Source organism: Fistularia commersonii, chromosome 20 (assembly GCF_037954325.1).
Source record: "Fistularia commersonii isolate RoL2024-O1a breed Wild chromosome 20, RoL_Fcom_v1.0, whole genome shotgun sequence".
Classification (NCBI taxonomy): Eukaryota; Metazoa; Chordata; class Actinopteri; order Syngnathiformes; family Fistulariidae; genus Fistularia; species Fistularia commersonii.
Genome location: NC_141303.1, coordinates 7,881,976 through 8,383,594, shown reverse-complemented (window position 1 = coordinate 8,383,594; position 501,619 = coordinate 7,881,976). Strand labels below are relative to the sequence as shown.

Genomic DNA, 501,619 nt, shown 5'->3' with positions numbered 1-501,619 from the left:
CCGACGATACAACCACAAGGTCAATCAAAGAACTGTGGCCTAAGGTGTGATGGTGCCAAGTGCACATATGGACATCTTTATACCTGAACATGGTGTTTGTCATGGACAATCAGTGATGAGCACAGAAGTCCAATAACTAAACACTGCTCAGGTTCAGATCGGGGGGGCCATTCCTTCCAATCACACCCTTCCAAGTTGCACTGTTGCTGCCCACGTGGGCACTGACGTCTCCCAGTTGAATGAAGGAGTCCCTGTTAGGAGCGCTCGCTAGCAGCCCCCCTAGGGACCCCAAGAAGGGTGGGCAAACTGAATTGTTGTTAGGTGCATAGCCACAAACAACAGTCAGAACCCATCCCGTCAACTGGGTTGAACCCCAATGTGCAGGTGCCGAGATTGGGGGCAACCAACATGCCCACACCTGCCAAGCGCCTTTCACCAGGGGCAACTCCAGAATTAAAAAAAGAGTCCTGGTTCTAGACCAGGTGCATCGAGGTGAGTCTGACTATATCTAGTCGGAATGTCTTAGCCTTGCTCACCAGCTCTGGGAGGGTCCCCGGTGACTAGTGTACGGGCAAAGAAAAACTAGGTCCAATGATTGTCATCTTCATGAGGGTCTTCTGAGCCACACTTTGTCTGGTACCTCAGGTTTGCCTTGGGTGACCCTTCCAGGGGCGTAAAGCAATTACAACTTGAAGCCTGCTCCTAAGCTTCTAGCTTTACTACCTCTCCACCTGGTCTCCTGGACACACAGTATATCCACCTTCCTTTTCTGCATCATGTCGACCATCTCTCCACCTTTTCCTGTCATAGTCCCGATATTTACAGTCCCTACTCTCAGTCCCAGGCTCTTTCCTTTCCTCCTCTCTCTCTCTGCTTCCATACACGCCATCCTCCTCTTCTTCTTGTTCTTGTTCTTGTTCTTCGACCCACAGTAGTCCAATTGTCATTGGTACCCTGTAGGTCATCAATACCAATGGCGATCGTTGATAACCCGGTCCTCGACCAATCCGGTATGATATGGTTATGGTTGACTCGCATGTTTAGTTTTGGCAAAAGTTTTACGCCGGATGCCCTTCCTGACGCAACCCTCTGCATTTATCCGGGCTTGGGACCGGCTCAGGGAAACACTGATCCGTGCCACCCCAAGGCGGGTTTGGGGAGACATGGGCCGGTGCTGCCCTGAGGCTGCATTGTAACCACATACGGCCTGGCTGAGTATTATTTAGTTTAATCAAAAACATATGACAGTAGACATAAAGCAGCCAGTCCTTCCCCAAGAATCATTTTGAGTCTTGTCATTTTTATCAAAATTATTTGATCACCATGTACTACATGGCCTAGATCTTTTCAAAGGCTTCTTCTTTATTGTAGTAAATACACATAAGCCCAAATTTAAAGACTCACAATGCAGAGCTAGTTATTCTTGCCTGAGGACAATTGCAAGTGACTTTTAAGATAAAATAAGTAGACTAGACTCTCCAGTTCAACAACTCTCTACGAGTGACTTGGGCAAGGAGTATTTACTCCAAGTGGCCGTGTTCTCTTTAAGAATGAACAATATAATACAACGATAATATTTGCCACATTTGCCATATTTCAAATATTTGAAATTTATTTCATTGGGCTTTACAATCTCTTTGACAGAATATATCATAAATACGAAATGCTCTGAGAAAACATTTTTTAGCCTTTTGATGCCACTTTCAACGGAGCTACTTTTTTACTGTTCCATTGTCTATATCCAGGGCTGTTGTGTCCTTGCCGGATTCCTCAATCTGTTTGATTCACATGTCACATAATTGCCTGGTCATGATCCAAGTTCAGTTTTGAGTGAAATAGGAGCTGTTAATATTCAATATCTACTGGTGGTTTTTCCATCTGATGAATAGCAGTTTCAATTGTATATATTTGTTAGTACACAATTGCAGCTTGTGAGAAGCAGACGTTCAGATTTATAACTGCAAATTATTCCAATTTGAACATGTGTTTTGAGCGGTTGAAACTCACCCTCTGAACTTGGCCATAAAACGGCTATAAAGAACATATAAACTTAAATCACCAAGACAGCACACAATGTGGGTTATGGGGATTTCCATAACAGCAGGATCAAATCAAGGAGGGAGCTCAGTGTAGTCAAAGAGGAAGTTTCTAGGTCTGAAAGACGGACTGGTGACAACCCCACAGTGACTATCGATAATCATGTCTACTGTCGAAGAAACTTACCTACTCTGTCCCTTTTAAAAATGATTGAAGCATAACAGAAATTGCGAACAGTCCAACCTTCTCCTGACCATTGCTATGTGCTTTTATTTGTGAAAAAAGCTTTCTTTTTGCAAATATCTTGTTTGTTATTTGTTTATTAATTCAATTGCAGATAATCCAATTTTGCTGGTGTGTCTCTAGAAAGCAGTGTGTCTCTTTTTTTTTGCTCTTGTACAACATGTTTATTGTTTAGGGTTAGAGCCATGGCACAGCTCATGCCTTCACATCCGAAAACATAATCCTGATAATTACTTCTGCTGGCCTTTTCTTGTCTAAAACTACTTGGCCCATTTACCAAAGTGAACACAAATCTGTTCAAGATTAGTGTTGTACATAAACAGCCGGTATCATGGGGCTTAAACAAATGCAAGGCAGTTAAAGTTCAAAATGCAGCTGAGATGCATCTCAGAATGAAGATGTCAAAATCCCATGTGATTTTAAACGGAGCATAGCTTGTTTTTTGTAATAGACAACCAATGACCAAAGAAACTGCCAGAAATGAACTGACTACACAGGCCAAATGGTGATAACCTAATACATGGTATTTGGATTTAAAAATGTGTTTAGAACATTAAGTGCTCAATAAATCTCCAAAGTTGCCAAATTGTCGTCCCACAATTCTTATGCCGGATTGTGTCTGTTTTCTTGCTTACTGTAGGTTTAAACAGCAGTCTGTTACAGCCCAATATTATTTTCCAAATAGGTAAGCAGATAATGTCAACATCTTCTGTCTGCAGTTCAGAATTAGTGGTGTCATCTTTGCAAAATAATTTAAAGGACAAGCTTAAGGATTTATATATTCTGCAATGATTAAAGTGGGTGGTAAATGCAGGTAAAACTTTTCAACTTTTCTCGGTGTCTCCTCTAGCTGGAAATCCTTATTTGTCAGATGAGAATAAATACCAGGCTGCTCAAGTTACAGGTTTCTGCCTATCTATCAAGTTATTGTTTAATGCTCAAGGGTTTGAGCAAGTACAGCAATGTTTTTCTATTATTTCCTGGCACCAAAAAATTTGGTCCAGGAAAATTGACAGGCAAGACCAATTTTTGTCTTTATAGGTTTTTTCCATTTATGGAAAGGAATGAAATACACAGCCCAGTTTCTCTGTTTATAGCATGTAAGTTCCAAAACAACTGCATAGACAGTCAATATTTTTAGACACAGGCGTATTTTACACTTCACGGTGGAACCTGGATACATCGTCAGTGAAGGACGTGGAGTCACTGGGTGTTTCGAGTCTTATCTTCAGACACCCTCTTCCAGGCGACCTGGGTAGGGATGATCAGGCCCTGACCTGTGTCCACGTGGCTAACTGTGCCACTTGTCACCCCACTTAATCCAGATAACACTATCCACTATCTAGCGTGAAATATTTATTCAAAATATATTCTACTTGCACATTACTGTTGGATGTAATTTCTTTTTATACTGTGGAACATAAGAAAGGGTGTGAGGTGTACAAGGCAGGGCTGTGGGGCAGCACAGGAGCAAGTGAAACAATCATGACTTCTTAATTTTCTTTATTTTAATTATAAGCAACACAGACCCACAGTGCCCTAAAAATCTCTGGTGGTACTGCACCATTTGGTAGTATACTAAGCTTTCTGAGAGACAAAAAAATGAATGCAGAAAGAGCAAAAAGGTATTGAGCATGTTCCTCTATTTGATATTAGCCTCTCTCTTTCAGTTTGTAAATAAGCTGCAGTTTTTTCGGTTTGCTTTTTGTGAACCTCTAGTTTATGAATGGCACGGTTATCCAGTAAAGATACATATCTGACCATCAAAGAGCCTCTCCATTCTCATCTTGCAGCGAAACCATAACAGCACGATCATGAAAAGAGCTTGTGCAAGAATAATCTAAGGTGGCTTTTTGTAGCTGAGTTTTAATAGAAAATCCTTGAGCAAACATACACGTGTTTCATTGTTTGATTTGTCCCTGCTGATCTTTTCTGACCATGTGTTCAATGGGCATGTATTTGCATAGTACACTTCCATTTCTTCTATGCCTATGCAAATACAGACCATGCTCACCAGTTGGGTAAGCATACACACATGCCCATCTGATGAAAAGTGATATATTTTTAAACAATGTTGTAAGCTCAAACAACAAATAAACATAAGGTGGCTCTGAAGATTGAAATGTAACTCAAATATACAAAAGTGGATAGAAAACTGGATTTAATCTTGTGTGGAAAAGGCTTGGATTTTATGGCTGGGACATTAAATACTATACATGTAACGTTGTTAGTTAAATTTCCACACTCCTCCCAAGATGTCTTGAACTGTTTCATGTAAAGACAGAATATAGATGGTTCAGCGTATTCATGTCATAAACGTAAACAAGAGTTGTGCATAAACATAAAGATGTAGACATGTGGTAGTATCTTTTTGTAACTGTCACTCTGAGCATGAATGATCATGTCTGTGAGAGCGATGAAGAAAGAAATAGGATGTTTGCCCATCACAAGATCCACACACATTTCTCAGACATCGTATCATCTCTAAAATAGGTCTGCCAAGCTTGAATGCATGAGTTAGGCTCCTTGTTAGTCTGTGCTATTAACCCAGCACACCTGAATGTGAACCTGCTGTCCAAAAGCACACCCTTGGTGCAAACTGCAGCTGTGATCCAATTTAGAAATAGCTAAGTAAATAATCTGTACATAAGACATCTTTCCTATTCAAATGAAGATAAATTACGTGAGTCATTTAGGTAAAAGCTATAGCATTAATCAGTGCTTCAAGTTTTTCGTTTGTTCCACTTGTGTTTGCCTGTCTGTGTAAGCTGCTGGGTTGCAATCTTAGTGTGCCAGTGTTGCTCGCTCACCCCACCCCCACTTGTAGTGGCATGTGATGTTTTTCTAATTACTCTGAAAAATGATGGAGCTTGTCTCCATTCAAGTGTGTCGCTGACTACGCCACCACAAGCATCCAAGACATACATCACTCTAATTGGCTCAAATGGTTCTAATATATGCCACCGTGTTGCCTTCATGGATCAGTGGCGTTGCCTTTTCGAAATCAATACAGAAACAGGATACTGGGACAAAAGAGAGTTATGTTCAATAAGTGGCCCAATGATTTGGGCATTTCACTTTTAAGCTTTTTGTGATACACCACTGGTGAGAATGATAATTGTTGGTAATGTAAGAAACGGTAATGTCTCAGACAAAATGGATGTGCTAAAATGAAAATGTCAAGGTGCAAAGTGAATTATGTGCAGTAATGTGTATGTTGCAAGGATGCACAAAAGTCAGAATCAACCATCACAAATAGCAGTGGGCAAATCTGCCATTGACACTGGCTGTTTGCACTGCCTAGATTTTTATTCTAAATAACGACAATCTCCCAGTTTCACATCTGATAAACAACTTAAATTTATTATTTTAGAATAATTAAAGAAAACCTATGGGAGCATGTTTGACACTGTTGGGATCTTATGCTTAATCAATGACAAATGGCCTCTTTTCTGGTGTGTGCGGGGCCACAGTGACATGCAGTATGTCAGCTTTGGTTAATTGACAAGCTGCAGGTTGTAAAACTTGGCATTTACTACAAAAACAGCCAATTTAAAAAGTATTTTTTTGTAGTTGGAAAGTACCCACATCACTGTGCTTCTTCTGTGAAATACAGTGTATTTTACACAGCAGTAATATAGAGGAAATATTAAGTACTTTTTTAAATGTGACATTTTTGACACATGCCTAGTTTCTCAGGAAAGGACGGACTAGGCTCTGCACTGAAATGATTCAATTTTCATCCTCATAATACCTGCCAGGAATGTTAAGAATAGTCCAAGAAACCCATGGCCAAGGCTCCTCTTTTTTTATTCCAGTCTAACACGCTTTGACCTAGTGAGAGATGAAACGCATAATTCCCAGAAGAATACCCTTGATAAAGCACTACTAGGAAGGGTAGGGTGGGACGGGTGGGTTGGGGGGAATCTGCAACAATCATTGAACTGATGTGTTCTCTATATGTGTAGTCTATCTGAGATTAAAAGACAGTGGGAGAAAAACAAACCATATTTTCCAGCAGTGCCACATAGATCACTGTCACAATTGTGGAAATAGAAAGTGGCCTTGTGCTGAGGATATTTTGCTAGGTATTATTTTCACTTCCTTCTTCACCCCCTTGCTTCCCTTCTGTATTTTTGTATCATGTCCCAATGTACTTTGATAAAGTGCCTGTACAGGATTTTCTGTCACTGGTCTTCATCTGGAGCATGAAATCAGGTATGAGAAACATGGGTTTTCAGAAGTATTGTAACATTGTGGTGTGCAGACCTCTGCTGCACTCAGATTCCGAAAATGTTAGAAAAAGAGTTAAAAGCCAGTTTTGAGTTTTTGCTATCTTATCACACCAGTACAGCTGGTAGTGGCTTAGCAGCCTTCCTCTGTGTGCAGGCTTGTTGGTGTGTGAGTGTGTATGAAGATAAAGATAAATGGTAAGCTGTGTAAAGAACACAGTCTGATTTGTTGATTTGTTAATTCAGTGGTTCAGTGATTTAATATACTGTAATAGGATTTTATATACATACATATATATATATATATATATATGTATATATATATATATACACAAGATGAGAGGTTAGGGTTCTAGACAAACTGTGTGGGTGGCTGACTTTGGAAAGCAAAGGTGCTGATATTGTGTTGCTTCAATCTATGTGTACTCTGAAACTCCAAAGGAACGATGAGCACTATGGTACAAGAACTTTGCGTGATAACTTTACCACATGGCTTTTCTATTTTTATAAAATAAGAAAAATCTATGTTGATGTCTATTTTAAGCTAATTTAATCAGGGCATCAGATAGTATTCCCAATTATTGTTTCATGCTTTGAGCTCACTCAGCATGAATGCTTGGAGTTGCTGGCTGGGTTTCCTCCTCCATTGCTCCAGATACCTGCATCTGTTCTGCCAGACCAGCTGATTTCCATTCAGCCCCACAAAATGCAGCTGCATAAAAGCCCTAGGTTTGGAAGTTCTTTGACACACTCACTTCCTGTGTCAAAGCTACCAGTATGAATTCCATCTGCATTTGGTCCTTAACCTACACAGATATGGCATCTTACATCTAAAAAATGTAATCCAAGTTGGGGAACTATGTATTAGATGCTCTCAAATGAAACATGACTTGGAATGAATTAAATGTTTAGTATTCTAATCTTCTGTTTAGATTGAATCTGTTGGAAAGAAGTCTGAGTCAAGTGGTCATTTAGAAGCCATACTTTGTGGTGCTCTTGAAATAACATGGGTTACACTAATTATTATGTCACTGATAGGAATAAATGCTGACAGACTGGAACACTTAACAGTGTAACAAGTTGGTTGAAATAGGAACAAGACATTTACAGGAGGTGCTTGTATGAGTACCGTTGTACACACCGATTTTACCGTTGAACAAAGTGACATATAGTGCTTCCAGAGAAGCTGAATGGTGCCAGGGCCAAAAACTGCTACATTTTGCTCATATTGTTCATCCATGACTGATGGTGGGAGAAGAGCGGAGTTGACTGTCAGAGTCGATCCTCCTCCCTCCTTTTTTATAATGTGCAGCAAATCGAGAAAGATGAAGGAAGTCGATTTGAGAGAAACAGAGATGAATTATATAGCTTGATTCCATATTCTCTGAATGTATTGTCTGTCTCTGACTCAGTCTATCTCGCTCTGTCTCTCCTATTGAATGACATTTTAAAGTTCTGAAAAATAAATCAAAATATCTGCTTGAACTAATTTTTAAGTTCTGTCAATACCTTTTGGTTTACAGGTGACAAATTCAAGATAGCATTTTACAACAGATCACTGTTTCACTGATTCAGACACAATAGGTAGAGGAAGCTTGTGATGAATAATAAGTTATTTTAATGTTACCTGTCGATTATATCAGATGTTTTGCATAAGTATCCTAATATTAAAATGAGCACATGAAGAGAGGGATGGAGAAACCAATATATATAACCCATGTGGAGAATAAGCCCGCTCTCTGTCTTCGGTCTGGATGACAAATTTAATCAAAACCATGTCCTCTGCTTTGTTAGAGTCCCCATGTACTGTATTATCTGTTTACCTCAGTACTATCTTCCTCACTCTGGTCGGCTACACATATTAGATCTTGCTCGCATAGCTCCCCTGAACTGGTTCATCATGCTCCCTGATGTTCAATTCCCTGACATTAAGTTTCATTATCAGATAGAGAAGGTGATACATTTCTTTTCTTTTAGTTTCGCATTTTTTTATAAAGTCATCCTAAGCCTCACAAAACCTGCAACAGTTTATTATTGGTAACTTTAGATAAAAGTGAGTCATTCACTTCCACATCATTTCAGTTAATATTAGTCAGTATATTGAAGACACACAGACCAAGTAACCCAGAATCTTGTTGTTTCTCCCCACCCTTGCATATCAGCATTGCAATTTCATGGGAAAAAAAAAAGCATCCAACAGCTGATGTTTTTTTTTTTAAGCAACACCACATGATAAAGTCACCACGCTCTCAGATGTGAATCTGATGTGTCTGGATGAGTGATAGTATGTACTTAGCATAAGGGAGGAGGATGGTTAAAGATGTGATATCTATTTTGCCTTAATCTGACTTACCATTACCAATTGTACTAAAGCATAGTAATATATATAGAGAGTTCCAGTTTTCTGCACTCTAAAGATTGTAGAGATTCAGCAGACTAATGCCAGTGTATTTTTGTAAGCCTGTTTGGTATTTTACCAGCAATCATAGCAAAATAAGTTTAGGATGCATAACGTGACAGTTAGAAAAAATAATGTTATAGGAATCATTTTTAGCTCAGAGTTTGCCGCACAAATACACGTACATACACCAACCATCCATAACTTGCATCCTAAGACTAAGGACTTTGTCTGCTTTTAGTTTTTCTGCCCTTTTTAAAAACACAATTTAGACGATCCTGTTTTTGATAAAACACAACACTAAAGGTGGTATTAATCACTGGCAAATGAAGACCCTGCTGGTACTTAGTGCGCCTTAATCTGGCAGCTGAGTGTGTGCCATTAGTACTCGGGGGTTATAGTGGACGTTTGGAAGGCATATTTATTGTCTGGTAGATCGAAGGAGGATTTACTTTAAGGACCTTTTCATGGCTTTGTTGGAGACAGTCACCCACATCTAAAATGTCTTTACACCCTGGGGGACTTTTCAACCAATTTCTGTCAGGCTTCTAAATGTTTTGTTTACAACTCCGGCCAAAAATACACTCCATTAAGCTGCTCATATTGTAACTTACTTTTCTAAGCTGTGCTTCATCAAATTTGATTGAATACTTTGAACTTTAGTGATCATAGCTCATTAAATGAACGTTCCCCTTAATGCATAAGTCTGTTTTAAGATAAAATATCAAAATGAAGACTGTGTGTCTTATTACCACTTCATGAACTGATTCAAACTCATTCTGATTATAATATTGCTTTGAAATACTTTGACAACATGAAAGACATTAACAAAAATTACCAAAGTAGAAAAAAAAAAAAATCCCTAATTCATCATATTTGAGCACTGGGTTGACACAGAACACAACAGACTGCCCGGAAAGGTGTGTCTATTTCCAAGTCCAACAAAATCTTCTGAACACCTCCGCTTCAAGGGTCTATAAACAGCTCAGAGAACTACAAGTCTGGCAGGAACAGCTGTGACACTCGGGCCTAAAGCCAAAACAGGCTGCAGAAGATGACTGAAGCTACTTACGGTTCTGTGACATGGACATCCAATTATCTCTAATTAATTATGCATAGTGCAAATTAAACACAGCTTAACTGTTTGTAAACTACAGTAATAGTATTGCAATGAGGTCCCTCTTACTATAGATGATGCATTTTAGTATCAAATAGAAAAAAAAGTTGTGATTCTTCTGTGATTCTTCTGACACCTAAGTATTTTGAAATTGATGCATATAGAAAAAGTATGATAAGGATGAGCTCTGAGCTCTGCAAGCATATCCGAAACAGATCTTTTCTTTAGCTATGCCACGGTTGAGCAGAGAAAGCATATGCACATTAGCCAGATCCAGCCAACAACAAGTAGTACATTAATTCTCTAGCATGCCGCTAACATCCTATCTGAGGGAGGAGATGGGGGGGGAGATTTCCTCAAAATGAAACCCTTTTCTGGAGCGAGAAAACAAATGCTGTCTGTCTTGTCTCTGAATGCTGTGGCAGCACCAGTAAACTGCAAGATCTGCATTGCAAGGTGGGCGATATTGAGTGCAACTGGCTTTGATAAAAAAAGGGTAAAAATGTGGTGAGGGGGTAGGAAAATACATATGCAGCCTTTAGTAATATGAATTGTGAATACATTTAAAGATTGGAATTGGTGTGTGGGGGATTTTGTTAATCCACGAAAAACTGCACATTTGAAGATGTACAAATGAGTGTGATTGTGTGAATCTGACTTTCCCAGTATGCTTTAATAGATAACAAAAATAATTAAAATGTGAATAGGTTTTGTTTTATTTTCGTCTGCTGTATACAGGTTCTGCAAACCAAAAGAAGGCACAAACCTTCAAGATCTTCTCATCAAGTTTTTTTTTACTATTCAAAATCAAACACAGTAACATAATGGATTTGATTTGCTTTTCCAAGAAAGATTTCATAATCTTCAATACAGGGTAAAATTTTTGTTTATTCACACCTAGCAACTTTTCCTTCTTTTTCTATATATGTGTATACATTTTTTTTCCTTCTGCAATTATTTACTTTTTACTCATCCCTCATCTCTGCTTTCTTGCTACAGCCTCAATGACCTCTGCGGTCTTGAGAGCTTGTGACCTGGTGGTGGATTAGCACCATCTCAGCTGGCTTGGCCACAGATTGAGATTGACTCAGTTTACTCTGACCCATCCTCTTACTGCTAATTGGTTAACCTTCTAATCCAGCTGGCTGTTAGCAACAAATCTCTCCAAAGGCAATTTTGGCGTTTGGCTTTAGTTCAGCTCTGCAGTGCCAGGAAGCTGTTGCCAAAATGACGGGCCATTCATTTACAACCAATGGTGACAATACACAGAAACGTGGTTGACACGAACACACATACTTGTGCATCTGTGATTGGGGTGCTTTAAAATTTGCTAATGTTCAACATTAACTTTAAAAGCACCTTCAAACAATGGCCCTGTGACAAATAAATACCTGAAACAAATAAATTTGTAGTATACCTGTTGTTGAAATGGCAAGGCTATGCTTATCATCAGTATAGGTCAAAGTGCTTTATGATTTTCTAAATTAGATTTCAATTTCTTTTTTGGATTTATTTTTGATTCAAATAAATTGACAAGACTTTTGAGTATATTTATTTGCTTTATTGGAACAACTATTAGTATAAGTTATGCTTTCATGGGATGTGTCAATGGATCTTTTCCTTTCTGCTGTTCCCTTCTGCCTCCTTCTAACCCTCCCCTCTGCATCCTGTTCTCTCAAACCCATTAACTACGCATACTCTTTCACTCCACCCATATATCTTCTCTTACTCCTTCCTCTTGAAAAGCAGTCCCCTAACCCCCAGCCCATATCTTTCTTGTAATCTTTCTTGATACAAATTGTTGTTTTTTCATTAGACCTTCCGGATCTTATTTTGAAAAACGACTGTTTCCGCCCTCACCTTACTGCCGCACTTATTAATATTATAATTGCCTAATATAAAGTAAAATCATTGTATTCAAAATAGATACTGTAAACTGACAAAAGTGTTTGTTATTTGAACCCCTTCACTTATAATCGGTCCGCAGAAACATTTTCATACATAAAAAAATGCTCCCTGGTACAAAGAAGGTTGGGGACTTGTGCTCTAGACTTCCTGCCTGGGAGTTCCAATGTCAGCATCCTCCTACCAGCCTATTCACTATCCTTCCTCTGTACTTGCCACAAGCGTCTCAGTCTGACTTTATCTTCAAAACACCTAACGCATGCCACCTCTCTGCTGGACTCATTTGTGATCCCATCCTTTTCTCTTTCAAAGCTAACCTCAACAATTTCTCTGCTTTGTCCAACTGTGTTTCCTGTCTTTTCTTCAATGTCACTGTCTCTGAACCATACAACTCTCGTCTCACCACCATCGTAAACCTTTCCCTTCATTCTTACTGATCCTCTTCATAACACCTTAGCCCTGACACTTTTCTCCATCCATTCCAACCTGCTTGCACACATTCCTTGACCACTTTAACACACTCTCCTTTGCCCTGGATTGTTTACCCTAGCTACTTAAAATCGGCCACCGCCTTCATGCAACCTCACTGTTCCTCATGGGTCCCTCTCATTCTCACATGTAGATGCTAACCTTTATTCTTTATTCTTCTCCTTTCTTGGGCATACCGCCATCTCTAGATTTTTCTCCACCTGCTCCCTGCTCTAACAACAGATCACAATCCCTGTACAGATCCATAGTTCCTTTTTCAGTCTTCTGTCATATGTTTTTTCTTACTCTACAGTACAGAGGCACAGTGCAATACCTTCTGAGCTTCACTGCGCTTGTTGATCAACATTCTCAAAGCAAATACTGCATCTGCAGTACTCGTTTTTTTTTTTTTTTTGGCATGAATCCGTACTGCTGCTCATCAATGCTCACCTCTGCCCTCAGTCTAGCTTCCTCTACTTGCCCCCGTAACTTCATTGCATGGCTCATCAACTGTATGCCTCTATAGTGACCGTAATTCTGAAAATTTCCCTTGCTTCTCCATTCTTTCAAGCATCCTGTCACTTGCTAAGATTTTACTGAACAATCTAGTCAAAACTTTACTGCAAACTTTCCCAGACGCTTCTTAAAAGAACGCCAGGGATATCATCAGGCCCAGCTTCCTTTCCAGTCTTTATGCTCTTCAAAACCATCATTTCTACATTTCTATCATTTCTACTAATCTTTGCTACTTCTTGGAACTTCTTGGATCCAACAAAAAATCAACATTTACCCATTTAATTAATTCAAGTATATTCAGTAATAATAAATATATTTCTTTCAATAATAATCTATTTATACTTATTATATCTGCATGCTATATGGAAATGAAATTGTCTACATTTAATTATTTTACATATTTACACATTGTTTTGCTATACCATGATCTGAACAGATGTTTGAAATTAATCAAGCAATTTGGATATAAAGTGCTGGAAACTGTTAATATAACTATACGATCAGCACATAATTATAGTGTTGACATAAAGAATTGTTTTTCTGAAGAAATGAATAAATACTTGAAGCCTGGAGGTAGATGCTGGAATGAAGTTTGCATTAAATGCTAACTGGTGTTTCAGTTGAACTGTGACACTGCAAAGCAGGTGGAGAAATGGAATATTCATTTGTCCAATATGGGGACATGAAAAAGGCAACATTTCTTACATTTATAAGTACCCAGCTCTACTGAACCTCCCTGCCCTGGCAGGGCTGCTTAAAACATGGGATATTCGCAAAAAGCTACACGAGCAATAATCCACATTTGGCAGTGTTGCAATGCAGCAGGAGTCTTGGCTTTTTATAAACAGATATATCAGTATATATTTGGATCAAAGAACATCAATTTCAACTTACTTTGAATTGAAGCATTATTTTCATGTCAAAATTCAATTTCATCAAATATGATGAAACCTACATCAGATTAGTTACTCAGAATGGAAAAAAAAAGGAATGCATAAATGATTTGTGAGGAGTAATAGAGGTTCATAAGGCCAGGTGCCAGGTGTCGGGCATTTCATTCTGTTGGTTACATTTCAGTTAATATTGAGAAATGCATAACTGGTTTGCGGACAGGACCACAGAGACCCCTCATGCCCAACTAATTACCTTTATTAGATAATAGAGGTGACGCGGGACTCATCTTCAAGACCAAGTACTGTTTATGAGAATTCACAGAGGACGAGCAATTTGAATGAAGATACACCAGTGCCTAAATTACTGCTCACATAATCTTATTGTTTTTCCATGCTCGGGCTGCTGGTCATTCCGTTCAAACTAATAGCAGTAGACTCAAAACGAACAAGATGCCATATGTTCAGTTTAGTTCTGTCGGTTCACATTCAGGAGATTTCTGCCTAGAGTCTTCTTCTTTCCCATTTGCATCAGGTATATTCTCCCATTACAAAGTGGAACAAATGTTAAATCTAATTGGTCCAGCTAATGAGGTATCTGTCCATGCGTCTGTGGTCAAACACACACATCACATGAATTAAGTGCACATATACTACATTGCGGAAATTAATGGCTGATTGAGGTGTATGAGTGTGTGTGTGGGGGGGTAAGTGAATGGTCAAGGTCCTTTCACTTGATAGCAGGGTTTTTGCACAGTTGTGTATGTGAGTATATGCACATTTGGATGGCACACACTGTACTATGATGGGTGATGGGATGGATTAGTCAGAGCCGAAGTTGTAATAAGTGGCTCTGTAATGGGCAGATGTGGCCTCATTCTGGAAAGAACATTTAAGCAACTCATCAGACTATATACACTCTTGACCTAATTAAAACACACTGCATCATACAGATTTAAACATCAATGCTCCATGTGCTGAAAATGGTGAGCAAGGAGGTCATTTAAACAGTTTTTCAAATATAAGTATTGCCTTCAGTTCTCAGATTAGATTATCAAAAAATAAGTAGTTTGGGGCTTTTGAAACCTCAAAGCACTCAACAAACTTTCCTTGACCCCTCAAATTTCCCTGCGCTCCTGATTATCCTGTTCTATATTCATATTTTTTGGATCATAGTCAACACCGTAAATATGGACTTGGTGATATTACCCTGGTCTCCAAATCTCCTGCATCGTCTACCATATTTCCTCTTTTACAATATTAAGAGGTTTTGAATAAATATCTTAATGAAGATGCTAAACGCAGTATCAGCAAAAGCTAAGGGTGCTGTGGTACACTATTAGTCCAAAGCATCCATCCAAGAGTGGGAAAAGGGGACTCTTGGAAAAATTGCGGACCCATGTGACCGTAAAGGTTGATGATCTGGTAGTCCTGAAAAGCTGTTTTTTGTAATATGTCTGATTATGTGATAATAAATCAGCAGCTGCAAATCCAAGTCATAGCAGTATGAGGGGGATACGAAATATCGAGGTACATCTTTTAACTTGAAAGTATTGATGATGAATCATGCAATATGAGCAGTCGGATTACTAACTAAAAAGATCGAATAATCTCATCTGCCCGGGGAAAGAACCAAAAACTTGTTTCAAGACAAGCTCTTGTTAAAAAAACAATATGGAAAATTGAGCATTGACATATTATGTGTTGATATCAGGCTGCAAGGTAATGCTTGGATGATACAAGGAAAAGTAGTGAGAAGAAAGTTTCAAGATTTTGAGGTGTATGCCAGCAGTTCATTACATTATTATCATTAAATTGGGAATTTGTCAATAAATTTGATAGATTAACTCTAAAACAAATGGAAATGAACTGAAATATCCATGCATCAGTTAGCAAAACATTTGTGAAGAGCTCGAAGATGGAACAAAAGCAATCTCAAAATAAGATTAAATGAAATATATTGTTAAATAAATTTACACGATACCGGGAAGATAGAGATCAAGAGGCATCATGGATAAAAAAATGTCATTGCCATGAGGGAAAATTAAGTGGAACAATTTACCAAGTTCAAAAATATTCTTAACAAACAATAGAGATGAGAAAAGCTGAAGCAGTTGCAGTAGATTTTTGCAGGATGACTTTAAAAGTTGGGCAGCCCCATTGCTGTCATGCAAAATATCACCCCTTCATGGAAAAATAAACAAATAAGAATACATAAATTGCAGAGGACTTGTTGAGCTCAGGTTATTGGTTTTTCCAGCCACAAAGATTAGATCCAGAACAAAAGCCTCCTGGCCAAGATCACAAGCTTGGTTCATGAGGGGCTAACAGGATTGACAGCTGTTAAACCAACTATATGCCGTATACTGTCTCTGGCACTTTTCACACGTTGTTCTTCTCTACACATTCAAGCCATGTCGTTGTGAAATACAGACATTCCCGGATCATGTCCCTCGGATGAGAAGGTGCACCGGAGCCTGATTAAATGAACAAGCATAAACTTCTGTGGTGGACTTATATGTCAACTGTATTACCAATTTAGGGTTGTTGGATTTTCCCTCTCCTCTCTCTCTTCGAGGTCTGGGTAGTTGTTTCCATTTCATCTCTCCTCCAGAGATAACACTTTATACACAACCTGATTCAACATTGCACTTTATTGCAATCTGATGTCTTCAACATTTATGATCCTTACCATTAATTCTGTATGGTGGTGAGTTTACTTATCTTACTGAATGTTTAATTCTGTTTGAATTAGCTCAGACTGACATGGTTGTAAAATATACATAATCACATCAACAGTTTAAATGGCAAAGCTGGACATAGAGAAAACCATGTCTGTGACTGGGTTGACTCTTATTTAAGGTTCTACTTAAATGTAATTCAGTCACTGACAACCTTAGATAGAAAATATGTGAAAGTGTGTGATAGTAATGACACAAAGCAACTTGACTAATTAGTATTGAAGTGGAACTGTCTTGCACACAGTGCAAACTACATTTCATCTGAAATGTGTGGAAATCAATAATGGGCTCTGTACTTTGGGGAAGTCCTTTGGGACTTGTCTTCTCTAATCCAATAGGCTGGGGTTTGGCATTGCAGAGGTTGTTCCATTACAATATTGATCATGGAATTAATTATCCATTCTGTGTAGTTTCTTGTTTGCTAGCCTGTATTTAATATATATTTTATCCACACAGAAACACACATTCACTCTCGCTCTTGCAAGCACAAAAAGAGTCTCGCCTCCCCTGATTCTCTCTTACTCATCATTTAAAAAAATCTCTGTTATATATGAAAAACATTTTTCCAAATGACAATATTTTTCTTTTTTCATCCACTATCCTCAGTTGTAGAACACTTTAATTATTTGTGGTATACATATTTTTTTTTTGGTCTGTATGTTTTAATGTCAATTACTGAAATATTTTGTTGGGAAGTAAAGAAAAAAAGCTCCCTGATTATACAGCTTTACATTGGAGGTGGCTATCAATTAAAGATTAAGTAAAATGATAATTGTTTTCCTGGCCAACCATTTGTGCAGAGGCCATTTGTGCTTTGGTGATGAATACACTGCAGAGCAGTGATTACAGTGAGTTGTGTGGTCTCAGAGATGCAGTGCATGATAGAAAGTAAGGTGTTGTTTTAATTTTCCTTTTTTTCTTCCTTAAACAAGTGTGTCTCTGTCTCAATGTGTGGTCCTGGGAGCACTTTGTCACCTTCTCATTTTCTCCCGTGAATAATGTTATTTATTTGAATCCAAGGTCGCACCACTTTTGTTAAAAATACATTTTCTGGATCCTGGTCAATAGTACCTAGAGTCAGTGGAACGCAGATTCCTGAGGGATGAAATTGATTTTAGTGACTATTCTGCATAAACCCAGTTTAATGTGGAAAAAAAAAACAACTTCTGGCTGAACTGCGTACATGCTCTGTGTTGTGCTAGCTGTACAGAGTATATTGCCATTGTACTGCAGCCCCCGTTTTTGATTAAATCAGATATTTGTGAATTGAATAATATACCTTGCCTACTAATTGCTCCCTTTGATTTTGCAAATTACCGCTTAAATGATATTTTCAAAGAAAGGTAAAAGTCAGTGATGGCATTAGAGTCCCATGAGCCTTTCCATAGTTCTTGTTCATTACTGAAGATTTTTTTTCTGGTAGCAATTCATCATTGTTTCTCTGGAAACTTTTTTCAAAGCAGGAGTTTGGACAGCCAGGTTCCAATCATTTTACAATTTTGCGGAATTACTGCTCTTCTCGACATTATCATACCCGCCATGCTTCATCCACCACACACACATAGACACTCACATAGGGCCTTCTAATAATAATAGGTTGGGATGCCGGAGGAATGTGTCAAGGCAAGCAAAAACATTGTACTGCTGGTTTGGCAGAAATTTCAAGTCTTTTAATTTCACATGCTACAATTTTCTTCTTCTTGTGCAATCAGTTTGTACATGTCCATGTTTATTACAAGAAAGAAAAAATAATAAAAAAACAAATAGCATTTCTCCCAGCTGTTTCTCCCGCGGGGTTGTTGGATATCTTAATTCTCAGAAGATATCCTAAATACAACACCATCATGTCATCATGTCAATTGTAAGTTCAGTAGCAAAGAAAAACAGTTTTTTTTGTTGTGAAATAGCAGGGAAAAAGCATTTTAATGCCTCTATAGTTAAAGTACTGTTTCATGCCCAAAATATATCATGATTACTTTTTTTTGCAGTTTTGTTGCTGTACCAATGTTTAATATTAATCAGGGAAAGAGCCTTATGAAGAGAAATACAAGTATTGATATCAGTTGTCAAAAAAAAAAACAATAAACAAATACATTAAATAGAAAAACTAGGAAACTAGGAAAATATGACTGATGGTAGTTGCTTCAGCTCTCCCTTGTCTTCTGTTTGTGAAAAATGGAGATACAATAAAAGTGAAGCAAGCAATCCTAAATAGCTTTTCTCACTGAAGCAAGGTCTCCTTTTGCAGCTCTGTTTTGTGCTACACTCAAAGTTGCACATACACATTAGTCAAAGAGATTTTAAACAAATCCCTCTTGCAACTTTACATCCTTCATACATTACATTTCTCTGTGAAGGAAGACGTTGGGCTTTTATGTAGCCAGGCCATAGTTTCTGGAAAGCGACCTGGTTTATGAGCATTTAAAATGTGACACACTGATTTTTACCAACAAAAGACAAATGGCATCCAATTCAAGTCTATTCAAGACAAGAAATCTCTACTGCCCCAATTGCAATGTAAATACATACATAAATTCATTCTGGGCAATAGGGATTTTTGTTATAAGGGGTGAAATTCCCATTTAAAATTGCCTTCAAAAGAATTCCCAGCAAGAAGTAAATTTGAGCCCAGCATGCTGTCAAGCAGGAAAAGCGCTAAAAGAAACCCTGTGCCAAGTTAAATCCAAATGCCTAGATGTTTTTTTTGCTCTGGAAGAATGAAAAAATAAACATTTTTCAAAGTCAAAGAAAAACATTTAAATTATCCGAAGGTAATTTTGCATCTATAGTTTGGGGAGTTTTCATGACATGGAATTGTTTCAGAGTTGTTTGCTTACAAGAATTTTACACGATTGCAACACTTGGAGCATCTTTCCAAAGTGCAGACTTTTAAATTGGGAGCTGGGTGCGAAATTTGTGCACCCAGCTTTTATTTGTGGAACAATTAAAGTGTTTATATGTTATCTTCTTGTGCCAATGGCTTCCTTTCACTACATCCCCAGAAAGCATTTTATGCCTCTTTTTTGCACTTCATTCTTCATCATTTTCAAGCTAAATGAATTCTTGTCAAGTGGGTCTAACAGATTTTGCATTACAATGTTGTGTAATTCTTAAAGAGAGAGAACACTTTAAAAACTAAACAATAATGGCAAATATCCTCTGAAATATGGCATTGCAAACGTCACTGCTTTTTCAATATGTTCAAAAACTGGCCAAGACAACTTAATTTACGAGACCGCAAGGCACTTTTATTTTCATACATTTTCCCTTCTTTTTTCACTCCTTTTTTCAGCCGTGCTCTGCTGCACATCAACACCTTTCAGCAGCCTGTAAATATACACTTGGAATGACTGTGAATTTGGCAGGACGTTGCCTCTCAAGTCATACTGCAAAAATTCTTGTTGACACAGTTGGGGAATGGAAACACTACAGTCTTGGGAATTTTCAGATTGAAAGATGCAGCCATTTATCAGTACTGATTTTTTATTGCTGCTGTCCTTTTGTCCCAGCTATGTTTGTTTGTTCATAATATATTGTGTTGCTTTTAGGTTATGATACTTTTCATACCAAAACAGAGTCTACCTCTGCCTCACATTCAGGTTTATTAGTGTTGGATAATCACAGATTAATCTGAGATTTTATTAATTTGATTAACACTGCCGCATCCGATATTAATCTGCCTTGTTCCTTTATTAAATCCCTCCAAGCAGTGTCTCCATGTGAAAGTGGTAGCAGTGGAACTTTGTGCTTTTAGGGTGACATGATCTTATTCAATGTGAGGATTCATCTCATACAGGTTTTAATGTACTTTTTTCCATAATGTTTCATAAATTTTTGTCTCCATTTTAATCTTGTTCAGGTGCTTACCGGCTTCAGGTGTTTGTTGTTTGTTTTTTCCTATATCAATTTCTTGTTCAACAGAACTGAGTTTCATGACAAAACAAAAGTCCATTTAAGAAAAGTAGACCCAAAATCTCATATACTTTAACATTTCCCTGCGGGATGAACAAACACAAAATACAACTTACCCACAACCTAACTTCAATTTTTCTGAGAGTTGCCACAGTAACATTTGTCAACAACATACCTTCCAATAACATGGTTTATTCTTTAAAAACTTTCTATTCTAAGTAAGGATTTCTCACTGGAGTTCAACACTCTCCGTAAAACTCATGCATCTGACTTTAATCACAGACTCAACGGCATGTTGGCCTTTGCCTAACATTATTACTCAGAGCACAGCCGTGCAGGTCCCCCCGGTTGCTCTGCTACCCATTTATCATTAAGACACAAACTAATGCTCTGGACCCGCCCTACACCTGCATTATTGAGGAATTATGGGGACTTTTCAACCCAAATGATCAGTGTTGGGCTGTTGATCATGCTTCACACTTCATTGATAAAAATCAATATCAAGCTTTCTAATCAATGTATTCCTTCTGTTTCTATTAAAGTATTTTGGTCATACCTTTGATAGTAATCACCATTTCTTTATTATCAGCTTGAGAAAACAGGGACTTGGGGATTTATACTAAGGTGGCAGACTTCGATTGCTGACTCTTAACCCCGCCAACTTGCTCTTTCTTCACTCTAGAGGACTAAAGTGTATATATATTAGGCTCTGCCACGGCAATTTTAATTTTAAGCTTTGAGGACCCCTAAAGTGCTAGCCAGTGTAGTCAGCTTAAACAAGTAAGGCTGTATTCTTATAGGATGTAAAGACTTCTTCTATAATAATGTTCAGGCCATTTTTTATGTCCCTTTTTTACTTTGACCTCCCTTTGGAGTGTATTTTGAAAAAAAAAAAAAAAATTGTGTGACAGGGACATGAGGCAGAAAAAATTCTGCCTCATGTTGTCATACTCTGTGGGAAATGTCAATAAGAGGATCCTCTGTTCCTGAATTTTTTATAGGTCCCCCCCCGCCGTGCTTACCTCATGGCATTTCCAACCAATATATACTACCATCTGTTGTGTTTTTTTTTTGGTGTGGCATGGTTGTTAGAGCTTCCCCTCCACAGCAAAGAGGTTCCTGGTTTGATGCCAACAGGTGGCCTCGCTATGTGGCGTTTACATGTTGCATGAGTTTCCTCTGGGAAGGGAAGGGAAGCCTCTAGCCACCACCTGTACCTTGCTACAGGATAGGTCAAAAAAATTAATGAATTTGTGATTTTTTTTTTGTTGAATTTACTTATATAAAAGACTATATCTGCTCTCATTTGTGCAGCACTTTGATTTAAAGTATTTTATTATTATTATTATCATTAGTTGCATTTTAGTAGTATCATTATTATTACACTCCTTCCTCTCCCATGATAGCACAAATAGCATTAATAAAAAAAGGCATGTAATGATCAGAATTCAATGTCAAGGCATGTTAAAATGTTAGTAAAAATTGCATAATTGATTCATTTTTTTAAAAGGACATAAAACTATAAAATACACATTTTAAGTGTGACTAAAGTAACATTCCGAACAAATGTGCTCTTTCCACTGAAACAAAACAAAACTATGAAATCTTTCGAGGACAGAATATGCAGTGATTGGTATGCAAACCACAAGTCAGTACTCAGGTTCAGGTGTGTAGCACCTCATAAATGTACTCTCATGTGACCATGAACAAAAGATCATGGTTCATGGATCAAGAATGAATAGGGTCAGCCCTTTGGGCCATTGTTATTTATAATTAATTCATTTCAGCCAGGACAACACAAACAACTATGTTTGCATTAGCATAAAGAACATGTTGGTCAAATTGTTGATCAATAGGCCTCTATTTTACTCTTACTACTAAGATTTGCTAAACTAGTCAACAATTAGGATTTCTTTATTTTCTCCATGCTTTTTGGATTTTCTCTCTCAAATTCATGCAAGGACACTGAAGGCACACATTCTGCATCCAAAGTCATCATATCATGACTTGATTTCTTGATTGAAACATATTGATGTGTCTTTGCGCACTATGCACAAAAAACAACTGAAAATTCAGATTTATTATTGATGTTGTCTTCACATGTGCATAAAAATGTATGTTACCCATTGTTTGCTTTTCATAGGTACTCTCTTAGCGTACTTGTAACACTAGCACTTTTTTATATAGTTATATAAAATCACATGGAATACACTTCAGAACCTTGTCAACTAAGATGCTATGATGTATCAGAAAATGATTTGGCTCAGATCTGGATGATGTCCTGAAATGATTTATGCACCGAGACCAAGTCTAAATATAGGGATTTTGAGAGTGATATTTCAAAGTCCTCAGCCGTTTAACGTATAATCCTGCATAATGAATTTGGCATTTATTTCAGATTCTCCATTGACCATAGGTGCAAATGTAAGTGAGAATGATGGTGGGTCTATTAATGTCAGCACTATAGTTGACTGATGATCAGCCCTCTCTTACCTGCGTACCCTGCTCAGTAAAAAATACATACATTCTGGCATAGTTCTATGATGAGATTTGTTTGAAAATTCTAACAAAGATGCAAAAAAATTCTGATGGAATGATTGATCTAAGATTTGAAGTGATGATACAGTACTAAGGTAGACACTGAGCCCCTACTCACCCCTGATAAACCAATTGGTAGTCAGCATCGTAATGAGTCATCTATTATTGTATTTAAGTCTGTGTTAACACGTGGGTGCAAATTGATAAATAAAGCAACAATGTATAGCACCTTCCCAACAATGCTAATTTGACCCTTGCGTTGTCTTGCGGGTCAAAAGTCACCCACTACCATGTTTAGCTTTAGAAAAATCACCTTAACCTATTTTTTTCCAACTTGAAATTTTATGATTTTTCCTAAAGGGACCCCATAATTACAAAAAAGTGATACTGCTTTTTTGTTTATGTTTCCATGTGGGCTGTACACCACTAGGGTACAAAGATTGTCTTATGGGTCATTTTTGACCTGTAGGACAAGGGGAGTAAACACAATATTAAGATCGAACAAGGGTTAATTAAGCCCTTTACTGAGGCAGTCTCAAGGACTGAACATGTAATCTCCTTTTGGCTCGGTGTCATTTTACAGCATTTGTTTAAGACAAACAACAAAACTGATATCGACCAGATGAGCAGGGATGAAATTTTGAAATTGGTCAAAATCATCCAAGGAATGACCATTATTCTGTTATTGCTTTTGATGAGGTGTTTATTACAAGTACATTCATCCGTCTATCATCCAGTCCTAATTTCTCTCCGCTGACCCGCAAATCTACAGCCAAGTGTAGCTGGTCTTTGTCCCCTCTTCCCCCACACTTCCCCAGTACCTGGGTGTCTGTATACATCGTAAATTCCAGAAATGTTTCATATAAGTCATTGGCATGCAGAGCACAGAGTGCAAATAGCGGATGTGTAGGCCAGGCAGAATCGACATCTTCAGCTTTTTTGAAATGCTCTCTTTATTCTCCCAGTAATTGCCCCCACTCTTGTCTCCACTCCTCTGCCTCTTTCATTAGGTGTGTCTCTGCAGTACATCTCTCAATTTCACAATTTCACCTCATTGCATGTTTCTTTCCTCCTTCCTTCTCTGTCTCCTGAACATGTATCTTTGCTCCTTGCCGTACCCCATTTCCCCGTTTTACCTCATTTGCTTTGTTTTCGGAACCTTCATATTCCACTGTCTTTGTCCATTTTCTTCTTCATTATCATTCTCTCCACCATCACCTCGGTGTCCCTTTTTGTCACCTGTGTGAGTGGAGTGGAGGATAACTGAGATTCCATCATGTGTCTCATGAATAGGTTATGCAGATGTCACTGGCACCACCGAACCTCATAAATACGGAGCTTATTAATTTCCTTTTCCAGTATCGGACATATAAGACCTGCGTTAATCACCCTGATCTCACTGCTGTTTTTAAGTGCACAGCATTTATGGAGCATGTACACTTTCCATTTTAACATCAAGGTAGATACACGGAAATCACATATTTGGTTCACCTGTGCTGGAATTCCTCCTGGCTTCTATTATGTCTATGAGATCATACCGCACATTCCACTTCGTCTATCAAGAGCAGGTTTCATCACTGCCTCTTTCACAGCGTCTCCCAAATCAGTCCTGCCACGTTGTGTATCACTTGTCTTGTGGCAGCTGTTTGAGTTTGGTTCTCTGCATTTCACAGGGCTTTTGTATTCATAAAGATAGAGCTTGTAGAACATCACTCACTGATTTTGTATCCTGTATTCTCTCACATTGTGTTGATCTTCTCTCCCTGAACTCTTCATCAGGGTCCCTAAGAGACTGGCAACTTAGATGTGCAGGTTTTAAGGGGGAAAAAAAGAGGTAGAGGGAGACGTGGGAGTCTTTCTAGGTGAGGCTGAGGTAAAAGAGTTCGTTTGGGGATTTCGGATCTGCTTGGGAAAAGAGTGAGGATGGAGGCAGTCTGATGCTGTTCATGATCATAATGACCGGGATTTCCTTTTTGAAGATAGGAAGAGGATCAATATCAACCTAACCAGTTTCTGTCACATGTAGCTGTTAGAACCTTGGCCAGTTAATTCATCAACATGAACAGTGTTTGCAGAATTCTCCATGTGTGAAATCATTTAAATAATGTAAAAGTTGCATTTAGTATGATGCACAGTAGAATAAATATAACACCATATTCGGCAGTGGTTAACTAATATATGCTAAATGTCATCTCCAGATGGCTGACCGCCATATCACAGTTTGACTTGGCTGTGTTTACTGTTTCATGTAAGCCACATTGACTAGCAGTGAGATTGTCTGACCTCACGTCCCATATCCCTGTCTGTGTCATAGCCTGCAGATTTGGCTTTTCCAGACAGTAGCATATGCTTCTCACAATTTTTTTCACATTCAAAATGATCCAGTGTGTCATTCTTAATTTTTTTTTCCCCCCATCTTCTTTAATGCTTATGCACAATTACTGTCAGTCAAAAATGCTACTTGTTCAGTGAAAGCTGGTGCTACATAAATGTAAATGAGTCAGTTCATTTGGAAATGTTTCAGTTGTACAGGGATTTGATTCATCTCTTTTTATGCCCTGGTTTCACAGTTATGTCTGGTGTCTGTAATTCCCTTTGGTAAATTAGCATTCTAGTATTAATGCAAGGAAATACATTTCTTAATAGTTTCATCCAATTACATTCTCATAACAGAGAGAATTTTTTATTCTTTGTTTGTTTTATTTTGTAATTCAGCCACATGGGATAACACTCAACTGAGGTAGTGTGCTGACTAATTTGCAGTTTGCTGTTTTTGCAATTCCATGTGTTAATCTTTCTTAATTTGCACCCAAAAGTGATATTTAAAACCCCACATTAGACAGGTAACAGGCAGAAGTGTTTCAAACATATAAGAGATCATTCAGGCTCCAGCTGGAATTAAAGGGACTTGGTTGACTTACAGGCATACACAGAGCCATAGAGCTATGCAAACAATCTGTAAATCGACCATTCTTGTTAAAGGTTTTTATGTTATTTGTCTGATATGTGAATCTAAACTATTGTTTTAGACTGCAGCGTTAAACCCACAGATCACTTGATTTCCTTCAATACTTGTCAGATATTACCTCCAAATCTGAGGTGTTATAAGAGAAGAGGTTGTATAGGAATCTATTCATATTGTAAAATGGAGTTAATGCGGTGGAAAACAAGATTTCGGATGAATCGGCTCACTGGATGGTAGGCCTTGGTATTTTGGGAAAGAAGCTAAGGACCAACGTGTTAGATAGTTAATGTATAGATGAAGAAAGTGTTGAGAAGACATGCAGGGAGTGAACACACGGTCTCTCTGCCCGCTGCCTTTCCCCATAGGAACAGCTGTCTCTCAGACAGAAGCAGATGTAGATTCACAGTGGGGGAGAGATTGGCAGACAATTCCCTTGGCCCTTTCTTCATTTCTCCTTATCCTGCTGAATAAAGAACAATCATATGATATGAAAATATCTAAAAAGAAATATATCTCATTTCTAAATTGCAGCCATAACAAGATATTCTATTACTGTCTTTGCAAAGATTACATTTCCTAACAAGCTGTCAATTTGCCACATCTATCTATCTATCTATCTATCTATCTATCTATCTATCTATCTATCTATCTATCTATCTATCTATCTATCTATCTATCTATCTATCTATCTATCTATCTATCTATCTATCTATCTATCTATCTATCAACTGTTTCATAGTGATAGACGACCCTTGAATGTGAAGTAACTGAGGAGTTACTATATTGAGTAGAAAAGCAATTCTTTCACATTAAATTACATTATTTTTCCTCTCAGTTTCATGTAGATAGATTCTTTTACATGCTTATAAGAGTGGTAAAACTTTCATATAGAATTGCTGATGTCTCTAACCCAGTTTTGGTTCAACTTTTCACTTTCCGGCCCAATTTGAGGTTCATTTAAAGGATACTGTAGCTATATTATTGTATATGATTATGTGTATGTGCATGTGTATGCATGTTTCATTTCACTGTTGGAGCAAGTGTGACTTCCTCGGGTGTGTGCCCTATTCCATTGTAGCAAATTATCTTCTTCATTAATTTTGACACTCCAGGAAATTAGCTAGTTTTCTGCTTGAGGCTACGTCTAAATTAGAGTGGTTACAGTAATCCAGAGATTTCAAAGGCTTCGGAGCCTCAGCCTATTCCAGGCTATACAACCATCAAAAAAAAGCGGGGTGTGACTTTTGTGAGTAATTTATCTCACCGTAGTTTACCGGTCAGATCTTCATGGCTGTTCAAAAAAACAATCAATAATCGACAAAAAAATTCAAACCACTTAGATTTGGATTATTTCATGACGTTCAGTGACATTCAGTGACAAGTGAGTTTCTACGTAGTTTAAAACAACCCATTTGTACAAGGTGCTATGACCCCATCTCATATTTTGCACGGTGAGAATTTTTTAAAATGTTGCAAAATTGGTCTTTGCAAGACTGGTACAGTTGTCTATGATGGCCCATCAAGAAAACCTGCTTATGATCTTTTTGCTGCCATGGGTGTAGATTTCTTTAAGATCTATGCTGCAAATATAGCTCAATATATCTCTACCATTTAATCTGACATATAACGGTCAAAGTGGGTTTTGCTTTTGGCTTTTTGTGCTGCACAGAAGCTTTTTCATCTTACTTCCCAGTGTCAAGGCTCACTCTTGCTATCTTTTCTGTGCTCACCTAGGTGTGATCACACGGAATGTGAGGAAGGTAGGTTGACAGACACAGGCATTTTCCACATGTGAGACGTCAGACTCCCATGTCAGACAATGTGCACTCAGATATTTGACTGGTACACAGCCCACTCAGCTGCTTGTCTGCATGGTCGTCCATTTGGACACAATTGAGCATAGAAGAAGAGGACAAGGCCAACAGCTGAGACAACCATGTACTGTGGTCTATATCGCCTGATGGGAGGACTGCTGAAAGAAAGCTCACTATGCTTCAGTGGCTCAGAATTTTGTTGAGCATATTATTTCTTGTAAGCGCTCTGTTCCCCAGCACTATGGCAGTCTAAACAAAGAAACTCCAATGCCATCAGTTTGATCTTCACAGGTCTCTGATTGCCTACAGCTCAAATTTTACTGCCTACACAAAAGTCAGTTTTCTGGGGTGTCATTTGACTTCCTGAAGTTTTGTCAAAAGGAGTTTATGTTAACATACTAGCGCATATGGAATCTGACAGTTGACAAGAGAAGAAGTGCTAACTCTTTTCAAAAGCCACTTATCATGACAATGTGCATATCCATTTAGCCAATCTAATCCTTAGTTGAGATTAAAATTATTCAGTCAATACCATAATCTTAACATATCATGTTTCAATAATATTTCAATTGTATTGTTGTCGAAATCTTCTTGGTGTGGCAACCCAATTTGATTTTTCATTCATTTCTCCTTAGCTGCCATAGCTTAGGTGAATTGCTGGAAACTACCCTGGATGCACAGGATTTGAAATAGTGTTGTGTGGGACCCTATATACAATATAATAGATGGTTCTGAAAACTGCCACTGTCATGCCAATGATCATGTTTTTAAGAACAAAATTAAGATACCATAAACGCCAAGAGAATTATGACATGAAATTATCTTGAAATTTTCTCTCTCAGTGAGTCATTTTGCCTCACAGATCAAATTACATCACACTGATGGCACTTTTCAAGGAGACATATAGTATTTTTCTGACTATAAGTCACACTTTTTTTCATGATTCGGCTGGTCCTGCGACTTGTACTCAGGTACGATTTATATAATAAAATATGTACTGTAATTTCACATGTTTTTACACTAGGCGTGCGTATCAGTGTCTGCTACTCCCATTACTCTTGTACCACTGAAAATGTAAAATTTAAACAACTTATAAAGACAACTTAGAAAGAGAGTACAAGAGTGTTCCCTCTATTTTTTTGAGCAGTATACATGTACTGTATATCATCACACACACACACACACACACACACACACACACACACACACACACACACACACACACACACACACATACACACATATAATACTCAAAAAAAATAAAGGGGACACTCGGAATTACATTACGTTGTTTAAGTGTTCCCCTATACTTTTTTGCACACACTATACAGTATATATATTTAAACACACACACACACACACACACACACACATATACATATATATATATATATATAAATAGTAAATCTTACAGCTTATAGGGTTTTTTTTCTGCCTGGTCCATGTACTTCTGCTGACGTGATCATATGTCTGTCCCTCATTCCTCTGGTATAATTCAAGAGATCACGTGAGTATAAATAAATTCCCTCTCAGTGGCTACTGTTTCTTTCAAGTAAACAATAATTGGAGTGGATCTGAGCTAGTAAATTTGGATTCACTTGGTACTGTAACCCAGCTTGAGTATCTCTTGGTCCAACCTGAAAATAGAATGTATTTTATTGCTTCCAGCAGGAGTGGCTGCAGAGAAATGCAGTATAAAAAGATATTATAGTGTCATCATGTATCACTGTCTACATGTCAGAATGTGTTTTTAGGTTCTGAAGATGATTGAAAAAGATGTACAATATCCATTATAAAAAAACTCTATCAAGTGATGTATTTCCTCACCCGAGATTCTCTTTTTCAACAAGCTGGCTGGTGTAAAGAGAGATGAAGCAGAACTGTCAAGCTGTTTTCAAGAGTTCCCTTTGTATTCTGAAATTTGTTATGCTAAAAAAGTATAATGGTTACTTTGAGCCTTCAGAATTGGAAACTTATTTTGATATTTCTGCACATTACTATTTAAAATTCAGACAATTTTATTCAATACAGTGAAAACACCAGATTTTTTGCACTTGTCTTTACAATAAAGGTGTTTTGACTATCAGATTCAAAATAATGAGCTTTGGGCTAAAGGCAAGAGAGGTGGTTATGCTTCTGGGCCATTTCAGGTAACTGATCTTCCATTCTATTATTCCCAGGTTTACATTTGAGGCCCATCTAAGTGTAACCTGAGTAGGTTTTGATACTCAGTGAAAAAGGAGCCATGCCTTCTGGCAAAAATATTTTTAAATACTTTATAACAATTACTTTTATGACATCTGATGTGTGTGTGTGTGTGTGTGTGTGTGTGTGTGTGTGTGTGTGTGTGTGTGTGTGTGTGTGTGTGTGTGTGTGTGTGTGTGTGTGTGTGTGTGTGTGTGTGTGTGTGTCTATTTGCAAAGTATTTGCTATTTATATAGTATATCATTACCAATGTTTTAAAGTTTAAAGAACAATGTGCTTATTTTTGAGACTGCAAACATTGTGTTTGTTTGCTAAGCATCAAAGTAAATTACAGGATATGCCATTAATATGTGGAATCTAAATGTCCTTGAATGTAAAACTGATGGCAGCTGTTTACACTGAGCAATTGTTTAGCAAATGTTGGGAACAGATACCTCTCTTTCATCTAGTTCATCTGATCTAACAGCAATGGTAACCTGATGATTTTAATTTCAATACATAAAATGATTAAGATAAAAATAGATAGATAAAAAAAAGATAAAAAGGGGATGAAATACTGCCATATTTTTTCTGACAATGTCATTTTGTTCTTTAAGTTTGATATTGTATTTATCTGATTTAAGTTTCCCTCTTCCGCTCTTTAATTTCTTTCATTATATTTGTCTTTCTTCCATTTTTACATCAACATTGCTGCCTTTCTTTCCCAAACTGGCTATCTCTATTTTTCTAATGGCTCAGTTTTGAAATTAGATTTTAGTTACAGTTATTACATCGATCATTTTCCTTCCTCGGTATCATTTTGCTGCTTTTTGCCATTGCATTTCACAAGATTAAATCACTGTTAGGGGGCTACATAACTTTTTTTTTTGTTGTTGCATGAACATTGCTATTTAATTCTTTAACAACAAATCAAACCTCGTTTAACACCCACAGAGACATTTTCTTTTACACTGATTAGTTTTTATTGGAACAAAGAGGTTTAGAACAGAGGGTGTTGAACAGACATCCTGTGTTTCCTTTTAAAAGGTTTCAGCTGACAGAATAGATTCATTATTCACAGCAAACATCGCATATTCCTCTTCTGCCAAACTTCCATTCCAAATGAAACTGCCAAGGGACCTAACTGGGTGTCCAGTGAATGACAGGAATATGGAGTTACTCCTTCAAACTGTCAGTGGCTCAGCTTTTCTTTTGTTTTTGTAATAAAGAAAAAATGTTTTTACTGCGTGCCTTCACAAAAGAAGATTTACCTATTGTTACCTTACATGCTTAACATGTAAATGAAATGCGCTTCAACAGAAACATGAGACCCAATGGAAAGACAAATTGACTTGCTTCTTTTGTTAATGGTGTCGTTGTTTGTTTCTAATGTTGAGTATTTTTGTCACTTTTATTTCTTTTGATGGAGTTCATGTTAACCACAAAATAATCCCAGAGCTGCTTGTTAAATACAGCCCATCTTCCCACTAGTGTTCAAGCAAACCAAACCCACACTAACCGTCCCTCAAGGGACAGGGAGTGACAAAGTAAAGGGCATACGCTATAGCACCAATCCCACCAAAAGCAGTTGGCACATGAGTTGATGGGAAAGAGCCATTGTAGAATTGTCTTACACACTGTTAAATGTCATCAGGACAAAAAGACGTACAAAAGAACAGCACTAGAAAATCATTACAACTTCATTGATATGTTGTTTGTTTCTTCATCCTTAAATACTTTAGATGTAAGTTATATTCATTTCAAGCTGGGAGTGAAATTATTTCAGGAAGGAACAACATGTCAAAGGCAATGAAAATATTTGGGATGAATTTTGCATTGTTCTATTTTATCACAGTGAATTTGTGTTTCCATTCTGTTCCATTGTGTCTATGGTGAACCCTGCCTGTCACCCAATTATAACTGGGATAGACTCAAGGCCCCCCACAGCCCTTAAAAGTTGCAAATAGACAAAAAAAAAAAAAGTAAATAAAATTGAAAATGAAATTAAACCTAAAGAAAAAAAAGTGCATTCAGCAATGAAACATACAGGCTGATAATGCAAACACAAATCATGTGTGTACATCTTGAATAAAATAAATAAATAAATCAATATAAGAAAAAAAAACAAAGTTTTTTGAGCTCATGTCTTCACAAATGTCTGTCAGCACTGAGCGATCAGAAGCCTTGAGTTTTTACTGCTACATCAGCTTGTAACGTACGTGTGTGTTGTATTTTTCATCTTTAGCAAGAAAGAAGCCGCACATTAAAAGCTTGCATCTTGGTGCACTCTATTTGAGGTGACTATGTTATTTTTAGCAGGTTAGGGGCAAGCCTGCGATCTTAACAGTTTTGATTCAAGTCAGAATGGCGAAGCAAACACGTCTTTTTCAGTCTTTTCATTGATTGCAGCTGCATCTTGAAGAGCCCTAAAAGGGCTAAAACAATGGGACACAATTTCATTCAATGTGTCTGACTTGTTCGGGTCAATAATATCATATTTAGCATAGTAATTTAAAAACCTTCAGAGAAAGTGTTATGATTTGACAAGGCATAATTCTAAATACTGAAGACCTAAAAAACCCTTTCAATGCTTTTTTCTCTTTGCCTTTCCCTGCAGTTTAAAGATGCTGCCAATGTATCATTTCAGATGAGCAGAACAAATGGCAATTACAGCAAATGCTAGCTGTATCATTTGCATGTAAATTGCTTTTTTTGTTTGTTTTGTTTATTCAAGGTCAGTATATAACCCATCAGCAAGTCTGAATTTTGTTTGGGTAGCTGCTCATAAGCTTGTGTCTCTGTGGAACCACCAGATATGCTGCTTATTTTGATCTATTAAACACTTGTTATTAAAGCGGTATTTAGAAATAATAGAATGAGGGGGATAATACAAGGGAGATATTAAATATGAAGGGCATGTCAACACTGAAAAACTTTGACAGGGACTTCCGTCTTAATCTTACTGTCATTAGTCACTGTTGGTTGACCTAGAGATAATGTTCACCTGGTGACTCCATGCAAAAACCTTGCAATGTTGGTGCTGTACATATGAAAAGATTAGTGTGTAGCAAATCAGGGCTTAATGCCTGACATATTTTCATTCCACAGGCAGTGTAACCTCTTGAAGTCCTCTTCGTGCTCATGTGGCTTAATAACCAATGAAGACAAGGTAACTCTCGCACAACACTGAATCATAAAAAATGTGTTGTATTTTTAACTTTAACAGTATCCACCAGCTTTATTTTTTGCTTTGAAAATCATTTTCCTGATGTTTCTGGCATCTTAGCCTTATCATAGCTTTGTTTTAATGCAGCAGAATCCATTGAAATCCCAGTGTTTGTAAAGTACCTTATAAGACACAGCCATTTGTTTAATATAAACACAGCTGCAAGTGCAACACAAGAAATGACTGCACAAAGACAGCTAGAAGAAGAAATTGGCTTTGAGGATGACAGTGCTCTTGGTAATGTTTCAACATTTGGATTTAAGACAAGAATAGAAACAGTTGAAAGGGTGTGGGATCGTTTGTCTGAAAATCCGTTTTACCTCTTACAGGAAAATATTTTATTATCTTGCACATGGAATATGTTTCCGCTCAAGACGCAGTCTTTTTCCATTGTACTATATGCACTTAAAATTTATTTGGAGACCAACTCTGTCACTCTAAAACAGGGAATGCTGTGCTTCCATTTAATATCAATTTGAAATTTCTCTTGAAGTTTTAAATTGTTACTCTGTACATTACAACTCAGAATTGCATAGCAATCAAAACGCTGATCCCAGACTCTTATACAAGTGCAAGTGACACGCCTGCAGCAAAGCATTTCTGCCTGCATTTAAATAAGAATATTATTATAATGACGGAAACATTCTCGTCGTGGATTCCGCTTCTCTGTCAGTCTGCTCACTCTTCCACATGCCACTGAACATGGCTCTGTAATTGAGGGGTTTGAGGGTATGGGAGAAAATAGTAACCAACATTTGACCTCTTTATGCGCACCCTCTGTTATTAGGTATGATTCTAGTATTAACATTTACTCATGACTTGTTAACAGATAGACTTTTATAATGGTCCAAATATCAATATTATGTCAAACAATTAAATTTGCCGCAAAGTCTTGGCATGCCAGGTAATACTCTTAACACGTGAACTTGGACACACATGGATTTTTACTAGGGACCTCTGGGTTTTCTTACTGTACACTGAAGTGACTGTTTTTACACATAATCTCTGGCCAGTGTGCAGAGAATCATGCCTGGACACAGACCATTGCTGATCTCTCCATTATGTACTGTAGATGCACAGAGGGAGATGCAAGAATGTACATGAGGCTCAGCATGACCTGAACACTACTGATGTTTTGTTTACAGAAACCACATCTGAAAGTCCCTAAACTTGTTTTTTTGCTCCGGTTCCTATGTAATTGTGTCATTGTTGCACCTTTCTGCCATCTCCTTTGTGAGATAGTCCCTCAGCAGTTTTTTTTTTTTCTTTCATCATCGGTCTTACTGTGAATCCACCGAGGAAGGCATTGATGTAGCACACATGTGCAATTAGAAAGCCTTTGCTCCAGGTAGCTTGTTAGTTATATACAGATTCACCAGCAAGGACCGTACAACACAATTTGTAATTACAGGGTAACAAAGGAACCTGGATGAAAAGACTGAGACATCTAGTACAAAATGATGAAGTTAAATTATGTCATCAGTAGACTAGTCTAAGGGGACCATTAAGCCTAGATGGGGTATTTTGGGTTCCATCTCAGCAATATTTCCACACCAGCTGTTTAAATGCCCTCCCAGACAGGACATAGAGTGATGTGGGAGAGGTATGCATCTGATTTAACAGGAAAAAGATAAGGGGGATGGGATGAGGATTGAGTGCATAAAGAGATACTTGAGAAGGAAGAGAGGGTCAGTGAAGAAATCTGAGGCAAATTGTAAGACTTTGAGTTGCAGTTCTGCTTCTAAAAATGTATTACTAATTAACAGCATTTAATTTTTAATTTGACTTTTTATGACTTTTACTTTCACAGGTCATCTTTACCCTTTATGGGAAAGAAGTTTCAGTGTATTCTCTCAAGTTGCAAAATCCTTCTAACTTAAAATAGTTCCAAAGCAAATTATTTTTGTTAGGATTTCTGATAGCAATTTTAAAGTCTCCTGAGAAAACATTTCACATGAGATATAAATTTTAATATTTTTCTGTTGGGCATTTGAAAATATAATTAGTATATAAAACTAGTGTTATTTTTTTGATTGATTTCCATTTTCAATTTGTCTTTTTGAGAATTAATTCAAAAATAAATGGATTCACTGTACACCAAAAACATTGAGCACACAAAACATTATATCTACCCAAAGCAACATCTTACAAATGATACACTGAACACTGATCAATGCACAACCGTATTCTGTATGGTGACTTCAGACTACCAATGTTATTGCAGTAGAGGGACAAAACAATATTGGCTATGACTTAAGATATAATATTTTTACACAGAAACAAAAAAACATTCTACCATCCTATCTCAGCCAGCAAGTGTTAGCCAACACAGTCACAACATGCAATATCAACAACAACAGTGCACTGAGTAATAATTGTAATTTACCTTCAAGAGGAGCTTTTTGACCTATTTTTGTCCACACACTTCAACACAGATTACTAGGTCTAATTGTTGCAAAATGTCCCAACATTAAAATAACCGTATGGAAAATGCCGATGTGTAAAATAATGCAGTAAATTGCGTTATAGACAAATTAACCACTGTCTGACTGCAACCTAAACTAGCAAACTTTTTTTGTTTGTTTGTTTTGTTCTTTAGTCAGTCATACAATGTCACTGTATCTATAATTGACTGAAATGTCTCTGAATCGCTCCCCACTTGAAGGTCAGGGGCAAATCATGCTATCCATCAGCGCATCAGACGAGTATAAAAAACTACCAGTCTATTTCGTCAATTTCATTGCTCCCCACCAGGCCAGGAAATGAATATTTATTTCAAGCTTTTAACAGCCTCTCTCTTAAGATACTTTGTTTGATGATATTTGAGAGATTTAATGTTTCTCCCTATCTAGTCAGTTAAATGTAAAATGTTCTGCTTGGATTGATGAAATATTTGGAAACAGAGCATACTAACACTAAGTAACAGTGATTATTCAACAGAACAGCACATGTGTCCAAAGAAAAAAAAATAAAGGAATGGTTAACAAAAGCGTCACTGGGATTTAGGGCACAGCTGAAACAATACATCCACACTAGATTTCTGCGCTTTTTCTCCAGGTTCCTTTTTGCCAAACATCAACCCTGTCACAGCTTTTTCTTTTTTCGAATTTAAACAATGCTTCAAGAATGTATTAAACTAAATTGCTAAGTTTAAAAGACTATCCCGACTCATTATCTTTTTACAGAGATGGTTTGATAAGGAGAGAAACAGGTTCAGATTTCACAGCAGTTAGAGGTAGGTTATAGTGGTAGTTTCAGTGTCCCTAAAGGAAATGCAGTCTTCTCATGTGTGTTTACCTAGTAATTGTAGTATATATCCCTTCCCCTTGCTGTGACTCCAATGTAAGATTCACTTGTGTTTACTTAATCCAAAGTCACATGCATCAAATAACATGCCACATTATGGGCTTAACCAGCATCTGGAAATTAAATAATCTCATACACAGTAGAAGGAATCTAATCAGCAAAATCTGTCATTTGCAATGTCAGTTAAAAATATGAGGAACACATCAGTGTCATATCTGTGAGAAATCTTCAACCTATAAGTAATCTAGACTTGGGATATAGGTCAGTGACTGTCTGTCCAGATATGAAAAAGTCTGCATAGGCAATCATTTCCAAAAGAATGACTTCATCTCAAAAGTGATGCATTTTAGCGCATCACCCCATGGACACGCAAAGTTGTGCTGCTAGTGTTGTGTAAGTGTCTACATTCAGTTGATGTTGTCAGGTTAGAAAGTTCCTGAGACCAAACTCACTCTCTGTGTACATTACTGAGGAATTCTTATCTAAAGCCACGATTTTCATCAATAATGAGTCCTCATGAAAAATTAACCATTGTTCCTTCCATTGGTCTTCCTTGTCGAACTGAACTCCGAAAGATTAATACAGCCATTGAACTTTTTCTGTGATGACCAACTTACTTTACTTCACCGCTCACTTCCCTTTTTACACTTTTAAGAAAGTAAGGTTGAAATATTCGCGTGGTTAGCTTATTGAATTTTGCATAAACACAATTTCACAGCTATTTTCAATCACCATCCATCTTGTGTCCATTGCTCAATGTTACCATTTGTGTTTTTTTTTTTCTTTTCTCTACCAGTGTATCCTTCCAGGCTGCAAAGACCCAGTGGATCAGGAGTGTAGTCTGAACTGCTCAAAGCTGTTTTCATTAACATTACATGGGAACAAACCTGGGCTGGCAGCCATCATTTTTCCTTTCATTTGAGACTTGATTTATTGCGGTGAGACTGTGGTGGTGTGTCTAATTGCTCGTTTTTCTTCAGTTCTGTTGAGTAACAGACACTGTTAAAGGATGGTGTACACAGCTGAGCAACAAATTTTGTACTTCACGCCTTATGTATTTATTTCATCATGCATAAGGGCTAAAAATACTTCGAGACATACAGTTTAGATTCCAAAATATTCGTATCATTCATTTGTTCAGTAGAATGTTCATTATCAAATCAAAATAGGTTTTGATTTTTGTGGTGATTTATACTTGCATCCATTTGAAATATCATACAACTCATGACATGATGTTGTTTTTGTATTTGATGGCCTTATAGCATTTTATTTGAGGTTAACATATCTCAGGGACTTGAGCTGGTCCTGAGGTTAATTGAGGTTAACACCTCCCTGCCTCAGTGAAAAGTTTCTCAAAAAATATTCTCAATAGTCATATGATAGTTCATTTGTCATCTAAAATCATGCCCTTTAGCTCCCCTTTGTACTGCTCGGTGTGCAAACAAACACTCACTGTCCAGTAAAGATCGTTTAGCAAGGTTTTTACTTAATTGTAAAATTTCCCACCTTTTCTCACCCTGTCCTTTATTTGTCCCTTAAGATTTGTTTACAAGGCATAATTACACTACCTTTGGCAATCTTGACAACTCTTTTGAGAGAGAGCACAAAGACATTTCAATTTAACTAGGCCTCGATTCCTGGGTGGACAGCTAAATACCGTACCTCAGTCTTCCTGTGCTCAGAGGTTATCGATTACAATGTGAGTTGAAAAGCTTGGAATGTCTTTTGTCATTATCTTCTATTGGAGATCTTTTTGGGTGTCGGGCTGAATCCTGTTTATGTTGCGATGTGACTTGAAGGAGTCTTCTTCTGCTTTGGCATGCCAAAGATTTACTAGCCTCCTATAGTTTATCGCTTGAAACCAAACTGTTTATGTAAGTGTCCTGCACAGGTACACATGTGATACACTAACCTGTACTGTACTTTTGCATGACAGGAGGGCAGAATATTGAGGTACCATGAACAATATTGTTTGAGTTGTTGAACAAACTGTGTCGAAACGGCATCCCAGACAAAACAAATTTGCTGTGTTTTGTTTGCCCACTACATATGGGACCTTCCACAACCTCAACCTGGAAAGAGATGTTTTACCATACAATGCAATACCATGATGTTTTGAGACTTGTTTAAGTAAAAAGGAATGTATGTATAACTTCTCTGTATTACCAATAGTCAACAAATTTTAATGACATACCTAAAATGCTCACTAAGCTTTTAGGGCAAATTCTATAGAATTAAAGTACGTCTCGAATCCCTTGAATCAAAATTTGCTTTTGCATAATCCAAATGCAAAGCAGCCATGCTGCTGTCCATGGCCATCCATATTAATTACATTAACTTCACTCCACTGTGACATGAGTGCAGTTAACTTGGTATTAAGGGGTTGTTCCTGTGGGCACATTGATGCCCTTTGATTCACCAGATCTCAGCAACAACTACCTCTTCTGCTGTACTCCAAGGCCAGAGGTTAGCAGGGCTTATTAAAGTGCTGCTAAAGGCAATACTGTGAGTCATATACCATGACAGACATGTCTTTTGTTGGGTTTCTGCAATAACATTTTTTCTGCTGCAAAGAGGTTGGTTGGTTAATTTCTTGGAAGATTTGGCTTTCAAAAAATATATATGAATTCCATTTTTAATAGTCGACTAAACAAGTCTAGAGCAAGCAGTGCTTGGCCATTGTCACATCCGATTTAAAGAAAATTACTTTGTCACATGTTCAAAAGGCTGTTTCTGCTTTTGCCTGAATGTTTTAAGCTCATTAACCTGACTTTTCTCTAGAGCAAAACTGCAGTTCATTTTATGTGCTGGTTGGTACCATGGGTAATTTAATTAGTGTCTTTATTTTACATGGCCTTTTTACAAAAGCTACCTCTTTTATGTGCCTTCTGTTGTGATTCTTGGGAAAAGGCTATCAATCTATTTTGCAAGTTGATATCAGCTTAAATGAGAATAATACAGGTTACTAAACACACACTTTTCTCTATAGTTTATAAAATGTATCAGGGACAAGATTTTGCATGCTTTTCAGTTTAAAACATTCATTACGACAAGTAATATTCCATATTTCTTCTTCAATTGAGATGACCGCAATGTCATGGGAGTTCTATCCATCAGTACCCAAGGGTTGCATTGAACCTGATCCCTGCAGAATTTGAGAGGTAAGCCCCTACTTAAATTCAAAGGAAGGGTTTGATTGATGGCCTCAGGTTTATTGCTCCACAGAGAGCTCTGACATAGACAACTGACCCCTTGCCAGAAAAACCATGTCTTGTGATTGGCAGGTATCTGTGGCTGATATGCTTTGACATGCAATCCGTGCATTAACCCAAACCCCACCTCCCCCTAGATTTGGGGTTGTTTATATTGATATTAAGCTGCCAGCAGAGTAACAGCTGGTTCTGATGTGCTCACTTTACCTCTAGTCTCTCAAATTGCCGGCCAGCAAGCCACTTGTAATTAAAAGTGTATGAAATACATTTTGTAATGAATGGAACTATTTGGATCCAGCACTACTTTTTACTCATGAGTCACCTCCAAACTTAATATCATAATGGTCTTATTTCATTTCATTTATCCTTGTGTCTGAATATGAAATGCAGGCTTTTGGAAATTTATTTTTCCAGAGAGTGAATATATCGCATCATGACAGTCCTGTTTTCCACAGAAAGCCATCCCAGAGAAAATAAGCAAATATGATACGCAGTGATCACAGACACTTCAGGATCGTAGCATCTCTTATTACCTTCCCAGGTAAAACCCTCATTTTTATAACGGAAAAGGAGAGAAAACTTTGCATTCTTATGTATCAATAACCTTATTTTTCTATCTGCAGTGAAACATTGATTACAAAGACCAGAAGAGTTTTGCTAGAGGGGTGTCGAAAATAGTCGATTTTATCTACTAGAAGATCCCATTACTCTTGAGCTATGCCATCTTGGGTCTATGTTTCTATCAAGAGCTGACAGATAGACCTCCCACTCACACACACGAATGCCTTGACTTAGAAACCAACATCCATGACCTTCATAGGACCTCTGCATCAAGGTAAACAGAAGGTATTCTCTGCTTCAAAGGATTTTAAAAATTGAGGTCTCGAAAGGAGCAAACTAGATGTCTGAAGCCACAAAAAAAGAAAAAAAATCCACTTTATTATACTCAGAGAACATATAAAAGCAGACCGTTAGAGTAGAAAAAGCTTGGCTCTTGCTCTGGTGCTACCTGTCTGTCTTACCCCTTCAATCAGTGCCATCCTGCCGGATTCATGCTCTATTCTTTAAGCAGTCAGTAGTACCATACATTATCACTGCCATTTATTCATTTTAAACAGCATTGGTGCTCCGGGCTTTTGGATTTGGATTTTATTAAGGGATGGTTGTTAAGGTGTTATTGATGTGACAGCAGTTCTCTGGCTCCAGGGCTGTTACTCTGAGTGAGAAGAAGAATAGACCCAGTGCTTTTCCGTTTCCCAACAAATCATTGATACAGCACTTATTCCGATGTAATGGATAACTTCTACATTTGTTCTACAAAATCACTGATGCATCACGGCGCAATAGAAAAATAACAAAATAGTTTCTGTTTCAACCTGTTGATTTCTTCCTGGGAGAATAATTAATTTTGGGATCTATTGTTGATGGGATAATTATTTCATCTGGTGGTCAGTATTTTCCCCTTTACTCATTTGATATGTAACTTAACAAAATTTGCTGTTTAAAGTATTATGTTAAGTAAGTAAGGTGTTGATGAGAGTTGTTAGAATACCATTAAAAGCACAGATGCTTAAATGATTGAGGAAACATATCCTTAGATAAATCTTTTTTTAAATTGATAAATATATATTTTTATGTTGTATGTGTTTCATATTGGTCTTAATGCTGCACTTTATGCCAGCAGTTGGCTACATGACAATTCTCTATTGAAGTAAGACACTTTCCCATTTATGCAATGCCATAATCATGACACTAACTAAAATTAAGGGTTCAAAAGAGCCAAGTGACGCAGACGATTACCCAGCAGCAAACAGTCATGTGTTGATCTTTACAGCCGAGGAGATGCTGTGAAGTTGCCACTCCTTTCTCTGTTTGTGCCCACTGATCACTCAACACGGCCCGAGGCAGCAGAGTGGAAGCACAGTAATCCTGGCAATGCCAGTGTGCACTTAGTTCACCCACCGTAGCGCACACCAGTCTCCCTGTTCCATCTGTCACGCTACTGCAATACCACTATCCCAGCTTCTGTAGCTGATTCAAAAACAGTTCTTTACCCATAATAAGAAGTACAAAGCTGTATAATTATTAATTCTGAATATGAGATCTTGGAAAAAATGATGGCGTGGTGTTGAGATCCGGTAAATAGCGGGTGATGACAATGTTTTCTCACATGCTATTCCAGACCTCCACTCCTAGTGAGGCTGGAAATAAACTTACAGTTTTATTGTTAAAACTGTTGTTTCAGTATTCCCATCAGGATTTCAAGTATCAATCAAAATTCGTTGTGCACAGTCTCTCGCGGTTGCGCTTGTCAGTCAAACGGTGTTATACAGATTTCGGAGAAGATGATGGTCAACAGAGCATTTCAAAGCAACGGCAATGAGAGCAGCAAACAAGAAAATTACAAGAAACGTGTGTAAATTCTGAATAGGAAAGACTGAAGGATCAACTCTGGCACGCACGTCTCTCCCTGACAGTATGACATGCATTTTGTTTGGCAGGTTTCTCATGACATTTTTCCAAAAACACTGTTTCATATGCCTCCCCATTCCTTTCTGACTAACATGTCTGTTCTTGCCCTCCCATGTGTCAGAATTGGAAGAGTGAAAATCACTTCCAGCCTGGAGCTGAGATAGCGATCGTATCAAACTGATCCCTAACAAGCTGTCAGCTCACATTTGATGAAACATGCATCAGCACCGGGCCAACCTGGCTTCAGTTTGGACACAGCGGATAGGACTTATTCAAGCGCCGCTATCACCTTAGTCCCCTGTCGCTTTTTGTCTTTCTCACAGTTTAGTGGAACAATTCGACTGTCTCACAAGAACCATGATGACATAGTGCCGTGCGGCAATCTGAAAACGGACAGTTGGATTCCACCTGCTCTGCAGTGTTTGTAAAGTGGAGAAGGAGCGTGCGTAATGCAGGATTGTTCAGGACTGGAGGAAGGGGCAGTTACTCCTATTACATCAGCTCCACTGCTCCACATTTTTCAGTTCCAGAGCAACCACATAGGGGGAGCTCATGTGTGTGGAGAAACTAAAACGTGGAAATGCTGAATGAGTGAGAAAGAGAGAGAGAGGGAGAGGGAGAGAGAGGGGTACTGTGGTCGAAGGCACAACGCCGGGGGAAGGGTAATTTTTTACACATACCAGCAGTTTTGGATAGGCATTGAAAGTAGGTGGGTTTGGTAGGCGCGCTTTCATTTCGATCCAACTTTGGATAAGTCGGCGAGAACCTTGAGATGTACGTGCCCCGCGGCAGCGTGACAAGTTGGGAGAGAGAGAGAAAAAGGACTTCCATCACTATTTTTAAATGGGCACTGTGATATTTGGGGGGGCGTGTACGGCAGAGGAGCAGCAGCGAGCATGTTGGCTCTTGGCTGCGGTTCCACTGTAGTGATGTGCTGGCTGGATTACGCCTAGACTTAATAACCGAACGCGGAATCGCGCGTTTTGCTGAAAACTGATTTTTATTTATTTATTTATGTATTTTTATTTCTCATCAAGCACATTCTTTTTTGGCATCGGATTAATTTCTTCGGCGCGCTGCCATTTATCGACACGGAGGACTTTGTTGAGCTTAGGAGAGACGCGGCAGTCGCTGCGCTTTAACGCGACAACGGCCGAGCAGGTATTTAAATGGAAATAGTTTGGAATATCCTCGTTCGCGTTTTGGGCTGCCTGGTTATTGGAAAAGACTGAATTACGCATCAATGCGTTCAATTACATTCTGTTTCCAAGGGACATTTAGGATTTCGAACTATCTCAACAGAAACTGAAGTGACTGTGTAAATACTGGCAGGTGTTGCAGTCACACGGAGCGGGTCAGGCTCAACCTCTGCTTTATTTCTGCAAACAGGGAAAAAAAAAAAGACTTGTAATTTATCTCGGCATTGTTGATCCTAATTTTTTCGATATGTTTTCTAAATAAAACTCAATTTATTTCAACAAAACCATAATGCATTTGAGAGGCTCAATGGGAAAGTGAGCACTTGTGTCTTACCCCCTTTGAGTTGTAGCCGCCAGGCAACAGCCAGGATGACAAGCAGTGGACCTGTCATTGTCTACGAGTGGCTGAAGACCCTCCAGCTGGCCCACTATGTCGAGGCGTTTGTGGATAATGGATATGACGATCTGGAAGTGTGCAAACAGATAGGTGACCCCGACCTGGATGCCATCGGGGTCTATATTCCCCATCACAGGCAGAGGATCCACGACGCTGTCAGACGACTAAAGGACGACGCTAAAGACACTTCGAGCGGGCTGTACTTCACCTTGGAGCCCATGCCACCCGCCGCCGAAATTTATACCAGCCACATAGTGGACCAGTATGAGTCCAAGTTGCGGGGATCCAAGTCCTGGACTGAACCCAACAGTGACCGGGTCGGGCGCAGCAGTGGGTACATGGGCGCGCAGCGGAACCTGACACTGGGCAACAGGAGGGAGCTGGTGATTTACCCCAAACTCAAGCTCAAGATCATGATCAGGGATAAACTCATCAGAGATGGTATCAACCTCTCCAGGCCCCCCTACTCCAACAAGGTAGGAGAAACTTTGTGCCTGCATTTACCAACACTCCTATTCTTTCCCAAAATCAATAGACTTGCCTGATGCAAGAATCAAGATGCGAGAATTCGGAATAGTCTTGCTTTCAATTTGTCATGCAGCTTCTCTTTTTGACACAAAAGCATCACATACTTGCCCTTATCCAGAAACATTCTTTTCTCCACACAAAATTCTGTCACTTATTGTCATCACTCACAATGTCAGTCAGAGAGAATCCTGCAAAATGAAAAAAAAATCCCACTGATGCGCTCAGCATCGAAACTAAGAAAATTTGTTCAAGCTAAGTGCCGCTGAGATGTCATCAAATTTTCAGCATCACTGCAACATGCAGTGTTTGGCTTCTGTCAACACGAATGATTGGAATTTAGTTGCTACAGATCAATACTCTGACAGGAGATCCTGGGGAGTTTTTGCTTGGTCTAGGATTTGCTGCAGAGGACAAAAGATCTACAGTTAGGTTATTAATATACTTGGACCTCACCTGTCCGATGACCTGCCTCAGTGTTCAGTATGAGTGGACCAACAATGCCAAAGAACATCTAAGATGTGATTCTTTTCTGTGACGAACTTGACCGACCCTAATGATGTCATGTAAGTGGCACCGTGCATGAAGAGCTCCCAGCCAGCCAGGCTGTAGTAGTTTTGTTAGACCTCAAAAAAGAGTGTGCTTGATTTCGCAGTAACTGTTCCTTCTCCAGTGTATGAATGTAATGTCTCACCATATGGATGGTTGCTGTTGACTTACAGTGATGCCATTGATTTTTCCTGCTTGGGAAATTGAATTCTAAATGTATTGTATTTTCAGTGGAACAACTGATTTCAGAGTTTAGTGCTGTGCGTGATGTTTCGCAAACAAGTTGCTTAACATTAATCTCAGATTCCCAGGTGAAATATCTTACATGAGCATTGTTGCAATCTTCTCTTGGTTTTGTTTCTGTTCATGGTTCTCATTCTTCAAATAAAGATTTAAGGTTGCAATTAATCATGATGCGCTGTTACCTGCTGCTATATATTCACACTTCAAATCAACTGGCATGGTGGGGTTCCTCCTTATTTGTAAGAAGTGTCGTTAACTTTAGCAGGAGCAGATGATGAAACGTTTCTACCTGTCGTGACTGAAGGAACAGGACCGTTGATACAAAAGGCTATAATAAACAGTATTTGCACTGGTTAGCTGGCTTGTATGGGCTGCTGCGATAAAGTCTTATGCATCAGATAAAGAGTTCTGCAGAGAGATTTTTGTGTGTGTTGCTGTTCACATTTCTCACTATAGGAGATTAGGAGTACAATTCAACCAGTACAATTCTATATTTCTGAAATGTGGGATATGGACCAGCTAGGGAAAAATATCTGAAGTTACTAATTCTGCATTATCATTTATACTCTTTAGTTTGTACTTCATCATTTGTAAAACACGGGTCTGTGATCCCTTCAAAGTGATGCCAGTTTTTAATTCAAGTATCTGGAATGTTTACGGGCTCCTTTTGTTAGTATGCATATTTCTGCCCCTTTGGCTAAGTGTGAAACCCGCATAGATTCAGGATTTGTTCGGGATTATCTGTCGAGCCATGGCTGAAACAAAGCGCTGGTTCCAGGGGTTTCACTATCTCTCCCTTTGAAGGCTGTATTTGGAACCAAAGCTTTGGTGTAGGGTCTCTGGAGAGGAATGAGCAGGTCAGGGTCTTTCTCTGTCTCACACTCAGCTTATGTGTGCGTCTAACTCTGCAGATTTGAATTGGCTCCAGCCCACTGCTTTTTCCCCAGGAGAAGTATAAGGGATGGAGCTTTGACCAGCTGATGGAGGTCTGACTAGCTGGGATGTGATTGGTTTGTAGATAACCCTCCTCTCACTGCCCTTGAGACAAGGTGTCACCCTCAGTGGAGACTGAGAGCGGAGAGGCAGACTCAGGGCAATTATAGGACACACAATGTCAATCTCATGGGATGTTCAGTACCAAGATCTCCATCCACACTTAAACTGTCCTGTGTGTTTTCACAGGCAGGGATTTTCATAGACTGATTGTCCTTTGTTGATCTTTATGCGAGGCTTCGTCTCAATACGTTATAATTATGCAAAAATGTAAACCCAGTTCATCAGAAATTCTCCCCGCAAATTACTGAATCACTTCTGGGAAGACAACTCATTATAAAACCATTCGCTTGAAGTGCTCGGTTGGGTGTAATACATACCAACAATCCTTATCTAGACCATAGAGACTCTTGACTGGGATTGAAATGATTTCTTACAATTTAAACAAACTCTTGTGCCAGGGGTTGCACTTTTATAAATTATTCTTCTGGGAACAATATCAGTTGAAAAGAGAAAACATTTCTGTATGTTTTCTGTATGTCTGCATATTTTTAATGCAATAAAGTTGCCCATGATAGATTGTATTTACATAGTGATTATCTCACATCTGCTTTTTGCTTTGGCGATGTTCACAATCGCTGCACTGTCTTAATTGGCTTTATTTGTTGTAAGTAAAATGAACGACAGTGTACACAGGTTAAAATTGCTTTGTGGATGATTCAGGTCAGATATTCACACGAAAAACATTGAAGCCACAATTTTGATCTTCTGCACTTGTGCTTTTGTGATTTAATTTTGCTTGAATTTGATTTTCTATCCTTTATCTCATTACTACCATTCCATGGAAAGATTTTAAATAGAAATATTATAGAAATCAGTCCCAAATTATGTGAAGATGTGTTGTTATCCAGGTCTGATTCAAACACTGGTGTTTGACATGTCAGACACAGTCAGTCATAATAACCCCACATTGTTGGTGCTGTGTGTCAGGAGGAAGTAGATGCTAAACACTGGAAGTCTTCATTGTTTGCATAGAGGCTGATGGAGCCGCATGTCCTTTCACTAGCGTTTTCTCCGCATACTCAATTTCCGTCCATTGAAACTGACTTTGGAAGCAACTGTGCAGTGTTTTGCTGATGGGCGGTGAGGAAATAGGGGGTGTCATGTAGAGAAACAACATCATAAATACAAGTGGGTTTTTTGCTGGGCAAACAAGGATGTTTAGTGTTTGATGACTGAGGTTTTTTCGGTGCCTGAGCATTTTTTATCCCTCCACAAAGCAGATAATCAAAAGCTTTGGATAAGAATCACCAGAGGAATGCTGCTTAACTAGAGCTGAGAATGTAAGAGATTCATTGCATATTTAGATACATTGTATGATTGCATGAAGCAGAAGACAGGACAGTCTTTGGATTGACAGCATTATGGAAGAAGGCCCAGAAAGAAGTTCATTAAACAAGGAGGTCAGGCACCTTATATAGAATACACTCACCTCCCTTGATCTCTCACCCTTTCATCTTGATTAAAAAAAACCCAACAGGAAATTAGGATTTTGTTAAAGATGACCTTGTGGCACTTTATGGTTGTGAAAGGCCCTTGGGCTGTGGACTACATGACTGCCAAGACTTGATTACTGCAAGTAGCCAAATTATACTGGCAAATGTCATTCCTGGTTTTCACCTGATGGAACTGGCAATTTTTCCACCCTGTATCATGCAGATAAATACAAAAAAAGAAACACATCTGTACTACTTTGCAATCATGGATGTGTTTATTTTTAAAATAAGGTATGGTTGAGGCAAAGTCACTAAGTAACATCTATTTAGTATGCAGCTCATTTTGGACCAAATCACTTTCATTTCACACCCAGTCAGAGGTGGAGTCAAGCACAAATTGCTTGATGCATAAATAACTGCTGTTTTAAGGCCTATTTAAAAAGCATGTGAATTGACCTTCTGATTTGTTTGCTAGTTTTTGGCTTAAAAGACGCCACTAAATACCTGTGCTCCTTAATACTACCCCCTTAAGCTAATATTATCCTCCTTCAAAATAGCAGAAGTTGATTTCTTTATCAATCAATTAAAATCCAATGATGTAAAAATTGCTTAAGCAGGTTTGTCAGTCAAAATATCCCTAAGTGTTTGTGATCGAAGAAACTGCAATATATTAGTCACTCCTCTGCTGAACTGTCATCATATCTCTTTGTTCTCAGATGAACTGTCTCAGTAAGAAGATCATGGTCACAGAATTGATTTCAGCTTAAAGAAATTCAAATTATTCTATTTTTGTTATCAAGGCTATATGGCCAATGCAAATGACACTGCTTGAAATGAAAAAGAATGAAAAACAAGGTCATTATTTTAACCTCCTTTAGAGAATTTTATCAGACAAGATTGAATGCTTTGGTGAATGTGTTTCACTAGCTTTTAATTTAGTCTAGATTTTGCTGGAAAGCATCCACATCTTTGTCCCACGCCATGGAGCTATTTTTTTGCCATTTGGGGAGTTGAAGTCTTTCACTAGTAATTTTGATTTACCTATATTGGTATTCAACTGAAGGTGAAAGTACTCTTTGCTTAGTCTTTATTGAGGCATTTTCACCCAAAGACTCATAAAGGGGAAGTCATAAGGAAGTCAAGGCCTGGCTCTATTGTCCTGGAAAGACAGAGAAAGTCAATTGGAAAAATGAGTTAGTGTTCACTATTCAGAAAAAAAAAAGTTTTATGGTTAGTAAAACCTTAAAGATCACATCCTCATACACATGGATAGCAATCTTTTTGAAAAATCAACAATTTTATTCCCTTTTTTTAAACTGTCTTCGTGAGGCAAACCACAAGTACCAGTATTTAGTTCTGTGAGATTGGCTGCTAAGAACTAATGTTTATCACGGTGACCTTTAACCACACTGCTGATGACTCGCTCAGACATGGCATTGGATCGCAAATCCTTTGTCTTTGCATTTGATCCATAACTGTGCACTTGAGACAGAGCTCAAATTGGATAATCAGTGACAAGTCCTATCAATACAAAAAGAAATCCATTCCCATTCTTTTGCTTAGAGTATGACTGTTTCTGCCTGTCCCTCCTTAAGAAGTTCTGACCACTCATCTCATGGGAACATGCTCAAATGTGGGAAAGTAACATTTAAGTTGTATTTGCAGCTGGTCCTCATGTTATTTCATCAGAATCTTACTCACTCCTCATCCCTGCTGTGTTGTTTCTCATGTGATCTCTCAACTTTTTCAATTTCATTTAGCTCAAAAACACGATTCATCATCACCTAATTGCATCGTCTCCATTTTGTTGTCAGTATCTTAATTTTTAGACATTAATGTAATGTGCAACTACTTATGCTAAATGTTATTTCACAAAAGCTGATGAATCTCAAAGGTGAAACCAAAAGAAGAAATGGACTTGGGATTACAACATCTTTTCACCCAATCACAATATTAATGAAAATTGTGTATTCCTTTTCTTTTCATTGCAATATAAAACAGACGTTGGCTTTTTAAAATACTGTATTTGGATGATTCCCTCAAATACCCAACCCTGTTTTTGTCATATGTTTTTCTTTTTTTTTAAGCTGCTTGTATTTTTTGTTATTTAATAACCACGTGATGTTTTCATGTGTGGAACTGATTTGTAATTCATCAAACGTCTACCACTTATCAAGGGTTGAGTCAGGGGGACAGCAGCTGAAGCAGAAAGGCCTAGATTTCACTCTCCCCGGCCACTTTGTCCAGGTCCTCTGGGAAAATGCCTTTGTGTTCCTTGTCTAGCCAAGAGACCCAGTCCCACCAGTGTCTCCCAGGTTTTCCCCGGGGCCTCCTTTGGGTTGGACATACCCAGAACACCTCACCAGAGAGGCGTCCAGGCGGCATTCTGACCAAATGCACGAGCCACCTCATCTGGCTTTACTGGATGCAGAGGAGCAATGAGTCTCCTCTGAGTCCCCCTCCCTGACGACTGAGCTTCTTGGCCGATCTCTAATGGAGAGCCCAGACAACAGGCAGAAGAAACTAATTTCGACCATCTGTATCCATGATATCATGCTTTTACACACTTTCGGCAGTTTGTGATGATAGGTGAGGGCGGGAAAGGAGATGGAAGGGTAAATCAAGCCCTTTACCTTTCAACTCACACTCTTATGTTGGACTGATGCAGTGTCCGCATTACTCTTGACGCTGGACTGATCTGTCAGTCCCCCCCTCTGGGCCTGACTCCGGAGGAGGGCCCCAGTGACCTGCATCTGGGCAAGAGAAAACAAGGTCCATGATCTTTATTTGCCATAGGGGGTCTTCTGAACTGCGCTTTGACTGGTTCCTCAATTAGGACCTGTTTGCATAAAGCCCCTGATAAATGAGTTCCCAGGATCCCTAGGGAGACGCAAACCCTTCCACCACAATAAGGTGGGCGCTTGGGGAGGCATTGTTTGTGAATTTACGCTTTACAGATTTCAGAGTTGCTTCATGGTAATTGAATGGCGTTGCAAAAAGTAGATGATCAGCTGGTGCTTAAAAAATGTTTCTATTTCATACATTTCCCCGTTGTCTCTTAGTTAGAAATGCAATCCGTTTACACGTTCTAGCCTTTAAAAGTAACATTGCAAGGTAACACCAGTAGCTCCCACTACAATCACTGTACAGCACATGACCCCTTTGAATGACGGGTATTGGAAAGTAAGACATCATACTTCCCAAAAAGATTGAAAGTGACAAGAAAGCATGCCTGAACATCTGTCTGTGTTAGGATGCAAATTTAGAACACACATATGCAAATCTACAAATGAGCAAGTTTTCTCTCTGAACATCTTTATCTAACAGTCATTACTTCACTCGAAGTAATTACACTGGAGGATGTCATTCGATTTTGTCATGAAAACTATATCGTAATTTGACACAAGAACAGGACTATAAGATACATTGTCACACATTGATGTGGCAAAATATGCATGTTGTCACTCATTTTCGTGCTGCATTTTCCCGCCATTGCCTCAGGCTATCATGCAAGACCTGCAGTTCAGACCTAATTGCTTCCAACTCTCACATACATACATCCAATCCTTGAGGCCACTAACTACAAGTGTATTGTCAGAAACTCCCATGGAAATAAACAGAACCCATATGTTTGTTGTTTAATTTTTCAGTAATGTGTGCCAGTCCACGTGAAAAACATCTAGGTTTGGATTATTGCATAATGCTGTTGTGCCATTAGCCAAATAATACTTGATCGTTTTTTGTGAAGCAGCTTCATTCTGTTGTTTCTGCAAATTCATTTTTCTGAGTTGTTTAGCTATTAGCAACCATCATTTGTCAAGCTATGTTTTCTTTTTCAGCCTGGTAATATCCAAGCTCTTGTTTGATATACATTTTTTAATTTGTCTTTACTGTTTTGGCTTATTGGGACCTGATAAGCATAGAAAACTCAGCCTCATTTTGACATTATCTAGTTTTTGAGAACAGCCCAAAATTAGGTGTCCAAGGGTGCGGGTCTTGGGAGATTGAGGATACATAGTGTTTGATGGCACAGATTCAGTCTTTTTATATTTATTGATTAATGCTAAATGATAAAAGCAGTGAATTCTCTTATATTAGTAGTATACTTGAGCGTTCTTTTTTTTTAATCCATCCATCCATCCATTGTCCATCACTTATCCTGCTCAGGGTTGCAGGGGATGCTGGAGCCTATCCCAGCTGCCTTTGAGTGAGAAGCGAGGTACACTCTGGACTGTACAGACAACCATTCACTCTCTCATTCGCATATCTGGGGAATTTTCCCAATTTTTCCAATTAACCTGCGGCATGTTTTTGGATTGTGGGAGGATACTGGGAAACCCGGAGGAAACCAATGCAGACAAGGGGAGAACATACAAACTCCACACCGAAAGGTCCCCTGTCGGCCAAGGGTCCATAATGCTGTGAGGCCAAATCAGTCTTCTTCACAAATATTCAGAATTGCATGTGTTAGAAAGAAATTAAGCAGTTGTAAGCCTCTTTTGAGAAGCAGAACTCTGCTTATTTAAAACCCTGAGAAAGCACATTCTACTCATTTTACAAAGCCCTCTTTCCACACTCTGGCCCAACTGGATGCAATAATCTTCTGTTCTCTGAAGATGTGGTTTCCTACAAAGAGGAAAAGCTTCATACATGAGGTTGAGTGGTGTGCACACTTGTTGCCAGTCAGTGTAACATGTCTGGAAGTCACAGGATGATTTCTAATGGAAGTGATCAGCTTTAGGAGACTTACAGCACAATTACCTACAACAGAGATCATAATGTAGCAGCAGTTTGGCTCATGCCACTCTGTAGGATCTTGAGCTGATGTTAGGAGATATAATGCAAGGGTGAAGAGAGATGAGTGAAGTATGAGTGTTGGAGAGACCGACAGGGAGGGTGTATGTAATTACCTTGTCTGGAACGACTGCCAGCTACATATATGGAACATAGTTCCCCAACCCCCTTATTCCTAATTGGTCCATTTCCATGGCACGGGGGCAGGGCTGTACTGAAAGCTTTGATCATGGAGACCACACCAGTGTCAGTGTTCCTACCTGAGTGCTTTTGTAGTGGCTGTTCTTGGCAGGGGATTAAGCCATACTAAACCAACCGAACATGTCTGTCTTTCTATCTGCAACCTCCCTGCAGCGCTACATACCTGAATCTGAACCCTAATTACATGGCAGTTTCTCCAATCCCCAAACACACCCGTGCCAACACACACACACACTCACTCACATGCCATGTATTTGCTTGTATTTTCTGGCATTTCTTTATTGTTTTTTGGCATTGAATTACTGCCCCCCCAGCCAAAGTACTTAACATCCTTCACCTTCTTTATCTCCAACCTTTGTCACCTTACCATTCCACTTAGGCCCCTCTCATTCACACACATGCATTGAGCCTTGTTATGGCTATCCTCCATTCTTCAGCTTTCCAGGGCCTTACCTCTGCAACTCTTGATTTTCTTCCACCTGCACCTCACGCTCACAAAAGATTACGATCTCTCCTGCGAACATCGTAGCTCATGGAGATTCCTGTCTAACTTCATCTGTCAGTCTGTCTGTCACCATAGTGAACAATAAAGGGGTTGGAACTGATCCCTGATGCACTCCGACCTCCACCCTTAATTCCTCTGTCACACCTACAGCACACCATCTTTCAGTTCTTATACTTCTGCACCACTTTAACATGCTTCTCTGGCACTCCCGCCGACCTTCTTCACAACTAACATTCTCAAAGCAAATACCGCACCGAGAGTACTCTTTCTTGGCATGAAGCCATACTGCTTCATGATCACTTCTGCCCTAATTTCCATTACTCTTTCCATTAACTTTATGGTATCCTCTATTGTGTCCTTTGCTCTGCATTTTTCCTCTTCATCTTTCCTGCCACCAACCATCCTACCATTACTTTGCAAGCACTGATCTCCTTCAGATTACATTGTCCACACGAGATGTAGTATACATGTGTGCTCCTACCTCCATTCTTATAAGTTATCGTATATTCCTGCTTCTTCTCTGCTTCTAGCACCATTTTTCCCTTGGCATTCCTATCCCAGATATCCAAACCTTCACATCACTTCTTCATCACCTCTATTGCCTGCACCTACATGTCCATTGAAGTTTACATCAGTTTCCATTCTCACTTTCGGCGGTACGCTGCATCGCTTCATCTAATTTGGGTTTATCCACAGACGTTTTGTCCATGTTCAAATTAAGATAGTGTTTTTGATAATATTTTGCTTTAAATTGTAAAGTATAATTTCATTTGAATCTCAATTTAGTGTCTTGCATTGACATTCTTAAAATAAATTATAAAGGCTCTGATTGTTTATCTCACTGCACTTATCATATATCCACATACTATCAGATCATTGAAACCAACTTAAAATGCTGAAGATTTTAGCTTTGCATGAAAATGTTTTCTTTCCATTGAACAACTTTGTAATTTCACTAGGATTCTACATATATGTGTCTGTCTGTCTGTCTGTCTGTGTACATATATATGTGTGTGTGTGTGTGTGTGTGTGTAACACAGTATATGGCAAAAAGTATTTGCTCACCTGTCTTGACTCACATATGAACTTAAGTGACATCCCATTCCTATTCCATAGGATTCAATATGACGTCGGTTCACCCTTTGCAGCTATGACAGCTTTAACTGTTCTGTGAAGGCTCTCCACAAGGTTCAGGAGTGTGTTTATGGGAATTTTTGACCATTCTTCCAGAAGCGCATTTGTCAGGTCACACACTGATGTTGGATTAAAAGGCCTGCTCTCAGTCTCATTCATCCCAAAGGTGCTCCCTCAGGTTGAGGTCTCTGTGCAGGCCAGTCAAGTTCATCCACACCAGATTCTGTCTTTGCCATGTCTTTATGGACCTTGCTTTGTGCACTGGTGCATCTGTTGACCCTGCTCTGTCAGTTTACGAGGCCTACCACTTCGTGGGTGAGTTGCGGTGGTTCCCAAACACCTCCATGTTCTTATAATACAGCTGACAGTTGAGAGTAGATTATTTAGGCGCTAGGAAATTTCATGACTTGAGTTGTTGCAAAAGTCCTATCACAGTTCCACGCTGAAATTCACTGAGCTCCCTGGTGCAACCCATTCTGTCATAAATGTGTGTAAAAAAATGTGTGCATGCCTCAGTGCTTGATTTTATACACCTGTGGCCATGGAAGTGATTGGAATATCTGATTCCGATTGTTTTGACGGGTAAGCAAATACTTTTTGCCATTTAGTGTATATAGTTGTATTACCACTGCTTTTTCACCTGCATCTATTTGAGTTGAGAGATTATTGTGGCTCTAAAGTATTTTTGTGTCTTTTAAAAGTCAAAAGTATCCAAAGAACAACTTAGTACTGACTGAGTAACACACTTGGTGGCAACACTATGTATTTTTAAATCTCATTTGCTAACCCCCGTAATTCTGTCTAAATGGACTGCTGCCAGCTGGTCAAACTCATCATTAGTGAATCAATTAAGACATACTCAGTATGGAAGGACAGAGTTCATCAGACTAATTGCTGCTTTTTGACCTCTGTACATGTTGGACTTAATTGTTCTATTCTTTAAATGTTAATTTCTTGCTTCACTGCTTCATAGAAGAATGAATAGGGATGCCACTTACACTGCGGGGTCTCCCAAAACAATTTTTTTGCTGAGAATTTTAATCCCACTTTATGTGAACACAGTAAACGTAGCAGGAATTGGAGTCCTGCAGCTTCTGCTGAGAGAGGTCTGGCGCTATTCAATTATCTCCTTCAAAATTTAGTTAAATGAGGTCTTGGGAAAATGATTTTTGCAGCATATACTCAGTATACTTGTAGACTTGTGCACACTTTAACTAACTTACATGAGAATAGAGTTATAACAAAGTTTCCTCCTGGCTATGTTTTACATATGTTTAGATACTTTTAAGCTTGAAATTTAGAAATGTATTAAGGTCAACTCTTGCTGGGGCCTGAGATGTACTCTTGTTGTAGTTTCATTTGCTGTGGGTGAACTGCAAAACCACTATTTTTACATCAGCATATCTTCTAGCCAATGCTGTTCCAGACAGCCTCTGTTTACTTTAATAGCGCCTGGGAATTTTAAGGGAACATGTCTAAAACAGATCTGGATATTCATAGTGTCTTCTCTTCTCAGTTTTTAATATCAGCCTTTTGGCTTTTGAGGCCTTGGAACACTTTTAAACAATTATCACTCTGACCTTAGTTGTAGTAGTTTTTGGATTCATCTTACTCTTATCTAATGTCTAATGATTCTGTTAAAAGTATGAACCACACCACGAGGCTCTTTTTGTAAATTGAGTCCTAGTCACTGTCTGAATGATTGCAACATTGCAACCACCATCATGTAACTTTTACTAGTCACTCACATCAAAAATCTCTGATAAATAAAATGATGAAGACATCTTAGAAATGCATTGCTTTGTGCCACGAAATGTTTTAAGATTGCACTCTCCCACTACAGAAATATTGTCAGTTGGCGGCTTATTTGAATGTTTTGGCTTCATTAAACACTGGCTTTACCAATGGTTGCCTCAACATGGTTGATGCATGGTATTGTTGGCATCAAATATTTGGTTTGTATTTTATAGAACAATAGACATTAAGAGAAAGGCATTCTCTTGTGTTTGTGTTAATAAGGTTTGTTTATAAATTATTCTTATTTAGTTAAGGTCATCAAATCTTAATGACTTTATTTTCTACCGTATCATTAGCCTGGTGAGGACGTTCTCAAATTTGAGCAGTTAACAGTCATTCACCCCATAATGTTGCTGACCCAAAAGAAGACAATGAAGATGATGCTTAGTCTACGATGGCATTTAACTACCACCAACTAGTATTATGTTGATGTGGCTATTTAATGTACTTTCATATAAATTTGTCAAAATGTTCTTGTTGCAGCAACTGGACTTGAACTTTCTTCACTTGAGTACTACAGAACTGAAGAAGCCTCTCAGAAGAAAGGTGAAACGCCTTCAAGCAAAGAAATTCAAGTCTAGTTGCCACAACAAGATGATTTTGACAAGAATTCACCATGACCTGAATGACTGAGAACCTCCACAGATCTATTTTCATATACAACACTTATCTTTTGGAATATTTCTTTTGTTAAACTTCACTACTGTTCCCTGAAAAGTAACAGAGGATTGGCTTTTGGTGGTGGTGGGCGTATCGTTCATCTAGTAAATCACTGCTTTAGTTTGAACTCATACTATAAAGAGCTGATGTCACACTCAAAAGCCAAACAATGAACTGGCCCACTGACAGCTCACTGTCTAGGCCAAGCCGAGAGGTTCATGCATCAAGAATTTCTCTTTGCTCCACTAAACAGCCTCACCCCGTTTCACCCTATTCTTACTTACTTACATACAGGGAAGCCAGAGTGAAACAGATATAGAAAGACTGACAAACCTGCCAAGTCCAAGAAAAAGTGAAGACAGATTAATGACATTTTATTATTGTCACACTCTTTTTATGATCTTGGATTTTTAAATAATTTTTCTCATTCAACTTTTAAGTGCACCAAAGCATTTAAACCCGTAAGTATTAATTAATGGACAGTATGATCACAATTTGGTTAACATTTTTTGTTTGTTTCTTAACCTCTGTTTGGCAGTGAATGCAAGGGTAAAATGTATGCCATGATCATCATGGGAAAGCTTCGTATTCAGTGTCTCATGTCTGCTGTATTGTAATGGGTCTTTGTTATGGCCACTTAGCCATATCCGAATCCTGATGGATGTTTTGTCTCTTTGGTGAGAATACAGTGTCAGTTTGGAAGAATGAGCTGTAGGACTAAGCCCACTCTGCTCCCTGTCTCGTCCGTTTTTGGAACAGATGAATGCTTACCCATCTACCGCTGCCTTAACTACACCCCTTCTGCCCTCAAAGAAAATAGTGCCTCAGTCTACTTCAACAGGACTTGGTTGCAGCCAAATTCCTAGAAGTGCAGCAGATGATCTGAAATGTTTACCAGCTGGCAACTATCATCCAAAAGATTCTCATGTGTGATGATGTTAAGTTTGGGGACAGGATTACCTTTGTAATTCGTCTTGTAAAATGACAAAAGGTCTTCGCCTAGCACACTGGTTGCTGTACTTGGGCTTATTTGGGAAGTAGAGTATAGTGGAAGTTAAGGGCAGGGATTATGCGTAGGGACAGCCTTCATTGTCATGCAGGAATCCCACAGCAAGGCTTAAATCAATTGTCATGTAAAGTAGTCTTTCATATTTTAGAAAATGTGTGGAATGGAGGTTAGGTTTAGGCTTTGTGTTGAATTTAAAAAGGGGTGAGAAGAGGAAGACATATCTGTAAATGTGAGGTTTTGTTTTTGCTTTTGTGTCACCTTAATTCAGCATTTCATTACAGTCCTTCCACAAACACATACAAATCATCACTTCCTTTCCTTCTCTGCATTTTATTGTATATTTATTATAGAGTAAACACATTTAGCCGGTACTTTTGAGTGGATACATCACCATGATTTTTTTTTTTCTTAGATGGGGTTTTCTTGAAAATTCAAGCCACTCACCATTTCTGTGATCATTATCCATCAAAATCACAACAGAGTGGAAAAAGCTCGAGTGTACTTATTGTTGATTACCTCAAAGCTTCTACCCTAACCCTAATCAGGATATTGACAATGGAACCTCTTCACTTTTTTGAGAGGCTAATAAGGCTTTTGTTATATCCTTGGAGTTATGTCCTTAGAAGTAGACTCTGATATTGTTGTTTATCCCACTTGTACAAGCGATGCATTCAGTACAGAATGAAGGGAGAGAGAACAGATTCAAAAAGCACCCTATTCAACCTTCCGATTATAAAAAGCTGCTGTGGATGTGTTAGCAATTGAAATTTGCAAGGTGGTTAGTCTTCCTTCCTAAGGTCAAAAAGCCTGTTGTTACACTTCTTAAGTGTGTTGAATTCGGAGCAATTTCTAAGGGTTTCTTGGGGCGGTTCGGAAAAGATATTAACAATTTGCTATTTTAGTTGAATTTGAAATAGTGCCTTTTTTTGGGTTATTTCCTAGCCCTTAAATTTTCATCAGGACCAGTATTTCTCTTTTCTGTCGGTAATGTAATTAGTCTTCAGTACTTTCTGCTGCCATTAAATGGTCTGCATTTATATTGTGCTTTTCAAGTCTACCAACTACTCCAAGCACTTTGCAGCACATTCAGATGACCTCGGTACAATGATAGCAAAGGTATTTCATGAGCCTAACCTAGATTTGCCCCATGAGGCACAGCAGCCCCATCATTTCTATTTTCAGCAGATAATTGGGTTTGCAAAATTGCACAACAGGTCACATTTTTCAGTTAGTTGAAGAACCTAAGTAATCATGATTATCTGTGTAGAGCAACATACTTAACATTGTTATGTAAGCATGTTTCTGTGTTGAAAGCCCTAACTAATAATGCAATCATTTGTGGTTTCGGTGTTGTAAAAAGGAGCCAATTATCATAGAATCAGTCAAGGCAACTATGGGATGCCACAAGAAGATAATATTTGGCAAATAAGTTATTAAGCAGGTGCTTTTTTATATTGCAATAAAGTGATTTGGGATTTCCAGTGCTGAAGTTGTCGTTAAGATCAATGATCCCACAGTAGCACTCATCATGTATGGCACAAACATGTTTCAATTACATAAAGATAGCTCATTTATTATTTAAAACTAACCAACACGGGACACAAATTAAGGAGCATGCAAATATTTGATCTGTCAGGACACTGAAGACACTTCTTACCTACAGCCGTTTACAAAAAGAAAATCAGTATTTGAACTGATTTCATGGGGATGATTTGATCATTTGTTATCCTGAACTGGAACAACATTTAGCTAAAATTAAGCTAGTTTGACTCTCCTTTTTGTTTTAGGTTTCCTGAAATATGGCTTAAAGCCATCATAATTAATCATAAATTAATTGATAAAAAAAAGACATCAGCGATTTCATTTTTACTACGTAGTACATGATCATGCAATTATTACTCGTAATTCAGCTTTGACCCCATATGTATTGAGTTTCCCTGTGGTGGTGTGGTTTTGTTTGACACCCATCCTGTTTTTTTTTCTCTCCCATTTTCACCATAAAAGGCACTCATTTTTGTTCCAGTTTCTTGTAATAATAGCTATTTTGTGATTTTAGACATAATTCTTTCTGTTTAAAGACTGTTATGCTAGATCCATATTATCTTGACTGCTATAGACACTGTGGTGACGTGAGTTAGTACCATATCTTTTTAACCCCTCATTTATCTGATCCATTGCTACAATATGTACAAGACTCAGGGATTGTCAATAGGGGTCTTAATTAAATGTTATGATTTTGTTTTTTTGACATTTGTGCATTAATTATTTTTTATCACCACATAAGAACAATTTCTCAATATAGTACATCAAAGTCTGAGAAACAAAATCAAATATTGTTAGAAACCTCCAGAACTACATCAGAAAGAGCAGCCTTGGCCTGTTGTCTACGACTCCCCGCTGTCATACACAGGGGTTCCTGCTGTGCTGCTCGCTGTCTTTAGGAACAAAAAATCAGCTTGTGACCCACATCTACAATTGATACATTTCTTTCAAATCCATTTTAGATCCAAAATCCTCCTTTAATGATTGAAACGTTTTTGAGATATAGGATTTTTGATGCTTTCCCAAAATATTGTAAATATCCCGTCACAAACAATAATTCGAAGTTCACGCAATTCCATATCTGTTATTTTGTGCGAATTTACACCGCTGAAAGTCTGTCTCTGCTATTTGCTGGCAACATCATCTCTGATATTTTTAAGATCCAAGCACACCTACATTTGTGGAGACTATTTCAAGACCTTTTTTTTGAAAAAAAAAAATATACATTTTTAATTAATGAATTTTAATGAATAAAAATTTGAAACTAAGTGCTGGGAATTGCACTGTGGTTTGTTGTAAAACTTTAAGTGCTGCATCCTGAAAGATGAGTGGGGCTGAGCTTGCAATATCAGGATGTCATAGATCTCCCAGATGACTGACAGGTTCAGCAAAAAAAGGCCCTTTGGATGTTATATACAAGTGGAGTTGTCACAAAGGTTTCATGTTTGTGTAGCTGTGCATCAACAATCGGATGTAAACATTAATCTATGACAACAACACCCCCCACCAACCTTATCATACTAACAAATTACCATGTGCCTGCTTCTTACCATTTAACTACACTTTTTTCCACAATTTGAACATGTACAGTACTTTGATAGTGTTCAGTCTCTTTGCAAGGGGGATGCCCCCGGTTACCACTTTTCCACTGGATATTCTTATTTATGTTGACAGTTCCTACAGCCCTGAGTAATGCCCCCCACTGAACTACATTCAGAGTCAGCTCATTATAGAATGTCAAGTCTGCGTTCCATCTGCTTTTCCAATCCATGGAAGTGTGTTATTTCTATGAAAGGTTACCAAGGAAACATGTTTGAGAACTCCTGAGGGTTTGCCCTGTGATTTGGGGGACAATAAGCCCTGTGACAGCTATCGCTGGCATGCCAGCTGTAGCAGTCATAATGTTGTGGATCATGTCTCATGGTTTGGACGAAGCGTCTCTTATTGACAGGTTTAGAATACACAAGGTACAGTCATAAACACATCATTTCTCTGATTTTTAGGCCTTGGTCAAAACAAAAATGCTTATTTTCCTAAACCCTTCCAAAGCCGCCCTCACAGGGTATAAATCTTGAAATGTTGGCCTGCTTTTTCACTTTGTACAGGAGAAACCTCATATCCTCATTTCTGCAATGGGCTATCTGGTGACTCTCAAATGAGTTGCATTTAACTTATTTGACATGTTCTTCCCTCACTTTTTCTGTGATTGATCTTTTTAAATTTCAACATAAAGAGCCATCATCATCCTGTTAAATTTATACAGAATTTTTGAGCTGACATCATAGTTGCAAAATAAAAAAATACTGTAAAGAAGACATTAAAAAAAAGACACAAACACAGTTATTTAGAGCAACTATATTTTCTCCATGACTGCAGCAACAGCCTTTCAGTATAATTATAAAAGCGGAAAGAGAAAGTATCTATGGCATCTTAAAAGTGGCTGTGTCATTGCCCTGTAGTCTGCCTTTGCATTTACACTGTAGTTTAGTTTGCATTTACTTGCTCACTATTTGTTATGTAAATTTCTCAGAATTTTCAACTGTAATGTACATTCCAAAATTGTTTAATAGTTTAATGATTATAGTAATAATAGGAGTCAAAGAAGAGACGTAAACTGAATGCAACAATTACTCAACAAAGCAATCCTTCTGAGTTCTTTCCATGTTCTTGGCTATCTGTTTTTCTTTGTTTGGTGTTCACCTTGTGGCCTATGCTGTTGTAAAATTATAATGCTAAATCAAGAGCCTGATCTAGCGTAAGCAGTTGTGACAGGGCTTCAGGGTCTTTCAGTAGTACAAAACCCAGAGAGGTACATTTCTACTTCCCCTGAAAGAAAGCAAGTCAGTGTGTTTCCTGCAATCAAAATTTTTATCCGGTACGGCTGGACAAAAATTTGGGGCAAGTTTCTAAGTTATATTACTATCATAACCCATCTGCTTCATGTTCTTTCCATATAGCATGTCACACCTCAGGACTGAAAGGCGAGGGTACAAGCAGAGCCAAACAAAGAAAGATTGAGGGAGTGTTTAGAAGTGTAGTTTTCCAGTATTGTATAAGCGCCTGCCCGAAAAAGCTTTTCTGTCAAATGCCAAACCCTAGCAGGTATGTGTTGCTGTAGATGTAGGTTCCAGGTCATTAAATCTTTAGGGGGCAGATCCTTTAGGAATAGCCTGACTCATCCAATTCTGGCATGCCTTGAGGCTCTCAGCTGTTAATGTGCTTCTAACTGCACATCACGTATCTCAGTGCTGAAGTGTCAGAGGTCAAGTGTGATCATTCATCTGCTGTTTATGTGACTTTCAGGATATGGACCATACCAACCTGCATTTTCCACAAATATATGGGTGTCCACCAATATGCTTCTTTTCTTAAGGGAGCCTCATGCATGGGCTTGAAGTGGGATATTTTGTCTCTGAGTGATTTAGGGATCCTGCAGTGATGTTTTTTTTTTTTTTCTTCTTTTACATCCAGTTGACGGTCTTGCATAATGAACCAATTTTTGGACATTAAATTCCTTCGTTTGTTATCTGTATTGCTTATCCTTCACTCAGAGTCCCACTGGGTGAGAGGTGGAGTTCACCCTGGACCTTCTGCAGTCGATCACAGGGGGATAATAAATTGAGAAAATTAATTAATCTCTCCTGAGAACAGTGGTTAAAGATCGAGGCGCATTTATATGGAATTTCCTTGGAGAGAGCCTTACGATTGTTCATCAATTCATTCATTCATTCATTCATTCAATCATTCATTCATTATCTACCACTTATTCTGCAGTCAGGGTCGTGGGGTTGCTTGAGCCTATCCCAGCTGTCATTGGGTGAGGGGTACACCCTGGTCTGGTCACCAGTCACTCACGCGGCTTCTCATTGTTTAACCATTGTAATTTTATCACTCTCAAAAAAGTATCCCCACATTATAATCTGTTCTGTCTTTTGGCTCTGGATGCCAAATATAGTGGTAATCTTCCTCAATAAAGTAAGAGACTTTCACAAATCCTTTGAGTAAAGCTTGTGTATCAGACTATTTTCCAAGCCTACTTGTCAAAAGGAAGATAAACAATAGACATGACACTTAGCTAGGAAATGTAATGTAGGTCATGGCGATTCTGGTGCCGAGTCTGCATGGTTTCTCCCGGGCTGTTTAAACTCCAATGATATGGTTTTGGAAGTGTTTAGCAGCATGCCGTCTCCCGGGTTACGTAAAAGTGATATGATATTGTCATTATTTGTACAGATTTATGCTTTTTGTTTTGTGTTGATACTTGTCCTTGGTAATGGAAGAAAATCTGTCGTATCTCAAGAGGTCCCAAGAGGCAACTATAAACAGCAACAGTCTGTAAACAAGCAATCCGTTGAGAAAAAACAACATTGAATACAAGGTCACTTTATATATGCATCAAGTTACAGTAGCCAACCCTAATGCATTTGTGCACTCACTCATTTTCTTATTCTTTCTATCTTTACCTTCTTTCTCCCTGCAGAGAAAAGTGGTTGACAGGCACTCTGTTCATACGGAAAGGGAGCAGAGGCCAGGTCACACGAGCAGATTAGTGCTCATTAAAATCCTATAGGAAAGGTCATTTACATGGAGTTGCTTGAATCCACTTGTGACCTCATTCTTGAATCCACTCGCAACCCTGACACAATCAACTTATGTCTGACTCTGTTTTGTAAACAAATGGAATGAGTTTGACATATGATTTTTCGGTTCACTTTCCCAGGTTGAGCCACTAAAGAACCAGTTGTACACCAGGTCAAAATCGGATCTGAAGTAGCTCTGTTTCACTCAACATGACATGATTGTTTTAAGGAGCTTCAGGCTGACCCAAGCGCATTTTTTTTGTATGAATGCTCTACTTGTGTCACTTTTTAATCTCAAGACTGTTGACAATGACAACTGTGATTTGCCCTTTAATGGCATTTCCCTGAAATTGGCATTAGAATTTAAAAATTCCACTATAGAGAATGTTGGTGAACGATGCTTTTAACTAATATATATCGTTTTCCTTTTGAAATCAAAATATGCAGTAAAGACCGGCATAGATACAGTTGCTAGAAGAAGTAGTAGCAGAAGCAGTTGTAATGGTAGCAATAATAGAAGACAGTAGTAGTTACTGCAGTACGAATGCATTTCTTTTTTTCTTAAACCATTTACCTTTGTCAACAGCCAAAACTACTTATTCACAGGTCCGGAAGCAACTACGAGCAACTGTGATATCAGCACCAATAAGATCGACCTCACCTTGGTAAAACAACAAAGAAAAAGAAGAACAACAGATATTTGTTTTGTACATTCAAATATTAGTCTTTTTGCTACTTTGATGCAATGATGTGCAAGTGCAACTCTGCATATTTTAAAATTCCCTCTTTCATGGGACCTGTCTGGAATCATTATAGACTAGCACTGTGAGCACTTTTGTCAAGGAAAGTCAAACTCAAGATTAGTTGGATTTACAGTGGTCAGTAGGTGGTATTTTACCACTTTCACAGGAAAATTACCATGTCTGTTTTTTTTGTTTGTTTGTTTGTTTTTTAACATATGTGTAAACCCGCTAAAAATAGGCAAATGACCCCTTGAGTTTTCTTTCCTTTTAATTTTCTCTTTTCTGAGTGTTTCAGCTTCAACTTCTCAATGGTCACAAGAATAACCAAGCTACTGCTTTCTCTCAGCAGTCTCACACAGTGTCAGGCACCCTGTATTGTGCAGATTATTTAGAAAAAAACGGTATGGTAGCTATGATCCCTTTAACAATGCAGGTAATGGACATATGTATTTACACTTGAGATGTTTCCATCACTGTTAAATTGTAATAAAGACAGTAAATATACAGTATATAGTACATCAGAACTGCTCTTGAAATTATTATTTTGAGTAGCTGAAATAACACCAGCATTCCTTGATTTCTACATGTGATGTATGTTTTTTTTATTATATTTTTAGATGTATAGTTCTGTTTCCACAGCATTATTTTGCTGTTGACATGCTCACTTAAAGGGAAAGTAAGATTGGGTAATGTTTGCCAAGTGGAAGAAGAGAGAGATGAAAATAGCAAGATAAAAAGGAGAAGACAAAAAAAATATATCAAAAATGTAGAATAGCTTCAACTTCAACTTCAACAAAAACGCAAACATCGTATGTGCATGCTTTTGCCCTTCCCTCCCAAGAAAATATGCTGCAGTCCATTTTTTAAAGCCTGAGATTCATTCATTAGTCACACAGACATGCAGTACCCTCCTTCTCACAATTTTACACACACACACACACACACACACACACACACACACACACACACACACACACACACATACACCCTCATAGATGTGTGATGAAATGACATAGTCTACAAGGAAAAAGGCTCTTGCTTCAATCTTCCTATCCATTCCTTAATACCTAGAATTTAATCAAATCCTCCCACCATGACAGGAAAGGATTGTCTTGCACTTTAGACTTAAAACTTTTGTTTCTGAGATTAGAGGAGATGTTCATCATTTTTTTTTTTGTTTTAAACTTCATCTTTTAAAACAAATTTTAATTCATAATAACCAATGTTAAATAAAGATGATTTATATAAACAATTTGTATTTGTACTTCAAATGGTTACTTGTTTGAAAAATTAAGAAGAGTTATACACAGAATGGGTTTTGCTTACAAAGCCAATGTACTTTTTAAACCTAAATGTGAATATTTTTTTTTTCACTTTAAAATTTCATATTGTATTAATGATTTATATTAATATGAATATCAATGGCAGGTGCTTAGCGCTTTGGCTTCACGGCACAAAGGACCCTGGCTCGATTCCGACGAGGGGACCTTTCTGCGTGGGGTTTGCATGTTCTCCCCCGTGTCTGTGTGGGATTCCTCTGGGTTCTCTGGTTTCCTCCCACAGTCCAAAAACATGCAGGTTAATTGGAAAAATTGCCCCGGAAGAGTGAGTGAGTGAGTGAATGGTTGTTTGTCTATGTGGCCCTGTGATTGACTGGCGATCAGTCCAGGGTGTAACCCACCTCTCGCCTGATGACAGCTGGAATAGGCTCCAGCATCCCCCGCGACCCTGAGTGCAGGATAAGCGGCAGAAGATGGATGGATGGATGGATGGATGGATGGATGGATGGATGGATGGATGGATGCATGAATATCAATTCCATAAGACTAAGCTACAGTTGTAGAACATTGATATCAGGTCTCTTTTAATCAGAGATGTGATTATGAATGTGATTAGATTATCACGTATTTGTTGCTGAATGAACAAGAAATTATTGTTGGAATTTAAACAATTGAAGTGGTGATATCGTAAAAATGTTATATTAATAAATAACAATTGAGGAGACCCGTCTTAATCTTCTCTTCTGTATCTGTTTCTAGGAAATTGAGCAAAATTAACTTAAATAAAATTCTCCGTTGCTTGATTAATTACCAGAATAATCAGTGGAATACTTGATTAGTCAAATAATCTATAGCTCCTAGAGGCTCTTTTGACCTTTGAATAAATGCCAGTGCCACCTTTAACAGATGTAGGGATTTTTTTTTCCTTCCCCCTGGGAAAGGGGGTATTCCAGTAGCAGAACTTCTCTTTTTTAATTTTTTTTTTTTTTCCCTGTTATGATTCTGTCATTTCATTTGCAACCTTTTTTAAATTCCAATTATATTTGATGAACTTAAAGTCCCATTTATTCGTATAGAATATCTTGGGCTAAAGAATATCTCATGAATGTGGCTGCAGTTTGATTTTTATAATCAGTAGCATTTTGGGTGGATGAGGCTGTCTGCAATTTATATCCTGTTGATGGTCCTAGAAACCATGCAGAACTGTATGGCTACTCTCTGTAGTCATACAGAGAGTATCCATACACATTAATTTCATAATTAATATGAAATGTGAATTTCATATTAATTTTGGTTTGATTTTCTAAAGGAAAAGTATTGGGCAGCATTGTATTTGCTTGCAGTATAACAATTTGGTGCATATGGAGATACAATTCTCTGCTTGCAAAATGCGGCCTTTTAAATTATTATATGTTATCATCATTACTTTTGATATTTTTGCATGGCATTGTACACATCAGTAGCCACCATATTCATTTAGGTGCAAAGTGCAAATTATCTTCATGTTCTTGCAAAGAGAGCAGAATTCTGTAGATTTAACTTTTTTTTAGTCCGTGTATAGCAACTTTTCTTGATAGGTGAGTGATCGAGATATGTGAAATGAAACCAGGGAGAAATGCACTGTGTGTAAGCCTATCCTGTAATGTCACTTTCATATTGCTGAAGCTGTGGCAACCCATCCCACTCTCGGTATGTTTCTCTTACTCATTAAGGTTACAGACTGTTCGATCAACAAGAATCTGTTTTGCATGGATGCCCCCTTAATTGGCCTGCTTCTAGTGCCACAATAATTATTCACTTTGAACAATGTAGGAGGTCAGAGGAAATAAACAACCATATTCATTAAAAATAAGAAGATTTAAGATGTAATGGGATTCATTTGTTCATGGAAAGTATGTCTAAGCTTGGACAAAAAATGTTTTTAAACTGTAAATTCTCCATAGGAGTGACATGAAAAGCATAACTGTTCCTTATACACTGGAGGAGTTTCTCTGATTCATGCAACAAATGTGCAATGTACACAACAACTGAAGAGCGTACCCCTCTCTTTTTATATGCACAATTATTCATGTCCATGCTCGGACATATATTGATCATGAGATAATTTCCTCTGATAGTTCCCCTTGACGCTTCCATGATTATCTGTGCTTAAGTAGGTTGTGTGTCACTTGATATTCTGTGGTCCTGCAGCAAGCAGACTTCCATTTATTCAATAATATAAAATGTTACCACCAGAGTCCCAGTGTAACAGCATAACCAAGGGCCAGGTTTGTGATGCATGACTGATGGAGGGTATTGTGCAACCGTAGTGATGCCACTCCATCTCACTACATAGCTTCACTATGGGGAGTTCGCCTAGATTCTTCACCAACTCTCCCCTCCCTCTTGCAATCACCCCCCAATACTTCTCAGTACTCTTACATTCTCTCTGACACGCATTAATGCCATGTTGTCAACATGCTAGTAAGATAAGAGCAGTATGATGATGGAAACAACTGTTTCTTGGTAAGCCTAGTATAGACCAACATTAAAGAGAAAAATAAAGTAACTTGAAAAACAGATACACCTCTAAAAGGAATGCTGTTATCCATTTTTAACTAATCTTTGTCAAGCTGAAATTTTGAAACAACAGGGATATTGATTCAGTCAAATACTCCTGTAGTAATTACAGGTATTTTAGGGAATTTGATTGACAATGTTCAAACCGTAAATAATTCTTTCAGTAGGTTCTTTTCTCACAGATCATCATAGATAAAGGAACCATTTTTCCAGGTCTTAGTAGCACAAAGAGTGGACTTATGAAAGCAAGACCACAATAGCTTTCTTGGAGTTGATCAGTCAAGTCAGGGGACCTGCAGAGGTGGTTTTCCAATGTCAAGTCATTTTCATTATGAGGTAAAAAGCATCAGGATTCCATTACAATGAACTACTGACATAACTTATGATGATTCACTGCTTTTTATACAAGTTGGCTGAGGCTAAAAAAACACAAATGCTGTTCTCAACAAACCTGGCTTTGACACATGGAGAGCTGAATAGGATAGTTATAGTAAATATGATCTAATTATGGATAATAAGAATTTCAGTGTAGATGATTAATCTTGGATGGCGATACGGTGTCTAAAATTCTTGTATTTAAGAAGAATGAAGGCAGGAGTATTAAAGCTTAGCCTCACTAATTTTGTTTAATCAGGTTTATTCCGATTAAACTTAATATTATTCAAACATTATGTCAATTTTAAAATGTGGAAATCTTACTAAGCCTTTAAACAGCCTTACCAGAGTTTGCACTACTGATGAAATTGTTCCTTCTCCCCTCCTCGGCTTTAAGGCTCTTATTTAGAACTCATTTCACACTTAAAGGTTACTTTATGAAAAGAAGATTCAGCAGTCAAAATCATTTTCTTTAATATTGGCACATTTCACATTGACTATTAAACTTTTTTTTGATTAATTATTATAACCTGGGGTGATATATATATATATATATATATATATATATATATATATATGTCTTTCCGACCTGAGGCTATCAGACTTTTTAATTCCTCTTCCATTAGCCGCAGGGAATCTTCAAATCAAATCAAATCTTTGTAGTTACAGTGAACAGTTAAGACAATTTATATTTCATTATATTTCATTGTATTTCTTATTCTTCCTCCTTGCTACTATTATCTATTACTGTTATGTTTTTACTTGAAACTCTGGCACAACAATTTCCTTCGGGATAAATAAAGTTGTTCTCATCTCATCTCATATATATATTTTTATTTCACAAAGAAACTCTTATTGTGTGTATGTGTCAAATTTGTAATGGTTATTTTATTTGGTCTTCATGGTTATAAATACTAAAAGCCTCCCCGAAAATAAAAAGAAGAAAACAGTTTGAAACAAAAGAAAACATGGAATGTAGCACAATTTGACCTGCTTTCATTCAGTGATGGCAGAAGCTGCCATGGATCACCCTTAGTTACTTATCAAGTACAATTTGGGGCTTAGAGTATTCCTCAAGGATCCTTCAGCACATTCTCTGGAGGAGCCAGCCTTCAAATCAGTAAACTCTCATCAATAGAGGGCTACTGGAAGGCCCTGCAACTCCTCATTAACTCATTATATTCTCTCCAATTACCAGATGGTAGGTAAGTGGTATCTTTCAGTCGTCAAAGCTCTTTCAGAGATAAATCTGATATCCATCCTTGTCTATGCTCATCTATAGTCTTTTTATGAATTTGAAGAGGGATGCAGAATCCTCCATTTCTATAGTAAGTAGAAACACAGCAGAATGCTTTACAAATGTATTTAAATTCATCATCTGGGTTCTCTTTTGTGATTATGTATCACCAACTGTATCTTTGCCTTAATATAAATATACAACAGGACAGTCCAATGTTGGATGATCTACCATTTCTTTGAGCACTTAAAATCCACGGTGGCACAAATAAATACTTGCTTTACTTTGCACTTGCAGACACAGGGTTGGTTTTTAATATGCATTTAATGACTTAATTGAGCTCATGATGATGATGCTTTCTTTGTATGTCATAATCCCCTATTATTAAACCATCTTTAACAAAGTAAAGTGAGAATTACCCTTTTATACCCTTTCACCCCTTTATACTGCTCAAAATACAGCTGAAATTTTTGAAAATGGTTGTGAAGCTAATGGAGCTAATTTGGCACACATGTTACATTACAGAGATGCAGAGTTGCCCTGTAGTTGCATTTGGAAAAGATTTTGATCCTGGAAAAGAGAAACTGTCTAAAGTACACTTGTATTTAGTTATTGCTTTTTCAGTTATTTTAATCTGATCTGCTCACTAAAACATCCGATCAGCCGTCTAATCAGTGCCAACGTAATGTCTGTGTAACTACAGTGACATTTAGGAAGAAGGCTGTAGCAGGACATAGACAGTTGTAAGGAATCACTGAGCAGTCTTTATAATTATTTCTAAATCGATATTTTGACAGGCAAAGCTCAAATCCGAACCCATTGGATTTGAGGAGACTTATCCCTGTGGAATATTTATCCCTCAGAGGCTACTGGCATGATTGATTACCACATGATACCGTTCACATGATGGCCATCTGCAATGCTAACATGGTGATCCTAATCAATCAGTCTTTCACAGTGAATACTGTTGATTAGGCCCTTTGTGTGTGTGTGTGTGTGTGTGTGTGTGTGTGTGTGCGCGCGTGCTCTTTTCTGTGTGTTTGTGTTTATGAGTAAGTGGATGTGCTAATGTTTTTGATGTGTGTTGTTTCCATTAAATATACTCCTGAAATAATCACATAAATGTTAAAGGTTAACATATTTACATCAGCCATAAATAGGACCACATGTACAATGCATGACAGATTAGGCCATCAGTATGTATCAAATGCTTATGCTCATCAAAAAGTCTCAACTGGCCTTGAATGCCACATGTCATGTATAAACTCATGCACACTGTTATTCAGTAAGTAATCATTTTCTAATATGATAAAGTGGCTGAATTAAAGTATTTCAATTCAAACAGGCACATATCCAAAATTAACTAATTCAAGTGTAGAAGTCATGTAAACCAGATGCCAAAAACACTTGTTTTCTAAATAGGAATATAATTCTTCAGCATTTGACATACATTAGCGGTCCTGTTTCTCCTAATATGTTGTTCAGCAAATTGTTCAGTTTGAACATAACTTTAAAGTCCCCTTTTATATATGATGAAATTAAGATATTGAGTATAGAGCAGTAACTCTATGGCCGATCTGTTAAAGAAGTCTCATTTAACAACCCAGATAGAAAAGGGATTTCATTTTTGTGCATTCTATGTTTGTTCTTACCCAAGGGGGCAATTTCACATGCTGGCACACAGAATCAGTTTCTTCCAGGCGGACCATTTTAGCTCTTGTGTTGCTTTTATTTAAGTCTAACCATCCATATCTGACAGCTGGGATAGACTATATAAATATACTTGTACTTTTTGGATAATCTTGCCACACCAATCTTCCCCTTTTTCCCATCTCTTTTCAACAGTCTGTATCACTCTCTTCTTCTTTTCCTCACTTTTATTTTAGTGTGAGGAAAAAGAAAATCACAGCTATCATGCCAACATCATACCCACCCATTGACAATATCCAGCCCACCTCACCCCACATACTCCCCCACAGACATGAACAACCATTAGTTGTACAAACAGACAATGGTTTGCATGGTAACCCTCACCCAGTGGGTGAGGTAATGGCCTTAAAACTACCTCTGATACTATCATGATGGGCAGGCCATGCACAGTGACTAGTGACTGAGTATAACATCACGGGAAGTCAAAAAAAAAAAAAGTATAATATTCGTCGAGAAAATCTAGAGAGGTGGAGGTAAGAGAGGAAAGAAGATTAGTTGCAGCAAGACAGAGCATACGTGTGTGAATGAGAGGAACCTGGGTGGAACGGTGAGGCGACAGGGAGTGGAGATCAAGAAGTTGAAGGATTTCAAGTACTTAGGGTCAACAGTCCAGAGCAATGGAGAGTGTGATAAAGAGATAAAGAAATGGGTTCAAGCAGGTTGGAATGGGTGGAGAAAAGTGTCAGGGGTACCACGCGATAGACGACTATCAGCCAGAATGAAAGGAAAGGTGTACAAGAGACCAGCAATGCTGAATGGACTAGAAACAGTTACAATGACAAAAAGACAGGAGGCAGAGCTAGAGGTTGCAGAGATGAAGATGTTGAGGTTCTCTTTGGGAGTGACCAGGATGGATAGGATCAGGAATGAGTCCATCAGAGGAACAGCATATTAGATCTTTTGGAGAGAAGGTCAGAGAAGCAAGACTGAGATGGATCGGTCATGCACAGAGGAGGGATAGTGAATATATTGATAGACGGATGCTGGAGTTGGAGCTGCCAGGCAAGAGTTCTCGAGGAAGAACAAAGAGAAGATTTATGGACATCGTGAGAGAGGATATGGAGGTAGTTGGTGTGAGAGAGGAGGATACAGAGAGGAGGATACAGGTTTAGATGGAGAAGGTTGAGTCCATGTGGTGACCCCTGAAGGGAAAAGCTGAAAGGAAAAGAAGAAGTTGTGTATGGTCACAGTGATGACCTTGTGAAGCAAAGAAAAATGGTTAGGTTTATTTATAAGATGTCAGTAATGTTTAAAGTGTACAAAACTGGTGAATCAAGTGTAATTTACAATCATTTCTGCTGCCTTGACATTCTTTTTTTTTTTTTTTCCCAACGAAGGAGACTGTCAAGGTCTTCAATCATTAGATTTGAGAATGGTCAAAGACTTTTTTATTTAGTCCCCAGATAGAGGTGAATGATATTTTTAATTATAATTCATTAATCCCTCCTGAGGAAATTCCATCTCTCACCAATAGTTCACCTCACTAGGAGGAGCCGGTAATCGAACCAGGAATGTTCGGTTTTAAGGACGATACAAGGACAATCGCGCTACCACCTGTGCCACGCCGCCCCAAGTGGTAATATAATGTGATATAACTCAACATAAAATCAACATTAAAGTGGTCCCTTTAATTTTTTATCCAAGGAAGGTTGTTCTACATCTGGTGCTATGAGAACTAAGATGGTGGAATAACATAATAACCTAATCTTGTATTTAACTGTAGAAAACCAGAAAGGACAAGCAACTTTATTTTTCTTTTTTCTTGCAGTCATGGATGCAACACTATCTCAATTATAACTTTAAATTAAATCCATAGAGCAGGGGGTGCCCAACACGTCGATCCCAAACTACTGGTTGATCGCAATGGCCAAGTGGGTCAATCGCGGAGCCCTCCCTTTCAAAATAAACTCTACTGCACAACGAAAAAAAGCGACTCAACAGCAAGCCACAGACTATACTACAGCACAGGTAGTGTGGGTATATAGCATACCATTAAAAATACCTGTTACTCTGTCATCCATCCCCACTGCGGCACTGACGCACTTGATTGGCTGACGCAGACAATCTGAGATCTCAATCTGAATACCGTTCCACCATCTCTGACGGACATTCGGAAGTGTGTTTTAGGCCGGGCTACCTATTAGTTAATTGAGTCCCTTCAGTGCAAGACATCATTAGAGTAAGGCAATGGCCAAAAATGTACACAATTGTATAATTGTATTGTGCAATACATCCTCATGTTGTTATACAAGGGATACAATATATATTTTTCATATTTTCCGCTTTTCCCTCAGGGGTCACTATAGCAAATCAACCTTCTCCATCTAACTCTATTCTCTGTATCCTCCTCTCACACCAACCAACTTCATATCCTCTCACTACATCCATAAATCTTCTCTTAGGTCTTCCACTTGACCTCCTGCCTGGCAGCTCCAATTCCAGCACCCAACTACCAATATATTCACGAGCCCTCCTCTGTACATGACCGAACCACCCCAGTCTGACATCTCTGACCTTCCCAAAATATCCTATTCCTAATCCTTTCCATTCTGGTCACTCCCAAAGAAAACCTCAACATCTTCAACTCTGCGAAGATGTGTGTATGTTTTCTTGTATATACATATGTGTATATATATATATATATATGTGTGTGTGTATGTATGTATATGTACATGTATACATATATATGTATATATACATATACATATATTTTATTGCTGGTAGATCTTTTTGACTTGGTCATTTTAAGAGTAGCTCACAAACCGAAAAAGTGTGGGCACACATGCCAGAGAGGATAGGAGTTTGATAGAATGCTATAGGGCGACTTCTGATATGTTCCTTCATCATGATGTGGAATTTGTTTCGTGTCCCAATCAATTTGCACATTACATTCAATACTTCATAGACAAATTAACTGCAAGATGTAAATTGTAATGTAGATTGCATCTGTGGTCATCAACATGTGAAGCCCAACACAAGGATAAGCGAAACTGCTTCTAAAATAACACATGCAATTGTCACCACTATATACTGTAAACTGTATGTGTCTGTTATGTTTTCCCCTCAGGTTATCTTGTCACACATGAAGAATATCCTTGAATAATTTCTGTGACCAGGTCTATCACCTCATGGTGGGGGAGGCATGGTTGACCAATTGCTCTAGATTTGTTTGCAGTAATGTTTGGTTTTTTTTTTCGGACTCGTTTCTTCCACTGCAAAGGGGGTTGAACAAAGTTACAGTCAAATCTAATTATAAAGTTGTCATACTCCTCTTCTCTTTGTCTCCATCTGCTTTGTATGCCTACATTGGGTATTCTAGTGGTGTGTCTTGCAACTTAGCATGCAGAGTAAGTGACCCAGGTTGTTCTGGGGCACAGAGCAGTAATTTCTCTCTCTGGCAGCCATTTAAAAAAAAATGAGCCAGAAATGAAAAGTGCACAGAACAAAAAAAAAAAGAGTGCTACTTATTTGTAAAACTTCTCTCACTTCCGCAAGCCTACTGGCTGATACTATTTTAGAAATTGTCTATGATAGCAGCAGTGTTGTATGTTGTTGTTGTCTGTTGCTGTGTCTCTTATTGTAACTTGCTATATATATATGGCTTCAAATGTATTGCCTTTATGGCAGTTGGTTGTCCATCTTTTCCGGAGGTTATCAACCCCCCATAGGCTCTTCCTTCTATCCCAGAATGTCATTTTCAGATAAATCTGACACATAATTGGTTGAGTTGACAATTGGCTTATGTTCCTTGACTTTTCTCAAGGTTTATTTTGGTTCACTTGGCTGTGTCGGGGGTGAAATAGAGTTCATTTTGGGATTACATCTTAGCTGTAAGGCCTTTGGTAGAGTTTGAGTGTTAAAAAGAGAATTATGAATCATCTGAAATCCAGATGGAAAAGACTAGCTGGTGAAGAAATGTAAGGGAAATGCAAATCAGGAAGGCAAACTGGAGCAGAGCCAAAGCTGTTTTTTTTTTGTTGGTGATGCTTTCATTGTTATACATTGGAGTACGGAGTGAGTGTGCATATGTGTATGTGTTTGTTTTTCTTGCTGTGTATTTGTGAGGACATTCTCATAAATTGAATGCCTGCATGCGGGGTCAAATGAAAGCTTTTGACAGCATCACCCAATATTCATCCAAGTGTGAATTCTGCATTGATTAAAACAGCAAATATTCAGCATAGATGGCAAATGAGCTCCTTTTTTAACTCTTTAGTCCCCCTTTGTGTTCACAAGAAAATGGAAAACCCTGTTCAGTTGATATTGCTACATCTTGCTGAGAACCCTTAATAGGAATGGCCTCAGCCAGATTGCTCAGTGTTGGCACATGCAAACTGAGCCATGTTTTTATTTTTTTTTTCCTCTGTTCTAGCACTTGTATGGCCCAGCCAAAGCCAAGATCACAATTATTAACAGTGGATCATGGGCACTGCAGGTGATTCGTGCCCTCTTGCTTTGTGACAAAAACTGTGTGTGCAGTCACTGTTCAAACTCCTTGCTATTCAGGCTGCTCCTCTATTGGGTTTTTGCAGCTTCAGTTTGAATTACAAGAAATGTTTGTATGGTTGCAGTTATCAGTATACTTTTTTTTTTTCGGTTTAAAGGAGTCTTTGCAGGGTACGATATTACCTTTGCGTAAGACTAGCTCACTGGACATAATTTATGTTCATTTTCAGTCAGAAAACAAAAATTAGAATTGATTAAGGTTGATTTTAGATGCTGTGTTGATAACACTGTGTTGGAATTATACTCACTGTTTTAGGTTACCAACAAACCCACTTATTTTTCTGTATGACTGTATGTATGTGCATCCTGTTGTCACTGTCATTGATGAGTGGCTCATCATGGTCTCTGGCCGTCTATCCTGACCTTGTGTTGTCTGGTCACCACCTGGCTCCATGGGGAATGTAGCATGACAGAGGACACAGCCTTCCTCACACATACCTGAAGAAGATTAATAGTGCTTCAAATATTCATCATTATTCTGATGCTGTCAAATATGGCCCTGGGCCAGAGCTCTGCCACCAAAATCTACTGATGTAAAGTTTGCAATATTCACTGCTTAATACAAAGCTGGCAGAAGTATGTTCAACTCAAATTATGAATAACAAATGTGCAGCATTGCACTTCAAATGGATAATTTATGAAGTATTTTCATAGAGAGGGCGACGATACAAACGCAAACAACTGACCTCTAGAAGAAATATTTATATCCTCTTTCACCTCTACTTGACAGCACAACAGACGCTACCAACCTTTTTTTTTTTTTAATTCATCCTAATTATGTAGATATGAGGGTCAATGAAGCTGAAAGAGAACTGCTGAATGGATAGGTAGGGCTGAAATTAGCTGGGAAGCATTGTTGAAGTAAGATAGATAGAGAGGTATGTGTTTTGAGGAGAGGGGGCTATTTGCCTGCTGCCTTTCCACATAGTAACATCTGCCGCTGAGACTACAACAGATGCAGAGGCACAGAGGGAAAGGGGGAGGGCAATGGTGGGGGTGGATGTTGAGTATCTTGCCAGGGTGTTGAAGGGATTTTCATAACCAGTCAGATATTTTTATTTATTTCTTGCTTTAAATATCTTTATGCTTTATGCTTTATCATCATACAGCAGAGAAACAGCACTTCCAAACATTGTTGAGACTTTAGCAAGAGCTCAGTAATGAAAGCGGACACATACATGTTTAAAGAGTAAGTCAGTAACTAAATATTAGCAGTCAATTTAGAGTAGGCATTTATAATAGGGGATAATAACAGAGCAAGTAATAATGCAGAAAATCCCACCTAGTAACTAAAGAGCATTACATGTGTACTTTTGCCATCTCTCAGGCATTACCAGGCATATTTTTGAAATTGCCCTATAATAAGCAAACAGTTACAATTTGTCAAGAAGGTCTGCAACAGAATATAGCTAATTCAAATTTAATTCTAAATATTTGAAGCCATTTTACCCAAGACTGTCGCTTTCTACCATCCTTGATATAGCCTTGCAGCATTTACATACAGTGGTTCTAATATTTACTGACAATATCATTTATGGCACCTTTTTATTCAGTCTATCCTGCTGTTGCTATATGTGATGCAGAAGTGCACCTTAGCTGATAGCCTGCTGTTATATTGCAATGAGGCAATATTCTTTCAATCAAATGGTTCAGTATACCTGGTTGTTCGTTTTGTCTTAATCCCACAAGTTGCATTAATGATCTGTAAGAGGGCCAAATAACATTTTAATACTGAGAGGTTTCAACAAAAAGTTTGACTCTGGTATAAAAGCTTTTTCAGGGTTGTCCCTCCTGAGAGGATCTTCTGACATTGCTGGAAGCAGCACTTTGTCATCCGCTCTGTTGATACAAAACATAACCCTGGTATCTGAGCCTCATTTGTTCATAAAGGTCTTGCTCATGATAGTGTTTGGCATCTATTGAACGAAACTAAGGCAAATTCATGGAATTTGATGGTATTTCCGTCTTCCCTATGGTTATGTAAAATAGCAGTATTTCAAGTGATCTTGGCTCAATGTTTTATTTCATATACATTTTTTTTTTTTTAATCTTATGAATTTTGAATCTCATTGCTTCTTTGACTTTGCACACGTTTCTGTGGGTATGGAATACTACTATAGCCTCTGCTACAAAGGTACGGTGAGGATGTGTGGGCTTATCAGCGTCTAGAACCTGGTGTGAATAGTGATCTGCCAACAGACCACCAGGGCTTCTAGTACTGCTTATCAGCATGTACTGGTGCCACAGACAAGGCCTGTACTTTATCTCTTATCTGAAAGGCAGGAGAAGGAGTAACAGACACACTAGCTCAGCAGAAGCTAAGCAGAATATCAGGGTTTTGGTGGCTAATTTGTGAGAAAAATATTTGAGTGATTGTTGCATCACTGATGCAGCGAATGCTATTTGTGGGTCATTTTCATGACAATTACTTACAATTATTTGGCAGTTTGACAATGTCTTAAATATGTCAAGAACACATTTCACTGGCAAGTCATAATTCTCAGTTTGCATCTGACTAATAATTACCGCAATCAACACTACAAGACGTACACTTAACAAATAGTCTTAACAAAACCGCTATGGTTGAATTTACTGCTTATAATTGTATTAGACTTATGCTGGGCGTACATATTTTGAAAACTGGCAATTATTGGGAAATCATAAAGAAATCGTAAGAGTTTTTGGGCAGTCTTAGCAGAGTTGCAGCACACTCCCGTCAGACGTAAAGTGTAAGCCAGGGGTCTTAAGTGCAGATCTAGCTCAGTCTTGTCCCAGTCTTAGGGCTTACGACAATAACAAAAAAGTTCGATATTATCGCAAGTCTTGCATCACTATAAAGACTGAATCAACTACCATTAGATGGGCTCCAACAAAAACAGAAAAAGGAAATCCAGGTAGACATAAAATTGCCAGAGCATTGGCAACAGAGGTGGGATTTGTTTCCAGTATGGATGAATGAGAATGGTGAAGTCATCCCAATGTATGGAGCGTCAAGAAAGAGGGGCGGACGGTTGAGCGTACAATGTCACGACTCAGTGGTGAAGTAAAAGCAAAACAATAATTAAGAAAAGTACTTCATTTTATCTCTTATCTATTTTACCTTTATTTTATTTATCAACAGTCATTTCAAAGTAACAATTGCAGTCAAGGATAATTTACTCTCAGGATCATGCTTTTTATAAGATGGTTTTGATTCAACATTCAATGAACAAGGGAAACCAGTCTTTCTCAGCGATAACAGTTAGACTGAAGATGAACCCCCCATTATGACAACTGACGGTGCAGGTTAGTGTCACACATCAAACACAACATTCTATAGCTATTCAACAATGGAGTTCTCCAACACAGAACCAAAAGAAGTTCCCAACAGTCATCATCACTCGCAAAGGATTCTGATGTTCCTTCGGCCAGTCTCCCCGCCACATGTTACAATATATTTATAGTTGTTCATCTGCTCTAGGTTGCTATGCTACACCTTGTGCCTTCCATTTGCCCCTCGAGATAAATCGTTTCTCTGATTTTGATTTTGATTATCAGACTGAAATAGCTGAGGATCTGCAAATTGCTGAAAGAATCAAGTTGTAATTTTTCATGAATCTTTCCAAAATCCTTGTTAAGTCTTTACCTGTGACACCCACAGTCTTCGGTCTCCGCCAATCTGAGTATCATAAGACTACGCTAAGACTTCAGACTCTAAATACTAGTCTTAACATGTGAGCTAGTGAGAGATTGATAGTTTTACACAAGTCTTATCAAATTCTTTAGTTGTTAGTTTTAAGTGTTTTAGTAATAACACTATCAAATTTTATTTAACCAGCTAGCATAGAACATTGCTGTCCAGTAGACATTCAGTTTATCATAATTTCAAAAGTGATACTGAAGTCAACAAAAAGGAACAAAAGGAAACACAACCCACATTGTACATATTGAAATATTCAATTATGTATTGTCAAGACAATGTTAAAAAATTGACCCATGCAATGCAATACCTTAGGTCATTGTTGGTAACATCCCCAATAAATGTCTTTATTTAAATTAATTGCCAGAGATATGGCTTTGAGCAGGATCAAGCCTAATTGTTTCCAACTGCATTTCTAATAATCACAGTGCTTTAAAATTAGAGTATAGATCATTGAATAATTTGTGCCAGTATCAAACTGGTGCCACATGCAATGGCTTTACAGGTTATCCTTGTCAACCCTTGACTGTTTTTTGTATATACTGACTGCAGATTTGTTTATTATGACAAACATGAGTAACACATGTCAGTGAATAGAAGCCAAAGCAAGGATTGAAACAAAGTCAGAGGAAATTGCCAAGGGGAACAGTGTGTTGCTCACTGAATTATGTCCCCCTTCCTTGCCTCCTAGAAAAACACTTCTCTATATCTCCTCCATGGGGATACCACTAAACACCTCCTACGCAATCATATTAACGATGGGCTAATTATTGGCCAAAAACAGCCCTCAAAAGCTGAATTATTAAATGTTTCAGTATCTGTAATATAGAGCCTTGTGACTGCATGCCCTGTCAGTTGATCTGTCTTGTACTGGTGCAAACTTTAAGCCATTCCACATGTGACTCATTGCAAAACCTGCAATAATTCATGACCTTTTGGAAACTAAATGGGAGGTGCCAAATGTCAGTGCCACCCTGCAGCGATGCTGTGTGTATAAGCTCTAAATTAAAAAAAAAACAAAAACTAGATAATGCAGAGGTCTTATTTTACTGGCTTTTAACAACAGCTGATGCTTTACAATATAAAGTAACCAAGCTTGCACTGTCCATTCTGCATAGAAACAATGACTCATTCTGAATAAGAGGTTATGTCATGTCCTGATGGAGCATGACAATGACTGAAAGTGAGGTTTGCCTTGGTGCCCAAATATAGCAAAGATGGGAACAATGACAACAAATATCATGGTATCTGTCTCATACTAAGTCAATAATTGTCTTTTAATCCACACGCCATGTACATTCTTTTCAAAAAAAACAAAAAGAGGAAATAAGTTGAATAAACTGTTAGATGCCCCCATCAAGTCTATTATATCTGTTTAAATTAAAAAAATAGTATTTCAATTTTTTTATCCAAGACTTTAATTTTTTGGCAACTGATTTAGATAATAGTGGTAATAACTGGAAAAACAGGCTGTCAGTTTGGGAATTTGGTTCTTTTATTCTGCCAAACAGTGTTTGTATTGCAAATCTGAGCATGTGTTGTCACACATAATGATGTTGGATTTAAATGATAAAATCCATCCTTGATCACACATTACACAGTTCCTGATACAGGATTAAATTGAGTGCCGCCCTTAGGGTGCAAATATTTCCATAAGCCCTGTGAGTCCCACAAAAATAATATTGCTGAGCCCCTAGACCTCACACTCCCACACAATGTATCACTGAGCCACAGAGGAAGAGTGTTGAATATAACGGCAGCACTTTTTAAAGTAGGATAGATTAGTGAACATACAATTAAAATGGGTCATTCCACCAGTTACTGCCAGTGAGGTATTTTTATTGTTGGGAGTATCCCATTGGATTAGCCTACTGTTATACGCTCCCCGCCGCATTCTTTTCATACAGAGTGAAATTCCTGACTGGGGCGGGAATAAACCTCTTACTTTGATAGTGCAGCGTTTTAATGGCCCTCTAACTTGACTAATTATGGAAAAATAAAGGAACTTCCTACATTACTGTGTTTGCTGTGTAAGCAGTCTCAAAGCATGTATTTACATGCACAATCTGTGTCACTGTGAACACCAACTTACTCATATGTCTATAGGCAGTCGTGTATTAATGCGGCTGTTTGAGTTGAATTTATCAGTTTCATACCTGTAAGTCCCATTCATGCTTCCTCTGAGAGCCCTACTGTGAAAAACCTTCGGCTCTCGAGCACCTCAAAAAAATATCTCTCATCTCCCTGACAGGGGATTTAAAAAGAGGTAAAAGGAGCAGAGGCCCGAATCAAGTTGCTGCACAAATCATCTGTCGCTGGAGGGCTGGTGTTGTCAGTGACACTTTTAGATGGTTAAAGCAAAGGAATGAGAAAGTGAAAGATGGTGTGGGGAGTCGAGGGTTGTTGCTGCCTCCTCCATAATTGAATGCGAATCTGTCATGGATCTAAAATACTGGTGTGAGATTCACAGCCTAAAATGTCATAATTAAACGCATAGGTTGTTGAGATTATCTGCAAATTTTCAATAATTGTGATATATACCAATCTCTAACATGCTGTTTAGGTAAAAGATTAGTCATCTGTCACCTGTGTTATCATCCCACTTTGGGATGATACCCCTTTGTCATATCTGAGATTTAGACGCCCTTCTTTTGTGTTCAATAGCACAAACTTAGTACATAGGTAAACTAGTAAATTATATAATTATATAAGTTATTATCTTGACAAGTATACCTTTCAACCAATGTAGTGGAAAATGGTTTCAAAGAGATCATTAAGTTGATCACTTTTAACAAAGTATTTAAATAGCAGTATTTCATAATGATGGTTTCAAAACAAGATTAATCCGCTTTTCCAAGCAACATTGACAAGAACTCTAACCTCCCCCCCTCCCGATCAAATCATGTTGAAGCTGCACTGCCATCATCAAAAATGCATTCAACTTGGCAAATGTAGACTTTGTGTCCAGTACAGCCCTAAAGCTCTGTGTGTCTGAGCTCAATGAGAAATAAAGTATACTGACTCTTTCACATGAAGCCAGAAGTCAAAATTTTCTTTAAGGAAGTTCCTGTTTGATTTACTGGCTGTTTGATACAGTGTAGTTTCTTTTGTCACCAGGGAAATTTAATCTTCTTCAAGTGTAACATTTTAATACTTATGGATTTAAGATTAGTGAAATAAATGATGACCTATGAGAGTTATGAGGCCAGATGATGTTACAGAAATAATCTGATTACCAAAGGTAGTGTGTTATAGGTGAGAGAGAGTAAATGTATCAAATCTGGAAGCTGTACTTTAACCAAAGAAGCTGAATGTGTTTTAATTCAAAGGATCTGAGCTCATTACAGGACACAGCATCAAAATCCTGTCATTGAGTTTTGAAGATATTTGAAATGCTGGAACTCTAAGCTGGTGTTTACACAATATTAATGCCATTTAAAAGAAAAAATCTCCTTAAACAGATCACAGGTTTTAGAACGGCTAAAACCTAATAGCTTTCTGCACACCGTCCCTTTACTGTCATACCATTTTCTACTGCAAAATAACACATTGTAGCTCAATTCCCATATTGACTTGTGCTCTTTCATTCGTTCAGAAAATGTTTTTTGTGCTCATCACAGTGTAATGTTATTGCACTGTAGGACCTGTATAAAAAGAAAAAGAGAACATATTTCAGTAAAGAATATGGGAAAAAGATATCCCTATATATTTGGACCGAGATGCAATTAATATCCAAAATTTGCTCAGCTAATTGGAGTTACGCGGATCAGTTTCAAAAAAAGTTACAAATAATTTTGAGATGCCATGCGGACAGCATGACAAAATGGTCATCCTACCCTTTGTGCTATTGGCTGATTATTTGTCTCGCCATAGTTATCAATTATTTAGACCTTTCATAACGACTGGTTTGGCATTATGGTGTGAGACTGCTGTTTCAAGCATACCAGTCAAGTGGGTCGACCTGCCAAGTTCAAAGGTTTCTCTGCGGAAAGAGAAAACAGCGATTAAGATTAAAGTGAAAGTTTTGGGTCAGAGGCGGCTTGGAGACTCTACAGATGCAGTCAAACAAATGAACTTCTCTTTTTTTCCAATATCATCCTATTATCTCATGGATGGTCTGTGAAGATATTTTGCTTTGCATTTTGCCAAAAGAACACCACCCAAGTCTGAAGAACTAAATTAAGTGACTTCAATGAAATCATAACTTCCCTGGTGACAATACCCATATTTACGATAACTGATACTACTAATCAGAAGTTCATTAAGGTAATATTTTTCTCTGTCGGAGCTTATTAGATCAAATACCTCTTGACGTTTGTGAACTGGACCTTATCTTCTCCTCCTTTACATTTATCCAGCCTTTCTACTTCAGACTACATAAAGGTCATCTATCACGACATCCCTTTTAGAAAAAAGGTTTCAACCTGCCTGTGTCTGTCAGCAAGACAGAAGATCTGTGATGTGCTTGAAGCCTTACTGATGGCCAATACACTTATTTCAAATTCACTTCTTCCTCCTCCTCTTCCTTTAATATCTTTTCACACTTTCTCCACGCTGTGTGTGAATGTGGAGGTGTGAGGTGGGAAATAGACTTGATTAGATGCCTAATCAAAGGATGCTGAGTCTGTAACTTGCTGGCACTTGGCAAGAGGAGTGTGGTTGATGCTCCTCACAAACCTATCTCCCAGTTTTAAGGCTCCATTAACCCTGGGACGACCAGACCCCAGGCTTCTCCAGCTGTTTTATTGAACACGTAATCAGAAACCTCTATGGTAAGTGTCTCAAAAGACATAAAACAAGAATTAAATAAGAAACACATTAATCTTGTAACTTGAACGTAGTCTAGATGCTACTGTATGATTACAATCTAAATTTCTACTAAGTCTACCAAGAAATAAACCATATTGTCTCATAGCTATTTTCATTGTTTTGTAGAACCAAGGGAATATGATTATGACAATGTTTGTTATCTTATTTTATTTTGTTTTGTTTTATTTTATTTTATTTTATTTCAAAGCCCCTTTGTAAAGAATGACTTAGCTCTACAGTGCATGTAACATTTGTAAAGTACTGAAATCCTGGCATGGAATTTAGATAGGGAGGCAGAGGCGTATTAGTCTGGAGGGCTTCTGACAGATGGGTTGATGTAGTGCTCAGTTCTTTGAAAGATGATGAATGACACTGTGTTCTTTAAAGAGTTGCCAGCTTCCCTCCAGCAGGGCACATTTTGGACATGGAGAGTTAAATAGGACTTCTTGTTGCAAAAGTGGAAGCATGGTGGTACCTATCAAGCTCTCGTCGTTTGTTTGTATTACCATATGGGAATTTTATGGAAATTAACTTTTTCTCCTCTGGTATATTATTTCTCTGTCATCATTTGCATCAAAATAATTGTGAAATGTGTCTTATCATCAAACTTTTATCACAGGGATTTTATTTCTGTGACACGATATACCAGCTCATCCCTATCAAACACATCATGGACACACATAGAGAGATTGAGAAGTGATGAGCGTGTGTGGAGAATGTTTAATTTATCAATAAACATTACCAAACCATCTGTAATCTGGTCCTGTACCATTTTGTCATGGTGTCTGCATATATTAACAATGTGGTGTTCATAAAAGTTAAGGTAAGTTTGCATTATGCATGCAGCACTGCAGTTAATCAAGCATCACACGAGAGCAATCGGAGAACAGATTACAATTCATGGGATATTGTCATAGACAGATGCTGCGTGGAACCCTGTTATCTTAGGTTGATTAATGGCCAGGATTGTCATGCTCCTTCTGTTGGCTATCTAGGTCAGACATATTAAATCTGAAGTTTCTCACTCAAACACTGTATTTCCTGCATACAGCGTTGACAACATGTAGCATGTCAACTGTAAAAAACATGTCTAAAAAAGTCTTGATACGACCACATGTGATAATTGCAAGTCAATACAGTTGACTATTAAAATGCAAACAAACTACCCGCCTGGGTATGCAGAGTAACTTCTGATTATGTTGGAAAATGAAGGGCTTTTGTTGAGATTGGAATAGCAGTCAGAGCGACCACAATTTCATATATATATATATATATATATATATATATATATATGTATTTGATTTTTTTTCTTTTTATATTTCGCTTTCTCTGCATCCTTTTGGTGTCGTCTTCAGTCATATTGCCTAGGACACGTCTCCGTGGGCTGGTATAGAACGGGCGTATTAGGCTATGTGTCATCAAGGAAATAGACAGCGGCTGTTGTGCTTGGTGCTCTGATACCATGGCAGTTTTACAAGCGGCTCTGTCGAGGGGCGTGGTAGTGGTGGTGGTGGGGGTGGTGGTGGGGGGGGCTATTCGGCTAGCAGGGAGGATGGATTGAGGGGTTTGATGGGGGGAGAGTATGGATTAATGAGGGTCATCTTGTGACTGATGGGGAGACATCAGTAGACGGCTGTTTCAATTTCAGCCGCCCACTCTACATCCTGTCTATGTTATTTATCAAGCAGTACAGAAACTCTTCTGCTCTTTCACTCGGACTGCTCATCCAGTTTTTGGCTGCTCTTGTTCATCTCTTGTTTGTTGTCAGTTGTCAAGAGGTGAAACCACCCCTTGATATTTTTAAAGCATTCAAACAATTTTTTACTTTAAAAACCTATGAGGTCCTGTTATATGTTTAAACCTGCATTTTAGATTTCATGAATTGCTGATCTGTTAAAAGACACAAGAGCCTCATGTTAACCATTCTTGTGATGTTGGGTCATAAATCGTGCCGCCTGACCCCCATTGTCTTCTGTCTTCTCCGTCATCCTATCCAGCACCCTGTAACCAGTGGGATCATTAAAATCAGGAACACAGTGTGTGTATGTCTGCATCCACTAACTCCACACCCTTGACTGAGTGTGTGGAAGCTTCAGAATGGAAAAAACGAAAACAGGAGTAGAGGGGAGAGAGGGAGATGAAAGATGAGGAAAGAAGCCGTGACGAGAGACATGAGGATTGAGGGACATAGGAACCGCATCAACTATTAATGTGCCTTCTACCATAGCTAATGGGAATTACATCTGTTTTAATTATTGATATCCTAACCGTCTGTCTTTATAAGCATCTCCTCTGGGAGCTGAACCCTCAAACAGACGTATGCTATTGTTGTTCACATACGATAGGGTAGCACATGTTGATTGATTAATAAATTAAATGAAACAACCCAAATTAGCTTGTTGAAAGAGACTGAAGGTAGTTTACTTATTACTATTTAAATATAGGAGCTTTTTCAGTCGTTGGTACATTTCTATGTCTAGCCTGAGGCTAGTCTGAAAGGGTACGTCTCGATGATAAATCTTACTTGTTATTACTTGATCTCTTGCAGATGTAACAAACCGGAAATAGCACATTGGCAAAGGATATGTCTTTGTTTCAGTGAATGTGCATCGATAAAGGAGAGCGTCAAAGCCAAAGTTTCCTGAAAACAAAATGGCCCTCTTTTCACAAGAGCAGATCTTATGTTGGTGAAACTTGGCCCACTGTGTTTCTTTGCGTTTTTTTCTTGCCAGTCATCTCTTGAGTCTTGCTGCACTCAGATTCATTGCCAACTGGCTCTGAGTCAGCTCTATTGTGAGAAGATACTAGTGTAGCAGATGGCACTGGAAAAGCCTGAGGTATCTTCATAAAACAGAAGACCTGCTTCTTTGCTGTTCAGAGGAAGGCAGTTCCCACTCAAAATGAACTTGTATGTCTGTATTTCTTTTTCTGGCTCTTCTGTGAATGTCTGTCCGTGTGTATGTATTTAAACATGTTGGTACATACAGTCTGTATGTAATGTGTGTTTTTCTCTGTGGTGCTCCTCTATGTATAGTAGTTTTCATGATTATCTTCTCTTGGTGAGTGATTCTTATGGACCATTAGAGCTTCTGTTTTGAATGACGAACCAAGTTAACAGTGCTTACCTTCCGCTAGCCATCATTGACAGCACCATAGCTTGACATTTATCAACTGCCATGTCTGTACTTCATCATTGCCTGTAATAGATAGCCTAATCAGAGGCACCAACAGCAGAAATGTTGCATGAAATCTTGTGGTGTCATCTGTTTAAAAGCCTGGCTCGTCAGTCTTTGCACATACAAAAATTTATTGATGTTCAAAAATATGGAACTTCCCTCCTATTTCCAATGATGCGAACAATTTTAAAGATCTCTTCCTCCTGCTTACTTACTGTCTGACCTTTTCAAGATGAACCAACTGATAAATGGGGCCTATTAAACTCAGTCTGCTGGATCAGGATTGTTGAAGGAGGCTGAGGGGAGAAGTAGAGGGGACGGGCATAGATTCATCTTGTTCCTGATGAATCACCTCAGGAATGGTCTTTACTGTCTATGCCATACTGCAGCTTTTGATGCATTGATATGCTACCGGGAACGGATGGCCGTACATCTGTAGTAGGCTTCATCCAAAAGAAAAGGGAGACACATTGTGAAAAAAAAAATAAAGAGATAAAAGTTGTTTATTTTATTTTTTTCCAATGTCAGAAACTTTTAAAGAGAACAGAATGATGTAAGAAAATTTCAAGCACTTAAGAGTTACTAAGGGAGTTTACGCCTATTAACAGGCAATTAATAACAAGATGAATGAGTATGAATGGTGTTGGTCCAGTAACACTCACTGAAGTGTTATCTCACTAACAGCATATTATCGTCCTAATTAGAGCATGTTCTATGGTTAATTATTGATTAACAATGTAGCGATAAGTCACTTACCAAAGGCTTCAATGCTGGGTCTGTGGCCTAGCGTCTCCCCTTGTTGGGCCTTTTCACACACACACACACACACTCACACACACACACACGCACACACTCGCACTATTTGTAAATCATTTTTAACCAAGTAGCAGCAATGCCTGAGAGGGTAGACTTGCGTTTGATTAAGTGAATTATCATCAGGATTGCCTACATCCATATGCTTCCCAAAACAAGTTCTTTCATGGTCTCCTCTGCTATGTCAGACTACTGCGTAAAGGGAAACAAACATTCTACAACTTGATGCCCATGTCATGTTAAGCGACACATTCATTGAGGAAGCAAACAAAGTCATAGATTGTTTCTTTCTGCAATACTACAAAAGACTTGGAGTTATAAAAGGTATGTTTGGTCTGATTGTTTAGAAGTGGCAACTAATTTAGCAAGTAAAATGTTTCCTGAATTTGAATGTAACTGATTCTACTATGTGCACAGTTTCTTGTTTGTATTTGTTTTTTATTTCCCCTCTAGAAGATAGGTCATTAAGTTGAAAATATAAATCTCTGTAAACAGCTGCTTATCCGAGCACATGTAGCGATTGTTCTGTACCTTCTCAACAGGAAACAAAGGGAGCTTTTGCTTCGTATGTTGTGATATAATTGAGTGTGCTGTCATTGATTTTCTTGTGTCTCCTCTCTTGCAGGTAAGTGGATGTGTTTTGCCGTGAGGGGTCTGAGGGACTACTGGTTGGTATGTGAGAAATCATTTTGAACAGTGAGTCATTTTTCAACACAGGAAATAGCCCCACTCCTATTTTACAGACATGCTGAATGGACTCCTACAAACTGAGAGACCATAGGTTGTTTTCTTTTTGTTCTCTCTCCAAGATATTTTGTCTTAGATATATACTTACAATAATATCTACAAAATGATTAGTGAGATTTCCCGGCAGATTAAGCCAACGTTTCAGTTTTTGAATGAGACAATTTCTGTTTTTACAGGGTTCAATCATTGATATTCAAGACGGCTCAGAGGTAGTCGGTATTGTGTTGGCTACTGCTATAGGTTTGTTAAATACTACGTTGACAAAATTTGAATTCATAAAGTGTTTTTACAATTGAGGAGATCTGTTAAATACCGATTTTACTTTTGCACAATTATCCTTTACCTCTACCTCAGGGCTATGATTAATTTGGAGCTTGAAGCTGCTTGTGTGCGTATATATATATATATGTGTGTGTGTGTGTGTGTGTTTTTTTTTTAATATTGTTTATAGTATGCATTAAAAATAATCATTTAAGTAAAGTGGCTTCCATAACATCCTTACATAGCTTACAGGATAGCAATTTCTCACTCACTTGAGCACCGTCTCTCTTGGGTGCAACCTCTATCTCCGATAACACTATTAAACTTCCAAACCACCAGACTGAATAAAGTTAATGCCTATGTGTATCTGGCATTCTATAAGGGATGTGGATAAAGGATTAAAGCATCAATTAACTAAAAATCTGACAAGCAAAATAAAGCCAAAGGTGGTCTATTGAACTTGAAACTGTAGTTTCATTACTATTTATTTTATCAGTGTCAGTGAGTGGCTGGAGAAATCTGGTCTGATTTCTCCTTTCAAATTAAGACTTTACATATCTCTGCTTACTAAGATAATTCATGTTTGTACAGCATGTCATTGATATTCTTTTGGCTTTAAAAATGATCTAACAATAGTCTATAAAAACAAAGCCAACACTGTGTTACAGCTGTTGTTTATTCAGTACATCTACTGCCACCCCTCCTCCCTGCAGACTTAAGAATGCAATGTAGGTAAACCCGCACTAAAGGTAGAAGCAGACAAGGAGCAAGCTGGATTAAAAACACACATGTCCTGCAAATTTGAAAAGGTCACACTGTGGACAGATCTCCACATGTGCATGGCCATGCATCTGTTAGGCTCAGCTAGCCTCCCTGCTGCTCTTGTCCCCCACACAGCACTAGGCACAGATGAAAAGAAAAATGCTACATGAAATGTTTAACAATTCAACACATATTTGATCATAGGCAGCGGGGAACCTGAGAGCTATGGAGTTATTTAATAGAACCATTTTACAGAGAAAAGAGGTTTATCATTCTTAATTTGGAAACCTTACCTTCAGTCCAGAATGCTTGATCAATGGATGTTACACAATGGATCGAGGAGGCGGTGAGTGTATCTCCATATACATACATTGATTCCTGCTATTCAGCTGGGTCAAATAAAAGCAAAAATGCTACTGATAAGACCAAAGGGATCATGTGGTGTCTCAGCTAATCCCAAACAAACTAACAGAGGTCCATTAAAAAATAGCTTTGAAATGGGGGGAGGGGGGAGTCTCATACACCAGTACCTTTGTTTTGTGCAGAATAAACCAACATTTAGACACAGGCTTTAAATATAATGCACAGTATAAGAAAAATTCTAAATTAAGGTCTTTGGCAGTTTATTGTTGTCCAGCTTCCTTAAGTATAGGAATGTCTGTTTAAGTGTCCGAGATTGTGGTTAAGAGAGCTTGGCTCAGGCACTTTCATCATATTCATCTTATGAGTCGCCCCCCAAAATCGAGGTTTATATGAAAACCATTCCGTCCTACATAACTATTTCCCCCTTGGCTGGTGATGGCTTCTTAAACAGGCAATCATATTGAACATGTCCTCACTTACATAAACCACACGTTTCAGTACCTCTCCAGCATACCCCCCCCCCCCCCCATCATTAGTTTATTATGTTAAGGAAAGGTGTCCCTGACCCAAACACAAGGAGGTAGGGCGTCATAAGGGGTTTATTTGACAAGGAAAGGGAAGCTGTGCTGAGGCCGGGTTGTTTCCTGGGGGAGATGGGTGTCACGGAGTCCCAGAAACTGCCGAGAAGAAGCATCAGGAGCCACAGGAACTATAAAGAAGTGCAAGAAAAGGAGATAATGAACTAGCGAGGAACAACCAACAATCTGGCACAGAAGGGCTGGCAGCAGGCTCCTCTTAACGAGAGGAGATTGATCAGTCGCAGGTGTACCGACACACCCAACTGGAATCATTCATGTGCTCCGTCAGGCTCACTGGTGAAGGGGGCTGCACCCAGAGCTCTAGCCCTGGATCCAACATCCACCCCCTAAGAGCCACCACCTGGCGGCCCAGAGGAACAAGACGGAAAGGAAGATCGGTAATCTGAGAGGGGGAGGGATGGATCCAAGATGAAGGAGCGGTCCTTAGGGCCATAGCCCTCTAAATCCAGATATTGGCACCCCTGGCCTCGCCAACAATCCATCGGACAGAGTGTGCAGGGTGTGCCCCCCAATGTCCTCTGCAGTTTTGCACACAGGGGAGCTGCAGTACGGCCAGAGGACCAGATGCACCTGCAGCGACACGCGTCGGACCAAAGTGGCGGCAATCTCTCGCTGGTGGTTGGTAGTCCAGGTAGGCCAGGTAGGCCACAAAAGGGGACAGACCAGTGCCTGCGGAGATGTGCAAATTGTGAGCATATTCAATCCAGGGGAGAAACGGGCTCCATTCGAAGGGGTTTGCATACATGAGGCATCGGAGAGTGGCCTCAAGTGCTTGATTCATTTGCTCTGTCTGACCATTGGACTGAGGATAACCCAAAGTGAGAGGGAAACTCTAGCATCAAGTGCAAGGCAAAACTGCCACCACTCTTTGGAGGTGAACTGAGGTCCATGGTCAGATAAAATTTCTTGGGATGCCATGGCAACAGAAAACATGCTTGACTAGCAGTTGAGCTGTTTGAAGGGCTGAGGGAAGCTGGTCCATGATGGTGAGGATGATAGTCATCCCCTAAGAAGGGGGAAGGCCATTGACTAAGTCAATGGCAATATTTGACCGGGGTCTCGTCGGAATGGTCAGAGGTTGATGGGAGGACTTGCTCTCAGGTCATGCGTCCTTGACATCCCTCTGGATGGACGTCCACCAGAAGCGGTGGTTTATTAGTGCAATGGTTCAGTATATACCTGAATGGGCAGAAAACTTCAAAGAGTGGGCCCAGTGAATGAGGAGAGAGCGTACCGAGGTGGGGATGTATGTCTTGCCGGGTGGACCAGTGCATGGTTCCATCTGGAGTGCTTGGTTTATGACATCGTCAATGGCCCAAGAGAGCCCCAACGGTGCAGTTGGGCAGCAGGATGGCAGCTGGGGTGTTGGTGTCATTCGACAAGAATGAGCATCAGGCTTTGGGCACCTTGATGATACAAGATGGAGAGGTTGAACCAGGAGAGGTCGGGGGGGGGGTTGACTGACACCCCCCCCCCCCCCCCCCCCCCCCCCGTTTGACTGACGGCAGGTAAGATAGGTTCTTATGATCTGTGTAGACTAGCACTGGGCATTAACTGTCCTCCAGCCAATGCAGCCACTCCGCCAAAGCAAGTTTTATGGCCAGGAGGTCCTGATCCCCCACGTTGTAATTTTTTGACAAGGGACAACCTGTGGGACAGAAAGGCTCCTTTCATCCTGATCAGCGGCAGATGTGCCGGCACCCCCAGTCGGACTCATTCACCTGCTCAATCAGGCTCACTGGTGACGGGGGCTGCACCCAGAGCCCTAGCCCCGGATCCCAACAATAGTCCTTATTCATGAGGTGAGATGAGAACAACTTTATATATCCCGAAGGAAATTCTTGTGCCAGAGTTTCAAGTAAAAAACATAACAGTAATAGATAATAGTAGAAAGGAGGAAGAATAAGAAATACAATGAAATATGAATTGTCCTAACTGTTTACCGTAAATGTTCATGTTCCCTTTCCCTACAGCCTGATAGAATACTATTTCCCCAAAATTCAAAACCAGCGTTGTTCTGTAGTCTTTATGCCAAGTTCAACTTTTAATTACAAACACGTTAAACATAATTAATACAGTTAAATAAAACACCACGAAAATGTCCACTAATGAAAGTCTAAATAATAACTGCAGCCACAAAATATGGACTCCAAGATTGCAGATGGTAGATGACTCTGTATCATAACATTGGCGTCTCAGTAACAGCAAAGTAGGAGTATCCTTTATATTTTAATTGACCTTTTTTGATGTTGTTTCTGCTTGATTGCACAGGTGATGAAAATATCAAAATGTTCAGAGAAACAATTAACCTTCATGCAGTATGATTTGCATACTTCAGTCTGCTGCATTGATTACATTGTATCTCATTTATCACACACTAAAACCAATCACTCCACTATTTGGTCTCATTTTAATTTGTAATTGAAAATGTCAAAACATCTCATTAATTCATCACTGAAACTGTGAAAGCCAGAAACATACCAGAGAAATTGCACAGGTCACCCAAAAGTGAAACTCAAATGTAGGACAGTTAATAATCTGTTTCTGCTCTCCAATTCCTCAGCTTGAAATAACCATCCAGCAGTGCCTCTGTTTTCTTCTCACAACATTTGCTCTGAGCCAATTCAGATTCTAATCACTTGACAGTGATGTCCCGGCAGTAATTTTGTTTGGTGTAAACACACACACGCACACATGAGCATGGAGCATGGATTGGGAGGTGGTTTGATCAGTGTGCAGAACACAAGCGCATTACTGTGAGACCATGGCTGCCCAATTAGACCTTGAAGAATCACTGACAATCCATTTGAGAGGAGCTTTCTCTTAGACATTCTTTGCATGCATAATCTATGTCAAATGTCACCTTCAAACATCAAGAATCTAAACAGTATGTACTTTTTTCATCTGGCTGACCCTAACCTCCAAATTCTGAAAAGGAGGCAGTGTTTATCTTTAGGGAGAAAAGTCATCATTAGTTTGCATCGTTCATTTGCATCTTAGCACGAGAGCAGTGGTTGGGACTTTTTGTAAACTTTCAGTATAAATAAGACCATAGTGTGCAAACACTATCTTGAAGAAAAACCTAATCAGGATTACAACAAGAAACAAAGCCCTGGTGTAACAACAAATCCCTTAAATCTCAACGCGTGGCAGTGAGGATTGTGCACTGGGGTGCATGTATCATGTTCAGATGGCCAGTAGCTGACATGACAGTTCTTTAAGCCTCTTAAGCTGGCCCTTCAACCTACACTGTTGTGTCGACTTTATCTATAGCAGAAAGCTCCACTGAACCAAAACCAGTGCCCCCCCCACCAAATATTCCCCTCACCAATGCGGTTCTCAGTATTTAGATGTTTTTCCTTCTCTTTTGCAAGTGTTTTATTTTTTCTTCTTTTTTAAGTCACCTCTGGCCCCCAAAGTGAATTAGAGGAAGAGCACAAAAGCAACAATGCAGATTTCTGGCTGCTTACCGAGGTCTAGGTTACCCAGGTCTAACCCTTACTGAGGGGAGAAATCTCCCCTAAAATACCCTGGCTTTTCTAGGAAAATTATAAATAATAAAAAAGCGGCCAAAAACAAAACAAAAACATGCATTTGGGCCTCCTTTTATACATAGTGATATATTATAATAAAATATTAGATAGTATAACCTTTTACAAATGTAATGGTTTTTGAATCCTACTTAGTTCCTTTATGACAGCCTCTTTCTGTTACATTGGCTCTCAGTTTATTTTCATTGTTTCCCAAATAAGTTAACACTTCATACAGCCACATAAAACTTAACCTTAAATGGACTACCTTTTATTTTTGTAGTTTTTGATTTTTTTTCTTTCTCAAAGTTTAAACATTTAAAAGTTTAAAATCTCCATCAAGACAGCTGTTATGATGAGACTGTAGAACTGGCATTTATGTTTACATACCTTTGCTGAAAAGCAACTTCCTCTGTGGTAAACTTGTTTAATATTATCATTGAATATATGATCCTCTCCATATATCCGCTCTGAAATATCAGGGACACAGAGAAAGTACAGTAAATAGTAACATAGACCAAGGGATATTATTGCTTCAGGCAGCCATTCAATGTGGAAGGTGATCCTTGTCAAAAAACACTAAAAATAAATGATTATCATCCACAGTGGAAAAAAAATCTTAAGAAGATGAATATTTGATGTTCTTGGCAGTGAAACCTCCATAACAACATTAGCATTTCCATATCTGACACCTGTCATAACTGACAAAATTGTCAAGATCAAATGAGGTACAGTGGTGTCAAAATGTAAATATTAAATTATGTGGAACCTCAAGGCCTTCTTTAGATGTAGAGGATGTCAGAGAAAGAGGTATTTGTACCGTGATGAAAAATCTTGGAGATAAACACCCTTTGTTATGCTAATTTGGCGACACGGTGGATGATAGTTATTGGCTGTGGTGGTGAAGAGCGCTCTTCAGGAGCCGGTGGCTTTTGTTATCAGTGGCTGGCAGCTGGAAAACCTGTAAAGAAATGGAAGCCTACAAGAGGCACTGGGCCCATGTTGGACTTGTTTTCCTTGCCAGAGTGAAAGAAAAGAGGGATGTGGTTTATCTGTGAAATGGTCTCAAGAGCACCACCAAATTTCCTGAGCAAAAAGGGTAGCCATTATTAATACCTCATTCAGAATAGAATTGCATCTGTATTTATATGATTTTAGGCTTGGTTTTGGATTTCAAATGGTTTTGTAATTCTTATGAATGTTTCTGATATTGAAAGGGGGACAAAATTATTTCTTTCTATGTTTAGAGGCCCGAGTTAATGAATGTGGGTGATTTTATAGCCTTGTATACTTTGTGTGTTTGCATGCATGCATGTGTGTATGTGAGTGAGAGCGACCAAGGTAGAGAGAGAGAGTGAGGTATACAGTATTTGTTGTTTTTCAGTTGGCCTTTCATCTAACCAGTACAGATACGTTTCCTCTCTCACGTCAGAGTTGAGTCTTGAGTTTCTATATTGTTCCTATAATTGAATATGATTAGTTTGAACTCTGAGATCATGCCGTACTACCAACAAATTCTGACTAGAATTAGAACCGGATGAATAAATAACATACAGTAGGCTTTTGCTAGTGCATGTATTTGATATATTCGATTCAGTTGAACGTTTGACTGCACAGGTATGGCAGCATTTCCCTCTGAGAGTCAAACTTCACAGAGGAGCTGATGTGGCCACTCTGTGGTAGCCAGAGGTTGATTTGTATTCATTGCAGTGTGTCTGTATTTATGGTGGAACTCTTCAGTTGCCTGCAGAGAACTCCACTGAGCCAAAGTTCACAGAGGTGTCCACCAAAGCTGTGGACACTTTTAATGTTATTATGCAGTGCTTCATTGGACAGTGTTTGCTATGTCAGTTGGTTATTAACAAACATCACTCCATACAAAGTGACAGCTGGCCAGATAAGTGTGGAGAAACAGAACCAGGAGACAGAAGAAATGTTGTAGTTTCCAAGGACACAGAGTTATACATTTAGCTTGAAATCCTTTGCCTCAGTACATATAGTGGTCATACCCTGAACACAGCACACCTTAAATACACCATAGTAACCAGAAACCAACCTGTAGTCCATCCCTTTAATTCAATTTTTTCTTGCAAATTGTAAAACATTCTGAACAAAACTGTCCTCAAACAGGCATTCACCAATACTGAGGGTAAAACACATTTCTCTCTCTTGCTCTTATAGCCTTGGAGAACCTGGTTAAACATTTTCTTTCCAGGCAGCAGAAGTTGACTCAGACACAGGGCTGCACTTTAGAACCCTAATGCTTCACTTTAATCCTCAAAGTTATCAATGGACATGGACAAAAAGCACAACATTTATCTTTGAATATAGATTACTGTTAAGTTTGTTTGAAATTTTTGTTATTAAACAATAGTTTAAACATGAAATACCAACATTTTAACATAATAACCACGGAATAGTATATAAAGAGTAAGGTATGGCTTCAAGTAGGCTGAGAAAACTGGAAAATGACCCAACTCTACCATGTCTGAATATAGCTGTTTTTTGTTTTTTTTACTTCAAACATTTCCCAAACATTCAAACCTATCAGGAGTTTTTAATATCATATTTTGCTTTTACACAAGACAAACTGTTTTTTGTTAAAAAAAAGAAATGGCTGAAAACTTGTGCAAAAAGGAGACCATATACACATAGTATATACTGATTTACCCATTGATATCTTCTTTGTGTTTAGTGTTTCCATCCTTATCCAGCAGGAGGGCACATCACTAATGACTTCTGCTACCAACTGTGATTACTGGCAATCACAAACCTTAAGCATGATCAATACAAGAGACAGAAGCAGCAGGATGCCATCCAGGCTGGCCCTGATGGCTGCTATTAGAGTCTCCATAGCCACTGACATGGCAGCCACTCTTCCTCCCATACACCAGTGACAGATGAATAAGAGCTATTATTACAAGCCATTAAGTTTGTTTATTTCGAAGGAGGGCTTCCAGGTTTGGATGGTTGTTTTTTATCAGTCATACCAAAGTTGGTAAATGTTTTAACTTGCTTTGTCATTAGAATTTCAAGACTATCTTGAAAAATCGGATTTAAATGGCATTTTTAGCTCGCCAATAAGTCATGCGTTAACCTACTTGAATTTTCCAACTAGCAATAAAACATTTTCACCTGCAATTTTCATGTGATCGTGATAACATATGCCTCAATGCAATTCAAGAGGAAGCTCGCTGACTTAATCCCATTTGCAAACAGGAAGAGTGACAGTTCTGATGAGTTCTGTTGAGAAAAAAGAATGGCATGTGCAATAAAGTTTGATCTTATGGTAAATTGTATCTCAGAGCTGTTTTGTCCAGCTGCTTCTTTTTAACTTCTCTTCTGTAATCCGTGTACAGTTCAACCACAAAGCCTGAAAAGATTTCCCTTTCTTTAACTTTATACTCAGAGGGCAGTGATTTAAGGGTTTTAGGGGCAGTGGACGAAATTGTATGGTGAGTAACTTCTCATGTGCAGATGTGACCTTTTTAATGGCTTGGTGTTCAGTTCAACCCGTAGCCTAGAGATGCAGTGCCCTCTTTGTGCATCTTGGAAATTGAATTAAAGTATCTGAAAAGGGTCTGCTGCTATAACATGCCTGAGGTCCAGAGTCGTGGATGGGTCTATTAAATGTAGGCGGTTTCTTTTTTTTCCTCGTCTAGACTTACAGTATATTTAGCTCCCTTTTGTGCTCAATCATGGTTTGAATTTTGTGTTTTCGCATAGATCTTTTTGAAACTTTGCCACCCTTTGCCGCCTAAGCAGACGTGATTTTATTTGGCGATGTTGGCATCCGTGCTTTCTCATTCCGCTTTTTTCAGTGTCTCCTCAAGTCGGAATATAGATTAGATTTTACTTTTCAATCTGCTTGTCTTTCGCTTACCTAAACAGAGATTTTGTTTGATCATTCCCCCGTAGTCCTTTGTTTTGTATCCTCTTTGGCAAAAGCAACTCTACAGTATGCAGATAGAGCGTTGGAATGCTCCAAAAATGAATACTAAACATCTCATTACAAAGAGGATTTAGGAAAAAAATTAGTAAGGGACTTAGATTAAAGCAGAGTGCCTAATCCCTCTCCAGCCCATAGCTAAACCCTATTCATAGATTGTGCTCTCTGGAGAAGTAGAAGGGATCAATGGGCAAATGGCATTATTGATCCTGACTGCTTTGAAGTCATGTCTCTCCCAGCTAGAGATCTCCATCTCTCTGATCCCCACTGTTACACAAACTGTGTATCCCCTGCTGCCTAAACAGGCTGTCAGGACAGAATAATATGTCTGTGTATATGGAATTAACAGATTTATGCTCATCCAGACTGAGTAATCAATCTTTTCATGATTTCAGTTTCAACTCTGCCACAGTTATTGGATGGGAATTCATGATCCTTGAAAAAAAAAGGAGTTTGTGAAGTCATTGATACCACTGTATTTACCTTAGAGATGTTCAGCATTGATTACTCAAACAATTTAGGGGGAAGATCAGCCTTAATGATGAGGTCTGATATCCTAATATTCAGTTTTTTCACTGCAGTAACATGTCCCAGATGTGCAACACAGGCCTATGGCAAAGGTTTTACTGGTGACATCATCACAGTGGTCCATTCAGATATGGACTTTCCTTTGACAAACAGGCCACCGTATTATTATGTGGTTCTCTGCAGGACTTCTCTGTCTCTCTTAAAACCATTTGTGAAAGAAGAGAGATTCAATTTACCCGAGGTGTAGAAATCCAACTTTTCCAGCCCAGATAGTGATCATTTGACTTCTCAGCCCCTGCCTTCATTTTTCTCAGAAATGTATTCTTCTTTTTCACTTCTGTATAGACCCTATTCCTCCCTCTGCCACAATGTGCTGACAGAAGCAGTAATCGCATCTCCCAATAATGTGAATATTTTCACTGGAGAGCACGATAAAAGACTATAGGAGATCGTCAAATCTATTAATTTCCCCTTATCCCCTTATTAATTTCCTTCTTATTCAATCACTTCTCAGGTTCAATAGCTTCTTCTTTCTTCTTCTTATCCTTTCACCTTTTCCCTTCAGAGGTCGCCACAACGAATCGACCTTCTCCTTCTTCTTCTTCTCCTTTCGGCGTTTCCCTTCAGGGGTCGCCACAGTGATTCAACCGTCTCCTTCTATCCCTATTCTCTGTATCCTCCTCTCTCACACCAACTACCTTCATATCCTATCTCACTCCATCCATAAATGTTCTCTTTGGTCTTCCACTAGATCTCCTGCCTGGCAGCTCCGATTCAAGCGTCCATCCACCTATATATTCACTATCCCTCCTTTGTACATGACCGAACCATCTCAGTCTCGCTTCTCTGACCTTCTCTCCAAAACATCCAACACATGCTGTTCTAACCTCATCAGTCAGCCTGTCCACCACCACTGCAAACAAGAAGGGGCTCAGAGCCGATCCCTGGTGAAGTCCCACCTCCACCTTGAACTTCTCTGTTACCCCTACAGCACCACTCACCACTGTCTCACAGCTAGCATACATGTCCTGCACCAGTCTAACATACTTGTCTGCTCCTAAAGACTTCCTAATACAATACCAGAGTTCCTTTATTGACACCCTGTTATCTGCTTTTTCTAGGTCTAACCCTAACTCTAACACAAAGCAGCTTCCTCTGGCCTGTTCTGTACTTCTCTATTAGCATTCTCAAAGCAAATACTGTGTCTATAGTACTCTGCCATACTGCTGATCACAAATGCTGACTTCTGCTCTCAGTCTAGTTTCCACTACTCTTTCGCATAACTTCATTGTATGGCTCATCAACTTTATCCCTCTGTAGTTGCCACAATTCTGCTCACCCCCCTAATTCTTACTTCTCACTCTCCTGTTGAATAATCTAGCCAGAAACTCCACTGCTGCCTCTCCTAGACACTTCCTTTTGGAATATGTCCCTGCTGTATCACTTCTGGCCATATTGGAATTCAAACATAATATTCAGAAACATTCATTCTTGATTCAGCACAATGTTGTCTCCAAGTTGTAATTAAAACTGCCAAATGGTGGAGACTAAACTCACTAAATAAATCAAACTTTATTTTAAGGTCTCCCATAGTTTCATGGAAAATAATCAGCATGTCAGTTATCTTGTAGAAACAGACATTCCAGCATCAAACCAGATACACTTTGTGAACTTTTGACCATAACACAGATTCATTTATTTATCTGCAGGTGGAAATAAAGCTTGTCTTCATATCATCCAAGGCATATCATCCAAATAGGGAAATTAAACTCTGCTTTAGGCTTAGGGCACAGTATGGTGAATGCATCAGTCATTCAGAGCACATATCAACTGTGTCATGTGTGTGCTGACTTACTGTACCTTCTGACAGAGAGAAAGCAAACAGCCCAGAGCTCAGCTCATTAGTAAAGCTCTGGTTTGTACCCTGTCAGGCACACAGTGCCAAGGTAAGATATATTTCTCCTCCAGAGAAAGATAAATAAAGACAACCCGGAAGTTTTTAAGGTATGTGTGTGTGCTTATCAGCAGGGGCGGAGGGCAATTTTTTTTTTTTTTCACAGATGCAGAATTTATCCCAATGGAAAATCTGTATAGCAAGAGGCATAGGCGAATTTAACCTTTGTTTTAAGTAGGCAGCATGGTCAAGTTTTTCCAGGAAGAGTTACATATTTGAAGGCAGGTTCACTACACTGTGACCCGTCAGCTGTGAGAATATTTTTTTTGAAGACATAATATCACATCATAGATGTATTGTAATACTATTTTTGTATAGTTTTATGAAATATACACCTACTAGTATACAGAATCCAAACATGTTACTACGGTGTTCATGCAACATAGAAGTATTGTACAGCTTATGAACATCTTTTTGTGTTCAGCATGTTCTGTAAGGATTCAGGATTGGTCATGTAGCACTTCTGCAAGCCGGCCTTGTAAATGTATGTTGAACCTCTGCTTTTCTGCTTAAAGAAGGCTTGGTTTTTGCTGATGAAACCTAAGATGGCTAAGGAACCATAGATGTCCATATATGTACTTTTGCCTATACTCTGTATATCCTATGGAAAACATAATCCAACCACACTTTTTCACTGGCTGTATCAGGCTTCAAATAATTTGATTACATGAATCCAAGAGTTGCCATGTCAAGTCATTCTTTAGTTAAAAAAATAGTAAAAATAATTTAAAGAAATGTATACATTTATATTATGTATGCAAAATGTGGAAGCAAATGCTGAATAAGCCAATTTGCCAAAGTTCATATGCCGTGGTTTTATACATCCTAGCAGTTGACAGGAGCCTTTGCAGTGTAGAACGACATAAATATATTCCAAGACCAGCACAAATCATTGCAATAAACTTTTCATTATTCAAAATAATATGTAGGTAGTAATAATATCCTCAGTCATATCCTGCAAACAAGTCTCCAACTTTTGGTTGGACAGGGTTGGGAATTTAAACAGCATGCCAACGTTTTAGAAAATCCCATACTTCTTTTCCAGATACTTTCTTTGTGGTCAAAAAATGACAGAAACTCAGTGGCCAAAGTTCTAGTTAAAATTAAATACTAATGTTTCTGGGAAGAATCAGCAGCAATGGAATATACAGTGCTGCAGTGAGGATGGTCAAGTCCTAAATGAGCATGCACTTAACAGCGGTCTAACTGCATTCCAATGATTGGCAAATAAAAGTGAGACAACACACAGTCCTGCCAGCACTGAGCTGCTTCTGACAGTTTTGCTGCAGTGCACTTTTCCATGAAAATGCCCCTTGAGAGTTCAAGAGAGAACAAAATTTGAAGGAGGTGGGCTTCTCCTTATTCACTACCCAAGAAGGACACCGCAGACACTAATGTCCCCTGACTCTTAACTTACACTTGTTTTCATCACACTTACACAATATATTTCAATGTGCAGAAACAGGTGATGACATGGTTTTGACCAAGAGTCCCAAGTGTGTTATCCCTGGAGTAACTATGTTTTGTGATGGTAAGCAGCCCCTTTTATTGATAGCTTCTTATAACCAATAAGGTTGCACATTGTCATTTATTTGGACTTTTGAACCGTATAATTGAATCGCATTGAGCATTGTACTATATGTCTATATGCATGTACTATATGTCTTAAATGCAAAATGTGTTTGGATGTAAACAAACTACAATGCATAGTTCTGTTGTATATTAACTTAAATAATGAATGCAATCTGCATGTAAGCTAACATAGCGGTCTCAGACAGTGAAGTGAATATTTTATAAGTTACAGTGAATTAAGAAAATACCTTGTGTTTCCATTTCATACTTATATATACCGCTATATTCACTGGTTTCACAAATGATCAATTTTTTGCAGCATACTGAATAAAGCAGTCAAAGTATTGACTGCTGTCGTCTTCTTCTTCCCCACCTGTCGGATTCTCCCTTTGAAATGAAAAGTAAAATAATTTATCCTTTATTGATCCCTGTGGGGAAATTTGTTCTCTGCAATTAACCCATCATGGATGAACTATGAGCAGTAGGCTGCCATCCACCAGCACGGGGGGGGGGGGGGGGGGGGGGGCGTTAGGGGTTCAGTGTCTTGCTCAACAACACTTCGTCACACTATGAGGAGCCTGGAACCGAACCAGGAATGTTCGATTCCAAGGACAATTGCTCTAGGGGTCGCCACAGCTAATCAACCTTCCCCATCTAACCCTATTCTCCGTATCCTCCTCTCTCACACAAACTACCTTTATATCCTCGCTCACTGTGTCCATAAATCTTCTATTTGGTTTCGTCTAGACTGTTATAATGAAAAAAAGAATTCTCACGTTACCCATCTGCCATATGCCCTTATATGCTCTTCCAACATTTATCGCTCTTTTTCTATGGAAATGCACCGCGTGCATACATTTGCTTGGTTGTTCGTATGATGCTGAAGTGTTTGTGTACCACCTTTCCCAGCCTGTTTTATGCCCCTGCCATTCTGTTCTTAGCCTCAAATACCAACAATTCCTGCCTGGAGGGAATTGTTTGTCAGAAGGAGGCGGTCGATGGCACAGATTACCTAGCAAAGCTGTAATTACATTGAAATCAAAAATGGCAGCAGATGGAATTGGATGGACTGGTCAATAAGTCAAACTGCAGGCTTCTGTTGCAGAAACCGGTGTTCACACATCTGGTAGTTGTCATCCCTCAAGGCACTTAAGACTCGCACATTGTACACAGCAACTCTTGGGTTGATGTGTTGTTAACTGATTTGTGAAATTGTCTTTTAAATCAGACTTAGTTTGTGCTGTGCAAACTTTTTCCTGCCTCGCTATTTTAGGTTAGAGTAATTAGGGTTGGGTACGCCCGCCTTCACAGGAGAATGCTGTCTTTAACAAACATAAAACATAGTAGCCATATGGCAGAACATGGTTACCTTTATCTGTCTCAAGAACTTACACACAGCAGATGTTTCAATGTATTGGTTGTACACCTACTTCATCATCTTACATTCTTTATGTTCTCTTGTTAAGTTGGACCATTTTAACTTGGTAAAGATTTGAATGATATGAATCATTGAAGTTCTGTTGAAACTATAGTTTGGCAATTCCCCAACGATCTGTCGAAACCAGTATTTACAACCTTCCCTTTCACTTTTATTCATAGCATTTATCTGAGGTCATATTTTCCCCAGGGCATGAGTTCATGAGCTGTACTGTTAAAAGAAATAATAAAATATAAAAAAAAAACAACTACGGTGAATCACATACCTTCACGTTCACTGTAACTGGCAATACTTTGTGTTCTGTAGAGTTACAAAATGCACATCTTGATTGATTGTAAGTATTTGTACAATTTAATCATGTTGTTAATGATGCAATGGAGTCAGATTTACTTAATCTGTAGTTAATAAGGTATCTAATTGCAAAAATGGCATCACTAGTTTCTTGATGCTGCTCCTTATAATAAAGCATGCATACATTTAAGACGTGTATGGGTTTAAGCTTAAAAACATTTTCTTAAAATGAAAGATCTTCTCAGGGCTAAAAGGTATGGCTTAAGGTCATTGTAGGTATTCATTAGTTTTGGTCAGGGAAAGAGGATATGGGGTAAATTTAAAGGAATGAATATCAATGATGGGAGAGATAGTCATGCAGAAATTCATGTGAACCTCTCAGCTTGTCTGACAATCCCTTTCTTCACAGCAGCAATTGTCGTTCGGCCTCAGACTTCATTTGTGTAACAAATGTAAAATTGGGACACTGATTGGGACAGTGATGTTGCTATGGCCTCCCAGTCACCTCATCATCACTCCTTCTCTCTTCTCATCTCTTAAGACAACTTGGAAAAAAAATGCCTTCCAGATAAAAAAAAAAGAAAATCGACCATTGTTTTGCTTTGTTCTCTGTTCTGGTATCTCTCGCTCTCTTGCTCTCTCTCTCTCTCTCTCTCTCTCTCTCTCTCTGTTTCTCTCATTTGCATGCTAGTAGAAGACAGTGGTAACAGATCTACATACAGTTATATGAAAGGCTAACTGAAAATAACACATACTGTATGTTCCTCATATTTGCTTTCTTTCTCTCACTCTTTCACTCTTCTCTCTCCCTCTCATTCTATAGAGTCTAGAGTCCAGACCATTAATGTCAACCATGTAGTGTTGTAATTGTAATGTGATAGAAGCAGCAGAAGATAGAACACTTTATGCCATGGGGACTAAAACAAATCTAGGCCAAACCTAAGCTTCAGCTTTTCTAAATGAAGATCATTTCACAATTACTTTCATTTGACAATTCATAATCCTACAACTGAACAGAGGTACAGCTCTAAAGAACATGTTCTTAATAAAAAGTATTCTGCTTTTGTGAAGATCTTCAGTGGACATATGAACATCCTCTATTCCAGAGCTCCTTTAGAGTTCTGACTTGAAAACCAGACATTATTCATCAGTATTTCAGGGTGAGTCCCTTGGGAATGTGAATGCATGCATTATGGTTTTAATGAGTTTAGCAGTCATCCATGACATATAGAGAGTCTCTGTGGTTTGAACCTGCTTATTATTCATAAGTGCTTGGTAATTGTGGTGATGCTCTGTTTCTGCATAAATCTGATACATCTATCAACCAACTGTACAAATCAGTGAATTAATATACATGTGATACAGATTTGTGCAACTGAACCTTCAAGGAGCACTAGTAAAGTTAAAGTTTTGACTTTTTTTTTTCCCTCACAGTCCCTCAGACAGTGACCTCGTGTGAACCTGTCCTTTATAGGTATCACTTTACTCTACACCAGCTTTGACAAAGTGCCTTTCAACTAGGTTGACCTTGTCCTTGTATTTCCAGTACTTTACTGCCACAGGCACATTGTTACAGGAACATAGTTGTCAGCTGAAAAGGCTGGAGGGAAAAGCAAGAAAGCAACACTGAGACTTATTTATTTATATGCCTGCTTGTTTATTTATTCTCTCTCCCACTGTTCTCTCGTCTAAGCGAGGGACACAGAAACATTCGCCCAAGGGAGATGAAGATTTGTGAGCAAGGTTGCTTGAGTGAATGCTGCAAAGTGTCTGACCTCTTTGTCACTCTGTAAAGTACTTACACAGGGAGACAAGCATTTACAAAACGACTGCTGTCATATTAAATCTTTTTTTATTATTATTATCATTTATTTATTTATTCATTTTCTTGTAAATGTCCATGTTCAATTAATCTACATATTCAAGGTAGGTTCCTGCAAGAATTTGGTAGCACAGATGCTATTGTCACCTCGAGTGTATATGTGGGTAATGGATGGCCACCTGCACTTAGCCTGTCTTCGTAATATTGCCTCAGTGTTTTCAGTGGTTGCTAAAATTTGGCTCCACCAATGATAAAATGTATTGCTTTGTAAAAACACAGATACTTAATATCTTTTGAAGGCTCCATAAATGTGGCTGAGTAGAATGCTATTGCTCTCTACTAATATACAGATTTCAGATAAAAACATGGAACCAGGCAGAGACTTGTTAAAGATAATGATGCCATTTACAGCAGCCAATTAACGTCAATGTGACTAATGCACTCCACTCCAGCCATTTTGTCCTTAATAACCAAGTTTTGTCTGAAAAGGTTTTCACACAGAAAGGACACATATCTGTTTTCCAGTTTGTTGGTCCTGCACAGCAATAGAACCCATCTGTCCTTGTGCGTAGTGATGGTGGAGTGGTATTGGAAAGCAATAAGTTCATCTAAATGGACACAAATTAGTAATGAGTTGAAAAATGATTGCATGCATGGTTATATATGGTTAAATGGTTAAATAATTTTTACCGAAAGATGTAAGACATTTGTTTTGTTGAGAAAAAAAAAAGATGGTTTATTGTAACATATCAAGAGTTTTGTCCATTCAACTCCTGTTCAAGCTGGTCATCCACAGAAAATGATGTTGCACATATTCTCAAATATTAGGATTACTATATTACTAATATATACTATTCATATGGAAATGTTCACTTGTTCTTTCCCTAATTAACCACAGCACAAGCTACTTTTCCATTTCCTGTGGGATGATGGTTATCTGACAAGAGTTTCATGCTGTACATTAAGTTGTTGTGGGCAAATAAACCTGATTACAAGTGCAAGTAGTCGTCAGACTGTAACTTCAACCTCAGCAAAGGCAAATTAAAAAAAAAAAAATGTAATCAATTAGAGATATAAGAAGAGGCATTGAATCTGGAGATCTTGTGAATCCAACATGTTGGAGCTCGATTTGAGGTTCATAGAGTGGCTATCGACTGCAAGGGTAAGGAGATTCAACAAATTAAGTGAAGGATGATTTCTCTCATTAATTTAGCATGCAAGGTCTTACACTGAAGATAAACTGTATACTCATTGACTATGTGACTCATTGAGACACATACCATGTTTTACTGTTGGAAGTGTTGGCAATATATCGAAACAGTAATATTGCTTTGAGAGTACTACAGATAAAGAATTTGCTTTGAGAATGCTAATAGGAATACAGAGAATGTCAGAGGGAGCTGCATTACGCTTTTGTAGACTTAGAAAAAGCATACAACAGGGTACTGAGAGAGGAACTCTGGTATTTTATGAGGAAGCCTGGAGTTGCAGAGAAGTATGTTAGACTGGTGCAGGACATGTATGCTAGCTTTGAGACAGCGTTAAGGTGTGCTGTAGGTGTAACAGAGAAGTTCAAGGAGGAAGTGGGACTTCATCAGGGATCAGCTCTGAGCCCCTTCTTGTTTGCAGGGTTGATGGATAGACTGACTGATGAGGTTAGACAGGAATCTCCATGGACCATGATGCTTACAGATGACATTGCAATCTGTTGTGAGAGCAGAGAACAGGTTGAGGAAAATCTATAGAGATGGAGGTATGCTCTGGAAAGGAGAATGAAGGTTAGTCGCACTAAGAAAGAATATATGTGTGTGAGTAAGAGGAACACAGGTGGAATGGTGAGGTTACAAGGAATGGAGGGCAAGAAGTTGAAGGATTTCAAGTACTTAGGGTCATCAGTCCAGAGCAACAGAGAGTGTGGAAAAGATGTGAAGAAACTGATTCAAACAGGTTGGAATGGGTGGAGAAAAGTGTCAGGGTTACTATGCGATAGAAGACTATCAGCCAGAATGAAAGGAAAGGTGTCCAAGACCAGCTATGCTGTAAGGCCTAGAAACAGTAACAATGATGAAACGACTGGAGGCAGAGCTTGAGGTTGCAGAGATGAAGACGTTGGTTCTCTTTGGGAGAGACGAGGATGGATAGGATGAGGAATGAGTCCATCAGAGGAACAGCACCTGTTAGATATTTTGGAGAGAAGATCAGAAAAACCAGACTGAGATGGTTCGGTCATGTTCAGAGGAGGGATAGTGAATATATTGGTAGACGGATGCTGGAATTGGAGCTGCCAGGCAGGACGTATAGAGGAAGACCAAAGAGAAGACTTTTGGATGTAGTGAGAGAGGATATGAAGTTAGTTGGTGTGAGAGAGGAGGATACAGAGAATAGGGTTAGCTGGAGAAGGTTGATTCCCTGTGGCGACCCCTCTAGGGAAAAGCCGAAAGGGAAAAAGAAGAAAGAAGAGGAATATCAATATCAGTGTAGCAACTGGTCTGTATGGTATGCTCTCTATGTTATTTCCCCACTTCAGAAATGCACCACTATACTGGTATCATTACTAAATTTGTCAGCTCAAATCACTACTTTTGGTATTAGCGGTTGATTGGAAAGTCTGATGTATTGTCTGCATATCTGCATGTACTAAGTGAATTCCACAGTAGGCAAATCTTTAAATCTGCCAGAGAAATTAAACAACCCCTCTAAAGCCTCAGCATTTAAAATAGAAACTCTAGCTCTTGCTCAACTTGCAGCTTCTTTTTATTGTCAGAGGGGTGTCCTCAGAGGGCTGTCTGCCATTGCCATTCATTATCTCTCTACCCAGCTGTGGATGGCTGAGCACCGTCAGCCTGTGGAGCACAGTAGGAATCGGGGTTAGCAGGGCTCTCAGTCAAGACGGCTTTCTCGCCTCCTAGGCCTCTCAGCAGACAGTGGCATGCTACTGAAAAAGATGATGCCTTACACTTCCCCTCTTCCACCCACCACCCACTAAAAAGCAGTTACCACATAGTGGAATCAGTTCACTGCATTTACCCATTAAATGTAAACGTTTTTCAAAATCATTTCCCTATTATAGCTTAATCTCTGCCTACCTGGGTGGATGATTTAACTTCAAGAAACCTTATTTGTATCCGCTAATCCGTGCTTTTCAGATATTCTATTTTTGCCACTCTAACTGACAGTTTGTTTCCAAGCTGTAACTAAATAATCAACTCTTTGAAACTTGTCACGTTTTTGATACGATCCAGAATCAAGCCTTATCATTTCCTGGATTTTTGAGTTTTACAGTATAAACATTGGTTGATCGTAGCATTTTTAATCAGGTTTACGAGATATCTTTCTTTTTTTTTTTTTTTGTTGAAAACAACCATGCTATGGCAACGGTTGTTAAAATACATTTGGGTTTTATTATCCTGCAGTGATACGATGAGACACACCTATCCTTTCACTGTTAAATATATCGGCGGTTATTATGTGTCACTTTAGTTACTGCACAGCCAAAATAATTTTCCATGGAAAACCCCGTTAGGTTTTTAATGGAGTGGGACTCCTGGGACTGGAGAGTGAATGTGACAAGGAATGCATGATTAATCCTTAAAAAGCCTGTAGAATGCACCTTCTTAGTCTCGATACTGTGTCAGATCAAAGGACCTGAGAAAGCATTGACTTGTCTCTGCAGAATTGTTGGTTTTGATATGATTTATTGTCTCATTAATTTGTTAACACAACCACAGCATTGTTCCTCATAAATCATCATGTCTTTATCGTTTTTTTTTTTCTCTTCATATGATGTTAACAACCATCAAGCAAACATTTCATTTTACTGTTGTGGAAAGAAATTATAACGCATCCACCGTGACTATTGTTTACTTTAAGATCACCATTTTTAATGTTCTTCTAGGTTAGTAATGCATTTGTAGATTATATATTTAGTCAAATTTGCACTCAAAATAAATTATTAAAGCATTTTTTTGGCTTTAAACACTCTTGGATCATGTGTCAATTTTGTATGATATACCCCTTTATCACTGATATTGTGTGTTCAAAAGGTGGCCTCTCTCATTAGATGTAACTCTTTGGTCGTCAGAATCCTCTCCAAAGATTGATTTTTCATTTCCGCCTCCCTCAGCAACACCATCACTGTCCCAGAATGCTATCCCCCTCCTGCTGAGCTAATAACACCAGTGTGTCAACAAACTGCAACACCTCACAAAAAGAATGTCTCAGATTTTCAGACACGACATGCCTTTGTAAACATTGCACATCTTATTCATACAAGGATGACTTATTTAGTTATTTACAACTCTAGCTCTAAAAATGGATGGTCCATCATCATCCAACTTAGGGTTTGGTTTGCTATTTTTGACTTTTGTCTGTAAATGTTGCCAAATGTTGATGGTTAGTTAAAAAGAATTAAAGTAAGTAATCTAAACTGTTTTTTCTGGGCACAGTTTTTGTCCACATAGACCACACAGAAACACAAGCATTGTCTCATAAATCAAATATCAGTGTGTAATTTCTTTGCTAATGGATTGGGACACTATTGATTTATCAAACTAAGTGTATGTCTCATTCAGTCTCTGCTAAAAAGAGTTGTAATGACTCCCTTTGATCATTGTCCTATTGTCTGACACTGCATTGTTTCAGAAACATGCAAGGTAATAACAAAAGAATATTGAGTCCACTGGCACACAAATGTTGTCATAGCCAAAGAAATGTAGCTTTTGTCTGTGTCCAACAATAGATCGGATGTTGAACCGCCTGAACCTTGGGATGACCTCGGGGTTTCTGATAGCTCTGTTATACATTTGGAAATATTCCCTAAAAAGCTTGGCAAGAATAATCTTGAACAAAGTAATTCCTGGCTTATTATGTTGAATTTGTTTTATGACATGAAAATTCAGTCTTCACGAGACAATATCCTTTTGATGTCTAAAAAATAAAAAAAAAAAATCCTGCCATCAGATCAGTGTGTTTGAAGCCATATCCATGCACACTTGTTAAAATGTTTTTTTTTTTTTTTTTCCACAATGTGAACATCAGCTGAATGTGCTGTCGTTTAAAAGTATGAGGATAAATGGAGACACTATCTAAAGGTATCTGATTATTTTTTTCCCCCCTGCCACCTCTTTTTTTATATGCTACTTTTACAAGCCTAGCTTGATGAGCCTGGTCTCCCTTCACTATGTTTAAAACGATTTTTTGTAATCTTGAGCTGAATCTTAACTGAAATAGTTGAATGAGTGGAACAAAATGATGATCCCTTAATTACATCGCTACTGCTATCGCAAGTGTTGACAAGATAATTAGTTGCTCTGTAACATTGTTTCTTCGGGATTAAACAGCATTAGAGAAATAGATGAGATTTTTTTTTGGAGGTCGCCAATTAAATAGAAATATTTATTCAGGGTCAAATAAGGTAAGGCAGCATATACTGTATGTTTTTGGCATATATTTTTTTTCCTATATCGAAAAAGTTGATTTTCCATTTATGATTCAATCATCATGATTTACCTTGATTACCCTTACACTGCCCTCATCCAGACCTGATGGTTACTTCTATATTCATTTTTAGCAAGAGAAATGGTTTTTCATGTTGTATTATTTTAAATCTCACAAGTAACACAGTCGTCGCCTTTAGAAATCCAAAAGAAAAGAAAAAAAGAAAAGAAATTAATAGAAAAGGAAAGAAAAAAAAAAGGAAATGGAGATTTTCTCTTCCCTTTTTTGATGCTGGTGGGAGAAGAAAGCCTCCAACCAGAAAAGACCAGGCAATGCTCAGGACATGTCTTCTGTGTTTTGATTTTGTCCTATTGTTTGTGTTGTGCAGTAGTCATCTGAGGGAGTGGAGGTGTGAAGGTCATTCAGACCGTGCACTGCTCCCCCTGTGCTCAAAGAACTACAGTATCCATCCCATACCAATATACACCACAGTATCACCCTGCAGGTGCCTGCCTGAAACCAGCTTAAACCCAGGCAGGCTTGTGTTCACACGCCGCTTGATGCTGAACTGCCCCACCTCACATAGACAAAGCCTCTGTCAGTGGTGCCATATGTTTTGCCATCGACTGTCATACTTTGAGGGTAAAGGCGAGAGGTGTCCCGTGGTACAGTCTTGGCAGAGAGCTCCACCCCATCAGGGGAGCTGGAACATTGTGCCGCATTTCCAGGTACAGTTTTACTTTGACAAGAGGGCACATTTAAGTGTTTACCTGTGAAGACTGATTTTCAAAATTTCCATCCATTTTATTTTACTTCCTCTGCATATTTTGTCCATTCCAGATGAAAATCCAAAAAAAATTGGACACAGGTCCGTTAGTGACGTCCTTTTTGCTCATCATATAGTGATCATGTTATTGAACAACTTTATGCAGACATTACTTACACAGTGCAGACAAATATATGGGGGTTAGGCTTCCTGTTGAATTAACCCACCTTCGTGCTGTAGTTCCGGCTTCCTGTCAGTGGGGAAAAAATAGGACGGTGTCATGATGGCATGTGGAGCGAAAACAGTGAACCTAAATGGAAACCTGTGTAGAAGAGGTCAGCTGCTATTGTTGAACACAATACCAATATGTTTTTACTCAGGGAGAAAAGCTTTAGTTTGTGGTTCCCTTATGTCACGCTTTGCACTTGTTGATGGACGTCCGTGAACTTTGACTTCTCTAAAGCTTTCGGGTAGAGTTTGCAGTGGCTTCTGTACTGCTGTTGTTGGGATTTATTGAAAAGAAAAAAGTCACACAAAGAGAAATTATCATCTTTGATGCCCTAAAAAAATCTTTGCCAATAGAGGTTTCATGATTTCTCCAAAGTCCAATTACCTTTAGTTATTTTAATTTGCTCTTTTTCCAATATTTGTCTGTCAGTGGGATAGGCCAAATAAAAATAATTCAATTTTTTTATGTAGACTTCTTTATTTCAGCTTCATTTCATTCTTCCTAAAATATTTGAGAAGGAGGGATTTTTTTTTTTAATTTCAAGTCTTTTGAAACAGTATATAAAGTCCAGAATATCATATCTCAGCTAGACAGTATATGATCTAATATGATACATTACCCACCCATGTCTGAACTTGAAAGGCTGTAGGCAGGATGGATATAAGCTGAATCCCATCATTGGATAGAAATCAGCAGTTCCTCTGCTCCACCAGGCTACAAAGATTTCAGCCAAACCTGGTTGAAAATACTAAAAAAGAGAGAACAAAATCCCTTACAGTTTTGTGTGCCACCAAAATGAATGATATTTCTCTTATTCTGTCTGTGTGGGTTTTAAATAATAAAAGGTGCTGTCTGTAAAGCAGCATAATAGTTGCTATTTCAATTTCTCCGGCAGCTGTTTCTATAGCGACATATAAAGTGCCTTAATATATTCAGCATGTGTTGAGTGACCTCAAGCATTCAAGACCATCACCACTATGAGAAATCTATATATCTCTACACACCTGCCCTTGCCTTGCACAAGCACCTTTATCAAAACTATAGTTCATGCATTTAAATAGGAATATTATTATAATGCTGGACCACAACAACATGTGTGTGTGTGTGTGTGTGTGTGTGTGTGTGTGTGTGTGTGTGTGTGTGTGTGTGTGTGTGTGTGTGTGTGCGTGTGCGTGCGTGTGCGTGCGTGTGCGTGCGTGTGCGTGCGTGTGCGTGCGTGTGTGTGTGTGTTACAGTGGTTTTAAAATGGATTAAGGCCACCGAAGAATATTTATGCAAGTCCAAGTAGGTCTAAGTTTGTTGATACTTGTTGGTACATCCACACCTGTAGGCAGCTGAACAATCGTCGGCGGGACAGACTTCTTTTTAGAAACACTGCAATGAGGGGGTGGTTTGATGAAATACTCACTGCAAACATTTAAGATCAACTAGAAACACATTTTGAGCATCTAACTTGCAGAGTCTGGCTAATGTCTATTATATTTTTGATTTGTGTCACAATGATTTTTTTCTGCTTTGCCAAAGCAAATCACTGTTCAACCCTGAGTCAACAAATTGCCAACAGCGCAAGCAACCGTTACTTTTAAAAATCAAGCTGCAACAATGATGGCCCATGTAAAATAAATATAAACGTTGTTGATTGTTTTTTTTTATTTTTTGTAAAGTGTTAGTAGAAATATGTATTTAATGCGATCCAGTTGAACATTTTGATTTTGACTTGACATATTATTCAGCCTAAGTTCAAGCTGCTCCAAGCGTTTTGGAGCCAGCTCAAGCGAAATGAAGGCATTGAAAGGTTTTAAATCTTTTTTTTTTTTTTTAAGTTCACATTCTCAATATTATTTTGGCTCCTCTCCTATTCATTTTTTTCACATTTGTCTTTTTTGGCAAATTGTTTTTGCAGTTAAAGAATTCTCTGGAGTTATGAACTTGTTGCAGAATATCTAGCCAAGTAGAAACAAAAACAAAACTTTGTCCCGTCTTTAATTTTAGATCTGCTTCCTTCTTGTCTGTGAATCTGTATGTTGTAACGACGATTCGTAATTCCAGTCATGGGATAGTTCACAGAACCCAGAATTGAAAGCCTGCCAAATGTCTGTAATGTCTCCCTTGGTATATCTGTCAAACCTTGATAAATGATAGAAACAACTTACTTAAAATGCTGTGTTTGATCTTGAACAAAGCACATGTCATAGTCGAGTTGTTTTTTTTTTTTTTTCTCAAGTTGTGAACTTTTCCCCAAAATCAAATTGAAATAACTACACACTTCTGGGCTGAATTGCATGTATCTGTAATTTAGTCCGGATCTCCGTGCCTCAGCTAACTGGCTGCATTTAACTCAACCCTAGGAGATTATATTTCCCCTTGAGATTAGTCTTGCCAGGGACAGCTTCTTTAAAGAGTGGCACAAAACGAATGAGGAAATTAAGTGTAAGGATTCTCTTGACCATGGGCCTGCCCACATTGACAGCATGAAATTGTTAGTTGTAACTGAACAAACGCTATTTGTGATTTACCACCTCAGAGTGTCTTACGTTGTAATTTATTTTCATTTCTCTTTGGTAAGCGGATCACAGTAGCCTGCAATGTGTCATTTGGCTGTCTAAGTTGATCATGGTGACTATTTCTTGTCTTTAAGAAACAGTACATGTGAAACCCAATGAATAATTTGACATGGACTCACACTGTGTCTGATCTGCTCCTTCCCATTATCCAAACTGTATGAAAACAGGGGAAATATTTTTTTTGTCAGCTGTCCCAGACCATCAGATGGGACTAAATGCAAATATCATAGTCATGTGGGTTTTTTTTACATTCTGAACTACAGCTGAACTCCTATTTAGAATACAGTCTGCACTAGTAACACACCTGACTTCAGACTAATTACCCTAGTTAACTTAAATCAATTATAAATTCCAAGCATCATTAGCTGTGTACACTTTACCACCAACACACCACTAATTCAAAATGCTCAGCTCAGTGTTAGTGTTTAACTAATGACTAGTCATTCATCTAAGTGATGTATTAAGCTATTTATCAAGAGATGTAGTGATGTCAAGTATGTGACTTTTTGTTAAAGCAATGTTATCTCTGTTCTCTATTTTCCCATGTGCCTCCTTACCAACGTTTTACGACTGAACCATCCTGCTCAGGTAAGAGATTTTTTCCCTTTTTTTAAATCAAGTAGATAAACACGTACTCTCACACACGTAGATAAATGATCAGTATAGTAAATTCTCGACCCCTCCTCCTCTGCATGCAGAAGTGTCCTTGTGCAAGACACTGAACACCCAGTTGCCCCTATGGTCTGCTTAGCACCCAGCATGACTGTTCTACTACCATCAATGTGTGATGGTATGTGCGTGAATGCATGAAAGAAATCCAATGTAAAAAGCTTTGAAACCCCATGGTGATGAAAGCCCTATACCAGTTGAGAAAACATCTTGCTAAATTTGGGTAATCCTCCTCAACAGATTGTTTTTTTTCCAATTCCTTAGTTGTGTTCATTGATACCTTAAATGTTTATCTGCTCTGCTACACTATCTATCTATCTATCTATCTATCTATCTATCTATCTATCTATCTATCTATCTATCTATCTATCTATCTATCTATCTATCTATCTATCTATCTATCTATCTATCTATCTATCTATCTATCTATCTATCGATCTATCTATCTATCTAGAATGTCAACTTGAGAATTTTAGCATTTCAGCTTCTCACACATGATACATTATGCAATCAATCATACTTCAAACTTGCATAAGTTGTGGAAGTACCAGTGGAAGTCAGGTTTTCTCTCTTCTACTCCTGCATTCTGTCCATCACTGCTTGATTCTGCTCATTTCTTCCGATGTTGTCACATTGCCTTGATCCAGTGAACCTAATTCGTTCACATTTTGCTTAGCCTCATTGCCTTTTCAAATCTCAAGAGAGATAACCTTCAAGGAGGTTTCTGCAGAATTTCAATGAACAGCTCTCTGACCATAAAACAAAATTACTTCCTCTGACTTTTTTTTTCATTTTTTTACAAGCATTCCGCTTCCCTTATTCAGCACTGATTTGGACACATTAAGATGAAAGAAAAATCATTAGATATTACACTGGCAGAAAACAATTAGATGGAAAAAAAAAGGCCTGTGGAAAGAACTCTCCACCCATTCCAATCTGACACGCTCACATACACACCTGCACACACACCTACACAAATACACATTCACATGCATTCAGTAACATGTGCATGTGAAAGAAAAAAAGAATAAAAAAAAACAAGGTCACCTCAATTCTCCTCCTAACATCTATTGAGCAGTTCAAAATGGGGACCGATGTGTATGTGTGTGTCTATGTCTGTGTGTCTGTGTGTGTGTCTGTGTCTATGTGTGAGATACAAAGACAGACAGCGAGAGCGAGAGCGGGGGGGGGGGGGGGGGGGGGACAAGATAACACATAAGAATGGCAAAGCGTAATTGAGATATCAATCAAGGGGGTTATTTCAGGGGTAATTGCTGAGGTCCTTTGGCTTGTGTTTGTGTATGAGAAAGACAGAGACCGATAGAGAGGGAGAGAAGATTGAGTATGAAAAAAAAAACTGTTGAGTCTGGCATTCATCTTTGTATCCATTGTGCCTATTCCTGTTTTTCTGTGGTTTTCCCTGATAATTCGAGACTGCGACAGTTGCCGTTAACAAAATAAATAAATTAGAAAGTAAATTTGCCTCCTGTCTATTACATTTGAAACCATAACCTTTTACTTTGTACCACTCATTTGTTGCATAGTGAGGATACATTTTATTTAAGTCATTTGTTTATGGATGCAAACTGCCATTGTTCCTCTCTAAAACTGCCATCTCAAAAACCCATTTATTTAATGCCAGTCCTCTCTTATATCCATGTAGATGTGGTTGGAGATCATTTGGAGTGGCATTGTGTTTTGTTTTACGGGCAATGGGGGCTTTCATGAATATTCCATTTCCTCATGAGATTACTTCTTGTAATAACATGACCATTCTCCCTATGGACTTTCTACTACAGTCACATGCTCAAGCACACACACACACACACACTTCATTTTCTCACACATGGCTGCATGTTGTTGTTGCACACATTCCAGTCCAGGTAGGTAATTTATGTTTTAGCATAAGAATGCTCACTTTTAATTTACCAATTTTCTGCCCAAGTGCTCTCTAATAATATGTTCTTTGCATGGTTAAGTTGGAAAAGGAGCTTTTAATTTCAGTAATCCTAATAAAATTGATGCCCTGGGGTAAGTTAGGTAAAGTTTTTAGTCTTTGATGAACCATTAAGTCTAATTTCATTTTTACTGATCATTGACTCCACTGCTGTTGTGTTAATCCGTAAACTTCCACATGTCTGTAGAGTCTGGTCTACGATTTTAGTGATGATGATCCACTAATGAGTGTTTCCAGGTAAACTAAATGTATTGCTTAACTAACATTTGAGCTGCCTTTATGATACAGTTGATCGGACTGTGAAACTGTTAAGCTTCCCTTATCAACCAAGTTGGCTTATAAGTTTTGTTGTCAAAAAGACATGGAGTGATTTAAGTTGAATAGTGCCCCTTTGGGCATAACAAGAGATTTTAAAAGCCACCCTACAAGTCATCATCTGGGTTTGTTCTCATCACTACTATTTTTTGAGTCAAAGGGCATTTGTAGAATGTCCTTTGACATTTTAAAAACCTTTAAATATAGCTTAGATTATGCGTTTACGAAAAGACTCAGCATTGTGTCTTTTCCATAACCACATCAATAATTTAAATATAGGAAAAACAGCAGAATAAGCTCAGGTTGAATGATTTGCCATCTTCATTTTCCTATGTTCTTAACACATCAATTGCATACCCACTATTTGTTTAAAACATACTGATGCGATATTTACAACCACCGTTGAAACTGTTCCCTTACTCATTACATATGTATGGTGTATTCGCCATGATAAACTCGACTAGCATCTTAAACACCCACTTAAAAGCTATCAGCAAACAATTATTCACATTATTCCCCTCATCATCATTCAAGACCAGCGATAAATGATGGCTTTAGCCAACCATGAAGCAAACATGATGGGGGCATTACAACAGCAGTCGAGGGTGGTGATACAGCAAAATTGGAGAAGGATGTCTGAGCATGTTGTCAACAGGCCTGAGATGCGGAAGACAAATGACCGGGGCACGTTTCTCATCAAGGTGATGTGTGTGTTATTCAAGGAGCTGTGTCTAATATAATAATGTATTATCAAAAGAGCAAAGAATGATTGAATGCTGCTTTTATGTGGAATTAGAGGATCCTTCCTACATTCAAACAACTTTGAAATTTGTATTGCTGAGGTTTTCATATTGGCTTATGGATCAGTGGGTGATCAATCAGTGATTGAATCGATTTGTCACCTTCTGCTGTCCTAAACCATCATTGTTTTCATCCTTGGGTCAAGGCCTGATGCATGTCCTAGTTTACTGTGATTTTTTTGTGTGTGTTTTACTATTATTGAAGTCAAGAGAAGACAGGGAACATTTAACTTTTTTTCCTACGGGATTGTGTCTGCCACTTGTACTAACACACATATGCCTTCTTACTAATACTATTCTTTCTGCTGATATTAATTGCTTGATGTTCATGAATGTTATACTTTTATATTTATGAATGTGTCTGAGTGGAGGGAATACGATAACAGGGAGCTGCGCTACTTCAAACATTGGTGGCTTCTCCTGCAACATGAAAAACGCAGTTGTCTGGTTGTCTGGCTGCTGCTGATGTAAAAGCCTGTCTGGCGCTTTGAAGACAGAATCACGAGATCCTGCGCCGTGCACCAGCATATTGTTAGGCATACAAAAGCTGCTACTGGGAACAAGATACAAACCATTTCTCGAACTACTAACCAAAATCCTGACTATTTAATGCATCATACTTTTTTAGGATTCTCTGTAAACCACTGCAACATTAATACATCCCCCCATCTCTATCTCATGTTTTTTGTTTTTTTTTAACATCAAGACAGATTCATAGATGGACAGCCACAAAAGAAACATTGGCCAGGGAAAAGAATATAAGATCACAGATAGGCATTGTTATAAAGCTCCAGTCATACCAGTGCTGTTGCAGATTAATACATTGTACCCAGCATAGCTGTGCAATGTTACCAGCTCCAAACTGTCTCTCATTACTACCGAGACTCTCATTACTACATAGAAGGCCACACATTTTGACACACAGCGCTGCCAGTGCAAGCACACACATGCCACTCCCACACACCCCCACATACCTGAGTGTTTCTCTGGTAATCTCAAGTGTCCGTTGCCCACACATGACACATTTCAACATTTGCTAGGATGCAGCTCATGTGGAAAGCCTTTTCAAGAAAGAAGTAGCGCGGTTGACAGTTTATCAAAGCTTGTATACTCTGAAAATAGAGCAGGGCGATATGGCTGGAAATAAGTGCAGTCCTTTCGTATCTATTTTACAGATATCTGAATTTACACATTATGAAAATCTGCCTAGTTTGCTCCTCATGCATAGTTTTCAGCCACTTTTAGGGATATATTCAATATTCTTTTAATTTTAATTTTACTATTGACAAGCCAGTTATTTAAAGTGGTCTCTTGATTAATTTCAAGGCAATATCATTTTCCTGATATTTCTTACAGACTTTAAGTAAATTGTAAATTCTTAGCTTACGCTGTATCTCACACTGGTTTAACAATGAATTTAAGATTAATTAATCCATTGATAAATAGATGCATGAACACATGCAAGTGCACGCACACAACACACACACACACACACACACCCACACACACAGACACACACACATACACAAAAGCAATATTCTTATCTGATGATGATCTTGTTACCTTAAGCTTTCCACACCTAAAATATACAGTTATCACTATATACATGTTTGTTTTTGTAGAAAATCCACAAAACAAGATTGCAAACAATATAAAACTCAAACCAACACATTATATGTGTTGGTTTAAGTTAAGAAATATACCCCTGGCCCTACTTAGGGTCAGGGGGATATTTATTTTGAGTTAGATTGGTTAGTAAGGCAGGCATACAGTTGTAGTAGATGGCAAAGATGATCATGTAACAAGTTTTTGTCTCATGAAGAAAATCAATCTGTCAAAAGGAATAACAGTTTTTATTTCTGTTTCATATGGGGACTTTGAAATTTACAAATATGAATCTGTCTATCCATTGACACTGACACAATACATCCATTTTGTCACAATCTTGTTGAAAATAGGTCATAATATTTACCATGTTAACGAGTTTCTATTTTTGCATAATTAACATGGAGTTGGTGGGATTGGAGGAGGGAATTGGGTCTCAAAATAATCCTCCATGACTCCAGTGAATGCCAAAGTATCGTGAGATTTCTATTATGGACCAGTCAGGTTTGATCAGCCCGGTGTTTGAATACTCGTAAACTGTCTTAAAAGAAAGGTTGAATCAAAAAGGGAAAACTGGTAGTTTCATATTTTTCAGTGTGTCCATGTTTATGTCATGACGGAACACGTGCGTGTCTGTCCTTTTCAGAATTCCTAAAACAGCTCAGAGTCGCAGGTCATTGTGCACTGAAGCTTCTCTGGAGGCATTCAACAGAAAAGGCCATGACTTCACTATGCAGTGACATTGAGCTCTATTTGTTTTTGCTGTTGGTATTATTTTGTTTGTTTGTTTTTCATAATTAAATGAAGCGTTGCCAGTTTGTGCAGCAGCGCATACAATCGCCTTAAATTATATCTGTGTAGCGCTTGACACATTTAGAATTAAGTTAGTAGTTCTCTCTGGGAAATAATGTCAGTTCAACAGTCACTCTGGGAGTGAAAAAATCACATCCAGAAAATACAGCTGTGTTTTGTGTCATTTCCTCACATACACATCAGCACAAAACACCAGATGTTGTACCATGTTGCATCAGTAACTGCCGCCCAGGAGAGATGAGAGCCACCTGCTGGAGGTTCTTCTCTGCTTGTATGGAAGTTCACCGTGACCTTCATGACAAACAAGCCCTCCTCTAGGTTGCAACATTAAGCCTACATAATACTGAACATTGCTACTCAGTGATAAGTGTCACCACTTTTTAATCCTCTATGTTACAACCACACATAGAAGTGCCTTAGAAGGCTTTGTGATACTCATCTCCTAGATTTCATGGCAAAACCATTCACAGACTAATTTGTTGTTGTTTTTTTTTGCAGTCAAATGAATAGTTCTTTAAGTATTTCTGATATTTTACATCTCTGAAATGTTTGCAAGAAGGTGAGGGTGCATGCCTGTGTGATTTTTCATCACACACTCTACAATTTAGGATGACGAGAGGCAAAGTGTTGACAGTTTACTCATGAGGGTCCCTGTTTTGCGTTTCAGTGTTCCCTGTATGTGGACATTGTTCCTACTGAGCCATAGTGATTTATATACTTAGTTAAAGAAATCAGTCACTTTATCCGACCATTGTGTTTATAGGTAAGAAAGCATTTATACCGCTATTACCACTTCCGGTACTCCATGAAATGGCTGCAGCCATCTGTAGACCTGCAAAGTGTCCTTCAATCTGTCAGTTTAGTGATGATATAAGTCACTCACTATAAGTGAGTGATTGATGTAAGGCAGAGGCAACTACCTTAGACTGTCATATACTCAAAGCATTTTAGTTAATATTGTGACATCCTTTCTCCTGATATTTTTTTCTTGAACTCCTTGGGGAATGTGAGTAAATGAGTTCTTGGCATAATATGCCTTGTGAATATAAAGGCTGCTTTCAGATCCCTCAACTGAGGAAAAGAATGTAACCCAACAACATATTTCTATTGTAACATATTCCACATTGTAATATTTGCTTTACTCAAAGAAAATACAATTTGAGATTGTACCATTTCCTTAGCTTATAATTTTCATTACAATAAGTGTAAACATTTGATAAAAACAGACCATAATGCATAATGCATGTACAGAAACTTTGAAGTTAGTGAAAATATGTACATCAAATATTAATGTTATAAAGATAAATCCCTTTAAACACAGCGCAGTATGGACTCTCACTTCCATTTTTTGGAATTAAAGAAAGCTACTCTATTAATTAATTTTTTATGTGTTTAAAATGAATAATATCCTCTGAAGTGATGAACGAAGAAGTTCTCTCCACTGTGTAATGTTATACATATACTCATAATAAAAGTGTGCAATCCAGTTGAGTGAATCTCACAGCAACCCCCAACACGCATACACATGTATTATATGCACATGCACACTCTCAGACTTATACACATAGAGTATATACTCCATTCCACGCATTGTGCGTCACACATTTATACAGCCTAAGGAGAAGAGGGTTATAGTAACTGTATTTTCAGTTTTCCCAATGGTCCCAGTTACGGAACCGATATGAGCTGTTTCCTATTAGCATTAAATATGCACTAGACCCAGCCTTTCATGTGGATGCTGAGCTGTGCTTTGTGTAAGAAGTCCTGAGGATATTTTCTCATACTTCATCCCACCAATTTTTTATCTTCATCTTTTAATTAAGAAGGAGAAGAAGGTCTGCAAGAAAGAGAGCTAATCTTTATTAAATGGAATTTCTGGGCCAATGGGTTGCTTCGGGGCTAGTTATAAAACATCGAAGCAGCAAACACTGCAAACCCTGAGCCCCATTATCCATTATTTCTCATCAATTAACCTTGAGAATCCACAGGAAGAGACCACACCGAGGCACAACACGAACAGAGGGGATACGCAGCCTCGTAAATGCAGCAACTCACCTGCTTTGCTTCAACCCATTTAATAATGTTGAGCGAAGGTCTAATTACTGGATCCTGTAGTTCATCCTGCTGGAAGGCCATCTCCAGATCAGGTGGCTTTATCAACTCCTGGATTTTTGGTCCGCTTCCATTTTTAGGACATGGCAATCAATAATGTTTGAACAAGTGTCAGGGTGTGCCGGGAGGTGAGTGGGAGGCTAAGTCCAACTTCTCTGTTTGATCCTGCGACTGCACTCACTCTTTCACATTCCTGTCAGGGTAGACCTTGGCTTTTTTATTGTTGCCGAATCTGTAATTAAAGGCAGCCAAGAGGAACTGAGAGGAGGAATTCAGGATAGGTGTGTATATTTAACCCAAAGACTGGAGAGGTTTTCTTAGACTGAGCTGTGTGTAGTTCGGCAAAAGCCAAACAATTCTGACCAATTTGTCTTTGTTTTTGCCCTAATAACATTTGAATGGGAAAAATTATGTAAAAAAGCCAATGATTGCTTTTAATCTCATTAATGGCCACCAGTTCCACAAGAACTGTACATAGTAGCATCACTTTAGAGTTATTAGTTATTTATATTCTCCATAGAACATAACAGATCCCTAAAAAAAAAAACGATTTGGTCAATGAGAAAATAATATTGAGTTACACTATGACTGTCTAGCAAAAGTTGTTCTTTAGTATCCTCACTGATTAATAAGGCTCCACTTTATTGTATTATGACTTTTTATTATTAAAATTCTGGATAAAGATTGTTACCAATTTTAAACAGGGGAATGCTCTACCAAGCACACAGTGCTGTGATTGTAACCAATCAGGGATGTGTTTTGCTTCACGACAGTTTAACACAGTCTCAATAGAGGAGGGCAAAATTCTGATTGGTTGATGGTCACTCTTCTCTTGGAATTTGGCAATACTACATATTGATTTGAATTGCTAAATCAGTTACCAATAATCATCTGTAATCAATGCAGATGTTCCAAATATATATATATATATATATATATATATTCAAGATTGATTTCATTTTATTAATCATTACAAAAATAGAAATTAATTGTAAGTCATATTTTGGTTAATTATAGTGAAGCAGCAAATATTTACCTCATTCCATTAAATGGACATTTATTATTTCAAACTGATAGCAGGGTGCTAAATCTAATCAAATTAGTCATCATAGAGTTTGGCATTTTGTTGCACACTTTTGAGAGTGCTCTACACTTCTGCCTCCAACCTCTCATTACTTTTAGATGCACCCTTCAAGCTGGTTCAAAAAAATAAACCTGGCAATATACCCAAATACAGCATATTGGCTTTTGCTTGCTCCAATTAGTTACCCTGTGTTCTCTTTGATCTTTCGTTTGTATTCTTTATTGTGATGTAATTTGGGCTTGGTCTGCAAGTTCAGTAGCTGCTGTTTCCAGAAAATGTTTTACTTTCCTGTTCAATTTCTTACCGCTGTCTCTGATACTATACTACTCAGCATGCTTTTTTCATATTAAATACATGATCAGCAAATAGCAGCTGAAAATCTGTTTGTTTGTTTGACAGAGACATTTTCATAGTCGAATTAAATACGAACTTCTCTTACATTCACACCCTTCAGTTTGCCTTAAAGCGATGATTCTTATACGCTGTAAGTTACATCACACCGTTCCCAGCATCAGTATTGAAGATGAAAACAGTGTTAGACACGGTTCAGCTCTATCAGAAATTCAGTCAGTGCTCCACTCCATTGCTTTCACTGAATAGATTCTATCTGAATTCAGGAATCTGCACTTCAGTCATTGTGTAACTAAAATGATGCTCAATAATTTCAGCCTGCCAGCACATGCTGCAAGCACACCCTCCTCATATTGGCATGAATCTCAAATTTCTCTTCACCAGTGACTTCTAAATGCCAGTATCTCCCGAATGTAACCTCATGCCAGGCCCGTGTCTGTGCAGCCACGCTGCCTAGAACTGAACAAGATTGGAGCCTGACACAGTAATAGGGTCTCTCAGCCTTCACATACAATGTATGTGAGAATGTAAACATGTGTAGGTGTGCAATGATGTATGATGACAAAAACCATCCAGTCAAACCTCAAGGGCACGGCTAACCTGCTATAAACAGGCAGCCATGCAATCAGTAATGTGGTATATATTGATTATTTTAAATGGCTATTTCATTGCACTCATGAATATACATTGATTACACGTCCTTTTTTTCGGCATCTTTGGATTTCGTTTTGAAAAAGAGCTTTGCTGTAAACCGCTCATGAAACAACCAGCCAGCCATAAATTCTTATTTATCTCTTGATGGATGCTTTATGAAATTGCTGTTTTGGAAGACACAGTTATCCACTGAGTGATTCATTATGAGGATATTTACTCATATTAATCTAAATTGCTGCAGTTACTATAACTATAATTTATCAGAAAATTGCAAACCACACAACCTCCAGTTTTCCATGAACTACTTGAGAAATTTCCTAGTAGTTTAAAACATCAGTAGTGTTACAGTCCATTAACAGAAAACAAAATGTCAGTCACCCCGGAGTAGACCCAACTAGCATCAGCTCTGCATTCCACTGGAACCTAAACCACCATACCTTCCAGACTTGAGACTTGACCAATGCACAATCACACTGCAAAATGTACAACACATCATTAACTGCGGTCTACTCTTGGTTATTTAATACACTTTCTTCAACTGCCCTCACTGGGAAAGGCTGGTGGGTATGGATAGTTGGTGTATACCACTGCCAACATTGTTGAATTTCACAAGCAGTGTCAGCATTTTAAGATATGTACTACCACGTCATTCTGTCAAGTCTCCGCAGGAGTCAAGGAGTCAGTCTGCACCTTTTGCTACATTGGCAGGGTCGATAGCTGTGATATTAGTGTGCCTTGCCATTTTTTCAGATCATTTTTTTCCATGGGGCTGTTGGTTGACTGGATGTGCAGGAAATATAACTGTTGGTCTTTACCCATACTAGTCTGTTTTAAATTATTTCTTTGGTAGTTTGTATGTGCTGTTGTCAAGAAGTAGAGAGTGGCTCGGAGAATTTTACAAAAGCAAAATTCACTGCCTGGCAAGGGACTTACTCAGATTGCCAAATTTGGCACTTGCATTATGTGAAACACTGTCAATTCCAGCCTGGCATCCCTACTGAATAACTAGAAATAATAATTTTCTAAAATATGTTAAATATCCAGACATCCGCAATTACATTTACTCACTATCTTTCAAATGAGACCAACGTTCTCGACAACAATGCAAGAATTCATACCCAAAAAGCCTTGAATAAAATTTCAGACCATCTCAGCCATACAACTTACTTACCAAGAAAAAATGGAGAAGCAACAAAATTAAAGATAAGATAAAATAAGACGATACTTTATTGATTCCCAATGGGGAAATTCAAGTGTTGCAATAGCACAGAACAAGAAGACAGCTATCAAAAGAATCGCAAAGAATCCCAATCTCCACCCCCTCACCCTGGACTGTGATTGCTTCAGGTCTCCTCCAGTTCTTCCCGAAATCCAGCTCCTTTTTCTTACTGATACTGAGTTGAAGGTGGTTTTGGTTATTCCATGCAACAAAAATCTCAGTCAGTCCTCTGTACTCCTTGTCATCACTGAAGATACATCCAACTATGGAAAAGTCAGAAGAACTTTGGAGATGGCAGGAAGAGAATTGTAGCAAAAGTCAGAGGTGAGGAGGGTGAAGAGGAATGACAGGGCTGTACCTTGGGGCACTCTGGTGTGACACGACCATCCACCCGCGCGTACTGTCGCCATCTTTTGAAGTAGTTAAAAATCCAGTCAGTGATGTCAGGTTGAGGTTGCATACCCAGCAGCTTGTCTCTCAGGAGATTGTGTTTGATGCTGTTGAAGGCTCTGGAGAAGTCAAAGAAAGTGACGCTCGCAGTGCTTACTACACCCTCCAGACGGCACAGGGCCATGCGTGTCAGGAATAATAGTGATGATGTGTAAATTCCAACTGTTTTTTTGCGTCACCTGCTCATATGCTACAGTTTGACATGACAAAAGATTCACTTCAACCTAGCAGTGCTTCCTGCAATTGTGGTCATACTATGTTGTACCTCCCTATTCAACATTACTGACTGAACGGAAATAAACAGAACAAATATATATTTAACTTGCTATCTTAAATTCTTGTTTGACCATAAACTCTAAAAGTAAAAATGCCACATTTTTGGTCTTCAGATGATCCTGACCCCAGGTTTAATGATGAGTGTAAAACAGATTTAATTTAGCTTTTAAAGCTGTTCTTCTCAACCTGCAGATTGAGTCCCAAAAATGGGCTATGTAACCATTTTGATTGGGTCCCGTTATAATTTCATTTTGGGGGACAAACAATACACATAGTGGCATGCAGTGCCCCAAAATCATTGTAACAGTTGTTATCAGTGCTTTTCTCCACATTTTAATACAGCTTTTCATAGCTATATTTGTGTCATTGTTATGTGTGGTAAATACTATGTCTTTTTATGTCATTGAATGTACAGCCCTTATTGTACTAATGATTTCTTTTGGCTCTCATGCTTTTCCTTCATTTTTTGTGAATTGAATTTGAGTCACTTAAGAATCTCAAAAAGATGTTCTGGGACACAAATTAGAATGCACGTCCTGAGGCGATACCAATTGAGACACCGTTAAAGAAACCACATTCTCTGGTGTACATCTCTCTCTAAAATGCTTTCACTGTACAGTGCAAAATTACTGTTAATTAAGGTTTTTAATTGTAATTCCTCTTAACATCCCTTATTTCAAAAATTACAGTATTGAACATTGTAATAAATGAATTCCCTGCAGCTTGACAGAGCATGACAGGGACTGAGTTCAGCCTTGTGGCATTCTTGAATAGAAAGTGCCGCGGCGAGCTCGGTCTGTCTTTGTGGTCTTTTAATTACACATGGCTGGCTGGACTCCAATCCCCAGAGAGTTGAGGAAAAGCACACATCAGGACCAGCCGCCACTCTGCTGGCAGCTCAGTATTACCCTTCCTAAACACCCTCAAGGGACGGGATGGAGAAAGCTAGAGGTGGTTGGGATCATAGGAACCTCTTGCGCAGGGTTGTACAGGGTTGATTCAAAAGATGCGTTTACAAGAGCCACAAGCGGCTGCCCATCATTCTTTGCGATTATGACTGACAACAAGCATAGAGCCTGGGGCAAGTTACCAGCAAATCACACCTGTCAGGCTCTCATACCCAGTACAATAGAAATAGCATAACCTAATATGCAAGTTTATTATGTGAATTTAAAGTAAAATCACCTCTTTAATTCTTGTTGTATTAGAAGGAGCTCATTATAGTCATTCTGGGGAAATAGGTAGGACATGTCTTTCCTACCTCAGACTTTTTAATTCCTCTCCCTTCAGCCACAGGGAACCTTAAACCTTAAAAAAGAAAAAGAATCTCACCCAGTTACTGTAAATTGTAATAATTAATCTGTATATATGTTCATCTGTGCAATATTTCATTTCATAACAGCTTCATGAACAATATTTTTTCATACTCTTGTGCGCTCCTTTATCTTTCACTTGGTACTTAAGACCTTAAGACACTTTATAGTCTTCAATTGTTACTTAAGACACTTTATAATTTATTTGTATTTCTTTTTCTCCCCCTTTTTTTTTTTTAGTGTTTATACATTTTTTTTCTACTATTATTTAGTATTGTTATGTTTTTCTTGTAACTGGCACAACAATTTCCTTCGGGATAAATAAAGTTGTTCTTATTCTCATTCTTAGAAATGATGCACAGCTGTTTTGATGATTGACCAGACAGCAATCACCAGTATCAGACCACGACTTAAGAATTCTGCTGAATCTTCTACCCGCCCAAACCAAACCTCTCACGCATCGTCTATTAACGCACAATTCAACACTTTATGGCACATTGAGCAGCCAGCCAGAGCCATGGGGTTATAAGCCCGTAACACAGAGACAATCTATATTTCAGAAACCCTTAATTCTCATGCCTCTCACTTCCCGGGATCACATTTTATCATAAAAGAGTGGTATAACCTCCAGGCAATGTCAAGGTGAGGGAAAAATGTGTCAATGCCTCTCATGTGTGCTTTTTCTCGCTCTGACTCCCTCTGGTTAATGACTCAAGTGTGGAGAACCACTACCTCAGCCAGGTTTGGCCAGATGAGCCCAGAGAGGTGGTCAAAGAGGGGGAAGAGGATACAGGCTATAATCACAAGCAATCATCAGCACCTCAGTGGATTTCTGGCCGATCCTGCCCGACCCCATACCTGTCATTTGAGCCTGGAGCCAGAGTGAAACAAAAAAATGGTGACTAGTTATATGCGAGTAAATACTGCCGTGCCAAACTGGCCTTGTGATTATCTGCAGAGGATTTTTTTAACGATGAAAAAATTAGGTGAGAAATGCTGACCTTGCATGGATTGAATTTTTGTTGGCTTTTATATTTTTTAAGAAGTTGTCATGAAATGAGTTTTAGAATGGAGAGAGGCAAACTCATGAGACAAGCAGGGTGGAGTTTTTGACTATGACTTCACTCCCAGAACAATGCAAACATTTTGCAGGGAACAGTTTTATAGTCCTTCTACTCAGCAACAAATTACTTCATCAAATGTGTTCTCATATACAGTTTGTTTTCCCTATGGGTTATGGCTTGGCTGCTCACTACAAAAGTATGATAGTGTTCACCCTGTTTAACCAACAGTACTAGCCAGTGTTACTGAGTAGTTCTTATTTTACTGAAGTCAATTTCAGGAGATCCAAAAGTAGCAAATAAACATGCCTGCAGCAATGCAATTATTTGACATTGCATGAGGCAAAATCTGTGCTTGTTCTAGTGAAATCAATATTCTTTGACTGTGACATGTCATGTCTGTTTTCTAGAAATATAGTGTTTACTGAATGTACTGTTTTTACTCATTAAGTAATGTCTATTTATGCTCCATGATACAGCCCTTATATGTTCTCATGGATTAGTCAGATTTAGATGTTATAAAATCATCTTACCTTTGTGTCCGAAGATAACTAGATATCACAGTAGCAACATCGGTTTATGCACTTATACAGTTCTTCTCTCCTCTATTGTGCAGTCTATAGCATGCCAAATAGGACACCAATCCCAGGCATTGTGGAATGAATATGGAAAAAAAATGTCATCAAGTTAAGCAAGCTATAAAATACATTTCTATTACTTGCATCAAACCCACAAGTGACATGACACTAAGGCAGAGAGAGGATGCTGGCAGCCTCTGCTTTCTACAAGAGAAAAATGGCAATCCTGTTCAATGTGGTAGGCCCAAGCGTCAAACACTCTGGACACCCCCAGGCAAAATCTAATGGAGTTCTGCCTCCTCCAGCTTGCCTGTCTCTCTTTATCAACATGCAACCAGCCCCCACATAGCCTGCAGCCCTTATATTGTTATGAAATTCAGGCTAGTTGCTCATTTTAGCCAAGGTTGCTGGTACCACTCAGACAGACCAATAATACTTCACCATAACCACTAGTTTGATCTACTTGCCTTGATATCCAAAAAATAACCTCTCTCTCTGCAGCTATAGGTTGCTTTTGCCTTTTACATTGTGGTGTGTAGTGATACTCTGTTAAGAGCGCTGTATGTGACTGTTTGTCTCCCTCAATCCTACGTGCTCTGTGGTTGAGTCTGGTTGTCTGCTTTCTACTGTGGTCTTTCATCATGTTCACTCCCAATTTTGGCATGCATACCAGTATAGTATTTATGTGTGTGTGTGTGTGTGTGTGTGTGTGTGTGTGTGTGTGTGTGTGTGTGTGTGTGTGTGTGTGTGTGCGTGCGCGTGTGCGCGTGCATCTGTAATGGGGTGGGTAAGATCGAATCTTTATCGCCATCTAGTGGCAGCATTATTCAATGGCAGTGTCAAGGGACTTTGTCCCAGAGAAGACATGAAAAAAGGATATAACAAAATAGTGGCAATTGTTTTTTTGTAAGAAGTTTGTATTTAAGCTCTGTACATATTTGAAAGCAGAGACTAATGCTAATTAAAATCAAGCTTTGATTCTGCTCTAGTGTGTCTCTACAACACTTGTTGTACATTTGCATATAAATTACTTTTGATGTAATGTTCCTGCTTAATTCTTTAACAACTACTTGTTCAACATTCATGAATAGAGTTTTTAGCAAGACACAGTTTGGCTGCCAAAAAGCTGCTGGTGCATTTAAAAACCCGAGCAGGTGTGCATGTGAGTCTACATAGTCATTTTGTCTCAAATTTTGTCAAATAACTCCCCTTCTGAAGAACTGTAACTCCTGCAACTCCGGCTCTTAGTTTCTCTGACTAATTCCTTGATCTTTGATAGCAGAAGGTGAACTATGTATTTAAATGAGAATACTTGCATATGTTCATGCCAAATCAAATGTGTCCCTCAGGCCAAAAACTTTGCCTACACCTGGTTTATGAAATATCCAGCATCCCCTAGTTGGTGTGATTAACATTCTCATTTGACATTAACCAAGTTTGCAAGCGAAGCTGCTGTTGTTTGGAACTTAAGGGGTTATAAGAAGAAGTCCCTTTGTTTTCAGTTATATTTCCATCCAGCTAACTAAAAAGGATTTAGTGAGGACAAGATTTCTGAATCAGAGCATGGTATATTATTTAGAGGTTCTCAGTCATCCAGGTCATAGTAAATTCTTGTCAAAATCTTGTTGTGGCAACTGATTTTCTTCAAAATCAAGTCCAGTTGGGATGACAACCAGAGCATGGTATGTTTGAGTGTTTTACAATATCAGTGAACAAGTACAGATTAATAATTTAGGAAAGGGAACAATATTGGAGTAGAATATGAACATATGGATATGCACAGTCCCTGGGTCTACCACTTATTGCAAGTGGACAATTAGACTTTAGACGCGTACCCTTGTTCAATATTAATTTGTATCTGCAACTTAGTTGTTTTCGTGAGAGAAAACGATGGTGGCTCGTACGGAAGTAATTGAATGGCCCATTTACGGGCTACTAATTGATTTTGAGGGAATTTGGTGTGGCTACTGTGGTCTTTCATCGTGTTCACTCCAAATTTTGGCATGCATACCAGTATAGTATATGTGTGTGTGTGTGTGTGCGTGTGTGTGTGAGAGAGAGAGAGAGAGCAGAGGCAAAATGCATACGGATAATGCATAAATTGTTGTAGCATTGAAGATAATTCTTTCTGTGGGGAGTTTGTAGGTTCTCCCTGTCTATGTGTGGGTTTCCTCTGGGTTCTCCATTTTCCTCTCACATTCCAAAAATATGCGGTAGGTTATTTGAAGACACCAAATTGCTCAGCCGTGTGAATTAGGCATTGAATAGCTGCATGTCTGTATATGTGGCCCTGTGATCAACTGCCAACTGGTACAGGGTGAGCCCCATCTCTCGCCCAACAGTAACTGGGATAGACTACAGATCCCCTGTGGCCCTGACAGCATGACAGAAGTATAGAAAATGTGTTTGCGAAGGTTTTCAGTCATCCAGGTCATCATTAAATCCTATCATGGCAAGTGGGCCAAGGTCTGTACTTGAGGGCGTTTCACCTCTTATGAAAGAGGCTTCTTCAGTTTAGGACTGAAAGAGCTTGAATTAAATCAGTATAGATAATGAATGCATGAAAGGTGGGTTGTATCAATCATTTTCCAAACATTGACAACTCATATATGGTTATTCTAAGAAAGGACAAACACAGTATAGCATGGGCATTAAACTTAACTTTGTATTTACTTTCCTCTTTAAATAGGGGACAGTCATGGAGAAAGGATATCTGAGCCGTAGTCCAGTACCTCTGGCTGTAACCGAGGTAGACAGTATATGGCTTTTTATGTCCTTGTATCTGCCAGAAACCCTGCCCCGTACCGCTAAGCCACCTGTAAAGAACATTTTATGAGTCTCGTTCACTCCGTCAGTTTTGGGGGTCAGCGCACGTGTCACTCTTGTTATAGCAGGCTTCACTGTATCTGGTTAAAAAGAAAAAGAATAATCTACAGCCCCTCTTTGTGTCATATGTTTACATAAATTTGAGGGTTTCAAACACGCTTTTGATGTAAGTACAACTGACTCATTTCACCGGATGGTTTAGTTGAAATCATCTAAACTTGCCTCAGTCAGTGGCTCAGAAACATAAAAATATTTGACTTCTACACAGGAAATGTGCTGTTCAACCACTTGGACAAAGAATGTCAACCACATTTTCTCCGTCTCTCATCTGTGTACACGTCTGTATACTGTCTGTTTATAGCCTCTGACCACAGTGTCTTTTTTGGGCTTTTCAGAACTCCTTTACTTTGTGTTTAGATGAAGTCCCTGCTCTATTTTCTTCTCTTAATTTGGCGACAGTACATCTAAACAGGATGCAGGTCATCTGTAATATTAGTGTATACATCTGATATACAGGGGTGGGGCTTGTACCAAACTCAGAACAGATTTTCAGCATCCTGCTGCAATGCACGTATTCAGATTTTTACAAGAAGGAGTTAAACAGGCTTTACATAACTGCAGAAAAAAAAATCATTCAGCAAACTTTATTTATTCATTGATTTTTACGGCTACCAGGATGTATGAGTATTTTTTCATATTTTCTGGCCTTGCAATTGTTTTACCATGCCTGCAGGTCTCCAATGAAATGCTGTTTGTAATGGCCTGATGGGCTAAGATTGTGTTCAGACATAAATGAGGAGGCAAAAGCTGAAAGGGGATGAAAGAGAGCATCTCTTAGTTGTTGGTAAATATTGGTTGTTTCAGTATGAGTAATTGCACTGAAAAATATATCAGTATGTCTAAAAGGTTTATATGCCCACTTTGGTGCATATTCTTCTAATTAGCAAATAGAAGTATCACTGTCTCATGAGAAAGAGCCTTCAACCAGTATTGGAAGTATTGAAGATGCAGATATTTTCACTATCTGTGGCTTGCTGTTTGATTATGAGAAGAGGTAAATACAACTTTGTGTGATTCCCATGTGATTCCCAGCACTTTTACATGTACCCTATGTTATTTTCCTGTTTGGGTTTTGATCTGTTTCCTATTTTCCATTGTGCTTAAATCTGCTCATTTTTCTGCAAAAGCATTGCAACCCTTCTCATTTCGGCTATTACCGCAAACAGTAAGCCTCGTCCTGGACGATAGATTTAGAATTAGGACAAAACAGTATTTTGTTACCCTCCCTGGCCCATATCTGTCCTCTCTTGCCCCTCTATTCCCCTAATTTGCTTTCTTTCCCTTTTTTCCATTTCTCCTTCCTTCTCTCCCATGACCTCATGGGGTTCTCTTGAGGTTCAGTCTTCCAAAATGGGATAATATCCCCCACTTCTTCTTGGGTTCCATACTACTGAATTAACATTGAAGACTACCCAAACCTCACAGTTGAGTGACTCATTCAAATAATTGTTGCCTTTAGCTGTATCAGGTTTCTTATTCTCTGACTTTCCCCCAGTACAGTGTGGTATCTCAACCACATGGGAATCGGAGCATTTGAGTAAAAGGGACTGAAAAATAGTGTGACATCAGAGGGAGAGGAAAAGAAAGAAAAGGAACGTAATTCTGATAGGCCGGTAATTGTCTGCGATGCTTATTTGATCACGTGTGATCCAAAATGACAAATGAGTAAATGTTATCCTACTTTCTTCCAGTTTTCCAGATGTTTATTTGCCTGTGTTGCTTAACATCTTTTCAGTTAATGTGGGGGCCATTTAGCATAATTTGTCAACCTTGGTGTGTCTGTTGGCACTTTCAGGAGGGGGAAGCTCCAAATAAGCTTTTTTTTCAAGGCTGAATGAGAGGTGACAAAGAGACACCGCATGTTACGTCAGGGGAAAAAACAAAGGAGAGGAAAGCTGAGACAAGAAAACCACAGCGCAGTGAGAATATGCGGGCAGATCTCAATGTTGAAAATCAACAGCAACCGTCAGACGAGCTGTCATATTTTTGGAGAGGACAGAATGAGTAAAGCCTTGCAGAGTAAAGGATGAGATCCCTCCCACCGCCAAATCCAAAATACTGTAGACTCTCCTCCAGCAGAGCTTCCCTCCTCCCTTCCTCTCCCGTCCCATGTCAGCAGCAGCCCGATGACTGGACCTCTGTGTCCCTGCTCTGCTTACTCTTTGCTGCGCTCCAGCAGACATGCATTGTTCTCCACTGTACACTACTTGTTGCTCCCATTCTCAAAGAGATAGTCTGTGTTAAATCTGCCAAGAATATTCACTGGGAAAGACTTCAGCTTCCTCTTGGTGAGTACTGATACTTTGTTTGAGAGCTTTTTGAAGAGAGAAGGATTATTTTGTCAATTTGGTCTGTGTCAGATGTTTATGTCAGATTAAAACATGCTTATAGTCCTTGCTTTCTTGTTTAATCATTAATAGCAAGGTCTAGAATACGTGACGTGGAATGAAGGTAGGAAACCTGATGCGCACACATGAAGTCGGCAAGGAAACACTGCCGTACTAGTTCTCCTGTTACTGGCGAACTCCCTTTTTGCTGACTCACTCTAATAACTTCTCCATGCTGAGTGGGTGCCTGAGTACATGTGTGAGAGAAAGGTGTACATATGTTTGCCATTCTCTCTAGTGTCCTACATATGCAATTCTCTGTAAAGCCTTCCTTTAAAGAGGGATAATTGACTGAGTCAGTTCAGTCTCATACGCCTTAAACGCCATGGGAATTTTTGAATAGCAATGAAAGCAAAGACACTAAGAAAAGAGAAAGAATGATGTTGGCATTGCGCTTAATCACTGTTTATCATCACTCTCTCAGGTCTACATTGATTTCTCCTCTCTGTTCACTGAACAAGAACAATAGCTTTAAATCCTAGCCAAGAACCCAAGTACGCAAGCCAGCTAAATATCAACACCAAATCTACTGCAAGATGTTGGTCATTGATTTTCTTTGTTTCCAGATGCACACGCACACACAGACACACACATATATACAATCAAGCCTTGTCATCTAGAGCGACTGCATTGTTAGGTTCACATAATTGTGTGTATGTGTCTAAAAGTTTGTCCAAAGGTCTTGGACAATGGAGTCTGTCACTGGGGGATGTGGATTTCTATCTCCCTCATTCTCCCTCTCCTTTTCCCGTTCAAGTCCCCCCTTCACATCTGGATCCCCCCACCAGCTGACAAGGAACAAGGGAGCGGATGGAGAGAGGAAGAGGGTGTGTATGGGGGGAAGAGAGTTGCACAGAAATGTGAGTAGAGAGAGTTTGCTCAGGGCTAGAGTTCCCCCTACACTTTTCAGTGCGGGAAGAACAATGTCATTGTGAACGCCAAACGTTTGAGAGGAAACACAAATGCTCCACACACAGAAGGGTAGCAGGTAATTAATGCACAAACTGATGTAAGTATATATCCATTTAAAAACATAGATTGCATACTCTTAGTGTACACTTGATACGCACTACTGATAATGTCGAGTGTGATGTCACATCTACTGCATTTACATAGTAATATTAATGAATTGCTTTGCAAAGACCTCACTTTATGGATGGTTTCTTTCATAATGCTTCAACTTTCAGTTGGAACTTCTGTTTGTTTCTGCCATCCTCTACCTACTCATGATGCGTACAAGTCTAGTAATGGTTCATTAGTTCTGCTAAATCTCAAATGAAGCAATAGCATACAGTTTTAGTTTTACATAAAAGTGCTTGGCCTCATTGGATGAATGTTTCTGTGCATTTTGATTTTTCTCTGCTTGATGAACCCATAAGTCTCAGTTACTATTGCACTATTGTGCCAAAGCTGGGCAGCCACTGTCATACTATTTATCTCCAGCAGGGCAAACCATGGCAATAGGTGTTTGTTGACATTATTACTAATAGGCAAGTCAGCGTGGCAGCACATGTACTTAAAGGTGTGAATATCTGACGCACATCTGCTAATGTAGTTTTGGAGCCCAAACATGATGTTCAGTGAGACAGGAGGGAGAGTTTTAGTATCCTAAAAAGTGGAACAGTAATGAAACAACAACATGTAATTCCTCCTTAGACTCCCTGGAATTATTTTGAGTAGATCTCCCTCATGTGTATTAGTAATTCAGCGGTCTCTCACTGCCAGTGCAGCTGTCATGCGATGCTTCTACTGCTATTTTTCATTTTATTCATGACTTTGATTTACAACCAGGCACCTTTGGCTATGCCACATTGCTGAAAGTGTGAATGATCTTGCTGCTTGACCGATTTACAGTCGTAATAGCCTTTTATTTAGACTTGGCGACAGAATTAATGCACAAATTTGTTTCAGACAATCTCGTCATAGCCATAATCTCTCCATTGAATCAGCCAATATTGTAAATAATAGTGACATGATGGAACTGACAGAGAATATACATACTAATATACGCTGCAGTATTTGTTCCTCTCACTTCGACATCTATTGTGTTAATGTAGTATGTCACCAAGTATCACAAGGAGCACTGTAAGTATTTTTGAAAAAAAATAAGACCAAGGAGGAACCAGTTGAACTTTATCAGCTAATTGAAAAATCTTTCATTTGTTTTGGTCCAATCTGTAACTGTCAACAGTCTCAACGGTGATGTCAACATGTAGGCACAAGTTTCCAACAAAGCAAACTAGATTCTCATGGAGACAGAACAAGACATTTTTGATTAGATGAAACCAACCCAGAAGGTCCAAATAAATATATTATAGCCCTTTTGAAACTGAACAATGGAACAACATTGTATAATCCAGTTGTAAAGGCAGACACCAATGAACATATTTTGTTGAAAATTATTTCTGATGTTTTGAAAAACATTACATTTAATATTAGAAAGCCAGACCCAGAGGTTCTAACCCAGACCATTTGTTTTTGACTTGCCATGACTAGACAATGTGTTATTGTTCTTGCATTGTGCTATTTGCTTGCCTGGATCCTGTTATGGGAGTATTAGCAACTTTGCTATTTCTTTTGAAGTTCATACATCTAATTTCTAAGATTTAAGTCCCATATGAGACCATCTGGCATTATATATTTGTTTGATTTTGATTTTTACCAGCCTAATTTTCATCCCCTGGGACCCTGCATAGGATAAGCAATAAGCAATAGGCAACGGATGGATGGATGGATGGATGGATGGATGGATGGATGGATGGATGGATGGATGGATGGATGGATGGATGGATAAAGTAATACCATAGTGTTGACATGTGTCTCTACCATAATTATCTTTTATGTGTTGCATTAATATTTCTACTTACAATACTCAAGTAGTGATACACAAACACACACACACACAGCAACATACACAAACACACACGCAGATTCACACCTGTATATGCTGGGGTAATTTTTAAAGGTACATCTTTTTGCAGCTCACAGGCAGAGATTCCATTAGCTATATTGGCTAAAATTAATACATACATTATTCCACATCTCCCGATAGATTTTCCTGATATTCTTATCATACGGCTTTTCACGTCTCCCCAATTTTTTGTCATTTTTTCAGTATAGATAACAATTCTGCAGTGGCACACCTTAGAATATATGCTGCTTGTCTTGAAACACTGAATTGTGCTCTTTTGTTTGGGTTTCCTTATCTCACTCACAGCTTCCACACTTTGCACTGGAGATTTGTCAGTCACACACTCTGCATGACAGATAGCCGCGGTGGGGAGAAAATGGTCAGTGCCACAAAAATATGCTGGACTGCTGACTAAGAAATATGAGTGGGTACTTCATGTCATGTTTGTCCTGAAAAACACAATTTAGAGCTCTTTTATATACATACAATTGTTGCTAGTGGTCCTACCATAGAGTTTTATAAGCCTCTAACCCTATTACTTATTACTTGCCATTTTAGATGCCATTTTTTAGCCACTGATCTGCATGCAATTTAAGACTGAGAAGGGCAGATTTTCAAATTGGGAGCTGGTTTATGAATACACATGTTTAATAAGCAGCAAAAATATTGGTGAACAAAGATTTGCTCAGATTTTCTGACTGATGTTATTAATTATAAAAAGTGTCATTTGATGACTGGAAGGAAAGAGGAATCTAAAACCTAACAACATAACTTGCAATCTTATTTTACAAAAATAAAATTTGAGGTTTGACACCTGAAGTTAGTTTAAAATAACAGACTAATTTGCATCAAGGAATTGTCTTACTCGATTATATTTGTCATTAGCATTATTTTCATGTTACTCAGTCCTTTGCTTTTTAATAGCAGGCATGAGCCAAATAAATGTGCACATAAAGATGCATACTATGCAGGTACACACATACACTAATGCCAATGCAGCACATACTGGAGCTATCAGTTTTTTACTGATACTTACTTTAAGTATGCATGTGTGTGTCCATGGATATCATCAGAATCGCTCTATGTTGTATAGATTCATTTGCCCGATCAATACAAGCCAAGTCATTCTCTACAGTTATAAGAAAACTGTATTTTTAAAGTCCAGCAAGTCTATTTCAAAACAAGACAGATGATATAAATATAAACCTCCTTCAAAATCAAAGCTGTGTATGCGTGTCACATTGAAAGTAGAGGATTACAGCTGTCATTGGGAGGGTGGTATATATTCTCTGACAGCCTGGTTGTTTGTGAGCATACAAGGAGCCCTGATTACTCCTGGCATTGCTGCTCTACTTCCCAGGATACCAGGCATTGACTGGCACAGCAGGAGAACAGGAAAGCTTTAGGCATACCAGCTCACACACATGCATGCAAGCCCACATTAAACAAATGATTATCACTTCATCAGTTAATATTATGTTTTACTGCCAGCTCATTTTTTTATTATTCATTGTTTTTTTGTTTTTTTTAACAGCTGATTGCTTATTACTTTGTTTAAGAACTTCGCTTTGTTGTTCACAAATCATCACAATGTTCACAATGATCGCTTATTCCCAGTAACATATTTAAACATTTTGATGATCGTTCTTTTTCAGTTAACATTGCATATGATAGAGGTTTGGCAAGACTCAGTAATGATGTCACAAGTGATAAATGACTGCCAGAGTGTGAGGAGATGACCTCATCACAGGGGAAGTCCCAAAACACTCTTATTGTAGCAGACAGACTTTGCTTTCTCACACTCTATATTTTTAGTAAACTGAATCTGCCTCTTCCAGAGGGCATCCAACTTTAAAGATATTTCACTCTTAAAGTGTAGTTAAATATTTACAGCTACTTTTTTGCTTTGGTGTTCTGTTTTGTAAAGTGTTTATAAAGTGGCACATTTGGAACCTTTCATATTCCCCACTTTTAAAGTTGACAGCATAAAAGATATGAGCAAGAAGAAGACTTAGAGTATGTCAAAAAATATAGTTTTTTAGATTGTAGCTTTGTTTGAAAGAGCATGACTATAAAGCATGACTTTAAATGGCCTGTTATGGGATTTGTAACAGTGATTTTGATTTTTCAATGCCTTTTTTTAAGATTGAAAAATCACCAGATTAACCTTTAGGATAAGGACGCAAATGTTAAGTCATGAATACATTGTATTCAGTCAGATGTCACTTAAGTATTCTCTTTCAGTAAATTCAGCAGCACATCTGGTTGAATGTGCCCAGTGGCCTTCATCAATGAATAACACAGGCAGCTGCGCACCTCTCATGGTTTTCCCAGGCATCACATATATTTTTGTTAATAACCAAAGCCATAAATTCTCCTCGGCAATATGGCTTCTTTCCAGTTTGGCAAGGTGCTGTCCAGCCTTTGCCTATGATTCAAGCAAAACACTTAATTCTTCATAGGACAGCTGCACCTCTAGCTATAGGAGGACAAGGAAAAAATTATATGCATCAACCACGCTTAACTGGTGATAAATCACTGGGTGAATTACTTTTCCTTTAGGTATTTCCCCTACATTAACATCTCACTCAGGGATGGTTGTTTTAATTGCTGTGGTAAAAGAAAAGATGGGTCAACAGGTAAAGGTACCGAAGTAAAAACAGTGCGTTTTGAGATTTTAGAGAGGAGGGGTGAAGGGGGAAGGACGAAGAGGTTGATGTACTTGCTTCTTAGATTTTACCAACATGCAAGTGTACATTCTTGTTATCGACATCATTAGACCTTTGTGGTGAATGTTTTAAATGTAGCTTTTCTGGATTATTTCTTTTGGAAGCCATGAACTGTGTTCATGGGATGTGACTCTAAGAAAATTACAGGGCCTTGCCTTATGGGCAAGGATGGATGTTATCTAGATACTTAAGTTGCAAATCGTGACGCATGAGGTATGTGTTATCTCTGCGTTGCCCCAGGTGGAGCTGTTGCTCTTGCTGTGGGCTGACTCTTCTCTTGCCGAACCCAGTTCTGGACCCTAAAGATATTTCCTCGCTACCTTCCTCCGTCATTATCTTACTCCCCTTATTCTTCCAAACGATATCCTTTTTGTTTATGATTTCATAATTAGTCTTTCATTTACAGTTGTAGTTTTTTTTACTATCTTTATTTCGGCCATTCACCATAACCTCTGTCATTACACCATATCATCATAGACAAAACCCACACCAAAGTTGTAAAACTCTTTCCATCACATGCCCTGTCTTCTGATGCCAGTCATTTACGCTTATCAACAGTCTCAATCATATATCCTGGAACTAAACTCTGTCGAGGCTGGGATGTTCTTTTTCTACGGTGAAACCTAGTTCAAACAGATGATGCTGTGCCCATGCTGCTCTTTCCTTATCAGTCGTGTTTAGCTTCAGTTCGGGGGTGAGTAAAGCTTCATCTCTAACCCAGGATTGATGTTTTTGTCAGGTATACTGCCCCAGTGAAAAATATGGCTGGACAACCACTGTGTTATGTGTGTGAGTACGTGTGATTATATGTGTGTGTGTGTGTGTGTGTGCGTGTGTGTGTGTGTTTGTATTCCTGCAGGGTGGTTGTTAACAGGAGTAGAGCTACGGGGAATTGTCTATGTGCTTAAATTTTATTTTATGGCTGTCTGTTTATACTAATGAATATGTCTTTTCATTAAGTCTTGAATCTTTAACTAAAAAAAAAATCACATTGCCTGAGTCATTTAGTTACAGCAATCTATTAACATAATAGATAATAATTAATCAAAAAAGAATTGCAAAGTTGGAGTTGTTTCATCTTAGCTGAATGTGTGTTTGCGTGTTATGTGTTTTCCTCGCGTTAAGACAGTTTGAGGAGTTGCAAATGGCATAGGGCAGATGCAGTATATCTGTAAAGTTATACATGCCATGCCCATGCTCATGTTGGCAGGAGAGTGAAAAAGATGAGGTTATCATCAAAGGAAAGGAAAGAAAAGAAAAGAAAAGAAAAGAAAAGAAAAGAAAAGAAAAGAAAAGAAAAGAAAAGGAAAGGAAAGGAAAGGAAAGGAAAGGAAAGGAAAGGAAAGGAAAGGAAAGGAAAGGAAAGGAAAGGAGTAACAGACCCCTTTTTGGACCAGTATGTAGGCTTGTTTTGTGTTGCAGGATATGCAGGTCTTTCAGTTAAAAAATCCTATTTCCATAGGGCACACATGTACACATACAGTACATTTACACTTAGTTTTTGTTATGTTTTGGGGACCATAATTATTACAAAGCTCTGAATTTTAGAATCGGTATTCATCATGGTGATGTTTCACAGAAAACAATTTGCAAAGGAAATAAAAGTCAACACAATTTATAACTACATTTCAGCTTCATACCACCCAGTCATGTCATATATTGCCAATGAGAAAGGTGACACATTTAGAGTTGCATCATCATGTAAAATAACATATTACACCCTGGCACAGGACCTGTTTCCCAAACTTATTTTAATTCAAGCACCATTTTATCTAAGTGGGCCTATTACCTTGTATACTGCCTCTTGTCCCACTAACTAAGACATTATGGCTTCAGAGAAGTTTAGCCTGTCCAGGAAAGTAAGGGGACACGAGAATGAGCTAATGTTAGATGCACTGGCTTTGCACAAACCCAGACCTGGAAGGATAGTAATTAAACACACAAAGCCCATGACTACTGAGTGATGGAACATATGGAGACATGAATAACAGAGACTAGCAGGGGAATTCTTACCAATAAAAGTGTCAGAAAAGTGTATTAATTGGTTCTGAGTGATTTCTTCTGACAGAACTTTCAGATGTACTTCCCTGTCATCCTGTCATGTGGTTTCTATCGGCCCAAGTCCACAATTTGCAGTCTTGCAAGTGTAGCCTGACTTCCAATCCAATTCACACCTAACCCTTTATGGATTAGTTTAGAGATATTTCAGTTGAAGCTTCCAAATATTTTGAAATAATGTTAAGGTAGCAAATGAGAATAAAATTGTTATCCATGTAGCAACACAAAGTGATTGTCATAATGACAGAAGTTCTCATTCCATATTTCGTCAGCTTTTTAATGAAAAATTATAATTTTTCATTCATAGAAATCTCCTCTGAACATATATTAAGATTCTAATAATTGCATTTCGATAACTGTTGTAGGATTTTTTTCAGTGCATTTTATGTTGTTGGGTTTCTACTAATGAAAATACAGCATACATTAATGTAGGACAGTGGAATTTAACATGATGGACATCCATTTATTGTTAGAATGATTTCAGTAAGTTTGATTAATCTCACTTTTTTCAGCTCCAGAGAGTTGTTCAGATAAATATGAGACCAAATATTAGTTGAAATGGTAGATGAAAAATTTCGCGATGGAAATTCACAATATAATAGGAGTAAAAAGCACATCCAGTACCCTTTATGTTACCATGTGAACCTGTTTAAGTAATTAGGAGGATATACAAAAGTTTGTTTCGTTCAGTGTTTTTGTGGCTCAACACTGCCGCTGAGTTCATATTTTGCCAATGTAAGCAGGATCCTTTGGCCTAAAATGGGGGGAAATTCCTATGAAAGTGGAAGGCTGCAGTGGTTTAGCTGAGCTTGCACTATGTTTGTGTGTTGTGTGGTTGAGTTTCATTTAGAGTCCACACCAGACAGACAGATAGAGACAGACTGAAATGGTATGACCCGGGAGTTTGTTTGGAGAAAAGCGAGAGACAAATATCCTCCCATCTTGTTGTTTTTCCTGCCCTGCAGTCATCTTTACCATCAACTACACATCAATACTAACATCAAATATTATAGGAACCTTCATATACAATGCAAGGGGACTTAAATCTAATTACAAATGTGTAAACTACTTTCCCCTCTGCAGGAAAGTATTGATAATAAAGAGGAGAAGCAGAAATGTTATTATATTTGAACCAAAATATGAAATTAATCAAACGTTATGGTTGAACTGGGTATATAATGCATAAATGCAAGTTAACACCAGCATTACACGACAGTTTTGTTCGTTCGTCCCTCATAGTAATTCACATATATCGTATATTTTTGCAAGTTGTGAGAACTTGCCTTTCCTGTCAGTGACTGCTTGAGTAATGAGATAAATTCATCCTTTTTTTTCCATGGTGCCCCAAGGATACAGCTTAAGTTCAATCCCTTGCACGCTCTGTTCAAGATATCGTTATATTGCTAACCTGTCATTTAGATTTATTGTCTCTGTCAGCAGGTCTATAGAAATGGATTTCAAAGATGCGCAATGGTGAGATAAAAAGAAATGTCGGCAGTTGATTTCCAATATATTACTAAACATGGCATGTTTACAGTGATATGATTTACATGAAATGCAGAATAAGAAGTATTTGTTCAGGGTAAAAATGTATATATGCCAATTTGCCCAGGGGAACCTTTTGTTATCCCTTGAAAAGTATTTCCCTTTTTCACTTACCTTTTCAGTATTGGGATACAAATTAATTTTCTGTGAGGGCCTACCCCTCAACAATATCTTTAACAGTAGATTGGTGCATTTCCTGACTGTATCGATCATTGAATACGGTCGTGTTGAAACCTGTCAGTGTTGAGGTTTTAATATTCAGTGAGGATTTTTTTTTTTTTTTTTTTTGCATGTCATCATGTTTTTAAACATGAGCGTTTAGTTGCCCCTAATGTGAAAATGACCAAGTACGTATGACAGATCATGTGTTCGGCTCGCGTGTGAAAAATATGATGGCTGTGTGAATGCTGACAGTAATTACAGAAGGCTTTACCACAGTGCAGCCCAGGGTTTGCCAAGGAAGAAGTTATTGTAACATCTCATGTAACTAAATGTCAGCCATGTCTGTACTCTTCACTGTTAGCAACAAGATGTAAACCTACAGTGAGAGTAAATCTGCAAATCCCATGCTGATACATGGCTCACTGTGTTTGCGCCATAATTGTAAATGTGGTTTCAAGGTATAGTTAGATGTAATGAAAAGTCACAGCACAGAATTAAAGTCACTTATTTGGTGTCCATGAGTGCTTGAGAGAGTCTGTGCTGCATATCCCTCTGTTTATGTACAGTATGACTGCCAAGGATAATGTGGAATTCCAAGGACTGGAATCTTACCATCATACTCACAAGAGACTCTGTCTTTCACCCAGTCTCAGTAAAAGACAACTATTTGTTTGACACTTTAATACAGTTATTAGATGACTTCATTTTAATGAAAACACTCTTAAGCTGATAGCACAGGCAAAGATTTCGACAAACTGAAGAACTATGTGCGATCACGGCAGTCTTTGTTAGAAAAGTGGTTTATAAGTAGACAATGATGAGAAATATTTGCCTAATGATATTTTGTCGTGCAACTTTGGTTTGAAACTGTGGTAAATGAAAAGGGCAGACATGTACACACCAGAATTTGGCTGTTTCTAGAATGTGTATTGATGGAGTCAGGAGTTAGGCTTCCAGTTCTCAAGGCTATCATTCAATTTGCTAAGTTAATTACCTGGGGGCTGATCTTTTGCTTCCAACAACAACCACAAAGAAGATAAGAGCGTCATCTTGTTTTATTGCAGAGAAAATGGCAAACAGGAGAATATCTTATAAAGTGAGAAAAATTACTTTTGATTTGTTGTGCTAGAAAGATGTCAGCCTGATCAGAATGCTCAGAATGCTTTGGTTTACATACAATTTGTACATCAATTTAATCAATTTTACTGATAAATGCATTTGTGTCAGGGCACATGCTTATGGTTGAAACAATACATTAGTGGAAAGACCTTTTTATTTTTCGCGTTTATCTCTGCACATATTATTGTAAATGCACTCTTCCTCTCAGAGACTAAAAAGGTCTAATTCAGAAATAAATTAGCATTAGTACCAAACATCTCCAGATCTTTTATTCTGGCACAATTAAAGAAGCACACAGACATTAGTTGTGAAGTGCTGTATTAGAGAAACTGAAACAAGAGGAATTTGCTTTGGATTCGCTTAATTCAAGGTCCTCCCTATGTCTACACTTATATGGCTTACCTTTCCTTTGCATCTGTTTGCATTCTTTATAACCTGAACCAAATGTCACAAAACTGAGTGTAAGATTAAACTGAAGGAGATAATTATACCTTGTGTTCACATCACACATGGTACACCGAGGCCAGGGTTGCTTTTATTGTATCTGGCTTAGAGGTTAACAAATGGCTGTGCAACTATTTCCACATAACAGGATATGCAAAAGGATTTAATAAACAGTACAGTTTCCTGCAAGACAGCTTTGTGCTCTGTGGCTTGTAAGTACTTTTTACAACAGCAGGGTGCACCACTAAGTACCCCTTCACTGCCCACCTCTTAAATGGAGAAACTTGGAGACAACCGAGCATGTTGAAAGGGTCCAAAGAACTGAAAAACAGATTGGTAAACACAGAGCTACTCAAATACAAAAGATAAAATAAAGGAGAAAAATTGTTTTTATAGATTTTCCATCTGTTTCATTGAATTATATTTTAATCCAAGTACATTTGCACTTTATATCCTAATTTGACTTAACTTGTACTTTTTAATGTCCCTTACATACATTCATACAGTAGACTTTGTGAATTAATAGAAACTAAAGAAATTCTACCACATTGTGCTGGACACATCATTGGAAAACCTAACACAGTGAGCATTAGCTGTCAGCCTGGCACTGCCTGGGTCTCATGACCCACATCTGCAAACACATCTCTACTGTCTGCACCTGTGTAGAGAAAACACAAACAAACACAAACTTTATCCACTGTTCTTGCAATTCCAACAAACCATTTTAACAAGGATAGGTCTATTCTTCTTCCATTGTCATTTCTCTCTAGCACAAACATTCCTGCTTGAAAGCTCAGTCATACCAAACTATTCTCTCTTGAAGGATTTTGGCTTTGCTCTCAGTTGCGCTCATACCTTTGGAAGCTCACTTACATCCAAAACAACATCTGCCCTTGCAGTCGCGCCTGATTAACACACCCTGGAATCTCAGTTCACACACACCAACACACACAATACTGTAACATAATCACTTACCACATGTCTGTGGAGGCATTCACTGCATGGTGAATCTGGGAATCCAGGGCTTAGCAGAAGTATGCTTTGTTTTTATATTAGCTGGATTGCTGAATTATGGACATGAAAGGTACCATGCAATTACGGTTCCATTAATGAAAGTATGGATTATGACTTGTAAATACTATTATGGAATGCTCTTAGATTCAGAGGAAAGCTCAAGGATAGAAACCTGTGTGATATGCAAGCATTTGCATTGTGAAAGAATACTCAACCATGAGACAACCCACCAACATGCAAAGCTCTTACAATTATAGATCAAAGTCAATTGAAGTAAGCATGAAGAATAATCAAGTTTTTCAACAGAAAAGTTTTGTAGATTTGTTTTAAATGATGATTAAATATGTTTTAGACTGTGATGAGCTGTCCCATGTATTTTTTTCCACACTGCAGCTACACAATAGCAGATAGTTTTGCTAATATATCAGTGACTCCTCACTATAGTGTAGCCTTCAAATACTGTGTTTACCCTATACCTCATAGCCCTTGCTGAACTCTTGTCTTTACTTGTTTGGTCGTAGCTGTACCTAGCACACAGCAATTTGTGTTCGTATTTCAGTCTATTTCTTTTTCTGCCTCTTTAACCCATAAGTGTTGATATTAAGCAATACAAATTACCCCACCTTTCAAAGAACTACAATGTTGTGGTAAATAATGCCAGGAAAAGTATTACTTAGACCATACAGTCATTGGCAGGCAATCACGATCACTGGAAAGTATTGTTTTTTTGCTGGAAAAACCAGCGTGTAGATTTAATTTAATGAGCTGCATAGCTGGGGGAAGGGATCCAGGGAAGGGTAATCAGTTGTCTTGCAAATTTGGCTTGTGTGATATCTTTCACATAAGTCAGTGGCGTGTGAAGCGTGATAGGGTTGGCCTGATCACCCACACAATTCCTAGAACACACACACACACACGTACACGCACACTTTCCTCCACATGCGATAACACACAAACACATTTATGCACTCAATAAATTTAAATATTACTGCTCACATCCAGATGAGCTCAAAGAGAATGCCTCATGGGTTGGCAGGGTTTTGACCCACTGACTGAGATGATTTAATGATGTAACTGTCTTGCTACCAATTACTTAGTGAGCGAAACCAAGCAGATGGCTGCAAGATAAGGGTTCAGAGCATTTTGATCCAATTGAGCTTTTAGTGCTCAACTGTATATGAAAGAATGATGTAAGACATGTAAATGTGTCCTACAAGCAAAAGATGTGTTACATATATCAATTGGTGCAAAAAGGAATGCAACGTATTTCTAAGAAATTTCAATCATATACTGAACTAGAATTCTGTATAGCTATTATAAAAAAAAAGCAACTGATTAGGTGAACTACAACTTTATAACATTTCAGTCAACGCAAAAGCAATAATAAGCAATAAAAAATAATTTGTTCCATATAGTCGTGAACAGCGTTCCTGCTGCAAGTTGGATGTCTGCTCTTGATGAATGTTCAGCTTGTTGTTAATCACTCCCTTCAGTTTGTTTTGTGGCTCCCCCAGGGGCTATTTTTAAGTCTTGGGGTCACTGACCTCCAAACGGAGTCACTGCCCCTGTCAGAGGAGGTCTAGCAAGACTCTTCTGCAGCTTCAGCTTTCTCTGTATGCTTTGCCTATTTCTTCCATCATTTTCCCCAGTCTCCATGCTAATTTTCTTTATTTTCAATAAAAACTATGTGCAAATTTTTGGCCATAACCTCTTCTAGGTTAAGTAACATATTTTATTTTTCACATGAACTATTACTTATTATAAATGCCATGATTTTGGGGTTGCATGTTGGAGGTACTCTGTATTTGCATATTTTGAAGTTTAAAAGAGGACTTTTTTGTCCTTCACAAATTCATCATCCTGATGCTTCCCTCTCTGCTTATTTCTTCTATCATCACCAAAATACACATGCAAGAAATGTGTATATTTTCTCATTAGCATTTTTATAAAAGAATGCACATTATTATATGCACATGCATTATTTTATACAAAAAATAATGCATGTGCAAAAAATGTCTGATAAATACCTAAATACTCAATGGCCAGTCACCGGGCTCCAAAATGTGACAGCACTAGTTCAAATTCCGTATCAAATAAACGACACAGCTGTGCCAGTCTAAACTGTCCACTCCCAAGATATTCCCTAATCCTGATGAAATGATCCCTTTTACTGTGAGCCAAAATGAAATTGAAAAAAGTCCTAGCGCTCACTCACATCTCAATCTGTTTCTAACAGTGGGAAAGGGGACAATTGACATTCATTCCCGGGTCGAATAGTTCTGTAGTCGTCACGGGTATTTATCAACTTCAGCTCCAATCAGCCCTGATAGAAACTTGACACATGAGTGGTCATGCTAATGCTGTGTAATGATGTGTATTTCCTGCACACAAACAATGTAAACACTGTTATCTGCCAGGTTGTGGGCTGCTAAACCAGAAACAACTATCTATGTATCTGTACATAACACTGCTGTGCTACAATGCATTCTTTTTTGCTATTAACCACCATGCGGGGCCATATATTTAACAACCACAAGTTTGTTGACAAAGAATCTAAAAGAGTAGTTTGGAGAGACAGGAGTACCACTTAACCAACAGTAGTTAAGGGATGTGAAGGATCCACTCCCCCAGTAAGGTGCATTTTATTTGTCATAGATAAGATGAAAAAAATTGATAAGGAAGTGAAAAGCCAGTAAGGAATTTTTACAGAGGTTTGCATCTAAGATCTTCAAATTCCTTCTAGTTTTATACAAACATACAGCGTAAATGTCCTACTATAAAGAAGCCAGGCTGGAGTAACTGATGATAATGAATTCAATGACAACACATTGTAGCAACTAACAGAGTTGACCCCAAAGCTGTTTTAACCAAATAGATTAAACAGAGTGAGATTCATAGTCAAAGATGGTTTAAAGACAACATTACTTGGAAAATCATACTCGGACATCTATGAAATATATTTAAAAAGGCATGGTGCTTGTTTTTGTGCTCACGTCCTTCTTTCAAGGTCAGATTGTAGAAAGGCTGAATCACTTGTGAGGGTATCATCTAAATTTCCTGTGTGCTTTGTAGTTTCTGACCTGGAGCCTGTGGAATAGTACTTCAAAAAGAAAACAAAACTGAAAAAACCAAGCGGCAAAGCAATAACATGTTCATTTGCATATTGTGAGGCATCAAGTGAGAGTTTACAGTTTCCACATGTCTGGCAACATGACACCTTGTAGTCAGTAGTTAGTGTGAGGGAGGGAAGCTGGCATCCACTCACTCACACACACACACATACACACACACACACACACACACACACACACACACACACACACACACTGTTCATGTTTGATGAGTGTGCCTTGAGTCAACAAGCTTGTCCGTTCCTCATCAACAGTTTGACCTCTCAGTTTAAAGCACTCCAGGTGGGGTCACATTGTCTTGTATTCTGGTAGAGGGGTTGAGGGATGGCTTATAGGAGGAGCATGCCCAGGGTAGAGCCACCCAAGACACAAAATTGTCAACCTTCTCTTGTGACAGAGAAAGACTAATGGACGGGGTATTGATGGCATTATGTCTACATGCATGGAATACATATAGGACACCAGCAGACCTACTACTTATTGCTGCCTCAATCACCCTGTCAAAGATATGAGATCAGATCCTGCAGCCATTGAATTGCTAGCAGACAAAGCTGCTGTTTGCATATTTAGGCTGATAAAAGTGATTCTTTCCCCCTACCCACAGTTTTCATCCCTAATTACACTTCCCTTACAGGAAATGCTTACATGTTTAAAATACTCTAATAGCTCACTGAACTCACATTCAGCTAATTTCATAAGCCTGTTTCAACAGAGTAGAAGTTCCTTATATTGATAGTGCTTAAAATCTATTAGTATATTATAAATTAAGGAATAAGGATAGATGTACTTAATGTGTGAAACTTTTTAAGGGCGCCATGGATACAGAACAAAAGAACATAGAACACAACATATATTTGCATTTCCAGTGAAAGAATGCATTGGGGAAGGCTGTGTTAATGTTTTCTTCACATAGTTTTTTTTTTAAATCACATTTTCTGTTACCCTCTGATAAGTTGCTCTCAAATGTAGTCCTTCATTACATGTTAGGCTGCAGACTGATCTGATAAACAGCAGGTAAAGCAGCATGGGAGCTAAGCAAGGAGGCCCAATTTCAAATGTTCCATTTTACTCTGTTCCTCTGGTCCTGGCATCTGTCATAAGACCTGGCAGCTGCAGCCTGCAGAAAATGTGCCTCAGACAACAACAGCGAAAGCTTGAGACAGTCGCCACTTCTTCATTATGCCTAATATCCTGAGTGCAAAGCTTAATAAAAGGCGGATCAGAAAGGATAGGTTTGCAGTTATATTTATTTACACACTGTTTTTCCTACTTTTATTTAAATCAGGCTTGCATTACCAAAGTCATTGCTGTTTATTCATTACAATCTGACTTTTTTTTTTTTTTTTTGTATTTGTAGCAAATCTGTAGAATAAATTACAGTCACATCCCTGTGTTTCAAATTTCTCGCCGCCATAGGAAAGAGAATATGGCACCTTCCAAGCCCTGTTTTTTTTCCTTCTTTTTATTGTTTTTTTTCACTTTAACTCAGTGAAGAATGTGCTTTGTCCTTAATCCCATTGAGGAACGACTTGAGAAAGGAACTGGTGGAAAGATCTGTCAGCAGGAGATAAAGTTTTTTTTTCCCCCCCTGGCCTTTTAAGATATAAATCTAACCATAGTGCCAAACATACTTTACTTTGTCATGTTTTTTAGTGCACATTTTATAAGCAAACATTTGTTTTGTTTGTGTGAGCACGCGTGTTGTGATTTTGACTCGGGGCCAGTGTGTGTGTTTGCGTGTGCGTGCGCGTCTGTTGGGAGGAGTGTGAGAGAAGAATCGGCGGGGAGGGGGAGGCGCAGTGTTTGGAGAATTTGACCGTGCTCTGGAGTTTTCTCTCTCACTCGAAAGTGTTTCATGGATATCGGGACTGCGTGTGCGCGCTCTATTATTTCGTTTAGACGCGTTTCTGTCACCAATCGTGGGATTTCTATAACTTTCTTGGATCTTTCGGGACTTGTTCCCGCCCCCATGCATGGAGTTGTTTTCAATAGCAGGCACTAATCCTTACGCGATGGACTATTGAGCCCCTGCAAGGACGTTTTAAGACGAGTGACTTGTGTTTTCTACACAAATCACTTTGTTGTTTCTTTTTTTTTTTGTTATTAATGCGTCGGATGCCGCGTGTGAGTCATCCTGGAGATATTGTAAACATGTCAGGGCTTCAGTTACGGACTATATTAGAAAGTGCCAGGCAAGGCAGCAGCATTTCACCGGTGCGTCAAGGATAAGTTCTCTTGGAACGACCTTGGCACCGGGATCTTGTTTACATTTGCCGACAGTCCCGGTTTTTGGATTAAACCTTCCACCCCAAGTGTTTTGACTATTTAAAAACTCGTCCATAATATTATGGAAGGCGAACAGGGGACCGGGGCCCCATCAGAGGAGTGCCAGGCGGACAGCGCTGCAGCACCCGACAGTTTCTCCCAACTATGGACGGATGTTATGGGGATGCTGGTAAGACTTGCTGTGTTGTTGTTTCGGGGGTTGGGGTGGGGGCAAGACTGACTCACGATTACCTGCGACTTTTTTACCCCCGTTCACCCCCCCAATTTCGCACTACTTTGCCAACTTCGTGGTCGTGTGACGTGGTCGGTGCGCGCAAATCACGCATTGCAAAATAACACCTGGGATTTGCGGGATTGTAAAGGTCCGATTTCCAGCTTCACTGCGCTCGTCATGGGCGGCTGTTGTGACGAGACATAATGTCGGTGGAATTTAAGTGCAGACGGGAGTGCTTTCACAAAAGGGTATGTGAGGCGTAGATAGTTTTAACCCTTTGTGCTGTGTGGGTTAAAGTGTGCTGCCATGTGAGTTGTAGGCCTTGAGAAATGTCCTTATTGCATTCTCTGCTCAGTTTAACTTTTACCAAATCCATAATTTCTTTGCCTAGTTTTAAATTCTTATCAATCTGAGGTGTGTGTTTGTCTTTATATGTTGAGTTTGCATGACCTGGAGTCAAAAAGTTGTCTTGAATTGAAATTTAAATTAACTTATTGACAGTTTTGTCTATGAGTGAACATCCATCTTCACAAATGCTGCAGAAATCGAATTTACATGTAACTCAATTATACCAGAGGGAAATTATTTGCCTTGCATTTACATTTGTTTACGTCTGGAACTGACTTTATGTCATCACACATTTCTAAGACACAAGAGCAGTGTTGCTGTTACAGGAAATGGTAATCAATTGATCCGCTGAACAAATGTGGTGCAGCCACTTCCACTGTTTGAAGACAGAGGTGTTAATTTGGTTTGGTCTGGCACTTCAGATGCGAATGGTGTGTAAATGCAGGTGTGTGTGTGTGTGTGTCCACCCCATGTGAGGGGTGGGAGACCAGGCTACCAGCCAAGCAATTATCCTAATGTAGGTCTCCGAAAGTTCTGTTTTTCCAATGTGAACTCAAATATGCATGCACATAAACACAATATATTTTTTTCCGTTAAGGCAATACAGCCAGCATGACAACATTTCTTTTTCATGGTTTAGCAGGTTAATGATTTAAACAGCTATGGAGTCCAAGAGAAATATTAGATCAAGTTATGTGGCTGACAGCAGCGCTGCCTGAGGTCTGACTAAATGTCAGTTTTACATCTCGAATTGAGGGATGTATTATGTATGGTTAGGTTTTCGTTAGAAATTACCAGTCTACAGATTTGATCAGTTTTCTCCACTGGTTTCTTTTGAAATTGTCTCAGATTACGCCTGCAGCACATGTTGTTTCATGTTGCCAAAACCTCAAAAGAAAAAGCTTGAATAAGAAAGTCTCACTTTGTCTTTTTCACTTCGTCTTTTTGCACTTTAAAATATTTCATATCTGTTATTTTGTTTGATTCACAAACAAGTGTCAAACAGCTTACACTTCTCTCAGATTTTGACTATTTTTTCTCCGGATAATTAATATGCAGGGAACCCCTTTTAAATTTGGGTTTTTGCCAACCTTATTGACCAAACTTAACTCTGTGTTGCAAATCCCTCTGGTCTTGGCTTGCCACATGTAAGGACAGGTCTGCATAATTGAGAAGAAAACCACCATACTGATAACAATCTGGTCAACATGTTTACCCCTTACCTTCAGAGACTCCAACTGATAGTTTGCTTTTAAGCCCAAGCATCAAAATTAAGAATAGCACTTATCAGCCAGTGATAAGATGGAATAGCATGAATGCCATTAGCAAAAGTTTAACCAAGACGCCGCAATGCCATATACACCTCCCCATATTGAAGTGGAAAAACTAGGAAGGAGCAAACTGTTTTTTGGGTAACACCAAGGGAAATACATGAGAAATGTACTTATTGTTGAAACTCTACTAAATAGTTATTTCCTCCCTTTTCTTTAGTGTTTGCTAGAAAGTCACAGTACAAATTTGCAGAACAGGTCCACATCTAGGGAGCCTCTTTCTGTGCTGCTGCCCATCCTATGTTTTGATCCCAAATCTTGACTGCTAAAGTCACCCCTCCTTTTGACCATTAATCAAGTCTTTCCCGCAGTGTTTACTTAAAAAAGTCAGATTGAGTCAAGGACCTTTACATTTCTTAATCCTGCTTCTATTAATCTAAAAAAAAGTTTATTATTATTACATACAATATAGATGACAATTTTTCCCAGCTGGAGAACACAGATTATTCAGTAGGCATTGATTCATCTATAGGGTGAAACAGGATCATTGATTTATTTATTTATTTTTTTCAGAACAATGTTTTGTTTAGTGACGCTTGCTTCCACGAAACACCTCATGGAGAAAAGCAATGTATGATTCAGTCATCAAGATCATACGCAGAGCTGACATACTTCCTCTGCTGGGATGGCAAAGTACTGTTCTACTCATGACACAGATATCCTCAGGAAGCCCTCTGAAAGGAGTGGGCTTTAGCCCCCGACCTCACCTTCCTCAACTTCTTTCCTCCTTTTGGGTCCCTAGATAAGCACTAATTCAGTCCGATGTCTGCTCTCTCTTTTTTGTAAATCTTCTCAACCACCACCATTTCTTAGATATTAGATAATAGTACTTGACATGTGGGTCAGGCCATGTCATCATTTTTTTTTTTTTTGCAACAGCCTTTATTTATCTTTTTCCATTTTCTCATAATTTCCTTTTACCTTTCAATCTCAGGTCTTATTTATGATTTCTTGTCAGCGTAGCTGAACAGAAATACTTTTCAGTTTAATGATCTTAAAAAATATGCCTCATGAAGAGCTAGTTTAAAATAATGCTATACGAGAAGTATACAATTGATATTCTAAAGTGTTTTGAGGGGACTGATTTGTTAGCTTTTGAAAAAAACACCAGCACAATGCAACATCAAACAAGCCAGCCCACCCTGTCCTACAGTTAACAAGTGAAATGATCACGCTGCTGATGATCTAACATTTCGTCAGATACCTGGGTCTATTGTAAACTCTTCTCATTGTTGTTTTCCCATTGGGCACAGTCGAAAGGACAGTCACGTAACAATGGCTTGTGGTATGTACACTGCCATTCAATGTAACAGCCTCAGTATAATGAATGGTACTGTCAGGAATGTGAGTTAAAAGGATGGACCAGAACAAACATGTTGGACCCAGGACGAGTGGCTAATAGCATATGGGAATGTAATTCTTTTTGCCTGTGATAAACAAGTTTTTTTTTTCTTTTTGAGAAAAAACACACCTAATGTGAAAAACATAAATTGACTGCAACTTGACTGAGATACAAGCTGTGCTCTTTGGTTAGTTACCTCTAAAGTCTAAGGTATCTAATGATGCAGAATTCTCAAACTTTGAATGTAAGCTTAATATTTTTAAATAAGTTAAAAGGCATTAGTGTAGAAACTCGGAGGCTATAAGTTTCTGTTCTTGTGAAGTTCTAATTTTAGAAAAGTACAGATGTATTTTTTGTAAAGACAAATGAAAGCGTTGCAAAACAGGTTTAATCCATGTTCATAGACGTGTCAATGGCTTTTGGTTTTCCTCAGCTCTCTTTTTTTATTCTACATGCTCAAAACTCATCCAAACTATGTATATATTTATTTATTAACATACATCCCATATTTTGTTGCTGATGAAATAGTACATATGATGTACAAGAAATGTGCATTATTATCCCAATTCAGTGTCTTACAGCAAACTGAAGATAAGACATATTACCAATCCAAACCATACTACACATGGTAATCGAATCAGTAACTGATACCAGTAAAATTAGAATTTTATGAGATATACCATAATTCAGCTCCTTGATTCACATGATTAGAGAAGAGAGAGAGAGAGAGGGAGAGGTGATTCCTAAAGGCTTCTACATGCTCCATGAGAAGTTAGAGCTGTTGTTGCTCACTGGGCCACAGGAACAAAATGAAGCTATTGTGTTCCCACAGCGCAGGGTCGGCAGTTCTCGCAGCTTGTTCTTGACACATCATCTGTGCAGAAATTTACTTGTGTGGCGTCCTGGAACTATTGTGTGATGGGTCATAAATTTGAAGTGGGCGTAGGTAATGCAGAAAAGCAGAGGTGCTTTGATTCCTGCTTTTGCGCTGGTGTGAAAGGTTACACAGTGCTTGATAGTTTTGAGGATGAAAGGATGAAGTGTGAAAATCTCTAACACGTCTAGTTGGACATACAGGCATGCAAATGGCCAGTAATTTTTGGAAAGATGTAGCCCTAACGTTTTGCACAAAGGAGAGCATCTGTCACAAAATATGTTGATATGTGTTGCGTCAAATGCACAGAGGCCAAATGGCATGCACAGATAAAGTATCTTGTCGGTAGGAAATCTATCCCAGCACAGTGCACCTCATTGTAGCAACTCAATGCTCACATTTACATTCAGCTCAAAATGATCCACAGCATGACTGTTTAACTCTCTGCCATTGTCAACGAGTTGTTGCTGCATGGTTGTTGTTTCTGTCAGATTCCTTCGATGATTAACGCATGTGACGTGTGGTCGGGGCCATGAAGACTTCACCAGGGTTCTGCTGCAGAGTTTTTCGCAGTCTGAACTGTCAGGGTTAGAAAAAAAAAAAGGTTGGTCTGGTTCTTGAGCCCTGGGAGTGAGAACGAAGTTCTTTCTTGAAGAGAATATCGAGGCGGTCAGTGTATTTGTTCTAGCCCTGTTGGCTTATAACCCCCTTCATGCATGAGACTGAACGCTTTTATGCTTCCCGCCTTTACTCATCACCTTGAGTGATGAGTCCTACAAATGCTGTGACTGTCACAAAGAGGGGCTTATAACACACTCCTTGAGAAGAGATGATGTAAAAAGGTGATAGCAGGAGAGGGGGTGTTGTAACATACCAGCACCTGTTAAGCAAACAGTCCTTTAGCAAGCTGCATAGGTTTAACTCTAAATATGGTTTTGCAGCCGTTTGCTCTGGTTATAGTTAAAATGGAACTCAATTGCAGACAGAGCAGCCATTTCTTCAGTGTGTGAGAGCCCTCTGTACCCAAAGATTAAATGGAGTCTGAGATGGATCAATTTTGTCTGTATACATATCTGTATAACAATCCCGCATAGTAGTTTGAAGGCTCCCCTGTTTTCAATAGCTAGTCATTGGATATGCCTCTTTGTCATTTGATATTATGCAGTGGGTTTTATGACATCTTCTCTAAAAACAGCCACATTCTTAAGCCAAAAATGACACTAGGAGAGCAAAGACAGCTCACCAATGCAGCAAACTTGCAATTTGGACAGCTTAACAATGAAAACCAACTTCAAAATTGTCTGGCTTTAGAGAGCGGCAATGCCAGCACTGTTTAATGACTCCGTTGTCAATGTTTGTTGAGTGACAGGCAACAATCTGTAGAAGCGATATTGCTAATAAGTTTGATGTGAAAGTTCGCAAGAACTATAAACTTCTTCTTTCTCAAAAGAGCTTTAAAGGTTTGGCTTTTAATGATAATCAAACCCAGGAATAATAGCCCATTTGTCATGTGGTGTTTTAGCCAACCTCTTGGATGTCAGATCTCCCCCTGTCATCACACATCTGAAACCATCCCGAATAGATATTGTGTCAATTATAACTTTGTAATCGTATCACGTTTTGCAAAATATGGTGCTCCAATATTTGTCAATAGTGTTTTGGTGGTGAAGCAACTTGATGGCCAATCACTTATAAAGTGATTATAGTTTTAACATTCAAATCCTTGTTATGTGTCTTTCAACAGTATCCCATAACATTTTTTCCTAGTCCTCTGTTTTGATTTAACAGGAATCAATATTAAATTCAGCTCAGTTATTTTTACAGATGACTTTTGGTTTTTTAAAACCACATAAGGAATAGATGTCTTAATGCCACACAGTTAACAAATTTGGTGGTTGGGGAAAAAAGCATAGCATTATATGATAATATACTTCAGCAATCACTATTATATCAAATTATTTTACTAAACATCTCTAGATGTTTGGTTGGTTTATGAAAAACCGTCCTAAAGGTACAACTTCAGCAATTGCTTTGGCTACTTCAATTTCAAAAGGTTATCTTTGAAGTCAAGGGATCAAAATCAGCAATGTCTTTTAAAAATTGAAATTGGTCATATAATATTATCAAGGTATGTTTTTTAAATAGCCATTAGATGAAATTAAATGTTTTTCAGTCATGCCCAGCTGGAAAAGCAAATCCCACAGATTTACTATTTCACTTTTCACAAACGGCTCCACATTCTAACCCCTACCCATTTTTTTTTGTTTGTCATCACATTGTGTGTGATGGGAGGGGAAACAGTTACATCATCTAAAACGATGTTAGTCATCCTTTCCAACACAACACCAAGTAACTGTTTTGAATTCTGATCAACACTTTAACAGTTCCAAAGTATACTTTTTTGATTTTTATCCACCTTTACATACAAATCTGCTGTTACAGATAGTTGATAGATGGTGGACTGGTTTTCCCTCTCCAAACTCCAGATGTTCTATCCTCTTCTCACCCCACAGCTGCCGGAGTCAGTTGCCCACAAATCATCCCTTGTCCAGACACCAGCCCACACCCAGAGCATTTCTAAGTCGGATGTGGGGTGCAATGTCAGACCACTTCATACAATTCCATCTGCACACCCACACTTTTCGTCTTCTTTTCCTTTCGTCTTTTCCCTTCAGAGGTCGCCACAGCAAATGTACCTTCTCCATCTAACCCAATTGTTTGTATCCTCTTCTCTCACCATCTAACTTCATGTCCTCTTTCACCATGTTCATAAATCTTCTCTTTGATCTTCATGCCTGCTCCTGCCTGGCAGCTCCAATCCCAGCGTTCTACAAATTCTACCAATATTCACTATCCCTCCTCTGTACATGACCCAACCATCTCAGTCTGGTTTCTCTGACCTTCTCTCCAAAACATCTAACATCTAACATGCTGTCCCTCTGATAGACTCATTCCCGATCTTATTCATCCTTGTCAGTCCCAAAGAGAACTTCAACATCTTTATATCTGCTACCTGCAGCTCTGCTTCCTGTCTTTTCTTCAATGCCACCGACTCCAAACCATAAAGCATTGCTATAGCATTGCAATAGTCACCTCTTCTACCCATCCCACTCTATATTCAAGTACTCTTTCCAGCTTCCCATCACTCGTCAATGCATCTGTCAATGCATTTCCCACTCTATCCTTTGTCACTGTATCTGCTGTACATCCTTTCCATCTCTCTGTTTTGCTAACTTGTATAAATCATTCTCTCCCTCCTTACCGTTCAATTTAGCAAGTCATCATACTCCCTTTGTCATCCTAAAAATCATCATCCTATGGTGACTGGCTACCACTACTTTGTAGCCACTGATCTGTTTCAGATTACATCATCTATACAAGATGTAGTCTACCCTCATGCTCCGACATCTGCTCTTGTAAGTTACCCTGTGTTCATGATTCCTATCCTGGACACCGAACCTGTCCATCACTTCTTCATCCCCTCTATTGCCTGCACCAACATGTCCTTTGAAGTCTGCACAAATTACCACTCTCTTACCTCAGGGGATATTCTGTATTACTTTATCTATCTCACTCCAAACTTTCTCCTTCTCCTCTAACTCACATCCCACGTATGGGGCTTAGTCACGAACAACATTGAGCATCACACCTTCAACTTCCCGTTTCAGATTCAACAGTCTATCTGACACTCTTTTCACATCTATAAAGTTGCTAACAAACTCCTCCTTCAAGATAACGCCTACTCCATTTCTTTTCCTGTTAATACCATGATAGTACAGTTTAAAACCTGCATCTAAGCTTCTAGCCTTGCCACCTTTCCACCTGGTGTCCTGGACACACAGTATATCCACCTTCCTCTTCTGCATAATGTCAACCAACTCTCTAGCTTTTGATGGTTTCTCCTGGTTTGACGCACATTGGCCCAATTTCCACCGGTACCCTTTAAGTTATCGTAGTATTCGTAGGTTCAATTTGCATATTTTGTTTTGGCACAAGTTTTATGACAGATGCCCTTCCTGATGCAACCCTCTGCATTTATTTGGGCTTGGGACCAGCTCGGAGAGACACAAGCTTGTGCCCCCCTGAGGCTGCATTTCACACTGACGTTCTTAGACAGCCCAGTAGCAGGAATAGTTTCTTCTTTACCTAAAGCTATGTGTTTTCTCTACTAGCGTAACGTTACTGTCTCGAACTAATGCCAGGAGAAAAATCTCAGTTATATACACACACACGAAAGCATTTGCTTACGTGTTACGAATGTCACCTGCACAGCTTTGTTAGGGTGTATCAGAGTTATAAATTCAGGTTTTTGGAGGGTCTTGGAAAGCTGGATTTATTGTGTCTGCTATAATGAACCAGTTAATCCATCACTGTTAACACTTACTGGACTGGCCCTCTTGCAGCCAAGAGATTATACAATCAGAAGTGAATCTTTATTTGGCATTCCTTTGGCTTTTTGTGATTAAAACATCCTATTGTGTCATGAAAGCCAACTGTCTGTCAATGTTTATAATTGGGGAAGCACATGTGTCTGTTCAGGGAACGTGCCTTCGGTGAATCTGTCATTGTGAACCCTGTGCCTGGACAGAGGAGATTTCTTAAGGAAAGTAAATGAGAAGAACCAGAGGAGTTAAAGTGGACTTTTGAGTGGGAACTTGTGTTTTTTAATGATGACATGTTTGAGACACTATATGAAATCACCCTTTCATAACTCAGTTAAACTCTGTTTTGTATTATTTGGTTGTCATGGTTTGTTTTGGTCCTGTTTTTTAAATCAACTGCATGCATGAGTATGCATGCTAATGTGTGTTGACTCTGACTTGATGCCCATCCCTGAAGAAGACGCTATGCCCTTGTGTGTGTGTGTGTGTGTGTGTGTGTGTGTGTGTGTGTGTGTGTGTGTGTGTGTGTGTGTGTGTGTGTGTGTGTGTGTGTGTGTGTGTGTGTGTGTGTGTGTGTGTGTGTGTGTGTGTGTGTGTGTGTGTGTGTGTGTGTGTGTGTTACTAGTGCTCTCACTCACAGTGATCCATTCATATGTGGTGGCCTGGCACCCAGATATGGAGTCTGGTTGAGAAAGACAGAGACTGAGAGAGACTGTTTGGGCCCTGCACAGTGACTCAATGCTAGCTGTCTGCCTGGCACAGATTAGATCAACACTGATGAATATTCAACAATTTGCAATCCCAACTATGGTCTACAATGGTCTACATTTTTTAGAGCAATGCAAGAGTTGGAAGTCAGTGATCTCCTGCACATTCCGCAACAGAACTTGCTCAACATTCTGCAAAAAGATAAAGAGCTTTATTTGAAGAATTCCTTTTTTTTAATGTACTCATCAGAGATGGATTCATGCATTCACTGAAACCAAGATTAGTTGATTTTATTATATTTTATTTATCTATTTCTAATGTCAATCCATTGTTTAATTTTGAACCAAGCAAGAAATAGCAACTGATGGAGCAAAGTTAACATGTGCACCCTCAAGATGGACTCCTGCTGACTGGTGTTCACTGACATGTTTCCTCAAAACCCTTTCTGAAGTCATAACACAAATAATATTTCCAAAAGTAGAACATAGAGGCCAGTTAAGGGCATTATATTATAATAGTTTTTTTTTGTCTTGTTTTTTTTTTTTGTTAGTAGAACTGTTTCCTCCCTCAACCCTAAACACACGTTGATTACACAAAGACAGGAACTGTGTTGATTTAAACTGAAGTTAACCGGAAAACAGTGTTTAGTTTAGAGAACGTGTTGAATGTCTGAGGAGGTAAAGGCCATTTATGATATAAGCGTTAACAAAGACAAAACCCAGAATCAAACCATGATCTGCTAAAGACACTCAATGGATTGCACTGCATAAGAATGACCAGATAAACATAATTTTGATAATTTTTGGTTGTTTATCTTTAGTCTTTTTTTGGCTTCTTTCAAGAGTGCCAGCAAGAGTGTTAACAGTTCATTTCATTGTAGAGACGTGTACATTTAGATTTTTTCTGTCCGTTTGAATTGCAACCTTTTTAGTTGTAAACTTACCAAGCATCTTTGAACTGTATTTTAATGCAGCACTGATTATTGAATTAGTACAATGAAGATGTGAAGACCTCAATGAAAAATTGTGTGGGTGATTTATATCACGCTGCTACACTGCCATTTCAGGTCTACCAAAACATATGCTTACCATTTAATTTACACCACTAATTGTAAGTGTATGTGACTTTGGTTTTAAAATGCAGTCTCGGGATTTAACTAGAGGTTTTTCACAATGATACTGTATATGTTCACATGGGGGGGATTAAGGATTTCAATAGAGAGGAGAGACAGTTTTATTTTTCATCTCTTGAAAGTGGAATTTGATGTTAGCTATAGTTAATTTATGTTCTCAATTGAAATTTTGTAGATTTTCTGTTATGGCTTCCTTAAGAACTGTCATGACACAACAAATGATGATAATGTGCTGCGATGTTTAACTGAGGTTTCCTTTGCAATTGCTCACTCTTCCAAGTGGTTCTAATGTAAGATAGGCTCGCATTCTTTACATTATTGTACATGCGTACAGACTGAGGGTTAAAAAGGCTGCTTTAATGACAGCTTTCTGTTGATTATATTGTTTTCATAATTTAATTTATTCTGTTTTTTCACTATTTATTAACCTTGCAATTGTATTTCTTCTCTCTATAGGATGGTTCTCTGGGCAACATAGATGACCTTGCACAGGAGTACTCAGAGTATTACAACACCTGCTTCAGTGACGTCAGTGACCGAATGGAGGAACTACGCAAAAGACATGTCTCTCAAGAGCTTGACATGGTGAGCACACCCTCAAAGCCTCATGGCCACAAACATACAGAAAAAAAAACATGCATAGATACAGGGTTTAGGCAAGTAGTCTTCACTCTTGAGTTAGACTGCATACCTTCAATTGCATTACGCTAATGTATTTTAGCTCATAGCTTTACACAAGGTCATTTTAAAATCCAGCAACTAAAAACAACCAAAAAAATCAAACCAAACTGATTAGTGCTCTGATCAGACTCTCAGCGGCAGCGGATGTTAATGCAGTACAACGAATCCTTTCAGGGAGAATTTCCTGCTTTTGCACAAGGATGCAGGATTCTGGGATGCCACTTTGGTTGTCTGCAAAAAAAAAAAGTTGTAGGAAGAAATGCTGCTGGTACTGCTATGATGGTTCAAATTTAGTTAAAAATATAGTTCAATGGCTGGACACATGGCCTACAAATCAAGTGCTCCCTTTCTTTCCGATCTCGTATTTCCTTTATGACTCAATAGTTATGAATTGAAATGATTCAAATCTGAACCTGAAAAACCTCTGCTGGTGTTTGAATGAGCTTTTTGAGTGCAGCCATGAATTTTTGGCTTGGTCTGCTCTGTATTGCAAGGAGAGAGAGAGGATTTCTCAAACTTTATTTTCATGCTTTGACGGTATCCACACAGTACAGCTAGTGTGGATGGTTTGCCTCTTCTTATAAGTGTGTTTGTGTGTGTGTGTGTGTCCATGGCTTGAGATCTATCATGTGCTATCATGTGGACTTCACAATAATACAAAATTACCTCTCGAAAAATTAGGACATAGGAAGTTTTGGATCCCTCAGAGATAAAAAATAGGAAGTAATTAGTACCCTTGTAGAAGAAACGAGGAAATGCTGACTGGGCCCGAGCCTGAAGCTCAGCACAGGAAGTCTATGAGTGCATGAAAAGTACGAGGCAAAGTGAGGGTGAGAAGAACAGAGGAGCAGAGAATGTAAAAGCCTGCAGCTGTCCCGCCACTCTGCAAAGTTTGGCAGTAAAATAGAAGAAGGAAAAACATGAAAGTAGGAGCATGGGGTCAGACAACACTTGATATAGAGCTTTTTAAGTGCAATGTCAACCCACGCTATTTGGATTCAACTTCACCTTGCAGTTCCATAGAGACCTTCTACTAAGATTATGTTTAGATAACCCATGTTTTCTAGCTAGTTTTTCCCTTCAGGCATTTATGTTTCTCCAATAGATATATGGAACATTCATGATCATGCAATTAACCCATCATGGATGAACCATGAGCAGTAGGCTGCCGTCCACCAGCACCAGGGGGGAAGTTAGGGGTTCAGTATCTTGCTCAAGAACACTTCGGCACACTAGGAGGAGCCAGGAATTGAACCAGGAATGTTCGGTTCCAAAGGCGATTGCTCTATTGGTCCAGCGCCACGCCGCCCCTCAATTTGGACCATAATCGTCTCAGATTCTCTTGGTGGTACTGTACTGTATTGTAGGACTAAATTGGAAAGCCTAAATACATTGTCTGTGCAATACGCAATTCTCATAGGGCCATAAATAGATATGAAAGGTCAAACATAATGTCTGAGCTCTGGAAGACATTTTGAAAGACCTTTCTCCTGTAAAGGTTACAGGAAGATCAAGCAGTAATCAAGGCCCCAGAAATCCTACTCCCTCTCCGGTCATTGTCTTTCTCATAGCCCTTACATCATGTATAGATCAGTTCTACCCTGTTTTGGAGGGGGGTTTAACCCAGATAGAAGAGGCTGAGTTCAGGATTGAAAAGTAGGTAGTAATGGTTCCTTGTTACAGTAGCTAAAGCCATATCTGTGGTTACTGTAGGTTTTTTTTTTTTAGTCTTGCTTTTCTGTTGATGCCTGACCGTGTTAAAATCTGCTATATTTTATTCATTTCATTTTTACATATACGTACCAAATACTCATTGTACTGTCAATCTGATTACAATTGCTAGTTTCTAATGACAAATTGACCAGAAAAGATAAACCAACAATTGTATACAAACTTGAACTCAGTCAAGAGGTTAGAATTCTCTGTTGTATGAAATAAGCAAAACAATAATATAATCAAACATAATTTCTGTGGAAAATACAATTTCACCATTTTCAACGAATTGCAAATTTCTGTAGCCGAAACAACTAAGACTGAATGATTACGTATTGTCACAATTTATTAAACAGCTGGCTCGAATAATGCTATTTTATTAATCACTCCTTTGTGATACAAGAAAAAAACAATTAATTATTTTAGCAAAAATATTAGCCATCTAAATCGGCCGGCTGGGGAACTACTTATTAAACTTCTAGTGGTCTGACATTCAGTTTTTCCTGAAGAAGCCTCTTGGATGAGAAATGAACCATCTTCCAAGGAGAGAAAATCATGTCCAGTTGCTACAACGAGAAGATTTTGACAATAAATAATAATAAATAATTTTCCCCTGATTCACCACTTTGTTCCTTTGAGACGTCTAATACATGTGTTGAAGTTCACCTTCTTCCCTAACAATTATTTGTTTCAAGAAAATTATCCGTGCATGCTGGCTGTATGCTTCTAGAAACCCATGTTAGAAAGACCCAGTGTTTCGATTTGACTGTTAAGGTCAGTAAAGTGAAGAGCAGAAAGAAAGAAGAAGTGTGACTTTCTGTTCTCCACAGTTTTATCAAGGGAAATATCTGTCTCAAACCTGCTGTTTCATTTACTTAAAATGTCTGCTAAAATTTTTCAAATGTCCCAAAAGGCAAACCTTTTTTATTTTTGCCTCATTTGGGTGGACGTGGGTTTCCTCCTATTACGAGAAGAGATTCTCTCAGCAATGACGATCCATGTATCCAGTTCCTGTCTGACCTCAACCGAGTTGTTCCTCTAAGTCTTCATTTTAGCTGTTTCAATAGTAGTGACACAATGGGGTAAATAAACATCCCCTTTTGGTATGTGACCTATGGATTATAACTGCCTCCCATGGATTTTCAGCGCTCTTATAGACAATGACAGTTTGGTTGGCCCTCAGTCAGACTGATGTGGTGATAGGAATATATTGGGAGTTCAGCAAGTTAAAAACTGTGAATGTTCTTTTATTCATCGCAAAATATTCAGCCTTTATGTACTATATAATATATACTCTACCCAAGATCATTAATCCAGTTTAAATTAAATGTTGGCAGAAGAAATTAAAGACTATCCGAGAAAAAAGACATTCCACCGGTACACAAAGACATTCTTCTGTCAGGTTTTAAGTCCTCTGGACATCTTGTTGATTGGTCTGCCATCATACTTGACAAAACAGATAAAGTTGTAGTGGTTGGACAGTCATAAATGATGGTTATGGAAGGAATACTTTTCTTATTAGTTGCCTTCCATGTGTAATCTATTATATTTTGCTGAAGCCAAGGGTAAATATGCAGAAATATTGCAGCCTCTTGTGAATTGACATGTCTGGAAAAAGTCATGTTTATAACCACTCTACATTTGAGCTCACTCTTTCAACACATTCTGCGGCAGTTTTTGAACTGAATAATGTCATGTATTCATGTTTGTAGGGTGTACCTTAATTTTAACAAATGCTGTTAGATTGCAGTAGTATTTTAAGGGTGAGTTCACAGTATTTTAAGTTTTTTAATAGTTTTGCAAAATATTTCAGTTTCACCTTCATTGTTTAAAACACAAGTGTAAGACTGATGGATCTTCTGACCTCAGTACTGTTCAGCCTTGATTTTCTGATAAAGTAGTTAAACAGTCTGAGTTAGAAATTAAGAATGCTGTGTTTTATTTTGCCATGAGATGATAAACACTGTATTTAAAGGACTGATGTGAATATCTTGCCAAAGTAGGTCAGTTCAGCAAGGTTAAAACCACATACCTGAGTCTTGATGCTTATTTATTCTTTCAAAGCCTCAGTCCTTTGCCTAGAAACTTGTCAGGTTGAAGTACTGAAACAGAGGCCTTTGTTGCTATAAGATTACTTTCAAATGATGTTGGCATAGCTCCATTGTTGGCATAACCCATGAGTATGTGCTATATGTGTAATTTTTCTTTCATGATTTATTAGTCAGCATTGAGATCATTACTCTGTCATTGGAATTTGTAATAACTCTGGTATTTGTCTTGAATTAGTAAAACAATTATGATCCACATGGATTAAGAATGCGTCACAGTGCAGGCAAGTACTGACCTGTGCTGAAGGATAGGTATCACACACACAAATACAAATTAACTCGAGACGTAAATCAGAAGTGGTCTGAGGTGTTACTGAAAGGGTTGATGTTTTCCTGATAAGTGTTAGCAGCCTAGGCATCGAAGCCTCTGATATTTGCTGTTGAGTTCATATCTATGAGTCTTTAATCACATTGCCTGTGTGTGTATATTGATATTAACTGTTTTTAAAGACTTACATTGGGCTACTCAGGTTTGACTGTTCACACCTTTTTCAGTTTGCAACAGGTTTTCCAGCCTGTGCCTGTTCTTCCAAAAGCGCAGTCATACCCAACAATCTCAGTCTCGCCCACCCACAGTTTGCTCACCCTGCCAGTTGGCATACCTCCATGAAGACACCTGGTGTTACCAGGTTTTTCTGTATTCCCGCCTACTTTCATTCCAAAGTTGGCACTAACAGCCTCTTTTTTTTTTTTTTATGCATGCATTATGGTTTTGATGGTGTCAAATATCAGGCTCCCTGTCAGCTGATATTATGATCCACACTAGTCAAAGCTCACCTCTGCATGCATTTTCTCTGCCTTCCTTCTCTCTGCCTTCCTTCTCTCTACTTTATTCAATTCAGTCATGCACAGGCAATTTGAGTTCATATTTCATTTGCACACACAAACATTTAGGACATGTGCACAAAGGCTACAGAAATCCGGAGTGAAAGCACATGCACAGTCACACGCATACCAGCTCTGGGTAAGTAGGGCAGTATCCCAAGCTGACGCTACAAAGTTCATGTAAAGGATAGCATGCCCCCTCTGGGAGTCTGTAAGAGATCCAAGCTTCACACACCCACATGAAGACACCCCCTCAAAAGCATTGATTTGATATGCCCTTTAAGAAAATGTGTCAGCAGTGAAGCAGGTGACTTTTTCGCTTCTGCCTAAGCGACCTAAACCTAAGAGTACCTTGGGAAACCTTGACATGGATTTCCTATCCATATCTTGTGCAGTGAAAATTTTTTAGTTAGGGATTTGTGCTGCAAATCAAATAAGGTGGAGGTTGTGTTTGTTTTTCACTGATCTTTTTCCCTGTCAGAGATGCCATGCATAGGCAGGAGGAAAAGGAGCCTGGGAGGAACAGGGAGTTGCTTTGTTCTCTTTTTACTAACCTCTATCTGGGGACATGAAGGCGAGTTTTGTGAATCTGTAGATTTTCCTATTACGTTATTGTTTAAGATTATACATTTATGGATCGGTTTATGATGGGAATAAAATGCAGTGTCCAAAATTGCTGGTGTCAGTTGATATCTGTAGTTCCATTAGCAAAACAGGCATTCTGCTTTTGACTCCGCATTGCACGGAAACCATCGAAGAAGATACAATACTACAGCAGATCTCAAGTTAAGTCCTTAGATTGTAGCTAGTTTTGTTTATGGCGAGTTTTTGGGGAAAACTCAAATTATTATCAGTTTAGCGCAGTTGTGTGAAGAGTGCTGGCTGCAAAGCCAATTTTTGTTATTTGATTTTTGTTGTGTCTTTAGATCTGATGTTTGTACAAGAAAAGCACACACCTCTGATGTAGATTCCCCGTTGTCAACCTGGTCTTGTAATTAGACCACGTCCTGTTTTTCTGAAGATAAACAGTCTTCTTTTACAAGGATACCTGCTCCATGACTTATGGGATTTCTCTTATTTTTCCTGAGATTCACTTAGTCAGAGTCTTGACCCATGGCTCTGCCCTCTTCCACTACATCAGCCGAACAGACCACTGCTTCCAGGAGGGCTTGCAATACCAAAGATTAAAGAAAAGATACCTAGTTTGTCGCAGTAATATCTCTGCCATCTGTCTTCACTGTTGGGTGTAAGTTTGCGATGTCACTTTTAAGTACCTTGGCATCATGTATGCTCTTGTAATACAACCCAAAGGGTAATGTTCTATGTCTGACCAACTGATTTAAATATTTTGCCACTCAGTTATTCATATGTGCATTGGCTTTTCCAAAAGCTCAGATAAAGGACAAAGGTTAAATTTGGTGTCGTTTTGATTCGTAAGTGTAACAGACTTTCTGTCTGTAGCGGATATAAACCGTAGATTCACACTAATTTTTTGACTTTTCTCATACAATCAAATGTTTGGGTAGAATGGGTTAGAATGATACATATTTCTAACAAATATAATTTTTCCTCTATTTGCCCTCATCCCTCACCCAGATTACATAGGCTTTGCACATATAGAATGTAAGAGTTCTTGCCTTGTTCTACTTCTTAATAGATTATAATTAACATTTGCTAGATAGATTAATTATTGTGTTATCATCTACTTAACTAAATCATACGTAATACTTATTTGTGTAGTTGATGGGTTGACACAGGAAGTCACACTTTTAAAGCCACACAGTGAACAAGTCCAACTTCTGCATTATAACACATTGTTATTCAAGTTGAAATGGGAAGTGGGAAAACATTTTTTTCGGGACCTAACCAGTAACTGCCTTTATATTTTTCCAAAATATTCCCTAACTTGCCACATTTAGGCAAAGGATCACAGGTTTCATGAATTCTATTAATTTTTACATGGTTTCAGTATGAACCTCTGTAATCCTTGGACACATTTAGAGAACTGAGTCCTTAGTCGGCACAGCAGGGATCTTAACCCGTTTCGATGGTAATTAACACCTGAGTGTACAAGATTTACATAGATTATGCAGGTAATCCCCGCAATTCAAATCTCAGAAGAACAAACTGTACCTCTCAAAACCTGTGCATCCAGCCAATTGCTTGTAACTACATGTTGGCTATAAAAAGATTTAATCTGAAGTTGCAGAACATGTTGTAATTGCTTGGTCCTCATTGTCTGACTGTATATTCAAAACATTTGGCTTGTTGCACAACTGTTTATGCCATGAAAGTAAAACAAAGCCAAACTTGTCGTTGGCACAGAGTAGGTCAGTAACATTTCAACTGTGGAATGAAGATATATTTTTACTTTCATCCTAGTTATTATTTTCCGATAATACCTATCTATAGAGTACACACAGATGCCAGGAATCTCGTTACACAGGTGCTTTTGTCATATCTTGTTGTATTGCCATAAGCTAGGAGTATACCGCCACCATCTAACAGCACTGAAAAGGCAGTGTATCAGGTATTGCCGGTTAGTACACCTGTGTCAAATCACAGGTTTGTTGGTGGCGTGCATGCACGTGCTCATGTTTGTTTTCCCTGACATTTAGTGGTGCCTACAAGAACCTTACTGAATAATGTTCTCTCAGCATGGGATAGTTGGAGATTTTTTTTCGACACGTCTCAAACTATCTGCAGTGACACATTTTCTTTGCTGCATCTTCTCAGTTTTGTTTTTTTATGTATTGAAAAGAATCTACGTTATTGTAAAAGACCACCAGATGTTTACATATGAAAATATAGTACCAGCACAGCTGAAGGAGTTTTATTTTCACTTGGGCCTCATCTGCTGCACTGAGTGTATTGGATTTTTACATATAATGAGAGTCACACGCCATTACTTTTATAGATTAAAATCAAAATGTGGGTCAACCCGAATCAAGTGGTGCTGAACCCAGAGAATACTATTAACATGCAAAAATAAATCAATTTGTAATTCCGTCATTCATGACAGTAAATATTTTGACCTTTTTCTTGTTTACAGGAATGATATTGTAAGTGTTATGAATAGATCTCTCACACAGATTTGTTTTTGTCTTCCAGGAGAAACAGGACCTAAACAACATCTCTCTGCAGCTCCGCACTGAAATCCAGGTAGAGGAAAGCACAAAAAACACTGAATATTAGAATTCGTATCATAATTCTGATACTTTGAGGATTGAGGACTTATTTAAATGTCACTTTGTAACTTCCTCTGCCCTCAGGAGTCATTGGGGTTCAGCAGCGCAGTGTCCACACCAGAAACAGATCGAAAGTAAGTCGTTTTTCTTCCACTTACCTCCTCCATGTGACATGTCATCTCATCCTGTGTGACCATGAAATATCTTTAGACTGAAATGTGTGTTTGTTGCATGTCAAAACAATGTGCCGCATCGCCTGCATCTGGATTTCATCAAACAATATACAGTATGTCTGCACACAGAATAATGAAGCGCATTAGGCTTTCCACATGTCTGCAGCTTAAAACAGAGGTAGACACATGGGAAACACACCTCGGCATGAGGTGTTTGCAGTGCCTCGTGCAAAAGGTCACCCAGCATATCAGTGGGTAGTAGAAGTTCCCAGGGATGAAAATTCTGATATTGATTTTCATTTTCTTTGGACCCTTTAATCACCTATATCATGGTCAGAACGGTCACATTTTATTCACGTAAAGGTCAGATTGACCTACTTTTCATTATACTCCCTCATGTTAGGGACATACTTTTTTTTTCTTGTTTTGTGTCTGAATTGTGCTTTTCTTTTATCACCAAATGTATGGAAACAAACTGCTCTGAAACAAAGTCGATGCATCTGTGCACTATTTTAACAAAGACAATAAAAGATTAAATAGATAAAGTAACTATCAAAAGATCAATTATAATCAGAATGACACTTTAAAACAATCTTGATATCTAGAATAATACATGTACCATAATTTCCGCGGGTCATTAAAAACCATTAAAAGTCATTAAATAGATTTAACAAACATGAATGCCTTAAATAGAATTAAAAAGCATTAAATTCAATGTCGCAAGGCATTAAAAATTTAAATACACTTGATGGGGGGGGCATTGTTATTTGTAATTTATTTTTAGTAGGCTATATACATATCTAATAATCTCGATCAGATTAGTGTAATAACCAGAGATGATTGACAGAGGGAACCCTTTAATTGTCTCTTCTTTATGGCTGCTGTTCTGATCGTGCGCAAAGTTACAATGCCAGACATTGAGTGTGGCCACAAAAAGGATAGTGTTGTGTCGGGAAAACGGGAAAATGTAATTTTCAACAAAAGCGGTTGGATGAAGGACTGTTCCGAGGCCGGATAAACCCCGTCAGTAGACAACCGGGTGAGGCGCTTTGTAGCATGTGCAAAAAAAATCTTTTAAACTTTGCGCAATGGATATCAGTGCAATTAAATTGCACATGCTATGAGGTGGTCAGAAGTGGCCGATTTTTTTTTTTTTTTTTAGTTTTTATTTATTTATGTTGCGAGGACTAGCAAAGTAATTGCTCCTGTCGCCGACACATCAGCTGCCTCTGCTCCAACCACTGTCGCAGCAGTGGAAGCAGGAAGACCAGCCATCTGAGGTGCTCTGGTGTTTGTGCAGTGCAGCACCTCTTATATCTGTTGAATGATAGTGTTTCCGAGCTGTTTCAGTCAATGTTTTCCATCTCTGATATTTCTAAATCTTTTACCTTTTGAAAGGACAACCAAGCTCTATTATAATATTTGGATTTGCCGCTCACTTTAGAAAATAACTGATTTCCACAAGAAAGTGGAGATCTGCAAAAAACAAAAAAAACTGTTGAACTGTGATCAATTCACCCTAAATAGAATATTTGTCATTAGGAAGTTTCCAGACGTTAGACACAGTTTATCTGCGTGCTTGCGTACACACACATACGTGTGTGTGTGTGTGTGTGTGTGTGTGTCAAGATCCTTTTGGACATTTCCTTGCTGTGGTAAAGGAAAACCCACTGGCTATTGGCTCCACTTGACCTGGTCATTCTGGCATGCTTTCTCTTTTTTTTCTGGCTGACTATGCTTCCTTCCTGCATTTGTGTCCAGCACTGGAGAGGGAGAGACGGAGGTGATGGCTAAATGATCAGAGCAAAGGAGCATGAAGAGAGTTAGAGAATGGAACTGGACTTGGGTGCGGTTCCATTTCATTGGTTCCTGTGACGCAGTGTCTTTGCTGTCATATAGCACTGGCTTCAGTTTTAATATACTTACTTCCCAAACAAATGAGCATGTATGAGATCACACACAAAATCCCCTGACTGAACATCAGAACGGTTTAATTTAGAGAGTTCATTTACAGTTGATCTGGCAAATGCTGAATAGTGTTTATTTCTAATGCCATTCAATAATACATTTTAAATGTGAAAGGCACATCACCTTTATTCCTAATTAGAAATAAAGTCTTTTTGAATTCCACTCTGTAGTGGGATTTACAGCTGTGCGGAGGAAAAAAGTGCTTCCTCACGGGGATATTTGACATTTTTTGGCTGGAGGGAGTTAACTGCACTGGCCAAACTCAAGGCAAAGTACACGTCTCTACTCTGATCCGATCAGTCTTTACAGACCTTGAAGTAAGAGCTGAGGGTTTAAATTAATTAAAAATAGTAATGTAGAATTAAAATGGGGGGTTTTAATTGGTTAACTTCATTTGTAGGATCAGTATCATCCCATGCATGGCAGATTCCCACCCCAGCAGTACTTCATATATACCTCAGGTAAAAAAAGGATTCTAGATGGATGTAAGATAATCTCCCAGGCAGTAAATAGGATTTAATTTTGCTTTTTAATGTAAATATGGCCTCTGTTCATTAGTTGTACTCTTGTCTATGTTAGCAGCAAGACGTTCTGCTGCATTTGTTTCTTGCTCTGAATTTATTTTATTCTAATATTGGCCCAGAGAGCATAAATATGGGGTAAATGTTGTCATCACTATGGTTTCACTAGGTAAAAGTAAAAATCCAGTTTCCAGTGACCTTGAAATCTCAGATCAAAATATTCAACAAATTTGATTCAGGATCAAACAAACAAAAAAAAAAGTGATTTTGAGTTTTCTGAAAATCACCCTCGCATTACCCCCCAACAGAATTCTGATGTTCATGTGACAGCCACGTGCAGCAGAGGAAATGCATACCACAGGCATGATCTCTTTTCCCATTGCTGTATATGTTGCACGGACAAAGGATGATAGGAAACAGATGCCGGTTTTCAAATGACGTCTCTGCTTCTCGTGAGAAGCCCAGGAGGAGCCTCTTACTGTGGTGCTCTCTCTACTCTTCCTGCTAGTCTGGTTTCTTTCTGTCTCTCAGTCTTAACTACGTTTGTGAAACTCCCTTTATTTAAATTTAAACCTATCACATTAATACATCTCTAATGGCACAGCTTCTGTATTCACCTATGGTAACCTCTGTCACATCCACAGTTTTCTCTGTTATTGTTCTTACACAAATACAAGAAAACACATTTCTGGTCTAAAATTACATATGAACTTTATTTTTCCTTTATGGAATGATTTGTAAGAGCAACATAAAAGGAGTGTATTATTGCTTTTGAGAAACTTTCTGATCACTAAAAGTGAAGTCAAAATGTGCAAATTTTCAAAAACGTGTTAGTAGAAATAAGTGTGAGTCCACAAGGACATGTGGTTCTGCTCAGTGTCCCTCTGTGCTTGTGTTTGCACTCGGACAAGTTCTATGTCCACTCCCATAAATAGCCACACACAGATATGAGCACATCCCTAATAAACTTTTACCCTCATGAGTCAGTGAGGATTATGACCATTTATTTTTAAGGCATGAAGATGTCCCTTAATTTACTTTTGCTCTCCTTTTGTTTTCTTAGCATAATAATTAAATGATTGCTTAATAATTTGGAAAGATGAGGACTAGTCTTTGCAGCTTCACCAGCAAAATCTAATGCATGCAAAATCCACCCACATTATTCCTCTTTGGACAAACACCTCATTGATAGCCTGTAGTTTAAATGATTACTTCATTAAAATATAAATATTTTTTTGCCTGTTACATTGCCTGTTGTCATTTTTTATCATGGTAATGGAATTCAGGCAAAGTAATTAAACATCTGCCGGCAGATTGATGGACAGGATCCCTCCATTTCTGGAAAACATTTAAGCGTAGCTTCACACACACATACACAAACACACACACACGCACACGGATACCCCCATCATCACCCCTCTGCTGGACAATAACACCCTGAGGAGATTACCCAGACTAGAGCTTGGGCTGTGCCCACCCTTGTCAATGTGTCCGTCTCCTTATCACATTGATGGCAGGAGGTGGGCACAGTCCTCATTATGCCCAGCTTGCAAGTGGCGATGATTGAAAACTCTCTTAGGACTGGAGGGTTCAAGCTGGGGACTTCCTGTTGTGTAGGGTGATTGATTGGTGGGTATTGTTACAAAGAGGGCAGAAAACATTATCCGTGAGGTTAACAACAGGGGTAAATGGATCTTGATGAAAGAGTTTATGTGCACAGGCAGAAGATACAAAGTGCTGATTACTAGCTCCAGAGATATGAGGAGAACCAGCTTTCACAAGTAATGATCAGATAAACATGTAAGCAGGTCTTTTTAGCTCAGTGCAGAACCAAAGCAGCTGTTTTTCAAACAAGTAACTTGTGTTCTCATTTTAAATGCATAAAAACATGCAGTTGTTTCTGGTATGATGTCATGTCATCACTGACTTCCTACATGAAGAACCAAAAGGGCCTGTTCCCTCTGCTCCTGCTGTGAACCCTGCCACCATCGCACAGGGTCACTGCCTGTCATTGTCTATACCAGAACACCAGAGATCAACTCACTCCAGGTGGCCAGCCCTACAACAGCCTATTGTCACAACGTTAACACACACATACACACACACACATCCATGTGTATATTTATGCTGAGCAAAGTAAAATTCACACAGAGCTGTGTCGTGCTACATCTCTGTCTTTCCTGGACAGCACCATAGTCACAAATCTGTAATTTATACTGCAACGGCTGTCTGTATGCAATTATCACTAATTTATTTTTTCCTCTCTTGTGGATAAATTATTTAGACATTAACTCTATAAAAAACCTCAAATATTACTCTGGCTTATTCCATGTATCTTATATAGGGGGAACTTTTAAGACATATCTGCCCCAATGGTTCACACAAAATCTTTCTCTTGAGGTGCATCCTCCTTTTACAGCTCAGACCAACCACAAAATAGTTTAACTGCCCTACATTATTTCTAAAAGAGTAAAGGTGGCCTGTTTTATATAATGCCTAAATTAATAACCTAGCTTCTTGTATAAATTAGATAAAATACAGTTCCCATCCCCCGCTAAATTCAAAGGGCAAAAGAAGAATAGAAATGGATCCCAAAGATCGAAGGTGAAACCAATTAAGTTGCCAAGCTGCAAGATCGCGTTATTGACACACTCTTTGAAATGTACCCAGGTTTATTTTTTAATGTATAAGTGTATTTATGTGTATGAAAGTGAATGTGCGCAGTAATGGAGATTAATTTATGGAGAATGCAGTAGGGGTACAGATCCGCCACAGAAAAGCTCCCATTGAATAAGTTTCTATTCGATTCTAGTTAGACTTAGCCTATCAGGGAGGGGGATGAGAAGAGGGGCAGAACCATACAGGCCTACATTCAATTAGCATCTCATTATGTCTCCATGGCAGCCAGGGCTTTAAGCTGCATGAAGATTTCCCTTTGTACAAGAGAAGGCTGCTGTATTTAAAAAAAAACAAAAAAACATATGCACACTAACACACGCATTAGTGCAGAGTAGAGGGAAGTGACCTGCAAACTTGGTTTTGATCCTGTCATGCAGTTTCACGTTTCCTTACCGACCATGACCTGTGCATGTTTAAACAGATGTATGACAATGTGAAAATGTCAAGACTGTGAAAGTTTGTCTACGTGCGCTTGTCAGTTAAAGGGCAATAAAAAAGAGGCAGTTATGTCTTTTACAGAGAAATGGTCTTAATATATATTAGAGGGTCTCTATGTTCTGTTTAGCTCATATAAAGCATTGTTATTGTCCTGTGCATATAGTTACCAATGGTGACAGTTACTTTTACATGTGTATGCCCATAATTAAATCTGTTCCACGGTATTTACAGACATAATCAGAACTCCTCTTTACTATATTCATATAGACAAAATTAATGAAAGAAGTAAATAAATAAATAAACAAGCTACTGAATCTCATCACCCTCCCCCGTTTTATATGAAGACCAAAATAGATAGCGATTGATGTGATTTCTCGTCTTCCTTGGAACAGCCAAGAACCAGCCACTACCAAACATGCAACTGAATTTGCTTGAAAATGGGACAAGACTGCCTATTCTTGAATTTTGATTGGAAGTTGTATGTGATCTATGTTCGAGACAATTTATTGTGTCCCCCAACCTCTGCTTATTCTGGAAGCTATATCACTATCAATATTATTTTTTTCTGTGCTCCTTTCCATCTCCCTCCTCTTCCATTCACCCTCATGACTACCCTCTGGAAGGAAATGGAAACAAACTCTCCAAGTGTGTCCTGTTTTGTTTTTTACCCCCACCCTCCTCCTTCCCTCTCTATTGGTTGATTAAGTGTTTTTCTCCTTGCACTGCCCTCTTCCTCTTCATTTGGTTGTCCTTTCTCCTCATTTATTTTAATATCTGCTTTTATTTGGTCCCTTTTTAATGGGTCCCTGTTACCTTTAGTTGACTCCCTTCTCCCTCTAAAACCTCTGGAGCTCTTGTCACTGTTACAATAATACCTCTAGTGTCTCCAAGTGGTGAACAGAAAAACTGCAGACCTCCTGTTGAAGTTGTACATTGAGAAACCTGTGCTGTAATGTGGAGCTGGAACATCATCTTTGAATATCAACTAAAAGTGTATGTTTTTTTTTTTTTTCCCCTTTTCTCTAGAATGCCTCTGCACAAATCCAGCTCTGAAGATGGATCTGGAGGTACATAGCAATCACTGGTGCTTTTCCATTTGTCAGATATGATAAAATAAAATACTTACCTGCAACTGAATATGTGCATAATAGGTAAATGGGACAATAAGAAGAAGAACAAATCCTTCTGGCAGAACTTTCGCAAGTCTCAGCAAAAACCTGCCATGAGGCAGGCATTGAAAGGTTTGTTGAGCGCTTTTTGGGTTGCAAATTTCAGAGGGATTTAACATTATATTTGACTGTTTTGGTTCTGTTATTCTCTCAGGAGAGGACATTGGATATGTAGCGAGCGAGATCACCATGAGTGATGAAGAGCGAATCCAGCTGATGATGATGGTGAAAGAAAAGATGATCACTGTAGAGGAAGCTCTAGCTCGGGTAGGACAACCATCGACTTCCAGCCTCATCTCTGGAATCCCTCTCAGTAGCTTCTCTGGAAAATCCTGACCCTCCCATATTTATACTGGATTAGTCTCCTTTTCCTCCATATTCCCACTGTTGATCTTGCTTGCTAAAGGAACTAACCATTACTAACCCCCACAAGACATTGCTTTTAAAACTTTGCCTTGTCCACTTTACACACACACACACACACACACACAAACTCCAGACGATGGGTGCTTCCAAAGGTGTATATGTTGGTATTCTAGGGTCTGATCTCTGGGAGTGTGTGTGGGTATTGCTGAGTTCATAAGTGCAAGTTTGATGTTCATAATAACTCAATAGCTCCATCTGTTGAGAGGATGGTTTGGTGCATAGTGGCTGTTCTGTCTGGGTGGACATGGTGGATAATCATCTGGCTTTCCTTGAATCCCCTTTCCTCCTCACTTTGATTTCAATTCCAATCAGTATTCGTCAAGCATTTCACCTCCTACATCTTCCCTGTTTATTTCTCTTACTCTATGTTGAATCAGTTTTTGCGATGCAGTGTGGTGCTTGGTTTGTCCATGAACATTGGAGTGCTGGATTACTCTCCACAACACAGATTTCAACAATCTACTTAAATCTTTCTGATGCCCCTGCAACCATTGATTATTTATTGGCCAGTAGTCTGATATCAGCTCTGTTTCTATGAATGGCAATGGATATACCAGACAATGATCTGCCTTTGTAGCTAGTTAAATATGATTTGTTTTGGCACCTGTATGTATTCCTCACAAGCAACAATTTATTATTTAACAATCATAATTCATATGTGTTCAGAGGTGTAGTGGACTACATCTATTTAATCTATTTAAAAATCCATTTCAATTTTTTTTTTCTATATGGATGTAAAATGTCTACAACCTTGAACCTCTGTGTGTACATTTTCTGCCAAAGTCCACAGGGAAGGTAATTCCCAGAAAATCAGTTGTTGAAAGTGATACCTTACTGAAAAATATAAGTTATTCATTTTTTTTCCAGCTCAAAGCTTAGTATGAAGTATATGTACTGACTTCTACATTAGTGGTTGAGTCACGGCACTGTGAATGTGTGTCCTTCTGTGTACATACACTGTGAATCCGCCATCTGAGTTTGTGGAGAGAGAAATAATGCTGGGTGAGAGTGGGTGGCCCCACCTGTTCCTCTGCCTATCTAAACTCTTCCTCTCCACGTAGCTGAAGGAGTATGAGCGCAGCAGACAGTCTAGCAGTACTGACACTGCAGAGTGGACTGATGGATCTGCACCCAATCTAAACCAGTCCTCAAACTGTAATGTAAGTACACCCCCTCCTCTTTACCCTGAAATCCCCAAACCGTCCCCTCGACCCTATCTCGCTTAACACTTTTCTCTCCACCACTCTGATCTTTCATTATGGTGTTCCATCCAAAAAAAAAGAAAAAGAAACTTGCGAAGGATTATAATCTCAGTAAATGTGTGTATGGGGGTGCATATTGTTTCAGCAAATGTAGGTGTCCCTCACTTTGGTTTTATTTCTTCAGCTTGATGTTACCATTGAAGACAATCCATCAATCTCATGTCCTCATTCAGAATGAATATATAATCTCTTGCCAGATTTTATTTTTTATAACATGAACCCATTTTATTCAGATTTCATCATTCCTTTTTTGTTCTTTGTTTGCAGCCTTTATTTCATCTGTTTACAAACTCCAATCTGCAATATTTACCGCATTTGCACCATGTCATGTACCCTGTTGTAAAATACAATGGGTTTTGACCATGTGGATCCTGGTCTATTGCTATCATCTTTTCCTTACGGTAAAGAGTAAGTTCTATCAGTGTGATCCCTCTGTTTTAACCATCAGATCATTGCTGTCAAAGATGCCTAATGGGATTTTTTTTTTCCATAAGGATATAATTTTCCTTTTGTTAATATCTAGACATCAGAATCAAAGCTGCTTTTGTTTTAGACTTGTCATATGGACATGTAGGCGAGTTGATTCACTCCCCTTTATATCTCTTGTGGTATCTGGTACATCTCAGCTGTGATTCTGCTGCTGGCGCTGATCTAGGCTGGTCTTGGCAATTCTTGTCATTTCCCAAGATGTAAAAGTCCTGGGCAGAAAGTTAATCTACCCCCAGAGCAGTTCTCTAATCTGTTCCAATCACAAATAAGCATATTATGATTTTAAGAGAATAAACCACAAGCAGGGTAAGAACACTGTGACACACACATCCATGTCAGTGATAACCAGACCCAATTTGCTTTATTTGCTTTATTTCCAAGCTAAAGCACAGAATAAAATTATATAGTCACTAACACCCATAAGGATTCCAGGTGTTAGAGTTCCACCAAAAACTTTCAAAACCCCTGGCTGCATGAGCCATATTTAGCAGTGATTTGCTCAGCTATAAAGTTTCTTGAGAAGGTCTTTCAGCATCCTCTGTTACCCCTGAGTGAGTCATGACTCTTGCAGTTATGACTGTTTTAAGGCTCTGTATAGCCGGAGTATTCTCAGGAACTTATAGTTCAGTGTTTGTTTGGAATTAATTAGCTTGCTTAAATATTTGTGCATGGGGCTGTATATGATGTTTGTCATGTTTGTTTTTCTTTTTAGAAATGTAGGTCACAGCAGCTTTCCACTAGTCTATTAATTGATTGATTTACATTTTACACTGTGGCCTCATATGGGAAATTTGTTTGGCAATGTCTTACACGTATGACATATCTTACACACTTTCTTTTTTGCAAGCCAAATTTATCCAACGACATAATTTTGTATTTGTAATATTACTATCATTTCTGCTACAAATGTCCAGATAAACAGGCCGAGTAGAAAAAGCTATTGACTTTCTCTGTCTTTTCAATGCAACCTGTCTTTGCCATGCTCTTATCGAAGCAGATGGGCCCTTTGACTATATTTGATAACTTGCACTTTGATTTATGAAGGGAATGAGATCTATGAATGAACCTATTAAATATATACATGTTTAAAGTTATTTACAATTTGGTTACAGTTTTTGATCAATTTCTTATCCTGTTGGCCCCTAGACCGCCTCCAAGTCACTTCCTTTTGGAAGACGATTAATTGATTTTCGGGATAACAGACCACAGTGAGGAATTACTGAGGGATTATTGTTTAGAGGAACACAGCTTGGTTCTGCTGACAAAAAAATGCAAGGCCTAGAAGCAGAGAGGAAACAGGAGAAAGAGGGGGCTGAGAAAGAAGATAAAGACATTGCACTCACCCCGAGGCACGACAAGGGGAATTTTTCTGTGTCCCTCCACCCCAAGTTCCAAAATTGTCCACCTCAGGAAATATTTCCACTCTGCTTGGGCCTCTGTTGGTACCCTCTTTCCCAATAATGAATGGAATTAGGTCATTCACAAATTTAGAAGTCAACCACTATCTCTGTCTGTGTGCTATATGTATAGTAGATGCTTGATACTGACATCTGTATCATATACAATTTCATACTCAGTGCATGCCGTCTTTTTACTGTCCGTCTTCCCCTGGTGATCAGAGCCAACATTCCAGGACTGGCCATTAGTGATGTGGGGGCCAAGGCAGGGTCAGAGGCTCACAAATGCTGGGATTGTTCACTAGGCACCACACGCATTTCTTTCCTAGCTGTGCGACACGACACTCGCAGTCACTCGGCAGAGCTGCATTTACTAACAGGCTGCATCTGTCTGACGACGCATACATAAGGAGACAGATGATTCGGATTTAGCATCTGTTTATGGCCTCGTTTACATGAGAGTATGGATTCGCAGTGCTTGCTAAAACAGGATAGTGGATCTTGATATTCAGCTGGTGAGTACTACAACATTTCTGGGGAAACTACAACATTTCTCAACTCATCGAGAGAATGTTTTGTTTTATAATTTCCCGGGCTTTGTTTTTTAAATCAGTGGGCAGAGAGCATTGACACCAAAGGAATGGTACTTTCTACATTTATTTTAAATTCATCAATTTTGTTCAACCTTGCCTCCAAAATGGAACTGTTCTTAAATGTGTTTGTAAAGGGAAATTAAATTACAGACATTGATTTGTTGCTTTGACCTTGGTAGCAGTGGCAGCCTTTCAGCCCATCTTGATTAATAGCCCCATAAATACTGTCTGTCTAAGTGTGTCTCTCTTTTTCCTTGTTTATCTGGTCATTAGCATGGATGGCTTTCCCCATGACTTAGTTAGAAGTGAAATGTAAATTGCATCCACATCTTTTTCCCATCCCTGTCATCCCATTTACACAAGTGGTGGAAATCAATAGACAATGGTACAGAGCAAAATCCTTTGTATGTATATTTCTGATTAAAAAAAAAAAAAAAAATCATGGAGCCTCTATCCTCAAAGCGATGGCGTGAAATTTCCAAGCCACATAGCAGATAGGACTTTAATCCAAGATATTGCATTTCTTCTTGCTTTCTAATACTTTTTAAAGCAGGAGTGAGCATCACTGAGCTCATTCATCAAACAATCTCTACTGTCTCCCTCATCAATTTTTTCTGCGGCAAATGTGTAAGCGCTATCCTGGATGAACGGAGAATGCAAGTCATCAAAACGTTAACCAGAACTGTGTGTTTACGATACAGGGTTGGTGGAAAGAGTCAGTGGAGATTGTGGTTTCATGCACCCCGTTTCGGTGGTTTCCCAGAGGTTAAATGAAAGGGTCAGAAGGGTTGAAATATTAAAAAACCTTGGATTTCATCACATGCCTCCGGCATTGGTGAAGCGCTGTAAAAAAAAGGAGAGAAAAGAAAATGGCTTTTAGAATGTCACTCCAATCAATTTGTTGATGTGATTTGTTGCATGACTTGATTACACAGGAATAGTTGGAAAGTTGTGATAATGCTTAGGTGATAGGGTGCCATGATAGATTTAGAAACAGACATTGTATGTTTGTTCCAAGCCACCGTTATTTCCATGATCCCTGCTGTATGTAAGCAAGATTTGTGGTCTATTCTAAATGGTAGCTATTGAGCAGTTTTCTTACTTGTTGCCTTAGAGCTGCAGAATAGGTTTGAATTTTATCAGACAGGGAACTTGGCCGGAACTGCTCTGCCTAGTATTGTCTGTGCATGTATGAGTGTGCATGTGTGTCTCTTTGTAAGCCACGCAGTCAACCTCAACCATGGAATTGCCAGAGTGAGGCCATAGAGGTGATGTTGCTGTGGAAACCATTGGAAACAAATTAAGTTATTTGAGCTCTGTGACAATGACTGTACTCTCTGCCAGACAGTCTTTATGCCAAAGGTCTGGTCATTGTCATCATTTCCACATGGAAGTCCTAACGAGACAGTGTTAATACACATCTACATATATCAGTATGGAAAGATTTACTCTCTTTGCTGGCCTTGATGTGTGTAAATGACTGCTGAACCTGATTGTGACTTCATTCTGTGCAAAGAGAATTTAAATACAGGTGTTATAAATAAAAACAAATCTCTTGGTTGCTAAGCTCTGAATACACAACCACTGTTCATTGCATTTATTTTGGATTAAACGACCACTGAAGGAAGCCCAAGACCCCAGTTGTCGTAATACTGATTTACATGTTTCTTTTTTTCAATGCATTTTATTCTGCCCACAGTGTCCCTCAATGCTATTTGCCATCATTCTTCCATTCCTCACCTGACTAACTTTGATAGCAGCCTTAACTTTGCTCCCACTCTTTGCATCATAATGGCATGCATTGTAGTGGCATTCTAAAAATAAGTCTTATCTTCAAAAGTATTTGGAATTTTTATTTTTTTCATTTACAGGACTGTCTGAGAAAATTAGAATATTGTGATAAAGTTCTTGATCTTCTGTAATGCAATAACAAAAACAAAAATGTCATACATTCTGGATTCATTAGAAATTAACTGAAATATTGCAAGCCTTTTATTATTTTAATATTGCAGATTATGGCTTACATCTTAAGGAAATTCAAAAATCCTACCTCAAAATATTAGAATATCATGAAAAAGTACATTTTGATTTTTTAATTGCATTACAGAAGATAAAGAACTTTATCACAATATTTTAATTTTCTGAGACAGTCCTGTAAATGCATTTAATTATGCTTACAATTATCATGTCTATTGTTGTCTTTTAAGATTGCTATATGTCGCTTTATCAATTCTTTGTTGTATCTGTCCCACCAGTCTCGTGAACAGTCTGATGATGAGCAATCAGAGGACTCGGTAAAATTTAAACGGCTTCACAAACTAGTCAACTCGACACGTCGAGTGAAGAAAAAACTCATTAAGGTGGAGGAAGGCAAGAAACACGGTGCTGAAGGTTTGTAAACTAGTTTATAGTGCAGATATTTTTTAGCAATTTATGATAGCTGGCAAGTAATTACAATTTTTTTTACACATTGTGTGTCCAACAAATTAAGCAATGACTTTTTGGAGTATAGCTAACTATGAAATTCAGTCAAAATGAAAATTGCATCATTGTGTAATTTTTCTGTTTTTGATTTTAAGCAAAATCTGCTTGTGACTGGTGTGTTGACTTGATCCTCCTAAGTAACAAACTGCATAATTTTGCTGTACTTTTTAGATTTTCTAAATCTGGAGGCACCTACTACCTGTGATAACAACACAGCTCTATACACTGGGGTCTTGAAGAAGCCTTCGTTAACCCAGGAAACTTCACTGCCCTTACTTGCACAGGATCATCTATCTGTTGATGGAGACACAGACAGTCTGACTACATCCCCTTCCTCAAGTAGCCTTGATACTTGGTCTGGGCACAAGCTAGTTAAAACCTTCAACAAGTCCTCCAGTACCCACGGCCTAATCCGCCCACCCAGAAGAAACCCGGTCGGTTCTGGTGGTCTGGGAGACTCCATCCCCGGTGTAGGAGGCAGTGGCTCCTCCTTCTCAGAGCTTGATGGCTGTGGATTAGATGACGAGGGAAAGCTGTCTCGCTCAACAACTGACGGCGAAATGCGGAAGGCCCTGAGCTCCATCTCCCACGGGGTAAGTAACAATGAGGCCCTGTATGCCTTTTATGGCCTCACTAAACCTCGTCCAAAACCTCACATCCAGTCCCGCTTCCTGATCACCCTGGATGATGATACACCAGGAAGCCCCAAACGTCATCCTGCCAACAGGCATCATGGCAGCTGGACTCACAGGAAACCAGACCCCAACTACGCCTATTCAACCAAACACCTACTGTACCAGCGTTCGCGCAGCGCCAAGACCCCATTCTCCCCTCTGTCTGTCACGCCCTCCTCCCCTGCCCGCAGTGATGGAAATAAAGCCAAATGTTTTGGAGGGGGAGGGAGTTGGATGTTCCCTTCTCGTAGGCTACGTGGTCGAACGGCAGTCAGTGAGCTGAACATAACCTATGTGGTAGAACGGAGCCTATACGGTCATCTCAACTGGGCCCAACTAGTCCGGCCCGTTACCCTCAGCCGCGCTGAGCGGCGCTGTCTATTGGAGGAGGATCGTGAGGTGGACAGGAAGTGGGCGGCCAGTGTGGACCGCTGCACCAAGCGTGTGCTCTTGCGCATCCAACAGAAGTCTGTGAGTTTAGACTGTGAAGTTTAAATTGGCCGCCTCTTGTGAGCAGGACTCTGTGTACTTCAAAGTTGCAGAATAGCCCAGAGACAATAAATAAAGGTACAGCAAACACATGAAAACATTATGCACAACATATTATTTTCAATTTGTTCTTTTCCTCGTGAGAAGAGAAAAAAAGCAATTGATTCTCGTGTATTCAAACCCTAATAGGCCTGCTATCTACTGCAGAAATAATGGCCTTCTGTCTGATCTTAAGTGAATATCTTTGGCCTCAAGCCCTTTTTTCATTATATTAGAGTTTATAAGAAAAGGCTATGATCGGGATGTGAAGTAGGATAGTAAGCTAGGAATGTCTTTTTTTATGTGTCAGATCCCTGTAATACACACATATACATATCGTAACATAGTTTCCCATGTGTTGATATTGAGTAAGAATTTTACTGCTATTCTTTAGACCAGTTGCAGTGGATTGTTTTATTGGTGGACTCAAACTGAACAGTCTGTTCACTTTTCACAATACAGTTAGATTTTGTCATGTTAACTACATTTTACAAAATCCAGAACATGCATTAAGGATTTATGTTACAGTGTATATCACAGAGTAATGCTTCATATTTCAGGTTAAGAGATAGTCGACTATTCTGCAGCTTTAAGAGTACCTGAATCCTATCGTGTACAAATGAGGTTGTTCTCATTCAGCAATCTCCAAATCCACTTTTTCTGTTGTTGCTTTTCATTTCCTTTTGGCCCGTGCCGCCGATGCAGTCACAAATGTGATATTTTTTTCCAATTTTTTTTCTAGTGGGTTTTGTTCCATGTTGATTACCTTCAAAAACCTTTTTTTTCATCCATGTCCATTCCATTGAGCATCGCCAGTGTTATTGGACATTTTGCCAAACGTGCTTGTTCTGCTTTTCCTGGGATGTTATGATGCAGACTGCTGCTGTGGACATCTATTCATAAAACAATGTTCTTCCCGTGAATTGCCTTTTTACTTGGAGGCGTGTCATCCAGTGTTTGTGAGAGATAAGTCTTAACGATATCGAAGCAAAGTTTAAAATGCCCCCCTGAACTGAGATGTGCACATGCATGTTTGCGTCTGTATGTCTGTGTGTGACCTACTGTACTGCAGAGCTTTGGGAGGATTTATAATATCATAACCAGTTTTAGTGATAATATTCTTCATCTTTGTTTCCCTTCTTGTTATAGTTCCTCTTGTGTCCACGGTTACCTTGCCTTACACCTCTAGCAGCAAGAAAAATCTCCATATCACTGTTCTCTTAGCAGAAACAATTTGCCATTTGGAAAAATGTTTCTCATGAGAATAACATAGTGTCAGCTTTGAGCTACAGAGCTGTGTTGTTTGTCTTAAGGCCAGTTTGTTCTCATAATAACCACATGACAACTTGCATTAACCCGGAGCTGCACTACATGTATGTTCACACAGTACATATATACAGTGGGGAGAACAAGTATTTGATTTTTCAGCTTTTTCCACTTGAAAAGCACGCAGAGGTCTGTAATTTTTTGGTATTCTTCAATCGTGAGTGACGGTATCTAAAACAAAAATCAAGGAAAGCACGTCATTAATTTGCTTTTTATTGAATAAGTATTGGATACATCAGAAAAAAACAGAACTTAATATTTGCTACAAAAACCTTTGTTGGCACTTACAGGGATCACATGTTTCCTGTAGTTCTTGACCAGGTTTGCACACACTGCAGCAGGGAATTTGGCGCACTCCTCCATACATACCTTCTCCAGATCCTTCAGGTTTAGGGGCAATATGGACTTTCAGCTCCCTGCAAAGGTTTTCTATTAGGTTTAGGTCTTTCAACTGGCTAGGACACTCCAGGACCTTGAGATGCTTCTTATGGAGCCACTCCTTAGTTGCCCTGGCTGTGTTTTTCTGGTCGTTGTCATGCTGGAAGAGCTAGCCAAGACACATCTTCGGGGGGGGGGGGGTTGGCAAGATCTTGCGATCCATGGCCCCATCCGTCTTCCCCTCAATACAGAAAAGCCTGAATCCTATCGTGAATGCAAAGAATGATGTTTCCACCTCCATGCTTCACGGTTGGAATGGTGTTCTTGGAGTTGTACTCATCCTTCTTCTTCCTCTAAACACAGCGAATAGAGTTTAGACCAAAAAGCTCTGTTTTTGTCTCATCAGACCACATGACCTTCTTGCATTCCTCCTCTGGATCATCCAGATGGTCATTGGCAAACTACAGACGGGTTTGGACATGTGCTAGCTTGAGCAGGGGGAGATTTCGTGCACTGCAGGATTTTAATCCATGACAGTGTAGTGTGTTGCTAGTGGTTTTCTTGGAGACACTGGTCCCAGCTCTCTTCAGGTCATTGACCAGGACCGGCCATGTAGTTCTGGTCTGATCCCTCACCAGCCTCACGATCACTGATGCCCCGTGCAAGGCGAGATCTTGCATGGAGCTCCAGATTGAGGGAGATTGACCATCATCTTGAACGTCTTCCATTTTCTACTTATCGTGCCAACAGTTGTAGCCTTCTCACCAAGCTGCTTGCCCATTGTCCTGTAGCCCATCCCAGTCTTGTGCCGTTGTTCAATTTTATCCCTGATGTCCTTACACAGCTCTGTGGTCTTGGCCATTGTGGAGGTTGGAATTTGATGGAGTTTGTGGACTGATGTCTTTTGTACAGGTCACAAGGTCAAACTGGTTCAGTTAATACAGGTAATGAGTGGAGAACAGGAGGGCTTCTTACAGAAGAACTAATAGGTCTGTCAGAGCCGCATTTCTTACTGGTTGGTAGGTGATCACATACTTGTCATGAAATAAAATGCAAATTAATTACTTCAAATCATACATTGTGCTTTTCTGGATTTTTGTTTTCACATTCCGTCATAAACAGTTGAAGAGTACCTTTGGTAAAAATTACAGACCCCTACATGCTTTACAAGTGGGAAAAGTTGAAAAATCAACACTGTATTGAATACTTGTTCTCCCTACTGTATGCCCACATGGAGACTTCATTTTCATATGTCTTGTATTTTCTCTTGGGATTCATGTTTTAAAGCGTCCATGTGTCATACAGTTGACCATATGCTCCTCCAGGCCTGTAAAGCACCTCATTTTCATATAGTATTTTATGGTACATCATGTCTTTTGGCTTTTCACAGTCGCATATTACATCATGCCTCTTCGGTCATTTACCCATGCACATAAATCAAAGTCTTGCCTGTGCTGTGCCAAGCATGAATAATAGTTAGTTGACCCCTTTAAGGGTGTGGATTTTGAGGCTTCGCTATAACATGGACTTTTTAGTGTGACTCACTTGATTGTCTTTTGGCTCTTCAACAGAGAACCTGCAGTTTCGGGGGCTTTGACTTATCTAACCGTTCCCTCAATGTGGTCAACACGGGCTCAGAGGCCGGTGTAAGTACTGACAGAATCTAAAATTACAAAAGGCTACAGTCAACATACTCTGATCTGTCCTGTCAAATGTTTCTCCCTGCATATTTTTTCTGGTTATTTGCACTGTCTTCTCCTGTTCAATTCCCCTTTATCTTACTCCTGCTCCCGCCTGTCTCCTTCACCAAAATTCTCCGGTCTCCCGTTTCCATCACAGAGTAAAGAACAAGAAGCTATATACCGAGAAGTTGTGAAATCTCCCACTACGTCTCGGATATCCCTTGGCAAGAAAGTCAAGTCAGTCAAGGAAACAATGAGGAAACGTATGTCGAAGAAGTACAGCAGCTCTCTGTCTGAGCAGGTACGATGCACTCACGATTGGACTCTGAGCACAGACATTAATTTTTTTTTTTTTTTTCAGATAACTTCCTCAAGGCACAAGGCCAGATAATTTTTTATATTGATATGTTTATACCCAGACTTTATTTGAAATGGCGCAACTAACCAATATCTTGCTCAAATCACATTGTTTTAACAGTGGGCCAAGCACAGTTGTAAAGACTTAAAGCCTTGGATTCCAAAACATTAGATGTTTTTGCATGAACTCCACATATTCTGCCCACTGGCTGTGAGTGGGTGGGAGTGTTTGTGTTAGTTACAGAATAAACATAGAGCACTAAAACTCACATTTGTTTTTTTCTCCCTGCTGTGCTCTCCACGGGTCTAGTGTGCAGGGTGGAGTGTGTGCTCCTTGCTGAGCTCATTGAGTGATGAAAGTCTCCCCCAGGCCTGCTCTTAGGAAATGGAGACTTCCAAGTGTTACAGTATATAATGGCTGGCTCATCAGCACTGGCCTAATTTTCCTAGGCATTCACTTTCTGTACCAGCGGCTGGTGCGGACCAACACTATGAAGCCAAACCCACAGAATGTCTCATTAAGTCACAATCGAACATCTGTCCATCCTGGTGCCTCAACACTGCGAACCACATATACTTATATGAGTCATGAAGCCACTGGTTATAAAAGAACAAAAAAACTCATCTTTGAATCTTCTTGCACTGGCTATTTCTGAGGCTGCAGTGCCAGCTAGTGGATTTCAAGACATGCAGAAGGGATGACCTAAATATGTGAAGTAGAAACACCAGACAAGAGTCATCATGAGGCTGTCATCAGCCAGAGGATTTTTTTAAATAGCTTTTTTTCTACTGTTTTACTTAGACATCATCTCCTGCATTATTGCAGTACAGTAAAATACACTGTATTGCATTGTTTTTGACAAATATACAATTAAAATTACACCAGACAGGAGTCATCATGAGGCTGTTATTAGCCTGAGGATTTTTTAAATCGCTTTTTTTGTACAGTTTTACTTAAACATTATGTCCTGCATTATTGCAGTACAGTAAAATACATTGTATTGCATTGTTTTTGACAAATATACAATTAACATTCTTAACGTTCAAAATGTGACTAGTAATATTTTGAAGGTAAAATATGCCATGCCATTAATTGCATTATTATGTAATTATTTGAGTAAATTAAGGAATATATAATCAGCCACAAGGGCAAAAACCGGTACAGAAGGGCTCAGGAGCAAATCAAGACAGTGTTGTACTTTGCCGCACAACATTGGAAAAAGACTGAAAGACTGACATTGCAAGGCTTTTTCTTTCTCAGTGATGTGTTGTCAAATATATGTGTATATATATATATATATATATATATATATATATATATATATATATATATATATATATTAAAATACAGTTAAAGGGAATTTAAAAACTGCAATATCACTGTAGAATTCCTTCCTTTAGCATCCAGCCACAGCAACAAAGTTAATTGCCACTTCTGGTTTGCATTGTGTTTTCTTCCATGTGAGCCTAAACTCACTAAATAACATCTTGAACAGACTAGACTTCTCTCAGAGCATGATAGAAACAAGCAGTACTTGTTGGTTTATTGGATAACAAAAAGACAAGCACAAAGATGGGATAAGGCTGGTTTCTCGGCTGCAACTTAATGTCTCTGGGCTCATCGGTAGAACTGATGTGTTCATTGAACTTTCTTTCCCCTCATTTTCCTTCTTCTTACTCCCCTCTATCATTAGCCTGCGCTTTTGCTTGTAATGCAAACCCACATAGACATATATGTACAGGAATGCTTCTGGAAGTAAGGCGTCTGCAGGACAATCCCACCGATAGCTTGATAAACTATCATAATCATCTCACCAGTGGGGTATTTTGGTCTGAAATGAAATATAACAGTGAGAGCAGGGGAACCACAATTAACAGTAGAGAAAAAAACTAAGATTGTTAATCATGTTAACCCTTAGCTTTATTTCAGTAAGTACATTTAAACATATAATGTGTTTTTCCTGCCCTATAATTTATAATTTCAACTATTTCATAACCAATTCTTATTTAACTTTTTAATTTTAAGCACACAGAAAAAACAAAAAGTATGCTTATTTTAATGGTTAACTGCTTTAATGGTTATCCAAAATTGCACTCAGGATTTGATGGTCCCTTTATGAGTTATAAGGCTACAAAAAACAACAAACGCAATTTACATACCCTGCATTTCAATGACAATATTTATAACATTGTGTTTAGAATATATAACCGTACTGCTACTGGAATATATATTTTCCTGCAAGGGGGGTAATAAAATGTCTGTCTGTCAGTCTGTCTATCTATCTAAATGTGAAACAGTCTTCTAGTGTCAATAACAATAAGAAAAACATGTTTGTTAGGGGAGTGCAATTAAATGATCACATATAATGTTTTATCTTGCATGCAGCATTTAATCACGGCCTTCTAAGCCCATATTGTGTAATCTTTTAGTCACATACAATCCTATTTCTATTGTTTTTTTTTTTGTATGTATGTCCTTTCATTATCTTGCTTCATGGAATTTTATTCCCTCTTTTAGTCCAGTCCGGATGGAGCACCTGGATCTCCACAATCCCCTCAGCCAGACAATGACTCCCTGGAGAAACCCAAGCTTAAGGCTGGCGGTTCAGTGGAAAGCCTTCGTAGTTCGCTCAGCGGACAGAGTTCAATGAGTAAGACAATGCCTGGGAAAAGTTGTAACATTTTAATTCTTGCAAATAAGAATGTTTCTCTTTTACCGATTCTTCTTCTATTCTCGTATTTCTTTTACTCGTGTAATTCTTAGTTGCACTTTTATGCAAAAAAGAAATACATATTTTTCAAAATCATGTGCTGAAAAATTTAACATGTGAGATCGTGATTTGATGCATCTCACTAGAGGGCACTCACGGCTCCCTGATACCTGTGGTGTCTCTCAGAAAACCTACATATGGCTTGAATATTCTGCATGTGGCATTACATGTAAACCGGTTATAATTTTTTTGTTATGATGGTCATGAAGGCCTTTCTTTTTTAATCACTTCCTTGTTCCTCCAGCTGCATCATGTGTCAGGATCTCTGGGATTTTTCACTTGTGCTGACCCTTGTGTCACCTTATCTAATTACAAGTTTCAACTACTTCAATCTGTTCCTTTGGTGATATCTTAGTGGTAAAAATACCCTCCATTATTTAAAGCTCAAGAGGAACGGAAGACTTGGCAACCATGGGGTAATTCTGAGCCATTGAAATGCCAAAAACCTGCATGCAGGCAGACCAGCAAACATACGTGAATGATTAGGTAGAAAGAGTTTCTGATCCCCATGTGTTGACGTGTTCATTTTGCATTATCCCATTTGTTAAAGTTAGAGAGAGAAATTGTGCAAATACCAGAAACACAAATGCTGAGACCATGAAATACTTCCACAAACTGCAGATAGAAATTAAAGCAAAAATAAAGAGATCAAGAAATTTATTGCAGATGACCTTTGAAACAATGCCATACATAGAAAGTTATGTACGGTGAAAAACAGATGTTTTGAAAGAAAGCTGGAGTAAAGATTGTTCAAACAATCTTTTCTCAACAATTCAAAACGACTGGTCAAACATTATTCTGAGCATTTTGAATAATGTTCAGATCCACACCCTTTTTTGTGAACAGTTATTTTTGTCACTTCTTGTACAAATACAGGCATGTGTGTTTCTATATAGGTGGTCAAACTGTGAGCACCACCGACTCATCAGCCAGCAACAGAGAAAGTGTAAAGTCAGAGGATGGTGATGATGAGGAGCCTCCCTATAGAGGTCCGTTCTGTGGTCGTGCAAAGGTGCACACAGACTTCACTCCGAGCCCCTATGACACAGACTCACTCAAACTGAAGGTAACATGGCACTACAGAGCTGTTCTAGAGAAAGGTCAATCATAGTGTCAAATGATCAAGTTTCTTATGTACGAAATGAATGTCTATGCAAGTACAGGGATCCTAAACATATTTTCCATAGAAGTTGCCAGACTATGCCTGTGCTTTTCACAAACTAGATTTTCAAAACCTATGAAAATGATTGCTATGGACAAAAAAAAAAAACACATTGCCTCTGAATGCACAATACTAAACTCTTGTTTTGGTAAAGGTTTTATTGGTATGCCTACCAGCCACACTCCCATTATGAATATGAGTCAGGCTTCTACCCGCTTGCGGGAAAAGGAAGCTTTTCAGAATCAGAGTTGCTTTAATCGCCAAGTAATTTTTCAACAACAAGGAATTTGCTTTGGTTAACAGTGTTAAACAGACACATAACAGGCATTAAATTAAGAGTGAAATCAGGGCGTTTGTGGTTGGTGGTGCAAAGTGGTAGGTTGCGCAAAGTAGTGCAATTGAACGGTTGGGACAGTATCACAGGGGGATGATGAGGCAAGCTTCAGATGGGAAGAGACTTTTTGTGGCAGTTATTTTTGGTCCTGATAGACCGCAGCCTCCCACCAGAGGGGAGTGGTTCAAAAAGTGACAGGGGTCACCCAGGACATGCTTTTGCACATGTGGGTCCTGGAGGGGTACAGGTCCTGTAAAGAAGGTAGATTGCAGACAATCCCCCTCTGTGCAGAGCGGATGAGACGCTGCAGTCTGCCTTTGTCTGTGGTGGTGGCGGCGGTGGTTTACCAGTGATGGAGATGGATTCCCCATGCATCCAGCCATCTCTCCCCCCAGCACAGTGATTCACTATGAATATGAATGGGCGATAAACAGCTACTGCTGCTGTGTAAACTCTAAAGGTTTAGCTGTCTCTGATTATCTGAGTTATCTCTGTTTGCTCTTAATTTGTATTCCTGGTTCAGTTTTGATTGCCTGCTATTAAAGTCTGAAAAAATCAACAATGAAATTACTGACTGCCTGAAAGTTATATTCATTGGTAAAAAAAAATATTTGTCATGAATGGCTATGAATTTTGGAAATGACAGGGAATATAAGGGCACATTACCGACCAGCAATGCTTCGTGTAAAAAGCTCAGTTTGAGTTCTTATTTTAAAACTAGCAGTGATGGTTGGTGTCAAAATACTCATGAAAATGGTTCACTCTCATATGTCCTTTGGTATTTTTTCAGCGTGGAGATGTGATTGATATAATCAGTAAACCACCAATGGGAACATGGATGGGCCTACTGAACAACAAAGTGGGTACCTTCAAGTTCATTTATGTGGACGTGTTGAGTGAGGAAGAGGAGAAGCCCAAAAGGCCAGTGAGGAGGAGAAGGAAGGGACGGCCACCCAAACCCACCTCTGTTGAGGAGTTGCTGGAGCGCATCAACCTTAAGGTACAATGTCAGCTATATCCGATATGATTAAAAAGTGGGGTAAGGAATATCTGGTATATTCCAATCTATTCTTGGCAGGTTTTGCAGATCAGTATTTGATACTTTTTGGTTCAAACCATTGGTGGAGTGTATGCATTATTTGATTTAATTAGGTCTTAATTAATCATAAAATCAAGTCAACAAAAAATGTGACAGAAAGAACCAGTGGAGAGCTGATGTAGTTTTTTTTCCTCTGAATTCACATAGCTGTAAAGTGCAGAGAAAACGAATGAGAAGCGACAGCAGAATAATTGTGCGTTTTTTTTCTGAAAGTATTCAAACTATCTTTATTTTTTTTTCTATCTAAGTCAGAGACTGGAACCCACTTCAAGAAAACAGCTGAACTGTTCTATAGTAATAAACACAATAAATACACTTTAGTTATAAGTAAGAAATTAGGTTTCGGCCAAATATTATATTAAGATGAAAATCCAGGCAGGAAGGGATAACTGTAATGCATGGAATTAAAGGCTTTGCAGCAGTGGACGGTGTATTTGATGTGAATGTCTTAACAGCAATGCCCATCAAATAAATGGCATCTTTCATCAAAACCTCGGTTTTGCTGTGAGCTTCAGGCCATCTCCGCTCTGTTCATTGTTTCTTTTATCTCCGGCCAGCTCAGCAGCCAATATGGAAATCAAGAACACATGATTTATTTTTTCGGCAAAAACATACTGCGGCTTATCTGAGTCTTAGTTATGTGAGAGATTATGTTCCATTACTTCAACAAATGAATGAAAAATGAATTTAGATGTTGGTTGTGTTGGTGCTTTAGTCTATCAAATTAACCAGATACCATTACGGGAAAAACAAAGTGCATGTTGTATTGAAATTAATAATCTTGTGCTTGCCTCGTTTGTAACAGGACTAAACATTAGTACAATCTCTCACTGGTCTCTGGAGAGGATAACATTTAACTGGACAACCTCTTGTCTGGTTATAACCACCTGACAAGGCGGTGTAACAGCAGTTCTTTACTCTTTGGATCTGTAAAGCTTTGTTGAATCAGAATTGTGAAAACATTGTACGGCAGTTGGTTTGCTGCTAGGTGTAAATCACCCAATTAAATTTCTGTAATTGAATTGTCTCCCCCATATCTTCCTTTGCTGAAAATGTCTCTGGTTTCAGCTTGCTAAATTGGCACAAGTCTGCTGCGAATGAGAGAACACGGCTGCCTGTGTCCGTTTTAGTTGGTGGTCTGTTGTTTAGTCCTGCATCATTCAGTAGAAATAGAACAGAGACAAAGCTCTCCACAGTGGACACTGCCATACAGTCTGCTTTTTGTCATGCAGAGACCAGCGATATTCAAAGTGATTTGAATTACATACAGTATAGTCACTCACAGAGCCTCACTGCATTTTAAACAATTTTCTTTGTCTACTGTGTCTCAGATAACACAGTGGTTGGACTTACTAACTTTGTTGTTGGGCAGAATTTGGTTCTCAGTTGTTAAAGCATCCCTTTGATAAAATTGTTCCTGCCCTCAGTTTCTATATGTTGCCGTATTTTAATTGACGTAGGTTTTACTCTTGAGTTTGTTTAGTATCACTGCTCAAACAACTCGGAGTTGTGGCAACAGACTCCATGTAGCCGTTAATTTGCATGACCAAATGGCTGCATTTATAATCAGTCATTTTAGTACACTTGTCAACAAGACAAACTATGTGACTTCCTTACATTTCTAATGGTTGAAACTCCCATAATGGAAGTGACCAAGGCTTAGAGTGATCACATGGTATTTGAATATGAAATATTAGAGTAATGCATTGGTTCAGTACTGATGGATAACTAAATTTAGGGAAATTCTGAACCAATGACAAATGTGTATTTTATTTTCTTCTGACCCAAATCTTTGTCACACCTCTTTCCCTCAGTTGTAATGTGTAATGAAAGATGCACCTTTGAGTTAATCTTAGACATAATCTCTCACTGTTGTAAAGTTAGACGTAATGTTTCTGACATGCAGGAGCATATGCCCACTTTCCTCTTCAACGGCTATGAGGACTTGGACACATTCAAGTTGCTGGAAGAGGAGGACCTGGACGAGCTGAACATCAGGGACCCTCAGCACAGGGCTGTACTGCTGACCGCTGTCGAGCTGCTGCAGGAATATGACAGTAAGAAGACTGAAAAACACACTTACATCTTTTATGAATGTATAAAGACATGTTTTCCCACTGTAGTTTAATAATCTTTTGATTCTGGGATTTGAATTAAATAGTCATCTAGCAATGGTCATTGTTCTTAGTGGGTATGCCCAATTGTGCAACAGACCAAAGTGGGAGCAATGCAGCTTTTACAAAATATTTAACATGTAAATGAGTGACATTTGTTATTTCAATTATGTTATTCTGAGTCTTTACTTGGGAACAGTCACAATGAAAGTATTCAACTGAATTTATGTTTGTGTGTGTTCAGGTAGCAGTGATCCTGAGCGCAGTGGGTTGTCAGGATCCCAGGAGAAGCTGCTGTCTGATGGTCGATGTCTGGTGGGCGACTCACCACGTGACTCAGGATGCTATGAGAGCAATGAGAACCTGGAAAATGGTAATGACAGATTTCCTTCAACTTCACCACCCCTTCCCTAGATCACTGGTATAAATCTAGCTACGGTCTTGCCTTGATGGGAACCCATTCCTTTTATTACACTGATTCCTGTGCCCCTTTTCCTCTTTTAAATTTCACCTGTATTCAATTTCCTGCCATCTATCTTCATTCTAGTACCCTTCCCATTTCACTACTTTGGTCTAGCACCTAACAATCATAATTTTAATGCCGCATCCAAAACCCTTTATGACACTCTTGTGTGTACTTTGGCAGAAGTGTGCTGAGATACTTTTACTATCCTTTTTATTACACTTTCTTCATCACTCTTTCCATCCTTTAGGCATTCAGTATCATCAGTACCAAAGTCCACTTGTTACTGAGGAGTCGAGCCCCAGATCACTAAGCCTAGTCAACCCCACAATGCTGGGAGCCTATTCTCACAGGGAGGAACCCTCCCAGATGCACAGAACAGGTCTAAAGAGAACAAATTCACTGCCAAATCATGGACTGAGATTCCCAACTTTCCCTGTGGATTCCAGACTGGTAGAACGATACCAGGGGGATGAGAGTGAGCTCAGAGAATATTTCTGTTAAATAGTTTTCATTTAAAAAAGAGCTTACTAGATAGCATCTCAATTCATGACTGATATTTGCAGTGGCAGGGTTTTAAGAAGAAATGTTTTAGTCAGGTAACCAGACACAGCTGTTTTTTGAATTGCTTGTTGTCATGCCATACTGGGGTTCCAGATTTCATGTATTTTAGTGACTGTATTATACAACAACAAATTGACATTATGTGCCTAAAAATAAGTATTTGAACATATTTTTCAATTATAGCGCATAGATTGCAAAAATAATTCTTGGCCCTTTATTGAGGTTTTACAGAATATGTGAGATTATTTTGTTTGTTAGTAGGAGACTGCTTTTTCTTCCTGCATAAGACTGTACTGTTCTTTCTTCTGCACAAAACAATTCAACAGCTCTATATTTACTAAATCACTGCTGTGTCAAATCTAGTCATCTTTTCTATCTGTCTGATTCCAGTGTTAATACTGGATTTAACTTTGTGTGTGTATGTCTCATTCAATTCATTCAATAGTGACATATCATTTTTGCCACAGTAGAGATTTCAAATGTGGAATAAAAACCACTTATTTCAAAAAAGGACTCTGATGCTGCTTGCTTGATTTTTATGTTTGCTTTTATTTTTCTGTCTTTTCCCCGTCATATCACTAAACACTGTTCCAAATATAGCTTCATAACACATTTAAACATTTTGCATTCCTCTTCCAATTTTCATGGTTCTCCAGTGCTACTTTTAAGTCCAAAATCCACGTTTATTGTTTTATATGTATGAACATTTCTAAATCTCAGTGTTTATTACTGTACGGATTTGTTCAAACCACAAGATAAACTAAAGGTACTAATAACGCCACACACATTCTCCTTGGTAAAACAAACAGCACTGTGGAACCCTGAATAAATTTATTTAACCAACAGACTTTTTTAACATATGCGTAACCACTTTTCTTCTGCCTAGATGTTCTCAATCTTCATGTAACCAAGTGGCTCCTGTAAACCATTTTTAACACACATATCCATTCGCAATATATTGTTTGTATATCTCAGATTTGTTTTTGAAAGTACATGTCTATGGTCCTAGTCTGTGGAATGTGTTTTGCGTAATTTGGAACAAATAAAAAAGGAACAATTATACATTCCAAATGATCCAATTCAATGCAAAATCAGTTTCAACTAGTATAAGGTTTATCTTAAAATGTTGTAGATATATACAATGTCAGAATCAAAGCTATACTGGATATTGTCATTGCAGAAGGAATTGAAATGTTAAAATACTCAAAATTGAAAATGTGTTATTTTTTTTACATTTCTGGAAAGTGTTTGGACATTTCATGTTTCATAGCTTTTTGTGAATCATCATTTCAAACCTTTGACAAACCACACTATGTGATACTCACCCATCCCATCCTTCCTGTTCTATAAACCAAAGGATTGATGGTAAGTCCTTTCAGCCTTTTCACTTCACTGGTTCTGATTTTCCCCATCCAGTTATCTTGATTTTTCACTGTTGTCGTCTTGTAATGGGGAGGTGTTACACCGGGCCCTGAAGCATTTCATCTATCCTTTATGCACATGCATTTGGTTTTAGTTCATACATAAAATGTGGAATTGAGATATGTATTTCACATGATTTAGTAAGCTACATGCTAAAGATGTTTTCTGCTTATGCCAAACAATATGGTAATTAAACTGCTGCATCATTTTATGCAAATGAATGTCCTAGCTGCCTGCAGTTTTTTTCTGCCTGATGATGAAGTTCCTTGGTAATATTATGCAAAAGAGGAAAAAAAAAATTTTAAGGGCCAGAGATTTTCTACACTGTAATAATCAAAGTGTCCACACGTAATTACTGAATAGGCTTGTTTTCATTTTGCAGGCAAGGGCAGAAAGTCGTCCCGTACCAGCCGTTCTTCTGCAGGCCTTCAGTCTCCAGAGTACCCCACGCTGCCCATGACTGTTTCCACAGAGGCACTGCAACATAATAGCAAGAACCAGCACATGAAATTCCCCAAAAGCCTGTTCATCAAACCCTCCCTGAAGGGTTTCAATCTACTGGGGCTGCACAAATCCAAAAAACAGTACTCCATCCCGAGCAGCCGTAGCTGCGAGGACTTAGATGGACCCCCACAGCCCACTGGACCATGGAAACGTTCCCACTCTCTGGGAGATCTGGACTGGGAACAGAAGGTTGAGCAGAGAAAGGCTATGGATATGTCGGTTAAATCCACTAAGGAGGGAGCCAAATCAGGCAACAGGAGCCCCATTAAGGTGTGTAGAGACGAAGGTTCCCCAACACGGAACGGGACCCCAAAAGTTAGTCCTAAAGGAAGGGCTAGCAGACCCCCTGTGCCTTCACAACTCCCTCTTCGTCCCCCTTGTCCCTCCAGCCCGGCCCCCAGCCCTCTACAGCCCCTCTCCAACCCTACACCAAGCCCCCCTGACTCTACAGCTGTCGGGGAGAGGCTCATCCGGACTCATCCCAAAAAACCTCCAGTCCCACCCCCAGTTCCTGCCAAGAAGTCTAAAGAAAGACTAGTAAATGGTCTTTGCCACCCCTCTTTATCTTTGCCCCCCTCGCCATCTCCCACTCCCTCCCCCACACACTCACTTACCCGTTCTCACCCAAGTAGCCCTATAAACCGCAGCATCCCGAGTGCCCCGGCTCTGCCCGCCAAGACTGCCAGTCCCTGTACCAACTCATCAGCCTCCTCCATAGGAGAGGAATCAGTCACGTCACCGGCAGTGCCACCTCCGTGGCTCTCAGACCTTGGGAGCAAGGTTGCTGTTGCGAGAAAGGTTTCTAATGCCAAGATGACTCCAGACCTGTTAACCCTGCTAGAACAGCAGCTGGAAGCAGAGGGCATTGATCTCACAGAGGAGCCCTACTCTGACAAGGTTAGCAAGCAATCATTTATAAAAACATGAAATGCAAAAAAAAAAAGAAAAAAACATTACTCCATTTGACACTTGGAAAAAAATACTTGATAAAACAATAAATTGATCATCAGACTCTGCCTTTTGCATCATATCATCGTAATGGTTTTCATAACAGAATTCAGCTCATTTGAAAACTATTCCCTTAATAAATACTACATCTTTGCTTACTCAAGGAAGAGCTTTTATGTTATTACACCTAAGTTTATCCTGCTGATTTTTTTTATATCCTTTTCATTTTTGACTGATAAGAATACACACACACACACACACACACACACACACACACACACACACACAGTGAATGAGGTTCAATGCTGTAAGACTTCATACTGGCTGAAAACATGGTTCATTTTAATTGAATACTCATGTGACAAATTACTCATAACAAAATAGCCATTTTTGGGATTCTGTCAGCACTAACAATTTAGAGATACGAACACAACAAATTGACTCAATGCCATTTTCAAACAACTTACAACGACATTAAATATGAGACAACTCAATCATGTGGCATCATTGAGTTGTCACTGATCAGTTTTGACCAGGACCAGAATAACAAATTCAGAGAACTATTTTCTCCTAGTCAAATGATTTCACCTGTAAATTCACAAGCTCATATTGCATCAATTCTGATGAACAACTGTATTCTGTCATAATGAAATTTGTTTGTTTAAATTTGTTTAAATTTGAAATTTGTTTTTAATATTGCAACTGCAGTCGATCCATGTTTGTCTCTTTTGACTGATCAGTCAAGTTAACCATGACCTAATCCTATGAGTGTCTCTTTTAAAATTGCTGTGTTTACCCCCTTTCTTCAATCCTATGAGCCATTTAGAATAGACTGTGATGATGACTGCACTTTAAAAAGCAAATAATATCCAAAAATAAATTGCATACATAAAATGAGCCCAGCATATGTTACAATGTGGCAATAAAGAAATAGACAGTATTGTTGCATTTACATCTCTGGAATACGGCTATACTCTTCGTAAAGAGATGAGGCCAGAAATTCTATAAAAAAGACAAAAGTGCCAATGAATTAAGAAAAACAATTCCAGCCTTATTTCAACAGTTTAAGTGAAAATTACCCTCTGGTACAACAAGACACTATTCGTCTGGCCTCACATCTTTGGTCAAGCTTTATAACATGCCTCCCTTAACCCATAACTTTACTGTTACTTGGCTGTGTGTTTAGGCCAATCACATTAGTAGCTTGCTTTGGAACTAATTAAGCATAAAAATAGAAACAAACAGATTCTAAAGCTTTATTAAGAAGTAAAGCTGGGTGTGCGTGTGTGTCTGTGTGTGAAAATCATACTTTGCCTGGAGCCACAGAAAAAAACACTGCAGCCAGCATCCAATTGATGCGGTTTAGACTGTTAAGTTAATGAGATGAAGGTTACTTAAGGCAGACGGGGTTATGAAACCTTCTGCAACATGACTGATCCCAAAATTGGCCCTTTAAACACAGTCCTACCCTTGCCTCTTGCAGTGTAAACATGTATACCCTCACAGGAGTCATGGAATGAGGTAAAAACAGGTCCTTGGGATCACAACACAGCTATGCTGGATTTGCCGGATTCCCTTTGGGCGCTGAGAATTTCCTTCGGGATAAAGAATTTCCTTTAGGATTAATATATTCTATTCTATAAGCTGATAGGCGTAGTTTTGGTAGACTAACTACTTGCTATGGTAGACACACAATATTAGAGCATAGTCAGTCAAGCTTCAATCTTGTCCGAAGTCATACAACAGAAATTCTCGGAATGGGAAATGAGAAACAGGTTACAGGTCAGCACTGGTTCCAAATTCTCTGACCTGATCACAATCAGATCCACCCAAGCTCATTTTTTCCTGTTATCAACATGGCTGTGTTTTTCATTACAGTTCCACGTGTGCATTGCAAAACAATTCATCTAAGCTACGACTCACTGAGTAGAGTCCTAATTCTGTCCTGCAGACAGCTGATGTGTTCCACACTTCAATCACACAGAGCTTTCTTTTCAGGATATCTGTGAACTGTGTTAAGACTCAGAGATAAGATTTGCACTGATATTGAATGTTTGCTTCCATTTTTGTTTTCTACAAAGAATACAGATCAGGAATCAAAGAGAACTCTATAAAGAATCTTAGAACATTCCTCTCTCTACAAAAAAGTTGTCTTTAGTATTGCCCACAGATTTTGAGTGCCTACCAAGTGCTTCTTTGTATTTATTTTGGCTCTGAGATATTAAATTTCCGATATCTTTGTTTTAGTATATTCTGAAGAAAATTAGTGTATCATTATTATTGTATTTTATTATAACTTTCTATGAGGCTTGTAACACTTTAACGGGAAGAAAAGCAAAAGACTGAAAGTTGATATTCATTATACATGGTTATTAAGGCAAATGCAATCCATCTGTACACATAATTAAACAGTTTGGAGGATTTTATGTAACCCAGAGAGATAAAGGAGCTTTCTGATAAGTGTTTGCCCTCATAACTTTTCCTCCATCTGTCTCTCTGAAAGAATACTTTACTCCATCCACCCAGGCTTTTATCCTGAAGTTATATTATTGCCAACCACAATCAGGCCTCCCCTGGAAAGCAGCCATTGAAATTAATTTATGTAACAGTTAAATTTCTATAAACACATTGGGTCCGAGCTCTGCATCACAAGCAAACAAGTTAAAAATATTCAGATAAAAATGCTTTTATTTATCTTACATTCACCGCTGTTACGATTCTAAACAATTGTCTATATTGTGCACTTATCTTTCTCCTCTGTCTCTCTACATCTTCTAATTTTCTTTGCTAAATAAGGTTCCGTTAATCTCTGAGGAGAAAAATGTATATTAAATTACAGCAGGGTTTAGGGCATAGACTGTGCATAAGGCATGATAATGTTCATTATATTCATAGAGATAGACTCTCACTCTCACACTGTTAATTCTTAGAAGTGTTGAAAAATTTCCTAAAGGTACTTGCTAGAAGCATTAGTAAGGAAAATATCAGTCAATTTGGAGTCTCTAACCAATGTACAATAAGACAAGTATTTAAAGTTGCATATGACCTAAATAAAGTATATTCCACTTTCCATGTTCACCTCCATTGTGTCTGTCATTTATCATCTGCAGCATGGCCGCTGTGGGATCCCCCAGCTTCTCGTTGAGCGTTACTCAGAAGACTTGGATCAGCCCGTCAAGGATGTGGCCTCTAGTATGGACAAGGTCCGGGTCAAAGAGCTGCGAAAACAACACCGCATGGCTGTAAGGCACCCGCTATATTTCCCCCTGACTTATTCCTAATTTTGTCTGTTTTTATTTATGGAACCAGATGCAGGTCTTCTTCTCCTCTCGGTTTTTCCCTTCAAGGGTCGCCACAGTGAATCAACCTTCTCCATCTAACCCTATTCTCTGTATCCTCTTCTCTCACACCAACTAACTTCATATCCTCTCTCACTACATCCATAAATCTTCTCTTTGGTCTTCCTCTAGACCTCCTGCCTGGCAGCTTCATCTACCAATATATTCACTATCCCTGTACATGACCCAACCATCTCAGTCTGGCTTCTCTGACCTTCTCTCCAAAATATCCAACATGTGCTGTTCCTCTGATAGACTCATTCCTGATCCTATCCATCCTGGTCACTCCAAAAGAGAACCTTTGCATCTTCATCTCTGCAACCTCTAGTTTTGCATCCTGTCTTTTCGTCATTTTAACTGTTTCTAGTCCATACAGCATCGCTGGTCTCACCACTGTCTTGCACACCTTTCCTTTCATTCTGGCTGATAGTCTTCTATCGCATAGTACCCCTGTCGCCTTTCTCCACCCATTCCAACCTGCTTGAACCAGTTTCTTTACCTCTTTTCCACACTTTCTGTTGCTCTGGACTGTTGACCCTAAATACTTGTATGGAACCAGATGCAGGTAAAGTGTGAAAACATGGAGATTCAGTTGAGGAATAACCTGAGTGTAACTTCATAGTAGGCATTAACAATGTATTTTCAGGTCAAATGACTGGCACTGCCCAAAATTGAAAAAAGTTGATTTTAGAAAAGTGCTCTTTATTTACAATCTTCCCTATGTGTCTTTTAGATCCCAGCTGGAGGTTTGACAGAGATGTGCCGGAAGCCCCTGCCCTCAGGTAACATCAGCACAGTCTCTGATTGGCTCATTTCTATCGGCCTGCCCATGTACACCTCGTCTCTGGCTGCGATGGGAATTAACACTCTGAGCTGCGTGGCATTGCTAAATGAAAGGAGTATTTGGGAGGCGGGGGTGCAAAATGAAAGACACGCTAGACGGTTGATCAGCGAGGCACAAACAGTCAACACACACATTGAGGAGTCCTAATCATGTCAAGTCGGATCCCCCAAATCACCTTCCTGGTCAATAGTCAGTAGTGTCTCATTTATTCTGGTCAGGAGGTAACCACGGCCGGATCGGACACGGGTCTCTGAAAGACTGCACAAGTGACCACAGCACTATGTTATTTCCTGTTTCGCAGGTTTCAAAAGAGTTAACGTGCTCTATGATTTTGTCTTTTTTATCACTGTCTTTTCTCAAATGTTTACGGCGATAAGGATTTTATTCTGACAGCCAAAACAAGTCATCAGATGCCTTTTTGGAAAAAAAAAAAAAAAATACTGTAGATTCATTTGGTGGGATGGCTTCTGTTCTAAAGACCCCTCCAAATTCTTGAAGACTTGACATTGCCTTTGGGAAAACTAACAGCACACTTTTTGTAGGATTTATGTATTGTTTTTAATAATGAAAGACTGTTTGTTTCCTACATATTTCACAAGTGCTTCGTGTTCATCTCTTGTGACAAACCAACATTTATTTAAAGGTATGTTAAGGGAGTAATTTGGCCAAAGTGATTTGCTACTTAGTCAAGCTTTCATTCCCACTAATAGATATTTGGACTTTCAGGTAACATAAATTGAAACACCAACAATTAATTGCTGGTGGTTTTTCTACCATCTTTCTGTATTAAAACATGAAGCTTGTTTTAAACTGTGTTTTGCCTTTGGAATGTCAGAACTTGTTAAAGGCCAGCTCTCTGTCATATCTTTGCCGAAATAACTGAGAATAAGCCTTTGTATCTATGATGAAGTGTACATCCTTTTTCACTTTGCTCCAATATGCATCGTACAGAACGTTCTGATTTACTATAGTAACCACAATCAGCTATCATAGCAACAGTACATTCCCTGTGTATCCAAGCACATTTAAGTTGCCTTACCATTATGAATGAAAAGCTAGAACAGATTCAACATTGACCAGGCCTGCACCATGAGTGAGGCTAAAGCGTGTTAAAGGCATGAGCTTATTTTCTGAATGTGTAGGAGTCTGGCAAATAATCATGACATAAATTCTGTGACCATAACAGAAAAAAATTTCAGATCATGTTAGTTATGCACATGGGAGAAAAGGCCTCAGAATGACTTTATACTGTATAGCTATACTTTAATGCCCACAATATTAACCCCAGAATCAGCTCAGTCACCCCATGTTTTACATCCTGACAACCTCCTCAACTCAAACAGCGTCAGGAGGGACATGTTAAAAAGACATAGCTGTCATCTGGATGGAAATTAACTATAAGCGCAACAGACAGCAGAAATTGTGATGTAAAGCTGGAGAGGAGACTGTCTTGAACTATCATGAATGCCGGTCTGAAGATTTGTGTGTGTGTGTGTGCGTGTGTGTGTGCGTGTGTGCGTGCGTGTGTGCATGCGTGAGTGTGTGTGCGTGCGTGTGTGTGTGTGTGTGTGTGTGTGTGTGTGTGTGTGTGTGTGTGTGTGTGTGTGTGTGTGTGTGAGATAAAGAAAAGCGTCACTTCAGGTTAAGAGCTGATTACCAAGGTCAGCATGTACAAGAACAATTATTTAGTCTTGAACATCAGGGAAACACTGTGTTGGGTCAGCCTGTGCCAAAGTCTCTCGGCCCAGACAAAACTGAAAATGAGCATAATAAAACTAAACAAACCAGTTTCATTTGGACATGTTGCATGAAACGGGGTATGAGCATCCCCACTTTTTTTTTTTTTCTCCGTAACATCACATCGTTAGAACTGAACTATAGTCTCATTCAAAGGATTTCATATTTAAAACATTTTTATATAGCTAAAAATTAAAGACTTTTGCAGTGGGCATATGTTTGATGCCTTTTTTCCTCTTCAGTCAAAGGTGTGCTCTGGAACAAACAACAGCAAAATGACCCATGAAGTGTTTTGTAAAGAATAAAAATACTGACACTGTAAATGCACTTTAGAGGGTAAGTCTAACTCTTTTATAGGTAAAATTGGCTACATATCTGTTTGGAGGTCCATAAATGGCCATGTATTGTCAGGTATTGTAAAGGGTTTAAGTGGGTTATGCTGGTATTTAGCTGAAGCATTGTATTTTCAATGCCAAGTTTAATAATCATTCATGATTCAACCTATTCCAATTTCTCATTTTCATTTTTTTGGCAGTCTTAAAAGTACACTCTTGATTACATATATGAAATGCTTAACAGCTGGTGCACATTCTGTATATGTAATTGATATTTAAATAACTTATTTTTGCTTTTTAGCATATCACCTGTAATTAGCTGTACTATATGAATAGCAATACCTTCCTGCATACTGCATATTGCTTAAGCCAGTGAGGAACTACAGTATGTATTGTAAAATATGTGTACAAATTATTTTATTTGGTTTTCATCTACTTAATGATTGTCCATACAAATTTGCTTGTGTATTGAAGCTATAAAAGTCCATAGCTACTTGTCATTCTGAAATATAATAAACCGTTTCTTGCGATACACTGGTCTTTTGATTCATTATGTACTTTTACTCACTTGGACCAACAGAGAGAGCTTTTTTATGTGTGTTAACTGTTTAGAAAAAATTATGATGAGGTTCTTCACACACTCGATGTACTGTAGAAGTGAAATTCATAGTTGACTACTGATTTTCTCAAGGTTTGGTGATATGAGATGAAAAATTATTGTGATAATTCGAAGCAAGTAAAGATTCTGTATCATGGTATTTATATGAACATGGAAAGCCGAAGCCAATGCATTTCAAATTAATCAAAGCCTATTCTAGTTTCATGAGTGAAAATCCACATTCATTTAAATGTTTATGAAAAGTCTTCTGAACACAGCGTTCTTTACTTTAACCCTACATTTTACGTAACATGTTTCATATTTGTACGAGTGCTCATTTTAAAAGTACATGTGCACCAATTTGAGGTCATTTTGGGTTATTCAGGTTAATTCGTTGTAGATCTTAAATAATTACTTGTGTATTTAACTGTGTGATCATTTTAATTGTGCTCTTTTTTCGAAGGTAAGTCAGTGTGTTTTTACTAATTGAATTCTCCGACATTGATATCAGTTCTAAAATAAAATAATGGGGGGTTATATTTCACAATTTTATATTTTATACCCATATTTCTACAGTTTGGTGCTGGAAACATAAAAGTAGCTCTGTGACCATTCTGGGTTGTGGACAAGTTTTCTGAATAAGGCAACTCTGTTTAATTCTGTCAATAGTGCAGCTGGAATAGTGCTGTGATTGAAATGAACTTAAAACACTGTCTTTTTGTGCCTGACTTGTGTTACCTAATTTAGAAAACAATTCACATCTGCTCAGGACGAACAATGGAGCTCCTCTGCTGCTTCATGCTGCAGGTCAGCTCCAGGTCTGGCTGCATTTCCAATGCAGCTGCTGTCAAAAAAAAAAAAAGAACGCAAAGGTTTTCCACGATGAGGCTGATTTCCCATCTGATGTCATGGAATACCAAAATCTGAAGGTAAACACCATATCATGGACTCTAAGTTTGATCAAGGTTTTACACACAGACACAACTGCACAAACATTCCCTTTTAAGAGGCACAAGGACAGAATTGTTTCCCTGTTTGCTTGTAGCCAGGACCTCTAAATAGACGGTACTGTCCAGCAATCTTACCCTTAAGCAACAAACACTTCACGTTATCTCAGGTTGAAAAGACGACTATCAAAAGAACTCCCTGCCCTCTGCTTGATGCATTGTATATCAGTCCCCAGGGGCAACCTGACATTTAGTATTCATAATATTATCAGTATGATAAAACTTAAATCAGAGATTCATCTGTCAATGTACATTAGTGACACTGACTCAGCTCTGTTATAAAATAAAATAAAAAATGATGCTAAAACGACTATTCTACAAGATAAATGTAGTTGTGAAATTATTTCAAATGAGAAGACGATGGATTGCTTAAGATTGACACTAAAATTCCAATAATGAGAACACACTCTTACTGGATGTTTATTGGCAATGCTTAAAAAACAAACTTAGGTCAGTTTTAGATGACGGAGACAATCACTTTGTAGAATTTGAAAACAGATATGTTTTTTTGATCCGTCATTATCCAAGATAATCTATTGCTTTCTCCCATCGCTGAATGTTTTCAAGCAATTTAACGAAGACAGGCTTATTCTTCTTTTCAACACTGTTTTGATAAATCATGGTAAGTTGTTTTGAACACTGAGCTTATGTCTATAAAAACAGTAGAACAATTGAGAACTTATTTTCATATGAGGTTAGCCCCAGTTAAGAAATGATTCAAATAACATTGGTTCCAGAATTGTGGTTTGCTCAACAGCCAGGTTTAAAGTCTTCCAGGATATTTGCTTTGAGGAAAGCGTTTTCATTGTACAGTTATAACATTTTCAGTGATCCTACTAATGAATTTAAAGTTGCCTATTGGCTTGTTGCTGGTCATCACATTACCGTCTTGGTTCGGTGTCTCCAGTAAATGTTTTATAACAGCTGCTTTAAGTAAATCGGGACGAATGTCTGTCAAACGCTCACTAAAAATACTGTAAGTACAAGGTTGACAGGGTAAATGCATGCCAGTAGGGAGTTATGCTCACTGAAAGTCTTGCAGTGCTCAGTTTCTTTGCTGGAGGTTCCTTCCATTTTAATGTTTGCTGATATCTATGTTAATACCAGTGCTGGATCGCATTGAAATATGAGCAGTCGGTGGCAGAATTGACTTGCCAGCTCCTTATATAAAATTTATACAGAGGAAACCAACATATCTATAATGATCTGGTAAAATTTTACTCTGCAGTATTTGCAGTCACTGTCAATATATTTTGGCTGTCATGAATATCAACCTGCGTCAGGGTGTCTGTCTCCCTGCGCAAACGTGAAATCTGTTGGCTTTGGGTCAGGGTGCTTCAAAATACAACTGATAACTGCATACATATGTCAGGGCTATTGCGAGATCACAATGTACTGGTTTGAGAAAAAAATAGTTTAATAAAAATACATTAATTGCTTTGAAAGTCATTGAAAGAAATTGAAAGAGAGTAACAGATACAATATTAACATAGTCCTAATTATATGAGGAATCAAATATAAAATGCTATTTTCAATTACAGTGGGGAGTACAAGTATTTGATACACTGCAGATTTTTCAGCTTTTCCCACTGGTGAAGCATGTAGAGGTCTGTAATTTTTTCCTCATAGGTACTCTTCAACTGTGAGTGACGGAATTTAAAACAAAAATCCAGAAAAACACATCATTAATTTGTTTTTTTATTGCATTACATAAGTATTTGATACATCAGAAAAACAGAACTTAATATTTCGTACAGAGACCTTCATTGCCAATTACAGAGATCAGATGTTTCCTGTAGTTCTTGACTAGGTTTGCACAAACTGCCGCAGGGATTTTGGCCCACTACTCCATACAGAGCTTCTCCAGATCCTTCTGGTTTCTGGGCAGTCGCTGGGTAATATGGACTTTCAGCTCCCTCTAAAGATTTTCTATTGGGCTCAGGTCTGAAGACTGGCTAGGCCGCTCCAGGACCTTGAGATGCTTCTTATGGAGCCACTCCTTAGTTGCCCGCCGCTTTATGTCTTGGGTTGTTGCCATGCTGGAAGACCCAGCAACGACCCATCTTCAGGGCTCTTACCGAGGGAAGGAGGTCGCTGGCCAAGATCTTGTGATGCATGGCCCCATCCATCCTCCCCTCAATACGGAGCAGTCGTTCTGTCCCCTTTGAAGAAAAGCATCCCCAAAGAATGATCTGGATTTTTGTTTTAGATTCTGTCACTCACAGTTGAAGAGTACCTATGATAAAAATTACAGACCTCTATGTGCTTTGCAAGTAAGAAAAGCTGAAAAATCAGCAGTGTATCAAATACTTGTTCTCCCCGCTGTGCATATGAACATAAAATTCAAATTACTGTAGAAAAATCTGAATTTAATTAAAAACGCTTTATTACTTTGACATCCCCAAAAGACAACAAATTTAGAAAAAAAAAGCCCCATAGTTTAAACATTAAAAGATTGACAAGATAATATTTGCAATGGCAGTATAATATAGTTATAGACCATATCAAGAAAAATATCAATAATATGAAATGATGACACCATAATCAGGTGAGTACATTTGTGTTTTTTTTTTTATTTCCAAGTCAGGGTGGTGTCTGTTGCATCACAGAAAAATGCAATGCGATCACCATAATATTGTTAATTTGTAATCCGCCACACCACTTATTTCACTTATTAATTTCATTCTCTTCGCTGTTGCTCACGTTCCAGCAGTGAAAGTGTTTGTGGAGGTCATGGTTGGGTCCCATCTGCAGGTGTAGACTAATGATAGGTTGTTCTCTGTTGTGGAGAGATATATGACTGTGAGTCCAAACAGTTGGCCTGAAGGCAAAGAGAAAGTCTCAGTGCACAAACTTAAGAATCCACGCAGACGCGCACGCAACCATTATACTTAACTCCAAAAGGGAAATTTTCATTACGATTTGAAACGAGGATAAAATCATGCGGAGTCGTTTTGTCTTCTACCGCCTGATGTCGCTGTTTTAGGGCCGCTGAACCTCCAGCCAAATCCCGCATGAGCTGAAGTTTTCCGCGTTCAGTAATCTGACACCCAAAAGTCTCCGAGCAGAAGGATAGACCCTTGAGTTCGCTGGAGAGACTATAAGGAAGGAGCAGTCATCCAACGGGCTGAAACGAGAGGGACTGAGCTGAGGCGAAACGCTGTGCGCGAAAAAAAAAAAAAAATCGCCCCGTGGCAGCGGCAGCTGATGAGAGCTCGGTGCCTGCGCGACTCCAAACTACTGGCTGTCAGCCCCAAATGATCTCAAAGCGACAAGTTCCACACTCCACATGCGGATGGGTGACTTTCCACGGCGCTTTGTGAGGAGGAGATGATGAAGAATTACAGCAGCAGTCCCCCTCACAGCAATAACCAGACTCCGCACCACATCCGAGATCGAACCAGCAAAAAGTACAGCCTGCTTTCGGCGATCCCGTTCCGATTCTCCCTGCGAGGCTATGGTTTCTGCATGGCTACGCTCTTCCTCTTCTGTTTCGGTTCCCTCTTTTACCAGCTGAACGGAGGACCCCCGAAAATCCTGCTGGACATCCGTCGGTATCTCGGTAAGAACTTTTTCTGCTTCCGCTGCCGGGGGTTGATCGACTCGTAATGCAACTTTGAAAAATAATTGTTTATAGACGAGTCCGCGGGACTTCTGTCAAAACAAGGGGAGGGGAGGGGGGGTTAGTTTGATTTTTTTTTTTGTTTTGTTTTGTTTTTACTGAACTTTTTTTGGAATTTCAAAATCTCACAGTGCCAAAGTGTCTTCTCGACCACCCCCTCCCCTTCACCCCCCCATCCAACGACGATTTGTCTTCCTCCCTCTACTAATTCATCCACTTTTAAAAACATCCTTGGATCTACCTGAGCACGCCGGCCTGCCTCTCCTTAAAGATGGACAGTTTTATGAGTAATCGCGCGCACGGTTCCAGAGAACTTCTCTTTGCCAGCTTTCGATGATTCAAACCGAATACCGAGGAATGAACCCGTTTTTTTTTCAGCGTCTGATTAAAAGTTACGACTTGTCGTAACTCGTTTGTGATGCATTAACAGTCCTCAAAATCTGGTAACTTTTTGGGGGGGTAAGATGAGCTGTAGGGGTGACTCACCGGTGCGCACCGGCGACGGCGCTCATTACGCGCGACCCGGTCGCCGGTGGGTCCCCGGCGCGCTTTTTGTTTAGTCTAGGACACGTTGTAAATTAATTTCTTTCAAATACCAAATCAAATGCGAAGGGAGTTAATGGTGTTTTATCGCTTAATGGAAACGTCTCCCGTTTGATTTACGGCCCGACAGCGGTGATGACAAAGACTGTGACGCTGCTTCTGGGATGCTGTATCATAGCCCGTCAGTCTCTCATGGGGGAAAAAAAAAGAGTTAAAAATAATTTATGCAATCTGAGGTGTGTGTGTGGGTGTGGGTGTGGGTGTGTGTGGTTTTCTGAGTAAAGCAGTTCTTCACTTAGACTCAGGTGCATTTTGTCATTTGTGAGTCAACTGTCTGTGCGTGTGCGTGTGCGTGCGTTACTGTATTTGTTAGAGGCCTTCATGATATCACAAACACCTGAAACTGAATGACAGTCACTGAGCAAGTCAGCCACTAATCCCCCACATCGGTTTCCTGTGGACACACATATTTTTTTTTTCAAATCGAAACACTGTGGCAACATTTGCACTTAATGTAACTTTGTTACACATTTGTTACACATTTCAGCGGCCCATCTAAGTTCATGTTCCTCTCCATTACCTCTACATAGTCACCGTGCATATGATTAGTAAACCAGAAAGGTTTCATATGTCCGCAACCTCATGTACAACCCTTCTGCACACACAACAGTCAAAAGCTGATGTTATCACATCAGCGGATTCTTTTATATATATATATATATAGAATACCCAAGATGCAATGACAGCATGCTAATTTGTTTCATCATTTGTGAAATAGGACAAGGAAGGCTTGACAGCCTGGTGCAATGACTGTGGGACTTAAACATGTCAAACACTGACTCCTCTATACTGCATTGACTTCATGAGGGGGTTACTTATATAACAGTGACAGAAGCATAGTGTAGCACCTTCACTGGAATCTGGATGAGTAATCGTCTCCATTCATTATGATGTCGAGGGAAGGAGTAGTAGCTTTGTTGGAGAATCAGATGGCAGTAATTTGAAAGATGTGCTTGAAGTTGAGTGCAAGTAAGACTTTTTTAACTGAGCGCTGGGGAGTCTCATTCACGACTCTCAGTGAAACAGCAGGAATCACTTCACTTTCATTTGCTGAAAGAGTAATGTGTTCTTTGAGTGTGATGAGGCAAACAAGGGGAAACGGTAGTGAGCTTCATATGTAATGGGTTGTTTTTTTTCTAGAATGAGCAAACCTGTGTTTTTGAGGGGGAAAATAAAGCTACCTGAGAGAGTGAGGGAAATTCGAGATTAGCCGAACAGTCATGAATGGATTGAAATGGCCTGCTGCCTTGAGATTAAATGAAGAAGCTGCACAACACAAACAGAAACAACAAAAACAGTTACAAAAGATCCTTTATGTTTTGTAACATCTATCAGCTAAAGATATCTTCATTCAATGTGATTTTCAGTAAGAATGGCACAGACGTCACTGCTCTAACAGCACTCGGGGTGGCAAAAATCAGAAAAATCAATAAAGGAACTTCAGAAGGATATCAAATATTTATTGTTTAATTTGCTCTCCATTATTATTATTGTTAATGCCATGTCACCGTGGGATCTCAATTCCTTTGTATGTCAAGTACATGCAGAAATGTTGACAACAGAGCTGACTATGATACATATAAACAAATATTACAGATATAAACAGAACATACAAATCTAAGTATGTAGAAGCATTTTTGCAGTGGGAATCAGGAACTTTGTAGCAGAATGACAGATGGACCTTCAGATCAAACCGATTGTTTGATAGATAAAATAGTTGACAAAGACATGAAGTGGAAAGCATTGTGCAAAATGTAAACATTGAAAGATGACTGAAAAAAAGGGAAAATTGAGTATCGAGATTAGCCATGTGTATTCTGATTATATGTATGCGATTGGTATCTTAGGAACCTTTTCTAGGAATCCAGTGATTTGCAGATTTATTTACCTTCAGCTTACTTTTGTTACTTTTGGCTGCACAGTGCCAAGACGAAGGTGAGAATCCCTTGTGGGGTAGGTGAATAGGTGTGTATTTGTAAGAGAATAGTAGGTTGATTTTGTGTTGGAGTGTGTTTCCCTCAGCCAGCGGTGCCACAGAGGGAACAGACCCTTTTTGTCTGAAGCAGCAGAGAGGTTGGTGTTTGAGCATGTCACTCAACATACAGCTTGAGTAAGTGAAAGGGCAAGTAGACCTTTAGACCTGGATTTATAGCCCACTTGCCACAGTGTTCCCTGTATTGACTCTTTTACTTATTTTTTCTCTGTTACGTATAAGGGATGGTGGAAAAAAAAATTCTACATTGCATAGCAATATTTTGCATGGCTATGTTTCACCTATACAAGTCAAAGTCAACTTTATTGTCAATTCTGCCACATGTTTCACACTTACAGATGATTAGAACAGCATTTCTCTAAAACTCATGGTGCAAAAGTATAATTAAGTGCTGCATGAATTATTTCTTGTAATTTCCATTTATGCATTATATACATATTTATACCTTTGCATTTTCTACCCTACAATACAGGGTAGACAACATAAGCACCTCATTAGGCAAATCTTCCTTTTCTTTTTCTTTCGGCTGCTCCCTTCAGGATTGACTACAGATTGCAGTAGGTAAATACTGTAAATGTGATTAGTTTTTGATATTTAGCAATAGCTCTCAAAATGGTGAGTTGAATTTTGAAACAGGGGCATTTTTGGATTAGTATTCCTGCTTTTATTTTCTATAATAAGTATATATGTCTTATTTTCTTTAGACTAATCCAGGTTTTTGTCTATATGATGGCCGAATGTCTCCAACTGAATGATACATCATCATTACAAGGTGTGTCTCTTTGTACAATTACTCTGTCAACAGTTTGACTTGGATTAGCAGTAAGTGCTCTGACTGATGAGTTTGTGTCAGCAAGGTGTATGGCAGGTTTCACCCCACCTGAGGAGAAAAGCAACAGGTAACTGAAATTGTAATGTGTAAAGAACCCAGTGGAAAAACGACACAAAAATATTCTGCATTCATTTTGATAATGCATGTCCTGCCCTTTACTAGACCTTCAACATTGTCCGGATTTTTCACTACTTTCCATTACTTTAGTAGTGGCCCTTTGGGATTACGGATGAATTTAAAAAAAAACAAAGAAACAGTGCACTGATTCATGATTTGACACAATGACCAGACAAAATAAATGTCTAATTATCTGGAGTACAGAGGGTTTCCTGTAGGTTCAGGTAACTTTCTGACTCCCATACTTTATATAATGAACAATAAACAGATTCCATGCAGTCTCATACTCATATTTAACAGAGCAGTTTTCTTCTCACTTACAGTAACTACTTCTAAGTAGTCAAGAAATGGCTAGTATACTTTAAGAGTTTCCAACTCTAGGGTGTTCTTAAGGATCAGACAGGTATGTGAAGACACATAAGCGGATACGGGATATTTGTCCTCCATCAGTCTCCTTTTTTTGCTTACAGCTGCCAGTCAGGAAATAAATGACACCTGACTTGGTTCAAATACAGTTGAGATTGCCAGGTTAGAGGAATGAGGGGTTGGGATTTGAAGTGATGTAAAAAGAGAAAACAAAATGTTGCCCTACTGTGAGTGAGTTAAGACAGGATATGCAATACTTCACTCAGGTGACAGTTTAGCCACAACCTCTCCTGTATGAAATCCTTAACGGACATAAACATGATTGCCTTTGGAACCGTTGTTGCAAATGTTCAAACCACCAGTTTGTATGCATATTATCTTTTATTGTGTTAATTGTCCTGTTACCACATACGCTTGTATGTGCACATGAGTTTCTATTTTAGGAATCTCACTTTACTATCTCAATACCCTATCAATATTTTTCTTTGTGCTTTAATCTCAGGCCCCATTTTGAAGTGAGAGTAAAATATCAATTGGACCCAAAACTTCACATGCATAGGTGTTTACTACCAGATATGAAAGTATTTATATCTGGTGATCCTGCATGCATATGATTTGTTCACTTTGTCTTGCTCAGCCAAGGAATTAGACGGTTGTTGGAGCTTTTCCGTCCACCCACATATTATCTTTCTCTGGTTAAAAATTATATTTAAATCCAAGGACTTTTGAGTCACAAGTAGTTTTATGTATTCTCAGATCTGACGTTTTGCTCTGACTTTTTTTCTATATGTGTATAACAAAGTCATATTGTGTACATGAGCATGTACACAGACAGATTCTGTAGTGAAACACAAATAACACATATGCAGAAGACTTTACTATGTGAGCCAGACATAGAAGTGTGACTTTTGGAGGAAACCCTCCAGTCTATTAGTCTACTAGTACACCCACTTCCTGTTAGAGGATATTTAAAAAAAAAGGTCTTGATTTCATCTTCAAATATTTTGTTACTTAAGCTGACAGATTTAGGGGTACTCATTTACAATTTACCAAAGTGTCACAGGGAATGGAAATCAACTGTGCTGCTCAAGTTGTCGCTCAGCATGAAAAAGTGACCAACAGGGTTTGCCAGGTGTGCAGGAGTTTGTCTGGTGTGGTATTTCCTGTCTTAAACGTAATTATTAACATTTTTTTTTTTTTTACAGAGTTGGTAACTTCAAACATAAAGTTATGTTCAAACTTAAACCTTTGCATCTCAGGATATTTAAAGGACGAGAATAATTCAAGATATCCTTTGGGTTTATATAAGGCTTTTTAATGGGGAATATACATTTCACTGACTATATTTCGTCGTCATGGAAGCTGACATCTACCATAAAAGGCAAAACGATCACCTTGTAATTTCTGTTGAGTTTGTAAAGCAAGTGACCCACCCTTCTGAGCCGTGCTTTGTTTATTTACTCACTCTCTGTCATGCATGCCAGCTTGTTAAGTGGGTTTAAAGGTCAGCAAAGGGATAATCGTTTGTACCTTAATAAAAAGTATATTTCTTCTGTATTATTGGGGGTGGGAATTTTAAATGGTCTGTTGAAAGGAGGTAAAGAAGAGATTATGAATATAAGAATTGTAAACCAATGATACGTGTGATTGTGAGAAGTAAGAAGTGCAGTTGTCAGAAGTTATTTCTTGGTTGCCAGTTATAAGGAGTTCAACAAAGTAAAGTTATCATCTAGTGTTTTTTATTTTATCGGTTGTAAATGGTCATCATCGCTTTATTTTTATTAGTGGATAACAATGTTTTAAAAAATGTTCCTTATTGGCCTTGCTATTACGTAATAGAACCAATTAACATTACAGATTAGCATCTCCATGCCTGAGAGCCTTCTATTGCCCTCTCCAGTGAAGCGGGCAAGTGCTAAAACAACTCAGGGTAATTATCATCCATTAGTGCATTTGTTTTTAGCCTGAGAACAGATTGCTGATGGGAAAATAAAATAACCAAAGTTCCAAAGCTTTGAAGGCAACCGTTATTCATGGCTTATTGAGTAATGATGATTAGGACCCAAGGAAATTGAACAACTTGATGACTTCACTTGTTTGCCTCATATTTCTGAATCTTTTGCAATGCTGAATAGAATCCTTAAAAGAATGGATGTTTGAAAAAAGAATTTTGAATTCTTTTTTTTTTTCAGACAAGTATAGATAGAGTATACAAGATTGTACCTTTATTTAAAAAAAGAAAAATTGGGAAAATTGAACCGTCCCGATTCACAGCTAAAAGTGACATGAAGCCTTTCAGTCCACTGCACTCCATATAATCATAACAACATTTTACATCAACTCAAATGGAAGTTGTTTTAAGAACCATGCTGTGTTTTATGTGGTGGTACATCAACGGGTGGGCGGCTTCCACTACTGGGTGGTACCCCAACTGATGCTTGTAAAAAAAACGACTACGTATAGCCCATAATTAAAAAGATCAGTGTCTGGATAAATGGAGTTCTTGTGAGAAAATAACATGTCTGCTTACAGCATTTATACTGGACGACCAGCTTTAATCCCTCTGTTGACTTTTAATCAGAATCTAGGTCCATTCATGACAGAATTTGAAACTGGATAATTATAATCTGCCGTGTAGGTGCTGATAATTTCATGGTTTACATCTGCATTTCCTCCTATCTCTGTGCTGTGGTGTATTTTGCCAGAGTGGGTAGGTTTTTTTCTTTGTTTACTCTGATGAGTGTCAAAGCATTCAACATTCCTATGTTTATTGCCATGGAACACCCAGTATGTTGGTCGCTTGTTTCCGTTTTTCAGGCCTTATATACACTTGTCATCAGACAGCAGGTTTATGCGGTCAGTGTAGTTAGGCAATTATTTTCCAATTGAGCCAACAACTGGATTTCTGATTCTTTTTCTCCGTTGTCCGAGGTAGCAGAACCATTGCTCGAAGCCTGCCTATTGGTCCTTATGGGACCTGCTAAGATGAAACATATTGCCTGGTGGTTAGGGATGTATCTTGTGTAGGGAACCCTGCCTATCTCTATTCTAAAGGGGTTTACCACAACTTTGTCCACTCCCCTCTTTTCATGGAGATGAAAATATATAGTGGTTCAAAATAGAATCCCTAAATACACTGCGGGGAAGATTGTATGCCAATGCCCAGCCCTTGTTGTTAAAACCACTATGTGTTGGTTTGGGAAATGCCTTGCACTTTCATGTTTTTTATAGCCTGCGTCCTCTTGGGGTTCAGCTGAGTTGAATGAAAATGTCCTTTTTTTCTTAGCAGTGGAGGACATTAGGACAACTTCAGTTTATAACATAAGACACAAAGCTGTCTTTTAGAATGATTTATTTTCATTTGCCAAAATTCAATTTTTTTTTATTTGCCACACTCACCGTGACTACCCGACTGGGAGGCAGACAGAAAAAATCTCTGGACTAAAGTGTGTACACAGTTGGGGATTTAAAAGCTAACAATGTAGATATTACCCGTGGGGGTGGAAAGCAAGACAAAACAGACCTAATAAGGGATTTAATGCTGGCTTTCATTTGCCTAGTTTCAGATACCATTACACCAAAAAAAACCTTAATGTTGAATTGATCCTGGTTGTTTTAATTTAATCGGCAAATTATGTCTTGTGTTCACCATATGACTTTTATAATGTGATAACATGTTGCTTTTTTGTGTTGAGCGCTCTGCATTTGCTAATAGTTAATGCCCATTTAAGGAGTCAATTTTCAGACATAGAGTCACAATACTTCTCAACTTAAAGGAAGCCCATTATACTCCTTTCTAGCTTTGTACCTTCACTCTGGGAGGCAATTTTCATGATTCAGAGTTAAAAATAACGTTTATTTATCTTATCCTGGTCCTTTATGTTGCCCCACAGTTCATCTTCTGTCTGAATCATGCGTTTTTTAGTTCCTGTCTTCTCAAGGTCCCCATACCTAAAAGCCGAATTTCTTTTGATTGGCCAACTTCCAGACGCCACCAAGGGGCTGTGCGATGTGGGTGTGCTGTGCCTTGAGCAGATGACTGCATAAAATCACCTCATCTTGTTGGCGGTTTGAAAAAATCTGTACAGTTTGAAGCCAGATGTTTTTAGCTCATTGGCATGACTCTGAATACTCTAACTTCATTATTTAAAGTAAATGTATTCATCATTAGACAAAGTAATATTCAGGCAAGGAAGTTCAAAAGTTAATCGTCATCATATTTATATACGTATAACAAGGTTCATGCTCTATCCGCTTGAATAAATTTTGCCCATTTCAAAATGAAATGTAACTTTTAATTCTGCCTTGAAAAGTTAGTAACTTAACTGCTTGGTAAGTTTTTATTCCTAAGTGTATTTGTTAATGATAGTTAAGGACAGTATGGCCATGAAGTGGTTGACACTCATGCCACAGCAAGATGCTTTTTGTTTGGGTGCTATTGTCAAATGTTGGCTCTCGGTGTGTAGTTTACATATTCTGTTCTGGTTATTCGGCTTCTTCCTACAGGACGGTATAGGAACTTAAAAACCATGAAGGAGTTAATTGTGCAGGTTTGACTGAGACAGTGAATGGTTTGTTCCAAGGTATATCCTTATATCAATTGTAAATATACGAAAGAAATAACTGGAATGAGTTGTCGATCAGATCCTTGTTAAGAGCAATTGTTAAATGGAGAAGAATAAGAAGTATAATTTGAGCCGAAATTGGTCAAGTGAAATATTTAAGAAAAGGTTCATTGGATAGTTTCTCTCTGCCCAGCAGTTTTGTATTGGATGTGTGCTGTGGTGTCCCTGATGTCGAGCTGTTTTTGCAGCAGTTTTCCCTCAAAACACACTTGCTCTTCCAATGCTGGGTGCAAGCTGTGATGCTGCTGCTCTAACAGATGACCGCAGGGATTAACACAGTTGCTGGATATGGATTTCTTACTTTGCTAGACTTTCTGACTGACTATTAAGTCTTTATATCTGTTCTTGACAGGTACTGTGTGTTTGTATAGTTTTATAGTTATCTAGTGTGTTACTGCTCTTAGAGGCCCCTTAGAGATTAAAGGTTTGACACTTGAGGATAAAGTAAGCACACATAAAGCCCATCTGATGGACTCACACACACACACACACACACACACACACACACACACACACACACACACACACACACACACACACACACACCTTCATACATACTTGCACCAGAGCTATGATTGGACATTGCCTAATCCACTGGCCAGTGATCAAACTAGAAGTATCCCCAAATTTCCCCCAGAATTGTTAAAACCATACCCACACTAACACAGACGCACACACACATATGCACTTGCATGCAACTGCTGCATGGGTAACATAAAAGTTTCAGTTGTTTCGCTGATTATAAGAAACATAAGAAATAAAATGACTGCATATGTTCAATTTCTGTTTCTTTTTTCCTCCTTTCAGTCAAAGCGCCGGTTTTCACTCACACACTCTTCTCACAAACTAGAAAGAATGCATTTGTTTTGGTTTAGAGAACGATGGCTTTTACAGTGCTGCTCCACATATCAGGAGGCCAAGCTAAATAGCAAGGAAAGCAGGGAGAAATGTATTTTCTCCCACCCCTCATCCAAACAAAGTCTTATGTAACGAGACCATGTATTTGTCTCTACAGAGATATCAGATGCAATTAGACAGGTAACAAAAATATGACACCTTGGGTCAGATCTAACACCATGCCAATGCTATAATTGATTTAATATATTCATTTTTACTTTTTTTTTTACTCAGTATTCAACTTATTTAAACACATGATCACCTCTAAGTGTTGTAGCCACTTGAATAGTGTTTTTGTTTTGTATTGAATAATGACAGTTGCTATGAGGATTGCACCACCTGACGGAAACATATTATTGATGGCAAAAGAAGTGCCTGGGTGCACCCGGGATGTATTGAAGAGCATTTTTGAAATGTTCAAATGGAATGTGGCCGTTCCTCGCGGAAAGCAAACTTCACCTCAGCCAAATCTGGCACCCCTGTCTCAAAATGTGCTCGGCTTCTCTGAAACCCACCTTTGTGTCCTGACACTTCTCAGCATGTATTTTCCAATATCCCTCTTCTTTTTCAAACCTGGCTTTTATAAGAAGATACTTACACAAAAAAATCTTTCTGACACATCAATGCATCCCAAAGTAAGGATTAGTGTTAAAATTCTCATCCTGCCACCACTTGTCACAGTTGTGAACTGTGTTGCTTTCGTCAACCCTTCCTGCCTTCTTGTTTACCTTTCAAACAAATCCCTCAACTTAAATCTCGGTCGTGCTGTTCGGTAGTAACTGCAGCCGTAACTTCATATAAATGTTCTGGTCTACAGGAGAAACCAGATTTTCCAGATGTTTTGTAGAGACATCTTGGTGAAGGACACAGTCCAAAGCTAACAAACCCTTTATCCACACAGAACACCCTGCTTCCAAGAAGCTGTCCTTTTTCCTGCCTGGTAGAACTTGAGGTTGACTGCCTTTTTTTTCTCTTTTTTTTAGTGTTCATCACATGTGTTTTGAAAGAGAAAGTGCACCTCAGTAATGAGCTCTTCACACTTTCAAAAATTCAGAAAGGTTATGCAAGAATTTTGGATAGGCCCAGTCCAAGGCTAGTCTGTTCTAAAGAGTTTCACACTCCGTGTTGTTATTTTCCCCCAAAAAGCCATCAATTGTCTGGCCTTTTCAACTGGCCCAGATCCTTGTTGTGTAGTGTTTCCACCAGTTTCGCCCAGAGCAACCTGTCTGCCACTTGGCCCACGGCACTGCTGCACCAGTCCGGCCTGAATCTGAGCCATTTGGACTTGGCTGTCCTGTCAAATCTATCCATCAGTCCCTAGAAAGCTGGTCTTACTCTTTACCTTAAACTCCCACCTAAGGCTGCTATATGCTCATCTGTTGTGCAGTCATTTTCTCTACTTCATCCATTTTTATTAGTTCTTTTGGCACTCTGTTTCTCTCTCGCTCTCTCTCTCTCTCTTTCTCTGATGCTTCATGCCATGTGCCTTTCTTTGACCTCACTATTTCAACAAAAGATTAAGTCATGTTGTCATTGGGATAACAGTTGAGGTGTATAACACAAAAACACAAAGCTGTGTCCCTGGTCCTTTAGCTGCGTGAGAATACAAACTTAAAATAAATTGTCTGTAATTACTACATGACAGTTTTAATCGCAGGATGTTGAAATCAATGTCTAGTTGACTTCTCCTGTGTCATCTCCCCCTCATCTGACTGTGCATGTGGCATTTTTCATGCTTGTGTTTCATGTTTTCATGTTTTACCTCTAATAGTATGACATAGTAGGCAATTTTTTTTGGCCAGAAAGTACTTTCCTTTCCTTCTTAGGAAGAAAGGGATAAATCTCTGTTTGTTTTAAGGAACAGACACACACATACACACAAGTATGCACGCACACACACACACACACACACACACACACACACACACACACACAACACGTTTCCTGAAATGCTAAGAAGTCTTTAGATCATCAGTAGACCATCTATTTCCATTAGCAGCGAGTCAGTTTATGTTCACGTCGTCCTTTTCAACACTTTATGCTTCCAAAGTCTCTTCAGAAAAACAAAATAGAAAAGCTATGGAGCAGCAGCTGAATCTGTCACCATCTGTCAACCTCTCTGTGACACCAAAGATGACCCTAACAGGTTTTCTGTCTCTTCCTTTCGTGTGGCAAACACATGCTGCTGTGTGCCAAGGCTCTAGCATTTGTCTTAGTGTTCACTGGTCTGTAATAAACTGTTCTGATCTAATGAAGTGTTTCTGAAGGGCTGAAGAGAACTGCCAACCACTAGCTAGCTTAGCCTAGCCATGGTTAAATTAGAGACCAAGTCTGTAAGATCATGCTCTGCGAGAGCCAGCAGTCACAGATGGCAGCCAAGTGCATTATAGTAATGAACCTGCAAAACACTCAGAAAAAGAAAGTCTTCCCGAAGTGCATTTTGTTCTTTTTCTCTTTCTTTCCTTTTTCTGTACGAGTCACCAAGTTGGAATTATTTGCCGTGTGTTTCTTATTAGTTTGACAATTGAAACAAGCAGTTAAATCATCCAGCCATGGCACTTTATTCGAAGGGCCCCATTTCATTACACTTAGTGTATTGGATGTCATAGTGTGTGAACTTGATCATTATAGAGAGTCACTTTTTTTCTCCATAGGGAAAACACCGCAATATGGTTACTTTATTAAATCATCTTCTTCTTCTTCTTCTCCTTTTGGATTTCCCTTCAGGGGTCACCACAGCAAATCAACCTTTTCCATCTAACCCTGTTATCTATATCCTCCTCTCTCACACCAATAACTTCATATCCTCTCTCACTGCATCCATAAATCTTCTCTTAGGTCTTCCTCTAGACCTCCTGCCTGGCAGCTCCAATTCCAGCATCCGTCTACCAATACATTCACTGTCCCTCTTCTGTACATGAGACAACCATCTCAGTCTGACTTCTCTGACCGTCTCTCCAAAACATCTAACATGTGCCTCTGATCGACTCATTCCTGATCCTATCTATGCTCGGCTCTCCCAAAGAGAGCCTCAGCATCTTCATCTCTGCGACCTTTAGCTCGTACAAGTCATTGTACAAGTCTTTGTTTTGCCATTGCTACCTCTGTATGTATCTCTCTGTACTCCTGTCTTTTCTCAGTATCCAGCTTCTTCTTTGCAAACTGCTTTCTCTGTATATACTCCTGCACTTCCTCATTCCACCACCAAGTCTCCTTATCTACTTTCCTTCCAGACGATACACCAAGTACTCTGCTACCTGTCTCCCTGATCTATTAGCTGTAGTTGTCCAGTCATCTGGAAGCCCTCCCTGACCACCCAGAGCCTTTCTCAACTCCTCCCTGAAAACCATTTAACACTCCTCCCTTTTCAGCTTCCACCACTTAGTCCTCTGCTCTGCCTTTATCCTCTTGATCTTCCCTGTCACCAGTCATCCTACAAACCACCATCGCCTATACAAGATGTAGTCTATCTGTGTGCTCCTACCTCTACTCTTATAAGTTACACATGTTTTTGTCTTTTCTGGAAAAAAGTGTTCACTATAGCCATCTCCATACTTTTTGCAAAGTTTACCACCATCTGTCCCTCTGCATTCCTGTCCTGGATACCAAATCTGCCCATCACTTCTTCATCACTTCTGATTGATTTTAGCAAAAGTTTTATGCCAGACCCCCTTCCTGATGCTACCCTCTTCATTCATCCGGACTTAGCACCGGCTCAAGGAGACTCTAGTCTGTGAACCCCTGAGGCTGGTTGAGGTGGACACTGGCCTGTGCCGTTCTGAGGTTGCATTATTTACTTTATCAAATCTGCTATATCATATTTATTGATCTAGATGTGCAAAGCAAGAAAAAAAAGTCTGTTATGAATTTTATGAAACCGTGATAAACGGTTGGCACTGTGGTGCAGGAAATAGTTCCTCCACCTTACAGCAAGAAGGTACGCAGTTCAATTCCAACAGCGGGGCTTTTCCTCTGGGCTTGCTTTGGGTTTCTGGTTCCCCCTCCAAAAACATGCAGTGGGTTCATGGGAGATTCTAAATTCCCCAGACGTGTGAGAGAGAGAGAGAGAGAGAGAGAGAGAGAGAGAGCGAGAGCGAGAGTGTGTGTGTTTGTCTGTGTAATATATATATTCTATATATTGATAAAAACAAACCATAATGGCTGATGGTATTAACACATTCACTGCAATTTGTTGTTACTGTTTTCCAGTTCCAGTTTCACATTAACTTAATTGTCACAGTAATGTTTTTGTTTAATATTAGCAAACCTTCTTCAACCCATTGTTTTACATGACTATTAGGTTATGTTAGATATCTAAATGTCTAGAAATTAATGTTTTATTTCTTCCTAAACGATTGATTGCCTTGCATGACAGAGCTGCCACCATTGGTGTGCGAGTGCATGTGTGAATGCGTGAATGAAAAATCCAGTGTGAAGGGCTTTGAAACTGCAACGTGTTGAAAGCACTATTTAAGTGTGGACCATTTTAACAGATGTTTTTTGACAAGACGAGAAGAAGATAGTTAAAGATTTGAGTTACCCTCTTTGTGAGCAGCAGTTTAAAAGGTAAATAGCTTGAAAAGTGTCACTTGATGACAAGTAATTTCTCTATTATAATAGTTTGGCATATGGGTTATCATGGACAAGCTTCTCCTCAATTTTGAGGTTACGCCATGGAAAATTTCACCTTTTTTTGGACAACCTTAAGAATTTTTGCACTAAAGTGCAACTGATGACTTTCAAGACCGCGTGTTTCCAATATTTGGGTGGCCACACAAAAAACAGGACTACTCAGGGCTGTAGCCCTGAGTAGTCCTGAAGATTTTACTGAAGAGCAGGTACATGTATGTACCTGCTCTTCAGTAAAATTAATGGGAGAAAATGTTTGTGTTCAGAAGAAGACCATACCAAACAAATCAAAAATGTGTTTGGCACAGACAGGTTTCTATTTTATTTTACTTGCGATTAAATACACAGCGGAGATTCTTATCACCAACATTCCCCTTTGCTTTTATGCCCTGACACCATGGGATTATCTGCAAAGAGGCTAAGAAACCTGCCCCGTGCACTTTGACCAAAAGTATCAACAAAACTGACACCAATCTATGCAGAATCCAGCAGGAAATTAACGTGTCAATGGTCACTCCCCAAATTTAACTCTCACTACAACATATAGATGAGTCACCAACTGTGCAGAAAATGGTTGATATCAGCACATTAATTCTAGGAAAGGTAATCACATCACTGGGTTAAAGGCTAATCAATATACATCTGTTTGAGAATGCGAAGAGGTTGATGATGCTCAATAACAAGAATAAATGTTTGACTTTTGAGCACAACTCATGTCTTATATATTACGAGTAAAGGGTCCTTATAGGCTGTTTTAATGAACAGAGCTTAAAGCATTAGCCTTAACAGCACCCATAGGGTTTCTTCTACATTACCTAACAGAGAATGAAAGCCACATCACTTGAATCAGGTTTTGGGGAGTTCATGCTTTCCACTTGACATTTGTGCAAACTGATATTATATATTTTTGGAGGTGTCAGATTGACAAAACACTGCTCTGACTTTTAAGTTTCCAGAGTTTATTACTTTGCCCTTTCTCCCTGTATTTCTGTATTTTCCTTTTATTTCCCTTATCCCTAACCTTTTCAGACTAAAGCCATAATAAGTGGGACAGATTACTGCATCTGTATTTTTAGTTAGAGCTAAAGGCTTTGCTCGCACAAAATACTGTTGGACATGACAGTGGAACATATGCAACACATTGATTATAGGCGAGTGACAAACTAACCAAGTCTTTAAGCTTGAGCCACAGTGTTTAGGTAAATATGACCACGAAGGAACAGAAATACAGTGAAGGGAATACAGACATCTTTTCCTGTGAGCAATTTTACTATTGTGTGGTTCTGTGCTGATTTTGCATGAATGTGAATTAAGTGTTGTGGTTCAAATGTAAGTTAAATACTGTACTTACTAAACCATTGAGGTAGAAGTTGGTGTGGAATCTGGATAGTTTCTATTCTTATATGTGCTTTCACCAACCAAGCTCCATTTTTTCATTGAGTCAGAATTGAGTCCACTGTTAATTTCTTAGAATTTTGTAAAAACTGTCGGTCTGTCTGTCTGCTTATTTTTGGTCGCAAATTTAGGGTACTCGTCTTATGTCTGATTTAATTTAATTCATTTTATTTTATGCTTGTATTTTGTTTGTTCTTCTCTATCATTATTAGGCAAGTTCTATTAAAGATTTGAGAGTGGTCTGTTCACAACTGTGGTAAATATCCCGCTGATTTTCATTTCCTGGATTTCATGATTTAAAGGTAATTAAAATGTATCTACATGTAGACTTTCCCTCACAGTCAAGACGCAGTAATAATTAACCTACTGTCAGCTGGCTTGTTCTGTGGGGTCTTGATATTGCAATTCTTCATCTTTTTCAGTATAATTCATTTTGTCATGTCTATTAATTTGATACATTATGCCGCTGTGCTGCTTGGCATATATAGTACAATAATATTCCTCAAGTGAAAAAAAATCTATGCCATATTGAGCTAAAACATACCACCCCTCATGTGTCAATGAGCTGATGTCATTTTTTTTAATCCTATTTTTATAAGTCAATGAAAGCTATCTGTGTCTTACCATATCTCTATTTGTGAGCTACTGTTTGGCCTGAACTTGAAGGCCTGACCATGTTTCCAGGGGCCAGTCAAGGGTGAACAAGTTCCCTCACCTTAAAACTGTGAAGCTCCATCAGCCTGTATTTGCATGAGTCAACAGCGGTAGCGTGTGGATGCAGTGTTTGTTTGCTTCAGCCTTGCATGCATGGGTACAGTAGCAATATGTGTGTGAACGAGCAGACTTAGCAGGGTGCCTTTAGGGAGTATGAGTGTAGTACAGAGTTTCAGTGTGCTGCCTCTAACCAAGATGTGGTATACGATGTAACCCTGCCTTAACACAGCAAGGAGGCAGATTTAGCACCTTCAAGCTTCTTCCAGTCCTCATAACTGAAACAGAAAAGGAGTACATTTGGCGCTCTGCTGCGTCTGTAAGGAAACCCACTTTATGAAGAAAATTAGGTTGCTAATGACTCCTAATAGGTGAATATTTTTTCATTACTTCTGCAGTAGTGCTTGTGGTTTGTTTTTCATTTCCAAAGCACTGCTTAACAGAAAAAACATATGGACCGCAAACTAACTTTTGTCACACGCAAAATGTAGTATGCATTTATGGAAATTGGGGCAATGATCACACCAGAAAGCATTCAATCTCAGCCCACAAACTCAAATTTATTTCTGTTTTTCAGTTTACACATGCTGCAATTCTTCTACACGGTAGTTGATATTGCAATGTCAAAGTAAGTCAGTTTGAAAATTGGCTTGTGTACTGGCTCAATGTATATGAACGTTTCTGCCTTTCTGCATATGGACAGTTGAATCCATACGTCTGCTCAGTGACATGCATGTGACCCCAAATCTTTCCTGGGAGGTAGTTGATGGTCGTGTTTGTGTGTAGATAAAGAATGATGGGAAATGAAACAGAAGAGAAACCACAAATGTCATAAGCTTCAACTTTGCCTTTGTATATCTTTTTTTGGGGGGGGTGGGGAGGTTTCCGAATAGTGACTCACATGCGGTACAGGTATTTATCTCTATTTGACATCAGTGATTTGCGCACACGTAAACTCTGTCTACAGTGGTGAACAGTAACACCTTTGCAAAGGGGCAGCAGTAGCTTCCACTCTTCCATCCATGTCCTCACAGGAGAGGTTCCAACTTAGAATTTAAACATAGGTGAGCAGCCAATTAGTGGCTGGCCTGTTTGAAGTTTTGAAGTAAGGTCATTCCTTAAATGAAACATGATGTATAAACACTTCATCAGAAACACTGTGTTAACACATTCCACAGTTTTTAGGATAAAAATGCCCCCCAAATCACTTGCGAGGGACTTGTTTGCAACACATACACAAAAATAATAATAAAAATCTTTTCTGATATTTTGATACCAGTTTACAAATAGCATTCTCTGAAAAAATCTATGAAGAAGAAAGTAAAAAGAAAAGAAAAAAACAGTTAAAATAATGAAAGTGTTTTTCCCCAAACAGTTTTGACGAAACAGCCATTTAAGGAAGACCAACAATTATTGGTCTCCTATGGCTATCAAAGCTAGTTATCAACTCTGAAGATTGTGCCCGGATGGATCAGGTTTGGCACGGAGGGAGGGCTTAAGCTGCTGCTGCTGCTCTGCTGAAAGCCTCCTTTTGCTGCATAGTTTGTGTACCTACTATATCAGAATGCAGTTGACTTATTATAAATGCGACAATTTTGGGCTTGGCTAAAACAGATTTTCTTGCTTTTTGCAATCAATGTAAAACACTCATACTCGAGAAGTAGGCTAAACTTCAGCTTGTGTTTTTTTTTTTTTTTTAACAACATATTTTGGGTGTTATACTCTCCTTTTTGCAAGGTCTAATTCATGCATTATGCATTTTTTTTACATATGAATACTGGCTATGTCGTCTGTTACGCTCAAGCTAATTAGCTCAAGTCCATCTGCATATGTAGTTACACACACTGTTAACCAGCATCTTTCCAATTTGGTCTGAGCTGAATCTCTTGTTTTGTCTGTGAGTCCCACATTAGCAGCAACCTGCAGCCCCCAGGGTGTGTCAGTTAAAGGTCATTATTATCTTTATGCGGTTACACCAATGAACTCATCATTATCAGATTATGTAAAGAGATTAGTCCTATATCCCAAATTGGTTAAAAGTCTTGCTAATTTTTAGAATTCCACTAAATGCACCTTACATATTCCTGAATATTCCCTTTAACCATTATGTGTTCATTTCCAAATTTATTTTTTTTGTTTGGGCTTTTATTTATAATATTAAAGCTGACTGGAATTTTCGCCTACACGTCATTGTTGAGAAATATGATTGATATGAGTCAGTCATGTAAACTAGCTCAATGTTGCCACAAACCAGGTTTTCATTACCAGATTATTCCCAGTTATTTGACTGTTTACTGAAAATGGAAATGACTTTCATTCACTGGAACTACCTTTAAATTCCTTAGTCAGTTTGAATAATATTTTGTGGTTAATTTAGCTCCAAAAGCCAGGCTGTTCCTTAGTACCACATCTGCTTTCATTAAAGTTTTGTGTCACAGTGGTCGATTCATGTGTTCAGTGGACAAGCCCAACAACTTCCAGACTGTGATGCTATAAAGAGTTGATGTTGAGCTTAGACTTTAAAATGTCCTGATTTTTAAAATTGTTTTCGGGGTTTACAGTCGCATTGTCCTCTTTCACAAACTTCATCTATAAATATTTCTTTGCTGTTCTTGGAAGTGAGATCTGCCATCTGTTATTTCTTTCTGGAACGTTGCTCTTTGCTCTCTTTTTGGCCGCTGTCGTCCGTGGAGGTGCCAGACGACTGTCACTGAATTATCACCAAACTTTTGAAAGAGAGTCACTCCATTTGTTGTTCACTTCTGTTAAATAAAACTTTTTCATCTACATGCAAAGAGCCTGCTTGTTTCTAGATGCTTTTGACTCTCCCAAGTATGGGACATGATAGCTCAACTGTCATTTGTAATGTTTGTTGATGACTAACATGTGGTCAGCATATGGTAAATGCACTTTATTTGGTACCTGATGAGGGTAGGGAAAACATGTAGGTAAGTGTGTATGTTTGCATGAGGTTTTGCGTGTATGGAGTGTCAGGAAGCAGCATCTTGAATTCATGGGGTACAAAGTGCTCGGTTTCAGACACATATCCAGTGGCTTCTGGTAATGGACTCTGCCAAATGACCTTTCACATATGTTCACAAAAAACTGTTTTTTCTGGTCACTGTGTCCTTGCTCCTTCACCTCAAACACACATTCATTCAAACCACGCAAACACATATTATGCTCTTTATTTCATCTTGTATGGGTCGTGCATACACTTATTTTTGGAAGGAATTCAGACCATAACAAAGTTGCAGCTTCACTGTCCAGCACCGGTTTAATCTGGAATTGACCAGTAATTCTGACTGAGATGGAAGACTTTCTGTCAAATGAGAATTTATGTAAGAGATGATGCTGGCATGGAAGCCAATGTCACCAGCCACTATGTAATTAGCAAAGGATTTGAGGTTTTCGTGAAAGTGCACTCATAGTCTCAAGAAACAAACACTGACTAGCACATACTGTTTGTCGCATAAGGTTTTTAGTATAGAGAAAACAAAGTTTATATGTCTCTTTATCTACCAGACCTCAAAGCGAGTTGTGTTGATGTTAGAAACAGACGTTGAACTTACACATAAGAAGAAGAACACTGACAACTAGAGTGCCTTTACACAGCAGTGGTGTGAATGGAAAACAGCTGAGGGTGGAGATGAAGAGTCATGGCTTGGAAGACTTAAAATCTTCCAAAGTAGTAATTAATTAAGAAAAATGTTACCCAAACAGGATTATAATGATGATTTATTACATGTGTTCAAGTAAAGCGATTACATTATTAAAGTAAATCAGTTTTTTATAAATTCAGGAGAACTCACTTGGATCCGAGCACATGACATCTTTGACTGTGCTGACCTCCTTCTGGTCTGATTCCCTGCCTGCAGGGTAGAAAAATTAATTTAGTGACTGAGGTACGAGATCAGAATGACAGTGTCTGTCAGTTAATACTGCATTTGTGGCCTTGCAAGACCTTTCCATTACTATAGTTATGTTTGTCGTTTATAGTAGAGGCAATATTCACTAAAGTAATCCCTCATTAATGATTGTCTGTCCTCACAAAATGTTTGCAAATGCATACACTGATTTATGAAACTTCATAGACCTTATTTTTACAGTGAGTAGGACATCATGGTCTTATGAGAAAAAAAATATTCAAAGGAATTTTAGATATCTATGTTTTTATGCATTTAGATTTTTCTCTTTGTAATTTATTATCTATTATCATATGATAAAAATAAAATCAAAATCAATTGTATGAAATCAATTGATTGGTGAAGGCATTTCGCCCTATTAAGACCTTGTTTCCACCTGATGCTACACATTTTTCAAACATTGTTTTTTGCCATTTTAGACATTTGCATATTGGCAGACTATAGGAAAGGATAGAAAAGGACAACAGTTTTGTAGGAATGCACGATAGACATAGCAGACTTCTGTGTAACTTAACCTCTTGGGAATTTTTTATAGTACATTTGAAAAAACAAAAAAATATCCAAATAGCTTCAAGAACCAAACTTTTTAGGCCCTCAACCTCTAATTCTATGCCATCATTGCACTGTTATATATATATATATATATATATATATATATATATATATATATATATATACTGCCATTTTTTTATCTTCTAGTTCTGCTCAACATCCCTCATGTCTCGCTTTGTCCTTTTTTCTGTAGTCCTACCACTACTAATGTCCTTCATTCAAATGTGAGCCACAACACCACAGACTATTTCTATGCACAATTTTGCAGGCCAATGATAGTTCCTACTGTTGTTGCTAAGCCTGATTAGAATTTCAACTACAGTAAGATATTGATTTATGACTCAGATTTGAGGTAAGTGCAGCTATTCAGAAGCTGGAGTGAATATCTTCTGCACACATGGTTGACAGCCATGCATGAGGACACTCACATATTTGCCTGAGGCTGTGTCGCACTTTAAAACAACCCAGAAGACAAGGAATTGCCTTAAAATTGGCTGAGTCCCTCAGCTGACACTTCCTTTCAGGAAGTAGTGAAATCCCAAACTACATATCAGTTTGCTGGTTTGTCATTGCAGACACAAATCCAAAGTTTGTTCTCAGCATGATCTAAAAATCTTAATTTCATTTCAATGATAGTACATTTGGACAGAGAATCTCCAATTTTTGTATTTTGGAAAAAGTTGTTTTTCCTTTTTTCCCAGAAGTCCTACATGTTGTACAGGATCAGTTTATCTACATCTGTGTGGGCATGAGTCCGTGTGCTACCTTAGCCTGCTTGATTCATTATATCCTTCTCTGTTGAATGGATTTCAGGCCATTGAGGACTTTGGCTGCCAGATAGTGCAATTTATCTTCCGCTGACCTCTACAGAGAGCCCACAAACTAATTTAATAACAATTTGTTCCTTCTTCTCCATTACTGCCTCCCACATTTTCCCTCTCTGTCTCTCCACCCAGATATTTTACCTTTTCATTTCCTCACTGCATTGTAAAATACAGCAGCTGTTTTCTTTTTTTTGTTGCTTTTTTTTATTCTTCTTTGTCTGATTATATGTCCTGTGTCACATGACAAACCCAGCGGAATTCTAGTCTTTAATGTAATTCACTTGTTTTTTTTCCTGATCCCTCTTTCATATGGTAGTTTAAGTCCTGCCTCTTTACTCCACAGCTTAAGCTTTGCTTTTATTCCATCCAGATATTTGGGGTCCTGAATAGCTGGAGTTGATATAGCTTACAATATGTACATGTATATCTTGCTTGCACGCAAACCAACATTCAGAAACCATTAGATTATTTGAGTTAACTCTTTTCATTTTACTCTGCTGAGATGCAGTTATTATTTTTTTATTCTTTTCCTTGTGCTTGGCAGCCACGTTAATTCTCACTGCCCTTCTTACTGCCCTGTGAAACCATTATTGTTACAGGTTCTTCAGTTTTCTCAGTGGCTTCACACTCATCTAACCATGAAACCTAAAGAAAGCAGATACTGTAACTGACCCTGAATACAAACTTGTGCATTTGGAGAAATATGGCTTTTCAGTCATTCCCTTTAATTGAAACAGAATCTGTCTTGTCATGTACAAACCAGCGAGATGTTTTTTTTGTATTCTCTCTTGGTCATGAATTCAAAGCTGTGTTCATGACTAACTTCACTGCCGGTCTAAAAACATTGCAGTTTGCCATGAATTTGCAGTTTGACAAGAAGATACACCCAGGCCTTTGAGGTTTTTTTTGCTTTTTTTTTTTTTTTTTTTTTTTTTGGGATTCATCTACATCACCCCACTTGTGACTGTGCCTGACCACTAAGTGCGACAATTAAAGTGTTGCATGTGGTGAAAGTGAAATGACACCATTATTTACATGTGTTGTGAATTTCTGACAATCCAGATATGACCCCCTACAAAAAAATAGATTTTGATCGAATGGGGAAAAGTCTGAAATGTTTTTATTAAGGTATAAGTATTTTCGTTCAGTCAGGTTTTAACATACACAAAAAGTAATGTGTGTCCAACATTGTTTTATGTGATAAAAGAAATCAAGATACTTAGAAAGCCACCTATTCCATTTCCTTCATTTAAACCCTTTAAAATAAATGTTAAAAAGTTTAACTACTCGATAATCATATTTGTCTTGCTTCACGATAAATTCTGATAAATCTTCCTCATCACTATTGTGTCTGCCTACCATCATGTGAAGATTAGATTCAATGTATTCGTGATAAAAAAGCAGTCTGTCAGTTATCGGTCTCAACCAAAAAAATGCAGTCCAAGCAATGTCCATGTAAATGTGTCAAATGAAATCGCATGTGTCATTCAACACCCTAAGGTGTAAGTATTTAATATTTATTAGTTGTAGGAAAAGGAACAAACATTTTCTTGTCAGAGTGTTTCTCAGTAGTTGCCATTCAGAATGAAAGTATTTTAGGTATTTATAACAAAACGTTCTTACCAACATAGGAATCCTGCGTACAACCATTATGAATTCATACAGACCGGATTATACCACAGAAAATTAGGCATATTTTTCTAGGACTAAACATCCGTAATGCAGTACTTAAAAACACCCATGTAGTGAGTATTTCCTGCAGTTTCCCAACTTGAATAGCACAATTTCCTTTGTAAATCTGTTGGTATTTGGTAGTAAAATGAATTGTGTAACTTTCTACAAATGCAATTGTACAATTTAAACTTCATTCATTTATAACTGTTTTACAGAATGCACCACTGCTCTATGTATTTTTGCGTGTGTCTGTATGTGTGTGTGTGTGTGTGTGTGTGTTTGTGTGTGTGTGTGTGTTGGTGCATCTGTCTTGTATTTTGTTAGTTAAGATGTGGTATGAAGAATTAGAGGCCCAGGTGTGGCTTCTTTTATGGGTCATCTGCTACTCTTGTCAAAGAAAGAGCTTATAAATCAATATATTATTAAATATTATATAGTATTAAAATGTAATTGATTCCAACAAAGTCCTGATTCAATGCATCTATTTAGTTTTACTCCTCCCCAGATTGTATGTAGTTTTATCCAAAGGGTAACAAAAACTATTAAATGACAGCACAAGCAGAACACATGCACATAACTGTCTTTCATATCATAATGAATTCCATACAGTATCACCCCTCCTTCTCAACCCGATAACAATTGTTGTTTTTATTCAGTAAGAATTAAAAGATCCCCTCCATTTGACTTTCTTTCATAGGGGTGTGTGGGAAAAATCACTGGTCAGTCAGAATGGCCACCGGCAGGCTCTTAATCCATAAGGACAGGCTAGCAAGACAGCTGGTGTCCTGCCAACATTTCCACAAGCAGAGACGAGGTATGTACAAACTGCACAAGCACTCAAGTGCACTCCAAAGGGAAGTGCCTTATCCAGGGTGCGCTGACAGAGCATGCAGCGCAGCAGAAACCGTGACAGCATCACATCTTGTGACAAATCATTTACTAATGTGATTATTATGTTGCCGTCGTAATGACGGAGTCACCCGTATGATTTCATATTGAAGAATCCCTACGTGCATCTCTTGGGTTGTTTGTTGATGATAGGTCTTTACATGGCAGGTTTAGATCTACCAAGTTTAATTTGATCTTTTTTTTTTTTTTCCTTCATGGCTCATTTCTTCATTTCAAACATTCTTCCAGTGACAGCCTGCACTTCTATATTCCAGGAGAGCTTTCTGATTGGGAAAAGAGTCTCCCGAGGTCCAGATTCATACCTGCCTGAATCAGTGCAGATAAAAAGAAAAGAGAGGAAAGGAAAACTCTTTGTACTTCTTTTAATTAGATTCACTTTCTTTCAAAACTTTCTGGTGCATGTCAAGGGAGCAGTCACCATGCTGAAAGAAGTACTTTTTTCACCCTAAAACTGTTTAATTGAGAATTTGCTCAGCATGATGTCCAAGGTAGGTCTATAAGCAGGAGATGCTCCGCTACTCCCAATGCTCTCACTCGACTTGACTTTATCATCTTTGCTTGGCTTCATTCAGTCTCATGACTTGACTGCCTCTTCACATCTGGAGACATCAAGTGACTCAGCTGGGGTTCGTCTTCATCACATGACTTTTTCAAGTGTGAAATTTACAGAGGATGGTTTGAGAGTGACGGCACAAAGTGTGTTTTTCCTCTTGTTGTTTTTTCTGAAGCTATTTGTTGCTACTTTTTGCTCTTGAAAAAATGCTGTTTGAATAAAATGGGCTCACTCTCGTCCATTCTCAATTCAGTGGTGTCTGACCAAAATTTTAATCAACAAAGTTTTATTCACAGAAGTCCATTACAACAATATCTGGCTGCAAATGGATGAGCAAATACCAGCCAATGTTAGATAGCTGAGCAATACTGGTGTAGATTAGATATCGACATATTTTATATCTCATCATTTGATATATTTGATATATTTGATATATATGACATAACTGATCTGGTCATTCTAAATTGACCAAAATGACAGGGTGTCTAATTTTGACCTAGACTGCTAATTCTGTTGTTTTTTTTTAGGTTTTGTTGTGAACCAACTAACATCCACAGTCCTCCAAACTTCTGATGTTTACATCCACACGCCATAAACATTTGTGTGATTTTTTTTGTTGTTGTTTGTCTGGCATGGTATTTTAAAGTCATCCCAATGTTTTTCTTTAAACTGAAATGTATTTTTTTTTTAGTTATTCCTCTTTATCTTGTTGTTATTATTACCCATCCATTGTCTGCCACTTATCCTGCACTCAGGGTCGGGGTACACCCTGGACCAGTTGCCAGTCGATTGCAGGACCACATATAGAGACACACACCCTTCCTCTATCTCATTCACACATCTAGGCAATTATTCTAATTTTTTCCAAGTAACCTTCTGCATGTTTTTGGACTGTGGGAAGTTGTAGTAATAGTAGGTAACGTAGATAACTGAATTCTTAGAGTATCAGTTTGCTTCTAGTTTCAAACGAATGGTGGCCAGTCAGTACGGTGTCACCATTTCTTTGCTGGATGGTTGGAAATCATTAATGTTATTTTTGCTTTACATCTGCCGTACGGACGTTTGAATGCAGTATACACATTGGCAGCCACTGCCGTCCGCAAGTGAGACAGTGGGATCATTTCAACTCAGTGTCTCCCAGCTGAACATCTGCATGCCTAAAGTTGCAGTCTTGCTACTCCCTTTCCACGACCAAAATTTTAGGGGAGCTGCAACTCCATAAATTAGTGTCCCTTCCAGGTTTTGGTCTCTGCCACCTGCAATAACAAAGCAGTTGCACCGCTTTTGCTTGTGTTTTTTTTTTAATATATTTATAACCCAAAACGTATAACTTGATGGCGGGGTAATGTGCGGGACGTAGAGGGTGGAGACCATGACCCTTAGCTTAACTCCCTTCTGTAATTAGGGGAATGGATCAGGCTATGGGTCTTAATAGAGGGTCACTCCCATGACCCAAATCAAAGGGTTGGATGGCCGCACACACGAGTACATTTTGAAGACGTACACACAAACACATATACAAAGTATGTATCTAGCCCGTGCAATGTGGCTTAGGTTTGTTTGCATATGATGCCCTTTATGGCACAAATGTTTCATAAAGATTATAACCATAGGATCTTATTTATCCGGGTGTGTTTTAAAACACCGGAACGCCTTGAGTCATACTTTTTCAGTGGCGGTGCAGAGAGTCATTTCATGTATTTATTCATTTTGAAGCGATGCTCTTGCGTTTATATTCCCATATCCCACTCTGTAGAATATAGCACACTTGAATTTCAACTTCGAAGCTGTTGGAGGATGTGGCTCAGGATGAGAAAGTTTAGTCTTTGCCAACCAAGCAACCTGTAATCTGGTGTCACATACCTAGAACATTCCAGGGCAACAGTTCTGTAACCTTCCATCTTTGCTTTGAGCCACGTCTCACAGAACAGCCAAGGCCCCTGAACTTCAACTCTTTGCCTTTCCTCTTGGCGTTACTCTCCACTTCCATTCCTGTGTGGTTTTTCACTCCCACCTCAGCCTATTCTGGGATGTGTTCTTTCCTAAGGCATACTTAGCCAAGTTGCCAATCTCACAATGCAAATGAAATAGTCCATGCTCTAAATACATGTTTTTGTTTCTCAAACTTACTGTTGCACTCTTAAAGCAGGTCAAATACAGGCTTCTTGAATCCTTTTGTCAACGGGTTATAGTGATGAGGTTTGCAAAGGAATCCCTTTTTTTTATTGAAGTCTTACATTCTGCCAAGACTAAACATGCACTCAAAAATGTCTTCTCTAACATCTGTCAGGATGAATTTTAACTTTCATTTTCAGTGTTATTTTTCTGTCAGTATTCTAGACTTACCAAGTCTGTTCAATCTCCTAATTTCTGTCAATCTTACTAAAAGTTAAATTGTTGGGTTTTTTTTTCTCTGTCAATGAAAATCCAAAATCAGCCAAAAAAAACCATGTCAAAGTATGTATTCAATTTTTGTCTTTTATTCTTAACTTTGCACAGGTGAATCAGACAAGCTCCTTCATTCAATATTGTAGTGTAAAGATTTCATTTCTAACATATTTTAAAATAAACCAAAAAAGTCAAAAAGGTGCAGGTAAAAATTTGTTTTTGCAGGGCAGCAACAGATCTTGGTGCCTTTGTTTCTCAATCTTGTGTTGATACAGGGTGAAATCCAGAGTTTGTTTCTTCTACTTGATAGAAGTTTAAGTGTGGTGCACATGCATGTGCATATGTGTGTGGTCCCAAAACTGTGGATAAAAATGTGCTTGAGTTCTGTGTTCTTACGCCAGATCTCCACAAATAATAGCGTGTTGTATGGATGATCGATGCAGAAATAGAGGTCAGTGGTAGAAACAATGTCCATTCTTAGTTTAATCATAGTTTAAGCTTTGCATTGGACTGATTTCTATGTTTGTTTATAATAATCATGTGTATGATGTCAAACAAAATCATTTAAAAATCAGTTACTGTTAAAAAAAAATATATATATATAAATTAACGTGGTATTTATGTAGTAATGTGTATGTAAGTCACAGCTGTAGTCATTTGTGTGTATTTCGGAATTATTATGGACAAGAAAGCTAGGAAAATTGTAAGCACTACTGATTTCATGTTTATGTAAATAGATATTTATAAGAAGAAAATGTTAAGCAGCTGCTCTTTGCCAGCGGCAGTTCCATAGATCTTGTGACACAGTAATCCAATTAACTATTCAGCTACACACCATGCACATTTGACTTTCCTCCTGAGTCACAGACTTGTACATGAACAAACCAAAATATTAATTATTTTTGTATTTGACTTTTTGTCTCTTTTTTTAATCTATCCACTATTTTCAGATGTATGAACAGCTGGGGGTGTTGACAAGAAACAGATATGAAACTCAGCAGTTTAGACTCAAATCCTCATCCTCCTTCTGTCTAAGAATTTCCCCATCTTGACCTCTCTGCTGCTTCTATTAGCAAACACATGCAGATGATAAATGGAGGGAAATGTCAACTTAAAGTCTTAGAATAGCTGAACTGTCTGCACCTGGGATTGAAAATTTTTTCGTTTATCCTCGTTGATGTCAGGGGAGAGCTCTGGAACCCGATTTTCATTTATTTTCTTTTAATTATATATATTTTTCTCAGTATTTTTTTGAAAGAAGTTAATGTGGTACTTTGTTACTGTAAGTGTTTATTGACATTTATAACCTCATAGACACTGTGCTGGACAATTTGGAAAATAATAAGTGGCAGGATTTTCAGAGGCATTTTATTTAAAATGTAAATAAAGATAGTATCTTGGATACTCATATTTGTGATAGAAATGCAGATTTTCTTTGAATGTCCCGCTGATATTTTGGTGGTAAATTATTTTTTAATAAAGGCCCCTTTTCCCTTCATCATTTTTAAAATTACCCAGTAAAATCTAAAAATGACTAGAAAATATGTTAGTAAAGTAAATTATTTAGTAAATTAGTCAAGACTTAAAGCAGTGGATATGAAAATGTACTGTGCTTTAACCCCCAGTAAAAGAATAAGAATCAGAATAAGTCTCAAGATGATAAATTTTCCCCGTTTCTGCATTTTAAAAAATCCATGGCATTCTGCAGTTAAACACACTTGATGTTTATGCAGGGGACAGGCATGCTGAAAACATTTGCAGGACATCAAATGGAGATCGCTGGCATGGAAAGCCAAAGGGGGTAAACTGTTTGTTATTGTTGTTGTTTTTCTTGTTGTTTGTTTGGTCTGTTTTAAAACATTTTCCGAGCCAAGGAATCTCAGCACATCCTTACACTCCCTCCTGTCTTCTAGAAGGGGGATCTGATGACACTGATAACTTCAGTTTACCATGACTCTCTGGCTACATTTTCTTCCCTTTGTGGGTGGTGGAGATGTCATCTTTTATGAGTCTTGTGCCCTGGAAAAAAAAATTCCCCCAATTCAATATACTAATGAGAAGCACACATGGGAGGTAGGGAGGGGTTTATACCCGAGGTTAACTGGCTGTGATGGATGACAGAGGAATGAACAGCATTGTCTGCCTCTCTGCATCATCGCCCCGCTTTGACCTCAAATGCCTACGAGAAGAACTGCAAGCATGTGCCTCCCTCAGAATTCCTCAAGAAAAGTATCAGAAGTGCAAGAAAGAAACAAAATTTCCTTTCTTGACAAGTTTAAGCCAGATACTGAAATATGCACATTTGTGTGTTTTGTGTGTGACAGAGCATACCGTGTGAGATTAAATCTCAGTTAAAGAGTAATCACAGGTTACGCATCCCTTTTTAAACAAACAGTTCAAAGACAGTCCACACCTCCAGGACAATTACATTTAGAAGTGATTGCCAAGTAGGAAACTTAGATTTAAATCACTTTGTGAGTTCATGCATCAGTTACAGCTGTTTTCTTATGGTGCTGACAACAATCTGTTTGTTATGTAATGCTTCCTATCTTTACAGCTTTATCTCTCCCTTGTTCACAAACTTGTTTCTCGCTCTTTGTTGGCCCACCTGAATCTTGTTAATGGGAAGTGTCTGTGTGTCTGGATGGGTATTGTTTATTTTCAAAAAGAAAAGACCACTGTCTAAGGCCATGGTCTGGATTTGCAGTGGTTTCTTTGGATGACCATACGGGAGGATTAATAAAAGTAGGCTAAGGTGTAAAAAAAAAAAAAAAAATGGAAAAATTCGGAAAAAAATTAAATACAATAAAATAATAGGGCTCAATAAAAAAACTGCAAGAAATATCCGAAACCCATGCAAAGTTTAAAATGATAAAAAAAATACCTGAGAGCTACAATAATTATTTTTATTAAGTTTGTGTGCTTGTGTGTGTGTGTGCATGATTGCATGCATGTACATGTTTTCTTATTTCAGCCAGAACAGAGGGAGTCTCAATTCTTTTGCACCTTTTTCAAGGTGTTAGGGCATGAACACTCATGTCATTTGTAATATCTTTACAGTGATACATTTGTGATACATACAGTTTGTGTCCCCATTCATATCTACATTTTTTTTTAAAATAGTTCTTTTAGATTGTTTCAGATGATAAAGAGACCAGTTGATAAGATGAAACTTTTTTTTTTCTTTTCAGGTGATTCAACATATCTTGATGACCACGGACCTCCTGCTCCAAGAGTGAGTCTTACAAGTATATTCTCTTTTTTTCTTTACACTTGCTTTCTTTCTCTCCTGCGATCCTACGTTTCCAAAGCAAAGAACTCAAGTCAGTAAGTGTAGGATATGTGTGAAGGAGCTGTGTGCAAACTCATTCCAAATACCAACAAGACCAGGCTTCACTGCTACAGTAATGCTCTGAAGTCAAACACACGCACACACACACACTAACGCACACACACACACACATACACACACAACACAGAAATGCTGACAGTGGGGCCTTGTACTCATCCAGCTGCATGACTATCTTTCCTCTGTGCTTCCTCTTGCTCGCCCTGCCAATATCGTTCTTCTCCTTCTGCCTGTTTTTTATTATCTCTTTCCTTAACCAGTTACACCCTTATTTTCACCTAGTTTCTCATCTCCTCCTTTACAATATCTTTGTTTGATCTGTTAAAAATGATATGTCACCCAGCAGTGAAGTTAAATGGCTAATCTGGTTACAGGTTGGATTAAGCAGTTGCTCCGATTAATTTAGTTCACATATGACCTTTATCTGTGAGACAGTCACGGCTTTATTTCTTCTGTGGGAACTCAGTTCCAGATATTTGTACATACCAACAACAGCCACAATGCTTGTTTCATACTGATAACAGTGAAATGTCATTTATATGAAACACACTATGCAGAACTGGAACATTGTAGTGAGGCAGCTGGAATTTAGTTAATGCATTTGTATTCTATGACTATACTTTCATGAAGCATAGCTTTATCTCCCATGTTGGTTCTCAGAGCCAGTTTACTTCATGCAGGTTTGATGCAAAGTTTTTAATATGAAAAAGCTTGATGAACGTTGGGATTGGGAATTGAGTCCCGTAAATCACAAATAGTTTCCGATATTTGTCACTGAAGAGACTTGAAGGCCCAGCAGTTTGATTGTGGCATGAGGCAACTGTATTTTTAATAATGACGTCATCATATAAACACAGAAGTGTTAGAAGTGAAAAATCTGGTTGATATGAAAATCTAATGTACAACTTGAAAGCAGTGAAAAAAAAAAAAAAAAAAAAAAAAAAAAATCAAAGTTTACATTTTTGACATTCCACATGATAACATGTCATCTTGGTTTATTAACAGCACAGCAGAAATCCAATACAAGATTCAGTTCATCCTTTGTCAGTGTTCTGAATTCAATGGTTTGGTCCTAAAATTGGAATCTCATCCACAATCATAGGTCATGACATTGACAACAAATATGTGTTGGTGAAAGTAAAGAAGGGTTGTGAACCAGCCGACATATAAATGATTATTGTCTGAAAGCCGCAAGTAAAAGCATTGATAGATAGATAGATAGATAGATGGATGGATGGATGGATGGATGGATGGATGGATGGATGGATGGATGGATGGATAGATAGATAGATAGATAGATAGATAGATAGATAGATAGATAGATAGATAGATAGATAGATAGATAGATAGATAGATAGATAGATGGACAGACGGACGGAAAGACAGACAGACAGACAGACAGGCAGAAACAAAATTTTGAAGAAATTAATATAAATAATTCTATGTCACTGTTGAAGAAGGGTTGCTGTGTTTCCCTTATTTTCTAAATCCAATTAAACTGATTTATTGATTAGCCTTTGGTATTGGATTAGTAAAATGAAATCGCTATTTCTCATCCCATATCTCGTATGAGGCTTGTTGGGATTCAGTTGCCAGTCTTGTTGGAATTTTCAGTGGCAGAGAAAGCCCTGATGAAACTATCAAGCCCATGCATGCATCAAATGATCAATACAACAAAAAATCAAGAGGCATGTCTGACATGCCACATGTCTGCAATAACCTATGATCAAAATTAATATTCTAACAACCATTAAAATATTTACCTGCCATCATCTGTGTACGCACAACGCAATGTGATTATACAACAGCCACTTGACTTTGATTCCATATTTGTCATCATCCCAGACAGATTGAGCTGAAAGCTTGTCAGTGGCCAGAACCACATCACCCAAAGATCTCATGATCTTTTTATTGCTGTCTGCTTTTATAATAGCAGGGGAAATCAAAGAGACACTGCAACACATGAGTGCAGATGAATCCCAGTAAATATAGTGGAAGATTAGAAAAGGAGTTTATAGTTTGACATAAATGAGAGTGCATGGAAAAACCGCATGATTTTTAGCATAATGACTGTATGTTTAAGGAGGCATGAAAAGAATGTCCCATTCACATTTCATACAAGTGTACATTCTCTCTCTCGCACTTTTTTTTAGAACTATCACTCATAGGGCGCATTTCCAAATGATTTTTCCTTACTTCAGGTCAGTACCCACTGTAAATTTATTTTACAATTTATGCTACTATCAAAGTCTGATTGAGAGCGGTTCTGTATTTTACTAGACTGTTGAAATGAAAAAGATAAATAAATGAAAGAAAGTCTGACATTTAAGGCAGGTGTATATCACCTTTACATAAATATAAGCAATTCACGAACAAATATCTTTGAGGAAATGTATTAGTGAGAAGCAAGGACGATGATGTACGTGTATATTCTGTATCCAAAGTCCAAACAAAGGCATCTTCTCGCACCTTTTCTAATTCATCAACCAACATCAATAAAAGATCGAGAGATTACTGTGTTTTGATCATGTTTTGATCAAGCTGCTGTAGACAGAGGTGCAAAAGCCTTTGTTTTGGCACAGAGCAGTATTTTCCTACCTCCCTGTTTAGGTGTTTACAACTGAAAGCAAATTCCTTTTAATTTAGATAAGCTGACTAGAATGGGGACTGTGCTGGCACAGCTGCTTAAAGCTGTGACACTCTGCTCTTCTTGGACGTGAAGGAGATGAATAGATAGGTCACACAGCAGGACATAAGGTGTTTCATTCAGCAGCTCAATTACAGTAAACTCAGAACACTGAGTAAGAGCGCTTAAACTCAGAGCAAGATCAGGTTAGTGAGCTGATTTTTAGAGCAACGGATAAACGTGGCTGCTTTAGTCTATATACTATGTGCGACAGAGAATAACCATCTCTAATTTGCTGCATGATAGATGAAGACGGCAGCAAACTAAGTTCGAGTTTGTGTGGCCATGAGTGACAGCAAGGGTTTGTGTGTTTTTTGGACAAGTATCATATCCAAAATGAGTATCATGTGACCACTGTATGTTTTGGTTTTCTGAGAACAACATACTGCATCCTCAGACATTAAGACAGGCATATTTCATGCAAAATATTACCAGACTCGTAACATAATAAGTAGCCATCATATCCAGTATAAAATTATTCAACGGTTAGGCACAAATCACTGAGATTTATGCAAGGGAAATTTGAGCAAGTTAGGAGCCAATACAGTTCTTATCCCTTGTAGCAGACATTAACCTGCACTTCCAAAATCTCCAAGCCTCAAATTTTGTGCTTTTTTTTCTGACAAGTTTTCCAGGACTGCTTTTAATATGAATTCATACAAACCGTTTAACGAGAGTGGGCTGGGAGTGCTAAGAATAACAGAATAGAAAATGAGAGTGAGAGGAATCATGCAGGATCACTCATCTTCTTAAGCTCTGTTTCATATTAGCTAGTCTGAATGAGATCTGTAAATAGTCCAACAATAATGTGACTTTTGGGAGTAGGTGTGTCTCAGTCAGATACTGTGTTACATAACATACATGGGTTGTTTTTTTTTAGGCCCTTATTCTGACCACTGATAAAGCCACTGGAAACAGCAGTATGCAGCTACGACCTAGGACGCCCAGAAATGTTCAATGTTGCTTTTTTGGTTCAAATTTAGTGTTACACAGCACAACGCTGACACAGTCATTAGTCATCATATCAACTGGGAACATTGTCCTGTGAAATCCAAGCTTTACTCCATCTGTCTCATTATTGTTATCTGCTAAAAAGGCTGTAGTTACTTCGCAAGCAATAAGGAATGTTGGACTGCTGTCTAAAGAAACCCCCTCCTTCAGTGAAAATGTTTCTCAAAACACAACGAAGCATTAAGCTCTTTTCCAGATATTTTTGGACACCAACTGTTTTTCATCTCGAAAAATATTAATACTATCTTCTGTCTTACTGTAAAGTGTTAGTGATGAAGATATTCTAGCAAGTGACACAGGTTGTATCATGTCCGTCAAGGGAACTTGTGCAAGCTTGTACAACCACAGATATTACCTTTGAATTGTTTAGAAGGTTTTTACGGCACCTTCTCCTTGAACCTTTGGCAAGTGCATGCATATATCTAGTTTCCAAAACCATACAAAAATGGTTTAATTTCAATAAGTCCTGTTGTTTCTTTCTGGCATATATTCAGAGGAATCTCCACTGCTTTTCCTGTGCCTGGGTGGGACTATCGCTTTTGCAGGATTGACAAAAAACAGCCAATGTAGATGTGGCCGGGCAAAGCTTTTTGATGTGGAGTCATCTTTCTGTTGTACAAGAGCAGAGTGTAATGAGAGAAACTAAAACCGGGTAATAATTTAATGTCAGACTGTAGAGAGGATGAAGATAGCTTGGTTTAAGGTTTCATTACAGGTTCCATCTGACTGCCGAGCAGTCAAAACGTTTGTTGTATGTTTGGTTCGGTAACTAGTCAATTATCAAGCTGATAGAGTCAGACGGTGTTCTTAACTCTGTGTCAGACATTTAGCCCTCTCTCACTTGTTCTCTGTCTCTTGCATGCACACGCACGATGTCTGCCTCTCTCTCTCTCACGCACATACAAATATACACACAGGAAAACACAATTACCATTCCAGACTGGGAATGCCGACAAGAATTTATCACTGCTGCATTTTTCTCTGTGATTTACAAAAAGGTTTTATTTGAAGTCAAAAAGGCCATCGAGGGACTCATCTTCTTTGTTTTTTTGTTACTGTGTTTATATTGGCGATATCCTTTAAAGAAATAATCCTCCAGATGTCTTTTAATTCTCCAATTAACCCATATGTTCCTCGATTCCTGAGTCATGTTACTATTCTATTAACTGGTAAATTTATTGTTTTGATAGTGTTCCTACTTGAGCACTTGTCAAACCTCGCAGGTTCCTGGCGGTAATTTCCATATTAGTGCATTCTTGCTGCCTCGTGCTTAAACGAGTCTCATGTCAAAATACACATGTTGACCCTTATACTGAAGTCTGGCCTCAGAAGAAAAGAAAAGCCAATATTTAATGTTACAAGCCTGTTTTGCTCATATCGTCACTCGAATGAGTACGTCACTTTTGAACTCCTGGTTTAATTGGTGAGTCATGAGGTGTGAATGGTTAAATGCTGTATTGTGCTGTGTGCATGTGTGTGTTCATGCGTGTGTGTGTTTGAGTGTGAGTGTGATTGTGAGAGCGAGAGAAAGAGAGAGAGAGAGAAAGAGAGAGAGAGTGAGGAGAGAAAAATGAGACGTGCATACCTTTTGGCTGGTGGTTTTTTAAGGATGCTCAGAAATAATGACCCTAAAGTAAGTACTTATTTTCACCCCCAAAAATGCCCTTGAAAGACAGGCCTACAGCGGTCATTCCTGTGGTCAGAACATGAACAAAGGCCACACTAAAATGGCTCTTATGCTTCACCATATACAGAGTCTTTGCATGGTTTTCATAAGAGGAAGATAATATTTTGTGGGGTCAATTGAGTTCAGGCTCAGGTAAAGAAACTACAGGTTCAGGGAAAAGACACTTCAGCGGCAATATGTACCAATTTATACTTGTAAAGTACATTCCTATTGTGCTATAGTGTGTTGTTTTGGTTGTTTTTGTATGGTAAATAACCCTTGATAATTTCTTACCTAAACAACTGAGTTTTTGCAAGATCCCTTTATAAAAAGGGACCAGGAAATTGCCAATGAATCCCCTTAAAAGCAAGCAATTACACATATACTCGGGAGAATTTACCAGATATATACAAAGTAATTTTACAAATGGTATTTAAAATCAAAATGAACATGAGATACATGAATATTATTTTTTATGGATATTTTTTTTTAATTTTTAAAGGTTAATAATGAAATTTTGATCTTGAAAACACTAGTTTAAATCTCTGATTGTTTTGTAACTATGTGCTTTTTCATACTTTACATGGATACATTACATCATATTTATATTTAAAGAGAACAACTTCTAAATACTGCAATTTCTTCTGTGTCAGCTAATACAATACTGCAAATGAACAGACTATCACTGCTTTGTCCATGATACCTTCTTTATGTGTATTTTTTCCCACTCCTAACTATTTTGCTGCCCTTAAGGGAAAAATCTCCAGTTTCACCCAATCAGTTCCTAATCTGTGTGTGTGTGTGTGTGTGTGTGTGTGTGTGTGTGTGTGTGTGTGTGTTGATCACAGGTGCTCCCATTCCCCAGCCAGGTGGTTTACAACCGAGTGGGGAAGTGCGGCAGCCGGACAGTGGTCATCTTACTGAGGCTCTTGGCTGAGAAACACCAGTTCAACTTGGTCTCTTCTGACATCCACAATAAAACACGGCTCACCAAACATGAACAGGTATGTTAACACAGGAAACGGCAACAAGAAACCAGAAAATGCATCCACTTGAATGGTGTAGTTGACATGCAGTGCATTTGTAGAATTGAGTTACTCTGCTCCATTTTGTGTCTCTGTGGTTTCTTCATCCCACTTTAAAAACCGCAAGTTAATTAATTTGATTTTCTCTTCATAAAATACTCAGCTTTAGGCATCAGAGTCCAAAACATTTAACGTCAGTCTAAAGGGCCAAAGAGTAGCTGACTTTTTAAATCATAAAGAAACAAACACTGAAAGTAACACTTGCTGCGAGTGAAGAAAAGCATCATTCAGTTGCATTGTGGACTTCCCTATGTGGTCACAGTGAATGTGGGCGCAGCAGAAGCTCATTCAATGTTTGTCTTTCATTTAGTGTGAGAAGAAGGGTGAAGGAGGGGGAATAGTATTATTTCCTGGAATATCTTGAGGACATGAGTCTTGGATTTGCACAGGAAAAACTGCTTTCGTTTAAATAAATGCAGTCTTTTAAGAAACCTTGCCCAGTGTGCCAGCGGGAATGCCAAGGCTAATGCACATAAGACATATCAACCCTATTAAATACACAAAACCTCCATTCTTTTCTTTTTTCCTCTAGCCTCAAAAATGCATAATTTACATGAAATAAACAAAACATAATATAAATAATGTGATTTTCCATCTACACCAAGTAACACATGAGCTGAGTGCTGTGTGCTTTCATCCCAACAATGCATGGTTTTGTTCTTCCAGACTGGCATTTTACTGCATATACACTGTATTGTAGGAAGGATATCACTAATGCATAACCATGTGTTATAAAATAGAACATATTCTTGGTTGCATGACAGCATAGTCATAGATTATACTGTTCTGTTATCATATTTATTACTTTATGTGTAAAACTTGCAATGAAACAAGTTAATGTTGCTTTAAAGAACATTTCATTTTAAATGTTGTGAAGTTGAAGAAATTGCACCTACAAACCGAGGATACTGGAGTATTTGTGCACTCTGTGCTTCCTGATGTAATCCCACCCAGCTCCAGAGATTCTGCTCTATAACTGACACTGACTTTCCTTAATAGTGGCACATGAAAAAAAAAGTCATTTCCCACAGTAAATCAGTTATACCTTAGCTCTGAATGAAGCAGTATTTGGAATCCCCAGAACCAAGGTCAAACATCCTCTTAAGGATTTCATCTCAGCTTGTAGATTTTGAAATTATCTCTAGCTCCAAAGGTTTTTGGTTGTTGTTTTTAATCAAAGGTTTATATGCAAATATACACAACTGACCTTGCTGTTTCAAAGTCGTGTTCGTTATTTTTGGATGCGCACCGATCAGCATGGCATGTTGGGACATTTGAATCATGAGGGTTCAAATGCGGGATCACATGCATAATTGTCCACAGCACCTCTCAACTTATCCTTCCATCTGTGGTCACAAGGAATCCTACAGACAACTAATTATGGGAGACGAACAGAACATGGGTAATCCTATTTCTGCAAATTCTGAACCACATTTAGTGACCACATGATAATTTGAACTTTTATTTTATCCCATAAAGACCTTGCCTGAATTTGTCATTTCAACATTACATATATGTAAAAGCTAAAACATTGTTTCGTTACTGCATTAATCACTTCTGTATTGAATTAAGGCCTTTTGTTCTCCAGGGGATTTTTATATTATGCTTTTATGCATGCCTGGAAGTGACATTTAATCTGAAGCACCGAAGGCAGCAGTTGGTCTACCATTTTTAATATATATTACCTTCAGGCTGCCAGGTGCAGCTACTTTAATTTGTTGCACTCTGGAAGAGAAGTTTGGGCTGAAAGGCTTTACTTATTGACACTAAATGATCAACCCTCCGCTGATTCAGTTTTTACGAGTGACATGGAAGCAGCAGCACTAAGATGGGAACACTTTTTTCATCTGTGGATTCTGGAATTATCTCCCTATCATTTATTTGGAAGTTGGTTATACCCCATAGGATTGTAGGTTATGTGGTACGTTTCCTGGTAAGATCATATTACAGCCAGCAAGCTTTTGAAAAGTCTGCCTTTGATATTTATGAGATTATATCTCATAATGTCCAAGTGTTCTTTAAGTAAATGTGATTTTCACTCTTGGAAAACATTTGTTAAGCTCTGCTTCTTAACTGTCGTTGCAGCAATAATCGAGCCTCACGGCCTTATTGACAGAAATCTTGACTGCATATCACATTTGAATAGTCTACCCATGTTAAATGTGAAAAAGTATTAATGATTTAATGTAAATGTTAAGCCAATATTGAAACTACTACTTGTTTGCTCATTCATCAACTCCTGAAAGTCTGACTGTAGCCATGGTGGCAGAACACCAATAGACTCATTAATTCTCTGGAAATAAAACATCTTTGTGAATGATCTCAAGCAATGCTCCTCAGAAAGTACATTCCTGTGTCTGTGCAGGAGAGGGGGGGGTCTGCTTCGGAGTTTATGTTTGCTCTTGTGTTTGTGGGTGATTCTGTCAAGTGTGTTTCAGTCTTTGTGTGTTTATTTGCGTGTGTGTGTGTGTGTGTTGACCTATGCAGATCCAGACTCGCTAAGTTTAGAGATGCTGGTCTCATCAGTTGTGGTTCTGGCTCAGGCGAGCTCTTTGGACCATTTTCCAGCTGGCTCCCCCACTAGTCCACTAATGGGTTTGCCCAGGGTTTATGCCATGTGCCTGGACTGCCAGCAGATTTGAAGCATATAGTGACCCATCTGTCCATTTTAGACCTGGGGGGACCGGGCAGAGTGGGAGAGAGTGGTTTTCCAGGACAAAAAAATGTTTCAAAACAGACTTCCTTATAAACCTCGAGGAACAGAAAGACAGTATATCTCTAACCATGTCTGCGTTTATGTGGGATCCCATTTCCTCCCTTTTCCCCAAAAAACAACCAGCAGACAGATTCTCTACAGCCATAAAACTGGTCTATCTTCATCAGTCAGCAATGGATACACAAACACAGAGAAGTGTCTGGCCCCAGTACAAGCAAAGACTGTAAACACATATTCCCAAGTAGCATCTCATACATGAAGAGGAAAGTTTGATGTGTTTCCATTGTTTCCAGAATTGGATTATATTGGGTGTCTAGATTCTCTCTTGTATAAACAGTTAACTCTGGAAATTTGGTTGCAAGTGAAAGCATCCTATAAACGTATATAATAAATATATCTTAACATCCAACACCCAACAGTGTTGGCAGTTGGGTTGTTGATGTGGATGAATTTAATTTCTACTGTTAAAGCTCTTGCTTTATTTTTTTTGGCCAAAATGGACCAATTATTTTTTTTACCCTTATTAAATACTTGAGATGAAGAGGCAAACTGATTCAGGGCAGCACATGTAGCTTTCTGCGGTGCTGTCTCTTCCTTCTTTTCCCTTGATGAGTCCTGTGAGGACGCCACAGGGGCTCAGCAGGGAGGGGGCCGGGCATTGCAGGTATGCCTGGAATCCCAGACTGTCCTCCATTTTCCCCCGGTCTCCCTGTAGCTCTCCCTGGTAAATGAGAACGGGTCTGGCCAGACAGATCTGTGGGCTCAGTCAGAAAACATACATTTACACACCTATACCCTCTAAATGTCCCAAATGTCCTCAGGGTCCACAAATTAACCCAAGGAGAAGGGTTTGGTACCAAGGGAGGGGATGTTGAGGTTTAGCTTTTTGCTACTTGATTCAGAATAATGGTCAAGGTGGAGAAATACACTTTTTCAGTGTGGTAATGAAAATTAGTATAACAGAGAGAATATCAAAAAAAGGTGAACATTAATGAGATTTTAGAATTTTTCCTTCTCAATGCTCGAGACTCACCGAAAGGGAAAAGTGGAAAGCCCAAGTGGAAATGTACTGAGTTTATTGACCCTTGGGAGTGTGGGAAGCCTGAATCTGACTGGGGCCTCAGATTAACAGCCTTGTGTATATAAACAAGTATACATATTGCTGTTGCTTTCCAAATACTCTTGGTGTGATGTAACCAGTGCGTGAATGCAGTCCATAGGGGAATGACATGCAAATTTTTCAGGTGATGAATGCCATTTTAATGAAAGTGCTTCTTAAAATAATTCTTCTAATACTAAAGGTGAATTGGATTGACACAGTAAGCTATATCAGAGAAACATGGTTGTAGTTTTGGGAAACGCTTAATGGTACTCTGCTAAATAGATTGCACCAAATTAGTTTTTAATTGCAATAATGATATAAAATGTGCTCTATCTCAAAATATTCCATTAATTGTAAATTCACTTGTTAATTACATTACCAACTACATCTGTCAAAAGTTCAAGATATTTGACATACTGTTTGTAAGTAAGAGTAATCAAAGTGTTCAATATAATGATAAAACAAGTTGAAAAATTTAGCAATTTTATAACTGAAGGGACCATTAAAGAGACCAGTCCTTAGGATTTTTACCATGTGCAATATAAGTGTTGTAGTTCAACTTCAGTCTGGTCAGGCAACCCTGATCCTCAGTCATGGCAGCAGTGAGAGACCAAGTTGAAGAACAAATAATTCTATCTATCATAGCATTTTACCCCTGCACAAAGAAACTTATGTATATTTTTACAAAATAAATCAAACAGTGCTTTAACATTTTGAAGTTGGGGAGAACATAGGTACTACAAATCAAAAGTAAAGGGGGGGTCCAAAGATGTTTAAACAAACAGCCTTGCACAATTTATTCCATGTCACGTGCTACAATCAAACAACCAAGCACTTATAATGACACATCCAGGTTTTATTGGACAGTTTTAGATGACGATGTGTGTTTATGTAATTTACAAGGCAGCCTTTGTAATGGAAGCTATGCTGTTGTTCTTTAAAGGCCTTTAAGGAGAATTTGCATATGGTTTTGGTTATCCTGGTTTTCCAGCATGATGCTATGCACAAGCATTTAACATCTCTTACAAAAGTTAAATGTACATGTTGCATGGCAGATCAGGTTATTACAATTCTCTCCTTTGGAATTGTCAAATTAACCATTGGTACATGTGTTTTTACAGGTGGATCTAATGAAGAACATCAGTAATATCCCTCAGCCATTCCTTTATACACGGCATGTTCACTTCCTAAACTTTACCAGGTACAGTAAAAACAATCACTTTGTATGACTTTGTAAGTCGCGTTTTTACAGGAGTTAAGCTAACAATCTGCCTTTGTCAGGTTTAGAATAGAACAGCCCGTCTATATCAACATAATCCGAGACCCCATCAACCGTTTCCTGTCCAACTACTTCTTTCGTCGTTTTGGTGACTGGAGAGGTGAGCAGAACCACCTCATACGTACTCCAGGGATGAAAGATGATGAGCGATATCTGGTAAGACATGTACCTTTAAAACAAAAGTTATTGTTTGTTTTTCTGTTTTCTTCATCATTGACAAGTTCCTGCTTTTGATGATAAATGGGCAAAAAATTTCTGAATATTAAGATGTGTGAATTATGCCTTTGGTGGTAAAATTAAAGTAATACATAAACACATACACGTAGATGTGATGCCTGTGTCACAAATTTCAACCACATGCTGTGCTGATCAGGGCCTCATTAGCTGCATGTTGTGACTTTGCATGTGCCTTGCAGATGGGAAAGGAGGTTAGATCTTGAGGAATTTAGCCGGCATCACCAGACCAAAATGCCAAGATAAATTGGTTTAGTCTTCTTTGGTTGTTTACAGATTCCGATTCCAATTTAAATTCAGGTTGACAATGGCTAATACAAAAACTGTTTCAGTGGATACAACTCAGTATGAAAGAGAACATGATGTTTGCAGCAGTTGGTATAATATAGTATATTTTTAAACAGTACATCCTTCAGCCAACAACTATTCAGTTTGTTAATATTGAACTCCAATGTTTAACACTGATAGAAGGGCTGAACAAATTTAATTGTCACCTCTTATCAAGTACTTCGTAAGAACAATAGATCATTTTATATTGATTTTTTTGGCTATGAAATGAATTGTTTCGATCCAGTTCTAACACCAGTTCATTTTAGCCTTAGCAAACGTAACGCACGTGTTTATTGTTTGAGATCTAATGAGTCTGCAGTATTAATCAGAGCAGAGCACTACGAAAAATCATGAAACCATTATGTGTTTTGGGTCCAAGACCGGTAGTTTCACTTGAGATATAAAATACAGTATTTCCTTGACCAAGGTCAACTGAAAAACTTGTGAAGCAATGTTACATCGAAGTGAGTGCCGAACCACTCCCTCAGGTTTTGTTAAAATAAGGTTGTGTAACCCTCTGGACAGACTAAAAAAATCAGACACAAAAAAAACAAAAAAATCAAAAAAACAACGTCATGGCCTTGGTGCAGGTAATTATGATTCTGGTATGCTCAATAATTCAAGGTGTATCTGCTAAGGACTGTAATTCACAGACACTGCAGCTATCACTCACACTGTCTCTTATTTAAATTCTATATTCAAAGGTTTATTGCTGTGCTCGTTATGCATTTTATGTTTGTTATTAACTTCAGACAAATATTAACTTCATATAATCTACCAAAAGTAAGCAGCAGAACATCTAACTTCTAACCAATGCAAGAATTAATACTTTGAAGAGCTTTTCACATGGCATAGTTAGAGGCAAGGTGGCAAATTTTGGTGAGTACAGCAGCCTGATGTTAACCCAATATTTGAATCTAAATTTATCCCAATAAGGGGGCGGGTTTAGTCATTCCACATCAGAAACCTTGTCCTCTACATCTGCCCTGCGGAGATGTTCTCTCCTGTTAATGCAGATTAAAGCAATATTGGGCTTTTCAGATGAATGAGGTCCATCTCTGTCAGAGAGTCAGAATTAAGTTGATGTTACCTATATTTTTGTGCAGAAAACACTACTTGGTAAATTATGGCTTGAATTTCCCTCGTTTCCCTCATTTCTTCCTTCAGCTGCAGGGAATCTTCAAATTTTTCCTTCAGCTGCAGAGAATCTTCAAATCTTTGCACTTAAGACCTTAAAACACTTTATAGCCTTGACTTTGACACTTTATAGTTTTATTTGTATTTCTTATCCCCCCCCCCCCTTTTTTTTTTTTTACTGTTTATACAATTTCCTACTATTATTTATTATTGTTATGTTTTCCTTGAAACTCTGGCACAACAATTTCCTTCGGGATAAATAAAGTTATTCTTATTCTTATAACATCATCTGCATACAGGTAAGATGCATACCTATATATGCATGTTTTTTTTTAGATATTGACAGTAGTAGGCTATACAGTGACAATAAAATACTTTCTTTTTTTGACTTATTTCTCCTTTAAATATAAATGAGCTTCTAGTGACACAATTGTGTTTGCAAACGATCATTTTCCCTATTATCCTCCGGTCTTAGAGACCCTGAGGCCTTATCTTCACTTTTATGAGCAGCCGGCAGGAGAGTCGATGTCATTCTGGCTTGAGTCTGACTAGTTGTAATTGAGTATTGCACTGCTTTCCCCCGAGTTTTGGACCATGTGAGTTGAGTTATTAAAGTATGCAGACCACAGGGGCCCCTGCTACAGTTAAAGGGGAGGAGGTTCTGTTGCTGCATACTGGCTTACCTGTGTGTGGGAGTGTATGCGATTGCATTTACCTTCCTTTACTTAAGAGGACCAAAATTCATTTAAAAATAAACCAGACAGTGTTGAAAGTGTATTGTTTTAAAGTTTTGCTCCCCCTCACTTTTCATCAGCAACTTTAATCATCTTGACTTTTCTTCATTGTTCACCAAATATATATTGGGGCAATGCTTCGTCTTTCCCACATTTATGCTATCTGTTAATATTTCTACTGATATTGCCAAATAACAATTGCTATACTTCTCTTGTAAGCAAAAAAATGATACTGTGACAAAAGTTTGAATTTAATTAATAATGTGACAGACATATGCAAATAAAAATATGAGAGTATTGAGCATGAATAATAGATTGTAGCATGTTATGCACAGTGGCTATTTTGGCTAATGATTTACAATTGCATTTAAAAGCAAAGAGGCAGGTGCGTAGATTTGTAACCTTGTTTTTTTATGTGAGCTGATGCGCTGAGAGCAGCTGTGCACATGTAAAGGTTGAAGAGGGTGAGTGGGACATGAGCAGACAGATATGCAACTCAAGTTTTCAGCAGTGACCCTCGGACTCTCATCGGCCACAAAACTTCAGTGTTCGGTGTGAGAAGTCATTCCAGTTTGAGCTTAGGATGAAGTGTGTCCTCATAATAACATAATACTGCGAGAGAGAGAGAGAGTGTGTGTGTGTGTGTGTGTGTGTGTGTGTGTGTGTGTGTGTGTGTTGCACAAAGTTCTCTATTTTGTCAACACTCAGTGTCCAGACTGAATATATCCCCTGCCTGCTGAGCGGTAGCCTGCCTAGAATGGGTCCATATGAGAAGTGTCAATGAAAGAACACTGTCAGTTGCTGAGCAAGGCTGAGGGAACCTGATGCACGTGTTACTGAGACATTCCTGTGGTTGGTTTGGATTTTCCGTCAGTCCCCACACCCCTTTTTATACTCACATATACACCATGCAAAGCCATGCCCAGGATACTTGAATGTGTACTGGCCACAACCCGATCCGGTCTGGTCATAAAATCCTAAATATACAGGTTGGCAGTTATTGAAACTGTGGCCCTGAAGATCAGAATTTCTGTTGTGCTCATTTTTTTTATTATTTGTTATTGGTTTTGTTTTCTTTGGTATATTTGTTTTCTTAGTCACTGTTGTGATTTCTAAGGTTTTATTGTGATTACCTATTTGCCATTGCCTTCTTTGTGATTTTATCATTCGCTATTTTGTTGCAGTTGTTCCGCTCTCCTAATTGCCTTCATGTGTTGTTTCTGTGGGCAATTTCAAAATACTGTGGTCAGCTTGTGAAAACCAGTCAGTTAGTAGAACAAAATGTATGTAGCTGTACACTTAATTATGATTAAGTAGTCATGAATGGGGATTCTAAAGAAAAAGAACAACGTAAAGTGGTCTTTTTAGGTGATCTTCCCACAGCAAGTCAGAATTATCTCACCGTCTGCAGTGCTTATGTCCTCTATTGTAAGTCGCTTTGTATAAAGCGTCTGCCAAATGTAATGTAATGTAATGTAATGTAATGTAATGTAATCTCCTGTCAAAGGAACAATGATTGTGAACATAGAGTTTGAGGGTTTCCATTCATCAGTTATGTTGCGCTTGTTTTTACTTCTGTAAGTGAGGTGACTACTAGACATATGCTAAGATAAGGGTTAAGATTAACATTCCTGACATTGCTGTGTTTTCCGAATGTAATCAGAAACTGTGACACTGAATATATCTTGAATGTGTTTGATGTAGGAGCTCCTTCGCTATGCTGCATGATAAAAACAAGACAAACAGCCTCATGGGAAAGGTTTACATCATCAACTACTACTCATTTAATTTACACACACGTTCTTTTCAGGGAGGCCGTTATACAGATTAGGTCTTGGTTTGCGACAGTTTCTGTGACTGCTCAGTTGGCCTAATCCAGAGAGAATAGTAACAATGGGACTGAGTGTGCCCACAGAAGTGCTCCACAAAATACTAATGAGTTTTCAAAAGAGAGTTTGTATTGTTTGTTGGCTGTGCGTAGAGACTAGATTGCGTGAAGCTGTATATAGATGAGTTGTGACTGGATTCCCAGAGGCCCCCTGAATGTTGAAGCATGTCTTGTATCAGGTGCCACAGCAAAGTGGATGAGGGAGCTTCAGGAAATACAGTCAGTCAAGAAATCTGACTTGACACTTCCTATCTATTTGTCTATGCCTGTTTTCCACTGCATCTCATTCAGACCCCCCACCTCATTATTTGGTTCTAAAAGATTTTCTAATGAGTTCTGGTGTTATGTTTCTTTCGCATAATTCACTATCACAATTCCTATAACTGTTCGATCAAAGTTAGACCAAATCAAAGTGCATTACATTAAAGTTCCAGGTAGAAGAGCTTTAACATGATTAGTGCTCTGAATCCCTGAATGTGATTTATGGTATTATACTGTCTAAATATGTCAATTTAATATTTTAAAAAAGTCAAAGATGAGCTCTGTGAACAAAGAGAAGAAGCTAGTTTGCAGTCCTGGTGCTGTCATTACCCACAGAAAAAAGAAAGGATAGCAAAAATTTATGTTGGAATGTTTAAACATCCGAACATCAATGTTCTTGCAATAATGCATCACAGAAAAACTAGCCAATGTTTAAACCTAGAAACAACACCTAACTTACAATCAGGCAGGGTTCTGGTGGTCCTTTGGTATTTTTTTCATGTTTCTTTGAAGAGCTTGCCAGTGTTTGCTTCACTGATCTCGAGTAAGTCCTTTCGCCCGTGCACAGCTCAACATGGCCAGTCATGAAGTACAAACACACCTTCCAGCCAGTGTGTGAATCAGAGACACAATTGTACTCCATGATTCTGCTGCAGGGAGACAAAATCATTGATCGAGTGTATAATTTATGTCACCCAAGCTCAGCCTCATTGTAGACCTTCCCACTCTTGCAGACCCTCATCTTGACAAGCCGCCTTTCAAGGTTTAGGGGAAGAAAAACATGATGGATTAATAATAATGTGAAAGGTGTTAAAGTTAGACATGAAAAATCTTTAATTGTTTTCTAAGAGGACTGTCTCACAAGGTGCAGTGGGAGGGAAAGTGTGGACGGAAGGGAGAGACGTCCAGGTCATTTGCACTGCAGCTGCTTCTCTGGCCTGTCAAGGTCGAGCCTGGATGAGATGATTGACATTTCCCAGCCTATCTAACCTAAGGTGCAGCTGTCCAACTTGCTGCTCAATGCCCCCCCCCCCCCCCCCCATAGCATAGCATTTTCATCAACTTTTCCCTGCTCAGTCTCACCATATAAGAGAATATGAAGCCTTACTGACCAGTAAATCATGTAGCAAGTCAACATTGCTGTGATGAAGCTCGTGTCTGCATAAAAGATCTGCCTCCTTGACATTTTGTAATAGGCTGTGTAGCCAAGGACTAGTCATTGTTATTGTTGAAATACTCTCAGGTCATTTCTTGTATTGTACTTTTTCAATATCCCCCGGCAGATGGTGACAGGGATTGCAAAATTAAAAAAGGAATATTCACAATGCAGGATAATTGCAGGATATTCACAGAATGAAGGTAAAACAAATGATACAAAATGCAAAAGTAAGCAAAGTAATCTAAAGTGAGCAAAACACGATACTGATTCATCTGTAACTAGAATTGATTTAATCAAGCATGAGTCGGTTTTTCATTGCAGATTTTCAACTTTAGTTATTTTTTTCCCCCTTGTCCTTAAATTCTCTCCAACTAAATGTAAATAGTATGCCCATAGTTGTGTCTGACTTATCTTTGCGGCAGACCGTCATAGCCTCTATGTTGGTTTTGGCTAAGTGTTCTACACTAATCAGGTGTTCCTAGTGTTCCTAGGTCAAGTTGTGACCAAATATATTGTTCCTTCACTTTACATAGCATTCTGGTGTTCAACAAGCATGTCAACACTGTTTTATATCATGCCTGGCGGTACTGTAGGTGTGTGCTAAAGCATAAGCATGTGGCCTGTTGGATTTTTTTTGTGCATGGATATGTGTGTGTGTGTGTGCGTATGTGTGTGTGTGCATGTGTGTGACTCATGCTCAGTGGAGTGTTTTGTCGCTCAGGACTTGTTGCCGTCCTTAAGGCTTACGTCACCTGACATGGATTTGACTGCTGGTTCCACAGACCTCAGAGGCAGGCTAGCTTCCCTTCTGCATGTGTTTTTTTAATCTTTTCCTTCCATTTTTTAATGCCCCACGGGTTCAGAAAAAAGGGGTGATTTAGAGTTCACAACTTTGATTTATGAACTTGTTTATAACTTGTTTTTCATGTGACGCGTATTCCACTTGGTGTCTGTCTGGACTTTCGGCTTTCAGAACACTTAATAATAATGCAATTCCATCTCTGTATTAAACTTAACATTTGGGGTTTTTTTTCTTCATAGCCTGACTGCTATTTTTCTACCAATTCAACATTTCAGCTTTCGAGAGCAGCTGAGGTGAACTTATCTTCTGCTACAGGATGTTTTGAATTTCTCCGATGACTTGGAGGACGCACAAGGCCTTTTTATTTAAGGGCACCCTCTAGTGTTAATAATGAATCATTACAATATTTGAGAACCCCGTGCGTGTGCAAGTCAAGATGGGGGAAACTTCCAAATGCATTAATTTAGAAATTCTCTGTCTTACAGGACATCAATGTCTGCATACTAGAGAATTATCGGGAGTGTTCCAACCCCAGAGTTTTCTATATTATTCCCTATTTTTGTGGACAACATCCTCAATGCAGGTATTCACACACACACAAATTTGCATAGTAATCTGGAGCACACCGTGAAGCGTTTCTTTAAGAGTCCTAAATGTTTATCTTTTCTCCCCTCTTTTCACTAGGGAACCAGGTACCTGGGCTCTTGAAAGAGCTAAACAAAATGTGCTGGAAAACTACCTTCTGGTGGGTATCTTGGAGGAGCTGGAGGATGTTCTACTTCTACTGGAGAGGCTCTTACCTCACTACTTTACTGGAGTTCTCAATATCTACAAGAGTCCTGGTAAGGAAAATGAACAATTACCCTTTTTTTTTCTTGCTCTGCATATTGTTTATGCTGAAGATAAATAAAGGCAAGCATCAGTGATATTGGAGGAAATTTTTCTTGGAAATGGAAAAATCATTGGCAAAATATATCAGAAATAATCCAGGTATTTAAGGAAGATTACAATGCATGAGGCCTGTTCAACAGCCCCCTTGATTTTCTTCATAGTGCCTTTATAACTATCAAGTCAAGTATATTCAACAAATCTAAACAACTAAATTGGTACCAGATATACACTGCTCAAAAAATAACACATAACACATCCTAGATCTAAATGAATGAATTAATGAATGAATGAATGAATGAATGAAATATTCTTATATAAGACGTTGTTCTTTACATAGTTGAATGTGCTGACTACAAAATCACACAAAGTGATTGATGGAAATCAAATGTATGAATCCATGGAGGTCTGGATTTGGTTTGGACTCTCACTCAAAATGAAAGTGGAAAATCGCACACAGGCTGATCCAACTTTGATGTAATGGTCTAAAAAAACAAGTGAGTCAAAATGACTCAGTGTTGCTTCTTTAGTGGACAGTTTGATTTCACAAAAGTGTGATTGAATTGGAGTTAAATTGTGTTTTTTAAGTGTTGCCCTTTTTTTTTTTTTTGAGCAATATATATCAATTTCTATCTTTATATGTGACATATATATATATAACAGTGAACAGGAGGAGCTTAAACAAAGAAAATTTACAGCTTACTTTTTATCGTCACTTAAGACCTATGGTCACCAAATTACTCGGCTTGCATGTTTTATTATTAAATCACATATGTATTTATTCTCATTTTAATAACATCATACATGATCATATATGATGTTATTAAAACGAGAATATATATATATATATATATATGATTATGTATGATGTTATTAAAACGAGAATACATACATATATATATATAAATATATATATATATATATATATAATTATGTATGATGTTATACATAATTATGTTATGTATAACATAATTATAATTATGTTATTAAAACGAGAATACATATGTGATTTAATAATTAATCATGCAAGCCGAGTAATTTGCGGACAATAGGTCTTAAGTGACGATAAAAAGTAAGCTGTAAATTTTCTTTGTTTAAGCTCCTCCTGTTCACTGTTGTTTAAGAGTTACATCCCTGAGAGCTATTATCCTTGGTCTTTAGCAACAGCAACAAACGCTGGATTTCTCAAATAGCTCTTTATCAGACAGCCATGAGGAGCCTTTGGTTATTAAGATAGTAACAAGATCTTTAAATACTTGCTAAATTATGTAGAAATAATTTCTGTCTATACTGTAAATACAATCCATTAACAAAATTTGCTTTGTGACATTGATGAGTAATGTTTGCATGATTTATTGTCCTTAAATGCTTAAAAATGCAGTTTTGTTTGAATTCTGAAATGAGCCCTTGGAGTCTGATTACTCTGGAAAGCTGCTCTGTGAATCTAAGTCTGATTCAACTTTGCGTTAATACTTTGTTTCCACATGCTTTTCAGACTACAAGAAAATGGGAAACATGACAGGCACGGTGCGCAAACACACGCCTACTCTGGAGGCCCTGCAGGTCCTTTACCATCGCATGCGTTACGAGTACGAATTTTACAACTTCATCCGTGATCAATTCCACCTCATGAAGAAAAAAATTGGCCTGAAATCAGCCTCCCATCCACCCGCATACTCACCCGTTTTCCTTCGGGAGCTGGCCCTCCGAACCCCAGAGCCTCTGGATGACGATGAGGAGCTGGACACGGACCTGAAGGATGCCAACAGCTGGCTGGTCCATCCCTAAGTGTGTGATCCACAGCGGATGTAGCCAAAAGCAGATTGGTCTGAATTGGCTGGAGGTGGCAGGAGACAGCCTGAGGGCCACGGGGATCGTGCCCACTCTTTTAGCATTTCCAGGATAAGTGAGCTGTGTTTAGGGAGTGTGGAACCTGATTGTTGTGATTCTGTGAGTTTCGTTTTCCATCTACGACAGACTCCTTTTTTTTTGACAGGCTCAGCACTGAGGACTATGACGAACAACAAAATGCTCTATTGAACATTTGACTAAGGACAATGGGATATAATTTCAAGCTCGATTTATCTGATGTCCAGTTTTCATTTGAGCTTATTTTTGAGTTTCTTCTTTAATATCATTTTTACAATCTCCAGGAGAGATTAGCACAAGACGGGGACAGATAGTTTTACTGTAGAAGAAATCAGAGACATTGCTCTAGAGAGAGGCCCATTCATAAAGAAAGGGTTGGTGTCTAAAAAGCTAATGGTATCCATGAATAAAAGAGTGCCAAAACCCTTTCTGTATAATAGATATCCAGGATTATCAAAAGTGCCAAAATTAACCAAGAGTGGTAGTAAAAATGTGGCAGGCGCTTTTATGTCACAGTCAAGTCAATTTTAACAGGTCCGTAAATTTTATTTGATTTGTAAAGTATTATTAGGTATAAATGAGGGTTGAACAACAAGCACTCACTTATGAATTCAAAGAATTCCAACTGTGTGCATGAATGATTGAGTTTGACCAAACCAGATGTGTATTTTAGCTTAGATTTGTTTGGGACAGTTGTTGTTATAAGCTTATTGAGGCTGGCTTGAGAGTCAAAAGCTAAAAGCATTTAGAGCATACTGTAGTTTGTTTAATCCAAAGTCTGAAAGATTGATGTTGCCAAATACCAGTGTTTCTACTGCGCTGCATTATAAAACTGTACGGCTGTACTGCACTTTTTCCAAGGTGACTTTTTCTGCAGATTCTGTAGAAAAATGAGGGATTTGTTCACAAAACTGGATACTAATTTGCCTTTCATTTTCAAATAATATGATGATTTTACTGTTTTGGGGATTTTCTTTTGCTCTCGGAATATTAACATGACAGTGTGTTTCTAATTGTTCATGTCCCAGCTAAAACTAATCACCAGCAGCTATACTGAGTGATGTTTTTAATCACTCAGACGAGTAATCATTTGTGTCATCTTTGTATATCTACCATCTTAAATCCATTGTATGTACCTTTACCTTGTCCCAGTTTGTGTTCAATGTTTCCTTTCCCCGTTTTAATTTATTATTTTGTATTCATTTGCATTCCAGATCAATTTCTCAGGAAGGAAAGTAAATGTTTTAATAACTGTTTGATTTGTATCTTTGATTTCTGGCGGCTATGAAACTATTCTTGGCATTTCAAGGGTACTCAGAATGAATCTATATCACCAGCTGAAAACTGGTCACCAACAGATGCAGTCCATCATTTTACACTTCCAAATAAATGTCCTCAAACTATTGCAGGTAACGTGTCTGTGTCACTGAAAAGTTATTCATTGAAGTTTATTTACTTGTATCTGATTTTAAGGCCGCCTGATCTACTACACCTCACACCATCCTGAAGACATTGTTTCTTCTCTATAGTTATATATATTTTTTGAATAGTTTTGGATTTTTACATGATATTGAATCATGTAGACTTTCTATTGCAGCGAATGAAAAGGAGAAAGTTTTCCTTAAGTTCTGCACAGACATGTCGAATCTGCTTTCGTTAAAGAACACATATTTGTCATTTATTACATGGTTGTAGAAGTTCTTTGGTCAAGTTGAAGCTCTATAATAAATAAGTATTACTAATATTTTAATCTTTTGTATGTGATGCAGAATATTTATGATAGTATATAGTTTATAATATATAGATAATGATACAAATAGAAAAAGTCTTGAAATGGGATATTATGATTGAGTCACCCCACAGGTGTAGGTGCTGACAGTTTAATAACTTACATTCATAAGTAAGACCATCCTTCAACAATCACAACATTGATACAGTGTGTAGAAGGTTGCGACACATCAAGTATCCTGCACTGCACTGCACCTCAGTCCCCTAAACCAAATCCAGAAATGCCAAACTTTAAACTTTGACACTCACACCCAACCTTATATTCAAAAGAAGTCTTATCACCTCATTCATTCAACGATAAAAATGCAAGAACGAGTTCAGTGGTGCAGGATTGCTGTTACAGGAACCCTTAATGGTTTTCAATAATATAACACACTAGTGCCTGCAGAAAAATGACTTATGGGAAAATAAACTACTTAATTTATCACTTTCTATACACACACACATTGGAAGAGTTCCTACTCTGAACACAGTGGGTTTGTTTTCATGTCGGTGGGAGTATGCCAGTGGAAACTCCTCTCTGCTGGCAAATAGGAAGCTGTTAGTGCCAATGGACTGCAACGGGACTACCTCTATATTTCTTCAATGATAAAAATAGACTTTTCCAGCGGAGCTGAACTCACCGATTCTCTATTTTTGCAGCCAGTGTAAGAGATTTAGGAGAGCGCCTCCATCTGTAAAGGCTTGTCATTTGCTAATATGGATTGTTACATTTTACACTGTTTGTCACAATACATTAATATGCAAAAAATGATTTAAGATAGAAATTAGTCAACTTTGCAAGGTAACGTTGGCCATCTTGTTTTTTCACCACTGTAAAACTAAAATTATGATAAAGATCCTATTTGTCATCCATCCATTATCTACTGTTTATTCTACACATAGGGTCATGGGATCACTAACCCAGCTGTCATTGGGTGAGAGGAAGAGTGCACCCTCTCTAGTCAATCACCGGGCCACATATAGAGACAAACAACCTTTCACTCTCTCATTCACACATTCGGGGTAATTTTCCCATTTTTTTTCCAATTGCATGTTGTTGGACTGTGGGAGGAAAATGGAGAAAACCCTCGTATACACATGGAGCACCTATAAACTCCACACAGAAAGGCCCTCAATAGGAATCGGGCCAGGGTCATTCATGCTGTGAGGTGGGACTGCTAACCACGGCGAGTTAGGGTTTGGTTTTGTTTGGTTTTCTTTTTGTATTTAGTAAAAGGCTTCATACAATCATTTGGCTTCATAAAAAAAAGCCTGTGAAGAACAATGTAGCTAGAGGTGTTCATCCTCTCTTATTTGAGTTTTTGGTCCAAATATTACAGCATCATATTTGTTGTGTCGCATCAAGCATTTCATTTCATACTCTCAAAAAAATACACACAAAACTATGATATATGTCATATGTATCTCTTGCATTTGCTTGAACACACACACCCTCACACACACACTCACACGCAGTTTATACAGCAAAGGTAAAACATTTTCTTTGAAATAAATTACACATTTGTATTAGCTATATCTGGAATATGATGCCCTGAGATTTTAAACAAAAGGTCACATACAGTATTAGCTGAAATAATTGTAAAATATCATTATTAGATAATGCCTCTGCAGTGTGTTACGGTACATTTCTATATGTTTTTAGAAAAAAAAAATCTGTTTGCTTGTTCGTTTGCCCATAAAAAGAATCCAACTGTCTGCTGTATTTGCTACAGCATCGTATATAAGGACTCTGCTAATGCAGGAAATCTTAGTTAAGACTAAACTAATACTGGTTTTATATGAAAAAAGTTATTTAAAATCCCTCATATTTACTTAAGTGACTTTAAAAAAAGGTGTATTTGAAGACCCATTGAATATATAACAGTTGTTAAATAACTTCAACAGGGTTTTCTCTTTTTCCCTTTTCGGACAAGCCAGTATGTCAATAATGTCTCTGCACTGCCCTTTTCCACCTGTCTTTTTTTGTCTTTTGATGCTCAAGCATCAGCTCCATGGTGAAACATCTCCAAACCATTTTCAGTGTTGTTCAGGGCTGAGCTCTTCTTGCTGGGCTCATGTCCCAGAGCCTCGGCTTCTTCCAAGGTGGTTGTAAGAGGCTTTCCCAAAGTCTCCGGCAACAGAAATGTCAGCAGCCCAATAATGAAAGCTATGATGCCCACAATTAGCTACAAAGAGGTTGAGAAAAAAAGAGAAAGTTAAACACAGTCATGACAAAATGCGAAAGATATGGTCATTTTTTAAAAAAATGTTCCTACATACCTGGGGCAGGTATACCCAGACATCAGCCAGATAAACACAAAAGGGGGCCACTACGCTGCCAACACGGCACATCATACTACCACTACCGACTGCCAAAGACCTGCAGGAGAAACACAATTCCTGAGATGATGTAACAAACAACATTATCTTATAACTGGAACATAATGAAGTGCATTATCTGCAGTTGTGCCGTTTATTAGACTGCCTAGACAGATGCTTTCATTTTTCAAATTATTTTCTAAATCTTAAGGGGTCAGTCTGAAAAGTCTGGACCTATTACAACGGGAATGACCCTTGTTTGGTTTTCTTTTAGTATTTTAATGAAATAAGTAACAAAATATTGACTGAATCGTAATCCAACATTTTTAAATAATTTGATATGTTTCTCCGTACCTGATGACTGTTGGATAAAGTTCACAGGTGTATAAGTAGATGAGGCCGAAGGCAATGGCGATGGCAAACTTTCCCGTCATACAGAGGAAGATGGCCAGGGCCTCAATGTCCTAGACAAAGGATGTTTTGCAAATGAGAGACAAGACTAAATTATAATTTATTTTGCCATCATTCCACAGACTTCTATTTAGGATGAAAAAAAAGGAGAAATCGCCATTTTATACAAAACCACAACATACTAGCAACGTAACACACAAAAGTCAATAAAAGAACAGTTTATTCAGATGCATTGTGGAAAATGTGTCTAATTACAATCCCGTAAAACGTACTGATGCATAAGAATTTAATGCTCAACTTTGCTTATTGCATCCCATATTTAACATAAATGATATATGTATACACACTGAGCCACAGTCTTCCAGCAATATAAAAGTCTGTGTGAACTTCAAATAATGAGATACTCAAATATGTACTTTAGACCTACAAGCAAGTCATTATTGGCCTTCATTAAAAATAGCTTATACTCATTGACATATTCTACTGTCAAGAGCAAAGGAAATAATTTAACAGTTTTAACTGATATCTCATTATTGAAAAAAAGGATCTCATTATTGTGGCTGATAATCACCACTGGCCTATTTTGTTAGGTTTGGTTTGGTCTGGTTTCATTTAGTTGGTTTGATTTCGTTTGATGTTGTGCGTTTTTTCTTTTCTTTTCTTTTCTTTTCTTTTCTTTTCTTTTCTTTTCTTTTCTTTTCTTTTCTTTTCTTTTCTTTTTCTATTCTACCTTTTATGATTTACATTGCAGTTATATTAAAATATTAAATATGGGGCAGTCAATTATGATTTAAGGAGATCCAGAATGGGGAACTTTCCTCACGTAAAGGTCTCGAGCATCATCACCATTAGCTTTTATTATGATTTGTTATCTATCAAAAAGTTTATTATATACTGAGTTAGCAATGTCATTGTATCATCATATGCACCGTGTATACTTTTGAGATGTGATACAACAGATCTTGACGTAACTCATCCTACTCCATGTTTCATGCAGTGTATGATATTGTAACAATATTATTATATGACTGTATCTAACAATATTATTATATGTGTTTACACATTGCTAATGTGTAGGGAAAATGAAGGAGTTAAAAAGCTCACATTTCAGTTCTGTATGTTAATGTTGTTAATTAATGTTGAGCATTTGAGATATCATATAGCATGTGACTATTAAAAGCCCAGTTAGGGGAAACGTATCCCTGAATGAAACCCACAACTCTGTAGTGTAAAAAACAAGATCAAGTGGTAAAAGTGATTAATTGCTTCTTGGAAAGAGAGTTAAAGATACACTGGTTAAAAATTGCCAATTATTTTATTTAGCATGACTCAATTCGAGTGAAGAAGAAAAAGACTGACAGTTGTGACCCTGGATTCTGTTTGTTTAGTATGAATTTTCAAGTCACAGGTCATTTGCTTTGACATCCTGGTCATGCTGCTTTTTACTTCAACATTAACCATTGAAATTTGGGTCGCAGTGCAGGACACACTTTGGAAATTGTGTGTGTGAGCATTATGAAATCAAAGAGGTCATATTGTAAGGAAAATAAACTCAAGATACACAGATATGTGTCTGAATGATAAAACCATTTGTCAGCAAATAAGGCAAACTGTCTCTTTTTTCTCTCTCTCTGCTTCTAGTGATATGACATGTACAGCAGCTGTCTGTCTCTAGGTGGCAGAGGACAAGCATCTTGTGACTTTGCAGAGAACTTTACCGCCCAGGAAGAAACTGAGCAATAGTTAGTATGTCACAGACCAGGCTGTCAACCTGCTGACCACAGCAGGATCTGAAACCGCGACTCCCATTGCAGAAAACCACATGTCAGGTTATAATAAGGCCACAGACCATTGAAAGAACTATTTCAAGTGTTCAGGAAATCATTTGAGTTTCATTGAAAACATAAGAAATGTAGATAGATGGTTTATAACCTGTTGCAGAACACAAGCTACCAGAAAGAGTGTCCCAATTAAGAAATCAAAATGTGGGACAGGAGGCAATAAAAGCAGTCTAAGACACATGTTTTAATAGAGGAGGGTAAGAGCCTTGTGCATGATGAAGACATTGGAAACACTTTGTGAACATGTGCTTGTAACTGAATGATGGGTTGTGTCATTCTTTAAATATTGGAAAGTGGTATAATTTTGGATCTAATTTCCTGTCTTTCCATTGTTTATTACTTAGTATAATGTTTGCTTTCCGTCACAGACTCTGAAAAAAAATTTTGTACATACCGATGGAACCACAATGATGAGCATACAGGCGACCCCTGCCAAAAGTAGAGCTGGAGCACATGTCTTCTTTCTGCCGATCCGGTCCATTGCAAAACAACCGATCAAGTAAGAGGGGAGTTCCACTGCACCTGGAAACAGCCAATCACAGCAGTCAGCATTTACCAGTGAAACAGTGTCACAAATATCCTAATGATATCCTATATAGGGTACCTAAATAACTGGCATTTGAAACGTTATCTTCAAATTATCATATTTCATATATTAATACAAACGCGTGAATGAAGATTGTATAGTATCTAGTTTCTAGCTTTATTTTTTGGTTGTTTTCGTTTCTTTCATTTTTGATGAAACTTAATTGTAGATATCAGGTTTTATTGTCTGTTATGAGGTTGTATGTGAAAAAGTGCATGTGATTGTCTTTTTCCTGGGTGAATGTGCAAGAGGTCCAGTATTCAATATTCTTTAATTAAAAAAAAAGTACATTTACTATTTTTGTCAAAGCTAAAATACATAACAATTTATGGAAAAATAAAACGTTTTAAAAGATTTTACCCTGAGGTAACTTTTTGAACCCTATCATACCATCTCAAAAGAAAAATACTCATGTGATTGTCTTTTTCCTGGGTAAATGTGAAAGAAGTTCAGCATTGAACGAAGATGAGTAAAGATAATATTCTTTAATTTAAAAAAAAGCACATTAAAAGTACATAGTACTCAAAAGAAAAATACTCATCGTCCGGATGGCTGGCTGGAGGTATATTCAATGTTCACATCATCATTAAACCACCAGTTTACCAGCAAAGGGATACAAAGCCTTCAAGCTAATATGTGACCCAATCTCACTCCAATATTGTTAGCACCCAAATGAGACATTGCACATTTAGGGAATACTAAAGTGTGAGATTATCCAGATAATGAAACACTGACACATTCAGTGGATGATCAAAGTGGATTGTGACAGGATGTCAACCAGTCCAACACTTACCAGCAAGGAAGAGGTTAATGTACTGGTTTCCTCCCAGGTTTACAGAACCCAGAGAGAAGACATAATAGCCCAGGCTGCCAATGAACCAGATGGCCCAAACTGTGCATGTTCGTCCTGCCATCCTCCAGCTTTTGAACAAATCAAGGATGGAAAGCTTCCTCTCTGGCTGCGATGGCTGGACTTCGCCCTCCTTCTCCAGCAAAGGTTTGCCATTCTGGTTCTCCGATTCAAGAAGGTCCTCCGCCTTCAGTTTGCACTCAAGGCCATTAAAGCGAGCTATTTTGTCCAGTAGAATTTGAACATCCTTGTATTGGCCCTTGGCCATCAGATAGAAGGGGGTCTCGGGGAATTTCCAACAAAAGAGCAAAAAAGGTGATGTGCAGATGGAGAGGATGATCTGATAAATCCACCAGACTCGAACTAAGTAACCGGTCAGAGCAACCACCATGACGCCGACTGCAAACGCTGCATGAACATGCATAGAAGTCCATGTGCGTACTTTTATGCCTGTGAACTCTGTCACATAGACAAACACCACAACCAGGTAGCCACTGGACACCTGACAGAAAAAAATAGAAAGAAAGGTGGAAGATTTAGAGACACAAAAAAGGACAGGCAATGCACGGAAAAGATTAATACAGCCTGTTAATAAGAGGACCTCTAGAATATTGAAATTTTGCATTTCAAAGGTAATGTAAAGTCTGCACCCCAAAGTGAATGAGGGTTAGGGTTAGGGTTAATGGTCCATCATCCTTAATATTAGCACATGTGGGGATAAAGCATCCCGCATAGAGTAGTATATGATGATGCAGTTCACTGATTAATTTGTTTCTATAGTTCCTTATGTTTTATATTTTTAAAAATATGTTTATTCTTGTACAAACTTTTTTGGAAGAGGGAGGACGTCCAGCATCTTAATTTAAGGCATCAGGTTGACTTGGATCAATTTACATTTTTAACTGCTTACACTTTTCTTTTAAGGAGCAGATTTCTTAAAAAAAGATCCAAAATAAGTCTGTATGAGACATATGGCAGTAATTGTGTTCCAGATATCTGCTTATGAACATGATTCTACTGTGTGAAGCGTCTGTGTGCTGCAGGAGTCTGCATGATACATGTGAAAAACAACAGCTGTAGCTGAGGAGAGGTTTAGGGGGATGGGAAACGACTGAAAGGTGAAACAGTGGACAGACTGTTAAGACTCTTAAACTTGAAATTTACAACTATGAGGGCCTGTAAACTTAATGGTTGCCACCCTTTGGCCAGGGAACCAGATTTATTTTTATCTGTTGTCTGTTTTCATTTGGATCAAGAAAAGTTTTCATTGTCCATTTATTAATGTCATGTTTATGAATCTCCCAAATATAAAGTTGAGATGTCCACAATTTTTCAATTCTCTTGAAAACACACAATTTTTACTAAATGCATTCATCCTCTAGGATATATATGCCTATTATCTGAGCTATATACACACACACACACACACACACACACACACACACACACACACACACACACACACGAACACACACACACACATATATATATATATATATATATATACATATATATATATGAGGATGTCATTACCTAAAGTTGAAAAGTTTTCTTAAATGTTGTGCACACTTGAGCTCATAGTGACCCTGAGAATTTGTTTACAAGCAGGGAGAGGAAAGTATTGCAAGCCTTCTGCTGTACTTGGTTTTTGCTATAAGAGTAATATCCACACCAAAAGCAATATTATATCTTTTATCATATTCCTATCTAATATACCAGCAAGTCATCAGCTGAATTATGACTATACAAATTAATGATCCACATCACAGAGAAAGTTATTTCAAGATTTACATTTTTGTGAAATATTCACAGGCACATACAAATAGTGTGCTATTCTGAAGTACAAAAATAAATAAGACATTGAACTCACCATGGCTAGGAGGAATCTGAGCAGCACAAAGAAATAGTAGTTTCCAGAAAATGCCACACACACCCCAAGCCCGAATTGACAGACACTGGTAAACATCAGAATCTTTACACGACCAACTCTGTAGGGTAAAATATTGAAACAAAATATGGAAACATAACAACAAATGAAAGGAAGGTATGACAAACACAACAATATGACATGCAATGGTGTGATATTTACACATACATTTATGCACACATATATGCAAGCATGACAGATTTCTTACAATGGTTAGGTAAACAACCTCACATTCAATAATTTTCCTTTCATCATGGAATACAAACTCAGCATTAAGTTTCTGCTTACCTGTCAGCGATGTCACCAAACACCAGAGCACCAATTAGCACCCCCAACATGAAGGTGGGCTGGCAGAGCTTTGCCAGCCACGCCCTCTCACACACCAAGTCCCAGTCAGTCACTATGCTTTGTTGCACTTCACTGTGATCATAAATAAAGTTCCCATTACAAGCTTTCACAGTTTTGTTGCCATCATAGTCATATGTAAAGGCATCAGGGTCAATACGCAGAGTACATCTGCAGCTGCTGAGCTCCCACTGCTCACCATCAGCTGTTCTCACTAATAAATATCCACTTCTTGGTTTGAAGACTTGCAGAAAATCCTCGAGATTGGATCCCGTCAAGTTACCAAACAAAATCTCAGTGATGTTGCCAGAAACAGTCGAGACAAAGTTTGGGGTCTCCACCAGGAAGACCGAAGCCAAGTAGTGGATCCCGCATGCAGTCGCTTGGAACACTGCCGCAAAGTACAGACATGCCTGGAATCTGAAGAAGAGATATTGCCATAATCAGATGCCATACATATCCCCTGTGGGAGAGATCATACATGAGGGAGGGTCAGTAAACGCAACCTAAACATTTAAAATCTGTTACATTTGGATGAAACTTAAGACATGGGTGAAATGGCCGTTTTGCAGATATTTCCATCGAGTACAGGCCTCTTTATCTACAATGACATCCACATCGCAGATAAGTGAGCATTATGATTCTGTCTTCAAGTGAACTGAGATGTACGGTGCAATGGAAGAATAGCTTCGAGGGTCATTGCTTGACGTCTCCAAAGTTTACAATAAAGTGCCCAAGTTAATACACAAAAAGATGTACACAATTTCTAAAATGTAGTAAGTCTATATTCTTGTATCAGGAAAGTAATGTCATATTTGATCTGAAGATATTTCTCACTGATTTCTGTTTGAAAGAAAAATAAGTAAATAAGGTCGATACCTTCATTCACACTACTACCAACACTCAAAACACAAACACACACATTCAGTAAAAAAATTGCAATATAAGGCAGATATTCTCCGGATATAAACAAAGAGTTATGGATGAAATTCAAACAATGCAGGATTTCATACAAATTAATGCTCGATTCAAAACATTTTTACAACATATTTCTTTGGTGTTTTTGGTATTTGGTCTCTTTTTTACCTTTTGAAATGTCCAAGCTCGTCGAAAACTCTTTCCACGGTCATTCTCGCTCCTGCATTTGAGGGACCAAGGCTCCTGGTGCGTCTGGTTTCTTCTTGTCTGGTCCACTGGTGGTTACTGAGTGTTTAAACACCAAATGATAAACATTGGTTCTCATGCAGCGTATGGGGTTGGTGGGCGGGACACGCTCAAATGCACGGACACATGCACGGGTTCACTCCCAGTGGCTAGGCCAGGGGTGGGCAAACTACGGCCCGCGGGCCACACACGGTCTTGTAATCCGGCCCGCCTAAGATTGGTACAGAATTCATACTTGATGTGAATGATTGAATGATTGGATCAATGAATGTGGGAGCTTAAACAGGAGATTATTTCATTTTTGGAGCTACTTGAGAGAATTTGAGAATTTTCCTGCGCTGAATGACACAGATTGGATATTGGATTTGTGATTTAGCCTTTACTGACAAAGCACTGACACACATGAATGAACTGGACATGAAGCTAAAAGGGAAAAACTGGTTTGAGCATGAAATGCAAGCAAACGTCAGAGCTTTCAAAACCAAGCTTGTTTTATTTTCAAAGCAAATGTCAGACAAGTCTGATATGTACTGTTAACAAATGGTTTTTTTTTTTTGTATGTATTGTATCTTGTGCTGACCCGGCCCATCAATCAAATTTTAAAAGTCAACACGGCCCCGAAGCCAAAAAGTTTGCTCACCCCTTGGCTAGGCCTACTTCTGCTGCTCAAATGACGCAGTCAGCGCACAACAGTGTGCTCAAGGTATGCGCATGTTTTATCAGCAGAGGCCAAATGGAATTGCTCCACATTTCCCTTGAGAGTCAACAGGCTCTCCTGAAAAGGCTCCTGATTGCATCAAACCTTTCATTCATTGATACAATCCTGTGTACAGAGCATAAATAACGGTTAAATGAATGTCACTGATTTTAGTTAATGGTCTGCTTTTGTGGCTCCTGCCACAGGACCAGACTTTGTTATCCCAGTGTGTCCAGATTTCATTAAGGGGAAAAAAAAACGTCACAATAGTCAGGAACTGAAAGTCAGGGAATACACTTACGAGAGATCTCGTGCCAGAATGAATGGCACGCCGGGAGGATCGTTCCCCCTCTCTGGACATCCGCTGAGACTCGTCCAGTCGAATGTGCAGGTGAGGAAGTCCTTGCCCCGAGCCAAGGGGGCGCGGCCATTTTATACCATCACCTCAATGGTCGGGTTTACTTCCTATTAAAGACTTGTTTTACACACTCTTGGAATTTTGGGCACTCGGGGTGCCGGGCCACGCCCCGGACAAAGCTGCGGGGTGCGTGATCAATTACACACAAGGGAGTGTCAGTGGAAAAGTACAGAGTTGGGCATCCCTTTGTCATCACGTGATGCGTTCCCGCGGGGGACTTTTAAGTACATTTAGTAACACAGGATTGCTGGATTAAGGTGGGGAATTCACGTCCCTCTCTTGACGTGAGAATCCTCACGACACACAACAATACAAAACTTAGTGGGTGGAGCGAAAAATCTGCTGGCCTTGTTAAATGTTTGTGTTTGATCAATGGTGCAGGGAAATTCTCCACCCGGCCCCCTGGCCTGGGCGGCCGTTACATGAGATTAGACTTATTCAGTGAGGTAAACATGATGTATTCCAATTATGGCTTGGGATTTTGACAGTCACTCTCTTGAGGTGACTTTGTCCCACCACAGCTTCTGAGGGTGAGGTCTTCTACAGGATGTTCCTCTGTTAGCATTTGGACGCGTAGGTCTTGCACCCTGCGCTCTTAGTTGGACAGTTGTTCTCTTCATTCTCTTTGCCTTCACCATCGCTGGAGGCTCACTTGCCTTTGAGGATGACGGCATCACAGGGTGGTTGAGGTGGAACTACGTCTTATGGCCCTCTACTTGTAGCCTGAGAAGATAGAAATGCTACACAATCCGTTAGTGCAGTCCAATAGGCTTGAGATAACACTGGAAGAAGCCCTGCGGCAGTTGGGACCTCCCTTGCCGGATGTCCGTGACCTCTCCCAGTATGTAACTGATGTGGAGTACAGCCATATGTGTCAGTCTGGAGCGTGTTTCTCATGTCATGCAACGCCTCGAGCCATGTCATTTTGTCTTTGGCGTCCGCTATTATTTTTGCCAATTTCATTTTCGGGACCCCATTGGCTCTTTCCACCGACCCCTGACTTTGGATGGCAGACCAAGCCATACTTGTGTTTGATACCAAAATGTAATTCAACCTGTCTCAGATGCTCATCCTTCACACTCTCGTCCAGCATCTGTGGTTTCACTACCTGCCATATTCCCTCCTGTCTCTCCATTATCGCGTAACCTGCTCTCAACTCAAATAGCACTCTCTTATCGCCTGGTAACGAGTCGGTTTGGAGATCAGTTCGAAATTTCACTTCTTGGCACACAATTGGAGTGCATTCATGTTGCAGCTCTCGTTTTTTATCTCGTTACCAATTGACCTGTTATAACAACAGGTCTTTTGCTCTCCCTCTTCTAGGGGAGACTGTTCCATCTTCACTTTTCTCTTGTCCCTTCTCGGTTCCTCTAGTTAATTCATGTCTCTTTTTTTTTTTTTTCGAATTTTTGTTTAACTCTTCTGGTCGTCATCTGGGGGGTGGTTGTGCGCACCAGATGTGAGCGTTTCTACGATCAACTTCCATCTCTTGGTGAATGTGGATGGACCACCCTTATCCTCCTCCGCCGATTGGTTCGTTATTTCTTTTTTTCCTTTTTTTTGTCTTTTCTACGCACACAACAATCTGTATCTTCACTCTTATTTCTGCAGGTTTCCAGGTTTTGTTGCCCTCTCGAGGTTTCCAATGACCCAACTGCTTTCAGCGATTCAGCACAGCTTTCACACAGACACAAAAGTGTCTTTTTTTTTCCTCGCGCAAGAACCTTAAGTTTCGGCTCACTTTGAGTAATATTAACTTCAACTTTTAACACAACAATTGATGAATTTGGAAAATAACAGTGAAACAATGCAGTGGCTACTCTCGAAATGGGAGCGTTTTGAAAAACTCTGCATACCAAAAAATGCTCCAAAAAGAAAAGGTGATTTATTTTACATGTAACACAAACTTGCATGCATGACAGTTCGAGCAAAAAATGGGCTCTTCCTCAGATCCTTACTGGAGATATGTGATTCTTTTTTTTTTTTGGTCCAGCACCCATCCCTAACTGGGCAGTGGATGTGCATGTGTTTTTCTTTTCTACTCCAGAAATTGATCTATCCTTCAACATTAGTTTTTTTCAGATTCCAGATGTTCTCTGGTGTTGCCTCATCAAGAACAATCTGTTGAACAAAAAGCGTTGTTGAACAAGTATGTTTAGCATGTATAACCATGAACAAAGTGCTGATGAGCTGCTAAGTCTGTAGTCATCACAAGACCAGAGCTAGTCTAAACATGCACTACTCTAACCTTGTCCTTTATAAAGCTCAAACAATTTGTTATTGTAAGTTACCGTAATCAGTGTCGCTGTTCCAATCACTTTCTTTATTAAACCAACAATCATTCATCAGACATTAATTTAAGAGAGAAAATAAATACCTCTCAGATGTGAATAATCACTAAAATCAAACAATGTCCACAGTTCAACTCTAAACCACAAGACCAGTTAATCTGACAAAAAGGTTCTACTGAATAGTCAATGTTGTAATTGTTTACAACAGAATTGTACAGAACTAGAGTCCTGCTTGAAGGCTTGAAATGCATTTGCTTGATATGGCACATGTGCTTATGTGTGTGTGTGTGTGTGTGTGTGTATGTGTGTGCGCAGAATACTGCTTCAAGATTATTTTTAATTGTCAATGTGCAGGCACAGAAGAGAAATTTTCCATACTCCGGCTCAGAGTATGTACAGGATAATAGACAGACAAGATATACACGTAGTGCAAATGCATGACCTATACAGTGCAGTGAGTATAGTATATACAGAAAGACATGGTATATGCATTTAGCAGAAGGATGGCATGAAGGGTGATGTGAATATATCTATGAGTTTTAAGTGCAGCTTGGTGCAAGGAGGTGATGGGTGTGAGATTGTCTCTGCGGGGGTCTGAGGATAGAGTGGATGTCAGCGGGGGGGCATTGTGTTAACATGGGGCTGAGCAGGTAGGGGTTCAGGGGTGAGTGTGAGTGCTCTGCCTGGGGATGGGGTGTGGTAGCTTGCAAGGGGGGGAGGTTTTTGGGGGAGAGACTGCTTTTACAGCTCTTAGATAGAAGCTGTTTTTTAGTTTTGTGGGTATTGATTGTCCTGTACCGCTTTCCTGACAGGAGCGGCACAAACAGGCTGTTGCCCAGGTGGGAGGGATCTGTTGCAATGTTCCTGGCCTTCTTCTGCATCCGGGCATCATAGATAGAGCAAGAGGAGGCTCCATTCACAACCAATGAATTCAAGATGGACTCAAATCATAAACTTTGTCGTTTCAGATTTGACGCGACAAGATCATTACATACTTTTCATTCAACTAAGATTTAAATCCACAACGCCCTCCCTTACACTATTACATTTGGACATGAACTAATAATCGAAGACTGGTGACTTTTAGACTATCCTGGAACTTGCAAAAGAATGATTTGTTTCCTCCTTTTGTATCATTATTTAAGCCAAAAGTAATCAAAACGTTTCCGAATAAAATTTTGCTGAAGATTATTTGAGTGTGTGTTGATCCCTTCCCATTTTTTTCTGGTTTAAGATGCAGATGAGTTTTCTTCACATCACCATTTATACGAAAGCCAATTTTCTCACTTTAAGTAATTGCATGAGAATTTGTGACACAAAATCCTAAAAATTTCAAGCCAATACTTCTGTGATCCCATTTCTACAGGAGAAGATAATTAATGATTGATTTAATCTGTTTTTTAGGGCTTATTGATTCACTCAATCTCGTTTTAGCAGGATTGAACAGGAATACCACCACAAACTGTCACCGTGTTTGCTTTTGACATCGCTCTGACTTGCCATCTGCTTCACTTCCAGATGGGAAATTATTTTGTAGTGCAGGAGCACTTAAAACATGGAGATCAAGAAGGCTCACGGTAACAATTTAAAAACAATAAGAAGTAGATGGGTGCTTTACTCGAACATATAAACACCAAAAAATAATTTAGAAGCTATACAGCTTCTCACCTAAAGGTTTTACAAAAAAATGGGTCACGGGCAACATTTTTGGAAGTCATAAAAGAAAGGTACCACAAGCCACATCTGCTTTGCTTCCTTATTACAATTTCTGCAGATTGTCTCGACACAGCGCAGTGATACAACACACTGATACACTATCACAACTATGTGAACGTTTCAGGAACCTGAGTTCAGTAACTGAACTGGAGGCAACTCTACTCCGTGGCCTTTGATTGTCCCTCTCTATCACACCACTGTTAATATCTGTGTGCTGTTTTAGCTTTAAGTAGCCCAGTGAGTTTGAGTTTTTGTTACTTTATTGTGTATTATAGAGCTGCATTGTGACCATTGGAGTTTGATTCCTTTGAAAGGACGGTGTTTTTTACACGACTTGTCCCTGCTGACCTGACATGTTTTCAAAGATACCGTAGTGAAATTGACCTTGTTTCGCTGACCCTTATTGAGTGGTGAAAAGTTGTTTATTGTCTTTGCCCTCTTTCCATTATGTTGAAAGTGTGGAAGGAAGAGCTCTGGGCAGATTTAATTCATGGTATTAAAATTCTACAATAAGTAGCACTGTGTAACATTCATTGCTTTAGCGGAATAGACTGTAAATCATTCTGGGGTCGGCCCAGGTGTGTATCTGAGTTTTTTGCATCGTATTTTTTTGCCCTAGTCAAAAGCAAACACACACTACACACTCTAGCCTTCACCTTCACCTTGCAACAACTGACTGATTCCCACAGAAGTGGAGGAGATCGGTTTAACAGGTCTAATGTGAGGATAAGAAAACTTATCACCACACAGACAAAGTTTTTAAATCTTTTTCAGTGCTTTCTTCTATTTCAATTTGATGCCTATACAACTGTATTTGGACACTCAATCTTTAAAACCCTAAAAAATAAGAGACACGTAGTTAACATTGTTGTCTCATAATGAGCGCCAAGTCATTTTTTCAGGTTTTTCAGAAAACACAAACAATTGAGCCATGTTAAATAAGGAATTGTTTGGGCAAAAAACACGTTTGATAATAGATAACTAAGGCAATTATTTTAAGAAGGTGAAGATATAAGCTTTTCTGCTAACAACAACGGAGTCCAGTGAGCCACCCTTAAGCACATAATACTTTTCATTATACTTTCCCTCTTTAATATCTGGAGCCTGAGTTCTTACCAACAGTTTTCACCAACATCACCATCCCAAAGATCTCACTTCAACACTGGTCAGACCCTTAAATGAAAAACGAGCCTGTGCATGAACTCTCTTTGACCTTTGAGCTGAAACTTTTTGAGTTGCTAAATATGTGGGAGTTGGTTTCTATGACCTCTGCTCTCTGGGCCCTATTTTGGCTCATAGGAAGAGAAAGGAGAGAAGAAGAAAAAGGAGGAGAGAGGAGAAAGGGGGAAAATAAAATGGTTACATGAATGTTTTGTGCGGCAATAAAATCAAATCCAGTCAAATTAATTCAGCATGTGCCATCTGAGTCACAAAACTGTTCTTTGCTCTTTCACAGAAAACAGAGATGAGAGTGGCACAAAAACAAACATGAGTTGTTCAAAAATTCCTGTGTGCAAATAGACAAAACACGACGCAAATACAAAATGTTTAAAATATAACACACCAAGCATACACACAAACCACACAGACACATCATCCACACATACACACACGCACACACACACGCGCACACACACACGCACACACACACACACACGCACACACACACACACACGCACACACACACACACACACACAACCACAGGCAATCAGTAGGGAGGTGATAGTGTTGTTGAGAGACCACAGGATGGCAGTACAGATTGCTTTTTTTATCCCAAACTGACAAAACTTTAATTAGACTCAGGCTTAATGAATTTAAGTGTTAAAATGACTTTCTTGAAACATTTAAGAAGATACAAGGAAATTTCTCACAAACTCAAATATACTAATTTAGTCTTTTAGTTTATAAACCTTTACAAAAAAAAGTGCTGTACTAAATTACAGTTGCTCTTCTGTTGATTACATGCATCATGATGCATTAATTAGAATCACAGACATAACTTTTATTGTTCTCTATTATTAAAATGTTAATTTTAATTAATGTTAGAGGGTTGTTTTGTGATGCACTGAAAAGAGCTGTCATTGTTTTGTTAATTGCACTTATCTTAGTGTTAGTTTTACAAAATGTTAAATAGCTTGTGTGTGAAGAGTTTTATTATAATCCACCAATTGTGCAAGACCCTTTTTTAAAATTATTAAGAAACTTGTACAATCATTTCTTTTAATGTTCCTATATGCGATATATAGGACTGCTAAAAGCATATGAGCGGTCAGTTTAGGAACAACAAACAACAACAATTACAGGAAAAAGCAATCAGGTGACTTCCGTTTGAAATGCTACATTCATTTTACGAGTAATATTTCCTAGAAAATGAAAAGGAAGAAATTCTATTTAGCAAGTTGCCAAGGATTCTATTAAATTTTGTGTGACAGAAAGCATAAAGCCGGTGATTGAAACCAAGACTAAATTCTGCAAGGATGTTATTGTTTATTCAACCCCACCTCTTTCACCTACGGCAGCTCCATATCATCTTTGAGGGCTTATTGCAAGGCTTTGTTGTCATTTGGGATATCTGAATAGATATTTACTATATATGATATAATATTTTCTTTTTTTTTTTTTTTTCCCTAACAGGAAATCATATTATTTCATGTCCTGCAACCACACTTATTTGTCCTTTTTTTGTATAAACCAATGAGACAATACAAAAAAGAGTAATTGAGAACAGGGTAAGAGTTTGCACTTATTACAGGCAACAAGCTCTCAGAAAAACAGAAAATGTTGATAAAAAGCATTTTATGAATGCAATTAATTCTTAACAGCGAGAAGAAAGCAGCAGTATATTACAATGACAAGAAACCAGAGGAATCCCCTGTCCCATCAAGATGTACAGTGATGACAACATCATCCAAAAGTATTATATTTGGCAACAATGAGTAATGATCCATTGAACTTATTCTCAAATATCATTGGCATATTTGATCAACTGGCATGGGAGCAAAGTTGCTGACTAATCTGTTTATAAATAACAGCATATTTGGTGGTTCTTGGAAGAAAAAATTACAAATTGAATAAGATGACTTGGAAATGAAATGAGGCCAGTGTTTCATAACGATTTCATTTACATTGCTTTGCTGCAATAATTTTTAGGAATAGACATTAGTTCTAGAGTGGCCAGATTTTTGATATCACACTGCATGAGGCAGCGTGGCGCAGGATGTAGAGCAATCATGTTTGGAACCTAACAGGAGCATAGAATATAGCAAATCTCTTTGTTAGTTTCTATTCCTTACTACGCACTTTTCATTTCTGTAAAGAAAAAAATAAGACTAAGATCTGGGTTGAGTTGTTATGCTCTTTGAGAGCCAACTTTTTGAGAGCCAATGTGGCGAAACCTTTACGGGCCTGCAGAGGAGAAGCCTGTCCAGCCCATATCTTAAGTTACACAGTAACCTGAGATTCAGCAGGGCGGGAGATGCAACCCAAGGGAGGGAGCCGAGAAAGCGAGGGGGAGTGTGTATTTGTCATGTGAGCCAGAAACAGAGAAAAAGAAGTCAAATTAAAGGGGCGTGTGTGTTTGAAGAATGAGGGACTTGAGAGTATGAGGTGGGTGTTCCCGAAGTTTTCATAGAGAGCGGCATAGATAGTTCTTGGATCTCTTTGGCGAGCCTTCCCGGCAAACACACAAACATGCACACAATAATTTGATTAAGATGCATGCACGTGTGTACCGGTTCACGAGCAAAGCTGTGTCATTAAATTATTTTTGGTTCGATGGTGGACTTTGGTTTCTGCAGGGAACGAGAGCCTGGATAAGAAGACAAGAGGACCTTTCTTTGACATGTTGGACATGAAGAATGGGTTAAAAAATTGCAAAAGAGGGATGCAACAGCCCGTTTGTGATGGGCTGACTCAACAGAAGGACTAGAGAAAGCAAAATAATGAACTGCAAATTCAGGCACCTGTGGATGGACATGGCAGGAGAGCAGCTCAGCCGGGCATGGCTGCTACGTTTTGGCATCCTGGTCACTGCAGTGTGCGTGAGTGTTCATGTTTACCTTGAGAAAGGCTGGCAGCGCATACCAGCACCGCTGGCTCTGAAACATCACACCCAGTCTGGTCACTTGGACGAGGACGGCAGAGCCATGCAGGTCTCAGCAGAAGTCAAGGAGCAACACAGGAGGTTTAAAATGAGAGTTTCATATGTTCGCAACCTGAAGCGGGAGGGCCCTGCTGGGAAGAGAGATCAGGACAGAGAGGACCACTCACCTCCGTGCAGCCCACATCTCCATTCCCAGAGAAAGGTATATTTCGTTCTTAGATTCCAGCGATTTTTGAATATTTAGCCTGTGTTTAAGCTTTTTTGCATCTGATGCTAAATTCATGTTGTAGAATACAGGGAGCCTCAAACAGGAGCATTTCTTTCATCACAGTGAGTCGCTGGCTTAAAGCTCAGTAATCCCAGAAGACTGAAGAAGGAAGAACTGGCAGCAAAATCAATGTATGTTCATTTAGTGTCTCTGAGATGCTTTGAAGTTGAAAAAGAAAATATGTCCACCAGGGTTCCTGATAAGAAGATGCATTTTATTTTTGACGGATGTATACAGTTCAAAATTCCGCATGCATCCCAGTCCACACACACATTCTCCTGTCGCCTCGGATGCAAATCTATGCAGGTAGGCAAACAAAGGACCATTCACACACGGCTTTCAGTAAACACACAATCCAGGGCTTGACCCTTGACCAGAGAAGTGTGTGCTAAAGTACATACACTTGGCCCCCTTTTCTCTGTCTCTTAATGCCTTTTAGTTTCATACCTTTCATAGATCACTGGCCTCTTGCTTTTATTTTGACACTTAATTTTTTCATACATCTCCCTTTGGTTCCACTTGACAAGCCCTTTCATTTCACACACACACCCTTCTCTGCCACCGTCAATGCGCACAACAACACACACAGGCTTTTCTGTGTTCATGATCCCGTTCTCTTTCAGTAATTCTATTCTATGGTTCTATGGAGTAAAAGTTAAAAAGAGAGGTTGTTCGCATTTGTTTGTAAATCTTTAATGAGTTGAACAAACTACAGATGGAGGAGTATCAGCAATGACATTTTCGATGTCATGATAATCACTGCAGGGATATTATGTGCCACACTAAGACATGAGCATTTGTGCATCATCAATATTGCATAGCACCGTATGCTCACTCTCACAGCATCGTAACACAAGATTTGTCATTTAAAATGCCCTGGAGGGCCCCCAGTGAAATTTCTGTGTCATAGGCTGCTGCCGTTTAACTCCCCGTTTTAACCATACTCCTTGTTTTTTTCCCTGCAAGGCTCCCTTCTCAAAAACACAATTGCTTTGTGCTCCCTTTTTCCTGTTCCTTATGCTCTCATCTTCTCTTTGGCTTTTTCATTCTTACAAATTGTCTTGATTTTAAGTGGGGGCACTTCGAGCTAATGTTCCTTTACTATTTCTTCTCATTTTCTTCCCCTATCCTCTCTGTCTTTTTTCTATCTCTCTCTCTCCTAGACAATCTGACTCTCTGCTTTTTTCCCTCTCAGCACATGTTCATGCACAACAGATGAAATGGGCTGGAAAGTAGGGCTTTTTTTCCCTCTACAAGAAATATGACAAGAATCCTCCCGGTTTGATTTAAAATTTTGTAAGAAATTCTCTATAGAAGTTCAGTAGTCAAACCAGCTGGTGGTCAAATAACAGATTAATCCTTTTTTCAGACTCTGTTTAGATCAGTTTTAATCAATGCAGTAATTAATCCTATGGTCTAGATTACTGAATAGGTTTACTTTTGTGTACCTTTGTGTTACATAATTTGAAAACTACATCATGGGTGTTATATAAAAACAGCATCTGCATATTCAGTTCTGTTGTGCTTTATCTAAATAAATCTGCAAGAGACATACCTCAGGTAGAATATCTCAATTTGCAAAGGCATCCATGAATATTTATTCGCCCTCCAAATGTATATAGGAATGAATTATACGTCTCATCTTGATTTCATATTCAAAGTTAACTGTAACAAATGTTATATATAATTTAGTAATAAAATAAAGTTAAAATGCATACAATGTGCAAGCACTGATATTGTAACATCTTTCTGGTTGAATGTGCCAATTCCATCTGTTCTCATATTTGAAAAGAAAAAAACAAACTGTTGTATTGTTAATGCTCAGATTCTGTCAGACATTGTCACACACTTTGCGTGTGTATATCGTGGTTCTTGGCTGAAGGGGAAGCAATAAGCATTACAGAGACTATCTCTTGACTGTTGGACACACACAAACACACACACACACACACACATATATATATACATACACACACACACACTCATCCTCTTTCATCTTTCCTACCCTGCTGGGAGAGAAGAGAGGGATGAGGTGTTGAATTATAGAGATACATGAAACGCGTCAGCCCAAACAACAGCAGCAGGGATGAAGGGAGAGAAAGAAAGGAACAGACAGATGGAGACGCAGCATGCAGTTATGACTCAGCTTCCCGATGCTAACAACATAATAAAGTGCCCTTAAGTCTTAGTGACACACACAAATTTACACAAATAAATTTCTATATCTCTGGCAAAAAAGCATTGAAAATTACAAAAAGGCTAGCTGTCAAGCATTTTAGTTAGGACGGTCACGCCGTGATTTTTCATCAATTCAGTACTTTATGTCACAGAGGCAACAACCAAGTCTCCATTGGTTCCACCTCACCCAAGTTGATGCGCCAACTTATATCCTAGTTGTCTTGTGCCAGTCCATTGTGTAAATCAGGGTGTTTTATCGGTATCTGAGAAATCTGTTGTACAAGCAAAGATAATGTCTGAATGAGAGAGCAAACTCCATTGCATTGTCAAACCATCTTAACTGTGCTACCTATCCAGACCCACGGAACTACGATTGATTCAAAAGCCTCTTCAGGGATTGCTTTGAAATATTCAATTTAATTATTCTCATATTGTAGTGTTCAGTTTTATCCTCTATGGATCCGGAGATTGTCAGCCATGACAGTCTTGGATCGGTATTTCATTTAACTGTCAAACAAATACAGCCGCGTCATTCATAATCTTCTGTTGCACCAAGTAATGACTGTGGATAACATAAATGGATTCGGCCTGCCTTTCCCTTAAGGGCCCATTAGCCAAGTATCTGTGTCTTGTTTTCATATGTTGTACAACTTCCTGTAACCATTTGATAAATAATTTGCTAAGAAATGATGCAATATTTACTAACTCATGGAGAAGACCAAATAACGGCAGGGAGAGGCTTCTAGATTGCAGAGGAGCAGAAAAACATTAAGTCCAATGCCCTGACACAACAGGAAGTCTCATAATTTCTCTGCTGAGGAAACAAATATTTCGACCAATACCCGGAGAGATTCCAATTTAGTTTTCCTGATAATCGAGTTGATCCCTTTTAAAAGAGCACTTCATATTAATTACAACTTTCTGTTACACACCAGTCGCCATATTGGCGGTGATCATTTTTGTGAGCTGGTCTTTTCTTCCCCCATCTATGATATTAAGAGGCTTTTTTTTTGGTCGTGGAAATCGCGTAGATAATTTAATATAGTGATTTATTAATGTGGAACTGCCATGCATTGACATTTTCTGCCATGGATCACCTTATCATCTCTCCCTGTCTCTTTTCCACCGAATGAGTGTATGGAGCTGAGGGAGCATGTCCCAGGGTTTGATCTTTCCGAGAGCCAGGAGACAGTCAGTCATTTGTCACATGCATTAAATCGTCAGATTCGGTAGTTTGAGGCTAAATTTTCAGTTGTCAAAGAAAAAGAAGTGTCCCTGTCATAAGTTGTGCAGCTATGTCAAAAAAGGGAATCAAGCCATTGACCTATTTTAATATAAGCTAGTCTGTTTTAGTTTGTTTATTTCACTTCACCAAACTGAGGACTTTTGCTGTAAATGAGTGAAATACAGCTTATGTTGTTCTGCCAAATTGCTAAGTTGTGAATATCGCCAGATAACAAAAGTCCCCACAACTGCAGGTCTGAAAGTGATGTTTGCAACCTTAAAACTGCTGTCTCAGGTTTGCAACTACTTTAATACTGAAGAAACCGTGCACTGCCAAAAGGGATATATTCCATTTATATTAACTTTCATTCCGTTCAGAAATTTATTTGTCATTTCCAGCCTGTATATTAAAAAACACATTTGAAAATCTATGGGCCAAAGTGCAGATGAATGAAATATAATATAGTCCTCCAAGATAGCATCCAAAAGACCCGAAAAAGAGATTAAAAAAAAAAAGATTCAGATTGGTTGACAATCTGCCAAAACTGTTTGAGATAAAAAGGAATGGGAGGGATTAGAGGGAGAAGGTAGCAGCCATGATGCAATTTTAATTATTGCTGAAACTCTATAAGAGCAGATTCAATAATCATCCATTTCACAATGCCCTCATGAAATCACGAGACATTTAATTTGTCTTATAGGACTGCAAATTGTGTCCATTTATGACTTCTGGAAAAGTAGGTGTAGGTTTCTTTTGTCATCCAATAATTGAATGATTAGTTTTCAATTTTGGTTATGAAAAAAGAAGGGAGAAGTTTCTTTTGAAATAAAGTTAACTAAAGATGTGTTTGGATACGTCAGTGAGTGTGTATATCATTTGTATATTTCAGCCATTTCCATTGATCAAGCCCAAACGGCACATTCTATTCTCTTCTAGTGTCTAGAAAGCTTTATTTTGTTGGTGAGGGCTAAAAAATGCTGAAAATTCCTGTCCTAGCAGATATCCTGTGTCTAACATTAGGCTCCAAACATTAAAATATTCCAACTTTCAGATTGTAGTTTCTAGATAGAGTGAATCTTTTTCTCTCACACCATGGAATAAAGGGGAAGGATTTGTGAATTGGCCAATTTCATGGCTCCACAAACCACAGTTCTGTTAAAACAAAGAAAACGTTTCATCGGTAAAGACTAGTTGATCCGACCAACACACAATAACTGCAAATAGACTCTTGACTTTTCTACTTCCAAAGAAAAGCTGCAGTGTCCTTCAGTTTTTACTGGGAACCATCCCTGGATGTTCTTCATACAGATGAGAACATCCCACAAGCGGCGGCCTGTCGTTAGCAGATACGAGCACAAATTTTAAATTTCCGGCTGATGTTCACAGCAGTGGTAGAGCGCTTGAAACGCGACACAAGTTAAAAGAAAAAAAAATTGGGAAATCATGAAACAAAGCCTGTCTTTGATTAAGCTAATTAATTTCACACAAGACTATAATAAGACAAGCAGTGTGCATTTTGATGAGGCCAATCTATTTCGACTTGTCACAAGATCACCTCTTCACAGGGCAAGTCTTAATTATTTTTGTTGACATAAGTAGCAGGCTGATTCCAATTTAATGATTTATTCATGCATGTTGATCACTTCAGTGTTTGGATAAAGAAGGAACAGAAAAGGCCACTTAGCGCTGTCTCCACCAACTACGGCCAGACAGTTTTTGGCCCCCAGTGGAATGTGTAATGCAGGAACCCAGTGACCTTGGTCGTGTCACAGAAAGCTGAAAGCTCTCAGATCAACACAGAGAGAGAGACAGGAAAAATCAGAAGGGTTGACTTCTGTAATCCCAAAGGTGTGACTTGACTCAGTTCTCAGGCATCTTTAACCTCAAGCCGGGGCGTCCAGCTAACAGGGGAGTCAAAGGAAATCATCGGCCGGGAAACTAAAACATCACCTGGGTTGCAATCACTCCCACGCCTGTTCTTGAGCTAAAAATGCACCCTCTATTATTAACTAAGCATACTGCATTTGCCCCAGATTCTGGCTATTTATGCATATATAATACGGTCAAGGGCAGAACATTCAGTCACAAAGCCAAAATAATTCCCGGAATTTTGTTCATGTACATCCTGCACATATTCACTTGTGTTAAAAAGGACAAAGTCAGCATTGTGCTTCTTTCTGTGCAACTTATCCTTCATTACAGAATTATAAAGAATTCAAGAATTCAGTTCTTTGCACGATGGCAAAAATTGTGCAAAGAACTGGAGAAACAACTTATAATGATGAATATGATACAATGGCATCCTGTCTTTATCAATCCACAAGTAGTGTATAGGAAAGAAGTAATAATTGTAAACTGGTAAATACATCTATGAATTTACTTTCTGCAAACCCTGGCATCATATGGGTTTCTTGATTAATTCAGTGTATGTTGTATATCTGACAAACCTGAATTATGTGGGAATTTGATTGTATAAGTTGTAACAGATGTTTGCTTACTCACTTATGGTTGTCCATCGATGTCGACGATGGCACAATCTTCTTACTCTTGTTCAGTCCTGGGCTCGTGTACTCGGAGGTCACTACGTAGACCAGCGGTCCCCAAACTACGGCCCGGGGGCCAGATACGGCCCGCCTCCACATTTTGCCCGGTCCCTGAACAATACCAGAGATGCATTATGATTTCATAATCATAATGCAAATAATAATAAAAATATAATCATAATGAAATCTACTGGGATAAAATCCGTTGTGTCGGTAGATGTTGGTATCAGTTCGGTGTCATAGCCTGCTTGCTTTCTTGTTTTCACAGTGAATTTGATATGAGAGCTGCAAACAGTTGTGTCTACAAGAAAGTTGATGTTCCTTGGGCTTTTTTTCTGTGAAAAACTTGAAAAGGGTTATTTGGTTATTATTTATTTCATAAATGTTGTCATTTATTTACTTTTTTTTCCTGTTAAGATCCCAGAAATAGTTAATTTCTGTGTGGCTTTCTGGAAAACAATACATGTCTAAGTTTAGAAACCCCACACTTTTTGTTACAAACTGGCCCGGCCCCCCCTCAGGGAACGGAAAAGTTATTTGGCCCTCACAGGAAAAAGTTTTGGGACCCCTGGCGTAGACCAAAGTCTGATGCGCATCTTCAGTCACATACAGGGCAGAGTATGCCATCATCATAACCCTGGGCTACTACTGTCGAGCATGTCATGCAGCCCACTTCAGGTTCCTGGCAGTGGTACGCTGTGCTTCAAATGAGAAGATTCTTTGGTGGCAGGCAGCTCTTCTGGTTAGGCTTATCCACATGTAACCAACAGGCAATAATAATGACATACAATAATACTTTTTTTCCTAAAATAACAAATTATGCCATCAGCTGCGTGAATATGCACTTGTATTACAGAAATGTGTTAAAGCCATTGAGGGCAACAATTAATTATAATTTTATTATCCATTTACACACTAATCAATTGGTAACCGTAATTTGATTATTTGGAAAGAGTTGTTATTCATGCATGATGTACAGGAAGCTTCAAATATGCAATGCCAAGGTTGTGCTGCCCCATCGCTCAAAAATGTTGTGTAATATTTTGTTCTTTCTTACACAACAAGAGCAACATAATCAACTCCTGCTGCAGGATTGCAGACAATTCAAAAACAGCAAAATGTGATTTCCCCTAAGAAATGACAAAATAGAGACAAACAACAGTTCAGTATAGCACACTTTTCCCTGCACTTTTGCATAATGTCACCAAAGATACACTGCATGCACTCCCCTAGTTTATCCCAACCACTGAGGTGAGGTAAACATCCCAAAAGTGTACAGCTTAACTCAATATGAGATTAGCATCCACTTTTCACCAAAGAAAACCAGCCAACCTTAAATGTATGCCTGGTTATGGATGAGATACAAAGAGGCCTTTCGGATCTATCAATTGTCCAGTTTCTGTAAAGCTACTAAATAAATGAAAATTGCATGGCCACGATTAACAAAGCCCTGGTTTTCGGTCATGAGAAACAGCTTAGACTGTATCGGTCTAAAGCCAGTACTAATTTTACAATGTGAGGAAGGATTATTGTATATGAAAAATAACCATCATATTATTAGACCAAAGTCGTCTAAAACCTGAGAGCTTTGGATTTTGTCCTTTAAATGTCATTCCACTATACAAATGTGATTTCAATGCAGGAATAAAAACCATATGTTGCAGATGGAGAAACAGAGTCCTTTCAATAATCAGTCCTTGACTGAGTAAACACTGGGTCTGTTGTGCACGATCTGCAATCAGACAAAGACGACCTCCAGAGGAGAGAATTCCTTGTCAAGTCCAGAGCTAGATCACACAATACTACCCTCAGACATGGATGCCCTGTCTGGAACATTCCAGCAAGTTATCAGCCTCCCTACCAGCTGATATGAATGAGAGCATTGACCTCTCCAATGAGAGGTTGCTGCCCTAATTTTTGCCTCCCACATGCACAGCACATGTATGCACCAGTACATTCACCACAGGCCACACAGGTCTGCTTTGTTCTGACTGGGATTTCTGTGCCACTAAAAGTCTAGTGGTTTGTTTATGCTGCAGGAACTCCATTTCAGTTGCAGTTGACGTACAGCAAATATACCATCATTCAGCTATGACAACATACTTCGTAGCTGCAAAAGCATTAAAGAATCTCATCGAACTTGAAAAAAAAATTATAAAAACAGCTTCTGGTCCTCATTTGTTGAAATCAATTTTACATTTGTGTAATGATCTATGAGCAAAACATGAACACACAAGCCGATCTATCATTTTCTGTTTTTTGTCATGTTCAGTCTTGTGAAGTATTTTCCATCTGCGTCACAGTGTGATACTGCTGCTCTTAACCAGACGCAGATCTAATGTCTGGGATAGCGCTAAGTGACACACACATTTGTGTCCACCATGACACTTGTGGAGGTTTTAGCTGCTAACAAAGAGACACCATCTGTCCCACATGATGCTGGCCAGCAGGGCCAAATGTAATCCAAATGTGAAAATCTGCAATTTCAGTGATAATTACTTTTGGGGATGATCCAAATATGATTACATATATCAGGAATTATATCGCTGAAGTGACAAGTTCTGCCTGAAAGTGGTTAAAACTCCCTTGCAGAGCCTTGCAAACAACATACAGTAAGTGGTGAGAGTGTGAACCTGTCACTATCCATTATTAGTCCTGTTCTTTTATTGGATAAGTTGTTGTAGCATGTTTTAAGCACTTGAAACCAATTTCATTTATTTTTATTTTAATAATGCTTGTAAGGCAATGACTCACATCACATAATGTGGCTATGGTTGGCACAGAACCAACAGCTGCATTTTTAAGGGCACACAGATTAGTTTAAGGGCAGCGATCATAAGAAAAGTATAAAACAAAAACCAAGGCCACTTAAATCAATGTGACCTAGTTTGAGTTCCAGCTGAATAAATCTTCTGGGTCACCATTATGGTAAGGTCGAAGTAATTTAGTTTTAAGCAGCATAACTAACATGTTTTATTAATTGGACAATCTCTCTTGTTCAGGATCATGAAAATTCTAGAATGTGGCTAAATTAGCACGGAAATTTGAACAAAGCAGTAGACCTGCAACCTGTTACGCATTATATAATTATTATCACATTATAATTATTATGTAATACTGATTGTCCCATTGTCATTTCTTAAACTCCTGCTACATCCCTTGAAACCCAGTAGCCTAAGGAATTAAATGATTCTTGTGCTACAATGTATTTTTATCAGTACTTTTAGAAACTGTGTATTGAAAAAGGATAAAACAGACATGAAAATGCATTTCAAATACAAACAGTCAGTCATGTCTCCCCGTAGATTGACATAAAACTGTGCTACCATGAAGGTGATTGCAGAGATAGATTTGAGATGAATAAATCCATACAGCTTAGATTTATAGCACCAAGATACTGTTTTTGTCTGCAACACACAAAAAACAGAACCGTCCTGCGCCACATATTCTCTTTCCCAGATGTGGGTGTATTTCTAATAGCACGTTATTTCTATTCATCTTTCCATCTAATTTCTGTTTCTGTCTTTATTTTTTTCTCTTTTTTTCCTCCATCACTTACTTACCCACTCCTTTTTGCTTACAATAAAATATGCCTGTGAGACTGAAGTTAAACTCTCTTGAGATTTCAATACTGCCTTTATTAAAAACATGAGAATAATCCTGCACTCTAATTGTGCTATAACCTTTCTGTGTTTCAATGTATTCCGTCACCGTGGCAGTGAGCTGGAATGGGCTCTTAAGCCAAGTGTGCTGGAGTAGAAATGACACTGCACGCGATAAAAAAAGCCCGTCTCTCCATCTGCCAGATTAATCAAGACGACAGCAGGTTCTCTGTGATTACTAAGACATGTTGTACGGGTATCCATCTATAAAATTGCACTCTGTCATCGTCTTCATATATGGATCTCTAATGGTTTTATTTGTACTATACAACAGAAAAGATTAAAATTATAAATGCAAAATTGTCTATGTTAGTTATTGTGAATTCCTAGCTATATTATCCTTAAAAAAAGTAGCCTGACTTACAGAAGTGCAACCGTCTATGCCATGGAGCTCGCTCATTCACTCAATATCCCTACTAATTGTGCTGTGTAGAAAATCAGCCTGGAGAATTGATGAAAGAAAACATAAACCCGGGATTAATCGTCAGTAAAGACAAAAATTAAAAAATTCCAGAGTTAGGCCCGAGAGCTTCATCAAAACTAAAAAAAATCATCCTCACTGTCCCACAGCTGGGCCGGGTCACAATGACAGAAGACTGAGTAGGTCAACCCAGGCCTGCCTGTCCCAAGCGACACACTCTTGGTCATCCTGTGGGACCCCAAGGCGTTCCCAGGCCAGACAGGACATATAGTTTAATCCCTGCAGCGGGTGCCTCCCCAGACTCAAGTCATTCAAGTCTGATTCAAATCTGATGACCTTGGACTCTTTCTGTGCTTTAGAAACAACAAAAGACTTGCGACTCAACTGTGATTTCAATACAGTGGCTTTCTTTGTCTATTAGTTTAAATGTTCTTTGAAGAGATCCCGCCCATCTTTCAACTATAGCATGATATCAGCATATTACTGTTGAAAACAAAGTTTTTTGTTTTTTTTTATTAACACAGTCAGAAAGTCATTGATAATTTATATTGGCATATATATTAAGCATTTATATATATTTATGTTTTACTGAGATACATATATATAATAATTCATTATATTAGTTGTGTCATGAAATTTTCATAAAATCCAGATATGTCATGAAAATGTCTTAATGTTTTTATCGTAGAAGTCATACTTTATATCTGCATTTTTGAATATGTGGTTGGCCATCATTACCATGCAAGGGAAAAAACCATACCAAAATGTATTTGGTTATCAACTGTTAAGTGTTATATAAATACATTTGAATAACAAATACATGAATATCAGCTTTTTATGATTACAGTCAGTTATAGTCGTTTAGTCATTTTTAGTTTTCTTGAGCACTGAAAGTCAGTAACTCATGTAAGTATATTTTCTCTTTCCTACCCTGATACTCACTTTTCACATTGCTGTTCTAAGCATCTATCAAAACTCGGACTTTCAGTTTTTACCAAATCCCTCCTGCTCATGCGGTCTAGGCCATCCTCTGCTATATTGCCTTTATTTATCTTACTATACGCTTGTTTGTATGCAGAAATATTCAACAGCCATCAGCTGTTTCATTTAACTAAAACTCTTTTCTTTTTTTTTTTGCCTTTTGGCGCTGGGATTGTCATTAAGCACGGAGGTGGTGCTGAGCTCCTTACCCCCGGGGATCATAAAAATACTGTCTGCCAATGAACACATTCACAAGTTAGGGCATACCAAGGTATTATAAAAAAAAATAATTCAACTATTTTGGGACTGAAAACTATGGCCTCTTGGCTGCACAGCTTGATCGGGGTTTTGTAAAGTGTCTAGACTCTGGTGAGAGCGATTGCAAAAAGTGAGCAGCAGGTGTGACGCTCAGCCTGCATGACACTTTACCAACCAACAGGGCTGATATGGCAACACTCCACCATGACTTGCTTTCCACACTGGTAGACCCATCCTTCTTCTGACAAGCTCCTTCCCGATAGGGAAGTGTGATCTCTTAGACCACACTGTCATTGTTTTTCATGCGCTGATTTAGTTTATTAGTGTTTCTGATTTGAAATTGGTTTCCTTCCTTCGTCCACTGACTGTCCCTATGTGTAAGGTTTCCTCACTTCTCACCTGCATTTACTGTTGTGGCAGACAGTCTTATCATGTTTTATCCGGTCATCTCGTGTTCACCCATCCATCCTCTTCTCCCCAAGGGATTCTTCATGCATGGCTGCGCTGATCACACTTCTCTCACACCCAGGCTAAAAGGCACAGATCCTCTAACATACCCAGGTCAGGCCATGCAGAAAAACACATTCACAGTTTAAGTGTGCACATACGTATATATGCATAGAATTTGATAGTTATGATTTAAGTGAAAACAGAAATATTTCAACACCCCTTTCCCTCACAAGTATTTCAACCACTTACACTTTTTTTTTTTCTCAGAAAATTGATGATTTCAAATTCTCAGTGTTGTAGACACAATGTCACTGTATCTTCAGCAAACATCCCTCTTTTGTGTCCTCAATGTCATTGTGCAAGTTGTGTTTCATTGCCTTCAAGATGTGGTTCAAGTTCTATATCTTCATGACTCCTTAGACTGTTATCTTGAGGTTTGTTATTAATGCTGCCTATTCCTGCTGTCCCTGAGGTGCTGATGTCTTGTTTTTGCTTAACTGAACATGGCCTGACAATAATCCCATCACCAGCGGCAACGATTCAGCAGTTAGAGAGAACTCAGAGGCATGTGTACCGTAGTTAACAATGTGTTAGCATGCAATATAACATTCAAGCAGAGATTTTCTGTTAAAATATCCTCTATAAATATTCTCTTTCAAGTAGTATTTTCAAAACCAAAATCATCAAGTGGAGTGGAAAAAATATCATCATCAATCAGATTACTGTGTTGTCTTTCAACAACAAATGTGATACACAACTTTTCTATCCTGTCAACAAAAATGCACCAATACGTCAGTTTCTTGTCTTTTCAGATGTAGTAAAATATAATAAATGTGCGTGCATGCGTGCGTACATGTGTGTGTGTTATGTGTCCTCTCAACCCCCTGCCTTCCAAATTTAGCTTCTCAGTTTCTATTCATTCGCACCTCATTCACTGCCGCCTCCCAGTGAGTCCATTGTCCTGGATGTCCTGACAGCCAGGCTTCTGCAAGGAGAAATCTGACTGGATGAACATATGAATGGGATAACTCAGATGAAGGGACTTCTGGGAAATCTCAAAATAATCAAGATGTAGGAGGGTAGATGGTACTTGGCAATCTTCTTTGGACCTTGAGCTGTTGGTTTGATTGTTTATGACTAATTTATACTACATTGTTATACAATCAACATTGTTGAATGTCTTTGTGGCGGCCACAAAAGTACAATTATATTTTGGGATGTACTCTCAAAAATGATAAAAAACTACTACATCCGATTTAGGCTTTCCCCAAACTTAACAACATAACACCCAACTTTACAAACTGAAAGACTTTCCTTTCGTGCATAACCAAATTGATCATTTTTCTGTCTATTACAACCTTAATTGAAAATGTCAACAAGGAGATAATTACACTTATTGAAAATGTATCTCTTTGCAAACAATATCCAGATCCTTGTCAATGGCATTTTATTGGTCACTAATTGATCGTAACTAAAGTTAGATATCAAGGATTTGTCTTATTTTTTGTAAGCTCTCACACCAGTCAAATCATAACGCAGAAATTGAATGCCGCAGTCTGACATGTCCAATTGATTTTTGTCTTTTCTGAAGGTAAGATCAGGTGGATCATGTAACAAGGGCAGAAACAATTCAAGGCAAGACAGTAGGAGCAAGAAGGAGGAAGAAGAGTAGAGAAAAAATCTAAACCTGATGGAAGAGTCCAGAATTATAGCGAGCATTCAGAAGTCATGACATGTCACCAAGGACAGTGTATCAAAAATGGCTAGATTAGATTTAGGGAGTTGAATCCTGTGTATACTCAGTTCTGAGCAGCAAAGGTTCATGCATCACTCTGAAGAAATTATATATGTGAGTCAGAAAGAGATATAGCCCTAGGACTACGTGTGTCTGTTTACAGTAACCAGGGCATGTATATGAATACATGCCCTGTGAGTTAGCAACTGTGCAATGAAGAATTTAAATGCATATTTGACAAGGTGTAAATGAACACCTTTGTTGTGCTCTTTTTTTTTTTTTTTAATTTGATCAGCTTATAGGTTGATGAAGGGAAGCAAGCAAAGTCATGCTCTATTGCAACTGTTTGTGTGTGTGCTGAGAGCCGACAATGTGCAATATAGTTTTCCCTGCACACATGGATATTTTATGATACAAAACACACACAAATATCAATTTGAGAGAGCTGAAAGTTGAGCTATTCTTGACCTGGAAGATGATAAAAAAAAGACTACAAGTTCACATTGCATGGCCTATCAAGAAAATGATTTGTGCCGTGCTTGAAATGAGGAGTACCTGTAGAACAGAAAAAACCCTTACGTAAGAAAATAAACTGCCGTCCTATGCAGAAAAATAGTTTATCAGAAAATTATCCATCTTAATTATTCAAAGTCTGCTAATGAAAACTTGCCAACAGTGTTGGAATGATTCTGAATGTGACAATTGCATCACCTCTGCTCTGCTGTTCTTTACGCCTTCCCATCTTCCACTTTCCTGGCTGTTTCTCCAATTATAAACATAGACATTCCTGAAGGAATGATCCAGGCTGTAAAACAGAATTCTGTCAGTTTCCAGGAATTTGTTCACACGACTTCACAATGGTCTGCTGAGCTGTCAAAGCGGTATAATGTTGAATATTTCTCGAAAAGGAAAAAAAAAAGAAGGAAAGAAAAGAACAGCTTGGCATTATTTGTCCAATTTATTTGTATCTCTACCCTGCAGCTCAGAGTTTAAGTTGGAAAACAATATGGATCTTGTTTTCAAAACATCTTATCAAAGAAGAAGGAAGAAAAACCTCAACATGGCCAGTGATGAAAGTGGGTCATCATGTACTAAACATGATGACCCACTTTCATCAGTGGATGAACACAGTGCGCTAAAATAACGTTAATTCTAAATAATACAAATTAACACTTCCCTTTGATGCCAAGGCAAAAACTTGGGCATGGGGGGAGTTCAGCAAGACCATGGACAACGACTTCCGGTGGGCGTCGAGGATATTCTGGTCCATCATCCGGCGACTCGGGAGGGGGAAGCAGTGCTCTGTCAACACCGTGGGACCAGGACACGGCTGACCTCAATTTGAGGCGTTGCTGATCGGTGTCGGGGAATACTTCCGAGGCCTCCTCAGCCCCGTTGAAATGTGTTCCAATGAGGAAGCAGAGCCAGGGGACTCTGGAGGCGGCACACCTATTTCCGGGGCTGAAGTTGCTGAAGCAGTCAAAAAGCTCTTCAGTAATGGGGCCTCAGGGATGGATGAGGTCCACCCTGGGTTCCTCAAGGTTCTGGATGCTGTCGGGCTGTCCTGGTTGACACACCTCTGCCGCATTGCATGGATGTCGGGGACAGTGCCACTGGACTGGCAGATCGGGGTAGAGATCCCCTTTTTTTAAAAGGGGGATCAGAGGGTGTGTTCCAACTATAGGGGGATCACACGCCTCAGCCTTCCTGGTAAGGTCTATTCAGCGATACTGGAGGAGAGGGTCCGCTGAGTCATTGAACCTCTGCTCCAGGAGGAGCAGTGTGGTTTTTGTCATTGTCGGGGAACAGTGGACCAGCTCTATACCCTCGGTAGGGTGCTTGAGGATGTGTTTTGGGGATCTGGAGAAGCCATTCAATCATGTCCCACAGGCACAGGCTGTTTGGTCCCTGTATGATCGGTGTCTGCGCTTGGTCCGCATTGCCGGTTGTAAGTCGGACAAGTTTCTGGTGTGAGTTGGACTCCGCCAGGCCTGTCCTTTGTCACCGATTCTGTTCATAACTTATATGGAAAGAATTCCTAGGCGCAGCCAGGGCGTTGAGGGGATCCAGTTTGGTGGCCACAGGATCCAGTCACTTCTTTTTGCAGATGATGTGGTTCTGTTGGCTTCATCAGGCCATGATCTCCAGTTCTCACTGGAGTAGTTTTCAGCTGAGTGTGAAGGGGCCGGGATGAGGATCAGCACTTCCAAATCCGAGACCATGGTGCTCAACCGGACATGGGTGGAATGACCACTCCGGGCCGGGAAGAGGTCCTGTCCCGAGTGGAGGTGTTTAAGTATCTCAGGGTCTTGGATAGAGAGGGAGATCGACAAGCAGATCAGTGCAGCATCTGCAGTGATGCGTACTCTGTCTGTCGTGGTGAAGAGGAAGCTGAGCCAGATGAGTTGGCTCGGGCATCTGGTCAGGATGCCTCCTGGACGCCTCCCATTGGAGGTATTCTGGGCATGTCTGCGTAGGAGGAGATCACAGGGAAGACCCAGGACACACTGGAGAGACTATGTCTCCAGGCTGGCCTGGGAACACCTTGGGGTCCCCCCAGAGGAGCTGGACCATGTGGTTGGGGAGAGGGAAGTCCGGGCCTCACTGCTCCAGCTGCTGCCCCCACAACCCAACTCCAGATAAGCGGGGGAAGATAGATGGATGGTTTCCCTTTGTTGTCTTTGAATTTCTTTTTTGAGTTTTTCTTTGTAATCCCCCAGCTCTCTGTTTTTCCACAGACCCATCGTTGGCACATAGAACTGCAGCCTTGGGCAAGCGAGAGTCACTCTCTGGAGGATGAAGCCAGGAGGTTTCTCAACTATATCACAACACCACAAGTGAGTAATGATTTTTTAAACTAAACTGGATCACACTTGCCTACTTCCCCAGATAATATGATTATCCTTATTAGTAGTTTGTTTTTTAGCTGCTCTTAATATTTTGCAAGTCTCATCAAGAAATAGAATCACAGTTTTACTTGAAATGTCCTAAAACATTCTTATGAGAAAATGTATCATCATTTTATCATTTATCATCGTTTTACATTTTTTTAAATTGATGGTACATAATTGTTTGCTTATCGATATAAATGATGTCTAAAAAAAGTAAGTCATTTAATTCAACATAATGGAATTTGATATATTTTCAGTGGATTGTGACTAGTGCTTATAAAAACTATATAAAAGTATGCTTCCATAAGCTGATGTTCAAGACAATAAAAGCACATTGAGACCTCAGTTATTTCTATCTGCGTGAACATGTATTAAAACTCATACTTGAAAAACACAGACATCTCATTCATATTCACTCCTTATTGTATGGGTTTTGTGTGACTGTACATAATTAATTCAATATTCTATAGATTACCATAGAAACGGAACTCACATTCCCTGTATTCACACTTGATTAAGAAAATTATGTGGTTTTTCAGGTGATCTATTTCGGATTTTAACAGTTAAAATATTTTAAGGTATTTTTCTGTATTATATTCTTTTTCAAGTATGTAACTCTTCCCTTTTTTACCCTCCTGAGACAATTTCTTTCTTTACGAACGAATTCACACTTTTTTGTAGCACATCTACATCAAGTTATAACCCATGAGTAAATCAGCTACTTATCTCATGCACACAATACAATGAGAGGACAGAGCACTCCAATCCAAACGCAGGAACCACTCATTCATTCACTTATTCATTCATTCATTATTTAAACCAATTATCCTGCACACAAGGAAGCAAGCAGGCTGGATACTATCAACATGGACTGGGACCAATCGCTCACAAAGCCACATATAGACTTCTACCAGTTGGCTCTTTCATTCACACATTTCTGGACAATTGAATTTAACTTCCAACTACCCTTCTGCATGACCGGAGAGCCCAGAGGACAACATAGCATTAATGAGAAAAACATACAAACTACATACAGAAAGGCTAAAGTCAAACCAGGGACATTATTGCTGTGGAGTTGAATCATTAACCATGTCACCCCCATGCTACCTCAAAAAGGACCATTTTTTTTGTATATTTCACATATCAGATATTCTTTGCTTAATTAATTAGCACCTAGAATGGATGTTTGTACACAATATGGCATTTGTGGAAATTTGTCTATGTGAGGTAAGAGACAAGAAACTGTTGTGGGAGCATAGACACAGGAGTAGGGGAGACAGTATCTTTTGTTGAAATGCTGACTTACACACTACCTGGTGGAGCTGCTACTTGAAGAAATGGCCTGTAAGCTACAGCTGCCCATTCAAGTATATCTTGAATGCATGCATGAGCCAGCAAATACCAAATGAGGCCTGTACTGTAGGATATTCATACTCGACACACTCAAACACTCTACACTCAATGACCACATTATTCCAGGTCCATTTTCACTGCTTGGTATTAAACAGTAGAGGCTGCAATTCAATCTCACTGATAATTCTGTAGATGTAAAGTGGTAACATAATCGAGAATGATTTTACACTTCATTAAAAGGTATTAATAAATCATCAGGTTTGGAACTGGCAACCTCGAGGGCTCACTAAAGCTTTTCACAGCTGTCAAATGTTTCTTCTGTTCAGTTTCGATGATATTTTCCCTTCATCTACAAACTGAATCTCTGCAGCAAAGGAAGGGAAAACCACAAAGCAAATACATCCAGCAAAACCTTTGACATTTAGAAACTGGAAGATTCACAGCACAAACCATTTACACTGCCACAAATACACATGGACATATGTTAAGGGCATGTGTGTAGCTACATGGGTAAACGATTTATACCAACGTACAATTCTACACATCATGGTCCCCCTATTAAGGATTTTTGTAGAGATATGTCTCCATTTTTGGAGAAAGTTTTAAAAAGTTATACAACCGCCCAGGTTCAAATGTAGCTTGTGTCAACTAATTCATTTCACTTTGATATTATGATAGGTGTATGACTGCTTACGTAATATTGAGACCGTTGAAATTTAAAAACTCCTCTCTGGCCCTCAGTTTACATTTTAAGACTTATTCTGACTGACTAATAAAATGTTTTGTGCTAGTACAAACACATTCAAAGCAGCAGTGAAAGCTAAACTAAAATTCCTTTTCAATTCAGCTTTGTATAAATTCTGCAATATTTGCCAAAGGTACATAGCACAGTTTTGACCGGCAGTGCTCACTGTACTTTTACATTCAAAGGTTGAAAAGATTGAAAGGGTTCAAAAGATTCAAAGGGTTTATTGTCACATGCCCCATTTTCTACAGTGTTTGTGCAACGTTATTTCTTCTTTGCTATTTGCAGGGAATGCCGGATAGTGTAACAAAATTTAAATATATACAAAATAGTGTGATTAAAGTTAGCAAGTGAAAGATACTGCCAAGATTTAAACTTTGCAGAAATGCAAATGAATTTTTTCAGGATTATATATCAGTTTCTTTACTATCGTGCCAATGTCATTAAAGGTTGTTCAAAATAAACCTACTAACTATAACATACTAAGCTATTTGAAAAGTGCAAAGTAAGAGTGCGCACTTTGAATAGGTACATGGTACATGGAGGTGGCTGTAATGTCACCAATAAGTGCGCAAAATGAAAAAGTGCAAATTAAAATGTAAACAGTCGAGTGCAGCTGATTGTTCTGGGGTACTGTGTGACTGGAGATTCCTGACAGGTATTTAGGACTATGACGGCAGTGGATCCGAAAGAGCTCTTCAGTCTTTGGGTCCTGTATTCCACATTTCTGTACCTCTGGTTTGAGGGTACAAGCGTGAATAATCTGTAGCGGGAATGGATGTGGTCTTTGAGGATGAAGGCGGTTCTCTTGTTCTCCTGAATCTACAGGGGTAGATGCTCTATAGAGAAGGCAGTGACATCCTGGTGATTTTCTGCACGGTCATCACCGTTCACTTCAGGTGACTGTCGTGATGCTCTGAAAAATGCAGCTCAGCCTCCTCAGAAAGCACAACCACTGTTGAGCCTTTTTAACCAGCTGCGTGATGTTGAATGACCAGATGAGATCCTCACTGATGCGGACGGCCAAGTATTTAAAGCTGCTCTTCCTCTCAACTTCAAGCTCCTGGAAGAACAGTGACGGCTGAGGTCTTCCCCTTGGTCCACTATCATCTATCATCAGATATCAATCAATCTTTGTAGTTACTGCTAACAGCTAAGACAATTTATATTTCATTATATTTCTTATTCTTCCTTCTTTCCACTATTATCTATTACTGTTATGTTTTTACTTGAAACTCTGGCACAACAATTTCCTTCGGGATTAATAAAGTTGTTCTCATCTCATCTCATCTCCTTTTTGTTGTCCGTATTGAGGATGAGGTTGTTGTCCTCGCACCATGACAACAGAATTGACACTTCCATCCTGCGGGCTGTTTTGTCCCTGCCGATGATGTGTTCATCTGCAATCTCAAGGATGCTGTTTATGTGGGAGGCGACACAATCACGGGTGAACAGGATGCGGAGGATTGTGCTGAGGATGCGTCCTCGACGAGTGCCCGCGTTTTTTATAATGCTAGCTGAAGTCCTATTACCAAGCCTGACTGAGTAGGGTCTGTCAGTCAGTAAGTCTAGGAGCCAGTCACAGTGGATAGCGTGCAGGCTAAGCGTGGGCATTTTATGGTTGAGTTCATGGGGGATGGCTGTGTTGGGGGTGGAGCTGTAGGCAACAAAGAGCATCCTGATGTAGGAGATTTTATCTTCCAGGTGTAAGCGGGTAAATGGAATGCGGCAGCTATGATGTTTGAGGTGGGCCCATTTTGTTTGTAGGTGTAGTTTAGGAAAATACACACACATCAGCAGTGTTTCGCTTCTATGACTCATTCAACTCCCTCTAGGTGGTAGAAGACAAGTTGTAACATAAACTTGATTGGGAGATGGAGTTGGTAATACTTGGTTATACTTTCCAAAACAAATTCCATGGGTGGTTGTAATGACAAGTTTGTGCGTTTTGCAATGTTCCAGGTTTCTTGCACATCCCTGACCGGAGATGATGTGGTCCAAGAGGGAAAGAAGGGTAGCTGGGCTGCTTGTCTGGACCCCAAGTACAGCTTGACGCACAAAATACAAAACAAGCACTGCAGGGTCTACTCATTTGGGTATGTATAAAAAGATTCACCTGCAATTATGTGATTATTTGCTAAATATATTACTTGCCTTATACCCTGAAAGGAATCCTCTACAATCATCTGTGTTTTCCTGTACTTAGCCATAAAAAGAATGGACTTTTGGTAGAGCAGTTTGTACTGCAAATTAGTTTTCAGGCCAATGGTATAATAGTCTGTCAGAATAATTCACAGGATTAATTCTAGGTTAATATCTTCAGAGATGGCATCTATAAAAAGCATAGATTGAATCACTTCAGCTGTGACAGTTGTATATGTTATATAAGCAGTAAAATTCATTTTTTTCCAGAGAATAATAATTAATCAAAGAATAATGGTTGCTTTCACTGTGCAAGTTGAGGAAGTGCATCACTATTTTACACAGTTCTTTTCCAATAGTCAATGAGGCTTTATTTATCCATCCATCATCTGCCACTGATCCTGCACTCAGGATCGTGGGGGATTCTGTTCTATACCGGCTGCCATCGGGCAAGAGGCAGTGTACACCCTGGACTGGTCGCCAGTCAATCCCAGGGCCACATGTACTGACAGACAACCATTCACTCACTCACTCATTCGGGACAATTTTCCCATTTTTTTCCAATTAACCTGCTGCATGTTTTTGGACTTTTTGGAAACCAGAGAACCTGGAGGAAACCCACGCAGACACGGGGAGAGCATACAAAGCCCACGCATAAAGAGCACTACTGCGTCACTGTTCCGCCCACTTTATTGATTCTTCCTCTTTTTTTGTTTTTTACTCATGTATGGAGAGGATATTCAAATATTGTAGCAATTTTGCATACATTTCCTTTTGTGTGGCTGTCCTTATTCTGTTTTATACGCTGACTAGCACCTAGTCATTTTGAAGGCAATATTCTCTCCTTTAATATCCTGCAACAGCATGTCGGCAGCACATCTGCTTCCTCTCCCCTAGTAGCAACAGACCTTGAGCCAAATCAGTCATGACACTGTGGTATTTGAGCCTCTTAAGATTGTTCAAGTCAATCACCCCCAGTTGGATTCTCTGTCTAGGGTCAGCTTGGCCCACTCCTGCCATGCTGAGCCTCTGCTGTGCTGTAGAGCTGCACAGGTCTGGAAAGATTTGCTCGCTGGAAAGAAAGAGCTTATTAATTTGACTGTTGAGCGAAGGCACAGGTGTGCTGGCATCCAGTCAGGGAGGGCTGGGATACTGATACATGAAAGGGGCAGGGGCGTTGGGTTACTTCTCTCTGTGGAGAAGGGGTCGGAGGTCTGATGGAGACACTGCTGATTTCTCCCGGATAAGTGATAGGAAATCACCAGAAGAGACTAGCTAAATGTATGAAGTAATTGTGGTATCCTCCTTATCTATCAAACTACTCAAAATTAATGGAAATTATTGTCATTTTCAACTTCACAACTTGAAAACTGACTGTACAAATTTTAGAGACCAAACATTTTCTGGTTAATATGAGCTTAATTTTTCTGTGGAGCAAAGTGATCCTTTTTCTATTCAGCTAACTGGCCTAGATTTACACATGCACACGCACGCATACGCATGCGCACACACATATACACACACACACACACCACACGTCCAGCCATTGTATCTATGCAGAATATACTGTGTATCTTAGTCTCAGGGGGAGTTCTGTTCTGATTTACTGAAGTATTGCAAAAAAAATAATCCACAACTCCCCATAACCCCGTTCCAATAAAAAACATCAAATACCACTATGTTTGAATGAGCACACGCAGGGTGATGTTGAAGCAGCGCTGAGATTTTAAATTCATGTTTAGTGTCTGTTTGCCTTGCTGCAACATCTCATTTGCATGAGGTTGAACAAGCTGCGGATGGCTGTGTCTGAGCAAGATGGCAAGAGCGCATGTTGAGAGGTGTATGGTTGTATACCGCATGTTTTTTGCACAATGAAATACCATTCCTTTCACCTCCCTCCTCTGATCTCTTTCCATTTGAATCTGGATTTTAATCAAGCCTTTTTATCACTGCAGCATGCCTACTTAAATGATGAGACACAGAAATGAATAAATGCCACGAGGAATAAATTAAATTGGGATACTTTTAAAGCCTACGATTGAGCCAATCAGAGCAAGTTTGGGAATTTCTACTTTCCCTTTTGATGCACTCAGTAGAAACCATGTACTTATCTAAAAAGGTGACAAGACCCTGCCTTATTATAGGTACATTTGTGGTAAAATTGACTGAACAGTGCAATAGAAATTGTGGATAGCTGGGTCATAGAAAAAAATTGGGTTTGTCTTTTGCAGCAATTTAAAACTTTTGAATGGATTTTGGAACCAATCAATGGATTTACGTAATGAAATCCAGGCAACCAGAGGCACAAAAACATAATACATATTGTATTTTTTGGATTGGTTAACTGGGAGATATGCAATCAGGTGAAAATTTAAAGGTCAGGACAAGCTGTAGGCTGTATGAAATTCTCCAGGCACATCATTTAGGAAAAAAAAATGATATACTGAGTGTAATGTTACTGAAAAATTCTAAAACCCTTCACATAAGTTAAAAAGGGGGAAAAAAAAATTCTACTGGAAAAAAGTAAATGGAACAATTTGTAATCATAGTTGCAGGTGAAAAAGAAGCAATTCTAGGGAGCCTTAACAGCCTTTCCAGCCAAGACTGACAAGTTTTAATCTTGGAGCGCCACACATCTGGACATGCTGTTGCCACAAACTAAGGATGATGACAGATTGAGACAAGACTTTGCTTATATGATTTAAAATCCGCTGGGTACTTGTGAACATTCATTTATATGGTCACGTCCATTGCAATGACACTCATATAAACTTGGATCCCACCGTAGCCCATTGCTTGATGTAGATTTTCCTTGCATATATGTTTGCATATTCATGAGGGTACGATGCGGTGCATTAGCATACTCTAGACTCAGGGGAATTATACTATGGATAGTAGAGATCCTCCATGATCAATATTTTTCTTTAATTGTTTTTTTGGACTTTCATTGCTGTGCAAAACCCGAGTGTTTACATGATGCCTGGGATGTCACATGAAAATACTGTCTTTACTTTACAACTCACTGAGCATATTGAGATGGCTCAACATCATCTTTAACTACTTTTTGAGTATGCATTCTAAAAATGTAGATCAGTAGTGCCCTAAATTATTTATTTTCCTAATAGGATATTAAAATGTAAGTAGCTTCAAGGTAATGAATTAAAAGATAAGGTTAACTTCTCAGCCAACTCTATTTAAAACACTTGTTCATTTTATTTTCTGTTGGTTCCAGGTTAGATACTGATGACCGACTGCTTGAACATATCATGGCCAAATCTGGTTGCGAGGTCCACAACTTCGATCCGAGTTTAAAGCAGGCTCACCTACAACAGGCTGACATGTGGTTCCATCGACTTTCCATGGATTGGAGAGATCCCAACCCTGTCATCGCCCATCGTCAGCACACCACAAACAAGAAACTCGCCACTATCCTCAATGATTATGGCCACAGAGAGGTAAGATATTGGTGTAAAGTGAGCTTGATTCTACAGTATTGTGACCCATAGACGTTACATTGGGAACTCAGGTGGTTAGAGCAGAATTGAACATTCCCGATTCTATTCCTGAGCACCTTTTAGCCTTTCAAAGTGTTTTTGAGCAAGACGCTGAACCTCTGACTATTCCCTGGGCACTGCTTGCTGCTCATGATTCATCCATGAAGGGTTAAATGCAATATATGCTATATCTGCTATATGCATAACTGAACGGGACTAAATAAAGGGAAAAATTAATAAATTTGCCTTTGCATGCCAAGATACCGGTAATAAAGCTTTGCAGATTTTTTTTGTCCTATATTTTACATTGAATGTAAATAATATCCCATGTTTAATTTCACATTTCCACCCATAAACTGATGTTACACTTACCCCTCATTGAAATCATCATCATTGTATTGTACACACAATGCCCCTTGAAAGCATTAGAGATCCAGTAAAAAAGCATTTTCAGGGAAAAATGTTCGTTCAAAGAAGCAAAAAAAGAAATTTATATATATATATATATATATATATATGTATAAGTTATCAATATGCATCTGGACTGAAGATTGAATGTCTGGAAGGATGCTAAATTATATCTGTAGAGCAAGCTGAGGTGATGGACCGAGTCAGGAAATATATACATCAGGAGCAGCAGAGTCAAAACTGCTCTGTTGCTTCAGTTGTTTCATAATTTGAAGAATCTAATGGTTTTTTTTCATACAATCAGATAGCAGCAATTCTCTGGGAAGTATTTGAAAGTGATGAGACTCAAATAAAATTTGTGTGCAATCAGTCGGGCTATTACAGGCAAAGATGACACCCTTGAATTCTGCTGCCACTTAATGTTTGCTCTTGGATAAGCACTGCAAACTGTTCAATTTTGCATTTTCAGTGTCCAAGTGTGTTACAATCACGTTGTTTTTTTTGTATTATTTGTTGATCATTCACATTATGTTTGGTAACCATTTTGCAATCTTGTTTGCTTGATTTTTTTATGGTATATTACAACCTCTAGATTGTAACAATAACATTACCTACAGTGGCATTTACTCATTATATTACAATTAGTGGTAGAAATATTGACAAATCTATCTGCATAATGATAGTTTTCCTTCTTTGCACATGGGGTGTTGCTTCACCCACACATTAACACTTTGTGACAGGCAGACCGCCTTGACATTTTCCCAGCAGATTCCTCTCACATGAATAAATCTTAATTTAAATTCACAGTCATGTCATTCCAGCATCCTCTATATTTGACCTCTCAACTGCTAAGTTATTGTGGTGTTATAAAAGTCCAGCTTTACAACGACAGGGGTAACTGCAGTGGGTAAGAGGCTGCGTGATCATAAATTTCACTCTCACACACACACACATAAATACACACAGTTAAAAGTGATATTATTTGAGGATATAAACATGTGTAATTTTGTGAGAAATACAGTTCTCCACTCACACTGTTTCATAGGCAATCTTACCTGCTGGTAAAAAATGCAGAGCCAAAGAGAAGAACATGAGCTCCAGGAAGACCAAATCGCAGTAGCGGCAATTTTCTTTCACATGCTCAGCTTTTGTGACAGGAAACGGAGGATCTAATTGGAAAAGGTGAAAATACACCTCTGTGTTGCAGAATTTGTCACAAAATAGAGAGATAATTCATTTTCAAAAGACAAGCTGTTTCGGTTGACATTGTCACCATGGAGACACATATCAATAGCAAGCAGTAACGTCTCATTTATAGGGAAAAAAAAAAGGACTGGTTGTGAGAAATTCAAACAGCAGTGATGTGAATGTCAAAATATAATAATTATTCTCGATCAAATTCCAAATGCATTTAAAGTAATGTACAGAACAAGCAAACAGACAGTTTGTCTAACCTACTTTATATTCCCTACAAGCATGTGCATATATTTATTAGTATGGATAGTCAGCTGTCAAGCCCCTTAGCACTTAGTAGCTAAATTATAACAATGCTAAGAAAATATGACCTGAGACATTGCCAAGCCTCAATGGAATACAAGCGCCGTTGCTAATGAATCAATCGCACAGGCTAAGATAAGGCAAAGGAGATGCTTTACATTATGGTAGACTTGAGAGGAATTTCATGGACCTGAGGATGTGTTACATTTTTGAGCATGCATTAATGTCCTCATGAGATTAAAACCTTAGGGGTCTATCAACATTCATCATGTACAGAATTTCCTCTTTGCTGCAATCCAGCAAGTCAAGTCAGGCTCTCTGACTTTGCATTCTGAATCAAGAATTTTAAGTCATTGTGCAGGCACAGTGAAATTTTGCAATAAGAGCTCGCATATGCAGGTTTTTATAAAAATAAAAATAGACAAGGTTTTTCCACTGAGCCTAGTTTTACACATGCTGCTGATGGTATAAAGGGTGATATGCATGAGTTTAAAGTGCAGTGCAAGGTATTGGCACTGTTGGGGGTGGGGGGGGATTGTCAGCAGTGTGGCTGGGTGTATTTGGGTCCAGGTGTGAATGAGAGTGCTCTGCCGGGGGATGGGGTGTGGTAGATTGCAACGAGGGGAGGGTTTGGGGGAGAGATTGCTTTTACAGCTTTTGGGAAGAAGCTGTTTTTCAGACGAGATGTGTGTGTATTGATTGTCCTATACCGCTTTCCTGATGGGAGTGGCACAAACAGGCTGTTGCCCGGGTGGGTGGGATCCATCGCAATGTTCTTGGCCTTCTTCTGCATCCAGGCATCATAGATGGAGCCCAGATCCAGAAGAAGACAGGCCACATTGCCCTGTGCCCTCCTTTTTGTCTTGTGCCGTGCAGCCGCCATACCACACTGTAGCGCTGAGACAGAGGATGCTTTCTATTGTCAATCTGTAGAGGTTGATAAGTAGCTGATTTATTGTGTAGAGGAGGGGGAAATTAAACTGATTTTTTTCTTTCACATGTTCTAGGTTGATGTCCTAAAGGCAGACATGGAAAGTGCAGAGTGGAAAATTCTAGAGAATTTGATCCTGGAAGGAGTGCTAAGCTCAATTGGACAGCTGCTCTTGGAACTTCACCTTCACTGGGCGGGTTTTGAGGTTGGCGGTGATGACCCCACGGTTGTTCGCTTCTGGTTCAGCCTGCTCAAGGAGCTGGAATGTGCCGATTTTCGTCTTTTCCATGTCAACAGTGACCAAGTCAAACCACACCTCTTCCTGCATAAGAATATTCTTAATGCCAGCAGCACTTACACCTTGGGGTGGGTGAACACACAGTGGAAGCCATGATGGACATCAGACATGCTTCTGAAAGACAAACATCACTGTGGTCTTATCTTAGTTGAATTACACATTAAAAATACATTTTGATTGTCCTCTTCACTCCTGCTTTCCATCAACCCATCTGGTTGAAGTAGATGTCTACCCACAATCTGGGTCTGTATGAAGTTTGAGCTTCGAGTCCAAAGTTTTTGTCATCACTGACATTTTCCTGTGCCTATAAACAGAGTATCCAGGGTTGGGATTATTCACATTTTCAGCTCTCATCTCCAAAAATTACAATGGCAAAAACTTGTGATGGTAAGTATAAGTTGCAGAATCATGTGCCTTACATACAATACAAACATGCACATATGTGCCAAAAACAAAATGGAACTTAATCGACTTATAATAACAAGACATTATTTAAGAGCTGTAAAGTTCTTGTCGGCATTTTACAAATTACGTCGCTTTCTTTCAAATTTTTAGCTATTTTCTTTCATTTTTTTATTTCAGATACTTTCTCTTATCTTGAGGACTCCACTTTAAGATATCTGTTTTTTCCAATAACTACCTGGCAGTTTGATGCATTTCAGTTTCTCTGCAATTTGCAATCAGCCAGGAACTTTTCATTTTTCTGATTTTGTTTTGTTTGTCATTTTCCGTTGAAACAGCTGCAATTTTGTGAGGCTCCTTGTGCAAGCCGCCTCCTGCTTTGAGATCTTCTTGTTACTCTGCACCCTATATTGAAAGTGCCTTAAATAACACCACAAACTAATGCTTCCAGAAGCTGCTCCTCAGCTTGCCCTTAACCAGTCTGAACATACAAAATTGAACACTCCTCCCTTACTTGAGCTCCTGCTCGTCCTCTGGGACTTCTGTCATTTAAGAGGGGGCTAATAACAACCTCAAGAGGCTCTCTATGTTCTACCTCACATTTGTTTTGTTGATGGCTACAGATCAGTCTGCCATTGATAGTAAACCCAGTCACAAGTACTTTAAGTCTGGCCCCTGAGTCTGCAATGTGTTGTTAGATTACACTTGTCTGTGCAGGTTTAGAGAAATATTTCCTTTAACAATTCACAGCATTATCCTTAACATATTTTGTGGGCCTGCCATTTTTTGCAAGTTGGAGGAGAGTGGAAATGTGGATTATTTAAGTACTCGCAGCAATTTTTGGATTATCTGGAGACAAATACTTTGCGGTAATTTCTTAAACCTACAGACATTTTGTTAATACTGAGCTTTGACCACACATTATGGTACATTACATCAATTTAAAGAATGTTTCTTTGGTGGATATTTAAATGTGGTTCAGGTTGAGTGAGAAAATGGAAAAAGAACTTATATCTCAGTTCAGGCATATTAAACAAACAAAAAAAAAAACAAACTCAAAACAGTATTTTGCATTTAAGACATTTTGTCTCCGAACCTCTTTTTTGAATCTGGTTTCTAATGTGCCAGGACCTCAATAACCAACTTTTCCATCTCACAAACTATACTTTTTAAAATTTTCAATAAAGAGACTAAAAAGCTATTTTTTGAATTACTTTTCCTCTTTTTACTCAATAATGGGCATTGAAAAATGCATATTATCTTTAACTGGCAACGGACAGAGAGCAAGCAGTTTTAACTGAAAAACTAATAGAATGTTTATTTCCACAAAAGGACTGATCATATAAATGAGAATGCAGATACTTCCGGGTAGATTACAAATGTAATTTACAAATGGTAATACAAATTAATACCTCACACCACAATATAAAAACAGCAAGGTAGTTGGAGAAGGAACTATGCATGTGTGGATCTCTGTATCTCTGTATAGTGTGACATTATCTTAGCACTCATGACTAAATTAAAAATATACAGTGGTTCAGTAAGACTGGATACCAGTCCTGTCACTTTGTTTTCCTCAAATCAATGGGTTAAACTGTCCATTTTTCTACCCTTAATGGTGAACTATGGTGATGGTTGGTGAAGTTCCAAGCACACGCGCATGCACGCACGCGTGCACATACACAGTAAAAATTCTAATCCCAGAGTTTGATTTGTCCGTCCCAACCACAAGTGATGACCTTGGAGGTTTCATGGGGATGCCACAGGGCGCTGATGCACACTTTGTCATGAGCCTTGATCCTGTGGTAAAGCTTGGTTGTCTTCCAGTCCCAAACATTTAGCTTTCCGTCTGCATCACCTGATACCACATAGCTGATAAAACAGATCAGGTTCAGGAGAAATAGTTAGAGAGGGTCGAAAGATCAGTAAAAATTATATCTATATCCATTTTAGTTGATAAAGTCCAGTCTTTGCGTTGGTACATATTGTCTAGCCAAGAGTTGAAATGCCATTGAGGACAAATGAAAGTTCAGACACCTGCATATAGACATGATAGCACTAAGAGGAGCACAGACAATAGGTCTAAATGGCTGTTTCATCTACAATTAGGTCACTGGACTTTCCCAGTAAGGTTGTCTTTTGAAGTTTACTGATATTAGTTTGCTCTACTTAACCCTGTATTTACATTACATTTTGGAGGACATAATAAGGCTGGAGGCTAACAGAGGTATCCGAATCCATTTACAAATGTCTATATGTACACAACGTTCCTAGAAACACGATGAAACTGTTTCACAAATGATGTAATGTATTAAAACTATGTCAACCGATTTGTTATTTTTATCAACAGAAGTGATACTAGTCAGTGAGAATCTGCATATCTAACTCCTTCCGTTTCACAGTAAACTAAAAGCTTACCTCATGTCTGGAGAGAAGTCTACTTGGCAAGCATAGCCAGCCACCATATGGCCCTTGAATACCTTCTTCTTGTTCAATCTGAAGCGGTTCTGTGCTCCAAAGATCAGAATCTGATTGTCCATTGACTGACATGCAAGCCACTTACCTAATGTTACAAACAACAGAGTAGCATAAAGATGAGTAATCCTAACAGAGGAGCACTATTTTTCAGTATTACTGAGCGAGACATAATATACATTTATATATGCAATATACTTAGAGTACCATCAAGAAAAGACTAAAAAAAAAAAAAACATGAACTATAATTTTGAGGTATATGAGTCAAAAATCAAAGAAATTGGTAGTCTATGTGGAAAATAATAGCTTCTCACTTTTAAAATCACTCATGATCTATAAGTCAAATCAAGTTCGACTGGAATGAATATTCAATAGCGATATCAAATGAAACAAAACTGCAAAAAAACAGTTCTAATTTTGTTATATATCAATAAGGAAAGGCGCTACCATTGTATGAGAACATACTGTACCACTGAGGTGCTTCTCTGTCTTAGCATATGTATCAAATTAAATCCAGCAGGACCCCAAGGAGAATGCAAATGTCTAAATAGCTTCATTACCAGCATGTGAAAATTTGTGTACTCATAATGGAACATCAACACATCATTCGCTTCTTAAACTGGAAATATTAAGGGCAATTTTAGGTTCAAAAAAAAATAAAATAAAAAATCGGTCAATACTCCACTACAACACTGTTCTTACAATGCTACAGTTTCAAAGTACCCTACTAAGATAAGAGACAAGCATTCTCACTGTGCTCTTAATTGTCTTGTCATTGTAGGTGCCACTCACAGTATTTGACGAGTATTCTGGACAGCACCTTTGCTGCCTTTTAAATGGCTCGTTCATATGGCAGCTCAGAGTTTGAATGAAGCTCATTTGGAAACCACTTCTACTCATTCCCCCTCATGTCACAGCAAGTCACGTCTAAACAGTCTTTATAGCATTTTACCCTTGAAGGAGAGGTGGTTCACTTCAACTTGATTATGAAAATTAACATTGTAAACTAAATTACAAAAAACTGACAGTCTTAATTTCAACTTCTCTTACCACTTAACAATGCATGCAGACATGTCATTATTTGAATCTGCTTGCTGTTGTGTGCCCTGTTGTTTACTCATTCACATACAGTGTATTCAGATGTTACCACTGAGCTTAACCAATATTTTTTTTTTAAAGTGGCGCACTGGGAGAAAAAAAAAACGACATTTAAGATGAGTGAACTTTACATAGCTAAAACTGATCTTTCAAAAGTACTTGGATAAGGATGTAATCCAAAAGTGTTGCCAACTCTGTTAGACCTTATAAATACATTATGAATGACATGCTTATTCAAGTATTACATTTTCTTGAAAATGAAAAACCCGATTTATGCTCCCCTCAGTCTGATGCGCTTTGCTATATTGTCAGTTTTCTGTCCCCCTCCCGCCGACACACTACTCACCGTTGGGAGACAGAGTCACAGCTGGCATGGAGTGCATACTGGGCTCAGCGATATACTTAAAGTCCACAGGGATATCCCTGAAAAAGAGACAGAAAAAAAGGCATCAAAATTACTCCAAGAAGGTGTCTCAAACAACTGTGAGGCAACAAAGAACCCAGAGGGAACCTCAGTGTGACGGAGAAGAATTAACCTTGCTGAAACCACAGAAGCAAATGATCGGAGATCTGATAAAACGGCTTTGAAAAAGCCAATGATGCACCACCAACTGCCTTTCAATTCTGTTATTTAGAAATACATCTGGATGTCAATCAATTAATTTTGGAGTGTGAGAGTCAATGTCTGCAGACAAGCAAAACTGAATGCTATAAAAAAAATTTGAAAAAATCGCCATATTTATATTTTGTGAGCATCACACGCAAGGTGAATTTACCCTAATGCAGTTATGTCATTTTTTATGACTGTTATTAACAACAGGGATTTGTCTGAAGAAGAAATTCAAGAGCTAGGAGCCATGTAGTATATGTGGGAGAGAGGACCCTAAACCAACCCTTAACACAGCATACCTCTGAATTGCTTGTTTTGATTTCACAACAAAGCCTATTGGATCTCCTCTTCCGAACGTGTTGATTCGTGTTGATAATTTATTCAGACTTTCAACTTGGTGGTGCCAATAAATTAATTAATATCAGTAAAGTGAATGGACAAGACTATTTTGAAAACAAACATCAAATTGTCTTCCTGCAAGTTCTGTATAGAGCACAAAAATAGGAAATGAAACCAGAAGTAGTATATTCTCCCCATTTCTTATTCCAGTAATACACATTGTGTAATTGTTTTGTAAAAGCTGTTAAATATGGAGTGTCAATGGAGCCCTGGGTCATGGGGAGTATGTATTGGGGTCAATCGGGGGGCATCGTAGCCGAAACATAGCAGAGGATATGACTCAGTGGGGATTAAAAGCACAGCTGTGTCATCTCTCAAATCAGTGAAAACGTATTCACACAAGAGTCTGGCTTCTTCAGTGTTGAGTTAGTATCATGACGAACGGAATTGTTTTACAACTTAAAAAAATAATTAATTGATTCATAATATTATTAATAATAACAATAATAATCAATGGGTTATAAGTCCTTCTGGTCATCATGACCTGATAGTCTAATGACACCATAGCATTTCAATGTTTGTTTCAATATCTGTTTCTGCTGCAATTTATGGGGTGGACTTGGAGGAACAATTCCAAGTTCTCTTCAATTCTAATGCAACCCTGGAACACTAAAATAATGTCCTCATTCAGGTTGCATATCATGGAGTTTGGATGTTTATTTTCAAGGGTTTTCTTTTTGCTAAAAATATACATTACAATAAGTAAACTCTTATTTAAGAATAAGACAGTGCATAGGCTATGTGTGTAACCTTAGAAAGAACATGGTCTTTGGAGAGGTCAATGCACCGTATGGTAAAATGTTGTTAGCTGTAATGAGATGAGAACAACTTTATTTATCCCGAAGGAAATTGTTGTGCCAGAGTTTCAAGTAAAAAAACAGAACAGTAATAGATAATAGTAGAAAGGAGGAAGAATAAGAAATACAATGAAATATGAATTGTCTTAACTAACATTGCAGCTGTACATATAGCCTTGTAACCAATTGGTTTACCATTTACTTAATGTGACAGTTCTCTAAAATCAATGTTAAATTCTCTTATATTGCTTGACAATAACTCGCCAGCTGAAGTTAGGAACACCTTTGGCCCAGGCTCATAAGACATTACACAAAAATACTTAACAGACTCAGTAAGTTTTTTCATTAGATGTACTTACCACTCCCAAACTCGAAGACTTTTGTCATCTGATGTACTGACAAACCGGCGATTCTCATCAACAAATGTGATGGTGTTGACTGCTCCCAAATGACGGTCATACTCCTGAACGACCTCACCTGTCCTGACGTCCCACTGTCAGTCATTGGGGGAGGGAAAAATAGCTGATTATAACTTATGCTCATTTCCACCAAATATAATTTAGCAACCCAAAACCTGTTATGTCTTACATATGTTTATATGCAGCTAAATTTGCATTTTAAGAATGCTCACTTTCAATAATTATTTAGTGCTGTAGTATTTAAAAAATATTCAAAAGCACACAAAGTTGCAAATTGACGTGGAATATTAAGGTTAGGAAACCCAAACATCTATCTATAGTTTAGAGGCCTACTTGCTCCAGATACTGTTTAACTTATAGTAGGTTACAGTATTTATAGATTTCCCACTTGTATTATAGGTTCTTCTGTTCTCTATACCTATCCTCTACCCTAATGTTCTCTGTGATTAATATCTTGCTCTAATCCTGTCAGCTGCCTGAACCTCTTGTAACACACACATGACTACACACAAGAGCTGTGAGATGAGACAGGAATGTATTTCATGCTGTCATGGGCACTAGGGTATATACTGACATTGTGTGCTCAGCCAACTGTGAAATACACAAGGTGATGGTAAATTGGTCGCAATGCAGCAAACGGCAACCTTACCTGAACTATTTTCTTATCTGACATGCCGGCCACAAACAGATTCTGTTTGTCCTCATCTGGATTGAACTTGACACAGTATGGGACCTTCCTATTGGTGAAGTGGGAAATACACTGACCTGTGCAGAAATGCAAACTGGAAGTTAAACCTCAACAATCACCTTGTTTTATGGTTTAATTCACATAACAGAAATCACAGCATTAAGTTATACATGCTCTTCCTGCAGCTGCGCTACTGTACAGATTTGTCAGTGTCTCAACATAGTAAGTATGCACCCCATGACAAGAGAACCAGTTAACTAAAGTGAAAAAATAGATGCTAATGATCAATCTAAATTCAAATGACAAAAAAAGCTAACTACACCAGGAAAAAAACTGTACATGGAAAAACAGACTACTGCCAGGCCAAATAAAGTCATAATAACAATATGCTGTCCATTACACTTTATTTTGGATTGATGTGGCATGATAACACATCTTGTTAACAAGTGGGGGAATTAACTCTTTTCTGCCCTCTGCTGGAAAACTGTTCCTCGGATGTAAAGGGTGGCAATTGTATGTATTGCCATGTACTTGTATGGCAATGTATTGTAATAGTAATAATAATTGATACTTTATTAATCCCCGAGGGGAAATTCTTTCTCTGCAATTAACCCATCATGGATGAACCATGAGCAGTAGGCTGCCGTCCACCAGCCCCAGGGGAGCAGATTGAGATTCAGTGTCTTGCTCAACAACAGACACACAATGAGGAGCCAGGAAGCGAACCAGGATGGTTGTGGAAATTAAGAATTTATGAGCCAATAGCAAATTCTTTAGTGATGATGTGCGGTGCCTGTGTTAATGCAAGGCAAGAACATAAGCTCCTAACGTCAACCATACGTTAACTATTCAAAGATTATTGTATGTAAAAATAAATAGGTTTAAGACAATTAACTTCTTTTAATAATAGGGTGCTTTGTATTGCATTTTTAACACATACAGAATTGTTTATGAACAAAATTAAGTTTTTCCATGTATTGCTTTAGGACAGGGTGATTTTTTTTTCTTAAATGAGCTAAACTAAATGCAAGGAAGAAAAATAAAAATATATCACATTATTTTGCCATCTAGACAATTTGACTATAGGCCTATATATTGGCTTTTGTGAAAGTGGCATTTGTTGTCACAGAGAAGTTTAAAACATCTAAATGAGATGTGTAAACTTTCATTACCTTTATAATTGTGCCGCAAAATGTGAGGGTGAGACAAAGCTAGAGAGTTGGTAGAGAATGAGTCCAAAATTAACTGAAAAAAGACAACATACCAGTCTCAGAGTCCCAGAGTTTGAGGTAACGGTCATAGGCAGCGCTGAGGAACTGGGTGCCGCTGTTGTTGAAGCAAATGTCTCGTACTGCTTTGCTGTGACCTAATAACAACATCCAATATTACAAACATTTTTTAAAAGTCACCATGAAAATTTTTTTTCAGATATTCCTAGCTCTTATTAGAAAACAACAGCAAACGGATTTCCTTTCCAATATAATTCTTTTTGAGGATTGTACAATCTGGTTAATAAGGGTTATTGAAGAGGAAAGGAGTTTAAATAAGCTCAAGGAAGAAAAAGGAGAAGAAAGAGAAAACATGTCATGTGCCCTGTCTTTTCAATGGTTCTCAGCCTTTATTCTCTTGTTAATCCTGCTTTATGAAATAATTTTGCTTTTTCCACAAAGGGTGGTTAATGTGAGGTCCCTACGGGGATTCATTTTTAGCAGAAGCAGCCCTAGTTCATACTCCTATCAGGATTATCTCTACAGTGGTATTAAAGCTCACTGACCCCAAAACCATTTGCTGGTTACTTATATAAGAAAAAGTAACAACATTAATGATGTGAGTCTATTGATAAGTTTGGATTAAACAAAGAATGTCCACCATTAAGTGAATTTTGAGCTTGCATTCAAGTTCAATGTGGTAAAAATATCAATAATATGTTAGGTAACAGGAAAAAATAAGAAATAATAGAAAATAGATTTGGAACAATATATCTATTTACTTTCTGAGGATTTTAAATAATCAACATTTAAGAAAATAAATCGATATTAACTATTAAAGACACAAAGTAAACTTTTTTTTCCTTCAAGGGATGGTTAATGAACCATACAGAAAATCAAGGAAACTGAAGAGACAGACAGCTGAATCACTAATGTGAAAGTAATATTCCTATGTTCAACATGGCCACCACTCAGTATGTGTGACAAGGGAAATGGTCACATAAAAAATTGAAAATAACCATCTGTTTTTGTGCTACATAGCGGTATCATCAAACTGTTAGTCAATTTCTTCCAGTTGGTTCACTGACAGATTACTAAACAGTGCTCTCTCTTTCACTGAGCCTACTCCTATCTATGTCTCGTACACCCCAAGCCCATCCTTCTCTGAAGCCCCCGGGTTGCTGAATTATGCATATTCTGTGAGGGAGCTGACAAGCAGAACGGCTCCTGCAAACAATCACTATTCTGACAGCGTGCTGTCTCTAGGAAGAGTTTCAGAATGACCTGCATGCATTAGCCTAACGCTCCTCTAGTCCTTGTGAACAAGAAAAAAAATTTAAAAGAAAAATGTCCCCCCTCGCCCCCCATTGTCATTAATGGTTCAGTAAAACAGATCTCAGAGGTGCATTTCAGACTTCAAGCATACTGGGTATGTGCTGATAATTCATAGCTGCAAATTGGATACAATTCTGTTCTTAATGATTATGGTATGTTTTTTAATTGTTTTTTTAGTGAGAATGTTTGACAATTTTCCATACTAACCAATAAATGTCCGTATACACCTTCTCTCACCATACACTTCCCACAACTGCGAAAAAAGAAAAATTAAAAAAGATGGAGAGAAAACAGATTTTTTTCAAATTAAGACATTGTTTGCAAATTTGAAAACTTTTTTCGCGAACACCTGTACAATGGCTTATGCTGAATTTATAGTTAAGGCATTATCATTTTTGTTACAAATATGTAATGCTTTATGCAAAGTAAGATGTAACTAAGTACTATGACTACATTTAACACATGTATTCACAATTTTTTTAGAACCCTTTGGTTGAGTTTCAATAAATAGTATAGCAGTAGATGCAACATTTGTAATACTTTTAGATGTGACATGGGAATGGTAATTGAAATTGAACTTAAATGTACCCAGCTTTGACAACACTATTGAAAATGCTCTTATATCAACACTTGAAATGTCTATTTGTTAGCTTCATTCATGTTTTTTTGTCAAGGGCACTGAACCTTTTGTATAAGATTAAGTTTTACCTTAATCTTACAGTCCATGGAGCAGGAGAGCAGAAGATGACCTGAACTTGGGAAAAGTCGGATAGCACTGACACCCTGGAATGTAAAAAGATTAAATTAATTTCTAGTTGTCATGTTTTCATTTCATAAGGAAAATAACTGTTGAGGCACAAATCATCAACCGAAGCAGTACTTTTTGAAAATGCCTGTAAGTAAACTTCAAGGTTTGACCTTGATAACCTCAAATTAATAAATGCCCAAAATTTAGAGTAAACACATTTGCAAACATAAATTAAATAATTCATAAACCTGTTAATGTTACAGAAAACCACATTTTACGTTGAAATCTTTCTGCTATATAATTTCTTTAATGATGACAGTTATACTACTTTGAATTATTTAGCCTTAATACTGAGATACATATATTCTGAAATACAGTTGGTTAAGGACATACTTACCCCTAGGCACTACAGAAAATTTAATTATACAGTTTTACCCACACATTATGTCAAAACTACACAAACATTAAAAAGTGCATTTGTTTTCCAATTTCCTCTAACCTTTGTGTGTCCAGACCAGACGTGGATCTGTTTCTTGGGCAGGTAACATTTGTCTGGTGCTTCTGAAGAGCGTAGGTTGATACCCACATCCTGAGGGACATGGAGGTACGACCTGCCCTGGTAATCATACATGTCTTTAACTGAAAAAAAAAAAAGACAACAGATATCAAATGAATAGTCTTTTCAGTGTTATTTTTTTCGAAGGGTCTCCATCTTCTCCAAGTTGTTTGGGAACAACATTAATTGATAAGCCAAACAGTAATTCCACAGAAAACACCATGATTGGGTGCTAATTTCCACCACGCTCAACCAAAATTTAATGAACTATTTCCACACTTTTGTAAAACAGTCAGGCCACACAGCTGACATTACAACAGAATAAATAGAAAGTGCTTTGTTACCATGAAGTATAGTCTTCTCTTCTCCTGCAGCTTCTTCTTCATTCCTTCCCTTCTTCTGCCTTTTGGCTGTGATCTCGTCTAGCTCTTTCTGCTCTTCCTGTGAGAGATAAAATCACAAGCAAGGACAAACTGAATTAGAGCAGTTAGGTTGTATAACAATATATTATATTTCCATTATGAAACATTTTGCTGGGAGACATTGCTTTTTTTTTCCACCTTCAACCAAGCCCAACAATAATCTCATTAAAGCTTTAGAGATGGATTTGTTCCCACATTTCACCATGATAAGAGAGAGAGAAGTTCAAGTATGTCAAATAATAATCGAGCACTTAGATTTTTAACGATACATTACCTCTGTTGGTTTAGCAACATTTTTCTCATCAACATATTTAGCCCAGGGTCCAAGGAAATTATCAATCTCTGCTGCGTCACCCCCTTTGACCTTTTTCCGTTTCTCTGACTTCTTATGTCCACTCTCAAAAACTGTTAGGCCTGGCGGAAGAATCACAGCACTGCATCATCATTTCTTTTACACATATTGCCAGAGAAAATTTAAATTAAGAATGGTAAAAAAAATCCATCAGATATAGTATGTTTATTATTTATACCTTTATTCTTTTCAGCTTCATCCACGGCACCAATATAGCTAGTAGCTGTTGCTTGGTGTATATCAACAGATGGATCTAAGGCATAACCTATTTGTAGAGATACAATTGTTGAAAACAAATGCAAACAAAAGAAACACACATACACATTCAAGTTAAATCAGGGTAAATAACACATCAGTTTGACTCTTTAAAAAGGTAACTGGGCAACCTACCATAGGTTGAGAATGTCCTCCTTTGTTGTTCAAACATAAAGTCGTTCACATGAGCAGGTTCTGCATAGCCAGATAACATATTCCTTGGGGCAGCCATTTGTTGGGTTTTAAATGGGTTTACCGGACCAAACTAACAGGAAGACACATTAAAGTACCAAACCATTGATAAAATATATGCAATATAAATATAGCAACATAAGATATCACATGGTTAATGCAACCAAATCTTACACAGATAAAGATAACTTTACCACAAACCTCAACATTCTAAGGCATTTAATACAAGCCCAATTTAGACATATTTAATTTAACTCTCAGGTATATTACGCAGTAATATTTGGGTGAAAACATCTTACACAATTAACTCTACTCACATGGAATTCTAATAAATGAGATGAAATGAGAACAACTTTATTTATCCCGAAGGAAATTGTTGTGCCAGCCACAGGCATGACCGCAGACAACTTAAACAATCAAGTATGGTTGGCTTATATTATGGTCATACTAAAAACTTTAATCAAACCAAAATTTTGCATATCAGGAGAACACAAGACCCTTAACCTGTATTGGGAAATAAATAAAATGTGTAATTTTTGATTTTAAGTTAACACTTGCTGAATACGATTAACCAAACCTATGTTTCTGAAAAGTAACTGCAGTCAATGGTCAAGAATAACTACAGGTTCCATAGATGATTGACTCGAATTTGAGTCACTCAACTAAAACCAAACCACAAAAAATACATGAAAGTTTAAACAAAGACACACCCAAAAACTTTATTAAACTTACTTCTGGTGCAAACATGGTTTCAAATGTTGGATTATAACTGATTTCTTTCAGTGAAGGATCCAGATGTACACCGGTTTCAACGGATTCCTGAAAATAGTTTAAGGACAGTATCAGAAAACTGGGCTTTAGGGATTTGCCAGAAAATAAAAATAAAACGGTCACTATTTTGATTTTGGTTATTCAGCGGGTTATCAAAAACGTGTAAATTAACATTTAAAGCCGGGCATTATACGTTCCGTGCATATCTCTGAACAATTAGCTGCTCTTTGTTGGCATGTTGAGAGTTGATGCGATCTTCACTGCTCGCTGGTTATTCCCGCTATCGGCTAACCAACAGGGCTTTTCTATATCATAACAATGAAAAGCCATCACAACTCAATTAATAACGATGTAAATCTGAGGCTACTAAGATCACACCAACGTGCTTTTTTCGATACAATCGCGGCTAATGATATTCATCTTGTGTTGAAAACATATCTTAAAAGGATTACTAACGAAAGCTAACTTGGCTTTTTGGTTAGCTTACCTTTACGGCAACCTCAGGAGCAGAATTGAGGAGAGCCAAAGACATCGACTGTCCGGACTGTAACGGCTTAAGATGAACCGTGGCGTCTGGATCCGTTGGATCCACTCTTTCGAGAGTAGAACTCGATCCCGACTCATTTTCTGAATCTGAATCGCTACCGTATGAAACGAGGGAAGCGATGACAGCAGACATCTTGGATGTTGTGCTTCCACCGGATGCATGTGACCAGTATTTCCGTTGTGACAAACCTAAGTCATAAAACTCAAGCGTCCTTGTTCTGAGTATTTTGTTCCTATTCGGAGATCAGACAATTTGTGTTGTGTAAATATAACGTTTTTGGAACTGACATATAACTTGTTTTTTTTAATGTTACTGAACTTTAAGGGTAGAATTTAGAATTGTATCGGTTAAATGTGTGTGTGGGGGGTCGCCTTCTTAATTTAATTAAACAGTAACCACGGGAAAAATATATATTATCACTCTAAGCATATTAATTAACACTTGCCGGATAACATTCCCGCTACCACCGCTCCATTTTCTTCTTTTATATGTTCTGAATTTTGTTTAAAAGTGACGAAAAGATGCACATTGGATTCCTCATTCACTCGAAAAAAAATGGTCACATTTGTGCCAATTTACATTTATCGATGAATTCAAAAAAGGGCTGACGATATTGATTTGCTTAAAACAAATTGCGGTTTTAAGTGAAGTCCGTTTGATACAATGAAAGCTGATACATGTCGCGTCTCCAGTCAATTCTTAATTTTCTAGCGACTCTGACACGCTTGATTTAGTGTTCTTCTCCTGCTTGCGATTGGACGGCCAAGGTTCGTCCACATCCCACGGTGCACTCTCGCGCCCCAACAATAGAGTGGTACGTACCATTGTTGCTGCTTATTACGGGGGCATTTTCTTGAAGATTAGCATAATTTCCACGTCTTTATTTTGAACGAAATATTTCCACTCAAAATGTGTATGGTTGGTGTACATTCTCCGTTTCACGTAACCCGTTATTAGCTTGATTGGACAAGGATTAGAGTTCGTTTCACCGATGTCAACAGAGAGGATCCCTTTGGAAAAAGTACCTGGATTCTTCTCCGCCGCCGCCTCTTCCAGTAGGAGAACATTTGGTATCAGACAGTACAATCATGGACCCGACCCGGGGATTTAAATTATCGGATACGGTGCGATACTTCAGAGCTCAGTGAAGATGGAAAGAAAATAGGAGGGATTAATCGAAAGCATAAGGTACTTTTCTCAGTTCTGATCTCGGTCGAAACACACGCATGTGGAATATTTTTAATTTGGCAATGCAACACAACCTATAATTTTACATCCAATATGTCACACACCTCATCACACGGCAGTAACTAACAGTTCAGAGTCACCGCGTTGCAAGATCAACCAGTCTTTAACTGCAGCTGGCAGACTAGTAACGACCGGACTTGGTAATCCAACCCTGTCTGGCCATCAATGACTGACACACATTAACTCGGAACACAAGTGACACATTTCGGCAACGTTGAGAGCGCGTTGTTTTTTTGATTTATTTTCAAGGTATTGCAAAACCTTTTAAAAGTATCAATTTTGTTTGACCCGAACTGAATGAATTCACAAAGTTGGAAGTGGGCCCGCTTTCAGTGATGCTTCATGGCCGTCCCTCCACATCTGCACGCGTTCCGCAGCAGCATCTTGACATTGTCAGTATCATGTTGGTGAGAAGCCGGCGAGCAAATATTTGCGAAGTCTGCAGAATTAGGAAACGCAACAGAAACGCGGCACCGAGGGCAGCCTTTCGCATGTGGATATGGTTTTTTTTTTTTTTTTGTTGTTGTTGTTTTTTTTTTTTTTTTTGTTTCAGCGCGGCACTTTTTGTACAGAATCCCCGCCATCCGCACGAAACGTTATAATGTTCCCATTAAAAACGCGTCGACTTGCCACAGTCAGGCTGGGGTCTGTCAGCCAGCCTGGTTTGCAGTCATGGGGGATGGTAGTCTTCAGCCCAGTGAAAATCATGCTTTGTGAAATTCGAAACCTTCTTTGTAATACTTCATGCTCAGCAAGAAGAGGAGGGGAACTGTGTCGTTTGGTGACTGCTGCGAAGTGATCACCTTGAATAATCGGTGGTATAAAATTCTTTGCATTGCACAATACCTGCACATGTGGAGGTGACAGTTTTTTTTCCTGCGGTCCATTCTTCTAAACCATTCTAAGAAGAAGATCTTGTGATGGAGCCGGCCAATAATCCGTCCACAGTCTAAACAACAGTATCGTGAGAGGGATATTTTAGAAATATGTATTCTGGTTGTCGGCTGGTGATGATTGACGGGTCAACTGCATACTCTGCTGTGGCTGTGGGTTTTACTGTCTTGGGAAAAAATAATATGATGTCTGCAAGACCTAGAAACAGAGAACATGTTTTCAGATATGAAGATTGAACTGAAGCACTAAGTTCTCCATGCAGGATCCCTTAAAATGTGTTAATATCTCGATTAAAAAGTTATTTAACAGTTTTTTTTAAGCTGTCTGAAAATTAAGGGGGGGGCGGTAGCAGCCCTTCAGCAACTGATTTTTAGATTTTGAAGAAAATTGTGTCTTATCCTTCGGATATATATATTTGGTCAATTTTGTTTTTTCATAAAAACAGCTCACTCAAAACTTAACATAAAACAAAACCTGAAATAGCTAATATAACAAATGATCCGCACATACATTTGAAGTAAGACTTGGAACTAGATATATTTAATGAAGAAATTACATTAAGAGTAGTTCAAGGTGCAAATAAGTATCACAAATGACCCTTTGAATAAAATAGGCTCGGCCTTCCTCGCAGCTGTTGAATTTATTAGCTAGCAAGAGTCACATCTCAACTATCACGTCTGAGCGGAAGCTATGGATATGAGTTTCACAACTTAAGAGCATGACCACCATAATCAGACTTTCAGGTGTTTTTCCACCAGATAATGGAGTGTCTCTTCCCAAAAGTGCATTTAAAAACAGCTTGGAGAAACTAAGGGAACATATGGAAACTTTAAAGATAGTCATTCTTCGCTAAATCAGTCTTTATTTCTTGTCTCAATTTTACCCAAGGAAATTGCCTCAAACCTTACAGGTGTACTCCAAGAGAAGAACAGAACACATTGCCAATTTTCCTTATCCTGTGCTGTTTATGATCTTCTGTGCTCTGAGGAATGACCTTCCGGCATCAGGTTTTTCAGTTTCCCATATTTTTTCTTTTTTCGGAAGCCCTTGTGATAGAAAAGATTTGGCGTGCCTCCTGCAGAGGGTTTTTGGACCTCTCCTATTTGTTGACATTGCTCTGATCTTCTGCCAGTCTCTGGCTTTCTCATGCTTGCAAGAATATCTCTGTTTTTCTCATCTCTTTGTTTCCCCCCAGCACTGTAGGGAGGGGTGAGAGGAGGACAGAGGGCATAATAAAGAGCATGTAGTGAGTGAGTGAGCGAATGAAGGACTGAGTGTATGACTGAATGAATGAGTGAGAGAGAGGGAGAAAGAAAGAATAAAGTAGTAATGAACCATGTATGCCTGGCATGTGGAGGTGGTATGAGGACGAGGGGCCAGAGATTTTGAGAGAGAAAAAGAGAGAGAAAGAATTCATGTGTGCAACAGCCCTATTACGTGCCTATTTACGGGAGCCTAATTCGAAACTCCTATCTCTCAGCTGTTAGGATGGTCCAGAGGCTCCCGCACACAGGAGCTATTGTTCTTCCTTTTGGCTAGGCCTCAAGCTCTATAATACCACCTCTGTCCCTGGTCTGCACTGGGCTGTCAGTTGGAAACCCGGGCCCAGTTTAGCCTGTCTGACTGGTGCCCCTTGTGTCTCCCTGCCACTGTCACTACCACTCATTTTCTGTTTTGTCCCTGGATCTATCCATTAGTGGTTGTGACATTTGGCACAGAGTTTCAGATTTGCTGTTTTTTTTTTTTTTTTCAACACAAGGCACATAAACCTATTTTCCCTGCATCTTCAATCATTTCATTCTTTATCTTCTGGGTTGAGAACTGTGATAGTGATTTTATTTTATTTTTTGTTTTCAACCCATTGAAACATTGCCTCATCTTAAACTACAATGGCTGACTTCTATGATGAGATGAGATGAGAACAACTTTATTAATCCCGAAGGAAATTGTTGTGCCAGAGTTTCAAGTAAAAAAAAAAACATAACAGTAATAGATAATAGTAGAAAGGAGGAAGAATAAGAAATATAATGAAATATGAATTGTCTTAGCTGTTAGCAGTAACTACAAAGATTGAAGATTCCCTGCGGCTGAGGGAAGAGGAATTAAAATTCTAATGGTCAGACTTGGTTATTGAACCCAATCAGGGCATCATTGGCTGTATCACATAGTGCTGATAGTGTCAGGGCTTTAATATCATTGCAAAGTGTGAGTATCCATGATTTAGTTGATGAATGCAGCAGGTTAATTGGGAAAAAAAAATGGGAAAATTGCCCCAAGTGAGTGAGTGAGTAACTGGCTGTTTGTCTGTATATGTGACCCTGCGATTGACTGGCGACCAGTCCAGGGTGTACCCTGCCTCTCGCCCGATGACAGCTGGGATAGACTCCAGCATCCCTCGCCACTCTGAGTGCAGGATAGATCTATCCTGGATGGATGGATGACTGTATAGTTGTAAGTTGAAGTGAGATCCCTTTGAGCAGTACACTGTCTTTGCTCCACATTTGTCCATATTCAACAGCATCATTTTAATTTGTCCCATCAAAGATTTTTTTGGGTGAGAAGATGAAGACAAAAATTTGCAATGTTTACAAAACCATTGACACTATAGGAACACATTACTAAAGCAACTTTGGAGATGTGTTGTTTGTTTTGATTTGGAGTTCCAGTTTTTGTACTGTGTGATTAAACAAACCATTTGTGTTGACATGGTGTGCCATGATTTTCACCCGACTCCTTTTTTTTTCCCACCTGCTTTATTTCTCATTTATATGGAGACACAGTTTTGTGGTTTACTTCAAGACATACATCATCATTGTGTAGTAAAATGTTTTTTTTCTTTTTGGAAAGTTTAGTAATCACAGTTTTTCTGTTAGATTTTTAATTTTCCTTAATTAATGCCATGAGTAAATAAGCAATAAATGTCCTTCAAAAATAAACAGGAAACCACCTCAAATCACTATCGAACTGACTAGTTGTCCTGTCTAGAAGTGTCCAAAACGTTAAAGAAATTGCTACATTTATACATATTAAAGCAAAATAATACAGCTTAGGACACACTCATTACAAGCTGATGATTTTTCCATATGGATGAAGTGTGTGAAATGAAATATGTGAATGAAGGGTAAACAAGTCCTTTGGTGGTCTTCGTTCTTTTTTCACATTGTCCTGCTTTAAACAGATTAAATAAAATTATACTTTGAGATTTTGGATAACCACAGAGCCTAAAGTCCCCCTCTCTGTCTTCCCTGTGAAGCTTACTGTTGTTTTGCGCATCTAATATTTCTATATATTTCTCCTCAAGTTGTCATTCGGTCTCTCTATCTCTGTATCATTCGTTCACAGTTACCCTGAGGATGAGAGGGTGCTGACAGGGTTTCTCAGTGAGTTGACAGAATGAAAGAGCAAGATGACAGACCTCCCCAGCAACCATTTCCCAAACGAACAACTATATCACTTCTATGATTGAGCTGAATACCAAATTTTAATTTCTAGCCTTAAAAGTTTGATTTACTATATTCAAGCAAGGTACTGTAATAGAATTGGTGTCTCAACAGGGTTCAGATCAGATACTGCCAAAAGTATAGTAGAAGGAGTACCGTAAAAGCAAATTCTCAGCTATTTTCCAAAAGCTCGACCCCATCATTAGATATTGGTGTGGGATTTTGAAAGCACTAAGGTGTCTCATGACAGACCTAAATGTTTCTCCCTACTGAAACTACGATCTGAAGAGACCACTTCTTGGGTTTCCTGAGTACTTTCTGAATATAAGTAGCCCAATACTTTCCTCACCATAATGTAGCTTTAGTCTGCTTGAGGAGAAAATTGGATACAGAATTTTCCAAGAAGGCATGTGCGTGCATGCATGCATGCATGCATGCATGCATGCATTTGTGTATCCGTATTTAAAATGTTTTTCTGTCAGGTTTATGAGAGAGTAATTGCTATCACTGACATTACCATATACTCCTGTTCTGTCAATAAGCTATGTTTTGTGTGGGTAACCTCTAAAATGAGCTGCCCTTTCAGTGTGTTTGTGAATTTTACTTGGTTTCAATTTGCAAACCAGTCTTTTCCAAGTACAATGTATGGGCTTCGAAGGAAGAGGATTAAAAGGAGAGACTGGATTAAATACAAGCAGGGGGCACACAATAACAGAAGTGCTGGTACAATATTTGAGGCACACTGAAAACATTCAATATTTTTGGTACATATTTTGCACAGCGGGGTTGATTCAGGGAATGTGTTAAAGATGGTTTCGTTCACCTCTTCCTATTGTGTTGTCAAATACATCATTTAAAAAAACTTATAAGAATGTTGCAAAGCAAAATTAGAATAATGACCAAAAGACAATGATGGGAACTGCAAAAAAAATAAAAGGGTAACAGGGGAATAAGTCTCCCAATGTCCTAGTGTGTTTGCCTAAAATCTCACAGTGGGGGTGCTTGTGCACACAAACAACTGCTGTCTCAATTTCAGAGCCAATATTTGACTGTTCATTTACAGGAAACAGCAAGGATCCAATTTGGTGTAAGATGTGAAATAGGCCCCAGCATGGGTGCTGGATAGATGCCCCACAGTGAATGCAAACGGAACCTTCTCATCCACCTTTGATGGATAAGTCAAAAGTGGATACAGGCTTTCTTTGCTGTAGCCATTGAGGATGAGTTTGTAAGTCTGTAGTAAGAATTTAGCAAGTCATAAATGATTCTTTTGGACTTTTTGATATTGTGAATGAATGGAATGATTCACTTCTACCACACTTTACATATGCAAGTTCTTTTTTAATAACTAGGCTAACGCCTGGCTTAAATTCCCCCTTAAATGAGCTTAATTTTTTTTTCATGGCTGAACGATGAACAGAACACAGCTAAAGAGCAGCACCAGAGGTTCAGTGTCTTGCTCAACAACACCTCAACTTGCGAGGATGAGGACAGGTATTGAACCAGGAATGTGCAGCTCTAAGGACAACTGGTCCAACCTCCAAGCCACATTGCCCCCTCAAAAGCTCCAATAATCAAACTCAGTCATTGATAACTGTTTTTGTCCTGGCTCATTACCAAAATAGTCTTAAAGAGGCCATTATTTTTTAAGATCTGGTCTGGTGAAAGATGTATATTTTGAAGATAAGGGATGTAATGAAGGCCACTTTCTTCATGTGTTCTATCATATTCAAGATGGCAGGCGAAATCTGACTTGTCCGTTGTGTGTCAATAATACAAAGGTGATTTCAGAGGCCAAGTAGTAGGGAATGTCCAACAAAACAACTATCCATTACATAACTGTCTTCATTTATAATCACATGCCTACTGCTTGTAGTGTGTTCATTTGGAGGCTATTATTACATAAGACAGAAAACACTGGTGCTTTAATTTGCACTTATGTATGTTAGTTGTAATTCAACAATGTCTGTATCCAAAAGGTTGTCTCTTTGTCTTTGCTCTGGAGCAATAGTGTGCATGTGTGTGTGCGTGCCTGTCCACATGTGCAGGGGCATGCATAACTGTTTGCTCATGTGTGTAAGCATGACCTCACATTTGAATCCTCCTGCTTCTTTTGTAGCTACTGCAGTTGACAGGGAGATGGCAGATGTGTGACTATGATTCATTACCATAGAGGTCCAAGTTAAGCCAGTCAGCCGGCAAGCTGGAACTGTAAAACATCATTCTTCTGACACAGCCACTTGCCACTGCACTGTTTTCATGAACAATGACAGTTCTGGCCATCTACTGGTTCAACACTGCTAGAAGAAATGAAGAGCATATACATTAGAAGAGGGTGACAGCTGGGCCTGGATCTGTAGCAATGATCAAATAGCTTTTGTAAGAACTTAATGTACCAGAACAGATTTTGTTGATCCTGGTTCCCTCCACAATGGGAACCATGTATGTTTCAAAGTTTTGAAATTGTAAATGACTTAATGTTTTATGGTGTATATCATGTTCTGAAGTTAAGCATGCGTCTTTTTATGGATAGCGCTGAAAGTTGCAGACAACAACATTTTCACAGTAACAGAGACATTGGCATATGCCTTGGAAAAGGCTAACCACCAAGCCATAACTTAACTGTAGCAGAATAAACCATGATTGAATAATTTGACAAAAAATGCCTTGTGAAAGTATGCATTTTTGGACATCCTTTGTGGTTTTCAAAAGAAGATGGACAGAGTTTCCTAAGAGCAAAGCATGCTGCCAAAATCACATTTGCAAGCCAGCTATCACATTATATTTGATCATTTTATTTGTGTATCTCCCTTCTTTTTCTTTTCTTTTTGATGCTCCGATCAGGGGTCTCCAAAGTGAATCAACCTCCTCCATTCAACCCTATTCTCTTTAGTCTCTTATCTGACACAAACTATCTTCATATCCTATTTTAGATATCCTCCTGAGTTGTCATTTTATAAAGACAACCAACATTATTGTATTGCATCAGAGTTCTGCTAGTTCATAACAGTGGTAGACCTATTTATTCCATTGTGTTAAATAAACAACTCAAGGATATACCCATAATTAAACATCCTAAGGTTAATTAAAATATTATATAATTCATAATATACAGATAAATAAAACAAGCAGGTGAATAATCAAATTAATAAATTGAATATTGGTAACTGACAATTGGTAAAGAATCAACTTTCACTTGTACACATTTATTAAGGGGAATCTCAAATATGTTGAGCACAAGATCATTCTTTTGAAGAGCAACAAAGGACATCAACATAACTGTTGTTCAGAAAAAGTTGCTCAGTACTTGGATGCTCCAGCAGAGCAACCTGGCAGGACAAAAGTCAAGACCAGAACAGTAGAGAAATAAAGTTTAGGGAGAATGTAAAGGGAGGGTGCTATAGAATAAGACATCAAAGAATTTTCTTTTATCCAGACTCTTCCCTTGTGAACTATAGATTACCAATTAGGATACAGAGAAATTGTGAGAGAGGATAGGAAGCAACATACCGAACCTTGAAAACCCTGCAGTTTTATGGTCATATAAATGCAAGTAGTGATGTGAGGCAAGAGCCTAGTTAGCATAGTTGGGGCTCAGGTCGACTTACAAGTTTTGAGAGAAAGACCCCACTGTTGCCCTTTTTCTTCTACATCAGTCATGCTCTCCAGCATTCTCAACTCAAATTTAGTTTTCTTATTCTCTATGTCAATACCCTTTTACTCGAGTGCTCACATTTGACTTTCTAACTATCCATGCATTTGATTCACCCTTTTTGTAGAAGTTTTACCTTGTGTCAGAGCAGTCATCTAGGCTATTGGTAGTTTGGGGTCAACACTGCGCCAAAAGCTCACTTTATGGTGGAAGGAACCTTGCAATAAATCCAGCCAAATGTCTTCAAGAGCAACAAATTGAGTTGCAAATAGAGATTGGATCAGTCATAAGAAAGATCAAAATGGAAATAAAATGGGAGTTATGTAACATTGTAGAGCATAGAAAATAATGTATAAATTATCTGTCAGTTCAAATGAAGATGTACTGTAACCTGCAATTATTTAAGTGCCACAAAAGAAGTATATTTGCTAGCCTAAGTCTATGGTTGTCTTTAAAATAATTTCAATTTCACCAAAAATACCGTTACCTTAATTTAACATGTACCTCTTGAAAACTTTAGAATGAACTGGGATTACCACGTTTTTCAAACTGTCAATAATGGCTAAAAAATACTGTTTCCTGAAGCACAATGAATATTTAGGAACAAAGTGATAAGATGAATAAAGAACGAACAGATCTCTACCTAAAATAAATAAGTCAGTGATTGGAGCTACTTCAGTGATTGAATGTCCTGTGAGGGGAACCGGGAAGAGGTGGCTGTGAAGAGACTGTGTAGGTGATGATCTTAAACAGGATTGTAACAGCTCTTTATTTCAGAATAGTGACTGCAAGAGACAAGGGCATGATAAGTCAAATCACAAACTCTTTCTTCCGCTCACACACACACACACACACACACACACACACACACACACACACACACACACACACACACACTCACTCAGCAGTGCAATGATGAAGGAGACAACAGAGAAGCCAAAGTCTGACCGGATAGATAACAAGGAATCGTGTAGGAGCTGTGATAGCAGCTGCTGTGGATCTAGCCTCTCGCTTGCTGTGGCTTGGACATTTATGTACAGACATACATCAACTACACCACTACAGTGCTGAAGAGAACACCTCAAGTTTGAAATGTCCTTACTGATAAGAGAAATAAAACGGAGGCAACCGAGGGGCGCAAACTATAACAACATTGGTATGGCACAGTATGGATCTGCATCCCTTTCGAAAGCTTTCTGTTGGGACAGGCAGGCAGGGAGACTTGATATTTGGTGCTGGCCAAATGGTAAATGGACAAAAGGATGCTTAAGAGTGCTTTTCACTCTGAAATCTTTCCCAAATTTTTTGCCTCATTCCTCTGACCAAGTCACTGCATATAGCTGGATTTTATGATCCAGTCTATTTCTACAAGAGAATTACTTGTATCCCTTTCACCTTTGTTACTGAAGTACTATATTTTGAAATGTGATTCCTTGCACTAAAGCTCACAGTACTCTGTCTTCATTCCACAGCAAATTAAATCATTTAGACTTAGAGAAACTTTATCCTGTAATCTAAAAATATTGTTAGCTTTGCAGAAAAAAATTGCCAAGGAGGGCTACATAAGGCGGTGTCTTTATCTTAGTTCAGTATAATAGCAGGGTAATTGGATGACCAAGGCCTTAATTGAGTCAGTCTTCTGTAGTGCTTTTATTGCAAACCTTTTAGACCAGATTCTGTCTACTTCATCACTCTAGAGGGGTAATTTTCTCCTGCCTGTTTGCATCCCATTTGCCTGCAGAGTAAGTTGATTTGGTTTTTTGAATCATTATTTTATGTATCTATGAATGTTTATTTTCCCCCTTTAATAGCATTCTTTAGCTTTACTGTCAGACTTGCAAATAGGTGCATGTGGTTGAATAAGTGTATGTATGTATGCATGTATGTATGTCTGTTTTCCCCCTTCAATAGCATTCTTTGGCTTTACTGTCAGACATGCACATAGATGCATGCGGTTGAATGTGGTGTGGGGTTACTGTAACGTAATAAGATACAGGTCTCATGATTCCTGCAGCTAACCTTTTGACTCCAAATGAGCAGGGCTGACTCTGTAGATGGAAAAGCCTGAAGATTTTGACCATCCATTGCTGACTTTCCCAATATAATGGCACCACCAGTTTTTTTTTTTTTCTAAACTAGCAGGTATTGTTTCCTTTTCTAAAAAAAAAAAATTAAACTTAACATTATATGACTAGTCGTATATGTCGTAAATGTCAAGAAATCAGTTTGATAATCATTCATTTTTTATTTAACTAATTTCTGCCATGGCTTTCGTTACATCGATGGCCAGTTCTTTTAGTCTACTTTCATTTTGAATTCAGAGCAAGGGCACCTTCACTGAGAATGATCCTTTGCTGCTCTGCAAGGACCTTTCCCTCACATCACACACTAACTCAAGAGTCTATAAGAGGTTTGCACAGCTGCCCTGGGCTGAGCTGTCCAATTTATACAACAAATCCTCTCTTCTCCTGTTCACATATGCATCCCTTATCTGCTGCCAAGTTACACTTTGTTCACTGAACAGCTGTGAAATAGTGGTTTTGGTTGTTTGTTTTACTTTACCTTAACATTGTTTTATTACGATGTGGTGGCCTGCAAGGAACACACATTTCATCAAGTACCCATAGTTCACGAGATCCTGTAAGGCTATTTAAGAGTTAAACTTTAGACCAAGTATTCTAAAATGTTGTTTGTCTTCTTTCTTGGTTTCTTTTGTTAACAAATTGTGATTGAATAGGTCCCATGCAAAATTGCAACATGATTAACTGAAAGTTAGATTGATAGGACTTTAACTGTCAGTCAACTCTACAACTGGCAAGGAATTGCTGACACCTTAAAGCAAAAGAGATTGTGGGAAAACAAACTATTTCCTGCAGCCCCAACACTATAATCGTAGTAGTATTACTATGCAAACCTATATTTTTTTCTTTCCTCAATGTTTCTGCTGATAAAGGTCAACTACTTGAGGCAAAATTTGCCCTGTAGTGATGTCTGCAACAACCTAGTTGTATTGGATCAGGACTGCTTCATTGCTAAGATAAGAGTTGTACTTTGGAGGGCAATAAATGAACAACCCTCAGATTATAGGATTTTTAGATACTGAGCAAAAAGAAAATAACACAGACGTTTTTTCAGATCACATAGCTGCAGTTGTAGAACATATATAAATTTGTGCTGTCCAATTCAATGCAAGGAACAGTAATCTGCTGTTAAATACTGTAGCTTCCTTTATAGTTTCCCACCTATATTTACTCGTCTTTTCTTGAACAGGGTAGTGGTGCGTGACAGATCAAAATACATAATTTCTCAAATTACGAGTCTTTTGTCTAGTAGAGCACTTTTTTCCAGGTTTTCTAAAACTGTATTGCCCCAGGTACAGAATTTGTCATGAAAATGAAACGGTGGTTCCTTAAATTGCAGATCTGCGCGAATGAAGCAAGAGTGCTATATCTTGTAATTCCCTCCGTTTTTACACTCATGTATAATCTATTTTGACAGGCTCCCCTCTGGACTATTTACAGCAGTCAGATAAATGTGAGAGTTATGCACAGTGCACTATCAAGTATTGAATCACCATGTTATTTTGCACTGTATTACAATATCAATGTGGTCTCCCCCCATCAGTTCCTCTGACCTGAAACACAGAACACCTAGCTTGCACTTATGGGAAGGCATAATACCCCCTTTGTGGCTTTTTAATACTTTTTTCCCATGTTCAAAATGTACCAATCCCTGCATTCATAGCTGTGTCATTTTCTGCCTCTGATATCCCATCTGTGTAACATAAGATGAAGATCTGAAAATGTAATGTGTTACAGTGCAGCTGTTGCAGAAATACGCAGATTTAAGTAACTGTTAAACATTTACAACCACTTCAGCTTCACATTTAGTCTGTGCACCTGGCTAAGTGTTACAAAGTTGCTACAGAAAAGGTAGTGTTTGTTAGTGAGTTAAATTTCTATTGCTTACAGATTCATGAATAATAGCAAATTATTACCCTTTTTTTCTTTTTTACCAGACTCTCACTTTGCTAGGATTTTGACCTAGCCAAGACCTAGAACTCAGACTTTGACATTTGTAAAACAATTAGGTGATAGTGCATTCAAAAATTGCTTGGTTTATGTACAGAATTATGAAGTAGAACAGAACGTCTGTCTCATGTGCAAATGAGCCTTGTCTGTAATGTCTACAAGTGGGTGGCTGACAAATGTGATATGTATTTAATTGATACAAACAGCCATACATGATTCATCAGGAGCTAGAAAGTGAGAGTGGTGTTATGAGAACCCATGAGAAAAACAAGAATCCAGTTTTGATGAAACAAGCGCCTGCTCACCACCACCACCATCACCAACACATGCACTCATACACAAACACATATTCTCATACAATGTCACCAAAAGATCATTGTGTAATCAGGCTCAGAATAAACTGCCATAACCAACTCAAGTGCTTTCTTGTATAAGTTATGTCAGAAGAATGCCAGTCTTGTCTGCTTCTTTGTTAGGGAGCAAAACATAATTATAATGTAGTCAGTTTGTCACCAGCAGCAAATGCAAGAACTAAACATAATCTAACATAAAGGATGCTACAAAATCTAATTTTATCTGCACACAAACCGTATCACTGAAATGACAATTGAAATAGCCTAGGCAACAAACTCCACGCTATAGATTGAAAAAGACTCACAAATCATTTAACCTTTTTTGTAATGATTATAAAACCCACAGCTGGTATCATAAATTGGATTGAAATGCAGAGCAAGGAGGTCTCTTGTTTCAAAATGCAGTGTAATTGTAATAATCCTCTTTTTTTTCTCTTATGCTGTATTAGATCATTGTTCTGTAAACTGTCATGTTACCAATATGACAATAAATTAAACTAATGCTAATATGGCCAACATGAATGCAGATCAAAGCAAAAGAAGTTTCGAGAAATTGCAACTTTTTTTTGTACGTAAACTGTTCAGCTTCTGTGAAACAAAAAGTGGTGCATTCGTTCAGTTTAGCAGCTGCATATCAAAAAAGGTGTAGATTTTCACTCAACCGACAATGAGGAGATCACATAACCAAGCACAACGGCTATCATATTTCCTTTCCCACCCATAGAATTTTGAAAACCGTAGAATTGCTCCATTACTGTAAGTTATAGACGTTGCCAAATAAGCCAGAATTGAAATCTGGTGGATAAGATCTTGAGAAGTCTTCTTGCTATCATGAAGATAAAGCAGGGAATCCAAAGTAAATATCTATACAAGTACTGTAGAGTTTTTTGTGACACTCCAGCAAATAGACCCAAGCATGTCCACTTTTGTGTTTCAACCCTTTTACAAGCACAGTGGATAACTCAACATTTGTCTCTTCTGAGCCTTTAAAGCGTGTGCATTTTTTTTCTGGTAATCTTTTTATTTCCATTCAAGCATTTTTTGCTTTTCTAGCTGACATGGGTTGCTACATTAGTTAGCCTGTGTTCACTCCCTCTCACTGTATGGACTACAAGGGAGATACTTTAATGAAATCTCCCTCACAGGACAAACAAGTACTGAAGCACACTGTAACCATGCAGACATTTATTATTGAGCAGCAAGCTTTCATTATTCATAGCAGGGGTTTTCTGTGCACTCAGCAGATAAACGTCTTTGAATGTGTTTGTTCATCAGACACTCAGCTCATTGATGTTGCCACACAGACATCCACGGATGTCTAGTTTGTGTGCATGTTCTGTAAACCATATTCACCAAGTGAATGTCTAAAGCAATCAAATCCCCTTACAATTAAATACAAAGTGGGCTGTCTCCAACAATTGACTCAGTATAAGTTGTACAATTGATCATTTTTTGAATGTGTAATTTTCTAGACAGTGTAACATTATTGAGATTGCATTTATCTGAATGTATGGTCTTTTTATCCCAGATATATAAGAGGAAAAAAAAGTTCAGTGTCTTTTGGCAGCGCAAAGGAAACAAAAGTACAGATATTTGGAGTGAGATTGAAAAAAAATGTTTGCTTCTTTTTAGTTAAAAGACAAAGCAGTTAAGAAGTCCCTAATAAGATAAAAGCTACGGGTTGTTTGATTTCTGTGTTGGCCCAAGACTACCTCAGAAATGTGGTTAGAGCTGCCAGGGAACATTGTAACTCCATAGATATCCAGCCAGCCAGTGTCATCTGGTACCATCTGAGTGCTTGTTTGCCAGCGTGCTCTCTTTGATCATGGCTGTCAAGAGGAGAGGCATGCCATCGTGCTAAATGACTGCTTTGCTTCACACAGCTACGTGTTTGAGACTACTTTTCAAATGTGTACATGACAAATGGCCTCAGATTAATTGGTGGTACAAAACTAGTGAACTCACACAGGGCTTGAAAAGGAGAGATAACACTTTACAATACAGCCATGGGAATGTGCGACAGATAACAAGATTCTTCTTCGCCGGTCTTGGGTCTATGACAGGGAATTGTTCTGTACTTCACTAGCAGAGTAGATAAGGAAAATGGAAGAAGAATGGATATATATAAAACACTGTAGATGAGAACTAAACTCAATGAAAACCAGTTCAGAATATGAGGGAAAATATGGAGTGCATAGTATTTAGAAGTTGACACTGTTGGAAAAAATACATCTGAGTGGGTTTGTGTAGATGTTTTGATACAGTCAGCACTTGAGTTTCAGAAAAGATATCCTGTCTCAAAACCCCCTTTTGGAGGTCTGAATATTGACAGCATTTTTTTCTGGACTGGTCAAGACAAGAAACTGGATTGTATGGCAATAAAGCAGACATCAAGGAGGATTCATCCCTTATCTGTTTGTGATGGGAATGTGGCTCATTCACATCACTGAGAGTGCTTGTGGATCTGCATGGTCTACTTTCTCTGTGTTGTTCTTAAGTGTGGGAATTGCTCTGGCCTGGTCTATATTTGGTCTTTTTGGTTTTGTCTCAGACTTAATTCTCTCATCTCGGTCATGACTTGGCCATGCTTTACGTGGCCTCGACAACAATGATTATATATATGAAGAAATGACTTTTCACAATGGAACCTGTAAATGTTCCTCTTCAAACAGAGCAAAATATAACTTTGAGGCTAACCTGTTTCCACTGAGAAAGCATGTGTATTTTATTCCAACAAGAGATCTGTGAGAGATGTTAATAAAGCACTTGACTCACAACAGCTAAAAGCTATCGTTTCACTACCAGAGTATTTTAATTGGCTGAAATACACACCGGTACCTACCTTTCCCACAAGCACAACCCTTGAGCGTGTCTGATATTTATCTAGTACGTACATAATATAACACTTTAATGGGAATGTCTGCCAAACTCACCGCAAGTTGCCAGAGGATGATAACATCTTCGATGTATTTGTACATGTTAGTTTGTTTAGCAGTTGTGCATCATGGAGCTCATACTGTGAAGTCTTTTCTGCTTATTTTTGTCATTTTAGTAGTTGTCGACCTCTCGTGGTTATCTACTTCTGTATACACACCTAATGTGCACTGGTAAATAAATCATAAATGGTTTCCTTTAATGTAGTGCTTCCATCAGCTTGCAGTTTCAAAGCACTTCACACTGGATTCACCCATTCACAAATGATGGTGCCAGATTATCAGGAGTGACCCTCCAGACAGGAGGAGCCTGAACTCTAACCACCAACCCTCTGGTTGAGGTGGCATGCCTCCTTTACCAACAGTGGTCATGAAACACGACATGCAGTCTGAAATTATAGCAAGGGCACTTTTTAAAGTATGCCCCAAATAGGATAAAAAAATAAACCCGTTGTTTTACAGGGGGAGGGACGTCATCAATCAAATGTGAATATATAGATATCCATGGTGTTTTACCAAAGTTGATTTGTGACCAAAAATGCGTAAAGCAAACAAAGCCTGAGGTTGAACCTCTTATCATGGTGCAGCAACACTGCCAGCGGTAAGACTCCCAGAGAGGAGGAAACATGCCACCATGGTACAGTGAAGGCTCAACAGCATCCTTTCTACAGATGCAGTCTTTTTCAATAATTTATTACTCAATATTTGCCCACTGTGGATGATTGTGTTTTCATGGATCAAGATAGTCATTTGATTGGAGATTAACACTACCCATTGATTATCTATAAATCATAAACAATGATGCATAGCCCCCACCAAAAGGAAAAAAAACTATTTTTCAAGACAGTGATATTCTTAATATAAGAAACATAAAAAATGAAATGAAAAAAAAAAACAACTGTAAATTCCCCTTTTTCTCTTTGAAATCTAAGTTTATCCTGTGTTTCAGAAAATGGAACACAGATGGAAAACATAGATAAACCTACTAGAGCTGATTAGAGCTGAAATTAAATGGAAAGACAGACCATATTTAAAATAACATAATACAAAGATATTGTTTTCATCTTTGGTCAGTGTGGCTACAGAAAAAAACCCCTGTTGAAGCAGTATAAGTTCTGAATTCAATAACTGTATTTTTTTCTTTTTGCTGCTTGTGCTTGGGTTTCTTTGGAAAGCAAAACTTCTCATACTGTCCTCAGCTACATATCTGCAAAGCTAATTTAAACCAGCTGTTGGCATACCCTGCCAGTTCTGATCTGTACTTCTTCTGCAATCGGTTGCTGTGCCTCTGCCAACTTCTCTGACACTTTGTTAGTGGAAATCCAATCAACGGTCACAGTGCATTCGCCCCAGGATCACAGGAGGGCAGAAAATATTAAGGCTCCTTTGATATTAAAGTAGTATTTTCTCAGCACTGAGCCACCGGAACCCAGTGACCACTTTATCTTAAACATTTCCGTGCTCCAACACTTTGGGCCCTAAAGTAAATGGCTCAAAAACACTATATCGACATCTGAAGTGATCCATTCATTGAAATTAAGTATAGCTTGGCAGGTTAAATCAATATGCCAGTCTCAGACTCCCTTGTTTGAATTTTTCAAATACTTTCACAGCAGTGCATGGCTGAGGGAGGCTTGTAGTACTTTACTAGACAGTAAAACATGTATTGTTGTGTTCTGCAGACAACCATAATCCGCAGTTTGCCATCTAAAATTAGGTATAAAGTTTTCACCCTAAACTTACTTTATTTGTTATATATTTTAGACACCACATATCATATCGGTTCTGGGTATAATCAAATTGATTTGACACGTCTGCCTTCACATGTTAACTGCCCCCCGCTTAACTGCTTTGTGCCTTCCACAGACATTTACTGCTTTGTTTGAAGGAGTTTTTGTTTTGAATTGTGACACACTGAGTTTTTTCACACACTGTAGATGTAGTGTCAGGTTCTTCAAATGGTCTTCGCAAAGTCACAAGAAACATTCAGTGTGTCTTGCATTTTGGTGTGTAATTGCAGTGGATCCTCTACCAACAATGGCTGTCCCTACAAAGTCATCCCAAATGAGAGGCCCTTGACCTACTCCATATTGAGAGGTCATTAGCTATATTGTGTGACAGTGTGAATGACTAAATGCTCCATCAGGATTCATTAGAATCCCTTGTTGGACATATTGTCCAAAACGCAGTGAGCCGTACTAGTGGAAGCCCCCCTGCTCTCTTGTGGCACGTGCTGCCCGTCACCCTGCTTTATTCATGTACACTGTGCATAATTCTATAGCTTTCATATTCTTTTTGAAAAAAAAAAAAAAAATTCCTTCTTCATTTATATCCCCCGTTCCCCACTGCACCCATTCCCTTCCTCCACTTTTAGCACCTTCCTAGCCTCTACCTCTCCTGGGATATTATAAAGTGACCAATGACATCCCACTGCAGCCGTTGCCATGGTGATGGGTGGCAGCGGGAAGCACCACCCAAGATGAATAGGCTGTAAAAGTAGGATGGTGACAGGGGATGGGGTGAGGGGTAGAGTGAAAGGACACTACCTAGATAGCCCATAGACTGGATAGATGAAGGAGAGAAGGACACGAAAAAGCAGGTATGTGAAAGATTTAATTTTGTGCAGTGATCATCCCTGATTAACTTTTGTACATATGAGCTACAGTGATAGCACTTGTTATAAGTCTTGTTATAGACCAACTTAACATACTAAATGATGGTGGGAGAACTGACAAGACAAGGAAGGAAAACATGGTGCTTTCACAAAGACTTGTCAGTTTCCTTTTCTTTAAATTCTAAATGAGAGAGCACTTTTCTGTTAACTTTGTCAAAAATGCCATCGTCAACCATTCTTTCATGGAGCAGTTTTTGTGTTCTTATCTATCACTTGGAAGTTAGAAGGCCTTGTACACTTTGAACTTGATAAGCCATTGTGGAGGAATAGCAAGTTTCTGATCACTACTTGCCATCAGCTAAAACACAGTCTTTGTAAGTACTTATCTGAAAAGGGTTCCCACTCACTCTGCATATTTAGCTCTCTGTAACTCTCAACAACAGGTTATATGCAACTGTAAGTCTGGAACATTATTGACAAGCATCACTGCTTGAAATGTGTTTAGTGCAAGGTATTAAAACTGTACAGTGCTAAATGTATTTGAAGATTCCATCTGTTAAAAAGCAGCATTAATTTCAAACATTTGTTATTGTTAATTTGAAAATGAATAACCAGAATCTCCCTCCTAAGGACATTAGTAGATGCATCAGCCTGTAATAGGATACTATGTGCTTCCCTTAAATCAGCATTTCAGGAAGGGAATGGGCTTTGAATTGGCTATCTTTCTATTTGTTTAATACAAGAAGTTCCCTTTTCCAAACACTACCTCTTTTGCTTTAGGCAAAGCCCCAACACATCAAGGATAAGAGGATCATTTACTGTCTTGTGGCACTACTCTTTCCCATTAAGTTAATAGAGCAGTTGCAGTGAGTGACAAATTGCAGACATTGGCCCCTTGTTCCAAGGAAAAATGGCTTTGGGGCATTTTTTTCAATCACATTGGGCAGCTCATATTTATCTGGTGGTAGAAGACAAAAAAATTACCTCGATGAATATTTTTATCTTTTAATCCAAAATGTGTTTGGGTTGAGTTAAGTGTCAGCTGCTCTCTCTCTCCCAGTCACTCTCTTTCATTCATGTTCTTCTCCCAGATACATAATTGGCTCCAAGTTGCCTATACAAGTGCCTTGCATGTCAGCTCTGCCGCCATTGGTGTGTGTGTGTGTGTGTGTGTGTGTGTGCGTGTGTGTGTGTGTGTGTGTGTGTGTGTGTGTGTGTGTGTATGTGTGTGTGTGCCCACACTGAAAAGTGTGACATATCTTATATAAGTGTTGAATGATGAGTTGTGTTGTAAAATCATATGCTATTTAGGGGAAAACTGCTTTAAAAGATGAAGCAACCAAATGCTGGTTGCCAGCTACTCCTCATTGTATTCTAAGAAGGAAATAGTTCCACAGTGCTATCCCAAAACAGAAGTGACTGACTGCACCCTTTGTATACATATTTTACTAGTATATTTCCATGATTTTCTCTTAACTTTTGTTTCCATGAAGTTGCTTAACCCTCCTTTTAGACTAAATCTAAATTGCAGCCACTGTTTTTTTCCTAGTGAGATGTGAGTCATTATTGTAGCCTTGAAAAACCTCAAGCACTCAGAGCATACAACTACACATAGAAGTTAACTACAGGGAGGCACAGCAAACTTCCCCCTGTGAGTAGACCCACTAAGCATGATTCCACTTGAATGTAAAATGACAGACCCGTGACAGCTTGTCCTGAATGAGATTCAAATGTGACAAACTCTGGGAGACTTTCCTGCATAAGATAAGTTTTGAGAGTCTCAGAAAATAATGGAAATTACTGGAAGCCAGCAATATAACAGAAATACAGTTGCTGAAATATTAGTAGAGGGGTTAACCTAAATGATAGTGACAATTGATGAGTTATTTTAACAGTAAAATGGAAAAAATATTCACAAAAAGTCTGCCACAATATGATTTTGCTTTGATTAGTCTGAAAATCATTTGATATGAGATAATAAATACCATCATGCACATTTGTTAATTTTGCAACAACTTACCAAAAAGCCTTTTTTAATGGAAAAATTTGATATTGATATTAAATCATTGTTTATTAAGTTAAGTCAAGTCAAAGACTCTTTAATTTAAAGGGTGCCTGTTCATAATAGAGTTGTCTCATTACTCTCTAGATGCAGTAGGTCTAGACTGCATTCTTTAAAATTATTGACACTTTTTGAATTGTATTTTATGGAATTCTTTTTCAATCTTAAACTGAGATGTTATTTGTCATCAGTATCAGCCATGAGAAGAGTGTTATTATGCATAATTGTTCTGACAAATATAAAAGTCCAGTTTATGCATTCCCACATTCTTTAATGTAATGTCTATTGCATTTTCTTTTTCTCTTTCTCAGAACCAAGATGATATGTTAGAGGTTTCTCATGGGAACCCATGAGAAATGACAGCTCTATGCTCATGGGAACAGCGCTGTCATATATCATCATGTCATAGTATGGTATGGAAAGCTCAGAGGACAAATGCAGCATGTTTGTGTGAGAGTGTGCAAATCACACATGTGTGTGTGGACCTCTCTGCAGTGAAAATGTCCTCTCCCCCCGTGTGCACAGCAGTCTCAAATTAATTTATTTCCAATTAGCAAGGATACATTGTGTATGCAGCTGCTGTCAACGTTCACATTATTTGAAAAGCAAAGCAAGTTCTCATTGCTTACATGCCAATATTGGGGCAAAAACATATCACTAAACTTTTGTGAGCCTATTATACTGGTGATTTTATGTTCTTTTTTAATCATACATTCATTAAACAATCATTCATTTTTAATCAAGTGAAATATTTCTGCTAACAATATTGCCAATTCACGAAGAGATGTGGAAATCAAGGATTCTTATGATTGGGTGAACATCTATATCAACATTAAAAACTGATTATGTTTAATGTACTAAACCGTCACTTTCCCCAAAAAGTTTCTCTGTCAGGCTTAAACGATGTGCTTTATAAAATCAATTTAAACATGTGACAAACCAAGCAATGGCCTGCTCAATTTCAGGAAAGTAAACAATAAACAGGAGGAAGGGTGCTGAGAAATCAATATATGCTATTTTTTGGGAGATAAGGAAGGAGACAACACCTGAAGCCAGATTGATAAACATAGGAAAAATAAGGAGAAAAAGAAAGGCTTTCTCACTATGCTTTATACAGTGTGTGTGCCTGTGTGTGTGCCTGTGTGTGTGCGTGTGTGTGTGTGTGTGTGTGTATGCGTGTGCATGTGCGTGTTTTTGCATTCATTTTAATGATGTCTCCCCACCAAACTATGAACCTTTTGTCCTCTGAAGCCAAATGTTCGGCTGACTGAAGTGTACATATTCTCACTTTGTTCTTTATTCCACCATTTGTAGGACTACATTGTAATTTGTTACCGATGATTAAATTCCTAAGTTATATGGGATAATTCTTGATTCAGAGGAGAGGAAGAAAAAATCGTAACATGATATCCTAAACAACTGGAAGCGAAAGGAATTTATAGGGCGTATGTTACACACATGTTATGCACATGTTAATGCAAATGAAGGGGATTTGTATATTAAGCTCTGAGAGAGCAGAAGATGCAATACGTATAAAGATTATTATTTGAAATACTTTTTATAGAGTTTCTAGTTATTTTCATCTATTTCAGACATTTACTGAAGCTGCTTTCTTATTGTAACTGTTATATGTTGTTTGCCTCCATGAATATACAGCGGTTGTTTTATTAGAGGGTAATCCAATAATAAATTACCGGTAATGAAATTACAACCTACCTTTAACAACTAGTGGAACATACAGTAATGTTGTAACCAAACTATACTGTTGATCAAAATGTTTGTGAGCTTTGGTTTAAGATGCTCCACAGAGAGGGGACGGAGAGTGTTTCTGGATGAACTGTTAGAGAACAATCAATGAAATTACAGGGATACTGTGGGTCAAAAAGCAACATTTAAGCAAACAAGACATTTCACAAGCATTACAACAATTCACAAACCACAAATATGACATTTTACAAAGCAAGATTCTGAAATATTAAATGCCGAGATGTCCTTAACTATTGTTGAATTTTTGGAGGCATGCTTACTTTGTAAAATGTTAATGTGTTCCTGAAATGCTTTGTTTTGTGCCACAAAATAAAAGGAATGGTTGAGAGGCTTTCTTGTTGTTTTTAAGGTGGGTTGGGATTTGGCTCTCTATTTGGGTTTCTGCCACAGTAACATCGCCCACGCACATCATTCAAACTCATTTTAACAACCTTTGAAAGGTGATAATTCTCCTTCGTTCCTTTTTTGGACAAGGGTGTTCCAATCTGAGAAGCATGATTCATTTCAACATAGCCTTGCAGGACTCTCTGTTTGCCCTCGAAGCTATCCATGGCTGAACCATTTCCTAGAATAGCCCTCCTAGCTTTTTATTTCAAATGGATATGGTCCCTAATCATGTTTATTTTGAGTGAAGGTAACATCACCAAGAATACGGCTGGGTATTAAAAGCAGCAGGTGTCAATTGGGGTCTAATAAGTTCTTGAATAAGAGCTTGTCACTACAGAGCCTCTTCAGTAAGTCAGTCGTGAGCACCTGCTCTCCACATCATTGCACACACTCTAATTGCAAACTAGAGCAAGGGGACAAGGTGTTGGTGTGATTAACTAGTGTTGTCAGAGATGGTGTCTTGCCTCTTACCCTTGTAATGTTTTTTATGTGTGTGTTGCTTGAACTTTGCAACTCTACTTTCAGGAAATGGCTGTTTCTTTATTTATATTATCCGTGACAACCATATTTGACAGTATTAGCCATGAAAATGCAGGCCTGTTACAGACTGCTTTGATGGTTTCACATCACTCTGGTCAGGATTGAGAGGTTGCAAGAGCAGTCAGGTAAACTTTTTTCTTTTCAGATATCATAGGCACCAGTTACTTACCCTGCTGGCCATACTCTGCTGCCACAGATAGGTTAAGATTTCCAGATTAATCTAACTGAAAATTGCAACAAAACTGAGTGAGGTAGAGTTCTAAAGAGTTTGGAGCTGCCAACATGAAAGTATTGGACCACTGCAAATAGAACAGGATGAATATAAGGGTAGTTGGTTTTTAAAGTGCAGTTTCATCAGCATAGCAGTAATAGCCGCAGCTATGACAGATTACATAGTGAAGGAATTTTGCCTACCTCTCAGTGATGGTGCAGCAAATGTTATGCAACTTGACATATCTTCTACTTCTTGTTGGGTCTCTATTAGCTTTGTTGTTTTAATTTCCAAAACTTTAAAGAGGTGTAATATTTCCGTTACGTTTTTGCCATGCTCTACTACTTTTGCCCCCCCCCCAAAAAAAAGACAAGGGTCTGGTGCTCTCAAAGTTGCAACATCTATTTCTCAAGATTTTATATCAAATGAGTGATAAGTATTGCAAAAACATAGACTGCAATGTGTCTGGTGTCTGTTCTTACTTTCTTCACCTTCTCTCCTTGCCGTCCTCCATCCATCTCCCCCAGGTAACTGCGCTGCAGCAGAAGGATGCCACTGGTGAAACGTACCATCGAGCCAAGGCATCTGTGCCACACAGTGCTGCCAAGGAATATCAAGAATGAGCTGGAGTGTGTGACTAACATCTCCCTGGCTAACGTCATCCGCCAACTCAGCAGTCTCAGTCAGTATCACAGAGAGAAACATGGGGCTTCTATCATAAAATTATTCCAATAGACACACCAAAGGCCACTCCACTTTATTTTTTTTTTCGGAATGCTATGCTTATTTAATTTACATATCAAGGCAATGGAGCCATGAGGTCACTTGAATATATTAGTTATTTTCACATATTTGATAATGGTTAAAATCAATCGAGAACATTTTCTTCTATGTTCTAGAGGAGGGCAGCCAAATTTTGTGGATTAAGCTGTTAACTTTTTCGTACACTACATCCAGAGATGTTAAAAGAAAGAATATATAAATCCAACTTGTTCAATCCTTGGAGGCTCTTTTTCAAAATGTTCTAAAACAGATGTAGACATAAATACAATTTTGAATTTTATTGAAATCTAAAAGAAAAACTGTAAGTTGAGATTTCTTAAAGTATACTTAATGCCAAAATTTTTATCAAAGGATTTTGAGATATTCAAAGTGATTTCCCCTATGTTGCCAAAATATGAAATAAATCTAGATATTTGGTAAGTTCAAAATAGTCAAAGCTGCTTAAACTGCCATGCCTTTAAAGGGCAAGTGATTAACTATGACATGTAGTCTCCTAAATAAAGAAACTGAAAACCCAAACTTAATTTAGATAAAAAGACACAAGACTGTAGAGTCATGAATTCTATTTAAAAAAGACTTGGTATTTAAACAAATCTATTTAATCTTCCTTATTTCTTTATCTAAAATACGCTGGGAATTTAGATTCTCTACAACATGTTCTGCCGCTGCCCTTAATAAGAACTTTTCTTCTATATTCGTCAGAGAAATCAGCCATCAAATTTAGCAGTCCAAGGGATTTCTTATGTTCCCTGACAGTAATTTGCTCAGCTCTTGATATCTCTATTTGCTAAATCTTGTGATCTATGAAGCTTCGCTCAGGAGCAAAACCAAGATTTTGTTTGCTGTTTGACCAGAGCTTTACATTTTTTATTATAATATGTGTATGTATATATATATATATATATATATATAAAAAACATTATATAAAACATAATGTATTAAATATTAAAAAACCTGAGTATTCAAGGCGGCCATACTATTTACTGCTACCTACAGCCATTCAGCCATTTACAACAGCTTCTTCAAAGTACATGGAGTTATTTTCTTACTGTGTGTGTGTGTGTGTGTGTGTGTGTGTGTGTGTGTGTGTGTGTGTGTGTGTGTGTGTATTGTGTTCTATAGGTAAATATGCAGAGGACTTGTTTGGGGAACTCTTCAATGAGGCCCATACCTTCTCGTTTCGGGTCAACTCCCTGCAGGAACGTGTGGACCGCCTCTCCATCAGCGTCACACAGCTAGACCCCAAAGAGGAAGAATGTGAGCGTTTACATGCAAACAATACACACACTCACTCACTTTCAAATTTTACCCTTTGTATGTATTTGTGTCTGAGTTTGTGTGTTTTTTTATGTGATGAAGCATGACAGTCTTTCCCCCCTCTACTGTTAATGGGTATTATTAGAAGAAGGGGCAGCTATAAGACAGTGCCATTTTTCTCCTGGGGATAGCCCAGCCTCTATTAGAAACACTGCCACATTTTCAGTTTGGCCAGTTGGGGGTTAGGACAGTAAAAAGGGTTTTTATTGTTATTAAAAATTTGATATATTTGTCAGCCTGTAGCTTATGTAGGCAATAATGAAAAGGAATACAATAATTGCCTCAACTGTCAGGTAAGATGGGTTATCTTAAAAAGGGGAGGAAGATGACAGAATTGTACAGCAAGATCTAAGCAGATTTGTTAAAAAGTAAGAAGAGAGAATTTCTCTTTTGCAATACCATGCTCCAAGAGTCTGTATTGATTTCCCATAGGCCAGCAGTGTGTTTACAGAATTACAGATTGCTACTTTAACTTACAGGGAGACAGTGACATGATTGCTTGGTTGCCCAAAATCTTAATAGCTTTTCTGTGAATTCACACGAAGACTTGGGTGAGTTTGTTTTTTTTTTTTTTACTGGGCATTGTATTGTTTCCTCCGCTTCATACATTCCTTTCTTTGTTTTTTAAACACAGCCTAGTTCAGGTCAAGATTATCAACTGATAGTTCATGGTAATCCTGTTTTGTGTTGTGTGGGTAATTCAGAAGAAATTCACCAAGTTTCTTGTACTCCTCTTCCATTGTCCTCCTTTCTTCCCTTCTTATGTCCCTCCTCCTCCTCATTCATTCTAAATCTTGCCTGGATTTGGATGATTGTGTGATTGTGTGATCATAAAGATCTATTTAACTGGATGTGGCTGTTGGGAAGTGTGTCAGGTGCACGCTCAATAATAAGGACACAGTAAAATCCCACCCTGCAGATATAAGCATGTTTTTTGGTAAATAGAAATATTCATATTTTTCAAACTGTATTGACTGTAGTCATTCATTACTTTTGCTGTTTTGGCAAAAGGCTACATGTGTTGTTATATTGGGTGGGTGTAATCTTTATTCACCTTACCTTTTAATAGCCTCATGTATTTGCCCTCTGTGGTGAGTGGGGGAGGAGCCAGATGCTCGCTGTGGAAGAGAAATTGAATGATGAAAGAATGAATGTGTTGCAGGGGCCTGCACTTCACTAAAATCAGTGGTGTGTAAATAACTGCATTTAAGTTTCCCTTGCCAGGTTCATCTGGCCTCCTTGCCAGGCCACAAAGATTTGTCCGTTCATTTCAATTTCTAAGAGTTTTCTTATCAGATTTTCATTAACAGAAGACAGTCATGTTTCAACATTTTTCCTTTCTCCCTCCTCCATTATTCAAGAAAGATTTTTTCAAATTCAGTTACAATTCAAATATAGGTAATATAATTCAGTAGATTACAATGACTTGGTCAAATGAGAGTAGGACATTCTAGTCTTTGGAAAGTTTGAAAGATCAGTTTGCTAAAACGTTAATTTCCTATAAATGTAATTCTTCACCAATCTACCCACTTCGCTGTGTGCACCTATCGCTGTATACATTTTAGAGCATTGTGCTATTAGCTCTAAACATTTAGACATCTGTTATCATTGACTGTATGAGTCCGTGGTCCATGTGATCGGAGTGAAGGAGAGGGGAATTAGTCTTTAGGGGAATTAGGCAGGCATGGATGGTAAATCAGGACTGTGGTGGTAAGATGATTGGAACGTTGGTGTTGCGTAGGATGGAAGCGGGATTAGTTGTTTTTCAGATACTGTTTAAATATCAATAGCATCTTCAAGACATTTGGAACTCAGTGTAACTAACAGATTAATTCTTGCACTTGCTTCATGTGGATCAAAATCTGTATAAGCTCAGACTGAGCCCATTGGAAGCACACATCAGTGTGATCTCCCATGGATTCTCAGTGGAGCGAGTGTTTTACAGGAGTTGATCATGGGAATGGAGATAAACAAACATTCACTGCTGAAGAGGAGTACAATAAGTACATATACAAGTACAACAAAGGTATACAAAACATTTGCTCAAATATATAATATACACAGGGACTAGCTTTAGTTTATCAATCCCAGCAGCTCTTGTCAAAATCTTCTTCTTGTAGCAACTAGACCTGATTTTCTTCCCCTGAAGACATTTCCTCACTCATCCAAGAGGCTTCTTTAATTCTTCAATCCCAACTGCACACTGTTAGGGATATGCATAATATGTTACTAAAGGTTTTTATTGTTTGTTTTACTATTATAAAATCACTCCCAATAAGCACGTTTTTGTACCAAACCACACTGATGATAAACAAGCTAAGGAAGTTTTAGAGATGTTTTGTTGAGATGTGTATTTATATTTTGATAAGATGATCATTTGAGAAATGTTTGGAAAAAAAATCAAATTTACAAATGAACTTCATTTGAGAGAAAGGAGAGGGAATTTCAAGCTATGAAAACATCTTGTAAGAAAGGACCTCACTTAAAGGACCTGTGTGTAGAATGAAGTGATCTCTACTGGGATGATTGTGAACTGCTAGACCTTACCTAACTTCCTCATGAAAGTCTATGGTGGACCATTACAACATTCCATTATTATTCAAACATTTTAATAATGCTGTTAAATTTCACAAAATCGAAATTGTTTGGTAGATACAAGTCACTAAGGGAAGGCACTCTCTTGAAGGCAACCATCAAATTATTTGGAAGAAATTGAAGAGGAGTAATTCACCATGCCCCCCCCCCCCCCCCCCCCCCCCCCAAAAAAAAAAAGTCTTTAGTTAATCTTCACTTTAAATTGACATTTTTATATGCTTGAGTGGGGGTAAAAAGTGAAATGAATCCTTTAATAGCAGAATAACTGTACCAATTGTTTACAATGAATAAATGTACAGGCTGATTTTCTTTTTTTTTTCAAAACACGAGCAAAGTGTATGTCTTGAATAAAGGTGTTCATAGCCGCTTTATCGTGGCTCACCATTAAGTTTCCACAGTATTGGTGCAAATTTAAGCGTTATTGATTCTTATCAAGTCATATGACCTACATACATGGTAAAATCATCCCTGAAAATTATGTAGCCTGAAAGATGAACTCTTGTCATGTAGAATTATTCATATAAACTGCCACTGTCTCTGAGTATCTCTAACTCGTAAGAGCAGCGTAGCTTTGCTTTTTTAGACAGACAAAACAGTAGTGCACTTACTGAAGTCAAGGATGTCATAAGAAGAAACACTGAGGCAAATTATACTTTTCATTCCTGCAAAGTATAAGGACACTGGATGCACATGGATGGATTAAAGGAGAGATGTTTAGCTGAAGGTCAGTGAGATGTGAGATGGAGAGATGGCTGGAGGGATGTAAACAGTGCCATTGGTGATGCAGTGGTCGAGGTCAAAAGTGCTCTCACACACAAGATTATGCTTAGTAAATCTGATATACGGAAATATGTGCTCATACTCTACCTATCTTTTATCTTTTGAAGGCTATTGTCCCTCACTTTGCCCTTTGGGAACTGCTCTCTACCCCCCTTCCCTACCTACCTATGTCTTTGTTGTCCTTCCTAGCCCTCTCTCATCTCTCTGATTGATCTCTCCCGTCCCTCCATCTTGCATGGATGCTATTTGTGTGCTGTCAGGCTCTCTCCCCCTATCACTTCAGCCAGCCAAGCTAATGGCCTGTATCCCCTATTTAATGGCACCATTATATCACAGCACTGGCTGCAAGCTATTATGGAAGGCCACAAAGCCACCACAAGTCCCTCTAGGCTCTAACTGCTTCTTCATGTACTCCATAGTCTCCCTCTATATCCCCCTTTCTCCATCAATCCTTTGGTGATCATTTTTCCCTATCCTGAAAGAGGGTTCTTTTTTGTCTTTTAGCAATTTCCTATGTCTTTCCCAGGACATCTTGATCTTTTATAATTTATGACCTGTTTTTTCTGTTTCTGCTTGTTAACCCTCCTCCTCATTTAATTTGTCTTGGACTTGTTACATGCTTTTCCCTCTCTCTCTCTTATTCTCTCTCTCTCTCTTCCTGTCTGTTCTTTCCCTCTCTTAAACTCTTGAGTTTGTGCAAAAAGCTGTCTAGGTAGCAAGACTTTGAAACAACAAAGCACTACTCTAACACTGTTTAGATTAAAAGTATATGATACAACTATCAAAGGACTGATTATTTTTCTTTCTAAATATTGAATTGTACTCATTAAGGGTAAAAGGCTTACTGTTGGTTTAATTCAAACCCAACTGATAGTAATGTTGTGAAGTCCAACACCATGTTCTTTACATGTTTTTAAATTCTCCTTGCTTTAAAACTTATTCTCTCAATTACAGCATCAGTTTGCTCCCACTGTGAATGTTGCAATTGATTTAAACTTTCATTCACTTAGGAAGGTAGAATAATTGGATTCAAGAGCACGAAGAAGATAAAATGTAAAAAAAAAAGCAAATTACATATTGTTGTTTGTGAGTCGCTGTATAAAGTACTCAAACGATTGAAATAATTAGCACTGCAGGAGAAAGGATGCAAGAAGGGGTAAGGAGTGTTATTTGCAGCAAAGTACGAGAAAAGAGGAATGTAACCTTGTGTAAAAGGATAGTTTGGTTTTTATCCATAGTACCCGTGTGTGTGGCTGTATTTCTCCGAGAGTGAATTAAAAGAGGTAAGACAGATTTTCTGTGAGCTGAGGTGAGAGAGGAAGAAGGAAAAAGAGGAAGGGGGTGCTGGACTCCATCGCCTCTTATTTATCACAAGATAGTCTGCAGGAGGATGCGTGACACAGATGAGGTACTGCTGCATCTGGAGCTTCCCACCTTGACATGAATACACACACACACACACACACACACACACACACACACACACACACACACACACACACACACACACACACACAGCAAGAATTTGACTTTACCTATTCTCCCATTAATGAACCAGCTTACCTATTGCTAATTGGTTTAAGGTCTTTCTCAGAAGGGTATAATTCACAGTTCATCTGAATATGCGACGTTTTGTAATTACTGTAGGTTGTAGTATATCATGTAATGATATCAGTATGTGTTTGCATGTGTGTGTTACAGATCAAGTGAGAGTATGTCTAACATGTCTGCCCACAGTGATTAGTGCAAGGCATCCTTAAGTGCTCAGTGTTGCTTGGCAGGGGTTTTAATAGCTGCCTCATTCTACATTAAATGTGTCTTGACTCACATTTCTGCATTGGTTCCCTCATGCTTGTACCTTTTGCAAGGTACAAGGCTTTGACAAGCCTCCACTTTTTTCTTATATAATGGGCTAGCAGAACATGGGGTTCTGCTGACAATAAAAAAAACAATAATGAAAACAATATATCGGTTGACAGAAAGTGATATGCACCACAGAGATTGCTGAAGATTCTAAGTATGTGATTGCTTCCCTATATCATTACCACTATATACCTTTCAAATTGGGTAAATTCAACTATCCATCGGCATTATTCAGCTTATGTTAATAGTGGGTAGAGTATCAGTCGTTCCACTGTAGCTGTGACTTTGATTTTTATCTTTTTTTTCCCCTTGAATCTTACCTGACATATGTGGGAACTGAAGTAGGAACTAGGAAGCACTGGACTACCCGATAAAAGCATGGCATCAATTTTGAAATGAAAATTACAGTCAAATTTAGTCTGGCAGGTATGTGTCTGGCAGGTATGTGTGGGTATGTGTCGTGTGTGAATATTTAAGTTTTAATCACACCTTGAGGTCAGAAGTCTATTTAGAAGTAAATAGACACTCATTTTGCTTGGAAGTGTAGATTAATTTTACTGAGGACACTAGTACTTCCAGCAAATGCTCTTTGAGTGAATACTGATGATGACTTGTGAGGTGTACAAAAACCCAGTAACAACCACTTAAAACATTAGCTTACAGTTAAATAATGCAGCGACACTACAGTCATTATTACGAATAGCTGCCATCCACCTTTATCACTTTATAAGAGAAAATGAGTACAGTGGTGTCTGGAGCTGGCGATCATGTAAGTGATTTAAAGAAGGCTTAGACAATGCATTGCATGCTTTTTTCCCCTCCTAAGGTCACATGAAAACTGGAAAAAAAACACAACCTCCTCTCCTACAGCACTCATTTTGCTCCCCACAAAATATTATATCGCATACAGCCCTGTGTGTGTTTGTTAGGTAATGCCTGCCTGGGTTTTTCCATGCTCTTGTCTGTGAGGCCACATTCTCCCCTCCAGCTAAGATAAGGATACTGTGCTTCTCCTATTGGATACCTTTCTTTTCTCCTCAGACATATACAGATATCCCTCTTTACATGTTATTGACTCTTTTGTGCTGCTAAGCGTCCTTTCCCTTAACTTTTTGCATGATTGTCTTTTTTTATTCTCTCCCAGTTCTTCAGTCAGTTATTTAAAATAAATGTTTCTTTTATGATTCCTCTCTCTTTGTTTTGGTTTTAGTAGTGCCTTACTCAATCCACTTTTCAATTTTATTTCCTAGATTTAGCCTCCCCTCCCCGGTTTTGCATTTAAAATCCCCCTTTTTCTGTCCTAGAGTGTTAATTACCAAAAGTTGACTCATTGACAGACAATGTCTGCTAATAATGAGATTTTTATGCCTCAGGTGGCACATCCTTTGCTTTATTGAGTCAGGAAAACCATTACCATCTGTACTTCTCTGATTTAAAATGGAAAGCTGGTCACATCTTGGGAATTTGAGCATCACGCTGTGTTTGTTTACTTCTTTTGTGATCTTTATTACTTAACATCATTGTTCATAAACCAGTGTTTTATGATTTGACTTAAATGTTTTTCATATACATAAGCATTTTCTATAAATAATAAAGCATGAGAGAAAAAAAAGGTTTCCTATGCCAATGTTTTTATTTTTACAAGCACTATTTGTGAATCCACCATGACATAGATTTGAGAGCAATCCTCTGGCAGTATTTGATGGTTTTGCTGTTTTTACTGACCCTACTAGAATTAAGAGCAAGCTTGAGTTGGATTGTAATTTTTTTTTGCCCGCAGCAATTTTTACACTCTTTCCAAATACTTCAACTGTGCAGTATCAATTTACCACTGTTATTCTCCTGATCTCTAAAAGTGCCTTCTATCCCTGCATGAGACAAGATCAAGCATTCTGAAAATCTTCAAACAAGGCAAACGTATTCTAGTCTAGTGTAGAGTCATGTGTCCAACAGGTGGTCTGCAACTTGTTCGTAAGAGGTTCTGTGATGCAGACCGATGGGTATGACCTAATGTTTATGTCTTGAGTGGGATGTATGGTTGGCTGATGGTTAGAAAAAAACAAACTGATGTTGAATAAAAATTATAGTAACTTCTGACTCCCGCCCCCCTTCTGTCTTCTCAGTGTCACTTCAGGACATAACCATGAGGAAGGCTTTCAGAAGTTCTACCGTTCAGGACCAGCAGCTGTTTGACCGGACATCACTGCCCATCCCAATGCAGGAGACTTTCCAGGCCTGCGAACAACCTCCACCTCTCAATATCCTCACACCTTATAGGTGTGTTTTCATAAATTTACAAAAGACTGTCCTAGAAAAGTATTGTCAAGTTAATTTGAGGAGATTCATTGTTATTTTGCCTCAAAGTAAGAAGGACTTGGGTTTCAGGGTGACCTAGCATAATGTACATATGTGGGTTCCTCTATGTACTATTGGCTCTTTCCACTAACTAACCCTTGTTCAGAAGTTAATACAACAGTAGTACAACAAGTACATCAGTCAAGGAGTGACTGATTTCAGGTCATGTGTGTTCTTCCAATTTCCACAATCATTGGCTCCAGAACGCAGTTTAATCAGTAATCAGTATAGATTATGTATGGGTGCATCATCAATCAACCCTTATTTTGTATGTCCACATTTCACACTAATGGGAATACATATATTGTAAATCCAGTAAATTACCCAGAGCCATTTATTGTGTTTTCTACTAAGACCCTTATTCCATTTGCTGCAGTATGTGTTGTTCTGATTGGCTTAGAAAGAACCTTACTATTCATCGCCATTTTCTTGAAGTACACAAATGGCTTAAAATATGTGTATACACTTCTATTGATTTGTATTATGCCTCTCCTTGCCAGTGTAAAAGACCTACTGGCAGTTGGATATGCTGCAGTCAGGAGGAGTAATTAGGCCACACCCATCCCACTTCTTTGTCCCTTCTTTGTTTATAACTATGGTAACAATGCACCTAGGATAATGCAAAAGAGGAAGCGCCAAAAGGCATATAATCTTCTGGCTGGACATTTACTATGAACACAGTGACCAAGTCTAGCGACTGTGGCTCCATCCCGCAAATGAGTTGCCAGTCCGAGAATGGTCACTTAAGATCATGCCTGAAATAGTTTCTACAATCATTCCAGTACTTGCAGACCCACCCAAAGGACTGAATTAAGAATCACTGCCCAGTGAAGTTGTTGTCTGCTCTGTCGCTGGACTGGTGTTAGACAGGGATTTTGGGATTACAGATAGACCATATTTTTCTTGTGATCTTTTGTAATCTGATTTAGAATCTCAAATGTTAGACATGGTTTAATATAGTGGTGATGGTCAGACATTTTCAAGCACATTAACACCATATTTTTAAACAAAAATTATAGAAATAATACTACAATATATGAAGTGGAGGGGCCTTTCACCTGTATTTTAAAAAGAAGTGTGATACATTCAGCACATTTGGAATTTATTTTAAACCGAGCACCAAAAAGAATTATGCAGCAGTTGCCAATCAATTCACTTAAAAACCCAGAGCCTTTCATATGATGGTTTTAGTGTCTTCCACATTTCTTTATACCCTGTCTCTCGCTTTCTTTTTTATTCTCTCCTCCTCTCTCTTTTACTCTTCCATTCTTATCTCCTCATAACTCACACCAGGAGCCTTCATGGGACACTTCCTGAGGCTGTTACTTCTCAGACCCACAATAAGCACAGCTGTGATGCGCCTTAATTTTCTTACTCTCTTATACACAAGCAAACACACACCTCAAATATACAGAGCAACAACCAAGCAAGATTTACACAAACACATCATATTACTCGCGGTGTACAGACACACATTACTATAACTTCTTTCTCACTCTTGCCATATCCCATGATTAAATTATTTTTCCTTTCCTTGTATTTCATATCAATAATCTTAATCTTATCATTGTCATCATCCAATAATTGCCTCCCAAACCAAGAGTTAATCAGGGTTATGTCAGAAGTCAGGGTTGGAATGGTCAGTATATTAAAGAATGATCCTTTCACATTGTAAGAGGATCATTTGGATGTCTTTAAACTTACAATTTTTCTATGTAAGAAACTTAAAGAAAGTTATTGTGCCATGATTTTACCTGTCCGGCCCACCGGAAAATAGATTTTTCTCCATGTGGCCCCTGAGCTAAAATGAGTTTGACACCCCTGTTTCATATGGTCAAAATATGGGATATGTATATTTTCGATATAAAAAAATCAATAATAAAGTATATTGATTTTCCACACAAAAATCAGTATATTTTCCTGTCAGCAAGCAACATAAACAGCCATTTGATAATGGTGTTCCTTGTGTCTGTCTGCAGAGATGATGGGAAAGAGGGTCTGAAGTTCTACACCAATCCTTCTTACTTCTTTGACCTATGGAGGGAGAAGATGCTCCAGGACACAGAAGACAAGCGAAAGGAGAGGAGGAAACAGAAGGTATGTATCAAAAACGACTTTTCGGGGTCCTGCATCATGAGCATGTTTTTTTTTTTGTAACGCGTAATTAGTGTTGACATGTTTAGTAAGCAAGTCAAAAAAATGAAGTCAAAGTGATACAATGGCTTCCTGAAACTCCCACAGAAACAGGCAGTGCCCTGCCTGAAAAAAAAGACGTATTGATTCACTGACAGTCTTAGCTTTACCTTGTACTGTCTCATGAATTAATTATCCGACAAGCAGTAATGAATCAACTCTAAGTTATTATGTGTAATTATCCATCTAATTACTCGGCCCCTGCCTCACACCGAACACCTCACATCACCATTCTCACCAGTAAATAAACATTAAAAAACCCTTTTTAGGACGATCTCTAATCAAAAGCGCGAGTGTGTCCATGTTGAATTATTTTTACACACACACACACACACACACACACACACACACACACACACACACACACACACACACACACACACACACACACACACACACACACGTGGGCGCGCACCCTTGGATGTAGGGGTTCGCTACCCTCTGCATCAGGAGCTCTAATCAGCACCAGCTGGCATTTCCCTGCATGAGAAGTAGGCAATGATTCGCTCCGTGCTCTCTTACAGTCAATCAGAGCTTATAACTGCAATTTTCCAGTGAGTTTTTATGAATGGGGGAGACATCATTTGTTGGTCATGAGGCTTTTAATGACTGTGGGAAGAGGACAAAAAGGGGCAAGTTTGGCCACGAATTAGCTGGGACGATGAAGAAAATTCAATTTGCAATTTTTACATACTATTCCAGCGCTTTAGCTTACATTCAAAATGAAACAGAAAGTTCATTTGCAGCAGCGGAAAGACCTTATTTGCTTCATAGGGTTAGGCTAATATGCTTGCTTATAGTCAAAGCCCATTCCAGTGATTTCATTTTAATTAAATCCCTGTGTGGGCTCTCCTCGTAAACCCATATTCATTTCCTTGCATGTAGCAGTTATACAGACCTCATGGGAAGGCCTAAAGGCCATTTGAAAGGGGCAGGATGGAAGAAGAATTGCACAAGTGTATATGTGTTGGTTTGTGTTATTCTCATGTTTTCTAGTGTTCCACATGAGAAGCAGGGCAAATATAATTTAGGGAGTGTTTGTTTGACTGTTGGAAAAATGCAATTCAGCCAATGGAAAGGGCATCTAAACATTAGGCATACCATGATACAGATCTTTGTGGCTGCAACTATATAGCAACATATCTATATCTAAAATATTTATTATTATTATTTTTTTTTTATTATATAATTTTGATATTAGTGCAGGGGTAAGTGCTTCCACTCTCCCCCATCTCTACGTTGGTCTCCCCCAGGTTCTCCTGTTTACTCCCACAGTCCAAAAACACGGTGCAGATTAGTCGGAGACACTAAATTGGCTAGACCTCTGAATAGTAGACTCTATGTTTATGTGACCCTGTAATGAACTGGCAACCGGCCCAGGGTGAACCCCACCTCTTGCACAATGACAGCTGGGATAGGTTTCAGCCCAACTGGAACCCTGACTGTAGGATAAGCTGTATAAGTAATTAATGAAACAATTAATGATTTTGATATGTCTCTCAGTCATTTTCATGGATTTGAGTGTTTATGTTATAATCATTTCTTGGTATCTCGTAGTTTAACCAGCAAACGGCTGATCAACCTTTACCTCGGTTGTAAAACAACACACACATAGACAGATACAAGTTGGTTAGACAAAGTCTAGTTTGAAGATCCAAATTGACCATGAAGTACCGTGCAGCTGGAGTATGAAGGACCTGACAGGTCCTGCCACCGTTCAGTCAGTCTGATCCTATTAAATACTGGCTGTCTGCTTGATCCGTGGTATGACTGACAGACCACTTTTCCCTACTATCTATGTCTATTGGAGTTCTTCTACATTCAGTATAATGAAACATAGCATGGTTGTGTAGTTCAAAGTGTCATCATAACTTAGCATTAGCCCATGCTTATGATAAATGGTTCTGTACAGGAGCTGCTGTCATTTTTTTTTTTACCTTGCTTGCAAAAATATTTCCATGGAACAACAAGTCAAACTCCCTATTTTGACTAGATGAGATAGAGAGGAACAGAGAAAAATGGGCAAAAAAAAAATTCTTTTGTAGATGGAGTTGCTAACAACTACTGTTGGCTGTCGGAAGCTGGCCGAGCACGAGAGGATAATCAGGCTTATTTTGGGTCAGATTCAACTGGGTCTGATTCATCACTGTCATTTTACTCATTCAAGGCTGGTCTGAGCTGCTTATCCTACCATATGATCCTTTAGTGGGAGGGCTTTACCAACATTATTGTGACTAAGCAGCCTCATCACTGCCTCTTCAATATCAAATCATGTATATCAAATATGCTTGATATTGTGGTGCTCGGCAAGGAAATATGGAGTCTCGGAGTTGTGAATGAGTCTAACTTTAATCCATTAGCCCCAACAACAACTGGCTAGTGGACTTCCAGGGGTGATTATATACTTAAACCATGCCCCCCAGCCCCTAGTCCTGTGGGATGAGAGGCCACGCCCCTTAGTGTCTACCACCCCCCAAACACCCAGAAGTCCAATGCCGACGTGCATGGGATATGCGAGCGCACATGACAGGCAATCCGCAACCAGATTATACTTCCCTGCCAAATGTCCGTTGTAAACTCTGAAATTGCTGCAAGATGTCGCTCCTGGCAGGCGGACCACAGCTCAGCCACTTTGGACATGGCGAAAGTTAGCAGCTTGTGATTCACGTATGGCATGAATGAGCAGCCTTCCAGAAGAAAACGGAAATGATGCATTGCCAAATGCAAGGCCAACAACTTTTTGTCAAAAATCCTATACTTGTATTTGCTATCCCGGAGTTTGTGGCTAAAGAATGCAAAGGGTTGCCACGCGTTCACCACCCACTGTTCAACCACAGACCCAACGGCAATGTCAGACGCATCTTTCATTAATGCTATTGGAGCCCTGGGTTCCGGATGGGCAAGAAGGACTGCGTCAGCCAGGGCACGCTTAGCCCCGTCAAAAACCTGAACCCATTCCGGTGTCCAGGCAACTGTGTCGCTCCCCCGCCTGCACCTTCGCAGGCAATGAAATTGCGGCATGGGGTGAATTGCAATGACCCAGAAAGTCAATCATCGACACCCCAAATTGACACTTCGCTGGGTTGACTATAAGGCCGTGTTCGTCCAGACAACGGAAAACCTGTGTCAGGCGCTCCAAGTACTTCCCAGCCGACGGGCTGGCCACCAGTACAACGTCAAGATAGAAGAACACAAAAGCAAGGTCACGCTGCACCATGTTCATGAGCCTCTTGAAGGTCTGAGCGGCACCCTTTACACCGAAAAGAATGCGCAGGAAATCAAAGTCCAAATGTGTTGACTACTGCAGTGTTGAGCACATCCTCCACATGCACGGGCACCTGGTGCATACCAGGTCCACCTTGGAAAAAATGGTGGCGCCTGAAACACGCACGGAGAAGTCTTAGATGGGGGGATGGTGTAGTTGTCGTTTGCGGTGACTGTATTCAACCTCCAAAAGTCGCCGCAGGGATGCCATGACCCGTCAGCCTTGGGTACCATGTGGAGCAGGGAGGCCCACGGGCTGTTGGACCGCCACAGTATCCCCAGACGCTCAATGGTGGCAAACTCCTCCTTAGCAGTTGTCAGCTTGGCTGCATATGAAACTGCCCCAACACTAAAACGGGCGGCCCCAGAGTGGGGATGAAGTGTTCTACACCATGTCTAGTTGCCCCAGCGTAAAATGTTGGTGTCGTTAGCAACAGAAAATCCACCAACAAACATTGGTACACATCCCTGATGCTAAGAAGTTAGCATAAGTTCACAGCCCAAGCCCCCTATCACACATGGATAGGTGGCAAACAATATGGCGTTGATTAAACATCGCTAAGCAACATCTACGAGCAGACAATTGGCGCACAGAAAATCCACGCCGCTCATAGGAGCCGTGATGGGGGCAATCACGAAATCCCACCAAAAACAGCGTCCGCCAAAACAAACAAACACTGACTGCGAACCGAAGGTCGCTATAGGGGTCGCCGTTAGTGGTGATCAGTAGTGGGCCGCTGCCTCTGGCCTGAATGTCTGCTCGCATTGGCTCTTCTGTGAGCCGAAGTCTATTAGGAATTTTAGATGACGTCTGTCCACCAATGCTAAATTTGCATCTTCCACCTGAAAACAGCACTCAGAGCTTGTGGGAGTTTTTCACATGTTCGGGTCAAACTACTCATAGTCACAGAGTAACAATTCAGTGCATCTGCTACACTGGCTTCAAGTTTGAACCTGAAAGTGGTGCATTAGTGCCCATGTTCATATTGCATTTTTCAAAGCACTAGTATCTTTGTCTTTGTTTTTTTAGTTGTTACCAAAGTAAACTGGATTAAAGGGGTGGCATGCCTGTGCCTCAAGAGAAAAGCTCTGCAACCAGGGTCCTCTTTTTGAGTGTTCTATTTTGTATCTCTTGGGTATGTATCATTTCGTACTTGCATTAAGACAAATAGACAACCACTGTGTTTTTGGCACAGGGTAAGATGTACAAACATTTACAGGAGGATGAAAACCAACCTCATTATATTTGTAACAATTGAAAATGAGCCAGTCAATAGCCTACTTAGCAGTCTTCAAATGAAATAACCTTTGAAAAATGTGGGTCAGTTGGCCTAATGCATACACAACAAGACAGTAACTCAAAAAAGATATTATATCAAATAACAACAGGATCTTGTTCCCTGATGTATGAAAGTATTTTTAAAATCACTAAAATCAATAATGTTTTTGAGTGTGCTTAACTGAAGAAGGGGGGTTGGATGCCGTCCATTTGAATAAATATACATTTTACTATTTGTTGAATATGGAGATCCACATCATGGGTGTAGGTTTGTTTGTTTGTTTATTTATTTATTTATTTATTTATTTTACCTCACAGCAAAGACAACATATCAAATATTCAGCCCAGCGTGCTGGAAGACCACAACAGACAAACATAACTAGCGGTTTCAATTGGAATAATGCAGAACATGTCTCAAAATCTTAGTTTTGCACAAACAGAACTAAAAGTGAATAGAGAAGTGAATTTGCATTGGCATATTCGGAAAGTATTTGGCCTTGAAGAGAATAAAAAATCAAAGAAATTCATGAGTCAAACTTACTTAAAAAGTAAATAATGTTAACAGTACACATCTCAAGTGAATATAAGCTATATTAAACATGCCGATTTGGTGTGATAAAATGTTTATAGTATTTGTATAATCAGGCAGTGTAGTACACGCATATTAGCAGCCTTTGATAGATGCAGAGCAAAAGAGAGAAAAGAGAGCAAAGAGAGAAAAGAGACACAGAAACCTGCAGTGCCCTAATCTCATTAGCTTATGTGTTAGCCCCAGCCTCAGTGGATTAGTAGTAGACTATATGCTGAGCCAGTAAAAGGAAGACATGCAGAGAGTAGGGAAAGTCCCAGGAATACACTGGAGAGAAAGCCAAAGAGACTGTGAGAAAATTAGAGGGAGAGAAGAAAACAGCTTTTCTGCCTCTCATGTCAGATCAGTGCCTTGAGTCCACACTACATTTACTTTTTGTCTCTAGTATTTTAATCCTCTCTGCCTCTGTCCCTGCTGTGATAGCATACAGAAATATCTGAATGGAATGTAATGACAGGGAAACACCATCCATTTTTTTTTCTTTTAATTTCAAACATACAAAATTAGCCTAATCATTATTACTGCCACTCTAAATGAAAGCAAATTTGCAGTCATTGTTGCAAACTGATGTGGTAGATAATTTATCCGACATTCAGCTTCCATTACACCCGAGTTTGTTTACAGGAGCAGGAAGTGGGAAAAAAACTACCAGACTCTTTTGCATTTTATTGATGTTGTGAATGTCATTCATAAAGTCAACTACCCCTTCCCAGACTTTGCGATACCATCCTTTTTGCCTCATACAACAGTGGGTTAATACAAGAGAACGTTCCTGGTTTGATTCCCAAGCTCCTCATAGCCTGCCAAGTGAAGTTCAGCAAGACACTGAACCCCCTAATTGCTCCCTGGGCGCTGCATTGTCGATGCCTACAGTTCATGGTTCACCCATGATGGGTTAAAATGATGTAACGTCTCAACTATTTATATCCCTTTAAAATTGACAGCAAAATGAAAACAATTGTAAACTAAGAGGGACACATCTGAGTCACTTCTGCTTTATGTCAGAAATACACAATGTTGAGATGCTTTATGCCTCCTTAAAAAATGCATCCAATCGTTTACCCACCCATGACTGTGGTTACCTGTTTGCGGATGACATTGTGATCTGTAGTGAGAGCAGACAACAGGTAGAGGAAAATCTAGAGAGGTGGAGGTATGCTCTGGAAAGGAGAGGAATGAAAGTTAGTCGCAGCAAGACAGAATATATGTGTGTGAATGAGAGGAACTCAGGTGGAACGGTGAGGCTACAGGGAGCGGAGATCAAGAAGCTGGAGGATTTCAGGTACTTAGGGTCAACAGTCCAGTGCAACGGAGGGTGTGGAAAAGAGGTGAAGAGATGGGTCCAAGCAGGTTGGAATGGGTGGAGAAAAGTGTCAGGGGTACTATGTGATAGAAGACTTTCAGCCAGAATAAAAGGAAAGGTGTACAAGACAGTGGTAAGACCAGCAATGATGTATGGACTAGAAACTGTTACAATGACCAAAAGACAGCAGGCAGAACTAGAGGTTGCAGAGATGAAGTTGTTGAGGTTCTCTTTGGGAGTGACCAGATGGATAGGATCAGGAATGAGTCTATCAGAGGGACGGCACATGTTCGATGTTTTGGAGAGAAGGTCAGAGAAGCCAGACTGAGATGGTTCGGTCACGTACAGGGATAGTGAATATATTGGTAGACAGATGCTGGAGTTGGAGCTGCCAGGCAAGAGGTCTCGAGGAAGACCAAAGAGAAGATTTATGGACGTAGTGAGAGAGGATATGAAGGTAGTTGGTGTGAGAGAGGAAGATACAGAGAATAGGGTTAGATGGAGAAAGTTGACTCGCTGTGGCGACCCCTGACGGGAAAAGCCAAAAAAAGAAGAGGAAGACTGTGGTTACCATGGGAACAATTTCAGTCCATTTAGGAGGCAGGAGCCTTCAAGCAGTGTGACACCAAGATGGACCACGACTGGTACTCTGAACGTGGCATGGTTAAAGGCCACCACAGCTGCACACGTGAAAGACTGCTCCACTGTCTGCATGGACATGTTCAGGCTTCTTTCACTGGCCAAAATTCCCCTCTGAGTGTCTCATGAAAGACATTTGATCTGGTGAATGGTATTCACAAAGGTGAACTTATTTACCCTGCTTTCATCAAAACTATTGTGGGAGGACACTTGTACTGAAACTCTTAGGTCAGATTTTTTGGTCAGACATGCTTGAATTTCAAGTAATTGATGTTACATTTCATTTTAAGTGTTTGACTTTGTGTCCTTCAGCCATCGTCATGCTTTATCAGCAGTAGACCAATACAGAGCAACCTTTGTAGTGAACTGTGACCACTGGGGTGTCTAAATGATCAGCTTTGTCCGGTCCAATTTAATTCACTTTCTCTAACTTTCTTTGCAAATGGGTGCCACCATTTTAGTGTTGTCTATAGATGTTCTTAGTCATCCAGGTCATGGTAAATTCTTTGATTAGTTAATTTCTTCCCATGAGGACATTTCACCTCTCATCCAAGAGGCCGCTTCTCTGGAGAAGGCTCTCAATCAAGTCCAGTTGCTACAAGAAGATTTTGGCGAGAACTATTTGAGGGTTAGCTTAGAAAAAACTGCAGTCATTACTGAGGACAAGACAGTGGACTGAGAATCCAAGATTTTACTTAAGTGTCATGCATTTGTTGACTTTCAAGATATATTCATGTACCAGATGAATTATATCCAGCAAATAGTTTTCAATTGCATTGGACAACTTAGTTCAGTATGTGAACTGTCAACTGATTTCAGCTTTAAGTAAAGAGTACCAACTCTGCCCATCTATCACTAACTACTTTTGCAATAGATATTTTTATTATTCATGAAAATAGACTTCAAACTGCAAAGAAGTTGATTCTTTTTGACGATTGTGTGGATTGTTTCTCTGGTAAAGAGTCTACTTTTAGCACTGTACTATTGCGCGCCCTGGCAGAAAAACAACATTTTGATCTTTCCGCTGTCTTCCTTCCTGCCAACCTTCACTTTACAGTCTCTCTTCGTAATCCTGCTCTCACTCTAACTCTGTGCAGCTGGAAATACCTTATCTTGTGGGTCCCAAAGGCCCTATAAGAGTCCTCTCAGAAACCCCTCCTCCCCTCCTCACTCCCCTAGAGGTAAGCTCTTCCTCCCTCTCCCCATGCCAGAGCATCTGTTCCCCATGCAGTAGCCTGCAGCCCTCTCTTTCCCCCTTCTCACTCTCTCCCTGGTTTGCTTTGAGTGAGTGAGCTCCTCACCCTGTTACTAACAATACCTCCAGTATTTACCAATCCTAACTGCATCTGCTGTCCTATCTATTGAAAGCATATCAGAAACAAAATGGTTAGCCATGTTCAGATGTCTCCATAAACATCTAATGTATATGAGGTTGGGTCTAAAGTTAGTTACTAGTTGTAACACATACATTTTGTTTTCCCAAGGCTGCATTTGGTGATCATGCATTATCAGTCGCCCTTCACTGTGTCTTTCCTCCTTGGGGGGAACTGCATTAAGATTTTATGTTGTACTATTATTATTTTAGATGTGGTCTGGTGACAACATTGAGGAGGAAGAGGAGAAGACTGAGGCAAGGGTTTGCTGCCTCTGATTGATTGTTAATGGGGGTTTATGTGTTGCATCGTGAAGAGATATTTGGATAAATTGGACAGAATGTGTATCCATATTCTAACTGATGACTCCTTTAAGTTAACATTGCAGTGGAGCAGCAGTTTTCATCTGTCATGTGTGTGACTTTCAACATTGCTTGGTGTGTAACAATAACCATTGAGTTTCTTTCACACAGCTTTGAAATTATTCTAACAAAATACTGGTAACAGAGCACAATAGGTTGCCAATATATGCTTAGATTATATTTCATTGAAGGTCTTTGCCTCTTTTGATGTCCAACTTTCCTGTTTGCTTCACTGGTTGCCAAGCTCATCAACTGAAAGGTTTTACGTTAGCACAGAGTCTTAGAATCCAGCTAACATGAAAACACTACATTTTATACACTGTATCATTTACAGGTATGCAGCTTAATTTTGCAATTATTTATTTATTTTTTTTGTGTGTGTCACAAAACAGTGATTTTAGATAAATAATAAGGGCACCAAAAATCCAAGAGATGTGTAAATTGTGGAAAAGGTGTGTGTTATTGTCAGGCAGGTCCCTAGCCATGTGCTGTACCAGGCCTCCCTTTGAGGGCTATTTACACGGTTGTTCTGCTGAGTCTGGCACATTGAACACGTCCACAAAAATGCATGCACACGAAAGTACACACTGAGCATGCATACATGTGCAGGGACAGACACATGAAATTGCATTCCTGTAAGTGCCATAAATCTGAAGATACACACGAGCACACAGAGTCAAACATTCCTTACACAGCGACACTTTCCCTGTCAGTGGCAGCCCATTCAGATGAAGGATGACGACCCAGGTGAAGTACATGGCAATCTGACATCAGCAACACACATGCATCTTCTTATTTCCCTCGCATACAACTACCAGCGCCCCTTCACTGTTATTTAAGGATACTTGTCACATTCACATTGATGCATTAAAATCTTGAGTAATGCTGCAGTGGAGAGATTGTTTTCTAATAGTACAATGAGTTTAACTTAACAAATCACTGATCCTGCTGTTTATTTCATGATGTGGTATTAGTCTACCCAACATTCTAATTTAATAGGTATTTGGTGAAACTAATGGCATGCAATTCAGCCATTTATCAAAATACCATGAGTGCAAGTTCTCAGGATTGTGAACATTAGAATTTCTCTAAATATTGCAACAATGTCTACAAATCTGTCAGGAAGTCCAAAGATAGTCAGAATGAAACTTCAGCTTTTAAAGAGCCAATTCTTTTTCTACTGCATCTACTGCATTTTTCTCTCTGATGCAGCTTCTCCAGTCTGCCAGAGTGCTGTCAGGTTTTCTTGCTTTCTTGTTGTGTTTGTGAGAATAATATTCAGTTTGTTAATCAAGATGTTGTGTAGCAGAAGACAGTGTGTGGTTGTGAAGGTTTGTGTGAAGGGCTGTGATGAATCAATAAATCCATAACTGTAATCAATGGATTACAATAGGGATTTATTTTAATGCTTGCTGTCAGCACCTTAGCTGCACCAATGGACATCATTGTCATTTCGCAGAAGCTCTGGAAATAACCCACATGTTTGCATGCAATCACACAGTTATTAGATAAACAAGGCAGGACACAAGAGAAGATCACTGTGACCAAAAATGAATGAATTATTGGTTTTGGTAGAGAGTTTCTGACTGTTTTAGACATTTTGTCTTTACTTTGCCTCGACCCATATCTGGAAGTATAACTCATATTGGACAGGTATACACACATACGGTACAGTTTCCACAGTATTTTCCCAAGGTTTTTTAAATTCCTTACAAGCTAGCCAACGCATATGGGCCGTCAGTGTTTGGATTTTATTTCAGCTTTTATGTGCATAAAACACACACACAGCCATTGCTATTACCTTATCTGCCCACTGTGATGACCTTCATGAAAATGACAATTAATAAAACCACTCACATTAGAGAGCTTCTTACTTTCATGCATCTATTTGCAGTACTACTGCTGAAAATATTAAGTGGTCAATATTTATCTACAGGTGAAAAGAGGCCCTTGCATACATTTTAAAATATACTTGTCAGTGTTCATTACCCCAAAATATGTATGTTTAATTTAATTGTTTGTCTCGGTTATTGTTTTGACGATGAATAGTTATTAAGGTTGACTAAAATATCAATTGTTTTCATGCATACCAGTATGTAGGTCAAGTTTTAAATAGCCTGCTTTCATTTTAAGTGTCTGTTTTGTTCTTGTACTGAAATTTCAGATTATTTTGAGTTGACATGTGCATGTGTGCTTTTGTGTGTTTGTGTGTTTTGCATGTCCTTCATCAGTGGTGGCTGTCATAGCTCCCAAAGTTGTTCCTTACATATGGAGATGCACCTTTGTAGTTTGTGCTTCATTCCAGTGAGATCTCTCTTTTTCGCCCTCAGTCTTTCTATTTCTGGGCTTAAGCTTGCCTTTATTATACCTCCGAGTGTTCGTGTACATGAGTGCGCGTATGTGTGAGTGTTTGGTGGTTGGGGGTGGGGCTGGAGTCCATGTGATGCTTTGCCTGACCTGCATTGTAATGTCCCAGGCACACGCATGTTGCCATTTTGTATTTAACAGCACTTTTCTTTTCCCTCTTTCCCCTTTGTCCAACTCACTGTTACACCCAACCCTGTTTTTGTCCACTGTGTATGGTTGTGTGTGCGTGTCATCCATGTAAGGGTGCGTGTGTGTGAGCGCATGTGTGTGTTTGCGCACACTAAAGTGTTGTCAGTCAGTCCTGTGCCATGTTAAATTTTTTGACCCCCTCCCTTACCCCTGGTGCTTCTCTTGTGGTTTTTGTTTTTGTTCTTGTAGTTGCAGGATCCCCGCATGTATGATCAGGTCTATAGGTACTTAGACCTTCCAGGGCAGGTATGTGAAAATACAGCAATTACTGTATTTGATTTCTGCTACAGCAGCTGGCTGCTCAATGTCTTTGCCACCCTGTGTGATGAAAGTCAATTATGCTGAAGTCTGGGCGATGGGGAATGCTGTTTGACAAATGACACAAGCAAATGATTATATGTATATGATATGTAAATACCATTTCAAATTGCAGTGTCACTGGGTTGTTAACTTTCTTAAGTTGATTTGTCAGTACATTTTTTTATTTGGAAACTTAAATTGATTTGGTTCATGACAGTTATTGAGCATCCCCTGGTCCCACCCCTATCTTTTAATACTTTTGTTTTACATATGTGTGTGTGTGTGTGTGTGTGTGTGTGTGTGTGTGTGTGTGTGTGTGTGTATATATATATATACATATATTTGCCTCCTCACCAATTAAAAACAGGAGATGGTCTATGGATAGATCTAAGTTTGCCTTGAAATTAAATTGCATTTATTGTAATATTCTCAATATTGAATTTCAAAACAAAATTGATTTTACTGGAAGAAGACTTTATAATAGTAAGTGGCCCTCATTGTCACAGTATGTGATAATTTAATGGGTCGTCAAAGGGTCTTCTGCGGTTGTAGTTATATAATGCTTATTTTACTACTTATTATTCTTACTTCAGTCCCAGTTCCCTGAGTGTGTTGTCTGATAAAATACATGAAATGAAATCTAATCTGTGGTTTTCTCTCTTCTCTCCCTTTCATTGTCACAAACATCCTCAAACCATCTCTGCTAATTTTGATCTTTTGTTTGGGCCTTGATGTTTCGCCCATATCTCCCGCTTCATTTCTATTCATTTCAACCTATTCCCTCTCATCATCATTACCATCGTTTCATTCTGTCTTATGACCACCAAACCAAAAGCTGAAGGCAATAGACCGTCCACAGGAGCCTGAGAAGATACCTCGAGCACCGCACGACCGCAAAAAAGAGTGGCAGAAACTGGCACTGGGTGCCGAGCTCGCCCAGGACATACCTGAGGAACAGCACAGAGAGGCCAACAGCACTGCTGGTTACCCAGACAACAGGTGTGTGATGTTAGCCCGCCTAGCATTATGGTTGATTTGCATTTTAAACAGTTAATCATTGTTAACTGTTTGTCGTATGAGGCAGACCACATTATGACTATTTGGGTATATAACTTGCTCATCAAAAATGAAAATGAGCCTCAAAATAATTGGATGAACACTTGGTCTTCTATGGGATATAATTACTCAAGCCTCAAAATCTCATACCCACACACCCTAGTGAGAATGAGTTCTTACAATGTACACTTTGCTGACAGAGAGGAAATACAGAAATGAGTATGCCTCTCACACTTATGATTGAAATAATTGTGCATCAGATCTCGAGTGTTATTCATTAATACCCCTACCGGGCAATGAGATCTAATTAAGATATTTTAATGCAAATCCATGGTTATTGTTGATCAGTCAACACATTATAGAAAGTATTTTCTTTTGGCTGGAGAATATGAATTGAAAAAAATAAATCTTCCACTAAATTCACAAAGTTGTGAATCCATTCTCCTTGATGCTGAGCTTTGGTGGATAAAATGGGCATGCTTGAGGGAAGCAGCAGGACTATGAGACATCACCGAAAGAATCCCTATGTAAATACAATTTTGAATGGATAAACGTATGATTAACTTAAAGTCGTGCATACAGGATTAAGGTACTGATGAAGGCTACTCTACATGCATCACTTAGACATAATAGAGGCAAGACTGGGACATTTTCGTTGGAAGCATTTTGAGTCTGTACTTTGAAAAAGTGTGAAACCAATTTTACCTGTTTGTCAAGCACTCCGCAATTTTTGGATAAGGGGGTGCAGAAAATGTGATGACTATCCAGAAATGGCCCATTCTAATTTCTATCACTGCTCAATTTACAGAAAATCAATAAATCAACATAGCCTAGAAAATATTGGAAGGCTGGACAGAAACAGAATGGTTATTAATGATCATATCCACAGTGAAATTCTGTCTATACTAACATTTATTGATGACAAGTCAGATTTTCTGTCTCATTAATTGCAGAGTACAGAAGTTAATCATCTTTTTCAATCACCCAGTCAAACTCAGCGGGCACATGTCAAGTTGAGCAATTTTGGAACTTCAATAAAAAATAATTTGCTGTAAAATGCCTAGATGAACAGATTATTAGGGATTTGAGATTTGGATGATTGAGCTATGTGATTCCGTTTTATTTTATCTTTATTTTTTTATATACATTGACATGTCAGAGCAGAGAATTTACTCTTCACCATAAGGCAGGTGGACATGTTTAAAATCATCTGTTATTACCAGACATCCTCTATATAATTTCCCTGAACAAATACACCCCAACTAATTGTTTATTCATTTTGAGTTTGTTATAAATACAAGTGGTTTCCTGTGCTCTAATGGCTTTTCTGATGATTTGAAGAATTAGGAATTTGAGGGAACTAGAAGTGGAGTTCTGCTATGTGTAACTACTTTGGGCCAGTATTCCCATTTTTCCTTCCATGGTTAAGGGGATAATAATTTCTCTTAGGTCCTCAAATGAAATTATCTTGTAAGGAATGCAAGGGGAAGATCAATCATTGAAAAGTGACATGGGAAGTTCAAATACAGTGTCTCATTGAGAGGGGCAAAACAGCTGTTTGATAATGTCTGAAAATTTGGACTATGTGATACTTCTAAATTAAAAGGTAATCCGCCATCTTGTGTTTAAGGAATTGCCCTTAGTTATTCGCTACCTTTCTTCCAAAATAATGCAGTAGAAACAAGAACATGATAAGGATTGGAAGAACAGATCACCGTACCCCCTGCCTCAAAATGTGCAATTTCTATTTTTTTTCTTTTGATTACCGGTACCTTGATTACCTGCTCGACTTACTACTTGTTTAAATATAATGCAATGTATAACTATAACAGGTATTAGTATGTGCCTCATGTTAATGTAAAAAGAATATTTTCCAGATACCGTGATATTCTTTCATCTTCATTTAGTTAAGCTCAAGGGGGTCTGTTTCTTTTCTAATGATTTATCATTGGGCATAAAAAAATTAAGTGAAATGGCCATAGACATAGAACAAAACAAATATCTTTATAGGTACTTCAGTGGGGGAACCGGTCATGAAATGGGCCAGTGGGAAATAAGTATTCATTTCTGTGCTCAGGGCTCCTTTATACATGGAACATTTGGATGGGCCCTTCTCGCTGGCAGCCCTGCCATACAGTCAGATGAATGAGTTGCTGAGCCGAAGTGGGGACCGAATGTATTCGAGGCCCCATGAACCCCCACCACCTCCTCCTCCCATGCACACACTCGGAGAGATCAAGCCACCCTCAGTGATCAGGTGGGATTCCACTAAACAGCACACCTTTGTGGTTTTCAAAAGCGGAACTTGTAGTGAGACTCTGCGCGCTGTCACTTTCATATCCACAGTGAAGCCATACAGTGGCCATAAGTGTAACTGAAATCTAAAAAAGATTTTTTTTTTATTTCAATTGCCCCTCCCAAAACCCAAACATAATTTAATCATAACAAACATTCACAACAGAAAAAGTCACAATCTTATCTTCCTACTGTAAGTGTCTATGAGACGCTATAGGAGAAATAGAGGCAGAGAGGCGTGGTACATCCAGGACTGATGGCCAGTCAATCGCCACAGATACAGACATTCACTCATTCTTCCCAATTTTTTCCAATTAATCTGCCACGTTTTTGGACTGCGGTAGGAAACCTCCGGAGACAACATGCACGCAGACAACATGCAAACTCTGCACAGATAGTGTGATTCCTGGTCGTAATTGAAGCGCTAACCACTGCGCCAACGTGCTGCCCGGCAGGATTTAATATAATGAAGAAAAGAGGTGTAAAAGACGGCAATATTTAATAAGCATCTAATAAATACTCTCATTTCTAAATAGTTCTTCAGGGTTCTCCAGTTATTTGACTGGTTTGTTCAATTCAATTTATTTAAAAATGCTTTTCAATTAAAGTACAATTCAAATAGAAGAAACAGTGTTCAAATTTTTATAATATGTGAGTAAAAATTGTGTAGTATGTCAAGTGTGGTATAGAAATTTTATTTAAGAAAATCAAATTAACTGTTGAATCACTGGTGATTTAGTCCTACATGGAAAATTTTGATTAAAAAAACAGAGGGGGATAGAATTCAGCCTAAAATCAAACAGCCATTCTCTGAGAACTTGCTTTTTCTAATCACCCTTATCCACATGATTTATTTATGTTTACACATATGCTTTTGTTATAATGCATGCAATTTAGTTGAGTTGTACATTAATTGCTGTTTCGCTTACTTCAGGCTTGCTGTCACTTTAGTTAATGTGTTGTTACTGTAATTGTCACGTTCTCTCCACCGTGGGTGCTCAGTAGCTGCAGCTATGATTACTGGTTTTGCGTAAAAAAATCCCTGATGTGGTGTTGTTGGTGTGTTTGTGTGGTTTTAATAATTATGATTTTGCTGGAGGATAAAATGTCCCTGAACTAATTGCCCTCAATAACATTTTTTGCAGTTCAAGGTCATTTTTTTCCCCCACTGACATTTTAATAATGCAATAGCATGAAAATACGAGGAACTATATACTTTTAAGACTTCAGAATATTCAGGCATAACAATCTCAGAATGTCATTAAAATATGCATTTTTGACAAGTGTAATTAAACTTAAAGGCTTGTCTAGGTCTATGAGCAGAATAGATTTGAGTTGTCGGCAGTTAACGCCTCATCAAACTCACGCTTGGGATGATAGCTGAGACTCATCTCAAATATGTCGCTGTGGAGTCAGGAAACATGAATATACTATATATTGCAGATAATATAAATTGCCACTTGCTCTTGTTCTACCCCATGTGCTCAAGTTTGATGGATGAACCTTTTTAATTTGCACTGTCAAAGTATTATTTTCATGTCGCAAGTTATGCCATCTCTAAATATTTGTTAGTCTCACAGTGTCATCCTGAGAGTCCTACAGACTTCTCTGTCTCCAGGGTTTTTTTCAGCTCAAAAAAAGTAGACAAGTTGGGGGGGTTTCAGATGAAGTTTTAAGATCATTGCACTGCCAAATTTCATGGCCTCTGTTCTAAACAAAGAAGAATTATTGACTCATTCATGTTAATGGGCCCCAACCCTGATCCTTATCACTTTGTTTTATTTGTTAAAATCCTTTTTATATTTTCTATGAGACATGTCGTCACTTTTTGGCAGTTTGGCAGTCTATGGTCTAAAGAAAACCTGATTTTCATTCTCAGTTTGTTTTATTTCCTGGCATGACTGTGCTTTGGGACCATGTAGCACTTCCTCCTTCACACCTGGCTAACTAGAGCAGCAGCAAAGACACCAATAGCAACAGTAACAGTTGTGACCACGGAAGAAGTCAGACACTGCATGCAGAAGAGGAGGTGGTTCAGGAAACAGCATGCAAGGATTGGTTAGTTTTAAAAAAAGAAAACAATAAAAAAGTTTTGCATTGTTTTTAGTATAGAAAGACTAAAAGAAATTAATTAGAGTTTTTGATAAACTGAAAAAAACAAGCAGTACAACCATCACACACCTAGACAAGCACCTAACCTACAATGAAATTGTAACGTATGATACGGCATGAAAACAGGTGACTTAACACAATAACATCAGCCAACGCTTCTTCATGCCATCAAACATTTTTTTCTTTACTGACAGAATCCAACCATTCGAAATCCTTTAGTCTGATTTTTAAGAGGATGAGGATTTTTCCACTCTGATGGAGATTAGTAGGAAAACAGAAGCAGTGGTGGATGGACAGATAGGAGGTTCGATGAAAAGCAAAGGCGGTAAGGAAAAAAGGGAGAATCAATAAAATGTTAAGGCCACTGAGCATATAAGGGCTTGTTTTTCTGCTGCATACTTTTGCCGCATATGTCACTGTTTGAAGGGATGGAGAGATCAAAGGGAATGATTAAGGCTGGCGCTGCAGAGAAATATTGCATTGATTTTCTCCACATCCCTGCAGTTATTTTCTCTCTACTTAAGCTCTTTTTTTATTCTTCATCTGTTCCGTCTAATTAACATTTACTTTTGAATTCCTTTCTTTTGTTGGTGGTTTATTACTGCACTGACATTGACTCCATAAAGCTATTTCAACCACCATGTGGTAAAAATGTTACTATTTCATGTTTTCACATTTGCAGGAACGTTTAATGATTGACTCAAAAGCAGGGCAGTCCATTTCCACATTAAAGCATCAAATGCTACATTTAGTTATCACCCAGTCAGGTGTGTGTTGAGTTGTCTGTGGTAATGATGTGTGATGGCTCAGGCTGTCAAGTTCACGAAACATCTGTCGCCCCCTTCAGACAGGAGGAATTCAGCAAAGTATAAAAGTAAAGATCATGTCGAAATCACCAATGCACATTGTACCAACTTCCAGAAAGTGAATGAATGGTTTGACTTCTACAAACTGAAGAAGCTATGTGTGTGTGTGTGTGAGTGTGTGTCCTTTTCCACTCCAGTGGTCACCACAGAAAATCGACCTCCTCCATTTAACCCTATTCTCTGCATCCTCTTTTCTCAAACCAACTAACGCCCTCTCACTACGTCAATAAATCTTTGGTCCTTCTCTAGACCCCCTCCCTGGCATCTCCTGCCGACCCCAGCATCCTCTACCAATATATTCACTATCCCTTCTCTGTGCATGACCGAACCATCTCAGTCTGGCTTCCCTGACTATATCTCCAAAATATCTAATGTGCTGTCCCTCAGATATACCTTCCTTCCTTATCACTCCCAAAGAGAACCTCAACATCTTCATCTCGGCTGCCGCCAGCTCCACTTCCTGCCTTTTCTTCAATGTCAATCTCTCCAAACCGTACAACATCGCTTGTCTCACAACTGTCTTGTACACCTTTCCTTTCATTCTGAGTGATTCTTCTATCGCATAGTACCCCTGGCACTTTTCTCCATTGTTCCAGCCTTTTTAAACCTGATTCTTTACCTCTTTTCCACACTCTCCATTGCTCTGGATAGTTGACCCTAATTACTTGAAATCCTCCACAATTTCAAAAAAGAAATGCACGTTTTTTTGACGAATGACTTGATTTACTGGTACATGAACTTAAACTTCAATTTCTTTTTGTTTTTGTCCTCGGCCTGCTACACAGACCAATAGACAAGTGCAGTAAACAGATTTGTGTCCCTTCAATTTGGCCTGTGTTACTTGCCCTACATCCTTAAACATCTGCTGGATTTTGTTTGACATTGTCTTTCCTGAAATTAATTTGTAATTCTCATCAGTTGAATCAATCTGCTGCATGTCTTGTAACCTCTTATGTTCTACCATGTTAAAAGAAAGTGGTCTACAGTCCACCTTGATCCATCTTGCCAGTGAATTAGTCAATTAATCAGACTCGGACTGAGACATTTTGGTCCTCAATTTAAGCCCCGACAAGTGGCTAAGTGTTGACTGTGCTTGCTCATATTGGATTTGCTGTTATCTTCCTCAGTAAAGTTAAAATTGCAGAATTTCGTGCAATTTCAAAGTTAACATTGCCGACCTGCAAGCTCATATAAAGTTAAAATTACTGACCTGTATCGTGGCTTCAACATGTTTGGGTTTGGCGTTGAGGTGGTAGGGAAGGTGGAGGTGCTCTTGTGATCCACACACTCCTTCCTGTGCAAAAGTGTGCAAAAAACAGCATTTTTTAAACTAAAAACTAAAGTTTCTTATATTTGAATTTCCCTTCAACCATCTTATCCATCATGCTTACACACTGTGGGGTGTTGTGATCTGTCTCCCTGGAACTCATGAATCAAGAAATGTTCCGCCGTGCAAATTAATGTTTAATTAAAATGCATTATATTCTTAATACTTTTTTTTTTTAAATGAACATATTAAAGTCCCAGTCATCCTATTTATTTTATTTTTTTGCCCTCTCATTTCACTCTTATTCTTGTCTAACCTTCATCAGCAGTTCTATTTGCAAGTCCACCATCTTATTTGACAGAATTTCACAAGTACTAGTGTGTTTGGACAGAGAAACATAGAATTCTAATATAGAATTCCAAAAGTATATTTTTCATCTTTTTATATTCTAAATATTGCTACATTATTTTGCTGCCAACGTCCAGGCGATGATAAGATAAGACTTAATTTATCCCTATAGGGGGGTCATTAGTTATAGCAGTGCAACAATAACAACATCAATAAATACAAATATTAATATAAAGAGAAGTGACAATTAAAAGGACAAAGACAATAACAAGGATAGGAACAGATAACAGAACGAGGATAAAAATAAATAGGATGAGAATGAAATGATCATTGTTTATAAAAAATGTCTTTTTAGAATTCCTTTTTTTTAACCTCAGGAGTAAAATAAAAATCAGTTACTCAGGCATTTCTATCAGGTTATCTATATATCAAGTTGAAATTGCCATGATATCTTCTAGAAATGATGTGAAAATCAACAAAGTGCCTTAACGTCCTAAATAGGGTATCCTGATAGTCTTGAATAATCTTTTTTCCCCGCATTCCCGTACTTTTTGCTGTGCCGTCCATTTTTTGTCCTAACTTTTTTGTGAACACAAGTGCAATTGATGCATCATCAAAAAGATTTGAGAAGCAGTCGGTACTTTCACAGTAACAATACATAAAGACAAGTCTGCTGGAAGCTGAAACATAACACTCTTTTCTTGCACTTCCTTCCTTTGTAGTTCCAGTTCGGGATTTTCAGACAGTCGACCTCAGTCTCCAGCCCGGACAGGTCTCAACTCCAGCACCCACCCTCCGCCGCCTCCACCTCTACCACCTCCACCTCCACCTTTACCATCATCTGGCCTGCGTGGCACACCACCTCCTCCAATTCCTCCTCTTCCAATCCAGCAGCAGCCTCCAGCAATCCCACCTCCCCCCGCGCCTCTCCAGATCGCCCCTGGGGTGCTCCACCCTGCTCCCCCACCTGTGGCACCCCCCCTGCACTCCTCCTCCCCAGCCCGTCTCCAGCAGGTCCTGGACAAAGGACCTCCCGCCCACCCAGATGGCACAATCCTGCCTCCTCCCCCACCACCTCCTCCCCTGCCTCTCCCTGGAGTGCGGAGCTCCTCACCATGTCAGTCGGGTCCGCCACCAGTGCCAGCTTTCCCCTCTGTGGCCTCTGGAGCAATGGCCTCCCCGCCGCCCCACTCCGCCGTCCATGATGTAGGGACCAGGAGGCACCATCCTTCCAACCTGCCACCTATCAGCGATGCCCGCAGCGTCCTGCTTGAGGCCATCCGAAAAGGTGGGTCACGTTGTACTAAAAAACTCTTTAGGTTTAGGGCTGCAAGTCAAGAAGAAAAAAACATATGTAAGTCAAACGGGACTGTAAGTCGCATTGTGGGGGGATTTATTTGAAAAAATCAGAGACCAAGAACAGACATTTTACCTTGAAAGGCAAGTTACGGTGTAAGGTCCGAGCAGGCGTGCCCAACGATGATGATTTGCTAGTTAGACCTTATCTTTGTTAGAATAATTATAACAATTATTAAGCAACAATTAAGCAACAGCGGCTCCATTTAGTGTTTTCCGTCTCAGTGCTCTGTCTTCTCCCAAAACACATTCACAGCCAGTAGGAAATCACAGAACTTGTTCAAGCACCCATTTGTGAACTTGTTCCTCGAGCTGTCGCCATCTAGCTTTTAGCCCGTGATTTGCTTTTTTAGTTTTCTTCATTGCTGTTAAGAGTATTCTCTGCTTTTCACCAGTCCCTCACTAGTTTCTCGCTCACCTCAAACTGTCTTTCTGCTGCTCGATTATTGTTTTCAGCTGCATATTTCACTACTTGCAGCTTGTAATCTGCAGGTAAGATTTTCCTTTTGGGGGCTTTTGTGTTCAGTCTTTCTCAGTTGTGTTTAAAGTTGCACCTGAGTATAAGTCCCAAGGCTATACTGGAAAAACCTATACTGAAAGAAAAGTGCGACTTATAGTCCAAAGAAAACAGTATAACCAATTTCATTATTTCCTCGGCCTCCCCCCAACAGGCATACAGCTACGGAAAGTGGAGGAGCAACGTGAGCAAGAGGCTAAGCACGAGCGTGTTGGAAACGATGTGGCCACTATCCTGTCCCGCCGCATCGCAGTGGAATACTCTGACTCAGAGGATGAGTCCGAGTTCGATGAAGGAGACTGGATGGAGTAATGATTTTGGCGGAAGAAACAAAAGCAAAAAAGGCCTTTCTTCTTCAGAAAGACGTTACTGTGGCTGAAAATTCCTCTGTCAAACCTTTTTTTTTTAATCTCATTACATCTGTTTCGCTGTGGTTTGTTTTTCAAGGAGAAACCCCATGACAACCTTGTTTTCTCTTTAGTGTTCCAGAAGAAACTTTAGCTTTCGTTCTTCTCTACAATAGCACACACACACCTTTTTTCTGCTGGATTTCTTGTGATGAAATCCCCCTTGTTTACTATTGTTATACGTGAAAATTACTTTTTTCAATGACCCACATGTGTTTGTTCATTATCTGTATGTCGACGTTTAAAAGAAAAATATTACTAGAAAAGAAATAAATGAAGGCATGTTTTGTCTATTCTTAGTTCTTTGGCACAGTATTGCCACCTGTTGGCTGAACATAGTATTACATGAATGCTGTTTTCTTTAGTCATATTTTACTCCGCTGACATATTTTAGTTTAACAGGCCAGTAGGAGCCAGTACTGGCCACTTAATGAAAACCAGCTCATTTTTATATCCAGCTGGGCTATCTTGAGTTATCAAAACTGAACTTTACCACTCAGAACAAGCAAAAGATTGTGTCGGTATGTCGTGTCATGATTGTTGATGGTTGCGGTGAAAATGAAGACGTTGCACACAGCTGCATCAGTCAAGTGTGTGCACATCCATCCAGTTCCATGTAACCTTTACCCCAGGGAAATGTTTGCCAAGAGACTGAGCTTCTCTACCTGTCCAGGTTCTGAGGCTTTCTTGGGAGCCGAGAGCGCTCATCTTGACATTAGATGTCAAAGATTACAAAAAAAAAACTGAGCCATAGCTTGTTTTCAGTTCCCGACCTTGTCTTTTTTGCCACAAACATGGGCACTCTAAGCTGTAGAAGTATGTCAGATTTTCTGCCTCTCTCATTGTCCCTGATATTCGTAACACCACGGAATACTTTGAATTTCGGGAAGGTACCTTTGTAATGAGCGTCTGCGCAACAGCAGGTATAAACAACTCAGCACCAACGAAGGCAGCTTTTTCCACAGTTACTTTGTACCTGCCTGCTAACGAGAAGTCTATCCTCGTTCAGTTCTTCATTGGTAACCGTGGTTTGAAAGAACCCACTTTGTGTGATACTGCATATCGAGGCGTTAAAAAAGGAGGATGCATTCTGCCTTTTCTGGCTCATTGTGTGCCATCTCTTCCGTTCGTCAGTTCTTTCTTCTACCTGCCTTATTGTTCGTATAAATGTGTCGTTCAGTTGATGAATGTATTGTGCTGTTACTACTTACTTGCCTGCGCTTGTATGGATTTGCTGTTTCTATGTTTTGGGGATGGGAAATGAGGACGGAATCCCGGTTTAAAAAAAATAAAGAATAGATCAATAACATGTAACTTATGTAACTGTTACAGTTTGCTTGAATTAATAAAAATCTAATGTTTCAGCTCCACGTCATGTCAATCTTCTTCAGATGCTGTTCAGCTAATACAGACTAACATTCTCCTTGCTTATTGAGGTTGTTGCTTGGCTTGATTGTCGCTGACCAAGACTTATGTGAACATTTTGAGTCTTTCCCTTATTTATATTTTCTTTTTTTTTTTATTTGTGTCATTTAAAAGTTCTGTAATCGGCATTTCTGGGTACAGCACCCTGGGGGGACTCAGCTCTATGTACCACTCTAATGTTGATGTTCTGCATAGTTCCATATTTTCTTCTCACTCAGACCCTTTTTCAGATATATTCACTTTAAATAATTAGTATTTTCATTTTTCTTGCCTACATATTTGGGTTTATATTATATTTTAATATTATTTATTTTACTATTTTAACATTTTTTACATTATATTTATATTATAATAGAGTCTTAGCAGATTTTCATGATAATCCAATACTTTTAATATATAATTTAGTGATACTTCCAGATAGTGTCAGATTGCTGTCAAACTTTTACCCATTCCCACTTCACTTGTCTCAGCATCTGTTAACTCACTGTCTCTTCCTCTTCACCTCACTGCTTTCAACTCTAAACTCTGGATTCTTCATGTTTATTATCTTGCCACTCTCTTTATAATAATATTTTTTCTCCTACTCTTTAATCCTCTAAGACTATATTTCCAGATCTCTTTGGGCCTTTCAGCCTTCCCTTCCATGCTGCCCATGACATGTGTGCCTCAAAAGCACATCGGCTTTGGGGCTGCATGGATTAGAAGTTGAATATGTCATGCTGATTTCCCAGTTTGCAGAACACTGGTAGGTGGGAGCTTATTAAAACAGTGTGTGTGTGTGTGTGTGTGTGTGTGTGTGTCTAAAGGGAGCTGATGAAAAAGATTTAATTACTAGATACAGTGTGTTATTCTCTACATGCTGGCAAGATGTCTAAATCTTTTACCTGGAAAAAATGTGTGAATTGTTTTCTTCAAAACACTGGAACCTGAGAAAAACCTGTAATAGAAATTGGAAAATGCAGCTCTATAGAATCATGCTGATGTTTTTGCACATCAGTTTTACAGCCTCTCACCTGATACTTTCCCTGCCAAACAATTTCATGTAAATTACAAGCTAAAAATAAAAGTGTGCTGCTCTACTGCAGATAGCTAGAGCTGTAAGTGCTATGTTAAATATTTTCTGATGACTAAGATATGACTTTCTCAAACTAGAATGTGACTGCAGGTTGATAATCACAGACAAAGGACAGGAACAGATCAACATGTTTGTCCGGCAGAGCATGTTAAGGCAATTATGAATAAAAAATTGCCAAAAATGAGGCAATGCTTGAGAAGCATGAATGTATTGACATCAGGAAAAAACTATCTTGCGTCCAATATCTCAGTATTCATTGAGAGCTTAATTTGCATACTATTATTCTGTATACTTCCAAAAACATTAACGCTAGAATACATGTTTAGGACATATATATTTGTCTCATTGGTTGGAGACTAACCAACATTGCTTTGTAAATCATTTCAAATTTCCCCTACCTTCATATTGCCATTACTACTAATACTACGGTACTTACTAGTTCTTAATCAAAAGATGATTAAGAAATTATCTAAATACTTGGATAACTAATTAACTAAAACTGTGTAAAATTCAGCAAGAGGTTAGCCAGTAAGCAAGGAATTTCAAATTACATGAAAACAAATCAGAAATTATCAAAATTTTGAACAATAATTTTCTAATCTTTAAAATTATAAATTGAAAATCTGCCCAGTGACACAATGTCAGATTTATCTTATTTCAAGGATTATGAAACACTGATATCATCCCCATATCATCTATATTTTTATTGTAGGAGTTTCCCCATCACAACAAGCAGTATCTATATTGAAATTTGGTCTCATGCTAATATTTTAAATCCCTCAAAAAGTCTCTGCAAGAGTTGATTAGCAGTGTTTTAGGATAGATTGTTTGGATGCAGCACAAATCCAGCTATAGTGAAATATTATTACAATCAGATCCATCTCTAATTAAATTTGCTTGATACCACATTATTGGTTAGCAGTAAAGTTTCAGTGGCAAAGCTTTCAAATGTGTGTTTGTATGAAAACAGGAATCCTTACACAAATGTGCGAGTGGGCCAGGTAATTAAATACGACATATTAAATGTTGTGAGATCTTATCTTACTGTTAAGGTTGTAAAATATTGGATTTTTCGGCCATACCGTACTCAGTTGACCAGCAGCTGCAATCCCTTCCTAATATCTGCCCTTGTTTTGACTTAAACCAGGTCTGACATTGCCACCGACAGTTTCTTTCAGTCCATCTTCATTTTACTTTCAGAGTGTTATTCTTCTTTCGGGGGGGATCCTTTTGGACCTGGCGAGCACGCATCCCAAAGCCTAGAGTTTGAACTGACTCTGTGATGAAGCGCTGCGTCGGAGACACACACAGCATCACTAACAGCTTTGCATCACCACCTGGTGGATGAAACAGGAGAATTTGCATCTTAACGGTTGTCAGTAAAGTTCATTTCCATTTTGGAGCTGTTGATGTGTGTATCAATGTTTCACCTATGGCATCCTGTAGTAGGTGAGTGAGCTTGCTGTTTCTGTACGGCACATGCGGCCTTTGTTCAGCCAGAGCACCCAGGACATCGGACAGAGCAGAAAGACTGCGGTTGATACAGGAAACTTCCCACAGACCAGCTCCTGACACTCCAGACATACCTGAGACACAGAGTATCAGCTATATATTATAATGTCTGAAGCTTATTTGCTTGAACCTTGGAATTTCTCTCACACACAGAGGGAAACTTATGGGCTCTTCATTCATGCAGCAGTCACAAAATAAACAGAAAATAAAGCCACAAATTTCCAAGAAGACTTTTGTAAAGGCACAGGAACAAAAATCAACCCTGAATATCCTGACATGAAATCATACAGTGCTTACATTTGAATTTTCTGTTGACATTTACATAGATAAACTTGATTTTGTCCACTAAGAGGAATCCTGAGGAACTCAGTATGGGCATTAAATAGTCATCATACAGTGATATATTTATGATGCAAACTTTTCATGTGATACTTGATATACTTTCTATCGTTTTTCTCAAGCTATTTGCTTGTTTTATTTTCTCAAAATATGAAGCTTTGTTTTTCGAAAACAGTGTGGTTACTCTCTAGAGAAGCTATTATAGATTTTATATATTATATCATATATCTATCTATCTTTCTATCCATATATATATACACACACACACACACATACATATATTCCTACATACATACATACATACATACATGCATACATAAACAAATATGCTATATATGCGGTGCAATATGCACATTACTTTGCACTCATACACTGTAATTTACATATTAGCACTGTTTTTGAATACTGCTAATGAGTTTTGTCATTATCTATGGCTCCTATCCATGGCAACAAACACATTCAAATGTCCCCTCAAACTATCCAGAAGAATTAACCTCTTAGAAAAGTGGCGGAAATCATCTCCATATTTATTTTTTTAGAATAGGATTCACCAAGAGAGTGAGACAGCCATTAGTCAGAAGGTTTTGATCACACAGGAAATATTTCTCGAACAGGCCCTGGAGCGAATGACATTTGAACTTGAAGGACTCCTCATATCTCACCAACACACTCGCTCCCAGCCAGGTCCACCAACTGCAGCTTGGTCTTGAAAGGAGCCTGCGAAATGCTGGATCGTGGAGAGAGGCAAGGGGAAAGAGAGGGGGATGGACAAGGTGAGGTGGCGGGGCTTGTTAAAAGCTCATCAGATGAGTGCCCAGCGGCAGGATTGGCACGACGACAGCGTGGGCTCCACCACTCTCTATGGGTGCCGTCTTGTCTGTTCTTCTTAGCACTTTGCAGCCTGCGGGCTGAAGGACAGAGTAACAAGATGTTTTTGTTACTAAATTGGAAAGAATAAAAAGACGAAAATTGCATGTGAATGACATGAACCCGATCTCACCGAGCACCAGGGCATTGGGGCTCTTGGTAGAAATGTTGAGTGTGACAATGAGGTGAGAGCGTGAGGAGTCGGTGTGAACGAGTGTGGGGCAGTGAGCCCTGAGCTTCAATACACTGCCAACAATCTGCATCACCTCGGAGGCATCATGGACTGGCCTGAAACGCAAACAGATAGCACAAAAATAAGAATTTGTACACATCATATCAGTATTTTTACTTAGGACATATTCAATTATAAAGAATATATCCCCATATTGTGGCTCTCTTGATTAATGATTCACAAGGTCTACAAAAATAGGTACTTATTTGTAAAATGAGAGATAACATGTTTGTCGCTCAACAGAAAAGGGGATGTAATCGGATTATTTATGAGCCTAGGTCTGTTTAAATATTGGTCATTTGTAATGGTGTTTAATCTATAATTATAAGGCAATTTGACTGAGTTTTGCAATTTCAACTTGTGAATGAAATTATTGTTCAATACAATGTGTGCAACCAATCTAATAATTGGTCAATACATTAAATAATTTATTGCAAATAACTGAATTCAGGTTAATTTTCCTATCACAACATTCTCTGTTCATTAAAATATTAGAATGACATTTTTCACACAGGCCCATCAGCTTTGGCCTGACTCACTCATATGTGAGGGAGGGGACCTGACTGCTACCGGAGGAGGTGGTAATGACATCACAGCGCTGGCTCACAGTATTTCCTTGCTCATCTTTGGCCAGCAAGTCAAACACCTCGTTGTTGTACACCTCTATCACAGACACCTCCACTGTGTGACTCTCTGATGGCTTCTCAGATATAAGTCTGTGTCCCAGAGGAAACACACACAAATGAAGAAGAGGAGGTAAGAGACAAGGTCATACAGATATACCTATGTTAAGTTTGCAGAACACAGACAACAAGGTTAACAAAACAGAGGTAAGAATCAACAAGATCATTTTTCAGAAGTAAAATACAATTTTAAAATAATAGTAAATGGTTTAATTTTTGCAAATATTTCTTTGAGTGAAATCAGAAAAAATAACCTTAAAAACAGTAAATATTCATATGTAATGTTAAAAAAAAAAACAGTATCTAAATAAATAAATAAATAAATGAAATTAAGAAAATGTAAAATGATTTTGGAATCACACAATTTGAATCAATACTTAACCTGCAAATACTAAATATTATCATTATTATCATTATTATTATTTCTGTGTGCACTAATTACGAAAAGTATCTTCCGGGTGTAAGGGGATATAAACACAAACAAATCTGGAAGGGATCTTCACAGTTAAGATACAGGCAAATATTCCAGGAAAAACAAACCAGCTTGAAACACACAAGTATACAAACACATATCATAAATAATGGAACAGGCTGTGTCTTTAGTAAGTCTACGGTCTAAAACCTGAAGAGTTCTGTAGCAGCCTTGGGGATGACACCTGCTGCCTGCTGCATCATCCCGGGGTGCTTCTCCTCTAGCAGCTGTGACCCCATCATCGTGTGAGTCTTCCCACTTCCTGTCTGCCCATATGCCATGATACAGACATTATATCTTAAGGGAAGAGGCAAAATGATATTCAGCTGATGTTGACGGTGAGCTGAATTAGCAAAGAGAGATGTAACGATTTATTTATTTATATCTTTGTTGTATTTTTTTGTTTGTTTTTACTACAATTGCAATCTGATTTTGTTTTCTATTATATATTTTATCTGCATTAAAACTATCTCCTCACAAGGATTTGAGATGGGTGAATAATGAAATTAAGTCTAAAAAGCTAACTGAACAGAACCGATGCAGAATTGAAGTAAAAATGAACGAACAAACATAACAACACAAAGCATTTTCTAAGAATATCAGATGATTTATTATTTCACAAATTTCATATATATATATATATATATATATATATATATATATATATATATATATATATATATATATATATATATATATATATATGTAATGATTATTATTATTTTTTTCATATATGAATTTTTTGCTGGCCTTTGCACTCACCCATCTAACAAAGATGTGAGAAGCGGCTTGACTTCATCAAACACATTTTCCTGGGAATCCTCAGGCCCGTGCACCCTGGAACACAGCATCATCACAGTGAGTAAATATTAGACACAAATAAATTGGAATAACAGTGTTCCCTTTTACCTTTCAAACTCAAACATCTTATTCTGCACCGGTGAGCCGTTCTTTATGCAATTCACCATCACCATGTCCTCAAAAGAAAATGCAAAGAGAGAATAAGTGACGGTAGTCGAGCAGGTCGAAAATAGTATATGAAACTTACATCACTGACGGCAAAGACAACTTGGTCTGACGGGGCAGGCCTGAAAACAGTGAGACCCAGATTTTTTTTTCTGATCATCTCCACCTTTTCATGTATGGAGAAAATATATATCTACATTTACATTTTCACCCACCCTGAGCAGGAGGACAGTACATGGTCAAAATCTAAAACAGGGCGAATTCTGCAATGAACTCTAATGTTCCCTTTCGCTTCCTGCAAGAAAAAAAAAAAGAAAGGGCACCACATTGCACTTGATAATCACACAGGTGATCAGCTCCAGCAGCAAAGTATTTTCCCTCACCACAAGTCTGTTGTGAAGTTCTGTCCTCCTATGCCTTTCTGCTTTGAACCGCTCCTGCTCCTCCGCCAGAGAGTGCTCCAGAGCCTCCACACGAGCCTGCAGGTCTAGGCAGAGAAAACAATGGACAATTTTTAATCATATACCTATTGATGTAGATTCACAGCAGCAAATCGATTTTTGAAATAAAAAAGCTTCTCACATACACCTCTCAATATGAAGTGACTCTTTTCTGGTTCTTATGTGATTTTTTGTAATTTTGTAGTTAATTTCTTGCTGATTTACAATTTTTCCTCGTAAACAATGGTAATTTGAGGCTATTTTAATGGAATCCATTTCTATTCTTGTCTCTTGCCTTAGTGCATATGCCTTCGGCCATTCAAATGAAACCTAAAATCTATCTGAGCTCAACAGTTTGATTTAACACAATCAAACAAAAAAGGAATATTCAAATGGCTCACAGAACAGTTTAAGTCTGCCAAAATTAAAGACTACTGTCCGCTATGAGATGAAAGGTTAAATTAATTACTCCCTGTACTTTCTGTTGTTGACAGTGAATAATTTTTTTAATCAGTTGCATCTGATGCAGTTAAGCAAGTATTCAAGCAACATTCAAATAGTTCTCCTCAACTACCTTCTTCTCTGGTTAGAAACATTTAACAATATCAGTTCACACAGAACTGCAGTCACTGGCTGACTTGAGTACCAGAGCAGAATGGGCAGGTCAACCCTAAGGACATGCATGTTTGTTAAGGGGGAGCGAAGGTGTGAGAGGATTTACGCCAACACATATATTGTAACTTATATAACCTAGCACATACCTGTGTGTCAGAGGGAGGATGAAAAAATGTGAAAATGTGAAATGAATCAGATCCATGAATAGAATTACTTACTCTGAACCTCATCTCCATGGCGAACCTTCATGGAGGAGCTTACTTGTTCTACCTTCTCTAGCAGCCGCTTACTCTGCTCCTCCAGCTCAGTGGCAACACTGACATAGACGGCGAAAACCTCACTGAGGGACTGCTTCACAGCCTGCCACAAAATGAAATATGTGAATTATATGCGTTTACTGACTATTAATGTAGGCAAGATATTAAGTTCATTGAACATTTTTCCCTTTTTAATGTATATGTATATATATATATATTTTCATCTTCAGAGGTATAGCAACAAAAAGGCTCAAATATCAACCCCAAACTAAGGTCAGGAATCTCTAACAACCCCAAAACCCTAAATGTTAGGTGAGAGAAGGTCTTTCAGGAGGGAAACTTAAAAAGGGGAGAATTTATAAGCACTGTATTTCTAACCTTTCTGACACCACACACAAATCATTTACATCACCACCTTCATTATAGCCTCATCCTCCCTGCATATATACCTGGACCTCAGAGAGGAGTTTAGCAATGGTTGAACGGCTTATCTTCCTCTCCTGGTGCTTGTGATAGGTCAGGACCTTCGTCTCATCTTCATGGTCCCGACGTAGTTTGCCCAAACACTTACAAGAGAATCAGCAAAATGATTCTGCATCACTGACAGTCCCCAAACTGTCATTGTTAATCACATTGTTAAATTCATGTCAAACAGCCTGCAGAATGGCAGGATAAGCACTACTATTAATGAAAAGTTTTTGATCTAAATATGAAATATGGTATACCAATAACAATTGGTGCAAAACTTTTCCACACTCAAAATAGTGAAAACTAAATCATGCATGGCTTTGGGTATCTTGAGAGACAAACCAGTCTATGTTAGTATATGGTTACCAAAATGCAAGACATTTTAGGGTAATTTATTGCCAGGCATCTATTAAATGTACAGCTGTAAGGATATTTGTCTTTTGTGAGTAGATTTGTGAATTTGGATCAGACAGCTCCCAGGATAGTAGCTCTGATAATGGAGGCTAACTGATAATGGTATTATAAAGTCAGTTTTCTTTGTGACCTGGAGGCTTCAGGTTTCCACACCACAGTTATATCTGCCAAATATCATACCAGAATTTGCTTAAAATAATGTGTAGCAAATCAGGCTTATAGCCTCATCTTGTAAAATCAGTTTTCCATGAATGTAAAAAGGCTTTTGTGGTTTCAAAAGCTGCATGAACATCATTTGTCACACTGAAACACTGCAATTCAGTGCTCTACTTTGAGTTTAATGTCTCCAGTAAATCAAGAACTGGTCAGCATGCGGTGAAAACTATCTGAATTTAAGCCAAGGGTCTTAAGGCCAAGGAAAGCTGGTGTGAAATAACATGGAATAAATCAGGATTTTCATCTTTGGACCTAAGCCTGAGAGCGAAAGGGCTAATGAATGACACAAATCCTCTTACCTCTGCAAGCCTTAGGTGAAGAATGGCATTCTCTGTCTCCAACTCCAGTATTCGCTCCTCTTTACTCTGAAACAAAAAAAAAAAATGCTGTTTAACAAATTATGAATGCATCCTCTGATCACCATGTTACAAGTAGTCAATCAGTGACTCATTTATACTGCACATTCCTGCACAGCGTGTCCCTGCTATAATGACAAGATCAACACTTACGCGTAGTTTGTGTTCCAACAGATGGACCTGATGGGCAAACATTTGGTCTCGGTTTATAAAGAGAGGCATTTTCTCTCAGATATAAAACCGGTAAAGAGGCAGAGGAGTGAGCTGCGGCGTCGTCTCCCTCTGAAGATGACCGAATCTTGTCAAGTCAAATAATCCGATTAGAAACTACTAACAACAGACGCGAGAGGATGACAGCCTGCTGTCCGCGAGATAAAATGTGCACTACATCTTTGTCGTGGACATTTTTAGAGTGTTGTTTTTTCTTTTATCTTTTTTTTTTTTTTTTTTTTACAAAAGTCCAATCTCGTCACTTTAATTTCGGCCATTAAACCCCTCTGCCAACTGTTGCTGGACTGTTTAAAGCAGCGTGTGTCAGTACATTATTCGACCGCTAAGAGGCAGAAAAGTACTGTTAAATGTATTTCAAACGACGAAGAAGAGCTAATGGCTAAACACTTCCGTGAAGTCACCATTGAGTGCTCGTCTGTTGTCTTTCCATTTACTGTAGACATGAGTTGAAAATGGCTAAATCAAAAGATAAACGTCGAGAAAAAATCAGCGTCGCCACAGAGGTGAGACTTTCGTCTACGTGATTTCCCTTGTAAGATTGTTAGCATCATAGTTTTATAGCTCCTCACGATGTTTGATGTTATTTCAAATATTAGCTCCAAACACGGGCCCATTTGGTGCCATATAGTCTCTTTCTCACTCATTTTTACACACATTTAGTTAAATTGTAACCGTTTCAGATTGACCGCTTGGAGGAGCGGCGGGCGCGTTGCCAGGACAACTTGGAGAGGTCAGAGTTTAGGAGTCGGAAGGAGAAGCTGTCCGAGAAGGAGCGGTGAGGACTGATGTCTCTTCTACCTGATAAAACCCACCGTTGAAAAGCCCGTGACTGTTTTTGTGTTTCTGCTCCACAGGCAGGAACTCGATAATGAAATTGAAATTATGAACGAACGGATTCGAAAATTGGGTCTGTAATTGTTCATTTCACCCTATAAGTTGTTTCATTTTTAAGAGTTTTCCCTGTAATATGTAAAGTGACTGTCCCTAACCATCTGTTTGCCCCCTATATGACAGTTAAATATCACAAAAGCCCCTTAAATTATTGAAGTCAAAAAAGTACTTCCTGCAAAGTTATCCTATAAACATATTTATAAAATGTGAATCTCAAAAGTCAGGAAAAATTATATGCAAGGCCACATCCGGTTCATGATGCCAACCCTGTCATATCATTTTGTTGTGCTAATCTACATTTGTTACCCACATTTAGACATGGAGCTGCAGTTGTTGAGAGGAGAGAACCGGAAGAACATGTTGTTGTCAGTCGCCCTGCTGGGTGTCAGCGCTCTCTTCTATTACATCTTTCTCTACCATGAGGAGAACTCATGATGTCTAAGAGAGACGTCCGAACAGAGGACATGTTATCACATCCAGGACTTTGTGCTTGCAGCTGTGAAACCTGTGTGTGCAGCTCACATACCCAAGTTAGCCTCCAGATGGCGTCTATGTCATTCATAAGATCTCTATCTGTGGGTATGTCATGAAAACAAGACCGCAAACTTGGTTTTTAAAAAAAAAGTCTCATGGTCTTCTTATCACTAATTTTTCCTGATGCCTGTTGATTGTCCAGTTTGGATTGTTTTGCTTAAATACTGAATGCTGGGGGGGGATCTTACTATCATTCAGTGTCTTACAATCCCTCACCAATACACTGTTGTCTGACAACTGATTCTGTCATCAGTCATACAGCTATTTTTTTACCGTAAGACTATATTTTGTTAACTGAGCGAATGTATCCTTCACTCTTTTGTGTAAAGGTTCAACAGTGAAATTACCTACATGAAAAAGAATGTATACATGCCTTTTTTCAAATGCATCTTGTATTATCGCTTTATTTTATACATGATGTTTGAAAGTGCCAGATAAAGTGCCAATTTGCATTTCTGGTAAAATGTGAATAACCGCATGTCATGTTTGAATTAAATTGGTTTAAACATCCATTTGTTTTCATTTTAGTAAGAGAGAACTTGAGCCTATCTTTATTTATTTTTTTTATGAAGCTAGTAATAGCCATGAGTAGGTAGATGTGATTCAATCATGGATAGCTGTCATTAAATACAGCAATGGAAAAAAAAACAACATAACTGACCTATTTATCAAGTTTTTGATATTCCAATATGTTTAAGAACATTTGTGTTGAACTAGTTTAGGTCTGGCGATGTGACACGACACACACACACACACACATATACATACACATACACACACGTCAAACGTCACACTGCACAACCCGAACAGATAAGAAACTTGTGTCACACAGCACAGTCCAATCTATTTTACACCAGACGTGAGCAGGCTTTTTTTTATATGCATGGTTTTGTCATTCTAAGACAGTCATCAGTATTTGTTCAGTCATTTTTGGTACTTTCTCTGCCTTATAGGCGTTTAAGTTTGACTAAGCTATATTTTTGTGACAGACAATGCCTTGTTTGGGAACAATATAAGAGAAACAATGCGATGCACTGAGAATTAAGATATGACTATACTGTTTAGTAGTGAATTATTGCTTGTGAGCTGCTCCTCCTACACGCTGCATTATCACAGATGCAGGCCACGGCACTCCTACACACACTCTCATTCCCTGATAAATCAAGTGTAAACAAGCCCATTATGCAACACCTCTGTAGGAATTAAAGTATCTGAATATGCTTTTTTTCATTTTTGCTATGTGCATATGAAGATCTTACTTTAATTGAATGATTGACTGAATCCTGAAAGGGAAAAATAATATCTAGAAAAACATAGAATATAAGAAAGTATATAAATATATATATATCATTTTAAAAATGATATTTGGTGACATTTGAAAATGAATAGTTTTGTGTACCAAATTTACTATATGATAATATGTATGTGTAAAAATATATTTCAAAGGAAGCATAATGAATAAAAACATACATTGTTATTCAATATAAATTGGTTATTTCATTACCATTTTCTCCTTAAACACTAGTTGTGGTCCAGAATGTGGTCAGATGGTGACCTTGTGTTTTCGGTTTCACATTTCATGACCCAGAGTACTAAGTGACGGAAGTGTCTACCTCAAAACACCAAAAATATATTGTAGAAAAGGCTTGTCTGTACAGCAAAATGGCAAATGTCACTATGAATTGCCAGGGACATTAAGGGGCCGGGTTCTTGAGCTCTGAAGGTGGAGGTTTAATTTGGTCAAATGTCATTATGTAAGGTTTGCGTGTGGTTTTAGTCTTTCCTTGCTGCTACTTTGGGACATGTCACTTCACAGTTGTAGGACATCACTAAACAGTTACTTAAGAAGTTTGACCATATCAATACTAACAGATATTTGAGCCGTTCACTTGATGTCTGAAAAATAGAGATGTGCCAGTGTTAGTTGCTTAAGTGGATGGATGGGACAACGTATTAAATTCATCATCAAAATAGTGCAACTGAGAACTTTGTTAAAACATAATTAAGCTTGAACCTGAATTTTATAATTTTACGGCTGACTGTCAACTAAAAATAGCTTGACATCATATCTTTCAAATGTCATAGTCTGTGGTTTAGGGTTTTTTTTTTACCACATGCTAAGATATATAACAATCTTAGCCTCAGTGAACCTGCATTTTGTGACTTCTATCAACAAAGGCCACTACTGCTCAGCTACAGCTCATGCTGTCACTGTGACGATCACCTTACATAAGAGGAAACCTTGATGTAAGTTTTTCTGTAAATCTAACCGTCGCTCTACATAATTGGTTTGGATGTGATGAGAAAAAAATAGGCTTCTTTCTACAATATATTCAATTAGATAAATCCAAAACATGGGATAGTGTCATGCACCATAACTTCTCAGTATATTAACTTGGTTTAAAAGCAGAAAAAAGGGCAGATATTTGAGGCCTTTATATTGCAGTGGATCACACTTTTAAATCTGAATTGGAGTCAGACTCATCCAGACCACATAATGATAGAGATCTTATTCATCTGAGTCTCATGACGCGAGCTGTCAGGTCATGAAAGATGAACGTTCTCCCTCTCTCTGGTTTGAGATGATTGAAAGAGAGTGAGAGAGAAGAATATTGGATCAGAGGAACTGAGCTGATACCTGGAGATGAGGCTAAATGGAGGTGAGGCAGTAATGGGAGGCTGGGCCTGTAGAGACAGTCGACAACATGTGTAGAAGCCACATCACAATAATACATTTAGCCACAGCTTTTTGATCTAGGTTGTCAACCTCCTTATTTTACACAGGTCAAATTGACATTTCATGCATCTTACTTCTTGCCTTTACTGTATAAATGAACCTGCAAGAGCCAAGAGTCTTTGACATATTTCAATAATTGATATGATGTTTTGGTCAGATTGACCCAGTAGCAGAAATGGGGTCTAAATGGGTATAAAATGCTTGCTTGATTTTTGGTTTGCAGCTTCCTATTATTATTTTCCAAGAAATTCTCACCGGACAAGCACAAACATTCACACATGGTGACTCATAACAGGAAAGCCTCTCTGTCAACTGTCATGACATTTCCCTTTACTAGCGAGTCACCTATAGTGTGCCAGGGCCAATCAGAATGACCAGGTGTCTGTCCAGGTACAGATAACCACCTGGTGCCCCTCCCCTTACTCAGCCGACGTTACACAGCCATATTAAACTCAGGGAAACCGATAAAGAAATTTATTCTCAGGCTGGCCATTTTTCCAACCTTTGGTTCACCATGTCTCCTTGTGTATGTAGCATCTATTTGACGCTCCTCAGGCATCTAATAGGCACTTTTATTTTCCGAACAACCATAGCTATCAGATTGTGAACCCTGCAATGAAGTCACACTAATGAATAATTGTTAGCCATATTCATGTTATCATTCAAGTCCATGGGAAAGATAAAAATTCAAGTAAACAGCCCTGAAGAATATTGCGTTTTTCTTTTTACTTTTTTCTGTAAAAACTTTTCCATTTTATCCATGAAAACCATTTCCGCCTGAAGACGGCCAGTGCAACCATGGTTTAATGGCCAGTATTGACGCATTTCACTTTATAGCTGTTATACATGTGAGCACCACCTTACAGATGTCAATGTGACACCCAGACAAGGAAAAGCACATCTATTACCATATATGAATAGAGTAATTATATAAACCGACAACATTTCACGGCTGGGTCTTTAAATACAAGGAATAAGGATATGGTGGGATCATAGAACAACATTTGACTTTTCTGCAAAATATAATATAGTTTGTGCCTTTCACCGCTGAAAAAAATTTAAACCAACATATTACAGTGTCATATCTTCAACTTGATTAATTAAAATGATATACATTCAGCACAAGCTGTGCAATACTTTATTATTAAAGATTGAAGAAGGAAAACAAAGGGAAGTAAAAAGGATGCTTATGTAAACGGATCATGCATCTTATAGATCTTATCATTTCAGTGGCCCTTTTCACAGATTTTGCAAAAGGAATTAACTGCCTTATTTGCCTTCCTTTTTTTGCAAAAAGGAAGGCATACATTCGATTGAATGAAATGTCTAAACCATTTTTTTGAATGAGGTTAAGAATTTCTGTATTTGTATGCCTGCATGTACCCCTTGAACAGGAGGACACACTGCCCTATTTGTTGTGTAATTCAACTTCTAAAGGGTCCCTAATGAGGTAGCAACAGTACAAAGCTCGAGCCTCAAATGAGGTATTGCAGTCCACACCACTTAGACTTGTAGTGGTTTGAAAAGCACGTCTGACCCACAAACAAACCATGTCACAATGTTTTTCTAAGAAGTCAAAGGGACAGCAGTTAATGTCCCCTACACTAGCTTTAGAACACTTGTTTTTCTCTTTCACAGAGAGCTTCACACAGCCTTCATATGGCGTACATCACACCAGCAGCACAGAGGCATCACGTGAACACCCACCAACAATCTGGTATGTTACATATGACAAATCATGGCACCAGCCAGGGTACTCAAATATATATTCAGTCAGCGCAATCTACTGCTTCTAAAGACAATGTGCTGCCTTATTTTTCCAGAGGAGGTTTGCACCCCACCTGAAATTAACTTTGCCTTCACTTCATTACGATTCTTCATTCACAACGGATGATATAGTTTATAGGGTCTGGAATATATGTCCTTGAAGGGATCACAAATCTCGTCAATAAAGGAAATACCTGTTAAATGCATACACAAGTTTTCTGAGCTATCCTGACTTCCATTTTTTATAGAAATGTTACTGAAATGTAAATCCTAAATGTACATACATATTGCACATAGTCTTTCTTTAATCCCAGAACTGTCACCTCCAGGCTCTGTGATGAAACCTTACATCAGATCCAATATGCTTCTACAGGATTTTAGAATTTATAAAGCATAGCCGATAGTTTGCCACTGGGAAATGTAAATTACCTACTTTAGCCAGCACAGTATGCTGGAATTGGCATATTTCAGGTCCATATTTCAAGATAAGGTGCCTCAGTAAGCATTCCGCATGGATTCAGTGTTTGACCAGAGGAAAGGCACATGAGTGGCAAGTGTGTGTGTGTGCGAGTGTGTTGAACATGTGCGTGTGTTCCTGTAATTGCACACAATTTTCATGTCATCCAACAACAGACACCAAAGCCATTATTAATCATTACCATTTCAATATCTCTCATCCTCTGATATCAGTTATTTACTGTATCTCGTCCTCTGATATCGGAAATTTGTAGGTTCAACAACATTCCAGTAACATCACTTTTATATGAATACGAAATGACATCCCAGGAGGGAGGGAAAATCAGCTATTTGTATGATTACACAATCAATAACACCAAAGCCTTTTCCATAGAGCAAATGGATAACTCAGTAATAATAATGTTCCTATGGAGAGCATTTGATACACCGCTATAATTAATATTATTAATGAGGGAGTCATTCGACTGTGTACTTTGGTAATTGCCTTGAGAGCTGCTGAGGTCTGCGCTGATCAAACATTACATAATTCAAACACTGCTACCAGCTTCTATTTAGACTAATGGATGTAATATCAGCGTGACAGGCTGATGGCAAATTTCAGTGTAGTTAATACTAACCTCAACAATAATAAAAAGCCCATTTTCACTGTGAGTGAGAATAACTCAGCCGATAAATAAGTATGCATCAGTAACTGTGATAAATAGCTGAAAATAGATGCAACCGTAATCAAGCTCAGGTACCAAAAAAATCTGAAGGTGGGAAAATTTGCAAAATTGGAATAATTTCTTGCGACCACAAGGATGATCAAATAAGTGCAAGAGGGGATGTCGTGTCTAAATATTAAGAGTCAGTGAAGGGACGCCTAAAGCTTTCATTTAAAGTCCAACTGTTGCTGAAAGAACCTGATCGGATAGATGTCTGAGAAAATGAGCCTACTGCAAATTTGATCTATACCCTGTACATATATATATATGTGTGTGTGTGTGTGTGTGTGTGTGTGTGTGTGTGTGTGTGTGTGTGTGTGTGTGTGTATGTATATATATATATAGAAATACATTCAACAGATAAAAAAAGTTTTTTAACATTTTCATAGTACTTTTGAGGATTATCTGTTTGCATTCTGAAGTAAAAAATAGAAATTAAAAATAACCACCTTTTGCAATGTTAAGCTTCATAACAATCAATCAAAATCAAGCGTGCCTTATTTTGAATATAACATAATTTAAAACAAACAAAAAAGGAAAAAAAATCATGTCGTCCTATCACCAAGGCCTAATCATTTTTGAACATCACATTTTGGTGCTTCCATGACTTACTAATGTGACAAGCGAAACAAATTCCATTTCCTTAGATTATTGTTTTCTAAACAAAATGAACTCATCAAGCAGCCTGGTACAGTCAGTCAGAAAGAACATTTGAGAAGATTTGTTCATTTGAGTGGCACAAAGCTACGATTCAAAAAGTGAACTATTCAATCAGCGAGTGAGTTATCATAACAGACTCTTGTGGATAATATTACTTCTACTACTACTACTACTACTACTTCTACTACTAGTAATTATAATGATAGTAATTATTTTTATGTTATTACTATCATAACAATAACAATAACCAGTATGCTACATCAGTTGTGTACTTATCTTAAAATGAAATGCTAAAAAATTGGCCATTCATATCAAGTCATTTGTAAAATATCACCATAGTTCAACTGTGACATCCTTCATGTTCAGTCATTTCTGTGCTGCAGGGACCATCAGTCTGGACCTTCTGTTGCATTAATGTTAGTGCAGCTGGTATTATTTTCCCCAACAAATCAAGCTGTCTTTAATTCTGTTTTCACTCTGTTTTCCATTATGGTCCTGCATTTTTTTGAAAATTATTGTCTCTGAAGCCTGCACAGAATCCAAAATTAGATGTGAATCAATTAAACTGCTTGCTAATGTACCTACTGTATATCTATTTGTTGGTTTGATATACAATGCTCTATGACTTTGCTGAGTTGTGGTGTATAAAATGTTAACAGTAGAGTGTTCCCCCACAGGTTATATTCATGGGCTATGTACACATCAAGTGGATGTGTGTGTGTTGGTGGCTGTGCAAAAGCAACATCTGCTGAGGTAGGAGAAAAACAAGATGAACAAACAAGTCGTGCACTAACTAGTCAAAGACCTCAGCAGTCCATTAGTAACCTCCATGATCCCTCACCTTTCCCCTACTATGTGATCACCCTCAAACTGAGTGATTATTGCAGTTGTTAGTCCACATGGAAAGCACTTGGCAGTTTTTTTGCTGATAAAATATTATCAAATGCCAAAAAGCATCAGAAATGAAACAGTAAAGGCTAAAACCTTATCTAAAGGATGCGCATATCATTTTTGACAGAAATAACAAGACTCAAGCACATGGTGACTAAATTCAACCTTATGATATGTGTTGGCAAATAAGAATTACAACACTAACCTGTGCATCTGAAAAACAAAACTCATTCACATAGGTTTTTTTTTCCATTACTATGTTCATCAGAAGTTTTAATAGCAATCTTTGGTAATTAGAGAATCACTCATTTGGGGAATTGTTTACCATATTATGAGGGAGACTCATTCTGTTAACTGGTCACCTGGAGGATATAATGATATTTATGTTATACATATATCCGACATGTATGTCGCGAGAGTTGTTATGGCTATCTTTACCTGAATCTAAATAGAAAAATACTCTGCCGATGGTTCTAGGTAAGTAACGTACTGATAAAAATGGGGCCATCATCACAAATATTTAATCTCCTTTAATATCTTAAGGAGTACAAGTCTAATGTCCCTTCTTCATTACCACCACTGCGGGCTGAAGTTGTGCTGAGTGGCAACCAGGTGCCATGTTGGAGCTTTGTGAATGTGATCATGACATTTTTGAAAAAGAGAGGAAAACATTCGGAGGATGTGAGGAAGACAATACAGTCAGTCCTATTAAATACTTTTGTGGATATGCTCTCTTACATCCTGCACATTATGTGATTGCTTTTTACCCAAGGTGAACATGTCATAAGCATTCAATTGAGCTGTTAGCTTCAGTCATTGCATAATCATACCACCAAAGCAATGCCAAGACAGTACACAGAGCCCATGTACAAAGTGACTCACCAACATGATTGTAAATGATGGATATCGAACACAGCACAGTGTGCACTGTTACATGTGCACTGAAAGAAGGAACAAAATAAAAAGTCTCATAAGACTGCTTCAAGAAGGTTGTCCCAGAATCCTTAAATTTTAAATCAAACTCTTCAATTACATGGAAAAAGAAGGGTATCTGATGACTTTCACTCCCTCTCACCAAAAGAATCACAATCCTATTGGTCAGTAATATGACGTGGGATTAAATAAATGATTGCAAAATTGCCCTTTTTATGGCCTGTTGTGTTTGTTTTCCTCCACGTGTGTGATTACTCTCACCTGCTCCTCACCATGCCATAGAGGTTACAGAAGGCAGAAGGAGACCTCCCTTTCTGCCCTCCGGCTGGTGATGTTAAGAGTATGAGAACATCCTCGCCCTTTTTTACTGCCACTGAAGTCACGCTGGCATTGCTCTGCTGTTAGGGTACAGATTAATTTGCCAAACCGTTTAACCAGTAATTATAAATTCATTGAATTTATGGATGGGTTTCTTATTTTGTTGAACAAACGGAGACAAAGTTGCTTTTATGTCACTCAACTCTTATCCTTATATAACGGTGGGGGTCTTACCTCCCACCAGACCAACGTGTTTTCCTTCTGCTTCCATCCCCCTGTGTCTAGAAGGAAAAGCTTTCAAATAGTTTTCCACATTATATACTTTATTTTCATTGTCATATAAGTGATTTGTAATAAGGGGGAGACTTATGATTGTTTCAATTTCAATGAATGGGTCTTTTATTTGAATAGCTAGCAATTCATTTCTAAATGGACAACTATCAATCAAAGCAAGGCAGCAACTCGTTTAGCGTGTAAAATATAGAAATATAATGCAGTAATTGTATTGATATTGTAAGAATTTCGCCAATAAAGATTTGTTGAAGGAGAATCTTTTAGTGTCTGCCAGTGCCCTTTACCGTGACAGAATCTCAGGCACAGTGTGGGACCCAGAACCAAGTCCTTTTAAAATATTCTAGAACATGGAGGGCTGCATGTGATTCAGTCTTTAAAGCTCAGCCAACGGGGAAAGCAGGTTTATCGTCTCGTCTGGTTCAGTCACGCAGTATGACACGTGCCCTCCACTCATTTACTGAATAATCATTGTCGATGTTTGCAAGATAAAGTGATATAACGTGCCACATTACCAATCCTGAGATTTCACAGTGTGCAACATCATATCTTATCATTGCAACCATAAGCCAAGGACATTAACTGCTCTGAGTGATAGTCAAATTCCTAATTAAATCTTTTATAGTCAACACAGTCAAGACTCTTTTTTTATTTGCAATGAAATATTTGGTTTACAACACCTGCTCATCCGGCTAAGGAGGGAATCAAAGCTCTACAGAGGCAGAGTGACGCGGCACATGTTTTAACACGTTTCTGGTATCTCAGTCTATCACGCTCTTTGTCAAGCACACTCTCACAGACTGAGCAAACAGGATTCAAATGTGTCTCGGTGTAAATGGTGGCTATTTTCCTTCGGAGAACTTTGCTTTCTCAATGTGCCATTAGGCTCTTTAAGCACTCCCACCTGCACTCCAGAGAATGAAGGCCTAAGCGATGTGAAATGGATGTCAGAAGGCACAAAGCTGCAACAGAGACACGTGACGGAGACACACCTGGATTGTATTCCTTTATTTCTCCCGTAGAAAATGTACATCAAAGACGATACAATACAAAATAGAAAATGGGAAACAGTACTCACAAGTTCTCACGTTTAAACACATCGAGGGCTATACAATACTGCTTTGGCATTTCCAAAAAAAACATTGAATAAAGTGCAAGTTTTTCCATCCTCTTCTCATATAAGTACATTCACAGGTTTGTTTTTGTCTTTTTCACAGACATTTCTTGTTCACAGCACTTTCTAAAAAACTCATCCTCAATTGTTTTGAGAAATATTAAAGTGCAGATATAGTATGAAACACATTTCTAGCGTCACGCCTCCCCTGCGTCAGTGAAGCGCACACTGTCAGCTGTAAGCAGATTGTCGATAGGTAGTTTCTCTTTTATTCTGCCTTTCGTATCTCACAGACGTTCACACTAAAGAGCCCTAGAGAGTTCAGACTTCGCTTGGTGACCTGGACCGATAGGCGCCGTTGGTCTGAAAGCAGCCACAGAGAAGCATATAGATGGAACGTTGAATCTCTGCGTTTCTGTAGGCGTAGATGATGGGGTTAATCATGGAGTTGTAGGTGGCTGGCAACAGAGTAGCATAGGTGTACACCGAAGGGTAGCCCCGTTCACCCACCAAACAGTAAATGGCAAAGGGAAGCCAACTTGCGCCAAATGTTCCCAAGATGATTGCCAAGGTGGAGACCCCTTTCTTGGTGGCTACATAATGAGACGTGGCAAAAAAGTGCTGCTGAAGGGCAATCTGGTGGGCATGGCGGCACACGATCTTGCAAATTTTGAAGTAGAGGGTGAGCATGAGCACGAAGATGACGAAGAACGCCGTGGCCAGGAGGGTGACATTGTTCCGGGTCAGAGGACGAACGATGCTGCAGGAAGCGGGTTCGTCCAGGCAATTCCAGCCCAGCACCGGCAGCAAGCCCAGGAACAGAGACACCCCCCAGGTCCCCAGCAGCATCAGATGCACGTACTGCAGCGTCTTCTCAGAGAAGTACGTCAGGGCATTGTAGAGGGAGAAGTAACGGTCTATTGTGATGGCCAAGAGGCTGATGATGGATGCTGTAAACGACGCCACCAGGAAACCTACGGTAATAAGGCTGATGGTCTCAGAGGAGATCACGTACTGAAACACAAAGTTCAGGATTAATCCCATGCCGGCCAGCAGATCTGCTGTTGCCAGGCTGCCAATCAGCACAAACATGGGAGTCCTTAGCGTTGGCGTGTAGAAGATAATTGCTACCACTATGGCATTTTCACAGGCGATGACGGTGCCAGACATGCAGAGCATAATGTCCCATGGGTTGATAGTAAAATCTAATGGAGCGGTGGAGAACTCCAGACTTGTGTTTTGCTCTGGGGAATCTGCCTCCATCCATGGGAGAACTTCTACTGCCACAGGAGTTGCAGAGGAGTCATTCACCACCAGAGATTCGTTCATATCTCCACAGTCTGTTCTGTGATCTGAGGAAAGAAAAGGTAAAAAAAAACAGTTGGCTTTAAAATGATTATGTGGTAATTATAGACAGATAGTATTTTGTTGCCAAGAAAAAGCTTTAACCATCCTGCAAACTCAACCTGCAACTGTTCAACCTTTCAACAGACAAGTCAAATATCCTAAAAATAAAGTTATCTATGAAGCACTGACTTGGTATATGATGAATACCAAGCTTTCTACAACCAACATCCTGTAATAAACTAAAATTAAGATACATTTTTTCCTTACAATGTCCAAACAGAGCAGTAACAAGACATGGCAGAGGAGCTGTCCATGGTGCTGAAAATACAGAAAACTCCACCACTGGGCTTAACTCTGTTTACATACCTTCACAATTGTTTAATCAATACATCATTATTTTCTCTCCAGACCAAATTCACACTTCCTGCACTTCTGTGTATTTCTGCATTTCTTATCGTAACCTTGAGTGCAATTATAAATCAAATTCAGGCCAAATTAGACACTTAACACCGGACATAAACGGACGGCTTTACATTCTCACTAGAAAGTAAGGTGCGGAGCAGACCACCTACCTCCTGGGCAAGTCGAACGAGCAGATCTTCGCGTAGAAATTGGAGACCCTCGTCCAAAGAGGGCGAAGACCAAGAAAAAAAAGAGCCAAAAAAGAAAAAAAAAAATAACCTCGTAAACTCTTTACACACACTTTCTGAACCCCCTCTCAAGTGAAGCCCTTGGTTTTGTGCTTCCCACGCATGGGACAGACACCCAGGGCGGAAGTGCTGCGAAGCATTGGCCGGTGTTCAGCTCGGCGAGGAAGCGATAACGAGGAAGAGGAGTTCGGAGCGACAACGGGAACTCACCGAGGGATTTAAAGCCAGGTGACGTCACGGAGAGGCGAGGGGGACAGAGAGAGAGAGAGAGAGAGAGAGAGGGAGAAAGATGGAGAGACAGAGGGAGGGGGGCGGGAGGGAGGGTGATTCTCCAATTTGGCATCAAAGATTCTGTTTGTTTTGAAGCCCTGTAACTCCTGAACTGGGGAGTGGTTATAAGTAACTTCACCAAGTATCTTTTAGAAAGATATTATAAAGCATCTTAATCCATTGGTACGTGACCAAGCGTGAACTCAGCTCTATTAGTGAAATCAAAATCTTTATGATAATTCCAATACATTGACAATTTCACAACCATGGATATTTACTAACAAAAAAAAATCATTTGATCCTGACATTTTATCACAGAACTTTGTTATTTTTCTTTTTCCTTCCTTTTTTGCAGTGCCCTGTCATTATTATTATCATTAATATTATTATTACTATTATTATTACTATCATTTGTTACTATCATTACATATCATTACGGCATCAACAATTTCCTTCGAGATAAATAAAATTGCTCTCATCTCATCTCATTTTCTTACTGATGCAAAGTATACACATCCTAGATGGAGTGAATCCTCTTGTTTGTTTTGATTTGTTTGCGTGTGTATTTATAATTCCAAAAAGACAGCTGTCATTGTTACCAGCATTATTAATCCAAAGTGATTTGATGCCAAGAATCAGCCTCCGAAATATCTTTATCTACCTTGCCATCAGGAGCAAGGACCCGTTAAACATTAGGTTGCCATAGCAACTACTACTGGAACAAGTAGTAGTTGCGGAGTAACAGGGGCCTGGTGTGGGTTGTTGACCTCTTCTGCAGAGTTCTTGGGTGCAGCTGAATCTGCGGGTATGTGTGTATTGATCTGTTTTGGGGCAGAACTCACCAAGGCGTTGTATATGGTTCAAAGTTTGAATCAGCTGTGAAGACCCCCTTTTCTGCTCAGTCGCTCCAGTTTGACCAAGATGGCTTCTTTAACTCCTCTCCGGTGTGCTTCATGCTGTCTTCTCTGAACAGAATGCAGACATTGTTATCGCCAAAGGAGATGCTCTGGTCCTTAAAGTGGAGGAGGACCGCTACATTTACCTAATATACTGTGATGTACTTACCCTTACTTATTACCTTGATCATTGCACACACACAATGTTTGCATTTGCTCTTCATAAAAGGCAGAAACTTTGAACGCCCCCCCACACACAAAAAAAAAGATCAGTTCAGATCTAATGCCATTCATAGTGAATACTGAAAGACATGCTCCACAGCTTTTTCATGTGAAAACTCACTTAACCCTGACTCAGTAATTCAAAGGGTTCATTGTTCCTTCCCACAAAGACTGGGGGTGGGAGACAATAGAGAAGAGCCTCATTTTGCCTCCTTGGACAAATCACAAGGTGCTTATAGCAGGTAAATCTAGATTGTTTTTGTGCCTTTTAACAGTCACTGGAGCTTTCAGTGACGCCTCTGATTTAATGCAAGCTACACATGCTCTGACCCTTAGTTTATATAGGCCAGTTTATACAGGCATTGATTGCAATTCCATTGTGTTTGAAACCTTTTTGATTCACGCAGGTATTGATCAGGGATCTTCCCTCTCCTTTCACTCGACCTCCCTCCTTCTCATATATTATTATTCTTATTACTACATCATTATCATTATTATTAGATGGGTTGTACAAAGACATAAAATATCAAAATAGGTTTGATTTTTTTCAATCTCTTTAAAACCACATTGTTTGTATAGTGGTTTCTAAACATGTTGTGAATATGTCTCTGACTTAAATGATTAAACATGGAATAATAATGGACAAAATGTTGAGAAACAAGGGGCTGGAAAAAGAGAAAGCAGCATAGTAATATGGTAACCAGTGTTGGTATCTAGGCAACAGCTGTTTGGCCACCTGGTTTAGAGGACAGTGGGATGGAAAGGGCCTGTGTTCGTACATGAGCTAAGAGGCCACATGAAGCGACAAGTGACTCATATTAAAATAGGTATAAATCCAACCTGATGAGTATAATGCATCTAAAATAATGTTTGATTGTAGTTTGAAACTGAATGTAATGGCACTTATTGGAGCCAGTGAAGTAAGGGTAAAACCGATCCAAGCTGCTACCATTTCATCATCTATTTTCATCAGCAATAAAGAGACGTCCGTTTATTCATTCATACTCATGTGCTGTGAGGTCCCTTTGTGATGAAACACCTGCCATTAGGATCGTGAACATGACAAAAAAACAACCGCATGTAAACATGTGCACACATTGCCTTGAAAAGAGCCTTTTTCTCATCGCCTACCTGCAAATGCAGACACCAGACCTCTCACTTCCACACAATCTAAAGAATGTGGTCCTTTTACAAATACTCAGGCACAATGAATCACCCCCTTCGCTACAAAAGATGCTTCCACAGATATATATGAAGAAAATCTGAGCATGTCTCCAGTTTAAGGGTCATTAACAAGGGAGCAAAGAAAGCAGACAACCTAATATGCGTGTGTGTTTGTGTATATATATCTATATAAATTATACACACACACATATGCATATGTATCCATATACACAGAAAACTATATCAAATGCATACATATCTATACGTACATACATATACATACTATGTATACATTCATATATATATGTGTGTAAATATGTATACATACATATTTAGTTGTCTCAGCTTTCTTCGCTCCTTGTTCATGGCTCTTAAATGATATAAACTATATATATATATATATATATATATATATATATATATATATATATATATAAAGGACAAAGGACCCTGGTTTGATTCCCGCAAGGGGACCTTTCTTTGTGGAGTTTGCATATTTTCCCTGTGTCTGCGTGGGTTTCCTCCAGTTTCCTCTCACGGGTTCAGTACACCATTAACTGATTGCCAGTCAATTGCATACAGACAGACAACCATTCACGCCCTCAGTCATACATCAGGGCAATTTTTCCAATTAACCTCTTGCATGTTTTTGAACACTGTGTTCAGGCATAAAGGTGTCCATATGTGCACTTGAAACCAACCAACACACCTTAGGCCACAGTTCTTTGATCAACCTTGTGGTCGTATCGTTGGACTTGCGGCCGCATGTCCCAGTCACTCGGGTGAAGAGAGGGGAGGAGCTGTTAACTGATCACCACCCGATGATGTGCTTCCTCCAATGGTGGTGGAGGATGCCGGTCAGACCTGGCAGACCCAAATGTAACGTGAGGGTCTGCTGGGAACATCTAGCAGAGTCCCCTGTCAGAAGGAGTTTCAACTTCCACCTCCCGTAGAGCTACAACCACATCCTGAGGGAGGCTGGGGACATTGAGTCCAAATGGGCCACGTTCCGTGCTTCCATTACCAAGGCGGCAGACTGGAACTGCGACTGTAAGGCAGTCGGTGCCTGTCGGGGCGGCAACCCTTCAACCCTGGTGGAGGGAGGGATGCAGTGAGGGATGCCATCAAACTGAAGAGGGAGTCCTATCGGGCCTTTCTGACCTGTGGGGCTCCGGAGGCAGCTGACAGGTACCGGCAGGACAAGCAGCATGAGGCTTTGGTGGTTACCAAAAATGTAGGCATGGGACTTCGGGGAGACCATGGAGAATGACTTCCGGTGGGCGTCGTGGAGATTCTGGTCCACCACCCAGTGGCTCAGGAGGGGGAGCACTGCTCGGTCAACACGGTGTACAGTGGGAGCCTGGCGCTGCTGACCTCAACTCAAGATGTTGTAGAGCCAAAAGGCGAAGCTCTCAATATACTAGTTGATCTACGTTGCCGCCTTCAGCTATGGTCACAAGCTGTGGGTAGTGACCGAAAGAACAAGATTGTGGATACAAGCAGCTGAAATGAGTTTCCTCCGCAGGGTGGCCAGACTCTCCCTTAGAGATAGAGTGAGAAGTTCTGTCATCAAAGAGGAGCTCAGAGTAGAGCTGCTGCTCCTCCATATAGAGAGGAGTCAGATAAGGTGCCTCGGGCCACCAAGAGGTATTCCAGGCATGTCCATCTGGGAGGAGACCATGAGGAAGACCAAGGACACACTGGCGAGACTATGCTTCCAGGCTGGCCTGGGAACACCTTCGGGTCCCTTCAGAGGAGCTGGACCGTGTGGGGAGGGAAAGGGAGGTCTGAGCCTCACTGCTCCAGCTGCTGTCCCTGTGACTCGACTCCGGATAAGTGGGGAAAATGGATGGATGGATGGATGTTTTTAGGACTCTGGGAGGAAACCGGAGAACCCGGTTTTAAATGCAGACATGGCAAGAATATGCAAACTCCAAACAGAAAACTCACCATAGTAAAGTCTCCCGATGGGAATGGAACGATGGTCCTATTGTGCTGTGAGGCAGAAGTGCTAACCTACATGCTGCCCTATGAAAAGACGTGTATTCCTCAATATTTTATATATTTGTCTATTCATTTATTCAAGGCCAATAAAATTTCGAGAATTGCCTTTTATGCTCAAGAGGTGTATCAAAACTTTTATTAATGTTTATATGTGTTTCAAGCAAAGGAAATCTGTATTGTTGCTATAACTATCTTATAGGACATAAGCAAAAAGTCCCCCACGTGGGAGTCATACCAACAAAGCAGCCATCAAGTCCTGGATCAGTCAAGCCATCAGGGTCAGAACTACAACACTTGTGAGTAGAAGCCTCCCTCAGCCTGTTGAGTGAAACCCACAGTACGTCATAAAAACCCAATGTCAGTTGGGGTACGAAATGACCACAATAGACTGCAATACTGTAAAAAATGCATTCATTCATTCATTAATATAGCTTGTCCTGCAGTCAGGGTTGCAGGCTGGAACCTATCCCAGCTGCCATTGGCGAGGGTTGGGGTTCACCCTCAACCAGTCAATCACAGGGCAAAATATAGACAAACAACCATTCACTCTCTCATTCACGGATCTGAGCAATGTAGTCTCCAATGAGCCTACTGAATCTTTTTGGTTTCGGGTTGAAAAATAAACACCCTCAAATACTGTGCTATCACACCAACGCAGACACAAGCCATCACAGTCTGAGATTCTTTGAGGTGGTAGCACCCTCAGGTATAGTTTGGCTGGTGACGTCACTTATGACAAAGCTTGGTGACGGTGAGTGTTTCACCAGTTGATTGATCAGTTAATCGAATTACTGATTTAATTTCAAAATTAAATGTTGTATTCTGTGCATGAAATCATTTGGAACATATGAAAGGATTTTTTTTTTATGTAAAACCTCTTGTTCTAACCACTCTGGTTATGCACTTCATTCCCAATGTGGAATTTTGCTACTTATGCCTTTATAACCATGTTTCTTATTTATCAGCTTGTAGTCATATTCCAATAACAGCTAACTTATTCTGGATGGACACACTGGTGTAACTTTATTGTTCAATGACTCATTTGAAATAAATGGAATGCATTATTGGTCAGGATTTTTTTTTAAACCATTACACAGAAAGTAACAATAAAAAAAATCTAACCTAACTACTAACTTAATCTAAAGTTAGACTAAACTAAAACTAAAAAAATATCTTATTGATGAGACACAGATCATTGATAGAGAATGCGAGAATTGCAGATATCAAGAACTCATGGTTATCTCTGTTTTGAAAAAGCACCCTGAGGCTAAAGTCCTTCAAAACAATATATACGTATGAAACTGTAAAGCATTATCTGGACTTTCTCAAAAGACACATCAGGACTTGAGTCCCGGTTCTGCACCGGGATTTGCAGCATTTGCACTTTGAAATATGGTGAGAATTTAGTGAATACCCAACAATTGTCTCCCTAGTCTGAACCCTAGTTTTTCGCTCATACTCCAAGTGGAGAATGTCGGTGTATGGTGTATGTATGAACAGTTTCAGATAACAGTCTCCGAAGCTGAAGAAGAAAAATCAGTTGAAAAGATCAATTTGTGAACCATAAAACAAGCAAGCATTTGAACTGTTGACCTTTTTGCTGCATGGTTAGCAGCTGCCCCTCCCTCAGAATTTAAAATAGTCTACCTCTCCATCCTTCCATTTTCAATGCACATATTTTTTTTCAATTCCCCTGACATTGGCCATCACATGCGGAGGCAAACCTCATCTTCCCCCTCCTCCTTCTTTGTCTTCAGGCTCACGAGGCACAGATGCAGTGAACGGTGGTCATTCACACTGCTGACTGTGTGGTACACAAACGGAGCAGCAGCATCCCATCTTCTGGCACCTGCACCAAAAGGTTAATCACCAAAGTATTGTGGAGAATGAAGAGAGCCAGAGACAAAAGGAACAATAAGCTAATAGGGGAAGATTTTTAAAGAAATTAACGGGATTGGGAGAAATTAAAACCAAATGCAAATGCTAGTAAAAGGAAGATTTACAGTTGAGAAACTGGAGTATTTTAAACAGTAAACCAATCCATCACACAAACTTGATTAATGGATGTTTAATTTACAACTGCTACATACAATAAGACCTATCATTTTAGAAATGCATATATACAAAGCAAAATGAACAGGATATTCATAATTATGACTCCAAACTTAAAGTAAAAAAGAAAGGAAAGGGCAAATTTGCATGATCTAAAAAAGGAATTAACATAAATGATTTTTGGGGGTTAAAATACACTCAACAAAAAAAAAAAAAAAAAAAAAAAAATAGCCCAGAAAAATTGAGAAAATGAAATTATGGCATTATGTTAAAGTTCATAAAAGATCCATCACATAAGAATGTGTTAATAAAAACATGGCTCTGTCAAACATAATGTTTGAAATGAATTTCTTTCCTCTTTTACAGGAAATATAAAATACTAACTTTAAAAAGGACTGCATCCTTTTAGGTCACAGAAATGATATATGGAAGAAAATGTAACTCTCAAAGACACACTTTTGCAGTCTTTGATTTGTGTTTATCCAGAATTCAGACACATTGTCATTTGTCCTTTTTGTCCGCTTGTGTTTATCATGTTTCAGTTCTTGAAATACTCCCTGCACATCATCAGTTCCTGCTGCAAACTGGCCCCACTGACAACACGTCATTTGTAGATCCTTTTTGTGCTGCTTGTGTGTCACATGTATCGATTCTTGACATATTCCCTGTACATCATCATGTCCTCCCTGCAAAGTGGCCTCACTTGGCCCTGACCTGTCATCACATGGCTCTCAAACCCATTGCGGCTATCGCTGTCGACGTGCGGAGGCAAAACGGCGTAGACACTGTCCTGTTGGAAGCGGGAAACTGGCTCTCTGAGAGATGAGTAACAAAAAGGGAGAGAGTCACAGTCAAATCATTTCAGACATATCACGTGTCAGCAGGAAAACAAGCAGAGGAAGTTACTATCTTTAGAGGCTACCGACTAAAAAATGCAATGAGGCCTAGAAAAATGTTTTATTCCAGCCACGGAGCCATTATGAGGACTGTTAATGGAATCAACAGAAGAGTAGCAGAATTACTCATATTTTCCAAGAAACTCGGCTTTAAAGCATGCCTCTTCGTCTTCAAGGTGGATTAAAAACTCAACACTCGTCAGGTCATTCACTCAGACAGTTCAGCAGCAGCTGAGGCACAGCTGAGAGAGCGTGCTCATAAAAACACCTATTTTTATAAGCCAGTTTAAAATAGTCAATATAAATGCTAGTATAATTCAAAGGGGGGAGAAAAAAAAAAGATAGAACCTACAGCACAGAGGGATATGAAAAACAGAAAGACTAGTAATAATATTTACTGAAGTACACAAAACTTCCAAAAGGCCTGACAAAACCTTGATGCAACCAAAAGCATCCAGTGTTGATCAGACGTAGATAATGAAAAATCTTATTTGAAATAAATGTTAGTAATTTAACAATGCATTTGTAATCCACCTCAAACCAGTTGCTGTTTACATCCAACATCCACATTATTAAGGGATCACATAGAGGTACTTGAAAGAAAATATTCATGAAGGCGAGAGAAGCGAAAAAAATTGAACAAAATGATTTATACCTTAAAATATGAGACATTTAAAGAGTATTCTATCTGACATTTTTTGTTGGGTATGGATTTTATTTTTAATGCATGCATGACGTATTGTGGGACAGTGATCAAAGGTCACATTGACCTTGATCTTTGACTACCAAATTCTTAAAAATTCTTCCTTATGCCAGGATATCTTGTTCATGCTTATAGTTTAGACAGATATACAGATGTACTGACAACCAGAAAACCTCACATCTATGACAACAGCGTAGTTTAAGGGAGGCATACATAAACAAAAAAAAAAAAAAAAAAAAAAAACATCACAAAATTTAGAATTTAACCACAAATTGAATTGAACTGAATTGAAAAATACACATTTTTTTTTCAATAACATTTAATTATTTTGAAGTTGTGGATATAGAAAAGAGCACAATTTTTTTGAAAGAGATATTAAAATAAATTTATCAACAATTTATTGCAGAGTATTTAATTACCGGTTCTCATAGCAGTTTAAGATAAATGAAAGCAGAAAAATTTGGGGAATTTATTTTGAACATTTTGAGAAAAAACTTTTCGTGACGCATACATGCTTGACTTTTGGAACTGTCGTGTTAACTGTCGTGTCAGTCCCCTAAGTCATTACTTAGTTAGCCCTTCATTTCACAATTCAGATCGCTAAAATAATCATTCTTATGGAACCTCAGGTTCTCATTACAAAGTCGAAGAAAAGAAATCTCAACACCTTACTGATGACTCTGCCTCCTAGGAGACATAATTTCACGAGTGAGAACATGTTGGAGATGCAGTAACAGCATCTTAGAATAGCACGGTTGCACAACACACACCTGTGACACCTTGTGAACCTGACATAAGTAAGACAGTCATAGATGAGTGGACTAATGAGTGAAGACACAATAAGTAAAGGAAAGATACAACCTTTGAGCTTGCACAAGAAGATGTCTCAGCTCTATGACTCCAGAAGTATGGACACAAACACATCGCAAAATGACTGTGTTTTTGACACTTTATTTTTTCTAACACACGTGTAAAAAAAATCCCGCTGCGATTCAATGGCTCCCTGCATAACCAAGACAATGGTTCAGCCAAGATACTTTGAGGTATCTTACTACCTTGTCTTTTTCTAAGATCCCAACGCTTATCACCAACTGTGTCGGGCAGACACCTTTCTGTCATGTTTTAGTGTACACCATTATGTACCACTGAAATAGGCACTATGAGGGATTAAATTTTTCAAATCATTAGCTGTATTTACCAATCTGTGCAATAATAGATTTCAGTTTATTATTATTATTATTATTATTATTGTGATTGTTATTATTATTATTATTATTATTATGGTTGTTGTAATTATTAGTCACAGAAGCAAATGTCAGTAAACATCTTCTTCAAAATACAATGTATTGAAGCTATAAATATGTATATATCAAAGTAACAACTTACTAAAAACATGTTACACTGAAAAGGAGTTTTCAGACTTAGTGATAGCAGCACTGAAGTAGAAGGTAAGGTAAGATCAACTGTGGTTTATATAAAGTTGAACATCGCATTTCCTCACAGATCTAATTATCAGAAAAATTATGAATATTGGGCAATTGTTATCCATCTATCTATCTATTATTAATTCTTAAGTAAAATTGGTTCCTTGTCAGGGAGACTGTGTTTCTAGAAGTTTCACAGCAGACTAAAATATCCCAGAAATGAAACAGAAAGGACTGACATTGAACAGACTGTGCATACTGTATGTTCCTTGAAGATGAATCTAACTTTAGACAATCACGCTGCTTTTCTTTTCTAGAGCCGCTAGTGAGCCAAATTGTGCAGTACTCAAGTTAATAAAAAAATATCTGCAACATTTACTACATCCAAATTTGACCAAACTGGGCTTTTCTCACCAATGACAGAGAGACAAGTGTCATTGTGTCAGTAGTTCGCTTTAATCTTTTTTTTTTAGTCTTAATTTCCTTGTTTGCTTCTGACTACTCACTTTCATCTCCTCCACCTAGTTGAGTAATAACGCTCTCCTTCTAATCTCACCAGCCTTTAACCTCCTCTTCGACTTCACAGGACCTTAAAATCAACTTGATTAGATATATAACTAGAATGATCTGTAAAATTGGAAATTAAAACCCTTCCAACTAACTATAAGCAGTCAAAAACCTAAGATTTTTAAGTCCGTCTTTAACAAAGGACAGGGAAGACAAAACTCCAAGCCAGGTATATAAATCCCCACTGCAGCTGTATTTTTTCCCATTTTGTCAATGAGATGTCGCCATGGGGAAAATATCAGCGAGTGAAGGCTAAATGTATTTGCATATCAGTGGGTGAAGTAGTGCATGCTTTTTCACAGACTTTTTGATTTGTTATTTACCGTATTACAATTAGTATCATTAGTTATTTTCTATTACATCGAGGTTCAATCTCCTGTAATAATGTCTTGATTCCTTACTATTTGTAACTCTTCATCTTTCAATTTCTAGCAGTAAAAGACATGGTTGGCTTCTTGCGACTCAGGTGCCAGCCTAAATACATACACGTGCGTGTGCACTAACACTTTTGTGGCCTTTGTTAAAACTTCTTGAGAATCTAAAGAGAGACAAGCAAGGCCATACTTGAGTCACATGGACAACTTGGTCTAGTAATACCAGTCTAAGCACATGAGTCTGTGAGCTGTAAAGAACAAATGAGAGGCAAAGAGGGAAGTTGCCAGTATATCAGTATTGCTGCACATTGCTAATCCACATGTTTTTGAATTTAAATTTGGCTCATGGAAAAAAAAAAAACATACTGCTCGTAAAAGATTAGAAATGAGACAGTGGGGCACAGTTAGAAACCACTCTGGACAGATCTGAGAGGCAGCAACCTTCTCTTGAAGAGTCATAAAAAACTAGTTTTGCAAAGTAACACGTGAGTGGGGATTATTGAGTTTGGGTACCTATGTCTTTGTCTGTGTGTGTATAGATTAATGTGTCACATGTTTCACTCACAAGCAGATGATGTTTACAGGGTTGATGTGTTCAGTTCTCTCCACCCTGTGCTGGCTCACCCCCAGATGTGCAAACCTGCAGAAAAGCACAAAATACAAATATTAGGACTAAATGAGCTGGATCAAACTATGCATTTGTCTCTGTAACTTGCTTTTTTTTTAATCATCATGTAACAGGAAAATCAACAAATGTTAATAGCTGACACTATTTTTGGCTGTAATGACCATTTTACATTGTCTTATTTATCTATTTCATTCGAGGTTTTTCATACTGAAAAAAATGAGACAGGTCAACTCTCATGCTCAAAGCACATCATTGTCAAATTTCCCAATTGATCATTTTTCTCCCACAGAGACACAACAGTTAAGACTTTCCCTGCGGCTCTTGCTTATGATTTTTAATATTAATGCAGTGATTAGCAGAGCTCTGGCAGCAGCTAACATCTTTGGAGCTGTTCCAACTCCCCTACTCAGTAATGAACGCACCTTAATTCTCATTATGCAGCACTAGACTGGGGATATGAACAACATTCTTTATAGCATTTTTTTTCCTGATTCCATTTTCACTTAATCACACTTCAAAATTGTGGCTACCAAGCAACTCTGATGAGGCAAAAAGGTATTATAACGAATGAAAGGTGACTGACAGGTGAATTTGCACAGTGATATACTGTAAATAAAACAGACCAGAACCAATCTGAGTGAATCAATCAAATTGCAAGAGGATTGTTTTTCTATCTAGGTGAGACGTCTATAGAGATTCTCGGTCATCAAGGTCATGGTTAATTCTTGTCGAAATCTTTTCATGGCAACTGACATTGAATTTCTTCCCTTTTCTTCCCTTTTCAGGTGAGATTACTGTTTTTTTTAATCCTTTTTCTGTTTTACTGACAATGTTATGTCAACCACAATATCAAAACATTTTTGATAATAAAATTAAATATTCAGAACTTGGACACATCATGGGAAACATGAATGCTCAACTCTATATTGAAAAGTAAGACTATAATCTGCATGGAATGTGGCTGTTTTGAGAATCAGTGGATTCTGTTGAAAGGACCTTTCTTCAACTGTATTGTTGGATTCCCTTGATAACTGTGGAAACATAAATACAAGGACATATTTGAAGGATTGTCTACTTGATTAAAGGATGCAAAACTGCATATTGAATTTAAAATTGTACAAATTTGGAGAATCCAAATGAATAAGAAATAACAGAAACCTCTCGAAAAACAGCTAAAGGAATAGTTTAATTTATGGATGCTGTATGAGTTTGACTGGCTGGAGAAGGGGCTTCAAGGTTATCATTTGCCAGTATTACCATTCCAAATTAGCCAGGGACAAAAGTTTTTTTTAATATTTTTAACAGACTGATATAATAAGTTTCTAATTTCTCCCAATTTTATGCATGCACTGAAAATTATCAGAATGATCTTTGGGTGTTTGAAGACATTTAAATAATGATGAGAATAAATGTAAACATTTTCAATTAAACTTAAATAGTGCACAAAATGTAGCTTTAAATAAACATCCCTGGCAGTTAATCACATTTTATGTAAAGCTCACTTTAGAAGAACAGATAGTGTTCAGCACATGAGCCCAGTGATAGCTCCTCAATCTGTAGCGAATCAACAACCATAAAATGACAAAGAAAATGAAAGTCAGGGTTGAAAGGAGGGATACGTAGACAAAGAGCAGGGAGGTCAGTAGTGTGATGTACACATCATGGTAAAGTTTACAATATTCTCTTTGGAGACTGGCCATTTAACCCAGATAGAGCCTCTTAGTCCACCGCTGTCTTCAATGCACTGAGTGCATTGTCAAGAACAATAAAAAAGAACATTTTCCTCGACATCACAGTAGTTGCTCAGGTAGACATAAAATTAGGCCAGAGCTCTTCTTTTTATAGGTATCAACTTAACAGCAACACACACGCAGGATGATGGACATACAAAATAAATAAATAAAGAGATAATGGCAAAGCAAACAGATATGTGCGGGGTCTAACCTTGGCTAATATCGTTGCTAACCTCAGGGCTAATAGCAATACAAGAAATGTATTTAGCATTCATTCAGTAACCATGACCTTGACAGTGAAAAGTACAACCTTACTGATCCCATGATCCTTTTTTCACTGTAGACTTTTTCTGTGCAGTTGCTCACAAATATAAGCTTGTTTCTTTAAGTTATAAAAGTCAGCAATTTGACAGCATGCCACATTTATCCATCTGTCGGTTTTTCTCTCTCACACCTATCTGACAAAGGAAAAAAGCCTTTGAGTCCTGTTGCAGAATATGTTCAGAAACATTAATAACCACAACAACAACAATAATAATAATAATAATGATAATTGTCATTTCTGGCTCATTTTGATGTCATAATCAATTTATTTTAAACTGACGCATGGAATTTTCAAAGATCATCCTTTACTGGCTCTATAGCAGTGAAATTTAAGAATCAAACTGGTTAATTATTACAATTTGGACTTATCTGTCTGCGGTGTTATAGATATTGCAAAAATAAAGCTATTTTTGGAAGTCCCTCCTTTGACAATGTCATGTCCCTTTCTCAGGATATAAAAGCCTCTGGTTTATACAACTGCAGTTTTTAGGTGCCTCACCTGTTGTAGATCAGCAGATCCTCCTCAGCAGGAAACGCAGCCAGATCCAGTCCATAAGGCTCTTTAATGGTAGGCATCTGGAGCTCCTTGGGTGGGTAGGAGGGAGTAATAGCAAAAAGTCAGAGGTTAATTCGACCAAACTAAAAAAATAGATTATATGACACTGGAAGAAGACAGCTGATGATAATACAAATGGATATACGTGTTATTTAACATCTTTCCCTAACAGCTCGTCAAGTACTGGAGTTGCAGCTCAGGGTCACCGGGTTCAGCTACTTCTATACAACTGATTCTCTAATTAGATTGGTCCACCGAGTGTAATGCAAGTAACTGGACCTAATATGATTGTTGGTGTTGATGAGGCAGTTTCATGTTCTCAGAGATGGTGCCCTCCTGGGGTTCCTGAACAATATGTTCAAAGTTTGTCAAGACAAAATAATCATAATTACCAAGGGGTCATTTTCAGGAGGTTAGACCGAGCAAGTTCAGCAAATGATAAAGGCCGATTTTGGGAAGGAAAAGGGGCATTAAGACACACTTGATGATAATTATCTATTTAGATACAGTAATGTAAAAAAACAAAACAAAGTAATGCTTGATCATACATTTCTCAGCTGTGCAAGTCCTTTAAAAAAAAGGGAGGTGAAGTCAGATTAAGCAGCTGTACCCAAGGGGCCCATTCTCTGCGATGAAAATGTTTGTATATCATATAAATCACTTCTCCCAACAGATATGTTAATTCATGAAGAATGAATTTAATGTGAATGACGAATCACCTATAACTTTGTTTGATCAGACTTTATATATCTAATTAATTATAAAAAAGTTTCAGAATAAAATTATCTTCACACCAGAGGTTATTCTTTCTGCACAGCAGAGGTGTGCTGAAAATAACTTTTTCGAGCAAAACTCAATAATGAGTTTACACAAGGCTATTCAGCCAGATTAGGGTAATTCTCTTTGTCTTATGGTTGACAAAGGTCAGCAAGCTGGATATCAAAGTATGTAAAACTTGTGGTTGTGTTACAATTATGGATAGCAGTGCATTATCCGCCATGCCAGGTGTGTTAATAAATCAAACAAACTCAGTTAAATTTCATCATAACTACATTGTTACTTACTGGCCTTTTACCACAAATATCTAATAAGACTGTTGTCAATGTACAGATTTTTTTTAAAAGTACCTAAAAGGCCCAAATTTATGCTGCTGTGGAAAAGAGTTACGCTGAAAGATGCTGTTGAGATTTAGTCAACCTACTCACTTCTCATTATTAAAGAGGCCCATGGCACCGGCAATTATGGTCTCCAAAATTACAACAAATAAATCATCTCTCTCAGATCTCTCTCAGGTTCAATAGAAAACAGTTAAAGTTATATTTTACAGACTTGTTTTACAATCAGATCGGTTTCCACAGAAAAACTTATTGGACTTTTAACAGCTTTAAAACTGTTGAAAAGTTAAATGATTGTTTTAATAAAGATTATAATCCCTGCAATGTATTCTATCTTCCTACCTTAAACCTGCAATGACTATGAGAACTTGTTATGTAATGGTGCGCTCCGCAGTGGCCTATAAGTAGCCCTCTAAACCAGTATTCTCTGTGCCTGATACTGCTGCCAAATGCTTATCATTATGCATTCAATTTTCACTGTATTTGTATTGATCTGCGAGAGGCGAGAACAAATGAGCGTGTTCCAGGACCATTTCCAGAAAACAACAGCTGTGATCATACACACAAGCATGCACACAGCAAACAATCCCCAAAATACACACACTCAGAAGCACCCTAAGATATAATATACACCCTTTTTTAAAATTAACACATCATATGGTGTATCAGAGTCCAGTGTAAACAGATACTTTTGAGTACGTACACCAACAAACATTGCAAATCCATCCATGCTCATGCTAGCACATGTGTGCCCATATTGAGGGGGATATGAAATGAGCATGTGTAATTACATGGCAAACGTACTAATGATCCAATGTTTAAATATTTCAATAGTTTTATGTTCTGCTGGCACCCAGGCAATCCATTCTGAGGGACAAGCTTGAAGGCAGCAACACGAGATGCGTGCAAGGGAGGGTGTGTACCAAACACGTGAGCAAACTGTCCATATCCAAATATTCATGACCAGCTCAGTGCTCAAGGCTCCCCATGACAGACGAGTGAAAATCTCAGGAAACAACATCATAAATCACAAGGGGGAAGGAGACAAATGAAGCAAGAGGTAAAGCTTTCGCCTCCAAGAAGATAAAAAATGGTCGTGTCATGTGCATGTATTCTTTTTCAGAAAAAAACATGCATTATGAGACAAAAGAAATACTGGGTTCTATGCAAAAAAACATAAAGCAGATTTTATACCGATAAATTATCCATCAATGTGATTAATGCTAATTGCAATGTACCGACATTTGGTAGGTAAAACGTAATGGCCATTATATCAAAGGAAAGTGAAGTTTATTGCATTAAAAATCAAAACGTGTTTAAAAAAACCATCCATCCATCCATTATTTACCGCTTATCCTGCACTTTTTCCCAGTGAGCCATCGGAGCTATGTTGCCCCGAAACAGGTCCTGGGTGAGGGACCAGATAAAATGTGGCTCAGGACCCCAATGAGGAAAAAGAGAAATGGACCTGGTTTACCCTGGTCTGGTTTACCCTGGTCTGGACGCAGCTCATCAGGGCCTGCCCCTGGAGCCAGGCTCAGGGATGGGACTTGATGTTGGGTGCAACGGTAACTGGGCCCACATCAATGGTGCTCTTTTCCACTCAGGAGGTGCCCCGGCAAAAGGCACTGGCCAGGTGTGGACATATTCACTGACCCCAATTCAAATGTTGGGGTTCAACCCAAAGGACAAACAGGTAGCCTCCCTCTGCCTTCGGGTTGACGGACAGGTTCTGACTGATGTGTATGCCAATGCACCCAAGGGCAGTTCAGACTGCCCACCCTTTTTGGGGTCCCTAGAGGGGCGGCTAGAGAGCACTCCTGTCGAAGACCCCCTCGTCCTACTGGGGGACTTCAACGCTCACATGGGCAGTAACAGAGACCTTGAAAGGTTTGATTTGGAGGAACGGTCCCCGCCATGTGAACCCAAGTGGTGTTTTGTACCTGGACTTCTGTGATCGTCATGGATCGTCAGACGTAAAAGTCTGCACATGTGCACCTGGCACCAACACACCTTGAGCTGCAGTTCACAGGCCGTACTGGCCTGTGGAGCTCTGGAGGCAGCTAACAGGTACCGGCAGCCCAAGTGGCAAGCAGCTGTGGTAGCTGCCAAGGCAAAAATTTGGCTAAATTTGGGAGGAGTTTTTTGTTAGGCCATGGAGAACGACTTTCAGAAGTCAAGGAGATTCTGGTCCCCCATCTAGGAGCACGGGTGGGGGAAGCAGTACGCTGTCAATACTGTGTAGTGGGAAAGACTGACTACTGACCTCAACTCGAGACATTGTGGATTGGTGGAATGAACACTTCCAAGGCCTCCTTAATTCAAACAACAAGTCTTTGAATATGGAAGCAGATTCAGGGGAGTTTTGGGTGGACTCTCCTATTTAGGTGGCTGAAATTACTGAGGTAGTCAAATGGGCCTCGTAGGCAGGGGCAGTGCAGCTGGACTGGCAGACTGGGATGGGGATCCAACCAGGATCACACTTGTCAGCCTCTCTGGAAAACTCACTGAAGCACTGAAGAGGAGGGTCTGACAGGTCATTGAACCTTGGATCCAGGGTGAGCAGTGTGGTTTTCGTCCTGGCCGCGAAGTAGTGGACAAGCTCTATAAGCTCAGCAGGGTCGTTGTGGGAGCAAGGGAATTTGCCCAACCAGTCTTCATGTGTTTTGTGGACCTGGAGAAGGCATTCGACTGTGTCCCGCAGGACAGCGGTTCCCAACTTTTTTTGTACCAGGGACTAGTTTAATGCATGAAAATGCATGTGCGTGGGGGTTCAAATAATAAAAACTTTTGTCAGTTCACAGTATTTAATCTGAATACAACGAATTTTGCACTCTAATATCAATACATCATCATAATTTAGTCAGCGGGAGCCCTGGGCTTATTTCCCTGCTACAAGACGGCCCCATCATCGTGACAGAGTTAAGTGCAGCAGTAAGGGGAAGGCGGAAATGCTCGTTTTTCAAAATAATATCCGGAAGATCTTAAAAAAAAAACAACCAAAAACTATCATTTGTACCCAGAACGATTTCCTTTGCAGACCAGTACCAAATGATCCACATACCAGTGCCGGTCCGGGGACTGGGGGTTACGGACCTCTGCCAAAGGGAATTCTGTAGGGTGCTCCAGGGAGTATGGGGCAATGAAAGCTATAATACGGGCCTGTTTGGACCTTGAATGATTGGTGCAAGAGCATGGTCCGTATAGCCAGTTTTAAGTCTAACTCGTTTCCAATGAGGGTTGGACTCCACCAGGTGAAGAAGGAGCTGAGCAAAAAGGCACAGCTCTCAATTTACTGGTCATCTACACTCCTACCCTCACCTATGGTCACAAGCTCTAGCACATGACCGAAAGAACAAGGTTGTGGATTCAAGCAACTGATATAATCTTTCTTGGCAGGGTGTGTCCAGGCTCTCCCTCAGAGACAAGGAGAGGAATTCGGCCATCCAGGACTCAGATGACATGGCTTGGGCATCTGGTTTGGATGACTCCTGGACACCTACCTGCTGAGGTGTTCTGGGCATGTCCAACCTGGAGGAGGTCTTCCCTGGGGACTTAAGACATGCTGAAGGGACAATATCTCAAGGCTGGCTAAGTGGCCCGGGGAGAAGGAAGTCTGGGCCTCTCTGCTTCGACTGCTATATTATATTAATATTTACAATATTTAAAAGCAATAGCAGAGTTATTAGCAAAGTTAGTGTTGGTGGCTCTTCCCTGACTGTATGCCAGACATGATAGCTGGTTAAGAAATGCTGAAAATACTGTCACATAGCAATCAATCACTGGATCAACCTGTTAAGCAAGTATGAAAAGCTCATTTCAACCCTACAAGACAATCTGGTTCTTTTTAGTAACTCCTTCTTCATCACCTGAGTCTCCTCTCTTGCAGTTTATTTAGGGCTAAGTCCTCTCCACACCATCACGCTCTGATTGTTCTGGTCAAATTTCCCCACATTTTGCAATCTATATTTGCTTCATCTTCAAAACCTTTTGTTCTCTGCCTGTCCCTTTCTCTTTTTCATTATTGTTCTTTTTTTAATTGAGACACTAAATGACGGTCACTTCAACATAATCTGATAGCTGTGAGTGAATCAAGCCTAGGGAATCAAACTGTGGCAATCAACTGATGCTACAGGGACTATAAATAACTCCTCCAACACTACCAACATCAACTGTCAAACTCTTAAAAACCTGATGTAATCAAATTACAAGAGACAACTGAGGCAGCTCCTCATGATGGACTCTGAAAACAAGTGAAGATGTGATTGCCTGTTAGCGGATTCATCAGGCTGACACACTGACCTACTACCTGCTGATTAAGTTGCTTGGTATCTAGGTCACTGAGTGATGAAAATGTGAGGGCAACCCACCTGGGGCGTGAAATAGATACTGATGTAGTGATGCTCTGGGAATTTCAGCTAGTATAAGGCGTGCTACATATAGAAACCTCTTCATGCAGCGACCTTAACTGATGCATCAATGACCAAAGTACCAGTGATATCAGTGTGCATTATGTCTAATGAAGTATTGAGAACTATGCAATATATATATATACACACACACACACACACACACACACACACACACACACACACACACACACACACACACACACACGTACATTAACAAACACAACTTAAAAGTTATTGTTATTCAACCAACAAGTTTTTGGGGGGGTTCTATTTTGGTTTGTTTGGTAACGATACAGGCTTCTTCCGAAAGATAATAAAACAATGCCCATGGGGTATCATTGTGGGGAAATAATTTTTCGACCTCTCGAATTTCCACTTGAACAAAAACTGACATGCCCAACATTATGGATACCCATTGCAACCTGTCAAAATCGACTTGAAAAACTAAGGTTCTATGCCAATCCATATCGTCCAAGCTATTCTATAGCATTCTACTAACCCTGATTCATTGAGGATAGCTGTCTTATAATCACCTGAACAGGCAAAACACAGCAGCTGTATGTTACTGGCTCATGGAGAGCCATGGCTAAGACAAAGGAGCTCAGTGATGGATCAAACATGATACCATGAAAGTAGATCTGCTTGTACTATCAGCTACCAACAACTCTACACAACTGAGTGCTGATGAAATTAACTGGCTTACAAGGGTTTAACATTTGACATTTCAGGCAATCAACATATCTAAGGAAAGCTATAATGACTAATAAGCCCTTGTAAAATGTGTTTGAGGCTAAATGTATTATAGATGGCTCCCATCCATAAAATATCCTTTCACAGAAATATCAAGAATAGATTTTGAACCATCAGAAAGCGCTACAAATCAATATTTCAAATGAAACAATTAAATGATTTTGTTGTCTTCATTTTGAGCAAACATCCATCAAGACAAATGGTGTTTAGAAGATGATAGTTTGGGTTCTGGTTGTGATGTTCATGTCATGATGTCTGATCCTATAAATTGATAATATAATACTTGTGATAACGACACAACTGATAGTTATGCTGTTTTTTTTTGCATTTGTGCTAATAACATTAAAGGACATAAGAGTTTAGATGTTTTTTTCCATTTCAAGACGAAATCAAATTGTTTGTCTGATGTCTACCAGATGTAAACCTGTATCTATCTTTACAAAGCTGAAGTAGTCTTCTGACCCTGAAATATACATGTTTTGAAATAAATTGAAAAAAATTGATGAAACTAAAAATTGAATTGATTTCTTTACAAATACACTTAAATACATTTTGCATGATAGAAGTTTCTGCATGTGCATAATTAATGTACCCAAATAATTAAAGATGACGATTAACTCAAGTTATCTGGATTTGTTCTTTGTTAATCGGGTATGGGAACTTTTTACCTCCTGTGTGCGGTTGCTTTCCCCAGACTCTGTTAGCAGCTTGATTGGGGTGGAGCGTTGGGACACAGACCCATAATCGTCACGGTCTTCCTCAGAGTCATCTTCTGAAGTGCTGGAGATTGCCTCCTCACTCGGGGGAGGTGGTGCACTAGCGGCAGTCTTCCTCTGGAGAAGCGTCTCATCCTTGTTGCTCTTATTACTGTTTATTCATTATCATATAAAGACAACCAAACAAATGTAGCACATAAACAATGACTGTTGGCAGCATTGAGTTTGAATACATTTACTTGGAGTATTCTTATTTTTCAAAAGATTTGTGACAAAACAATTAGTAAATGACTTCCACAAGTAGTTTATCAGTAAATTATTCTGCAAGTATGCTATTGATTTGTGTTCCAAGTCATTTATCAAGAATTTCAAGCACTTCCTTAGTTTCAGAATCTTGTATTTAGTAATAAGCTTGCCGTGAATCTTGGATAAAACACAAAACTGAGATCAAATGATTTGGATATTAACTCAACAAGGCCAAATTTGATATATAAAGGACTAGGGCCAAATAATATTTCAGCTGTTTTCTGAATTTCTTTTAGTTTCCATGAATGTGTTTTGGAAAAAAAGCATGAACTTGCACACACCTAAAAATACAATAAAACAGACCACAAAGAGGCCAAAATAGTGTCATTGCAGGAGGGTGTAATGCTCTCAGCCTGTGTATACAGTGTGGACATCTATGATATTTTGGTCTGTCAGAATGAAGATAGGACTCTCATGTTATAAGGTTATGGGCAACCCTACCAGATAAAGCAAGAGAACTGTCAATGGTTGAATACCCCTGGATCAGCAGGAAAAAATGTGGATGCCTGGGAGCCTGAATCAACAGCCCATTCTCTTCTCTCAAAACCCCGTGGCTAGAGTGGTGTTGAGAACCATATCCTCAAATGCTCTCTGAGCACTGGAGCTGCTCATAGCTTCAGCTGTTCGGTCACTCCCTGCCCAGTGTGTTTTTGTTTGTTCAATGGGGTCAAATTTCCTTTGTGTAAAAAATAACATACTTGATGAATAAAGGTTGATTCCCAGAATAATGCAGAGGCAATTATTAGCTGCGAGTAAAACAGGTGTCTATTATGGATAAAGATCTGCATTAATCAAATTCGTAATAGTATTTTTGTACAGAAGTGTACAAACACTTGCGAACACATGCGAACACACGCGCGCAAGCATGCATGCACACACACATACACGCAGCTTCACAGGTGAATTCAGGCTGTTCTAAACAGAGACAGGAAAAAGGACAGACCCTTGTTTTCAGTTATCTAAGAACACAGTGTCAAATAAATCTGTGTGCATGAGGACACAGTGACATCGAAGTTAAAAAGCTGAGGACAAATTTAATTAAAAACACCAAATAAACATGACAAATGTTGAAAAAAATATATAGGCTAAGTAATACTCACGCCAGCACTGATTTTCCTGTTTCCTCTGGTTTGCGTACAGTAAATGGACTTGGATCCACTCCGACAGTTTTGGGCATAAATTCACTTTGTGAGCACAGAGAAAGGGGAAGCCGTGAAAATCATTCAGATAGACCAGTCCATTTATTAGTAATTTAAGTTAAAACAAAATATACTGAGGTGTGTTTTCAAAAAAAGACCAGGGCCTCCCAAAAAGGGGGTCACAATATGTTGGAGTCTAATGATGCCCCAAGATGCTGTCAAATAATAGTAACACATGATGCAAAATCAAAAGTATATCTTATTTCAAAAATTGTTACAAATGTCAAGAAATAACCAAAAATACAAATTTATATTTCGGGAAAATTCACCTGATGATGATAAAAGATATAATTCACAGGGTCAGTTTAAGACATATGTAAACTATTTCAGTCTCATTTCTTTTTTCTTTTGAAACAAATGCAACTGTAAAAAAATATTAAAATGGAATTTGAAATGTATTTATTTTTTAATGTCTGTGTGTTTACCACCTTGCAGAGTTGGTCATGGCAATGCAGAAGGTGTCATCAAATGAAGTGAGTTCGTAAGGTTTGAAGAATTCAGTGTAGATGTCAATGCTCTCTTCAAAACGGTTCACTCGTTTGACTTTGACTTTCTTCATATTGTCATCACAAGGAACTGATAAAATACATGCACACACACACAGAAGAAAAGAAAGTAAATTGCAAAGTTTCAGTGACATTTTTACAACTAATTCCACAGAAAGATCAAAGAATCTTAAACTGACACTTTTTTTGGGGGGCTTGCATGAAGACCTCCATTACTTGCATTGACAACTATTAACATTATACATTTTAAGTCTGTTGTAATGTGGTTCTCCAAAAACATTTTCTATTATATTATCTGCCAAATGGCAGATAATATAATAGAAAGAATGTAGTAGCAAGAGACATGGCTGCGGTGAAAGAGCAACTTTTTCTCCATATCAATGACATGGCTCTGAAAGTAATGTGAAGTCCACAATACGAACTCCAGAAATTTTGAAAAACACTGACTTTGTTTATTGCCATGGACTAAACTGGACAGTGACAATACCTTCATCGTAGGCAACAGGAAGATAGGACAGGGTTCCATTTGACCACCAGAGTGTGTAGCTGCAGCAAAACAAGAAACACAAATGTGTTAGCAACTTACTGAAAACCTTCCGTCATCTGCCACTAGTCTCCATTGGACTTCAGCTGACCTAGATATGAAAAAATGGCTTGGAAGGCCGATCTACAGCACATCTGCTGAACACATCAGCCTTTTATTCAATATGACCAATGTGAGTGAATGCACTGATTATGAGTGTGATGTGCTACTTTGGCATCTTTGAGGGCAAAAGCACACTGTGTGACAGCAGAACTCATCAGTCCCATCCATTGTCATTTCTTTGAATAATGACTGAGTTGCCTCACCACATTGTAGACAACTAGTGGCCAGAAGGAAAAAACTGGGTCTTCTTTTACATAAGCCAGAAGGCAAAGGAGAGAATAAACAAAAGGCTAGAATTTCTCAATGATATCAAAAAATAAGATTAATTACAAGATCTTGATTACTGATACCTATCAGGATTACTAATGGTAAACATTGTAACTAAACATTGTAACAACTAAAGACAAAAGCAATACTGAACTTTGATTGACTAACCTTGTGCACCACTATAAACAGCTCAGCTGCTTTTATTTATTCTCATTTTGTTATTAAAATGCAAGCAAATATGGCACAACAGTTTACTGACTTAAGTCAGTGTGAAGTCTAAATAGAGATATGAATAATTTATAACCATGTGGGTCAGACATGCAGCAAAGATGTGGGTTGTGACATACAATATCACAAATCCCCAGAAAAGAAAAGAAAAGAAAAGAAAAGAAAAGAAAAGAAAAGAAAAGAAAAGAAAAGAAAAGAAAAGAATAAAGCACTTTGCTTAAAATTTAGTTAGCTGTAAAAGTGGACATGTGCCATCATGGTTTGTTACAACTCTGTCTTATAAAAATTTATTGTGAAGTGTAGTATCCTTTTGATACGATTTCCAATATTCAAAGGTTTGTGCGTGTGTATGTGTGTGTGTGTGTGTGTGTGTTTACATTAGTGGGAGAAAGCAAAAGTGAGAGTGTGAATACCTGCGTCTTTCCAGTGGGAGGGCCAGGGTGCTCCTCTGATGCAGGTAAAAATCAGTGGGCAGCTCCCACAGGTGTGGGTTAGATTCTGCAGGCTGATAAACTTGGAGGAACAAGTTGATGGCATCTTGCCTGTCAGCATCTGTAAATTTGAAATGGACCCAATATTATAATATATAGTGGTTCACATAAAAATAAAAGATGGTGAGGAAGACAAATAATCGATCTGAGCATATTTTGAAGAAACCCACATGATGCTACAATTCTTAAACCATAGGTGGTTTGTACCTGCCTCATTTAAAAATTAGAAAAATTGAATGGAGTTCCACATAATTCCCCAAAGATAATTCAATTGAGTCTTAGTTTCTAAGGTATGCTAAAAAGCATTTTGGAAAAGAGCTAATTCAATACCATTGCTTGTCAGGTAGAACTGATGAAAAAACTATGAAGCAGTGGCATAGACAGTGCCAGACTAATGCTCTGACAAATCCTATGTGCCTGAGGTTGTCACAATAGCAAACCTGAGAAAGCATTGCTGTAGTAGCGTGATAAAGTCTGCATGATGTCTTTGGAGTGCTGTGTCCAAGGTGCAATTTTCCTGTAGGTTTTGACCCTGTGGACCAGCTGGGAGCCACCATATTGCAATGACAATGTGTCTCCATGGTCCTCGTACAGCTCCTCAAACAGCCTGAGCCAAACATAGAGCAAAAAAAAAATTAAAGTTAACTCAAGGACAGTGGACGGGTAAGATAAAACCCAACAATGGATGGCCTTTGTCCTCTTGATCTTCCTTGTCACCAGAGTCATCCTACAAACCACCATCCCGCGCTGTCTGGCTACACTCACTTACAACTACTTTGCAGTCACTGATCTCTTTCAGGTTACCTTGTCTATACAAGATGTAGTCTACCTGTGTGCTCCTACCTCTACTCTTATAGGTTACCTAATGTTCCTGTCTTTTATGAAAAAAGGTGTTCACTACAGCCATTTCCATCCTTTTTGCAAAGTCTACCACCATCTGTCCCTCTGCGTTCCTATCCTATATACCAAATCTGCCATTTCTTCATCCCCTCTTTTGCCTGCACCATCATACCCATTGAGGTTTGCACCAATTACCACGCTCTTGTCTCTGGGGATATTCTGCATCACTTCATCTAACTCATTCCAGAACTTCTCCTTCTCCTCAAGCTAACATCTCACCTAGGGGGCATAGCCACTAACAACATTGAGCATCACACCTTCAATTTCCAGTTTGCGACTCATTAGTCTATCTGACATTCTTTTCATCTCCAGATCATTCCTAACAAACTCCTCCAAGATAACTCCTACTCCATTTCTCTTCCTGTCAGTACCATGATAGTACAACTTAAAGCCTGCTCCTAAGTTTCTAGCCTTACTACCTTTCCACCTGGTCTCCTAGACAAACACTATATCCACCTTCCTTCTCAGCATCATGTCACCAAATTTCTCAGTCCCAGACTCTTGCCTTTCCTCTTCTCTCTCTGCTTCCAAACACACCTTCCCCCTCTTCTTCTTTGACCTACAGTAACCCAGTTTCCATTGGTACCCTGTAGCTCATCGGTGGCAGTCATTGTTAACCCGGGCCTTGACTGATGCGGTATGAGATTATAAAGTTTGATTCACATGTTTGGTTTTGGCAAAAGTTTTACATCGGATGCCCTTCCTGACACAACCCTCTGGATTTATCCAGGCTTGCGACCGGCTCAGGGAGACACTGGCCCGTGCAGCCCTGAGGCTGCATTTTCAGGTCTGCTGAGAGTACACTTTGAAAAATAGACAAACATGTCACAGACATGTCTATGAAAATCAGACAAGGTTTTAAGGACATTTGTGAGGATTTGATTTTGTGATTAAACAATGTGATTATGGACTGGGATACCTCTGGGGACCAACAGGGTTATTAAAATGGAAAAAGCCTTACTTGGTATAACTGGCTAGAGAAAGCAACATTGCAATCATTATTAATTCCTTAATAAAAATATGTAGATCAATTTTTCAAATAAGTAATCACTAACATCTTGGAATAGAGCATTCCATTTAAAACAAAATGAAAAAGACATATATGCACATCAATGTGTTCTGCTGATTGGAAACAAAACATAAGACAAAGAGAGCGGTTTTACCTCACACAATCAGTATCAAACTGGAGTTTGGGTTTGTCGATCATTCCGAGTGCATAAAGCTGATAAGCAAGTGCACATTTTCCCACCATGAACTGGGCAGTGTTAGTCCGGTCAAGGCAGTCAACACAGTTGGTCCGTAACACACCTGTCTAACACGGTAAAGAATTTGAAAAGTAAACGTCATTGCTTGTTGAAGCAATTGTCAAATATATGGCAACCATAAAGTGCTGTTGGTTTCTCTCAATTGTCTCTTCATATATTTACCTGTAGAAGGCTACAATATATGGTGAATAAAATCAGGAAAATAAACATAAAATTTAAAATTCTCAATTCTTTGTATAATACTGGGTCCATTTAAATGCACTGGTCTGGTACTACATTTACAGGACGGAATTATTATCATCACAATGAGGTGCTAAACCAAATAAAAAAAAAATCTGGAAATAAAAGATGCTTGGGACATGTTATTTGTAGACAAACTGTCAACATACATGACAACTGAGATCTGTGGGTGCAGAAAAATCCTGATCTAGTCATGTGATTATACATCTATTGGTTTGTGGACCATTTTGTAGCCTCTGTGTGACCAACTGTCAATCACAATGTACTTAAATCTGAAAGAATTTTAATCACCTTTTATTTTTTTATTAAAGATACTTATTTAGGACCAACATTACAGTATGTATGTCATGTTAAATCTACTAAGCTGACTCTAGCAATCAAAACCATTATTGCATGAGGAATATTGTTTTTTGGTTGATGCAAGGGGGGTTTAATAGAGCACTCTGTGTTTATATTTATTTCCAGAAGCTAGTGTAACCACCTCTTTCACACAATCTTAAATCTTAATTTCCAGCAGTTGCGAAAGAGGACTTAAATCTAAAAAACTTTTGTTTTTTTCATTGTAAAGTTGCACATCCTGTTAACTGTGGCATACCTGCACACGTCCACTTGCTGTGATGTGTCCACTTACATCTCCCCATCTGAGGAAAAAGTGCATTAAATTCAACTTCAACAAAAGACTACCCTGGGGCGTTGGGGGCATTTCATATTACTGAAAAAACATTTTCCTATTTTTTGGCTCTCTAACAGGTGTGGTAACTGTAATGATCACCATTACAAGAATGAACATTCAGTGGGGCAAAAAAAGTATATTTAGCAGTGGTGTCATAATGTACTACCAAAGTAAACAGAGGCAAGTGTAATGCAATAATCTTAAATCAAAAATTAGAAATAGCAACAAAAAAAGCCCAACAAGCCCCTCTCAGATTCAATAACCCAACTTTCTAGTGATCACTTTCTGTTTAAGTCCAAAAAAAAGGAACACAGGAAAGTATGATTAAATCATGAGAAAAAGTTTGCTCTAAAGTTAAATTGGGATTTCTACAGAGCAGGTTTTTAAGTTCACCTCATCATGATAAAAACCTAACAGTCTAACTGAGGCCAGTGTGAAAGATGATAATGAGAGTAATGTTTAAAATATAGTAGCAGACTGGAAATACAATAAGATTTTACAAAAGTATCAGCAAATATTATCAGCTCCACCGTTCATGAGCTAATTCATGCACATGATAAGGCATTCAGATACTCGAGTCATCTAAAAAGAATCACATAGTAGCTTATGAGGGTGCTGCTGGAGAACATATCGGAACGCATATGTTTATGAGTGTGCAATGAGAGTGTGTATTACACAGACAGGATAATAAATACTAGCTATTGCATAGTCATTTTGTTATGTAACAGTACTGTAATGTTGGGTTAAAGTGATTAACTTGCAGACAATGGACGCATGCAGTAAGTAGAGGGATGGCAATCTACTTTGCCCATTAGAGGAAATTTCTCCACAGCATATAAGTTTGAGATTCCATTAGAAGAGACCTTAATTGTATGATCCTGAATATGCATTAATTCGACTTCTGTAAGAGAAGTTCTGATTTGAAAAACACAACTAAGACAATGTTGTGGTCAATAATGTTGACCCAGAGATGCTGATAAATAGCTGTATTGCAAAAAAAATGTTCATTCAAGAACATTTTTTGAATGAATACCATATGAGACAACACTTAAATGTAATTTACTTTAAACATTTTTTTGTTATCAAATGAGGTACATGATAGAAGTACAAAGTCTCACCTGTCGTCAGGTCTTAATGTGTGACAGTAGAAGTCGGATCGATTAACAAAGAAACCTGTTTGCTTTACCACATTCTCTGCTATCATGCCCAGACAGTCCAACACATTGCACAATTTACTGAAAAGGGAAAAACATAAAGTGGTATTAATATTTGCACAAGAAATTGTGGAAAATGTAATTTTCAGAAGTTGCTGGAGTGTATCGATTGATAGTACTGAAATATCTAGAGCAAACTGTCTTTTTTCTGGTTTAACTGAAATGTTCACAACAAAATTTGTGACAATCGGTGTCAATCCATTGAGAATATCCTCTTAGATTAATCAACTAAGGTGGTTCTGGCTAAAAGCTAGTCAACAGTAACACTAAAAAAAGTTTTTAATTTAAAGATTGAATAGTTATCATAATATTGTAACATCCCCATATTAAAGAAAAACCAGAGGTGCAGAATTCTCTGTGCTAGATAATGACTATCACTTCTGAATGGGCATAATTTCATTTCATCTCACGAGTTTGGCATCTTTAGAATAAACACAGAGAAATAAATTTTAGGACATTTTATAAAATGCTGTTTACATTATACTGTGATTTATATACATAACAATTTCATTTTTGTTTCCTTTTTTTTAAATTATTGCAACAACCTCTTTGTGTAGCGGGCCATGTCCCAAGCAATGTATTTAATCCCATGTTCAGGAGGAAGGAATTGATTAAGGTTGATCACAGCTGGATAGAGCTCTTCACTCAGAATCTTCTCATGTTTCCTTTTTTCTCGTTTCTGTAACACAATACAGGGATCTATATTACATGTATGTCTCTGACTCTGTTAGCTTAACATGTCAGACTGACTTATTTAGACGCCATTTTCCTACATTTAGGAATTTTTTCATAAAAAAAAAAAAAATTCGATGGAGCAAAATTAAAATACTTACAAAATTGTGTGACAAACTTCTTAATGTGATGACACATGAATTTTACCTAGATTATGTTCATTAAGCTTATCATAATATATATATATGTTATATATTTTCCTTGCAATATCATAATCTGATTTATGATTAAATCATTACTTGTAAAGGCAATTCTTAAATGTTGCATGAAAAACAAAAATCCCAACCATATTTAACTGATAAGAATGAATATACTAGAAATAGTCTTAGCAAAAACCAAAGCAATAAAGTGTAAGCTCATGTTGCCCATGAATTCCTAATCCTTATTTTCATAGTCATATACTGAGTGATAAGAAAAGTGTAGTACAGTGTGTGTGTGTGTGTGTGTGTGTATATATATATATATATATATATATATATATATATGTATGTGTGTGTGTGTGTGTGTGTGTGTGTGTGTGTGTTTTTAGTGTCAAACCAAATTTCTTTCTGTTATATCTGTTTTTATTTGTATTTTATCAAGAAGTAAAATCTCTTTAGAAGAATCGGAATCGCAAAAAAAACATTGCCATTTTAACAAACCTGGAATTACCCTATCCATTCAATTATCACGCATGCACTTATCCACCCTTCGTTGTTCTTTTTGTCAGCGATGATAATCAGCTTGGGAGCACCACATAGCATCTGCAACTGGTGAAATTAGTAATTTCCTCACACATTCAACAGAGCATTTTGTCCAGTCTGGCATACACGGACAGAACAAAAGTCACACTATCAAGGCACAAATTAACTGATGTTGCAGTGTACTTGTAAAGGCACACATGCAGTGAACACAGGTCTGACTGTGCAACGCCAAGCAATGGCCAAATCATGAATGATAAAATTAATCAAAACTGCAAATGTATGCAGTGCAATGTCACAGATAATTAAATGATGGAAATTACCAGTTCATAATCACTTGATAATATGTAGTTTTGTTAAAGGACAGTGTGTTTAATCTTTCTACTTTCTTTATCCATAATTGTTTACTGTGTAGTGTAGGATTAAGGGTTGCAGGTTAAAAAAGCTTAACAAAAAAATTAAAATAAAATGTTGATCTATAAGAATAGGAGGACAAAAGTTATGAAAAGTAACTGACCCTGATCAAATCAGCAGACAGGGTTCACATGTGTGGCCATGTGCATGCTTACGCACATACACGCACGGAAATACACAGTAACTCATGACAAAACCAGGATCCCATCCTATTATTGAGACAGCCATGCAGCACTAGCCAATACCATGGATAGGTGAATTTGTCATCTTTTTTGTGGTTAATTGCCCAATCTATTCTTCTTTCTGTCTCTCTCGAATAATGGGAGAGACTGTTCTGCATAAGTAGGAGGTCCCCTCCCTTACTCCCCGCAATTGCATATGTCACATGGCTGCAGCTTGTGTGGATTTTTGAGGGCTGTGATTGGTCCCTTGTCTCATGGCTCCCCTTGTGAGTGACAACGTGAGCATGAAATCCAAGCTACAGAGTGTATGGCTTTGTGCTGAAGTGTGCCTGTGCATGTGTGTGTGTGTGTGTGAGTGTGTGCGTGTGTGTGAGAGAGAGGGAGAGAGAGAGAGAGAGAGAGAAAAGCAATACAAATCTAATTCTACAAGCTGGCAAATGTGGCACGCAGAGATTTGACATGAAGCCTTTTGTTTATAGTTTTCTTTTTTTAAACTGGCTGGCTTCAAGCCTTTTTCTAGGATCACACTTTTCAAAAGTTAATGATTACTATTTATTGAGAATAAATTATTAAACAGAATGTAATTGTTTTTCATAATTTAAAGAGCAGTGTGATGATTGATGGTGATTTTGTAGAAACCAAAAATGAGAGGATATAAGAGTTTGATACCACAATCCAGGTGTGCCATGTTTGTCTATCTCATGAGAGCCATTATGCCACATTACTGTTTGTGCATGTCAACTGAAATGATAAAGGTGAGGGACCCTTTCAATTGTTTGTAATCAAGAGCAGCAAAGAAAGTCTCCTGTGCCTATAATAATATAATCACAACTCACCAGACAGATAACTAGCTGATGAGAGGAGCCAGTATACTTCATTAAGACAGCTTAACTATGATTAACGATTTAAAGCTCTCCATACTTATTTTATCCTCACAATAAGTTGCAATGATTACCACAATTGATGATTTGAAATTGAGGCTCTGGCTCATACCAAGGCATCTTCAGCTTTTCAAAACTGAGGCTTTACAGTATACTTAATAGCATGAGCGATTATCATATTTTATTAGGATTATTTGGTAAAATTTACTTTCAAATAGATGATTTCTTACAAACATTGTGTCCGTTCTTGACTCTATGCTTCTGGTTAGAATATACAAAAAAATGGTGCGGTCCGTATTTTAAGCCACTAAGTTTAATTCTGCAATGTTTTACAGAGAAAGAGCAGCTTTGTGATTGATTTTCCTTTGTAGCATCTTTAAATCAACTATTATTAATGACATGAAGACCAATAAGCTCCCCATCTAAATATATGGAAATGTGAAATAAGCATAATTTCTTATTGTCAAATACCTATTTTGGTATCCACATTAGGGTTGAAAAAACTACTTTTTTTTTCATTTTTTTTTAGAAAAAAAAATCAAACCAAAAATGCAGCATCATCAATCTCAAATATATAAACAATTTAGCTGTAACATTGCTATTTATAACTTACTATTGTGCTACGTCACATTAAAAGCAAAACACAAAATAAAAACAATTTACAGAGAAATCAAAACCGAGATGCTTCTTTTTTTTGTCTGTGCACGGTCACATTACTTCAGATTTTTAGTTTGTGATCACATATTGGATGTTACCTTGACTAGGTTCAGGATGATAATGGGAGACCCAAACCGCTGCAGCATCTGATCAAAATGAAGGGCAGCAATATGTGCATAGGGATCTGCTTGGTCCACTGAAAAAAAGATTTAACTAAATAAGTATTTTCTCTACAGGACAAATAAATATGAAACTAATAATGATGAAAACAGAAAAATAACAGTTCGAATTTATGTGGAAAGAGAAACAAAGGGGAGGGGTGAAACAGGGCAAACAAAATGAAATGTTAAAGGATATAGCTACTTTTTGTAATTGAGAATTGAAAAATGTGAGAGGATTACACTGAGATGAACCATATTATTTAGACATTGAGAACATTCAAGCATTCACCCAAACTGCTGTACCTTGATAAAATACTAGACGAGTTACTTAGCATTGCAAAATAACCATGTAAATATGGACACATTTCAGTAGGCAAAAAATCTAGTGTTTTATCATGGAATCTGTGATAAATAGAACAGTTCATTTGTCCAGTAAAAACTCAAAAACTACTATCATGAATAGCGAAGAGAAACAAGCTATGGAACTCTGCATTATTTTACCTTTCAATCATTATGAATTGCTGTATTTGTGACTAATGCAGTGCAATTAGTGAACAGCAATATAAAAGTTAAGAGACTAAACTAAATATATGCAGATACCTTGTAAACAGTACGTACAAAGCTTCATATTAGTAGTTACATCCGAAAAAATAAATCAATAAAATGGGCAAGAAGTTAGATGAGAACTATAAACTATACACAGAAGGATGAGGTAAGTCAATACAGGAAGAGATCTTAGTTGTATCCTCACTGTCTCTATTTCACTGGAGTAAATGTCATCCAAGGATGAATTAAAGTGCAAACAAGGAAAGAAAAGATTACGATTCCAGAGTCATTGTGTGCATTCAGGTACCACCAACTTTCCATGCACATAGGGACAAATATAAAAAATAAACACAGCAGTGGCCAATGTTCTCAGACTCTGGGACCTGATCACCTCCGAGGTGTGATGCTTTAATCCTGCTCATGATGAAATGAAAGAAAGGATGCAAAGTCGAGGACCACATGGACAGTGTCCTGCCTTTACCTGTTTCTTTTGATCTCTGTCCCAATAGTTGAGAAAAATTGATCCTGACAAAAACCACACACCTACTCAAATGTCATGTTTGATTACATTCTTTTTCCTGATACAATTTTGGGTCCTCAATTGATACTACTAAGAATACATTAAGAATTATGAAGAGAAATGTCTCCACTGAAAGGCTTAATATTCCTTCCTACATGTTGTGTTTTCACACAAAAAGTCTTTTTTCCACTTCTATTATAGAATACCCCAATGATGCTTGATATATTATTCAAATCATTCAGATACCAAACAGAACCACTGAAGCAAAGAGGAACAGAGACATGAAAGTAGCATATATTGGACCTTACATCGTATTGGGGGTTTTGGCATCATGGTGGAAATGTCTTGGGACCAGTAGAGTGGGACTGAACCCCGCACCTGGACGTACGAGGAGTAACTTCCTGCAGTGAACGACATAACTGAGGCGTCATGGACAATCTGCTCTGTCTCCACCTCATTAGCAACGTCCCCCTACAGACAAATAATATACACACTATATTTAGAAAACAATCTCATTAGAAGTGCAATATCATTTTCATCAGTCAGCAGTTCACCATCTTTTCAAAAGTGTAAGTTTTGAATTGTTCTTTTTTCGTAATCATTTCATGCACATCTTATCCAGTGCACCTGAGAGACAGTGTGTCTTCAAATGTGACATATGTACTTTACATGTTTTGGTCTCTTTTTCATCACAACATATTAATCAACTCATTATTCTTACTGACAGCTGAACTTTGATACAGCATACCTGTATCTAAAAAGATATCAGTTGAACCCCTTGGAACAAAGCCCTCAAACTACGAGGAAATGTCCTTTTTTTTTCTCCTGAGCCATTTCACTAGTCGAGGAGGACAAGTGACGAGATAAACCAGTTCCAAGTTCCAAAAGTTCGCTTAATACTATAAATTGTACCCTCCATATAGCTTAACTGCTTTGGGGTCCTATCTTTCATATGTTTCATAGAAGCTGTTCTGACCGTTTTATGTTGAACAGTAACTGGGACACCTAGGTAATTGCCGATGCATTTCTGACTTAAAAAAAAACATAACAAAAAAAATCCTCCTTTAGGAGAACATGGCTTTGTTATACAGGGGAAGATCCAATCAAATAGGCTATTTCATATATAACCTTTTCCACCTGAAACTGGTCATAACAAGGACTGTGGATTATGGTGAGAAATGAGTCCACGATTTCAGAAAAAATATGTAGAGGTTGAGTTTTCACACAGGTTTCACAAGTTCTGCAAAGACAGTACACACCTGGATAGGCTGATTTTCAAAAATGTGACCTCTAAAGCACTTCATTAGTGAATACAGGGATATCTTGGATTATAAATAACCGTGTACAATAAGTTGTTCCATAGGTTTTTCCCATCACACACCCACATGGACACTCCTGCATACTATAGCGAGAGGCAATGGGTCAAATTAACCCCCCTGTGATCAATATGAGTCATCTCAATCATGCTAGTGGACTACAGCACTTTCTATTCTCCCCGTTACCTCGGCAACTGTTATACCTCACAGTTGGCTCCTCTTTTGAGGAAGCGGGTCCCAGCAAATTTACTGGAGCGCCTGGCAATGAGGGTTATGTAAACCGGTCGTCCGTAGATCAGGAGCTCTGTGGTCGATGGTAAAGGATGAATGGAGCAGGTATCAGAAAGCAGTAAACGGTTACATCCCTATAAAATAGAATTATCCACATTAGCCACACTGTCATACCTAATAAAAAAAATCTGTTTATACTTTTAAAAACTTTAAGTATGTTGAATCTTCATCTTCCTTTACTTTCACTTTTCCTTCAGGGTTGCCACAGCGAATCAACCTCCGGCACCTAACCCTATTCTCTGTATCCTCTTCTCTTACACCAACTCACTTCATGTCCTCTTTCACTACATCCATAAATCTTCTCTTTGGTCTTCCTCTTGACCACCTGCTTGGCAGTTTCAGCCCAAGCATCGTTCTACCAATATATTCACAATTCCTCATCCGTACATGACCGAACCGTCCCAATATGCCGTAGCTTGTCTGACCACCTTTCCAAACAAATATCTATGATGTGCTCACCCTCTGTGATCCTATCCATCCTCGTCACTCCCAAAGAGAACCTCAACATCTTCATCTCTGCCTTTAAGTATGTTGAATAAGCTTACAAAAACAAAATGTGAAAAAAAAATTAAAAAATCAACTACTAGCATAAGTGGTGACAATGTGTTTATTTATTTTACTTAAAATTACTTAATCTCATATGCAATGTATGAAAAAAACTTAAATTCCCTCATGGTTCATTTTCCTTTACCATTGAGCTGATTAATTTGACAAAGCTAAAGGGAGCAAATATTACATGTAAATTCTACGAAAGAACAATTTAACCTTAATTTAATATTAACTGTGTGTGTTATTTTTATGTGTAAAGTAAAAGATTGTATTAATTCAAACCACACTGGCACTGCTCCACCAACCAGTGGGGCCACTAAATTATTTTACTGGTGAAAAACAAAATGCAATATTATGTACTGATGTTTAGTAATGTAAAAAAAAATAGACATTCTCCAACCTCTTTTTAACACAACACAGTCCAGGCTCTTTGTAATCATTTGATTTATCTTTTGTTAATTGTTTCTTTAATGCTCTCTAATCAATACGTACCAATTACTGCCTTCACAGCATCTGCCTATTCACTGTAGCTGTTATTAGACCAAACTGACCATCTCAGCTCTCAGAAAAATAGTTTAAGCCATACACTTTCCAGGAAATATCTAAACTCAAAGTACCCACACAGTACGACAGTACACTGCAAGATAAGAGACACAACAGTTGTGATAGCAGAGTGGGTTGGAAAGTTGGGTTTGTGCAGTTTGCTATGTCACACTCAGGCATCAGGCAAAATGATTAAAGTTGTTGGTTTAACTAACCTACGGCAAGTTTTAACTATAATAAATCAGACTGTTTATTCAGCGCCAGTCAACCTCAGAGCACCTCGGCAGCAGAAGCCTATGCATCAATACTACAAAGCTTATCAAAGAATAAAGAGCACATTATTCATGGAGAACATTATACAAATCCCTAGTATGTAGTCAGTGTCAAGTCAAAACTTCAAACAAGAGCTTCTATAGCTGCTAGACAGAATAAAAATAATACAAGCATTCAAATTGACATAAAAGTATGTATGATATAGGTACACTATCTACATATGTAAGCCTTGAATTGAATAGGTCATGCAAAAAGAAATAGAATTAGGATTTGATATGATCAAAGAAGCAGAGTTTTTCTCCCTTTTCTCTTTGGATGACAGATGGAGAGATTATTCATGTGCCAGTGTTGACGTATCTGTCAGTAGATGGTCAGTGTAATCACAGGCTTGCTTTTTGAAAGCCTGAAAAATGCACAAAATTCAACAAGAGGACTGATGCTTAATGGAGCTATCATAAAGAATAATAGTTCAATAGGCATGTGATCACACAGCATGACAGAGTGGATTTACAGTGGAGCAAAAAAGTATTTATTCAGCCACCAGTTGTGCAAGTTCTCCCACTTAAAAAGGTGATAGAGGCCTGTAGTTTCATTATAGGTACACTTCAACTATGAGGGACAGAATGAGGAAAAAAATCCATAAAATAACATTGTCTGATTTTTAAAGAATTTATTTGCAAATTATGGTGGAAAATAAGTAGAATTTATTTGCAAATTATGGTGGAAAATAAGTATTTGGTCACCTCCAAACAAGCAAGATTTCTGGCTCTCAGAGACCTGTAACTTCTTCTTTAAGAGGCTACATAGTCCTCCACATGTTACCTGTATTAAAGGCACCTGTTTGAACTGGTTATCAGTATGAAAGACACCTGTCCACAACCTCAGTCACACTCAAACTCTACTATGACCACACCAAAGAGCTGTCGAAGGACAACAGAAACAAAATTGTATACCTGCACCAGGCTTCGAAGACAGATTCTGCAATATTGTGGGAGCAATTATTAGAAAATGGAATACATATAAGACCACTGATAATCTCCCTCAATGTGGGGCTCCATGCAAGATCTCACCCTGTTGGGTCAAAATGATCACAAGAACGGTGAGCAAAAATCCCAGAACCACATGGGGGGACCTAGTGAATGACCTGCAGACAGCTGGAACCAAAGTAACAAAGGCTACCATCAGTAACACACTACACTGCCAGAGACTCACATCCTGCAATGCCAAATGTGTTCCCCTGCTTAAGACAGTACATGTCTAGGCCCTTCTGAAGTTTGCTAGAGAACATTTGGATGATCCAGGAGAGGATTGGGAGAATGCCCTATGGTCAGATTAAACCAAAATACTGTAGATCTTTTTGGTAAAAACTCGACTTGTCGTGTTTGGAGGAGAAAGAATGTTGAGTTGTATCCAAATAACACCATACCAACTGCGAAGCATGAAAACATAATGCTTTGGGGCTGTTTTTCTGCAAAGGGACCAGGACGACTAATCCGTGTAAGAAAGAATGAACAGGGCCATGAATCATCAGATTTTGAGTGAAAAACTTTAAGCAAAACAATGATCCCAAACACACCGCCCGGGCAACAAAGACATGGCTTTGTAAGAAGCATTTCAAGGTCCCGGAGTGTCCTAGCAAGTCTCCAGATATCAACCCCATAGAAAATCTTTGGAGGGAGCTGAAAGTCTGTGTTGCCCAGCGACAGCCCCAAAACATCACTGCTCTAGAGCAGATCTGCATGGTGGAATGAGCCAAAATACTAACAACAGTGTGTGAAAACCTTGTGAAGACTTACAGAGAGCGTTTGAAATCTCTTATTGCCAACAAACGATATATTAGAAAATATTGAGATGAACTTTTGTTAATGACCAAATACTTATTTTCCATCATAATTTGCAAATACATTCTTCAAAAATTAGACAATGTGATTTTCTGGATTTTTTTTCTCATTCTGTCTCTCATAATTGAAGTGTACCTATGATGAAAATTATTGGCATCTATCATCTTTTTAAGAGGGAGAACTTGCACAATTGGTGGCTGACTAAATACTTTTTGCCTCACTGTAAATGATTATCAGAAAATAAATTTAACTAAAACCTTTAAAAGAAAGATTACAAGCACACAGAAAAGAAACAATCCACATAATTCAGGAATACACAATCAAAACTGATAAAGGTGAAAGGATACTGGACTGGCCACAAAAACCATGGATTATATACATGAGCCAGTCATGATGCACTGTGTCCTTGACCTGTTCCAGCAACTTCCCATTCCACACGTACTTGAAGTAAGGCTCATTCTGGAGGCCGTAAACCACTGTAGTGGCAGAGTAGGAACACATTAAACCTCTGGAAATAACCAGTTCTAAACAAAGTAGTATAACAAGAGGCTTAACTCAGGTGACATAAACTGCGCTACAAGAGCAAAATCAGAAATAGGCACATGAAATTGAAATTGAATTGAAATTGAATTAATCAGTCAAGGTAAAAGCATATCTGCCTTAAAGTTGCAATTATACAAGAAAAAGACAATGCAAGTAGACGACTGAAAGGCAACACCTTGTGGTAGGAATGGGAAACAGTTTGATTGGATTGCAAGATGGCATGTAGCAAAATGCGTGAAAATGCATCACTAGGGTGAGGATTTTGCAGTGAACAGGCAAAAGGGAAAATTAAGTTATCTTGGCTATGCCAATGTTAAACCATTCTAAAGCTTCATGTTGGACTGATAATCCAAACACCAATGTTCAATTTTATCTAAGGCATATTTATTTTCAAAAAAATTGATTTTGTGGAATCACTTCGTTACTCTCCATATTTTCCGTTTGTCAGAGAGAGCAATTGTACATGGAATACAGTAACAGATTCCATTGTGGATAACGATAAAAAATTATATTTCAACTTTGGGCAGCAATGCTTTCTTTGATTGTATTTTCTGCCAACCTCACTAAGTGAGACTGTTCTTGCCTATAAACTAAACCTTCTTTTTGCAATGTACTTTCTGCACTATCTAAGAACTGACTACAACTGCCCTGCCAAGGTCTCCCCCAGGCAAGTGAATAAACATAAAACTAGGGAGTTTACAATGCACCTTCACTCACCCTGTGTGGGCAAACCCTCGTCTTCAAAGATGTCAAAGCTGTCCTGTTTGCTTTGAGTCTGCACCTCCTCCTCAGCAGAGGAGGCTGTTGTTGACCAGAGGTCATAAGGTCTTTGCAGCAATGTTAAGTTGTACTGCAGAGAGTGGCTCAAGTCATAGCTGTAGCTGCATTGAACAAGAGATTAAACCTTTTCATTTAACAATTTAATATATAAACACAAGTACATGACTTAGTTAATAAAATCAAACCAATGAAATAAAATCAATTTCACTGTTAAATGGGATAAAAAAATATTTTTGAAACATGTACGATCTAAAAAACAAGTATGACTAAATAAGCTTTTATTGTTGATATCAGTGACCCTGTCACAGATTGTTTTTAATTTTCAAAATTAAACAGAAATAGAATCTATAAAAAACATGGATAATATATAAATAAACATAAACAAATAAACCTCTGCATAACTACAAAGGTGTATTCATAAAGTTATTTCCAAAGACGATCTTGAAAAATATGTATCACTAATATCCATGATGTGGTCAGTCGAAAAACAAGACATCATAATCACAATGTAAAACAATGATTTCACCAAAACCTGTTAACATGTCTTACCTGAAGTAAAAGTTGCTGGACAGGTCCACGTTCTGAAATATCCGCACATACCTGATAATAGAAAAAAACAATTATTCCATTGGATCAGGATATGAGAAAAGACATTGTGAATCAGAATATTAATTTGTGATAATTTATGTTTTGGCATAACTACCTATAGCTTGTTTCTCTTACAACAACTTAATATCACTCTATCCTACTCTGTGCCTTGTAATATCAAGTAATAATAATCAAGAATTCCCAGTATCATTCGCTTTTCTCTTAAATTCTACTGACAGTTATGAGACATTTTCTACATTCATTAACACAGTGTTCATCTGGAATCTTGCACATAGGAATAGATGATCATTATAAATAAATTGGCGGTTTACTTTCAGGTCATTTCAATTATTTTCAGGTATCAAAGATTGTTAGTATTGTGTCAGTTCATACTTATATACAGTTCATACTATTTTCAGGTACTGTGTAACTGATTATGCATTTTTTTGCATTTCTTGCAACTAATTGTGAATCTACTCGTGACATTATATTTTTGATAAACAAAACAGATACCATAAAAATCCAGGAATTTTCTCTCTAATGTCTCTAAATGCATTTCATTAATTCATTGTCTATATCACAAATTGTGCTAGAGCCTATCCCAGCTGTCATTGGGCAAGAGGTGGGGCTCATTCCATACATCAGTTGATCACAGGGCTACATATCAACACAACCATCCACCCTCACATTAACTACTGCATGATTTTGGATTGTGGGAGGAAATTGGAAAAACGGAGAAAACCAGACACAGGGAGAACATGCAAACTCCCTTCTCCCTAAAAGCCCCACTGTTAGCACTGAACCACAGACCTTCTTTCAATTACAATGAATAACTTACAAAAGTACTTCGATTTTATAGTACAAATCAAAAAGGGACAAGACTCTACCTTGCCTCATCAGGGTGCGTGACCCTGACAGAGTCATTGGGAATGTAAATCATAGTGGTGTCCTCAATTTTATAGATGGAGTGGCCACCTATGTCTGCCATCTTTCTTGTTTTAGTAATCAGCACAATGTAGTATCCTTCCAGGAAACGGACAAACCCTGTCAAGACACAGAAACACATATTTTTTAAAGGGAATTTAGATCTTAGCAGCATCCCGAAACAAAATTGTATTTCTGTGGTTTGATGATTTTTTTCCCCTCAACTGCTAGGTAGCATGATTTCCACCTTTAATTACCTATATTTCTTTCTGTCATTGAACAACACATGATACTGATGCTGCAAAGAGGGAACAAATTAAATTTTGCATCCCCCAATAACTCCCCCGATACTTGAGTTAAAGTAAATAGCAATAAAAGTTGCTTACGCGGCATGGCTTTTCAGCCAGGTGTGCTCAGGGCTAGATTGTGTCACAAAAATACAGAGGCAGAGATTTCTAGGCCTAATACAATTGGACAAGAAATACGCCACAATCAATGAGTGGTCATCATTTCGGGTGATGACAAAGTGTTTATTGCACAGATGCTGTGGGCCATGTATGATCTATTACAGCATGTAAATGATTACCATAATAGCCCTAAAAAATCGAATGGAAGCAGGTCTCTGATGATTTTAGTGAGGTTTTTTTAGTGAGATTAAGGTACTTTGTGTAATGGAACAAAATAAGAATCAGGTATAATGGCATGAATTACATTGACAAATACTGAATGAATAAACCTTTTTCGAGCCATGACAGATGACACTGAAACTTATCAGATTTATCAACTCCATCATCGTTGGCAGCAACTGATATCTAACATTTTCCATCTTTGAACAATCAAAAAATATCCCAATGATGCTTCCCCAACATTTCATTTTTTACAGGCTGAGTTTTGACTTAGAATCACATTGGGTATGATGAACTGATATAATTTCATGATGGATACTCGTATTTAAATGAAAATGTAAGCTACAGCCTTGTAATTATACATTCTGAGTCGTTTTAATATTAATCTAGAGACAATTCCAAGGGTTTTTCCAAGGGAATACACTGTACTCTACATGTCAACAACATTATTTTAGTGTTAAAATTTAGAATTTTGGAGTCTATTTCAGAAACAATATTCCTTTCGCATATTTTTTGCTGTTGTTATCAACAGTAAGCAGATGCTACAGCGAAACAAACCGTACTGATCACATGAGTGCAAATAGGGAATGATCAATATTAGATAAAAATATCCAAAGTTCTTTTACTCATCAAAACATAAACTCAATGGCTGTAGGAAAAACTGCATGGAAGGCTGACCTCCTAAAAGAGATTGTTTGGTTTTAATCTTACATCCTACTATTGGTAAGAAAGCAATAAATGTGAAAAAGTTTCCTGCTGCTTTAAAATACCGCACTGATAGACATAATTTGAAAGTGGCAATGGGAGTATTCTAATGCCAGGTGTTCCTTTATTTTATGTTTTTCCCACCCCATGCGAATGTAATAAACATAACCAGGTCAACAGATATATCTGTTGAGCTAGCACATTGGAATTGGACTGCATTTTGTAATCACAGTGGCAAAATTGGTGTTGCAATGTCTTTGTAGAGGGTGGAGACCAGTCATTTTACTTACCCACAATACCAAAGGCTGTGACAGCTCTGGACAGACCGGAAGGGCCTTTTTGTCCAATCTTAGTTCGGTTTCCCAGGTCCAGGCGGCCCAGCAACTCCCACACTTCTTGCTGGCTGTACACATGCTACAGATGGGCAAATGGATGTGAACGTATATGAGCTATGATGCCATATCTGTGATACATCAGAAAAAAATAATAAAACGGCATGTCCACATCATCACTTCACCTGTTGTCGAAAGACACTGGAAGAAAAAAGGGCTCCTTGATAGAAGTGCTTTGAACAATGTATCGTGGCTCTATATTTCGACTGTATAAAAGGATAAAGTTATCAAATAAATTGCCACCCGAAAAACAAAGTAGGCTTCTCTATTTTAGCTGACTGACCTGTTGTTAATACAGTAAATATCAGTATGTCCCCTAAAACACTCTACATATTGATGTAAATATTTACATTTCATGTGGGTCCACAGTCTGACACTTGTCAACATCGTTCCTTGGTTGAATTTAGGTTTTAACGTCAATATTAGGATGTGTGTTGATGCACCATTTATATTTTATTGGTTACAAGACAAATATTGAATTTTTAATGTGACCTTTTTTTCAGTACCAACTAAAATGTTGACCTGCCATTAACTCCATATCTCTCTGATGAAAACCTGACATTATTAAGTGTGAAACGAAATGTATTAATAGTATTTAAAGTCTGCAAAATGATCAACAAAGTAAGAAATATAGCAATAATTACCGATAATTACATTGAGCGTTATTAGTATTGGAACTTTTTCATGGAACTTTCAGTATTTATGTTCACACACACACATATATGGATAAGAATATAAATACACAAACACGCACACAAATATATACACACAAACATAAAATATAGTATCACTAAATCTTATCATAATTTTAATCAATCGTGATTTTATTAATAACCACAAATAATAGTATTGTTCCAAAAAAAATCCAGATTTGCTAAGGCTCTATTGTTGATCCTGAGAATCAATGGTCTCTATTAAAAATGAAAAATGTATCATATATTTTTCACTGCATTTAGTTACACAATATCGGAAAATGTATCAGAAATTACTTTTTAATATGACTTTGATATTACTTATTTTTTCCGAAAAATTAGGGCAAATCTTCTCTTTGAACTGAATCATGAGCTCATTATCTTGCTACATCTCCACAGTTAAGTCAACAAATTTCTACATTTTCAACATTGCAATTTTTAAGAAAATTTAGACCAAAGCAGTTTAATGGCAATGTGTCATTTTTATGTGACGTCATGGCAAATCACTGTTTCCTGGCTCACTTCTAAAGAAAAGAGGCAAACAGATCAACATCTTTTAAATCTTTGGTTCACCATGTAACATAAATCCCTTTCCGACATACAGGGTTTCAAGACAGTATTTATTTCATTACAGATGCCTCAGTTTACCTTACTGCAGATACCCAGATTAAGCTTTTTTTTCCCCTTTAAACCCACTCACCTGCAGTCCATTACATTCTCAGCCGTCCACAAACACACTCGTCAAACACTAAAGTATTGCCAATAAAATGAAAAACAAGCACAGTTTTCTGAAGCTGGTGCAATATCTGGAGGAATGACAGCGTGGGGTGATGGATATTTTGTCAAGGATACACCCTAATACCAAACACATCATAATCATAATGGCCCATAACACAAGCAAACAAATCAATTCCTAGCTCATAGATCCTGGTAATGAGCAGTGGAGAAGAAAAGGAGGTGGACTCAGCACTCAGCCATCATCTGCAATACACTTGGGACAGGCTGAGTGATTGTACAATTTCCCCTTGGGCGTACTGTGCTGTATTACATAAGTATATACATTAGCACTGTGCTAAATCCCGAGAAAATTCAGTGCTCACCTTGTCGTCAATTATGACCAGGTCCCTGGGTTCTGTGCGGTCAATCTTCAGAACTCTGTGTTTGGTCTGTGCCTGATTGCTTCCTACCAAAAAATACCTCTGTAAAGACAAATAACAACACTTGATGGGGAATGTTATAGAGGTTAATCCATGCCACTTGAGTACAGTCATGTTTTTTGTGTAATTTCATAATATGTGAGGAACAAGGAGCATTATTGTGGGTGAAACAAGAGACATTTTGAATGGCGACATGGGAAGCTGATGTGTATTCATGAAGACATGTAGTTCAATTCACACAGAAAATGAGTGACTGTAAACCAGCAGTCTACAGTTACACTCCATTGCTGCATCTCATCTCCCAGGGCATTGTATCTTGTAAACTTGCAACATTTTCAAACCAGGTCGAAATAGATGCTTTTGAAACCTATCCATCTGTTTAAGACAGACATGGACTATAGCTCACTAAAAGGTGCACGGCTTTCAAGGAAAAACTTGTGGGTACATCAAGATACAGCTCATATTTAATCCCAAGGCTACATTCTAATATGTTCTTTTTGGCCTCTTTCACATGTCTTTTTCTTTTAAATCATTATTCTTCTCAAACTAGGTTGCTGGATGGCTAAAGATTTTCTGTCCACTTAAGAGGATGAAATTGGAACATCTTGTATCAGTACAGTACAGTACAGTATTATTGGAGCCAGTTTGTCCTGTTCCACACTTCCCAGTGGCCAATGGTGTCCTTTTTGTTCACAGTAGGCAGAAAGTCTGTTTATCCAGTGTTCAATAAACAGATGTGAGGGACGCTCAATAGACAATCAGATTTACCCAACTGTGAGAAATGTTTCCTAGCTATACTTTAAAAATGCTTGTGACTTGTTATATTATGATGCATTCAGCTGTCAAGATAGCCTTAGAATGACCATTTTCATTTATTTTTTTTTTGTCAAACGTTTAAACTATCCATGCATAAAATACCACCTCAACTACGACAACTGATAATACTACCACTACTATATATAGTGATAATCATGGTAATCTTTTTCAAATTACAATGTTGATTTATTCCTATATAAATCAGATTTGTGAGAGGCTGAGTGATACTCTATGAAGGAAAAATAACTTGAAAAAATGCCAATCCATCACCATGTTATTAATTTTACAGTGAAACAGATAAAATAAAAATTGACATTCATTTACATGGTTGATATAAATGAAAATAAAATCAAACTTGGTCTTACATGGAGCTAACCCTAAAATGCTCTTTTACTGCCATCTAGTGTTTGCATGTAGCATTAACTGTGGTCTGGGTTTCTTTTTATTCCTGACATTATCTTTTACTGTTTGAAGTTTTACAATGCAGATTATTTCATTGCACTTGCAAAACGAACACAGCTGAAAATAAAATATATTTCTGAGGTGATTGATCACATCCATGAGAGGAAAATGAGCGATTACAATTGTCAGACCAGATTAGAAAAATTGAATTTTATTTGAACTTGCAGTGCTGTACTTGAAATCAGTCCTTACTTGTACAATCACTTCCTATCATTGTGGTGTGGTGAGGATGGTGGGGTGTTAACAATGTTTGTTTTAAGTATGTAGATAATGATACATAGTAGCTATGTTCCATGAAAACTTGGGGGAAAGAATTGTGATATTCACTTAGAAAGCACATTTCCTGTGGCACACATAAGAAAGAGAGAAGAAGGCAAGGGTTTCTTAACGGTGATTAGGTTTCTCTACGAGACGGATCCAAAGACTGGGTAGGTTTTGGAGAGTATGACGCAAAGGTCAGAATTGGAGGAAGACAAAATAAATATTCACACTTACAGCTCTGGTTTCATACAGAACCATCTTCTGGATCCCACGGATGATACCAGCCGACTGAGGCATGATGTGTGTGTTCTCCAAAAACTCAGATGAAAAAAGGAGTAAGTTCTGTGGATAGATGCAATAAAAAAAAATTCACTTAATAAAACATCAAGGCAGCAAGACAGAATCGATCATTTATTTTGGTGTTGGGTCTGAGATTCTTACCAATTAGTTAGCTAGCTAGCTAGCTGTTTGAGCCGCTTATCGCCCCCCGTGTTAAAAAAATGCATCTCCTTTGACCAATAAAAAGAAATATATTGCTTTGACTGTCTCTTAAAAAAGAACATATGTTTATACCCTGTCGAAGTTGTTTAGGCTAACGCTGAGAAGCGTGCAACACAAATTTGTCTGTCAGGTGACTGTCACGAATACGTCATGACGTCAGAGTCAGCTGATACGGTTCCTCGCAGAGTCCAAACCTTTGAAACGTCATGTGACAAAAATCCAAACAAAAAGGAAATCAACACGTTTATTTGCGATAACGGAAAATAGAAAAAAAACTTAGCGCCCATTTGTTTAGTTGTCTCTACCGAATTAGCCGTTACAATATGGGCGTTGAATACAATTAACCTCTACGGCTCAACCCACAGCTCAAATGGTTTGTTGGTTAGTTGTCATAGCAACCGTTCACACTCAAAACTCGGACTGTTCAATGCTTGTTGGTTTGACATTTGAAAGAATTCAGCTTTCACTGTCTTAAAACGACGAAACAGTCTGTGCTGTTATATTTTTCCATCGCATAATATTTAAAACGATTGTTGACCCTGTCAGAGTCAAAACCATCTGTTGCCCAGATGACGTTACAGTGCAAACCAAACTCTACTGGCAAAAATGCAGTTCGATTTAAGATGCCAGAAAGCAATGGTAAGTAGACATTGCTTAAAGGTGCCGTCTTTTTTTATTCCAGTAATTTCTATCTTCTTGTCCTTGTACCCAAAAGATGTTTATGTGTATGTGTGTGTGTGTGTGTGTGTGTGTGGGCCACGTTAATTTAGCATAAGGAAAACATAACATGATATCATCTTGAATGTGAGTGGATGATGTGATGTCATACAGGAGCAGTATGCTATGCACTCGTGTTCCATGATTTTGAATTAATTAGATAGCTACGCAGAAATTCTCCCAAAGAAATCAGTGTATGGTTTTTAATTATTTAACTTGAACTTTTTATTTATCCATACTGTCAAGAAGTTCCTTTAGTTGACAACCTCATCGAGGATGAAGCCGTGAAAAAGAGTCTTCTTGCGAAGCCCACCTGCTTCATTATACTAGGAAGGCCGGTAATTGCACACACCAACAGACACACACACACACAAACACACACATTCAAATATGATTATCATAATTATTGGTTAGTTTGGCAAGGAGGAGAGACATGTAAATTGCACTTAAAAAAAATCATAAAAATTAGGCTGTAGAAGTCTTTCAAAAACATCATCATTAGAATAATTATTTCATAATCACCATCAATATCACCCTCCCAAACTTCATTATTGTTTTAGGAAACAACTATGGAGATCTATGGTTCAAGATAAAACCTCATGTAGCCACCCTGGAGTCATACTTTATCAATTCAGAGATAGGCTGGAGGAACATCCTCACAGGGTTTGGTGGTCTACTTTACTCGGTATGTGTGAAAAATATGACAGTCCATAATTTGTTTGTTTTAGGGTGTTGGAAAGTCTACCTTGGCCAAAAAAATTGCAGAGTCCTGGGGATGTATTTTGGTAGATGGTAAGTATTGTAACTATCAAATATACTGTCCAAATATAAAGGTCTGCTTGTATCAAATCAAGATTTTTTTTTTCTTTATGTATCAGACAAGGAACTGCTCAACACACACATCAAGAACAAGACAAAGGAAGGCCGCCAGGTGGGAATCATTTGAAGTGGCAAAAAAACGAAACATAATTTTCCTTGCGCCATTTGTTCATTTTCAGCTCTTCTTTATTTGCTAACCCTCTAGCTTCTGACTATCTTATCTGAGGGTAAGAGTGTACCAGAAGACATGGTTCTCCAGCTGATACTTGCAAGACTGAACTCACCCAAGGTGGACCACTATGGTAAAAAAAGGCATAGTGTTTTTCTATTGTATGAGTATGTTATTCAAAGCCCCTTTGATGCTCAATTCAAGCTATGTGTTGTGACACAGGCTATGTATTGTGTTGCCTGCCATTCATGTCAGAGGAGGGTATGGAAATTCAAGAGCAGATTGAGCTGATCAAAAACCTCAAGCTACCACCAGATTTCATTATCAACATCAAGGTTATATGAACAACCTTTCTTTATAGTTAAGCATTTGTATTTTTCATTTTGTCATGAGAATAACAATAGCATTTTGTTATTTAAATATGATTTGTGTGACCCTCTTTACCTAAAAAGATATTGTGCTATACATTGCTATCAAAAAGAGAAGCTTCTGAATATTGTGGCATTTATTTTTGATAACTCAACCCTACATTAGGCAATTTAGTTCTAGCAAGGATATCTGTATGACTGATTTTGAATCTGTACTCTCACTAGTGTGCAGACAAGGATCTGGTTCAGAGGTTGTCGGGACAGAAGCAACACACAGGGACTGGGGAAATTTTTAACAAAGATCAGTGGATAGGAAAAGATTTTTTCAAAACTAAAGAAAAACCAGATGACGAAGATGAAGAAGAAGAAGAGGAGGAGGAACAGGTATGATTTCTAGTAAAAGTGTGTATAAGTTGGTTTTGAAACCTTTGAAGGGTAGAATGTTGGTATTAAATGTCCAATATATGTTGCATTACAAGAAGATTGTTTGGTTTTGGTTCAAAAAAAAATTATTGAAAATACTTCATTATTGTTCATAATGGCGCAATTAATTTTATAATATGTTAGCACAATATATTATCATAATGCAGTGCTTCTCAATAATTTTCTGTTACCCTTGGGAAGAAGAAAACATTTTGCGCCCCCCCCAACTCTCCGCCACAACAATAAATAGTATAATTTGTCAATAAAAACATGATACGTGCATCTCTTATTAACATTAAAGAAAAGAAAAAAAGAAGGAAATATAGACGAAATAGACGAGACTTGCAACAAAGAATAACTCTATCAACATTGATTTTTAGTCTGTAACAGAAAAGATTGAAAGTGCACCAATTTGCCTGAATTAATAAAAAATAATTTATTTAACCTATAAACATTTTTTTAACTGACTGAACCATTTGATGCCGAAAAATAAAATTAAATAAAATCAATAAATAATAATAATAATAAACCTACACCATAGAGCAGGGGTGGGCAAACATCAGGGGTCAGGGGTCACATTGACTTTTAAAGTTTGACAGATGGGCCGGGTCGCCACAAGTTACGATACATATAAAAAAAAAACTGGTCTGACATTTGCTTTGAAAATAAAACCAACTTGGTTTTGAAGGCTCTGACAGTGGCTTGCATTTCATGCACAAACAGTTTTTTCCCTTGTAGTTTCACATCCAGCTCGTTCATGTGTGTAAGTGCGTCCACAGTAAAGGCTAAATCACAAAGCCATTCTGTGTCATTCAGCTCAGGAAAATTCTCAAGTGTTCTCAAGTAGCTCCAAAAATGAAATAATCTCCTGTTTGAGCTCCTACATTCATTGATCCAGTCATTCAATCATTCACGTCAAGTATGAATTCTGTACCAATCTTTAGCGTGCTGGATTAAAAAGACCAATGGGCCGGATGTGGCCCACGGGCTGTAGTTTGCCCACCCCTGCCATAGAGCTAATACTGCACACACCGACAATGAGAGCGCCACTGACACCTACTGTGGATGTACAGTTAAACTTTATTCTTGTACTGTAAAAATAAGCATGTTCCCCGGAGTCACACGCGCCACCCTTGCATCGCCCCCCTATTTGAGATGCTATGTCCTAATGTAATAAATGATAAGTACAAATATTATGCAGAATGTGGAAGATGACGTCAAAACTGAGAGTAGCGACCAGTTGGTATGGTTACCGGAACATTTGCCCCAAAATGTTTCTCTTCAAATCAACATGTACAAGGATAATCTGCTGAGATCGCTGGAGGTAAGTTATATTTTATTCAAATTAGTATAATTAGCAAGCAACTTACAGTGTTCAATTCTCTGTTTATTACCGTCATCAAATGCATTTTCCTTTACTCAGTACTTTGGAATTTTTTGATGATTCCAATTTGTTGATTCAGGTAAGCTTAATATTGCCAAATTTTAATAGATATTTTGATGACATGTAATCTGAATACATTTTTTTCCCAGAGGGACATGTTTTAGATTCTTCAGTTCAAAATAAGAAAATATCAATATATCATTCAGAAATTTTGAGAAAAGTCCATTAGATGAATACAGATGACAGATGATAAACTGAAATGAATAAAAACAAACAAAATGTTTACAGTAAGAAGTGTACATTTAGCAATGTAGGATAATTGCTTTTTACTACATTTTTATTTATCTTTATTACTATAATTACATAAAAAAGGAGCTTAAGCTTTTGTCATGCCATACAATTGATTGCAAATCAGGTCAATTCAGCAATACCTCAGTGTCAATGAAGAAAGGCTTAGCATGACCATTAAGTGACTAAAATTTATGATCCCATTGAAAAGAAAACTGTATTTACTTGAGATTTAGATGAAAACAGTGGGAAAGTTAGTGGGTTTTTTTTGTTTGTGTTTTTTAGGATTATATGATGAACCATAATCCCATGTACCTGTTGGAGTTGGATGGGAACAACACACCTGATGATCTGCACTCAGTAAAAATGATTAACTATCCCTGAAAATGAATTGAAACACAAGTTTTATAAGTTGCATAATAAATATAACAATGCTGCATTATTTAGTCATTTTTTGTTTTAGTTAGCAGTCAAATTAGTGCTGGCTTCAATCTACTGTGAGTAGGGTTTTTTGTTTTTGTTGACTCTAGTTCGTGAAATACCGTCTTGGATCCATGGGAATACAGCGAGTCGCTGTTCCAATCCTCCTCCACCAGAGTGGTGAAGAAGAGTTGCCAGAAGACATTGACACGGTCTCTAATAAATGTCTCCTGTTAGATATTGGCCCTCAAAACACAGTTAACAATATTAATAGTTAACTGTCTCCGTCATTTTAGGAAGATCTTTTGAGAAATATGTCTTCCACCAATATAGTGGCACCAGGCTTTAGGTGGCGAAGAGGCCGTTGGGGCCGAAGTTGTCCTGTAGCTCTTAAGGAAGGCAGAGTTCTTCCCGGCAGACCTGAATATTCTGTAGGGTGAGGCCTCTTTGTAGCAGGTATCAGTGCAGTACATTTAGAATGATAGTGGCTAAAATTGTCTTTTCTTGACCACTATCACCTGTACAGATTCCAGGACAAACTGTATATCCTTTCATCACAAGAGGCGTACCAGATGTTCGTTACAAACCCCAGAAAGTACCTGCTTCCTCCAATGCCCAGACCACCTTGCAAAGTTGCTATCATTGGACCACCACAGGCAGGGAAGAGTACTCTCTGTAACCTCCTAGCTGAGTGCTACAAGGCAGTGATGTTTGATATTGAAGCAGTGGTACAGCCGATTGTAGCCCGGGCAGAAAAGGAAAGGCTTGACAAAGTCAAAGAGGAGGCAACAACATCTGCCATTGAAAAAATCAAGTTGAAGCTGCGTGAAGGAAAGAATGCTGGCAAGTTGATCTGTGTTGTTACAATCATAATCAGAATAAAGATGAAAAAAAATATCAGGATGAATGAATAGTAATACATTTTTTTTCATAAAATAACTTCAATGGATGATTAATGTCAGTCATTACATTGCAATACATTGCAGTACAACACAATAATCAAATACCGTTTGATGATTTCAGTGACAGAGGATCATCCAGAGGTAAAAGCCATGGTTGTTACTGCAGTGATTGAAGCAAAAAAAAAGATCCCTTATCCTGTTGGAACATATGCAGAAGTTCTAAAGAGACATATAAGAGAGGTTGGTCAAACAGTGTAATATACAATTTTAATAAATGCAAGTATTTTGGTACAATAAATCGACATGGTTTTTGATCAGTTTCAAACATTTCATCTGTCCTGCTAATTTGGATCTCTTGTTTAAAATGCACTTCATAACATCTAGCATAAATAATTTAATGTTTTTTACTTGTTAGCTGAAAACTACATTCAAAGGCCCAGTGTAGTCGGGTAGATAAAGAGCACTGCATATATAGCACTGACACTTAAAATACATTGACTATACAATGATTAGAACTTGGAAGTGAATATTATCTCAAAATTAAATGAATAATTAGATAAATTTGCCAAATGTACTGGGCTTTCTTCCCAGATTGAGGAAATTAACCCTGAAAGCGAGCACAGAACTGGCTGGGTGCTAGACAATTTTCCAAAGAACCTCTCCCAAATAGATGCATTGCACCAATCTGGAGTTTATCCCTATATGCTCATTTGTCTCAAAGATACTGATGGACATCAAGGTGAGCTCCACAAGTAATGTGTGCTTTAATTGTCCTCCAGTTTTCTACACTCTCACGTCTTCGTGTCTATGACTTGTTTTAAGTTTTGAGAAGAGTGTATGAGCTGAATAAGGAGGACGTGGATGAAGCAGTCCGGTGGAGGTTACATAATGAGCGATCAGAGAGGGACAAAGAGGCTCTGTGAGTGCAGCTGAAATGATGGTAGTGGGGAATAATATGCTGAATCTGCCCACGACTATCTGTAAGGCTTTTGTCTTGTGTTTAACTTAATCTAATTTTAGAAGCCCCAACGTACAGGAATCAGAAGCACAATCAAATCTGGGCACAGTTGTCGAGGAGTCTGAAGGTACAGAATCAGAACAATTCATGTTCTCTTCCTGATCATGTGCAAATAGAACCCAGTTATTTTGACTGTATTTCTTTTTTTGCTGAAGAAGACCATGGGCAAAGTGAGACTGGCAGCAACATTGATGATACTGCGGCAGAAGAAGAAGGTAATCCTCTTTTTTTTCATGATGGATCTGGTTCTGAACATTTGCTTCTGTATAATCATCTAGATACCACGAGTGTTGAATATTTTCACTGAAAGAGAAACTTACAGTTGAATTAAATACCACCTTTCTTCATATTGTCCTCTTTCTGTTGTCTTCCTCAGCTCTCGTTCTTCCTACCTGGGAGTTGGGTTATCCAGATGGTCCAGAGATGAATCAATATAAACAGCAACTGCAAGAGTTTACATCAGAGTGGGACCAAGTGAAATCTGCTTTAAGTATGAGGCACTCGGTTCTTGATATTAGTGGCAAGACCCCTGAGGAGCTTCTTGAAGAGATTATTGTTGAGATGGAGAGTGAGTGTAACCCCTAAATTCTAATTTTCTAAATACTGTGAAAATAATCATAATACATTTTTGTTGATAATTTGTTCATATATTAATTTCTATACCAAATCAAATTAAAACAATTTAAATGCATAGTGTTTATTGCTGACTCGGATTGTAAGTTGATAGTGAAACACTAACTCAAAGTACAGAATTTGCATTAACCAGATAAGTTATGCATGTTATAGTGTAAGATAAAATTTTTTGGACTGCAATCAATATACAAGAAAATGAATGTGTAATTTCAGAAATCTGATGATGTTGTTTAATTTTTAGATTGTTTTCATTTATTAAATGTAGTATCAAAGAATTTCTTACATCAATGGATTCTGATAGCCTCAGAAATAGCTATTAAATGTAAATGCTTCAAAACATGACTCAACTAATTCAATGAAAGCAATCAATTTTCAGTATTGGGGACTCTTAGCAGGGATGTTGCATCATGTGACATTTCCATCTGAATGTATCAGTGATAAAATACATTTACAAGACAAACTTTGCTTTAGTAGCGTAGATAATAAATCCCCCCAGCAGATAAATGCCCCTCTCCAAAAAAAGAAAGAAAAGATACAAGGACATCAAAAGCATTAGAGATGAATTAGATTTGATTTACAAATTCTAATGTTGTCTCAACGTATTCGATCATTATTTCAGCATGACACAGGTAACGTTTCAAACTGAAATGCTGCAACAACAGACAAACAATGTTCATTTTTAATACCTTTTCTGCAGAACCCTTCAAGTATGTTTCTCGGAAGCTGTCAGCATTGGACCTGGATGAGGAGCTAGAAGATATTGAGGCACTAGCAGAGCTGGATGTACTCGAAGAAGGCAGCACTGCCAGTAACAACGAAGTAATCGAGGAGGAGGAAGATGAAGTCAGTAAAACTATGTATTTGTTATTGTGAAAACCCTGCCAATATATTTTTTTTCTTTTTAAGATTTGGATAAACTAACAATCCAAAACCTACACCAACAAAGGTTTAGGTTATTTTATGGTATACAGAAGCCCATCGACATGAACATTACAAATCATGAATTACCTTGTACAAGAAGCATAATTTGAATGTTCTGCTCTGTATTCTCTTTCCCCTAACTCAAACTAGGCAGACCCAACAACCAAGAGATTACTGGGTGATACCCGTCATTTCTGTCCCGTGGCACTTAAAAAAAACAATGCACTATTGGCCTGTAACGATGAAATCGCTGCCAAGTACAGAGAAAAGACCTACTATTTCTCCAATGGAGATGATTTGGAATCCTTCCTCCAAAATCCTGAAGAATTTGTGGCACACACTGGGCCACTGAAGGTGAAATATAATGTCCGAGAATATTAAATTATAATGACACTGAACCCCCTAAATTTTTGTGACTTTAATTTTTCTTTATCCAAGCCTCCTGCCCTGCGGATTTTTATGCTTGGTGCCCGAGGGTCAGGCAAGACCACTCAAGGTGAGTGGCTTGCTCAGCAACTTGGACTTTTCCATATTCAGTTCCGGGAGCAGCTCCAAATGCAAATCATAAGCAAAACAATGGAATGTGTTCCGTATGCGGATGAAGTTGATCCTCCAGACAATTTAGAGGACCTAATAAATGAAGCCATGGGAAAGATGGCTACTCCTGAGAACTCAGAGGTTGGCATCCTCGCAGTTAAAAGGAAGACTTACGGTAAATTTAAAAGTGATTTTATCAATTTATATCTGTGTCTTTGCTTGTCTTCCACAGGAACTGAAGCTGACTGAGGAGGAAAAGGCTATCAAAGACTACCTATCTATACGAGAACCACTGGCACCGCACATCCTAGATATGGTTATTGCGCCATACTGGAAAACTGAGCCATACAAGTTGTTTAATTTTTCACTTCTTAATGAGTAAAATGCCAACATCTTAATTTTCCATGTGCTCTTTTTGAGACATAATTACTGATTTTATCATGCTTTATCACCCAGGTCTACCGGATTTATTTTGGAGGGCTTCCCTCAGGATCCTGATGAGGTGCAGTACATGGTGCAACGACAGCTTTTCCCAGATATTGTTGTTATCATGATGGCAGAGGTCACTGATGTTCAGAAGCGTCTCTTGCCAGCGTATCTGGGGAAGTGGCGCGAACGCTGCAAACAACGTGAAGCAAAACTGAGACTCCTCAATGACTTGCGTCAGAAAAATCGAGTGAGACTTTTACAATATGTAGCTATATTACTTTAGACACTTTTGCATTTGGCTGAATAACGACCGTAGATTAGAACATATAACTTTCTGGGACTATCTCATCAAACTGTTTCCTACAGGAAGAAGAAATTGCCAAGAGAAGGGCTGAAATTATGGAAGAGAAAGGTTCTTTTGCAGCCAGAACAGTAAGTGATATTCTAAAGGCAACCAATCTTATAATTAATGTCCATTCTGTGACTCAAAGATGTATCCTTTTCTCCTTCACTGCTATTCCTTAACTGAGTAGTTTAGGTATCAAGATGAAGAAGGAAATGATGAAGAACGTGAGGCCGAAGACATCATTGAGGATGAGATAGAGGCTGTGCTAGCAGCTGAATTTCCCCCAGAGGAGGAAAGTGATGACAAGGAGAATGAAGAGACAGAGGATGTAGCAACTGAGAGGCTGGAGATGGAGATAGAACAGCGTTTTATGACAGACACAAACAACATCGTAACTATGATGGTATGAACACAAAGCACTTAGTGAAATCACATAAGCAAAGCATTTGAATTAGGCTTATCGCCTCCTATGTCTGTGGTGCATTAAAGGGCCTACATCTGTTGAATCTTGAGAATGGTCAAACACCTCTCAAAACCATATCCACAGCATGGTGTCAGACACCGGAGCAATGTGATGAGCATACGGGAAATTTCAAATCTTCTTGGAGATATAAGCAATATCTGTCAAACCTCAGCTGAGCTCCAAACAGTTGCTCATTCTCTAATCCAGTGCCTCTCAATCATTTCCTGTTACAGCCCCCCTAGGAAGAAGAAAACATTTCGTTCCATCCCCCTCTCAGCTGCAACCATAAAGAGTATAATTTGTCTATAAAATTGTTATGCATACATCTCTGCATAACATTGTATCCTTATTAATATTAAAGAAAAAAATATATAAAATATAACAAAGAATAACTTTATTAACATTGTTTTTTAGTCTATAGCAGAAAAGACTCAAAGTGCATCAATTTGCCAGACATTGGAAAAAATAAATCCCTACTTAAACTACAAACAATCTTGACAACTGAAATATTTACTGAAAAATGAAATTAAATAAAATCAATAAATAGTAATAATACATTCAAATTGATCAGCAACATTAACTCAGAAGCCAACTATAGAAAACACTTAAACCTACAAAAAAATGAATAAAACAATGTGTGCTAATTTTTTCAACAAGTCGGGATTAATAGCTACAATGGGCACCTTTTGCAGTGCACAGCTTTTCGAAGCGCGGTTTGATGCATGATACTGCAACTCACAATAAAACTCAGTAGTCTTTCCCCGTCTCCCACCGTAGTCACAGTGAAGCCAGCGCTACATACGTTTTGTCATATTTCCTCATATTAGCTTACAGGTGACTTTCGTTTGTCTCATTATCTTCGTCTATCACTGCCTATCGTATCATCCCTGTTAAATATTTTTCAATGGTGTCTCCTTAGAGTTCGTTCACTGAACTTCATTTGTCCTGTTCGGGGGTGTGTGTGCACTTGCTCGGTGCAAAAAAGCCAACACCATAGAGCAGGGGCGGGCAAACATTTTGGGTCGACATAAAATTTGACAGACGGGCCGGGTCACCACAAGTTACGATACATATAAAAAAAAACCCATTTGTTAACAGTACATATCAGACTCGTCTGACGTTTGCTTTGAAAATAAAACCAACTTGGTTTTGAAGGCTCTGACAGTGGCTTGCATTTCATGCACAAACCGTTTCACCTCTCAACTTGGCTTCATCAACCAACTGGATCTCAGCAACACCTCATCCCTTATAGCAGTCCCGTATCTCTTTCTCTGATATGTATTTGGCACCTTGCCTCTGAAATGCTGAATAAGAATGTTTACAGTTATTTGTCTTTTCTTGTTCTGTTGTTTTTCTTTGATATTTTAGGAACTTCTGAGTGAACAAAGCATAACCTGTGTGTCTATAAATGCATCCCGCAAAGTTAGGATCATGAGGCATCAGTTGCTGCAAAAAACACAACCCCTGCTGGCTAACAGGGAATCACTCTTCCAGATGTGTCAACCCATCTCGTACAATCAGGCACAAAAGCTCCTTCTATCCTGTTACAGGTTTTACAGTTCCTTTGGTTGCTGGGACCCTGTCAAGGTAAGTTTGCCATTGTGAGAAAATATTTTTAGAAGCTTTTACTTTCAATGAAATGTTTCTCAGCGAAAACTTTCCTTTATATTGTCAAATCCACACAGCGATACAACGAAGGATATTTGATCCAGCCTCTGCAATGGCCTCTCAAAAACACTCAAGCCCTAATTTTCCATCAGTACATCTACTTCTTTGCATCCAAGGAGAACCAAAACACATTTATGATCAACCCCTTGAAGTACCTTAGGCAGCCAATGCCCTCACCATCTCTTCCTGTGAGAATGGCTGTTGTTGGGCCACCTAAATCTGGAAAAACGTCTGGTAATTCCCAAGAAATCTAAAAATTTGAGTTGCACATTACTTATTCTGTCTTGCAGTTTATGAGCATTTTTCCTCTTTGTCTTTGGTCCTGGTTTTTCACATTGTTTTATACCTGTAGTTGCACAGATGTTTGCACAGAAATATGGTTTGGCCAGACTTTCCATTGGTGGTGTTATGCGCTTGGTTATGAACACTCAGGAAAATACTGATCTGGCTGTCCAGATGAAACATCATCTTCACCAGGGCCATGTTGTGCCTGATGAATTAGCCATCCAGTGTCTTGAGGTGGTGCTTATGAGCACGATTTGCAGCACTCATGGGTAAGATAGGGATATGGTAATTATTTTTTCCCTCTCTTCTCTAAACTCATTACTGATAAACAAAGGTGCTCAGTTTCTACAAGAAAAAGCTATTGAATCAAGACTATAGTGTTTGACAGTCTTCTTGTGCTTATTAATGTCATGTAATGTGAAAGCTCATCGCCTTGAAAATCTGACGCTTGCTTTTTCAAAATCTGAGCTTTTGTTGGCTTAGCGGGTATGGTGTATTCAGTATATTCATAAAAATCATATGTTAAACATGCATATATATTTTCTGTTGCTGATTCACTGTTGTTTGGAATTTTAAGGTATGTGCTGGATGGCTTTCCAATGACAGTTAAGCAGGCAGAACTAATGGGGTCTCGGAGCATTATCCCAATGATAGTTGTCGAACTTGAGCTCCAGACATTTGAAGTGTTGAAGAGAGGCGTTGCAGACAAGATTAAGCCGAACAAGTCAGGACACACACACAAAAATACCAATCATCAATATATTGAGATATTTTAAGGAGTTATGAAAAATCTACAGAATTACCAAATGGTCACTGACCTCCATTTATTGTCTTACTGCAGGACTCATCTAATGCACGACAGCTCTGAGATTCTGAACATTCGTAATTCGTGTTATAAGCAGGAGGTGGAGGCAATGAGGAAACACTTCCAGCAACAATATGACAACTGGATTGTACTTGATGGTCTAAAGAGCAAATGGTGCATTTGGGACAGTGTCCTAAAGGCTGTCAGCATCAGCATGAATTATATCCACTGCTACCTGGAGAGGACTTGCAGGGGTGAGTTGTTGAAAAGTAAAACTGCATTGTGTTTGTGTTTGAGCATTCATCAGGTCATTGATGTTGATTAAAGAAGCTGTGAGTAATGTACAGTAAATGCACGGCATATACTAATCTCTCACATGTCATTTTATAGGCCAAGCAGCATGCATCCATAGGCTATGCATTACACCCGATGAGCTGCGATGTCGGCTCGGAGAGTTTGGCCATTACTGCCCTGTTTGCCTGGCGTTACACTGTCACCTTGTGGATTGTGCAGAAAACATCTCTCTAATGTATGCAGCCCAATTTAGGGGGCGCTATTACAAAATGTGTGGTGAAGACCACTTGCAGGTCAGCATGCAGATACATATTTCAGACAATAGAAATATGCAAACAGACGCTCTGACAATTAATGTGAAAAGTCATTTCCTCTTAATTACTCCAGAAAAATGACTGTCATTGTCAGTCTCCACATGACTTCTGTACGTGAAAAAATCTAGTGGATTTCATGGTTACATTATACATGGTAAATTTTAGAAAGGTGTATACAGTTGGTTCCAAAATAGAGTTATGCATGGCAACAATGATGCATTTACAGAACTAGGTAAAATGTATGTTGATTGAAAATGAAAGAAACTATTTCCCTCCAATCTACAGACATTCCTCAACTCTCCAGATGAATTTGTGATCCCTGGTTGCCCACACACCCTCCCAGAACCCCATCTGTTGCCAAAAAAGCTAACTGAGACTGAAGTGAAAGACAGATTCCCACAGCAAGTTGAGATGAGAGGTTTCTGCCCTGTCACATATTTTGATGGAAGTCAGAGGTAAACCTATCAGCGCTGCTGACACAATTCCTGCTTGCCTTTAACTGCACCTTTGCTGCTAGGAAGTATCCCTAGATGCTAAGAAAAATGTAGGTGCAAGCAAGTCATATATAACTAAGAAAAACATAGGTACAAGCAAGTAAAATAAAACTTATACTATGTTCCAAAATCAGGCAAGTCTTGATGCTGACTGATGCTATTTCTAAATGGTTACTTCAAAATATTTTCATTTGTTTAGTTTGGCAGCCAATTAGAGTTTTCAAAAATTAAACTAGTATTTGTCTTTGTTTATAGCTTACCCAATGTTTTTACTGTCTTATTGTCCAGAAATGTTTTATAAAAATCATGAGTTCTGTGTTAACTAGTTAACTGTGTAAACTAGTACATTAATAAATACATTTGTACAGTTTAATTTGGCAATGGCTCATGCCTTAAAATAGGTATTTCCACAACTTAACTTTGTGAAATTGTAATTTTTCAAAACTGAAATTTTGCCTCAGAATTTCTTTGTGACTTCTCCCAGGCTTTGCAGGATTTTATAAATGTTAATTTCTCTAGGTATGAAGCCCTGGTGCGAGGAAACATAGAGTATGTTGTGGAATACAGAGAACGGATCTACATTTTCGAGACAATGCAGAAGCAGTACAAATTTTTGAGGTGAGGAAGAAAATTTTACCATCTTTCAGAAATGCTTTTCAATTACTGAAAACTTCTTTCCAGAAATTTTGCTTCATTGAAAAAAATAGTGCTGAAGTCCTCTGCTGAACCTGCTGAAACACTGTTGTTGAAGGGCTCCTGAAACTTACTGGGACCAGACGTTACCATGTAAAGTTCCTCCTCTTTGTGAGACGGTACCTCTTACATCCCTTCCATCATTGGGCTACCTTGAACAGGTCAGACAAACTCGACTGGGTCAGAAAAGCTCTTCTGTATTTCGTAACTTTTCTCCAACAGATATTTTCTCATTCTCCATATTCAGCACATTCCCTAAATTATACTTTGCTCTGTGTAATTGCAGGGAGTTGCAGTGGCAGTTATCAAGGCAATGACAGCTGTTGGCTGTTTAAAACCAAAGTATCCCTTCCTCGACATACAAAGATCTGCCCTCCTTTATGTTGCCTACTATCTAAAAGGTAAACAAAATTTCAGATAATATAATATTATACTTGTAATATTTTGTTCAGTAAAAAAAGAATCAAAATTCAAAACTTTAATTGAAATAGTCATGTCCTTGAGGTTTCTGTTATTTCTATAGCATTTAACCAGAAGAGCAATGACTACACTCGGCAAAGGTACAAAAGGAAGCTGGCCCTGTTTGAAGAAGACTGTGCTCTCATTCCCTACTTGAGCCTCTCAATGAAAGCAAACTTCAAGCCCCCATCTGAATGTCCCATCGACTTTGAGTTCAAACTCAACAAATTCCTGGCTTTGGGAGACTTGAAAGAAGATGACAGTGCACTATAGCTCTGTGTATATTTATAACTTGCACTATAACACTATAAGGCGAGTAACCTCTTGAAAACATCAGTATTGCTTTAATTATATTTGAAATGGAAAAATAAATTAAGGTGTTCTGTTTCGCAGTGACTTACATCTTAGCAAATGAACCCCATTTAGTCTTAATCAGTATCCACCCTGTTCCTCTGGACTTAAAGACTAAAGCCCCTACAGTCAGTTACAATTGAAGAAGATGACCTGGGTAACTAGGAATCTAAACAGACCCAAAGTCTTAAGTATTTCCTTTTTGAGCATATCCATCATGTTATGCACCCTATGAATATTGAATAAATATCTAAATAAAATAAAAGTACGATTCAAACTGAGTGTCTTCTGTTTTCCTATATGAATTATTGTTACCAAATAAATTTTAGTTACTAATAAAGTGAGAATTTCCAAGGAAATGTTGCCAAGGAAAGGGGCTTGTTAGACATTTTACATTCCAAATATGGCAGCATTAAGTATCATCCAGCATTTTGAAAATTTAATTGGGGTCAAATGGGTAACCTTTTCTTTGTCCAGACCCAGACCTGCAGGTTGTGTAGTACCATCATACACAGAAAATAGATTCTAAACAAGATACAAGCGATACCACAATTGTGTTCTCTACACAATTTGTGTTGACACAAATGTTAATCCCACTTTGGAAAGAGATTATTTCCACGCCCAGTAAATCACATAGTATTAACCTGTTTATAAAATATGGTGCCATCCAATTTTTTGCAATCTCGTCAAATGTTCCTAATCCGAATATTAAAGAAAAAGTGGGAAAATAAAAGAATGACGAAGCCACATTAAAAACCTGGCATTCGCGTTTCCTCACGCGAGATTTCCGATGTTGTAGGCGCGAATTCGATGAAGGAAGTGCAAATGCTATTTTGTGACGGCTAGAAGCAACCACTTCGGAGTAGGTATAATGCGAACCCGTTTGTTATTCCTTCCTTTTTGGACTTTCAAACAAAGTCGATTGTAACCTATTCACTGTTTTTCTATTTGGAGTGTTTCTACCACTGCTTTGTTTGCAGGTAGCGTGTACTAGTCAGTAAGCTAGTTTTATATGCGGCTAAAAGGTTACTTCGTATAGTTTAATGTTGCGTTAACGGGAATTTGGGCGATTGCAAGAGATGCGAGAAAGTGTTTAGATCTAGAAAATCGGTCAGTTGTAACGCTAACAGGAGTCTCCGTTAAACGCTTTTGGTAGATTAGCCTGAACATTCGTTCACAGCTCTTGTTTTCTTTCAGTGTCCTTTCGCAGTTGCTCATAATGTCGAAAAGGAAAAGCAGCCCTGGTGTCAACAACCCTCACAAACGGGCCAGACCAGTGGGTCGTAATGAAGAAGATCATGACAATCATGTCAACGTCGATTATCTGTTGAACAAACAAGTATGTGTCTTGCCGAGAAAATTTTGTGACGTTTCTCTGTCAACAAAGAAACCTCATTTTATGCATGTTTCATTGCTGTTACCTAACTTGTCTTGTGACTGCAGTGTGCCAGTGAGGTGGTGAGCGATGCTGGGATTGTGGAGAGCATTTCTTTAAGAAACTTCATGTGTCACTCTCTTCTTGGACCGTTTACCTTCGGCTCCAACGTCAACTTTGTTGTGGGTAACAATGGAAGTAAGTCACATTAGCTAGTGTGTTATTTTTGAAATGCCGCTCAACAAAATTTTAGAATTTAATTACAAAAAAGTAATTGTGTCTATTGCTCTTTTCTTGGTCATAAATCTAATTAGATTAACCTGCTGTGAATAGTTGCTTTTGCTCCAGCTTGTGTCGGTTTAAAGGTAAAATTGCACATTTATGACGATGTAAGAAACATTTTAAGTCCTTTATTTCATCACCTTCTTTAAGGAATCGCCTATGTTACTTTTTCACAATTTTTGTGGAAATTAACACCTTGTTCAGCATATGGCCATGTTCTTGTATTTTTCTGAAAAAATTACATAGCCGATTATTTTAAGAAGGCGACTATATGTAACTTTTCCCAGTTGTTGTGTTTTACTAACCAGACACAAGAATCAAGTTGGAGTTGAGATGCAGTGTTTAAACTTTGGCCATCAAATGAATGCAGATGGATAAAAGATTGAAGTCATCCTTGGATGACAACAAATGCGAGACAAATCTTTAGCTCATGCATGTCACATCTTTTGCTCTTTTGTTTCCTCTTTTAAGTTCATCAGGATTTGTCAAGAATTTTTCAACAATATTCAAAATAAATTCTGAAACCAGGATGTCCTCTGGTCCGTGAACCTTGTTGTCAGAGAAGTATGTTAGACTGGTGTATGCGAGCTGTGAGACCCCTGTGAGGTGTGCTGTAGATGTGACAGAAGTCAGAGTGAAGGGATCTCTGCTCTTTCATCATTCTTTATTAATCCTCTTTATTAGACCATTTGTCTGCTGTGGTGATGGGCAAGCTCACTGGCAAAGTTTGTCAGGAGTCTCCCTGGACTATTACGTTTGCAGATTATTGTACATTGTGATTTGTAATGAGAGAAGGGAGCAGGTGGAGGAAAATCTCAAGAGGAGGTTTGCTCTTGAAAGGAGTGCAATAAGGGTTGGCCACAGCACAGCAACATATAATACATGTGTCTGAATGAGAAGAGGAACCTGATTGGAATCACGAGGGTACAGGGAAAAGAGATAAAGAAGGTAGAGGATTTTAAGTACTTTGGTTCAACAGTCCAGAACAAGGCAATGTGGAAAAGAGGTGATGAAACACAGTCAAGCTGCTTGGAATGGATGGAGAAAAATGTTGACTACTATGTGATAGAAGAATATCAGCCAAAAATTAAAGGAAAGGTGTGTAAGACAGTGGTGAGACCAGCGATGCTGTATGGTTTAAAGACATTGGTGTTGAGGAAAAAACAGGAGGCAGAGCTGCAGGTAGCAGAGATGAAGATGTTGAATTTCTCTTTGGGAGTGACGCGGATGGATAGGATCAGGAATGAGTCTATCAGAGTGACAGCAAATGCTAGATGTTTTTGAGATGAGGTCAGAGGTCATACTGAGATGTTTGGTCTTATACAGGGGAGGGATAGTGAATATATGGATAGATGGTTGCTGAGGTTAGAGGAGGTTGATCCTCTGTGGCGACCCCTGAAGGTAGCAGCCGAAAGGAAGAGAAGATTGTAAACAGTAATTTTCTGTACACAATCTACTTTTGACAGGTGGAAAAAGTGCTGTTCTGACAGCTCTCATAGTTACCTTGGGAGGGAATGCCCAGGCCACAAACAGAGGATCATCCCTTAAAGGTTTTGTGAAGGAAGGTGAGAGGTAAGGATTTCAATATTTGTTTCCTTATTTTGCAGAACTGTGCCCGAGAAAAGACTTGTGTAGTGACACATGATATTGCAATGGACACACAGGAGGCGGTAGCGCTGTGAAATGCTGACAGCTGTTTATGTATACACTGTGTGTGTGTGTGTGTGTGTGTGTGTGTGTGTGTGTGTGTGTGTGTGTGTGTGTGTGTGTGTGTGTGTGTGTGTGTGTGTGTGTGTGTGTGTGTGTGTGTGTGTGTGTGTGTGTGTAACCTTTAGAGAGCGAGAGATCTATATAGATCTATATATAATTTATCTTTTCTGTGATGGACCAACTGATGTGCAAAACTTAACATCCAAGAAACAGCTTTACTCTGAGTATTATTTTTTGTTTCTTTTTCAGCTCGGCTGATGTATCAATCACTTTGCGTAATAAAGGAAGGGATGCTTACAAGCCTGAAGTGTATGGTCCCGCTATCATCGTAGACCTGAGAATCACACGTGACGGACTGAGAACCTATAAACTCAAAAGCAAAGCAGGTAGAATTGTTGAGTAAAGACCCAATCATTTAAAGTGCTTTGTAAAGAGAGTAACATTTGTAACCATAATTGCTGAAAAAAAAAACAGTTTTATTGTAACTAATATGCCTTGTACTTCAATAGTAACTTTTAGATCAATGCCCAAAAGTGTAAAAAACACAAAAAAATGTTTTGCAATGGCTGCTATGGCTATTGAATGATTTGCTTTTTGTGTGTTTCCACAGGTCAGGTTATTTCAACTAAAAAGGAAGAGCTTGTCTCCATCCTTGACAATTTTAATATTCAGGTAATAAACAAGTGTTTGGCCCTTTTACACATTGCATTTCAAGGGCAGATGGTTCATAAATATGGTTATCAATGCAGTAGAGACCATTTCATATGACACTCTTTTATCTACTTAAAAGTATGTCCTTTCTTGCACAAAATGTCAACAATTTATAAGCGTCAAGTAGATCAAAGATGCATTTGGTGACACAAATTTAGCAATTCTTGTTTTTCTTTCAAGGGAAAATCCAGGGTAATTACTTGGAAGAACTACATGTATGAATAGGGCGTTTTAAATTCTACTGTTGCTTATGTGTTAGAGAAACTTAAATACTGCCTCTTCAGCAGCTGTTTGATGCTCAGACTTCTTGTCTGCTATATGTGTGGCAAGGAATGACCCATTCAGATCCATTGCCAATTCAAGATGTTACTGTCCTTTTCAGAAGGGTGATAAATTCGTTCTCTTCTAAAGGTCAACAATCCTGTTTCGGTTCTCACTCAAGAGATGAGCAAATACTTCTTACATTCCAAAGGAGAGGGGGACAAGTACAAGGTTCTTTATTTGAAAAACATTAATTACAAATTAATAACATATCTTTGCTTGATGTAAACATATTTTGTTTTTTACATTTTCTTTTCGCAAAGTTTTTTATGAAAGCTACCCAACTGGAGCAGATGAGAGAGGATTTTGTCTATATCAAAACCACTAAGCATGTCACAGAAGAAAAAGTGGAGCAGCATAGCGAAGTAAGTTAGTTGGCTTAAAATTTCATGTTATATTTATAAAACCTTTAAACAATTGTACTGAAGTAGTCTTCGTGTTATTAAAGAATGATTTATTTATACTTACATCTTTTACATCTTGACTTACATCAGTGCTTGAAAGACTTGAAGCGAAAGTACCAAGAGAAGGAGGACCGTTACAAGAGCCTGTCATCACTTGACGAAATGCATAAAAATCTAGAGGAGTTACAGAAGCAGATGGCTTGGGCTTTGGTAAGATTATTTCCTCTCACTTTTCTATTAGTTTTTTATTCAATCCAGCTTTGCCTACATTGCCTAATTTTGGCCTCTTTGGCAAAAATCATTGATTAAATATTTTTCAAAAAATTTCCATCTTCCCCCCTGAATGTTCAGGTTATAGAAATGGAGAAAGAGTTACAGCCCTTGAAAGAGAAGCTGCAGGCAGACAGAAATTCCACGAGAAAGTATGATGAGAAGGTAGAAGAATGGAAGGTATGAACTGATTCATATTCTTACTTACCTCTTGTTTAGTTTTTAATTTAAAGATAACATTACAATCACTATCACTATCCTGGAGTGTTTTTCATTACTAATGGTTGAATATCACTGTATTAATTTTGTGCTCACACAAGAATTTTGATCTTGTCGTATTTGTTTTTATTCTATCCTGTTTTTTGTTTGTAATTTCTGTATAGAAACTTAAATGTACCCCCGAAGTATGCTTTTTGATTATATTTGCCTTGTGCTGCCTGACATAGCATATCCCCTTGAAAACCTCTGATCTGGCTTTTTTTCTTGTAATTATGTAGAATAAGATTGAAGACGCTGAGAAGAAATACAAGCTGATCCAAGAACAGTTGGAGGGAAAAACGTGTCAGGTTCAGGAGCTCCAGCCCACCTGTGCTCAACTCAAGGCAGAAGTCTTAAAGGGTAATGCCCTTTTAAAGTCCAGTGAGGTAAGAATTCAAGGCTTTATGTCAGTGGGAAAACAGCACATCTTTACAGCATACATATTTTCTGTTCTTATTAAAGTGCAGATTATGGACATGATCAATTCATTGTCATAGTCATGGTAATTTCATTCCCTGTAATTTTGCTCCACCAGCTGTCTTTGCTTTCATCGAGATATTTTGGCTAGTTAAGAGTCCTCATTTCTATCAAGTTGAATCTGGTATTGTTGCTATTTGTAAAGCTGTTTTTAGCCTTGAAAATCATGAGAAATCATGTGAGACCTTGTAAATTGCCAATATTTTAATGTTTTTTAATTCTGTAAATTCTATAGGTCACAGTTCACAGGTGCAAGACTAATCTGAGGGACCTAGAAAAGGACAAAGTTCAACTTTCCTCAAGGATAACTGATCTTAAGCAGAGGTAGCTATGGTTAATTCACTGTGTACTGCAATCAGGCTGAAACTGCTTCTAAAGTGTGCTTCTTCTCCATTTCTATTTTTTTTTATTCATAACCCTTCTAGTATTGCTCAGGCCACGGGGTCTAAGAGCCAGGCCAAGCGAGAACGAATGGCGCAAATCCAAACTGAGTTGGAAAACATGACACACCAGATTTCCACCCTGGGCCAACAGATAAACCAGTATCTGCATGCCAGGATACGTGCAGAGGAGGAAAAAGGAAGGACTAAGTAAGGCAATAAAAATTCTCAGGAAATATATCACTTATCATTTGTATTTGTGTAAGAATATGAAGTAATATTGATTTATTCTAAATATTTGGGGGTTTATGGATTTCAAACAATACTGGATTCCCTCAGTCACTATATCTTTTGATACAATGAAACTACCAATTTCATCTCACTATAGAAGGGAGCAGGATACACATAGGAAGAACACTGAAATAATCAGGAAGAACCTGCACATACTAGAAAGCAGTCGATCAAACCGGCTGCGCCGCTTTGGTGAGCAAATGCCAGCACTCCTAAATGCCATAGAGGATGCCTCCAAAAGGGGCTACTTTAAACAAAGACCAAGAGGACCTCTTGGTAAGATCTGATTGCTTACATGTTCAGATGTGCTACCCTCCAAAGTAACACATAAGACCACAAGAAGCTGACTTTATTTATCTGACTGTATTTGTTGGTTATTATGTTGGTTTTTTTTTAAACCCTGTCACATGTTAAGAGTGACCAAAGTAACATGCAAACTTCACATGGAGAAGAGACACTGGTGCAGAATTGAACCAGGAATATTCTTGCTGTGAGGCAGAGGTGCTAAGCACTGTGCCACGGTGCCACTGCTTCACCCATAAAGAGAAAACAAAACACAAGTTTACTAATGAATTTGGTTATATATTTATGAAAGGATTATTTTTTCCTGCTTATATTAAGTGACAGTCTATAATCTCAAAATTCATCATTGTATTTGTTTATTGTTGCACACTCTGGTTAGCATTTCAAGGCCGTCATGACATTTTGCATAGCATGAGGTAGCCATTATTGCAGCCTTCTTAATGAAAAGTAGAACATCTTTTCAGAACTGTTTTAACTAGACTTCTTTTTTATTTTTCTACAGGTTACCTAATTAGCCTAAGGGACCCAGAGCAAGCCCTTGCTGTTGAAATATGTCTCAAAAACCTTCTTCAGGCATTTGTTTGTGACAACTATGATGATGAGAGGAAGCTTCAGGGCCTTATGGCCAAATTCTGTCCTGCAGGCCGCAGGCCCACGATAGTAACAAGCAACTTTATTTCACATATCCATGATACAAGAAGGAGGTGAGGAGGGCTACGATAATAACAAGACCACCTGTTATGAACTATGTATGGTGTGTTATGTAAAATGTGGAAATTTTGGTATCATAAAATGGGATATGGGAAATGGGAACACAAAGCAAATTATTATATATTCTTTCATATTGTGTTTGTGATTGCAACTGCACCCTGTTAAAACACAATATCACAGATGATAGATATCTGGAACAAAGTCATCAGATTTAGTATATGACCCAAAACCATGTTTACTGAATTTGAAATAACAAGGAGTGTTGTGTGCCTATAGAAGTGTTACTTTAACAATATAGAAAATATATCCATATTTATTTTCTTTCCTAGAGCTGTGGATCACCCTGAATATCCATCCGTGCTTCAGGCACTAGAAATTGAGGACCCAGTTGTGGCAAACTGCCTGATTGATCAAAGGAATATCGAGAGCATTTTACTTATCAAGGTAATAAGTGACATCTTTACAAGATACGTTGTGGTACCATGACACCATGTAATTTAATATAGTATTTAATACTATATTTAATTACTTGATATTGTATTAAACACCCAATTTCAGTTGTCGGTAGCTGCTTGTTCAACAATAGGAAGTGTTAAGATTTTGGCCCACCATTGCGGCGATCAGAGAGCCAGGATATTTAAAACAGGGTTCAAAACAGCCTTAGAGTACAACCACATGAACCTGAACTAAATACATATTGAAACATTGATCTTAGTGTTTAATATTTTTTTTTGTGAATGTTTTGAATATAGAATCAAACTGAAGCCCGTAGAGTGCTACAAAGCAAGGACCCCCCTCGGAACTGTATCCAAGCAATCTCAAAGGAGGGCGACCAGATCTTCAATAATCGTTCTTACTCTGCTGACCAAACCAGAGCAAACTACCTGTCAGGAGATGTTGAGGATGAAATAAGGTGCGTGCATGGCCACATGAATGTGTGTGATCATTTTTATCATTTTAATTTTCTTTTGTCTTCAATCAACCTACAATTCAACTCCAGATTGAAATTTGGATTCACAAGAAAGTTTATTTGCAATAGACTTCCCAAGTGGTGGTTCTTGGTGCATTCAGTGCTGAATCAATGGCATTCAGTGTTTTCAATCAAAGCTTAAATTTGTTCAAGATAATTTTACTCTTAGTTTATATTTAGCTGAAAGTCCAATGATCAATGTTGTAACACTTCTTCAGGAAATGTACCCACATTTCTGTCTTTTCTTGACCTGTGTTGCTGAATGAGTACATATTTGACTTTCCATTATCCATCCCACAAATTATGTTATATTCAATTTTTTGTGTTTTTAAATGCATTTACATTTTTTTTTGGGGGGGGGGGGGGGGGGGGTATTAAAATAGTTGTTTGATCAAGCAAAAATATCATGACCTCCCCTGCTGAAAACCTCAGGGTCACTGAGACTATCAAAGTTCACTATCAAAGAGACTATCACTTTATCCTCCTTTGGTTTTTCTTTTACTCAGGCACCTCCAAAGTGAGCTTGAGAAACAGAAAGCGGAGGCCGATACTTTACAACAAAAACTGAAGGGGTTAGATGAGGACATCAAGCAGAATGCTGGGCTGGAGAGAAGAACCCTTCAAGAGCAGAAGCACATAAAAGTAATACTTTTGCTTCTCATATATTGCTCAGGTCCCTTGAAATTATGTAACTATCATTTAAGCATTACTTATTGTCTGGTATTTAGTAGTTTCATTATAATGCCATATCTTATAATTGATCCCTCTACTTGATAGTGATAAAGTATAAATTATTTTATTTAGTGGTTACTTCAACTTACACCATTATCTAATCAAATAATGTCTGCTATACCTTTTTTCTATTTTGTTAGTTACTAAAATGACCCAACAGTAAAGTTACGCGTTTTCAGAATCTAATCATTAGATTAGATTAACCATTTTAGTGTATGTTATCTCTGAAATTTGGAACTGTTAATTTGATGCGTAAGTGTTGGTCTTGGAAAGTGAGATTTGTTTTCATTTTCAGAAGAGATGAACATTTGATAAAGTAATCGTTAGAATAATAAATACAGTTAGAATATGAAAAGCTGTAGCACAGATTTTATCATGTAGTTTGTGGGTTTTTTTCTAGGATGAAGCCACAAAGCTACAACTGGAGCTAACAGACCTACAGAACATGGAAGAACCTCAGTCAGAGGACCTCAAGCCCTTGGTTTGTTCATAATACGCACATTTAACAGATACAACAGACTGAATTCACTCTAAACACAACCATATTCAGTTCAGGACATACATTTTACAAAGAAATATTTCATTTTGACCAACCATATTTTTGACCTACATAACAAGTAACATTTCAGTTTACTGATGTTAACAGTCTTTGACATTGTAACATATTACTTTGTCACAGGAGGAGGATTATCAGGAAATTGTTGGCAAAATCTCCGTGAAGAGTGCGGAGTATGAGAAAGTGCGTGCTCAGATGGCAGAGCTCAAGGTTTCCTATGAGAAGGCAGAACAGGAATACAAGCATCACAAGGAGAAAATCAACACAATTGCTGAAGAGGCAGATACTGTTAAGGTAAACATCCATCCATCCATCCATTCATATTCTGCTGCTTATCTGAAGTCGGGTCGAGGGGGCAGCAGCCGGAGCAGAGAGGCTCACCCTTCAGAAGAAACTTATTTTGGCAGCTTGTATTCGCGATCGCTTTCTTTCGGTCACTTCTCACAGGTCATGACCATAGGTGAGAGTAGGAACGCAGATCGACTGGTAAATTGAGAGCTTCGCCTTCTGTCTGGCTCAGATCCTTCTTCACCATGACAGACCGGTACGCCTCAGTCTGCATCAGTCTGCAACATTGCAGATGCTGCACCGATCTGTCTGGAGATTTCCCTCTCCATCCTTCCCTCTCTTGAGAACATGACCCTGAGATGCTTGAACCACTTGGGCCAGCACCTCTTTCCCAACCCTGAGTGAGCACTCCACCTGTTTCTGGTTGAGCACCATGGTCTCACATTTGGAGGTGCTGATTCTCATCCCACCCGTTTCATATTTGGCTGTGAACTGCTTCAGTGAGAGCCCCCCTCGGCTATTCCTATAGGTGGTGAGCCAAGGCGAAGAGGGACCCATGTCCTCCCTTCGGGCCGAGCCCCATGGGTGCTGGCGCAGCCAACAGGCACTCACCATAGAGCCCCGCCCCTGGCTCTGGCTCTGGCTCTGGCTCTGGGGGGGGGCATGGGACATGGTGACCCGTGGGGAAAACTGGGTCCAATTGGGTTATTCCTCATGAGGGTTATTCCTTTGTCTGGTCCTCACCTGGACCTGTTTGCCTTGGGTGACCCTTCCAGGGGCACAAAGCCCCTGACAACATAAAGTAGGGACAGGATCAGTGGGACACGCAAACCCTTCTACCACGTTGAGGTGGCAGCAAGGAGGGGTGTTAAGGTAGAGTTTTCTCAAATACACAAGCTATTATATTAAAAACATGTTCTTACACGGTGGTAGATAAGCAGTTTTCCTTTTTGGTAATGGATAAAATCATTTGTATTTATCAAGCACATTTACAATTTACTCAAATATTTATCTCCTTTGTCCTATAATAGGAAGAACTTAGTAAAGCTGACCAGGAGGTGATGAAGTGCAAACATCACAAGAAACACTACGATGAGAAACACAGTGCTCATCTGCGAAACATAGAAAGCATGGAAGCGACCCTGGAGCAGAAGGAGCAGGAACTCCTGGTAGCTATTTTCAATTCAACTGACGTTACATTTTTAGTTTGAGTATTACTATCAGGAAAAGAGAAAATTACTCTTAATTTTTCTACCTTATTCTTTTGAAAGTTATTTAACTGTAACTTGTTTTTTTTTTTTGTTTCCATATGTTCCACAACATTGGTGCAGCATTTATCCTGATTATTTGATACTTAAAACATTTCCGAGGGTTTTCACCGTCCTTCTTATCAAACATCTCATTTTGTTGTATGCTATCTTTGTAGTAAAAAAGTTAGAGCAGTGCCAAATGACGTTCTTGGCCACTTATTTTGATCCACCTTTGGCAGTCATATTGGGTTTTTGATTTTTAGATAATCCTGGATACCTCCTTATCTTGATGGATGTGTAATATTTTTTATTCAAGTGTTCATCATTTTCTATCTTACTTTGCATTTATCTTTGATAGTTATTTTTTACATGCCATAGGGAGTTAGATATACTATATTAAAAATGCCTAATTTCGTAATCCTTGTGCAATTTAAATGGCCTTGGATAAGAAGCATTGCCAGTATATATTTAGGTTGAAAAGAAATGTGCTGGTTACCAGATGGGTATCAATGACCCAGATGTGTTTGTTTGGGTACCTGTTTACCTGAAAATGAAGTACATTTCTGCAACTTATATCACAGAACTTGGGTAATACCTCATGGATTTAGCTTTGTCAAAAAAATCTTAATTTCACACCTCTGTTTAGACATCAGTTTCCAAGGCGACAGAGATTTGTCCTGAGCGCCTGGAAGTACGCCGGACAGCCAGAAGTCTGGATAGTGAAATTAACCGTCTGAAGGTCAAGATTAAAACCCAGCAGGAACAGCAGGGTGATCGTGAGGAGATTGTGAGGTATTTTTTTTTAACCATAGTATTGCATGTATTGCATCTGAAAGTAATTTGTAAAGCTGTGAAAATCAATTGAAAATTAACTTGGAATCTGACTCAGTGGTACTAATAAACACTGACAACAGCAGTGGACCCAATGCAGAACCCTGTGGAACCTCATATGTCATATTCCAGCAGGCAGTGTTGTTAAATACAAAACTGTGAAATCTCTCAGCCAGGTACCAATTAAACCGCTGAAGTACCTAATCTGAGATGCCAAAAAAATTCTCTAGTCTGTCCAAAAGCAATGATCCACAGTATAATGGATGTTTTCACCACTCTGACTTATCTTTCTCACACCCAGGCAGTACCGCGAGGCACTGGAGAACTATAAGAATATGGCACAGCAAATGAAAAATCTCAACAGCTTCATCAAAAGCTTGGACAGTGTTATGAACCACAGACTCCAGGTTTATGCTGAGCTAAGAAGGCATGTGCAAATTAACCAGAAAAATTATTTGTTTGTCAAAAACTTGTCCCAGAGTATGACTCTAAATATCCATAAGTACTCATATTTGTGTTATTAGCTGTCATTAGCTCTTTCATTTTTATTTGTCATAAAGGTACTCAATGATATAGTAGAATTTGATACAGAAATTCATATACATAATTCATTGCACACTTTTCTTTTCTATTAAGATATCTCTAGATTTAGATTTATTTTTGTCACCAGTTTTTTGTTCAGTTTAGTGTCAATGGGTAAGATCTTACAGTTATAAGTGGAGTTCTAAGGCCAAAATAAAGATTGGTATTTCTGTTCAATACCATGACATTGGTTTACTGAACAAACTAATATGATTGCATTAAATAAAAAGATCACACCTATAGCCCACTTACGGCATATAATCAATAGAAAAATACTTATTACTCACTAAATACAGATAAAAATAAATAATAAAACACTCATGACTTAAGATTCTCTCACATGTTTATCATTTCACCACAGTATTTTCATTCAACAAAATATGTTTCTCTCCTTGATGGTCTTTCTTTAATCTAGTCACATCTTTACTCTATCCATCTTACTCTTTTTCTGTATTTTTTCTTAGATTCCTTTCAGCCCGATGCAAGTATTACTTTGATAGCATGCTTGCCCAGAGAGGTTACACTGGAAGTATGACCTTTGACCATAAAAATGAGACCCTTTCCATCACAGTAAGAATACTTTCAAGTAGCTGCAGTTAAAGTACTAAATTGCTGCATTAATGAGACCTAATACCAACCTTTCGCACTGATTAAAAAAAAAAAGTGATTGTAATAGATCTATCTCTCCTTGATTTATCCCTACTTCAGGTGCAGCCAGGGCAGGGAAATAAAGCTGATTCAAGTGACATGCGTTCCTTGTCTGGAGGTGAACGTTCTTTCTCCACGGTGTGCTTTGTTCTCTCTCTGTGGACCATCACAGAAGCCCCTTTCCGTTGCCTTGATGAATTCGATGTTTACATGGTAATTTTTTATTGGGGGGGGGGGTGCATAGTGGTTTGTGATTCTGCCTCATGGCATGAAGGACAATATTTCAATTCCTTTAGTGTGAAGTTTGCATGTTAAGCATGGGTTTCCTGTATCCTCCCCCAGTCCAAAAACATACAAAATATGAATTGGAAAAAGTGCCCAGATTTGTGAATGAGAGAGTAAATGGTTGGTTGTCTCTACATGTGGCCCTGCGATCGACTGGCAACCAGTCCAAGGTATACCCCCACCTCACCCAACTACAGCTGGGATAGGCTCTAGCATCCCCTTAAGTGCAGTATAAGCGGTAGATAATGAATGAATGAGAAGGAATTCCTCAATAAACAAGCAACACAATGAAAAAAAAATGGATTAAGGAGGAAAAATAGTTGGATAGTCATGACACTAAAACATCTGGAAAGCAGATGTGACTGAAATTCAGTAGTAGAGATGTCAACTAGGGATAGGAACATATCCGAAAATGAGCCGATAATTCTAAACGGACAATATGTTTTTAATCTTATTTCCCTTGATACATTACCAAACAAAAAAAAAATTGAAGTTTTTCCACAAAACATATCATCTAAACCATTCCAAAGGGACCCAGGTAAGAGAAAGGTAGCCCAGGGAAATCTCAATCTCAATTAAAGGATATCAGTATGAGGTTTTTCCACTTTACAAGAGTAAAATGATTTTTTGGATAATTGCCGTCAATCCCAAAGTAAGTGCTTGATGATCATTTTGAGTTATTTTGTTCATCTAGGACATGGTTAACAGAAAGATCTCCATGGACATGATGTTGAAAGTTGCAAAGGGCCAGCGCTACAGACAATTCATTTTCCTCACTCCACAGAGCATGAGGTAACTACCACTGAAACATTGGGCTAGTTGTTTTTAAATCTAAATGATCAATTACTATACTGGTTTAATCGGAAATCTGGGCAGTTTCTCAGTGAACATTGAACTTCAAAGACACAGTCACATGTTTCCTGATTCTTGTTTTGTTTCAGTTCTCTTCCTGAGAGTGACTTCATCCACATCCTCCGTATGAAGGATCCAGACCGTGGTAACGACACACAACAAAATGAAGACAAAGACGCGTAGTAAATCTGCATCATATTGACTTCTGTAGTTGACAAATGAATATTACAACCGTCTCTGTTGTCAGATAGTCATACATTCAGACGTGTCAAATTCCATATTTAAACCAGCAATATTTTTACCAAATTACTGTTTAGTCAGTAGTATAATTAACATTTTATATTAAGAAAAATAACTCAACAGTTTTAATAACTGAAAAGAATACTCTTCAGGGATGGGATGTGTTTTCCTATATTTTTCCAAAATATCTGGGTGTAAGCAATGGTTGATTACATTCATTAAACAATGTTGTCCAGAAAAAAGTTATGTCTTTACTGTAGAGTATTGAGCGGTGTATACTTTGTTTTTAACCCCCAGCAGTACTCCAAACACTTTTTTTATATTTACTGTCTGATTGCCTACAATCTGTCACTTTCATTAGTTCACTGTTGGTAGGAACGATCTTGAGCCTGACCAGCAATAACCGTATTGCTTAAAGAACAATTATGTTTTTCTTACATTCTTTAATTAATTTATTTGCCCATTTCACTTTTATTTGGGTCTGAATTATAAAACTCAACTGAAACTTGTAACGGCTGACCTAGAGACAGAGGAGGATTTGCACCTTTAAGGGATTTTTGCCAAATCCTCCACATGAGGTGGTCTGCTGGAATGCACTTCCACTCATGCACATAATGTCTGCTGGCAACTTAACTGACCTCTGAAAGAAAGTAGGATTTTTATTGACTCTTTAAAAACTTAAAACTGCCAGACATGAAGCCCAATAAGCTCTCATCAAGGCTGTTCGACAGAAATACATCAGCAACAGTTGGGACTGCACGAGCAGCAAAGTATCACAGACATGTGGACTGTGCGGATCATTCAGGGGGCCTGAATCCCTCCACGTCTAAAGACAGCCTGCAAATATTTGACTGCAGCAAGCAAGATAAGAGGTTCAACAGGGACAATCACTTTTTGTTTTTGCCTGAAATGTACAAGCCTTTAATAGATGAAGAGGCTCAAATCAAGAAGAAAGAAGAGAAGAAAATGAAGAAAGAAAAGTACAAAAAAGTAAAGAAGGTTGGTTCACTACTATTCAGCTAAATGTTAAATGCATTGGAGATACAATATGAGAATGGCAAATTAAAAAATATATGTACTAAGAATTGACACTGATATCCTAAGATGTTGCTACTTGAGTTTTCAAGGGCTCTACATTTAATCCCAATATTGAAGCCAACCAGGTAAATTGTCAAGTTTGTCTATTGCTTGGAAAAAGCTGTGTTTTTTAACCTGAGTGAATGATAATTAAAATTACTTTATTTCTTCTAGTGATTTTAAACACAAATAAAAAGCACAAAAAAACACACATCAGCCAACCACCATCCTTTCAGTAGTAGAAATTATAGATCAAGCAGGGTAAATTAAAAAAAAGTTACTTAAGTGGAAATTATTTGTTTAGAATAGTTATTATTTTGCAGGTTGGTATATAGTTTCTGCTGTGGATATGACTGATCAAGTCAACATTTGGCTTGAAATGATAAAATTATATCAATCAACCTCTGTCAATTTGTGATTTATATTACTTTTTTTTACTAATTGTGTGTGCATAGATTTATTTGAAATTAATTATAATAATTACATTGTTCTAATAATGTCAGTATGGGTTCTCTTTATTTTTGTAAAATGTCTGACTTCCTGTGTGTATGTGGACAGCTCAGCCATATCCTGTTCAGAAAAACACAATGGTGTTCACCATGTTTCAAGGTGTAAAAACAGAATGTCGCTCATCCGGCTGTGCAACTGTTTTAATCTCTCACCACCCAGGCAGAAAACTCGTTTAATGTTTTATAACCTTATTCTATCTTAATCATTGGAAGCTTTACTGACTTGACTGTTATTATTACATCAACAGCATTCCATGCATCCTAGTAATCTTTGCTATTGTTTACCAATTTTCCCCTCAAAGAAAATGCTGATTAAATTATTGAATCTTTCTCCTATTTCCTGTCTGTGCCTTCAAAATATTACAGCATTGCTATCCAAAAGGGCTAAATCAAGCAATGCAATGTGTGAATAACATAGATAAACACTTCAAAGATTTAAAAACCATCAGAGATCTCTACAAAAAAGTTTGGCTCCTGATGATAAGCATGTGAGTGACTAAGGTCTGTTATATAATCATCACTGGATTATATTTTTTCCCCTTACAGAATGTTGGGAAGGCACTGCGTTCGACATGGAAGTGTCTAATGCTTGGCCTGTACAACTTTGCCCTCGGCTACTCAACTCCAATCACAGTGGCAGCCACCTTTGTCCCAGACTTCCATCCAGGAAAGAACAGGACCTGAGCTGAGACTTACATGCCCCTCATTTTATTTACAAACTATTCGGTATACACAAGTAAACTCTTACTTGATCATATTTTTTTATTTGACATGTTTTACATCTTTGCAAAAACTGGCTCGCAATGACAGTGAGTGCAAAGAAGTTAACCTTATTGTCTCAGATCTTCAAAGGATGTGATTTGTTACATGAACACAATTATAATCTTTAGTATTGAGTAAAAATAAGTGTACTCTTTGTTACATAAATATGTGTATAACTGATTGACTTCTTGTGTAGATATTCTGAAATATTAGCATGGCAATTTGAAATTTAATATTTGGGATTTACTAAGTCCCTAAAATTTGTAATTATTTCTGTCAGACATGAATAGTTCATCAAATTATAAGTATTAAATAGTGCTTAATAATGTTTATACCTGGCCATGGCTTCTGAGGTGCTTAACGTAGCCCCCTATTTTAATGTTTTAAGTGTATTAATGTTCTATGTATATTAAGTTTTTCATGTGTGAAGAGGAAAACGATGAGATTTTGGTGCCAACACTGCATCACTAACATTTACTGTCACTGTAGAAAATGTAAGCGCAGTAAATACCAGGCATGGTGTTAATGATTGGTGATTTATGTGAAAACCAAATCAAAATGATAAGGTGGAGAAAGGAACTGTCATTCATGTCATGAGAAACAAGACTGGGACTTTTCTCCATGTAGCAACCGTTGTGCTCAACAGCAGTGTTTTCCAGTTGTCAGGGTGTGTTCAATGACACTTTTGACTCCTCCTTAAATAATGACTGATGATTTGGCTCACTAACAGTGGGGATGAATAATTTCATGCATGTAAGTAGGTTTTAAATGCCTGTTTGTCAAAAGACATTTGTATGTTTGATATAATAAATAATTATTATGTATGCATTGTCTTTTGTCTTTTCTATGTGTCTTTTGTAATGTAATTTTTTTTTCTTCTTCCCGCAGGCCCACTGACTCCTCATATAGTTAGTCTCCACTGAAGCCAAATTCAAATACAATCAGTAAATAGAGTGGGAATACAGTTTATTTATTCATTTTACTCATGTGGGTCATGATATAGAAATACAACTAAATATAAATATACCATATTTCAAGGGAACATGCTCAACTTGGTTCAACATTCACGATATTTTAATCCTGTTGTAATCTATTATGAGAAGAGTGACTCAGGTTAATTACAATATCTGAATTAATCCACAATGTTTTACTGCTTCTGATCATTATTTGCTGGTAGGTAATAAAATATGTTCTTGTTTATATAAAGTAAGAAAATAATCACATAAATGATTAAGGGTAAGCACTACAGGAAGCTCACAAATCATGCAAACTATCTCATCATTAAAATACCAAAAAATTAAGAAATTTTCCACACCCGGACATTTTGAAGGATTTACTCATCCAGACCTTGCTTTGCATGTTTATCCAAGAGTATATCTGACGTGGCAGAATCGCCATGTGTCGTCATCATTATGCGACAGAACGTTCCTTCCGCATTCGCGTTTGGCCAAGAAATAGTCCGAGTTCAGTCCCGTGTTTATTAATGATCGTACGAAAATGTCAGGTTCCAAACCAGACAATATTAGCTCCATACCGATTGATGGCTTCAGCAATTTAAGAATTACGTCTATCTGGACTTTTCTTATGTCCGTGAGTCGAATTTTACTCCCCGATTCGATGTGATGTAGGCTGTTTTGCTAGATATTTTTAACGAGTTGTTCCTGCTGTTATTAGACACTTGGATTTCTGTCACAAGTTGGGCTTTTTCTTAACTTGCAGGTTCAGTGGTCGGAGCCTTTGACCATTGGCTTCTTGGTGTTTCATGCGGTGTGTCTGAGTGTCACGGTGTTGACTTGCAGGTTCTACCGAGCTCAGATCTGCCACTTTCTGCTAATGCGTAAGTGGATAAGTTGTTAACCGAGCCTATCGAGAATCCCACGGCATTATTATTATTGTTACTATTATTATTATTATTATTATTATTATCATTTATAATGAAAACAATGAATATCGTCTCTGCTAAGAGACGAACACATAATATTATTGGAGTAGTAAATATGAAATGGAGAGATCCATGAAGGCTAAGTCAAACAAAGAGCTCAGATATGTATGTTTACATGTAACTGTAGTCAAGACTGATGAGAAGGGACGCCGACTTACGCAGGGGATGTAGTTCATGTCATCTAAAGTTGGATTTCGATTGCCATTGTTGTTTCATATGTACTGTATATGTCTATTTGCTCAGTATGTAATACATAAAGTATATGAACACATTGCTGTACATGTAAAGATTTATATCTGCATACTGATCTTTCATTATGTATTGAAATAACATTTACAATGGCATTAACACTTTTCATTTTGGTAATAAAATATCCCTAATACACATTTATTATGAAATGTGAAATGTACTGACTACTTTTTTTAGTTTGACTACATTCAGACAAAGAATACAAAGAATACTGGTCAATTTGATGTTAGTATTGGAATTTGCCCAACACTTTTTTCACTTCCCAACTTCTCATGCTATAACTGGTTTATAACAGGCCGATCTGGTCAGTTAAATATCTGGCCTAAAAAAAGGTCTGAAAAACATTTTATTATCTATGTCCCCAGTCGGCTTGGTGTATAGTGCTGAATACTTGAATGAGGTTGCTGCCATGAACTGGAGGTAAGACATTCAACAGGAAGTGCAATGATACTTATAACTTTCTGCCTAGAAACATGCTGCCTATAGATATTAATAAAGAATATTTCAATCTACTTTTTTCTCTGTATCTGTTGCAGGTCTATTTCTAATTTTCAGTATTTTGATTCAAAAGGAATGTTTATATCGCTGGTTTTCTCAATTCCTCTTCTGCTAAATACAGTCGTCATTGTGGTAAGTTCTACTGCCCATTTTACTGTTTGTATTCCAGATATGATCATATCTTTTTAGTATCACCAATAGAAAAACTGTGTGTGTTACATATTCACAGATGATGTGGGTATACAGGACCTTTTCTATGATGACTGAGCTGAAGACACTGCAGCTCAAGCGAAAGGCCCGCAGAGAAAAGACTGACTGATCTCTCAATTTCATACCCATAAATGGACTGTACTGGGAGGAATTAAGAATCAGCCCCTTTGCTAATCCTGCATTTTGGAAAAGAAAAGCGGATTCTTTGTGGTGACTCTAAAAAGGATTGTCATTTGAAAGCATAGATTGGCTTTTGGTGGAAAAAAGCTGCTGAACTTTGCAGTTGACAAGAGTGAAATTCACAGGACCAAAAGACATTGAATGGTTTGTGTTCCATCTGTTTATATTAACTAAGAAAGGAGGCATACCTTTTAAATGACTTTTGTACATCTATGGACAACATGTCCTGTTACAAACCTTTAACAATGCAAGGCCCTCCTTATCAGAAAGTCACATTGCTAAATGCTTACTTGCATAAAGAGGACCACCATGGATGAAGCCTTTGTTTATGAATATGCATATACAAGGTTGTAAACGATACAAGTTGTGTATGTCAAACCTTTGCATGGAAGAACATTGACACAAGTGGAAATAAAAATCTGATAAATGTATTCCACTGTCAAACCTTTAGGCTCACCCAAACCCAAGGAAAACTGGTTGATGTTGGACTAACTGGTTTGATGTGCAATTTGGTACTGGGTTACTCCTAGCAGCTCAAACTCTCCACTATTTTTTGGTTGGTTTTTTTTTTCCTTCTCCCCTTGCATGGATTGCATGTGCAATCCAGGTCTTGTGATGTCTCATGAACTCAAAGGGGGTGGCACAGCTCTCCACATGAGGGCACTCATGTTTACAATTTAGTAATATAATTTCAACCCCTGCTCACCTCTTGTCTCCTGGATACTTTCATGGTTCCATTGAGTCATTTTGCTCTCAGTCCTCTGGGTCTTTTTCATGTTTAAGTTCTTGTTGTAAATCTCACATTTCAGTGTCCTGTGCCAGACACTTGATATTCCTGTTCTCAGCAGCAGCAGACCTTCATGCTGAGCAGACACAGAGCAGGCTAATGAAAAGTCAGCCATATAATTTTTGTTGTTGTCTGCTACTTGTTCAAAAGGTACTCTGATGCATTTTCTGTTTATTTTTTCCCCCACAGCCAAACAGGAATATGGTTCTATTGATTGTATAAGGTCAGTAGTCCTAGTAGTAGTAATACGCTTTTTTTTAACTACTATACAAAGGTCTCAGCTGACTGAGACACTAAACATATAGCTGCCAGTTATTGTCTTCATGTTAAATGAGTCATCAGTGATGGTGGTGTTTGTCCACCAGTAGAGGGCGGTATAGACTAAATCAAAACTGGTTTTGTCCTTGTTTTATCTGTATAATAGATATTTTCTTAAACATCTGATGTCCGTATACTCTGTGCATGAATGTGTCACTGCCTATAACGTGTGGATATGAGTGACTGGACAACAGTCATATGGATTAAGTCATGGGGTCGGAAGGTGAGTGTGTTAACATATGTCAAGGCTGAACATCTTTAAAAGTGCAACTTCATAATAGCTTTATAAATGCTCACGGATTAATGGAATACCTAATTTTTTGGAGTTACACACACACGCGCACACACACACACTAACAAAAAAAACAAACAAATTTCCATTGTCATCTTCAAGACACTGGATAATCACCACTTGATCACTCCCATAGCAGTGGCAGCAATTTGCAGAATAAAAGCCAATGTGCATTGAAATTATTGTTGGCAGCTGATGGGACATTTGTTGGTATTTTCTTTAATTTAGACTCTGATTGTGTTTGGTGTGCTTGCTTAAGCCAAATTCAACAGTTCATGTATATCAGACGAGGCTGTTTTCCTTGGGCTTGTCATTCACAATTGAATTGCTCAACTTCTAAAACACATCCAGTCAGGGTGAAAACACTCGCTAAAAAGAACAAAAAACAGGTGTTAAAAAGAGTCATGAGAGGATTGTGGTAATTGTTTAGCCGGAAAGTGGGGGACAGAGTGACATGCATTATTGAGCACGCAGCTTTGCAATGTCAAGTATGGAAAAATAATGAAACATGGTTTTAGGATGATCCTTTGAAAGGGCAATACAAGGGATCATTGGCGTCACACAGGAGACCGGATAGTAGTTCAAAATTTGCACATTTTAGTGACATGCTGGATCATAAGCTGGACAATGAACAGTGCAACAGGTACACAAGATGTCCAGAAACAAAGCCAGTATTTGAGGCTGCTCAGGAGGCCCTTCCTGATTTTCATCAACCAGGTAGCAGCTGCTCCCACAGACTGGCCTGGCTGCTGATGCACTTTCATAGTGTTTCCCTGGCTCAAAGAGGGTGTCAATTTTGCAGTTGACTTTGACAACAAAGAAGGAGCTGCTCTGGAATACTATTCTGGTGCTTACTAAGAATCCTACCACTGACAATTAAACGTTGTTGCTGTTCACTGTAATTCTGGAGCTGGATCAAAGTAGAGGCCTACAGGGTGGACAGTCCTGGCTTTGGCCACGACTGAAGAGCTGCTTTGGACCATAAACCTGAAGCTCTGGAATAACAATTGGCATCTCAAACCATGGGTAACTAGTGGTTCTTTAAAAGGCTCCTCTTTCCTCATCAATATTTTGTGTTGCATACATAAGGTATGCATATATAATGTCATATTCCACTTTAGCAATTGCATAACAATGTAAAAAGTATGCATAATTTGTAACCACATTTTTCAAAAATAGACCACAGTTACCAACTGCTTATTACAAAAAAAATGTAAAATGTAAAAATAAAAGATTCCCTTCAAAGACATCTTTTTAAACATCAGTCCCTCCCATCATTTTTATGAACCTCATCATTACCAAAACTGGGTTGTTAGAGAAGTAGAATACTAAAACAAACTGCTGACATGCAAACACTTATGTTCGGTGTCAGAGCAAAACAAAACCAAACGAAACAAAACAAAACAAAATAAAAAAAACAATTGAGCTGTTAGTAGAAGGGTTGTTTTTTTTTAATGTTTCTCAGATGGAATAGGCTGATCTTTTAAGATGATTTATATGGCTTTCACTGTCTAAGGTTACACCCAAATTTCTTACTTTGCTTTAACTCTCCCAAGACAGATAAGTCTAACTATTTGTGTCTCTGAGTCTCTGTAAATAAATTGGGATGTTTTTGAACTTGTTTAATTGTAAAGTGTTTTCTTACATCTGTTGAATACACCCATGACAATAAAACCATCCAAATAAAGCCTCCTACTAAGAAGATAAAGGGCAGTTTAAAGATTTGAAATCACTGCATTATTATGATCATTTAATTTGGAGCATCTAGAGAATTAATTGTAATGGTTGAACCTTGCAGTACTCCACTAAATACCTAGTGATCAGCTGACACAAAGACTTGCCCATGCTCATGGTGGGATTTGGAAAATATTACAAACCGAGTGGAATAAAGTGTCATGTTCTCTGTTTTCTAACACATAATAATCAACACTGGCAAAAGATGATAAAGTAACCAAGAATGACAAAGGCTAACATATTGGAACTTTTGTTTTTCAGCACACATCATTCAGGACATTGGTAAATGCTATTTCTGTGCAACCACATAAATAATTCCTCACGGCTGATTTATTTCAGGAACAGGGTATCACCCAGGCATCCGTGTCTACCTAAAATTTGTGCTGAGGAACTTTAATTCAATTCAAAGGTTGGCCAGTTTTTGAACCAAAGATGAATCCACTTTTTTAAATGTTGATACATGTATATTGATCCCCTCATTATCAATAATACCGGTACTTATATTGTCAATAAATTCAAAAGAGGCTCTGGAGCCAATAGCATTTGACAATGGGCATGATGGGAAGTAAAATATTGACCACTTCTCTATTCAACAAAGATTTTCACATAAACACAATTTGTTAGTTTACATTCATTTTTTTTTTTTTTTGGGGGGGGGGGGGGGTTGTGGGAAGAGAGAACATACATGGCAGAGAACAAACAAGTTTTCAAATAACCGACTGGCCATTGGGTTTTAAACCTGAAACCTCCCATGCTATGTGGTGTTATTGCGGTGAAACAATTGGCTTCTGCCACTTGTATTGAATCCCATGTATGAACCAGTACACACAATGCATTTCAGACGGCACCCCACCCCCTACCACTATTCTGATTTTCATTTGTACAGGCATTTTCATTTTCTACCGCATTTATGGTGAGTGATGATTCATCAGGATATTTGGTGGCTAAATAGTTTTTTTATATCTAATACAAAACAACTTGTTAACTTCACTTTTTAACATGTGATACATACATTAGCTTTGCTTCAAGCTGTGAGTAATATTTGCACATTCAACATATGTTTATTGCTAAATATGTACATATTCCAAAAGAAGGCTGCTGTATAGCTATAACAACTTTACTTACACCGCTTCTCTATCCTAAACTCAAGGTTGTGGGAGTAGGGGAACTGGAGCGCTATCCCAGCTGTCATTGAGACTCATCCTGTTCACTAGTCAATCACAGTCACTGTATATATGGAGAGAAACATTGACTCGTCTCCAATGAATCTACTGCATGCTTTTGGACAGTGCAAGGAAACCCACATAGAGATGGGAAGAACATGCAAATTCCATGCAGAAAGGCCCTCCTTATTGTCAGGCGGAAACACTAACCAATGTGCCAACAGTCTACAGTTTGGATTGTGTCTTGCTAAAATTGTGTTCTAAAAAATTCCTTCTCGTACACTTTATTCCATGATGTTTCCCCTGTGTTAAATGTTGAAAAGCCTATAGATTTCAATTTTAAATAAATATGAAAACGAACTTCAGTTATATTCATAGTCAAATGAAATTGTCAGGAAGTATAGATATATTACATTTTAAGATGAACATAAATTTTCCACTAAGGATTTTTTTAAGGAAGCTTTTTTGGCCGAAAGATCGATGTCTTAAAGTACAGTATCAACAACTACATCAAGTTTATCATTTTTCAAAATTTCTTGAATAACTGATCCTGACTAGAGAATCTCCAGAAAGCTGTCAGCATGTAATTTTTTTTAGAAATACATATATATGTATATATGCACACATGTATACATGTGTATGTATGTGTGTGTGCGTGTGTCCATCTGACAATGAACCTCAAACAACTAATCATCACCATACTAAGATTTCAGTGTAAAACAACAATATTTGCTTAACTGAACATTATCCAAAGCAGAACCTTTTGTGATCTCCATAAGTCTTTTGTCTGCCAAAGATAGTGTTTGTTCGTGATGTGGGACCATTTGAACTGCAATGCCCTATCCCTTCTCGATACTGAGAAACATCCAGTTGTGCTTGTGTCTAAGTGTGTGTGTGTGTATCAACTTCCTTCCCTGGCACTCTCCAGCTCATTCATCTCATGCCCAGCCTGAACATCTGCCTTCCATCAGCTTATCAAAAGTATGTCTACTCCGATTGTTCATCACCTCACTATAGTGCCATCTCTCGTTCAGGGCTGCTTTGGATATTTATTATATTACCTCCAATCTCCCTGCCGTAAACAGTTCAAATTTGCTGTCTTGCATTGCCTACTTTTCTTCTTCCTCTACTCCTTCTCCTTTCCGCTGCTTCCTTCAGGGGTCACCACAGCAAATCACCCTCTTACATCTAAGCCCATTCTCTCTATCCTCTTCTCTCACACCAATTAACTTCATGTCCTCCTTCAGTACATACATAAATCTTCTCCTGGGTTTTCCTTTAGGCCTCTTGCCTGCCTACTTATCACTGTACATTGATTTACAAAAGGATCATCACCTCTAATCTTTGCTTTTTTGACCAACATGTAAAGGGAATAACATTTATTATCTTGTTATCTTGTTGCAACAGCATCTGTCTAGGGTTGCTATAGTGTATATAATACTGCAAGTAAACATTTTGTCCATTTTGTTGATGAAATACAAAAGTACTTTTTTGTAGGATGCTCTTGGTCTATGGTGGTCAGTACCTACAAAAACGATTCAGTGGAAAAAGGTGGGGGGATAGGTGACCAATCCTCACCGCCAAGAATGATGGCTGGAACATGTGGTTCAAACCGACAGAAAAGCTATTCGGAATCCAGCAACTGGGGAGACTGTTTACCGTGGCTTATGCTGGGGTTACATACCCCTAAAACCCCTAAAGACAACCTCAACACGTTGCCTGCCGAGCTGGTTTTCAGTCAGCCACTTCGAGTCCAAATTTTGGCCTCTCACCACACGGTAGCAGGGGTTGGGGGAGTGGTTGAGGTTGAGGGGGATTGTGGTCCATGTAAGTTCACAGTGAGTTGTCATTGGTGTTTGATGAATAACTTGCCTTCCTCTCCACAATCCTTTCTTCATATACCGCAATTGATGGTTTTTGGGTGTAATGTACATGTTAGGGGACTCTTGGTACTTCCTCGTCTCTGACTTCCTGATACTATGATACAGTCTTCTCATAGTACAGTAAATCTGCTGGTAGGACCTTAAATGAGTTGAAACATTGACCTTCAACATACTATTACTGTTTTCATTGTTTTCTTTATACCTGGATATGAATCTACTTTTAATCAATATACTTAATAATTGTTTTTTCTTCATTATATCTGGGCAACAAGCAAGTTGTCTGTGTGGTTCCTCACTCTGAAAATGAGCAAACTCTCAGTCTATTTTACGCATAGACAAGAGTATTTTATCAAACATGATGTGGATGTCTTTGATTTTAAGGTGAGTGGTGAGCCAAACCCCCAAAAAACAATTTTTCATTTCTTAGAAAAGGCTGTGACTTAACAGATGATTTGTGGGCTACAAACCACCGTAGATTCTGAATTATGCTGCGCAGAGGTAGGAAATTAGTTAATTTGGTGAAAGTGTTCTGTCTCACTGTTTCACTGTAGTTAAAGTTAACTTTTTATTTGCTCCTTAACACCTGTGGCAGTAGGATCCCTGATTGAAATACATGTATGCATGTATTTATTTACAAAATATAACGCTAAGTAAGCTTAGATGTACAGTGCACATTCCTCCACAGGACGAAGAGGCTACTTATTGATAAATGGATGCAGTTTTTTTCCCTCTTCAAAGAGCCAAACTGAGATTCTACATTAGGATCACATTGTCTCTTATAGTGGATAATGAGAGGGACCAAAAGGTTTTGTTCACCTGAGAAATAAATCTTCGTTTCCTTGCAGCCTTTCCCTTCAGGGAATCAACCATCTCCATCTAATCCTATTCTCTGTATTCTCCTCTCTCACACTAACTAACTTCATATCCCCTCTTACTACGTCCATAAATCTTCGCTTTGGTCTTCCTCTAGATGTCCCGCATGGCAGCTCCAATTCCAGCATACGTTACTTTTCTCCACCTGTTCCAGCCTGCTTGAATTAGTTTCTTCATCTCTTTTCCACTCTTTCACTTGCTCCTTTCACTTCGTCTTTGCTAACTTCTTTCTCTGTATAGACCCCTGCACTTCCTCATTCTACCACCAAGTCTCCTTATCTACTTTCCTTCCAGATGACACACCAAGTACTCTCCAACATGCAGGATCCAACTGCATTTGAAGAGTTAAACTGTTGTAAACGTATGGTATCAGAAGCTCACTGAAATTCATAAAGTACACATTCAAAAAATGCTCTTATGTTTATGTTGTGACTCTTGGGATTTGGTTGATTATAACCAAACCCCATCCATTCATCCATCATCTGCTGCTTTTCCTACTCAGGGTCATGGGGGGATGCTGGAGTCTACCAGTCCGGGGTACACCCTGGACCAGCCAATCACAGGGCCACATATACAGACAGACAACCATTCACACTCGCATTGGGGGCAATTCGGCAATTTTTCGAATTAACTTGCTGCATGCTTTTGGACTGTGGGAAACCCGGAGGAACCCCACACAGAAAGATCCCTAGTCGGAATGAACCAGGATTCTTCATGCTGTGAGGCCAAAGTGCTAACTACTGTGCCATTTTGCCGCCCATAACCAAACTCCATTCAGAAAAAAAAAAAATTATCCTTTTTCTCTTTGTCATATTGTGAACAGATGTTACAAAGCAGGAATTTGTATTTTGCAAGACTCAACATCATGATGTTGTTACTTTGCATTCATTTTGATCTGTTTATTGATCTGCTATCAGATTTTTTTTTCTTACAGATGCTTAGTAAGTGTTTATAGTGTGCCAAGCAGTTGTGTCTGGAAAGCAATTCAAGCTATGTGTTTACTTACCATATTTTAATTTTGATTTTGCACAGATTTTGCACATGCGCGCACACACACACACACACACACACAAACATACACACACATACACACACACAAACACATCTTCTTTTCCTTTCCTTTTGGCAGCACCTTCAGGGGTCGCCACAGCAAATCAACCTCCTCCTCCATCGAATCCATGTCTCTGTATGTTCTTCTTTCATACCAACTAACTTCATATCACTACAGCCATAAATCTTTGGTTCTTCTCCCAGCCTCCTGCCCGGCAAGTACAACCTCAGCATCCTTCTACTAATATTTACTATCCCAATATTTACTATACCAAACGGTCTCAGTCTGGCCTCTCTGACCTTATCTCCAAAACATCTAGCATGTGCTGTCCCTCTGCATTATCTTCAACCTCTATATTTTTACCCCAATACCCCCCAATGCTACTGCCTCTAAACCATACACCATCCCTGGTCTCACCACTACCTTTCATTTTGGCTGATACTTTTATCACACATTAACCCTGACACTTTCTCAACCTGTTCCAATCTGTTTGAATGTGTTTCTTCCACTCTTTTCCACTCTTTCATTTGCTCCAGACTGTTAGTCCTGAGTACTTAACATCCTCAACCTTTATCTCCTCACCGTTCCACTTGGGTCCCTCCCATTCACACATACGCATTCTGTATTGCTGTGGCTAATCCTCCTTCCACTCGTTTCCGGAGCATACCTCCACCTCTTTATATGGTCTCCTACCTGCTCCCTGCTATCCCTTCAGATCACAATGCCATTTGCAAATATCATGGCCCATGAAAATTCCTGTGTAACCTCCTCATCAGCCTGTACATCACCACTGTAAATAAGAAGGGGCTCATGGCTCACCCCAATGTAGTCTCCCCTCAACACTGACCTTCTGTCACACCTATTGCACACCTCACCACTCTCTTACAACTCCATTACATGTCCAGCATCACTCAAACCTACTTACAGGCAGATGTATTCCTCTCCAGACATTCTCATACAGTACCATATTTCCTCTTTCATGGTCCATCGACCATGATATTTGCAGATGACATTGTGATCTGTAATGAGAGCAGAGAACAGGATGGCGAGCGGAGAGTGTGGAAAAGAAGTGAAGAGATGAGTTCAAGCAGGTTCGAATGGGTGGAGAAAAGTGTCAGGGGTACTATGCGATAGAAGACTATCAGCCAGAATGAAAGGAAAGGTGTAAAAGACAGTGGTGAGACCAGCGATGCTGTACAGCCAAGAAACAGTTACAGTGACGAGAGGACAGGAGGCAGAGATGGGTTCCCTTTGGGAGTGACAAGGATGGATGGGATCAGACATGAGTCTATCAGAGGAACGGGACATGTTAGATGTTTTGGAGAGAAGGTCAGAGAAGCCAGACTGAGATGGTTTGGTCATGTACAGAGGAGGAATAGTGACTATATTGGTAGATGGATAGAGCTGCCTCTAGAAGACCAAAGAAGTGGAAGACAAAAGAGAACATTTATGGAGATAGTGAGAGAGAATATGAAGATGGTTGGTCTGAGAAAGGAGGATACAGAGAATAGGGTTAGATGGAGTAATTTGATTGGCTGTGGTGAACCCTGAAGGGAAAAGCCAAGAGCGGAAGAAGAAAAAGAAGAAGAATATCCTGCTTGACATTCAGCTGTTGACTATTTGCATTTAAGTTCACTGCCTTCCATTAAATATATGACAGTAGCTTATGGATATTTCATATATTCACTTTTAAGTGTCACTGCTGTAAATTTAATTTTGGGAATGTGAAATTTTGAACATGATAATAACGATTTACAATGCAAATATTTTTTGTTCCGAAGTGTAGACATTACGAAAACAAAGTTACACATCCTATGTAGTAAATTTTGATCACGGTGTAAAAAACCTACAGTTGTTTCACCATCTAGAAGCAATTAATGTCATAGTTCTACTAGATAGCATTGATAGAGAGGTTTGCAATCTCATATTTCATTGGTTGGTTGTTTTGGTCTTTAAGTTGAGGTCCAAACTTTTGTTTCTCCATCTGGTGTCTGGAACAAACATGGCATAGTAATTGAACACACATGGTGACAACGTCTTGGTATCTTGGTGTTCTTTCCATAGCAGAAGTGCTGGATACCAGACATACTTTTCCTAAGGAGTTTTAAGTCAAATTGAACAGATAAATTATTGCTACAGTTATTTTCTTCAGATGCTAGGTTACTAAGGAATATAAATTGATATATTCTCAAAGCGAAAAGGCAAAAAGGGAGACAAGTTGACTGAACTTTTAAATATGCTCATACATATATATATATATATATATATATATATGTGTATATATGATCCCTTGCTGTTTTTTGATATATAATAAATGTATTTTGTTGTAAAACTTTGATAATTTCAAAGCAATGACTGCTTGCTTCTTATCTATCTGTATGTCGTTCTAATTTGTTCCAGTAAATCATCTGTTTAATTTTTTTAGATGTATTTACATCTTTTCTAATTGTATTTCATTTTATGTTATTTTATTTTATGTTATGTTATCTAACTTTTTTAGACTGCTCAGGAATCATCCAAGGACTGAAATTTCAAATCAAGTTACAACACTGCTGTGTTCCAAAAAGAGAGACTGGACTCTAGTTGACAACATTTTGACAGAGGAATCCATTTCCTGGAACATTTGCAATGTGCAATTTACAATCATTGGGTATTGACAATAATTTTATTGTTGTGGAAGAAAAAATGTCTAGCAATGTCTCTGCCCTTCCATTGGAAGGGCAGAGCGGCTAAGCCCCATGGGTGCCCCATGGGTGCAAGCCCGACCACCATCGTGGTCGGTGCTCACCATTGAGCCCCCCCCCTGGGCCTGGCTCCAAGGGGGGCAACAGTGATCTGCAGTTTTCCCGGGCAGGGGAAAACTGTGTCCAACTGCATTGTTTGTCATTAGGGGGCTTTTGAGACACACATTGTCTGGTCCCTCACCAGAACACCCACTGCTCTGTTTGCATTAGGTGACCCTACCAGGAGCATAAAACCCCTCGACAACATGGCTTCTAGGATCACTGAAACACACACACACCTCCATCATGGTAAGGTGGCAGCTCAAGGAGGAACCAAAACTCAATTAATTGTGAATCTGCGTTTTTTAGGGGAATACCTGAAGTCTTGAAGCTGCACATCAGGCGCCAACTTTCTCCTCTCTCCACTATAATTACCTCACCATGCATGGAAGTATTCAGATGTCATTCCTTACTGACACTAAGAGGCAAGAAGCAATATGTATTATTGTCAAAGGCTTTTGATTATTCACATGGGCAGACCCAGTAACAAGAGTCACCGGGTCTGTCCTGTCGGAATGCATCAGTAAAAGCCAATACTTCATATGGACATAAGTTCATGTCTCAGCAGATGGAGAATTGAAATGTATTTTGCTTGATTAGATACTTAAGTGTGTCACTTGCTGTCTGCTCAAATATTTTAACAGGGTGGAAAAGTCTCAAACACAGCGGTTATCTTTTCCAGTGTGTCCATGTAGCAATACTTTATTGTTTTAGGTATGAGTTATTTGCTTATACCTGTGTGAGGTTATTGGAATGA

At 38.5% G+C, this 501,619-nt stretch overlaps 14 protein-coding genes across 32 annotated transcripts; 9 read left to right on the top strand and 5 right to left on the bottom strand.

The window, feature by feature from the left end:
• The first annotated feature begins 43,564 nt into the window (after positions 1 to 43,564).
• sash1a (SAM and SH3 domain containing 1a) lies at positions 43,565 to 208,981 on the top strand. 12 transcript variants are annotated; one of them, XM_086167647.1, is made up of 21 exons: positions 43,565 to 44,248; positions 136,786 to 136,888; positions 164,215 to 164,343; positions 172,197 to 172,247; positions 172,358 to 172,407; positions 179,079 to 179,119; positions 179,204 to 179,293; positions 179,376 to 179,488; positions 180,709 to 180,807; positions 185,644 to 185,779; positions 186,044 to 186,465; positions 190,350 to 190,424; positions 190,618 to 190,761; positions 193,336 to 193,468; positions 194,485 to 194,654; positions 195,875 to 196,084; positions 198,090 to 198,240; positions 198,542 to 198,670; positions 201,129 to 202,147; positions 205,309 to 205,440; positions 206,270 to 208,981. In XM_086167647.1, exons 1-21 carry the CDS (start codon positions 44,211 to 44,213, stop codon positions 206,525 to 206,527), a joined length of 3,693 nt encoding a protein of 1,230 aa, XP_086023773.1. In that variant the 5' UTR covers positions 43,565 to 44,210; the 3' UTR covers positions 206,528 to 208,981. The 12 variants fall into 12 exon arrangements, with proteins under 12 accessions (XP_086023773.1, XP_086023763.1, XP_086023769.1 ...); XM_086167637.1 differs by having other exon boundaries at positions 186,044 to 187,017; XM_086167640.1 differs by having other exon boundaries at positions 44,196 to 44,248; positions 136,786 to 136,855; positions 186,044 to 187,017.
• A 4,015-nt stretch (positions 208,982 to 212,996) lies between these two features.
• usta (uronyl 2-sulfotransferase a) lies at positions 212,997 to 266,277 on the top strand. Of its 2 annotated transcripts, XM_086167174.1 has the most exons (9): positions 212,997 to 213,619; positions 237,521 to 237,637; positions 243,865 to 243,908; positions 250,234 to 250,389; positions 255,410 to 255,489; positions 255,570 to 255,723; positions 262,598 to 262,695; positions 262,797 to 262,954; positions 264,496 to 266,277. In XM_086167174.1, the coding sequence occupies exons 1-9, from the start codon at positions 213,388 to 213,390 to the stop codon at positions 264,786 to 264,788; spliced, it is 1,332 nt and encodes a 443-aa protein (XP_086023300.1). In that variant the 5' UTR covers positions 212,997 to 213,387; the 3' UTR covers positions 264,789 to 266,277. The 2 variants fall into 2 exon arrangements, with proteins under 2 accessions (XP_086023300.1, XP_086023301.1); XM_086167175.1 differs by lacking the exon at positions 237,521 to 237,637.
• Positions 266,278 to 266,399: 122 nt separating this feature from the next.
• slc22a16 (solute carrier family 22 member 16) lies at positions 266,400 to 276,126 on the bottom strand. Of its 2 annotated transcripts, none has more exons than XM_086167172.1 (8): positions 276,005 to 276,126; positions 274,862 to 275,338; positions 274,517 to 274,634; positions 272,590 to 273,148; positions 271,605 to 271,732; positions 269,313 to 269,422; positions 268,920 to 269,019; positions 266,400 to 268,825 (listed from the first exon to the last, which is right to left on the bottom strand). In XM_086167172.1, exons 1-8 carry the CDS (start codon positions 276,046 to 276,048, stop codon positions 268,637 to 268,639), a joined length of 1,725 nt encoding a protein of 574 aa, XP_086023298.1. In that variant the 5' UTR covers positions 276,049 to 276,126; the 3' UTR covers positions 266,400 to 268,636. The 2 variants fall into 2 exon arrangements, with proteins under 2 accessions (XP_086023298.1, XP_086023299.1); XM_086167173.1 differs by lacking the exon at positions 276,005 to 276,126 and having other exon boundaries at positions 274,862 to 274,993; positions 275,118 to 275,257.
• An 8,664-nt stretch (positions 276,127 to 284,790) lies between these two features.
• mettl24 (methyltransferase like 24) lies at positions 284,791 to 314,532 on the top strand. Of its 2 annotated transcripts, XM_086166827.1 has the most exons (6): positions 284,791 to 284,811; positions 285,003 to 285,509; positions 301,767 to 301,865; positions 305,980 to 306,113; positions 309,392 to 309,614; positions 312,566 to 314,532. In XM_086166827.1, exons 2-6 carry the CDS (start codon positions 285,147 to 285,149, stop codon positions 312,881 to 312,883), a joined length of 1,137 nt encoding a protein of 378 aa, XP_086022953.1. In that variant the 5' UTR covers positions 284,791 to 284,811; positions 285,003 to 285,146; the 3' UTR covers positions 312,884 to 314,532. The 2 variants fall into 2 exon arrangements, with proteins under 2 accessions (XP_086022953.1, XP_086022952.1); XM_086166826.1 differs by lacking the exon at positions 284,791 to 284,811 and having other exon boundaries at positions 284,846 to 285,509.
• Positions 314,481 to 326,226, bottom strand: cdc40 (cell division cycle 40 homolog (S. cerevisiae)). The gene is made up of 15 exons (XM_086166825.1): positions 326,002 to 326,226; positions 325,476 to 325,562; positions 324,687 to 324,816; positions 324,475 to 324,561; positions 324,219 to 324,358; positions 323,867 to 323,963; positions 323,466 to 323,605; positions 322,927 to 323,001; positions 322,426 to 322,471; positions 320,940 to 321,041; positions 319,637 to 319,752; positions 318,928 to 319,061; positions 317,109 to 317,185; positions 315,608 to 315,752; positions 314,481 to 315,061 (listed from the first exon to the last, which is right to left on the bottom strand). Exons 1-15 carry the CDS (start codon positions 326,191 to 326,193, stop codon positions 314,884 to 314,886), a joined length of 1,746 nt encoding a protein of 581 aa, XP_086022951.1. The 5' UTR covers positions 326,194 to 326,226; the 3' UTR covers positions 314,481 to 314,883.
• A 658-nt stretch (positions 326,227 to 326,884) lies between these two features.
• Positions 326,885 to 385,378, top strand: wasf1 (WASP family member 1). 4 transcript variants are annotated; one of them, XM_086167167.1, is made up of 11 exons: positions 326,888 to 327,249; positions 350,721 to 350,875; positions 352,099 to 352,233; positions 359,655 to 359,808; positions 361,866 to 361,983; positions 370,251 to 370,334; positions 373,634 to 373,690; positions 374,580 to 374,743; positions 376,878 to 377,057; positions 382,411 to 382,976; positions 383,716 to 385,378. In XM_086167167.1, the coding sequence occupies exons 2-11, from the start codon at positions 350,743 to 350,745 to the stop codon at positions 383,871 to 383,873; spliced, it is 1,749 nt and encodes a 582-aa protein (XP_086023293.1). In that variant the 5' UTR covers positions 326,888 to 327,249; positions 350,721 to 350,742; the 3' UTR covers positions 383,874 to 385,378. The 4 variants fall into 4 exon arrangements, with proteins under 4 accessions (XP_086023297.1, XP_086023293.1, XP_086023295.1 ...); XM_086167171.1 differs by lacking the exon at positions 376,878 to 377,057 and having other exon boundaries at positions 326,885 to 327,249; XM_086167169.1 differs by lacking the exon at positions 370,251 to 370,334 and having other exon boundaries at positions 326,889 to 327,249.
• Positions 385,379 to 386,766: 1,388 nt separating this feature from the next.
• On the bottom strand, positions 386,767 to 394,717 carry kif25 (kinesin family member 25). Its single transcript, XM_086167197.1, has 15 exons — positions 394,459 to 394,717; positions 394,249 to 394,314; positions 393,301 to 393,417; positions 392,813 to 392,954; positions 391,923 to 392,026; positions 391,755 to 391,834; positions 391,622 to 391,661; positions 391,483 to 391,550; positions 391,336 to 391,410; positions 390,724 to 390,870; positions 389,958 to 390,134; positions 389,320 to 389,474; positions 388,982 to 389,227; positions 387,899 to 388,054; positions 386,767 to 387,805 (listed from the first exon to the last, which is right to left on the bottom strand). Exons 1-15 carry the CDS (start codon positions 394,525 to 394,527, stop codon positions 387,654 to 387,656), a joined length of 1,794 nt encoding a protein of 597 aa, XP_086023323.1. The 5' UTR covers positions 394,528 to 394,717; the 3' UTR covers positions 386,767 to 387,653.
• Positions 394,718 to 394,902: 185 nt separating this feature from the next.
• Positions 394,903 to 396,759, top strand: ccdc167 (coiled-coil domain containing 167). Its single transcript, XM_086167253.1, has 4 exons — positions 394,903 to 395,039; positions 395,217 to 395,311; positions 395,391 to 395,443; positions 395,744 to 396,759. Exons 1-4 carry the CDS (start codon positions 394,989 to 394,991, stop codon positions 395,860 to 395,862), a joined length of 318 nt encoding a protein of 105 aa, XP_086023379.1. The 5' UTR covers positions 394,903 to 394,988; the 3' UTR covers positions 395,863 to 396,759.
• Positions 396,760 to 405,828: 9,069 nt separating this feature from the next.
• On the bottom strand, positions 405,829 to 408,047 carry gpr6 (G protein-coupled receptor 6). Its single transcript, XM_086167193.1, has 2 exons — positions 407,773 to 408,047; positions 405,829 to 407,205 (listed from the first exon to the last, which is right to left on the bottom strand). Exon 2 carries the CDS (start codon positions 407,180 to 407,182, stop codon positions 406,175 to 406,177), a length of 1,008 nt encoding a protein of 335 aa, XP_086023319.1. The 5' UTR covers positions 407,183 to 407,205; positions 407,773 to 408,047; the 3' UTR covers positions 405,829 to 406,174.
• A 6,897-nt stretch (positions 408,048 to 414,944) lies between these two features.
• Positions 414,945 to 454,746, bottom strand: fig4a (FIG4 phosphoinositide 5-phosphatase a). The gene is made up of 24 exons (XM_086166854.1): positions 454,565 to 454,746; positions 454,358 to 454,465; positions 452,528 to 452,626; positions 450,634 to 450,757; positions 448,976 to 449,132; positions 448,050 to 448,100; positions 447,438 to 447,601; positions 446,525 to 446,653; positions 442,884 to 442,984; positions 441,673 to 441,835; positions 440,236 to 440,333; positions 437,137 to 437,270; positions 436,496 to 436,612; positions 435,300 to 435,345; positions 434,363 to 434,511; positions 432,740 to 432,906; positions 432,222 to 432,360; positions 431,155 to 431,213; positions 430,590 to 430,737; positions 430,063 to 430,146; positions 428,609 to 428,807; positions 421,607 to 421,692; positions 418,988 to 419,062; positions 414,945 to 415,273 (listed from the first exon to the last, which is right to left on the bottom strand). Exons 2-24 carry the CDS (start codon positions 454,418 to 454,420, stop codon positions 415,096 to 415,098), a joined length of 2,730 nt encoding a protein of 909 aa, XP_086022980.1. The 5' UTR covers positions 454,421 to 454,465; positions 454,565 to 454,746; the 3' UTR covers positions 414,945 to 415,095.
• Positions 454,747 to 454,986: 240 nt separating this feature from the next.
• ak9 (adenylate kinase 9) lies at positions 454,987 to 469,997 on the top strand. The gene is made up of 36 exons (XM_086167165.1): positions 454,987 to 455,263; positions 455,591 to 455,679; positions 456,070 to 456,133; positions 456,220 to 456,272; positions 456,366 to 456,462; positions 456,552 to 456,664; positions 456,923 to 457,081; positions 458,322 to 458,444; positions 459,078 to 459,152; positions 459,323 to 459,424; positions 459,509 to 459,648; positions 459,739 to 460,067; positions 460,236 to 460,354; positions 460,706 to 460,853; positions 460,937 to 461,033; positions 461,135 to 461,199; positions 461,288 to 461,347; positions 461,509 to 461,700; positions 462,463 to 462,608; positions 462,837 to 463,040; positions 463,125 to 463,364; positions 463,456 to 463,574; positions 463,680 to 463,899; positions 464,019 to 464,084; positions 464,186 to 464,401; positions 465,830 to 466,048; positions 466,147 to 466,363; positions 466,482 to 466,683; positions 466,992 to 467,138; positions 467,256 to 467,473; positions 467,610 to 467,806; positions 468,113 to 468,282; positions 468,841 to 468,939; positions 469,073 to 469,175; positions 469,301 to 469,415; positions 469,538 to 469,997. The coding sequence occupies exons 1-36, from the start codon at positions 455,194 to 455,196 to the stop codon at positions 469,744 to 469,746; spliced, it is 5,202 nt and encodes a 1,733-aa protein (XP_086023291.1). The 5' UTR covers positions 454,987 to 455,193; the 3' UTR covers positions 469,747 to 469,997.
• A 627-nt stretch (positions 469,998 to 470,624) lies between these two features.
• LOC147222797 (structural maintenance of chromosomes protein 6) lies at positions 470,625 to 484,793 on the top strand. 2 transcript variants are annotated; one of them, XM_086167385.1, is made up of 27 exons: positions 470,625 to 470,686; positions 471,022 to 471,163; positions 471,268 to 471,397; positions 472,948 to 473,053; positions 473,441 to 473,577; positions 473,802 to 473,863; positions 474,314 to 474,394; positions 474,487 to 474,588; positions 474,718 to 474,837; positions 474,979 to 475,077; positions 475,395 to 475,541; positions 475,868 to 475,956; positions 476,058 to 476,222; positions 476,401 to 476,579; positions 477,109 to 477,310; positions 477,647 to 477,761; positions 478,070 to 478,230; positions 478,794 to 478,929; positions 479,420 to 479,500; positions 479,699 to 479,869; positions 480,895 to 481,032; positions 481,760 to 481,905; positions 482,246 to 482,371; positions 482,991 to 483,096; positions 483,235 to 483,387; positions 484,154 to 484,251; positions 484,401 to 484,793. In XM_086167385.1, exons 2-27 carry the CDS (start codon positions 471,044 to 471,046, stop codon positions 484,492 to 484,494), a joined length of 3,264 nt encoding a protein of 1,087 aa, XP_086023511.1. In that variant the 5' UTR covers positions 470,625 to 470,686; positions 471,022 to 471,043; the 3' UTR covers positions 484,495 to 484,793. The 2 variants fall into 2 exon arrangements, with proteins under 2 accessions (XP_086023511.1, XP_086023510.1); XM_086167384.1 differs by having other exon boundaries at positions 470,628 to 470,690.
• Positions 484,794 to 484,978: 185 nt separating this feature from the next.
• On the top strand, positions 484,979 to 487,732 carry LOC147222796 (uncharacterized). The gene is made up of 2 exons (XM_086167231.1): positions 484,979 to 485,550; positions 486,684 to 487,732. The coding sequence occupies exons 1-2, from the start codon at positions 485,245 to 485,247 to the stop codon at positions 486,819 to 486,821; spliced, it is 444 nt and encodes a 147-aa protein (XP_086023357.1). The 5' UTR covers positions 484,979 to 485,244; the 3' UTR covers positions 486,822 to 487,732.
• A 591-nt stretch (positions 487,733 to 488,323) lies between these two features.
• tmem18 (transmembrane protein 18) lies at positions 488,324 to 490,409 on the top strand. The gene is made up of 5 exons (XM_086167437.1): positions 488,324 to 488,489; positions 488,619 to 488,736; positions 489,456 to 489,510; positions 489,627 to 489,720; positions 489,818 to 490,409. The coding sequence occupies exons 1-5, from the start codon at positions 488,397 to 488,399 to the stop codon at positions 489,905 to 489,907; spliced, it is 450 nt and encodes a 149-aa protein (XP_086023563.1). The 5' UTR covers positions 488,324 to 488,396; the 3' UTR covers positions 489,908 to 490,409.
• The last annotated feature ends 11,210 nt before the right edge of the window (positions 490,410 to 501,619 follow it).

What these genes read in the sequence shown, in the direction of transcription:
- ccdc167 (XM_086167253.1), top strand. Translation starts at nt 394,989, where the DNA reads ATGGCTAAATCAAAAGATAAACGTCGAGAAAAAATCAGCGTCGCCACA. An exon ending in AAATCAGCGTCGCCACAGAG is followed by an intron (nt 395,040 to 395,216) that starts GTGAGACTTTCG and finishes TAACCGTTTCAG; the next exon opens with ATTGACCGCTTGGAGGAGCG. An exon ending in CGAACGGATTCGAAAATTGG is followed by an intron (nt 395,444 to 395,743) that starts GTCTGTAATTGT and finishes ACCCACATTTAG; the next exon opens with ACATGGAGCTGCAGTTGTTG.
- LOC147222796 (XM_086167231.1), top strand. Translation starts at nt 485,245, where the DNA reads ATGAAGCCCAATAAGCTCTCATCAAGGCTGTTCGACAGAAATACATCA. An exon ending in AGTACAAAAAAGTAAAGAAG is followed by an intron (nt 485,551 to 486,683) that starts GTTGGTTCACTA and finishes TTCCCCTTACAG; the next exon opens with AATGTTGGGAAGGCACTGCG.
- wasf1 (XM_086167167.1), top strand. Translation starts at nt 350,743, where the DNA reads ATGCCACTGGTGAAACGTACCATCGAGCCAAGGCATCTGTGCCACACA. An exon ending in ACTTAGACCTTCCAGGGCAG is followed by an intron (nt 373,691 to 374,579) that starts GTATGTGAAAAT and finishes CCAAACCAAAAG; the next exon opens with CTGAAGGCAATAGACCGTCC. An exon ending in GCTGGTTACCCAGACAACAG is followed by an intron (nt 374,744 to 376,877) that starts GTGTGTGATGTT and finishes TTCTGTGCTCAG; the next exon opens with GGCTCCTTTATACATGGAAC.
- LOC147222797 (XM_086167385.1), top strand. Translation starts at nt 471,044, where the DNA reads ATGTCGAAAAGGAAAAGCAGCCCTGGTGTCAACAACCCTCACAAACGG. An exon ending in AAGAGGCAGATACTGTTAAG is followed by an intron (nt 479,870 to 480,894) that starts GTAAACATCCAT and finishes GTCCTATAATAG; the next exon opens with GAAGAACTTAGTAAAGCTGA. An exon ending in GATCGTGAGGAGATTGTGAG is followed by an intron (nt 481,906 to 482,245) that starts GTATTTTTTTTT and finishes TCTCACACCCAG; the next exon opens with GCAGTACCGCGAGGCACTGG.
- gpr6 (XM_086167193.1), bottom strand. Translation starts at nt 407,182, where the DNA reads ATGAACGAATCTCTGGTGGTGAATGACTCCTCTGCAACTCCTGTGGCA.
- kif25 (XM_086167197.1), bottom strand. Translation starts at nt 394,527, where the DNA reads ATGCCTCTCTTTATAAACCGAGACCAAATGTTTGCCCATCAGGTCCAT. An exon ending in TGTTGGAACACAAACTACGC is followed by an intron (nt 394,315 to 394,458) that starts GTAAGTGTTGAT and finishes TTTTTGTTTCAG; the next exon opens with AGTAAAGAGGAGCGAATACT. An exon ending in CTCACATCTTTGTTAGATGG is followed by an intron (nt 390,871 to 391,335) that starts GTGAGTGCAAAG and finishes TCTTCCCTTAAG; the next exon opens with ATATAATGTCTGTATCATGG.
- ak9 (XM_086167165.1), top strand. Translation starts at nt 455,194, where the DNA reads ATGACGTTACAGTGCAAACCAAACTCTACTGGCAAAAATGCAGTTCGA. An exon ending in TCGAGGAGGAGGAAGATGAA is followed by an intron (nt 462,609 to 462,836) that starts GTCAGTAAAACT and finishes AACTCAAACTAG; the next exon opens with GCAGACCCAACAACCAAGAG. An exon ending in GTTCTTTTGCAGCCAGAACA is followed by an intron (nt 464,085 to 464,185) that starts GTAAGTGATATT and finishes TTAACTGAGTAG; the next exon opens with TTTAGGTATCAAGATGAAGA.
- cdc40 (XM_086166825.1), bottom strand. Translation starts at nt 326,193, where the DNA reads ATGTCTGCTGTCATCGCTTCCCTCGTTTCATACGGTAGCGATTCAGAT. An exon ending in TCTGGTCTGGACACACAAAG is followed by an intron (nt 323,002 to 323,465) that starts GTTAGAGGAAAT and finishes TTTACATTCCAG; the next exon opens with GGTGTCAGTGCTATCCGACT. An exon ending in TGTGACTCTGTCTCCCAACG is followed by an intron (nt 315,753 to 317,108) that starts GTGAGTAGTGTG and finishes TTGTAACATTAG; the next exon opens with GTAAGTGGCTTGCATGTCAG.
- sash1a (XM_086167635.1), top strand. Translation starts at nt 43,745, where the DNA reads ATGACAAGCAGTGGACCTGTCATTGTCTACGAGTGGCTGAAGACCCTC. An exon ending in CTCTGAAGATGGATCTGGAG is followed by an intron (nt 179,120 to 179,203) that starts GTACATAGCAAT and finishes TGTGCATAATAG; the next exon opens with GTAAATGGGACAATAAGAAG. An exon ending in CAGACTCACTCAAACTGAAG is followed by an intron (nt 194,655 to 195,874) that starts GTAACATGGCAC and finishes GTATTTTTTCAG; the next exon opens with CGTGGAGATGTGATTGATAT.
- usta (XM_086167174.1), top strand. Translation starts at nt 213,388, where the DNA reads ATGATGAAGAATTACAGCAGCAGTCCCCCTCACAGCAATAACCAGACT. An exon ending in ACGGACCTCCTGCTCCAAGA is followed by an intron (nt 243,909 to 250,233) that starts GTGAGTCTTACA and finishes TGTTGATCACAG; the next exon opens with GTGCTCCCATTCCCCAGCCA. An exon ending in GGACAACATCCTCAATGCAG is followed by an intron (nt 262,696 to 262,796) that starts GTATTCACACAC and finishes TCTTTTCACTAG; the next exon opens with GGAACCAGGTACCTGGGCTC.
- slc22a16 (XM_086167172.1), bottom strand. Translation starts at nt 276,048, where the DNA reads ATGACCGTGGAAAGAGTTTTCGACGAGCTTGGACATTTCAAAAG. An exon ending in GAGCTTGGACATTTCAAAAG is followed by an intron (nt 275,339 to 276,004) that starts GTAAAAAAGAGA and finishes TCTCTTCTTCAG; the next exon opens with ATTCCAGGCATGTCTGTACT. An exon ending in CTTTATCCAACAGTCATCAG is followed by an intron (nt 269,020 to 269,312) that starts GTACGGAGAAAC and finishes TTTCTCCTGCAG; the next exon opens with GTCTTTGGCAGTCGGTAGTG.
- fig4a (XM_086166854.1), bottom strand. Translation starts at nt 454,420, where the DNA reads ATGCCTCAGTCGGCTGGTATCATCCGTGGGATCCAGAAGATGGTTCTG. An exon ending in TCATCCTGAACCTAGTCAAG is followed by an intron (nt 437,271 to 440,235) that starts GTAACATCCAAT and finishes ATTGTGTTACAG; the next exon opens with AAACGAGAAAAAAGGAAACA. An exon ending in ATGGCCCGCTACACAAAGAG is followed by an intron (nt 436,613 to 437,136) that starts GTTGTTGCAATA and finishes TTCCCTTTTCAG; the next exon opens with TAAATTGTGCAATGTGTTGG.
- mettl24 (XM_086166827.1), top strand. Translation starts at nt 285,147, where the DNA reads ATGAACTGCAAATTCAGGCACCTGTGGATGGACATGGCAGGAGAGCAG. An exon ending in ATCTCCATTCCCAGAGAAAG is followed by an intron (nt 285,510 to 301,766) that starts GTATATTTCGTT and finishes GTTTTTCCACAG; the next exon opens with ACCCATCGTTGGCACATAGA. An exon ending in ATGATTATGGCCACAGAGAG is followed by an intron (nt 309,615 to 312,565) that starts GTAAGATATTGG and finishes CACATGTTCTAG; the next exon opens with GTTGATGTCCTAAAGGCAGA.
- tmem18 (XM_086167437.1), top strand. Translation starts at nt 488,397, where the DNA reads ATGTCAGGTTCCAAACCAGACAATATTAGCTCCATACCGATTGATGGC. An exon ending in CTGCCACTTTCTGCTAATGC is followed by an intron (nt 488,737 to 489,455) that starts GTAAGTGGATAA and finishes CTATGTCCCCAG; the next exon opens with TCGGCTTGGTGTATAGTGCT. An exon ending in TAAATACAGTCGTCATTGTG is followed by an intron (nt 489,721 to 489,817) that starts GTAAGTTCTACT and finishes ACATATTCACAG; the next exon opens with ATGATGTGGGTATACAGGAC.